The sequence below is a fragment of the Maniola hyperantus genome, chromosome 28 (genome assembly GCF_902806685.2).
Source record: "Maniola hyperantus chromosome 28, iAphHyp1.2, whole genome shotgun sequence".
In the NCBI taxonomy this organism is placed as follows: domain Eukaryota; kingdom Metazoa; phylum Arthropoda; class Insecta; order Lepidoptera; family Nymphalidae; genus Maniola; species Maniola hyperantus.
Window position 1 is genome coordinate 408,331 of NC_048563.1, and position 474,217 is coordinate 882,547.

General features: G+C 38.2%; 18 protein-coding genes across 32 annotated transcripts; 7 read left to right on the top strand and 11 right to left on the bottom strand.

Annotated features, from left to right (window-relative positions):
* Window positions 1–560: 560 nt before the first annotated feature.
* LOC117994879 (uncharacterized) lies at window positions 561–34,623 on the top strand. Its single transcript, XM_069508458.1, has 6 exons — window positions 561–708; window positions 22,304–22,321; window positions 25,697–25,796; window positions 26,562–26,660; window positions 28,292–29,872; window positions 30,059–34,623. Exons 1-6 carry the CDS (start codon window positions 706–708, stop codon window positions 31,519–31,521), a joined length of 3,264 nt encoding a protein of 1,087 aa, XP_069364559.1. The 5' UTR covers window positions 561–705; the 3' UTR covers window positions 31,522–34,623.
* Window positions 34,624–35,695: 1,072 nt separating this feature from the next.
* Window positions 35,696–48,257, bottom strand: LOC117995130 (uncharacterized). The gene is made up of 4 exons (XM_069508335.1): window positions 48,157–48,257; window positions 47,759–48,008; window positions 46,457–46,591; window positions 35,696–46,014 (listed from the first exon to the last, which is right to left on the bottom strand). Exons 3-4 carry the CDS (start codon window positions 46,575–46,577, stop codon window positions 38,786–38,788), a joined length of 7,350 nt encoding a protein of 2,449 aa, XP_069364436.1. The 5' UTR covers window positions 46,578–46,591; window positions 47,759–48,008; window positions 48,157–48,257; the 3' UTR covers window positions 35,696–38,785.
* Window positions 48,258–48,758: 501 nt separating this feature from the next.
* Window positions 48,759–82,248, bottom strand: LOC117995123 (GTP-binding protein 2-like). Its single transcript, XM_034983120.2, has 18 exons — window positions 81,808–82,248; window positions 76,742–76,866; window positions 75,920–76,069; window positions 74,212–74,641; window positions 73,059–73,191; window positions 71,723–71,935; window positions 70,980–71,073; window positions 70,087–70,202; window positions 63,923–64,087; window positions 62,938–63,102; window positions 62,690–62,796; window positions 60,990–61,116; window positions 58,746–58,860; window positions 57,736–57,968; window positions 56,212–56,664; window positions 54,424–54,519; window positions 52,854–52,981; window positions 48,759–51,911 (listed from the first exon to the last, which is right to left on the bottom strand). Exons 2-18 carry the CDS (start codon window positions 76,857–76,859, stop codon window positions 51,869–51,871), a joined length of 2,886 nt encoding a protein of 961 aa, XP_034839011.1. The 5' UTR covers window positions 76,860–76,866; window positions 81,808–82,248; the 3' UTR covers window positions 48,759–51,868.
* Window positions 82,249–82,501: 253 nt separating this feature from the next.
* LOC117995127 (ribonuclease H2 subunit C) lies at window positions 82,502–85,451 on the top strand. Its single transcript, XM_034983123.2, has 4 exons — window positions 82,502–82,742; window positions 83,394–83,521; window positions 83,850–83,954; window positions 85,261–85,451. The coding sequence occupies exons 1-4, from the start codon at window positions 82,589–82,591 to the stop codon at window positions 85,273–85,275; spliced, it is 402 nt and encodes a 133-aa protein (XP_034839014.1). The 5' UTR covers window positions 82,502–82,588; the 3' UTR covers window positions 85,276–85,451.
* A 2,850-nt stretch (window positions 85,452–88,301) lies between these two features.
* On the bottom strand, window positions 88,302–118,806 carry LOC117994881 (putative leucine-rich repeat-containing protein DDB_G0290503). Of its 4 annotated transcripts, XM_069508339.1 has the most exons (15): window positions 118,590–118,806; window positions 117,750–117,851; window positions 117,172–117,394; window positions 116,280–116,363; window positions 106,537–106,660; window positions 105,044–105,170; window positions 103,616–103,771; window positions 102,081–102,238; window positions 100,819–100,963; window positions 99,630–99,733; window positions 98,290–98,399; window positions 95,626–95,784; window positions 93,915–94,091; window positions 90,667–93,152; window positions 88,302–89,662 (listed from the first exon to the last, which is right to left on the bottom strand). In XM_069508339.1, the coding sequence occupies exons 2-15, from the start codon at window positions 117,801–117,803 to the stop codon at window positions 88,304–88,306; spliced, it is 5,466 nt and encodes a 1,821-aa protein (XP_069364440.1). In that variant the 5' UTR covers window positions 117,804–117,851; window positions 118,590–118,806; the 3' UTR covers window positions 88,302–88,303. The 4 variants fall into 4 exon arrangements, with proteins under 4 accessions (XP_069364440.1, XP_069364442.1, XP_069364441.1 ...); XM_069508341.1 differs by lacking the exons at window positions 103,616–103,771; window positions 105,044–105,170; window positions 106,537–106,660; ... (2 more) ...; window positions 117,750–117,851; window positions 118,590–118,806 and adding an exon at window positions 103,297–103,392; XM_069508340.1 differs by lacking the exons at window positions 103,616–103,771; window positions 105,044–105,170; window positions 106,537–106,660; ... (2 more) ...; window positions 117,750–117,851; window positions 118,590–118,806 and adding an exon at window positions 102,978–103,079.
* LOC138404457 (uncharacterized) lies at window positions 112,297–115,223 on the top strand. The gene is made up of 3 exons (XM_069508456.1): window positions 112,297–112,421; window positions 113,291–113,478; window positions 115,109–115,223. Exons 1-3 carry the CDS (start codon window positions 112,311–112,313, stop codon window positions 115,200–115,202), a joined length of 393 nt encoding a protein of 130 aa, XP_069364557.1. The 5' UTR covers window positions 112,297–112,310; the 3' UTR covers window positions 115,203–115,223.
* A 1,473-nt stretch (window positions 118,807–120,279) lies between the features above and the next one.
* Coq2 (ubiquinone biosynthesis protein COQ2, mitochondrial) lies at window positions 120,280–131,747 on the top strand. The gene is made up of 7 exons (XM_034983122.2): window positions 120,280–120,540; window positions 121,587–121,957; window positions 124,076–124,251; window positions 125,476–125,623; window positions 126,635–126,828; window positions 128,843–129,031; window positions 130,551–131,747. Exons 2-7 carry the CDS (start codon window positions 121,591–121,593, stop codon window positions 130,731–130,733), a joined length of 1,257 nt encoding a protein of 418 aa, XP_034839013.1. The 5' UTR covers window positions 120,280–120,540; window positions 121,587–121,590; the 3' UTR covers window positions 130,734–131,747.
* A 4,727-nt stretch (window positions 131,748–136,474) lies between these two features.
* On the top strand, window positions 136,475–141,165 carry LOC117994883 (uncharacterized). Of its 2 annotated transcripts, XR_011238381.1 has the most exons (4): window positions 136,475–136,847; window positions 137,754–137,956; window positions 138,676–140,284; window positions 140,424–141,165. XR_011238381.1 is itself a non-coding variant. In XM_034982858.2 (3 exons), the coding sequence occupies exons 1-3, from the start codon at window positions 136,638–136,640 to the stop codon at window positions 140,069–140,071; spliced, it is 1,809 nt and encodes a 602-aa protein (XP_034838749.1). In that variant the 5' UTR covers window positions 136,475–136,637; the 3' UTR covers window positions 140,072–141,165. The 2 variants fall into 2 exon arrangements, 1 of the variants encoding a protein (XP_034838749.1); XM_034982858.2 differs by having other exon boundaries at window positions 138,676–141,165.
* A 1,575-nt stretch (window positions 141,166–142,740) lies between these two features.
* On the bottom strand, window positions 142,741–145,524 carry LOC117994884 (axoneme-associated protein mst101(2)-like). Its single transcript, XM_034982859.2, has one exon. The coding sequence runs from the start codon at window positions 145,522–145,524 to the stop codon at window positions 142,741–142,743; it is 2,784 nt and encodes a 927-aa protein (XP_034838750.2).
* Window positions 145,525–145,551: 27 nt separating this feature from the next.
* On the bottom strand, window positions 145,552–146,121 carry LOC138404382 (probable inactive protein kinase DDB_G0270444). The gene is made up of 2 exons (XM_069508111.1): window positions 145,807–146,121; window positions 145,552–145,758 (listed from the first exon to the last, which is right to left on the bottom strand). The coding sequence occupies exons 1-2, from the start codon at window positions 146,119–146,121 to the stop codon at window positions 145,552–145,554; spliced, it is 522 nt and encodes a 173-aa protein (XP_069364212.1).
* Window positions 146,122–146,148: 27 nt separating this feature from the next.
* On the bottom strand, window positions 146,149–146,706 carry LOC117994886 (ring-infected erythrocyte surface antigen-like). The gene is made up of 2 exons (XM_069508112.1): window positions 146,404–146,706; window positions 146,149–146,367 (listed from the first exon to the last, which is right to left on the bottom strand). The coding sequence occupies exons 1-2, from the start codon at window positions 146,704–146,706 to the stop codon at window positions 146,149–146,151; spliced, it is 522 nt and encodes a 173-aa protein (XP_069364213.1).
* A 27-nt stretch (window positions 146,707–146,733) lies between these two features.
* Window positions 146,734–147,108, bottom strand: LOC138404383 (20-hydroxyecdysone protein-like). The gene has a single exon (XM_069508113.1). The coding sequence runs from the start codon at window positions 147,106–147,108 to the stop codon at window positions 146,734–146,736; it is 375 nt and encodes a 124-aa protein (XP_069364214.1).
* Window positions 147,109–164,770: 17,662 nt separating this feature from the next.
* Window positions 164,771–199,939, bottom strand: LOC117994887 (uncharacterized). Of its 2 annotated transcripts, XM_069508367.1 has the most exons (11): window positions 199,741–199,939; window positions 179,180–179,266; window positions 177,307–178,146; window positions 172,955–173,142; window positions 171,883–171,986; window positions 170,592–170,744; window positions 169,397–169,488; window positions 167,754–167,914; window positions 167,164–167,454; window positions 166,101–166,482; window positions 164,771–165,998 (listed from the first exon to the last, which is right to left on the bottom strand). In XM_069508367.1, the coding sequence occupies exons 2-11, from the start codon at window positions 179,247–179,249 to the stop codon at window positions 165,565–165,567; spliced, it is 2,715 nt and encodes a 904-aa protein (XP_069364468.1). In that variant the 5' UTR covers window positions 179,250–179,266; window positions 199,741–199,939; the 3' UTR covers window positions 164,771–165,564. The 2 variants fall into 2 exon arrangements, with proteins under 2 accessions (XP_069364468.1, XP_069364467.1); XM_069508366.1 differs by having other exon boundaries at window positions 164,771–166,482.
* A 5,356-nt stretch (window positions 199,940–205,295) lies between these two features.
* On the bottom strand, window positions 205,296–238,189 carry LOC117995086 (uncharacterized). 7 transcript variants are annotated; one of them, XM_069508379.1, is made up of 19 exons: window positions 237,707–238,187; window positions 236,754–236,893; window positions 235,654–235,758; window positions 233,191–233,310; window positions 232,603–232,713; window positions 232,209–232,256; window positions 229,625–230,011; window positions 224,902–224,990; window positions 224,217–224,298; window positions 223,089–223,166; window positions 221,775–221,866; window positions 220,683–220,800; window positions 218,205–218,294; window positions 216,920–217,055; window positions 216,317–216,520; window positions 215,091–215,219; window positions 214,362–214,477; window positions 213,671–213,870; window positions 205,296–213,171 (listed from the first exon to the last, which is right to left on the bottom strand). In XM_069508379.1, exons 2-19 carry the CDS (start codon window positions 236,863–236,865, stop codon window positions 213,094–213,096), a joined length of 2,295 nt encoding a protein of 764 aa, XP_069364480.1. In that variant the 5' UTR covers window positions 236,866–236,893; window positions 237,707–238,187; the 3' UTR covers window positions 205,296–213,093. The 7 variants fall into 7 exon arrangements, with proteins under 7 accessions (XP_069364480.1, XP_069364479.1, XP_069364481.1 ...); XM_069508378.1 differs by having other exon boundaries at window positions 232,209–232,259; XM_069508380.1 differs by having other exon boundaries at window positions 205,296–213,400; window positions 232,209–232,259; window positions 237,707–238,185.
* Window positions 238,190–242,390: 4,201 nt separating this feature from the next.
* On the top strand, window positions 242,391–247,737 carry LOC117995053 (ras-related protein Rab-24-like). 2 transcript variants are annotated; one of them, XM_034983042.2, is made up of 5 exons: window positions 242,391–242,667; window positions 243,021–243,109; window positions 243,962–244,088; window positions 246,296–246,443; window positions 247,171–247,737. In XM_034983042.2, exons 1-5 carry the CDS (start codon window positions 242,554–242,556, stop codon window positions 247,305–247,307), a joined length of 615 nt encoding a protein of 204 aa, XP_034838933.1. In that variant the 5' UTR covers window positions 242,391–242,553; the 3' UTR covers window positions 247,308–247,737. The 2 variants fall into 2 exon arrangements, with proteins under 2 accessions (XP_034838933.1, XP_069364549.1); XM_069508448.1 differs by lacking the exons at window positions 246,296–246,443; window positions 247,171–247,737 and adding an exon at window positions 244,289–245,169.
* Window positions 247,738–260,572: 12,835 nt separating this feature from the next.
* On the bottom strand, window positions 260,573–382,962 carry LOC117995052 (cytotoxic granule associated RNA binding protein TIA1). 3 transcript variants are annotated; one of them, XM_069508422.1, is made up of 11 exons: window positions 382,584–382,655; window positions 342,141–342,179; window positions 331,571–332,108; window positions 289,968–290,055; window positions 287,548–287,623; window positions 286,287–286,389; window positions 274,336–274,516; window positions 274,056–274,185; window positions 263,829–264,001; window positions 262,379–262,538; window positions 260,573–261,288 (listed from the first exon to the last, which is right to left on the bottom strand). In XM_069508422.1, exons 3-11 carry the CDS (start codon window positions 331,770–331,772, stop codon window positions 261,247–261,249), a joined length of 1,155 nt encoding a protein of 384 aa, XP_069364523.1. In that variant the 5' UTR covers window positions 331,773–332,108; window positions 342,141–342,179; window positions 382,584–382,655; the 3' UTR covers window positions 260,573–261,246. The 3 variants fall into 3 exon arrangements, with proteins under 3 accessions (XP_069364523.1, XP_034838931.1, XP_069364524.1); XM_034983040.2 differs by lacking the exons at window positions 342,141–342,179; window positions 382,584–382,655 and adding an exon at window positions 382,942–382,962; XM_069508423.1 differs by lacking the exons at window positions 342,141–342,179; window positions 382,584–382,655 and adding an exon at window positions 382,857–382,932.
* A 33,467-nt stretch (window positions 382,963–416,429) lies between these two features.
* Window positions 416,430–419,819, bottom strand: LOC117995079 (uncharacterized). The gene is made up of 2 exons (XM_034983075.2): window positions 419,576–419,819; window positions 416,430–419,358 (listed from the first exon to the last, which is right to left on the bottom strand). The coding sequence occupies exon 2, from the start codon at window positions 419,353–419,355 to the stop codon at window positions 417,091–417,093; it is 2,265 nt and encodes a 754-aa protein (XP_034838966.1). The 5' UTR covers window positions 419,356–419,358; window positions 419,576–419,819; the 3' UTR covers window positions 416,430–417,090.
* Window positions 419,820–421,104: 1,285 nt separating this feature from the next.
* Window positions 421,105–425,186, top strand: LOC117994888 (uncharacterized). Its single transcript, XM_069508095.1, has 5 exons — window positions 421,105–421,468; window positions 421,788–422,066; window positions 423,595–423,736; window positions 424,459–424,619; window positions 425,056–425,186. The coding sequence occupies exons 1-5, from the start codon at window positions 421,105–421,107 to the stop codon at window positions 425,184–425,186; spliced, it is 1,077 nt and encodes a 358-aa protein (XP_069364196.1).
* Window positions 425,187–474,217: the final 49,031 nt, after the last annotated feature.

The window sequence follows — 474,217 nt, forward strand, 5'->3', positions numbered from 1 at the left end:
ACAGACATACAGACAGGCAGCAAAGTCCAATATGGGTTCCGCTATTTTCCAATAATAGAGATAAGGATCCCTAAAAACACAAAATAAGAGAAAATTATCCTGTTCTTAACTCAGCCATATTTTATTATATGCTTTAAGTTTATATTTTTAAAGTTCATAGCTTTTCCATACATGGTTTTACAACAAATTATTAAGTTTCTCTTTATACTAAAACTCAACTCTATTTCTTACTTTCTAAAGTTGTATTTGCCTCGTATTATTAATAAAATCGTTAATACGTCGGACACAGGTTTAAAAAAAATAACTTCCGGTTATACAAATTTTAACTTTATTAATGAATGAACAAAGTCACATTCACCTTGTACTAAAAGTTAATACCATATGGGAATATTTTGCTATACAAAAATAGACTTTATAATGAAGGCAGTTAAGGTAGTGTTTGAGTTGTGTGGCGATGAGAGAATGGCCTACAATTTTGAAGCCATGGGAAGTTGCAACCCAGCTTTCTTCACAAGATCTTGTCAACTCAGTTAGGCTCTGCCTTTCGTGAGCTTTGCACTTAAAAAAAAAGATAAAAAAAAAGAAATAAAAAATCAGTGATAGTGTTTTGTCTGTGCCCAGTGACATATCGATATTGACAATTTTTTTTTGTGTGGTGACTTTTTTTTTTCGAAGTGGATTCTTGCTTTTTGGGGCGACTGAAAAATGGTGAGCTGCGCAATTTTTAATAAATTAAAAATATAAAAATATTTTATGAAATAAAAAAGAACTTTGTATGACAATTAATTATTTTAACCGATGAAGGAATTTTTTTCAACCCCATATTTAGGCGTACCTATTTAATTAGGGTAAGTTTCAACCACCTCCCTGACGCAGTGGCAAGCGCTGTGGTCTTATTAGTGGGAGGTCCCGGGTTTCGGAATTTTATAATTTCTATGTCTGGTTGGTCTGGTGGGAGGCTTCGGCCGTGGCTAGTTACCACCCTACCGGCAAAGCCTATATGATTTAGCGTTCCGGTACGATGCCGTGAAGAAACCAAAGGGTACCAAACATATGGGTTTAATAAAAACCCTTTCCAGGTTAGCCCGGTTGCATCTTAGATTGCATCATCACTAACCACTAGATGAGATTGCAGTCAAGGGCTAACTTGTATCTGAATAAAATAAAATAAAATAAATTGCATCCTACCTACCTATTGATCTATGATAAAATTATAATAACTATCATGCTAATGAATAACCAATATCAGTACCCTTATTACAAATGCGAAAGTGTGTTTATTTGTTGGTTTGTCCTTCAATCACGGTGCAACGGATCGATCTTATCCTGGAAAGGTGAAGGAGGCTTCACCTTTTTACTATCGTACCCCAAGGCATCGCCAAGCACGAACGCACGCACGCGCTGGGCGTAGCCGCAGATACGCACGAAGCGATTTGCCTCCTCATTTCTAATTCGAACCGCTAACATTTGGAACACCCTTCCAGCATCAGTTCTCCCCTCCAAGTATCCTTAATATGGGTACCTTCAAGTCGAGAGTGAATAGACATATTCTAGGCAAGCGCGCTCCATCTTAGTCTGCATCATTACTTAGCTTAGCGCTAGTCTATAATCTTAAATCACCCACTGCGCAAGTACAATGTCATTTGATGGTGTTCTTCTTTGTCGTATCACTCTTGGCAGAGCGGGCGTGGTCATCACGAAGCAACGTCTTTGAGGGCAGATGTTATATGCCTCTCGAGCATTCGCCATTTCTTCCTGCTGGTCGACAGCCTGGTACACTCGTGCAAAGGACCGCCCACAGCAGACTTAATTTGGTCGGTCCATGGCATGGGTGACCTTCCTCGTCCTCTGGTGCCCTCCACCTTGCCCTGCACGACAAGACGCTCGATGGAGTCACTCTCACGTCGGGAGACGTGTCCGACGAATTTTAATATGCGAGTCTGTACTATCGACGAAAGTCGTTTTTTAATGCCGAGTTATTGGAGTATAGAGATGTTGGTACGAAATTCGGTCCATTCGCCTCTAGCACCACATCTCCTGAGCATCAATCTTCTTCTTCTCGACCAGTCGCAAAGTCCACTTCTCCGCAGCGTATAAAAATATGGGGAAAACAAGTGTTTGAACGAGCCGGATCTTCGTAGCTTTTGTAATGTTCCTGTTCTTCCATATTTTCTTCAGCTTGTCCATCGCAGTTTTTTGATGGTGTACAGCTTGTGTATTCACACGGGTAAAGCTGAGGTCAAAGGCTAGTCAAATAGATAAGAGATTTAACTTAGTTCCCACCTAGGTAGTTACAAGTTACTAGTTCCCATCTAATTAAATAAACCGTGTAGAAACCAAAGGGGTATGGGTATAATAAAAACTGCCATACTCCTTCCAGGTTAGCCCGCTTCTGTAGCTGAAGGGTTGATGTAATGAAGAACCAGCTACATATAGTGATGTTTATTTTACACTTTACAATTGATATGTTATGTACAATACAGACGGGCTCGCGAGCTTTATATAATACAATGGTAGAAGATGTTGACGTGACGAGCGGATGATAGGGAATGTGGAATCTTGTAACGTGCGTGACCAGGAGGATTCCCCACTGCGTTCCAAATTTGAATATTGTTGTGGCAGCTGCGAAGTTTTCCTAATAGCTGCCAGCCAAGTAACGGTAGAGGTTGCACCTCTACACTTCCATCCGTAGATTACATTACCACTTACCACCAGGTGAGATTGCAGTCAAGCTTGTATTTGTATAAAAAAAAGAAGATAACTTAGGCTGAGATCTATAGAGCGCACTTTGACTTTGCTCAGACTTAAGATTGAGTTAAAACAAGACAGATTTACGTGAGAGATGTAGCTCTGTCCCGTTTTAACTCTAAATTAATTAAGTCTAAGCAAAGTCAGAGTGCGCTCTATAGATTGGCCTTAGTTCCCACTATTTCAAGTTTTAAATAGATAATTACCGACCACAAGTCATTATTGTTAACTAAAAGAACACGCAGTTTTACTTTCACATAGTTTTGGAATAAATTTACATAAAAATTACGACTATTGCCTTTAACTGACTAGTTTTGCCGCTTTCAACAAACACAAATGTGTGTTCGTCGCAGAATTGTAAATATGGTAACGTATAGAAATAGAAATCCAAGATATTTAAGCTTGAATGAAACCTCCAAATAAATAACGTACCTACCTGCTTCGTTTTGATTTGTGATCTTAGTTATTTCAAAAAAAACAGCCAAGTATGGTCAGGCTCGCGCAATGAGGGTTCCGTACTACAGTCGTATTATTTCGACATTTTGCACGATAATTCAAAAACTATGATACATAAAAATAAATAAAAATCTGTTTTAGAATGCACAGGTGAAGCCCTTTCATATGATACCCCATTTGATATAGTTATCTTACTTCAAAAATTGAAAACACTAATTATCATTCATGACCACAATTTAATATTTTTTGTGTGATGTACCTAACCACAAACTCACGATTTTCCGTTTTTTTTTCCCTAATGTCTGCTATAAAACCTACCTATCTGCCAAATTTCATGATTCAGGTCAACGGGAAGTACCCTGTAGGTTTCTTGACAGACAGACAGACAACAAAGTGATCCTATAAGGGTTCCGCTTTTCCTTTTGAGGTACGGAACCCTAAAAACAGCTAAAATATGTGTGTTCGTCGCAGAATTGTAAATATGGTGACGTATAGAAATATAAATCCAAGCGATTCAAGCAAAATTTGAATGAAACCTCGATATGAATAACGTAGTTTTGGTTTTTGGCACATGTGTTATAAACAAATTTGATTGTATTACACCTATGATGAAAGTTACGTCCCTAAGAACTTGAGAAAAATTCAAACCCCTAAGGTTTTAGACCAAACTTTAGATTTTTTTTCTATCGAGAAAAGTTTGTCCAATCATGTTTTCATCGGGTAAAGTAATAGAGAATATAATGAAAAATATCACATATTAATTTCACATTTTTAGGTCCACGCATTACGAACTTATTTTAATTTTAGTATCGACGAGAATGGAGACTGCCGCGTTAAGAGCTAGCGCGCACTACAGGAAATTTTCGTGCATTTTTTTCCCCGCAAAATCTGTGACCTATAGAAGCGCGTTGATATTTATACATATATCAACCCCATGTTTGATATACATATAAATAATGCGTCTATTATATTATGTATTGCGTCAACACATTTGATGTGATCGTGGGAGTATTGCAAAATAAGTAAAACTATTATTTCATTCAAGGCTTCAAAGTTCCCTAGATTGACGTTTTAATATTTTTTATTGTTCCGTACCTCAAAAGGAAAAACGGAACCCTTATAGGATCACTTTGTTGTTCGTCGGTCTGTCAAGAAACCTACAGGGTACTTCCCGTTGACCTAGAATCATGAAATTTGGCAGGTAGGTAGGTCTTATAGCTGACATTTGGGAAAAATCTGAAAAACGTGAATTTGTGGTTACATCACACAAAAAAAATTAAATTGTGGTTATGAATTAATAATTAGTATTTTCAATTATCAAAGTAAGATAACTATGTCAAGTGGGGTATCATAATATGAAAAGGCTTCACCTGTGGATTCTAAAACAGATTATTATTTGTTTTTTATGAATCATAGTTTTTGATTTATCGATCAAAATGTCGAAAAAATGCGACTTAACTACGGAACCCTTGGTGCGCGAGTCTGACTCGCACTTGGCTGGTTTTTTAGTTTGGACGTAGGCACCTACTTAGCTTTTGTACACATTATACCTAAATCCAAATAAGACTTGCTAATTGATGACATTGGTTTTGTAGATGAGGCGAGAAAGTGGAACAAACAAATAAATAAACATTCATTGTCCCTGCATTGATAAATAATTAATTGCCTTAAGTATCTAGGTACCTACCTACTTAATCTAGTTAAGTTAAATTTTCTTTTGCAGAAAACTTTTGTTTTATAGTCTGTAGTTCAAAGTGAGAACTCACGCGCCATTTTAACTCTATGTGCCAACTGTCATGTGAAAAGTACGGTTTAGTATATTAATTAAAACTAGCTGCACCGGTGAACTTCGTTCCGCCTAAGAGTCGATTCAAACTTTTTAATTTTTTCTCTCCGTAAGAACCATCCTCTCCTCGTACTTCAAGGAATATTATAAAAAAAGAATTAGCGAAATCGGTTCAGCTGTTCTCGATATTTGCGATGAGCGACACATTTAATGATTTATTTTTATATATAGAGATTTTATTCAGATACAAGTTAGCCCTTGACTGCAATCTCACCTGGTGGTAAGTGATGATGCAATATAAGATCGATGCGGGCTAACCTGGAAGGGGTATGGCAGTTTTTATTAAACCCATACCCAATTAGAGATGAGATAGAGATAGAGATAGAGATATAAAATTGTAATAAGCTACCCGTGCGAAGCCGGTTCGGGTCGCTACTACATTCATATAGAGAGAGCCTCAATAGCTCAACCGGTATAGGAGTGGACTGAAAACCGATAGGTCGACGGTTCAAACCCCGCCCGTTGCACTATTGTCGTACCTACTCCTAGCACAAGCCTGACGCTTAGTTGGAGAGGAAAGAGGAATATTAGGTATTAAAAAAAAAAAAAATTTGTCTGTCGAATGCGTAAGCCCACCCGTGCGAAGCCGGGGCGGGGCAACTATCAATAAATAATTAGGTAAATAATGTCCGGAGGTATCAAATATTTGGAAAGCTGTTTCCATCCTTGGACGTAAAAGTAAAGTAAAAGTTTAAAGTAGGATAACTAGCAATTAAGAAATATCTGCAGCTAAATTGAATAACTACATTCAATTAATTTTAGTTATTTTAAAAATGTTACATAAAATTTTTGTTAAATATTCATTTATTCACTTCAAATAAGTAGGTGTGTAATTGCATAACTAATTTTTTAAATTATATCATCACTATTATTACCAGGAACCTACTTACTTGATTATATAAAAACTGGTCAAGTGCGAGTCGAACTCCCACACGAAGGTTCCGTACCATCGTACAAGAAACTAACTTTTTTTCATTCAACCATTTTGAAATTTTTAATATTTGTTGTTATAGCGACAGTAGAAAATTGTAATACACATTCTGTGAAAATTTCAACACTATACCGATTACGGTTTAAGATGAAGTGGCAATGGGCAGGGCACATAGTTCGTACAACCGATAGACATTGGGGTCTCAAGGTGCTGGAATGGCGACCTCGCACCGAAGATGCAACGTTCGAAGACCAGAGAGTTCCCCATAATGTTCTCAAAGGTGTGTGAAGTCTGCCAATCCGCACTTGGCCTGCAGACCCGTACTTAGTAGTGAGCCGGCGATGGGTTGATCAATGAACATTTAGGGTAGAGAGCATCGATATAAATGACACGATATGCCCAAGCGAACAAAATATTTCACGGTTTTGGAACCAAATAAATCAGCGCTATCTTCTATACTAATGAACGACCCGTTTGAAATCCAGACGTCACTGAGGTTACATTGGTGCTAAATAAACATTTTAGGACCAATGAGTCGGTGCCAGTTTGCTTGTTCAATGGCCCTATCCTTACGAAGTAATATATAAGTCAATGGTAAGAGTTTATGTTACACGTGTTAGTTATCATTTGGAAATCGACTTTCGCCGAATCGCACCATCTTCGTAGTGAAATTAATTAACTTTGCGCAGTTAGAGATGTACGACTAATTTGTGTTAATAGCTCTCTAACTGATACCGTGAAACTAACTACAGTGCGACAAAACTATCTTGGCGCGTGGCGGAAATCGGAACTAACGTTGCCATCAAGTGTCCCCTTTGTTCTTGTTTGAATATTCTAAGCATTTGCTGAGCATTTGTTCTCCAACAGCGCCCCCCTGTCAATGTCATTCAAGTGCCAAGAGAGCCTTGTCGCACTGCAAAGTGTATTTTTCAATCCCGGAGACCAAAATGACAGTTCGTGTGTTGCCTGTTTTTTTCGGTTCTTCAATAGTGATCTGGTGCAATCGATACTTACCGATAATAGTAGATTGTATCATAAGGGAGCAAAATGATATTTTTACGGCGAGGGTGCTTTTTTGAGGGATTTTTTAGTACAATCCTGAACGTAGCGAGGGATTCAAAGTACGTCGCCCGAGCCAAAAATATATTGCGCCCGAGTGATACACTCTCCATTTCATCACCCTCTATGAGGAAATAAAAGGCGCCTCATATTTTATTCTAATATTATTATTAAATAAAACATAGACAACTAAATTAAAATTAATCTAGGCTCTCATATATTTCTCCCGGGATTTTGCAGGTAATAGATTATCCATTACATTTCTTGCGTCAGTTCTAACAGGAGTTAATTGTATACTTTCACTGTCACTTGAAGAACTCATTTTTCAAAACAAAACCATAGAATTTCTAACAATCGGTGAAAATTGACAAAAACGCGGGGTGTAGTTCGCGCGTTTTTTATTTTTATTTATTTGTTATTATTCAGCTGGCGGCGCGTCTATGGTCCGTCGTACCAGCCAGTCTTTATTCAAACAATTATTTGCGTTCGATTTCTTTGGCGCTGAACACTACGATGTTCCAAATTCAAAAAGGGCGCGGCAAAGATAATTTCGGCGCACTTATAAATAAATACGACGCAATTATCTTTTATTCGCACTTAATTATAAGTGCGCCGCAAACACCACCTTTGGGTGCACTTAAAGCCGAACCAAGTCGTCCTTTTCGAATAGATGGGATGAAAAATATTTATATAGGTTCTCTTGTGAGATGTGTAATGAGACAACAAAATGTGTTGAAAATAATTACAACTCAAATGAAATAAGTATCGGCTGATTCTCAATTTATGAGTTTTACATATTATAATATTGAAAAATTCCTTTTAGGGATTATTTATGTAATTTCCGTTACCAATTATTATTCTTCTTTTAAATACTATTAGTAGTTTCAGTACCTGAAAAGGAAAAACGAACCCTTATAGGATCACTTTGTTGTCTGTCTGTCTGTCTGACAACTGACCCGCACTTGGCCGGTTTTTTAATCAAACCTACACCCTTTGGTTTCCCACAGTATTGTACCGAAACGCTTAATCGCTTGGCGGCACGGCTTTGTACCTTACCTTATCTACCATAAAAGGGACCTACTTTTATGTGGATTACTAAAAATAACCAAAAATTCTATCAAATCTCAGTCATGGTCGCGTATAAATAATTGAAATCACTTTCATATTTTCCTAACGAAACTGGGTAATATATTTAAAAATCACTTTCGTTTGGATACCACTTTCTAGCATTCATCTGTGATTCTATGTCATTTCTCTTTGGCGAAATCTGACATTTAATTTTTCCGCCATCTTTGCAATTTGAGCTTCTTCACTTCATAGAGGCAATGAGGCTTTGTATTCCTACTAAAACTGTCAGAATTATTAATAACTAGCTGATGCCAGCGACTTCGTCCGCGTGGAATTAGGTTTTTTTAAAAATCCCGTGGGAACTCTTTGATTTTCCGGGATAAAAAGTAGCCTTTGTCACTCTCCAGGTCTTTATCTACACCCATGCGAAAAATCACGTTAATTCGTTGCACCGTTGCGACGTGATTGAAGGACAAACCAACAAACAAACACACTTTCGCATTTATAATAAGGGTACTGATAACCCATAATAATCATTATCATCATAGTTAACGCCATCGCCAGTTCATTACTGACCACGGGTCTCCTCTCAGAATGAGAATAGTTTAGGCCATAGTCTACCACGCTAGCCCAGTAATCCTAGCGTGGTAGACTATGGCTACGTGGTAGCTCTAAAAATAGGTAGATATATCACTAGAAATGAATATGTACAACTGTACAATAAACATACATCGACATATCGGAAAATTAAAATTCGCTCAAAAATATCGATATCGATCTCTTGAAAAGAGTAAATTAAACTAGTTGACGATTCAAAAGTACTTGTAAAAGTTTATTTGAATAAAAATCTATTCTATTCTATAATCGATATCGATTTTTTTCGACAAGTATTCTCAAAGGAGAGAGGAGGGAGGAGATTCTTTTCGAGAGGAGATCCGTGCTCAAGTAGTGAACCAGCGATCGATGGGTTGATGAGGTATTTACACAGACAATTTATTAGGCATAATCATCAGGATCGACTCATAACCGGCTCACTACAGTGCACGGGTCTCCTCTCAGAGCGAGAAGGATTTGGCCATAGTCTACCACGCTGGCCATGTGCGGATTGGTAGACTTCACACACCTATGAGAACATTATGGAGAACTCTCAGGCATGCAGGTTTCCTCACGATGTTTTCCTTCACCGTTAAAGCAAGTGATATTTAATTACCTAAAACGCACATAACTCCGAAAAGTTAGAGGTGCGCAGTGGCGCGCAGGTCATAGAGGCATAAAAGCACTGCTTACCTAGTTGAAATGGCTGTGCTCATTTTTTCATAATGACCTGTCATTAAATAGGTAGTTAGCTAACTAATGCTTACCCTAGGTTGAAACCCTGTCTACGCCACTGGGTGCGTGCCCGGGATCGAACCCCCGACCTCCAATTAGAAGGCGGACGTTTTAACCACTAGGCTATCACAGCTTTTTAGGCTTCATGGCCTGTGGGTATTTAAAAAGTCCCGTCTTACAAAACACTTATGTTGGCACTTGATGGCAATTGGCAGCGCCGGAAAACCGGATCGGTCACATCCGGTGGTTCCGGAACTAGGCACTTGCCTACCGAGCTCGGAGTTACCTACCAGCTAGCTAGTGCCGCACAGACAGACTTTCTAACTCGATGTGTGACTAGCAGGTGTCATAATGTTTTAATCTTAATTTTTTTTTTTTTTTTTTTTTTTTAGTCGGTAGGAGTCCGGCACTATGTCCATGAGGATTTTCCCCTCCTAAGCAAAAAAAAAAAAAAAGGTGTCATAATCAACTTCATGACCAACTGTGTCGCATACGTGTCCCTGAATCCAACAGTACCTAATCTTCGTCCACGAAAAAATAAACTTTTCGTGGTCCCACATCATCGCACTGTTGCTAGATCTATGTCACCTATACCCCGTTCATTAGCATCGTTCAACGCGCTTTTGGACAATAATGCTCAATGGGACCCATTTAATGATGGCTCTATAATACTGGTTCGGGAGTTACTGAAGTACGCTGAGAGCATTACATGAATATGTCATTCAATGTTCTCAGCGTACATATTCAAAATTATTTGATCTTTTATCGTTTTGTATTTTATGTCTTTTTTCTTGTACCTTTATTTGTATTTAAATTTATTATTAATCATCTAGTTAGTGTAAGTGGTGCTGCCGTTCTAATTAGATTTAAATAAATAAAATAAAAATTAAATAAATAAATAATCTATAAACATCAGTACCCTATCATTATTTTGACAACCTCCCTGGCGCAGTGGTAAGCGCTGTGGTCTTATTAGTCCCGGGTTCGATTCCTGGCAGGAATTTGGAATTTTATCATTTCTAAATTTTTGGTCTGGTCTGGTGGGAGGCTTCGGCCGTGGCTAGTTACCACCTCACCGGCAAAGCCGTGCCGCCAAACGATTTAGCGTTCCGGTATCGGTACGATGCCGTGTAAACCAAAGGGGCGTGGGTTTATTAAAAAAACTGCCATACCCCTTCCAGGTTAGCCCGCTTCCATCTTAGACTACATCGTCACTTACCACCAGGTGAGATTGCAGTCTCGGGCTAACTTGTATCTCAATTTAAAAAAAAAAACAATGGTACCCTTATTATAAATGTCCTTCAATCACGTCGCAACGGTGCAACGGATTGACGTGATTTTTTGCATGGGTATAGATAAAGACCTGCAGCGCGATTGCGGGAGAATGACAGCTACAATGTCACGATCGCAATCATCTCTGATTGGTTAACGCTCGCTCACCATTGACCTCAATGCATTGTTGCAACAAGAATCGCACAAATTCAGCCAATCAGAACAATTGAGATTGTAATAATGATTGATGCAGGTTTTAGACAATCGCCCTACTAGAGAGTGACATAGGCTACTTTTTATCCCGGAAAATCAAAGAATTCCCACGGGATTATTTAAAAACCTAATTCCAACCGGATTAATTCGCGGCGGACATCAGCTAGTCTTCAAGAAATTTAAAATTATTTGGAAAAGGACTTTTTTATCTGCCCTAGGCCTTGAAATAGAAGTAGATTTTGTAATAATTTGTAGCCAAAATGTGACAACAATCACATTCATGCTCCGTGGAGCAAGGTAATTGTCTCTATTCCGGTTGTTATAGTGACGAGTGACAATCGTTGCTTCACTCATAGCCGGCTCACTACAGAGCACAGGTCTCCTTTCACTAGGCAAGCACCTCATAGGCGCCCCTCTAGCAGCCATATTAAAAAAAACCGGCCAAATGCGAGTCAGACTCGCGCACGAGTTCCGTACTGCAGTCGTATTTTTTCGACATTTTGCAGGATAATTCCAAAACTATGATTCATAGAAATAAATAAAAATCTGTTTTAGGATGCACAGGTACACCCTTTCATATGATACCCCACTTGATATAGTTATCTTACTTTGATAATTGAAAATACTAATTATTAGTTCATGACCACAATTTAATTTTTTTTGTGTGATGTAACCACAAATTCACGGTTTTCAGATTTTTCCCCGAATGTCTGCATATAAGACCTATCTACCTGCCAAATTGCATGATTCTAGGTCAACGGAAAGTACCCTGTAGGTTTCTTGACAGACAGACAACAAAGTATCCTATAAGGGTTCCGTTTTTCCTTTTGAGGTACGGAACACTAAAAATTATACAAGAATTCTTTAAAGATTTTAGCAAAGTTAAGCAGCCACTTAGAGTGACATACGCAGTAATTATACAAATGTTTGTAGAAAAGAATTCCTAGTTGTAAATGTAGTTGTAACTTGTATGTATAGTTGTAAAGTCAACACGTCCGCTTTCTACGCTTGACGTGAAGAAAGGAAAACCTGAAATCGCAGAGGCCGGAAGTTGCAGATGTGTCGTTCTGTGTATAATACCTAGACACTACCAGTTTGAGTTTGTTGCACTGTTGACTGTTTTGCGATTTCATCATTATTATGCAGTTTAAATCTATATTTACAACAAAGTGATCCTATAAGGGTTCCGTTTTTCCTTTTGAGGTACGGGACCCTAAAAACCAGTGATAATAACTTCATTATTTACCTAATAATATTAGGTAAATAATAAAGTAAAACCCTTATAGCATCACTTTGTTGTCTGTCCGTCTGTCTGTCTGTCAAGAAACCTACAGGGTACTTCCCGTTGACCTAGAATCATGAAAATTGGCAGGTAGATAGGTCTTATAGCAGACATTAGGGGAAAAATCTGAAAACCGTGAATTTGTGGTTACAGCACACAAAAAAAAATTAAATTGTGATCATGAACTAATAATTAGTATTTTCAATTATCGAAGCAAGATAACTATCAAGTGGGGTATCTTTATATGAAAGGTCTTCACCTGTACATTCTAAAACAGATTTTTATTTATTTTTATGCATCATAGTTTTTGAATTATCGTGCAAAATGTCGAAAAAATACGACTGTAGTACGGAACCCTCGTTGCGCGAGCCTGACTTGCACTTGGCCCGTTTTTTTAGATTGAAGTCATTTCTTTACGCGTTGTAGGAATGTTTCTCGCACGAGTTTTGGGAGGGCAATCCAATTATTAGTGAAATATACATACTAACATTATAAATGTGTCTGTCTGTCTGTCTATCTGCTAGCTTTCTTTTCTTCTTACACATAATTCTCAGACATGGCAGTTTCCTCACGATGTTTTCCTTCACCGTTAAAGCAAATGATATTTAATTACTTAAAACGCACATAACTCCGAAAAGTTAGAGGTGCGTGCCCGGGATCGAATCCCCGACCCTGTTGAGTTAATACTAAATATATTTGAAGCCTGGGAGGAATCACGTGATGCGCTTGGCATTTTATGTGATTTATCCAAGGCTTTCGACTGCGTTGATCATGAAACATTGGTCGCGAAATTGCACCATTATGGAATTAGGGGTGCAGCATTGGAATTGATGAGTTCTTACCTAAATGATAGAATACAAAGGGTAGACGTGAATGGAAAGCGATCTCCCGGATCCGTTGTAAAAATGGGGGTGCCACAAGGTTCCATCTTAGGACCTTTTCTGTTCCTTATTTACATCAATGACCTTCCTTACCTCGCTAAGGACAATTACGGGATAGTCTTGTTTGCTGATGATACATCACTTTTATTTAAAATCAATCGATACTTAACAACTTTTGATGAAGTAAACAATTCTCTCACCAAGTTAGTACAGTGGTTCGAAGCTAATAACCTGCTTCTCAACGGGAAAAAGACAAAGTGTATTAAATTCACTTTACCAAATGTTAAGCAGGTGAAAACCACTGTGCAACTTAATAATGAGGAATTAGATTTAGTGGATACCGCTATTTTTCTTGGAATAACGTTAGATGCAAAACTTCAATGGGGCTCTCATATAAATAACTTATCGAACAGACTTAGTTCTGCCGCATATGCGGTAAAAAAGATTCGCCAGTTGACAGACATAGAAACTGCGAGACTAGTATATTTTAGTTACTTTCACAGCATTATGTCATATGGTATATTATTATGGGGTAATGCTGCTGATATTAATTCTATTTTTGTGCTGCAGAAAAGGGCTGTTCGAGCCATATACAGTATGAGGCCACGAGAGTCGCTGAGAACTAAATTTAGGGAAGTTAAAATTATGACAGTGCATAATCAATATATTTTTGAAAATTTACTGTACGTACATAAAAACATAAATAAATTTAAAAAAAAAAGTGACTGTCATAATATAAATACTAGAAATAAAAATAAACTTGTAATTCCCGCCTCTAGGCTCAGTAAAGTTAGCAATTCATTTGCTCGTAATTCCATACGTTTCTATAATAAGCTTCCAGAAGACATATTGGAGATGTCTCTCAACAAGTTCAAAGTTTTCATAAAACGTAAACTAATTGAAAAATCCTATTACAATGTAAAGGATTATTTAAATGATAAGCAAGCTTGGGAATGAGTTGCTTAACGACTTTGTGATAGTTCTAATAAGTTTCAATAATTTTGTAAAGTGGTGATAATAAAAAGAATACCCGGCTGAGTTTGTTGTGGGCTCTTCTCAGACCTGGGCGCGTTTGGAACCCTCGTAGCTTTAGTTTTAAGTTTGCGTTATAATTATCACCACTATATTATCTTACAAATCTAACACTATACCAGACAATCAATAAGAGTAATTTATTACCTATTTTGAATAAATCATTTGACTTTGACTTTGACTTTGACCTCCGATTAAAAGGCGGACAACCTAACCACACGGCTATCACAGCTTCACAGCACAGTTAATAACAATAAAGTGCATGAATGCCTAATGACGCATCGCGTGTCTAGTCTTCTCTACATCTCTACATAGGTATAAAATAAAGTCTCTTCCCGTGGATGTATGTATGTATGTATGAACGCGTAGATCTTTTAAACTACGCAACGGATTTTAATGCGGCTTTCACCAATAGATAGAGTGATTCAAGAGGAAGGTTTATAGGTATAGTTTAATTCTCAAAAAATTAGAGATCCCTAGGGAAATTGAAATTATGTGAATTAGGTCGGAAAAAATCATCTCATTTGAAAGTTTCCGAGGCGTGCGCTGCCTAAATGGTCAAAGTTACACGAAAACAATGTATGGTGAAATTATTTCTCTTAAAAAGTTCAACAAAAAAGTCCGCGATAGCATACATGTATCTTTAGAGGTTGGCTCACAATACTCGATTTTATGATTTTCAAATGTGATCTGAAACAAAGCCTTACTTTCGAAGGTGTTTTTACTGACATACTATTAATTCCTATCAAAATAAAATAGTTGATCATTTGTAATATTCAATTTAGACCAAAATTGCCCTTCACATCATTTAATTTAGAATAATATCTTACGCGATATCACAAAATTAAAATAACGCCTATAATCTCCTCACTGACACCACATTAGTAACTACATTGCACCCATGCGAAGCTGGGGCGGGTCGCTAGTATACTCTATGACAGGGTCTTGTGCAGAGTTCGTCAGAGTCACCTCAGAGGTCGCTGACCTCGCGCCGCATGACGCAGCTATTATGTAGATAGTAGAAAGTAATAGACGTTTAGCTTATATCATAATCAAGGTTACACGAGGACACAAGGTCTGAACCCGTCATCATCATCATCATCAACCGACAGACGTCCACTGCTGGACATAGGTGTCTTGTAGGGACTTCCATCCACCTAGTAGGGGGTCTTCCAACGCTGCACTTTCCGGTGCGAGGTCTCCATTCCATCACCTTGGGACCCCAGCATCATCCTCATCATGATCAACACATCACCAGGTCACTACGAAGCACGGGTCTCCTCTCAGAATGTGAGAGGTTAGGCCTTAGTCCGCCACGCTGGTCAAGTGTGATTGGCAGACTTCACACACCTTTTTTTTTTTTTTTTTAATAAGAATATTAGCCATATTAAATGACTAATTCCCCTTTCCTCTCCAATTAAGCGTCAGGCTTGTGCTAGGAGTAGGTACGACAATAGTGCAACGGGCGGGGTTTGAACCGTCGACTTTTCGGTTTTCAGTCCACTCCTATACCGGTTGAGCTATTGAGGCTCAACCTTTGAGAACATTATGAAGAACTCTCAGGCATGCAAGTTTCCTCACGATGTTTTCCTTCACCGTTAAAGCGAATGATGTTTAAATACCCAGCCTTAATTAGTCAGATCCCTGTGTAATCGACGTAATATGCACTTAGTTAATTAATGCACCTAATTAGTGTAATGTAAGGTAGGTAAGTAATGTTGTAAATGAACATAATAAAATTAACATGTCTGGAATTACTTACAAATTACAACGCTTCTGAGGGGAGCCTGATCCTGTCTATTTAGAGGAGTATATCGCACTTATAATAATTAATTATCTCTGACAGAAGTCACGTGATGTGTTGCATCACCATCTTGAATCGATTGGTATAAAAGCGAGTGTTTGATGATTCTTAAGGCAGTCTGTGTTCAACCACAGACTCATTCGACTATTAAATGCTTTTGTGTTTAGGTCGCATTTCTGATTGAGTGGTTTCAATAGCAATTGTTTTGACGACCTCCCTGTCGCAGTGGTGAGTGCTGTGGTCTTAATAGTGGGAGGTCCCGGGTTCGATTCCTGGCAGGGGTTTGGAATTTTATAATTTCTAAATTTCTGGTCTGTTCTGGTGGGAGGCTTCGGCCGTGGCTAGTTACCCTACCGACAAAGCCGTGCCGCCAAGCGATTTAGCGTTCCGGTACGATGCCGTGTAGAAACCAAAGGGGTATGGGTTTAATAAAATCTGCCATACCCCTTCCAGGTTAGCCCGCTATCATCTTGGACTGCATCATCACTTACCACCAGGTGAGATTGCAGTCAAGGGCTAACTTATATCTAAGTAAAAAAAATAAATTGTGCCCTAATCAAGTTAATATTGCAGTAAGGTTATTATGAAAGGCAAAACTCTCGATAAGCCGCTGTGTGTCGTGGTTAATATTTAACTTCACTTCTGGTATGTTTATAGGAGTCTACTTTGAGAAGATAAATAATAGGTAAAGTTCTTGTATTAGGTAGATAATTTAAAAACGATAAATTAAGTTTACTTTAGAGCTTGTGTACTCAACAAAATTAAACAGTTACTTATACAAGTAATTACTCAATCAAATCACTTAATCAAATTTCTATCAAATCAATCAAAAATTGCGTAACCGGCAGGATTTGAACCTGCGTCTTCTGGGTTCGCGCCCGACACCTTGACCGCTAGGCCACGGTTCGCTTACTGCCAGTATGTTCACTCAGTACTGAAGCGACTGTTAATGCCATCTAGTAGCCAGAGGCGTCTCTAGCCCTTGTGGCGCCCGTGTGCAACCAGTACCCTGGCGCCCTCTAGTCTAGTAGGAGCAGGGTCAAAATCGAATACTAACAGTTATATTTTCAAACGGAAATTCGGATGCAAATGGTGCAATTTTAAATGATGACGGCGTCGGCCATAACACGAGCGCAGGGTCTTTGAGAGCGCCGGCATCGACGCATGTTTGGAGGCGTCGCAAGAGGGCGTTCGGCGCCCCCTTAGACCCGGCGCCCGTGTGCGCCGCACACCCTGCACCATAGGTAAAGACGCCTCTGCTAGTAGCGGCACTTTGCAGTTATCGAAACTTGAATGTTGTAATGTATGTGGGAACATTTAGACTGACTGTCAATACCAAAGCAAAACGCAAGATCGCTTATAAAGAGCAAGCAAACATTTAGGGCATGTAAAAGTAACCTTGGTAGTGCTGCTCCTCTTAATAGAATTGTCATATCCTATAATAATGTGTTCAGAAAAGCTAACCTGGATATTTTTCAACACTCCGCTTCATTATTTAAAAGCAAAATTAAAAACCACCTAATGAATCTTTAAATATTCTATAGTAATCCTACTGTGGAATATTTAAAGATTCATTTTGAAATTGTAGGGTACTATTGTTAGTCTTAATTGTAGTTTTTATTGTTAGTTGTAAGAATTATTGTATGTTTAACTTATTGAGTAGGTAATTAGTTTAATTGTTATAGATTTTAGGTACCTACACAAAGAATGTCTTACTTTAAGCTATACTATTTAGTTCTAGTTAAGCATGTTGAGTTAGCCTGTAAGTGAGTATACATTGATAGTCCTAAGTTTATATAAGTCGTCATAATTGGTTTTCTTTGTATACCGTTGGCTTCCTATTAAATAAAAATAAAAATAAAAATAAAATTTACAGTGACACGGGCCAGCGCCTGCAGGAAGTGTACCTATCAGCTACAATATTCATATTATAAGATATCAAATATCAGCTATATGTCGATCTTTCACACCTGCTACTTTCACTCGTGGAATGTCGCGGGGCCTGCCCAGTGCCCAGTGCCCAGTGCCCAGTGCCCAAGTGCCCAAGTGCCCAGTTCAACAGGTTCCACTGAGTGTCATAGCTCAAATTACTACCTACATTGGAAATATAGTAATTTAATTAAATTTAAATATTTAAATTTAATCTATATATAAAAGGGAAAGGTGACTGACTGACTGACTGACTGACTGACTGACTGACTGACTGACTGACTGACTGACTGACTGATCTATCAACGCACAGCTCAAACTACTGGACGGATCGGGCTGAAATTTGGCATGCAGATAGCTATTATGACGTAGGCATCCGCTAAGAAATGATTTTTGAAAAATCAACTCCTAAGGGGGTGAAATAGGGTTTTGAAATTTTGTAGTCCACGCGGACGAAGTCGCGAGCATAAGCTAGTTTAAATATAATAGCACTTTTGTGAAAATTTATAATTTTGCTTTTTAAAATTTATAATTTTAAGTTGATAATTTTTGTAAGTATGTTTATGTTAGTTTGTACTCGTATTTTAATTAGTGTAATTGGCTTTATGGCCGTTCTAATTAAATAATAAATAAATAATAATAATAATAATAATAATTGGACTATTCATTTTATTTAACACTAGCAGTTCGTCCGCGTAAAATTTCTGGTTTCTCATGAGATCAGAAATTTTCCCGCTGCAAAAGGCCTCACTTACCTACTCACTCAGGCACGGAACCCAGAATACCTAAATGCCAATTTTCATATTTCTAACTTCAAAAACATAGGAGTTTCATATAACCTTCCCCCCCCCCCATTTCAACCCCTTAGGCGGGGATGTTTTTTGATAGCTGACACCTACTTTCTAGGAGGAACCTACCTTCCAAATTCCAAGTTTGTAGGCTTTATAGTTCTTGAGATTTCGTGATTAGCCAGTGAGTGAGTGGTATTTAGCTTGTTATATATAGACTAGCTGATGCCCGCTACTTTACCCGTGTGGATTTAGGTTTTAAAAATCCCCAAATATTCATTTCAACTTGATATTTTCATGCGTTTCTAGACAAAGGGTCTAGGCAGATAGACAGCCAACAAATAAGAGTTCCCTTTTTCCTTCTGAGGAACGGGACCTTAAAAAACCGGCCAAGTGCGAGTCAGGCTCGCGCGACGAGGGTTCCGTAATCCGTACTACAGTCAGTGGCGTGCACCTAATAGAGGCATAAACGCACTGCTTACCCTCGTTGTAATAAATCAATGCTTATTTTTCATTAAAACCTGCCGGAAAATAAGTTCATACCTAAATGCATACCCTGACTTGAAATCCTGTGCACGCCACTGACTACAGTCGTATTTTTTCGACATTTTGCACGATAAATCGTAAACTATTATGCATAAAAATAAATAAAAATCTGTTTTATGAATTTATTTACTATTTATATATATATTTTAGAAAGTTATATTTACTGAATGTACAGGTGAAGACCTTTCATATGATACCCCACTTGATATAGTTATCTTACTTCGAAAATTGAAAATACTAATTATTAGTTTATGACCACAATTTTTTTTGTGTGATGTAACCACAAATTCACCTGATATAAGACCTACCTACCTGCCAAATTTCATGATTATAGGTCAACGGGAAGTACCCTGTAGGTTTCTTGACAGACAAGACAGACAGACAACAAAGTGATCCTATAAGAGTTCCTATTTTCCTATTGAGGTAAGGGACCCTAAAAAACATCAATTAATTCTTGCAAAATATCCAGCTTCACCAAATAAGGGTATAACCAACAAAAAATAAAGTTAATTATGGACATGAAAAGTTAAAGTTTAATAGTTACGCAACTCAGTTATTATCAAGGCAATACCTACAATTTCAGGTTACATTTACTGCTTGACAGATGGTCTATAATGACACTTTACAAAAAGTTCAACCGCTTTCATTATTAAGTACGGAACCTGTTTAAAAAGTGGTTAAGTGCGAGTCAGACTCGCGCACCGAGCGTTCCGTATAACAGTCGAATTATTTTTTTGACATTTTGCATGATAAATCAAAAACTATTATGCATAAAAATAAATAAAAATCTGTTTTAGAATGTACAGGTGAAGCCCTTTCATATGATAGGTACCCCACTTAATATATTAATCTTACTTTGAAAATTAAAAATACTACCTAATTATTTGTTAAAGATCACTTTTTTTTATGATGCAACCACAAATTCACGGTTTTCGGATTTCTTCCCATATGTGTGCTATAAGACCTACCTACCTTCCAAATTTCATGATTCTAGGTCAACGGGAAGTACCCTGTAGGTTTCTTGACAGACCGACAGACAGAGAGACAACAAAGTGATCCTATAAGGATTCCATTTTTCCTTTTGAGGTACGAACCTCTAAAAATAAGTAAAATCATGATTTTTTTAAATTATTCTGTTTAATAATGAATTCTAGCCGAATAAACTACCGCTACACAAAAAATCACGTCATTTTATTACTAGGGTCCAAGACCCTATGGCGACCCCTGGGCTAAATATATGAAAAGCCGAGTAGTTTTTTTAAATTATTTTTTATTCAGATACAAGTTAGCCCTTGACTGCAATCTCACCTGATGGTAAGTGATGATGTAGTCCCTTGTGCCCTTGCGTCCTACTCATTTCGTCAAAAGTCAAAACGGACATAGCCTTCTTCTGAGTTAAAGAGTTACGTAGCTCAGGTAAGGTATATTACGGATAAACAGTCCTCGTCAAGAGGTCGGCAGTGAGTCAATAAACACAACCGGCTTAACTACTTTCCCACCGAAACGTCGGGTTTCACTTTTTAATACGTAAGATAGCTTTGAGATATTTTTGGTTTTGTAATGATGAAATACCTATCTATAGTCTATACGTCTTAAGTATAACTAGCTTATGCCCGCGACTTCGTCCGAATGGGCTACACAATTGTTTTTTAAAGAATAATAGCCAAGTTCAAAAAAGCTGTGATAGCCTAGTGGTTAGGACGTCCGCCTTCTAATCGGAGGTCGGGGGTTCGATCCTGGGTACGCACCTCTGACTTTTCGGAGTTTTGTGCGTTTTAAATAAATAAATATCACTTGCTTTAACGGTGAAGGAAAACATCGTGAGGAAATCTGTTTACCTGACAGCTCTCCATAATGTTCTCCAAGGTGTGTGAAGTCTGCCAATCAGCACTAGGCGAACCAGCATGATGGAACCCTTCTCATACTGAGAGAAGAACCGTGCTCTGTAGTGAGCCAGCGATGGGTTGACAATGATAATAATAGGTAAAATGAACAAATTCTAAATTTAACTTTTGATGAGCACTCCTGGAACCAAGCAACTTTACCGGTCAAGTACGGTGGCATCGGCGTGAGGAAAATTTCCAGTGTAGCTCTTCCGGCTTTTCTGTCCTCTGTGCATAGTATAAAAGTGCTTAGCTCTTAAATTCTCAAATCCAATTCATCATTGACCTATGCCACAGAGGCCCTAGAGAGTTGGAAGGTCAGATGTCCCAATGTCGACATCCCGAAGGAACGTACTACACAAAAACTTTGGGATTTGCCATTGGTTCAACTGACACATACGAATTTGGTTCAAAATCTTACAAGTGACAGAGATCGTGCCAGGCTTCTAGCATTATCCGAAAAGGAATCTGGGTATTGGCTGCATGCCTTGCCATCAAAAAATCTCGGCACACTTTTAGATAACGAAAGTTTTCGTGTGGCTCTAGGTCTCAGATTGGGAACACCACTGTGCCATCAGCACAGATGTCCGTGTGGAAAAGAGGTTGATAAATTTGGAATCCACGGACTCTCTTGCCAAAGGAGCTCCGGTAGGCTGTTTAGGCATGGCTCTCTTAACGATACAATTAAAAGAGCTCTTGCCACCATAAATATTCCTGCGCTCATTGAGCCGGCAGGGATTAGTCGGGATGATGGCAAGAGACCTGATGGATTGACGCTGGTTCCCTGGGAACGGGGACGGGCGCTAATGTGGGACGCAACTTGCGTTGACACATTGGCCCCGTGTCATATCAGGAAGACAGCATCAAGACCGGGAGCCGCAGCAGAAACAGCTGAAAACGGCAAGCGGCGCAAGTATGCCTCTCTTATAGAGAGTTACATTTTTGTGCCGTTTGCCGTGGAGACCCTGGGGCCATGGAGTCTTAGTGCTAAAAAATTTTTACGAGACATTTCACCGCGATTAATAGCCTCAACTGGTGACAGAAGGGCTGGCTCATTTTTTGCGCAGCGGATCAGCCTGGCTGTCCAGCGCGGAAATGCAGCCAGTATTCTTGGCACCATTCCACGCGGTCATGATTTATATAGTAATTAGATAAGGCTAGCTTTAAGTTTTATTGTATTAAAAAAATAAAAAAAAAATAGGTAAAATAACTAATTTTATTTTATTTTTGTTACAGATACCAAGATGGAGGCCGGTAAGAAAAGTTTAAATAAATACCTAGGTACTGTCAAAAGTCAAAACTATGTTCTTTTTATTTCATTATAAAAAACCGTCCAAGTGCGAGTCAGACTCGAGCACCAACGGTTCCGTACTCGGGTATTTTCTCGACATTTTGCACAATAAATCAAAAACTATTATGCATAAAAATAAATAAACATCTGTTTTAGAATGTGCTACCAGTCCTCTTACTTTGAAAATTTTAATTTTTTTTTCATACCTATTTATTTTATGAATTGATATTGTTTTGAGTATGATAAATTTATGAACAAAATGATGTAAAATAAATAAATTATTGTAATAGGAGATATTGATTGTATTTGAAATTAACGTATTAGATAATAAAAGCTTTTTTATTATATTTATTTTTCACAGTCCTTTTTTTGGGCAGTTGTAAAGTTGCAGGTACAAAGTTATTAAACGGACGCAGTCGCGAGCATTAATCTAGCCATCTCGTAAATGATGTGAAACCGATCATCTCCCGTTCATCTGCCGCCTCTCAAACCATGATTTATTATGTAAAGCGAAATGTTAATCGTGGCATATGAAAGTTAAAAGTAAAAGTGGTAATGTTTTGATTAGCTCAAAACGGACTGCATGTTATAATTTATTGTGTAGTAAATACCGTAGGATTTGCAATAGATATAATTATGTTACTAGCTTATGACTTCGTCCGCGTGGACTACACAAATTTCCAGACCATAGGGTAGACAATTGCTAATGCGCGTGGCCGCTATTTTAGTGACGTCAGCGTTAGACTGACGTTTCGAGCTGATGGTACCTATATTTTTATTTGGGCTGACGGCAAAATGACGTAATTCCGATCTTAATGAGACATGGTTACAGCGCAATAGCAATTTGCGGGTACTTATATTCAACTTTTTGCTGTAATTAAAATCTATGTAGACAACATTATAAACAATCTGCAGCTTCCGAGTCAGCAAAAACTGTGGGTGTGGGAGCCGCTCGTGATGAGCAACACAATGACTACACAATTACAGAATCTTATTATCTGGGATTCCGGAGCGAGGGGTGGGAATGTAATCTATCGATATCTCAATATATAAAAGGAAAAGGTGACTGACTGACTGACTGACTGATCTGTTAGTATCAGCACAGCTCAAACTACTGGACGGATCGGGCTGAAAGGGAAATGCGCCCATTCGTCAAGTATTAGAGGCGCCGGGATAACCTAACTAGGTCTAGGTCATATTTTTATGAGACTCCACAATGGCACCTCATTGGCACCGACCCCAAAAAATATTATTATGGAACTATATCAACTCTTGTATACATAATATATTCGGTAATAAATTAAATTATTTTTCAATTTTTAGTGTTTGTGTATCAAAGTCGGTTTTTATTTTTTTTGTAATTTTTTTTATTTCACAATTTTTAGTGGCCCCATGGTATTAAAATATGCTATGCCTGGTTAAAAATCTACTGTTTACTAAGCTATTATACTGATCGCGAGCAATTTACTCTTATCCGTTGAGGAGTTTTCATTATCTATCTTCGAAGATGTTCATCAGATCTTCACCAAATTTAAATGGGACCAACTTTGAAGTATACCCTTTCAAACAAAAAAAGAATTTTCAAAATCGGTCCAGGCGTCTTCGAGTAATCCGGTAACATACATAAAAATTAAAAAATGGAAAAAAGATTCCGACGAATTGAGAACCTCCTCCTTTTTTTGAAGTCGGTTATAAAAAGCTTGATTTTACATTAAAAAAAATTGTCGTACCTATTAATACTAAGACACAAAATTCTCAATAATGTAGGGTGTCCGGCCTTTCTACCCAAATGTCCGGCCAAACTGGCTGGTCTGTCCGGCTATTAGGTTTGGTGACCTGGCAACCCTAGCTAGAACCCTAGTCATACATAGATCGCTAAAATCATAACCATTCTTAAGCCTTGCCGTACTCGGTACGGACGGAACGACATTTCCTAAAGATTAGTTCCTCACATACCAAGCGAGGTATGTGAATAAAAACACGGGAAACACATGATAAAATTACCTCCACCATCCCATAGTATAGTAACTAGCGACCCGCCCCGGCTTCGCATGGGTGCAATGTAGATCGCCTCGGAAACTCTCAAATGAGAGGATTTTTTCCGACCTAATTCACATTATTCCAATTTCTCTAGGGATCTCTAATTTTTGAGAATAAAATATAGCTCATGGCTACTTGCTAATAATTTAGCTTTCTATAGGTGAAAGAATTTTTAAAATCAATTGAGTAGTTTTTGAGTTTATCCTACGTTTTTCTGATGATATTTGTTAATTTTGTGATGCAAGCTTGATTTATTCCGACATTTTGTTTCAAATATCGTCATATTTCAACAAATTAACACAAACCAATATAAAACTATAGCTATAAACCTTCCTCTTGAATCACTCTATCTATTGGTGAAAACCGCATTAATATCCGTTGCGTAGTTTAAAACATCTACTCGTTCATACATACAGACACCCAGCGGGAAGCGACTTTATTTTATACAGACTTATACTATGTAGAGATAGAACAGTTCACAGGTCATCCAAAAACACCATAGACAATGTAGTCAGTCCTCTCGCCGCTCGCACGGCCGACGCGGGGTGAACTAGTTCATAGAGCTGGGAACTGAGATGTCGATGCATTGCCTACTCGTATCGCTTGTTAGCACGAGCAAGGTGCAAGATAGAAAGTTTACAATAAAGTATTGGACTGTAGTAATAAAATGACGTGTTTTTTTAGGGTTCCGTACCTCAAAAGGATAAACGGAACCCTTTGATGTCTGTCTGTCTGTTTGTCCGTCTGTCCGTCGTGTCTGTGAAGAAAACCTATAGGGTACTTCCCGTCGACCTAGAATTATGAAATTCGGTATCACTACCCATATTATAAATGCGAAAGTGTGTTGGTTTGTCCCTCAATCACGTCGCAACGGAGCAACTGATCGACGTCATTTTTTGCATGGATATAGTTTAAGACCTGGAGAATGACATAGGCTACTTTTTATCCCGGAAAATCAAAGAGATCCCACAGGATTTTTAAAAACCTAAATCCAGAAGGAAGCCGTATAGGATATTTTACGGGTTCCTTTTTAACCGACTTCCATAAAGGAAGTGGTTCTCAATTCAGCCCGTTTCTTTTTATTTTATGTATGGTACTTACATCGATTTTTTCGAGGTTTCTGGACCGATTCGCAAATATATTTTTTTCCTTTTAAGGTACGTAACCCTAAAATGTTCAAATAGTAGGTATAGTATTATGGATTTTTTTAGTTTAAAGATTAAAATAAGGGGAATCCGACCGAATTCTATGATGAATAGTCATAAATATATTGTCTTCTTCTGTTCTTCTGTTTCCAGTGGGCAGTGGTGCTGCTCGCGCTGGTGCTGGTGGCGGCTGAGGAGGATCCTCAGGGCAAGGACGGAGACCAGGACCTGGTCGCGGAGGCCTCACAGAACGGTATACCCTTTCTATATTTTTCCTAATCATTTTCGTTTTCTTGACGACCTTACCTGGCGCAGTGGTAAGCGCTGTGGTCTTATCAGTGGGAAGTCCTGGGTTCAATTCCCGGCAGGAGAAATTTGGTCTGGTCTGGTCTGGTGGGAGGCTTCGACCGTTGCTAGCTACCACCCTACGTGGCAAAGCCGTGCCGCCAAGCAAATTGTAGCCTGTGGGCATAGCCACCATGAACCAAACTTCATAGTCGCTAATCGTTCCTCTCTGTGTTGGGGGACAATATGCAGAGAAACTTTAGGGTTTTTATAAAATAACGAGGGTCTGGCACGCGCTGGCTATTTTATTTATTTTAAAAAAGAATATTAGCCATGTTAAATGACTAATATTCCCCTTTCCTCTCCAATTAAGCGTCAGGCTTGTGCTAGGAGTAGGTACGACAATAGTGCAACAGGCGGGGTTTGAACCGTCGACCTTTCGGTTTTCAGTCCACTCCTATACCGGTTGAGTTATTGAGGCACTAATTGTTATTAAAAAAAGAATATTAGCCATGTTAAATGACTAATATTCCCCTTTCCTCTCCAACTAAGCGTCAAGCTTGTGCTAGGAGTAGGTACGACAAAAGTGCAACGTGCGGGGTTTGAACCGTCGACCTTTCGGACCTTCGACCTTCTCTCTAGAATCGGTACAATATTCTCCTGATCGATACAGTTTCGTTAATACATTTTTATCAAACAATTTTACTTCAAAACATCTTAACAAATGTTTCAGGAGCACAGACACAGAAGCGGGAGGCTGGGCTATCCAACTCTTACGGCGAACCCCTCCCGCCCGACGCGTACGGACCTCCCTTGAACATACCTAATATTGGTGAGTGACATACCTACATCCGAGACATGGTCGCTAACTATGGGCCTCATAAGAAAGCTCAGAGTCACTCAGCGGGCGATGGAGAGAGCTATGTGCGGAGTTTCTCTACGTCATCACATCAGACATGAGGAGATCCGTAGGAGAACTAGAGTAACCGACATAGCACAACGGGTTGCGAAGCTGAAGTGGCAATGGGCAGGGCACATAGTTCGTACAACCGATACACGTTGGGGTCCCAAGGTGCTGGAATGGCAACCTCGCACGGAGCCGCTGGATGGCGGCGACGCAAGACCGTGGCATGTGGAAGTCCCTACAAGAGACATACGTCTAGCAGTGAACGTCTATCGGTTGATGAAGATGATGATCGATCCATCAATTTATCCATTCATAATCTGGAACGAAGTTATGTCCCACATCAAATTTTCCCCCATCATCCCCATGTAGCTTTGGCTGAATTATTTATTTACAGAAGGCGGAGAATCGTGATGATCGCCTCTTATTAAATATCACTTGCTTTAACGGTGAAAGAAAACATCGCGAGGAAACCTGCATGCCTGAGAGTTCTCCATAATGTTCTCAAAGATGTGTGAAGTCTGCCAATCCGCATTTGGCCAGCGTGACGAGCTATGGCCTAAATCCTTCTCATTCTGAGAGGAGACCTGTGCTCAGTAGTGGGCTGGTGATGGGTTGATCATTTTTTTTTTTTTTTTTTATATCTAATTAGAACGGCAGTGCCACTTACACTAACTAGATGATTAATAATAAATTTAAATACAAATAAAGGTACAAGAAAAAAGACATAAAATACAAAACGATAAAAAATCAAAGGATTTTGAATATGTACGCTGAGAACATTGAATGACATATTCATGCAATGCTCTCAGCGTACTTCAGTAACTCCCGAACCAGTATTATAGACCCATCATTAAATGGGTCCCATTGAGCATTATTGTCCAAAAGCGCGTTGAATGATGCTAATGAACGGGGTATAGGTGACATAGATCTAGCAACAGTGCGATGATGTGGGACCACGAAAAGTTTATTTTTTCGTGGACGAAGATTAGGTACTGTTGGATTCAGGGACACGTATGCGACACAGTTGGTTATGAAGTTCTGGAGCATTAACATCTCCTCGCAAAATTTGACACATAATTTTGAGTTGGTCGCAAATGCGTCTGACCTCCAGGGAGTTGAAACCTAAGCAACCTAACAGAAATTTGGTTGGGTATAGGAATGATGATGATAAAGATCTATGTATCAATAGCGATTTAATTAAATCAATAAGTAATGTTTCAAATAAAAAGCAAATTATTGTTTACTAGCTTATGCTCGTGACTTCGTCCGCGTGGACTACACAAATTTCACCCCCTTAGGGGTTGAATTTTCAAAAATCCTTTCTTAGCGGATGCCCACGTCATAATAGCTACCTGCATGCCAAATTTCAGCCCGATCCATCCAGTAGTTTGAGGTGTGAGTTGATGGATCAGTCAGTCAGTCAGTCACCTTTTCCTTTTATATATTTAGATATCCAGAATATGTTAGGATAACCACGAAAGTAAAGAACTTACCCTCTCAAATTGGCAGCTCTACAACCTTATACAAATGCTTACACTTACTTTCTTTCTCTCCAGTTCAAGAGCTGCAGTTTCCAGCACCAGTATACGGAGTGCCAGAGGCAACAATCTTCTTAGAAACACCCCCTGGGGCGTACGGACCTCCACAACCAGTGGTCTTCCCCAACCAGAACTACGAAGGTCCCCCACCGCCCATCGGCAAGCCAAAACCTTCCTACGGGCCACCGAAGTTCCACCCTCCAAAGCACTCTTACGGCCCTCCAAAACCCATATACGGTCCACCAAAGAAGACCTATGGACCTCCAAAACCAAATTATGGTGCACCATTCAAACCCCCAAAATTCTCCTTCCCCAAACCCGTATATGGCGCACCCAAACCAATTTACGGACCTCCAAAACCTATTTATGGACCACCTAAAATAAGTTACGGACCACCGCAACTAAACCAAAATATACCATTAGATTTCCCACAAAACTTTGGAACGATTGGATCAAGTATTGGACACATTGGTCCAATCAGCAGTATTGGCACAAACTTCGGGAGCTTGGAAACCAGTGTTGGAACCAGCATTGGGACAAATTATGATTTAGGATTGAACTTACCAGCACCTATTTACGGAACACCCATAACTAGTCTACCAGCGAATTTAAAACCGAAATTCCCGATACCATCAGACACATATGGGCCACCAGGACATTCTTTAGGACCAATTGGTCCTAACGACCAAGTGGTAGTACAAGATTTTGAAAGTGTCGGACATTATGGACCTCCGCAGCCAGATCCTAACCCAAGGCCTCCTCATCCTGGTATTCCAGCGCCACCAACACCACCCCATGTGCTGTATGATGGATGGAAACCAATTCCAGGAGTCTCTCAAGCAGTGATTGAGACAGGACACATAGAAACCTTAGATCAGTATGGTCCACCACCTCCTCCTCCACCAAATGTCCAAGAGGTCACAATAAACCTTGATGGCCACTCCCTACCTAACCAAGACCACCATCAATTCAACTCAGAACGTCATCAATTCAACTCTGGAGCACAAATATCTGAAGGTTACTCAACAGTCCATCAAGATGCATTAGCTAATATTGACTTAAATGCTATTGTTGGTGGAGATTCCAACCACATCGATCAGTCTAAGACAGTATTCGAAGCTCATTTTACAGAAAACAATAATAATGGTCAAGATGATTTGGCGTTTTTACAAAATTCTATACCAGAAAAGGTACAATTTGATACATACGGAGCTCCGCCTATAGAATCTTTATCTAGCGGACCATACCCTCCATCCCATAGACAGCAAGGTGCTAAAGGTTTGATTCCACCATCTGGTATCTATGGGGTTCCACCAGGTAGCCAATACGGAGCTCCTCCAAAACCTTTACCAGCTAACTTACCAATTCCATACGGGACCTTTTCAGGAGGAGGTCATTCCATCCATACAGGAGGACACCATCCAAAACATCCAATAAAATTCAGGGATTCTGTCCCAGAAGGTTTGATTCAACATATCGGTCATATTTCTCATCACAAGGACACCCACGCTATAGATCATATAAAATCTGGTCCAATTTATCTACCCCCACCGATACGAGACGTGAAAGAGTTAAACCAACATGGACATCATGAGCATAACGAAATATCGCACCAACAACATCATGAGCATAATGGAATATCACACCAACATCATGAGCCTAATGGAATATCACACCAACATCATGAGCATAATGGAATATCACACCAACATCATGAGCATAATGGAATTTCAAACCAGCAATATCATGAACATGATGGAATATCTCAACAACAGAATCATGTTCATGGAATTTCATTATCCATAGAACCATCAAATTTGTACAGTCTACCTCATTCAGGACAATCAATAAACTTCCAGCAATTCCAGCAAACACAGCCTAGCAACTTATACGGTTCTCCTATAGACTCATACGCAGCACCGTTACTAACTGTAGGTGATCATACTGCATCTGGCTCAACTAGCAACGCTGTAGCAGCAACTATAGATGGCATGATATTAGCTAATCTATCGAATTTAGAAGCGGCTGCGATATTAAAACATTGTCCATATCATGAAGCTATTTTAAGAGCAGCTCGGAACGGTGAGAAAATTCCTGCAGATCTAGCATCTAAATATGCGGCAAGCTTAAGTACTTTAGGCTTGACTTTACATAAACAACAGAACTTCGATTCATCACGAAATAATTTGAATGCAGCATCAAACAGTGATTCAAGCAACTATAATTCTAATAGAGATTTAGCAACCGCATCTCATACTCGAGTCGAAACTGTATTAGCAAATTCAATTGAAAATGATAAAACTGTTAAAAATAGTATACAGAAAGGAAAATCTCTACAAGATCTAAAAGATAGATACAAACAAAACTCGATATCGGATCAAATATATCAAACTTCGGAGAAAATAAAGAATTTGAGTGAAGAAGCTAAGTTGTTACAACAAAAGATTGTATCGACAAGTCAGAATTTAAACAAGGTGAATGGACAAATACAGTTTGGTCAAAATGATAACAACGGACAGGCGACCTACTCAGTACAAATACAATCTTCTCAAGACAGTAAAGATGTCCCATCAATACCACATGAACAATTACTATCAGAAGGCTTATTACAAAGTATATTACAAGCTATCGAACAACCGCAAAATAACCAAGTTAAAAACACTATAGACCAAAATCAGAATACTTACTCGAAAGTACAACAAAATAATCAAAATCATTACTCGAATCAACAAAACACTCAATCTATCAACTACCAATCGAATGCTCAGCAGAGTAATCAGAATCAAATAAATTACTCAAATTCTCAATCAGATGGATTTAGCTATCAAACTTCTGGTTTTGAAAATTCACCGGATGGTTTAGTTTTGCCAGATGGCTACGAACCAGTAGACCGAACAAAGAAAAATAATCCGAAAGATCAAGAAGTACAAAGTTCCAATGAAGATGCTAGGACTAACGAGCAAAAAGAAGATTATTATCATAGAGGGGATATACCACATGACTGCGATCTGAGAGCTGATAACTCTGTAACTCATACCATCGTAGTCCCCCCTCCTAATGTCGAAAACGTCGAACGTGTCGAAGACGTACAAGACAACGACGTAGCGATATATTTCGGCGAGAATGAAAAAGAAAATTCGGAGAAACAGGAACAGGTCACGGAAATCTCAGTAGCGACATCTATTAGTGAAAGTGAGGAAGAATATGAAAAAACGCCAGAATTCGGTGATAAAATTAAGAAATCGTGAGTTTTAGGATTAATGTAGTTTCTAGTCTTATGCTGGGTCTCCACGTATATGATCGACGTTTTCAGGTGATCGCCACAGAATTTAGAATATTAGAAATGGTAGAGTTTGTTGCTGCGTAGGTGACTAGTGAAACATCAGTGTGCATGATTGTAAAAACAGGCGTATTTGCATCATAGATGTATTTGAATCCTAATAATATTATCAATATGTAAGCGTTTTTGTTTGTTGGTTTGTCCTTCAATCACGCCGCAAAGAAGCAATGGATCGACGTGATTTTTTGCATGTACGTAATTACAGGCCTAAAGAGTGATATAGGCTAGGTACTTATTATCCTGGGAGGACAAACGATTCCGACGATAAATAATTCGAAATCACATAAATATCACCATCATCTAAAGATGCATTGCTACCATTAAACTGCCAAGTTCAACAAATTCCTGAAAGGCCGGCAACGCATTGGTGGTTCCTCTGGTACTGCAAATGTTCATGGGCGGCGGTAATCACTTAACATCAGGTGACCCACCTGCTCGTTTGCTCGCCATTTTTATTAAAAAAGTTATGAAATTTACGTTTGGTTTACAATAACGTGCAATGATACTTCACAAGTCTTTTATTTAAGGTTACGATCATTTACCACTTCTATAATTATTTTAAACTATAGGTACCCTCGCTTGCATATACTATCAAGCATGCTCGTCGAGCATGTATTGGGTGGAGACGCAGCCTTATCGAAACATTTGCATTTTAGTGCATATTTATGCAGGTATGCAGTCATTTTTTTTCTTATAAATAAAATATTACTTTTTCGCATTAAAATAACTCTTGGACTTCAGCAGCATGATTAACCGGTCAAGCGCGAGTCGGACTTGCACACGAAGAGTTCCGTACCCTCGTACGAAATATAACGCAATGTTTTTTTAATTTCCTTTGCGGCCATTTTGAAATTTTTATTATTTGTTGTTATGGCGGTAATAGATTTTTTTTTAAAGAATATTAGCCTTGTTAATTATGACTAATATTCCCCTTTCCCCTCCAACTCAGCGTAAAGCTTGTGCTAGGAGTGGGTACGACAATAGTGCAACGGGAGGGGTCTGAACCGCCGACCTTCCGGAATTCAGTCGGCTCCGTTGAGCTATTGAGGCTCTAATAACACACTCTGTGAAAATTGTAACTCTCTAGTCTCTACCTATGACGATTCATGAGATATAGCCCCTTGACAGACAAACAGACAGTCGGACGGACAGCGGAGTCTTTAGGGTCCCTTTGGCACCCTTCGGGTACAGATCCCTAAAAAACTGAATCAAAATGATATTTTAGTCCAAGAGCCAGCGAGTGAAAATGTGAAAGCGTTATTATTTTATTTATGAGTTCATCTCAAAAGCTATCAAATATTCCTTGACTATAAAATGTCATTATATTTAACGTGTATGCCTCTGGGAGGTACAGCAACGCCATCTAAAATATATTGTTTAATTAGTACGAGAGCTATCCCTTATTACGAATCTATGATATGGTAAAATGACAGCTACAGTGTGACGACCGCAATCACTTCTGATTGGCCAATACTCTCTCGCTATTAGCTAAAATGCATTGCTGCAGCAGAAGTGCTATAAATTCTGTCAATCGCAGCAATTGAGATTGTAGCATTAATTGGCGCAGCTATACGCGAACGACGCGATTACTGTCAGTTGAAAACGGTTTGCAAGAAAAATACTTTGAATAACATACATTTGCAAAGTGTATAAGCACATAGTTTTTTCAGTAGGTACAGTTTTGTACACACAATATTGACGAAAGTTCTATTCTTGCATAGTTTCGTAATACGGGTGTAAAAACGATTTGTTTAAAGTGATTATTTTATTTATTAAATTTTTCGTGCGTCACACAAAAAAAGACTTGGACTGGGTGTTGACGAGTCAGTCAGTAAGTCAGGACTTTTCTTGTCATCCTACTTACTCATATTTAGAAGATTTATACGCAAGTACGAACGAAAAACATTGCAAATCGGTCCAGAAATCTCGAAAAAATCATTGTACTTGCATACAAAACAGGCCGAATTGAGAACCACCTCCTTTTTGGAAGTCGGTTAAAATTTAACTTGTTCTGTATAATAAAGCACTTTGAACAAATCGATAGCTCTTGGCGTATTAGAGGCTATTAGGGTCTATACAGACGGGCTACATTTTGACTGCAAGCCGACTGCAAAATTGTGGTTTAGATTGACTACTGCATAATAATCAGTCGACACACAACATGCAGAGGGGATCCACCGGCAAAGCTGATCTCAGAGGGTGCCACAAGAGGTCCGGCCAATGTCAAATTAAAATCAACTGTTTGTTTTGTTTGTTTGCTAGCTTTGCTAAGAATTGTTGATATAAAATACAATAACATACAATAATACTATTGTTCCGAGAATTATTTCAAGATGATGGAAAGCTGGACGCTCGTACAATTAAAATTATCGCGATTGACAGCTCGGTATAGCCGGTTCCAGATATGATATACTACCTCTATGGCCGGTTCACTCATGCGCCACCTGTTGGGATAAATTGGCAGTGTGGACCCCCGTTGGAACTGCAACGCAGTGTTGTGTATACTGCATGAGGACTAGAGTCGGTAGGCAATTACAGTACGTGGCCGAAAGTTATGTATATCGACCTTTAGAAGGAGATAGTAGATTTGTAGAGCGCTGTTCCTGTCGTTGAGACCGACAAAGCATCATATAGGTATGAGTGACAGAGACAACGCTCTACAAGCCAAAATGTCATTCTACCAATCACAACAATTTGAGATTCTAATGATTGATGCAGGTTTTAGGCAATCGCCCTACTGGCCACTTACTGTATGTTAATTGTCAATTGCAAAAAACCCGCACCCAAAATCCATTTCGGTAGTTGATTTATAGTACCAATGTAGCCCGTCTGGGTGACTCTCAACTTTTTAGAATAAGTTATATTAAATGGATAATAGCGCCATCTATTGTGTGAATTTAAAAAACGTCCGAATTTTGACTGATCTATGTAACTATAGATCTTTTAAGAAAATTGACGTTTTTTAAAATAATTTATTCTTATGTTAATTTATTTTAACTTAATTTATGTACCAGTAATCGTAGTTTTTAAGTACTTTTGGGTTGTAATTTTAATTATTTAAACATGATAGATATTATAAAAATAGTATTGTAGTTGTACTGCAAATTGACGAATTTAAACACTTCAGGTAGGTATTGATTTTTGTATCAAGTTTATAAAAATATTTTTGTACTTGAAAATTATCGTTTAGATACTCGTATTAAAAGCGAATAATAAAATCAAATTATACAAAAAAAGTAATGTTTTTTATTTAACTAGGTACTGGGGCAGATTCTCTTTTACACAATCTCTAAACAAAACTAAATTAACAGGTCTAAATCTAGTGTTATTCTTTTTCGCAAGCAACATTATGAAAGGGATAGCAAATAGCAATAGATTTAGACGTTCCATTTCAGTTTAGTTGAGATTTTGTGTCCAACGGAATTAGCCACAATATACTAATAAATAAAATTGAAGTGTCTGTATGTTTGAACGGGCTAATCCTCGGGACGGCTGAACCTATTTTGATAGGATTTTCACAAACAAGTAGAGAATCAACCAAGAAGTAACATAGGCTCCTTTTTAGGGTTCCGTACCTCAAAAGGGAAAACGGAACCCTTATAGGATCACTTTGTTTTCTGTCTGTCAAGAAAAGAAACCTACAGGGTAGGTACTTACTTCCCGTTCACTAGAATCATGAAATTTGGCAGGGGAAATATCTGAAAACCATGAATTTAGGGTTACATCACTCAAAAAAAAAATGTGGTCATGAACTAATAAGTATTTTCAATTTTCGAAGTAAGATAACTATATCAAGTGGGGTTTCGTATGAAAGGGCTTCACCTGTTGCATTCTAAAACAAATTTTTATGCATCATAGTTTTTGAGTTATCGTGCAAAATGTCGAAAAATTCGACTGTAGTACTGAACCCTGGGTGCGCGAGCCTGACTCGCACTTGGCCGGTTTTTTAACAGACTTTCAACAAAAGGAGCTGTATTTTTCAACCTATGAACACCGAATACTCCGAGCTTTCTGAACCGACTTGTGCGCATTTTCAAAAATTTGGATTTCAACAACTTCCAAAAGGTATGAAAATAAAACAATTATTAATATCAAAAAAATATTTATTGATGAAATACTTCCTTAAACTAATTTACTCACATTAAATTATAAATATTAAGTAATTGTATTGAAATGAAAAGTTCTTTAGGCGCGTTGGACGCTTTTGGGATGGGTACAGACTTCAAGGTTGCGTCACCGACATGGTAATGTTAATAGTGCTCGGAGTGCTGATAGATGTAAAAACTAAACTAATGGACTAAGAGCCAGCGTCTGCCCGACCTTCGTTATTTTATAAATGCTGAAAGTTTCTCCGCGTTATGTCCCCAACACGGAGGAACGATCCGCGACTATCAAGTTTGGATCATACTGGTTTTGGAAGATAACAGGTAATAAAGGTATAAAAAATGTTACGTCAAAATAATAATATATAGTATTATTCAGAATAGTATTGGAAATCACGTCATGCATTGCCACTTGCCAGACCCGAACAGCCGCACTCAGAGTCGCTAATCGTTACTTAAGATTGAGTAAAAGCGAGACAGATTTATGTGAGAGATATAGCCCTGTCTCGTTTTAACTAAACTTAAGTAACGATTAATCGACTCTCAGTGCGGCAGTTAGTGTCGTGGCAACCCCCATGACAGACCCCCTTGAACTTTAAGTTTAACTTCATATTCGCTGATCGTTTTTCCCTGAGTTGGGAACAATACGCAGAGAAACTTTTAGCTTTTATAAAATAACGAAGGTCTGGCACGCGCTGGCTCTCGTTGTATAATGTTAATGGTTTTAACTTACAAATTGTGAAATTTTTATTTTTGATACAACTAGTAGGATCAAAAATCAAAATTTAATTTGATAATCCAAAAAAACTATTGTTATTTCATAGTTTTAAGTTTTCACTTCTATCGGCAGTCCACACTGTCTGCCATTTTTAGGGTTCCGTAACCCGAGGTGCCAACGGGACCTTATTAGTAAGCCTCCGCCATCCGTCCGTCTGTCTGTCTGTCAGCAGGTAGTGTCGCTATTTCGTATCATCGCCTTTGAAATCACAACGGCACTAAAGATGTAATCACTTTAAAAAAAATGCACAAAAGAACAAGACGAAATTATACAAAAAAAAAAAAAATTAAAGAAAACTGGCACGAATTATACAAAAAAAAAACCAATGGTCGATACGAATCTTACTAAATAATACTTAATTCCTAGAAAAAACTAATCAACAATGTATGAAAATAAACACAAAACACATACAAAGCGTGTACGTAATTTTCTCAAAAAATCTATTTACAGTAAAGTACAGTAATAAAGACCGTTCACTATAACTTGAACCATGCCGTCATGTTGGCACCATTGCCTTGTATGCTTTATTCTTTAGACATTAGGGTTTATTATTGCGTGATTTGCAATAGTGCCAATATAACATCAGGGGTCAAGTTATTGTGAACGGTTAATAGTAGTTTTATAAGTCGCATCGGTAAAATGCGTTTGCGCAGAAAAGCGCAACCTAACGCCGACTAAACCCGAATGTACAACAATCAAATACAGACCTTATTGCTTGACGTTAAGGTGTTAAACACAAGAACAACAGAGACTCGTGCTATCTCGCTCATAACGCGAAACAAACATGGCGCGTAGGCAACAACCAATAGCGGTTGGAGGCGCGCTAAGATTGGTTGAGATATTTTCGCGCCATTGAAAAATAAGATTTTGGATTTTCTAGGTTGTAAGATAACTAAGTTTTGACTATTTATCTAATTAAGCTAGTACATAATATCTATCCCGGCTTTACTCACGTGTTTAATCGACGTTAGCCCGACTAGTTTCGAACCCAGGGCATCAGTCGTGGGACAGGACACCATTAGCTCCGCGTGTCTGGATTTCGGTGACGGTTCCAGCGATGAAGAACAGCAAGAACTGTCGGGAGACGATCGGCAGCTGTCTCCCCCCCCACCCCAGCCACCCTCACAACGGGCTCTACGGGCAGCGGCACGCGCGTCCCGCAGTCAAAACCGCGGCACGTGCGCGGACTCCCTTGAAAAAGGACCCCGTATGGGTTCGAAACTAGTCGGGCTAGCGTCGACTAAACACGTGAGTAAAGCCGGGACAGATATTATTTAGAATAAGCTAGTACAGCCGAAAGTAATGTACATCGACCTTCAGAACTAGATAGCAGTTTTGTAGAGCACTGTCTCTGTCGTTGAGACCAACAAAACGTCATATAGATACGAGTGACATAGACAACGCTCTAAAAAGCTGAAATGTCACTCTAAAGGCCGATGTACATTACTTTCGGCCGAGTACTCTAGTTTCTTGTACTTATATTATCATGGGATTACGCATGTGACGTCTGCTTCTATCCAAAAATCTCAGTAACAGAAGTCTAAGATAAAACAAAATGCAAGATATAGACAGCAACTTGCCGGCAATACGATTGCAATTAAAAATTGCCAAGAAACCATAGATAAAAATGCGAGATTGCGTGCTAAAGACGGCAATTTGCTGGCTATACAATTGCATGTTTAAACAGTTTTAGGGTGTATAAAAAAAAAAGATTCCGACGAATTGAGAACCTCCTCCTTTTTTTGAAGTCAGTTAAAAAGAAAAAAGCCCAAAATTCTGTTAAGTGGCATTAAATACTGTAAATGACATTTTTTTAGTTAGTTAGCCCTTGATTGCGATCTCAACTGCGATTCGCGTTCTCAGTGTCTAACACTGAATGAGCCACCGAGGTCATTTGACATTGCTTCGCTCTATATTGCTGCTTGACTTAGTGATATTAAAATATTTTTTCATAGAAGACCTTCAATGGAGTAACAGTAAATGTCAAAGGGGCTCGGTGGTTATCATTCAGTGTAAGACACTGAGTTAGCAAATCAATGCAATCTAACTTGGAAGGGATATGGCAGTATTTTTGTTAAACCACAGTAATTTAGTGACTATGAAATGGCATTTAGACCGAAATCTTAGGCTAAGATCTATAGAGCGCACTTTGACTTTTCTCAGACCTAAGATTGAGTTAAAACAAAGACAAATTTATGTGAGAGATATAACTCTGTCTCGTTTCAACTCTGTCTTAAGTCTAAGCTAAGTCAGAGTGCGCTTTATAGTTATCACCCTTAGTCCTTAAGAAGTCATGCTTCGCTACCCATATCCGCTTCAATACATGGCGTAGTCTCCGAAGCATCCTCAACAGATACAGAACTCTGAGAATCCACTAAATTTTCAGTAGTAGAATCTACGACTTCAGTATCATCAATGGTAGTAGATACTAATTTAGTTTTTAGCCTATCTACGAATAAATAAGTATCTATTTGGACTTCCCCATTACTATTAGGATGGTATTCCGCCACTATCAAATCTTCAGTAGAAAAAGTTTTTTCCCTATGATTTTTCATGTGTCTACCCAAAAATTCACAGCAGAATTGCAGTTCGCAAATTTTGCAAGCGATATATTCGAATGTGTCTAACTGTATGTGATTATTTGTATGTTCACTGCAATCTTCAGCTGTTAGGAAATATACATTACATATACTGCATTTGAATAGTTTGTTTTTATTAAGTACTTCAGTTCTTAGTGTATTATTTTCATTTATATTGTTAGGGTTGTTTTCGACATTTCTTGAAGGTCCAACTGTATTATTAATGCTATTTTCTTCAGTTGTACTTGGATTATTTATGTTTTCAGTTGTAGTTTCAATACTATTATTTGGATTAGATGCTTTACTATTATTTCCATTATTAATTGTTGTAATATTTTTAGTATTCGTAGTATTATCTTGAATTGAAGAGGTATTAGGTTGGTTAATAACAAACATTTTAGAAATGCTTTCAACTATACTATCGTCGGCATGAGTATAATGTGTTTTTCTAGAATGAGGAATTTTCTTTTTTTCATCGTTATTATGATGAATGTCCATATGTTTTTTAACGGATACAAACGAGAAAATTAAGCCACATTCTTGGCATTTGTGTCTCTCTTCGTCATGCTTGCCCGTTTTTCGGTGTCTTATTAAGCTATATGGATTTACAAAATTCATATCACAAACGTCGCAATTATATATTCCTGTCATATTTTGAGTAGTGCAACTAGATGCTGTATTTCTACTAGAGTTTACAACACCATTACGCGAATATTCACTAGTAGATCTATCATTATTATTTGAAATAAGTAAAGGATCAACACCGTCATTTTTGTCATCCATACTCGATTCGTCCATGTCTGTTTCGTCATCGTCGTGATCTATAGATGCATTATACTGGCTTTCATCGATGATACTAGAATTGCTTTTAACTACACTAGCATTTACACCATGGCTTGTTTTTATTTCATCCTTGTGATGAAGTGCCATATGTTTTGTTAGAGATCTTGAAGTAAAAATCAAATTGCATACACTGCAATTAACTCGTCCTTCTTTATGTGATCCCTTGTATTTGTGCCTCTCGAGACTTTGAGGATGTATGAAATTGAGTCCACAAACATCGCAAGGATATATACCTGAGAGCGTGTTTCTGTATCTTTTCCTTATCTTAGTAGTTCTAATGCCACTAGATTCTGTATTTCTACTAGAATTTACTACATCATTACGCAAATATTCATTAGTAGATCTATCATTATAATTTGAAATAAGTAAAAGATCAACACTGTCATTTTTGTCATCCATACTTGATTCGTCCATGTCTGTTTCGTCATCGTCGTGATCTATTGATGCATTAGACTGGCTTTCACCGATAATACTAGAATTGCTTTTAACTACACTAGCATTTACACCATCGCTTGTTTTTATTTGATCCTTGTGATGAAGTGCCATATGTTTTATTAGAGATCTTGAAGTAAAAATCAAATTGCATACACTGCAATTAACTCGTCCTTCTTTATGTGATCCCTTGTATTTATGCTTCTCGAGACTTTGAGGATGTATGAAATTAAGTCCACAAACATCGCAAGGATATATACCTGAGAGCGTGTTTCTGTCTCTTTTCCTTATCTTAGTAGTTCTAATGCCACTAGATTCTGTATTTCTACTAGAATTTACTACATCATTACGCGAATATTCACTAGTAGATCTAGCATTATAATTTGAAATAAGTAAAGGATCATCACCGTCATTTTTGTCACCCATACTTGATTCGTCCATGTCTGTTTCATCATCGTCATGATCTATCGATGCATTAGACTGGTTTCCATCGATCACTACACTAGCATTTACACCATCGCTTGTTTTTATTTGATCCTTGTGATGAAGTGCCATATGTTTTATTAGAGATCTTGAAGTAAAAATCAAATTGCATACACTGCAATTAACTCGTCCTTCTTTATGTGATCCCTTGTATTTATGCCACTCAAGACTTTGAGGATGTATGAAATTGAGTCCACAAACATCGCAAGGATATATACCTGAGAGCGTGTTTCTGTATCTTTTCCTTATCTTAGTAGTTCTAATGCCACTAGATTCTGTATTTCTACTAGAATTTACTACATCATTACGCGAATATTCACTAGTAGATCTATCATTATAATTTGAAATAAGTAAAGGATCATCACCGTCATTTTTGTCACCTTTACTTGATTCGTCCATGTCTGTTTCGTCATCATCGTGATCTATCGATGCATTAGACTGGTGTTCATCGATGACACTAGAATTGCTTGCAACTACTCTAGCATTTACACCATCGCTTGTTTTTATTTGATTCTTATGATGTAGTGCCAAATGTTTTGTTAGAGATCTTGAAGTAAAAATCAAGTTGCATACATTGCAATTAACACGTTCTTCTTTATGTGATCCCTTGTATTTGTGCCTCTGGAGACTTCGAGGATGTATGAAATTGAGTCCACAAACATCGCAAGGATATATACCTGAGAGCGTGTTTCTGTTTCTTTTCCTTATCTTTGGTTTTGGTTGATAATCAACATACACGACATGCTTCGGTGAATCCTTAAGAGCTTCAACCAAAGTGGTATCTTCGATAGATGCGATACTCAGCTCGGAAATATCAGTTTCATCCTCCCCATGATGTGCTTTCAAATGGCACATGTAACTAGTCGAAAAGAATTTAATATTGCATTTTGCACAAGTTTTAATCGTATATTTGGATTGATGATTGTTTTTCAAGTGATACTGGAAGCCATCTGTGGAAATATTATGTGTATTGCAGTTGAGACATTGAACAATCCAGTTATCTGCACTATAATGGTCTTTCCCGATTTGTTTTACTGTAAGAATATAAACTCTATTCTTGATATAATGCTTGCAATCTAGTAATCTCTTATGTTCGTGTATCATAGATGCGTGAAAAACTAAGTGACAATCCACGCATTTTACCGCATTTCTATCTGCATTACATGATTTTTCATGCTCCATCAATCCAGACAGAGTCACGAAAAGTAATTTGCAAGTTTTACACTTAAAATATCTATTAATAACGGTAACAAAGTCATTGATCGATTTAAGGTTATCGATTCTAGGTCTTTTAGCGACTGGTCCTTCGTAACTTGTCGTAAGTTTGGGTTTACTTGTTGAAACAAGTTTACGTTTTTCAACTTTAAATTCATCCGCTTCTTCATACCTCGTTGGGCGCTTACGTCTACGTGAAAAAGGCATTGTGTAATATTTCCCCGGGTTTTTATTAAATTTGATTATTTCAACATCAGCATTGTTGAAACTTATGTGCTTGTGAATTTTTTCATGCACTTTTCGTCTCGAATTAAGGAAAGCGAGTCCGCACAGTTCACAAGTGAACGTGTGAGATTTCAACGAGCAAACGTGTTTTGTTAAATTTCTTTTTTTCCAAATACACAAAGTGCATTGTGTACATTGATACAAAGTTACCGCTTTCTGATCGAGCTTCTTAGTTTCAAAGAGAGCTCTATTAATAGGCTTTTTATCTATAACTTCGCCATCGAAGTACATCACTCGCATGTTGCTTCTATTAAATTTGTTTTTTTCGTGCGATTTATAATGAGACGCTAAGTTCTGGCTTCTGAACATAAGAGAGCATTTAACACATTTCCTTTTACTACCACTATCGTCGCATATATGCGATTTAATACCCGATTTACCAACGCAAAGTTTACAATCTCTGCATACATAGAAATTGAGTATTTTGTTACTTGTACTTGTTTGTTTATTTTGTTGTGTATTTTCTTTAACCGATGTAACTTTATTTTTGTATATGTTATAGTATTCGTGGTATTGTATATGTCTCCCGTATTTATGTTTATTGATCAGTTTGCCACAGTGCTGGCATCTAATAAACTTCAGTCCTTCGGGATTTTTTTCCTTGCCATGCTTTACTACCTCATCGACCACATTTTTGAGCTCAGTAACGCTAAATTGTTTATCCGCATGAAACTGTATTATCCTAAAGGATTTAATATCGAGTTTTCGGATTTCGTGCAAGTTTTCATGGACGATTTTATGGGATTTATATGCGAATTTCAATGAACAAATCGAGCAACCATATTTTTGTCTAATAGTTTCACAACTGCCGTTAACGTTTTGCGAATGTTCCGTCACTCTATTGGGCGCCACTATGACTTTACATTTACCGCACTGATACAAAGTTAATTCCAACGATCCTTTCGAAACTACCTTCATTCTGACACATCTCGTAAACTTATACATACTCTTAGATAATATTAACTGTATTTGCTCCTTCGTTAGACTCTTGAACATATCCATCCAAGAGTCTGATAGCAAACTTTCGTATTTATACGCAAGTATAATGAAGGAATCCTTATCCATATCATCATTCAGATGTAGTTTTTGATGTCTCTTGAAACATGCATCTACGAAATTCAAATCGCAAATATTACAATGGCTTATAGTGACATTGTAACTTTGCATATTGCAGAAATGGTCTTGGCAGTGTTCCACGACTTTATCGTAAGAATCGATTACTATGTCGCAAGATTGACATAGATATAGTATATTCCAAACTTGTTTTAGAGATTTATACTTTTTGATTAATTCCGGTATATTTTCATTCATTTGAGACATATCATTATTTATACCTCGATCTTCATGTATGTTAACTGTTTCTGCGTATTGGTGATACGGTAGATGTAATTTGTACGCTAGATCGCTGAATTTTTCGTGGCAATACTTGCAAATTTTAGATTCTTCCGAATTGCATGCATGGTTATTCAAAGCACCAGCGCTGAAGAAGGTGACTTTACATTTTTTACACTTCTTGAAATCCGGAAAAGGTGGAGCGATTTTCTTACCATTTTGTATGTCAATGAATTTTAAATCTTTCAGTTTTAGTTTTGGAAACATTTTGTGTATATCCCTATGGGATAGGAAACCTTTTTTGGTAAATCTCAAGCCGCAAGATTTGCAAGTTAGGGTCTGACTGTCGTCGGTATTACATTGACCGATATAATGTTTTTGTTGCTGAATGTTCGCCCTCATACAACATTTACAAGTTCGACAGTAAAATACTGACTTTTTGTCACTTTTGATTGGGACTCTTATTTGTTTAATATTGACTATTTTTGTAGTTTTTCTTTTATGTTTTTCTATTAAATTAGTCTTTTCTTGTTCTTTAATAGCCATACTGACGTGAAGGTATTCAGTGAATATAAAATCTCTGAACGTAAGTCCACTAGCGTGTATTTTTTTATGCAGTGGCATTGCTTTAGCATGCATCCATACATTGCATTCTTTGCATTGTATGGAAGGAATATCTTTGTTGCATGAATCTGTATGGAACGTCATGAAATTTTTTTCGTCAAAGCAGATTTCGCATGTTCGGCATTTACATATGATTCTGTTTAGTATATTCCGAGATATTTCGATAACTTTGAATCTATCCGCACTACTGTGTTGGTAGTCGTGATAAAATTTATCTTGTATCTTGAAAGTTCGCCTACATTGGTAGCATCTGTAGTTGCCTTTTTTTGAAGTCGGAATACATGTCCTCGAATGTAACACGGCGCTAATGCACGAAACAAAATGTAAATAACACTTATTACATTTGAATAAAGTCGATTTTGGTAAAGGACGAGTTCTTGTTATGTGTTGGGTTTCCTTTTTTATTGATTTTGCGGGTAGTTTCGAAAGTGCTGTTTTTTTCGATTCTTTCGGAGTTTTACGGAAATTGGCCAGCTTCTTGGAATCTTCGACGCTACCTAAGTAGCCGTGTTTCGCTGCTAAATGTATCCTAACCGAATAGTCTGAGGAGAAGCATAAGCTGCATTGGGGGCACTGAAATTTAGAAATCATCTCGAAATCCGCGGAGTTTCCGTAATAGAGCTTAGAATGATGTTTCAGAATATGATGATTATACTGCCGATTATTAATCAATTTGGAACTGCAAAAATGACATTGAAAATCTGACCTAACATATTTGACATCACCTATCTCTTTCGTACGATGAAATGAAAACATATGCGTCCTCAATTTGGCCGGCCATCTGAAATGACAGCTGCAAATTTTACAAATAGCATACGTGCCTGCGGGACCTGACAAATTTGACTCATTGGTATGGTGTTTAGCCATATGCGCTTTGCACGCTGCGTTGTTTTCGAAAACTGAATCGCATTTATCGCATTCAAAGTTACCCGGTAGCAGTTCATATGTGTGTCTCAAAAGTGCGATAGTATTAGGGAACACTGTGTTACAATGATTGCACAACAAACTTTTACAGTCGCTGTCAATCTTTGCATGGCTTTTGCTAGTGCTTTTGACAGCTTTATTTTTATTGACGGCAACTAAAAATGAATGAGAAATCATTTTGTGGGCATCCAAATCGTTGCGAGTGGCGAAAAGAATTTTGCATTCTTTGCAAAAACAAGGATTATTATCTAGTAAGTCCTTACAGTCTTCTACTAACACGTAAACATCTGGAAGTTCAAATTCTTCGTCCCCTAAAGTACTTCCTTCTGAATTACTCGACGATTGGGTTTTGGTACCTAGTATTATTTTGTTTTGGAATTTTCTTTCTTGTAGTAGAAAATCTGTCTTTGAAATCACTGTTTCGTGCAAAACCGTGTCCTCACTAATCCCTGGTTCTTCAAAACTTGAATCTTGTAATTCCTGGACACCTGTACCTTGCAAGTCTGTTCCCTGAAAACTTCTCCCTTGCAATTCTGTTCCCTGAAAACTTGTCCCTTGCAATTCTGTTCCCTGAAAACTTGTCCCTTGCAATTCTGTTCCTTGCAAACTTGTACCTAGTAAATGTGCCCTCAGAAAACTCGTACCTTGGTAAACTGTCTCCTGGGTTTCTGATGTAGACTTTGGTGGTTTAGAGCCGATAATGATTTTGTTGTTGAAAGGTTTTACATTATTCTCCACTTTAATTACAATCGGAGCATGATGGTGGTAAGTATGGTAATCTTCTTCAATGTCAATTGATGTATCTGAAAAAAAAATTTACTTACAGTATGCGGCAGAAAATAATGTACATCGACCTTTAGAGGGATATAGTGGATTTGTAGAGCGCCGTCTCTGTTGTTGAGACCAACACAACGTCATATAGGTATGAGTGACAGAGACAACACTCTACTAAGCCGAAATATTCTAGAGGCTGATGTAAATTATTTTCTGCCGAGTACTGTAATAGTTATTTGTGTTACAAGGGTTTGTGTCAAAGTGATATTTTGTTCCTTGAGGGTGTTACTTTGAATTCAGAGTTTAGCGAGGAATTCTATATACGCCAGGGGCAATCTCAATAGATTGGCAAACGGTCAACGTGATACAGGGTCTGGAAAAGCTTTGCACAGCCGCCAATCAGCAAGAAGCAGAAGAACTGCTAGGCAATCATGACTCTAAAAGTGTAAAGTAGATAGACATAAAATATACCCATATTTTCTTCCTCATAGTCCTCAACCTCTGTCTTAATGGTAGTGATTTCAGAGAACATGTGCCTTATCCGAGGGTTGTCCAGCACATCGTGCTCCTCTATGTCTATGTCGGACGACATTGTCTATGGATTACCTGAAAACAATGTACAAAATTACTCAAAAAAACTCAAAGTAAAACAGGCTTCTACAACCCGTCGGAAATATCTGAGAAACTGGCTTAATGACTTTATGTAACGTGCTTGCATTAGCAATGGTACCAACACTGGTACTGGCAATGGTACTGGTAGAATATAGTGTTTATATACTGTTTGGGTACTGGATAGGCGAAAATAAGGAGATATTTCCGACAGGTTGTACGTTTTAAAATGAGTAGAGAAAAGGTTTTTATGATATCACTAGCTACAGTGCGACAAGGCTATCTTGGCGCGTGGCGAAAATCAGAACTAACGTTGCCGTCAAGTTTGAGCCGTTTGTTCTTGTTTGAATATTCTAAGCCTTTGTTCTCCAACAGTACCCCCCTGTCAATGCAGCTGTTCTATTTGGCAGCCTTTCAAAGAGTTAACTCTCAAGTGACATCAAAGGCAGTTTTACTTCAAAAACAAAGTTAACTAGCAAATTCAAATTCAAATTCAAATTACAAAACAAAAAGGTAGGCATCCAGAAAGTCAAATTTTTCATCCCCTGGTTACTTCAGAACTATTCCATAAGTATGTTTGTTACCCTACCTTATACTAGGCCCTAGTATAACCCATACTAATATTATTAATGCGAAAGTGTGTCTGTCCACTAGCTTCGCACAGCCCATCTGTTCAGCCGATTTTGACGAAATTTGTAACAGGGATAGCTTGCATCCCAGGACAGGACATAGGCTACATTTTATCACGAAAAATTAAAGAGTTCCCACGAGATTTTGAAAAAACTAAATCCACGCGTACGAAGTCGCGGGCATCCGCTAGTACACCTATTAAGTTCTAAATATTTATTTCAACACTACTTTTAGAGTACTCTTTACTCAGTCTAACATTTCAATTTTATCAGTAAAATTGAAATGTTAGACTGAGATTACTTATGAGACCCATTGTTAGCACTCATGTCTCAGGACCTGTACGTCATCACTGGCAACACACACCTATTCAAAGATTTTGGTCTTCAGGCATTGAAAATTGGCTGATTGAGCTGTACTAAAGCAAATAGGCCACATATCTCTACCAGGATGTAAGAAAAGGAAGTATTTAGCCGACCGACCGACGGGCTAACAGCGTTCGTAAGAAAAACAACATTTACTTGATAAAAGACTTACCGTTCACTCTCAAATGAAAAAACAGATTTTCATTATCTTCTATGAAGATATACACATCCCGCTTCTCGAACTGTCCACAAAGTATTATGGATTACATTTTAGGCTGTTAGCCTATTAGTAAAATCCAGTTTTTGGCTTGCATTCTTTACGTAGTTTTAGGTATTACGTATCAAAAAAATGTGATTACTGGGCTCTTAAATTACTTTTGTATTCTTACGTAACCTCAATAACACCGGGATGTGTGATTGAACTGTAAATAAATAACTAATATTATAAAAATAACACAAAATACAGAAGAAAGCTTGGCGTTGCTTCGACATAACGGTCATTTCAATTTCATCAATCCAAACAAATATGTAATTGTACAAGTTGAATTGTCGAATTAATTTGTAACCTACCAAAAATTCAAAATAGTTTCCAAGTTTCGAACAGTTACAAATGAAAAAATAACTCGAAAAATAAATAGGTATAACCACAAAATACAAAAAGACCATTGATGGCTGCCACAGATTAATAGAGGATCTGCTGAAGATAAACTTTTTTATAACCTCAATTTTATCACAACATGGATTCTAGGGTTTTGAGTTTGGGCTATTGACCATAGATATAGTCCGGTTCAGTTGTGAGTACACGTCCTTATTTTTACGCAGATGTTAAGAAAAAAGCTAGAAAGTAGAATTTCTCTCGTTACAGTACCTAGCAGAGTATGCTCAGAGAGAGTATGTATTCACTTACCTTGTATTGTGTTTCTTCTAGAATTTAATAAACGGGAATGAGAATAAGTATTGGTAGCGGATTTACAAAATAAACAATTATCTTTTAATTCTTTCAGAATAAATAATAACAAATCTTTGCTTATTCAGCGTACGATTGTACAATTACTCAACCGGTTCCAATATAGCTAGGAGATAGCTCGTAAATTGTATTCTAGGCGGAGCATACCTACTTTTATTTAAACAAATAATTCCTTTGGGTTTCTCCAAGAAAATGAAACAAAAAGTAAGATGTATTAATTTTTATGAAATTTATTTTATAAAATATGTGCTCATTTCACAGTTAGGTGAAGAGAAATTGTCTTTTCTTATAATTTTTTATTTTAATGCACAATATTTTGAATCAATTAGTTACAAAACACAAAAGAAAACAGACTTCATAATTACAGAAAAAGAAACGACTTTACAAAATAAAGTCGTTAAAATTTAGCTAATATAATTAGGTACTTAGTTAAAACATTTACCCGAATTATAATAAAGTCTACTGGATCTGTCTGCTTTTGAAGCAATATCTAATATGTCGATTTTACTCTAATAATAATAAAAAGTTCACTAATTAGTCTCTCTACATATTAATATACTTAAAGCTAAACGGAAGCCGGGATATGTAAGCTAATTCAATTATAATAAGGGTAATAAAAATTAAGTAACTATACATAATTATACTGTTTACTACTTTATGGCCCACTTGCACAAGTGCAGTTAAAATATTTTGATATAATATAACGATTTAGTTAAATTTTGTAATGCTGACTGCATTACAAGCTTTGTCTTTTTGTGATTTTTGTATGTCTGCAAAAATGTCAAATCTATTCGTCAGATAAAATTCTTTCGGCGTTTGAAAAATTAGTCTTAAACGAATTAATATTACTTGGAGGCGGCGTACAACACAACAAAAGGTCGTACGTTTATGTGCAGCTTTACTTACATAACTTTTTAGGATGATTTAAGTATACTTTTATTTGTACTTATAAATTATAAATACATAAAGTTCACCATTTTTTGAAGCACGCCCGTACGCCCATAGGTGTCAATAGGTGCGTAAACGCCGCGCCAATATAGTATGACGTAGTCAATGCCACTACGCGTGTGTGTTACTCACACAAGCGTACCAATTCATCTTAACATTTTAAAATACAATTGGGTATTTGAGTACATCAAAAATAAATTATTTCTGTGATCTATATATATAAAAGGAAAAGGTGACTGACTGACTGACTGACTGAATGAATGACTGACTGACTGATCTATCAACGCACAGCTCAAACTACTGGACGGATCGGGCTGAAATTTGGCATGCAGATAGCTATTATGACGTAGGCATCCGCTAAGAAAGGATTTTTGAAAATTCAACTCCTAAGGGGGTGAAATAGGGTTTTGAAATTTTGTAGTCCACGCGGACGAAGTCGCGAGCATAAGCTAGTTATTAAATAAAAAAGTAAAAAGTACGTCATTATGATGTGACGTCACATTCCAGTAATTCATAGAATATCGCACACTACCTACGTGCACGTTTTGAAGTTTGATAAAAAGTTATTGATTTGACTAGTTGTCAAATACCATATTTAAGCAAAAAATTGGCTAGAATCCAGATCCATAAGGGCAGTTAAAATTGTGTTCTTTATTATTTTAGAAAAGTTATTGTGTAAACATTTTTCTATCTAACTTTTTCTCTAGTCTAAGACAATAGTTAAGTTTTAGTAATAAGTTAATTTTAACTTAGTTTTACGTTACTTTTAAACAATCGCACATCACTTACCCTCAAGTGAGATCGTGGTCAAGCGTTTAGTATTATAGAAAAAAGTACTAAATATCGAATTAAACTAACTATATAACGCGTAAATTTGGAATTTATAGAGTAGCGCTTGGCTGCAATCACACCTGGTGGCAAGTGATGATGCAGCCTAAGGAGTGCGCTTGTCTAGGGAGTTCAGAGATTGTGTATAACAGATTACAATAGGGAATATTCATGTAATTTTTTTATAATTTTAATTAACTTTTTACGGAGGAAAAAAATCAAGTAAATTTAAACCACACACACATATTCCTTATTTAGGTTTGTATGAATGTTTGTGAGAGGTCGATGAACTTTGTCAGCCCTAGCACAGACTATGGGCTATTTGGGCTGCAAACAGACAACACCAGTCTCCGCTTTTTATCTAGTGTAAATTGTTCACTTTTTATTTTGTCAAAATAAAAATAATATAATATATCTAAATATATATAAGAAAAAGGTGACTGACTGACTGACTGACTGATCTATCAACGCACAGCTCAAACTACTGGACGGATCGGGCTGAAATTTTGCATGCAAATAGCTATTATGACGTAGGCATCCGCTAAGAAAGGATTTTTGAAAATTCAACCCCTAAGGGGGTGAAATAGGGGTTTGAAATTTGTGTAGTCCACGCGGACGAAGTCGCGAGCATAAGCTAGTATAATACAATATTATTATTCACAATATCAAACCACAAATTGTGAACTTATTTTTTTTTTAAAGTTAGTAATCTATCTATAATTAATAAAATAACATAAAAGTTAATAACTCTTAAATAACATAATTCTTTCACGTGATACTTATTTCCTTAAAACGCATACAAACGCGAAAAGTTGATGGACATTTGTGAACTTATTTTTCTAAAGTTTGTAATTAATAAAAAAAAAAAAAATATACAGTCGAATTGAGAACCTCCTCCTTTTTTTGAAGTCGGTTAAAAATATCATAAAAGTTATTTGATCATTGCACCAATGCCCAAAACGTAATGAGCTTTTTTTTAACAAATCAAACATATCGACTTAAAAAAATAATTATAACTTACAATACGCGGCAGAAAGTAATGTACATCGTTTAGAAGGAGATAGCAGATTTGTGGAGCGCTGTCTCTGTCGTTGACACCGACATAACGTCATATAGGTATGAGTGACAGAGACAACGCTCTACAAAGCCGAAATGTCATTCTAAAGGCCGATATATAGTACGCGGACGAAAGTAATGTACATCGGCCTTTAGAATGACATATCGGCTTTGTAGAGCGTTGTCTCTGTCACTCATACCTATATGACGTTCTGTCAGTGTCAACGACAGCGACAATGCTTTACAAATCTGCTATCTCCTTCTAAAGGTCGATGAACATTACTTTCTGCCGCGTACTGTGAGTTATTATTAAAACAAAAAAGTATAGAAAAGTACTAATTTTTTTTCTTTTTTAGGACAGTGATAGATTTACTATGTACAGATAAACTTTATACAGTTCAAAAGTGCTTGCAAGACTTTTTTTATATTTTGTGTGCTTTTTTAAGTTTTTTTTATTTTTCATAAATTGACGGTTCAGTATTTTCACGGAACATACGGGAAAGTCTGCGTCACTCGACCGATAGCTCTGAAACAGAATGAAAAAATAAATATAAGTCTATGGTTCTTAAAGAATGTGTCTATGGTTGCTATGTATAGCATTCAATATCGCGTAGTATTATTCTAATGAACATTTGAAAAGAGCAACCGCCGAGTTTCTTGCTGGTTCTTCTCGGCATTCCGAAGGCCGAACCAGTGGTAAATTATTCTGACGATTCAAAAGCACTTGTAAAAGTTTATTTGGTTAAAAATTTATTCTATTCTATTCATTTCTATCTATTTGTCTATTTGGTAAGAAAATCCTGTAATGAGAAACTTTCCAGCATAAGTTCCAAAAATTTTTCATAGATGTCACTGTTCACATATACAGGGTGTAACCAGAACGCTAGCAAAAACGAATACAGGTGATAGTATTGATGAGAACTAATATGATACCACAAAAAAGAACGCGAAATAAAATACTAAAAAATTCTATAATTTTGGAAAAGTTTACGATCTCTGTCATTTGTATGGGATGACGCATTACGCAAGTCAAATCAAATCAAATCAAATCATTTATTTGCACGATTGCAGGTACAATGATGGTGTTACAGTGGTTTATTTACAGCTACAATCCGCCATACAGTGGGCATACAGAATTTATTTTCTTATTATCTATTATTAATAAGCTATTTTATAACTTTTTTTTTAGAATTATAATGTTCAACAGTCACATATCACATAATATAATATCACATGTCACATAATAATTATCTACCTATAATATATTAACCAAGAAATAATTTAAAAAATAGTCAATATAATATAATCACATCAAGTCAACTCTTATTAAAATACCTTAAGATTACTATTATTATTACCTACTACATAATTATAAATTGAGAGAGAGAGAGAGAGATAGATAGAGAGAGAGAGAGAGAGAGAGAGAGAGAGAGAGAGTAAGAGAGAATAAAAACATGGTTTCTCTCACCTGGTCCCCAATCCAGCAGTGAACAGCAGTCGCCTGCCCTTCACCAAGTACTCCGGGCAGCGCGCGAAACGGAAGATCACCGGCGCTGCCTCGCCCGCTCGTAGTACGTTGTTTGGTGACATTATACCCTGGGAATCAAGCATCTTGTATAGAAGCAGGCGTTAATTTACACTTGGTTGTCTGTCCGTCAAGAAACCTAGAGGGTACTACTTCACGTTGACCTACAATCATGAAAGGAGATTGCCCATTTTCTTAGGAGCTTTGGCCCCCCCCCAATATAATTGATATGTCACCATGGTTTTAATTTTATTTTGTAGACAAATAATTAACTCTTTATATTCTGCAAACGATTTCTATTTATTCACCCTGGTCATAAAGAAATCTTATTTTTTATATTGCTGATATTGAGGTTATATTTAATTAATACTTCTTCAAAATAAATGCATGTCTACGATTCTAACTGTAATTGTGGATATTTTCAATAATAGAGTGAAAAAAAGTCGTAATAAAACATAATCGTAAAAAAATAACACATTTTTTAAAAATTTAATTTAAGTTTTGACACGATGCCACAAAAGAGGGCCCGTTCACGGGCGATCTCCTTTGGCAGGTAAGAAAAGGTTTGAAAACCGTGAATTTGTGGTTAACGAATCACGAAAAACCTTTACCTTTACATTCTAAAACAGATTTCTATTAATTTTAATACTAAACTAGTTGACCCGGCGAACTTCGTAGCGCCTAACAGTCGATTCTTTTTCAGGCAATTTTTTAATTTTTTCTCTCCGTAAGAACCATTCTCGTACTTCAAGGAGTATTATGAAAAACGAATTAGCGAAATTAGTTCAGCTGTTCTCGAGATTTGCGATCAGCAACACATTCAGCGATTCATTTTTATATACAGAGATAGTTTTTGATTTATCGTGCAACATGTCGAAAAAAATACCCGAGTACGGAACCCTCGGTGCGCGAGTCTGACTCGCACTTGGCCGGATTTTTTATTTGAAGATAGGGATCCCTAAAAACAAATGGTATCATAAAGCATTTACACGCACGAAACGTTTTGCGTCATCATTCCTCATACGCATGGCTAAGGTTTGGAATACTCTTCTGCGATATGTTCTTCCTACCAATTACAACCCGGGTATCTTTAAAACAAGAGTGAATAGGTATCTTCTAGGTAAACGCGTCCCATCTTAGGCCACATCATCACTTCCCATCAGGTGTGATTGTGGTCAAGCGTATACCTATAATGAATAATATAAAAAAAAGCAATAGTATTCACCTCAATGATGGCCGTCTGCCATGTCACTCTCCAGGTCTAAAACTATACCCATGCAAAAAATCACGTCAACCTGTTGCTCCGTTGCAACGTGATTGAAGGACAAACCAACAAACCAACAAACCAACAATCAAACACACTTTCGCATTTATAATAAGGGTACTGATAGTTTTTGATTTATCGTGCAAAAAAAAAAACCCGAGTATGGAACCCTCGGTGCGCGAGTCTGACTCGCACTTGGCCGGATTTTTTATTTGAAGATAGGGATCCCTAAAAACAAATGGTGTTCACCTCAATGATGGCCGTCTGGCGCACGTTGCCCACGTGCACGGAGCACTGAAAGCCGGGGTAGATGGCAGTCGAGTGCCGCAGCACGTGTACTGACGCCTGCAAACAATCATCTACCGTTCAACATACACCCTGTATAGCCTTAACAGCCTATAGTACGACTTTTAACATACACCCTGTATAGCCTAACAGCCTATAGTACGAATTTTAACTTTCATCAATAGAGATATGAATATACACACTTTTAGGGTTCCGTTCCTCAAAAGGAAAAACGGAACCCATATAGGATCACTTTGTTGTCTGTCTGTTAAGAAACCTACAGGGTACTTCCCGTTGACCTAGAATCATGAAATTTGGCAGGTAGGTAGATCTTATAGCTGAGATTTGGGGAAAAATCTGAAAACCGTGAATTGAGGGTTAGATCACACAAAAAAAATTTAATTGTGGTCATGAACTAATAATTAGTATTTTCAACTTTCGAAGTAATTAACTATATCAAGTGGGGTATTATATGAAAGGTCTTCACCTGTATATTTTAAAACAGATCTTTATTTATTTTTATACATCATAGTTTTGGAATTATCGTGCGAAATGTCAAAAAAATACGACTGTAGTACGGAACCCTCATTGCGCGAGCCTGACTCGCACTTGGCCGGTTTTTTAACATAAAAATAATTTATTCACTACTAGATGATGCCCGCGACTTCGTCCGCGTGAATTAAGGTTTTTTGAAATCCTGTGGGAACTCTTCAACTTTCCGGGATAAAAAGTAGCCTATGTCCTTCACCGGGATATAAGCTAACTCTGTACCGAATTTCATCAAAATCGGTTGAACGGTTGGGAACGTGGTCGGAACGTGAAAAGCTAGCAGACAGACAGACAGACACAGTTTCGCATTTATAATATTAGTATGGATTTAAAAGTAAAATAAGTAAGTCTTACAAATACTATAGTCTTACCTCTTAATAGAATTGTCATATCCTATAACAATGTGTTCAGAAAAGCTAACCTAGTTTTTTTTCAACACTCCGCTTCATTATTTAAAAGCAAAATTAAAAACCACCTAATGAATCTTTAAATATTCTATAGTAATCCTACTGTGGAATATTTAAAGATTCATTTTGAAATTGTAGGGTACTAGTGTTAGTCTTAATTGTAGTTTTTATTGTTAGTTGTAAGAATTATTGTATGTTTAACTTATTGAGTAGGTAATTAGTTAGAATAGAATAGAATAGAATGTTTTTTTATTCATGTAAACTTTTTAAAAGTGCTTATGAATAGTCAGGTTTAATTTACCACTGGTTCGGAATGCCGTTCCTACCAAGAAGAACCAGCAAGAAACTCGGCGGTTGCTCTTTTTAATTTTTCAATTTACAATGTTATTATACCGTACTATACAAGCCATTGCAGCCCCGTGCATTGCTGGAGCGAGTCAAATCCAAGCTTTTTTATCGTTTACATAGTCTGCGACTGTATAATATGCTTTTTTTAGGAGCATACTTTTAACACATTTTTTAAACTTGTGTAAAGGCAAGTCTAAAATTGCTTGTGGAATTTTATTAATAATTATATAGTTAAGGTATTAATAATTATATATATATATATAGTTTAATTGTTATAGATTTTAGGTACACAAAGAATGTATACTATTTAGTTCTAGTTAAGCATGTTGAGTTAGCCTGTAAGTGAGTATACATTGATAGTCCTAAGTTTATATAAGTCGTCATAATTAGTTTTCTTTGTATACCGTTGGCTTCCTATTAAATAAAATAAAAATAAAATACTACTTACTTGGAAATAAATGCATCCCCTCGGATCATTAGGGTCTTCTAATACCACTAAGTCATCACAAACGCACATGTCATCACAAACTATCACATCTGTCACATATTCGCTATCATCATCAGACGTATACATGTTGGGGTTTTTCTCTATGCTTTTTGTTAGTTTTTGTAAGTTGGTAGCATTTTTTTCTATTTTCTGAACATTGGTAGCTTCTTTATGTTTGTCAGTGATTCGTTTTTCAATGTTGGTGACTTCTCCATCCATGGAATTTGTTTTGTTCTGAACGTTAGTTAAATCCTTGTCTATGATTATTTTCTGTATGTTGGCAGCACCTTTGTCTATGGTTTTAGTTAAATTGTTCTGAACGTTGGCAATGTCTTGGAGGACATTTTTGTGCTGTCTCCGCGCGTTTTTGCGATTCTTTTCAATGCTCTGTGATGTTTGTACTATTTCGTTTATCTGTAACAATATTAATTGATTTTAAAATGGCGGACGCTTACCTGTAGAGTCCAATAAATACAAGAAAACGTATTTTTAGGGTTCCGTACGTCAAAAAAGGAAAAACGGAACCCGTATTTTATTTTTAGTTTTTTATTTTATTTAATTTTATTTAACAGGAAAACTTACTTATAGGATCACTTTGTTGTGTCTGTCTGTCGGTCTGTCAAGAAACCTACAGGGTACTTCCCGTTGACCTAGATTCATGAAATTTGGGGAAAAATCTGAAAACCTTGAATTTGTGGTTACGTCACACAAAAAAATTAAATTGTGGTCGTGAACTAAAAATTAGTGTTTTCAATTGTTGAAGTAAGATAACTATATCAAGTTGGGTATCATATGAAAGGTATTCACATGTGCATTCTAAAACAGATTTTTATTTATTTTTATGCGACATAGGTAGTTTTTGAATTATCTTGCAAAATGTCGAAAAAATACGACTGTAGTACGGAGTTTTTTTTAAGTTATTAACCACACTATTTACTCGGACCCTACGTTACAGGTCATCTCCTAGTGTAGGGTCTACAGGTAAAAGTTCATGTAATGTACAAGTAAGCAAGTATACAGAGTCACTTATCACCATGACCTGTAATTTGTAATTGAACTAAATACTTATATTATCTAAAAAGAACAAAAAATTGTTGCGTGCATTCGTTGCGTACATGCGAAAGAAGTGAAACTTCTTTGGTTTATATATATATGTATTCATAAAATACGGTCAGTTATTTATTACCCTTATCATAAATTCGAAGGTGTATTTATTTGTCTGTTTGTTGGTTTGTCCTTCGATCACGCCGCAGCGGATTGATTTGATTTTCTTACATTGATATAGCTGTAGACCTGGAGAGTGACATAGGCTACTTTTTATCCCGGAAATTCGAAGTTCCTATGGGATTTTTGAAAACCTAAATCCAAGCAGAGTATTGTAATAAAAAATATGAAAACAATAGTTTCTTGTATGTTGTGAGTTTATTTGTATGCATTAGTAACAGAAAATAATGAAACCGAGCGAAGCGAGCGTTAAAAAATTACCTGTCGTCCTTTGCACTTGCCGGGCGGGCACCCTCCAAAGGTGGGCTTGTCGCAGTCACCACACTTGTACTTTTCGGGCACGGCAAGCAACACCATGCCCTGCCGCAGGTTGGGTGGGTAGTGGCTTAGACCTAGCGAGGCGCTCTGGCCCGCCTTCACACTACCACAGGGCACGCGGTTTCTGTAGATAGTCTTCACCGATATCTCCACGAATTCACCTGTGTCTAGCGGCCCTGGTGAAAACAAATAATAGGTTACAATAATTTAGATGAACCTTATACATTTTACCAATTCTCAATAATACGTTGTATACATGCGAAAGAAGCGAAACTTATGTAATTTATATTTATAACACACTCCTAATGAATACAATATTCATATTTTGTGCTCTTTATGATAACCAAGAAACCCCCCCCCCCCCCAAATATCAATTATGAAAAATTTCGAAATGGCGTCCACTTTAAAAAAAATTAATAACAGTTTTTCGTATGTGCAAGTGTTTATTTGCCCAAAAAACATGATTATTATCGTGATCCTGGAACCCCAGAATACATATAACAGTTTTGAAAGAAATCGATCAAATAAGAAAAAAGAACAAAATGGCTAGCACTTTTTATAATTTTGACAACAGTTTCCTCTTGTGTGATCATAATAACAAAAAAATTAATTAACAAAAAAAATAGATTAACAAAAAAAAAAAATTTTTTGAACCCTAAATATAGATTTTGAAAGAAAATGGAAGACAAAAAAAATATGTTAAAACTAAATTTAAGGAGAAATGTCAAAGGCGATAGTGTGAGGCCATCACACTTGAGTTTGTTGTGGGCTCTTCTCAGACCTGGGCGCGTTTGGAACCCTCGTAGCTTTAGTTTTAAGTTCGCGTAAAAATTATCATCATCCTACAAATGCAAACCGACTATCAAAAAGCGTAATTTTTTTACCTACTTTGAATAAACGTTTTGACTTTGACTTTGACTTTGATCAATATGAGGCCCCCTGTATATACAGACCTATGATCAAGTTGTCCCCCTCGTGCAGCTGTCCCCTGGCCAGCAGGCCCCCCACCACGGGTCCCGTCGACTCCCCCACGTGGAAAATCTCGTCGATTTGAAATTCACACGTTTCCTGGAAACAGATTTTTCATTTATACTACCGGATACTCGGCGTGTGCTACTACGCTAAAAGAACCCTAAAACATCCTCTCATTATTACCTTTCTAATGAAACTGATTTGGGACACATCGGTTGGATAGTCTTTAATGAACACAAGTAGAATCATTTTTTGTGTTTTACATATAGAGAAGACGACTAGTGGTTAACAGAAGCGAGTGTTATGAGGCTCTGACAAACGGACGGACGGATAAATATTTGCAAATTCAACCAAATAGACCCGTGAGACCCCGCTTTACTCACTTACAACTATTTAAATAAATAAAACACCCTGTCATCATCATGATCAACCCATCGCCACAGAGCACGGGTCTCCTCTCAGAGTGAGAAGATGTTTTGGCCATAGTCTACCACGCCTGGCCAGGTGCGGATTGGCAGACTTCACACACCTTTGAGAACATTATGGAGAACTCTCAGGCATGCAGGTTTCCTCACGATGTTTTCCTTCACCGTTTAAGCAAGTGATATTTAATTACTTAAAACACACTTAACTCCCAAAAAGTTAGAGATGCGTGCCCGGGATCGAACCCCTGACCTCCGCTTAGGAGGCCGACGTCCTAACCACTAGACTATCACAGCTTACAAACACCCTGTACACATATTCAAAGAACGAAACAACAAAAATAACGGCTTTTTACTATACTTTGACGACCTCCCTGGCGCAGTGGTGAGCGCTGTGGTCTTAATAGTGGGAGGTCCCGGGTTCGATTCCTGGCAGGGGTTTGGAATTTTATAATTTCTAAATTTCTGGTCTGGTCTGGGAGGCTTCGGCCGTGGCTAGTTACCAACCTACCGGCAAAGCCGTGCCGCCAAGCGATTTAGCGTTCCGGTACGATGCCGTGTAGAAACCAAAGGGAGAAATAAAAACTGCCATACCCCTTCCAGGTTAGCCCGCTATCATCACTTACCACCAGGTGAGATTGCAGTCAAGGGCTAAGGCTAAAGCCCCATTAGTACGTTAATTGTGTTATTTAATTGTGTTATAATAGAAAAAAAATTGCATGCCAGAAATGGCCGATTACATTGATTCTTACTTACCTTAAAAACTAACTACCATTGTGACATGTATTGTAGCAAAATAAAGGATTTATGATTTATGATTTATGATTTATATTTTTTATAACATGCCCCACTAGACCGTTGCGTCGTCGCGCGCGATGTCTCAACGGATCGACAGACAAGAGACGAAGCGGGAGGGAGGGTGATGCGCTCCATTACCAGAGGAGGAACTTAGACGAGCGTAACGACATTTTTTACCATCATGAGTGAACAGGAGATTGATATTGATTTTCTCAATAAGTGGCGTAATAAAAGCAACAAAAGAACACGTTTGTATCTATCCATTGCGAAGGTTGAACTGAGACGCAGAGAGTGTTCATCATCATCATCATCACATCGTGCGTCGTCGCAACGCAGGTGTGGCATACAATGCGCTGTTTCGTTACGACTGTTCGGGACACTGTGTGTACCGAACACTAAACTGTGCGGCGTCAGCAGTTTACGCAATCCTCGAGCTGGCGCCTAGCAGTTCACAAAGACAGTGCACCACCGGCCGCGCCGCGAATCGCACTCATCAATATCATTATCAAATCAATTATCAATTAGTATCATTAAAGGAGCTATCAAAGGACATTATCCGTTATCATTTCTATCATTATCACCAACCACCACATTTTTTGGTCCATCGAGCCTACCGTTCTCGGGCGGGACCTCGTAATTTTCGAGGGTTGTAATCAGTGACTTTGGTGAAGTTGTATCATTGACATTTTCAAAAATATATCAGTATCAGTGTACGTAATATAGACATTTTTCAAATATATTTTTTTTTATTTTTTTTTTGGACATTTTATCAGTGTATCATAGACATTTTGGACATTTTTATCTGAGATTTTCATCATCAGTGACAACTGGAGCAGCCAGGAAGTTGGCCATTATCATCAATATCAGTAAGCGGATATAACAAGTAAGGTGTTTTTTTATTTTTGATCACATCACTGTTATTATCAGAAGTAAAGAAGATAGACGCGACGCAACGCACTAATGGGGCCTCACCCTTACTTGTATCTGAATAAAAAAAAAACTTACATCTTCTGGTTTGTGCTGCACGCTATCCCCTGGCGGCTGGAGGGCCAGCAAGTACGCGTGGAGAGAGTTCAGTCCCACACCGCGAACGCAACTCACTGGGAAAACTGGCACCACCTCCATTTCCAACCTGCAAATGAAATTCTATTTTGGGATACCAGAATAAATTGTGAAAGACCATGGTACAAATTACGTAAGCGGCAACCGGAAGGATTTTTGAAGGAAACGAAGATAGGCTTTTACTAAATTTATATTCTTAAATCTTTACATTTTAACTTAACCTAACGTCTGCACTCTGCACCGAGGTTAGATGCAGAGTTTTACATAGTGACGACCTAAATCTAATCTAATCTAACCTAGCTAAGAGACTGCGTCAAGGTGTGACGACAGACTGCCCCTCTTCACATCTCTCACTTAGTTTAAATACCTTAATGTTAAAATATAGCTAAATCCCAATTAGTTGCGGAGTCACGTATGACAATGAGGTAGTTTCTTGCTGACGGCGCGCTGGACTCATGACCTAGTGACTTAGCCTTCAAAGATGGTTTGCTGCGTAAGTGATTTGAACTAGGTTATCGTTAGGATATGTAACATACACAATAACAAACGTCAAATGAAAGAAAAAAGCCTTGTGGTTCTGCTGTAAACAAAATAAATTCGAAGAGACATTTTTCTCTCTCTTACAAAAGAGATTGCCCATTTTCTTAGGAGCTTTGGACCCCCCCTAATATAATTTTTTATGTCACCATGGTTCTAATTTTATTTTGTAGACAAATAATTAACTCTTTATATTCTGCAAACGATTTCTATTTATTCACCCTGGTTATAAGGATATCTTATTTTTTATATATTTTTTTTAATATTACAATAAAACTTAAAGCTAGCCTATCTAATTACTATATAAATCATGACCGCGTGGAACGGTGCCAAGAATATTGGCTGCATTTCCGCGCTGGACAGCCAGGCTGATCCGTTGCGCAAAAAATGAGCCAGCCCTTCTGTCACCAGATGAGGCTATTAATCGCGGTGAAATGTCTCGTAAAAAATTTTTAGCACTAAGACTCCATGGCCCCAGGGTCTCCACGGCAAACGGCACAAAAATATATTGCTGATATTGAGGTTATATTTAATTAATACTTCTTCAAAATAAATGCATGTTTACGATTCTAACTGTAATTGTGGATATTTTCAATAATAGAGTGAAAAAAAGTCGTTATAAAACATAATCGTAAAAAAAATAACACATTTAAAAAAAAATTTAATTTAAGTTTTGACACGATGCCACAAAAGAGGGCCCATTCACGGGCGGTCTCCTTTTTAATGTATTTTGTAACAAACGTAGCATACTTTATCTAAGAACAAGCTGATGCTATGTGTTTGAAAATCCCGTGGGAACTTTTTAATGTCACTCTCCAGATATTTGACTATACTCATGCCAAAAATCTCGCCGATCCGTTGCTCCGTGGCGACGTGATTGAAGGACAAACCAACAAACCAACAAACAAACACACTACCGCATTAATAATAGGCGTAGTGATTGTGCATCACTATCCCACATAACTTCTTGTGGTAATCCCAAAAAAATATCCTAAGACAAAGAATTTTTCATGGAAAAGTTGTAAAAAAAGGGTTGTTAAATAAATATTAAAATAAAACTTTGGTTATGTATAGAGAACATTTTAGAACGCAGAGGAATGACTTACTCGTCTTCTTTCACTGTGTCTGTGGTGCTGTCTATGGCATCCAGTATAGACTTCTGCGGCACTACGCAGTTACGTGCGAGGTTCTCATCCGTTATTAATAATGGTTTCTGCAACAAACCATAGACAAAAGTCAAGATTTATGAGTTGAAAGTTCAAAGGGGTCGGGGAGATTTTGAGGTGAGGGAGGTTGTGGGGGCGGGGAGATGTGGGGGGTTTAGGGGATGGAGTTTCTTGAGATATTTACTCACCCTATTCGCTGGTTCCAGTAGCTGCGCTAGTCGTTGCACTACAGAAGTGACAGCTACATTTGCTAGCTCACATTTGTTTATTACTGCAAAGAATGGCATATCCAGGGCTAACAGTAGACCGATGTGCTCTTCTGTTATACGAGTTATACCTGCAGTGGCTGAGATCTGAAAACAAATATACCCTTAAGAAAAAAAGACGTGAGTTGTCATTACATCCAACAGAAGAGAAACAATATGATTAAAATAAAATCGATTATTTTTGAAAAATAAGAGTATTTATCCGGTTCGAAGGACCAATTTTAGCTGACTCCGACGACTCTCTCTGCATGGATTTACGATATTAAAAATCCTGTGGGAACTCTTTGATTTTCCGAGATAATAAGATGTAGTCTGTATCTCCAGATCAACTGTATGAATGCAAAAAATTTGGTCAATCTGTTGCTCTATTGCGGTGTGATTGAAGGACAAACCAACAAACAAACACTTTCACATTTATAATAATATGGGTAAGTGATCTACCTATTAGCACAGAATAATGTGGGGTATATTCAGTCAGACCGGTAGTGTAACAATTTGGGAACAATCCGGTGCGAAGGACCATTTTTGTTTCACTTGAATAGGCGATATTTACTCACCACAAGCATAGCAGAAGGCGTGACAGAAGCAAAGCTTGATTCTGTCTTGCAAATATAATTAAAAAATCGATTCTTTTTTTATTGAAAAACTAGCTTATGCTCGTGATTATGTTCACCTGGACTACACAAATTTCAAACCCCTATTTCACCCCTTAGTGATTGCATTTTCAAATATCATTTCTTAGCGGATGCCTACGTCATAATAGCTATATGTCCACTAGTTTGAGCTGTGCGTTGATAGATCAGTCAGTCAGTCACCTTTTTCCTTTTATATATTTAGATAAGGTTTGATTGAGTATCCGGTTCGAAGGACCATATTTGTTTCACTTGAATAGGCGATATTTACTCACCACAAGCATGGCGTAGTGCGGGGAATACCCGGTCAGACCGTGTAGGGTGGTCCTTTGATATTTACTGTGGCCAGCCAGATCCAGGAATGAAACCAGCTTGGCACTTCTTTCACCAATCCTCTCTGCTGTCATGAGTTCTGAACAGCCATAGTTTACCACGTTACCCTGAAAATATGTTATTTCATGTAAAACTAGCTGCCCCGGCGAACTTCGTACCGCCTTACAGTCGTTTTTTTTTTTTTTTTTTAATATATACTACTTATTCTGCTATTCCGGACACCGAGTCAGCTAGTAGGTAAGATAAAAAAGAAAAAAGAAAGTTGATTAGTCAACAATTACATTATGTCAAAAAGAAAAATTATAAAACACGTAAAATTCTTTTAATAGGCTACTTGACTCATATCTAATTTCGTCCAATAAATGATTATTTATTATAGTATTTTGCGTAAGACAACGAAATATATCAATAACAATTATTAAAAACGCAGGATGGATATATAAATCCAATTTAAAAAAATACAGTTTTTATTTTTATTTGAAACGCAGAAAACGCTGTCAGCCATAATGTGACGTAATTAAATATGTAAACAAAGAAATGTCATCCCTATGTAAACTAGTATAGAAGTCATGTTTATTAAACTTTGGGAAGTTATGCTGTTGTTTACAAATGCATGACGTCAGAGCACAGATAATCTATCGGCCAAACATGGCCGACAGTGTTTTCACCTGTCTAAGAAAAATATATTTTTAAATTAAAGTTTTACGGTTTTTAGGGCCCAAAAAAATATAGTGTTAATTTTTTTGATCTAATAGGACAAATATCAACCATTTAAGACCTACTTAAAAAAAGTGTCAACTAGCCTATTCATATTTATACGATACTAGCGTATGCTCGCGACTTCGTCCGCGTGGACTTCACAAATTTCAAACCCCTATTTCACCCCCTCAGGGGTTGAATTTTCAAAAATCCTTTCTTAGCGGATGCCTACGTCATAACAGCTATATGCATGCCAAATTTCAGCCCGCTCCGTCCAGTAGTTTAAGCTGTGCGTTGATAGATCAGTCAGTCAGTCAGTCACCTTTTCCTTTTATATATTCAGACTAGCTTATGCTCGCGACTTCGTCCGCGTGGACTACACAAATTTCAAACCCCTATTTCACCCCCTTAGGGGTTGAATTTTCCAAAATCCTTTCTTAGCGGATGCCTACGTCATAATAGCTATCTGCATGCCAAATTTCAGCCCGATCCGTCCAGTAGTTTGAACTGTGCGTTGATAGACCACTCAGTCAGTCAGTCAGTCACCTTTTCCTTTTATATATTTAGATAAGGTATGACGCGTGTGAATAAAGAAACGAATTAAAAATGGTGACGTTAATCGATCCCTCTCACTCGCACACTATACTTGTGTATAAGTGTGAGTATAATGCAGTGTATTTAATATTGCGCAATAACAGTTGCGAAAAATAAATAAATAAAATTGAATTGAATTGAATTTTTCTGGTATAGTTCTTGCATTTCACGAGGACGAGTGGCTCATTAAAAAGAGCAACCGCCGAGTTTCTTGCTGGTTCTTCTCGGTAGGAACGGCATTCCGAACCAGTGGTAAATTAAAACTACCTGACTATTCATAAGCACTTTTAAAAAGTTTACACGAATAAAAAAACATTCTATTCTTCTATTCTATTCTATTCTATTCATGCCTGTGTTTAAGTCGTGTTGGTATAAGTAAGGTACAGTAAATGTGTGCGTTAGCGAGCGCTTGCTCGCGACTGATTGGTCCGAAATGCACGCACACTTACGCAATGTCCGTGTATACGACGTAACCACAAGTAGTGGTTTTTTTTTAAAGGAATATTAGTCATGTTTTTTTTTTTTTTTTTTTTTTTTTTTCACTCTTTCTCTTCTATCTGCGATCAGTCCCTGGACTATAAACAGATTGGAGGTTCGTAAATGTTCACAGTTTAGGCTTTGCACATCCAGCGATGTGACATCCCTTCTTCAATATGAATTATTATGCTATATTATGCTGGCCAAACTTGTCCTCTTAAGGCGGAACGTGCTGTTACTGGCATCCAGAAGTTGGACTGCCAGGCTGTTTTTATGACGCTCAAGTCTTTGTTTGTAGGCCTCAAGTGACCTGTCTATTTCCTCCTTTACCGTGGGGATTTCTGTGTATTCGTGCACTTCGGAGTTTTTTGTGAACCACGGTGCGTTGCATATGACCTTTAAAACATTGTTCTGGAAGCGCTGGAGTATCTCAATATTTGAGTGGCTAGCTGAACCCCAGAGCTGGATGCCGTACGTCCATACCGGTTTGATGATGCATTTATATATGAGGAGCTTATTTTCAAAGCTTAGTGAGGACTGTCGACCTATCAGCCAATATAGTTCTCGGAACTTCCAGTTGGCCTGATCACGTTTTGCCTTGATGTGATCTCTCCAGGTTAGCCTTCTATCCAAATGCATACCTAGGTACTTAATTGTTGTTTGCGTAGGTAGGATGGTCTGGTCTAGTTTGACAGGTGGGCAATCTCCTTTTTTCAAAGTGAATGTTATATGGTTTGACTTCGATGCACTAGCTCTTATTCTCCATTTTTTTAGCCAGGAACTTATTTTGCTGAGATGTTCTTGCAGTTTAAGCGAAGCAATGTTGGCGTCATTGCTGCAGGCAAGTAGAGCAGTGTCATCAGCATATGTCGCTGTGATCACATCCTTTGACACAGGTAAGTCGGCAGTGTAGATGGTATACAAGACAGGGCCCAGTACAGATCCCTGTGGTACTCCCGCTTCAATGGCATAGAAACTAGATAGACTGTCATCACACTTGACCTGGAATATCCGTTGTGACAAATAGGACTTCATAAGCATATATGCTGTGTTCGGTATACAGTGTTTCAATTTATAAAGTAGGCCTTTATGCCAGACACGGTCAAAGGCCTGTTGGATATCTAGGAATACAGCTGAACAATATTCTTTCCTTTCCAATGCTTGGCGGACTGTGTGTGCAACTCGATGGATTTGCTCAGTTGTTCCATGGTGGGCACGAAAACCAAATTGGTGAGCTGGTATTACATTTTGTTCTTCTAAGACTGGAAGAAGACGCTGTAGAATTACTTTCTCGAACAATTTTGATAGTAACGGAAGGAGGCTTATTGGCCTATATGATGAGACTTCCGTTGGGGGCTTTCCTGGCTTAGCTACCATATTTATAATAGAAACTTTCCAAACCAAAGGAAAGTACTGTAATCGTAGTATTGCATTGAAAATTATTGTGATCAGTACAATTCCTTTCCTTGGCAATTCTTTTAGAACCTCTGCTGTTATGAGGTCATATCCAGGCGCCTTTTTCAACTTTGAATTGTTGATGTGTTTACGAACTTCCCTTGGTGTTACTGGTCGCATTGGAAGCGACATTTGGTGATCACTTTCAAGAAATTCATGGATCTCGTCTTCAGGATGCGAGACATGTGGGTCGTTGGGTTTAAACACGCCTTGCAGGAATTGGGCAAATAGTTCCACTTTTTCTAATGGGTTTCTAGCCCAGTTACCATCAGACTTCTTTAGTGGAGGCACGTGTTCCTTCGATCTCTTAAGAGTCTTAGTAATTTTGAATAGAGAATAATCTTCTGCTTTGTAGGGGGATAGTGTTTTCAACCGATCTTGTAGTGTTACATTTTCATTTTCATCCAGCATCTTTTTTAATTCTTTTTGAGCTTTGTTGAGAAGTCGTTTATCGTATGCGTTCCTACTTGTGTGCCATTTTCTTCTAAGGCTTCTCTTTTCAGTTATCTTATTTCGAATTGCTATTGTGTAGTCCCGAATTTGTGGTATGGATTCATTGTGAGGAGTAGATAACCATGCAGCCTCTTGTATAAGGTTAGTTGTATACCAGACAGCATTTTCAACTTCTTCTTCTGTTTTGAGAGATATACACAGATTTGTTCTATCCTCTATGTAGTCTCGAAAGGCTTCCCAGTCTGTCTTCTTGTTGTATAGAGCGTCTCGTGGTTCCTTCAGGATAACCGTAGTGCTTAAGGTGCATATTACTGGTGTGTGGTCAGATGATCCATCTAGACTTGACTCTATTTTGGTGTACAACCCTGATAATCCTTTACTGATAAAGAAGTCTAGAAGGTCAGGGGTTTTGTTGCAGTCAGTTGGCCAATGACTCGGTTCTCCTGTAGACAAAACGCCAAGATAGTTTTCGTCAACAGCCTTTTTCAATTCTCTCCCTCTAGTGGTAGTCAATCTTGAGCCCCATGTAGTGTTTTTTGCGTTCCAGTCACCACCAGCAATGTATCTTGAGCCAAGTGTCTGAAAGAAGTCGCTAAACATGTTGTCAGTGATTCTATGTCGGGGAGGACAATATACTGCAGCAACATTTAATGTTCCTTGCCAGTCATCTATGGATACTATAGAGGCTTGTAGATATTCATGTCTAAAGTTAGGGAGTACATGTTGTTTGATATTTTCCTTTATAATTATGGCAGCTCCTGCATGTGATGTTCCATCAGGGTGATTAGTGAAATATACATTATATCCTTTAAATTTGACTATTCTTTGGTCCGTCATGTGAGTCTCTGTTAATAAAAGGATGTCTATTTTGTTGCAATTAATAAAGACTTCGACTTCATTCTTATTCGAAGATAAGCCATTTATATTCCATGTGGCAATTTTTACGGATTTCTCTGTTGACATTGGGCTATTAGAGTTGTCAGGAGTCCCATGAGGGTACCTAATTGTTGTATGAGAATGTCTATCTTTTTAGATTGTTTTAGTATAATTTGTTCTAACAAATTTGTTGGCTGAGCTTGAGTGCTCTGTGTTCTTTTTTCCCAACATCCAGTGTTTTTCACGTCAGGCATGTGGGGATATTGTCGTTCATTGTTTTCTTTAGTGTTTGTTGATTGCTGTCTTGCATATTTGGTTTTAGGCTTTAGTGGTGGAAAATCGTCAGGAAAGACAGGCGTGCGTGCACTTGCTTTCCTATTTTCCTTTAAATTCGCGTCTCTTTGTTTCATACCCATTTTTCTCGCTCGAATTTCTTTGTATACCTGACATCCCTTGTAATTGGCTGGATGACTACCAAGACAAAGGGTGCAAGTGGCCGGTGAGTTTCTGTCCTTTTTTGGACAATCTGTGGTTCGATGTCCTTGGGCGCATTTAACGCATCTGAAAGGGCGCATACAGTTGTTTTTTGTGTGACCATATTGTTGACATCTAGTACATTGTGGGATCTCATTCGTTTTTCTTGGATCTTCTATCTTAACCCTTGTGTTAAATATAAATTCGATGTCTTTCACTTTTGTGTTGTTCTCGCTGGGTTCGAGGTTTACAAAGAACATATTCAATGGCAATTTATTCTTCCTAGATTTGGCACAAATCACTTCACCCCTAACTTTGTTGCCTGATTTTTCAATTTCTTCTATGATAGCCTCTACTGGTGTAGTATGATGGAGGTTTTTAACCACTATTCTATAGCACCTGTTCTGTTTCTGAGTAAAAGTGTGGCCAATGAGACTATTTTTACGCATCAGTTCAATTACATTTCTGTATATGTCAGTAGACTGTGTGGTGATCCTAAGTTGGTTTCTATTAATTACTTTGTAGGTATAGCTATCATTAGGTATAGTACTGTTTAATAATTCTGTTAATTTAGATAGATCCTCTATTCCATAAAGAATAATAGGTGGCGGCTTAATTATTTTTTTGGGATACTCGTTCATTGATTCATCAGTCAGGTCTATAGGTAATCCACTGAAGCGGTTTGATTTAGTCATGTTAAATGACTAATCTATATATATAAAAGGGAAAGGTGACTGACTGACTGACTGACTGACTGATCTATCAACGCACAGCTCAAACTACTGGACGGATCGGGCTGAATCCGCTAAGAAAGGGTTTTTGAAAATTCAACTCCTAAGGGGGTGAAATAGGGTTTTGAAATTTTGTAGTCCACGCGAACGAAGTCGCGAGCATGAGCTAGTATTCCTTTAAAATGACTTGATGACTTTCCTCTCCAACTAAGCGTCAAGCTTGTGCTAGGAGTAGGTACGACAATAGTGCAACGGGCGGGGTTTGAACCATCAACCGTCCGTGGTTGAGGCTCTAAAGTTCACTCGCCTTCGTGAATTGCAAGAACTGTAACGCTTCAAGTACAAACCTGAGCATCGAACCCCAGTATCTCGTGGCTCAGGGAGGAGGTGCGCCCACTCTTCACCTCGTGCAAATGTCTGAACATGTTCAGACGGGCGCTCCCGCGACCATTATCGAGTTCACCTGAAAAATATTTGTAGTTTTTAAGGGTTCCGTAGCCGCTGTCCATCCGTCTGTCTGTCAGCGGGCTGTATCTCGTGAACCTGGGACAACCCTCCACCTCCCATGGCCCCATCAACCTCTCGGTTATATGGGCCGAATCACGGGAGGGCGCCCGTTCGTTCAGTCAGAAGGCACCCTACTAATTATTTTATGTCTCCTCCTACCTCGTGAACCCTAAAAGAGAGAGAGTTGAAATTTTCACAGAATGTGTATTTCTATTGACGCTATAACAACGAATGAAAAAAACCGGCCAAGTGCGAGTCAGGCTCGCGCAACGAGGGTTCCGTACTACAGTCGTATTTATTCGACATTTTGCACGATAATTCAAAAACTATGATGCATAAAAATAAATAAAAATCTGTTTTAGAATGCACAGGTGAAGACCTTTCATATTATGCCCCATTTGATATAGTTATCTTACTTCAAATATTGAAAATACTAATTATTAGTTCATGACCACAATTTAATTTTTTTTGTGTGATCTAACCCTAAATTCACAGTTTTCAGATTTTCCCCTAAAGCCAGCTATAAGACCTACCTACCTGCCAAATTTCATGATTCTAGGTCAACGGGAAGTACCCTGTAGGTTTCTTGACAGACAGAGAACAAAGTGATCCCATAAGGGCTCCGTTTTTCCTTTTGAGGTACGGAACCCTAAAAATTAAAAAAGAAAAAAAACTTCTGGTGGTTCTGGTTACACCCTGTATATCTGTCTATAAGTTCAATAGCAATACTAACCTTGAGTCAAAACACCTATAAGAGTAGATTTGCCAGCTTCGTTGGCTCCCATCACAGCCACCCTCAGCTCTACACTCTGCTGTGTGTCGGCCAACTGAAACCAAAAAATAACTCAAAGTTTTCAAAAACATACGCAAGTTTTCAAAATACTTTATAACTGCTAACTTTATAGTCTCACTGGTACTGATTCTGAGCACAACCTAATTTTAGAGTATTCGCATCCTCTTCTTACTAATGTAATATGAAAAGGACAGACGCAGTATGGCAGTTTTAAATTTAATTTTTAGATGGAAAAACCGGCCAAGTGCGAGTCAGGCTCGCGCACTGAGGGTTCCGTACTATAGTCGTATTTTTTCGACATTTTGCACGATAATTCTAAAACTATGATGCATAAAAATAAATAAAAATCTGTTTTAGAATCCACAGGTGAAGCCCTTTCATATGATACCCCACTTGATATAGTCATCTTACTTCGAAAATTGAAAATACTAATTATTAGTTTATGACCACAATTTAATTTTTTTTTTGTGATGTAGATTCGGTTTTCAGATTTTTCCCCAAATGTCAGCTATAAGATCTACCTACCTGTCAAATTTCATGCATCTAGGCCAACGGGAAGTACCCTGTAGGTTTCTTGACAGACAGACAGACAGACAGACAGAAAACAAAGTGATCCCTTATAGGGTTCCATTTTTCCTTTTGAGGTACGGAACCCTAAAAAGCGACACGTGGTAGTCTCTTACCTTTCTAATATAAACTTCAGCAACCGCCCTGTTAGGCGCGACGCGTCGCGTACGTGCGCTGGCAAGTACGGCCCCTATAGCATTAGCCATGCTCCGCAGAGCACGGAGCGAGGCACGGAGCGGACCGGCGCGTAAGCCCCGCAGTGCTCCGCAATCGCGGACCCCTACTACGTACACTGCGCTACCTCCACCGGAACGGAGACGCCACTTTAGCTGTGAGAAAGAATGTTTTGTTATAGCTCCGATAGATGGCGTTGTTATATTTTAGCACTCACTAGAATAAAAGTATATTTATATTAACAGCGAATTTAGAAAATTTTACATAGCACATTGTTTTAGTGCAACAAAAAACTCGTGCAGATACGCGCGAATTTTTCTTCTCGATAAAAATTAGCTGTCTGCTAGCCTTACACAGCCCATCCGTTCAACTGATTTTGACGAAATTTGATACAGATATAGCTTGCATCGCGGGGAAGGACATCAGCTACTGTTTATCCTAGGAAATCAAGGAGTTCCCATGGGATTTTGACGAAATTTGATACAGATATAGCTTGCATCGCGGGGAAGGACATCAGCTACTGTTTATCCCAGGAAATCAAGGAGTTCCCATGGGATTTTGACGAAATTTGATACAGATATAGCTTGCATCGCGGGGAAGGACATCAGCTACTGTTTATCCCAGGAAATCAAGGAGTTCCCATGGGATTTTTAAAAACCTAAATCCACGCGTACGAAGTCGCGGGTAAGTAAAGTAAAGTAAAATATGCTTTATTGTACACCAAAACAAAAACAATAGACATATAACAAATACAGCATGTACAATAGGCGGCCATATCGCTAAAATAGCGATCTCTTCCAGGCAACCTTAGGGTAGAGGATATAAAAATTAAAGAAAGCGGAAGGGGTGTACTAATTAAATACACATAATATACGTATGTATATATATATATATATATATATATATATATATATATAAATGAAAATACAACAGTAAATAAGAGAGGAATAGACGACAGATAAGTGGAATAAAAAGTAAAAATAAATAAACACATCAAATGGAGGATAAATAAAATAGCTTCAATTTTGTTTTAAAAATTGATAGTGATTGAGACTGTTTGATATCCAAGGGGAGAGAATTCCATAGCAATATAGCGGTAACAGTAAATGATTTAGCATAATAAGAAGAGGAATTTTCAGGCGTAGATTATTTTGAGAACGAAGAGAAAAAGAGTGTGTATCACATCGGTACTCAAAACGTTCTTTAAGATAAAGAGGAATGGAGGGATTGAGGGAGGTATCATGTCTTTAATAATTAAAATGCTTTGAAATGACTAACTTGTGTAACCAGATGCTGGAACCTCCTCTCGCAGGGTGACACCAGTTGCAACTTGTATTCTACATTGCCGAATCTCGGCTCAGGAGGTAGACTGCCGTAACATTCGTCGCCGGAATCCTCCGCATCTGATGTCCTGAGATATAACAAGATGGCGTTTAAACACCAGTCAAGTGCGAGTCGGACTGGCACACAAAGGGTGCCGTACCATCGTACAAAATGGACGTCGAAACGTCGTCGTGGAATACACAAATTTTGAACCCCTGTTTTACCCCTTTAGGGGTTGAATTTTCAAAAATCCTTTCTTAGCGGATGTCTACGTCATAATAGCTATTCAGCCCGATCCGTCCAGTAGTTTGAGCTGTGCGTTGATAGATCAGTCAGTCACCTTTTTGTTTTATATATTTAGATCTGACGGCGGCCATTTTGAAAATTTTAGTACCTTCATTTTAAAATTTTTAACTCTATTTATTATGGTTCATGAGATACACCACGTTGACAGACGAACGGACGAACAGACAGCGCAGACGTAGTAATAGGGTTCCGATGGTGCACTTTAGGCATGGACCCCTAATACTGTGGCGGTTTCCTGTTAGTGGCACTAGATGACGCTTCTCGCATAAATATGAAAGGATCAAACAGCTATCCCGCGTAGGGAATTCGTAACTAAGTACCTTATAACGAACAGACTAGAGGGCGCATTATGAAGTCTGAATCGCGCTAACAAAGTTTTAACCTCGGCAGATTATAAACTACAAGTTCCAAGGTATAACGCTAACCAGCTAAGTCATTTCAAGTTTTTTCATATATTTTTTTTACATTTTAATACTTTTTACACATTCCTTCTTAGACTGCCTTTTCTTTCTGTGTTACTTAGTTTATTATCCTTTATATTAATATATTCTTCTATTTTTCTTCTTGCGTCCCTTCTTTCTTTTTTTATTTCATCTTGCCTGCATGATTATATTGCCCCACATTTTTCTTTTGTAACTTCAGTAAAAAAAACTATGATATCAAATGTTGTATAGAAGCAGGCGTTACTTTGCGGAAGACCATGATATACAATGAACCAAAAGCTTAACTTGCAATCCGCTGAAACACAGTGGATTAAAGCAAAGCTTTTGGTTCATTGTATATGATATCAAAATCAACTTACGTATCATCACAAAAATCATCCATATCGTCAGAACTATAGAAAAAGTCACTCTCCAGATCCTCCGCATTGAAATCCCCGGCCAAATACATATCCTCCTTTATACCGACTTTCTCTAACGTATCTATCACGTTATACACGCGATCCGTGAAACCACCTTTTTTATCTTTATCTATATCTTTTCCTTTGTTATCTTTCCTTTTTGTTGCTTTATAATCTTCGTTCTTTAGGTCGTTGACGTTTTTGCCTATTTTCTCATCGCATATCTTGGGTATAGAAGATTGGTTGTTGAGGGTAGTTTCGGAAAAGTCCAAGGGGTCTTGCCACGCTGTGCTGGGTAGGATGTCCTTTGCTGGTGATATTTTCTTTTTCCGTCGGTTTTTCCGACCGGAATTCCGTCTGCGTGGTTTCTTTTCGCTGTCACCTTTTGTATCTGTGAAGTCAAACACAAGTTACTAGACATGTGTCCGCTATAGCTTAACTTAACTGAAAACCGCTGCCGTGCCTATAGCGTACCATAGCGTTATTGTCGTAGCTAGCAACGGTTTTCAGTTATCATCTATGACGAACCACCTGACAACGCAACACTGCCAACTGGCAACTGACAATGCATTGTTTGGTTTTTTGGTAACTAGAAACGCAATAATTATGCCTTCTCTTTCTTTCTTTCACTGAAAGCTGAGAAGGAGCGGTTATTGGCTACCGGCTTAGTAACTAAGAACTTGGTAAACCAAAGCCGACCTTATCTCTATTACGCTAAGGCTTAACTGTACAAGTACTTGTCCATTACACTTTGATCTATCATTCTAAATACAGTTAGCCTTAGAGTAATAGAGATAAGGTCCTCTTTGGTTTATCAATCTTCATGAAATGTTTTTGGTTAACTGTACTGTGGCAAACTATTCGTGCAGGCGTCCACTATAGTTTGACCTATGTCAATGATCAAATTAAACTTTACTGCTATGAACTTAAGGTTGTGATTACTTCACGATATTCATGAAAGTAAAATTGGTTTTATTTTAGTGAATATGCGCGCGCTAGCTATACAGACGGTATTGATACGGCAGCTAGCTTAGTTACTACTACGGAAACCGCTGCGCGTTGCACATATTAAATTAGTTGAAACACAACTCTGATACCGATATTCGGCAACGGTTAACAATATCGGTATTGAAACTAAGTAACTGTTGATTAACCGTTGCCGTAAATAGCCAATAACGCCCATCTTTACAAGTTATAGTATTCTAGATTATGCCCAAGACTTCGTCCGCGAGGACTGCACAAATTTCAAACCCCTATTTCACCCCCTTAGGGGTTGTATTTTCAAAAATCCTTTCTTAGCGGATGCCTCCGTCATAATAGCTATCTGCTTACAAAGTTTCAGCCCAATCCATCCAGTAGTTTGAGCTGTGCGTTGATAAATCAGCCAGTCTGTCACCTTTTCCTTTTATACATATACTAGCTTATGCCCGCGACTTCGTCCGCGTGGACTACACAAATTTCAAACCCCTATTTCACCCCCTTAAGGGTTGTATTTTCAACAATCCTTTCTTAGCGGATGCCTACGTCATAATAGCTATCTGCTTACAAAATTTCAGCTCGATCTGTCCAGTAGTTTGAGCTGTGCGTTGATAGATCAGTCAGTCAGTCAGTCACCTTTTCCTTTTATATATTTAGATTCATTAATTAATTTCATTGTTAAAGTCCTTACCATCATCAGGCCTGTTGACTTCTATGTAGTTTTCAATGTAACTGCAGTCCTTGACAAGTATCTCGCTGCTCAGATCTGGCTCGCACAGGAAGGACGACTCTTCGGGCAAGGTTTCATTCTTTCCATGCGATCTGCGCCCTCTACGACGACCTGCGAAAGAAACCCAGCCAAGTGCTAGTCAGACTCGCGCACCGAGGGTTCCGTAACTGGGTATTTTTTTTCGACATTTTGCATGATACATCAAAAACTGTTATACCCAAAAATAAATAAAAATCTGTTTTAAAATATACAGGTAAACCCCTTTCATATGATACCCCACTTGGTATAGTTATCTCACTTTGAAAATTGAAAATACTACTTATTTGTTCATATTTTTTTTGATGTAACCGCAAATTCACGTTTTTCGGATTCTTTCCCTTACGTGTGCTAGTTAACGGGAACTACCCTATTGGTTTCTTGACAGACCGACAAAGTGATCCTTTAAGGGTTCCGTTTTTCCTTTTGAAGTACAGAACCCTAAAACCAAGTAAAGTGCGAGTTAGCCTCGCCCATTGAGGGTTCCGTAGCTTCAAAAGAAACATTTCAATGAAAGAAAATCCAAACCACCATTTTGATTTTTAAGAATTTTAACGTGGTGACACTCGCACTATTAAGCCGAATCTAATGACGCATCATTTATCAAAATCGGTTGAGCCGGTTCAGTAGAAACAAGCTGACATACATACATACATACACACAGGTAAAACACGGTTATTTATTTATTATTTATTTATATCTCTCCTTTTGGGCTTCGCCTCGGTCAGGTAAAAGGAGATTTCTTACCTTTCGGAGCGTCTGGATTTTTCCTGACGTTCTCCTGGTCGTTTTTATGTCTACTCTTCTTGCTGGTCTTGTTCTGGTTGCCCTCGGAAGGGTCGAAGAGACTGAAGAACGAGTCCATATTGAATCTGAAATAACAATAAACTGCTGCTCGATTGCGGTAGAATGACAGCTACAATGTCACGATTGCAATCACCTCTGATTGGTTGACGCTCGCTCACTATTGGCTATAAGTCCCGCAAATTGACGTCAGCACTAGACTGAAATCTCGAGCTGATGGTATATTTTCACTTAAATATACGTCAAATGACGTCAAAATGACGTCATTTCGATGTTAATGAGACATGGTTCCAGCGCAATAGCAATTTGCGGGACTTATACAATGCATTGTTGCAACAAGAATCGCGCAAATTCGGCCAATCACAACAATTGAGATTGTAATAATGATTGATGCTGACTTTACGAAATCAAACTGCTGGTCAAGTGAGTGTCAGAACATGCATAAAGTAGGGTTCCGTATGTATGCTGATTGCTGAAAACTTTCAATTGCTCCAGCAATGCATTTTTATCCTCGATAAAAAATGCATTACTGTCAGTTAAAAGAGCGGACTGCAAACCGGAAGGTCACTGGTTCAAATCCCACCCATTGCACTATTGTCGTACCTACTCCTAGCACAAGCTTTACGCTTAGTTGGAGGGGAAAGGGGAATATTAGGCAGCAATTAACATGGCTAATCTAAATATATAAAAGGAAAAGGTGACAGACTGACTGACTGATCTATCAACGCACAGCTCAAACTACTGGACGGATCGGGCTGAAATTTAGCATGCAGATAGTCATTATGACGTAGGCATCCGCTAAGAAAGGGTTTTTGAAAATTCAACTCCTAAGGGTGAAATAGGAACTTGAAATTTGTGTAGTCCACGCGGACGAAGTCGCGACCATAAGCTAGTCTTAAATATATAAAAGGAAAAGGTGACTGACTGATTGATCTATCAACGCACAGCTCAAACTACTGGACGGATCGGACTGAAATTTGGCATGCAGATAGCTATTATGACGTAGGCGTCCGCTAAGAAAGGATTTTTGAAAATTTAACCCCTAAGGGGGTGAAATAGGAACTTGAAATTTGTGTAGTCCACGTGGACGAAGTCGCCAGCATAAGCTAGTAAATCAGTACCCTTATTATAAATGCGAAAGTGTGTTTGTTTTATTGGTTTGTCCTTCAATCACGTCGCAACGGTGCAACCGATTGAAGTGGTTTTTTGCTTGGGTATACATACAAAAAGACCTGGAGAGTGACATCTAGGCTACTTTTTTCCCGGAAAATCAAAGAGCTCTCGTGGGATTTTTAAGAAAACCTAATTACACGCGGACGAAGTCGCGAACATAAGCTAGTAAATATAATAATAGTGAGTAAAATCGAACCTGCGACCTCTCTCGTAAGCTAATTCGACGCCTATACAAGCTTTATTCACGTAAACAAACTAGTATAGAAGTCGTTCACCCGTGCGATAAAAATTGCTCACCGTAAGTAAATGAGCTATCGCGTGGGATCAGGTACCGACTATTTTTATTTTACTACGCTAAATAACATCATGTTATGAAATGGGTTCTATTCTCGACTGAACCACTATGGGAACTTTATTAGGGTTCCGTACCTCAAAAGGAAAAACGGAACCCTTATAGGATCACTTTGTTGTCTGTCTGTCTGTCAAGAAACCTACAGGGTACTTCCCGTTGACATCAATCAAATGAAATCATGAAATTTGGCAGGTAGGTGGGTCTTATAGTTAGCTTTAGGGGAAAAATCTGAAAACCGTGAATTTAGGGTTAGATCACACAAAAAAAAAATTTAATTGTGGTCATGAACTAATAATTAGTATTTTCAACTTTCGAAGTAATTAACTGTATCAAGTGGGGTATCATATGAAAGGGCTTTACTTGTGCATTCTAAAACAGATTTTTATTTATTTTTATGCATCATAGTTTTTGAATTATCGTGCAAAATGTCGAAAAAATACGACTGTAGTACGGAACCCTCAGTGTGCGAGCCTGACTCGCACTTGGCCGGTTTTTTTACTTGACTTAGTTTTGTTAATCAACATATTGAATTTGCTATGAATTATGATGTAATCAATGTGCGTTTTAAGCAATCAAATATCACTTGCTTTAGCAGTGAAGGAAAACATCGTGAGGAAACCGGCATGCTTGAAAGTTCTCCATAATGATTTTTTTTAATAGAGATCAAGGCGGGTCACGTGATGTTAAGTGATTACCGCCGCCCATGAACATTTGCAGCACCAGAGGAACCGCCGATGCGTTGCCGGCCTTTCAGGAATTTGTTGGTCCGCGTAATCAACAGCGTAAATACATAATTATTATTTAAATTTAAATCTAGGTATAACAGAAGGCCAAAAGAGATTACTTAAAATTATAATTAAACTATTTTAACAGAATAGAGTTAGAATAAATGTAGGTATATACAATAATAAAATAAAATTACAACAGTGTGTGTATGATTGTATGTGTGTGTGTATGCGTGTGTGAGTGTGTGCTTATGAGTATGTGTGAGCGTGTGTGCATGTGTGTGTGTGTGTAAATGGGAGTGTATGATTGCATGCATATTTAGATGTTAGCTACTTTTTTTTTTTGATTTACGATGATAGTTTCTTAATTCCTTTTTAAATTTATTGTTTGATAGGTAAAATAATGACGTCAAACTCAGCGAACTGATTGTTATAAGTACGTACCAAGCGTGGAATTATAGAATTTCGCGCATAATTTGAGTTAGATTTGGGAACATTTAGAAGGCGCGTGTGACGCGTTCTTAAAGGTTGAGCATTAAATGAAAAGGCTGAGAGTAAGCTAGGACAATCGATTGAGCCGGTTAAAATTGCTTGCAGTAACAACATATCACATTGTTCCCTTCTATGTTCCAGTGAGCCATTCCATGTTTTAATAACCCCATGTTGTAATCTAGTGGTAACACCACCGATGGGAGTTGATTCCATAGTGTGCATCTGTGTGGAAAGAAGGATCTGGCACAACGGGTGCTCGAAGTGCTCCAGAAACCCAGGTGGTGAGGGTGTTCTCAAAGTTGTATTGCCTGCCAATCCGTACTTGGCCAGTGTGGTGGTTCCACGCCAAGTGCAGCTTTTAGGTGGGAAGGACATTCCGAACCAGTGGTAGATGTATTTGACGATTCAAAAGCACTTGTAAAGTTTACGAATAAGAAAGCTTTCAATTTTTTCTATTTCACCCAATATTATAATTTGCCGCCAAGCGATTTAGCGTTCTGGTACGATGCCGTGTAGAAACCAAAGGGGTATGGGTTTAATACAAACTGCTATACCCCTTCCAGGTTAGCCCGCTTCCATCTTAGACTGCATCATCACTTACCACCAGGTAAGATTGCAGTCAAGGGCTAACTTGTATCTGAATAATAAAAATATAATATGAGTATTGATTAAAAAAAGGTATAATACTTAGTGCAAATGCCAAGTATTTTTAATTCACAATGTTGTGCCAAAGAATTTGCTTTTAAATTATGATGCAATATAGAAGAATTTATTAGTTACTGTATTTAGTCTGGTGAGATAAACAAGGTCACCAAAATGAATTCTGTTTGCAAAATATGAGGACTATACTTTGATTTCTGTTATCTGTATGTACTTAAGATCGCAAAGATGTTATGACCTCATCTCAAGGACAGAACTTGCATTTAGAGACTGAATTTTGGTGTCAGTCTCCAGGGTGCAAGCTACCTCTGTACCTTTTGTCAGAATCAGTTAAACAGCATTGCCATGCATGTGGAAGGAAAAAGGGGAGAGGACGACCAAAGAAAATTTGGATGGATTGCGTAAAAGAGGATATGCGTGAAAAAGCGGGTGGATAATATGTTGATGGATGACAGAAATGAGTGGAAGAAGAAGACATGTTGTGCCGACCCCACGTAGCATGGGATAAGGTGAGGAAGAAGAAGAAGCATTGTAAAGTAGTGACAGACAGACACACTTTCCCATCTATAATATTAATATAGATAACTAGATGATGCCCGCGATTTGTCTGCGTGGATATAGGTTTTTAAAAATCCCGTAGGAACCGGGATAAAAATAGCCTATGTCCTTTCCCGGGATGTAAGCTAACTCTGTACCAAATTTCATTAAAATCGGTTAAACTGCTGGGCCGTGAAAATAAAATTAAATAGAGAAAATAATATTAGTATGGATATTATGATTACCTTTATAATGGATAAAAACATGATATTTTCAAAGCCAAATAAAGATTATTTATCAGTCATCAGCAAACAACTACTGATAAAAATACAGTCATAATAATTGCCAGTGTTATCACTCTTTTGTTTGTTCACAAAAATGAAATGAGAAACTAACTGACTGACATTTCAACATACAGCTCAAACTATTGTCTATAGTCTGCAACAGGTTGAGATGACAATTGGGGTATGAGGCATACTATAAGGTTCTCTAATCAGGAAAGTGACAAATTTGGGGCACATGCTTAGGTCCTAGAGGTACAAACTCCTCATGATGGGAAAAGTTGCTGGAAGAAGAGGCGTCAGTCGCAGTAAAAAGTCTGGGCTGCATAACCAAATGATCGACCCATCGCTGAGTCACTACTGAGCACAGGTCTCCTCTCAGAATGAAAAGAGTTTGGCCATAATGCACCACACTGACCAAGTGCGGATTGCCTGACTTCACACTGACCAACAAATTCCTAAAAGGCCGGCAACACATTGGTGGGCCTCTGGTACTGCAAATGTTCATGGGCGGCGGTAATCACTTAACATCAGGTGACCCGCCTGCTAGTTTGCTCGCCATTTTTATTTAAAAAAAAAATACAGAGAATTTTTAGGTAGGTTTCTTCAAGATGTTTCTAGCACCATTAAAGTTAATGATATTTAATTGCTTAAATCGCACATAACTCCGAAACATTCGAGGAGCTCTGGATCGAATCCCCGACCTCTAGACTAGGAAGCCGACATCTTCATCACTAAGCTAACACCTCTCATGTATAGACTATTATTTATATACACAAATATACATACCAAAATCCAGAACAGAAATCCTCAACGAAAGTTGTACAAAACAGCTGTTTCACCTAGCAACTTGGTTCAAGGTCACAGACTCCTCGTGCCAACCGTTTTGGAACGAATGCACAAAACAAACAAGTCTTTTGACTCTGAGCCAGATTATTTGTGACGCAACACTAACAATAATATTATCAATTCAAGCTGAACAAACAAAATTGTACTACAATCACTCCGCCATATACGATCACGGTTCACTGTTTAGCGTACATGCAGATTGCACTAGTATTTAGTAACAGAAAGCATGAGTAATTCTGTTTTAATAAACAATAGGTTAACGAAACTGTTACGAATATTATGAAATATTTTCAAGTTTATTTTAGAAATCCCCACTTTGCATGATGAAATATTTTGACATTTCTTTCACCACAAAAAAACAAAATTTACAGTGTTTTCACTTTTCAACTTTGATTTTGTGGGTTCATGTTTTTTCTTGTGGCAATAATTATAGCTAAGCTATTGGAAATAAGATTTTAAAACCTTGTACCCAGAGCTGTCCAACGAGAGAAAAAAAAATCGAAATTACGTTCCGTTCTACGTATAGGTTTTAAAATAATTCCCCTTTTTGCTAAAGAGGGCTTATATTAAAATCATTAAAATCTATTTAATCGTAAATTGGACTGTAATTTTTCAAATTCGATTCGATGACATGTCACATGACAGAAAAATTGGCGGCAAATCTGACTCAAGCAAATTGTGCAGTGTAGGTATTTAAAGTTTTGTGTATAAATGCAGAATAATGTCGATTCAAGTTGAAAATAACCTAAAGGATAATGAAAGGAAGGTGTTATTCGAACAACGGGCGCACTACATGCCCTGCCAGATCGAAGCGGACGGCCCGGCGAATGTTAGTGAATATTTTGAACCTTATGTTGTTGATAGAGGCGATGGAGGTAAGAATCATGAGTCAAGACTATTGCATTTACTATTAATAGTTTACTGGTGGGAGGCTTCGGGCGTTATCATCCAACCAAAGACCTGCGACTAATGCCTTCTAGTAAATTGTGCCCAAATGGCAGAAAATATTGCACATCAAACTTCAGAAGGAGATAACGGTTTCGTCTAGCGTTGTCTCTGTTGTTGAGACCTACGAAACATCACATAGGTATGAGTGACAGAGACACTATGATTTCTCCTTCATTAATTCATTCTATTCATAGAGATTCCTGCTTCATAGAGACACTATGAAGCAGAAATCTTTTTCTAAAGTTTGGTGCAATATTTACTACCGGTACCTGTACAACTGTGAGACATCAAAACAAGAGACATTTCCTTATGTCACGCTCAAATGGTCAGATCAATGAAATGCACACTTTTCTGCGTCTAATTAACTTTCTTTGTCTTAATCTGACGCGCTCGAGTAAATCCCAATATCCCCTCTTGGGCTCCCCTACCACTAGTATTATCTAGATTCTATGCCATATTTTGTAGACTTGTGTTATTATTGTATTGTACTATGCTGATCTGACTTTCGTAAGCGCTTGTACAAGTCTAAATCGAAAAATAAATAAATACAAATACAAGATTTGAATCATAATTTGTAGAGCTATCGGCTACCTTCCGCGGTCACCCAATGGATGGAGTGAAAATGCCTCTGCCAGAGGGTTACAGTGCTGTAATAGTCTCAGAGGGCAAGAGACCCTTGGCTGAGGATGCGGAGAGGAAATTCCAAGTAAGAGGCTGTATGGTTTTTTAGCATTTTTTAACCCCAGATGGGTTCGAAACTAGTCGAGCTGCCGGCTGACGTCAAATAACGAGTGTGCTGCCGTGAGCAAAGCCGGATTCTTCTATATTTATAACTAGATGATGAGATTGACAATCCCGTGGGAACTCTTTAATTTTCCGGGATAAAAAGCAGCCTATGACACTCTCCAGGTCTTTGACTATACCCATGTAAAAAGATCACGTCCATCTGTTGTGACGTGATCAGAGGACAAACCAACAACCAAACACACTTTTGCATTTGTAATACGGGGTAGTGATTGGTTTTATCGTTTCAGGTAACTGGAGGGTTCAAGGAAATAATTTATTGGAATTGGGACAAAAAACCTTCCAAGAACGACAATTTAACTAAAGCTATGGTTTGGATGGATATCGCAGAAGCTGTAAGTCTTACTACGTGTATAATCTAAATATATAAAAGGAAAAGGTGACTGACTGACTGACTGATCTATCAACGCACAGCTCAAACTACTGGACGGATCAGACAGAAATTTGGCATGTAGATAGCTATTATGACATAGGCATCCGGCCGCTAAGAAAGGATTTTTGAAAATTCAACGCCTAAGGGGGTGAAAATTTGTGTAGTTCACGCAGACGAAGTCGCGAGCATAAGCTATATAGGTACTAGCTGATGCCCGTGACTTTGTCTGTGTGGAGGTTTTTAAAATCTTGTGGGAACTTTTTGATTTTCCGGTATAAAAAGTAGCCTATGCCACTCTCCAGGTCTTTAACTATAGCCATGCAAAAATTCACGCGGTTGCTCCGTGATTGAAGGACAAAAATGCCAGGGAGGTTTTCAAAAGGTAGTATGGTAGGTGTTTTCTTATCTTGTAATGCCCACCTCCAGGCTAAGTAAAGTTAGCAATTCATTTATTGGAAAATCTATAAGATTTTATAATAAGCTTCCAGAAGACATATTGGAGATGTCTCTCAACAAGTTCAAAGTTTTCATAAAACGTAAACTAATTGAAAAATCCTATTACAATGTAAAGGATTATTTAAATGATAAGCAAGCTTGGGAATGAGTTGCTTAACGACTTTGTGATAGTTCTAATAAGTTTCAATAATTTTGTAGTGGTGATAATAAAAAGAATACCTGGCCGAGTTTGTTGTGGGCTCTTCTCAGACCTGGGCGCGTTTGGAACCCTCGTAGCTTTAGTTTTAAGTTTGCGAAATAATTATCACCACTATATCTTAGAAATCCAACATCTGACTTTCAAAAAGAGTTATTAATTACCTATTTTGAATAAATCATTTGACTTTATCCTTATGCAATGGACTCGCAGATATTTTAGTCATCATCATGATCAACCCATCGCCGGCTCACTACAGAGCACGGGTCTCCTCTCAGAGTGACAAGGGCTTTGGCGATAGACTACCACGCTGGCCGTGTGTGGATTGGTAGACTTTGCACACCTTTGAGAACATTATGGAGAACTCTCAGGCATGCAGGTTTCCTCATGATGTTTTCCTTCACCGTTAAAGCAAGTGATATTTAATTATTTAAAACGCACATAACTCCGAAAAGTTATAGGTGTCACAAGTGTAAATCACAGCTTGTTATATGTTTCAGTAGAGACTTAAAACTATAAAATCATAACCCTTCCTTTTGGCTTTGTCGTAGTCGGGTAAAAAGAGTGACAAAATTAAAAAAAAAAGTTATTAACAGTTATTTCTCTTTATTTACAGATACATGGCGACTAAACTTATTTCTACATCTTAAATAAGAACTATTGTGATGTTAATTAGGTAACAAAATGTACTTAGGCTCAACACGCACCTACAGAGTAGATTGGAAGCAAGGCAGTCTTTTAAAAGACTTCCAAAAAAAGCGTGGTTCTCAATGAATGAATGAATGAATAATTTGCCAGTGGCACCGATTCCGTTATCTTTCTCTAAACTGAATTTAGAGTATCTGCATCCTTTTCTTTTTAACCATGCTAAAAAGGGACAGAACATGAACATTACAAGACTCTAAATTTTAGTGCACGCTACAAATTTAAACAGTAGGTTCATCATGGGTTTTACCATCTAAAAATTAAATTTAAAACTGTCAAACTGCGTCTGTCCTTTTCATATTACATTAGGAAGAAGAGGATGCGAATACTCTAAAATTAGGTTGCGCTCAGAATCAGTTCCGTTGTTCAGTTGCAATTTCTAATTACAAGTGTTTTTGCTATTTATATAAAATTTAAAAACAATAAATAGTTATTTTATTAAGAGTAAAAGCAAGGATTATTTCATACAGTAATAGTTAAATCTAATCTGATTTTAGTTGCAACTAAAGTTATGCAATTTCTAATTAGAAGTGTTTTTACTATATAATATATTATATACTATATATAAAATTTTAAAGCATAATAAACAGTTATTTTATTGATTAAAAGAAAGTTTTATTACATACAGTAATAGTTAAATCTAATCTGATTTTAGTTGCAACTACTATAGTTAGCTGTTTCTAACAGCCAGAATTAGTAATAGAGAGAGCCAGCGCGTGCCAGACCTTCGTTATTTTATAAAAGCTGAAAGCTTATCTGCGGTTGTCTCCAACACAGGGAGGAACGCCGACTGTGAAGTTTGGATTATGGCTATGGGAGTTAACAGGCATTGGCCCCGATTCTCTAGTCTCTCTAAACTAAATTTGGAGTGTCTGCATCCTTTTCTTTTTACTAATGCTAAAAAAGGAACGGAACATGACTTTCACATTTAAAGACTCTAAATTTTAGTGCACAATACAAATTTAAACAGTAGGTTCGCGAGTGCGTGCTAAAATCACGGGTTTTACCATTTAAAATATAAATTTAGAAATGTCAAACTGCTTCTGTCCTTTTTATATTACAATGGTGGGAAGGGGGTGCGAATACTCTAAAATTAGGTTGTGCTTAGAATCGGTGCCAATAAATGTGTAAAAATCTTAAGTCAAAGTCAATTTTTTTTATATTTTCTTAACACACGGAAAACACGTTATGCAATGCCAAACAGTGTCGTGGCAACCCTCTGCAAAACGCCCTTAAAGTTTAAACTTTAATGTATGACGTGATTACGAAGAAAATACAAAAAGTTAGACTACTCTGACGTAAGATTTTTTACACCTTTATATCCCAAAGTCATCATGATCTACACTTCATATTCGCTGATCGTTCCTCCCATTGTTGGGGATAATACGTAGATAAACTTTCAGCATTTATAAAATAACGTAGGTGTGGCACTCGTTGGCTCATGGTCCATAATATGAAACTATCTGTAATCTATCGTAAATTATGTACAGTCCATGCCAATAGAATTGAAAACTAACAATAACAAATATGGCAGTACTGATCACGTGACTTTATTTTGAAATGACGTCTAGTGATGCGCTATTGCTGAACTATGTCGGGAATGAACGATTGAACGAACTAACTCTGATGTAAAGAATTATTTGATTTTATGTACTTGCAAAACCTAAATAGTCCGAAATAAATGAAAACTTACACGCTGTTTTAGCTCTATCTCTCAATTATCATATCAAAACTACGATTAACCGTTATACAGTGTTTTGGCGCGTGGTGAAAATTGGAGCTAACGCCGCCATCTTGTCAAGTGTCACGCTGTCTCCTTATATATGGTGTTGCTAAGTAAAATGTCATTCATTTTACAAGAGCCAAAACAATATAGGAAGATAAAATCGTACTTTTGATATGACAGGACACAAATAGTTAAAATGGCGAGTGAGAACTTAAAATTTATGCATTAGACAACAGTCTTACATATACTCTATTCTTTAAAAATAACTTAGTGATCTTAAAAACTATAGCCTATGTCACTCAAGAATAATGTAGCTTTCTATTGGTGAAAGAATTTTCAAAATCGGTTCAGTAGTTCCAAAGATTACCCCCTACAAACAAACTTAACGACATTACCTCTTATAATATTATTAGTATAGAGTATAGATTTTGCTGTATAACTTTTATTTAAATAAAATATTATTACGTAAAAGCAATATGAAACAGCATTATATATCTATTAATGGGTTGGTATACAACGCTATATTAAAATAACTTGATTTAAATAACTCGATTAGTTATCGATGTGTACGGTCACTCACTTTCATTCATTTTTAGTCTGTGGTTGCAATGTCGTCCCTGCGCAGCTCTATAGAAATTACAGACCTTCTCCATAAACGTGACACTGGCGAAACACTCTGTGCCCAGCTGGCACACCTAAAAGCCAATAATTGGGAATTGAATTGAATTAGAAATTACAGAATGCAAACGTCAAAACTTGCAAAGTTATTTTTTCTGTGGTTGTGAATTCTTGTTTTCATTTAGTTTTTATTAAAATTTTTGCTTAAATCATGGATAAATTGAATGAACATTACGTGTATATTTTACTTAAGATGTTGTTCGTGGACCAGAAGGCGTTTGTGCGTGTTTTTAACTGTTTTATCATCGTGAAAAGTGTTAACGAAGTTACGTGTTAGCGCAAAGGTATGTTTGTTATTGTTATTTTTCAATTCGATTGGCCTAGACTGTATTGAGTATTGTGATAAAGTGCGACAAGGCTATCTTGGCCCGTGGCGGAACCAACGTTGCCGTCAAGTGTCCCCTTTGTTCTTGTTTGAATATTCTAAGCCTTTGTTCTCCAACAGCGCCCCCCTGTCAATGTCATTCAAGTGCCAAGAGAGCGTTGCCGCACTGTAGTTCTAATATGCCATAAAGATTAGATATTATTTATTTGTATGTATGTATTATTATTATATATTTGTATTGCATTTCCCAACGTTTTTCTTTCTAAGACTATCTTTCATTGCCTTCCTCCTCAAAAATTCTTTTCTACTTATGAATGTGGTTCTTTTGAATTTATTTTCTTTTCTAATTTTGCTAACTACCCCCATTTTATCAACCAAAGCTTTTGATTTACTTTTTTTAGTTTTCGTATTAGAGCTACCCGAATTTTTTGAATTTAAATCTTTACTGGTCGAACTAATTTCTTCATTCGGGGGATTTAACTTCGGATCGATAAAATGCATCCCAAATTCAGTGCGGTTTTCCAAATCGGAAAAGTCGTTGACGTTTTCACGAGACATTTTGTTGAAAATTTTCAAAAACTGCCAAAATTCTATGTCACCGCCTTTGATGTTTTTCTCGTAGAAATCTTTCAATTTCGGATCGCATTTATGTTTGTTCACTATCGGTTTTGGTTTTTCGTATCTATTTTTAGTGTTTTTAGTTATTTTTTTGCTTTTTTCTTTGTCTTCTTTCAGTTTCTTTAATTCCTCTTCACTTAATTTATATTTCCATACTTTCTTCTTAAAAGGTTTAGCATTGGGATCGTGTCTTCGTGAATGTAGCTTCAAAGCACTTAAAGTTTGACATATTTTTTCACATTGATTGCATGGGAAGAGCATTTTCTGACCATTTTTCTTGGCAATTCGATATAATCTTTGCAATTTAGCACAATAATCTTCATTTTTGGATTCCTTTCCATCATTCTTGCCGTCAATTTTATCTTTTCCCGGTTGTTTTCCACCGTTGTTTTCGACACTTTTATCATTTTCTGGATCTTTTTCATGATTATTTCCGGCATCATCATCACTTCCTGGTTCTTTTTCACTATCATTGTCTTCACTTTTATCATTTTCACCATTTTTGGATTCCTTTTCCTTATTCTTGAGTAACTCTTCGACTTTATCGGGTAAAACATAATTTTCTTTTTTCGTATTTATCAGCACTTTTTCGACAATCCATCCACCATCTTTTTTGACTAACTTAGCCTTTTTTACTTCTTTATCATTCTTTTCACGTCTTTTCCGATCTATTTTCAAATAGGCTTGTCTATTTAAATTAGGTATACTTGGAATAACTTCTATTTCATCAACTAGATTATTTTTAACGTTAAAATAAAATCTAGACTTGTTACAATTGTTGTTTTTCCTGTCTTTTAGGGTTCCGTAAAGATAGTTCAAGTTAACTTTGTGTATCAAACGTACATGTTTGACCAAGTCCAAATTAGTTACATATTCACAGAAAGGACATTTCTTGAGCATTTTCGGATTGCAAATATCAAAATGCTCTTTGCAGTGATCTATGAGTTTTTCTTTAGTTTCGTATAGCTGAAAAAAGAAAAGTTTTTTCTATACTCTGTATTATAAAGAGGAAAGATTTGTTTGGTTATAAGCGATAAACTCTGAAACTACTGAACCGATTTTAATAATTCTTACACCATTAGAAAGTTCCTTTACCTAGAAGTAAAACAATTATGAAACAGGGTGTAACCAGAAAGCTGGCAAAAACGAAGACAAGTGATAGTACTGATGATTACTGATACTATGATACCATAAAAAACCGCGAAAAAATAAAAAAATACTATTGTTTTGTAAAAGTTTACGATAATAATATAAAACATAAACAATTCGTAACATAAACAATGAAAATAAATTCAACAGAATATTAAAAAACTTTTTATTAGAAAAGGGCTACTATGCCGTAAATGATTTCCTAAACGACGAACAAAAAATAAATAATAATATCGGTCTCCCTAACTAAGGTCTAAGGACCAAATTGCGACACCCAAACTGGGTATCCATAATACTTTGTACATACTTAATATGATGTAGTTTATGGAAATGCAATAAATGAAAATTGAAATTGAAATTGAACATCTGACTGACGCCAGAGGTCACGACCGTAGCGTTAGTAGGTCACTCGGAGTCAATGCCGCGTCGTAGGCGGGGCATTGACCCGAGTTTTACACGCTATACATTGCAGGTTTGAAAAATACTAAATCACTAAAACTACAAAATAAGGCAAATGGTTATTGGTATTGGATTGTGTTTAGGTAGTCTAACAATAACGCTAAGTTTTTGCTAGCATTCTGGTTATACCCTGTATCTTCTTCGTCGTATTACTCTTGACAGAGTGGTCGTGGTCATCACGAAGCAACGTCTTTGAGGGCAGATGTTATATGCCTCACCCCATATAGGAAAATCAAATTTCAGATAAGACTTCACACACCGCTGAAAATATTCTGGAGCACTCTCAGGTATATAAGTTTCCTCACGACGTTCTCCTTCACAGTTAAAGCAAGTGATATTTAATTGACCCAGTAAAAACTTACCTTAAAGCAAACATAACATTGATGTGTATTGAGTTTGAATTTATCCGATTTATTTTTCGTTTCATCTCCCGATTCATCATCATCATCACCATCACCTTCGGGCACGAAATCTCGATCCCTGTCATCATCACTATCAAAATCATCATGACTAACGAAACTAGTATCTATTTTTTTATTTCGATTTCTAGTACTTCGTCTAGTCCAATATTTGTTAGTATCTCCCTCTTCCAAATGGTTTTCAATAGATATTTCTTGTAAATCTGATGGATTATTTTTTAAAGTTTCATCATCTTCGGTCGCTATATTTTCCACTTCAGTGGATATTTCATCATTGCTTTTCCCAAATTCATCGTTATTTTTAATTTTTTTTTCTTTAATTTTTGGCGTTTTATTAATTCCAGATTTTGTGTTAACTTTCTTTTTAATGTTTCGTTTACGTCGTTTCTTTCTAGGTTTTCTAATATTTTTAACTAATTTTAATTTTTCTGAATTATTTTCGATATGACTTTCACTTGAATTACATTGATCATCATTCAAAGTTTCAGGATTATCTATCAACGCTACCATATTATCTATTTCTTTGATGATACTATCTATTTCTTTAATGTTATTTATGTAAACGAACTTTTCGTTATCACTACCATCTATGTAACGAATACTTTTTACATTTTTTACACATTTCCTTTTTCTAAGTTTCACCAATTCGGCCAGACTGTTTTCATAAAGTATCCCATTTTCACTTGAATCTAACTGATTTACTTCTTCTATAATATTGTTTTCAATTTTTACTTGTTCTAAATCAACACTATCATTTGTAATGTCATTTTCAGTACACGCATCAAATTGACTATTTTCATCGCCCAATGATGCTTGACTATCATCTGTTTTTATCAATTCATCACTTTTCATATTTTCTAATATTTCACATTCAAACTTCTTACAATCATCACTATTTAGTATACTTTCATCACCTATTAAAACTTGATTAGCACCCGTTTCCATTACATAGCAGCTTCTACTTTCATCATTTTCTGATGATGGTATTTCTTCATCACCTATTGATGCTACCTCACTTTTCTCTATCACATAATTAAATATAGTATCATTTTCCGGTGATCTTGCTTTATCATTTAATTTATTATAACCATGACTGCACTTCATATTTTCATGACATATCAATGCTTGTTTATACAAATTCTCTTTTTTACTACGCTTTGTACAATCATCATTATTGAGTCTATTCTCATCATCAATGGATACTAATTCGTTACATTTCTCCATTTTAACACATACAACAATTTCATCATTTTCTAATTCCATTTCAGCAGTCAATTCCTTAAAATAATCACCCCCCGTCGTATGACCATTACCTGTTTGGGTCATATCACCACTTATACTTTCATCATTTACTGATGGAGGTATTTCATTATTGTATTCATTACGTATATTCTCATCACCATTCGATGTCAGATCAACACCTGCTTCGATCATATCACAGTTTTTATTTTCATCACATCCTGTTATTGCACATTCAATATTATGCTCATCGCTAATTGATGTTGGATCGATGTCACTTTTATCTATTATAGCACCATCCGTTTTTTCTTTATATTCACCATTTTTCCTATTCTCATGACTAATCGATGTATAATCATCATCACCTTTCTGCAGCATATCACTACTTCTATTTTCACTATTTTCTAATACTGCAATGTTACAGTTGTATGAATTATTTTGTCTATTCTCACCACCAATCGATGCTAAATAATCATCACCGTTCTCTATCACATCATCAGTTCTGTTTTTATAATTTCCTGACGATGTCACTTCAGCACTCAATTTCTTACAGTCATCATTTTTGATAACTCCAGTTTGATCACCACCTCTAGTCATATCACCATTTTTATTTATTTCATTTTCTAATGTCGTTTCTTCACAATTGTGTTCACTGTTTTGTCTATCCTCATCACCAATTGATGCTTGCTCATCATTTCTTTCTATAACATCAATATTAGATGATGTTACTTCATCATTGTACTCATAATTTTGTCTATGCTCATCACCAACCGATGTTAGACCAAAACCAGTTTCATGTATCACATCACTACTTGTTACATCAACATTTTCAGGTGATAATTTTGGTTCTTTCTTATGAATATCACTTACTTTTTTCACTAAATTATTATATTTAGCTAATGCTCTATTCAGTTTTTTTATTATCTGTTTTTTATGGTGAATACTATCCTTTTCTAAACTATTCTGGATTTGTTCACCAATTTTTGAGATTTTGTGATTAATATTTGAGATTTTTTCATCTTCACATACAATTTCATTGTTGAATTTTTCCAGTATCTCATTTATTTTGTCACAATAATTTATGAGGCGACTTTTCTTCGTATTTCTTCTATTTACTATTTTCTGAGACACTTCTTCACGAATTGGAACATTAGATTCGTTTTCACTAAATACTGTGATTTCAATTTTTTCTGTAAAAAACAAAGTCATTTATAGAATAGAATAGCTAATAGAAAAGAATTTATTTTACTGAAGTAGACTTATTACAAGTGCTTTTGCATCGTTAACTAGTTCAATTTACCACTAGTTCGGAATGCCGTTCCTACTGAGAAGAACCAGCAAGCAACTCGGCGGTTGCTCTTTTCAAGTCATCAATATTAATTGTTATTAATCTTCTATATATATAAAAGGAAAAGGTGACTGTCTGACTGACTGACTGAATGACTGACTGTCTGACTGACTGATCTATCAACACACAGCTCAAACTACTGGACGGATCGGGCTGAAATTTGGCATGCAGCTAGCTATCATGACGTAGGCATCCGCTAAGAAAGGATTTTTGAAAATTCAACCCCTAAGGGGGTGAAATAAGGGTTTGAAATTTGTGTAGTCCACGCGGACGAAGTCGCGAGCATAAGCTAGTATTAAATAAGTTCAGATTTTTTAAAAATCTCGATGAAAAGTATCTTATGTTCTAGTTATGTCTAGGATGCAAGTTATCAAAGGGGTGGGAATGAAAGGCCGTAGTGGGGGGGGGGTTTCGTAATTACATAGTAATCTTAATTTGAAACCATCCAACCAACCTGCCCTAAACCGGTTTCATTAGAAAGGCAATAATGCGAAGATGGTTTTTGCCCAAAAAAAAAAAACCATTTTTTAGCATAGTTGCACACACCGGGTATCCGCTTGTGTGAGATTAGTATGGAAGTATAATAAAAATATAGTTAACATACCATTTTTAACTGGATTCGACCGGTTTTTGACGGTTCCGCCATAATGTCTCTTCACTCGTATAAAAGGTCTCAAACCCACACTCGGTTTCCATCGTTCCAGCATTTCTGTTCTCACTCTCTCCGCCTCTTTCTGACACGCCTCGTCAATGTATATGTTTGTCTCTTTTTGCTGGGGTTCTGAAATTATATGTAACAATCAGAACCCTTATTATAAATGCGAAAGTGTGTTTGTTTGTTGGTTCGTCCTTCAATCACGTCGCAACGTTGCAACGGATTGACGTGATTTTTCGCATGGGTATAGATAAAGACCTGGAGAGTGACATAGGTAGACATACTTTTCATCCCGGAAAATCAAAGAGTTCCCAGGGGATTTTTAAAAAACCTAATTCCACACGAACGAAGTCCCGAGCATCAGCTAGTATATTCCTTAATAGCAAGAAGCACACAGCTTCTCTGAAGAAAGCCTGCGGGAAAGTAATAAAGTCTGGCGGTATCAGCGTGGTAGACTATGACCCAAAACCCTTCCCACTCTGAGAGGAGACCCGCGGGGTGATAGGCGTAAATCTCGCCATCATTGCTGTCACACGTAACAGCGGCAAGAGAGAGACAGCAATAGCCACAAAGCAAAAGAAATGTCTCATTGCTACTGCTGTCGCGTTGCTGTCGCTAACTTTTTACGTAATCACCCCGCCGTGCTCTGTAGTGAGCCGGCGATGGGTTGATCATGACGATGTTGGACTTACCTTCATCAGTGGGAGAGGTGGGCATGATAATATGTTAAATGAACAAATCCTTAAGGGGACTCAGTTCAGTGCTTTCTTCATACAAACGTAGGAGGGAAATTACAACAATATTCGATATTGTACGCACAAAACTAAGAATTATATCGATTTATCTTGTCATTATCTAGGTTTATTGATATATAAAACATTGAAAAAAATATTGATTTAAAAGTTACGAGGCTCAAAAGATTCCTATTTTAACACTAAATTAATGACAACTTTGGGTGTAAATAAATAAGATTAGGGATATGAAAATTTTAAAACAATTTATCATTAGACGTAGTTTATTTATTCATTAGTTGAAATAGCTTTACTTTGCAAACATAAATTCAGCAGTTTTTTCTCAAAAATACTTTTCCTAAACCCTTTTCGCGCGCTTGATTTCAGTGAAAATCATCGTGCCTCTCCACTTTCTCATACAATGTCAAGTGAAAAGTAAACATGTTACCCACGTGCGCTGCCAATTTTGGTCGAGCGTCCTGCGTCACCTTAAACGGCGTGTCTGGGGAGATGACATTGTATGATGCTGTCAGCTATAAGATCTACCTATCTGCCAAATTTCATGATTCTAGGTCAACGGGAAGTACCCTGTAGGTTTCTTGACAGACAGACAGACAACAAAGTGATCCTATAAGGGTTCCGTTTTTCCTTTTGAGATAGGGAACCCTAAAAATGGATTTACCTTCGTCATTAGGAGGGGAGGGCATGATAATATGTTCAATGAACAAATCCTTAAACGGCGTGTCTGGGCAGATGACATTGTATGATGCTGTCAGCTATAAGATCTACCTATCTGCCAAATTTCATGATTCTAGGTCAACGGGAAGTACCCTGTAGGTTTCTTGACAGACAGACAGACAGACAACAAAGTGATCCTATAAGGGTTCCGTTTTTCCTTTTGAGATAGGGAACCCTAAAAATGGATTTACCTTCGTCATTAGGAGGGGAGGGCATGATAATATGTTCAATGAACAAATCATTGAACGGTGTATCCGGTGAGATGACATTGTCGGATGCTGCTCGGTTCGAGTCTCCACTCAGAACTCTCCTCGAATACTGCGCCCCTTCATCTCTCACTTCTTCCGTATCTAAATACATAAAAGGAAAAGGTGACTGACTGATCTATGAAAAAAATCAGTGATCTCCATGATAGGCAAACTAGAAACAGAAATAAGCTAGCTACTCCTGCGCTCCGCCTCTGGAATGTGGGAAAGTCATTTGTGGGAATGAGTGTAATATTTTATAATAAAATGCCACAAGCAATTTTAGACTTGCCTTTACAGAAGTTTAAAAAATGTGTTAAAAGTATGCTCCTAAAAAAAGCATATTATACAGTCGCAGACTATGTAAACGATAAAAAAGCTTGGATTTGACTCGCTCCAGCAATGCACGGGGCTGCAATGGCTTGTATAGTACGGTATAATAACATTGTAAATTGAAAAATTAAAAAGAGCAACCGCCGAGTTTCTTGCTGGTTCTTCTCGGTAGGAACGGCATTCCGAACCAGAGGTAAATTAAAACTACCCGACTATTCATAAGCACTTTTAAAAAGTTTACATGAATAAAAAAACATTCTATTCTATCAACAAAAGGTAAAGATCCTAGTATCTAAATATATAAAGCGAAAAACCACTCACTCACTGACTGACTATAAAGGCTACAAACTTGAAATTTGAAAAATTCCCCCCTAAGGGTGGGGGGGGGGGGGGGGTCGAAGGTTGTATGAAAGTCCATCATCAAAATCGACATTTAGGTTATTAGCTTTAAATAATAAAAATCTGTATAAGTCAATTTGGGAAAAAAAAATTGGGGGAAAAGTTTTTATAGAAAAGTTTTAACTATTTTATTTTTACTTGACATTTGAAACGTACGTTCTTTCTAGGGGGTGTAGATATCAGATAAGAAAGGATCTAACTACATTCTCCCCCTAAAGGGGTGAAATGGGGGTTAAAAAAATATATGAAAATCCTATGTTTTTGAAGTTAGAGATATGAAAATTGGCATTCAGGTATTCTGGGTTCCGTGTCTTAAGGTGAGACTGAGTGAGTAGGTAAGTGAGGCCTTTTGCAGCGGGAAAATTTCAGATCTCATGAGAAACCAGAAATTTTACGCGGACGAAGTCGCGGGCAACTGCTAGTAATATTATAAATGTGAAAGTGTGGATGTTTTTTTTTTTTTTAAAAGAATATTAGCCATATTAAAATGACTAATATTCCCCTTTCCTCTCCAACTAAGCGTCAAGCTTGTGCTAGGAGTAGGTACGACAATAGTGCAACGGGCGGGGTTTGAACCGTCGACCTTTCGGTTTTCAGTCCACTCCTATACCGGTTGAGCTATTGAGGCTCAATGTTGGATGTTTGGATGTTTGTTACTCAATCACGCAAAAACTACTGGACGGATTTGGCTGAAATTTGAAATGGAGATACATAGCTCACTCAATAAGTAAAGAGACAAATTAAATAATTTTAAAACTATTCAATGACTGTGTACAACATTTTCAGGAGTGTTTTGTTGGCAACCTCGGGATATGCTCTGATCAGCTGTTTCATCATTTTATGTCAACACTAGCTTATGCTCGCGACTTCGTCCGCGTGGACTACACAAATTTCAAACCCCTTTTTCACCCCCTTAGGGGTTGAATTTTCAAAAATCCTTTCTTAGCGGATGCCTACGTCATAATAGCTATCTGCATGCCAAATTTCAGCCCGATCCATCCAGTGGTTTGAGCTGTGCGTTGATAGATCAGTCAGTCAGTCAGTCAGTCACCTTTTCCTTTTATATATTTAGATAACCTCAAAATTTTTAATTCTCCATGGCAAGTCCACTAGAAGATTGCACCTTAGAAGAGCAGCGCTCAGTCATTAGATTATACCCTGGCTAGATTACACATAGGCTTTTTATCCCGGAAAATCAAAGAGTTCCCACAGGATTTGCAAAAACCTAAATCCACGCGGACGGCGTCGCGCGCATTATCTAATCTAAATATATAAAAGGAAAAGGTGACTGACTGACTGACTGACTGATCTATCAACGCACAGCTCAAACTACTGGACGGATCGGGCTGAAATTTGGCATGCAGATAGCTATTATGACGTAGGCATCCGCTAAGAAAGGATTTTTGAAAATTCAACTCCTAAGGGGGTGAAATAGGGTTTTGAAAATTTGTAGTCCACGCGGACGAAGTCGCGAGCATAAGCTAGTCCATACTAATATTATAAATGCGAAAGTGTGTCTGTCTGTCTGTCTGCTAGCTTTTTACGGCTCAACCGTTCAACCGATTTTGACGAAATTTGGTACAGAGATAGTTTGTATCCCGGGGAAGGACATAGGCTACTTTTTATCCCGGAAAATCAAAGAGTTCCCGCGGGATTTTGAAAAATGTTAGTCCACGCGGACGGAGTTGCGGGCATTACCTATATGTTTTACTAATTATTTTGCATGCCTAATATGTAAGGTGAAACATTTCAGCTGGACAATATGTGAGAACATCTTATTGTAAAATGTTTCCGCTGCAGATAGAGAGAGAGAGAGAGAGGGAGAGAGAGAGAGAGAGAGATGGAGAGGGAGAGAGTTCTCCTTTCTTTCGTACTTACCACTCATTTGCTCAACTTTGATTACATGTTGTAATACTATTTCTTTCATACCCTGTTCTGAATCTTCGTCTATTATTATGTTATTCTTTTTCTTTTTGGGTTTCCTTAGCCTGTTGATAAAGAAAGTTAGGTTGTTCATATTGATGACATAATATTATGTATAATTATATAAAAAACCGGCCAAGTGCGAGTCAGGCTGGCGCAATGAGGGTTCCGTACTAGTCGTATTTTTTCGACATTTTTCACGATAATTCAAAAACTATGATGCATAAAAATAAATAAAAATCAGTTTTAGAATGTACAGGTGAAGACCTTTCATATGATACTTGATATAGTCACTCACTTGGAAAGTTGAAAATACTAATTATTAGTTCATGACCACAATTTAATTTTTTTGTGTGATCTAACCCTAAATTCACGGTTTTCAGATTTTTCCCCAAATGTCAGCTATAAGATCTACCTACCTGCCAAATTTCATGATTCTAGGTCAACGGGAAGTACCCTGTAGGTTTCTTGACAGACAGACGGACAGACAGACAACAAAGTGATCCTATAAGGGTTCCGTTTTTCCTTTTGAGGTACGGAACCCTAAAAATTAAAAAAAACCGGCCAAGTGCGGACTCGCGCACGAAGGGTTCCGTACCATCACAATCCCCTATTATGAATGCGAGTGTGTTTCTTTGTTGGTTTGTCCTTCAATCACGACGCAACGGAACGACGTGATTTTTTGCATAGGTATAGATAAAGGCCTGGAGAGTGACATAAGCTACTTTTTATCCCGGAAAACCATTTCCGCGGGATTGTTAACAACCTAAATCCACGCGGACGAAGTCGCGGGCGACTAGTATGGAAATAATTTTTTTTTGAGAAAAAATTCAATGGATTAAAAATAAATGTTCAATGGATTAAAAATAAATGTTCAATGGATTAAAAATAAATGTGTTCAATGGATTTTTAAAATAAATGTGTTCAAGGGATTAAAAATTAATGTTCAAAAGATTAAAAATAAATGTGTTCAAGGAATTAAAAATTAATGTTCAACAGATTAAAAATTAATGTTCAACAGATTAAAAATTAATGTTCAACAGATTAAAAATAAATGTGTTCAAGGGATTAAAAATTAATGTTCAACAGATTAAAAATTAATGTTCAACAGATTAAAAATAAATGTATTCAAGGGATTAAAAATTAATGTTCAACAGATTAAAAATTAATGTTCAACAGATTAAAAATTAATGTTCAACAGATTAAAAATTAATCGGTAATTAGCTCGGTGGCTATCATTCAGTGTTGAACACTAAGTTAGCGAATCACTCCGCTCGCTTGTATTAGTAACTTACTTGACTCTATTAAGTTTATATTTGATGCTGTGAGTATTCCAGTAATGCAGTTTCAAGTATATGTGTTTTTTGTATGTCTTCTTGCATATTTTACACTTCCTGTCCTGTAAATAAAATAAACAAGTCAAAAATGCGCATAATTCTTAATAAAAGCCGCCCATAATTTCTAAAACATACCATAATTACTAGACAAACTTGGCAACAACAAAAAAGTTATGATCTCTTAGTCAAAACTGTCATCTAATTTATTATGCTCAAACCTGTCAAAGTTCATAGTCAAATTTGCTTTTAAGTTTTACTCAAAACTGAGTCAAATCTGCTGATAATTCCAGTAAAAACTGTCCATAGTTTCTAATAAAAACTGTTCATTATTTCTAGTAAAAACTGTCCATAATTTCTAATAAAAACTGTTCATTATTTCTAGTAAAAACTGTCCATAATTTCTAATAAAAACTGTTCATTATTTCTAGTAAAAACTGTTCATTATTTCTAGTAAAAACTGTCCATAATTTCTAATAAAAACTGTTCATTATTTCTAGTAAAAACTGTCCATAGTTTCTTTAAAACTGTCAATAATCTAAATATATAAAAGCAAAAGGTAGCTCAAACTACTGAACGGATCGAGCTGAAATTTGGCATGTAGATAGCTATTATGACGTAGGCATCCGCTATAAAAGGATTTTTGAAAATTCAACCCCTAAGGGGGTGAAATAGGGGTTTGAAATTTGTGTAGTCCACGCGGACGAAGTCGCGAGCATTAGCTAGTTTCTAGTAAAAAGTTACCATAATTTCTAGTAAAAAGTATCCACAATTCTGAGTCAAACCTGCCTATAATTTATAGTCAAAAACTGCCCATAATTTCCTAAATATTATAAATGTCCTAGTTCACAGGGACTCAGTTTGCGCACGCGTCGCGGTTGAGACTACGCGCCGCGCGCCGCTGCCCGCACAGTCCATTGCCTCAGCCACCCTCACAATAATAGAATTCGCTAATAGAAATTATGGTCAATTTTTACTAGAAATTATGGACAGTTTTAGTGGGAATTATGGGCAGGTTTTACTGAGAATAATTATAGGCACCGGAGGAAAAGGACCCCGGATGGGTTCGGGACTAGTCGGGCTATCGTCTACTAAACATGTGAGTAAAGCCGGGTGTGAGATACATATTACTTTTCATAATAATTCGTACCATTTCTGAGACGTGTCCATATTTGATATGCATCACCAAGCTGGGCTTGTTGTATGTGCGGAAGTCACACAAGTCACATATGTAGTGTTGTGTGTACAGGTGTTTGTGTGTTATGTGCTTACGTATGTAGTTTTTGTTGTAGAACCTGAAACAATAACACACATTTGATATTTTTCTATATATATTAAAGGAAAAGGTGACTGACTGACTGATCCGTCAACGTACAGCTCAATCTACTGGACGAATCGGGCTGAAATCACTGCCATAAATTCTTGTCAGAAGTCAGAACGTCCAACATTTCCTAACGCAATACACCTAAATTTACTGACGAAACACACCCATAACTCTTGACGAATCATACCCATGGTTTCTGATGAAACACACTAGGACATTTATAATTATTAATGAAACACCCACATTACTTAACTTTAATTTAATTCCTGTCACAACATCCCCACACTTCCTAACAGAATACACCCACGTTCCTAACAAAACACACCCACACTAACGATAATTCCCAAAGGAACAACCATAATTCTCAACGAAACACCCGTAATTCTTAGCGAAATACACCTACAATTACTTACAGTTTATATTTCAAGCTATTTCTAAAACAACAGGGCCCATAGTTCGTACAACCGATAGACGTTGGGGTCCCAAGGTGCTGGAATGGCGACCTCGCACCGGAAGACGCAGCGTTGGAAAGCCCCCCACTAGGTGGACGGACGACATCAGACAAGTCGCAGGGAGCCGCTGGATTTAGGGTGCACAAGACCGTGTCGTGTGAAAGTCCCTACAAAAGACCTATGTCCAGCAGTGGACGTCTATCGGTTGATGATGATGACTCACCCTTTACCGCAGTAGTCACAGAAGACGCATTTCTTTTTGGCCCTATGTTGCTTCCTATGTGCGACCATGCGGTGCAGCCTAGAAAACTTCTTCTTGCAAATGCTGCATTCAAAATGTTTCCGTTATAATTATTAACGAAACACCCACATTTCTTAACGGAACACACCCACAATTCCTAACGAAACACACCCATACTAACAATATTTCCTAACGGAACACCCACAATTCCTAACGAAACACACCCATAATAACAACATTTCCTAACGGAACACCCACAATTCCTAATGAAACACCCATCATTCTAAACGAAACACGCACATTTCTTATCAGAACACACCCACAATTCCTAACAAAACACACCCATAATTACTTAAATAGTTTATATTTGAAGTTATTTCTAAAACAACACTCACCCTTTACCGCAGTAGTCACAGAAGACGCACTTTTTCTTAGCCCTATGTTGTTTCTTATGTGCGACCATGCGGTGCAGCCTAGAAAACTTCTTCTTGCAAATGCTGCATTCAAAATGTTTCTCAGGGTAGTGGATAATCTCGTGCTTTTTGAGAGCGCTCTGAAAACATACAAGTATATTTTTTTTAAATAATTTTTTAGTGTTTTACCTACACTTAAAGGAAATTACTAAATAATTTTAAATACATATCAAAAATTGCGTAACCGGCAGGAATCGAACCTGCATCTTCTGGGTTCGCGCCCGATGCCTTGACCACTCGGCCACGGTCTCGCTTACTGCAAGTGACGAAATTGGTGATATGTATGTTAACTCAGTACTGAAGCGACTGTTTAATGCCATCTAGTAGCGACACTTTGCAGTTATCGAAAGGCATCGGGCGCGAACCCAGAAGATGCAGGTTCGATTCCTGCCGGTTACGCAATTTTTGATATGTATTTAAAATTATATAGAACAAGTAATTTTAAAAAAGTATTCAAAAACTCCAACTGCGGTTTGCACTCCATCAACCCCCCGATTGTGTAAGAATAACCATTTCATGGCTATCGCAATCGTCAAGAATTCTGCTGTGAAATCTGTGATTGGCTGTGAAAAAATGTAAACAGCGAATCAACCAATCAAATGGCAGAATTTCTTGACGATTGCGATAGCCATGAAATGGTTATTCTTACACAATTGGGGGGCAGGTCTGTTGTCGTGTTAACTTTCTTAGTTATCGATAGATGGCTCTGACCTTTTCCACCTCACACTATTTTATTTTTGTACGTTTCATATAATGGAAAGATGGTGAATTTTCATTCAAAGAGTAAGGAACCTTTCAAGGCCGGGGTCATCAACTAACCTTGTCTTTAAATCGCTTGTCACAGCCCTCAAAGATGCATTTATAAGGTCGTTGGACGATATGGCTAGAGAGGTGCGATCTCATATTGTATTTATTCGATAATGTAACTTATATGAATTTAGTCTTATGACTAATTTTATTGATTATACAGTCGGAATGAGTGGTGTTGTAAGTTAACAAAAGACTATATTAGCATTTTTAATTTTCTTAGTTATCGATAGATGGCGCTGACCTTTTCCGCCTCACACTAGGAAAGATGGTAAATTTTGAGCGATGCTTTCAAAAGAGGAACCTTTCAAGGCCGGGGTCGTCAACTAACCTTGTCTTTAAACCGCTTGTCACAGCCCTCAAAAATGCATTTATAAGGTCGTTGGACGATATGGCTCGAGAGGTGCGATCTCATATTGTATTTATTCGATAACATAACTTATATTAATTTAGTCTTATGACTAATTTTATTGATTATACAGTTGGAATGAGTAGTGTTATAAGTTAACAAAACACTATATTAGCATTGTTAATTTTCTTAGTTATCGATAGATGGCGCTGACCTTTTCCGCCTCACACTAGGAAAGATGGTAAATTTTGAGCGATGCTTTCAAAAGAGGAACCTTTCAAGGCCGGGGTCGTCAACTAACCTTGTCTTTAAATCGCTTGTCACAGCCCTCAAAGATGCATGTATAAGGTCGTTGGACGATATGGCTCGAGAGGTGTGATCTCATATTGTATTTATTCGACAATGTGACGCCACAAATTTCACATTTGCACGCATATAACTTCAGGTGGGACAATCTCTGAAAACAAGGAAAATATATTATATACTAGAGGATGCCCGCGACTTCGTCCGCGTGGATTTAGTTTTTTTTTAAATGCCGTGGGAGCTCTTTGATTTTCCGGGATAAAAAGTAGCCTATGTCCTTCCCCGGGATGCAAGCTATCGCTGTACCAAGTGTCGTCAAAATTGGTTGAACGGATGGGCCGTGAAAGGCTAGCAGACAGACAGACAGGCACACTTTCGCATTTATAATATTAGTATGGATACAGGATGTTATTAGATCTATGGATTTATAATTTTTATAATAGTTTTTTTATTTTTCTAATTTCTAAAATATTTTTGAATACGTATCAAAAATTGCGGAATCGGTAGTTTCGATTACTGCAAAATGTCGCTACCAGATGGCATTAGCAGTTGCTTCAGTACTGAGTAAATATACATATTACCGGCACTGGCAGCAAACGAACCGTGGCCTAGCGGTCAGGGCGTCAGGCGCGATCCCAGGAGACGCAGGTTCGTATCCTACCGGTTCCGCGATTTTTGATAAATAATATTTTAGAACTACGGGTGTTTTAGCATTTAAACTATCGTGAGTGATTTCCATTGTACATACATCATATACCGGCTTTACTCACGTGTCTCGACGTTAGCCCGACTAGTTTCGAACCCATCCGGGGTCCTTCACAGGGACTCAGTTTGCACACGCGTCGCGGTTGAGACTGCGCGCGGCCCGCACAGCCCGCCGAAGAACTGTTGGGAGACAATGTTCAGCTGTCTTCCCCCTCCCCCTCCCCCACATCTCAGCCACCCTCACAGCTGGCTATGAGGGCAGCGGCGAAGGACCGAAACTAGTCGGGCTAACGTCGACGAAACAGTTATACACCATCATCGCCGACTCACAACAGAGCACGGGTCTCCTCCCAGGGTGAGAAGGGTTTTGGCCATAGTCTACCACGCTGGCCATGTGTTCCCACTGTATTCCCACCCTCTTCTTACTATTGTAATATGAAAAGGACAGAAGCAGTTTGACATTTCTAAATTTAATTTTTAGATGGTAAAACCCGTGATTTTAGCACGCACTCGCGAACCTACTGTTTAAATTTGTATTTGTGCACTAAAATTAAGAGTCTTTAAATGTGAAAGTCATGTTCCGTTCCTTTTTTAGCATTAGTAAAAAGAAAAGGATGCAGATACTCTAAATTTAGTTTTTTTTTTTTTTTTTTTTTATTCCCCTTTCCTCTCCAACTAAGTTTAGAGAGAGACTAGAGAATCGGGGCCAGTGTATACTTACGACATGGTTATTCAATGTCTTCAAGCACTTAAACAACTTCCCGCACTCGGAACACGGCACGGTCTTGATGTCGACTGCCATGTGGACTTGGGCGATGTGCAACTTTAGTGCACGCTTAGTTTTGTAACTGAAACGGAAACAATACGGTATTTCACACCAAGCGACGAAAAACTACAGAACGCGGCCGAAAGTGATGAACAACGACCTTTAGAATAGAATAGAATTTATTTTATTCAAGTAGACTTATTACAAGTGCTTTTGAATCGTTAACTAGTTTAATTTACCACTGATTCGGAATTCCGTTCCTATCGAGAAGAACGAGCAAGAAACTCAGTCTTAGAACTTAGAAAGAGACAGTCGGCCAATTTCGGCTCCTCCATCCCCATACCGATCCCAGACCAACCATTTAACTATTACAACCTTCCAATCAACATTCCTAACACCGCAAATGACAAAGACAAAAAACCTCAGTCAGCTATCAAAGTTTTACTGGTGGAGTCATCAGTACAACAATCTAGCCAGTAGCCATCAGTACAACTTTGGTAGTTTATATCTCGGAAACGTGACAATGGGAGATTTTGTGTCGTACGATACTTGTTTGTATTGATACCAGCTATTGATTAATGCAGGTTTCATGCGTGGCCGGTATTTTGAAAAAAAACCGGCCAAGTGCGAGTCAGGCTCGCGCAATGAGGGTTCCGTACTACAGTCGTATTTTTTGACATTTTGCACGATAATTCCAAAACTATGATGCATAAAAATAAATAAAAATCTGTTTTAGAATGTACAGGTGAAGACCTTTCATATGATAACCCACTTGATATAGTCACTCACTTCGAAAGTTGAAAATACTAATTATTAGTTCATGACCAAAATTTAATTTTTTTTTGTGTGATCTAACCCTCTTTTTTTGTGTGATTCACGGTTTTCAGATTTAAAAAATCATCAAAATCAAATGTCAGCTATAAGATCTACCTACCTGCCAAATTTCATGATTCTAGGTCAACGGTAAGTACACTGTAGGTTTCTTGACAGACAAACAGACAGACAACAAAGTGATCCTATAAGGGTTCCGTTTTTCTTTTTGAGGTACGGAACCCTAAAAATGGCAGACTGTTAGGCCAAAATCTTCAAACTCCATATACATGAAACCCAAGGGGTATGAGTTTAATAAAAAAAACTGCCATACCCCTTCCAGGTTAGCCCGCTATCATCTTAGACTGCATCATCACTTACCATCAGGTGAGATTGCAGTCAAGGGCTAACTTGTATATGAATAAAAAAAATAAAAAAAACATACCTTTACGCATTTTTTTTTTTAAGAATATTAGCCATATTAAATGACTAATATTCCCCTTTCCTCTCCAATTAAGCGTCAAGCTTGTGCTAGGAGTAGGTACGACAATAGTGCAACGGGCGGGGTTTGAATCGTCGACCTTTCGGTTTTCAGTCCACTCCTTTGCCGGTTGAGCTATTGAGGCTATTATACATACCCCTTATCGCAAGAGGTGCACTGGTAAAGTCTAGTGATGCCAGCATGCCTCTCCTTATGTTTGCGCAGAGTGGAGTTATCCCGACACGCGTAGTTACAGTAGTCGCATTTATATGGTTTTGCACCTGTAACAATAAATATAATCTAATTAATAATGTTGACTATAGTAGGGCCATTACTAACGTGCGAACTGGGCCACAAACCATTTATATGGTTTTGCGCCTGTAACAATAAATATAATCTAATTAATAATTAATTTACTTACACACACACACACACACACACACACACACCCATAGTTTTCCTCTGCAACAATCTAGGTTCATACGTTTATTTAAATGTAAAACGTTACAGACCAACAACTTTCTGCAATAATTGATTTGTGCTTGTGCACTAATGTATTTATTTACTTTTTAGATAACCGAGGGAGAGGGTTGGCTATCCTTAACACAGATCTAAAAATCTAGCTAGGATAGCCAGTTCTTGATCTTGTAACATTCTTAATATTGTATATGATTATTCCAACAAGCACGCAAATTGTCCAAGATCAAACCCATGTATGTGTGTAACTAGATGATTGAGAAATAAACGTTTTATTTATTTATTTAATAATATTGACTATAGTAGGGCCATTACTAACGTGCGAACTGGGCCACAAACCATTTTTATCGGGTTACTAGCGACTTCGTCCGTGTCGACTACACAAATTTCGAACCCATATTTCACCCCCTTAGGGGTTGAATTTTCAAAAATCCTTTCTTAGCGGATGCCTACGTCATAATAGCTATCTGCATGCCAAATTTCGGCCCGATCCGTCCAGTAGTTTGAGCTGTGCGTTGATAGATCAGTCCAGTCAGATATCTAAATATATAAAAGGAAAAGGTGACTGACTGACTGACTGACTGATCTATCAACGTACAGCTCAAACTAATGTATGGATCGGGCTGAAATTTGGCATGCAGATAGCTATTATGACGTAGGCATCCGCTAAGAAAGGATTTTTAAAAATTCAACTCCTAAGGGGGTGAAATAGGGGTTTGAAATTTGTGTAGTCCACGCGGACGAAGTCGCGGGCCTAAGCTAGTATCATATAATTTAATGTTATAATATTATGTTACGTATACATATGTTTTGAATTTTTTTTATTGATAATAAAGAATTCATTTTTTAAAAAAAGTTACCAATGTCGACGGAATTAAACTTTTAAACACTTTTCTACTTATTAGTCATTTTTAAACATACTTAATTAAAAAGTTACTACGGTAATTGAAAATTACATGTTTAGTTACAGATAATTAACTTTTATAGTTTGACTAGTTTATGCCCGCGACTTCGTCCGCGTGGACTACACAATTTTCAAACCCCTTTCTCACCCTATTAGGGGTTGAATTTTCAAAAATCCTTTCTTAGCGGATGCCTACGTCATAATAGCTATCTGCATGCCAAATTTCAGCCCGATCCGTCCAGTAGTTTAAGCTGTGCGTTGATAGATCAGTCAGTCAGTCAGTCACCTTTTCCTTTTATAGTTTGACTAGTTTTGTACTCGTACGATTCTTAGATTTGTTTTTATATATATCTCCTTAAAAAATTGTATGAATTTCAAAAATTATTTGCTGTGGAGACCTTTGGGCCATAGCATCTTAGTGCTAAATAACCGACCAAGTGCGAGTCATACTCGCGCACAGAGGGTTCCGTACTACATCAGTCGTATTTTTTCGAAATTTTGCACATAGGGCTTTATAATTTGTGTGGTCCAGGCGGACAAAGTCGCGGGCATAAGCTATATGTTTATACTAGCTCATGCTCGCGACTTCGTTCGCGTGGACTATACAAATTTCAAACCCCTATTTCACGGCCTTAGGGGTTGAATTTTCCAAAATCCTTTCTTAGCAGATACCTACGTCATAATAGCTATCTGCATGCCAAATTTCAGCCAGATCCATCCAGTAGTTTGAGCTGTGCGTTGACAGATCAGTCAGTCAGTCAGTTCCTTTTATATATTTAGATTTTACGAACAAACATACTTTTCGAATCAATTCATAGTGTGATTAGTATTTTACATTTCATTGATTAAACAGTTAAATATTACAGTTTTAATTTAAATCAAAATTTTTACTTAAAATAATGAAAAATCATTTTATATTATACGGGCAAATTATCTTTGTGTTTTATATAATAATTATCTATAATGGTGTCGTTATCGGTAAGATTATATTATAAAACTTAACACGTCATAATTTAAAAAGAAACGGTCAAGTGCAAGTGAGACTCGCGCACTCAGGGTTCCGTACTCGTGTATTTTTTCGACATTTTGCACGATAAATCAAAAACTATTATGCATAAAAAATAGATAAAAAATCTGTTTTAGAATGTACAAGTGAAGCCCTTTCATATGATACCCCACTTGATATAGTTATCTTACATTGAAAATTCAAAATAATAATTATTTGTTCATGAACACATCTTAATTTTTTTGGTGACGTAACCACAAATTTACGGTTTTCGGATTTTCCCTTTACGTATGCCTAAGACCTACCTACCAGCGAAATTTTATGATTCTAGGCCGACGGGCAGTACTCTATAGGTTGCTTGACAGACGGACAGACAAGGAAGTGATCCTATAAGGGCTCCTTTTTCCTTTTGAGCTACGGAACCTTAAAAACTGTTATAGTAGTATAGTATGGTATAATAACATTGGGGCTAATTCCTTTGTACACAATCTCTAAACTAAACTAAAATGGCACGTCTAAATCTATTGCTATCCCTTTCATAATGTTGCTTGCGGAAAAGGATAGCACTAGATTTAGACCTGTTAATTTAGTTTAGTTTAGAGATTGTGTACAAGAGAATCGGCCCCATTGTAAATTGAAAAATTAAAAAGAGCAACCGGCGAGTTTTTTGCTGGTTCTTCTCGGTAGAAACGGCATTCCGAACCAGTGGTAAACTAAACTACCTGACGATTCAAAAGCACTTGTAAAAGTTTACTTGAATAAAAATATATTCTATTCTGTTATTGCTTGTATGAAACGGATGGTACGGAACATTTCCTGCAGCTCGTTCCAGCAACGCACAAGACTGCAAATACTATTTTATACATGGAATAATCTTGTACCTATATCGAATATTTGAAAAGAGCAACCGCCGAGTTTCTTGCTGGTTCTTCTCGGCAGGAAAGGCATTCCGAACCAGTGGTAGATGCATCCGACTATTCGTAAGCACTTGTAAAAGTTTATACGAACTAGCTTAGGCTACACAAATTTCAAACCCCTATTTCACCCCCTTAGGAGTTGAATTTTTAAAAATCCTTTCTTAGCGGATGCCTACGTCATAATAGCTATCTGCATGCCAAATTTCAGCCCGATCCATACAGTAGTTTGAGCTGTACGTTGATAGATCAGTCAGTCAGTCAGTCAGTCACCTTTTCCTTTTATATATTTAGATAAAAAAGATTTTCATTTTCATTTTTCATTTTCATTTTCGTGTGCGAGTCTGACTCGCACTTGGCCGGCTTTTTGTTCCAGAAGCGCGAGTATTCTGCCAGGATTCGCACTCCAACCCCTGGGTACCACATGGCTACAGCTGCCCCGTTGTCTGCGCCAGCATCTTGGATGCCATACACAAGTATAAGTTCGCGACAGGTCGAATAGAATAGAATAGAATAGAATGTTTTTTTATTCATGTAAACTTTTTACGAGTGCTTATGAATAGTCAGGTAGTTTTAATTTACCACTGGTTCGGAATGCCGTTCCTACCGAGAAGAACCAGCAAGAAACTCGGCGGTTGCTCTTTTTAATTTTTCAATTTACAATGTTATTATACCGTACTATACAAGCCATTGCAGCCCCGTGCATTGCTGGAGCGAGTCAAATCCAAGAGATGGCAACCGGGGTATGAGGCGGGGGGACGCCCCGCACACCCGCACCGGGTTAGCGTTCCTCGATTGCTCTCTCTCCCACTGTTAAACATGCAGGAAAAGCAAGTAATACGTACCACCACCACCACACAAATCTTCCAGAACACACTTACCAGACACCTGGTTCTGTATGCAAGCACCCTTACCTTTGACTATACTCTATCCATAGAGAGAAGATAATATAGGGCTATCTCTGTTACGTAATCCCATACAAAATGACAAAGACAAAAAGTTAGTGGACACAAACCATTTTAAGTGACTAACCAATCACAAACGAACCATCAGTATCAAACACGAGCATATGCTCGCGACTTCGTCCGTGTGGACTACACAAATTTTAAACCCCTATTTCACCCCCTTAGAATTTTCAAAATTCCTTTCTTAGCGGATGTCTACGTCATAATAGCTATCTGCATGCCAAATTTCAGCCCGATCCGTCCAGTAGTGCGTTGATAGATCAGTCAGTCAGTAAGTCAAATTTCGTTTTATATATTTAGATTATTTCGAGGGTATACTGCAAAAACTCAATAAGCTCCTTCACCTTTCTACCATCGTACCGCAAGGCATCGCCAAGGTCTGCACCCGTACGTAGTCGAAACTCCACGGATACACGTACGAAGCGATTTGCCTCCTCATTTCTAATTCGAACCGCTAGGATATAGAACACCCTTCCAGCATCAGTTTTCCCCTCCAATTATAATATGGGTACCTTCAAGTCAAGAGTGAATAGGAATCTTCTAGGCAAGCGCGCTCCATCCTAGTCTGCATCATCACTTGCCACCAGGTCTGATTGCAACCAAGCGTTAGTTTATAAATCAAAGAAAGTATATTTTACAGGTTAATGATGCTGGACTACAAGAGATCGATTAGAGAACAACTCGGCGGCCGTCAAAAACTGAATAAAAGACTTATCAGCTATGACAATGATTATACTGATGATATCAAAGTGAATTATAATCAACATTCTAGAAAATCATCAGTAAGTGATAATAATGAAAAAATAATGACTAATTTTAATGATAATCCTGAAAAATCTTTTAAAGATATCTATAGAGTTGATAAGAATCCAAAAATGGATATTGATATTGAAAATAAAGGAAAATATAATAAATATAAAATAGAAGGATATGTTAATTTTGATGCGAATGCCAAAAAATCAAGAGATTTCACAGATAGAGATGAATATTATGATAATAAAGTACAAAATGGAAAATCTAACGAAAATATAGACAAAGGAAGTATAGCAAATTTCGATGCTGACACTAAAAAAATTGAAGAGAACACAGTTAAAACAAAATATAACGAAAAAAACAACGATGAAAATATGAAACTAAAAATCAATAGAGAAGATTTAAAAATTTTAGAAGAAATAAAAAACGTTAAAGGAATTTTACGTAGAAGTGATAGTTTCAATGAAATAGTAATCAACACAACTAAATATGATTTAAACAATGACATTGATGAAGAAAATGAAAAATGTTGGTTCCTAGAAAACTTCAAACCGAATTTACTAGTGGGTGAAGTTGTAAGGCGAAAATGTGGTAGACGGTCCAATTTTGATACTAAATTCGTTAGTGTCATGACAAATGTATTGAATAAGTATGTGGATACTTCGTATAGATTTACTGAAGAAATGACTGAGGTAAGTGCTTAAGGCCAAAGTCCACAGCATTTAAGGAACTTCTAACAAAACGTCGAGGCTTTGAGTCACTGACAGGCGTCAAATATTAGTACATTTGACACAGGTAGCCCTATTTTTCTTTGATTTTACGTCACCACCATAGCATAATATTTGACATATCGATTCAGGATCAAACCGAGAGTTCCCTTATTCTAATAGTGGGTAAAGTTGTAAGGCGAAAATGTGGCAGACCAATTTTGATACTAAATTCGTTAGTGTCATGAGTCATGACAAATGTGTTGAATATAAGTATGTGGATACTACGTATAGATTTACTGAAGAAATGACTGAGGTAAGTGCTTAAGGCCACAGTCCACGACAGTTAGGGAACTTCTAACAAAACGTCGAGGCTGTGAACTGTGACATGGTGTATATCAAAAAGCTTTGACTTTAAAGTTTTTAGGGTTCCGTACCACAAAAGGAAAAAAGGAACCCTTATAAGATCACTTCGTTGTCTGTCTGTCTGTCGTGTCTGTCTGCCTGTCTGTCGTGTCTGTCAAGAAAACCTATAGGGCACTTCCCGTTGACCTAGAACCATGAACTTTGGTAGTTAGGTAGGTTTATAGCACAAGTAAAGGGAAAAATCCGAAAACATCACAAAAAGAAATCAAAATGTGTTCATGAACAAATAATATTAGTATTTTCAATTTAATTTAATCATGCAGTGTCGAAAAAAAATACCCGAGTACGGAACCCTCGGTGCGGGAGTCCGACTTTTTTAGGGTTCCGTATCTCAAAAGGAAAAACGGAACCCTTATAGGATCACTTTGTTGTCTGTCTGTCTGTCTGTCTGTCAAGAAACCTACAGGGTACTTTGACCTAGAATCATGAAATTTGGCAGGTAGGTAGATCTTATAGCTGACATTTGGGGAAAAATCTGAAAACCGTGAATTTAGAGTTAGATCACACAAAAAAAAAATTAAATTGTTGTCATGAACTAATAATTAGTATTTTCAACTTTCGAAGTCAGTGACTATATCATATGAAAGGTCTTCGACTGTACATTCTAAAACAGATTTTTATTTATTTTTATGCATCATAGTTTTTGAATTATCGTGCAAAATGTCGAAAAAATACGACTGTAGTACGGAACCCTCATTGCGCGAGCCTGACTCGCACTTGGCCGGTTTTTTACATTTAATTTACGTATACTTATTTTAGATACTTCTTGAGAACATTTTCGGGAAGAACACAGATTTGAGGAACAATATTTTCGATGTGAACAAACTTTTGAACTTCCTGAGGAAATCTGTGGACCGACACAAAATACACTCACACAAGCAAGTGATCACTTTACGGTCTAGGCACTGTCTGACTGTCTCCATACCTGGATGCTTTTGTAAATCTGGGTAACTTACTAATTCTCTTTACATTATTATCTAAATATCAAAAAGGAAAAGGTGACTGACTGACTGGCTGAACTATCATCGCACAGCTTAAACTACTGGACGGATCAGGCTGAAATCTAAATATATAAAAGGAAAAGGTGACTGACTGACTGACTGACTGACTGACTGACTGATCTATCAACGCACAGCTCAAACTACTCGACGGATCGGGCTGAAATTTGGCATGCAGATAGCTATTATGACGTAGGCATCCGCTAAGAAAGGATTTTTGAAAATTCAACTCCTAAGGGGGTGAAATAGGGGTTTGAAATTTGTGTAGTCCACACGGACGAAGTCGCGAGCATAAGCTAGTCTAAATATATAAAAGGAAAAGGTGACTGACTGACTGACTGATCTATCAACGCACAGCTCAAACTACTCGACGGATCGGGCTGAAATTTGGCATGCAGATAGCTATTATGACGTAGGCATCCGCTAAGAAAGGATTTTTGAAAATTCAACCCTTAAGGGGGGGAAATAGGGGTTAGAAATTTGTGTAGTCCACGCGGACGAAGTCGCGAGCATAAGCTAGTTTGGCATCTTCTTCTTCTTTGTCGTATCACTCTTGGCAGAGCGGTCGTGGTCATCACGAAGCAACGTCTTTGAGGGCAGATGTTATATGCCTCACGAGCATTCGCCATTTCTCCCTGCTGGCTGACAGCCTGGTACACTCGTGCAAAGGACCGCCCACAGCAGACTTAGCAGAGTTTGGCATAAATTGGCAGAAATGTGGAGGCAAATCGCTTCGTACGTATCCGTGGAATTTTGACTACGCACGGGTGCAGGAAAGTGAAGGAGGAACCATTTTTATTTTATTTTATTCAGAAACAAGTTAGCCCTTGACTGCAATCTTAGATAACGGGTGCCACAAGTAATACGATGATTTTGAAATATGATTTATGATTTATTTATTCATTTGCTTTCATGGTTACATGAAGCCCCGTTAGGGCATTGCAAAGTTAGGTACATTAGCAATACATACATGCTAAATATATAATTATTATACAATTACATGCAAACTACGTGTTACATTATTTTATAATAGATTTTATCATGTAATTATATAGGGCATTCATTTTGAATCGAAATTATTTTTATTTATTGATCGCACTAATTAATTAAGTTTGTTATAATGTCAATTAGTTTCTTCTTTGTTAATAATTTAGTAATATTAAGTAGGTACAAGTATGTTAATATAAAATAGTTTCGATTATCAGTAAGAATGTCATATTAAACTTAAATTAACAGGTTATAGTAAGTACAACATAGTCTGAAGCATGGATTTAGAAGTAATAATTCTTATACTTACATAAGTATTAGTAGGTATTTAAAAATTCTTTGGTCTAAAGTCTAAACATACAAATAGGATATGCAAATATAGTGTCGGTCGTGCAATTGAGGTCATGTATTAAATAGGTAGGTATGGTTAGTTTTGCAGTAATTCGTCTATCTCATAGAAACTATTCTGTATGAGCCATTGTTTGAGTTTACGCTTAAAGGTCCTATCGTTATTTTCGTCTGTCGTCTGTTCGTTTATAACATTAAAAAAACTTAAATATCGATATTTAAGTTTTTTTAATGTTATTTACAGATTTGTGGAAAACTCAGGCCAATGTGTGAAGCCAGAAGATTGTGTCACGGATCAGAACTACTTGCAATTTTTATCTAGAATTGTTGTACTATGACTGTGTGACTTGAAATAAAAATACTAACTTAATTTTAATTTGTGTAATCACTAATCAGACCTGGTGGCAGTGGCGTGCAGGTCATAGAGGCATAAATGCACTGCTTACCCCAGTTGAATAGCTCAATGCACATTTTTCATAATGACCTGCCAGTAAACAGGCTTCTACTTAACTAGTGCCTACCCTGGCTTCAAACCCTGTGCACGCCACTACCTGGTGGCAAATGATGATGCAGCCTAGGATGGAGCGCGCTTGCCTAGAAGATGCCTATTCACTCTCGACTTGACCCATATTACAATGGAGGAAAAAACTGATGCCGGAATGGGTTCCATACCCTAGCAGTTCAAATTAGAAATGAGGAGGAAATCGACTACGTTCAGGTGCAGACCTTGGCGATGCCTTGCGGTACGATAGTAGAAAGGTGAAGAAGGAACCATTCTTATTTTATTCTGAAACTACAGGTGCAGACCTTGGCGATGCCTTGCGGTTCGATAGTAGAAAGGTGAAGAAGGAACCATTTTTATTTTATTCTGAAACTACAGGTGCAGACCTTGGCGATGCCTTGCGGTACGATAGTAGAAAGGTGAAGAAGGAACCATTCTTATTTTATTCTGAAACTACAGGTGCAGACCTTGGCGATGCCTTGCGGTACGATAGTAGAAAGGTGAAGAAGGAACCATTTTTATTTTATTCTGAAACAAGTTAACCCTTGACTGCAATCTCACTTGGTGGTAAGTGATGATGGCAGAAGTGGCAGTTTTTATTAAACCCATTTGGTTTGGTTTCTATAGTATGCGACAGGTCGAGATGGCAATCGGGGTATGAGGCTGGGGGATGTCCCGCACACCCGATCGTCACCCACGATCTCCCGCACCGGGTTAGCGCGGGGAGTGTGCGGAAGTGCGGGACGTCTCCACCCCAATTATCATCTTGAGCTGTCACCTACACACGGCATCGTACCGGAACGCAAAACCACCTGGCGGCACCTAGCGGCTTTGCCGGTAGGCTGGTAACTAGCCACGGCCGAAGCCTCTCACCAGACCAGAACCAGGTCAAATATGAACAGTGAGGACTTACCTGTATGGGTATGGCTATGAGATGACAAGGAGTATCTTGAATTGAATCCTCTATCGCACACTTCACATTTGTACGGCCTCACATCTGGGAAATTATGTGAAAATTAGTTTTTCAGTTGAGTTTCTATGAGCATGCCGGGTTGCTTCGGGGATATCTCCTTGGCTCCTGTCGTGACGATATAATTGTCGCACGTATAATAAGTACATAAATAATAATGTCACCTGTTAAAATATATGTGTATGTGCATGTGTGTATATCCATATATGTATGTATATACATATATGTGTATATATGTATATGTATTATATGTTCTTTGTTTTTAACATTAAGTTATTATATTATAATATAGTAATAGTATTATTTCTAATTTTGTTTTATGACTAAGTAGGCATGATGTAATGCGCAGACGTACGCATTGAGGGTCAAACCTCTGTGGTTTTTTTACAATGCGTACTACCTATTATATGTAAATTTTCTTGTGTGTTAATAATAAAAAAAAAAAAAAAAAAAAGAAAGTTATTTTCCCATGGAAAAATCGGGAAAATTAATCCTATTTTAGCGTTTAAACTATCGTCAGTGAAATCATATCAAGTAACGACTTTGATATCATACAAATATTATAAATTCCATTGTTTGTTAGTTTGTCCTTCAATTATGCCGCAACAGAGCAATTTAAAGACGTGATTTTTTACAAGGGTATAGTTAAATACCCTGGAGAGTGTCAAAGGTTACTTTTGTGAAAAATGATAACAGTTCCACAGTCCACATCCAGACTTGTTAGGTGGCATTAAAAAAATAAAAATCAAGAAAATATCACATCTATTATGCCAGTATTTATTTCTTGGGAAAATTTTGGGAAAAAGTTGTGAAAACTTGGGAAAAGCATACTAACCTGAATGTATGTACATATGTTTGACCAGCAGGCTCTTGAAGAAGAACTTCTTCCCACAAATCTCACATTCGTTGGATTTCTCATGTTTCACGTGTACTCGGTTTGCATGTCTGTGTAGATACTTCTTGGTCTTGCATGTGAACGAGCACTTACTGCATGAGAATGGTTTGTCTGATGTGTGGAGTTGGGCGTGATGGTTCAGCCCTGCTCTTTCTGAGAATACCTGCAAATTATTTATCTTTAGAGGAGCTGGCGAACAGAACCAGACTTTAGTTGAGCCGTTTGGAACACGCGAACTGAGTCATAAATCATTTTACGAGACCTCTCGCTCGCACTTACAGACCTTATGGAACTGAAACTTGATTAATTGTAATAATTTATGCATGTTTGTAATGGCTCAAGTATAGTACAAGGTACCTAGTAGTAATAAAACTTTATTGCAAAGAAAAAACTGGTCAAGTGCGAGTCAGACTCGTACACAGAGGGTTCTGTACCATCATATAAGAAATCTCAAACCGGTATAATAAATATTGTTTACGGGACAATAATGTCAGCACAAAATGTATAGTTATTCATACCTTGCTGCATATTTTACATTTAAATTCTCCAAAGGTCTGCTTTTTCTTAGCCATTGTCTTGCTTTTGGTGAAAAGATCTTAATAATTATTATGTATTCATGCCTGTAACATACAAAAAATTTGTAAGTTATTTTAATATATGTATATATTATAACATATAAAAAGTTGATTGAATTACCTACTTAGTTAAGCATATCGAATGAAATAGAATTAAGTATTAACTATGTTTAAGAAAAGTGTACTTAAGTGTTTTGTTAAATTTACTTATTGGGAAATAAAGGCTATTATTATTATTATATTATTATATTATTATTATATATTATAACATAGTATCTATTATGTTCCTTTCATGAATACTTTCTATCCTCTTTGTTTTACCTATTCTCCAGTAGTTTGAGCTGTGCAATGATAGATCAATCAGTCAGTCAGTCAGTCAGTCAACTTTTCCTTTTATATATTTAGATAAGGCCGGATATTCCGAAATTCCCACAGGATAGGAATTTAAGCGGAGTAATATTTTCACACTGGTCACTACTCACTATCACTAGGTAGTTAGAGATAAATTATAAACTCAAGCGACGCAAGACTGTGGTTTGAATCCAACAGGCTACAAGTCACCTCGCGATGGTCTATTCTATCGGCAGACAACTATTATTAGTATAGGAATAATTAATAGACGTCTATTTATTCCTATTGGATCAATATGTTGAGCAGGTAATCAATAGAGCATGAACTTTGAGTACCCTCAATCCACAGCTGCTGTAGTCATTGCCTCTATCTATAGTAAAATTATTTCTATCGAAGAATAGAAAAGGAAAACATTAAACAAATCCTACCTACCTTCGAAAAAATGTCGCCTGCTGCAGACCGACACAATCATTACAAATCGAGTTTGCTTTGAATAATGAAAAACTGTATTATCTGTGTGGTTTTATGAATTAGAATGTGGATGAAATTGCTATTTTAATCGAAATTATTTTTAATCGATTTAAATTGTTAATAAAAATAATACAATAATTAACTTCCACAGACTTTAAAATTTTGATTTGACCACAGATTTTGACTTTTCTTCTGACATTTTTAATGCATTTTTGTTTCAACTATATGCACATGTTATTCGTCTGTGGTTTCAACTGGCTTTACGGCTCTGGGTTCTAAGTTGGGAATTCATGTACCTATACAATCACTGATAGCCATAGCTTTTAAGTATTGAGCACAGACCGAAACACTATTATTAACTCATGGATATTGGAGTAATCACTAGAACTTAATAATTACTATACAGCTACTCTTTACCGATTAGGCTAGTTGACACTTTTTTTAAGTACGTCTTAAACGGTTAATATTTGTCCTATTAGATCAAAAAAATTAACACTATATTTTTTTGCGCCCTAAAAACCGTAAAACTTTAATTTAAAAATATATTTTTCTTAGACAGGTGAAAACACTGTCGGCCATGTTTGGCCGATAGATTATCTGTGCTCTGACGTCATGCATTTGTAAACAACAGCATAACCTCCCTAAGTTTAATAAACATGACTTCTATACTAGTTTACATGAAAAATATAGTATTTATCGTTATTGTATCATCCGAGAATGTAAAAACGCATCGATAAAGACCATAGGAAAGTTGTGGATTAGAGTGCCCAGTGAAATAAATATACGTAACACGCGAAGACTTGCTTAAAGGGATCCTATATGACTAACGACTGCAACCCAAATTTATTTTTGCAAAGATCACTTTGTTGTAAGTCTTACTTAATACCTAACTTATTCAATTTATAAAGAGAAAACGATAATTTTTTACGTTTACCATGAGTTTTTAGAAATATATAAAAACTAGCTTATGCTCGTGACTTCGCCCGCGTGGACTTCATACATTTCAAACCCCCATTTAACCCACTCAGGGGTGGAATTTCAAAAAATCCTTTCCTAGTGGATACCTTCTCTTTACCTACAAAGAACACACCCACCAAATTTCATGTAGGATCTAGGACCAGCTGTTTAGATGTTTAGGCTGTGCGTTGATATATAAGTTAGTCAGGACTTTAAATTTTATATTTAAGGATACTACGTTAGTCCACACGTGACATTCACATAGGGATGACATTTCTTTGTTTACATATTTAATGACGTCACATCATGGCTGACAGCGTTTTCTGCTTTTCAAATAAAAATAAAAACTGTATTTTTTTTAATTGGATTTATATATCCATCCTGCGTTTTAAATAATTGTTATTGATATATTTCGTTGTCTTAAGCAAAATACTATAATAAATAATCATTTATTGGACGAAATTAGATATAAGTCAAGTAGCCTAATAACTATACCTGGTACCTACAGAAAAATTCAAAAAAGCTAGAATCCAGAGGTGAAAATCCAATTGAAAAAAAAAACAAATAATGATTTTTGATTGCTTTGATTGACTGTTTGACATTGTTATTGGTCTGTGTTTGACATATTATGTCAAAACGCGGTTGATTCAATTTATCCTCAATTTATCGCTTTAAAAAATATTATTTATTTCTATTAAAATTGGCATGAAAATAGCGTCGAACGATTTATTTATAACTATTAACGTCTATTATTTAGCTATAGAGTTTTCATTGGTGTTTGAAGAGTTTGAATTTGAGTAAGTTTCATAATAAAAATGAAGATTAAATGACAATATGAGTGATAAAAAATAACCTTGCTGCAGCCTCGCTCTTTCTTCAGCTTTCAAGTGTTTTACAAGGAATTTTTATAAAACAAAGTGCTCCGGTACTTGTTTTTAAAGGCTAACGTTTGAAGGTCAGTGATATTATATAGTTTTATGTAATTAAGTACCTATAAAAAGACTTAATGAGTCTTGTAAGGTTATGTTCTATTATGTCATTACTCAGCAGGAAAATGAGCACTGGAAATTGGAATTTATATAAAAACAACTTAAGCTCGTGTGTTTATATAAAAAATATCTTACTCATTCAAACCTCACTATGAGTTAAGTACCTACTTAGCTATATAATATAATTCTTACAATAAATCATCTGGTGACAGAAGGGCTGGCTCATTTTGTGCGCAACGGATCACCCTGGCTGTCCAACGCGGAAATACAGCCAGTATTCTTGGCACCATTCCATGCGGGCATGATCTTTATAGTAATTTGATAAGGCTAGCTTTAAGTTTTATTGTAATAATATTTTCACATTAAAAAAGAAAAGTACACATAAATGATATATATTGTGTTTATATGTATTGTAAATACATACCTATACCCGACTGCTATCAAGGAAGTTAAGTAATTATTGTAAATCAGTTTATGAACTACTTAGATGATTCCCATAACATCTGCATAAGTTTGGGTTTTTGAAATCCCATTTTCCAGGACAGAAAGTAGCCTATATCCGTCTCCAGAAAAAGCTATCTGTGTACCAAATAGATGATGCCCACAATATCTTTGGTGTGGATTAAGGTTTTTTTTTAAAATCCTGTAGGAACTCTTTGATATACCAGGAAGAAAAGTTGCCAAAAAAATTTGTGGGATATTAAAAAACGAAATCCACGCAAACGAAGTCGCGGGCAACATCTAGTTTATCAGTACCCTTATTATAAATGCGAAAGTGTGTTTGTTTGTTGGTTTGTAGGTTTGTCCTTCAATCATGTGTCAACGGTGCAACGGATTAACATGATTTTTTGCACAAGTATAGGTAAAGACCTAGAGAGTGACATAGGCTACTTTTTATCCTGGAAAATCAAAGAGTTCCCACAGGATTTTTACAAAACCTAATTCCACGCGGATGAAGTCGCCGGCAACAGCTAGTTTAAGATATTAATAAGATACATTTTTTATTTTACAGAACAATGCTTAACACAATCATGAGAAGTTATAAAAGATTGGGCTTATATCACATACTAAAATATGCAAGAAAACAATATAATATAAGTAACACAATAAGGTGGAAGTCCTGTTCGTGTGGTAACATGTATTTTACAAACCAAAGATTATATGAAAATAGACTATTTATAAGGAACACAAGAATGCATTCAACGCAAAGCGAGCACCATAGACAAAAAGTTGTGATAGAGACTTCTACGCCCAAAATAGTGATAGACAAAATAAAGGTAGAGGAATCAACCAATGAGAATACCACAGAAACAAGTTTAGGATTGTTTTGGAGGGAAAAAATTGATCCGTATATAAAATTATCAAGATGGGACAAACCTACAGGTATCGTTATTAAATTATTAGCTGATGCCAGCGACTTCGTCCGCGTGGATTTAGGTTTTAAAATCCCGTGGGAACTCTTTGATTTTCCGAGTTAAAATGTAGCCTACGTCATTCTCCAGGTCTTTATCTATATCCACACAAAATAATCACGTTAATCCATTGCACTGTTGCGACGTGATTGAAGGACAAACCAACAAACAAACATACTTTCCCATTTATAATAAGGGTACTAAGGGGATTAGTTGATGCCTGCGACTATTCTAGCTGGATTTAGGATTTTAAAAATCCTGTGGGAACTCTTTGATTTGCTGGAGTAAAAAGTAGCCTATATTACTCTCCAGGTCTTTAACTATACCCACGCAAAAAATCACGTCAATCGGTTGCTCCATTATGACGTGATTGAAAGACAAACCAACAAACTAACAAACCAATAAATCAACAAACCAACGCACTTTCGAATTTATTATACGGGTAGTAGGTACTGATTAGCTGATACCCACAACTTCGTCCGTGTGGATTTAGGTTTTCAAAACCCTGTGGGAACTTTTATTTTCCAGGATAAAAAGTAGCCTATGTCCTTTCCGGGATTCAAGCTATCTCTGTACAGTACGTGGCCGAAAGCAAAGATAATATATTAAACAAGTACAGATCGCTAACTCTCTATTTAAAATTGTAACTAGTTCAAGACTATTACTAGATGGCGTCACTTGGTTCGTATGAAATATATTTTTTATGGATTTGACGAAATATCATATTTCACTTGTCTGGTTCATCAAATTTATTTATATTTAGTAACAACATACAAAATTTTCACAACATCACCATCGGAATAAGCTAATTCTTAATTTTAATTATTGACTCATTGAACTTTACGATATCCATAGCAAGTTCTATCTTTTGCTTTGGATAGCTGAAGTAGTATTACAAAATTCCAGTAGATGGCGTAACAAAATGACTTGTTACTTGAAAATAAAATTATTATTATAATTAAATATACTCACTGGTTGTTTTATTTATGCAATTTACCTATGTACGTGTACACGACAAAAAAGTGCAAAATACGGCTTTTCATCAACAAGATATTATTTTCCTTTGGTAGGGATATCTTGTAAGGTTACAGATAGGTCACAGATTAGAGATTCTCTAATCTGTGGGTGCCAGTATGATTCCATAAATAAATTTAGCATCCCTGATTTATTCGAAAATGATACCAGCATTGGCCTGATCTTGATACCAACAGATGTTGGTAGGTATCAAGATACGACAGGTCACTCCCAAAATCCAAGCCAAGACGTCATGTGCTTCATAAAAAAATTAAAATTTGAGTTGGCTCTAAATAAAATTGAGTTTCATCAGCTGTTCGATAGATGGCACTAAATAAATTCGATAACTCACATTTTAGCTTGCACAATAACACCATCACACTATAAGGAGTTGACCTACAAGGTACCGGCGACTTAAAGGAGTTTTACGCAAGCTTTAAATGAATGTATGACGTTAGCGATCTTACTTGTATATATTATCTTTGCCGAAAGTGATGAACAGCGGCCTTTAAAATAACATTTCATGTTTGTAGAGCGTTGTCTCTGTCATACCCATATGACGCCTTGTCAGTCTCAACGACCGAGACAGTGCTCTACAAATCTGCTGTCTCCTAAAGATCGATTTTCATCACTTTTGGCCGCGTACTGTACTAAACATTAAAACCGTTTGAACGGATGGGCCGTGAAAAGCTAGCAGACAGACACACTTTCGCATTTATTATATTAGTATGGATAATGCTGTGATAGCCTAGTGGTTAGGACGTCCGTCTTCTAATCGGAGGTCGGGGCCTTGATCCCGGGCATGCACCTCTAACTTTTCAGAGTTATATGTGCCTTTTTAAATAATTAAATATCACTTGCTTTAACAGTGAAGGAAAACATCGTGAGGAAACCTGCATGCCTGAGAGTTCTCCATAATGTTCTCAAAGTTGTGTGAAGTCTACCAATCTGCACATAGCCAGCGTTGTAGACTATGGCCAAAACCCTTCTCACTCTGAGAGGAGACCCGTGCTCTGTAGTGAGCTGGCGATGGGTTGATCATGATGATGATGATGGATTATGACTTGTTTTACAGGTGTCTACCTCCTATACTGGCCATGCTCATGGTCGATAGCCCTAGCCTCTCTGCCGGGCAATGTCCCCTTGAGCACAAGTGTTGAAACCGCAGCACTGTTCCTAGCCGGTGCGGGTTTGATGCGCGGCGCGGGGTGCACCATTAACGACCTTTGGGACAGGGATATAGATGCTAAGGTTTGGATATATTTTTATTCAAATACATAAATGTCACGAAAAAATTTATTTACTAAATCTAATTTTCTACATTGCCTAAGGATTTGGTTATGTCAAGTTCTGTTAACCAGTTCAAGAATACATTGGACAAACATTTGGAAGACTCGAAGCACTTCTGATATAGACGCATCAGCGAAAGCTGCTTAGTCTATCTCTATATATAAAAATGAATCGCTGAATGTGTTGCTGATTGCAAATCTCGAGAACAGCTGAACCGATTTCGCTAATTCTTTTTCCTAATATTTCTTGAAGTACGAGGAATGTTCTTACGGAGAGAAAAAATTCCTGAAAAAGAATCGACTGTTAGGCGGTACGAAGTTCGCCGGGGCAGCTAGTTAAAAATAACAATAATAATAAAAGAGTTAGGTAATCTTGTACAGTTCTTGCAATTCACGAAGGCGAGTGAACTTTACTTGTGGTTCCGTCGTATACACGGACATTGTGCAAGTGTGCGTGCATGTCGGACCAATCAGTCGCGAGCAAGCGCTCGCAAACGCACACATTTACTGTACCTTACTTATACCGATACAACTTAACGCAAGCATAAGCCACTCGCCCACGTGAAATGCAAGAACTATACGATTGTATGGAACCCTTCTTGCACTAGTCCGACTCGCACTTTTTTTTTTTTTTTTTTTTTTTTTAATTTAGATACAAGTTATGGACATATGGTTTGGAGTTGTGGGGCACAGCCAGCAACTCTAACATAGAAATACTACAGCGATATCAAAATTCAGTCTTTCGCACAATACTCAATGCCCCGTGGTTTACCAAAACAACAGAAATACACGAATATCTTGCAATGCCCACAATTAAAGAAGAAATAAATATTAATGCAAAGAAACACAAGGCCAGGCTTGAAGTCCATGCAAATAGTCTGGCAGTGTCACTTACCACATGCAGCAGAGTTAGTAGACTGAAAAGAGTCACAGTAGAAGAACTGTCAAGTACACATTAAAGCCAGCGAAAGCATTATGAGAAGAGTTTCTTGATGGAGTGACCTTCTCTCAACCTTGAATGCACTCATAAAAATCTGATAAAAGTCCATCCAATGACTGATTGCAGATAGCTTTGAAATATCAAAAAAAAAAAAAAAAAAAAAAAAAAAAAAAAAAAAAAAAAAAAAAAAAAAAAAAAAGATACAAGTTAGCCCTTATTTTTAGTTACCTATATTGCTTGTTGTAGGTGGAGAGAACTAAAGACCGCCCGCTAGTGTCGGGTGCTATCAGTGAGAAGCAAGCTATAGCGTTTCTAGCGGCCCAGCTAACTCTAGGTCTAGGAGTGTTGTTACAGTTAAACTGTTATAGTGTAGTGCTGGGAGCCAGCAGCATGAGTGAGTATATCATCATGATCAACCCATCACCGGCTCACTACAGAGCACGGGTCTCCTCTCAGAGTGAGAAGGGCTTTGGCCATAGTCTACCATGCTGGCCATGTGCGGATTGATAGACTTCACACACCTTTGAGAACATTATGGAGAACTCTCAGGCATGCAGGTTTCCTCACAATGTTTTCCTTCACCGTTAAAGCAAGTGATAGTGATAGTGAATAAAAACGCACATGACTCTGAAAAGTTAGAGGTGCGTGCCCAGGATCGAACCCCCGACCTCAGATTAGAAGGCAGATGTCCTAACCACAGGCTATCACAGCTTCTGTAAGTATATACGACGTTAGTTTTAGTCGCAAAAGTCGAAACACGTCGAATATTTTTACATTAAGAACAAAATTTCAAAAATATTTATTGAAAATATACGAAGTTATAAGCTTATTGTGTTGAGTCGTTGTCCTCGAAAAACATGGTCACCCCAAGCGAGCGGCTGTGAGCGAACGGGACGGCTGGCGTCGATCGTGCGCGCTCTCGCTCGCACGAGTCGAATCAGCTGGTGCATGCGGTCATTCAACTCGGTGTTCACACTTGCAGGATTTTAAAGTATTTTTTGGTCAAAATATATAAATTAGTGTAATTGGCTTTATGGCCGTTCTAATTAAATTATAAATAAATAAATAATAATAATAATAATAATAACCCCCTCGTAATAATGATTGCAACGATTCTTTACTGATTCTGAACATACTATTTTTGGTTTTGTGTATTCGTAGGTCGACTTCGGTTTTGGGACCTCAACGTCTGTCGGTTTTTCGAACTATGTGCCCATACCCATTGCCACTTCAGCTTCGCAACCCGTTGAGCTATGTCGGTTACTCTAGTTCTCCTACGGATCTCCTCATGTCTGATTAGATCACGTAGAGAAACTCCGCACATAACCGCGCAACACTCTCCATCTCAACTTAAAAATAATAAAAACAATAGGGCTCATACTAATTTCACCTTTTTTGTTTCCAGTTCTAGTCATAACCTACCCTCTAGCGAAGAGATTCACGAACTACCCTCAAATATTTCTGGGCGCGACCTTCAATTGGGGTGCATTACTGGGCTATTCGGCTATACAGGGCTATATCGAACCGGTTATATGTGTGCCCCTCTACCTCTCGGCTTTAGCTTGGACTGTGGTCTACGACACCATATACGCGCATCAGGTGAGCGGAGGGTCGTGTGGTCAAATGACCCCTTCACATGTTACAATACAATACAATACAATACAAACTTCTTTATTGCGAATATGGGTAAACAGTGAAGATGTTACAAAACAAAAAAGTACAGCCAATTTCTGCCTATCAGCATGCAATATGTTATGATATACCTAACAACGTGTACATAGTCTTGATAAAATTAGTCACATTATATATTTAGTCACAAAAATAATTAAATAATAGTATTGAGTTTTGTAGAAGAAAATTTTACAGTTTTTTTAAAATTTATCATCAAAGTACTCGTTTATGGAATAATAGCATTTTTTTACAAGTTATTATTATAATGGTAAGGGTATTATAAAGGTTATTGTTATAATGGTAAGGGGTCATATGACCCCTATTTTTACATTAGCGGGTATTCTACCCTTCTAACTACAGCGAATGGTCAAATAAAAATAAATAAAATTTAGAGCCTCAATAGCTCAACGGGTAAAGGAGTGGACTGAAAACCGAAGGGTCGACGGTTCAAACCCCGTCCGTTGCACTATTGTCGTACCTACTCCTAGCACAAGCTTGACGATTAATTGGAGAGGAAAGGGGAATATTAGTCATTTAATATGGCTAATATCTATATAAATATATAAAAGGAAAAGGTGACTGACTGACTGACTGAATGACTGACTGACTGATCTATCAACGCACAGCTCAAACCACTGGACGGATCGGGCTGAAATTTGGCGTGCAGATAGCTATTATGACGTAGGCATCTGCTAAGAAAGGATCTTTGAAAATTCAACCCCTAAGGGGGTGAAATAGGGCTTTGAATTTTGTGTAGTCTACGCGGACAAAGTCGCGAGCATAAGCTAGTATTCTTTATAAAAATAAAAATAACCCTTTCACATGATTAAATATTCAGCAAGGGGTCGAAAATGATCTGTAGTTTCAGTGAAAGGTCAAATAAACACTATTAGGTTAAATATTTCTATGTGTGGCATCCAACTGGAGGGCTCTGCTGTACAGGGCTACATCGAGTAGTCAGATAAACAGACCAGGGAATGGTCAAATCACCAGTGAGTGGTCAAATGACCCCTGTGCATAGTATATTTTGGTCTGGTGGGAGGCTTCGGCCGTGGCTAGTTACCACCCTACCGGCAAAGCCGTGCCGCCAAGCGATTTAGCGTTCCGGTACGATGCCGTGTAGAAACGAAAGGGGTACGGGTTTAATAAAAACTGCCATATCCCTTCCAGGTTAGCCCGCTATCATCTTAGACTGCATCATCACTTACCATCAGGTGAGATTGCAGTCAAAGGCTAACTTGTATCTGAATTTAAAAAAAAAAAAAAAAGTGAGTAAAGGGTCGTGTGGCCCTTATATTTCCATTAAGGGGTCAAGTTACCCATGATTTGTATTATATAGACAAGTTACCCATTCTTCTTCTTTCTGGGCTGAAGAATGGGTAACTTGTTTATGTAATACAAATTATGGGTAACTTGACCCCTTAATGGAAATATAAGGGCCACACGACCCTTTACTCATTATACCATGCACAGGGGTCATTTGACCACTCACTATAGAATAGAATAGAATGTTTTTTTATTCATGTAAACTTTTTAAAAGTGCTTATGAATAGTCAGGTTTAATTTACCACTGGTTCGGAATGCCGTTCCTACCGAGAAGAACCAGCAAGAAACTCGGCGGTTGCTCTTTTTAATTTTTCAATTTACAATGTTATTATACCGTACTATACAAGCCATTGCAGCCCCGTGCATTGCTGGAGCGAGTCAAATCCAAGCTTTTTTATCGTTTACATAGTCTGCGACTGTATAATATGCTTTTTTTAGGAGCATACTTTTAACACATTTTTTAAACTTGTGTAAAGGCAAGTCTAAAATTGCTTGTGGAATTTTATTATAAAACTGGTGATTTGACCTTTCCCTTCACGTGGTATGTTATTATTATAATTGTGTGTGCGTTGCGCGGTGTGCCTTATGATTTTTGAAGCCGCTAATCTTTTTTCAGGATAAGCGTGACGATGCTCGCCTGGGCATCAAATCCACGGCCCTCACGTTCGGTGCGCACACTAAACCGGCACTGTCGGGCGCTCTCGCTGTGAGCCTGTGCGGGATGACGCTGGCGGGCCACGCGGTCGGTCTCGCAGCGCCCTACTACGCGGCCCTGGCGGCCTATGCGGCGCATGCGGGCTTACAGGTGACTGTTTTACACTATTTTTAATAAATAAATAAATAAATAAATAAATAATAAATTTATTCATAAGAATGCAGGTGAAATAACATGGTTATAAAATTAGTTGGCGAGCCTTATGCATTCTACCTTAGAATATTGGTGTATGAATATTTAAGTATTACATTACAGTTAAATTTTTAAAAACATGTAAGTACATATAAATTACAAAATCTTTAAAATTATATAATATTCAGAAAGTAAATTAATTAAGTCATACAGAAACAAGAGAAAAAAAAATAGAAATAATAACAGTCATTTAAATTTTTACATGTCATACAGAGGGGATACCTAACTATTGCACTACAAAGACCATAATTTATTTCAGTCATCTAATCTAAGTCATCAGATTTACATTATTTAGATATTATTTTAGACAAATTATTTGAGCTCATCAATCAAAAATTCCGAGATGTTGTAATAACATTTATTTATAAATTTATTTATTAGGGCTCCATACCTCAAAAGGAAAAACTGAACCCTTATATGAAATGAAATGAAAATGAAAATGAAAATGAAAATGAAATGAAAATCTTTTTTTTTAATGAAAATGAAATGAAAATCTTTTTTTATTCGTATAAACTTTTACAAGTGCTTACGAATAGTCGGATGCATCTACCACTGGTTCGGAATGCCTTAGGATCACTATAGGATCACTTTGTTGTCTGTCTGTCTGCCGGTCTGTCAAGAAACCTACAGGGTACTTCCCGTTGACCTAGAATCATGAAATTTGGCAGGTAGGTACATCTTATAGCAGACATTCAGGGAAAAATCTGAAAACCGTGAATTTGTGGTTACATCACACAAAAAAAAATTGTGGTCTTAGCTAATAATTAGTATTTTCAATTTTCGAAGTAAGATAACTATATCAAGTGGGGATTCATATGAAAGGTCTTCACCTGTGCATTCTAAAACAGATTTTTATTTATTTTTATGCATCATAGTTTTTGAATTACCGTGCAAAATGTCGAAAAAATACGATTGACAACAGTAGTATTTAGTTAAGTCGTAACGGAACCCTCGTTGCGCGAGCCTGACTCGCACTTGGCCGGTTTTTGTAGTAAAGGTCATTTGAACACTTACTGAAACATCTGAGTATATGTAACCCCTCACTTAAACATAGGTGGTAATAATAATCTCATTAAAAATGACAATTTTCATGCCAAATTACCCCTTCAATAATCCATACTAATATTATAAATGCGAAAGTGTGTCTGTCCGTCTACTAGCTTTGCACGGCCCAACAGTTTAACCAATTTTGATGAAATTTGGTACAGAGTTGGCTTACATCCCGGGAAACGTAGGCTACTTTTTATTCCGGAAAATTAAAAAGTTCCCACAGGATTTTGTAAAAACCTAAATCTAGTAACCTAAAAAGCTAGTATTTTATAGTAAGTTAAGAAGAATAAATGGTCAACGGACACTTTTAAGGGGTTAAACGGACCCCTTCAACCCCTTATTTAAATATTAATATATATTTTTACAGATATACACATTGAAACCCGACAACCCGGACGACTGTGCGAAAAAATTCAAATCGAACTCTATGGTAGGTCTCATTATACTACTAGGTATACTGGGAGGAGGATACCAACAGTACATAGACAATAGACAGAAGCATAGAGGGAAAGAAGACTTGAGTGTTGCCAGGAGTTGCTTTTTTAGTTAATTAGAAAATACGGTAAAGAAATAATATGCGTACAGTTTACGATGCGACCTTTAGAAAGAGATAGCGGTTTCGTAGAGCGTTGTCTCTGTCGTTGAAAACGCACAGAACGTCTCATAGTTATGATGAGTGACAAAGACAAAGCTCTAAGGCGCATTTAGTCCGGCTCATTACCCGACAGACAAAATCTGCCCATCTGTTAGTACTATTTCAATTTAGTTTTGGGCTACTGGTAGCAAGGTGTTGCCATATTATTACTTACTAGTATTTATTAATGTTACCAGTAAAAAAAATCTGTGGAGTTCCTTTGTTTATTTTTCGTCCATTACTTGGATTTATAAGATTTCGCTAATTTATTATCGCAACAAACGGGGGATTTTTTTTCGAAAAATATGCAAAAAATACAATCATTATTATAAATTTACGTATAAACGTAATTTTATAGGCAAAGAAAATTAAAAAAAAACTTTTGGTAGCTCCACAGATATTTATTTGATAAGTAATTGCTCTTTGCTTTGCTCAAGGCTCTTTTGGCACTTGAATGACTTTGACAGGAGGGCGTAGTTGTAGAACAAGGGCTGCCAGCAAATAAAATCTCCTCAATTTTTATGGAATATATTGAAAATGTCAATGTCGAAAATCCCGTAAATTTTATCTAATTTTAACTGAATGAGAAATTGAGTAAGCCGTCCTTGTTTTCAAATCGAGAAAGAATAGTAAAAACTATTTATAGACCATGGACTTGCAACTTATCATGTTTACCTGCTTAAATACTATATTTACCTAGTGCTAAATAATAATGATATAGCTATAAGATGCACACACATTTATCTAAATATATAAAAGGAAAAGGTGACTGACTGACTCACTGATCTATCAACGCACAGCTCAAACTGCTGGACGGATTGGGTTAAAATTTGGCATGCATATTGCTACTATGACGTAGGCATCCGCTAAGAAAGGATTTTTGAAAATTCAACCGTCCACGCGGACGAAGTCGCGAGCATAAGCTAGTGCTGTATATATTGTCAGGATATATCGTGATGTTATGTATATGGAATGGCTCTAATATTTAACAATAACAGTGAATTTTAGATTTTTTACTTAGCAACACCGCATATAAGGGGACAGCGTGACACTTCACAAGATGGCGGCATTAGTTCCGATTATCGCCACGCGCCAAAAGAGCCTTGTCGCACTGTAGTTAAATAAATACAAGTTATTATTTTGTAGGCTGTGATTTGTAGTGACTTATGTTAAGAAGAAAACCAGGTTATCATTGCAACGGGTTTGTTTTTAATGTAAAATGTATATTACTATAGTATTACTATACAAAGTACAATGTAAATATAATGTATAAATCGAAATGACGTCATTTTGACGTCAGCCGTAATAAAAATATACCATCAGCTCGAAACTTCAGTCTAGTGCTGACGTCACTAAAATGGCGGCCACGCGAATTAGCAATTTGCGAGACTTTTTTAAATCTACCTATGCAAAGTAACAGAAATATTACTTTTAAAAAAAGTTACTTTTTGCCAAAAATTAGTTATATTTTAGTGTAGTATCTATTCGCATTTGGGCTTAAAATTGTATTAATTTCATTTAGCAAAAAATTGTAGGTATCAAATAAATGCAATTTTTTATTTTAGGTACTATTATTTAAGACAAGTAAAGGGTTTTATATTATAATGAGGTGTTTTATTATTTAGGTATTTTAAAATTTTTCCTTATTCAGGAGGCTTTTTAAAAAATCGATATAAAAATAAATATGCAATAACGTTTTTTTAAATATAAACTTATATTTATTTATTTTAATAGGAAGATACAAAAAACAAAAATACCAAACTTATTCTAGAACATAAAAATTACAAATCAAAAATATCATCTAAACCACCGCAACGAGGCAGGGTGCTGGGAACGCTGGCAGCGTTACCTCGTTGAATGGCCACACTAATATGCTGACCGAGGTAACTGCCAGCCCTCCGGTCCCCCGTGGGTTCCGCGAGACGGGATGAAAGGTCCTTAAAAAAGGATCTAGCATCCTCGCCCCACGAACCCATGGTCTCCACCCCAAAAGGCACAAATATGAAACTATTTTCTATATTCTCATATTTGCGCCTCTTGGCCCTTTCTGCCTTAGTAGCCGCCGCTCCGGCCGCCACGGAGGTCGCCTGTATATAAACTAAATTAACCGCACTAAAGACCTAATAATATACAACGTTTTAGCTGACGCAAAACCAAAACACGTGAAATATTTTTCCATAAAGAACACATGTACATACAAAATTTCAAAAATAATGAAAATTTTACCTATACGGACCTAGACGATAAACACGTTAGGGGTAGGCATGGATTAGGAAAAAGAAATGAGCGCGGTACACGTCTGATGCAATTTGCTTTTGGTCAAAATCTATGTATTTGTAACAGCTTATTTTACAAAAAACCACAACGTAGGTGGACTTGGTTGTCCTGTAACGGAAAGACGAAAAATGAAATTGACTACATTCTAACAACGAACAATAGATCCAATTCAGTAAAAAATATTGAAGTCATTAATCGCATTAAATTTAGTTCCGATCACCGACCTATAAGGGCAAGAGTTAATTTAAAAGTCGATAGAATCAAAAAAATTGGCAGCAGCATAAAACGCCTCGATAGGACCACTTTGGTAAATAACGAGGATGTCTTTAATTTAGAGCTCCATAACGTATTCAGCACACTTTATATTATAGATAATAGTGAAGAAGATTCCAAGACTGAAATTCAAAACCAATACAATATTATCAAGAAAGCTATCAAAATAGCAAGCAATAAAGTTAAACGTACAAATAAGAAATATAAGAAACTAACAGATTATACAATTAAGCAAATAGAAGAAAGAGAAAATGCTAAACTAAATATTCTAAATAATAATGAAGACTATAGAAGAAAAGACAAATTAGTAAAACGTAGTATACGAAAAGACATTAGAAGATTTGAATTAAACACAATAGAAACAGCTCTGCAACAAAATAAATCCCTTCGGACTGCTAGACATGGTATAAGTAGGGGCAAATCTTGGATCACACATATGAAGGATGAGAAAGGTGTAAAACAAGGCTCTCGTGATAAAATTTTAAATATATGCACACAATATTATAAATCCTTATATTCAGATAACAATAGATCCCAGTTTCAAAATAGTAAGTATAGCATTGAGGACAGTCCTTCCATTACTACCTCTGAAGTTAATATGGCATTAAATAAGATGAAATTTGGTAAAAGTCCGGGTGAAGATGGTATCACAACTGAAGCCCTCAAAGTTGGCAGACCAGAGTTAATTCCAAAAATCACAAAACTATTTAATTCTATCCTACGTACTGGTATATTTCCACCCCAATTTTGTCACTCTAATGTAATCCTACTTCACAAAAAAGGCGATAAATCTGACATAAATAATTATAGACCGATAAGTCTTGTCTCACACCTTTATAAAATTTTCATGAAGGTGATCGAGAATAGAATCGCAGGTGAGTTAGACAAACATCAACCACCAGAACAGGCAGGCTTTCGTCGAGGTCTCTCCACTACCGATCACCTACAAACCCTTAATCAGCTTATTGAAAAACATTCAGAATTTAATTTACCTCTCTATCTTGCATTCATAGATTATTCAAAAGCGTTTGACAGTCTAACACATGATTCAATTTTTGATTCCCTAAAAAAGCAGAACATAGATTTTATGTATGTGAACTTAATTAAAAATATTTATTATAATAGTACTGCAGCATTGAAAATAGAAAACCTCGGCCCATCATTCAATATTGAAAAGGGCATGAAACAGGGTGATCCTTTATCTCCAAAATTATTTACATGCGTACTAGAAGAAGTATTTAAGAAATTAGCTACAGGGTGGATGGAAAGGGGCGTTGAAATCGGTGGGCGTAGGCTAACAAACCTCCGTTTCGCTGATGACATTATCCTATTTTCATCATCGGCGGCGGAACTGGAACAGATGCTGAATGATCTAAACTCGGTAAGCCTTGAGGTTGGGCTGAATATGAACATGTCAAAAACCAAGCTTATGACAAATAGCACCAAGCGGAGGATAGAAGTGAGAGGGGACAGAATTGAATATGTCCAGGAATATATTTACCTTGGCCAAATAGTTTCTTTTCAGGCTCGCCAAGATAAAGAAATCACAAGGCGTATCGAAAATGCCTGGAGAAGCTTTTGGTCATTGAAAGAACTGTTTAAAGGCAACTTTCCATTACATCTTAAGCGAAAGCTCATGGACATGTGCATTCTGCCAACTCTCACGTATGGTGCTCAGACTTGGTCCTTGACAAACTCTCAAAAGTCCAGGCTCAAGGTTTGCCAAAGAGCCATGGAACGCAGCATATTAGGTATAAAACTAGCAGATCGCGTAAGGAATTCTGCTATACGTTCCAAAACGCGAGTAGCTGACGTTGGCCTTGCAGCCGCTTTACTCAAATGGGACTGGGCAGGTCATGTGTGCCGTATGCCAGATGAGTTATGGGCAAAATCTGCTTCTTTTTGGACGCCCCAGAATCATCAACGCCAGCGTGGTCGGCCGAGGCGACGTTGGCGTGATGAATTAGAAAAATTTACAGTTACGTGGCCTGAAGAGGCACGAAATAGAAAATTGTGGAAGGATCGGAGGGAGGCCTTTGCCCAGACGTGGGACAGCACAGGCTGATTTAGATTAGATTAGATTAGAATGAAAATTTACGAAGTTATAAGCTTGTTGTGTTGAGTCGTTGTCCTCGAAAAACATGGTCACCCCAAGCGAGCGGCTGTGAGCGAACGGGACGGCTGGCGTCGATCGTGCGCGCTCTCGCTCGCGCGGCTCGAAACAGCTTCAGTCACACAGTTCAGTCAAGTGCTGACGTCACTAAAATGGCGGTCACGCGCTTTAGCAATTTGCGTGACTTATATTTACCTAGATATTTAAAAAAAATCGACTACTGCATAGATTCAAGACTTGTAGTGCGCTTTTCTCGTGTATTATTTATTGTAGTTATGTAAATATAGTAGTTGTTAATAAAAAATAAATCTTTTTCTTGCCAATTTTTTTATTAAATTAAACATTTATAAAATAGTTACTTTTGTACAAATTTTCAAAGGTGTATGAAGTCTACCAATCCGCACATAGCCGGCGTGGTAGACTATGGCCAAAAACCCTTCTCACTCTGAGAGGAGACCCGTGCTCTGTATTGAGCCGGCCGGCGATGGGTTGATCATGATGATGATGAAATGCTTTTGAATCGTCAAATGCATCTACCACTGGTGCGGAATGCCGAGAAGAACCAGCAAAAAACTCGGCGGTTGCTCTTTTCGAAGTTTGATGATACAGTTTATGACATGTATAAAAAACCGGTCAAGTGCGAGTTAGACTCAAGACTCAAAATGTTCTCAAAGGTGTGTGAAGTCTGCCAAGAGACCGACAAAACGTCATATAGGTATGAGTGACAGAGACAACGCTCTACAAAGCTAAAACCTTTTTTTTTTTTAAAAAAAAAAGGTCTACTGTAAGGCGTACTGTAGGTACCTATTAGTAATTTGTATACTTCTTGGCTCATACCATAGATAATCTATGGCTCATACCAAGAAGTTTAATTAATATAATATAACCATAGATAATTCGATAGGGTTAGATCCCAGAGCAGTAATGCCAGTTAAAAAAAAACCAAGACGTTTAAAACAAAGATTGATATCATATTAATCTGTGATTGATATCACCTGTCATCCTGTCGATGTAAAATTTCATTGCAATACAACTTGTATTTTTTATCGATAAGATGGAATAGAAAGTAAAACTTGTGTTAAACAATTAACAATACACTCACTAGCGTCCAGTAATGTAACTAATGCTACATAAAAGTGGTTTATCAATCGTAAACAATGTTCCGTTCGCCACGAGATGTTGGGGTCTTCCCACCAGCCAAAGTTTATGACAAAACTTACGATAAAATTGAAGTTGAGCTGTACGGATGCGACCTCTGTGCTGATGGAGGCTGGACGAGTGAGACTGAGGTGGAAATACACAAAACTAAGGTTCATTACAAGCGGGCGTTTATGAACGAGCTGAAGAAAAGGGACGACTATTGCTATGTAAGTTTTTATTTAGGACTAGATGATGCCCGCAAATTCGTCCGCGTGTATTCAGATTGCTTTGAAATCCCGTGGGAACTCTTTGATTTTCCGGGATAAAAAGTAGCCTATGTAAATTTCCGAGACGCAAGCTATTTCTGTTCAAAATTTCATACAAATCACTTAGGTAAATGGATGGGGGCCTTTAAGAATATGTCCGTCTTCGGATGTAACTTAAAACTAAAGCTACGAGGGTTCCAAACGCACCCAAGTCTGAGAAGAGACCACTACATACTCAGTGAGGTATTCTTTTTATTATAACCACTTTACAAAATCACTTAAACTTATTAGAACTTTCACAAAGCTGTTGAGCAACTCATTCCCAAGCTTTCTTATCATTTAAATAATCCTTTCCATTGTAAGCTACAATATGTTGGTCACTCTGGTTCTCCTATAGATTAATCTAAATATATAAGAGGAAAAGGTGACTGACTGACTGACTGACTGATCTATCAATGTACAGCTCAAACTACTGGACGGATTAGGCTGAAATTTGGGATGCAGATAGCTATTATGATGTAGGCATCCGCTAAGAAAGGATTTTTGAAAATTCAACTCCTAATGGGGTGAAATAGGGGTTTGATATTTGTGTAGTCCACACGGACGAAGTCGTGAGCATAAGCTAGTTCATTATATTATGTAACTAGCTGATGCCTGCGACTTCGTATGCGTAAATTTAGGTTTTTTAACTATCCAGTCGGAACTCCTTGATTTCACAGGATAAAAAGTAGCCTATGTCACTCTCCAGGTCTTTGACTATACCCATGCAAAAAATCACGTCAATCCGTTGCTCTGTTGCGACGTGATTGAAGGACAAACCAACAAACAAACACACTTTCGCATTTATAATAAGGGTACTGATTTCAGATATGCATAAAACAGTGTGCGGACCACGAGTCAGTAGTGAAACACATAAAGTCGGAGCACCTGCTGAGCTCGGAGAGCTGTCTGCGCGTGGAGCGAGAGATCTTCATATGCAATGACTGCTCCGCCATATTCTTCAACAAGGACAACTTAATTATACATTTGCGCTACGCTCATTTAGACATGAGCAATATGGAACTTATAAAGTGAGTCTCTCCTTTATCTCTGTGTCTTCCTCTCTTTCTCTGTCTCCCTCTCTCTCCCTTTCAATCTGTTTCAGCTCCCTCCCCCCTTTACCTCTGTCTCTCTCCCTCTTTCTGTCTCTCTCCCCTCTTCCTCTCCCTTTCAATCTGTTTCTTTCAGTCTCCCTCTCCCATTTATCTCTGTCTCTCGCTATTTTATAAAAGCTGAAAGTTTCTCTGCATTGTTCCCAACACCGGGAGGAATGTCAGGGTTGAGACTGCTGCGAGACGCGGGCTCAAACTGAGTCCCTGTAAAAAAGGACTCCGGAAGGGTTCGATACTAGTTGGGCTAACGTCGACTAAACACGTGAGTAAAGCCAAGTTCGAGACATGTCATCATTATCACGATCAACCCATCGCCGGCTCACTACAGAGCACGGGTCTCCTTTCAGAACGAGAAGGGTTTTGGACATAGTTTACCACGCTCGTCATGTCCAGATTGGTAGACTTCACACACCTTTGAGAGCATTATGGAGAACTCTCATGCAGGTTTCCTCACGATGTTTTCCTTCATTGTTAAAGCAAGTGATATTTAATTACTCAAAATGCACATAACTCCGAAAAGTTAGAAGTGCGTGTCTGGGATCGAACCCCCGACCGCCGATTAGAAGGCGGACGTCCTAACCGCTAGGCTATCATAGCTTTTCGTATGTAAAATGATAATATTATGCTTGTTTTTCCAGATGTGTGATCTGCCTTAAAAACATCCAAGTACGAAACATGCCGGCTCACTTCTACTTACACAACATTCAGAGTGTCTCCACTTGTAGGATATGTTTATGTAAATGTCTCAACACCAAAGCCCTAAAACTACATTTGAGGCAGCACCCCTACTACCTAAAATGTGACATGTGTTATTATGACACTAGTCGAGTCGAATCATTCCAGAACCACATTCTATCGAGGCACAGGACCTCAGTAAAAGTTAAGGATGTAACGACAAAAAAGGAATTAACTGATAACACTACTGCCAAAAATTTAATGACAGTTGATAATCAGAATGGAGGCGACAAAAATTTTGTGACAGATGATGTAAAAAGTGAAAATTTAATGGAGAGTGACGATGATACATTGATTGAAGCTGATTTGTTGACGGTCATTGAAATAAGCGACATGGATACAGTTGCAGATAATATGACGACCATCAAGAATTTAATGTCTGATAAGGTTGTAATGTCGAAAAGCCGTGATAGAAGAGAAGAGGGGGAAGAAGAATTTTTGATGACAGGTGTGAGAAGAAAAAGAAGGAACTTGAAAGGCATTAAAAAGATGACTAGAAAGAAGAAGAATAAAATGACAACAGAAGTTGCAACAGCTTTGTCAAATGAAATGCAAAATTTTGTGTCTGACGCAAATTTAGCAAACGATACGCCAAGTGACGAGGATTTGTTAAAAGTGAATCCAGTTAATGAAGATTCAATGATACTCCCAGATTTAATGACAGATGACATCAAGGATCCGAATTTAACCGACGCTGTTGTGACAAATGAAAACAGTTTAATGTCATTATTCGAGATCAATGACAAAGAAATTTCTGTCACGAGTAAAAATTTTATGACAGGCGAGACCATCAAAGAAGAGTTGACAGATGAAGTAATGAGTGACAACAATTTAGTGACAGTGATCCAAATAAGTGATCAAGGTGTGTCAACAGCAAACATAGCTGTAGACCCTTTGAGAGATAATCTAGAATCTGAAAAGGATTTTATATCAAACGAAGTTTCTTTAACTAATGCTAGTAGAGTAGGTGACACAAGTTTGACAGTGAAAGTAGAAACTGTCAAGGATTTAAAGCCAAACGAAACTGATAAATTTAAAAGATATTTCATCCCAGAGACCCCATCCTATTTGAGACTCCAAAACATCGCGGGGGTGAGAGGTATAAGATTGTCCAACGACGTACGTATATGTATATTGTGTAGAGAAATCTGCGTTGGTTTGGAAGAAATGAGGTCGCATATAAACGAACACGCAGTTAAAAAGGAGAAAGTCAATAATTATGAATGTAGTTGCGGCGAAAAATTCACTAACAAGGTTCTGTTGAAGCATCATGCGTTTAAAAGCAAACATAACATATAACAGGCACTTATAGTCCATTCAAAATGAATTTTCACGCGCCATTTTAACTCTATGTGTCAATTGTCATGTCAAAAGTATGGTTTACCTTTAAAATAATGACTAAAATCGTACTTTTGACATGACATTTGGCACATAAAGTTGAAATGGCGCCTGAGAAGTGATTTTGTACGTATTATTCTTAATATTGATCTAGAATCACAAATGAAACTATGGGTGCGATCTATAGAGCGCACTCTGACTTTGCTTAGACTTAAGACAGAGTTAAAACGAGAGAGAGCCTATATCTCTGACATAAATCTGTCTCGTTTTAACTCAATCTTAAGTCTGAGCAAAGTAAAAGTGCGCTCTATAGATCATATAGAAATATATAGAAATCGAAAGTGCGATCGAATTTCGAATGTTTGAAATTTGAAAACGTGTTTGTGATTGGTTGGTGACACAAAACTGTCAAAATAGTTAGCGCCCACTAAGGTTTTTGTCTCCGTTATGTGTATGGGATTACGTAACAGAGAGAGGCGTAGGATAGCTCTCCTGTTTGTAGTTCGAATTACAAACAACAAACAGAAGGAGAGCTACGACGAAGCAACTTACAAACGAACAAACTAGATGGCGCTATGCGATTCTCATTTGCACTATAGTACTACCATTACAAGTCGCATCGGCAAAATTCGTTTGCGTAGATAAGTGCAACCTAACGCCGACTAAACATGTACACCAATGAAATCTGTTTCGCTCGCACTTACCTATGACCTGTAAGTGCGAGCGAAACCGACAGATAACTCGACGACTCCGTTAAAAATGCGTCGACTATAGTAAACTATATTTTGCAATCTACTATAATATATAGTATAAGTGATTTTTCTTATATCTGAATCTAATAATAATCTTTAATACTGAATTTTATTGAAATCTTTCTTTTTTTCTTTTAATGAAAATTTAAATGTAAGTAATTAATGTTCAATATTATAATTTTAGTTTTAGTAAGTAATTACATTAATTATTATAATTTTAGTTTCTAACTTTTACACTTGTTTTAACTTAGGTTACCGATAAGTTGAAGTAAAAATAAAAACATTTTCAAAATCATACAATTTATTTTATTTTACCTATACCTAAAATATTAGTTTTATAACCTATAAATAATGGATACAATTATTATAATGCAAGTTATAAAAGTTAAATAAGTACCTATGACATGAAAAAAGTCACAGAATTTTAAATAAGCTTTATAATTATACAGGGTAAAATTTTAGTGGTTTAAGAACCGTGACAAAGTACCAGATACTATCCATTTCGACCATTTATATTGACAATAGTCTTAAAGTTAAAAAAAAATTGAATCGTGAAATTATTGTTTGGAAAAATTCACGAACCGCTAGTAGTACCCCGCTGCGTCGCTCTGTCTCACTGTGCGGTTGTCACGTTGCTCGGGCACTAATCTCTAATCACCTCATTCGCTGGTATTAGTAACTTACGTGATTCTATTAAGTTTATATTTGATGCTATGAGTATTCCAGTATGCAGTTCAGTTTCATTTGTGATTTTAGTTCAATAATAAGAATAATACGTACAAAATTAGTCCTCACGCGCCAATTGCACTTTATGTGCCAAATGTCATGTCAAAAGTACGATTTTAAGTCCTTATTTTAAAGGTGAACCATACTTTTGACATGACAGTTGACACATAGAGTTAAAATGGCGCGTGAAAACTCATGTGGCACGTGACAAAAAAAGTGGCCACGGTGATAAGGACAAAACATAGTCATTTTGTCACGTTCTAATAAGAGCTTAAAAGCATTTAGCTATCTCGCTCTAACACTAAGTGTTACAATAGGGCTACTTCTAATAGTCCTTGTTCTGAGCACTATTGGCTAGAATACTTTGCTGCAACAAGAATACCATAAATTCAGCCAATCACAACAGTTGAGATTGTAATGGTTGATGCAGCTTTTACTTAATCGACCAGCAGATGTCTCTCTTTAACTAAATTTGAAATTAAATTTATTTATCAATCACTTAACTAATTACACGGAAATTTTGACAAAAACAATATTAACCAAATATCAGTGAAAATATGTGTAGACAAAAACAAAATAAGGTACGATAGAACTGCATTAGTGTAAACACTGCGTCACATCTCTAGAGCGCAGAAACTTTATACGTAGGTAGGTACTTAACTGATGATAAAATAAAAAAATATAAAAGAAATAAATACAATACCATGCCGTGGAGACCCTGGGGCCATAGAGTCTTTGTAATAAAAATTTTTTTACGAGACATTTCACCGCGATTAATAGCCTCAGACAGAAGGACTGGCTCATTTCTTGCGCAACCGATCAACCTGGCTGTCCAGCGCGGAAATGCAGCCAGTATTCTTGGCACCATACCTCGCAGGCATGATTCGTATATGGTAGTAATTAGATAAGGCTAGCTTTAAGTTTTATTGTAATATTTTCATAAAAATTAAATTTGTATATAACTATATTTCTTTTTGCTGTTCAAAACGGGATAGAAAATATATTAAAACTTAGTCCTACCCGACAAATTCATACAGCGTTCTTAATATGCATTGGCACATGAAGTGGCAAGGTTAGAAAGCAAATAGGTTTCTGTATCATTTTCTTATTAATTGGAAAGAAAAGGATGCAAATAATCAGTTGGCGACTGAATCAGCACCATTGCTTATGCGAGTAATAAATAATAACGACTATTAAATGGGGCATGACCGTAACGTTGTTTGGGGTCATTAACTCCTCCATAGCTGCCACCTCCGCCACCTCCTCCACCCCCGCCTCCGCCACTTCCTCCACCAGCTGCTGCGCTTCCTCCTGCGCCACCTCCGTAGCCACATCCTCTACCAGATCCTCCGCCTCCTCTTCCGCCCCCTCCTCCGCCCCCTCCTCCGCCACTTCCTCCGCCACTTCCTCCGCCAGCTCCTGCGCCACCTCCGTAGCCACCTCCGTAGCCACATCCTCCGCCCCCTCCTCCGCCTCCTCCTCCACCACTTCCTCCGCCAGCTGCTGTGCCTCCTCCTGTGCCACCTCCGTAGCCACCTCCGTAGCCACATCCTCCGCCAGCTCCTCCGCCCCCTCCTCCGCCTCCTCCTCCACCACCTCCTCCGCCAGCTGCTGTGCCTCCTCCTGTACCACCTCCGTAGCCACCTCCGTGGCCACATCCTCCGCCAGCTCCTCCGCCCCCTCCTCCGCCTCCTCCTCCACCACTTCCTCCGCCAGTTGCTGTGCCTCCTCCTGCGCCAGCGCCGTAGCCACCTCCTTCGCCTTCTCCTCCGCCACCTCCTCCACCACCTCCTCCGCCACCTCCTCCACTAGCTCCTTTGCCTCCTCCAGAGCCTCCTCCAGAGCCTCCTCCATAACCACCTCCGTGGCCACCTCCTTCGCCTTCTCCTCCGCCACCTCCTCCACCACCTCCTCCGCCACCTCCTCCACTAGCTCCTTTGCCTCCTCCAGAGCCTCCTCCATAACCACCTCCTTGGCCTCCTCCAATGCCTTCTCCTTTGCCTCCTCCTCCACCACCTCCGTGACCACCTCCTCCGCCACCTCCTCTGCCACCTCCGTGGCCTGCTCCTTTGCCTCCTCCTTTGCCTTCTCCTTTGTCTCCTCCTTCGCCACCTCCATGGCCACCTCCTCCGCCTCCTCCACAACCACCTCTGTGGCCACCTCCTTTGCCTCCTCCTTTGCCACCTCCTTTGCTTTCTCCTCCGCCACCTCCTCCACCACCTCCTCCGCCACCTCCTCCACTAGCTCCTTTGCCTCCTCCAGAGCCTCCTCCATAACCACCTTCGTGGCCACCTCCTTCGCCTTCTCCTCCGCCACCTCCTCCACCACCTCCTCCGCCACCTCCTCCACTAGCTCCTTTTCTTCCTCCAGAGCCTCCTCCATAACCACCTCCTTGGCCTCCTCCATTGCCTTCTCCTTTGCCTCCTCCTCCACCACCTCCGTGACCACCTCCTCCGCCACCTCCTCCACTAGCTCCTTTGCCTCCTCCAGAGCCTCCTCCATAACCACCTCCGTGGCCACCTCCTTCGCCTTCTCCACCGCCACCTCCTCCACCACCTCCTCCGCCACCTCCTCCACTAGCTCCTTTGCCTCCTCCAGAGCCTCCTCCATAACCACCTCCTTGGCCTCCTCCATTGCCTTCTCCTTTGCCTCCTCCTCCACCACCTCCGTGACCACCTCCTCCGCCACCTCCTCTGCCACCTCCTTCGCCACCTCCGTGGCCTGCTCCTTTGCCTCCTCCTTTGCCTTCTCCTTTGTCTCCTCCTTCGCCACCACCATGGCCACCTCCTCCGCCTCCTCCACAACCACCTCCGTGGCCACCTCCTTTGCCTCCTCCTTTGCCACCTCCTTTGCTTTCTCCTCCGCCACCTCCTCCACCACCTCCTCCACCACCTCCTCCACTAGCTCCTTTGCCTCCTCCAGAGCCTCCTCCATAACCACCTTCGTGGCCACCTCCTTCGCCTTCTCCTCCGCCACCTCCTCCACCACCTCCTCCGCCACCTCCTCCACTAGCTCCTTTTCTTCCTCCAGAGCCTCCTCCATAACCACCTCCTTGGCCTCCTCCATTGCCTTCTCCTTTGCCTCCTCCTCCACCACCTCCGTGACCACCTCCTCCGCCACCTCCTCTGCCACCTCCTTCGCCACCTCCGTGGCCTGCTCCTTTGCCTCCTCCTTTGCCTTCTCCTTTGCCTCCTCCTTTGCCACCTCCTCCGCCTCCTCCACAACCACCTCCGTGGCCACCTCCTTTGCCACCTCCTTTGCTTTCTCCTCCACCACCTCCTCCACCACCTCCTCCGCCACCTCCTCCACTAGCTCCTTTGCCTCCTCCAGAGCCTCCTCCATAACCACCTCCGTGGCCACCTCCTTCGCCTTCTCCTCCGCCACCTCCTCCACCACCTCCTCCGCCACCTCCTCCACTAGCTCCTTTGCCTCCTCCAGAGCCTCCTCCATAACCACCTCCTTGGCCTCCTCCATTGCCTTCTCCTTTGCCTCCTCCTCCACCACCTCCGTGACCACCTCCTCCGCCACCTCCTCTGCCACCTCCTTCGCCACCTCCGTGGCCTGCTCCTTTGCCTCCTCCTTTGCCTTCTCCTTTGCCTCCGTGGCTGCCTGCAGAGCCACCTCCAGAGCCACTTCCTCCACCACATCCTTTGCTTCCTCCTGAGCCACCTCCTCCGCCACCTCCTCCGCCTCCTCCTCCACCTCCGTGGCCACCTGAGGAGCCACCTCCTGAGCCACCTCCAGAGCCACTTCCTCCGCCACATCCTTTGCTTCCACCTGAGCCACCTCCTCCGCCACCTCCTCCGCCTCCTCCTCCACCTCCGTGGCCACCTGAAGAGCCACCTCCTGAGCCACCTCCAAAGCCACTTCCTCCGCCCCATCCTTTGCTTCCTCCTGAGCCACCTCCTCCGCCACCTCCTCCGCCTCCTCCTCCATCTCCGTGGCCACCTGAAGAGCTACATCCTAAGCCACCTCCAGAGCCACTTCCTGAGCCACTTCCTCCGCCACATCCTTTGCTTCCTCCTGAGCCACCTCCTCCACCTTCGTGGCCACCTGAAGAGCCACCTCCTGAGCCACCTCCAAAGCCACTTCCTGAGCCACTTCCTCCGTCACATCCTTTGCTTCCACCTGAGCCACCTCCTCCACCTCCTCCTCCACCTCCGTGGCCGCCTGAAGAGCCACATCCTAAGCCACCTCCAGAGCCACTTCCTGAGCCACTTCCTCCGCCACATCCTTTGCTTCCTCCTGAGTCACCTCCTCCGCCACCTCCTCCGCCTCCTCCTCCACCTCCGTGGCCACCTGAAGAGCCACCTCCTGAGCCACCTCCAAAGCCACTTCCTGAGCCACTTCCTCCGTCACATCCTTTGCTTCCTCCTGAGCCACCTCCTCCGCCACCTCCTCCGCCTCCTCCTCCACCTCCGTGGCCACCTGAAGAGCCACCTCCTGAGCCACCTCCAGAGCCACTTCCTCCGCCCCATCCTTTGCTTCCTCCTGAGCCACCTCCTCCGCCACCTCCTCCGCCTCCTCCTCCATCTCCGTGGCCACCTGAAGAGCCACATCCTAAGCCACCTCCAGAGCCACTTCCTGAGCCACTTCCTCCGCCACATCCTTTGCTTCCTCCTGAGCCACCTCCTCCGCCTCCTCCTCCACCTCCGTGGCCACCTGAAGAGCCACCTCCTGAGCCACCTCCAAAGCCACTTCCTGAGCCACTTCCTCCGTCACATCCTTTGCTTCCACCTGAGCCACCTCCTCCGCCTCCTCCTCCACCTCCGTGGCCGCCTGAAGAGCCACCTCCTAAGCCACTTCCTGAGCCACTTCCTCCGCCACATCCTTTGCTTCCTCCTGAGCCACCTCCTCCGCCACCTCCTCCGCCTCCTCCTCCACCTCCGTGGCCACCTGAAGAGCCACCTCCTGAGCCACCTCCAAAGCCACTTCCTGAGCCACTTCCTCCGTCACATCCTTTGCTTCCACCTGAGCCACCTCCTCCACCACCTCCTCCGCCTCCTCCTCCACCTCCGTGGCCACCTGAAGAGCCACCTCCAGAGCCACTTCCTCCGCCCCATCCTTTGCTTCCTCCTGAGCCACCTCCTCCACCACCTCCTCCGCCTCCTCCTCCATCTCCGTGGCCACCTGAAGAGCCACCTCCTAAGCCACCTCCAGAGCCACTTCCTGAGCCACTTCCTCCGCCACATCCTTTGCTTCCTCCTGAGCCACCTCCTCCGCCACCTCCTCCGCCTCCTCCTCCACCTCCGTGGCCACCTGAAGAGCCACCTCCTGAGCCACCTCCAAAGCCACTTCCTGAGCCACTTCCTCCGTCACATCCTTTGCTTCCACCTGAGCCACCTCCTCCGCCACCTCCTCCGCCTCCTCCTCCACCTCCGTGGCCACCTGAAGAGCCACCTCCTGAGCCACCTCCAGAGCCACTTCCTCCGCCCCATCCTTTGCTTCCTCCTGAGCCACCTCCTCCGCCATCTCCTCCGCCTCCTCCTCCGCCACCTCCAGCACCAACTGCAGAGCCATATCCGAAGCCCTTTCCTAAGCCATATCCTAAGCCTCCTCCTCCGCCACCTCCTCCGCCACCTCCTCCACCTCCTCCTCCGCCACCTCCAGCACCAACTGCAGAGCCGCTTCCTTGGCCACTTCCAGCCCCTCCTCCTGAGCCATATCCGAAGCCCTTTCCTAAGCCATATCCTAAGCCTCCTCCTCCGCCACCTCCTCCACCTCCTCCTCCGCTACATCTAGAGCCTCCTCCTGAGGTGCCGCTGCCTACTTCAGAGCTTGAGCATTTTTTATGTCCGTGGCCGCATCCTTGGCCAGTTTTCTGGTGTCCGTGGCCACATCCTTTCCCAATTTCATGGTGTCCGTGGCTAACTCCTTTCAGAGTTTCATGGTGTCCGTGGCCACATCCTTTCCCAGTGTCATGGTGTTCGCGGCCACATCCATTCCCAGTTTCATGGTGTCCGTGGCCAACTCCTTTCCCAGTTTCATGGTGTCCGTGGCCACATCCTTTCCCAGTATCATGGTGTCCGTGGCCACATCCTTTCCCAGTTTCATGATGACCGTGGCCACATCCTTGGTCGTGTTGTCCTGGTCCCGGATTATGGCCTCCATGCCCACACTGTCAACAATTAAATTAGTAAACTTGTTGAGAAATCATTACTTTCCTGGCCACGATTATAAAATGTAAGTTTTACTCACGTAAATAGTTTACGTCTTGGATGAATACTATCTCTATGGTTTACGTAGTTAATTGACAACAAATTGACAAATGTATTATCTGTATACATAAAAAAATTACAAAAATATAAAAACCGACTTCAATACCATGTCAATACCAAACCGTGTTTGTACACTAAAAATAAAAAATAAATTAATTTATTATCGAATATATCATGTATACAACAGTTAATATAATTCTAAGTATAATATTAATATTTTTGGGGCCGGTGCCAATTAGCTTATTAGCTGCGCGCATCGTCTATAAGTAGGTAGGTACTTACTTCCTTTTTTTTTGAGACTCCACAATGTGACCTGAAGAAGAAGAAGAAGACCCCAAAAAATATTATTATAGAACTATATTAACTCTCAATATGTATATGGCAATAGTGCCAGCTTAATGGGCACCTTTGGCCCAGGGGCAACCAGGGGCGGACTTTTTGACAACGTTTAATTTTAAGTTGTTTATTTAAGTTTGTATGTTTTATTTTAATATTTTTAAGTACTTTTAATTTAGATTTAAGTTTATTTAATAGAATTGTATGTAATCTCACCTATTGTTACTTAGTTCATTATTGATAAATTATAATTATTATAATGTATTAACTCAAGAGTTATACATAATATTATATTCGGTAATAAATTAAATATTTTTTAACTTTTAGTGTGCAAACACGGTTAGGTATTTTTTGTATTTTTTGACTTAATAGTTGGATCACAAAAAAAATGGGTTCATGATCAAATATTTAAAACTTTCAATGTAAGATTACTATACCAAGTGGGGTATCATAATATGAAAGGGCTTTACCTGTGCGTTTTAAAACAGAATTTTATTTATTTGTATGCATAATGGTTTTTGAGAAATAGTGAAAAAATATGTCAAAAAAATACGTCTCTAGTGCAGAACCTTCGGTGCGCGAGTTTGACTCGCACTTGGCCGGTTTTTCTTTCTTTCTTAAAATATATCCTGTAATAAAAAAAGGGTTAAGTTTGACTTACCCCTGTATTGTGGGGATGCTGCTTCTGCGGTTTCTTGGAGTTCAGAATGGTAGGTTTGCAGACTACCACGCCGACCTAGGATTTAAACAGAGATTAACAACTAATTAGAACAACTTTTAGGTAGGAAGTACTCAATACAACATATATTCTATCCCAGGGTTCCGTGCCCAAAGGGGTCCAACAGAACCCGAACAGAACCGAACCAGAATTGGTAATACCAAGCTTCCGACAGTATAGCCTTTAACAAAAGTCAAAAGTCAAATGGTTTATTCAAAATCCATACTTATCTAAATATATAAAATTCAAAGTCCTGACTGACTGACTGACATATATATCAACGCACAGCCTAAACCGCTGGTCTTAGAGACATGAAATTTGGAAGGTCTATTCTTTGTAAAGAGTAGGTATCCACTAAGAAATGATTTTTCGAAATTCCACCCCTAATTGGGTTAAATGGGGGATGGAAGTTTGTATGAAAGTCCGTCATTTTTGAAGTTACATCGATGAAAATTGATATTTCAGCTTTTGGTTAAAAATAAAAAAGTACGTATATCACGATTTTTTGAAATTCTACTACCAAGGGGGTTAAACAGGGGGTTAAAGTTTGTATGAAAGTCTGTCATTTTTCAAGTAATTTACATGAAAATTGGTATTTGGGTTTTCGGTAATAAATGAAGAAATATGTATTTCAGGATTTTTGGAAATTCAACCCCCACCTCGATTTTCAAAATTGCACCCGAGCGAAGCCGGGGCGGGTCAGCTAGTAATATTATAAATGCGAAAGTGTGTCTGTCTATTTGTCTGTCTGCTAGTTTTTCACGGCTCATCCGTTCAACCGATTTTGATGAAATTTCGTACAGAGATAGCTTGCATCCCGGGGAAGGACATAGGCTACTTTTTATCCCGAAAATCAAAGGGGTCTCACGGGATTTTTAAAAACCTAAATCCACGCGGACAAAGTCGCGGGCATCAGCTAGTGTGTCTGTCTGTCTGTCTGCTAGCTTTTCACGACCCAACCGTTCAACCGATTTAGATAAAATTTGGAATAGAGTTAGCTTATATCCCGGGGAAGGACATAGGCTACTTTTTATCCCGAAAATTGAAGAGTTCCCACGGGATTTTAAAAACCTAAATCCACGCGGACGAAGCCGCGGCATCATCTAGTAGGTAATAAATTACATTAATAATTATTTTTATGCATAAATGTTTCTGATTTATCGTGCAAAATGCCGAAAAAATACGACTGTAGTACGGAGCCTTCGGCGCGCGAGTCTGACTTTCACTTGTGGCGTTTGGAAATCCCTACACCCTACACGAGACCTATGTCCAGCAGTGGACGTCTATTGGTTGTTGATGATGATGGGTTCTTAACTGACTTCAAAAAATGGAGGAGGTTCTCTGTATCTTTTAATAATAATCTAAATATATATAAAAGGAAAAGTTGACTGACTGACTGATCTATCAACGCACAGCTCAAACAACTGGACGGATCTAGCTGAAATTAGGCATGCAGATAGCTATTATGACTTAGGCATCCGCTAAGAAAGGATTATTCAAAATTCAAACCCTAAGGGGGTGAAATAGGGGTTTAAAATTTGTGTAGTCCACGCGGACGAAGTCGCGAGCATAAGCTAGTCTAAATATATAAAAGGAAAAGTTGACTGACTGACTGATCTATCAACGCACAGCTCAAACTACTGGACGGATCGGGCTTAAAATTGACATGCAGATAGCTATTATGACTTAGGCATCCGCTAAGAAAGGATTTTTGAAAATTCAAACCCTAAGGGGGTGAAATAGGGGTTTAAAATTTGTGTAGTCCACGCGGACAAAGTCGAGAGAATAAGCTAGTAAATTAAATAGTTTTACTCACCAGACTGGCTAGGACCAGTATCTTGAGTGGTACCATCCTTCTACCATGTGGTGAAGATAGTTTGATATCCAACTATTGAAAAGTGCACTTTTTATACTGTGCAACTACAATGCATCGAACGAAATCAAAAGGTATTTAAACAAGTGTTCTTAAAACAATTAATTATATTATTGAATAATTAAATAAATAAATAAATAATAAATAAACGTTTATTCGCTGAAATGTGGGTACATAGCAGGTCTTACATCAGTTTAGTCACACCTTACACATTCAACCAAACTATTCTATTAATTATTATTATTATATTGCTTGAAAACAAATATTTCATTAACAATAATATTACATTAAACACACAATTCATGTCCATAGGTACCTACCAAGTAGAATAGAATAGAATAGAATTTATTTTATTCAAGTAGACTTTTTTTTTTTTTATTCAGATACAAGTTAGCCCTTGACTGCAATCTCACCTGGTGGTAAGTGATGATGCAGTCTAAGATGATAGCGGGCTAACCTGGAAGGGGTATGGCAGTTTTTATTAAACCCATACCCCTTTGGTTTCTACACGGCATCGTACCGGAACGCTAAATCGCTTGGCGGCACGGCTTTGCCGGTAGGGTGGTAACTAGCCACGGCCGAAGCCTCCCACCAGACCAGACCAGAAATTTAGAAATTATAAAATTCCAAACCCCTGCCAGGAATCGAACCCGGGACCTCCCACTATTAAGACCACAGTGCTCACCACTGCGCCAGGGAGGTCGTCAGAGTGTTACAAGTGCTTTTGAATCGTTAACTAGTTTAATTTACCACTGGTTCGGAATGCCGTTCCTACCGAGAAGAACCAGCAAGAAACTCGGCGGTTGCTCTTTATAGTAATATTATAAGGCGAAATTGTAGGCGTCTGTCTGTATGCTAGCTTTTCACTGCCCAACTATTTAACCGATTTTGATGAAACTTTGTACATACTTAGCCTACATCCCGGAGACGGACATAGGCTACTTTTAATCCCGGAAATTCAAAGAATTCCCATGGGATTTAAAAAAATCTAAATCCACGCAAACGAAGTCCCGGGCATCAGCTAGTCTTATATATATATATAAAAGGAAAAGGTGACTGACTGACTGACTGACTGATCTATCAACGCACAGCTCAAACTACTGGACGGATCGGGCTGAAATTTGGCATGCAGATAGCTATTATGACGTAGGCATCCGCTAAGAAAGGATTTTTGAAAATTCAACTCCTAAGGGGGCTAAATAGGGTTTTGAAATTTTGTAGTCCACGCGGACGAAGTCGCGAGCATAAGCTAGTTTTTCATAAAACTAATAGATAGATGAACACATCGCCGGTCAACTACTAAGTACGGGTCTCCTTTCAGAATGAGAAAGTTTAGGCCAGAGTCTGCCACACTGGCCCCGTGCGGATTGGCAGACTTCACACACCTTTGAGAACATTATGGAAAACTCTCAGGCTCAGGTTTCCTCACGATGTTTTCCTTCACCATTAAAGCATACTTAATTACTAACACACATAATTCTGAAAAGTTAGTGCGTGCCCGGAATCGAACTCCTGGCCCCCACTTAACCACTAAGCTATTACCGCTTTAGGTGCAGAATAATAATTACTAACTGATGCCTGCGACTTCGTCCGCGTGGATTTAGGTTTTTTAAAATCCCGTGGGAACTCTTTAATTAGCTTATTCCACGATATGCAAGCTGTCTCTGTACCAAAATTTTGTCAAAATCGGTTGAACAGATGGGCCGTGAAAGGCTAGCAGACAGACAGACACACTTTCGCATTTATAATATTAGTATGGATTGAAATAAATACCAATTTAAATGAAATCAATTGAAATAAAACAAAAGATTGGAGTTGAATATACTTAGAAAAGTTTCTTTATTTACACACATGGTTGACTTAACTCGAAGGTTAATTAGGTAAATGATTCGATACAATATAAAGGTAAAATAAAATAAAATAAAAATAAATAAAAATCTTTCTTTTTCGAATAAACTTTTACAAGCACTACCACTAGGTAAGGCTAGAATTTCGACCTCGCACAGAAACACGCAACGTTGGACGACCCTCCTCTAAGTATATTAAAAACCGGCCAAGTGCGTGGCGGGCCACGCGCAGTGTAGGGTTCCGTAATCACAATCCTCGAAAAACAGATATAATTCCTTAACCTGTGAACTTTACATAGCCCATAGTTTTCCTTTAAAATTGATTATATATACTACTGCTGTGAATTTTTTCACGTTCCTATATACTACCATTTGGCTGATAGAGGGGGGGACACTTGACTCTAATAAAAATTAGCACTTTAAAACATCATATTTTACAAACGAATCTAGAAATCGAAAAATGATGTTCCCACACCCACAGTATTTTTAAAAGACCTATTTAAGGATACCCCACACTATGGGATAGACGAGAAAAAAAAATTCATCCCCACTTTACATACGTGTAAAGCTACCCTAAAAAAAATATTTATCAAAATTTTATTTCACCACTTTGTCGGCGTGGTTAATGTTTATACCCATGCCAAATTACAGATTTCTAGCACTAATAGTCTCTGAGATTAACCGAGGACAGACGGACGGACAGACAGACAGACGGACGGACATGGCGAAACTATAAGGGTTCCTTGTTTACTACGGAACCCTAATAAAAGTAAGTATTACTAACTAGCAGATTCCCACGGGATCTCCCGCGTGGATTTAAGTTGTCTTGTGGTAACTTTTGATTTGCCAGGACAAAGGTAGCCTGTCCTATAGTAATAATCTCGAATAGATCAGTAGGTATAGAATAGAATAGAATAGAATAGAATGTTTTTTTATTCATGTAAACTTTTTAAAAGTGCTTATGAATAGTCAGGTAGTATACCTTGTTGTCCGTGACTTCACTTTTTAAGGGCTCCCGCTGAAAACCAGCGCTGCAGCCAGAGCCGGCTTAAGCATATTCGGCGCCGGGGTGCAAAAGTTAGCCTTTTACTCCACTGGCTGTGTTCACGGCTCCTCTCGCGTGGTTTCAGTGTAGTAGGTACCTATCGAAATTTATGGTGGTCGCCTTGCGCTCCCTGGGAGCTCTCTGGGCCCGGGTGCACCGCACCCCTTGAACGCCCGGGTAAAGACGGCCCTGGCTGCAGCTTGCTGTAGCATCTTTTATCGTTTTGTATTTTATGTCTTTTTTCTTGTACCTTTATTTGTATTTAAATTTATTATTAATCATCTAGTTAGTGTAAGTGGCACTGCCGTTCTAATTAGATATAAAATAAATAAATAAAAATAAAATAAAAATAAAAATGATGCTGAGTGGGAGACCTATATTTGGTCACACGTGACACTTTATTTAGTATATTTTTACCTATATGTAGATTGATTAAATTAGTTTTATGGTTCATTGTAATGTAGGTACCTCATCATCATCATCATCATCAACCAATAGACGTCCACTGCTGGACATAGGTCTCCTGTAGGGACTTCCACACGCCACGGTCTTGCGCCGCTTGGATCCAGCGGCTCCCTGCGACTCGTCTGATGTCGTCCGTCCACCTAGTGGGGGGTCTTCCAACGCTGCGTCTTCCGGTGCGAGGTCGCCATTCCAGCACCTTGGGACCCCAACGTGTATCGGTTGTACGAACTATGTGTCCTGCCCATTGCCACTTCAGCTTCGCAACCCGTTGAGCTATGTCGGTTACTCTAGTTAGTGTAGGTACCTACATAAAAAAAAAATTCTTTCTTTATTTTTTTATCCGTTATAGCCTGCGTGCCAGCGTGTGTCTATCTGTCTGCCTCTCTATCTGTCTGTCTACTAGCCTTTCACGGCCCATCCGTTCAACCGATTTTGACGAAATTTGGTACAGCGATAGCTTACATCCCGGGGAAGGACATGGGCTACTTTTTATCCCGAAAAATCAAAGAGTTCCCACGGGATTTGAAAAAACGTAAATCCACGCGGACGAATTCGCGGGCATCATCTAGTAAAAAAATAAATCCTGCCGACTTTATTCAAATCCCGATGTCCCCGTTAAACGGAAATGACAACGGGGACAACGGGATAAGTTTTTAATAATTTTATTCAAATCCCGATGTCCCCGTTGACGGGGATACGGCTAACGGGGACAACGGGACTACATGACTACTCTAAGTAAATTATATGGTATTATTGTAAGAACGTTCGTGTTCTTCTCCAGTACGTCCGATGTTCCTCAAGAGGTGGTGTTCGTGGTGTGTTGAATGGGACTCAGGTTCGGTGCTCGGTTGAGTGAACTGAAAATACAATAAAGGTACATTATATAAATTATTGAGTACCTACGGCTACTAAATATGTACCTATGTACTTTATTTATAGGGTTTCGTACCTGAAAAGGAAAAAAGAAACACTTATAGAAGCACTTTGTTGTCTGTTTGTCTGTCCGTCGTGTCTGTCAAGAAAACCTATAGGGTAACATTGACCTGGTTTTTTAGGGTTCCGTACCTCAAAAGGAAAAACGGAACCCTTATAGGATCACTTTATTGTCTGTCTGTCTGTCAAGAAACCTACAGGGTACTTCCCGTTTAATAGATATAGCGAGCAAGCGAGCAGACCCGTCCCGTTCTTGACAGACAGACGGACAGACAGACAGACAGACAGACAGACAGGCAGACAGACAACAAAGTGATCCTATAAGGGTTCCGTTTTTCCTTTTGAGGTACGGAACCCTAAAAAGATCTAAATGATAAAAGAGCGTGGATTTGACCTGCAGCTCGTTCCAGCAACGCACAAGACTGCAAATACTATTTTATACATGACATAATCTTGTACCTATATCAAATATTTGAAAAGAGCAACCGCCGAGTTTCTTGCTGGTTCTTCTCTGTAGGAAAGGCATTCCGAACCAGTGGTAGATGCATCCGACTATTCGTAAGCACTTGTAAAAGTTTATACGAATAAAAAAGTTTTTATTTTTTATCAGTGTGGTAGTCACCTCATGATTGTGGTGTGTGGTGGACTCCTGCCCGCCGCCGCTCGGCATACGCGTTGACACGGGCAGCGCGTCATCAGTCGACAAGTTTTCCAACATGGCATGAATGGCTAACCTGAAATTTGTCAAACGTGGTCTTATTAGTGGGAGGTCCCGGGTTCGATTCCTGGCAGGGGTTTAGAATTTTATAATTTCTAAATTTCTGGTCTGGTGGGAGGCTTCGGCCGTGGCTAGTTACCACCCTACCGGCAAGGCCGTGCCGCCAAGCGATTTAGCGTTCCGGTACGATGCCGTGTAGAAACCAAAGGGGTATGGGTTTAATAAAAAAAAACTGCCATACCCCTTCCAGGTTAGCACGCTATCATCTTAGACTGCATCATCACTTACCATCAGGTGAGATTGCAGTCTAGGGCTAACTTGTACCTGATTAAAAAAACCGGCCAAGTGCGAGTCAGGCTCGCGCAATGAGGGTTCCGTACTACAGTCGTATTTTTTCGACATTTTGCACGGTAATTCAAAAACTATGATGCATAAAAATAAATAAAAATCTGTTTTAGAATGCACAGGTAAAGCCCTTTCATATGATACCCCACTTGATATAGTTATCTTACTTCGAATATTGAAAATACTAATTATTAGTTCATGACCACAATTTAATTTTTTGTGTGTGATCTAACCCTAAATTCATGGTTTTCAGATTTTTCCCCAAATGTCAGCTATAAGATTTTCCTACCTTCCAATTTTCATGATTCTAGGTCAACGGGAAGTACCCTGTACTGTATAAGTACCAAACAGACAGACAGACAACAAAGTGATCCTATAAGGGTTCCGTTTTTCCTTTTGAGGTACGGAACCCTAAAAAAAAAAAAGTATGATAAGTCCAGGAGAACCAAGGTCACTTGACATAGTCCAAGCTATTAGCAAGCTGAAGTGGCCGTGGACAGGACATGCCTGTCGTAGAGGCGATGGCCGTTGGAGCCGGAAAATCCTTGAGTGGAGACCGTATGTGTGGGACGCCCTCCAGCACGATGGACCGACGATATAAAGAAGCTGGCGGGAAGTGGCTGGATGAGGAAGGCTGAGGACCGGGTGTGGTGGCGCTCTTTAGGGAAGGCCTATGTCCAACAGTGGACATCCACAGGCTGATGATGATGATGATTATAAGTTCCGCAAATTGCTATTGCGGTGGAACCATGTCTCATTAACATCGAAATGACATCATTGTGACGTCAACTGAAATACAAATATACCATCTCGAAACTTCAGTCTCGTGCTAACGTCACTAAAATGGTGGCCACGCGATTAGCAATTTGCAGGAATACAGTGCGACAAGGCTCTTTTGACGCGTGGCGAAAATCGGAACTCATATCATTTATGTATTTAACTAGCTTATGCTCGCGACTTCGTCCGCGTGGACTACAAAATTTCAAAACCCTATTTCACCCCCTTAGGAGTTGAATTTTCAAAAATCCTTTCTTAGCGGATGCCTACGTCATAATAGCTATCTGCATGCCAAATTTCGGCCCGATCCGTCCAGTAGCTTGAGCTGTGCGTTGATAGATCAGTCAGTCAGTCAGTCAGTCAGTCATCTTTCCCTTTTATATATTTAGATTAAATCATGCAAAACTCGGGTCAATGCCCCACCTACGACGCGGTACTGACTTCGAGTGGTCTACTTATGGAACGTTCGTTGACTCTAGCGTCAGTCAGATGTTTTGTTTGCAATAATATCGTAAACTTTTACAAAATTATAGGAATTTTTTAATATTTTTTTCGCGTTTTTTTTTTGGTATCATATCTTTACCTGTCTTCGTTTTTGCCAGCGTTAGAATAGAATAGAATAGAATAATTCTTTATTTGCATAATGTGGTACATAAGATGTTAAATCTAAGAAACAGTCCAGCATATTGGCCATGGCGGCGTACAAATATAGTTAACAGTTGAGATTATTGAGTGTGACTAGATATTTTTTTATAATACAGGCAAATCATAAAATTAAACTTAGTAAGTAAGAGTAATAAATGAAATGTCAAAACCAAGCGAATATAGGCACTGTAATAAGCTTTTTTTTTAAAATAATGTCCAACAATAGAATGTCAAAAACGCTTTTTATCATGTTGGAAAAATTCTTCTAAAGAGTAAAAATTTTTTCCTTGCAACCATTTTTTAAGGCTAAATGAAAAATGATTTTGTTCATGTACGTTCTGGTTACACTCTGTATAGAATATAGATGCAGGCGTTACTTTGCGGAAGTCCATGATATACAATGAACCAAAAGCTTAATTTGCTATAATTCGCTGAAACAGGTCGAATCTGTCTGTACCTGGACCAGAGAACTCATTACCGACTTGAAAAAATGGCACACGAGGAAGCATGGGGAAGTAGACCGCTGGCTGACATAAGCACTCAGCGGCCACGGGGTGTTCAACACCTACCTCTTCGCAATAGGGAAAGCGCCTACTGAAAATTGCTACGTTTGCGGAGAGGAAGACACCCCGAGACACGCGATTTTTGAGTGTCCCGCGTGCGCGGATCTTAGAGAAGCAGCACAGGGAGCAAGCGACAGTGTCAACGCCCAAAATCTGGTAGCCCGTATGGTGTCAAGCGAAAATGAGTGGCACAGATACGGTCAGATGCTGAGAGCCATAATGTTGAGAAGGGAGGATAGAGAAAAACAAGAAAAAAAGGAGAGAGAGCAATCAGAGGGTCAGCACGAAGTAATGTTACACGGTTCCGTGCTGATCTCGCAGAGGGGGAGGTCTTTTTAGTCACGGACGACTCGCACGGACCCTGTCACACCCTGTCGATAGACAGAAGTCCATTAGGGATTTTTCCTCCCCCTAGAGAAAAAAAAAAAAAGGGTCGGATCTGTATGATGCAACATGCAACATGCGAAATGCTGAGGATGCTCCGGTGTCGGGGCGAAACGTGCGTCGAGTGTGTTTGGGATTTGTGTGGTGCTGCGTGGCGGTGCGTATTGCTTGCCTGGTGGCTGCTTCTTCCTGCATATTTAGCAGTGGGAGGGCGGGCGGTGCATTTCGCATGCTGCATGTTGCACCATACAGATTCGACCTGTTTCAGCGGATTATAGCAAATTAAGCTTTTGGTTCATTGTACACTCGTGACTCGGTATATACCCAATATATTCGAAGCCTAGTTGCTTCATCCGGTTCTTCTCGGCCAGAGTGAGTGTATGTTTGAAGTGGCTGTAGCTATCCAGTATGTTGACGGCGGACTTGTTACGTCCCTGCCTGGGTACGCGGGGCCCTCGGAATGATGCTTTCCTGAAAAGTACAATAGGGTCTTGGTGACATGATGTGATCGCTATCCCACCGCTGCCACCATGAGATGAAACGAGGCTTGTTGGCCCACAACTAACTTTATTTTATGAATACTTTCATGTTATACTACAGTACCACTAGGTGGACGGACGACATCAGACGAGACGCAGGGAGCCGCTGGATGGCGGCGGCGCAAGACCGTGGCGTGTGGAAGTCCCTACAAGAGACCTATGTCCAGCAGTGGACGTCTATTGGTTGATGATGATGATGATGATACTACTGTTTTGTATAGAGGTAGTTTATGGGGCTAAAATTCATTATTAAAGAAAATAGTTTCAAAAGAAAGATTTTTCCATATTTTTAATGTAATTATTTATTAACGTCACGCTATACAGAAGGCGGTTAATGACGTCACAAGGCGACTTTGACACAATGGCTAGCCAATGAGATTTTTGTCTCTATCATTTGTAAGGGATTACGAAACAGAGAGAACGCTATATTAGCTTCTATCCGCGGATTGAGTATAGCCTTATGTCTTGTTAAATTCAGACATAGTTTTACCCCATTGTAGGAAAGAATTGAAAAAGTTACCCCATTGTAGGAAAGAATTGAAAACGTTACCCCATTGTAGGAAAGAATTGAAAAAGTTACCCCATTGTAGGAAAGAATTGAAAACGTTACCCCATTGTAGGAAAGAATTGAAAAAGTTACCCCATTGTAGGAAAGAATTGAAAACGTTACCCCATTGTAGGAAAGAATTGAAAACGTTACCCCATTGTAGGAAAGAATTGAAAACGTTACCCCATTGTAGGAAAGAATTGAAAAAAGTTACCTCATTATAGGAAAGAATTGAAAAGTTACCCCATTGTAGGAAATAATTGAAAAAGTTACCCCATTGTAGGAAATAATTGAAAAAGTTACCCCATTGTAGGAAAGAATTGAACATAGTTACCCCATTGTAGGAAATAATTGAAAAAGTTACCCCATTGTAGGAAAGAATTGAACATAGTTACCCCATTGTAGGAAATAATTGAAAAAGTTACCCCATTGTAGGAAAGAATTGAACATAGTTACCCCATTGTAGGAAATAATTGAAAAAGTTACCCCATTGTAGGAAAGAATTGAACATAGTTACCCCATTGTAGGAAATAATTGAAAAACTTACCCCATTCGGTAACATAGTAATTTTTGTGCAATTTTTAACTAGTATTATCTAGATTCTATGAACGGACGGACGGACGGTGAGCTCGTGCCGGTATCGTTCTACGCACTCGTATACTGTGTACGGAAGTGGCACTCACACTAATGCAGGTGACAAACTGACTTCAAGAACGGTTAACTTCAGGAACGGTTATTTAATTGGCGCGGACCATAGTCCGTTAGCGACTATAGTATCATTTTTTGAAAAAAGTTACCTACCCCATGGTAGATAAGAATCCTTTCATCCTGGACCTGGCTTGTGAGTGGTTGTTATGAGCGTCCATCTCGTGCAGCACTCGGTCGTACAGTTTGAGAGCGAACACGTATGAGATGCGATCTACAACCGCTTCTTGCTGCTTGTTCAGTTGTGTCATCTGAAACAGCAGATAGCGAAGGGCGATTCATTCGAATAACAATCGAATCATTCAATTCAATTCTTTTCACCAGACATGGAGATGTACTTGGAAAACGAACAAGACACAAAGACAGATTGATACTGCCTCACATAAAATTATGCTTATTTCAAAATAACTCATATTGCATGGCAATAACCATATATTTTAACCAGCTTCCTCCCCATGTTAAAGTAATGTCACTGCCTTCACTTAAATCATTCTTAAATAAATGGTTATTAGAGAAGTGCTACTATTCAATTAAGGAGTATCTAAAACCTTATAAGTGACTTTTTTAATTTTAAAGAGGCGGATAAAATGTTTATATTTAATAATTTATGATTGATATGACTGACTCATTGATATGGATATGACCTTAACTATTGTGGTGTTATTCTAAGATTGTTATTTCTATTTTTTTTAACTGAAGAACATGTATACTTCTTTTTTTTAAATAATTATTATTGACATTGACATGGGTTTTTTATATTTGAATAAAATCATATTGTTAACATTAGGTACTTTCTAGATAGATACATTTAAATATAAATAAGTTAAGTAGATTATTGATTGTTAATTTTCACACTTTATTATTCTATGATAATGTAGTTACTATAATAAGTTGCACACCAAATTATTGGTTGAATGTCAAGGGTTCAAAATAGATTTAAGACCAAATTGTACCACATTCTAACAAATAAAAAACTATTTCTATTTCTATTTCAATTCTAATTTTTTTTTTATTCATTATAGGTATACGCTTAACCACAATCACACCTGATGGGAAGTGATGATGTGGCCTAAGATGGGACGCGTTTACCTAGAAGATGCCTATTCACTCTTGTTTTAATACCCGGGTTGTAATTGGTAGGAAACACATATCGCGGAAGAGTATTCCAAACCATCCATCCATATGCATACTGATTCTGTAAATTCGTGTCCCTCTGCACTTAGAAACGGCTTTTTATCCCGGAATATTAAAGAGTTCCCACGTAATTTTTAAAAACTAAATTCATGTGGACGAAGTTGCAGGCATTATCCAGTGAGAAATAAAAGCGCGAGCGAAGCGAGCGCGAAATTTTGATATATTAACGAAAAAATTGGTAGGTATTAATACTATACAAATATTATAAACGTGAAAGTGTGTTTGTATATCTATCTATCTGTTATCTTTTCACGGCCTATCTTTTTACCTAGGTACTATTCAGGGAGAGCTTGCATCCCGGGAACAGACATAGGCTTTTATCCCGGAATATCAAAGAGTTCCCACGGGATTTTTAAAAATCTAAATCCACGCGGATGTAGTCAGGGCATCTCCTGTAGTAATATTATAAAGCCGAAAGTTTGTGTGTGTGTCTGTATGTTTGTTACTCGATAAGAATCGAATAACAATTTGAGGGGGTGAGCTCGCAGAGCGACAGCTATAGTTTACTCGAATACCTTTTTTTTTTGTTTTTTTTTCGAGGGGGAAATCTTCAGATGATACCCAATTGGGTTATGTGAGATTTCTACCCACTAAAACCCCCCCGGTGGCCCTCTTCAGCGCGTTATTGAGAGGCTCCGGGAACTCTAAAGAACGTACGCCGGTGCCTCTTTCGCGTGACGTCCGTTCGACACGGGGCCTGGAGAAAGTGCAGCCACTCGCGACCTCGAAGTCCTTGCGCCAGGGACTATTGATTAGACGGATCAGGACGTTGATCAGCGCCGCCCTGATATCTTCGCCTTCGAGCAGCCTCGAATACCTAATGTTCAAAAGTCTCTCCGACCATATTTCCTCTCAATTACAACATGGGTTTACTCAAGGGGCGGACTGAACAAATTCCTAAAAGGCCGGCAACGCATTGGCGGTTCGTCTGGTGCTGCAAATGTTCATGGGCGGCGGTAATCACTTAACATCAGGTGACCCGCCTGAATAATTAAATTATCTTACTATTATTTTGTTACCTCATTGTTCAATATATTCAAGTAGTCAGGCGTCCGTCGGAATCTGTCCACGACTGATTTCAGACTTTCTCCGTACAGGGTAAAAGATTCTTGTTGTATGTCGTATTTTCTGCATTGTGCTATTGATAGAGCTAAATAAAAGAAATATTTAAAGTAGATACAGTGTCAATCACTCATCCTATTCCTCATTACTGAAGGTCGTTACACTCCTTTCCATTAATTATAATAGAGCCTCAATAGCTCAACTGGTAAATAAGTGGACTGAAAACCGAAAGGTCGACGGTTCAAACCCCGCCCGTTGCACTATTGTCGTACCTACTCCTAGCACAAGCTTGACGCTTAGTTGGAGAGGAAAGGGGAATATTAGTCATTTAACATGGCTAATATTCTTAAAAAAAAAAACACAATGGAGGGGCTGTGATAGCCTAGTGGTTAGGACGTCCGCCTTCTAATCGGAGGTCGAGGGTTCGATCCCGGGTACGCACCTCTAACTTTTCAGGAGTTATGTGCGTTTTAAGAAATTAAATATCACTTGCTTTAACGGTGAAGGAAAACATCGTGAGGAAACCTGCATGCTTGAGAGTTCTCCATAATGTTCTCAAAGGTGTGTGAAGTCTATCAATCCTTCTCACTCTGAGAGGAGACCCGTGCTCTGCAGTGAGCCGGCGCGCGATGGGTTGATCATGATGATGAATCGTACTGAGTTCTCTTGGGATAATAATGCGTTGGGTTCCGGATCCTGCCGCATACAACTCGACTAGGAGAACGAGATATTCGACTGTAGGTTTTAATTTTTATAAAAAAAAAAAAATTATTATCAGCTATTTTAATAACCAGAACCGAGGCACGAAGGAAATGAAAAGGCCAAGTTTAGATTCCCAAAGTCGGTCACCCATCCAGTTACCGACTTGGCTCAATGTTACCAGTCTCTAAATTAGCTGGAGTACTCACCCAGTAAAATGTAAATATGACATAAGTTATATATATTTCTGAACATATTATTATACATAGTGAAAACAAAAGTATTAACTAACTATTATATGTTCTGTGATAAAAGTAAAAAAAAAATACGAAATTGACTTGTAAAATAGAGTCGTAAAGTTATAGCATAAAAATAAAATTTATGTTGTAAATTTTAAGAAAACCTTTGACGACCTCCCTGACGCAGTGGTAAGCGCTGTGGTCTTATTAGTGGGAGGTCCCGGGTTCGATTCCTGGCAGGCATTTGGAAATTTATAATTTCTAAATTTCTGGTCTGGTCTGGTGGGAGGCTTCGGCCGTGGCTAGTTACCACCCTACCGGAAAAACCGTGCCGCCAAGCGATTTAGCGTTCCGTGTAGAAACCAAAGGGGCATGGGCTTATTAAAAACTGCCGTACCCCTTCCAGGTACCCCTTCCGCCTCCATCTTAGACTGCATCGTCACTTACCACCAGGTGAGATTGCAGTCAAGGGCTAACTTGTATCTGAATAAATAAAAAAAACCTACTAGGTAGCTGTCGCGAGTGGCTGCACTTTCTCGAGGATGTGTCCAACAGGCGTCGCGCGAGAGAGGCACCGGCGCGGCGCGGCGTACGTTCTTTAGAGTTCCCGGAGCCTCTCAATAACGCGCTGAGGAGGGCCACAGAGGGGGTTTTAGTGGGTACAATCCCACATAACCCGATTGGGTATCTTAAGAAGATTTCTCCCTCGAAAAAAAAAAAAAGGTAGCTGACTCGATCCGGATTCGCACGGGTGGTCTTACCTATTTTATACAGGGTGTAACCAGAACGCTAGCAAAAACGAAGACAGGTCACTGTACTGATGGTTACTGATATGATACCACAAAAAAAAAAAACGCGAAAAATATAAAAAAATCCTATTACTTTCTAAAAGTTTACGATATATTGCAAATAAAACATTTGACTGACGCTAGAGGTCAACGAACGTTGCGTAAGTAGGCCACTTGGAGTCAATGCCGTATCGTAGGCGGGGCATTTTGTGCGCAATGCATTGCGGGTTTGAAAAATACTAAATCACTAACAGCCGTACTCAGAATCGCTTAATCGTTACTTAAGTTTAGTTAAAACGAGACAGAGCTATATCTCTCACATAAATCTGTCTCGTTTTAACTCAATCTTAAGTCGCAGCAAAGTCAAAGTGCGCTCTATAGATCTCAGCCAACATTTGACAGCGCTTGCTCGCGACTGATTGGTCCGACATGCACGCACACTTTACGCAATGTCCGTGTATACGTAACCACAAGTAAAGTTCACTCGCCTTCGTGAATTGCAAGAACTGTACCTACCAAGAAAAGTAAGAAATAAAACGAAATTAACAAAATACTTATTTAATGTAAGTTTATATCTTGAGCAATAATTATTTGTACTTACATATTAATTACTGATTAAAAACAATATTTACATGGAAATATCTACCTATTTTATTAAATAGGGCTTTTAAGTACAATCTTCGATCATTTAAAGTCAGTAAGTACTTACAAGAAATGCTATAGGTACCATTCAAAATCTTATTGTGAATTGAAGTAATTGTTAACAAGTCTAATTTTATAATACTTAGTTACAAAATTGGCACCGATTCTAAGCACAACCTAATTTTAGAGTATTCGCACCCTCTTCTTACTATTGTAATATGAAAAGGACAGAAGCAGTTTGACATTTCTAAATTTAATTTTTAGATGGTAAAACCCGTGATTTTAGCACGCACTCGCGAATTTATTTGTTTAAATTTGTATTGTGCACTATAATTTAGAGTCTTTAAATGTGAAAGTCATATTCCGTTCCTTTTTTAACATTAGTAAAAAGAAAAGGATGCAGATACTCTAAATTTAGTTTAGAGAGAGACTAGAGAATCGGAATTGACTGAATAAAAATTTGATTTGAAAAAAGTGGTCGCTTAACAACCAACCTCAACCAATAGCAGACGGAAACGAGCTATGATTGTGTGAGATATCTTCGCGCAGTTCAAAAATAAAATTTCTGCGCAGGTACATCGACGTAGCATACAAAAGCGCAGACATACGCCCTCCTCTGTCGTCCTGCTATTTTTTACCAGAAAACAATTATTATACACTACACATAGATACATGCAATTTTTTTTGATTATTTTCAAGTCCACCACACCCTACCATCATTTTGGTATCCCGACGGTACCACCGCATCATAATCTCCACTATAATAACCACCATTTTGATTATAAACAGGTTTTTCTGTAGTATAACCATTATTGTAACCACCTTGTTGATTATAAACTGGTTTTACTGTTGTATAACCAACATTGTAACCACCTTGTTGATTATAAACTGGTTTTTCTGTTGTGTAACCCACATTGTATCCACCTTGTTGATTATAAACAGGTTTTTCTGTTGTGTAACCAACATTATAACCACCTTGTTGATTATAGACCGGTTTTTCAACCGTATGGCCGTTATTGTAACCACCTTGTTGATTATAAACAGGTTTTTCTGTAGTGTAACCAGTATTGTAACCACTTTGTTGATTATAAACTGGTTTTTCTGTTGTGTAACCAACATTGTATCCACCTTGTTGATTATAAACTGGTTTTTCTGTTGTGTAACCAACATTATAACCACCTTGTTGATTATAGACCGGTTTTTCAACCGTATGGCCGTTATTGTAACCACCTTGTTGATTATAAACCGGTTTGTCTGTAGTATAACCATTATTGGACTGTCCTCTGTTATATTGACCATTATTTCTATTATTTTGATTATTCGATTGATAGACATTGCTGTTTCCATTTTGAACGTCATAATTGTTGTCCTGATCGTCTCTCTTTATGTTTTGATTATTTCTGTTGTTGTTGGTTCCCTGATTGGAATGCCATTGATTGTTATTCTGAGGTTGGTTGTTGTAATCTGGATTCCTGCTTGGTTCCCCTTGGTGACGATTCCAACTGTTACCTTGGTTGTTGTTCCAGTTTTGTTGATTGTTGGTTGGTTGCCGATTATTATTTGATTGTTGTTGGTTATTCCATTGGTTATTATTCCACGGCTGATTGTTATTCTGTAAGAAAGGAAACCAAAATCTGGTTTTTAAAACATCAAAATGAATTTTTACTTGAGGTCTTCTTTCGCATAGTGATTTTATGAGCGGGAAGGTCCGAATTCAATTCCCGGTAGGGGGTAATTTCAGAATATAAAATGTCTAAGTTGGTTCCCCCCACGTATTTTTAAGTTTCTTCCTTGTTAAGTATACCAATTCCCATTGTAGGTATGTTAAAGAACTTAAAGCTCGGTTTAAGTTGTTATTAAAAAGCTTCGACTCCACTTGATCCGTATGCATCGAACCAAACTCAGCTTATTGAATATCTCTCTGTTTATTTTGAATTGAATAAGCACCTAAGTAATTAAATTTATGGATGGAACGATGATAGTACGGCCCAGTGGTGAAGACTTCGGGTTCTTATTCAAGGGGTCCGTGGTTAGGTCCCGGGCTCGTACTTCTAACTTTCCGGATTTATGTGGACTTATGTGAACTTTCTTTGACGGTGAAGGAAAACATGATAAAATCTGCAATTCTGAAAGTTATCCATAAGATTTTCAAAAGCGTGTGAAGTCTGCTAATCTGCTAAATGGCCAGCTTGGTAGACTAAGGTCCTAAACCTTTTCATTCTGAGAGGAGACCGGTGCTCAGTAGTGGGCTGGTGATTGGTTAAGGGGTGATGATGTGGACTTATTTACTTACATTTTGCTGTCCATTATTCGATTGTTGTTGATTCGTATTCCACTGTGGGGTTTTGTTTCCATTGTTGTTGTTGGTCTGCTGATTGTTCCATTGTTGATTGTTGTTGTTGTTGGAGTTCTGATTGTTGTTGTCAGTTTGTCCGGCGAAGACAACAGAGGATATGAAGGCTCTGGGTACTTTAGCGTATAGCGCAGGAGTTTGGGCGGCGCCGCAGGATCTGCCCACAGATGTGACGGCGACCACTCGCCATGAGCAGCCTTCTTGGATTTGTGCTGGGCCTCCTGAATCACCCTGAAAACAAAAAAAAAGGAAATTATCCTCTCTGGCGCAGTGGTTGTGATCTTACCTGCGGGTGGTCCCGGGTTCGATTCTCGGCAGATTCGGAATTTGCAATTTCTAGAATTATGTCTGGTGGCGGAGGCTACTTACCAACCTAACGGTAGCGGTAAACGATTGAGCGTTCTGGTATGATTGTTGATTGTTGTTGTTCTGATTGTTGCTGTTAGATTGTTGATTGTTGTTGGAGATTTGATTGTTGTTGTCGGATTTAACCCTTCTCATTCTGATTAGGTATGGAAGTATGGATTTACCTGACAAGTGTCTTTGCCTCCCTTCTTCTCGCCCGCGCATATCTGGCTGTCGCTGGAGGGTCCTTCTGGCAACCTTCTAGAAGTTCCCAGAACGTTGTAGCATTCCGCCATGTCCCATACAGGCAGGGACACACTGCGTAGTTCTTGGGATTGGTCGCCACCTACAATTATTTGGAATAGCAAAAAAAGAGTGTATTTTTGTTACATTTTCAGATTTAAATCAAAATTATTTTCTATCTATTCCAGAGAAAGAATTTTCAGATCCCGAAATTATCACAAATGGCAAAGCAAGTTTATGTAAGACATGCATTTTGATTTTAATACTTTTTTAGGTCAGACGAGTCGCAGGGAGCCGCTTGATTCAGGCGGCGCAAGATCGTGGCGTGTGGAAGTTCCTACAAGAGACCTATGTCCAGCAGTGGGCGTCTATCAGTTGATGATGATGATGATGACGACTTTTTCAGGTATATGACCAGTACGTAAAATCTTATACTAAATAAGATTTTACGTCTCACCAACCTTGCCAGAATTCGACAGTCGAAACACAATAACGTCAAAGTAAAATGGACCTAAAGAGCCTTGAATTGAAGTCAAAAATTCAATGCCACTGATTTTAATTTCGCAACGTTTCCGCTTGGAGCGCTGGCTGTAGATGTGTAGACAAACTTGAGCTTTAAAACAAAGCTGTTAAGATCCAGTTTACTATAACGTGGAAGTGTTTCGACACTCGAATACTATTAACTACTATCTATATATATAAAATTCAAAGTCCTGACTGACTGACTGACATATATATCAACGCACAGCCTAAACCACTGGTCCTAGAGACATGAAATTTTGAGTGTGTGTTCTCTGTAAAGAGTAGGTATCCACTAAGAAAGGATTTTTCGAAATTCCATCCCTAAGTGGGTTAAATAGGGGATGAAAGTTTGTATGAAAGTCCGTCATTTTTCAAGTTATTTACATGAAAATTGGTATTTGGGTTTTCAGTCACAAATGAAGAAATACGTGTTCCAGGATTTTTGGAAATTCATCCCCCATCTCGATTTTCTAAATTCCACCCGAGCGAAGCCGGGACGGGTCAGCTAGTATACTATAAAATCTCGTAGTAAGCGCACAGGGATGGAAATTAATGGATTGCACACTTATCCCATCTTAGGCCACATTATCATCATAGCCTATTATGAACAAAAAAAACCGGCCAAATGCGAGTCAGGCTCGCGCAATGAGGGTTCCGTACTATAGTCGTATTTTTTCGACATTTTGCACGATAATTCAAAAACTATGATGCATAAAAATAAATAAAATCTGTTTTAGAATGTACAGGTGAAGACCTTTCATACGATACCCCACTTGATATAGTCACTCACTTCGAAAGTTGAAAATACTAATTATTAGTTCATTTTTTTTTTTTTTTTTGTGTGATCTAACCCTGAATTCACGGTTTTCAGATTTTTTCCCAAATGTCAGCTATAAGATCTACCTACCTGCCAAATTTCATGATTCTAGGTCAACGGGAAGTACCCTGTAGGTTTCTTGACAGACAGACGGACAGACAGACAGACAGACAGACAACAAAGTGATCCTATAAGGGTTCCGTTTTTCCTTTTGAGGTACGGAACCCTAAAAAAAGGAAAGCGTACCAAATTCAGTTCTTCCCCATCCGGTAGCAATGATAGGTTTGCCAGTTGGCGGCGGTATTCCTAGACAAGCAGGCTTTATGACGCTGGAAAACCTGCAAAACGTAACTAACTAAGTACATAGTAGTCTAGAATATAATAGAATAGATTTTTATTCAAAACAACTTTTAGAAGAGCTTTTGAATCGTCAACTAGTTTAATTTACCACTATATCAATATAACTTTAGATTAAGTCTGTACTTTAACATCATTGTTTTTTTTTTTTACGTTTTTAGCTTCTAAAAGACATATTGGAGATGTCTCTCAACAAGTTCAAAGTTTTCATAAAACGTAAACTTATTGAAAAATCCTATTACAATGTAAAGGATTATTTAAATGATAAGAAAGCTTGGGAATGAGTTGCTTGACGGCTTTGTGATAGATCAAAGTGGTGATAATAAAAAGAATACCCGGCTGAGTTTGTTGTAGGCTCTTCTCAGACCTGGGCGCGTTTGAAACCCCGTAGCTTTAGTTTTAAGTTCGCGTAAAAATTATCACCACTATATCAACTAACAAATCCAACAACCGACCATCAAAAAATGAAATTTATTACCTATTAGCTGATGCCCGCGACTTCGTCCGCGTGGAATTTGGTTTTTAAAAATCCCGTGGGAACTCTTTTATTTTCCGGGATAAAAAGTAGCCTATGTCACTGTGCAGGTCTTTATCTATACCCATGCAAAAAATCACGTCAATCGTTGCACCGTTGCGACGTGATTGAATGACAAACCAACAAACCAGCAAACCAATAAACCAATAAACCAACAAACAAACACACTTTCGCATTTATAATAAGGGTAGATACTGATTTTGAATAAAGTATTTGACTTTGACTTTGTTTATTGTTAAGTTTCCAAAATCAGCATTACACATTTATTATTCTTCAAATTTGCGGAAGAATATAGCAGCTCTCAGCCAAATAGGTATCCCAAGAAAACTCCAACCATTACGTGATTAATGTACAAATGGGTCACGAGCCTTCTTCCGAGGTTAACATTTCGTTACCGCGATTCAGGTTTCGTAGTGAGCGATTGAAGCTACCCGTGGCGCCATCCAGTCCGCTCATTGCAAGTTACTACATCTCTGGTAGGTTTAGTAGGTAGAGTCATCTAGTGTCAATACGTGGAGACCGTCTTACAGCTGCTGGGTATGTACTCACGTGACAGTATTGGCCATCTTGACAAGCGCAATGTCGTAGTAGGACTTGGGCAGCTTGTACTTCGGGTGTCGGATGACGGCCGCCACTCGGACCACCACGGCGCCAGGATCGTCCAGGTATGACGATCCCAGCTGGACCACTTGTGGGGGACCTCTGGAAACAAAGTAGTTTTTTTTAGTTTTATTTATCAGCGCGTGTCCGGGAGTAGTGTTCGATCATAGCAATAGGAAGATTTCCTGAGAAAGGGTGTCAGTAGCTGATCCGACCGTTGTATCTTGTAATAGGCTTCTGAGGTTAACACTTCGTTAGCGTGATTCAGGCTTTATAGTGAGTAATTAGTGGCGCCATCTAGTAAGATTGCTGTATCACATCCGACACGAAAGCTTTTATAAAGTAACGTCGTGTCCCAAAAGCTAATCCACGCGTCTGGTGAGCTGGTGCTTATTTCGCTCATAGCGCCAGTGTATTGGGCACGATGCCCATAAATGACCATTTGGACGGCGTATATTTTTGTAAATATAAAATTTTTAATGATAAGAGATTTTTTTTTCTATATATAGGTACGTAAATATATATAGTTACTTTTGTGACTCTTACTGTTAAAGCGAGATAGCTAAATGCATTTAAACTCTTAATAGAACGTGACAAAATGATTATTTTTTGTCCTTCTCACTGTGGGCACTTTGTTTTTGTTTGTCAAGATGTATTTGTTTGTGAGATCTTGACAAACAACTTGACATATGTATGGTTATGTTGACTCAAGTATTTTAAAGAAATAATTGAATTGTTTTGTTGTTTTTGTTTTCTAATTTATTGTGCAATGGCGGGTTGCAGTATACTAGGCTACAATAGATGAAGCGAACGTAAAACAGACGGAACAACATTTCACAAGTAAGTATATCTGTATATAAATAAACTTTTCGTGGTCCCACATCATCGCACTGTTGCTAGATCTATGTCACCTATACCCCGTTCATTAGCATCATTCAACGCGCTTTTGGACAATAATGCTCAATGGGACCCATTTAATGATGGCTCTATAATACTGGTTCGGGAGTTACTGAAGTACGCTGAGAGCATTGCATGAATATGTCATTCAATGTTCTCAGCGTACATATTCAAAATTCTTTGATCTTTTATCGTTTTGTATTTTATGTCTTTTTTCTTGTACCTTTATTTGTATTTAAATTTATTATTAATCATCTAGTTAGTGTAAGTGGCACTGCCGTTCTAATTAGATATAAAATAAATAAATAAATAAATCTGTGGATAGATGGATATGTGCACTCACATGATCACGCTGTTGTCTCTGTCCTGGTAGGCGCAGTGCGCCGCAGTCAGCACGAACTGGCTACTGATGAGAGAGCCTCCACATTTCCACGAGTAGCCGCCAGTCTGTGAACAGAAATATACTCGTCTGATGTCGTCCGTCCACCTAGATTATATATAGGTTTTTTTTTTTTAATACAATAAAACTTAAAGCTAGCCTTATCTAATTACTATATAAATCATGACCGCGTGGAATGGTGCCAAGAATACTGGCTGCATTTCCGCGCTGGACAGCCAGGCTGATCCGTTGCGCAAAAAATGAGCCAGCCCTTCTGTCACCAGTTGAGGCTATTAATCGCGGTGAAATGTCTCGTAAAAAATTTTTAGCACTATTTTTTTTATATAGGTTTGTGTGGGTTATAGTGGGTTTATCATGATGATTTACGTAACAGGTGAAGATGGCAATAGGGGTGAGAACACCCTGCACAGTGCACACCCGCACCACGCACGCATCACCACGCACCACGGTCTTGCGCCGCCGCCATCCAGCGGCTCCCTCCGACTCGTCTGATGTCGTCCGTCCACATAGTGGGGGGTCTTCCAACGCTGCGCCTTTCGGTACGCGGTTGCCATTCCAGCACCTTGGGACCCCAACGTCTATCGGTTGTACAAACTATGTGCCCTGCCCATTGCCACTTCAGCTTCGCAACCCGTTGAGCTATGTCGGTTACTCTAGTTCTCCTACGGATCTCCTCATGTCTGATATGATCACGTAGAGGAACTCCGCACATAGCTCTCTCCATCGCCCGCTGAGTGACTCTGAGCTTTCTTATGAGGCCCATAGTTAGCGACCATGTCTCGGGTCCATATGTCATCACTGGTAACACGCACTGTTCTAGGTCATTTCATCATCATCATCATGATCAACCCATCACCGGCTCACTACAGAGCACGGGTCTCCTCTCAGAGTAAGAAGGGGTTTGGCCATAGTCTACCACGCTGGTCATGTGCGGATTAGTATACTTCACACACCTTTGAGAACATTATGAAGAACTCTCAGGCATGCAGGTTTCCTCGGTTTCCAGGTCACTTACCTGTATTTTATTCCAGCCCAGTAGAGCCATGTGTCTGAACTCTTGTATGGAGGCGACGCGACCCCCTACCACCAAGGCGACCTCATGGGGGATGCAGGTCGATACGTTGACTCGGACGGGGTCGGGGGATGGCACTAGTGGTATGGCTTGAATTTGATGTATATCCAGGGCCTTGTACTTGTCGCACACTGAAAAAAAGAAATATACATTTTAAAATTGATAAGATCCATGAGGGATCGTATGGAAGCCGTCATCAGGGCAAGGGGGGGTAACACTAGATTTTAGATTATTTTTAAGATCATTTTTTGTATTCTTTTTTGTATAATTAATCTGTTTTAAATTAAGGCTTAATTAAGGATTTTTACTGTTTCATAAACTTCTTTTTTTGTGCTGTTCCAATAAAAGAAAAATAATTAATTGAATTGTTTTTGTGCTCTCCATTTCATCCCCTTTCAAATGATACCCAACATGACCCTCATTATTGATGTCAAATAAGGTTTAAAATTGTTTGAAGTAGATTTTTTGAAAGGTGCGATTTTTTTGACGCCGAGTGTAGTATACAACGTTAGTTTTAGTTAACACAAAAACCGAAAACCGTGACGAATATTTTTACATCCATACTAATATAAATCTATATATATATAAAAGGGAAAGGTGACTGACTGACTGACTGACTGACTGACTGACTGATCTATCAACGCACAGCTCAAACTACTGGACGGATCGGGCTGAAATTTGGCATGCAGATAGCTATTATGGCGTAGGCATCCGCTAAGAAAGGATTTTTGAAAATTCAACTCCTAAGGGGGTGAAATAGGGTTTTGAAATTTTGTAGTCCACGCGGACGAAGTCGCAAGCATAAGCTAGTATATTATAAATGCGAAAGTGTGTCTGTCTGTCTGTCTGCTAGCTTTTCACGGCTCAACCGTTCAACCGGTTTTGACGAAATTTGGTACATAGATAGCTTGCATCCCGGGGAAGGACATAAGCTACTTTTTATCCCGGAAAATTGAAGAGTTCCCACGGGATTTTTAAAAACCGAAATCCACGCGGACTAAGTCGCGGGCATCATCTAATAAAGAATATATATGCAAAATTACAAAAACATTTAATGAAATATACGAAGTTATAAGCTTGTTGTGCTGAGTCGTTGTCCCGCAAAACATGGTCACCCCAAGCGAGCGGCTGTGAGCGAACGGGACGGCTGGCGTCGATCGTGCGCGCTCTCGCTCGCGCCGCTTCATTCAACTAGGTGTCCAAACTTGCAGAACTTTAAAGTATTTTTTGGTGTCTCGTTGCCATACTAAATAGGTAACTACTTAGTTGCTAAAAATTTGGCGGTCATTATTTCTTAAGAAACTTTATTTTATTTTATTTTGTTTATTTGAAAGTAATCAACAGCGTAAATACATAATTATTATTTAAATTTAAATCTAGGTATGACAGAAGGCCAAAAGAGATTACTTAAAATTATAATTAAACTATTTTAACAGAATAGATTTAGAATAAATGTAGGTATATACAATAATAAAATAAAATTACAACAGTGTGTGTATGATTGTGTGTGTGTGTGTGTATGCGTGTGTGAGTGTGTGCTTATGTGTGTGCGTGTGTGTATGTGTGTGTGTGTGTAAGTGGGAGTGTGTGATTGCATGCATATTTAGATGTTAGCTACTTTTTTTTACGATGACAGTTTCTTAATTCCTTTTTAAATTTATTGTTTGATAGGTAAAATAAGTCAAACTCAGCGAACTGATTGTTATAAGTACTTACCAAGCGTGGAATTATAGAATTTCGCGCATAATTTGAGTTAGATTTGGGAACATTTAGAAGGCGCGTGTGACGCGTTCTTAAAGGTTGAGCATTAAATGAAAAGGCTGAGAGTAAGCTAGGACAATCGATTGAGCCGGTTAAAATTGCTTAACTTAATTAAATTATGATTTTAAGATATCAGCTAATTTAACAAATAACTCAAGACTCAAGAGGGTTACCTAAATAGGGGATGAAAGTATGATAGTCGGTTATTTTTCAAGTTATATCCTTGAAGATTGGTATTTCGGCTTTTGGTTAAAAATAAAGAGATAATAAAGAAACACGTGACACATATAACATTTTAAGTGTTTTGGAAATTGCACCGCCAAGGGGGATAAATACGGGGATGAAAGTTGAAAAAAAACCGGCCAAGTGCGAGTCAGGCTCGCGCAATGCGAGTTCCGTACTACAGTCGTATTTTTTCGACATTTTGCACGTTAATTCAAAAACTATGATGCATAAAAATAAATAAAAATCTGTTTTAGAATGTACAGGTGTAGACCTTTTATATGATACCCCACTTGATATAGTCACTCACTTCGAAAGTTGAAAATACTAATTATTAGTTCATGACCAAAATTTAATTTTTTTTGTGTGATCTAACCCTAAATTCACGGTTTTCAGATTTTTCCCCAAATGTCAGCTATAAGATCTACCTACCTACCAAATTTCATGATTGTAGGTCAACGAGAAGTACCCTGTAGGTTTCTTGACAGACAGACAGACAACAAAGTGATCCTATAAAGATTCCGTTTTTCCTTTTGAGGTACGGAATCAAGTTAAGTAAGTTAGCTTTAGTTAAAAATATTTGATGATTTTTGGAATTTTCACGCCAAGGGGGTTAATAGGCAATGAAATATTGTAATCAAAGTTCATTACTTTTCAAGTTAGGTAGGAAGGTATAAGATATAACCATTAAAATTGGTATTTCGGCTTGCGGTTAAAAATGGAGTAAGGGTCAAGTCCTATCAAGCTTTTTGGAAATTACACCCGAATGAAGTCAGCTAAAAATCTTTGAATATACATTGTATGGAGTCGAAGCCTGGACTTTAATGCAAGCGATGAGCAACAAGCTGGAGGCGTTCGAGATGTGGGTGTACAGGCGAATGTTGCGAATCTCATGGCGAGATCGTGTACGCAATACCACCGTGCTGCAAAGAATGGGGAAGTCCACTGAGTTACTTAAATGTGTGCAAAGGAGAAAGCTCGAATATCTGGGCCATGTTATGCGCAACCCAAAATACGATCTACTGCAGCTTATAATACAGGGCAAGATAAAAGGCAGACGTAGAGCTGGCCGTAGTCGAATATCCTGGCTCAAGAACCTTCGCCAGTGGTTTAACATGAGTACAAGATCACTGTTTAGGGCAGCAGTAAACAAGATCCAGTTAGTCTTAATGATTGCTAACCTTAGGTAGGAGATGGGCAGATGGCACTTGAAGAAGAAGAATACATAGGTATTGCAATATAAGTGATATTGACCCTCAGAAATGAGGTATACGACCCGTACGAAGCCAACATTACTAAGCAAAGGAATTTTTCCAATACAATGTATAAGTAGGTACCTAAAAAAAAACGAACAATTTATATCACTTCACAGTCAGATTCCGTATAAAGATTGAATTAAATCAAAGAAAGTAACTTTGAATCTTATCTGTTGAGAGATAAAGTTGATAATCGAACGGTAATCGCGTATAAAACTTAAGGTCCGAGTACAATTTATATGCTAATTTTGTTATGTATTAGAAAACAAGACGGGTTATTTATAGGTTTTATTTACAAGTATAATAAATACCTAAGCTTAATCATAATCGTAACAAAAGATTATTATAAAGATAATCATTATTATTGACAAACAAAAACTGTTTGATAATGGGATGAGGTCAAAAGTCAAATTATTGTTTTAAAAATAAACTAGGTATGTTAATAAACAAAAAACCGGCCAAGTACGTTTTGTTAGGCTCGCGCAACGAGGGTTCTGTACTACAGTCGTTTTTTATTCGACATTTTGCACGATAATTCAAAAACTATGATGCGTATAAATAAATAAAAATCTGTTTTGGAATGCACAGGTGAAGCCCTTTTATATGATACTTGATAAAATAACCTTACTTCAAAAATTAAAAAAATTAAAATTTTTAGGTTATGACCACAATTTAATTTTTTTTGTGTGATGTAACCACAAATTCACGGTTTTCAGATTTTTCCCCTAATGTCTGCTATAAGACCTACCTACCTGCCAAATTTCATGATTCTAGGTCAACGGGAAGTACCCTGTAGGTTTCTTGACAGACCGGCAGACAGACAGACAACAAAGGGTTCCGTTTTCCTTTTGAGGTACGGAACCCTAAAAACACAAAAAAATTGCCGTTACCAAAGTATTACGACGACCAAATTGCTTATAACACCCCAATTTGTGGGTCGGAGGTTAAAAATGCAATAACTTTTTTAACTATGTAAACAGTCATGTCAGACACTTATGCAGTTAATTTTTTTTGGAAAAAGTCCAAAAAAAACAACAATGATGAATGAATACTTACTTTTTTCAGCAATTTCTATGTATCTCTTCTTTTCAACAGTACTCATGTAGTCTTCATTTGGTCCAATAATTAGTTCTGGACTGACGTCATCACTTAAACCTTGTGGTCCAAAACTGGGTCTTTGTGTTGCGGGCCTATTAGTAATAGGGGGTCCATTAACTACCGCAGGTTTGACCCCTGGCCTTATCGTATACGGTCTTGAAGTCGATGTTTTCCTATTCGTTTCGTAAAGATTAGGATATTTTGTAGTGTGAATCGGTTTTGTAGTCTCGTAATTAATGACTGTGTTTCTTCTACCATCATCATCGAATATTAATCTATCATTATTATATTGACTACTTTGCTGTGCTTTTTGTATGCTATGTACATTGACATTTCTTGAATTATTAATAGTTTTGGATTTGTTATTTCTATTATTACTATTATTATTTGTTTCTTTGCTAACTATTTTGCTAATATTACTATCTATATTCACATTGTCTCTAGTATTCGGATCGTAGTGTCGTCTACTAGGGTTACTCTTTGTAGTTTTTCTTGTAGGCTTTGTTGTTGTACTAAAGAAGTCGTGTACGATTGGTGCATTTTTAGTCTTCTGCTTATCTCTTTCTAAATCATCTGTGTAGAAAGAGTAAGATGTGTTTCGTTTTGTAGTCGTCTCTGGTCTTTTTGTAGTTCTTCTATTAAACTCATCGGAATAGAACGAGAATGGAGTATTCCTTTTTGTAGTCGTTTCTAGTCTTCTAGTAGTTTTAGTGGTTCGTAGGCGTTTAGTGGTTATGTCTAGTTGAAATAGTGGACGTAAAGTCTGTTGGCCTATTGGTTGTAATGCCGAGAAGAAATCTGAAAAAAAGAACAAGGTGTATATTATATTATATGTAAAAGCTGTGATAGCAGTAGGACGTCCGCCTTCTGTTCGGAGGTCGGGGGTTCGATCCCGGGCACGCACCTCTAACTGTTCCGAGCTATGTGCGTTTTTAATAATTAAATATCACTTGCTTTAACGGTGAAGGAAAACATCTTGAGGAAACCTGCACGCCTGAGAGTTCTCCATAATGTTTTCAAAGGTGTGTGAAGTCTACCAATCCGCACATGGCCAGCGTGGTAGACTATGGCCACAACCCTTCTCACTCTGAGAGGAGACCCGTGCTCTGTAGTGAGCCGGTGATGGGTTGATCATGTATTATATGTATACAGGATGTAACCAAAACGCTAGCAAAAACGTATCGTTATTGTTATACTACCTAAACAAAATCCAATACCAATAACCATTTGCCTCATTTTGTAGTTTTAGTGATTTTTCGAACCCGCAATGTATAGCGTGCAAAACTCGGGTCAATGCCCCGCCTACGACGCGGCATTGACTACGAGTGACCTCATTTTGGAACGTTCGTTGACATCTAGCGTCGGTCAGATATTTTATTTGCATTCTCTGTAGGATATTTAAAATTCAAAGTCCTGAGTTACTGACTTATACCTACAGTATGTCCGTACATGAACTAGCTATATTTTTCAATATTTATATAACAACTATTTTTAAGTACAAATACACTCTAAATTTGGGACCAATCCACTTCCTACCTGTGTGGCAGCCATATTGATTTTTTTGTTGAAATATTCTCTATATGTGTACGAAAAAAATAATATCTCTCAAGGTTTTGGTCTTACTGAGATAAAAATGGGCTTATTCGAAGGGCAACAATACTGTCTTATCGTCTACATTACAAAACAAAGTGTTCATATTTCCATAACTTTTGAAAAAAATAAAAAACTCGAAAAAATAACCGTAAAATTATCGTTTGCATAATCGATGTTTTTAACCGACTTCCAAAAAGGAGGTGGTTCTCAATTCGGCTCATTTTTTTTTTGTCCTTACCAAAAAACTGCGTGTTCACGTGCGTGGTGACGCACAGTAGAAGTAACGTATGATACACGGCCCGAACCATCTTGACATTTTTTACACCTGGAACAATAAAACATCAGATCAAGTCACGCACCTAAAGGTTTTTTATTTATTTAGCGCTTTTTAGGGTTCCGTACCACAAAAGGAAAAACGGAACCCTTATAGGATCACTTTATTGTCTGTCTGTCTGTCAAGAAACCTACAGGGTACTTCCCGTTGACTTAGAATCATCAAATTTGGCAGGTAGGTAGATCTTATAGCTGACATTTGGGGAAAAAATTGAAAACCGTGAATTTAGCTGGGTTAGATCACACAAAAAAAATTAAATTGTGGTGATGAACTAATAATTAGTATTTTCAACTTTCGAAGTGAGTGACTATATCAAGTGGGGTATCATATGAAAGGGCTTCACCTGTGCATTCTAAAACAGATTGTTATTTATTTTTATGCATCATAGTTTTTGAATTATCGTGCAAAATGTCGAAAAAATACGACTGTAGTACGGAACCCTCATTGCGCGAGCCTGACTCGCACTTGGCCGGTTTTTTAGCGTTTATACTACCGTGAGTGATTTTCATTATAAATAACTAGCTTATGCTCGCGACTTCGTACGCGTGGGCTACACAAATTTCAAATCCCTATTTCACTCCCTTAGAGGTTGAATTTTCAAAAATCCTATCTTAGCGGATGCCTACGTCATAATAGCTATCTACGTGGCAAATTTCAGCCCGATCCGTCCAGTAGTCTGAGCTGTGCGTTGATAGATCAGTCAGTCAGTCAGTCACCTTTTCCTTTTATGTATTTAGATATCTGTCCAGTCAAAACCGCGGCGCGTGCGCTAACTGACTCCCTTGAAAAAGGACCCCGGATGGGTTCGAAACTAGTCGGGCTAACGTCGACTAAACACGTGAGTGCAGCCGGGACAGATATTATTTAGCGCTTGGCTGCAATCTCACCTGGTGGCAAGTAATGATGCAGACTAAGATGGAGCTTCACCTTTCTACTATCGTACCGCAAGGCATCGCCAAGGTCTGCACCGGTACTGTTACAACTAGTGATGTGCCGGATCATTAAAAATCGGCCAAGTGCGAGTTAGACTCGCACACTGAGGGTTCCGTACTACAATCGTATTTTATCAACATTTTGCACGATAAAACAAAAACTATTTTGCCTAAAAATAAATAAAAATCTGTTTTAGAATGTACAAAAAAAACTCTTTCATATGATACCCCACTTGGTATAGTAATCTTTCTTTAAAAGTTGAAAATACTAATTATTTGTTCAAAACACATTTTAATTTGTTTTGTGATGTAACCACAAACTCACGGTTTTTAGATTTTTCCCCTAATGTCTACTATAAGACCTACCTACCTGCCAAATTTCATTATTCTAGGTCAATGGGAAGTACGCCTCTGCCTATAGGCAGAGGCGTCTCTAGCCCTTGTGGCGCCCGTGTGCAACCAGTACCCTGGCGCCCTCTAGTCTAGAGTAGGAGCAGGGTCAAAATGGAATACTAACAGTTATATTTTCAAACGGAAATTCGGATGCAAATGGTGCAATTTTAAATGATGACGGCGTCGGCCATAACACGAGCGCAGGGTCTTTGAGAGCGCCGGCATTGACGCATCTTTGGAGGTGTCGCATTAGAGGGCGTTCGGCGCCCCCTTAGACCTGGCGCCCGTGTGCGCCGCACACCCTGCACCATAGGTAAAGACGCCTCTGTGTATAGGTGTAATAAAAATACAACTGTAGAACCCTCGGTGCGCGAATCTGACTTAGCACTTGGCCGGTTTTTTTATCACTGTCAGCTTTCACTGAGAATATAGTGCAGTGGTACAGAGATCATGATTAATCGTTGAAAATATATTGAGCTCACGAAACAATAAGTGTCTATTAATCTAAAAAGTTTTTACAGTTAGATATATAAGGTTACCTATTGTCTGAATTAGATAAACTTATCTAAGAGGTAAGTAGGGTAACTGTAAGTGCTAGGGTTGCCAACTATTAGGTAGCAAATCAGTAGTACCCTTATTACAAATGCGAAAGTGTGTTTGTTTGTGGGTTTGTTCGTTTGTCCTTCAATCACGTCGCAACGGAGCAACGGATCAACGTGATTTTTTGCATGGGTATAGTTTAAAACCTGGAGAGTGTCATAACTCATAGGCTACTTTTTATTCCGGAAAATCAAAAAGTTCCCACAGGATTTTCAAAACCTAAATCCACGCGTACAAAGTCGCGAGACTCAGCTAGTATAGTTTATAATTACTTACTAGCTTATTCCCGCGATTTCTTCCACATATGTAGATTACACAAATTTCAAACCTCCATTTTTTTTTTTTTTTTTTTTTTTTTTTTTTTTTTTTTTTTTTTTTTTTTTATTGGTTTGCCAACAGATAGTACACATATTATAAAATAACAATTACAATTCACAGAGAAAAAATTTAGAGTGTACACCCATTTTACCCCATTAGGGGCTGTATTTTCAAAAATACTTTAGCGGATATCTACGTCATAATAGCTATCTGCAATTTATCCGTCCAGTAGTTTTAGCTGTGTGTTGATAGATGAGTCAGTCAGTCAGTCACCTTTTCTTTTTATATACTTAGACTAGCTGATACCCGTAGCTTCAGGTTTCTGTGACTCCCGCGAGAACTCTTTGATTTTTTTTTTTTTTTTTTTTTTTTTTTTTTTTTTTTTTTTTTTTTTTTTTTTTTTTTTTTTTTTTTTTTTTAATAGATATAGCGAGCAAGCGAGCAGGCGGGTCACCTGATGCTAAGTGATTACCGCCGCCCATGAACATTTGCAGCACCAGAGGAGCCGCCGATGCGTTGCCGGCCTTTTAGGAATTTGTTGGTCCGCCCCTTGAATAACCCCATGACCCCATTTTAGGGATAAAAAGCCTACGTCACTCTCCACGTCTCTAACCCATGCAAAAAATCACGTCGATCCCTTGCTCCGTTGGGACGTGATTGAAGGACAAACCAACAAACCAACACACTTTCGCATTTATAATAAGAGTAGTGATTAGTACCTACGGGTGGCAACCCTAAACTGTGGTCAGATATACAGTTAAATCTTAAACCAGTCTACGAAGAAGTTCAACAAAAACAATGACAACGCATTAAAATATTATATTACTGACTGTAGATCAACGTACCTAATCTATTCTATCTACATATATATATATATATATATATATATATATATTTTTTAAAGAATATTAGCCATGTTAGATGACTAATATTCCTCTTTCCTCTCCAACTAAGCGTCAAGCTTGTGCTAGGAGTAGGTACGACAATAGTGCAACGGGCGGGGTTTGAACCGTCGACCTTTCGGTTTTCAGTCCACTCCTATACCGGTTGAGCTATTGAAGCTTAAATATATAAAACGATAAGCTGACTGACTGACTGACTGATCTATCAACGCACAGTTCAAACTAATCGACGGATCGGGCTGAAATTTTGCATGCAGATAGCTATTATGACGTAGGCATCCGCTAAGAAAGGATTTTTGAAAATTCATCCCTTAAAGGGGTAAAACAGGGGTTCTCGAAATTTGTGTAGTCCATGCGGACGAAGTCGCGGACATAAGCTAGTTATATGAGAACCAAAACTACAGTACGCGGCAGAAAATAATGTACATGGACCTTAAGAAGGAGATAAGTAGATTTATAAAGCATTGTCTCTATCGTTGTGACCGACAAAACGTCATTTAGGTATGAGTGATAGAGACAACGCTCTACAAAGCCAAAATGTCATTCTAAAGGCCGATGTACATTACTTTCTGCGGCGTACTGTACGTTTGTTTGGAACGCATCACGAATAAACACTTCTTAGTGATGATTTATACCAACACGTGCCACGTACGAGGCGCGGAAGAGGCACGGATTCAAAACATCACGAACATTTTATATGAAGCAGTTTATGCTTCAACGCGTGCCGTAATCCGTGCCTCGTCCATGCTCGCCTCGTGTTGGTATAAATCATCCCTTAATCCATACTATCCGTTTATACTATTTTATACATGGCATAATCTTGTACCTATATCAAATATTTGAAAAGAGCAACCGCCGAGTTTCTTGCTGATTCTTCTCGGCAGGAAAGGCATTCCGAACCAGTGGTAGATGCATCCGACTATTCGTAAGTACTTGTAAAAGTTTATACGAATAAAAAGATTTTTACTTTTATTTTTATTTTTATTTGAAAATGTCTGCCTGCTAGCTTTTCACGGCCCGTCTGTTTAACTAATTTGACGAAATTTACATGCTTGGAGTGGACGCTATTTTTTTGTACGGGAAAATTAAAGTTTTCCCACGAGTTAAAAAAACTTAATTTTTTAATGAGAATATAGAAAATAGTAGGCCATGGAGTCTTAGTGCTAAAAATTTTTTACGAGACATTTCACCGCGATTAATAGCCTCAACTGGTGACAGAAGGGCTGGCTCATTTTTTGCGCAGCGGATCAGCCTGGCTGTCCAGCGCGGAAATGCAGCCAGTATTCTTGGCACCATTCCACGCGGTCATGATTTATATAGTAATTAGATAAGGCTAGCTTTAAGTTTTATTGTAATAAAACTTTTAAAAAAAAAATAGTTTCATATTTGTGCCTTTTGGGGTGGAGACCATGGGTTCGTGGGGCGAGGATGCTAGATCCTCTTTTAAGGACCTTTCATCCCGTCTCGCGGAATCCACGGGGGACCGGAGGGCTGGCAGTTACCTCGGTCAGCATAATATTAGTGTGGCCATTCAACGAGGTAACGCTGCCAGCGTTCCCAGCACCCTGCCTCGTTGCGGTGGTTTAGATGATATTTTCGATCTGTAATTTTTATGTTCTAGAATAAGTTTGGTATTTTTGTTTTTTGTATTTTCATTTGAGTCACCTTTGTAATAAAAAGTTAAAAAATAGATTAAAATTGAAATAAAATACCGAAAATGATTTTTAATTGTTTCTGTATGTTTGTGTTATTTTATTTTTTTGTAGTATTTATGTTAGTAAGGTATGTTATTTTTATAAACATAATATATTGTTAAAAATGATATGCAAATAGATGAAATATCAACGTAAGTAATCCTACAGGATGTCGACTCGCCCACGTTACATTAATGCTGATAACATCACAGTTATTATTGATAGTTTTTACCATTAATTAATTAACAGCTTTTATTTTTATAACAGTTTTTTTACCTATATTTTATTAAATTTGTATAACGCGAACTCGCCATCCTCACATAAACTTTAACAGTTTCTAGAGGATGGCGAACTGTTTATTTTAAAATGTATTATTGAAATTTACGTGATCAATAAAAAAATAAAAAAATAAAACCAATAAAACAAGTACCTACTTAACATAAAATTTTTTAAATTCATATGCAAGTTAACCCTTGACTGCAATATCATACCATATATATTATAATATATGCTTTAACTTATTAAAATTTATTCTATCTATTTTTAAATTATATATCTAAACTCCGTCGTATGCATTAACACTGTTGCACCAAATATAATATAGTTTTAGTAATGTATGAATATATATAGTCTAGTATAAATATAATATAATATAATATAGTATGAATGAGGTCGATGAACTTTGTCAGCCCTAGCACAGACTACGGTCTATTTGGGCTGCAAACTGCCAACACCAGTCTCGGCTTTTTATCTAGTGCTTTGGTCTAAAAGTGTAGTGTAAATTGTTCACTTTTCGTTTTGTCTAAATAAAAATAAAATAAATAATCTACTACCACGTACCACGTGCGGATTGTTAGACTTCACACACCTTTGAGAACATTATGGAGAACTCTCAGGCATGCAGGTTTCCTCACGATGTTTTCCTTCACCGTTAAAGCAAGCGATATTTTAATTACTTAAAACACACATAACTCAGAAAAGTTAGAGGTGCGTGCCCGGGATCGAAACCCAGACCTCCGATTAGAAGGCGGACGTCTTTATCATTAAGCTATCACAGCTTCAGTGATCCTATAAAGGTTCCTTTTTCACAGCTCTGCCCTTGTTGCAGTAGGTAAACATTTCTGCTGCTTCTGTGGGTGAGGTATCCATTATGGTCCAAGGCCACAGGTCGAATTTAGCAGAGATATGTACTGGTCAATGTGTAACAGCCGATTGATAAGAAAATTCCGATACCATGCGCTTTTACAGGGGGCAATGTCGCGCAACTCGCTAAGCATCGAGAAACTGAAACGGTATTTTTTCTTGCTCCTTAAACTCTTGCTCCTCCACTTAAAACCAGGAAACCTCCTGAAATACGGGTTTAATTTTAATTAATTTGGTATTATAGCCTTTAAAATGGTACCACTTTTATTAATATTCATCAGTCATTTAGTTCTTAAGATCACTCGTAGCATTCACATGCAGGTAATTCCATACTTTTGCTCGCGAGTGTAGTTAAGTAATCATAATTTCATAATTTAGTATCGGAATTTGTATAATCGTGTTGTTATTGTACGCCACACGCGGCCTCGTCGCTGTAAGACGTAAGTGGATAATTGTTAAGTTATAATGCATCTTCTGAGAAAATACACTATTTTTCCCATTTAACAGGTACCTATTATCTAATCTAGCCTTGTGATTTGGACGTCCGCCTTCAAAACAGAGCAGTGGACGTCGATCGATTGATTTTTTATTTATTTATTCAGATGCAAGTTAGCCGTTGACTGCAATCTCACCTGATGGTAAGTGATGATGCAGTCTAAGATGATAGCGGGCTAACCTGGAAGGGGTATGGCAGTTTTTATTAAACCCATACCCCTTTGGTTTCTACATGGCATCGTATCGGAACGCTAAATCGCTTGGCGGCACGGCTTTGCCGGTAGGGTGGTAACTAGCCACGGCCGAAGCTTCCCACAAGACCAGACCAGAAATTTAGAAATTATAAAATTCCAAACCCCTGCCAGGAATCGAACCCGGGACCTCCCACTAATAAGACCACAGCGCTCACCACTGCGCCAGGGAGGTCGTCGTGATGATGGTTTTTTGTGGTTACATCACACAAATTGTGGTCATGAACTAATAATAATTAGTATTTTCAATTCTGGAAGATGATAGATCAAGTGGGGTATCATATGAAAGGTCTTCACGTATACATTCTAAAACGGATTTTTATTTATTTTTATGCATCATAGTTTTTGAATTATCGTGCAAAATGTCGAAAAAATACGACTCTAGTACGGAACCCTCGTTGCGCGAGCCTGACTCGCACTTGGCCGGTTTCTTTTTTAAGTAATTAAATATCACTTGCTTTAACGGTGAAGGAAAACATCATGAGGAAACCTGCATCTACCAATCCGCACATCAGTCAGTGTTCAATCTCTGTCAATAACAACCGCGTATTGTGCTAAAACGTAAAATCGCTGACTCGGCCCGCGTGCCGCGCCGGACGTACCGCGTGCGTCATAATGACCCAGTTACCGCGATTCGGACTGTGAAATACATATTATTTTAAATTAAAATATTGTATTGCAGCTATACTAGTTGTATACTGCAACAATGGGCGAGCATCAAAAAGTTAAATTAACTACGGATACTGAGCGATTCCTATATACGAAACTCACCCAAGTGTCAGAAGAGAACGTGAATATTTATAAAGCACTAAAGGAAAAAAAGCTGGAAAATGAAAACCTTCAGCTCAGTATAAAAACCATGAATGAGCAGATTTTAGAGCTGCAAAGGCAAATTGAAGCCCTGTCAGGATCGAAATCAACTAGATATTCCGAGCATATTGGCTCTACTCAAAAGAGCTCAACTGAACCGGTTGATTACTGTACTGATGAGGAAGAGCTCGCTAAAGAAACTGAATGGATTAGAGTAAAAGGCAGGAAAAAAAGGAAGTTGAACACGTCTCCCATTCAGACTCAGGAATCTGATACTGAAAATAAACATGAAGGAAGGAAACCTAAAAAAATGCCTCAGCCGCCCCCCATTATCGTATCGGCTGTGATAGACTATCAATCGTTTTACGATTTAATAACTGCAAGTCTGCCGAGTGACAACTCATCTGAGGACTCATTCACCGTGAAGATGATGGGCAAGGAGACAGTTAAAATTAATACAAAAAATGAAGACGCTTATAAAACTATTAGTAAGCTCTTAACCCAAAATAATTGTATTTGGCATTCCTACGAGAATAAGCAGGAAAGGCCAATAAGAGTTATGACAAAAAAATTGCATTATACATGCCAACCGAGTAGAATAATGGAAGACCTCACAAATAAAGGATTTAAAATAGAAGACGTGGCAAACAAATTAAGATGGCAGAGCAAGGAGCCACTCAATATGTTTATGCTTACGTTTAATCACAATGAGGATATCAACAAGATCCACAACATTAAGTCTATCCTAGGATGCAAGGTAGAAATACAACCCCTAAAAACATCGAAGTTAGTACCTCAATGTAAAAGGTGTCAATCTTATGGACACACACAAAAATACTGCTCTCGGGAACCACGGTGTGTAAAATGCACCGGAAAACACATCACTAAAGACTGCAAAAAACCAGCAGATGAGAAACCAAAGTGTGTGCATTGCGGTGGATCACACCCAGCAAATTATAGGGGGTGTATGATAGCCAAAGAAATGCAAAGCATAAGAAAAAATAATACTAAAAAGTCATCAGCACCGTATAGACAGCAACAAGAATCCGCAGCAAGTAGAGGAAAACTAGGAACTAATGATAATATTACCAAAAAACAAGAGATTCCAAAAAATACTACGTCAAATAAAATGACATATGCTCAAACTGTTGCAGCTAAATCTAACATACAGACAGATAACAATCTTGAAAGTAAACTAGATTCAATTTTAAAATACATGTCTTCCTTTGATGAGCGACTAAAAAAACTTGAAGATAGCACCAAAAAAGCTACAATTAAATCGAAATAATGAATAATAATATCCTCAAAATTATGGCTTGGAACTCTAACGGACTAATCCAACATAAGCACGAGCTAGAAGTAGTCCTGAATATGGAAAATATTGACGTGTGTCTGATATCCGAGACACACTTCACTAAAGAGTCATTCGTTAGATTTAAAGGATATAAAGTCTACCATGCGTTACATCCTAATAATACAGCTAGGGGTGGCAGTGCTGTAATTATCAAAGAAAATCTCTACCACTTCCAGGAAAGCAAATATGAAGAACAAGAAATTCAAGCTGTGGCCATACACGTACAAACAAAGCTGTATCCAATTATAGTAGTAGCTATATATTGTCCGCCAAGGCACTCAGTAAAAAAAAGATAAATATGTTAGTTTTCTAGAACAATATGGAAATAAGTTTATCGTAGGAGGTGACTTCAACGCTAAAAATACCTATTGGGGATCTAGATTAACTACGACTAAAGGAAAAGAACTACTAGAAGCAATTAAGCAACTGAAATGTAATGTAGCTAGCACTGGAAAACCAACATACTGGCCGACTGACCCTGGTAAAATTCCAGACCTAATAGACTTCTTTATCTACAAAAATATATCACCTAAATATCTTAGAATTGAAGAACGACATGACATGAGCTCTGATCATTCTCCAATATTACTTACACTAAGCGAAACAATCTTATTTAAAGAATCTACTCCGACCTTAGCAAGTAAAAAGACGGACTGGGAAGGCTTTAAACAAGAACTGAATTACAGCATTAATCTAAAAGTACCATTAAAATGTCCAGGACAACTAAATGAAGAGGTCAATCAATTTGTTGTAGACATACAACAGGCGGCCTGGAAAAATACTCCATCACAATATAAAAATATACCTAAAAGTACAGTGTATCCGAAACATATATTAAACCTAATAACTGAAAAGAGAAGGGCAAGAAATAGATGGCATCAGACTAGATCTCCATTAGATAAAAGAATATTGAATAAACTTACAAAAAAAATCAAGCGCGAAATCAAAAAGTATGAACAAATAACTATGGACAATTACCTTCAAAATTTAACAAATGACCGGAGCACCAATTATTCACTCTGGAAAGCGACAAAGAATATGGACAAGTCACTAATGCATATTCCTCCAATTAAAAAAGAAAACAATGAGTGGGCGATTAATAACGACCAAAAGGCTAAACGATTTGCAGACCACTTAGAGAATATATTTCAGCCATACGAAGGAGAAGAAATTGATAAAGACTCTACTAGGGAAATCAAAGAAGATGTAGACATCAAACTAGTGACACCCAAAGAAATATGTAGAGAAATAAAGCACAAATTGGGTCCCAAGAAAGCTCCTGGATATGATTTAATTACGAGAGAAATTTTATTAAACCTTCCAAGGAAAGCCATAGTTAAGCTCACCACAATAATAAACGCTGCATTTAGACTCAGGTACGTGCCTAATGTGTGGAAAGTGGCCGAGGTCATTATGATAGCTAAGCCAGGAAAACCACCTCATGAAGCAACATCATATAGGCCTATCTCTTTGTTGCCTATTATGTCAAAACTATTCGAAAAGCTCCTACTGAAGAGGATGAAACCAATATTAGAAAACAAAAACCTGATACCAGATCATCAGTTTGGATTCAGAGAGAAACATTCAACTATTGATCAAGTACATAGAATTGTTAACACCATAGAAAAAACAATTGAAGAAAAGAAAGTTTGTTCCACGGTATTTCTTGATATTGAAAAGGCTTTTGATAAAGTTTGGCATGAAGGTTTGATTCATAAAATTAGAAACAAGCTACCCAAATCATTCGCAGATATCCTGGAATCATACATAACAGATAGAGCATTTAGAGTAAAACAAGAAGATGCCTACTCTGAGCTTAAATGTATAAAAGCTGGAGTTCCGCAAGGGAGTGTTTTAGGGCCGGTCCTGTACCTATTATATACCTGCGATATTCCAGACCTGGAAAACAATACTATTGCCACTTTTGCTGATGATACTGCCATTATGGCCGTAGGAGGCACACATGAAGAGGCAGTGGGTAACCTACAAATAGCGCTAAATAAAGTCTATAAATGGACTAAAAAGTGGAGAATAAAGCTAAATGAATCAAAGTCAGTTCATATAGATTTCACAAATAAAACAAAAAAGTATCACGCTGTCTTCATAAACGACCAAAAAATCTCCTACGTGGATACAGCTAAATACCTTGGTATGACACTTGATGTGAAGTTGCGCTGGAAAGCTCATGTCAAGAAAAAAAGGAAAGAACTTGATATAAAGTATAAACAGATGTATTGGCTACTTGGTAGATATTCCTCGCTGTCAATACACAACAAGATTCTTTTGTACAGACAAGTCCTGATGCCCATTTGGACTTATGGCATACAGCTGTGGGGCTGTACCAAAAAAAGTAACATCCAAATCATCCAACGGTTCCAAAACAAAGTACTCAGGAATATTGTAAATGCACCCTGGTACATCAGAAATGATGATATTCATAGGGACCTTCAAATTGAATACGTCCATAAAGTTATCACCAAATCTGCCAAAGCCCACGACTATAGGCTTCACCACCACGTTAACGTTGAAGCAATCCAGCTGCTTGACGTAACGGAGACAGTGAGAAGACTAAAAAGGACCAAACCTTTTGAGTTAGTGTATAGTGATTAGTGATAGTGTACATAGTGTAAGTGCTGAAAGAACACGTGAACAAAGTGTCATATCTCAAATCAAGAAAGACTAAGATGCGTCAGTGGACAATTTCTTAGTATATAAAATAATTTATAAGTTTAGGTTAAAATAAAATTACTTATTAGTCATACATTAGGCTAGATCGTAATATAATTGAGTAGCTAATTGGCACTCAACAATAAGGAAAAAAAAAAAAAAAAAAAAACCAATCCGCACATGGCCAGCGTGGTAGGACTATAACCAAAACCCTTCTCACTCTGGGAAGAGACCCGTGCTTTGTAGTGAGCCAGCGATGGGTTGATCATGATGATGATACCTAACTATCCATCCATACTATAAATATACATAATAATATATAGAGCCTCGATAGCTCAACGGTTAGAGGAGCGGACTGAAAACCGAAAGGTCGTCGGTTCAAACCCCACCCGTTGCACTATTGTCGTACCTACTCCTAGCACAAGCTTTACGCTTAATAAGGAGGAAGGGGAATATTAGGCAGCATGATAAACATGGCTAATATTCTTTAAAATAAAAAACCGGCCAAGTGCGAGTCAGGCTCGCGCAATGAGGGTTCCGTACTACAGTCGTATTTTTTCGACATTTTGCACGATAATTTAAAAACTATGATACATAAAAATAAATAAAAATCTGTTTTAGAATGTACAGGTGAAGACCTTTCATATGATACCCCACTTGATATAGTCACTCACTTCGAAAGTTGAAAATACTAATTATTAGTTCATGACCACAATTTAATTTTTTTTTGTGTGATCTAACCCTAAATTCACGATTTTCAGATTTTTCCCTAAATGTCAGCTATAAGATGTACCTATCTGCCAAATTTCATGATTCTAGGTCAACGGGAAGTACCCTGTAGGTTTCTTGACAGACAGACAGACAGACAGACAGACAACAAAGTGATCCTATAAGGGTTCCGTTTTTCCTTTTGAGGTACGGAACCCTAAAAATAAAAATAAATAAAAAATATACTAATATTATAAAAGCGAAAGTGTGTCTGTCCGTCTGTCTGTCTGCTAGTTTTTCACAGTTCAACAGTGCAACCGATTTTGATGAAATTTTGTACAAAGTTAGCTTACATCCCGGGGAAGGACACAGGCAACTTTAGGCTACTTACTACCCGGAATTTCAAAGAGTCCCACGGGATTTTTAAAAACCTAATTCCACGAAAACTGAGTCGCGGGCATCAGCTAGTGATAATATAGAATAGAATAGAATAGAATAGAATAGAATGTTTTTTTATTCATGTAAACTTTTTAAAAGTGCTTATGAATAGTCAGGTAGTTTTAATTTACCACTGGTTCGGAATGCCGTTCCTACCGAGAAGAACCAGCAAGAAAAGAGAACATTTTAGCGTTTAAACTAATGTGACTGATTTCCATTCTAAATAATATCTGTTCCGGCTTTACTCACGTGTGTAGTCGACGTTTTTTTTTTTTTTTTTTTTTTAAATCATAGATTGCTCTGTTTAGCTCTGACGTGGTAATCAGAGTTTTTGGTATTAAGATTTAATCTTCTATATATATAAAAGGAAAAGGTGACTGACTGACTGACTGACTGATCTATCAACGCACAGCTCAAACTACTCGACGGATCGGGCTGAAATTTGGCATGCAGATAGCTATTATGACGTATGCATCCGCTAAGAAAGGATTTTTGAAAATTCAACTCCTAAGGGGGTGAAATAGGGTTTTGAAATTTTGTAGTCCACGCGGACGAAGTCGCGAGCATAAGCTAGTTATTATTAAATGAAATAAAATCCAAGATTTTATATATTTAATATTTAATATTTTATTTTTTTATATTTATTTTATATTTTATTTCTATAGTTGGTCTTTTTACTTCATGTTATTATAACATGGAGTAAAGAGCCTTTGCTTTGTAAAAAAGATGTTACATATATGTATAATTGTTATATATATTTGTTAAGGTACTGGCCACAATAACATTATTGTGGCTAATTTATAAGTATTTTTTCTAGGGAACGGACTCCCTTGAAAAAGAACCCCGTATGGGTTCGAAACTAGTCGGGCTAACGTCGACTAAACACGTGAGTAAAGCCGGGACAGATATTATTTAGAATTAATATATAGCATCAAGACCGGGAGCCGCAGCCGTGGCCGCAGCAGAAACAGCTGAAAACGTCAAGCGGCGCAAGTATGCCTCTCTTATAGAGAGTTACATTTTTGTGCCGTTTGCCGTGGAGACCCTGGGGCCATGGAGTCTTAGTGCTAAAAAATTTTTACGAGACATTTCACCGCGATTAATAGCCTCAACTGGTGACAGAAGGGCTGGCTCATTTTTTGCGCAGCGGATCAGCCTGGCTGTCCAGCGCGGAAATGCAGCCAGTATTCTTGGCACCATTCCACGCGGTCATGATTTATATAGTAATTAGATAAGGCTAGCTTTAAGTTTTATTGTATTAAAAAAAAAAAAAATTAATATAAGAACATAACAAACATTCAAATACTTAAACAGGAAAAGTATGTTCCACATTTAAGACGTATCATCATTAAACACCTGTCATTGATTTCATTAAAATATCTACCTACTTTATTTTGAACACATTAAATTTTGCTTAAACATATAAGAAGGTCAATAATATGATACTGGAAACCTGAATAACCAGACCAGACCTCTATCCGTTTATAAAAATACCTAATTTAAAATGTACATCAAAAATCTCAGAAAAAAGAAAATCATAAAATGTTCTCTGCTTCTTTTTTTCTTTTTAGGGTTCCATAGCTAAATGGCAAAAAACGGAACCCTTATAGATTCGTCATGTCTGTCTGTCTGTCTGTCTGTCTGTCTGGATGTATGTCACAGCCACTTTTTTCCGAAACTATAAGAGCTATACTGTTGAAACTTGGTAAGTAGATGTATTCTGTGAATGAACCGCATTAAGATTTTTACACAAAAATAGAAAAAAAAAACAATACATTTTGGGGTTCCCCATACTTAGAACTGAAACTCAAATTTTTTTTATCAAACCCATACGTGTGGGGGTATCTATGGATAGGTCTTCAAAAATGATATTGAGGTTTCTTGTATCATTTTTTTCTAAACTGAATAGTTTGAGCGAGAGACACTACCAAAGTGGTAAAATGTGTGTGTCCCATCCCCTCCCCCCTGTCCCCCTTAACTTCTAAAATAAGAGAATGATAAAACTAAAAAAAATATATGATGTACATTACTATGCAAACATCCACCGAAAATTGGTTTGAACGAGATCTAGTAAGTAGTTTTTGATTTATCGTGCAATAATATGTCGATAAAATACGATTGTACTACGGAACCCTCAGCGCGCGAGCCTGATTCGCACTTGGCTGGTTTTTTAAATTTATAAATTAGCGCAATTGCACGCTTTTTATAAATATTTTTATTTAAAATTCTATGTGCTCTGACCTCTGTTACCATAAAATAATAAGTAGGAACCGTAATCCCAGTAGATTAAACATTGAACGTACCTACACACGAAATTTTATTGAAAATGGTTTTATATAAATAAATAAATAAAAAATATATTTATTTAAGAAAAAATATTTACAGGTTACACAAATTCAGGTATAATCATAAACTCGAAGCTTGAGTTTTTCCGTATACCGAAGCCGTTAACATTAGGTATCTACACGTCACACATATCTTATTAAAAGCTAAAAAACAATACATATAAACTAACAACACTGAACCAAATGTACGATATTTTAAAACTTATATTTAGTATTAAAATTATAAATGAATGTAGGTAGGAAACTTTAACAGTTTCTAGAGGATGGCGAACTGTTTATTTTAAAATGTATTTTTGAAATTTACGTGATCAATAAAAAAAAAAAAAAAAAAAAAAGGTAGGCAAGTAAAAAGTTCGTTATCGCAAAGCCGTAAGTTCGTTATATCAATCGAATAAAACTGGTTTTTCTCTTAATGGTCGTGTAAAGAATGCGTATTTTGGGGAAACTTCGCAATTCTTGTGTATTGAGCCATTTTCACTAAAGAATATATTTAATTTTTAGAATACCTATTCATACTAATGCGAAAGTGTGTCTGTCTGTCCGTCTGTCTGTCTGTCTGCTAGCTTTTCACGGCTCAACCGTTCAACCGATTTTAACGAAATTTGGTACAGAGGTAGCTTGCAACCCGGGGAAGGACATGCGCTACTTTTTATCCCGGAAAATTTAAGAGTTCCCACAGGATTTCTTTGAACATCCGAAATGTGCCTCAACACAGCTTTTAGGACAACGAACAAAGTGATCTTATAAGGGTTCCTTTTTCCTTTTGAGGTACGGAACTCTAAAGGTTTAAGGTACAGACTTTAAAACTCAAAACCTTTCAGATACGAATAGAATTCATCAGTGTAAACGTGAGATAGTCTAGACAAAATATACGGAAGAAACCCCCCAAGGTTTCGATAACCGGAAGTTCAATAAGTCACTTGCTCGTATAACCTGTGGTTTTTGCTAAATGTCAACCACTTACTTGTACTTTTTTAGGGTTCCGTATCACTTTGTTGTCTGTCTGTCTGTCTGTCTGTCTGTCAAGAAACCTACAGGGTACTTCCCGTTGACCTAGAATCATGAAATTTGGCAGGTAGGTAGATCTTATAGCTGACATTTGGGGAAAAATCTGAAAACCGTGAATTTAGGGTTAGATCACACAAAAAAAATTAAATTGTTGTCATGAACTAATAATTAGTATTTTCAACTTTCGAAGTGAGTGACTATATCAAGTGGGGTATCATATGAAAGGTCTTCACCTGTACATTCTAAAACAGATTTTTATTTATTTTTATGGATCATAGTTTTTGAATTATCGTGCAAAATGTCGAAAAAATACGACTGTAGTACGGAACCCTCATTGCGCGAGCCTGACTCGCACTAGGCCGGTTTTTTTTAATGAAAATATTACTATAAAACTTAAAGCTAGCCCTTTCTAATTACTGTACAAATCATGCCCGCGTGGAATGGTGCCAAGAATACTGGCTGCATTTCCGCGCTGGACAGCCAGGCTGATCCGTTGCGTAAAAAATGAGCCAGCCCTTCTGTCACCAGATGAGGTTATTAATCGCAGTGAAATGTCTCGTAAAAATTTTTTAGCACTAAGACTCCATGGCCCCAGGGTCTCCACGGCAAACGGCACAAAAATGTAACTCTCTATAAGAGAGACATACTTGCGCCGCTTGACGTTTTCAGCTGCTTCTGATGCGGCTCCCGGTCTTGATGCTGTCTTCTGATACTCGTACTTACAAATCTTACAATATGTACCATCAAGTTTTATCAAATCAGACATGAGGAGATCCGTAGGAGAACTAGAGTAACCGACATAGCTCAACGGGTTGCGAAGCTGAGGTGGCAATTGGGCAGGGCACATGAATTAGCTGCTCACATTATGAGTAATGCGAATCACTTCGACAAATGCATTAAATGGTGAATATTTGTAAACTTTATTCTTAGAACTAGCTTATGCTCGCGACTTCGTCCGCGTGGACTACAACATTTCAAACCCCTATTTAACCCCCTTAGGAGTTGAATTTTCAAAAATCCTTTCTTAGCGGATGCCTACGTCATAATAGCTATCTGCATGCCAAATTTCAGCCCGATCCGTCCAGTAGTTTGAGCTGTGCGTTGATAGATCAGTCAGTCAGTCAGTCAGTCAGTCAGTCACCTTCTCCTTTTATATATATACTAGCTTGTGCTCGCGACTTCGTCCGCGTGGACTACACAAATTTCAAACCTGTGTTTCACCCCCTTAGGGGTTGAATTTTTAAAAATCCTTTCTTAGCGGATGCCTACGTCATAATAGCTATCTGCATGCAAAATTTCAGCCTGATCCGTCCAGTAGTTTGAGCTGTGCGTTGATAGATCAGTCAGTCAGTCAGTCAGTCAGTCAGTCACCTTTTCCTTTTATATATTTAGATAGATAGACGAAGACGACTTCGTCCGCGTGGACTACAAAATTTCAAACCCCTATTTAACCCCCTTAGGAGTTGAATTTTCAAAAATCCTTTTTTAGCGGATGCCTACGTCATAATAGCTATCTGCATGCCAAATTTCAGCCCGATCCGTCCAGTAGTTTCAACTGTGCGTTGATAGATCAGTCAGTCAGTCAGTCAGTCACCTTCTCCTTTTATATATATAGATTAAGTTCTCATGTAAGTGACTTTGTCTTTATGAAAATAAACGCCTTGAAACCTAAACCTAAATAGTTCGTACAACCGATATAGACGTTGGGGTCCCAAGGTGCTGGAATGGCGACCTCGCACCGGAAGACGCAGCGTTGGAAGACCCCCCACTAGGTGGACGGACGACATCAGACGAGTCGCAGGGAGCCTCTGGATTCAGGCGGCGCAAGACCGTGGCGTGTGGAAACCCCTACCTATGTCCAGAATTGGATGTCTATTGGTTGATGATGATGATGATGATACCATCAGCTCGAAACTTCAGTCTAATGCTAACGTCGCTAAAATGGCAACTTTTTTTTTTTGTAACTTTTTTTTTTTTGTAACTTTTTTTTTTTGTAACATTTTTTTTTTGTAAGCGAATATACCATTTAAGTATATTGCATTCAATTAATTCGTTTTGTGATATAAATGTAACTATCTATGATTAAACGTGTAAGATAATATTCCTTTATAAACTTTAAGAGGCGCGACTTAGCCTGTAAGTATTAATAATTTAAGTTTAACATTATAATTATAACGTTATATATGTTTTGTAAAATGTTTATTGATAATAAAGAATTTAAAAAAAAAAAAAAAAAAAAAAAAAAACTAAAATGGCAGCCACGCGCGTTAGCAATTTGCGGGACTTAAACGAAGTCGCGGGCATCAACTAGTGACAAGTAAATACAATTTTTATCATAATTATTCTTTAATTGGAAACCTGTTAATTGTTTACCTCTTCATTATATTGTTCTATGAAATCATGAATGCGATTTTAAACCGTATCATTAGACCAGTAGACTTTATATTGGCACTAAAATCTGATGAATACAGTTATTTAAAATGTGATGAAAAAAGTACTAAGTATTTTTAATTGTGGGAATAATAAATCTATTGTCTTTTTAATCTGTTTTATTAAGTGTGTGTATTAGTAACAATTGCAGAAATATTAACTAGGTAGGTACAGGACGCGGCAGAATATAATGTACATCGACCTTTAGAATGAGATTTCGGCTTTGTAGAGCGTTGTCTCTGTCACTCATACATATGTGACATTTGTCGGTCTCAACGACAGAGGCAAAGTGCATTGTGCTGACACGGCACTGAAAAAAGCCATATAATAAGAAAAGAAGAAGAAGACAAACGCTCTACAAAACCGCTATCTCTTTTTTCTTTCTTTCGAAGCCAGCGCATTTTTTTTTAAATATCGCTCCAGAGAGGTACATATACATATTTTGTGTCCTTTTCGGGATCCCCAAAATTAAATCTAGATACTCAGAAATTCAGAAGAGCGAAGCGAGCGTGAAGTTGTTTTTTTTACAATATTGCCTATGGGAGGGGAGGCACATCTTTTTTCTTTTTCGGCACCCCCCAAATCAAACCTAGGTATAGTCCGCGGCAGGTTGAGGTCGCAATCGGGCTATGGGGCGGGGATGGGGCACACACCGGCAGGTCACCCGCGCCCGCCCACACCGGGTTAGAAAACGAGATTTCGACTCTATATGTTTTTAAATGATAAAAAAGCTCGGGAATGAGTTGCTTAACACCCTTGTGATAGTTCTAATAAGTTAAAGTGATTTTGTAAAGTGGTGATAATAAAAAGAATACCCGGCTGAGTTTGTTGTGGGCTCTTCTCAGACCTGGGCGCGTTTGGAACCCTCGTAGCTTTAGTTTTAAGTACACGTATTAATTATCACCACTATATCATTTCATCTTACAAATAAAAATTTATGACAATCAGGAAGCGTAAAATTTTACCTATTCTGAATAAATAATTTGAGTTTGAGCAGTTCAATCATCAGCCAGTGATAATAAACGGGACCGACGCGACGCGACGCGACGGTGCGCTCTCAAAGGCACGGAACCCGGGAAAGGATAATAGACATACTTTTTATCCCGGAAAATCAAAGAGTTCCCGCGGGTTTTTTTAAAAACCTAAATTCTAAAACCGATGTCCGCTGGGGCAGACACGTTCTGGAGTGGAGACCGCGTATCGGCAAGCGCAGTGTGGGACGACCTCCAACCCGCTGGACTGACGACCTTAAGAAGGTAGCGGGAAGTGGGTGGAAGAAGAAGGCGGAGGATCGTGTGTGGTGGCGCGCTCTAGGAAAGGCCTATGTCCAGCAGTGGACGCAAACAGACTGATTGATTGATTGATTGAAATTCTAAATCCACGCAGACAAATGGGCAGGCAACATCTACCTGGGTCCTAGGACCTAGTCTATAAAAATCATCATCATCATCATCAACCAATAGACGTCCACAGCTGGACATAGGTCTCTTGTAGGGACTTCCACACGCCACGGTCTTGCGCCGCCGCCATCCAGCGGCTCCCGCAGACTCGTCTGATGTCGTCCGTCCACCTAGTGGGGGGTCTTCCAACACTGCGTCTTCCGGTGCGAGGTCGCCATTCTAGCACCTTGGGACCCCAACGTCTATCGGTTGTACGAACTATGTGCCCTGCCCATTGCCACTTCAGTTTCGCAACCCTTTGAGCTATGTCGGTTACTCTACTCTTGCTGGTTCTTCTCGGTAGGAAAGGCATTCTGAACCAGTGGTAGATGCATCCGACTATTCGAAAGTACTTGTAAAAGTTTATACGAATAAAAAAGATTTTTATTTTATTTATTTATTTATCTATCTAGTAATTCTCCTACAGATCTCCTCATTTCTGATTTCATCTCGTAAAAGTCTATAAAAATATAGATGCTGGCACTTAAATAGGTAGGTATAAGTAAACAACAATAACATATTAATATCACTTGCTTACCGGAAATCTGATAGTAAATCTCTGCACTACACTAAAACACGCCACTAAAGTACACTAAACTTCCAACACTATAACACTAAAAACACTAAACAGTATATAGGAAAGTTTTAGATAAAACGCGTGTATTTTTTCGCTTTTTTGTAATTATATTTTTATGTTATTTTATTGTTTCAAGTCAAGTCAGCGAGTAGTGCGATTGTGTTCTATAATGATACTAAATGCGAACTTGAAAGAGTAGTCGAGCAAGTAGGCAGGGCTGTCACTAATATAATAATAACTAGCTTATGCACGCGACTTCGTCCGCGTGGACGACGCAAATTTCAAACCACTATTTCACCCCCTTAGGGGTTGCATTTTCAAAAATCCTTTCTTAGTGGATGCCTACGTCAGCTATCTATGTGCATGCCAAATTTCGACCCGATCCGTCCAGTAGTTTGGCTAGTCCGCTACGCTGGCCTAGGTGCAGTTTGGCAGACTTCCCACACCTTTGAGAATTCTCAAGTGATATTTAATTGCTTAACACGCACATATCTAGAGGCTCCCTGCGACTCGTCTGATGTCGTCCTTCCACCTAGTGGAGGGTCTTCCAACACTGCGTCTTCCGGTGGGAGGTCGCCATTCCAACACCTTGGGACCCTAACGCCTATCGGTTGTACGAACTATGTGCCCTGCCCATTGCCACTTCAGTTTCGCAACCCGTTGAGCTATGTCGGTTACTCTAGTTCTCCTACGGATCTCCTCATGTCTGATTAGATCACGTAGAGAAACTCCGCACATAGCTCTCTCCATCGCCCGCTGAGTGACTCTGAGCTTTCTTATGAGGCCCATAGTTAGCGACCATGTCTCGGATCCATATGTCATCACTGGCGACACGCACTGCTCCAACACTTTGATCTTCAAACTTTTAGTAACTTGCCTTTATTTTTTTTCATTAGCAGTAGGTGGCAGCCCTAGGCATCAAACTGGCTGCCATTATAGAAGCGGTATGCGCAGGCGACGGTGGGAGTGCTGTGTTCCAAATCACAAGCGCCGAGCGGGCGATACAGCGATTACTTATAAGCGTTTTAACTGCCAACTCAACGCTAATATTAATTTACTAGTCTCGCATACTTCCCGGGGAAGGACATAGGCTACTTTTTATTCCGGATAATGATTTTAAAAACCTAAATCCACGCGAAGTCTCAGCCATCGTCATCATCATCATGAACAACACATCGCCGGCTCACTACAGAGCACGGGTCTCCTCTCAGACTGAGAAAGGTTTTGGCCATAGTTAGTCTACCACATTGGCCATGTGCGGATTGGTAGACTTCAAACACCTTTGGTTTTTTCTCAGGCATGCAGGTTTCCTCACGATGTTTTCCTTCACCGTTAAAGCAAGTGATATTTAATTACTTAAAACGCACAGAACTCCGAAAAGTTAGAGGTGCGTGCCTGGGACCGAGCCAACCTCCAATTAGAAGGTTGACGTCCTAATCTATCGGCTATCACAGCTTCGCAGGCATGACCTAGTAACAAAACAAAACCCGCTCAAAGCTTGCATTTTGTACCACACTCAATGAAAGCTGTATCATCATTCAACCAAAGGTTTTTCCCTTCAACTTACAAGGAACTTGAATGCTTTCAAATTAAATTTGTTTACTCATTTACCCTAATTAATGTAAAAATATCCCTAATTAGGGTTAAAAACCATAATAAGACCGCAGGGCAACGTACTGGGGCACTTAATTAGTGCCTACAGGCACTGCTTAGCCCAAGATTTAGGACTAGGAGACATAATCTTCTAAATGGTATTAGAAAAGGAAAAGGTGACTGACTAACTGATCTATCAACGCACAGCTCAAACTACTGGACGGATCGGGCTGGGCATGCAGCTTGATATTATGATGTCTATCCGCTAAGAAAGGATTTTAAAAATTCAATGCCTAAGGGGGTGAAATAGGGCTTTGGAATTTGTGTAGTCCACGCGAACGAAGTCACGAACATCAGCTAGTCCATAATAAGACCGCAGGGCAACGTACACGGGCACTTAATAAGTGCATATATAGGCACTGCTTAACCCAAGATTTAGGAGACATAATCAGTACCCTAATAATTATAAGGGGGGTAAGGGGGTGCACTAACATCTTAACACCCCAAATGTCAACCTCACCTGCACGTGGTGCCCCCTGCCGCCTGCGAATCAGCGGACGAGGATTTGACGGCCGAAGAATGGCGGGATAACCATTCCAAATGGCTTGGCTTTAAATAATACAGACCAGAGACGGGCAGCAGCGTCACTGGTGCGAAATGGCCTACAGCCCTGCGCTGACCACCCCGCCTGCCCAGCGTGGTCAGTATGGGCATTACTTCTAATGAGCAGCGCCAACAGACAAAGGCCCCCAGTTCCCGGCAGCCCTGCTATTCCCGATTACGGTAAGGTGGTGGGGAGCGGGTGGATGAGGAAGGCGGAGGACCGTGTTTGGTGGCGTGCTCTTGGAAAGGCCTATGTCCAGCAGTGGACGCAAACAGGCTGATGGTTTGGATTGGAATAATTATAAATGCGAAAGTGTGTTTGTTTGTTGGTTTGTCCTTATGTGCCATACCCAGTAGCGTGCACGTCATAGAGGCATAAATGCACTGCTTACCCCAGTTGTAATAGCTTAATGCATATTTTTCATTATGATCTGCCAGTAAACAGGTTCCAACCTAACTAATGCCTACCCTGGCTTCAAACACTGTGCACGCCACTGGCCATACCCCTTCCAGGTTAGCCCGCTATCATCTTAGACTGCATCATCACTTACCACCAGGTGAGATTGCAGTCAAGGGCTAACTTGTATCTGAATAAAAAAAAAATAAAAAAAAAACTGAATTCAATGACGTCGCAACGGTGCAACAGATTGACGTGATTTTTAATTTTTAAACACCTCATTCCACGCGGACGAAGTCGCGGGCATCAGCTAGTAAATTATAAGTGCGAATGTCTGTCTGTCTGCTACCTTTTAAAGGTCTATCCGAGTGACCAATACGGTCTTGGACTGTAGTAATAAAATGACGTGTTTTTTTTATAGCGGTAGTTTATGGGGCTGAGAATAATTTAAAAAAATATTTTTAATATTCTAGTCTATAATAAAACCGCAGGGCAATCACCTATTCGATGGCAAATTGATACTTCATAGATGCATAGAGGCACTGCTTACTCCAGCGAATTTTTAATATCATCGTCAACCCATTGCTAGCTCAGCACGGGTATTCTCTGAGAATGAGAAGGGTTTACCTATAGTCCACCACACTGGCCAAGCGTGATTTGGCAGACTTCACGCATGCATATATAAGCCTGCCAAATCACGCCGAAGCCTCAATAGCTCAACTGGTAAAGGAGTGGACTGAAAACCGAAAGGTCGACGGTTCAAACCCCGTCGTTGCACTATTGTCGTACCTACTCCTAGCACAAGACGCTTAGTTGGAGAGGAAAGGGGAATATTAGTCATTTAACATGGCTAATATTCTTTAAAAAAAATCCTCAAGATACTTTCCTTCACTGTTGTAGTGAAGCCTGCTTGGCCAGCGATTATGGCCTAAAGCATTCTCATTTTGAGAAAATAACCGTGCTCAGTAGTGACCCAGCGGTTGATTGATACCTAATGATAGCGCAATGAATAGGATTTAAACATACCTACGACTTTGCGGTTTTCAATCGGCCCCCTAAACCGTTGAGTTGAGACTTGACGTGGAGTCATTGACCGCAAATCAAAACTCGTATATGAATCAAATACCAAGTAATTATGGTTCAATTCCGTATAAGACAAGAGAAGCGCCGGTATGCGTTAGTCATATTATAATCATCAACAACCCATTGCCGGTTCATTACTGAGCACGGGTAAGGGGAAAATCTATGACAATTTAGTGACATACTAAAAATAAACAGTTGGTTAACCAGCCCCCCAATTGTGTAAGAATAACCATTTCATGGCTATCGCAATCGTCAAGAAATTCTGCCCTTTGATTGGTTGATTCACTGTTTACATTTTTTCACAGCCAATCAAAGGGCAGAATTCTTGACGATTACGATAGCCATGAAATGGTTATTCTTACACAATTGGGGGGCTGACTATTTTAATGTATCTATAATCTAAATATATAAAAGGAAAAGGTGACTGACTGACTGATCTATCAACGCACAGCTCAAACTACTGGACGGATCGGGCTGAAATTTGGCATGCAGATAGCTATTATAACGTAGGCATCCGCTAAGAAAGGATTTTTGAAAATTCAACCCCTAAGGGGGTGAAAAAGGGGTTTGATATTTGTGTAGTCCACGTGAACGAAGTCGCGGGCGTAAGCTAGTATTGTATAATTTGACTGCGTAATTTGAAATTATACTGTTTGACATTATATACGTGTATAATTAAGTGATTAAATTTTTCGATTTTGATTATAAAAATGTTAATATTAATTTCAACCTAAATATTTGCACACTGTCGGTGACAGTCGATTGTGTTATTGTAAACTTGTTATGCCCACAATTTTGCTAATAAAACATTTATTTATTTATATGAAAGTTAGATTAGTCATAATATTGGCGCCGATTCTGTTGTCTTTCTCTAAACTAAATTTTAGAGTATCTGCATCTTTTTCCTTTTAATATTGCTAAAAAAGGATGGAAAATAATTTTAAATAGCGCCACTCAACAAAACAATGGGTTCACGACTGGCACCAAAAGTCACGAGATTTGTTATGTCCCGCAAATTGCTAAAGCGTGTGGCCGCCAGTTTAGTGACGTCAGTACTAGACTGAAGTTTCGAGCTGATGATATCATCATCATCAACCAATAGACATCCACTGCTGGACATAGGTCTCTTGTTGTAGGGACTTCCACACGGTCATGCGCCGCCTCAATCCAGAGGCTCCCTGCGACTCGTCTGATGTCCGTCCACCTAGTGGGGGGTCTTCCAACACTGCGTCTTCCGGTGCGAGGTCGCCATTCCAGCACCTTGGGACCCCAACGTGTATCGGTTGTACGAACTATGTGCCCTGCCCATTGCCACTTCAGCTTCGCAACCCGTTGAGCTATGTCGGTTACTCTAGTTCTCCTACGGATCTCCTCATGTCTGATTTGATAAAACTTTATCGTACATTGTAAGATTTGTAAGTACGAGTATCAGGAAGACAGCATCAAGACCGGGAGCCGCAGCAGAAGCAGCTGAAAACGTCAAGCGGCGCAAGTATGTCTCTCTAATCGAGAGTTACATTTTTGTTCCGTTTGCGTGGAGACCCTGGGGCCATGGAGTCTTAGGGCTAAAAAAAAATTACGAGACATTTCACCGCGATTAATAGCCTCATCTGGTGACAGAAGGGCTGGCTCATTTTTTGCGCAACGGATCAGCCTGGCTGTCCAGCGCGGAAATGCAGCCAGCATTCTTGGCACCATTCCACGCGGGCATGATTTGTATAGTAATTACCTTTCCTTATAACATTGGTAAGAAAAGGATACGAATCCTACTCTAAAATTTAGTTGCCATCAGAATTAGTAGTATCAGTAGTATCATTGGGGGGAAAAATAAAACACAACATTTAAATAAAACTCTATATTAATATAATATAATATAATAATAATGTTGCATGTGTATGTCTGTGTCATAATTATAAGGTGTATATTCATTCTTGCACGCTCCCATATATCGCGCGGCTTTTTAGCCGCCGCGTTACAAACGCTTCCGAAACGTCCAGTTAAGGTGCCTTTACACGTCACGAAAAACGCCGCAAAATATCATAGTTACCGCCTCTTTACGATCTTGCTTCTTATTGATATTATCACCCTCCTAAATCAATCACTACCCGAAATAAATGCGAAAGTGTATTTGTTTGTCCTTCAATCACGCCGCAACGGAGCAACAAATCGACGTGATTTTTGTATGGATATAGTTAAAGACCTGGAGAATGATATAGGCTACTTTTTATCCCGAAAAATCAACGGGTTCCCACGGGATTTAAAATAACTAGATCCACGCGGACGAAGTCGTGGGCGTCAGCTAGTGGATATTATAAACCAGCTATTAAACGCGATTTCATCTAACCTCAATTTGATATAGGGATGAGAACTAGAGTGAGCTCTCGGGCTGAGATCTATAGAGCGCACTGTACAAATATCTTTATTACGAATATGGGTAAATAATGGAGATGTTACAAAAACAAAAAGGTACAGCCAAATTCTGTCTATTAGCATACAATATGTTGTGATATATCTAACGTGTATATAGTTTTGCTAAAATTAGTCACATTAAATACTTAATCACAAAAAAAATTGTATTACAAATGTCAAAAAATAAAATGATATTAAAACTTTATTTTAATTTTTGACATTTGTAATACTACTTTACTTTGCTTAAGTCTAAACAAAGTCAGAGTGCGCTCTATAGATCTCATCCTTAGCTTTATCCAGTGGCCCTACCGCGGTTGTTTGACAGCTACAATGTCACGATCGCAATCATCTCTGATTGGTTAATGCTCGCTCACTATTGGCCACAATGCATTGTTGCAACAAGAATCGCACAAATTCAGCCAATCAGTACAATTGAGATTGTAATAATGATTGATGCAGGTTTTAGACAATCGCTCTACTGAATCGAGATGTGTCAAATATCTTACCAAATTTTTATGTCATGTCATGAGTCATGACCGTTTTCCCAGCGTTCTACGTAAAGTGTAAAGACACCTTAAAACAAGCGTTTAATAAAACGCCAAATCCAAATCGCACTTAACATAATATTGTCTCGCGTCGAAAATAAGTATTAAGCTAACTAACGGTCGAATACCGAAGCGCCGCTTAATATTTGAGGACACCTTAAAAACTAAAAACTTGTGGCCAAAATTAATACGTCACTTATTTTCAAAATTAATAATCAATGAGGAGGTTTCCAGGCAACGTTCGAGAAAGTTTTCATAGATGGCGCTGAAAACTTCCACCAAAGATGAAAAATAATACCTATATCTATTATCATCTATGCATTAATTTTTTAAATTTAGATCGGATGCGTAATTAATTAATTACTTCTATAATAGTTCACAGATTTTGTGGGGAAGAAACGTAAGGAAAATTGCAGTGCACGCCAGCTGTTACTCTTCATTTATGTCATTGATTGACACGACCTAAACATTAAAGAATAGATCATATAGATATAAGTATTATTTTTCATCTTTAGTAGTTGTAAAATTCAGCGCCATCTATGTCAATGTTGCCTGGAAACTTCCCCATTTTGCTATAATCTGTCGATTTGTTACTTAAGGTGGCCCCTTCTACACACGTCTCTTTTGCCATAGGTGCCCAAAAGTATTAAGATGCGTGTTCGGTATTCGAGAGAATAATGATATTATAAAGAGACAATTATCTTAGCCGTCTTAAGTAAAACGTAGTAAGTGAACAAATGTATTAAAATGGGTGGTAATACGACTTTTTGGAATTCAGTCAGTCACTTCTTATACAGTAAACTGTAGGCATGCCGTTTAACTGAGACAGGCGCGAGAACATTAGAAACTAGATGATGCCAACGATTTCGTACGCGTGGACTTAAGTTCTCAAAAATCCCGTGGGAACTCTTTGATTATCCGGGATAAAAAGTAGCCTATGTCCTTCCCCGGGATGCAAGCTATCTCTGTACCAAATTTCGTTAAAATCGGTTGAACGGATGGGCCGTGAAAGGCTAGCAGACAGACAGACAGACACACTTTCGCATTTATGATATTAAGTATGGATAATACTAGCCAAGTCCATCATGATGACTATAATATTAGTTAGCCATTGACTGCAATCTCACCTGGTGGTAAGTGATGATGCAGTCTAAGATGGAAGCGGGATAACCTGGAAGGGGTATGACAGTTTTTCTTAAACCCACACTCCTTTGGTTTCTACACGGCATCGTACCGGAACGCTTAATCGCTTGGCGGCACGGCTATGCCGGTAGGGTGGTAACTAGCCACGGCCAAACGGAACGAAAACTTAGAAATTATAAAATTCTAAACCCCTGCCGGGAATCGAAGCCGGGACCTCGCACTAATAACACCACTGCGCCAGGGGTAGTCAAAACTTGGCTAATAAAAAAAAACACCCTCCCGTAACCAGTGGCGTGCAGGGCATAGAGGCATAAATGCACTGCTTACCCCAGTTGTAATGGCTCAATGCATATTCTTCATTATGACCTGCCAGTAAATAGGTTCCTACTTCCTACCTAACTAATGCTTACCCTGGCTTCAAACACTGTGCACGCCACTGCCCGTAACCCGCATCCTACCCTATGAGCCGCCTCAGTCAAGCGGTACGGTACACCTACAGGATTTTTTTACATTTTTTTTTTAATTTTAACAAAAATTGCGCTCTCTGTTACGTAATTCCATACAAATGATAGAGGCAAAAATCTAGTCGGCGTTAACCATTTTGATTCACCAACCAATCACAAACATGTTTTTCAAAAAAACATTCGAAAACAATTCGAAAATGTTTTCAAAAAACATTCGAAATTCATTTAGAAAACATAGGTTCGTTTACATACATAATATACAAATGAAAGAGGCAAAAATTTCAGTGGGCGCTAACCATTTTGAGACACCAACCAATCAGAAACATGTTTTCAAAAAACATTGGAAATTCAATTCGAAAATGTTTTCAAAATACATTCGAAATTCATTTAGAAAACATAGGTTCGTTTACATACATAATATACAAATGATAGAGACAAAAATCTCAGCGGGCGGTAACCTTTTTGAGGCACCAACCAATCTTCATATTTTCAAAAGACATTAGAAATTCAATTCGAAAATGTTTTCAAAAACATTCTAAATTCAATTAGAAAACAGTTTCGTTTGTGATTGGTTGGTGTCTCAAAATGGTTAACGACACTGAGATTTTTGTCTCTATCATTTGTATGGGATTACGTAACAGAGATAGCGCTATACTAAGTTCTTTCCGCGGATAGGGCATAAAATATTAAGTGCTTGTTTGACATAAACACATTTAATAGTAAGTCTTAACTTTTAAGATGTATCTCAGTATTCGGGGACTAAATAAACTAACGTTAGTTTAAGTTGAACTAAACTAACATTAGTATATTTTAGTTATTCTGAATTTATACAATTGCAATTCGTCTAATATTCTTTGATTTTCTTCAAGAAACAAAGATGTTTTAAAAAAAAAAACCAATCTAAGTGAGCTAATTTTCTTTAGTTTATAAAAAGTATATTATCAAAAGTGAAGTTTTTGGTCTGGTGGGAGGCTTCGGCCGTGGCTAGTTACCACCCTACCGGCAAAGCCGTGCCGCAAAGCGATTTAGCGTTCCGGTACGATGCCGTGTCGAACCAAAGGGGCATGGGTTTATTAAAAACTGCCATACCCCTTCCAGGTTAGCCCGCTATCATCTTAGACTGCATCGTCACTTACCACCAGGTGAGATTGCAGTCAAGGGCTAACTAATATCGGAAAAAAAAGTGACTTTGTTTATCTTTTAGATAAACTAAAGAAAAATACGAGCATAAACATAATTTTCTTAAGAGCTTCCTTAAACTTAAATAGTTTAGTTTTCTTTAAAAAAAATTTTTGTTTTTACAGTCCAGAAACAGCTTTTTACATAAAATCTTTGACTTAACTAAATCCGACAGATATCTTAGTGCTGTAAAATATAACGCATACATTTTGAGATCTCACTCGCCATTTTAGCTCTATGGCTGAAATCTATAGAGCGCACTTCGACTATGCTCAGACTTAAGTTTGAGTTAAAACGAGACAGAATTATGTGAGAGATATAGCTCTGTCTCGTTTTAACTCTTTCTTAAGTCTAAGCTAAGTCAGAGTGCGCTCTATAGATTTCACCCTAAGTGTCAACTGGCATGACAAAAGTACGAATTTAAAAGTGAACCGTACTTTTGACATGACAGTTGACACATAGAGTCAAAATGGCGAGTGAGATCTCAAAAGGTACGGACAGTGTGGCTAATTCCGTTGTACACAATCTTTAAACTAAACTAACATGGCTCGTTTAAATCTATTGCTATCCCTTTCATAGTGTTTCTTGCGGAAAAGGATAGCACTAGATTTAGACCTGTTAATTTAGTTTAGAGATTGCGTACAAGAGAATCGGCTTCAGTATGTATGTAACAGTTCAATTTCAGTTTTTACTCACAACAAAACTGGTGCAAGTAAATAATTATAAAAAATGAAAACATTTTCATTTCAATTTCTAAAATAAATTTTTTTTTTGATTCTCTTAATAATTAATGATTTTAGACTTATCCGTGGTTTAACGAGATAATATTGTATAAAATAACCGGTATAGTGCGTACATTTTGAGATCTCACTCGCCATTTTTGCTCCATGTGTCAACTGTCATGTCAAAATGAAGCCTCAATAGGGAGTGGACTGAAATCGGATAGGTCGCCGGTTCAAACCCCACCCGTTGCACTATTGTCGTACCTACTCCTAGCACAAGCTTGACGCTTAATTGGTGGGGATAGGGGAATATTAGTCATGATAAACATGGCTAATATTCTTTAAAATAAAAACCGGCCAAGTGCGAGTCGGGCTCGCGCAATGAGGGCGACTGTAGTAACAGTCGTATTTTTTCCTCATTTTGCATGATAATTCAAAAACTATGATACATAAAAATAGATAAAAATCAGTTTTAGAATGCACAGGTGAAGACCTTTCATATGATACACTTGATATAGTTATCTTACTTAGAAAACTGCAAATACTAATTATTAGTTCATGACCACAATTTAATTTTTTTTGTGAGATGTAAGCCTAAATTCACGGTTTTCAGATTTTTCCCCAAATGTCAGCTATAAGATCTACCTACCTGCCAAATTTCATGATTCTAGGTCAACGGGAAGTACCCTGTAGGTTTCTTGACAGACAGACAGACAGACAGACAACAAAGTGGGGTATAAGGGTTCCGTTTTTCCTTTTGAGGTACGGAACCCTAATAATAGTACGGTTCACCTTTAAATTAAGTACTAAAATCGTACTTTTGACATGACAGTTGACACATACAGCTAAAATGGCGAATTAGATCTTAAAATGTATGCACTATAAATAGGAGAACCTAAAACCTAGAGGTATTCTCTCCCAGTTAGCCTTTGGTATTGGGTACAGGGTGATACAAAAAAATTGGGTATATACCCGTTATTTTATACAATGTCACTTAATAATTAAAAAATACATAATATTACTATTTACGTGTTTATTTAAAATACTTAACAAATATAAAAACAACTATATATACTTATTTATTAATAGTTATATTATTATAATAATAAAGAGCCAAATACCCAATTTTGTATTCGAAAATGTCGATACTAGTGATGTGCCGAAATATATCGATAATTAAAAATAATATCGATGTTAGAAATAGGTTAGTTATATTTTATTGAGACAGATTTGAAAGTATGCAAAAATTATACCTATATTCAAACGCTAAAATATGCAAAAAATTGTATAGCAGTATACAATAAACTATAGTATATCGTATATATTCAATATATCGAAACATTTCGTATATTATGAAAAGATATTTAGATTTTACTTTTAGACAATTCTTAAAGAAATAATTGAAAAATCCATATTTATTCCCAATATCGATATTTTTTGGTACATCCATAGATCTACCCTTTTTAATTCCTACTAACTACCATCCATCATAAAATGTATCTAAGGCTGATTCTTTAAAAAAAATGTCCTTCCGGCGTCATTTTTTTTCGAAAACCTTTTTTACTCTAAAATACAATTAGCGAGCAAACGAGCAGGCGGGTCACCTGATGTTAAGTGATTATCGCCGCCCATGAACATTTGCAGCACCAGAGGAAATGCCGCATTGCCGGCCTTTCAGGAATTTGTTGATGGTGACATAATATTATTATTATAACTTTGTACATATGTAACAAAAAACTTCATTTATATGAACAGAGTTTTATGCGGAAGGATCTGGGAGCCCATCGCAATATTAAGCCTAAAAACCTCTACCATTATGTGAATAATAGACGGGCTCAGACTTTTAGCAATGAGTGAAATCACGCAGAATAAAAACTTCAAACCCCTTAAATTGGAAATTTCATTTAGTTAAAATACCTATATTTTTATAACAATATCGCAAAATACAAAAATATTAGATTGCCATTATACTAATATAATTTATAAAAATCATAATTTTTGAGTTACATCACTTTCATTCAGTAAGCTTACAATAATGAAATGACATAATACAGTACAGTCTTGCAGTGGGAGTAATTTTTCAGTGATATATAACCAAAAAGTTGTAAATAACTCCATATATTATTATCATAATTAAAATTATCAAACAGTAATCGTGTATAATAGTAAAGTCCATAGTTCCAAAATAAAAATAACTAAAAAGAATCTGCCCTAGCAGAAATAAACAACCGTTACAATTATTAATAATAAACCTTGATTCATCGTACGCAAAAATCGTAATTTTTGACTTAGGTCACACCTTAAAAGATGAAATAATAATTAAAGCATAATGATTTAAATAGCAACAAATAAATGAGCCAATATTACTTAAACAATACATTCATGTGAATAATCCATTATTTCAAATCCTCTCATTATATTTACAGAACTTAAATGAAAATTAAAATGTTGCCCAAAAATCACTATTTTTTAGTTAGAACACTTTATTCAATAAAAAAAAATTACCAAATTTTATTTTTTCTAAATAATCATAATTTCTGAGTTAGGTCACTTCAATGAGGCCGGAAGTGCATTTCTATCTTAAATCATAATATAGAGAAAAATACTTTCTAAGTAACGACCTAAAGGCTATTTATCACAGTATAGCAACCGTACAGTTCGGAAACTTTTGTTGGTTTTTGAACCACGCTTGATCCCATAAACTACAATGTCTTTTTCATACGCAATCCCTTGTGGCATATTTGACATAGTTAATATTATAGTTATTTACAACTGTAGATAATAATCGAATCAAGATTATAATCTCGCATTTAAATATCGATAAGCATTTCCACAATATTAATAAAACGATTATATTATTGATATTTCAAATATTTGTTAAAATATCTAATATCACCTTCTTATGATTTAAAAATATTAGGGAGATGACATGCGATGTTTTATGAAACATTCGATTATTGACTCGATGACTTAAATGATTAAAAGTCACTCATTAATAATTTTACTAATACATCCTTTGATACAGTCAAATGTGTCAAAAGGGACACATTTGATTGATAATAGTTGAATAGACAATATGTGTTTGTCAGTTTCCGAACTGTACGATAGCTAGTCTGCGCTGTATAGTATGTAGATTCTAGACTTTGGCGTTTGGAACGCGGCTTGTCGCTTACGCACTACTGCTTGAGGCGCTTATAATTCGCCAGGTGACTACTCAAATGCTGCGCCAATTGATCCGCCCGCGTGAACGACGCCTGAGAGAGAGACAGCACGATATAGCCTTATCATGTAAGAAAGGGACAAGTATAAAGAGCTGCTTTATTTCGAGGAGCGATATACCACAACAAGTTTTTTGTGATAATGGACCAACATTCGCAACACCCATAATATGGGTTTAGTAAGGTAATGGTGTTATAGGCGCTTGTAGGTAGCTAGGTGACTGTTCAAATGCTCCGCCAACTGATCCGCCCGTGTAAACGACGCCTGAGAGAGAGAAAAACAGCACAATATAGCCTTTCATGTTAGAAGCATTTCAATAACACGAGATACTTTATTTCGATGAGAAAATTATTCATTATTTGCGTATGGAAAAGGAAGTGTCAAAGCAACAAACAAAAATATTTGTATGCCCGAGCTCCATAGAGTGACCATCACTCCCTTCTTCCTTCCTCCCTTCCTACTTCCCCGAAGATAACATTTTTAATTTAGTGAAGCGATTGTATACAACTGAATCAGCGTTATAGTCACACTCACCTTACACACGACGCATCTGTAGAGTTGCTTCGCGTGGTTGTGTATATGCCGCGTGAGCGAGTGTGTGTGAGTGAACCGCTTGCCACACTGCGCGCATACGTGTGGCAAGCGCGACGGCACCGACGACGCGTGTGCGCTTGCCCTGTGCCGGCGCAGTTGCTCGTAGCGGCCGAAGGAACTGCCGCACTCCGAGCAGCGGCCTACCACAACACATTGTTAGTGACTAGGGACCACAGTTCGTGTCATGAGAATATAACAAGATAAAGCGCGACAAAATATGTCATTATCTAGATTCTAATTGCAGGCACAATTACATTATTAGTGATTCGCATCTCGAAAGTATAAAATTTAATTCTATCGCGAAAATCAACTCACTTGTCTTGGAAATCTCAAGAATCCATTGTGAGTTCATGCATATTATGTTAAGTGTGTTGTTGACGGATACTATGTCAGTAACCTTCACGCAAAAGTCAACAACAATTGTACAAGATCGCAAGTGAATCGGATGCATGAAATCACAGGTATCCGAACACACATTAATTTTCGTATGAATCAAGATGTGCTTATTTTATCTTATTAGTGGTAAATTAAAACTACCTGACTATTCATAAATACTTGTAAAAAGTTTACATGAATAAAAAAACATTCTATTATATTCTATTCTATCTTATGAATTTTTAGTTCGGCTTACCCGCTCTCTCATCGGCAGTGTGCGTGCGATCGTGCGCCGCTAATTCGGCGTCGTCTTCGAAGCACTTCCGGCAAACTTCGCACCGAACTGTCATGGCGCCGCGATGCGCTTCCGCTCTGAAAACAAATAACTTGACATGTATTTTTCCAGTTTACTGAAAAAAAAACCAAGGTCTCATAACAAAAGCAAGGTTTCTTTTGAAATATACTCATTAGTCATTACTTATTTATTCAAAACTGTGTGATGAATTAGAATTGTTTCATTTTTAAAAGGTCTCTGTGGTCTACTAGATTCTATTAACGGCCTACTATAGTCCATTGCGGTTTAACAATGGTCTATCTACCGCAATGCAATCAACGCCTGTCATTTCATAGCATTCTGACATTCGAGTTGGAATTGCTCCCGGCCTTGAAGGGTCTGTGGCGGTTTCCACAGTACTAGATGGCGCTGTTCAATCGATAACATTTCATGACGTAGTCCCGAACAAATGTACCGCCGACAGTATTCGCACTAACGGAGTTTTCTGCAATCTGGACTATATATAGAAGTTTCAAGATACAACCGTCGGCCCAGCTGGCGCTACCGAGCACAACCAACCGCTCGGCGGGAAATCTCCCTTTGGTACGGTCGAGCCCACAGACACTGCTCCCGTACAGGTCTACTCCTAATACTCATAGGTCTTTTGCGGTTTAGTTTATGGTATACTGCAATCTACTATGGTGTACTTACTTGTGCTCATACAGTTTCTCGCGGCGGCTGAATGTCTCGTTGCAACAATCACACTCGTAACGGTCAGACGAACGAGAGCGGGAATTAGAATTGCCGCCGCCTTTGTTTTGATGAGAACGTCTGTGAATTCTGTAAAAAATGTTTAAAAAACAACTTTAAAGTTAGAAAAGTACGACATCTGGTGACATTATGGCCCTTCGAGCCGGATATGTTTTGCTACAGGTAACTCCTAGATAGCTAAATATTATTAGGAAATCACGCAATCTGGTAACTATACAAAAATTATGGTCCTTCGAGCCGGATATATTTTTCTAGAGGAAACTCCTGGATAGTAATTCTGACAGTACTTCCATAATATTAACTCTATCCAGGATAGCCCATTTCCATGCCGCCGCCCTTACAAGGTTTAAAACTGCCAACTGCCATATCCCATCCAGGTTAGCTCGCTTCCATGTCAGTTCCATCAGCACTTTTTTTAACTCATTATAGGCGCACGCTTGACCACGATCACACCTGATGGGAAGTGATGATGTGGCTTAAGATGGGACGCCTAGAAGGTGCCTATTCACTCTTGTTTTAAAGATACCCGGATTATAATTGGCAGGGAACACTGATCTCTGAACAGTATCCCAGACCCTAGCCATGCGTATAACCACTTTCCATGCCCCCGCCCTTAAGGTGACGCAGGACGCTCGACCTAAGTTGGCAGCGCACGTGGGTAACATGTTTGCTTTTCACTTGACATAGTATGAGAAAGTTGAGAGGCACGATGATTTTCACCGAAATCAAGCGCACGAAAAGGGTTTAGGAAAAGTATTTTTGAGAAAAAACTGCTGAATTTATGTTTGCAAAATAAAGTTATTTCAACTAATGAATAAATAAACTACGTCTAATGATAAATTGTTTTAGAATTTTCATATCCCTAATCTTATTTATTTACGACCAAAGTTGTCATTAATTTAGTGTTAAAATAGGAATCTTTAGAGCCTCGTAACTTTTAAATCAATATTTTTTTTAATGTTTTATATATCAATAAACCTAGATAATGACAAGATAAATCGATATAATTCTTAGTTTTGTGCGTACAATATCGAATATTGTTGTAATTTCCCTCCTACGTTTGTATGAAGAAAGCAACGAACTGAGTCCCCTTAAATCATTATTACGAACCATGCCCCCTCCCTTAAAGGGTTGACTGACTACGTTCTAGTAAAAAAATCACGTACTTGAGAGTGACTCTCGTAGAATACCATTTTCTACAGACATGGCATTGGAAGCTCTTATCAGCTGACTCGTTCTCCGATTCGCTGATCTCGTCCTGCGCCGGCGCCGGTCCGATCGCGGCCGCGGTCCGTTCCGGATCCGAATCGGAATCTGATTCCGAATTTGTACCGGATGTTGGACCGTAGGACCATGCTCCGAATGAGGTACTGGAAAAAATTTGTTTTTGATTTTTTTTGAAGCATATTTTGAGTATCAAGTACTCAAAATGTGCGTCATATAAAGTTTTTAGTTTAAACTAGCTTATGCTTATTAACAAATAGGTTTAAGTTTCGTGTAATTACTAACGCTAATATGATCCTTGTTGGTCGAAATAAAAACATTTTATTTTTATTTATTTATTTTATGCTCGCAACTTCGTCCGCGTGGACTACACAAATTTCAAACCTCTATTTCACCCCTTAAGGGTTGAATTTTCAAAAATTCTTTCTTAGCGGATATAATAGCTATCTGCATGCCAAATTTCAGCCCGATCCGTCCAGTAGTTTGAGCTGTGCGTAGATAGATCAGTCAGTCAGACACCCTTTCCTCTTATATATTTAGATTACCTGTCTTCCTCGGGGTTGGTGACGGAAGGTGGGTCCTGATTCTTTTGTTTCCCTTCATCATCAGACTCGCTGTCAGAACTGTCTGAGGAGCTGGAGCTGTCTGATGACGAGGAAGAGGATGATGATGAGGAACTGCCTGTGGAAAAAAACACATAGGTAACTTCATGAAGGGGTATAGAAGGTTACTTCACGAAGGGGTATAACGTATTTATAGGGGTATAGGGGGTATAAGCAGACCAGAATCTCATGAAATGAAATTCCAAAGTTAGCAACACTGTACTCTGTGAATATCCTATGTATTAGTGATGTAACGAATGTCATATTTTGGACATTTGCGAATGCGAATGCGAATATCTGCTGCCAAAATTCGCGAATGCGAATATTCATTTTTTGTTTAAATATGGCGCCATTTGTCTATGGCTTGGTGACTTTGGCGGCAATCCTGTTAAAATAATTTAAAAAAAATATTCAATTAAACTTTTACAATCTTGAGCTGCATCTACCACTGGTTCGGAATGCCTTTCCTACCGAGAAGAACCAGCAAGAAACTCGGCGGTTGCTTAATACCAAATGATAAAGAGAAGACTGATAATGTGATTACGAGGTTAAGTTACTTTTTATTACATTAAAAAAGACTCCGACGAATTGAGAACCTCCTCCTTTTTTTGAAGTCGGTTAAAAAGACAAGAAATTAATGGATTTTGTTTTATTAACCAACTATTACACATCAATATTTTTTTATAATCGCAAAAAAATTGCAATAATTACGCGGAATGCGAATGCGAATATGCAAAAATATGCGAATATCCGCGAATGCCAATATGCGAATATCCGCAAATGCGAATATGCAAAAATATGCGAATACCCGCGAATGCGAATATGCAATAATATGCGAATATCCGCGAATGCGAATTTAAATATTTGTTACATCACTACTATGTATTTAGTACTCTGTGGTGAATATTAATAAATTAACCACGACAAAATCATTTCGCTTCGGGAAAACAGTCATTACAATACGGTATTAGACAACTAGTCAAATCAGTAACTTTTTATCAAACGTCAAAACGCGCGCTTAGTATGCGACATTCTATGAAATACCGGTGTGTGACGTCACAATCATTTGACGTGCTTTTTTTAGTTTAATCGATAATTTAAAATGGTTATTACACTTAAAACCAAACAAAGGACGTGGAATTTACGTATTCTGGAAGACCCTCTATTTAATAATCACTGAGAAATAATTTATTTTTGATGTAGTCAAAATGAAGTTCAAATATCTTACCCGATCCCGAGCTATTGCTGCCAGAGTCTGAGTTGGAACTATCTTCCAACTTCTCCACGGGAGCATCCAGCTCCTTCACTGACGCTCCTCCTGTCAAACATTATAAAACAATAAAGATGGGCGTTATTGGCTATTTACGGCAACGGTTAATCAACAGTTACTTAGTTTCAATACCGATATTGTTAACCGTTGCCGAATATCGGTATAAGAGTTGTGTTTCAACTAATTTAATATGCGCAACGCGCAGCGGTTTCTGTAGTAGTAACTAAGCTAGCTGCCGTATCAATACCGTCTGTATAGCTAGCGCGCGCATATTCACTAAAATAAAACCAATTTTACTTTCATGAATATCGTGAAGTAATCACAACCTTAAGTTCATAGCAGTAAAGTTTAATTTGATCATTGACATAGGTCAAACTATAGTGGACGCCTGCACGAATAGTTTGCCACAGTCCAGTTAACCAAAAACATTTCATGAAGATTGATAAACCAAAGAGGACCTTATCTCTATTACTCTAAGGCTAACTGTATTTAGAATGATAGATCAAAGTGTAATGGTAATCAAAGTGTAGTGTTTGTATAGTTAAGCCTTAGCGTAATAGAGATAAGGTCGGCTTTGGTTTACCAAGTTCTTAGTTACTAAGCCGGTAGCCAATAACCGCTCTTTCTCAGCTTTCAGTGAAAGAAAGAAAGAGAAGGCATAATTATTGCGTTTCTAGTTACCAAAAAACCAAACAATGCATTGTCAGTTGCCAGTTGGCAGCGTTGCGTTGTCAGGTGGTTCGTCATAACCACCGTTGCTAGCTACGACAATAACGCTACGGTACGCTATAGGCACGGCAGCGGTTTTCAGTTAAGTTAAGCTATAGCGGACACATGTCTATAAAACAACGTTTCGTAGACAGTGACTTATATATTACTTCGTATCAGTGTTTCCATATGTAAATCGAGAATTACCGTGTTCAAGGGTTAAAATTACGGTGTTTCTAGATTAAATTACGGTGGATTACCTAAAAGAATACCGTGTAAATTACCGTGTCATTTTTAAAAGAAAAAACGTCACGAATTTGCTTTTTAATCAACTATTGTGGCTAATTCCATTGTACACAATCTCTAAACTAAACTAAAATGTCACGCCTAAACCTATTGCTATCCCTTTCATAATGTTGCTTGCGGAAAAGGATGGCACTAGATTTAGACCTGTTAATTTAGTTTAGTTTAGAGATTGTGTACTAGAGAATCGGCCCCATTATTAATATTCTGAATCTGACTCTCCTAGCATAGCAATATCTTTTTCATTATACGGATTTATCGATATTAATATTTTGTTAAATCTCATTAGTTTTACATTTTACTCCTTCCTAATTGCTTGAATAAGGACGAAAATAGATTGCTGAGATTTGATGCTTAAACCGAGAGCAAGAGAAATGTTGCTATTACGAAATATGCTTAGGTGACTGAGATTCGTACTCGTATTACGCAGTATATTATGAATTTTTAACGTGATTTTGTATTACGGTGACACGGTCAAGGAAATGGCCATATTACCTTGACGGTAGATTAGGGCTGAATTACGGGGCATCTACGAAAATTACCGTGTACATGGAAACACTGCTTCGTATGGGCTGAGCTGCTTTTCACTGCTGAGCTGGGACCCTTTTTTCGGGTTGTGCCACACAATATAACAGTTTGTTCCGGCGCTTCTTTTGCTTGTTCTCAGGTGGAAGAAGCGCCGGAACAACCAGCTCTTAGCTTTAAGTTGTGATGTGTGGCATAATTTGTATTAATAAACGTCTTTTCTTTCTTTCTTTCTTTCTATGGACAGGGTTATTGACCAAACAATATGGCACCAACTCTTGCTTAGCATAAAAGTCTGCCCACGCCCATTCGGTACCCTCATTCCGCAGATTGTCTTGATCACGTGACTTTTGAGTCCACCAATCACAACAAAGCATTCTCCCCTGTCTCCCGCCGACATTTTACGATTTTGTTTTCATGCACAACCTTGTATATGCCTACTCTTGAGGTTGAATTCTCTGTGTTCCTAAGAAATAATGTATTTTTGACATAGCCCTCAGAATCAGAATCAGAATTCTTATCTACGAACATCGATATAAATGACAAGATATGGTGAAGCGAACAAAATTTTTCACGGTTTAGAAACCAAGTAAATTTTATTTATTTTTTTAAATTCATTATAGGTGTACGCTTGACCACAATCACACCTAATGGGAAGTGATGATGTGGCCTAAGATGGGACGCGTTTACCTAGAAGATGCCTATTCACTCTTGTTTTAAAGATACCCGGGTTGTAATTCGTCGCGCCACCTCTTATAGATACTAATGAACGACCCGTTTGAAATCCAGACGTCACTGAGGTTGCATTGGTGCATAAGCACCAATGAGTCGGTGCCACTATTTTTGTTCAATAACCCTGTCCATACGAAGTAATATTAAGTCAATGATTTTATCACTTACCCTCTGAGCTCCTAATGGATAAAACTTCGTCACTTTCGTCTTTGTTCAGTCTCTGCACTTGGTCCATCGGTGGTTTTTTGAATTGCGCCGCCAACAAATGAGCTCCATAGAGGTCATCCTACGAACAAAATGAAAGATTTTAACTCTAATAAACAAAACATTCGTCGGTTTTACGAATATTTGGCGTGTTATTTGAATCTTTCATCGGTGGTTTTTTGTAAATGAGCTCCATAGAGGTCATCCTACGAACAAAATGAAAGATTTTAACCCTAATAAACAAAACATTCGTCGTTTTTACGAATATTTGGCGTGTTATTTGAATTTTCCTCGGTGGTTTTTTGAATTGCGCCGCCAATAAATGGGCTCCATAGAGGTCATCCTACCAACAAAATGTAAGATTTAACCCTAATAAACAAAACATTCGTCATTTTCACGAATATTTGACGTATCATGGCTTGAAGGACGCCATCTTGTAAGTGTCGTAAGCAGTATCGAAAAACTTGAAATTACATTTTTATTTTAGCAATTTATTTATTATGACTTTCTGATTTATATTATTTTTAATGAACACTCTATATTTTTCACTTTTCACGGTATAGGGTACAAGAGTACACCCAAAGTGGACCGTCTCCTTTCATCAAAATCGTTTAACCTGTTGGACCGTGGAAATCTAGCAGACAGAGAGACAGACACAATTTCGCATAAATTCGCCTTTATAATGGGGAGTGCTCTGAAGAGCTTTTTGACCTCATTCCACCCTCTCTTTTCTACAACCGCACCGCGCGCCACCGTAAGGAATTTCTCCCTCACCACCTGGGTGTCCGTCCGATGTGCCAGATCCTTCTTTCCACGCACATGCTAACTGTGGAACCAACTCCCATCAGCGGTGTTCCCACTAGATTACAACATAGGGTTATTCAAGGGGCGGACCAACAAATTCCTAAAAGGCCGGCAACGCATCGGCGGTTCCTCTGGTGCTGCAAATGTTCATGGGCGGCGGTAATCACTTAACATCAGGTGACCCGCCTGCTCGTTTGCTCGCTATCTCTATTTAAAAAAATTATAATATGAGTAAGGATATAGATCACTAACCTTATCGATATTGGCGTATTTCTCATGTATATGTCTAAGGGCACGCAGGTTTTCGTCCAGACTGAGGGAGTCCGATGCTTGGCTCGGCGATCCTGCAAATAAGTTAAACATACATAATATCATCAGTTTTTAGGGTTCCGTACCTCAAAGGGAAAAACGGAACCCTTATTGGATCACTTTAGAAACCTACAGGGTACTTCCCGTTGACCTAGAATCATGAAATTTGGCAGGTAGGTAGATCTTATAGGTGGCATTAGGGGAAACATCTGAAAACCGTGAATTTAGAGTTAGATCACACAAAAAAAATTAAATTGTGGTCATGAACTAATAATTAGTATTTTCAACTTTCGAAGTGAGTGACTATATCAAGTGGGGTATCATATGAATGGTCTTCACCTGTACATTCTAAAACAGATTTTTATTTATTTTTATGCATCATAGTTTTTGAATTATCGTGCAAAATGTCGAAAAAATACGACTGTAGTACGGAACCCTCATTGCGCGAGCCCGACTCGCACTTGGCCGGTTTTTTTAAATGGAAGAGTTTATACATCGTATGGTAAGTACAGCTAATTTTCTAGTAGTTTACTAAATCACATGTAGATGGCGCTGTCCGTCATTAACTTGCACGTAAAAGTTTTGTATCTTGTACGATGCTGTGGAACTTTTCGCGTTCGTACGACTCGCACTTGACCGGTTTTATTAAACAACTTAAAAATTGTATTAAACTAATTGCTTTAACGGTGAAGGAAAACATCGTGAGGTAACCTGCATGCCTGAGAGTTCTCCATTATGTTCTCAATGGTGTGTAAAGTCTGCCAATCCGCATTGGGCCAGCGTGGCAGGCTATGACCTAAACCCCTCGTTCTAAGAGGAGACCCGTGCTCAACAGTGGGCCTCTTTCTTATGAGGCCCATAGTTAGCGACCATGTCTTGGATCCATATGTCAGAACCAGTGTTGGAAGACCCCCACTAGGTGGACGGACGACATCAGACGAGTCGCAGGGAGCCGCTGGATGGCGGCGGCGCAAGACTGTGGCGTGTGGAAGTCCGTACAAGGGACCTATGTCTAGCAGTGGACGTCTATCGGTTGATGATGATGATTCTACTTAGTTTTTTTTTTTTTTTTTTTAGAATATTAGCCATGTTAAATGACTAATATTCCCCTTTCCTCTCCAACTAAGCGTCAAGCTTGTGCTAGGAGTAGGTACGACAATAGTGCAATGGGCGGGGTTTGAACCGACGACCTTTCGGTTTTCAGTCCACTCCTTTACCGGTTGTGCTATTGAGGCTCAAGTTTGGTTGGAAACTCACCCAGATCGGGTTCGTCGTCACTGTCCACGGTGATGGGTTCCGCGTTGAGCGGCATCAGGTTGTTGCGCACGCGGATCTCTGAAACACACCCACTGATCACAACACAACGAGACGTGCCTTGTTTTAACGGTTCCGTACAAAGGCAGATTATACCTAAGGCAAACTAGGCACGTGGGCCCGAGGTTACGTAGTTAACTAAACTAAAACTACACTGAAGTTTCGATAGCTGCAAAATGTCGCTACTAGATGGCATTAACAGTCGCTTCAGTACTGAGTGAACATACATATCACAAACTTCTATCAGCTATCAGCTTGAAGTGTAGGTTTTTTTTTAAATATATTAGCCATGTTAAATGACTAATATTCCCTTTTCCTCTCCAACTAAGCGTCAAGCTTGTGCTAGGAGTAGGTACGACAATAGTGCAACGGGCGGGGTTTGAACCGTCGACCTTTCGGTTTTCAGTCCACTCCTTTACCCGTTGAGCTATTGAGGCTCTGAAGGATAAGGACTAATACATAGGATATTCACAGAGTACAGTAGCGCTAACTTTGGAATTTCATTTCATGAGATTCTGGTCTGCTTATACCCCCTATACCCCTATAAACACGTTATACCCCTTCGTGAAGTAACCCCCTATACCCTTATAAACACGTTATACCCCTTCGTGAAGTAACCCCCTATACCCTTATAAACACGTTATACCCCTTCGTGAAGTAACCCCCTATACCCCTATAAACACGTTATACCCCTTCGTGAAGTAACCCCCTATACCCCTTCATGAAGTTACTTATGTGTTTTTTTCCACAGGCAGTTCCTCATCATCATCCTCATCCTCGTCATCAGACAGCTCCAGCTCCAGGCTCTAAAAGCTGACTGCGGTTAAAAGTCATACACACACTGTTGTAATTTTATTTTATTATTGTATATACCTACATTTATTCTAACTCTATTCTGTTAAAATAGTTTAATTATAATTTTAAGTAATCTCTTTTGGCCTTCTGTTATACCTAGATTTAAATTTAAATAATAATTATGTATTTACGCTGTTGATTACTTTCAAATAAACAAAAATAAAAATAAAAAAATATAAAAAAAAAAAAAAAATTATAAAAATAAAATCTGCTTACTTCCTTGCGGCGGCTGTCGTTGGTCTGCTACAATCTTCCTCGGTCTTCCTCGTTTGCCCTTTACTCGCTCCGGATTGCCCGCCTATGGATTTACACAAGTTTTATTATTTTTGACACAGCATTTTTAACTTTTTTTTTTTTGTATTCGTTATTGTCAAGATAAAGTTTGTATGAAATTTTTTTGTAAAATCCACGCGAAAAGACAGTTCGCACGGGTGACGGACAAAGTCGCGGGCGACACCTAGTCTACATTAGTACCCTTATCATAAATACGAAAGTGTGTTTGTTTGTTGGTTTATTGGTTTGTCCTTCAATCACGTCGCAACGGTGCAACGGATTGACGTGATTTTTTCCATGGGTATAGATAAAACGACCTGGAAAGGGACATAGGCTACTTTTTATCCCGGAAAATCAAAGAGTTCCCACGGGATTATTAAAAACCTAATTCCACGCGGACAAAGTCGCGGACATCAGCTAGTAATTATATAAAAGGAAAAGGTGACTGACTGACTGACTGACCTAACCTAGAGGTGAAGTATGAGATAGAGCTCACCCACAGGTCGCAGTCGCGTTTCAGTGTTTCATTTCCTCGCAATCGAAGTGAAACAGCTAAAATCGGTGTCATGTCAAAAGGTCACCGACCTTGAACTTGCGCAGTGGGTGATACAAAGAACAAAGTACGTACGGCATCTTTCTTAGCACTCGGAGTCCTTTTGGTGTATTTGCGTTTGACGCGCGGCGTGGACTCGCCGGCCGACGACGATGCGGCCGAATCTATCGTAAAATATAACCAATGGTACTGATTCTGAGCACACCTAAATTTTAGAGTATTCGCATCCTCTTCTTACTAATTTAATATGAAAAGGACAGACAATGGTACTGATTTTGAGCACAACTAAATTTTAGAGTATTCGCATCCTCTTCTTACTAATGTAATATGAAAAGGACAGACAATGGTACTGATTTTGAGCACAACTAAATTTCAGAGTATTCGCATCCTCTTCTTACTAATGTTATATGAAAAGGACAGACAATGGTACTGATTTTGAGCACAACTAAATTTCAGAGTATTCGCATCCTCTTCTTACTAATGTAATATGAAAAGGACAGACAATGGTACTGATTTTGAGCACAACTAAATTTCAGAGTATTCGCATCCTCTTCTTACTAATGTAATATGAAAAGGGCAGACAATGGTACTGATTTTGAGCACAACTAAATTTCAGAGTATTCGCATCCTCTTCTTACTAATGTAATATGAAAAGGACAGACAATGGTACTGATTTTGAGCACAACTAAATTTCAGAGTATTCGCATCCTCTTCTTACTAATGTAATATGAAAAGGACAGACAATGGTACTGATTTTGAGCACAACTAAATTTCAGAGTATTCGCATCCTCTTCTTACTAATGTAATATGAAAAGGGCAGACAATGGTACTGATTTTGAGCACAACTAAATTTCAGAGTATTCGCATCCTCTTCTTACTAATGTAATATGAAAAGGACAGACAATGGTACTGATTTTGAGCACAACTAAATTTCAGAGTATTCGCATCCTCTTCTTACTAATGTAATATGAAAAGGACAGACAATGGTACTGATTTTGAGCACAACTAAATTTCAGAGTATTCGCATCCTCTTCTTACTAATGTAATATGAAAAGGACAGACAATGATACTGATTTTGAGCACAACTAAATTTTAGAGTATTCGCATCCTCTTCTTACTAATGTAATATGAAAAGGACAGACAATGGTACTGATTTTGAGCACAACTAAATTTTAGAGTATTCGCATCCTCTTCTTACTAATGTAATATGAAAAGGACAGACAATGGTACCGATTATCACAAGTAAATTTTAGAGTAAAGTAAAGTAAAGTAAAGTAAAATATGCTTTATTGTACACCAAAACCAAAACAATAGACATATAACAAAGATAGCATGTACAATAGGCGGCCTTATCGCTAAAATAGCGATCTCTTCCAGCCAACCTTAGGGTACAGGACATTATAAAAATGAAAGAAAGCGGAAGGGGTGTACTAATTAAATAAAGTAAATATACATAATATACGTATGTATATATATATATATATATATATAAATACAACAGTAAATAAGAGAGGAATAGACGACAGATAAGTGGAATAAAAAGTGAAAATAAATAAATAAACACATGGTGGATAAATAAAAGAGCTTCAATTTCGTTTTGAAAATATTATTTGAAATAGAGTATTCGCATCCTCTTCTTACTAATGTAACATGAAAAGGACAGACAAAGTTTGACAGTTTAAAATTTAATTTAGAGCTGTCAAACCTAGTTCGTGACTTTAGCAGCCAGTCGCGAGCCTATTGTTTAATTATTATTAATTTATTTATTGAGCCTCAATAGCTCAACCGGTATAAGAGTGGAGTGAAAACCGAAAGGTCGACGGTTCAAACCCCGCCCGTTGCACTATTGTCGTACCTACTCCTAGCACAAGCTTGACGCTTAGTTGGAGAGGAAAGGGGAATGTTAGTCATTTAACATGGCTAATATTCTTTAAAAAAAAAATTTAAATTAAATTTGTAGCGTGCACTAAAATTTAGAATCCTCAAATGTAAAATTCATGTTCTGTACCGTTTTAGCAATATTAAATGGAAAAAGATGCAGATACTCTAAAGGAGATCGCCCGTGAACGGGCCCTCTTTTGTGGCGTCGTGTCAAAACTTAAATTATTATTTTTTAAATGTGTTATTTTTTTACGATTATGTTTTATAACGACTTTTTTTCACTCTATTATTGAAAATATTCACAATTACAGTAAGAATCGTAAACATGCATTTATTTTGAATAAGTATTAATTAAATATAACCTCATTGGGGCCGATTCTCTTGTACACTATCTCTAAACTAAACTAAATTAACAGGTCTAAATCTAGTGCCATCCTGTTCCGCAAGCAACGTTATGAAAGGGATAACAATAGATTCAGACGTGCCATTTTAGTTTAGTTTAGAGATTGTGTACAACGGAATTAGCCACAATATCAGCAATATAAAAATTAAGATTTCTTTATAACCAGGGTGAATAAATAGAAATCGTTTGCAGAATATAAAGAGTTAATTATTTGTCTACAAAATAAAATTAAAACCATGGTGACATAACAATTATATTAGGGGGGGCCCAAAGCTCCTAAGAAAATGGGCAATCTCTTTTAGTTTAGAGAAAGATAACAGAATCGGCGCCAATCAGTACCCTTATTATAAATGCGAAAGTGTGCTTGTTTGTTAGTTTGTACTTCAATCACGTCGCAACGGTGCAACAGATTGACGTGATTTTTTGCATGGGTATAGATAAAGACCTGGAGAGTGACATAGACTGCTTTTTATCCCGGAAAATCGGCGAGTTTCCAAGGGATTTTTTAAAACCTAAATCGACGCAAACGAAGTCGCGGGCATTTCTTTTATTCTACTAATATTATAAATGCGGAAGTGTGTCTGCTGGTTTTTCAAAGGATGGGAATGGATGGATGGAGGATCCAAAACGGATGGGCCGTTCAATCGATTTTGATGAAATTGGGTACAATCACAGAGCAGAAACGAAGAGGAGTTGGCCTAAGCAACTGTGCACTGTGATTTTCAACTAGGTCCTGACGTCATCACTGTGGGCGGGGCCTTAGTTAGTATGCTGTCTGCGTTCGTCAGGTTCACATATATTGAGACTCGTATTATCGGTGTGTTTTCGCGTTTTTAAGAACAAAAGGATGAAGTGTTGTGTTTTATCGTGTCAAAGTTATTCAGACAGACGTTCTGATGCTATGAATGGTATCACATTTCATTTGTAAGTAATTTTATACGTAATTTCTACACTTATTGACATCTAGTGTGAGATAGCTGAACTATGTAGTGACATCAATATATCGATGTTAGGTCGCTAAGCGAGTAGTTTTGCTACTAACCCGCAGATGGAAAATTGAGAAGTGGGCGGCGTTCCACAACCCCTCACCCCGCAAAATGTCACTCGATATTTCAGTAAATCTGTCTACTAACAAATTGAGCCATAGATGCTTTTAATAAAAAGATTTTATTTATTTATTTATTTATTTTATTTCATAGGGAAATCTTAATACAACATCTCCTCTTTGTTTCTGCTCTATGGGTACAATGCAACTTGCATCCCGAGGATGGATATGGGGCATGGGCAATTTTTTTATCCTGGAGAATCAAAGAGTTCCCACAGGATTTTTCAAAAAACCTATACCTCAATGGGATGAATAGTTAGAGGCGTCTTACAGTACCTATTCTATAAAAAAAGAAAGTAAGTAAATTTTTTTTTTCTTCAACATGCGACACCCAAGCAAAGCGTCAATTCCTTATAATATCTAATTCTTTCACCAATAAAAGTACATAATACAATATAATCCGAAATTCTAACATAGAAAAAGGTTTTATTAAAAAAAAAAAAAACTATGCCCATGCACCACAGACTAAATTACAATTTTTACATCAACTTACAAACAAATAAATGCACAGTAAGATTTTCAAATTAATGTGTATTTTCTAAAATCCCAATATATTTACAATAATATAATTTTTGTACGACAAAACATTCACAGTTACAAAAAAATCAGTGATCTCCATGATAGGCAAACTAGAAACAAAAATAAGCTAGCTACTCCTGCGCTCCGCCTCTGGAAGGTGCGAAAGTCATTTGTGGGAATGAGTGTAATATTTTATAATAAAATGCCACAAGCAATTTTAGACTTGCCTTTACAGAAGTTTAAAAATGTGTTAAAAGTATGCTCCTAAAAAAAGCATATTATACAGTCGCAGACTATGTAAACGATAAAAAAGCTTGGATTTGACTCGCTCCAGCAATGCACGGGGCTGCAATGGCTTGTATAGTACGGTATAATAACATTGTAAATTGAAAAATTAAAAAGAGCAACCGCCGAGTTTTTTGCTGGTTCTTCTCGGTGGGAACGGCGTTCCGAACCAGTGGTAAATTAAAACTACCTGACTATTCATAAACACTTGTAAAAAGTTTACATGAATAAAAAAAACATTCTATTCTATTCTAAAATAAGTTATTTTCTAACATCCATGCATTATCTAATTTAGTGTACATACCTACTACGTTTTACTACACTTACCTCCATATTATTATATTACAGCATCGTTTTCGCATAGAAATATATTTTTTAATAAAATTATGTATTTTAAAATAAATTGCATAAAAATACTTGTACGATAATATTTTTTTGGAATAAAGACAATTTTTATAATCCATGCGCGCCATAAACTACATTTAATTTTCTCAACCTAAACAAAATGCACGTATCAACATATATATATGTATTTCTCAATTTAAAAAAAAAATTCGAAAAAAAGTTTTTTCTACATCCATGCGAGCTAACTACATTTTTTTTACCTTTACGTTTCAAAAATTTCGCGTTTCGTCGCATAACAATTTTTTTATCCCCCACTTTTCGTACCGTGCCAATCTTCTGGGGCGCTTTCTGGGCCACTTTTTGAGGAACTTTCTGGACCACTTTTTGGGGAACTTTCTGGACCGCTTTTTGGGTAACTTTTTGGGCCACTTTTTGAGGAATTTTCTGGACCACTTTTTGGGAAACTTTCTGAGCCACTTTTTGGGAAACTTTCTGAGCCACTTTTTGAGAAACTTTCTGGGCCACTTTTGGGGGGACTTTCTGGACCACTTTTCTCATAGTGACCATCTTATTCGACGGCATTTTTTTTACAACACGCGACGACGTCGAGTTCGAGGGTATCGCATTTGACGTTTTCACGATTTGCGCTATTCGGAAAACAATTCTTTTTAATCTATATTTTTAAAATAAATTTTGAAAAAAATGTATAAGTATTTATAAAATCTAAAAGTAATATTCATTTTTAAATTAATAATCATTGCTAATTAGTAATTATGCTTTAAAATCAACTCGTTCAGATTTTTTTCATAAAAAAATAATTCGCTTTTTTTTACAAAGAAAAAACCTAATTTTTTTTAATAAAGATTTTTCTTTTTTCCAAATGTAGATAACAAACTGTCTATATTTTTAGGCTAATGGATACAAAACCACGTACTCAAAACTTATATTTTCATCTTTTCTTTTAAAAAAATAAGTTTTTTTTACTTTACAAGCGTGATTATATACATAAGGTGAGCTCGACGTCTATAACCTTAGCATGAGATTTTACAGCTGATGTTGACAGAATTCGAGTATCGAAACAATTCAGCGTTAAAGTAAAATGGACTTTAACTGGCTTGTTTTAAAGCTTAATAATAAAATGATTTGGCTGAGTTTGTTGTGGGCTCTTCTCAGACTTGAGCGCGTTTGGAACCCTCGTAGATTTAGTTTTAAGTTTGCGAAATAATTATCACCACTATATCTTACAAATCCAACAACTGACAATCGAAAAGAGTAATTTATTACGTATTTTGAATCATTTGACTTTGACTTTGACTTTGCACAAGTTCGTCTAAACACGTAGCGCCAGTGTTCCAAGCGCAAACCTTGCGAAATTCTCCATACCACCTAAAATCGGTGGTACCGTTTTTAGGGTTCCGTATCTCAAAAGGAAAAAATGGAACCCTTATAGGATCACTTTGTTGTCGGTCTGTCAAGAAAGCAACAGGTTACTTGCCGTTGACCTAGAATAATGAAGTTTGGCTGGAATAAGGGTTCTGTTTTTCCTTTTGAGGTACGGAACCCTAAAAAAGGATGCTTAGGTCTATTTACTGTGAGTTTCGACGCTCTAATTCTATCAACGTTGGTGAAATGCAAAATCCCATACTAAGCACAATGAATAGTGAGTGAGTTAGTGTTAATGAAAGACCAATACATTGGTGTTAGCAAAATAAACAACTTATTATATAATTTCTTTAGTATTCATTAACATTGCCTGGCTTTATGACGTCACAAAACGGCGGAAAGTCATTCCCGTACGCTTAGGCTGAGATCTACCGAGCGCACTTTCGACTTTGCTCAGACTTATTGAGTTAAAACGGGACAGATTTATGTGAGAGATAGATAGATCTCACCCTTACAGCCGTACTCAGAGTCGGTTAATCGTTACTTAAGTTTAGTTAAAACGAGACAGAGCTATATCTTTCACATAAATCTGTCTCGTTTTAACTCAATCCTAAGCAACGATTAGTGACTCTGAGTACGGCGGTTAGTATAAGATTTTACGTCTCAATAACCTTGCCAGAATTCGAGAGTCGAAACACAATAAGGTCAAAGTAAAATGGACCTTAATAGCCTTGAATTGAAGTCAAAAATTCAATGCCACCGATTTTAATTTCGCAACGTTTCCGCTTGGAGCGCTGGCTGTAGATGTGTAGACAAACTTGAGCTTTGAAACAAGGCAGTTAAGTGCCAGTTTACTATAACGCGGAAGTGTTTCGACACTCGAACACTATCAACGTGGGTGAGACATAAAATCTCGTACTAAGCGTACTGTTCTTACTTTAATCGTAAAGCTGGACTTGCAACATTTTGGTGTAATGTGTCGAGTTTTTGTAATTGGGTATTTGACTCCAATTTTTTTATTACTTTATTATAAACTAGAATAAAAATAATGAAGTAAACTAAAAAACTAATTAAATCAAACAAATAACAAAAAAGTTATAAGCATTTAAATATTTCTGATTAGACAGAGATAGCGATACAGCAGTTTGACGTCACACCTACTAATGCCATAGTAGCGTAGCTTCGTGCGGTTTCATACAAATTTTCGTTTTGCGAGAAAGGGATAGAAGACCCTCCCACTCCAAAATTAAAATGCCTGTAACTTTGTAAATGTTTGTTGGATTTTAATATTTTTTTCAGTGTACGTCATTATTTTTATCCTAGTTTATAATAAAGTAATAATATTTATCAAATTCAAAAGTAGGCAAATACCCAATTATAAACAAACGGTACAAGTCAATATCCGGCTTTATATACATAGTTTTTGTGAATAACCCAAAGTAGATATAGCATACTACTTACCGCCTGTGGCGCGCCTTCTGTATTCCCTCTTGGCCTTCTTTTCCAGTGCTTCTGGGTATAAAATAAAACTCATTATTTTATGAATAGAATAGAAACTAAATAATAGAAAACGAAAAGTTGACTGACTGACTGATCTATCAACGCACAGCTCAAACTACTGGACGGATCGGGCTGAAATTTGGCATGCAGATAGCTATTATGACGTAGACATCCGCTAAGATAGGATTTTTGAAAATTCAACCCATAAGGGGGTGAAATAGGTGTTTGAAATTTGTGTAGGCAACGCGGACGAAGTCGCGAGCATAAGCTAGTCAGAATATAATTTTTTTTAAAGACAACATGCAATAGAGAACACCAGTTTTTGGGCCCTTTTTTGAATAAACGAAAAACTCACCCATTTCCCTAGCCCGTTTCCTAGCTAAGTATTCTGGGCTAGTCTTGTCCACGCGTGGACGTCCACGCTTGCGCTTTTCCCCTGTATCCGGTCGGTTATTCATAACTGCGGCTGGGAATTAAATATTAAAATTTTGTAACAGTTCTTGAATTTCGAAAACTGAGGCTATTATAAATACAAGGTGAAATTAAAAGGTGAAAAACGAAGACAGGTACCATGTCTCATTAACATCGAAATGACGTAATTTTGACGTCAGCCGAAATAAAATAAAAATATATACCATCAACTCGAAACTTCAGTCTAGTGCTGACGTCACTAAAATGGCGGCCACGCGCATTAGCAATTTGCGGGACTTTATTTTTTTACTCCAACCGGTAAAGGAGTGGACTGAAAACCGAAAGGTCGACGATTCAAACCCCGCCCGTTGCACTATTGTCGTACCTACTCCTAGCACAAGCTTGACGCTTAGTTGGAGAGGAAAGGGAATATTAGTCATTTAACATGGCTAATATTCTTTAAATAAAAATGAAAAATAGTATGGTATGTCATTAGATGCCGCATAAAAAGGCGAAATTCTGTCTTTCTTACCCATTTCTCTTGCCTGTTTCCTAGCCGCCAAGTTGGCCAAGTATTCTGGGCTTGTCTTGTCGATCCTTGGCCTCCCCCTCTTCCTTTTAACGGGAGGGGGGGTAACGTTCGACGCGGCCGCTGGAGGGGGGTAGAAATATGCGAAAATAAACATAATTGCATGCGGCTTTAACCAAAAATCTACTTGTATCTACTGGCATGAAGAAAGAAACATATAACATAGTTATTGTATGTGTATTGCATGTATACCTCATACGCAGTGGCGTGCACTCAATACTCATCCATCCTTGCCTTTACACAAGTTTAAAAAAATGTGTTAAAAGTATGCTCCTAAAAAAAGCATATTATACAATCGCAGACTATGTAAACGATAAAAAAGCTTGGATTTGACTCGCTCCAGCAATGCACGGGGCTGCAATGGCTTGTATAGTACGGTATAATAACATTGTAAATTGAAAAATTAAAAAGAGCAACCGCCGAGTTTCTTGCTGGTTCTTCTCGGTAGGAACGGCATTCCGAACCAGTGGTAAATTAAAACTACCTGACTATTCATAAGCACTTGTAAAAAGTTTACATGAATAAAAAACATATTCTATTCTATTCTATTCTACTACTACCATACCATACTAATATTATAAATGCGAAAGTGTCTGTCTGTCTGTCTGCTAGCCTTTGACGGCCCATCCATTCAACTGATTTTGACGAAATTTGGTACAGAGATAGCTTGCATCCCGGGAAAGGACATATGCTACTTTTTATCCCGAAAAATCAAAGAGTTCCCACGGGATTTTTAAAAATCTAAATCCACGCGGACGAGTTCGCGGGCATCATCTAGTAGAGGCGTAAATGCATTGCTTACCCCAGTTGTAATAGCTCAATGCAAATTTTCCAATATGACCTGCAAGTAAACAGGCACCTACTTAACTAATGCCTACCCTGGCTTCAAACCCTGTGCACGCCACTGCTCATACGGTATCGAAGAAATTGGGATATAAAAAAGAAAAATAATAATTGAGTATATTTTATAGAATTGAAAATACCATGGTAAAGTTATATTAACCAGTGAACGACAAAACATAGAAATATCCCAAACGCTCCATAATAGTGTACCTAAATCTCTATGGCGGGTGGTGCATGTTACATCTAATGGCTTAGTTCAGTTACACTAACTACCCAATAAAATTGTCAATTTTACAGGAGAGCTGTTTAAAGTTCAAATTATGACTAGCAGAGGAAAACGTGACTGACTGACTGATCTATCAACGCATAGCTCAAACTACTGGACGGATCAGGCTGAAATTTGGCACGCAGATAGCTAGTATGACGTAGGCGTCCGCTAAGAAAGGATTTTTGAAAATCCCCCTTTCTCTCCAACTAAGCGTCAAGCTTGTGCTAGGAGTAGAGAGGTACGACAATAGTGCAACGGGCAGGGTTTGAACCGTCGACTTTTTGGTTTTCAATCCAATTTCAATTTACCCGTTGAGCTATTGTGACTCAAATAAAAATATGAAATTTTAACTCCTTAACTGTCAATTTGACTGAGCCAATCACGGCAGCGGTTAGTGTCGTATAACACACAGTCCGAACCAATTATGAGCTTGCGATTTACGCTAATATAGTTGGTCGTGAGGTCGCAGCACATATATTTGAATGACAATAGTTAGAAACGCGGTTTCTATGCTCTGTCGTTCACTGATACATACCAATCAGTGAGTTTTATCCAAAAAAAAAAATCATGCACACAAACATACAGCATTACATGTACCTATATTAATTTGAAAAACTGAAAAATAATAGTTATGCTTATTTATTTATTTTTCAAAAAAATATCAGCGAAGTACTATAAAGAAGTAAAAATATATCTAAAATTTAAGATACTTAAGCAACGCAAATCTAACTACAAGTTTTTGCATAATAAGTGAAACGACTTAGGCACAACGCACACCAGTACAGCGGTGTGGAGATCTTTCTTGATATAACAACTCAAGTAAATTACAGTACGCAGCAGAAAATAATGTACATCGACCTTAAGAAGGAGATAGCGGATTTGTAGAGCATTGTCTCTGTCGTTGAGACCTATATCTTTCTAAAGGTCGATGTACAATATTTCATGCCTTTCCTGAGAACCCATGTTTTCCGTACTAGTCAATAGTTTTTTTAGTTCAAAAAACTTTCAAAACTTTCAAAAACAACAACAAAAAACATGTTTTTTGAACTTCAAAAAACATTCGAAATTCAATTCCAAACATAGTTACCCCTGTGAGGTTTGTGATTGGTTGGCCACTCAAAATGGTTAACGCATACTGACTTTTTTGTCTTTGTCATATCCGTGACAGATGTACATTACTTTCGGACGCGTACTGTAACTATGATGGGTCACTGCCCATCAACGCGGCGACTACCTCACGTTTCTTCGACACTTCTATATCTATAATGATTTCTATGGTCTATAATGTCACTTACCAACATTGATTTCTGGCTTGTGTCTATTGGCGTACAGTTCTACCGCGGGAGGCACGAAGTGAGATACGGGGGAGCGGTAGTCCACGTTCATTGGGAGGGGGGGTGCTGAGGAATAAATAAACTCATGTTAAAATGGACCTTAATCTCTTTGTGATAGAGCTCAAGTTCCTTCAATCTATAGAGCGTCAAAATAACAGAAAAGTCAAGTTAAAATGGACCTTAATCTCTTTGTAATAGAGCTCTTTATACAACTTCTATGATATATATTATAAAGCTTAGCCGAATGTATATTCTATGCTAAAATCTATAGAGCGTCAAAACCTAAGTATGTAGATAACAGTAAAGTTAAAATGGACTTTAAGACTTTTGTTTTAGAGCTCAAGTTTCTCTGTATATACAGGGTGTAACCAGAACGCTAGCAAAAACTTAGCGTTATTGTTGTACTATCTAAACACTATCCAATACCAATAACCATTTGCCTTATTTTGTAGTTTTAGTGATTTAGTATTTTTCAAACCCGCAGTGCAAAATTCGGGTCAATGCCCCACCTACAACGCGGCATTGACTCCGAGTGGCCTACTTACGCAACGTCCGTTGACCTCTTGCGTCCGTCAGATGTTTTATTTGCAATATATCGAAAAAATTACAGGGGTTTTTTTTCGCGTTTTTTTGTGGTATCATATCACTGATCATCAGTACTATCACCTGTCTTCGTTTTTGCCAGCGTTCTGGTTACACCCTGTATATTGCTTATTTTACCTCTATTATTCTCTTCTCCTTCTCCATTGATGTGCATAGAGGCATACAAGCATTGCTTACCCAAACTATGACACTCACCATTATTATCCCCAGAGACTCTCATCTTCTCAGTTGAAGTACATAGAGACATTCAAGCACTGCTTACCCCAGCTATGATACACACCATATACGTATGTCTCCATTAAGCTCCTTCTTCCGTTCCACTGCACATAGAGGCATACAAGCACTGCTTACCCAAGCTATTATACATGATGTGTCCATTAGGCTCCTTCTTCCTCTCCACTGATGCACATAGAGACGTGCATGCATTGCATACCCACGTTATGGTACATGATACCCACCATATATGTCTCCATTAGGCTCCCTCTTCTTCTCTGGTGAGGTCTGCTCATCAGCAGACTCTGCTCCGTTGATGTGCATAGCTGACTCCAGTTGGCTCTCGCACAGTGCCATGTCTTATATTATTGAGGTGATGCTTATACTGGAAGACAAGAAGTATAGAAGAATTTTACTTATATAATACTAACTTATGCTTGCAACTTCGTCCGTGTGGACTACACAAATTTCAAACCCCTATTTCACCCCCTTAGGAGTAGAATGTTCAAAAATCCTTTCTTAGCGGAAACCTACGTCATAATAGTTATCTGCATGCCAAATTTCAGCACAATCCATCCAGTAGTTTGAGCTGTGCGTTGATAGATCAGTCAGTCAGTCACGTTTTCCTTTTATATATTTAGACTAGCTTATGCTCGCGACTTCGTCCGCGTGGACTACACAAATTTCAAACCCCTATTTCACCCCCATAGGGGTTGAATTTTCAAAAATCCTTTCTTAGCGGATGCCTACGTCATAATAGCTATCTGCATGCCAAATTTCAGCCCGATCCGTCCAGTAGTTTGAGCTGTGCGTTTTCATATTAAACCTACTCTGTAGGTTTTCATATCCATAGCAGGTTAGTAGTCTGTCATACTTATCCCTATTTATCCAATATTATTATTGTGAAAAAGGTTTGTTATTTTTCACCATCAATTTTAAATACTAGAATTCCAACAAATATTTCTTATTTACTTAATTAAAAGACAGTTTTATACAGGTAAATAGTAGTTATAAACAACAAGTTTGAAGCTCTATACTAGTACTTTGCCATGGAGTTGTTTGTGTATTCTGTAAGTAGTTTACAATACTACATATTATAACATCAAGTCATAGTTCAATGCAAAGTTATTCAGCCTTATAACGGTATGTAATTACAATTCTTATCGAAATAGCAGTAAAAAGCATCAATAAAACTTACCTATTAGTTCAATGAAACCATTTTGTGCCAATGCAAAAAATATCCCTTTACACTGCTAAGTAATCTTAAATACTACTACGACAACAACTCAAACACACCAAAAAGTTACCAAAAGTTAAATATAACAAGGGAAAAGCGATTAAAAAACAATAAGGTTACGAAAATATTAGACTTGGGTAAAGTAATAATCAATTGTATAGACGGACTAAAACCATCCTAAGGGGATAATAAGACGAGTCGAAATCACGAAAAACCCAACGTTTCAACCGCTAAACTATGCACACACCACATTATTTTTGTTTGGGAAAGATTTTGAAAGTGGTCACAAAAGTTTACGAACGCGATTCACGGAAATATAAACAAATCTGCAAAACCTATGTACTGGCTGAACGTCCATTGCTTCACCAAGATGGGGTAGCTACTGCCTGCGAAAGGTGTGAGAAAGACAAAATTATTTATTTGCTGGCAACATTGTCTACAAGTCAACCATTTTGTGTCAAACCTTTGACGTTTTGTGCCTACTTAACAAAACAGCATAACTTCCAATAACTTCACAAACTAATCTGAACTCTATAGTATTACAATAAGGTGTATTTTTATTAAAAGAAAATTGTAACAACAACGATGACTCATTGACTGCTGTTACTCATTCCAGTACTCCTCAACTTATTCGTGCTACACACAAAACAACCAAATAACGTACGCAAAAAAATTAATCAATGCAATTAATTTTAAAATATAAACAAAAATTTATTGTAGCGATTGGATTGGTTTTAGTATTTTAAAAATTAACAGTAATATAGACTTTTTGTGTTTAACCTGCAACATTAGGATGGGTGTGGGACGAGTGCGCATTCGGAGGAAACAGTGTAGAAAAATTGTAGTTATAGGTAGGTCGGGCGCTGAGTTGGCACTTGGTTTGTATTATTACTTCAACAACTTGATAAGGCTGCGCGTGTTATCACTTCGTGCGAGGTTCTTTTATGTGGCTTCACCTTGGACGTTTATTCTTGTATATTACTTGTTTATTAAAATGTTTTATTATTTTAATTTGTGGATCAATATATATTTTATGATTTTTTATATGTATAATAAACTAAAATAATATTAAAATTAAGATCAAAATAGAATTTATGAGTTATTTTAATAATACTATGCAGATATTTCTAGCACATAATTAAGAAATGGCAATAAAAATAATATACACTCGCTGGTTTTAAAAAGTCTGTGTTTTAAGTGTTTTTGATAGAGAAACTTCAAACAAAGATAATGCTTTCATTGCAAATTCTTAATATAATATTTTAAAGTTAGTTTAATCTGAAAGTCTTAAGATTGTTAAAAATTAAAATTCTTTAATTGTATGGAATCTATTACGTGTTACTTTCACAGGCATTTTAGAGAACTGAGCTTATTGACTCACAAAAAACATTGAATTATTATGTACCTACTACTAACGTTATCTCTATGACAAAAAATGACTTTTTAGAATAAAAAAATCGATAAGTAGGTAGTTAGTTAGGTTTTAAAAATTTAAGGAAGAAGTTATTTTTTTTAATTGAAAAAGCAACTAGGTAAGTAAGGTAGAAACTTATGATAGGAGTTGAATGACTGAGGCCTTAGAAATTAAGTGCTTCCGTTTCCATACAAAACTTCAACTCGTGTACTTATTCAAAGGTTTTTTTCTAAAATAGCTCTCGTTATCGACCCTTTTATAACAATATCTATTGTTGTCACATACAAAAATCGATTGTAGTTTACATAACAAAACCGTTCCATTATAACCTCTATTAACATATTGATAAGATCTCGTTTTGAATACCGTCACAGGTATCTATTGTACCTCCCACAATCAATATTTTGTAAAAGAGTGGGGGAGGTCAATAAACACTAAGTGCTGCTATAGTCTGCTTATGTATAACAATTTAACAAGTGAAATAGGTAATTTATTTTATTCCACTGCTAGAGCCCTTGATTGTAATCTCACCTACTAGTATGTATGATGATTAAATCTAAGATAGAAACGGGCTATTCTAGAAGGGATTTGGTAGTTTTAGTAGATTAGATAGTCCCCTATTTGGTCTTTTTAATTTATTGAAAGTTAGCCCTTGGCTGCGATCTCGCTTGATGGTAAGTGATGATATTGTCACAAATGGGCTTATTTGATTTGGGTAGGTACAGTAATCCTTATCGGTTTCTACGCAGCATTGAAAATTGTACCGGAACGCTAAATTACCTAAGTAGGGTGGTAAATAGCCACGGCTAAAACCTCTCACCAGACCCCAGCCAATTTTTAATTTATGGACTCTCAAATTGCGAAACATAATTCGGACTCTGCCGCATTATTATACCAAAAAATTATTCAACACTAGCCTATGATCGCGATTTTCCCTATTTCACCCCTTTAAGAGTTGAATTTTCAAAAATACTTTCCTGCCAACGTCATACTGTATGCCAAATTTCAGCCCGATCCGCCCAGTAGTTTGGGCTGTGCGTTGATAGATCAGCCCTTTCCTTTTATACATACATTTAAACATACATTTGAAGACCTCCCTGGCGCAGTGGTAAGTGCTGTTGTCTTATTAGTCCCGGGTTCGATTCCTGGCAGGGGCTTAGAATTTTTTAAAGTCTGGTCTGGTCTGGTAGGAGGCTTCGGCCGTGGCTAGTTACCATCCTACCGGCAAAACTGTGCCGCCAAGCAATTTAGCGTTCCGGTACAATGCCATGTACCAAACAGTAAGTTTTATCAAAACTGCTATATCCCTTCCAAGTTAGCCCGCTTCCATCTAAGATGGCATCATCACTTACCAGTTACCACCAAGTGAGATTGCAGTCAAGGGCTAACTTGTATCTGAATACATGAATCCTGAATCTCACTCCTTTTTTAGACAATTGTGTAGTAGTGGAAAAGGTTACGACATCCAGAAATGAGGATTAGGTACAAGATAGAGCGAGGTTTTGAATAAATATACTTAGCTAAGTTTGGTATTTTTTACAAAAAGGTGTCGGTGCGGTGGTGGTGGCTGGTGACCTCATTTGCTCCATGGCGATGAAGAACTTACGGTAAAACGAGTGCTGCTCTACATAAATACAACGCAAGCACTTGTTAACTTGTCCTGGCTCAGTACAGTTGGTTTTTAAGTACAGGTAACTACTTAGATGATGCCCGCGACTTCATCCGCGTCGAATTAGGTTTTTTAAAAATCCCGTTGGAACTCTTTGATTTTCCGGGATATTAAGTAGCCTATTTCCTCCTTGGGATGTAAGCTAATTCTGTACCAAATTTCATAAAAATCGGTTAAACTGTTGGGCCGTGAAAAGCTTTTGCATTTATAATATTAGTATGGATAAAATGTGAGAGCTATTTCTCTGAACGTTAAGATCTGGAATGATAGACGGACAGAAGAAGCAGTGATAGAATAGTACTTTTGACGTTTACCTCCTATTTGGGGGTCTAAGGTTCATTCCGGTAGGTACGCATTTCTAACTGTCGAAGTTGTGTGCGGTTTTTAAAAAGGTGTAAATATAATAGTCTGCTAATTTACACTTCTCGTTCCAAGTGTGAATGAGGCCCGAGCTCAGTAATGAGTCAGAGGTGAATTGATGACTACAATGATGATGATGATGATGATGGTATTTTTTATCTACTTTATTAATAGGATGATGACGATTATTATTATGTAAATATATAAATCTTCTTTGAAAGTTTCGGTTAAAATAGGTTCAGCGCTTTTTGAGATTTAAAATAGACTTAATGCTATTAGAACAGCGGTTCTTTGTGTACCGTGATATGAAATGAAGAACATTATTCAAGTTCGATATTTGTCATAAAAAATATGATTTCTAAAAAACGAGCCATTTTTCAGATTTTGTCAGGTTATAAAAAAAAATCAACGATTGTAAATTGTAGCAGTCTTTCACAGATTTAAAGAATAGGTAGCTGTGAAAGTGTAGGTATAGGTAGCTGCTTGGAGTCTGTTCGGATAATACTTGCGCAAACAATTAACAAGTGGATTATGCAGAATTCCTATAACTCCTAAGGGAATTCCTTTAATATTTGATGTTCATCCTTTATAATAATTATTAATATCATATCTATTAAATCGGATTCTAAATCGAATCACAAAACGTACTTAGTGTAATGCTAGTGTTCATATTAAGTAGGTAGTTTATTTGAATAAATCATAATAAAAATACGGGAACTTTGAAAATTAACAAAACATTTTTGCTATCCCTATCTATTCCCAGAATTTGGTAAATGCAATGGCCGACGAATTTTGCAAAACTTTGGGAAATATAAAAAATATTAAATTAATATTCCTACTTTTGGTACTAATTATTTTATACTGGCAACACTGAACTGAAAGTGCGTTCCAACTCACGATTGTTAACTTGACCGCAAGGTTTTTCACATAAAAATATTAAAATTTACCTTATAGTGATTAAATTATTATTGGTAAACTGCAATATTTAATTAAATTATTACAATATGGTCTAATCCAGTTATAAACCAGATATCGCAAAAAGTGTAATAGCAATGCCTTTTTGAGACCAACGACCATAGATTATCTAGCCAACGACGTAGCGTTAATCATTAGTATATTATCTATGGCGTTAATCATCGCATTCATCGAATCAATCAAATGTCAAAACAATTTATTTGAATTTGACACTTGACAGCTGTATATAAGTAGGTACAAACTACAAAAACAAAAACATTTTTCGAAAAAGTTAAAGTGGTGTAAAATTACATTGTTATTGAAATAACAATTGTTATACGCGTTGTAGCTTATCTATAAGTGCATCTTATAAATTATAAGTATGGTAACAAAGTCTAAGTGTTAATAAATATGAGTAGATGCGATTTTAAAATAGTACTTTTAGGCAGCGAACATGTTGGTAAAACTAGCTTGGTCCTCCGATTTGTTAACTGCAGATTTAATTCTGGTACGCCGTATCAAAACGTGAGTAGAATATTAATTAATTATTGTATAGGTACATTGTATGCCCTTTAAATTGATATATTATGGTACCTATAGTACCAACACGAAAAAGTATTTTTATGCATGTTGTTTTTTATTTACGCGTATTAAATGATGTAATCCTTTGTGTTGGTAATTTGTAGAACTTTGTTTGATCTTGTATTATGTAGTTATATTATGCCGTAGTTCCTTTTCCAAACAATAATTCTTTGGTTAATAGGATAGAAATTTAAATATCCTTAAAAAATTTAGTTATAAAGTTGCATGGAATGGAAACAAGCCTATTTAAACGGGCGTTATCTATTTAAGCATTTAATTGCATTTTTGGTTTTCAGACAATTGGTGCAGCTTTCTGCGCTAAGCAGATGCACTCCAATGGCAAAGACTTCAATGTTGGGATTTGGGACACCGCTGGCAGTGAAAGGTTTGTATCATGATTCATGACCGACCCATCTTCTTCTTCTTACACTTTGGGGCTATGCAGGTTCTCGAATCGAATACCCTGTATCACTTCATCTATCTTCATCATGAGCTATCTGCATGCCAAATTTCAGCCCAATCCGTCCAGTAGTTTGAGCTGTGCGTTGATAGATCAGTCAGTCTGTCACCTTTTCCGTTCATATATTTAGATAGTGGCGCTGATTCTGTTGTTTTTCGCTAAACTAAATTTAGAGTATCTGCATCCTCTTCTTTTTAATATTGCTAAAACATGACGGAACCTGAATTTTACATTTAAAGACTAAATTTTAGTGCACGCTACAAATTTAAACGATACGCTCGCGACTTGCAGCTAAAGTGACAAGGTTTGACGGCTCTAAATTAAACTTAAAACTGTACTGCGTCTGTCTTTTTCATATTATATTAGTAAGTAGAGGATGCGAATGCTCTAAAGCTTTGTTGTGCTCAGAATCAGTACCAATATTGAACTACTAAAGCTAAAAAGTTGTGATAGCCTAGTGGTTAGGACGTCCGCCTTTTAATCGGAGGTCGGCGGTTCAATCCCGGGCACTCATCTCTAACTTTGCGGAGTTATGTGTGTTTTAATTAATTAAATATCACTTGCTTTAACGGTGAAGGAAAACATCGTGAGGAAACCTGCATGCCTGAGAGATCTCCATAATGTTCTCAAAGGTGTGTGAAGTCTACCAATCCGCACATGGCCAGCGTGGTAGACTATGGCCAAAACCCTTCTCACTCTGAGAGGAGATTCGTGCTCTGTAGTGAGCCGGCGATGGGTTGATCATGATGATGAAAGCTAAAAATGTTTGATCTTCAGGTATGCAGCAATGACCAGAATGTACTACCGTGGCGCGCATGCAGCTATAATATGCTATGAGCCGTCGTGTCAAGCCTCGTGGACTCGGCTAAGACATTGGCTGTTGGAACTGCGCACTGTTGAGGAGGTATGCCTTTATTCATCACCATTACGTACGGATTATACCATTTGTACGGAGTGTATCCGGGATACCCGTTGCTGTATCCCACTCTGTTTGTCATGGGCATGGTGGGATACAGTAGACTGGAATTAAGAAGAGAGGTATCCCTGGCTGCATACATATTTAAGGTGCTAAGAGGGAAGGTGCATAACCCTGCTGTTCTGCAGGAGTTACGCTTTTGTGTGCCGAACGACAGTGGGTCACGCAGACGCAGGCCTCCACTGCTGGCGCAACCGCGCGCTCGCACTTGCCTGCGGCAGCGGGCGCCGCTCACGCGCGCGACTTGCACGCTCAACTCGGTCGCTGAACACATCGACCTGTTCAGCTGCTCACTGGGCAAGTTCATAAGGGCCACAACATTTTTGTTAAGTTTTTAAATAAAGTAGCGTTATGTAAGTTTTAGTCAGTTAGTTGTAAATAGTAAAAAGTATGTAATAGGTAATAAGTAGATATAAATAATTTAAGTTTACTTAGCTATCGCATTAGGTTAGCCTGTAAGGATAGTTTTAAGTTGTGAAATAAATAAATAAATGAATAAATAAATAAATTATCATTAGTGATGTGCCGGATCATTAAAAATGTAGATCCGCGGATACGGATCCGGACACGGATCTTAACTTTCTTGACCTTGAAACAATAGTTGACGCCACTTGACGCTTTGCGTGACAAGAAACGTTTCGACTTGTATTGCGCGGGTCTTTCTTTTGTTTTGTTTATAGTATAGTGTGACACCTCAGAACAAGGACTGTTAGAAGTAGCCCTATTGTGACACCTACTGTTAGAGCGAGATAGCTAAATAAAGCTCTTGTTATAAAATAAAATAAATAATATATATTTTTTTTTAATTTATTATTAACATACAAGAGAAAATTACACATAATAGGTAGCACGCATTGTAAAAACCACAGAGGTTTGACCCTCAATGCGTACGTCTGCGCATTACATCATGCCTACTTATATCATTAAAAAAAAAGATTATAAATAAATCATATTACTATATTATAATATACTAACTAAATATTAAAAAAAAGAAAAACAAAGAACAGACAATACATATACATACACATATATGTATAAACACACATATATGCATACACACATGCACATACACACACACATATATATATATATATATATATATATATATATATATATATATATATATATATATATATATATATTTTTTTTTAGGTGACATTATTATTTATGTGTTGTGTTAAACGCGCGACAATTATATCGTCACGACAGGAGCCGAGGGGATATCCCCTAAAATAAAATAGCCTTTATTCACTGATACACTAGTTTTACATCTTATATTACTAACTAACCGTATTACTAATTTCTTATTTCCTATTATTTAATTATCCTATCCTACATAATTTATTCTAAAAAAATTAGTAACACCAGCAATTTACAGTTCAGGTTGTCCTCTTTGTACATAGGCCTCCTCTAGACTTCTCCATTTTTTCCTATCTAACGCTAGTCCGCGCCAACCCTTTGGCAGGTCATCCTCCCATCTCCTCTGTGGCCGTCCTCTCGCTCTCTTCCCATCTCTGGGGTACCAGTAAGTGACCTCTTTGGTCCATTTATCCTTTGAGGATCTGATCACATGGCCAGCCCAACGCCATTTAAGTTTCTTGATTCTTCTTGAGACGTCTGTCACACCTGTGATCTTTCTAATTTTGGTCAGTCTCCATTTGTCTTTCAGTTTGATATGCAGCATGCTTCTCTCTATCCCTTGTTGGCATACCTTTATTTTCTGATTGTGAGCTTTTGTCAGACCCCACGTTTGACAGCCGTAAGTAAGTATTGGTAGGATGCACATGTTAAATACTTTACGTTTAGTTGGCATTGGGACAAAGATATCCCAATGCCAACAAAAGCTCTTGTTAGAATGTGACAAAATGAAAATCTGCTTGAGCGAGAGGGACTGAGGTGACGGTTCCAGCGATGAACATCAGCAAGAACTGTCGGGAGACGATCGGCAGCTGTCAAACCCCCCCCCCCCCCCCCCCCCAGCCACCCTCACAACGGCAGCAGCGGCACGCGCGGCCCGCAGTCACACGTGCGCGAACTGACCCCGAATGGGTTCGAAACTAGTCGGGCTAACGTCGACTAAACACGTAAGTACAGCCGGGATAGATATTATTTATAAAGGTTCATATATTTTTCAGGACTGCAAAGTATACCTCTGTGGTACAAAAAAGGACCTCCTAGACAGTGGCGCCGTACAGAGAGAGGTGCCCGAAGATATAGTGGCGACATACTCACAAGGACTTAGAGGCCATTTCCTGACCTCCAGCAAAACTGGAGAGAATGTTGGTAAGCAACTTTAAACACATTATGTTCCCCATATCATCTTCATCATTAAAAAACCGCCCAAGTGCGAGTCAGGCTCGCGCAATGAGGGTTCCGTACTACAGTCGTATTTTTTCGACATTTTGCACGAGAATTAAAAAACTATGACGCGTAAAAATAAATAAAAATCAGTTTACAATGCACAGGTGAAGACTTTTCATATGATACCCCACTTGATATAGTTATCTCACTTTGAAAGTTGAGAATACTAATTATTAGTTCATGACTGCAATTTAATTTTTTTTGTGTGATCTAACCCTAAATTCACGGTTTTCAGATTTTTCCCCAAATGTCAGCTTTAAGATCTACCTACCTGCCAAATTTCATGATTCTAGGACAACGGGAAGTACCCTGTAGGTTTCTTGACTGACAGACAGACGACAGACAACAAAGTGATCCTTTAAGGGTTCCGTTTTTCCTTTTGAGGTACGGAACTCTAAAAAATATTCAATAAAAAAAATTTACAAGTACACACAAGAGGGTATGAGGAGGTCGCATAACACTGCAAGTTAATAACAGACAGCGCCATCTATGATGCGATTTAAGTAAACTATTTATTTGCTCATGAACACTTTTTGACGACGCGAGATCTACCGGATATCGTCCGCACCGTCGGAACCCTAAAAACTTCCAGTTAAGAAATAATGATAGTTATTGTCACCTATATGACTAGATTTTTAAATAATTTCAGATGAGCTTTTCCAAAAAATCGTTGACGACTGCGTGACGGATCTCAGGGTGATGAAGAACGTGGAAGAAGCGAGAGTGCAGCTGCAAAAAGAGGATGCTGTGTACAGAGCGAAGAATAAAGAATATTGCTTCTGTTGATATTATCATTGTGTTTTAGAATGGGTAAATAATGACGTACACTCTAGATATGAACCCCCCTTCCTACGAAAACCCCCCCATTCTTAACTCCTCAAATATACCCAGTTCTCCCACAAACCCCTTCACTTCTTCTAACCCCCTCCTTGTACTTCCCCTTCTACCCTTACTCCATCGCCTTTCTTGCCTTAGTCCCTCGTGTCCCATACCCTATTCCTGACTCCTTAAATATTCCCAATTCTCCCAAAAACCCCTTCACTTCTTCTAACCCCCTCCTTGCACTCCCCTCCTATCCTTACTCCATCGCCTTTCTTGCTTTACTCCTTCGCGTCCCTTACCCCATTCCTGACTCCTCAGATATACCCAGTTCTCCCAAAACCCTTCAGTTCTTCTAACACCCTCCTTGTAACCCCCCCCCCCCCCCTCCCACCATTTCTTGCTACTCCTCTTCGCTTCCCTTGCCCCATTCAAAAAACACAATATATCCACTATACAATTACCTCATACAAATATACACCCCCGAATCGCACCCTAGCCAATTCTGAAGGGTTTGGGAGTACACCGTATAAGTAAGATAAACCCTCCACCATCAATGAAAGGATCACGACCCTCAAATGCTCGCGACTTCGTCCGCGTGGACCACACAAATTTCAGACCCCTATTGCATCCCCTTAGGCGGTGAGTTTTCAAAAATCCTTTCTTAGCGGATGCCTACGTCATAATAGCTATCTGCAAACCAAATTTCAGCCTGATCCGTCCAGTAGTTTGATCTGTGCGTTGATAGATTAATCAGTCAGTCAGTCCTTTTATATATTTAAAAGATGAAGATATACGATAAAGTGTTTAAACAATGAATTGTTTGAATTGAAAAAAAAAATTCTTTATATATTTTTCTTTGGTAGCTTTTAATTTTTAATTACAAGATTCGTGTTTTTGAGCTTTAAATAGTTTATATTATTAAACAAACCATTTATGTTTATAAATTAATTATTTACTAGATGATGCCTGCGATTTTTGTTTATTATATTACTATATTATGGTATTAGGTTAAGCATTATAATGTATTACTTACGTAATAATGATTTCATTCCTGTTTCTTTCTTCCTACATATTTTTATTTCTTGCCTCATTCTTTCTAATGAATTTGTAGGTACCAATAACAGGTATTTAAATATATACTGATTTATTTAAGCTTAAAATTGTATTAAGTAAAAATGATTTAATTCCTGTTTCTTTCTTATTATATTATGTGTATTGTATATATTTTGTATTTCTTACCTCTCTCTACTTAAGGTATGAATTTATAATAAGATTGACCTTTGTGTAATTTTTTTGCATAAAATTGTATTATTTACAAAAAATGATTTGTTTCCTATTTCTTTCTTACTAAGTAATAATAAGGTATGAAATAATTACTTTGACTGTATTGTATAGCCAAAATTATATATTTAAAATGTAAGGCTTATATACATATTTAACACAATATAACATATTGTAAGAAAAATGCTTATTTATTTTTGCCAAATAAAGATTTTGTAAGTAAATAAATGTTTTACTTAGTCTCTAGGTTCTGAGGACCAGGATTCGATCCCGGGCACGCACCTCTAACTTTTCGGAGTTAGTCAAACCGATTCCGTTGTCTTTCTCTAAACTAAATTTAGAGTAGAGTAGAGTATCTGCATCCTTTTCTTTTTAACAATGCTAAAAAGGGACAGAACACAAATTTTACATTTAAAGACTCTAAATTTTAGTGCACGCTACAAAAAACAGTAGGCTAGCGACTGTGCGCTAAAATCACGGGTCTTACCATCTAAAAATAAAATTTAAAACTGTCAAACTGCGTCTGTCCTTTTCATATTACACTAGTAAGAAGAGGACGCGAATACTCTAAAATTAGGTTGTGCTCAGAATCAGTACCAATGTGCGTTTTCACCAATATCACTTGCTCAAACAGTGAAAGAAAACATCGCGAGGAAACCTATATGCCTGACTACCTCCCTGGCGCAGTGGTAATTGCGCTGTTGTCTTATTAGTGGGAGGTCCCGGGTTCGATTCCTGGCAGGGGTTTGGAATTTTATAATTTCTAAATTTCTGGTCTGGTGGGAGGCTTCAGCCGTGGCTAGTTACCACCCTACTGGTAAAGCCGTGCCGCCAAGCGATTTGGCGTTCCGGTACGATGCCGTTTGATAAAAACTGCCATACTCCTCTCAGGTTAGCCCACTTCCATCTTAGATTGCATCATCACTTACCACCAGGCGAGATTGCAGTCAAGGGCTAGCTTGTATCTGAATAAAAAAACCGGCCAAGTGCGAGTCAGGCTCGCGCAAGGATGGCTCCGTACTACAGTCGTATTTTTTCGACATTTTGCACGATAGTTCAAAAACTATGATGCATAAAAAGAAATAAAAATCTGTTTTAGAATGTACAGGTGAAGACCTTTCATATGATACCCCACTTGATATAGTAAACTTCCTTTGAAAGTTGAAAATAGCAATATTAGTTCATGACCACAATTTAATTTTTTTGTGTGATGGAACCACAAATTCACGGTTTTCAGATTTTTCCCCGAATGTCTACTATAAGACCTACCTACCTGCCAAATTTCATGATTCTAGGTCAACGGGAAGTACCCTGTAGGTTTCTTGACAGACAGACAGACAACAAAGTGAAAGTCCGTTTTTCCTTTTGAGGTACGGAACCCTAAAAAACCGGCCAAGTGCGAGTCAGGCTCGCACCGAAGGTTCCGTACTACAGTCATTGACATTTTGCACGATAAATACGAATTCCCTTTGCACCCACTGCGCACTGGTGGGACAAGCTGGTGGGTGCACGGTTCGTCCACAGCTCAGACTAAGAATAAGGAGACATGTCAAACGCGTATACCCGAAAGGGACAAAACAACAAAAGAAATAATACTTACGTATTCGCGTTCGCTACAACTTTTACACAGAATACACCATAAATGGCTTCTACACACCTTCAATACTAAATTTAAAACAGTAAACTGAATAAAAACTCGTAATATTCGCAATAAATTACTATCACAGAGGTTTGTTGGGCACAAACTACAACGTGCCCAACAAAAAAAGCTAAACTATGACAAAGACAAAAAACTGTGTTTACGTCTCTATCTCACTCTTCAGAACTTTTCTATACGCCTAGCTTGCTCTAACAAGGTATTATTATTTGAATGCCAAATCTACCTTGATTCTTAATCTGAGGTCCACAGTAGACGTGTATTCAGGGTTGAGGCGTAAAATGAAACACTGTATTTCTCGTTTATTTGAGTTTGTTATCGCATCTTATAATTCTTACACTATGTATATTATCACCTAATTTTAATCTATAGGTAGGTACGGAGTATCATATTGTTATGTACTAAGTATATTCTCGTTTCGATAACTTTTTAAATTAAGAACAGTCAAAATCAACAAATGGCGGCGGGCGGGAAAAATTGTTTTAATTTATTTTTTAATGTTTTTATTCCACTTTGGTAGGTACAGCAATAATCGAAGGCTTAATTCGCGATAGGTACAAAAAAATGTTGGTAGCAAATTAATTAAATATTGTTAAAATGGATTCTGAACAAACGTAATTATTTTGGTAAATTTAGATTTATTAATTATTATATAATAGGTACCTACCTAATTGTTTTACAAATGGCTAATGTATAATTTCTCATTCATTTAAATCATGAGTTCATTTGATTTTATGAACGTAGGTAAAACCTAGTTAGTTGATTATTGAAATAAATGTAATTCATTTTGTGTTTAAATGAATTCATATATTTTTTAATCAAGTAGGTGAATAATTTAAAGTTTTTATTTAAATCTTTTCAGATCGGAAATCTTTTTAAATGTTGTTTTTTGAAGTAAAACAAATATAAAACAATTTTTCCCGTACACCTAAATAACGGATCAACAGAATTGTTTTTACAAAACATAACTTAAAAAACAGTCAAATCAATCAACAAGCGAATACTTATAATTACATTTTTAACTCACTATTTCATTTAACTCACTATAAGTATTTCTAATTAACCACTTAAATTAAATTCAAGAACGTAAGGGGGACGAAACTTAAAACATTTTTTGAAAAATTTATCCTATAACCGGTACGTCACGAAAAATTCGTACTTTTTACCTCCCTTTTAAACTGAGAAAAACTCCATTCAAGTATGAACAAATGTAGTCTTCAAGATTTTTGTATCGCCATCAAATCAAATTCTACGCACAACAGACGGAAACGTTTAAGTGCGGAAACCAGCCCAGAGCGAAGAAGAAATCAAATTCTATCTGTTCAATGAAACCATCAGGATATTTTTAGAAAAAATTAACGAAAACGGTTTCCGCATTTCAGAAATATTAACCATAAGAAATGTCAATATTATATTATAGTTTAGGTTCAGCTAAATTAAAAAAAGGGTCTTTATAGGCTTAATAAAACATTCAGTTTCAGATTTTTTAATCCTAAAATAAAATAATATTTATGAAACTTATTACGAAATTATGTTTTTAATTTAGCTTTTATAAATAAATAAATTAGTCTAAATAACCTCTAGCTTGTTCTTGAAAGAGTACTGTCCATGGGCATACTCCTTTGGAATTTTCTAGAAAATATCTAGAAATTTTCCTGGGTTTTCTTTTATTTTAACCTAATTTAAAACGTACCTAGATTATCAGTTTCAAATTCAATTTTTTCTAACTAGGCATGCCGCGTGAAAAATTGATTTTCTAGTGGTGTAAATTGTCGATACAATATTGCTATTACAAGTATTGCTATTTGGTCGATATATAATAGTAATACTCAGCTGCTCGATAGCGGGAAATCTGCATCAATCATTATTACAATCGCAATCGTTGCGATTGGCTAAATTTATGATAATCTTGTTGCAACAATACCTTGTAGCCAATAGTGAGCTAGCATCAACCAATCAGAGGTGATTGCGATCGTGACATTGTAGCTGTCTCTAGCGCAATCGAGCAGCTGATCGGGCCCCGATATCCTTTAACTCAAGTGTAGGTGTAGGTAATAAGTAGTAGATTTTTCGTGACACTGCCCGGTCAAAACGTAGAAATTACCATCAAACACCTTAACATCACAATATTATGATATATCATATAAAGTCGCGTAAGGATAGATTTTTTTTTCACAATAATAAAAATACAAAAACGGGGAAAAATATATGTTCATGTAAAATCACTAACATCATACGTGGTCGTTTTTTTCTCAGTAAGTAAGTTCACAAGATCACATAGATTTTTTTTTCGAAAAAAAAAAGCTTGAGTGAACTACGGAAAATATCATATCAACGTGTGCGTTGTTAAGTTGATAAAGATAATAAAAGATAGAAAAGAAAATGAAAAATCTGAGCAAAATAAAGGTCAACACTAATCATCGCAAATCTGTTGGCGCACAGCACATACACTTACTATTCCAATGTGTGCTTAAGGTTTATTATACGAATTACGCTGAATTATTCTATTTTTTATTGATGTAGATCTAAAATTCAACCCGATATCGATAGGATAGGAACCCTCATAGATTTAGTTTTAAGTTCGCATAAAAATTATCATCACTATAAGTAATATCATCATACAAATCCTACAACCGACCATCAAAAAGTGTAATTTCTTACCTATTTTGAATAAATTATTTGACTTTGACGTAAAATTATATTTGTTTTAAAAGTTATGACCATTGCAATTTATTTGTGACTTTGTTCGTAAATAAACTGATATAGGAGATTACAACAAAACTACTTAGGTAATCACGTGGAGACATCATCGAGATCAACCCATCGCCAGCTCACTACTGAGTACGTGAGATATGTGCTCAGTAGTGAACTGACTTCTCAGAATGAAAAGGGTGAACCCAGAAGGAATACCTACTTAATGATAAATTCAACTTGAAAGTTCTTCAATGGACTGACTTGCATCAATCATTATTACAATCTCAATGGTTGTGATTGGCTCAATTTGTGCTATTCTTGTTGCAACAATGCATTATAGCCAATAGTGAGCGAGCCTCAACCAATCAGAGGTGATTGCGATCGTGACATTGTAGCTGTCATTCTACCGCAATCGCGCACTATGTTCAACTTCATGCAAAATACAGGATCGCGTCACGCTTTTAGTGATTACCTTGTCATTGAGAAATGAATCTACAGAATACAACTTAAAGCACACATTCGAATGACAATCTGTGAGCTGTGCGCCGTAGGCTGTGGTATCAGTGAGAGTCATTAGTCTATCTCTACTTGACAACATCGATGGACGGTAGAATAGAAAATAGGAGGGGAAAGGGCAAAATAACGTATAATATGTATAGGAAAATATGTGCGATAGTTACATATGGACACATTGCTCAAACAACCGATAGATGCTGGGGTCCCAAGGTGCTGGAAAAATTAACTCGCAGAGTTCGAAAATCACCCACTAGGTGAAAGATCTCAAGCAAATCACTGGGCGCCGCCGCGCTGGACAAGGAAATCCCTACAAGAAACATTGTCCAGCTGTGGACGTCTATCGGTTGAAAAAGACAACGTGCGATAGTTTACTATATAAATACATAGACTTAAACATCTGTTCAAATATAAATTTCTATTTTCAAATATAAAAATATGGCCATTCAAATAATTTGAGCGTTTTTCAATGAGTGTTACAGCTACTAGCTTCAAATAATAACTTACGACTACTGTGGTTTGTGTAAGCAATTTGTTTGCATAACTGGAAATTGCTATTTGAACAGATTCTCAATACATTTTTTTCCCGACAGTACACAAACAAAGAAAGAGATGAAAGACACTCTCTAAACATCAAACTAGCGGTACGAGAAATAAAAATCTCTACAACACCTATTGCATTATTATTGCTGTGATTTTCTTGATATTCAAAATAAATATTGACATCAAAATATATTGCTGTGTTTTAACTCATTTCTGAAAAAAGTGCCACTTGCCTGTTGTTCCAAATATCAAATCACTTGCAATCGGCATATTTTCTGTGATATTTAAATCGTAACATGCTCGTAGCGTCAATAATTTTATATGAAGAGACGTCAGGGCATAACCGTAACGTCAAACTAGAGAACTTTCATGTAAAGTGACGACAAAATTAATGTCACATAATGTATAAAACTTGTCGTGTTTTCAATGTCATAGTTAAATTAGAGGTCAGTACATTATTCAAATAATAAATGTAAAACATTTATTTAAATAAAATATACCTAGGTAAATACCTACCTACTTATGTAATTATAATTTGTGCATAAAAAATCATTTGTTAATTATTGCAAAATGAGTGTGAATAAGAAATATTTTAATATTTCAATATTTATTTTGAGTACCCGTACAGTATATCATTAAGATACCGTTTATCATTAAGGTACAACAAAGAACCCATGGCATAATATACAAAACCCACTTTTATATTTTAAATTAATTGAATTAATTAAAAACGATGCAATACCTGCTCATGCTGTGAGCTTTTCCGACTAGTCATACTGTAATTTTTTATTGTATTGAGCATTTAACTGCATTCATATTTTAAAATTATTATTTTGTGATTTTCTTGAATGCACATTATTGCCATTCGTATAATTATGTTTTCAGTTGTAAAATCACAAATATTCTCTTCTTAGGTATTGAAAAAGTAGGTCTATGATTTTAATAAAAATAGTCTTCAAATAATTTTCATGCCACACATACATATTACCTAACCTAACCCGTAGGTGTAACTGGTGATGTGTGGCACAGCTTTCAAAAATAAACGTTCGTCTTTCTTTCTTTTCTATATTCTTAAAAAGATTACTGTCGGATGTTTTTATTATTTTAACAATAATAATCTGTTTAAGGGCCAATTTTGCAATCACCAAATAAATCTTATGTTTCAACCACGTTTTCACAGCGTGCCTCAGGTTGAGCCAGCGTCTCTACTTGAGCTGCTTTGAAAAATCTTATATAAGAAATAACAATTTAGTTTGTATATTATGCCATTGCCAATCAACTTCGTTTCGAAGAGCCAACGCCTCAAAAACTCGTATCTACTACAATTGCCACAGAACCAAATAAAACATCACTACGTGACACCGAATGGATTTGGATCCATTATTACACATTTATCAAAAAATATTCATTTTTTGTGTTCCAAAACAAGGTTTCTTAAGCACGCGACCGTTTGGGTTTTATTTATTCCTCTATAACACATCAAAAGTCTAGCTTTTTCTAAAAACAAAAGGTAAAAACACTACTAGATTTTTTAAAGAAAAAAAAACATTGAGTAAACATTATTCACGAACACTAGTCTACTTTTTTTACAGCCTCGAATTCGTAAATTAATTATTCAAAACCAAAATGATTGCAATATTAAATTTAAATAATGTATTTACTATTTTAATGAATTTTATTTCTTAGCAACACAATTCTATACAAATCTGGCAAAACTGGTGTTTAAAACTGTAGTGATATTTAAAATAAACGAATTTACAAGTCGTTCATAGTTGAAAAAAGTTCAAGTAACTGTAAGAATGTTAAAAAATACAAATTTAAAAGGAATTATCTCCTAATTGACGTCACTAATACGTACATATATTCTGTGAATATACGAATGTCTTTCGAAATATAAATGGGTAATTCAAGGCTGCAAAAAGTCAATTTAGAATCGCTCTTAGAGGATTATTCTCTTAAGTCTGATCATTGGTGTTATCTTTATATCTCGGAAAGACGGTACACTATAGAAGAATAAAAGAAATATATTCATAACAAAATTGTTTGGCACTTTGCGTGCTTAAAATGGTATATTCAATTTACAGCAGTCTTTTACAATATTTATTTAAACCGATATAACTATTAAAATATCGTTATTGATTATATTTTTTTATATTCCTACAGAAATATGAATTTCAAACAGAATTATAGAAAGAATATTATGATTTAAATAATCTCGGATGTAAGTGACAGGTATGTGAGGTGAAAACTACTTATAACTTTTTTGAAGATACCATTTCAAACACAATGCTACAAGTACAAAAATAATAAAAAATAATGATAGAGAATTTTTTTACATAAGGCATTTTAAGATTTTCATTTAATATGAAAATGGTTTTATACCATTGCCAAATTCTACGTTTTAAATTTACGTCGAGGATTATAAAATATTTGGTGTTATTTTGGGACTTAAAATTATATATTATATCTTAACTTCAATGGAATGGACAAACACAAATCAAATCGGATGAAATCATAAGTCCAAAATGAAAAGTACGAAACACTTAAAATTTTCATAGCCTATCTAAACGATATATGTAATTACTTTGCACAATAATTTTGTATATATAATATCCTTCAATAAATCTTGCAATTTTACCTAGCTAACGTATTAATATTCCATCTTATAATGGAGTAGATTCTTTCATCGTTTTTTTTCTTTATATGTTTAAATACCTTAGCCATTAAACCTATCGGAAACGAAAAAGCCGTACCTATTATACTCTTAAATATAATGTAGCACATAACTATATTAGAAGGAAGTATATAGCAACAAGAAAAAGGCAACGACTCGTCGAAGTTGGATCCAAGGATGTAAACATCACCTCCAATAAAATGAGACAGTCGGCATGTCTTAAACTATGTCCCTATATTAGGCTTACAACTAACTGGATATATATGTATCGCTTCTATGTACTACTCAAGCGATTATAGGCGTAAATGAATCTGTCTTCGTGTAACCATAGAAACCTAGCATCATTATACGTTGACTACGGCTAAATTTGACTATCTAAACGCTTTGTCATACATTTTTTTTGTTTAATATAGTATATACTCGAAACTTCAAGAGGTCCCACCTCGTTTGACGATGTTTTAAATATTACAATAATAATTTTACACGAATTCATTCATTACAATCGTTGTTTTTCCAACACGATTTTTTTATTTAAACGTACTATAACTACAAATTTACATTTGTAATCAGAATTCTTAAGCTAAATGCGGTTCAGAATTCGATTAGACAGATGTCATTTTTAAATGAATTCGCAAATGAAATTCTGAAGTTAAATGTAATCCAAAATTCCTTCATAAGGCTGATTATAACATTTAAAACACGTCAAAAATCCTTCTCGATTGACTGGTTGAAAAAAATTGACACATCAATTCGTCCCTTAGCAGAAATAATATATAATTTTAAATATAAATATCTTATTATAGTTTTTTCTAGCGATATGTCTCACAAGTTTTTTGACTACATGCTCAAACAATAATGCTAAATAGAAAAGAAACTACCACAGATTAAACAATAACCGTTAATATAATATATAAAATACATCTTTTACAAAATATCATATTGATTCGGCGACGTCTTAAGATAGTACGCTCATTTTAAAAAGTTTCAAAAAAGACAAGTAGTGAATATGACTACTTCATTAATGTTGCCATTAAAAAACACTAGTACTCCTCTAACGAGGGACATTCACAAGAACGAAATCAGTAAAAAGAAATAACAGCAAAAGTTTTTTTTTCAAAATAAATTCAGACGCACACACTTTTGTCCCATACATTCTATTACGATCTAGCTACAGTAAATGATTAAATGCCTCTTAAACTCTAAGCAATAAATATTTTTTCTTTTCACTTATCTGATAAATAATTCTAATATTTTTCGTCTACGTTTCGGTATTTTTATTTTTATTTAATTATTTCCTCAAAGTTCTTTTTTTAATATTGATCTTCAAGTCCATGTTTATATTTAGACACAACCTTTTTTTATAACAGTAGTTATCATTATATGTCGTGGGTTTTAACTTACAGATCTGAATTTGGCATTGTCTGACGTCCAGTAAACTAAACAGGAAAAACGACTAGAAACTCTTTGTATAGCATTCGTATATACTTCTTTTTTAAATACTATTTGTCTTAAACACCCCTAGCATCCTCGGCTGATATAAAATTTTCTTAAAAAACGTCTCACTCGTGATCTGACCTTGCCTACATTTTCTAGGTTTCCTATTAAACATTTTTCCAAAAATCTACATTTTTTCCACTAATCTTAAACCTAGACTTGTGCTATCAAGGGACCTACCGTCAACTCTTATTGACATTCAATTTAACCTAATCGCCCACCTAGCACGAAAATTGTGATTTTCACTTTGCTATCATCGCATTAATAATGTTGTATCAATATTAATTGCGATAATTTCAATGTGAGTATCATAACTTTGTAAAAAAAACTCTTCCTTGGCGATAATCGGTCTATTTTTATGGAAGGTCATTATTTTTCAAGTCTTTATTAAAAGTCCATTAAAAGTTGACAGCTGGCCTACAGATGTTTTTGGTACCATTTCGTATCGTCTGCACCGATTTAAGGTAAAAAATAGACGGAGCATACGCAAACAAATATATCCATTCATTTATATGAAGCCAGCTGTATATATTCTGTAATATATTAAGCGTCACTGCCAAGCAATCGGCTTCTTTTACTATCGAAACTGTGTTCGTTGGACTGGCTTTATATTAGCAAAGCCCCGTTTGCCGTCTATCTTTTTGCTTTAATCTGAGATCGTCTGTTAACTCACAAAAAAAAAAATGCACACTAATTTCGCAACCGTAATTGGCCCGCGTGTGTCTGATATTTCCTTAATAGCTAAATACTTACGGTTACATTATAATATATTAAATAACTATTATAATATATATTTTCTAAAAATTACCTCATATAATATATAAATATACAGAATGATTCATTTGACTAGGACAACACAAATCATTTAAACAAGAATTAAAGATGACCAAAGACGGTTTTCTTGAAACTTTTTCCGTTTAAAAGATATATTGAACTAGATAAAAACAAAACATCCTGTATATATAATTATATGCATCTCCATGCATTCATAAGCAGCGGTAGAAATAAATATTTCAATAGAGTGACTCACATTTTTCGTCAAAATGCACTAAACTCCGTAATCTTACGGGACTTTAGGACATCATTTTTCTATCAATAGAGGCTTTGAGCCCTTATACGACCGCCCAAAACCCTCAAATGCCGCTGTTCCCCAATTTTAAAACAAAAATCTCAAAAACAAACAAAAAAACATGTATTCAATAAAATACTTATACCTACACGGAAATAGTAATTATTATAGGTATAGGTACAGCCTGTATAATCAATTGCGAAGCTTTAGAATTTTTCAAACATAACACAAAAACTTTTTCTAGAATTCTATAATCATAAATTATTATAGAAGATAGATTGCATTCTAATTGATTATACAACGCATTCATTTATTTTATATGAATTAATTTTGAATAATTCATACAAAATTACTAGAAAAACAAATTAAATGGCACAAATATTCATAGATACAATATTATGACCGTTAAATAAATGCTAGGTTTAATATGAAATAAACATATAGGCAGTGGCGTGCACAGGGTTTGAAGCCAGGGTAGGCATTAGTTAGGTATGAACCTGTTTAATGGCAGGTCATAATAAAAAATATGCATTGAGCTATTACAACTGGGGTAAGCAGTGCATTTGCATGACGATGACAGATACAATGGTCTACAAATCCGCTATCTAAAGCCTTAGAGCCTCAATAGCTCAACTGGTAAAGGAGTGGACTGAAACCGAAAGGTCGACGGTTCAAACCCCGCCCGTTGCACTATTGTCGTACCTACTCCTAGCACAAGCTTCACGCTTAGTTGGAGAGGAAAGGGGAATATTAGTCATTTAACGTGGCTAAAATTCTTTTAATAAAAAAAAATATGCCTCTATGACCTGCACGCCACTGCATGTAGGCAATGTAATAATTGTAGTACCTATATCAGTTAAGTCAAAATATTATTATAGATATTAATATAGTTGTTATAACTCATAATAATAATTATTATAGACGTTGCTTAACAACAACGCCTAAAATAACAAAATATCTAATTAGATTTTAAAATAAAACAACGAAAAATAAATTATCCAAAAACAACAAAAAGGATTACCCAAAGAAAATGTTTTATTCATAATAGGTAGCGTACCACACGGCTGACTCCATGACTTGAACATTTAAATTCAAATGCCCAAAAAATAAAAGTAACCAGAGCGGGGCGATTGTCAAACCTGCATCAATCAATATTACAATCTCAATTGTTCTGATTGGCTGAATATGTGCGATTCTTGTTGCAACAATGCATTGTGGCCAATAGTGAGCGAGCATTAACCAATCAGAGATGATTGCGATCGTGACATTGTAGCTGTCAAACAACCGCGGTAGGGCCACTGGTTACGTGGCAAACGTTGTTCTATATAATATATGATACAACCTAAAAATAGCTTCAATAGCTCTCATTAAATCGACAATAATTAACACCAAAACAACAAGAATATTAACTAAAATTAGACTCAGTAGGTAAGCCAAAATGTACTAAGCCACATTACATTGATTTTTCATGACAATTTCTCGCAATCAATAACAACGTGTTGAGTCAAGACTTGAAAGTCGTTTTCTCGAAATTTTAAAGTAAAGACTTTAAAAGTATTTTTTTAATCAATGCAATATAGCTTGGTACATTTTGGCATAACTGGGTTCAATTACAAGAATTCATTCCAAATTAACAAGAATGTTCGACAAAATCAACAAGAATGCTCACAAGAACGACAGGAATTTTCAGAAAATCAACAAAACAACAAGAATGTTTACAAAAACGACAAGAATGCTCACAAGAACGACAAGAATGTTCTGAAAATCAACAAGAATGTTTACAAAAACGACAAGAATGCTCACAAGAACGACAAGAATGTTCAGAAAATCAACAAGACTGTTCACCAAAACGACAAGAATGCTATTGGAAACGGCAAGAAGTGTGTTTTATCGAGGAGTTGGAGCAAAAGGGGGGTGTTCACATCCACTCCTTGTGCAGACAGCAGCAGGCGGGGTCTTGGGGCGCGGCGCGCTGGCCTCACACCAGCAAGCTGGGGGCCAGCCATTCGTCCTCACCGATCTGGAAGAACACGATACAAAGTTCAAAAACTAAAACCTGACTACTCTCTTCATCATAATCATCGTCATCAACCGATAGACGTCTATAAGTCCCGCAAATTGCTATTGCGCTCGAACCATGTCTCATTAACATCGAAATGACGTCATTTTGACGTCATTTGACGTATATTTGAAAAAATATACCTTCAGCTCGAAACTTCAGTCTAGTGTCTACTACTACTACTAGGTAGTCTAGTCGTCACGAAAATGGCGGCCACGCACATTAGCAATTTGCGGGACTTATACTGTTAGACAGTGGACATAGGAACACTTCTCGATAGTTAGAGAAATAAAAAACCCGGCCAAGTGCGAGTCAGGCTCGCGCAATGAGGGTTCCGTACTACAGTCGTATTTTTTCGAGATTTTGCACGATAATTCAAAAACTATGATCCTTTTGAGGTACGGAACCCTAAAAAATAAAAAAAACAAAACAAAACGTCAAGGCTTAGTTAGTACGTATTTTGTCGCTAGGGAGCCCTATTTTTCTTTGATTTTACGTCACCATACATGACACTAGCTGATGCCCGTGACTTCCACACGCCATGGCTTTGCGCCGCCGCCATCCAGCGGCTCCCGTTTGATGTCGTCTGTTCACCTAAATCTTCCAATGCTGCGCTTTCCGGTGCCAGATCGCCATTCTAGCACCTTGGAATGGAACCCCAACGTCTATCAGTTTTTCGAACCTGCGTTGACTCAACCAATCCGCACTTGGCAAGGTTTATAGCCTAGTTTAAATATATAAAAAGGAAGGTGACTGACTGACTGACTGATCTATCAACGCACAGCTCAAATTACTGGACGGATCGAGCTGAAACTTGGCATGCAGATAGCTACTATGACGTAGGCTTTCGCTAAGAAAGGATTTTTGAAAATTCGACCAGTGAAATACTGGTTTGAAATTTGTGTAGTCCAAGCGGACGAAGTCGCGAGAATAAGCTAGTTTAAAATAAAAAAGAAATAAATTCTTCTCATTGTGAGAGGAGACCCATTCTCAGTAGTGAACCGGCGATGGGTTGGGTGATGGTGAATTCAGGATATCAGTTGTCCCTCACCGGCTGAACTTGGAAGTGCTGCACGGGATAGTGCAGCACCTGCGGGGGCTGGGACATGGCCGCGACGCCACCCACGCCGCCCACGCCTCCCACGCCGCCCACGCCGCCCACACCACCCACGCCACCACCCAGCGCCCACGGGAGCTGCACGCCGCCCATGCTGTGGAGGAAGGAGATACAGGCTGTGCAAATTGCATTTGTGGCGTGCTGTGGCACGCTTTAGCGCCTGAATTTAGAAATCCTAATTGGGTATTTGACTCCAATTTTTTTATTACTTTATTATAAACTAGAATAAAAATAATGACGTTAACTGAAAAAACTAATTAAATCGATCAAATAACAAAAAGTTACATTTAAATGTTTCTGATTAGACAGAGATAGCGATACAGCAGTTTGACGTCACACCTACTAATGCCATAGTAGCGTAGCTTCGTGCGGTTTCATACAAATTTTCGTTTTGCGAGAAAGGGATAGAAGACCCTCCCACTCCAAAATTAAAATGCCTGTAACTTTGTAAATCTTTGTTGGATTTTAATATTTTTTTCAGCGCACGCCATTATTCTTATCCTAGCTTATAATAAAGTAACAATATTTATCAGATTCAAAAGTAGGCAAATACGCAATTAGGATTCACGAAAAGCATGCAAATTTACGTTTATGATCACACTTACTTAATTTAACTAACTTAACTATGACTTTCTAAAATTATCCATAACCATCTACTGTCACACAGTTAATTGCCTATTAAACCTTTCATTTTTTACAATAGTCAAACAATAGGATTTGAAAATGATTTGTCATTTTGGATGCTGATTTTGAAATTAGTCATTATCAAAATCAACATCCTGGAAACCCCTGAAAACGATACCCATGTCTGCTTTCTGTACTAAGTGAATGTCCGCCATCTTGGAATTGAAAATAAATGTCATTATCGAAATCAGCATCCTGGAAAACCCTGAAAACGACACACATGTCTATATTTTGTAAAAGGTGGATGTCCGCCATCTTGGATTTGAAAATAAATGTCATCATCAAATTCAGCATCCTGGAAAACAATGATAACGACACCGATGTCTATTTTGATATAGCCGGATAAATATCCATTGCACTGTTTTTTTTAATTTTAAATATTCATTATAGGTATACGCTTGACCACAATTACACCTGATGGGAAGTGATGATGTGGCCTAAGATGGGACGCGTTTACCTAGAAGATGCCTATTCACTCTTGTTTTAAAGATACCCGGGTTGTAATTGGTAGGAAACACATATCGCGGAAGAGTATTCCAAACCTTAGCCATACGTATGGGGAATGGTGACGCAAAACGTTTCGTGCGTGTAGATGGGATGTCGACGACATAAGGATTGAAACTCGCCCGACGTCTTGCGGTTCGGTGGTAAAATGGTGGCTGCGGGTTGGGGATACATTTCGTGCCAGTACGATGCTTACCCCATGTATTGCTGCTGGTAACCCGCGAACTGGCCCGCGTAGGAGTACCCCTGTACCCCTTGTACCCCTTGCAGGAAGCCGCCGAGTTGCTGGGGGTACGTGTTGTACCAGTACGACGCGGGTGGCACTCCGCCGGTGTACGCCCCAAACGGACTGTAGGCTGTGCCACCCAACTGAAAAAAAAACAAGCATAATATGGTAGGTACAGTGCGACAAGGCTATCTTGGCGCGTGGCGAAAATTGGAACTAACGTTGCCGTCAAGTGTCCCCTTTGTTCTTGTTTGAATATTCCAAGGCTTTGTTCTCCAACAGCGCCCCCCTGTCAATGTCATTCAAGTGCCAAGAGAGCCTTGTGACACTCAACTCAAGCCGAGTTTCTTGCTGGTTCTTCTCGGTAGGAAACGCATTCCGAACCAGTGGTAGATGCATTTGTAAAAGTACTTGTAAAAGTTTAATTGAATAAAAATCTTTGTATTTATTACACACTAGCTTATGCTCGCGACTTCGTCCGCGTGGACTTCACAAATTTCAAACCCCTATTTCACCCCCTTAGGGGTTGAATTTTCAAAAATCCTTTCTTAGCGGATTCCTACGTCATAATAGCTATCTGCATGCCAAATTTCAGCCCGATCCGTCCAGTAGTTTGAGCTGTGCGTTGATAGATCAATCAGTCAGTCAGTCAGTCAGTCAGTCAGTCACCCTTTCCTTTTATATATTTAGAAGATAGATACTAGCTGATGCTCGCGACTTCGTCCGCGTGGAATTAGGTTTTTAGAAATCCCGTGGGAACTCTATCGTTTTTCGGGATAAAAGTAGCCTATGTCACTCTCCAGGTATTTATCTATACCCATGCAAAAAATCACGTCAATCCGTTGCACCGTTGCGACGTGATTGAAGGACAAACCAACAAACCAACAAACCAGCAAACCAACAAACCAACAAACAACTAAAAGGCCGGCAACGCATCGGCGGTTCCTCTGGTGCTGCAAATGTTCATGGGCGGCGGTAATCACTTAACATCAGGTGACCCGCCTGCAAGTTTGCTCGCTATATCCATTAAAAAAAAATAAACACACTTTCGCATTTATAATAATAATAATAATGATTATAAGTAAGATTTTATGAATTTTCATATTGATGCGATAGTGTAAAAGCACGCTAACAGTTTATTATCTATGCAAGGCGCCCCCATCCATTAGACGATTTGCATCAAAAAGGGCTTAGTATAAGAGCGAGCTATGACATTAGCATCAAATATTAATGTCTTCATCCTTGGCCTGTTTACGCCGACATCTCTTTGTCTACGAGTTTGATGTTCAAATCTTATGAATGAATAATTTATAATCAAAGTAATGGTATGGTAATTTAATTAGACGAAATATTATATACAGTACCTACGCAGCAGAAAGTAATGTACATCGGCCATTAGAATGACCTTTCGGCTTTGTAGAGCGTTCTCTCTGTCACGTTTTGTCGGTCTCAACAACAGAGACAATGCTCTACAAATCTGCTCCTTCTAAAGGTCGTTGTACATTACTTTCTGTCGCGTGCGTTAGATACAATCCTCTTAATTAGAAAGGCAATAATGCGAAGATGGTTTTAGACCAATAAAACGATGTATTAGGCATAGGTGTTCATTTGTTTTGCGGCGTTAACGTTAGTAGTAAAAAGTACCCACTTAAATATCTGACGCGATTTATTCCGTTCTCTTACCGGCAACTAATACCACTGGTATTTGTTGCGGTAATAGCTTAGTAGTTAAGAATAGAATAGAATAGAATAGAATAGAATAGAATAGAATAGAATAGAATAGAATAGAATGTTTTTTTATTCATGTAAACTTTTTACAAGTATTTATGAATAGTCAGGTAGTTTTAATTTACCACTGGTTCGGAATGCCGACTGCCGGAAAGACTTTGGCATTCTATTCGGGAGGTCATGGGTCTTATCCATTAGACGATTTGCATCAAAAAGGGCTTAGTGTAAGAGCGAGCTATGAAATTAGCATCAAATATTAATGTCGCCATCCTTGGCCTGTTTACGCCGACATCTTTTTGTCTAAAAGTTTGATGTTCAAATCTTATGAATGAATAATTTATAATCAAAGTAATGGTATGGTAATTTAATTAGACGAAATAATATATTATGTAAATATAATCCTCTTCCATACTATATTACTATACTATCTAAATATATAAAAGGAAAAGGTGACTGACTGACTGACTGTCTGATCTATCAACGCACAGCTCTAACTACAAGACGGATCGGGCTGAAATTTGGCATGCAGATAGCTATTATGACGTAGACATCCGCTAAGAAAGGATTTTTGAAAATTCAACCCCTAAGGGGGTGAAATAGAGGTTTAAAATTTGTGTAGTCGCGAGCATAAGCTAGTATACTATAATATTATAAATGCGAAAGTTTGTCTGTCTGTCTGTCTGCTAGCCTTTCACGGCCCATCTGTTTTTCTAACAGACTTTATTTATTTCATGCTTTAACAGACTTAAACATTTATTAAAGCGCAAGCGCAAGAAATATTTAAGAAAGAAAAAATGCACTTATTTGTTGTTGGTGTCACAGATAAAAACAAAGTACAAATTTTCATCTGTGACATGACACTACCCCACATGGAAGATGCAGGATGCTGATTTTCAGCAAATTTCAGCTGTGACCCGGATTTCTTCAATCAAATTCCGGATTATTTCATTCAAACGCATTATTTAATCACATTGAATTTTTTAATGAAGCTTCGAAACTCCAGAACTCCGGAGCTGGAAAATAGTCCGATTTTCAAGCCCTAAGTACGCATTTGATGTTAAAATCTCATGAATGAATGAATAATTTATGCTTAATCAAAGTAATGGTACGGTAATTTAATTAGGTGAAATATTATGTAGATACAGTAGAGAATAAGGTCTCTGTAGTAATAAAATGATGTGATTTTTTGTATAGCGGTAGTTTATGGGGCCAGAATTCATTATTAAAGAGGATAATTATTAAAAAAAATCCTTATTTTGATTTATTTTTAACATGAACGTCATGCTGTACGGAAGGTAAATAATGAAGTCATAATCCGTAAACATTTTTTTAAATTAAATTATTTAAAAACTAACTGATGCCCGCGACTTCGTCCGCGTGGAATTAGGTTTTTAGAAATCCCACGGGAACTCTTACATTTTTCGGGATAAAAAGTAGCCTATGTCACTCTGCAGTTCTTTATCTATACCCATGCAAAAAATCACGTCAATCCGTTGCACCGTTGCGGCGTGATTGAAGGACAAACCAACAAACAAACACATTTTCGCATTTATAATAAGGGTACTGATGTTCGTTCAAAAACCACAAGCTTTAGAAATCAAACAGAAACATAAATAAAAAACCATTTTTCGTTCCCGAACGGAATTAGGTCATATTTAAGGAGATCAAACAATCCCCTTTGACTTTAAACCCCGCGTTGTAAAATGTTAAATATTGGTTAAATGCTAAGCGCGTTTTAACATGGGTCTCTGTCATAGATATCTAATTTTATCAGGTAGAAAGGATAAAGAGACAAAAGTAAAAATAAAAGAGGACGGTTGGCTACTATTTGAAGAGACGATTTCTTTGGGTGCGCTGGGCAATTTTCGGATGGGCAAAAACTTTAAGGTCACGTTACTGGCATGCTAATTTTATTAGCTTTTAAAATTTGTTCCTTAACGCAACCTATTAAAGTTAAACTGGATTAAGAAATAAAGAAAGAAAGAAAACTAGTTTATTCATCTTGTGCATAAAGTATAAACAAACTATTAAAATGAGTGGTTAGTAGTAGTTAGCAATAAAATACTTAATACTTAATTACTTAAAATGAGTTCTGCACCGACATGGCACAAGATGAAAAGGCCTCGGCTCAGCATTAATGCTGCAGGTTTAAAAAAATAAAACCTGAGCACTGCCGATTAAGATGGTGTACAACAGAATTACTGACACTACTGAGAAAATTAATAATAATCATGTAATAAAACGAGGCTGGTTGACCAACAACTGAATTTATTTTGAGAATACCCTCATGTTCTATAATATAATTACACTACATCTTTCTTTTTCTATACTGAAAAACAATTGATGTTTGTGACATGCATTACAATTCTAATACATTAAATTTCTATTCATCTCCTCATATTACAAAATCCATACCATATAACACATTCCATTAATAATCCGATATAAAATAACAATGCACAATACAAAATAACATTACTAGTAGTACCCACTTAAAATAATTATCATTGCTAAAATTCATCAATAGATAAAATAAAATAAAAATTATGTACAAGTTACACTACCAATCTACACAACAACAGTACTATTCTGAATTATTTTTATTGTTTAAACGGCAAGCCCTTCTCGTGCGACGAGGCAAGGCACAATCCTGCAGCAAAACAGCGTCTTTCGACGTCATTTTGGCTGGTCCCGTACCCATGAGATTAGTATCTGCAACCGTACCGGACTCACCTGTACTCGCACTAGTTTCAGTTGAACGTGTCTCGCAATCATTGTGCCTTCCCTCGGACGTCTGTTCGCCCTTTCTATTTACCAGATGTCGCCTATTGCGCCTATATATACGCCTGGTTTGGTCTTCTACAAAATAAGACCTAGGTTCCGCAGTCTGCTGAACCACTTTCGCAAGCTTGCGTTCCTTGCCGTCTACTATCACAACCTTATCATTCGTGTGAAGCGGTGGAAGGGGTTTCGCAGACCTATCATAATTTAGTTTTTGTTTTTGTTGATGCTTCAATATAGCACTATAATTTCTTTTACGATCGACTGTTTCATCCAAGAGTTTGTGATATGTAGGCAACCGCGTGTTTAGTCTCCTACCCATAAGAATTTGCGCGGGCGAATCGATATTTTCTCGTGGCGTAGTTCTCAAATTTAACAGCCCTATGTAATAATCTTCGCCCGAGTCGCAACATTTCTTTAGTAAGTTTTTAACAGTACGGACACTCCGTTCACTTTTACCATTACTCTGTGCATATAAGGGAGAAGATGTGACGTGTTTGATATCCCATGCACTAAGGAAGGCCCGAAATTCACTAGATACATACGCAGAAAAATTGTCAGTCACTAATTCGTTTGGTATTCCATGTCTTGCGAATTGTTCTTTCATAGCCTTTATTATAGACTTACTATTTATAAGATTTAATTCTGTAACTTCAACAAAGTTAGAGAAATAATCTACTAAAATGAGATAATACTTCTTCCTATACTCGAATATATCCGAGCCCACTTTGAGCCAGGGTACATCAGGAATAGAGTGCGGCAACATCGGCTCCCGGCCCGGCGCCGGCGCATACCGCTCGCACGTCGCGCACTCGCGCACCGCGCGCTCGATGTCGCGCGACATGCCTACCCAGAACATCACTTGTCGCGCGCGCCGCTTGCACCGGTCCATACCGAGATGCCCCTCGTGAATTCTCTGTAACATATCTCCTCGTAAGGCTCTTGGGATATACAACAAATAATCCTTTAATATTAAACCATCCACATATTGAAAACTTTCACGATAAGACCAAAAAACTCTAAGATTAACTTTTACGTCGTATTTATTTCTAGGCCATCCTTCTACTATATACTTCAGTATTTCTTGGCATTCTTCATCTTTTTCTATATGTTCTTTTATCAGCCTTAGCTTTTGATTGCTGAACTGTAAATTATTAATCATAAAACAAGTCTGAGCCTCCAAACTTTCATTAAATTTTTCATACATATAATCTGATAACGGCGCACGAGATAACGTGTCCGCTATATACATATACTTTCCCGGAGTATAAGTGACCTTAAAATCATATCTTTGAATCCTTAACAACATGCGCTGTAGCCTCGCGGGAACCGAGGAAAGCGATTTTGTAAAAATAGCTTCGAGCGGTTTATGATCACTCTGTACCGTGATGTCACATCTCCCAAATATATACTGGTGAAAACGTTCACACGCAAAGACGATGGCTAACATCTCTTTTTCTATTTGTGCGTACCGTCGCTGCGTGTCGGTGAGCGTGAGCGAGGCGAACTCGACCGGGCGGCCCCCCTGCAGCAGCACCGCGCCCAGCGCCTCCGAGCTCGCGTCCACCGACAGCACCACGGGCAGCTCGCTGGAATACAACGCTAGTACCGGAGCCGTTGCGATTTTATTTTTTAATAAATTCACTGCTTCCGAGTGCACCGAATCCCAGACCCATTCAGAATTTTTCTTTAATAGATACCTAAGGACTGCTACCGACTGTGAATAATTGGGAACAAACTTCGATAAGTAATTAATCATACCTAGAAACCGCTCCAACGATTTTCTATCCCTAGGCTCAGGCATTTCTAAGATAGCTTTCACTTTATTTACGTCCGGTCTCATACCGCGTTCATCGAAAATATGCCCCAAGTACGTTATTTCTTTAACTCCGAATTTACACTTATCCTTATTAAATCTCATGTCTATTTCCCGTGCCCTCTCTAGTAATCGTTTTAGACGTAAATCATGCTCTTCGCGAGTTCTACCCCAAACTACTATAATATCATCGATAAAGGAATCGACCCCTTCCAGGTCTTCCAGATGTTGTCGCACCCTCGAATGAAATAATTCTGGCGCACAGCTTATTCCATACGGTAACCGCAAGAACTGGTATCTGCCGAAAGGTGTGCTGAAGGTACACAGGTCGGCGCTGGCATCGTCCAGCTGCAGCATCCAAAACCCACAGCGAGCGTCGAGCACGCTAAAGAAACTCGCCCCGCGAAGTCGCGACGCGAGATCGGTCACCGTCGGCAGAGTGAAATGCGCACGCTTAATAGCGCGATTTAACGGTCGCGGGTCTAAGCACACACGTATATCTCCGTTCTTTTTCGCTGTTATCACAATAGCATTAACCCATTCAGTCGGACGGTGCACTTTACGAATCACGTCCAGTTCCTCCATACGCTGCAACTCACTATACAGTTTATCTTTAAGCCCTAGTGGAACCTTGCGAGCTGGACATATGCTCGGTTGCACCGTTTTATCTATGGTTAATCTGTGTACTCCCGGTAATTTTCCCAGGCCCTTAAATAGATCCCTATAATCATTATCAATATCCAATGCGTCTACCCGCTGTATCAAGCCTAACTTCACACAAGCACTCAGACCTAAAATATTTTGACATTTCATATTACACACTACAAATTTTAGGTTATATTCTACTTGTTTATACTTAAATAATACATAACACTGTCCTATTATCGGCACAATATTACCCGTGTAAGAATGCACACGGCCACGGTAGGGACTTAAATTTTTAAAATTAAGGCCTAATTCCTCATACTCGAATTTTGACAAAATATTTATCATCGATCCTGTATCTAATTTGAATTCTAATTGCTTACCACTAAAGTCCAAAAACGTAGTCCATTCCTTCGGCTTACCATCGCTAATCACATTCACATAAATTAACTCATCATTAGATCCGTCCGATTCACTACTCTCACTTATTTTGTGAACCCGCTTTCCCACTGATCTACACTTCCGGGAAAAATGCCCCCGGGATTTACACGTAAAACAAATAGCTTGAATAGCTGGGCACCGCAGCTCATCACAAAAATCACGGCCGCACCGATAGCAAGCGCGGCCCTCCCGGCGCGGGCGCACGCCCCGGCGCTCCTCGTCGCGCGCCCCACTGGCGGCGGCGGCGCCGCGCCAGGACCCGCGCGCGCTTCTCGACGCCGACCAGTCGCCTCGATCACTGCCTCGTCCAGCCTCGCGACCGCTCCGACCAGCCACTCCATCCACCCGTATGCTCGAACTTGCCTCCTGTATTTGACGACTTTCGTGCCTGGACGCCTCATCAGCCTCGCAAATTTGCACCGCCTTCGCCAGATTTAAATCGTCCGTTCTCAACAGTCGATCTCGCACGACATTGTTAGATATGCCACATACGATCCGATCTTTTATTAAATCATCCGTGAGATGCTCGAATTTGCAATCTTGGCTGAGTAATCTGAGCGCGGTTACATATTTACCTATAGTCTCACCGTCGCTTTGATTTCTTGTAAAAAACTTAAATCTTAACATCGTCACGTTAGCCTTCTTGGTTCCAAAAAAGTTATCAAATTTACTTTTTAAACATTTCAGGTCGTCTGCACTTTCACCTTTATTGTACGTGAATGTAGAATAAATTTCATAACCGTCTGGCCCGATGAGGTTTACCAGCAAGCTGGCCTGTACATCCTGAGTTTCTTTTATTATCCCGGATGCCTTGAGGAATATTTCGAATTGCTTCCACCATTTTGACCACGCCTCAGCCCGCACGGCTGGACTTCCTTCTATATTTAGCTCCGGTGGCGGTCGTGCGTGCTCCATTCTTACTTATTTTCAATAATCACTTTACTAATATCACTTTTATTGCTTATTATTTAATTATCACATTACTATTACTCTTTAATTTATCATTTTTCACTCTCGCCGCTGCCACCATGTAATAAAACGAGGCTGGTTGACCAACAACTGAATTTATTTTGAGAATACCCTCATGTTCTATAATATAATTACACTACAAATCACTACCCATATATTATTACAATTGCAAAAGTGTTTATTTGTTTTGTTGGTTTGTACTTCAATCACGTCGCAACGAAGCAACAGATTGACGTGATTTTGCACGATAGTTAAAGACGTAGAATCATATAGGCTTTATCCCGGAAAATCAAAGAATTCTCACAGGATTCTAAGCAACCTTAATCCATACGGATGAAGTTTTGGGTACCAGCTAGTCGAGTTTAAGGACTGCTTTACCTACTATGAAAATATTCCAAATATCCGCTCTACACTTTAGTTAAACCTCCTTGGTTCCGCCAACCGCCAAGGGATTAAACTGTCAATATGGCGGAACAAGGGAATTTCGTACTGAAATATTAGTTTGTTTTACAGTTTGAAATATTCATGAACAATATTTCTCCGAGCGCTTGTCTTGTCTGTACGTCAATATGTTATTGTGAGAAGGGAAAATTGTACAAGGGAGGATTATCGGAATGTGCAGTACCCAATCAGTTTGAGTTGTTTGAAGCTTTAATATTTAAAAGGATTCAAATTCGAAACTTATAGAATATCATGAAATAATTCTACGAACTATTCTATGAAACAACCATCATTCAAGAAATAATTGTTTTTTAGGGTTCCGTACCTCAAAAGGAAAAACGGAACCCTTATAGGACCACTTTGTTGTCTGTCTGTCTGTCTGTCTGTCCGTCTGTCTGTCAAGAAACCTACAGGGTACTTCCCGTTGACCTAGAATCATGAAATTTGGCAGGCAGGTAGATCTTATAGCTGACATTTGGGGAAAAATCTGAAAACCGTGAATTTAGGGTTAGATCACACTAAAAAAATTAAATTGTGGTCATGAACTAATAATTAGTATTTTCAATTTTCGAAGTAAGATAACTATATCAAGTGGGGTATCATATGAAAGTTCTTGACTTGTACATTCTAAAACAGATTTTTATTTATTTTTATGCATCATAGTTTTTGATATATCGTGCAAAATATCGAAAAAATACGACTGTTGTACGGAACCCTCGTTGTGCGAGCCTGACTCGCACTTGGCCGGTTTTTTTAGTTGTGCTGTAAGACATTGCTACCTGCAACATTTCATGATTCTAAGTCAACGGGAAGTACCCTGTAGGTTTTGATTCCCTTGACGGGTCTTGACAGGGAGACAGACAGACAATGAAGCAATCCTATAAGGGTTCCTTTTTTCTCTGGAGATACGGCACCCTAAAAATTGCAAACCACACAGCCGTACTCAGAGTCGCTTAATAGTTATTTATGTTTAGTTAAAACGAGACAGGGCTATATATCTCACATAAATCTGTCTTGTTTTAACTCAATCTTAAGTAACGTTTAGCGACTCTGAGTGCGGCTGTTAGTCAGATAAAAATGGTGTTTTATTATTATAAGCAACGAAATGATATCCGTGACTTTGTTAGATATTTAGTAAGAATTTTTTCCCACTAGTTTAACAAAATCACGAGTGGTTTTCGACATCTCTGAAAAGAAGTAGATACTAAGAAACATCTTTGAATGAAGCCTTTGAATGATGGCCTTAGCAATATGTTTATGGAGTACCTGATGAAATTATCATATTCCTTATCCTTATAGGCTCTTGTCCGCTGGATAGTGCTGAAGGGTTGGAAGACCTTGGAAGACTTATTAAGATGGCGAAGAAGGTAGCCTACCTGTCCCTGTGTCTGCGCGTTGTTGGGGTCTCCAGACTCCTTCCCCCAGGAGCACTTGACGGGCTGGCCGTTGACGTCCGTGTTGTGGACGGCCACGATCGCGTGGGTGGCGCTCTCTTTCGTTGAGAACCTGGAAATTAAGTGGATTTTGTGAAAAATCTTGAAGAATCTATACCTACTTATAATAAAACTAACCGGAGAGAAAGAGAAAGAGAGTAAAATTGGACAGGGAAGTACAGGGAAGGAATTTTATGGCTTAAGCAATATTTTTATGGAGTACCTGATGAAAGCATATCCCTTGTCCTTAAAGACCCGGATCTCCTGGATGGTGCCGAAGGGTTGGAAGGTCTTCTGCATCAGCTCCTCCGTGAGGCCGGTGGTGAGGCCCCCGCAGTAGACCGTGCAGTTGGTTGGTGAACTCTGGTTGTACACTTCGTCGAAGGTCAGGGGTTTTGAGTTTACTGGAAAGAAGAAAGAGCTTGGATATATATTCAGAGCCTCAATAGCTCAACCGGTAAAGGAGTGGACTGAAAACCGAAAGGTCGAAGGTTCAAACCCCGCCCGTTGCACTATTGTCGTACCTACTCCTAGCACAAGCTTGACGCTTAGTTGGAGAGGAAAGGGGAATATTTGTCATTTAACATGGCTTATATTCTTTATAAAAAAATAAAAACATAATACGTATTCTATATCGACCATCAAGGATCATAAGTAATACAAGTACCTAAGTAAAAGGAAAAGGTGACTGACTGACTGACTGATCTATCAACGCACAGCTCAAACTACTGGACGGATCGGGCTGAAATTTGGCATGCAGATAGCTATTTTTTTATTACTTTTATCAGTTTAATTATGTAGAGTGATTTAATTAGTTTTTAAGGTTTATTGTAGTGTAGTGATCAAATAAAGTTTTTTCTTCCTTTCTTCGATACTAACATGCCCAAAGTATGGTCACCCATCCATTACTGACTTGAGTCAACGTTGCTTAACCCACATAACGTTTAAACGGAAGTATAAATAGAGTGGTAATGGTAACAAAGCCCCACATCGATTATTGCCAGACCGGAAGTAACCGGCACCGCGGGAAGGCATTAGTCTAGGCCGGAAATTGCATGGAATTATATAGAGTTGTTGATACGCCCATATCAGATTATCTGTGATTATTAACCAAGTACTCATACTGTCGCACTCAGAGTCGCTTAATCGTTAGTCACATAGTCACTTAAGTTTAGTTAAAACGAGACAGCTACATCTCTCACATATATCTGTCTCATTTTAACTCAATCTTAAGTAACGATTAGCGACTCTGAGTGCGGCAGATAGAGAGAGAGCCAGCGCGTGCCATAACTTCGTTATTTTATAAAAGCTGAAAGTTTATCTGCGTATTGTCCCCAACACTGGGAGGAACGTTTGTTTGGATGTTTGTTTGGTTTATAGACGCTTTGGGAGATAACAGGTAATGAAGGTGTAAAAAATCTTACGTCACAGTATAAATTCTATTTTTTACGGACATAGGTCTCTTGTAAGGACTTCCACACGCCACGGTCTTGCGCCGCCGCCATCCAGCGGCTCCCTGCGACTCATCTGATGTCATCCGTCCACCTAGTGGGAGGTCTTCTAACACTACGTTTTCCGGTACGAAGTCGCCATTCCAGCACGTTTTACCCTGCCCATTGCCACTTCAGCTTCGCAACCCGTTGAGCTATGTCGGTTACTCTAGTTCTCCTACGGATCTCCTCATGTCTGATTTGATCACGTAGAGAAACTCCGCACATAGCTCTCTCCATCGCCCGCTGAGTGACTCTGAGCTTTCTTATGAGGCCCATAGTTAGCGACCATGTCTCGGATCCATATGTCATCACTAGCAACACGTACTGTTCGAAGACTTTGGTCTTCAAGCACTGAGGAGTTTTGACTAGAAGACATCTCGAAGTTTCCAGAACGCTGCCCAACCGAGTTGAATTCAGCGGCTGACCTCTTTCTCGAAATTGGATTTATTATAGAGAAACTAATTTAAATAATAAATTGAGAGCGTACTAGAGTCATCCCTCAGAAATTGTAGACTTTCTCAAATTACTACTAAATTACCCCCAATTAGAGTTTACAGTAAATATTAAAAATTTCTCGTCTAGAATTGAAAAATAAAAGATGGTTGGCCTGTTTCACGTAGTTCAAGTAGTGAAGAAGTAAAAGAGGGCTAGGAATTTATGTAATTAACCATTACAGCACTATTACGGAATACTTAAGTAGGTTCTTTTTGACGACCTCCCTGGCGCAGTGGTAAGCGCTGTTGTCTTATTAGTGGAAGGTCCCGGGTTCGATTCCTGGCAGGGATTTGGAATTTTATAATTTCTACTGGTCTGGTCTGGTGGGAGGCTTCGGCAGTGGCTAGTTACCGGGAAAGCCGTACCGCCAAGCGATTTAGCGTTCCGGTACGATGCCGTGTAGAAACCAATGGGACAAAAGGGTTTAATAAAATCTGCCCTTTCAGGTAAGCCCGCTTCCATCTTAGAGTGCATCGTCACTTACCATTAGGTGAGATTGCAGTCAAGGGCTAACTTGTATCTGAATTAAAAAAAAACTTTTCAGGTTTTGAAATGCTAACTTCGTTCGTTGTGATTTCAAATTTGATGAAAGTAATAAAAGCGGTCAAGTGGGAGTCGGATTAACTACACACGTTTTTAGGGTTCCGTACCTCAAAAGGAAAAAGGAACCCTTATAAGTAGGATCACTTCGTTCCTCTGTCTGTTCATCTTTTTGTCTGTCTCTCTGTCTGTCCGTCTGTCCATCGTGTCTATCAAAAAAACCTATAGGTAGGTCTTAAAGCACACGTAACGGGAAAACCCGAAAACCGTGAATTTGTGGATACATCACAAAAAAAATGTGTTCATGAACAAAATATAATTAGTATTTTCAACTTTCAAAGTAGGATATCTGTACATTCTAAAACAGATTTTTATTTATTTATAATATGCATCATATTTTTTGAATTATCGCGCAAAATGTCGAAAAAAATACGACTGTGGTACGGAACCCTCGGTGCGCGAGCGTGACTCGCACTTGGCCGGTTTTTAAATCAACACATTACATCAACGGATGAATTAAGCAGTAATTAGTCAGTGTCGCAGGCGCCATTGTATCGTGCGCCATTGATAGCGTCTGACAAAGTGAATCGGTGGCGATTAACAATTTCCAACGAATAATGTCGCTATAGTAACTAATATCTTCATTTTATTTAGTTGCTACCTAATGACATGAAACTCTATACTCAGATTTTTAATTCGGTGGAATTCTGACGTTGTCATTTTTATTATTATTATTATGGATATACATCTACTCTCACGCCCGCGTACAAAATAGATACATATAAAAGCCAAAAGAGTTATAATATACTTACATACATAAAAATAAATAAACCTACATAAACATTACATACATACATATTTGTACCGGGCGGAGGATTACACCCCGGCAGGGGAGACCAAACGGCCGGGGGTCAGGGCGACAGGTGAAGAAATCGGCGGACTATCCTAGCCGAGTCCAGCAAGACCGCTTTTTGCATCCTGGCTGCGAGCGAACTGCCACGGAAACCCAGTCGCCTCAGATGTTGAGCGAGGCTGACTGGGATCAACCCATTCGCAGATATGACGATTGGGATGATTTCAGTGGACTCCACATGCCACATGTCGGAAACCTCGTGAGCCAGATCGAGATACTTGCGCTTTTTCTCCGTCTCAGCTCTCACGAGGTTCTCGTCATACGGAATGGTGATGTCCACCAAAAACACCCTCGACTGTGCCCGGTCCACCACCACGATGTCAGGCTTATTCGCTAGAATAGTCCTGTCCGTGATAATGGACCGGTCCCAATAGAGCCGGACTCCGTCGCGCTCGAGTACCGGCACCGGTGTGTACTTGTAATACGGCAGCCTCTCATCCAGGAGACCGTACTTCAGAGCAAGCTCTTGGTGAAGGATTTTGGCTGCTTGGTTGTGTCTGTGCAGATACTCAGTGTTGGCAAGCGCTGAGCATCCCGAAAGCACATTATTATTATTATTATTATTTATTTTATTTCAGATGTTTCATCCATAATGTGTTAGTAACAGAAGACCTTATTAACTAAGTTAGTAACTAAATAAAATTACAATTATTATTATTAATTAATTCAAATTATAATTAATTCATATACCCCCTTGACCACTTGGTGTTCACGTGTATGTACACCCAGTGTTTCATAAAAGGGTTTTCCCACTTTGCAGCCAATGTTCTCAGAATACTGTTGGAGCTCCCACGCACCCTGCTCATCATAGATGCAGCTCTTTTTCTCACAATCGCGTAAAAATCATCTGTGTGAGCCTCCGCAAACATCTGTGACGCACTGCACCAGCGCGGTAACCCCATCAGTACTCTGAAACCATTATTATATTGCACTCGTAGGTCGTTGTAGGCCCTCTGCGTATACGTCACCCACAGGCTACACGTGTAAAATGTCTGACAATATGCTTTAAAAAGAGTGAGCTTTACGTCTCTATTACACCGTGCAAACCTGCGGGCTAGCATATTACATCGGACCGCCAACGCCCTACGCTCCCTCTCTATGTCTCTAACGTCAGACATATCGTCTGTCACAATGTGCCCCAGATATTTGAATTCAGTCACTCTCTTAAGTAAGACTCCGTTAAGGGTTACGGGCGGAATATCGTCCACAGTGACAGTCCAGAGTTTATACATCAGGGGAGTTATTTGTATGAAATACAGTGTGACCACCACCTGAAGTTCGATTTTACCCCAAATTACATTAAATCCCTATCAATATAAAAAGCCCTAAGACATAACTTCGCACTAAAATAGTGTGCAATCTTTAACAGTGGAAAGTGGAAACTGGCAGCAATGGGATCGGTTGATTTGAGGATGTAATCTTGACTTATATGTTGAACATTTCTAAGTTTATTTTTAGTTCCTTTTAATTTTAATCATCTTGATGTGTCTAAAAGTACACGCTTAGATTATGAATCAGGATTTTTAAAGAAATTCTTTCACAAAAACCTTGTTCTTTACGAAAACAACAAAAAATCGGCCAAATCGTTACAACATTTAAAGTTTTCTTCTTTGTGGGAATTGTTTTATCTCTGGTAACATTAAGAAACGTCAGAATTCTACGGAATTAAAAATCAGACTATAGTTGCCATATTTATGTAAATAAGAATCTACAGGGTGTAACCAGAACGCTAGCAAATTCACGGTTTTCAGATTTTTCCTCTTATGTTTGCTATAAGACCTACCTACCTGCCAAATTTCGTGATTCTAAGTCAACGGGAAGTACCCTGTAGGTTTCTTGACAGACAGACAGACAACAAAATGAGACTATAAGGGTTCCGTTTATCCTTTTGAGGTTACGGAACCCTAAAAACATAGGAGTTTTCTGGTATTTCTAAAAGTTTACTTAAGACCAAGAATTAATCATGTTATCATTATTTTTCAGCCAAAAAACTGTCTGATGGTAATTTTTCAATTATTATAACTTCTCTATAATATTTTAAGGCGCGCGAAATTACGAGAAGATGCTATTTTATGATGACAGTAAGCCTAAGAGGCGTTAACACCTCTTTGAACTTTAAGCAGCTCCAGCCTATTAAAATTATTGCTCAAAGGTTGGGTTAAGGTAATCGCATACAAATAAAGCGGCCCGCAAAAGTCGCAAAGGGCGTGCAAATTGCTATTGTCCATATTGAACCATGTCTCATTAACATCGAAATGACGTCATTTTGACGTCAGCCGATATAAAAATATACCATCAGCACAAAACTTATGTCTAGTTGACGTCTACTAAAGTGGCGGCCACGCGCATTAGCAATTAACGCATTTTCCAAAACTAGAGTCTGGCCAATGAATGATGAGACTGGAAAAGCACGGCAAATTTAAAAATATCAGCATGGCAGCTCTAAAATTAGTATGGTAGACATGGAATAACCAAATTTGATACTTCAGAGTTATTTATTTTTATTTCTGTTCTATCCACGTTCTATCAAATTAGGTTATTCCAGGTCTGTCTTACTAATTTCAGAGCTGCCATACTGATATTTTTTAAATTGTTTCAGTCTCATTTTTCAATCGGTTGCACCGTTGCGACCTGATTGAAGGACAAACCGACAAACAAACACACTTTCGCATTTATAATAGGTATATTAGTAGTGATAGTTTATAACTTAAACAGCCAACGTGAACACATTTCACGATACCGTTAATACTTTTTAAAGTCATAAAAATACAAACAGAGTGTACAAGTTTTAAAAGGAAAATGTAATTTTGCTTGTTTCTTTTGGGGCTGCTTTAAACATAACTTTGAATTAAAAATGAAAGCGGACACTTTTTCAATTAGATTTTGTATGACATTATATCTTGTACTTTATTGATTGAAGTTTATTGTTCAACCAATGCGGCTGAAGTCACTTGGATTTTCATTGCTGGAGACGTCAAGCAAAAATGTGAGAAGGATAAATTTATTTACTGTAGTGTATCAAGAAAGAGTAGGTAGCCATAATGCAATGTTGTCCACCACGAGATCAAAGCCTGATTAAGTATAGCGTTTTACGTAATTATGTTAAGTAACAAGAGCATTATTATTATATATCATTTTTATAAATTGTAACTATTTACAAAAAAAACCTTTCGAAATATAAATTACCGTTTGCGATTAAAACTATTTTTTTTTACTAAAGGTTTCTACAGGGCATCATACTGGAACGCTAAATCACTTAGCGGCACGGCTTTGCCGGCAGGGTAGTAACTAGCCACGAACGAAGCCTTCCACCAGACCAGACCAGAGACAATTTAGAAAATAAAAATTCTAGTTTGCCCCTCCCAAGAAAGTAACCCGGAACATCCAGCTTATAAGACCTCAGCGCTTACCGGAAATTGTCAAAAAAGCCGTGGAACATACTGTTTTTGCGGCTCTAACGGCTTTTGAGGCTGTGTATGCGATCGCCTTAAAATTACGCCTCAAAGGTTACATTTCTGATAAATTAACAAGTAATCGTTGTTTTAACAGAAAGGTTCATTTTGTATTCACAAAGAACGATGAAACGGGATCCTGGGAGAGGGGATGCGAAGTGGGGGGGGAGGGTGAGGGGGAGGGTGAGGGGGAGGGAAGTATTTTGGTTATTCGTGAATTGTCTTATATTATTATACCTTATCCCTAAGTACTAGATGATGAGTTTAGCTTTCTTAGTTACCTAATATAAATTACAGTAGTTTTTTAGGGTTCCGTGCCTCAAAAGGAAAACGGAACCATTATAGGATCACTTTGTTGTCTGTCTGTCTGTCTGGCGGTCTGTCAAGAAACCTACAGGGTACTTCCCGTTGACCTAGAATCATGAATTTTTGGCAGGTAGGTAGATCTTATAGCTGACATTCGGGGGAAAATATGAAAAATTCGCGGTTACATCACACTGAACGTGAACTAATAATTAGTAAGTATTTTCAATTTTCAAAGTAAGATAACTATATCAAGTGGGGTATCATATAAAAGGGGTTTACCTGTGCCTTCTAGAACAGATTTTTATTTATTTTTATGCATCATAGTTTTTGATTTATCGTGCAAAATGTCGAAAAAATACGAGTGTAGTAGGTACCGAACCCTCGGTACTCGGACTCGCACTTGGCCGGTTTTTTTTTGTAACTCACCAGTTTTCTAAAGATTTATTTATGTAAAACCGTGAAAGCCTAGTGGTTATCACATCCGCCTCCTGTTCGGGAGGTCGGGGGTTCGATCCCGGGCACGCTCCTCTAACTTTTTAGAGTTATGTGCGTTTTGAGAAATGAAGTATCACTTGCTTTAACGGTGAAGGAAACATCGTGAGGAAACCTGCATGTCTGAGAGTTCTCCATAATGCTTTTAAAGGTGTGTAGTCTGCCAATCCACACTTGGTCAGCGTGGTGGACTATGGCCAAACCCGTGCTCTGTAGTGAGCCGGTTATGGGTTGATCATGATGATTTATACAGCGCAGCGGGTGAACAGCCGCTTTCTTGCCGCAGTAGGTATAGGTTGGAGCTCACAGGTTCGAATCCCACCCGGGCAATTGGAGATGATATCAGTGGCCCTACCACGGTTGTTTGACAGCTACAATGTCACGATCGCAATCATCTCTGATTGGTTAATGCTCGCTCACTATTGGCTACAATGCATTGTTGCAACAAGAATGGCACAAATTCAGCCAATCAGAACAATTGAGATTGTAATAATGATTGATGTAGGTTTTAGACAATCGCCCTACAGGTTTTTAAAAGTCAAATGATTTATTCAAAAAATAAAAACCGACTTCGATACACAAACACTAAAAACTGAAAAATAATTTAATTTATTACCGAATATCTATATATATAAAAGGAAAAGGTGACTGACTGACTGACTGACTGACTGACTGACTGACTGACTGACTGACTGATCTATCAACGCACAGCTCAAACTACTGGACGGATCGGGCTGAAATTTGGCATGCAGATAGCTATTATGACGTAGGCATCCGCTAAGAAAGGATTTTTGAAAATTCAACCCCTAAAGGGGTGAAATAGGGGTTTGAAGTTTGTATGCAAGTCAGTTAGTTTTGAAGTAAGAATCAAGAAATTTTGTATTTATACAAATTGTTATAAACATAGAAAACGTGTATCATGGTTTTTGAAAAATTTTGCCCTTAAGTAGAAAATTAAGGGGTTAAAAATTTGTATGAAAGTCTGTCAGTTTTAAAATTTGAATCAAGATATCGAGTATATAAATGTAATCTATATATATAAAAGGAAAAGGTGACTGACTGACTGACTGACTGATCTATCAACGCACAGCTCAAACTACTGGACGGATCGGGCTGAAATTTGGCATGCAGATAGCTATTATGACGTAGACATCCGCTAAGAAAGTATTTTTGAAAATTCAACCCCTAAGGGGGTGAAAAAGGGGTTTGAAGTTTGTATGCAAGTCAGTTAGTTTTGAAGTAAGAATCGTGAAATTTTGTATTTACACAAATTGTTATAAACACAGAAAACGTGTATCATGGTTTTTGAAAAATTTAGCCCCTAAGTAGAAAATTAAGGGGTTTGAAATTTGTATGAAAGTCTGTCAGTTTTAAAATTTGAATCAAGATATCGAGTATATAAATGTAATCTATATATATAAAAGGAAAAGGTGACTGACTGACTAACTGACTGACTGATCTATCAACGCACAGCTCAAACTACTGGACGGATCGGGCTGAAATTTGGCATGCAGATAGCTATTATGACGTAGACATCCGCTAAGAAAGGATTTTTGAAAATTCAACTCCTAAAGGGGTGAAATAGGGGTTTGAAGTTTGTATGCAAGTCAGTTAGTTTTGAAGTAAGAATCGTGAAATTTTGTATTTACACAAATTGTTATAAACACAGAAAACGTGTATCATGGTTTTTGAAAAATTTAGCCCCTAAGTAGAAAATTAAGGGGTTTGAAATTTGTATGAAAGTCTGTCAGTTTTAAAATTTGAATCAAGATATCGAGTATATAAATGTAATCTATATATATAAAAGGAAAAGGTGACTGACTGACTAACTGACTGACTGATCTATCAACGCACAGCTCAAACTACTGGACGGATCGGGCTGAAATTTGGCATGCAGATAGCTATTTTGACGTAGACATCCGCTAAGAAAGGATTTTTAAAAATTCAACCCCTAAAGGGGTGAAATAGGGGTTTGAAGTTTGTATGCAAGTCAGTTAGTTTTGAAGTAAGAATCGTGAAATTTTGTATTTACACAAATTGTTATAAACATAGAAAACGTGTATCATGGTTTTTGTAAAATTAAGCCCCTAAGTAGAAAATTAAGGGGTTTGAAATTTGTATGAAAGTCTGTCAGTTTTAAAATTTGAATCAAGAGATCGAGTATATAAATCTATATATATAAAAGGAAAAGGTGACTGACTGACTGACTGACTGACTGACTGACTGACTGACTGATCTATCAACGCACAGCTCAAACTACTGGACGGATCGGGCTGAAATTTGGCATGCAGATAGCTATTATGACGTAGGCATCCGCTAAGAAAGGATTTTTGAAAATTCAACCCCTAAAGGGGTGAAATAGGGGTTTGAAGTTTGTATGCAAGTCTATGAAAGTCTGTCAGTTTTAAAATTTGAATCAAGATATCGAGTATATAAATGTAATCTATATACCTATATAAAAAGAAAAGGTGACTGACTGACTGACTGACTGACTGACTGACTGACTGACTGACTGACTGACTGATCTATCAACGCACAGCTCAAACTACTGGACGGATCGGGCTGAAATTTGGCATGCAGATAGCTATTATGACGTAGACATCCGCTAAGAAAGGATTTTTGAAAATTCAACTCCTAAAGGGGTGAAATAGGGGTTTGAAGTTTGTATGCAAGTCAGTTAGTTTTGAAGTAAGAATCGTGAAATTTTGTATTTACACAAATTGTTATAAACACAGAAAACGTGTATCATGGTTTTTGAAAAATTTAGCCCCTAAGTAGAAAATTAAGGGGTTTGAAATTTGTATGAAAGTTTGTCAGTTTTAAAATTTGAATCAAGATATCGAGTATATAAATGTAATCTATATATATAAAAGGAAAAGGTGACTGACTGACTAACTGACTGACTGATCTATCAACGCACAGCTCAAACTACTGGACGGATCGGGCTGAAATTTGGCATGCAGATAGCTATTTTGACGTAGACATCCGCTAAGAAAGGATTTTTAAAAATTCAACCCCTAAAGGGGTGAAATAGGGGTTTGAAGTTTGTATGCAAGTCAGTTAGTTTTGAAGTAAGAATCGTGAAATTTTGTATTTACACAAATTGTTATATAAATGTAAGTATATATTATAGAAAACAGATGACGTAGGCATCCGCTTACTTCAAAACTGACAGACTTTCATACAAACTTCAAATCCCTTTTTCACCCTTATAGGGGTTGCATTTTTAATGCCATATTTTATTAAGCTCATATCATGTTAAAATCTCATTGTTAAAGATCAACCCTAAGGGTGTAAAATAGGAGTTTAAATTTTGTTTACTCCACGCGGACGAAGTCGCGGGCATAAGCTAGTATTATGTATACAAGAGTTAATATAGTTCCATAATAATACTTTTTGGTGCCGGTGCCAATTAGCTTTAGCTGCGCGAATCGTCTAGACTTCATATTTTTATGAGACTCCACAATGGCACCTCATCCGACATGACGACATCCGACGAATTGAGAACCTCCTCCTTTTTTTGAAGTCGGTTAAAAATAGGTAATTAATAACGCTTTTTGATGGTCAGATGTTGGATTTCTAAGATATAGTGGTGATGATTACTACGCAAACTTAAAACTAAAGCTACGAGGGTTCCAAACGCGCCCAGGTCTGAGAAGAGCCCACAACAAACTCAGCCGGGTATTATTTTTATTAAACCTTTTGTTTTGATACCTAAATCTATATCGATACTTGAACCAATGTCATACCTACATCGTCCGGATAACAGTAAGTTATCTAAATATATAAAAGGAAAAGGTGACTGACTGACTGACTGACTGATCTATCAACGTACAGCTCAAACTACTGGACGGATCGGGCTGAAATTTGGCATACCGATAGCTATTATGACGTAGGCATCCGCTAAGAAAGGATTTTTGAAAATTCAATCCCTAAGGAGGTGAAATAGGGGTTCGAAATTTATGTAGTCCACGCGGACGAAGTCGCGTGCATAAGCTAGTTTATAATATAACAGGTCAAGATGGCAATAGGGTTGGGATCGCCCCGCATACCCGCAGCACGCACCACGGTCTTGCGCCGCCGCCATCCAGCGGCTCCCTTCGACTTGTTTAATGTCGTCTGTCCACCTAGTGGGGAGTCTTCCAATGCTTCGCTTTCCAGTCTAAGGTCGCCATTTCAGCACCTTGACCCCAACGTGTATCGGTTGTACGAACGATGTGCCCTGTCCATTGCCATTTCAGCTTCGCAACCCGTTGAGCTATGTCGGTTACTCTAGTTCTCCTACGGATCTCTTCATGTCTGATTTGATCACGTAGAGAAACTCCGCACATAGCTCTCTCCATCGCCCGCTGAGTGACTCTGAGCTTTCTTATGAGGCCCATAGTTAACGACTATATTATCTCGGATCCATATATCGTCGGAATATGTTACAAATTGCCTACGGAAGAAGGGATAAAGACCCTCAATATTGAGCTTAACTTACGTTCATTCTTCGGCGCGGGGGGTTTCCGTGTCGCCCAGTTGGTTCTGATCGACCTGGAGCCCAGCCACTGGCCGTTCATCGCCGTAATGGCTGACTCCGCTTCCTGAAAGGATATCTAAATATATAAAACGAAAAGGTGACTTCACATCTCTAGTCTTGTTTATTGTATCTTAAGTTACATTGACTCCAGGGGTCCAAATCCTTCCGAATCCAGAACAATCTGGAAGGATCTGCAGCCTTGAACGTATGGGAATTTTAAAAACCTAAATATATAAAAGGAAAAGGTGACTGACTGACTGACTGTCTGATCTATCAACGCACAGCTCAAACTACTGCTGAAATTGCCGAAATTTGGCATGCAACTATTATGACGTAGGCATCCGCTAAGAAAGGATTTTTGAAAATTCAACACCTAAGGGTGTGAAATGAGGGTATGCCGTGATGGCTGAGTCTGCTTCCTGAAAGGATAGATAAATAAGAATCTCTAGCTTAAAACACAGGCCAAGTGCGAGTCACCGACGGTTCCGTACTACAGTCGTATTTTGATTTTTTGATTTCCATTGTACATATCTCACTAGTTTCGACTAGTATAGAATAGAATAGAATAGAATAGAGTAGAGTGGAGTGGAGTGGAGTGGAGTGGAGTGGAGTGGAGTATAATATAATATAATATAATATAATATAATATAATATAATATAATATAATATAATATAATATAATATAATATAATATAATATAATATAATATAATATAATATAATATAATAGAATGGATACAAGCGCTTTCGAATCGTCGGGTAGTTTTAATTTAGTTTCGAATCCATCCGGGGTCCATTTTCAAAGGGAGTCGGTTCGCGCACGCGTCGCGTTTGAGACTGCGCGCTGCTACCCGCACAGCCCGTTGTGCAATGGCATCACTCGTGGGACAGGTTACTATTAGCTCCGCTTGCCTGGATTACGGTGACGGCTCCAGCGATGAAGATCAGCAGGAACTGCAGCTGTCTCCCCCACACCTCAGCCCGTTGTGAGGGTTCACAACGGGCCGTGCAGGCAGCGGCGCGCGCGGCGCGCAGTTTCAACCGCGACGCGTGCGCGAACTGACTCCCTTTGAAAATAGACCCCAGATGGGTCCGAAACTAGTCGGGCTAACATCGACTAAACACGTGAGAAAAGCCGGGTGTGAGATATGTGTAATGGTTAATTCTTTAACAAAAAATTTTTTTACGTAGGCACCTACAAGTTGTTTCATTCAAATACTCACCGATTTCTTTAAAAACGAGACAAATCCATATCCTTTAGATTTTAGAGTCTGTGGGTCCCGCACCACCCGGCAGTCGCTGGAACAATAGAGAATACGCTCATTAACAAATCAATCTTTCTGAAATCACATAAAAAATCGCGATTTTCTACGTACAAGCCTTATATTATAAGGGTATACCTACAGAACAAACTTAGGAAAAACAATTACTCCTCACTGACACCACATTAGTATCTACATTGCACCCATGCGAAGCCGGGGCGGGTCGCTAGTTTATAATATTATGGGAAGTGACGTAGCTTCTCGTATTTTCCATAATTAACTCCAAAATAATTGAAGCGCTTTCCAAACTTCTTATCAGCAAGCTATTATGGGACATCATAAAATTTAAGCGACTTCCTAAAGTACATTAGAAAGGAAGGGCCTATATTATCAGAGAGAGAAAGGGATTGGAAAAATGGTGAATGGAAAAATTTGACGACCTCCCTGGCGCAGTGGTGAGCGCTGTGGTCTTAATAGTGGGAGGTCCCGGGTTCGATTCCTGGCAGGGGTTTGGAATTTTATCATTTCTAAATTTCTGGTCTGGTCTGGTGGGAGGCTTCGGCCGTGGCTAGTTACCACCCTACCGGCAAAGCCGTGCCGCCAAGCGATTTAGCGTTCCGGTACGATGCCGTGTAGAAACCAAAGGGGTATGGGTTTAATAAAAACTGCCATACCCCTTCCAGGTTAGCCCGCTATCATCTCATCTGCATCATCACTTACCACCAGGTGAGATTTCAGTCAAGGGCTAACTTGTATCTGAATAAAATAAAAATAAAATGGTACAGAGATTTCGAGAAAATGGTTAAGAAATTTTTTTCAGGTTATATTTAAAATTTGTATGATAATATTACGGTACCTACTAGCTGATTTTTATTAATTAAGTTTTTTAGAAATCCCGTGGGAACTCTTTGATTTTCCGGGATAAAAAGTTTATGTCACTCTCGAGGTCTTTATCTATACCCATGCAAAAAATCACGTCAATCCGTTGCACCGTTGCGACGTCATTGAAGGACAAACCAACAAACAAACACACTTTCGCATTTATAATAAGGGTACTGATTAATGAAATAAATATGTCAAAGATTGTCCAAGAACAAAGTTAAAGTTTATCAACGTGAATTCAGGCTAACATCTCACTAAGGGAAGAAGTTTTTGGCTTCAAGACAACTTTTCTTGTTGGAGGTGTGGCCATACTTGTAGCGGGAAAAGGCTTCTTATGGCCAATGCATATGAAGCAGTGAAATTTACGTTACAAGATAGCCTTTTATTCGGGAGGTTGAGAGGCTCGATCTCGGGCATGCAGTTGTAACTTTTAGAAGCAATGTAACCAATGTTAGTAACCACACAAACACACACACATACACACACAAACACACGCATGCATGCACACCACTATCACTAGTAATAGACACCGGTATAACATGTCCGACCTTTAAGCGCACCAAATTGTAATAACATTTATTTAAGTTTTTAGGAATGGAGAAGGCAACCCACTGTAATACAGTATTCACTTATACAGGGGTTGTCACGCGGCCCATTCATATGTCCTTAGTAACTAATGACTACGTAACATTGTAAAGGGCATATTTTGTTAAAATTTAGAATTTTAAATAAATAAATTTTATTATTTATTAATGTGCGTTTTAAGCAACTAAATATGGCTTGCTGTAACGGTGAAGGAAAAATGATGTCTGCATGCCTGAGAGTTCTCCACAACGTTCCCAAAGGTGTGTGAAGTCTACCCTGTCTACCAATCCGCACTTGGCCAGCGTGCTGGATTGTTATCTACATTCTTATCATTCTGAGACCTGTGCACAGTAGTGGGCTGGCGATTTGTTGATCATGTTTTTTTTTTCACAGTGATTTTTCACGTCGCGGCTACAAGAATCGTGTTTGCTATGGCCTTAAGATGGCATAGAAAGGCGTTTTCATAAGCGGTCACAACTCGCTCCCACTGGCACCACACGTCATTGGCACGGTGCCAGACTTCACATCTCTAGTCTTGTTTATTGTATGGCAGTCGCCTCTGTGGTCTCATCTCAAGTTACATTGACTCCAGGGGTCCAAATCCTTCCGAATCCAGAACAATCTGGAAGGATCTGCAGCCTTGAATGTATGAGAATTTTAAAAACCTAAATATATATAAGGAAAAGGTGACTGACTGACTGACTGCCTGATCTATCAATGCACAGCTCAAACCACTGGACGGATCGGGGTGAAATTTGGCATGCAGATAGCTATTATGACGTAGGCATCCGCTAAGAAAGGATTTTTGAGAATTCAACCCCTAAGGTGGTAAATAGGGGTTTGAAATTTGTGTAGTCCACGCGAGCATAAGCTAGTAAAATAAGTATATAGTGGCTGTGTATGTTTGTACTTACGATATTTCTCCAAAAGGTGCGAACGCGTCTCGGAGGTTTTGCGTTTCGATTTCTGGACTCAGGTCGCCCACGAAGATGTGATAGTGTTCTGTAACAAACAGAAAAATATATTAACTAGAGCTTAATTTAAGGTAGTTATTTCGAAATTACAGACGGACACTTAAATTTTATTTATTAGTATAGAAGTATAGATATAGTATATACTAGCTGACCCTGCGAACTTCGTTCCGCCTAACAGTCGATTCAAATTTTTTAATTTTTTTTTAAATTTCCACGATTTAGGACTTCAGTACTTTGCAGCATCAGGATTGAGGAGTTAGGATCCGAAGTTCAATGATATAGCCCATGCTTGGTACCTAAAATAATTTTGCATCATCCGCAGTTCCTGAAACATTATAGTTTAGGAGTGCTGTACCCTACATCATCAGGGTTGAGGAGTTGAGACTTGAAGTCTGAGAATAAAGTCGTTGCTTTATCCCCTTTCTAACAAAAAAAGAATGAATGAAATCGGACTACGCGTTAATGAATTACAACTCAGTATACATTTTAACTTTCATCCCCTCTCCTACGGGAACCATGCTGAATTTCGGGATAAAAAGTATCCTATATTCTTCCTCCATAGTATGACCTCAAATCGTACCAAGTTTCATTGGAATCCATTCAGTAGTTTCAGCGTGATGCGCGGCCGTGATACAGACAGACAGACAGACAGACAGACAGATAGACAGACAGACAGACAAAAATGAAAAAAATTACAGTTTTGTGTTCAGTATCGATTATAGAGTGCCCTCGAAAAAAAAATTTCAAAATATCTTCAATGTACAGAATTTGACCTGTTACAGTTTTATTATAAGTATTGATGATATATATATATCCTTATTTGTTCCACATAGACACTCCCGCAGTTTTATATCCCCAAAAATCTTCCATATACCTTTCACTAGGAAATCAAGCCCCAATTATGCGTATATATATGTGCAAAATTTAACGAAATATCAAAAATGATACCTGGCATCGACATATTTCATGACTCAGCTACTGCATTCAAAAAAAAGCTCTTATCATTTTACGGTGGGTTCATCTCCTAAGTAACTTAGTTATTTGTTTAGTTAAGTACCTAGTTAGTTAAGTTCTTTTTATTTGTCTAGATATTTTGCAAATGCTGTGTACACATTTTATAGATACATTTATCAGCCTGTGTTTGTTTATAAGTGTCGTAGTTTGTGTTAAATTAATGTATTGTGTGTGTTCCTAATAAATAAATAAATGTATAAAATAAGATATAGTACGTCCTACATGGAATCATTTCATTTCATACAAAACGTATACCAGTTCCTAGCCTATACCTAATATGGGAACGGATGGGGTTGTATTATGAAATATGTGTAATAAAATGTGAACGCGAACCAAAATTGATTTGATTCATAACGATAAAGTGATTCTTAGAGTGGTTCGTATTTACAGACTATTTTCAGCAGAAATCTTTGGTTGAGATTACTTTTTAGAGTTCCACAAAACGAACGAAAGAGGTTATCCGCCCAATCCGTCCAACTCGGCTGGGCAGCGTTTGGGAAGCTTCGATATGTCTTCTTTACCCGTAGTACAAGATTTTACGTCTCACCAAACCAAACCAAATTCGAGAGTCGAAATACTTCCGCGTTACAGTAAACTGGATCTTAACCGCCTTGTTTTAAAGCTCAAGTTTGTCTACACTTCTATAGCCAGCGCTCCAAGCGGAAACATTGCGAAATTAAAATCAGTGGCATTGAATATTTGACTTCAATTCGAGGCTGTTTAGGTCCATTTTACTGTAACGCGGAAGTATTTCGACTCTCGAATTTGGTTTGGTTTGGTTGGTCCAAAATTCCTCAGCGCTGTGACCAAGATAGTGTGTGTTGCCAGTGATGACATATGGATCATGATGACATATGGATCATGATGACATATGGATCATGATGACATATGGATCATGAAAGCTCAGAGTCACTCAGTGTCGCCAAGCGATTTAGCGTTACAGTGCCGTGTAGAAACATAAGAGCATGTGTTTTTAGGGTTCCGTACCTCATAAGGAAAAACGGAACCCTTAAAGGATCACTTTGTTGTCTGTCTGTCTGTCAAGAAACTTACAGGGTACTTCCCGTTGACCTAGAATCATGAAATTTGGCAGGTAGGTATATCTTATAGCTGACATTTGGGGAAAAATCTGAAAACCGCGAATTTAGGGTTAGATCACACAAAAAATTTTTAATTCTGGTCATGAACTAATAATTAGTATTTTAAACTTTCGAAGTGAGTGACTATATCAAGTGGGGTATCATATGAAAGGTCTTCACCTGTACATTCTAAAACAGATTTTTATTTATTTTTATGCATCATAGTTTTTGAATTATCGTGTAAAATGTCGAAAAAATACGACTGTAGTACGGAACCCTCATGGCGCGAGCCTGACTCGCACTTGGCCGGTTTTTTAAAAACTGCCACACTCTTTCCAGGTTAGCCCACTTCTATCTTCGAATGCATCGTCACTTACCACCAGGTAAGATTGCAGTCAAGGGCTAACTTGTATCTGAATTAAAAAAAACTCCGAATAATTAACAGAGTGCGTGCCCGGGATCGAACCCTGGACCCTCCGGACGCAGAAGTCTTACTAGGATATCACAGCTTACACAAGTGTACAGTTACTGAAGTAACTGAAAATGGTTAAAAAACCTAAATAACCCCTTTTTTCTCGTCAATTAACCGTAAATTATAGTAAAGGAGCCAAAGCCCAATTAATCGCGTTCATTGCACGGCCGGGGAATCAAACCCATCTATTACTATGAACACGGTACATTATAGACCAAGAGATGGCGGCCAAACATGCCGAATCACAAAAAAGCGTTTTTTTTTTTAATTTATAGACTAGCGCTTGGCTGCAATCAGACCTGGTGGCAAGTGATGATGCAACCAAGATGGAGCGCGCTTGCCTAGAAGATGTCTATTCACTCTTGACTTGTAGGTACCCATATTATAATTGAATTTAAAAAGTTTTCAAAAACTCGACAGGTTTGAAAGAATAACGTTTATTTTTGAAGTAGTGCCTAACAACGATCACGCACTCATCCGATCCGAATCCGTGAAATTACGGATATAAAAAATATCTACGACATATGTCATAAGCTACGCTACAAAATAAGGGTTAGTTATCCCGGCGCTTTCACTAATAGCAACATGCCTCAAGCAAGACAGCAGCGCCGGAATAAACTGTGTCATGTGTGGCAAAATCCGGAACTAGGTTCCAGCTCAGCATAATGCCTTGTAGTATACAGTACGCTGCAGAAAGTATCGTACATCGGCCATTAGAATGACATTTCGGCTTTGTAGAGCGTCTCTCTCACTCATACCTATATGACGTTTTGTCGGTCTCAGCGACAGAGAAAATGCTCTACAAATCTGCTATCTCCTTCTAAAGGTCGATGTGCATGGATTTAGGTTTTTAAAAATCCCATGAGAAGTGGAAATTTTAATTTTCCGGGATAAACAGTAGCCTATGTCCTTTCCCAGGATCCAAGCTATCCTTGTACCTAATTTCGGCAAAATCAGTTGAACGGATGAGCCGTAAAAGACTAGCAGACAGACAGACACACTTTCGCATTTATAATATTATACTATGGATTAATTTCTCAGTCAATTTATTATAGGTTTCAAAAAATTTTTCACTGATTTATTACGATTTATAAGCGTTAAATTTTACCTATTCTGAACAAATAATTTGAGTTTGAGTTTGAGTTTGACAACATGCAACTTTTTCATTAAAATCGATGTATTCACGACCTAAATGTTTCAAGTGTCATCTCCTACACTACAACGCCTTTAAGCTTAGATTTATTTATGGAAAAACATTACCAGGGTCGAATCTACACGGCCCGTCGCACTAAGTACATATCTCTACACTGTGCAAACAATATTGACCTTTATTCCATTAAAGATAGAGTAGAAAACACCGTGTTTATTTTCTACTAGGAAAATATTTTGTTGGAATTTTCCTTGGATGGCTCGAAATATAGCCTTGAATCACTGAAATGGATATAACACAAGTACGCTAGAAGAGGTGCGTCATGCTTACAGTTATTTTTTGTGCCGATTCGAAGTGCCCCACCGAGCGTACCGGGAATTAAAATTTACACTTTGTGTCTTTTCTTCGTGTTGACACACACATTTGTGTTATCACTAAAATGACCCCGGGCTTAAAGAACGGAAAATGTGGTTTCAGTTAAATGTCCTAATATTTCGATATGTTATAGATTTTTAGTGCCCTGAGCAAAAGTCTCTATGGGCACTACCATTGCTGCCGAGTCCCTTTCAGAGTTTCGCATGTAAAAAAGTGTACAGTGTGTAGTGTGTAGTGTGCTGAGTTTGTTGTGGGCTCTTCTCAGACCTGGGCGCATTTGGAACCCTCGTAGCTTTAGTTTTAAGTTTGCGTTATAATTATCACCACTATATCTTACAAATCTTTTTATTAGTCCACAAAACTGACTACAATTATTGTATGATAACAAGTTAAAAGATATACAGAAATGTTAGTTGTTAATTGTGTCTACTAGATGTGGACGTGGCATGCGCGATTAGGTGGTACAATAACTACAGCGCAACAAACAAACTTATCAAAACAAACTAAACAAGAACAAAACTTGTACAAAATAGTTTCTAACAAACAAAAAGAAAAAAAAAGGTTAACTTACAACTAACAATGCACACATTTCCTAACTTACTAACTTATCAAGGTACTTAATTTATTTTTTATTGTGGGTATACTGTCACAGAAGATATCTATAACATCTCTATGACAATTTGCAAGGAATAGCATTCTATATAGCGGACTATGAAGTCCGAGATTGGTCTTGGCTTGAGGCAAACAGAAAGTCTTACGATTGTGTAAGCGGCTACAGTCACGAGGCACAACGAACTTTAAGCGTTCAAGTAATTCAGGTGCATCAATGAGACCCTTCATTAGCTTTGCCAGAAAAATAACATCCGCAATCTTTCTACGATCCTTTAGCGATTTCATTTTATAGTAAGAGAGACGAGAATCATACGAAAACAATTTGTTACATTTGAAGTCCTTGTAAGACAGATGGTATAGAAACCGTTTTTGAATTCGTTCTATTCTATCGGAATGAACTTGATACCCTGGACTCCATACTGTGCTGCAATATTCAAGGATGCTACGGACAATACTATTGAAGACGAGAATAGATAAACTGGGATCCTTGAATATTTTCATTTGTCTGAAGACTAGTCCAGATATCTTTGAAGCTTTCGATGTTATTTGCTCGATATGTGGACGAAAACTTAAAGCGGAGTCTACAATTACACCAAGGTCTCTCATACTGTAAACTTCCTTAAGAATAACCTCGTTTATTTTATAGACACAGTCTAGCGGATTTTTTCTTCTGGTGAATTTAATGTGGAAACACTTTTCAATATTTAAGGACATACCATTATTGGTGCACCAAGAGTGAACAGCATCAATATCATTTTGTAGTGTTATCACGTCAGCTTGGCTGTTAATAGTTTTGTAAATTTTCATATCGTCTGCAAACATTTTGAATTTAGAATTTAACTTGAGTGCCAAATCATTTATAAAAATTAGAAAAAACGTGGGACCTAGATGTGATCCTTGAGGTACACCCGATGTTATTTTTATCTCATAAGACTTAAAACCATTAACAGCAACAAGTTGCGACCGATTTCTTAAGTAAGATTCACACCAACGTAACAATGAGCCATGAATTCCCAAAAACTCAATTTTTAATAACAAGATGTTATGGTTCACCATGTCGAATGCTTTTCGAAAATCAGTGTAAATTGCATGTACCTCACCAGTAGCATCGACAATCTCAGCGATGTCTGAAATATAACTAACTAAGTTAGAGGTTGTAGATTTGTGAGGGCGAAACCCATGTGATTAGGATCAAGATAAGGAGCTATGTGAGAATAAATTTGTTTTTGAACTAAGCTTTCTAAGACTTTACCACAAACTGATAAAATAGATATAGGCCGGTAGTTTTTTATATCTTTTGAGTTGCCTGACTTATGGACTGGTGTGATATATGCAATTTTCCATTTGGTAGGAAATATACCCGTTTGCAAAGAATAATTATAGATGAGAGTTAGTGGCTTAACTAATTTGTGGGCGCATTTTTTAAGAAATAATGGGGAAAGAAGGTCTGGGCCGGGCCCTTTAAGTGAATCTAAGTGTAAGAGATGTTTTAAAACTTCTTTTTCAGTCAGTTGACAAGTACCGAATGAAGCAGTGGGAATGGTATTGTTTAGGATTGGTGAATTGCCTACTTGACAGTTACTGGTGTTTGTGTAGACCGATGAAAAATGTTTAGCAAAGGCGTCGCATACATTCTTTCCTCCTTTGGCTACAAAATTATCCAGAATCATTTCGTTCGGAATACAATTGGTACCATTTTTACGCTGTTGTTTAAAGAACTTCCAAAAGTAGGTAGGATCGTCACGAATACATTCAACAACGCGTTTTTTAAAATTATTATAACAATCTTTCACCATAATGGCGCAACGTTCTCGTAGTAATTTATATGAAAATTTATCCATTGAATTATTATATTTTTTGCTTTTATGGTGGACTTTTGCCTTTTCCTTTAATGCTCGTAATAGTGGACCTGAGAACCATATAGGATAGTGACTATCTCGCGATTTCCGCATAGGCGTATGTCTATGAATAATGGGCATTAGTGTCTGGTAAAATATGTCTAATTTAGCATCGACCGAGTGAACATTTTGAAAAAGAGACAACCAGTCTATTTGATCCAGTTCGTTACAGACATTATCATAGTCACATAAGAAGAAGTTAAGAAATGGTGTTCGAGAAGGTTTCATGTGGCGGTTACAATTTACTTTTAGAATAATTTGTAGAGGTGGATGATGGTTGTCAATTTTAACTAAAGCATTATCTTCTTTTTTTACTTGTATCCAATCAGAATTATTTGTAAGAACTAAGTCTAAATTACGGTCGTTTATATTTTGAATAGGATTACATTGTTTCAAGTTATTGAAAGCAATGTTTTCCAAAAAGACACTATCTATATTGTTACATAGTTGACCAGACACTAAACCACTACCATTTATATCAGTTACCCAAGAAATGTTAGATAAATTAAAATCGCCAACGATAAGAGTTAGTGAATCTTGACATATTTTGTTATTACAAATATCAGTCACACTTTTAAAAAAGCATTCCAAGTAATCTTCCTTAACTGGGGGAGGAACGTAAACACCACAAACATATATAAAGATGTTATGACTAACTTTAATCGCTATCCATAAATCTTCACATTCAGATTCCCATTCGTACTTCCTCACAGACTCAAATTTTTTACTAACGGCAATTGCTACCCCACCGCCTTCTTTTTTATGGCAAGATAGTGGACACGAAGAGCGATCTCGCCTGTGTAAAATATAACGACTATCTAGAATTTCATTATCAAAAACCGTGTTGTTCAGCCAAGTTTCAGTTAAGATTATTAAATCGTAGTCATGACATAAAGCCGATGTATAGATATCTTCCGTCTTGGTCCTTAGACCTCGTACATTTGATAAAAAATATTTAATGTGAATTTTATACAACAAAAAGTTAATGCATGCATACAGAAATTTATACTAATTTAAGCCGTTTAGGAGTTTCAGTATTTTTATCCACAGTGCTGCAGCTTCATTGTTTTTACGAACAAATATACGACCATTTCTTATCCACACCAATTCATATTTTTTCTCATTCGCATGCTAGTCTAGTGGCAGCATGTCACTTTTTTATCTTCGGGGACAATGTTCCATCATGTATATAGGTATGGGTTTGGACCAGCAAAACCCAAATGAGATGTATTCAGGCTTGTTCGTGGGATTTTTTTCCTTGTTAAAGTGTTTTACGGCCCAGGCAATGTCATCCACAGTCCTCTTGGGCTAGACAACTTCACTACAATGTTTCGCGGGACGTTGGGACGTGTATCCATCTTAGCAACTCTGTGGAAGTTCAATATGCTGCCATCTGTTAAGTCGCAAGCGACCACTGATGCCATCTGCTGGACAATGGTGAGAATATTCTCATTTTTTGTTTCCGGGATGCACTGAAGCTCTACGTTACAATCTCTAGCTTGCTGCTCAAAATGATCAATTTTGCTATTCAGTTCCGTCATTTGCGATCGCAAGTTTTGGTTTCATATTTAGATTTTCCAGGGACTTTTTGGATTCTGCATTTAACCCAATCTGGTCCATCATAAGCATTAGACAAGTATTGCACAGACTTTGTTTAGCTCGTCCCACTTCTTCCTTTAGCGTACAAAATTTACCTCCAAGGTCCCTAACTTCTTTTTGGACTTCAGTAAGCTTGCATCGAACTTATTTAGGCATACTTGTTGGTTTTCAAAGTGTTCCTTCATTTCACGACGCAAATTCCTAATCTCGTTTATAATGATCTCTTGATTTGGACCACTTGTCGTGCCCAATAGCGGCGGTAAGACGGTTTGCATTATCGGGCGATAGCTGCTTGCGGTTTTCTGCCCTGAATTGGTGTATTACTGTTATCTTTTTGGCTTGCTAGCCGTGCAAGAAGGACAGACCCATGTCGCTCGGTTGACTGGATTAGTGTCGTCATAGTTTACGCACTCGCTATGGTAACAGTAGACCGCAACTCCCGACAGAGCACTTCAATCTTTTTTGCGTGACTAAGACATTGCTATTACAAGCTGCACATAAGCCGAGCATTTTCGGTTAAAATATGTATAAAAGCCAAAAAGTTCAAAATACTTTTCTCATTTATTTATAATAAAATAAAAATAAATAAAAAAGATAAACAGACTATGTGATATGGTACGAGGTTTGAACCATGAATATACTTAAGCAATACAGATATTCAAGTCCACTATGCTGTACACTGCCCATTCGTAGTTACATGAGTCTCGGGCGAAAATAAGTTTCGAAATATTTTTGTTTACGTCAGAAAATATGCAAATCTACGAAGGGTACTTGAGTGATGACACTTCACTAAGATAATTCACTATGCACTGATTACAATTTGTTTCACTGTTTTTAGATTTTTACTGCATTCCATATCGCTTATAATGATTATTCAGTATGCTTTCGGTCCATAAAAGTAATGTAACACTAAATGGTAGCTGAATTGTGCTTAATTTATTTTAAAAAGTTAAATTTGCAACGGAGATGCTACACTGACGTTATGTACCCGCAGCGCGCGAGGGGGGGAAATAAAAAATATTTAATAATAATATAAATATGCTTTATTGTTTACATTATTGCTAGTAACTAGTATGTACAATGTTCTATCTAATATACTATCTAAACTAAAAACTAACAATAAACAAAAGGTCGCAAACTCAGCATAGCCGAGCACTGCTCACAATGCTCGGCGCTGGTTTTCAGTTTGCGCCATAAATTTATATTGATTAATAAAAAACGCACCGCGCCCGTTGCGTTATCTCTGCATTGATCAATAAAACTTTGTATAAATTAAACCAAAACAGTGACATAAAAAAAAAAAAACCGACTTCGTTACATAAACACTAAAAATTGAAAAATAATTAATTTATTACCGAATATATTATGTATACAAGAGTTATTATAGTTCCATAATAATACTTTTTGGTGCCCGGTGCCAATTAGCTTTAGCTGCGCGACTCGTCTAGACTGCATATTTTTATGGGACTCCACAATGGCACCTCATTGGCACCGACCCCAAAAAATATTATTATGGAACTATATTAACTCTTGTATACATAATATATTCGGTAATAAATTAAATTATTTTTCAATTTTTAGTGTTTGTGTAACGAAGTGGGTTTTTATTTTTTTGTAAAAAAAATTTATTTCACAATTTTTAGTGGCCCCATGGAATTATGCTATGACTGGTTAAAATCTACTGTTTACTAAGCTATTACACTGATCGCGAGCAATTTACCTCTTATCCGTTCAGGAGTTCCAGTATCTATCTTCGAAGATGTTCATCAGATCTTCACCAAATTGAAATGGGACCAACTTTGAGTATACCCTTTCAAACACAAAAAGAATTTTCACAAAATCGGTTCCAGGCGCTTCGAGTAATCGGGAACATACATAAAAAAAAAAAAAAAAAAAAAAAGATTCCGGCGAATTGAGAACCTCCTCCTTTTTTTGAAGTCGGTTAAAAAATCTAAAAAATAGCAGTAAAAAATAAATCTAAATATAAAATATAAAATATAGTATAAAATAATAAATATGTACCTTCCAGCTTAGCCTAAAAAATAAGCTCTTAATCATTTAATTTGATTTTGCATCGTAGCCAGGCTAGCATATAGTGTAGTAAGTCATAGCAGCTCGGTAATACAGTTATAGCACACGAGTAGATATATAGACCAGAGGGAAGCTTCATACTAGCGGCTGACTGTATGGTTCACTCACTCTAGCGCAGCTCACGCACACCACGACGTGTCACGGACGTCCGTTGCCGCCAAACTGGGGCGCACGGAAGCGTCCGTGGCACTCGTGCTGTGCGTGGCTAGTGTGAAGCTTCCCCTCTGGTCTATAATACTACTCGTGTCGTTATAGCTAGTATACTTTGAGCTAGTGGTAGCTAGGATAGCTTTGGAGTTTACCTAGTTTAGCTAGGGGCAGCTCGTTGGGCTCGCGGGTATGTAAATTCTTAATGCTTATGTATTCACGCGACTGGGCCTGACCTCAAAACGCAATATCACATGTCGCCCGGGAAGTGCCGTGTGCCTGTTGTGTATAATGTAGATTATTACAAAGCATGACTGAATAATTACACGAATTCCCCGAAAAAACCCAGCCAAAAGTGAAACCAAAGGTGTTTGGGCTTAATAAAAACTGCCATACCCCTTCCAGGTTAGACCGCTTCCATCTTAGACTGCATCATCACTTACCACCAGGTGAGATTGCAGTCAAGGGCTAACTTGTATCTGAATTTAAAAAAACCAAATCTGATACCTACCTAATTAGAAGTTATGGTGGAATAAAGAAACCAACATACATGATCCCTGAAAACATTAAGTACACTCCTTTTTAAGGTTCCGTACCTCAAAAGGAAATAAGGAACCCTTATAGGATCACTTCGTTGTCTGTCTCGTGAAATTTGGCAAATAGGTAGGTCTTATAGCACACGTAAGGGGGAAAATCCAAAACCCGTGAATTTGTGGTTACATCACGAATTTTTTTTTAAATGTGTTCATGAACAAATATTTAGTATTTTCAACGTTCATTGTAAGGTATACCATACCAAGCGGAGTATCAAGAGCTTGCTGTGAAGAAGCTGTGATATCCTAGTGGTTAGGACGTCCGCCTTCTAATCGGAGGTCGGGGGTTCGAACCCGGGCACGCACCTCTAACTTTTGGAGTTATGTGCGTTTTGATTGATTGAATATCACTTCTTTTAACGGTGAAGGAAAACATCGTGAGGAAACCTGCATGCCAGAGAGTTCTCCAAAATGTTCTCAAAAGTGTGTAGTCTACCAATCCGCACATGGCCAGCGTGGTAGACTATGGCCAAAACCCTTCTCAGTCTGAGAGGAGACCCGTGCTCTGTAGTGAGCCGGCGATGGGTTGATCATGATGATGATGATGAAAGAGCTTTACCTGTACATTCTAAAACAGATTTTTATTTATTTGAATGCATTATAGTTTTTGCTTTATCGTGGAAAATGTCGAAAAAATACGACTGCAGTACGGAACCCTCAGTGCGCAAGTCTGAATCGCACTTGGCCGGTTTTTCCGCCTGTAATTCAGATATTCTGCAAAATGTGTATACCTAAATCAATTTATTGCAAAATCAACTGTAGTCTTCTGACAATAAAGTTGTAATTGGAAAATCGAGGCCAATCCCCATAGCTCTGAATTCAGTCAAACAATTTACGTACGGAATTGACAATGGGATATTTCCCTAGGGGGGTAAAGTTTTTTTTTCATGTACTCGTAGCTTCATCATCATCATTATCAACCCATCACCGGCTCACTACAAAGCACGGGTCTCCTCTAATAGTGAGAAGGATTTTGGCCGTAGTATACCACGCTGGCCATGTGCGGATTGCTAGACTTCACACACCTTTGAGAACATTATGGAGAACTCTCAGGCATACAGGTTTCCTCACGATGTTTTCCTTCACCGTTAAAGCAAGTGATATTTAATTAATTAAAACTCACATAACTCCGAAAAGTTAGAGGTGCGTGCCAGGGATCGAACCCCCGACCTCCGATTAGAAGGCGGACGTCCTAACCACTAGGCTATAACAGCTTATCTTACTCGTAGTTTCGTGGTTAAGAAATATTTTTCCAGCAGAAATTACTCTATTTTATTTTAAAAAATTGAAAATCATTTTCCGTACACGCATTGTGACGTCATTATTCGCTTTCCGTGCAGCAGCGTGACGTTAAAATTAAGTAAAAATCGTGATTTTTAAAAAATTAGCTACCGCTATTCAAAAAATCACATCATTTTGTTACTATAGTCCAAGACCCCATTACGAGTATTTTGATTAAAAGTTTCTATTAACCATTAGGTGAGTATTTAACTATAATAGAGTCGCAGGGAGCCGCTGGATTCAGCCGGCGCAAGACCGTGGCATGTGTAAGTCCCTACAAGAGACCTATGTCCAGCAGTGGACGTCTATCAGTTGATGATGATGATGATTTAAGTATATTACAAAAGAATTAGAGATCCTTTAAAGCCCCTTTGTTTATAAAAGTTTCTATATAAGTGGTTCCTGTTTTTCATTCCAAGACATGAAAACTGAAAAGTATGGCAATACTTTTGATTAAAAATTCCCAATTAACAATAACAGAAGGTCCCTTTGTTTAGAAATGTCTTTATTACCGCCCTTTATATCCCGGATCGTATTAACTTTGGGGAAACCATGGACTTGGATGAGCTAGATATCGCAAGCTGTACTCTATCAACTAAAAGACAGAAAGAAAAGAAAGAAATCTTTTTTTAATCACTACACTACAATGACCTCTACCTTAAAACTAATTAAACTATACTGATAAGGTAAAAAAAAAACTAAATAAAGTGTCACGTGTGACCAAACACACTCGAGGTTTACTCCCGAGCGTAGCGGGGGATTTAAGTTCACCCAAGACTAAGACAGCTTTATCACCGAGGTAAATACTCTACTTTTCGTACCATTTGCGAAACAATTAACACAATAATAATATGATATAAGCATTTATTAAACGTATTTCTAGAACATTAACTTATTTATAAAAATAACCTTAACGTTTATGTATTGTATGTATAAACTTAACGTTTATGTATTTGAAGAAAACAAAAACGCGGCAAATTCCTAGACTAATATTTTTTTTGTCGGAAAAGCAAAGGCATCAAGCTCATACGGCCTCGTCGGTTTTCGTAATTTTATTTAATAATCATAACTGCATAACAAATGCGTATTCCTTTTTCAAAAAGATGTATAATGCTTTATATACAAACTCAATGGTGTAAACACAGATGTAGTCTGTCTGTCTGGTGGGAGGCCTCGGCCGTGGCTAGTTACCACCCTACCGGCAAAGCCGTGCTCCAAGCAATTTAGCGTTCCGGTATGATGCCGTGTAGAAACCAAAGATGTATGAATTTAATAAAAACTGCCATACTCCTTCCAGGTTAGCCCGCTCCCACCTTAGACTGCATCGTCACTTACCATTAGGTGAGATTGCAGTCAAGGGCTATCTTGTATCTGAATTTAAAAAAAAAGAAATAATAAGTTCGATATAAATTTCGGTACCTAAGTATTCCAAATTTAAATCACATTCTCTCCCTAGGGGAAGAATGAAATTCAGTATAACTTTCTTTCCCTGTTTTTAACAGATTAAAAATGACTATTGTTATGTACGCTTTTTGTGGCATTGAATGTCACTTTTTTGAGCAAGTGGTACGAAAAAATATAATAAGTGCAATAATATAATATGCCGCATAACGATAGGTGCTGATCCGAATAGTATAAAATGATATACATATATAAGATAGGGCTCTCTCTGTTACGTAATCCCATATAAATGATAGAGACAGAAATCTCAGTGGGTGTTAACCATTTTGAGTCGCGAACAAATCACAAAAGAAACCTTGTTTTCGAAATGAATTTCGAATGTTTTTGTAAACATGTTTGTGATTGGTTAGTGGCTCAAAATAAATAAGCTATGTTCTGGTGTATGTACCTTTTTCTTTCTTTCCTCTTTCTGTACCTATAAGTAATAAACATGCCGGATCTAGCTATTCCAAGTCCTTGCCCCAAGCCCTTTCTGTCGCGATCGTAAAAACTTTTGGGGAACAGCAACGGAAACATTTTATTGTTCGAAAAGTTAACATTTAATCCGAAAACCCCGACTTGTTGATATTTAAGTACACAACCTAAGATTGTTATTCACAAAAGTTAACTTTTTGAAAGTCGATTTTCTATTGTTATTTTGAAAATGTTAATTAAACAAAACACTCTTCTGTGTTTCTAGCAACAACAATTCGGGTATCTTTAAAACAAGATTATATAGGTATCGTCTAGGCCAGGTTATTATTAAAAGCTTAAGTCAGAAAAGCAGGTTAAATTTAACTAATTTTGTAAGTTAGAATAGAATAGAATGTTTTTTTATTCATGTAAACTTTTTACAAGTGCTTATGAATAGTCAGGTAGTTTTAATTTACCACTGGTTCGGAATGCCGTTCCTACCGAGAAGAACCAGCAAGAAACTCGGCGGTTGCTCTTTTTAATTTTTCAATTTACAATGTTATTATACCGTACTATACAAGCCATTGCAGCCCCGTGCATAGCTGGAGCGAGTCAAAACCAAGCTTTTTTATCGTTTACATAGTCTGCGACTGTATAATATGCTTTTTTTAGGAGCATACCTTTAACACAATTTTTAAACTTGTGTAAAGGCAAGTCTTAAATTGCTTGTGGAATTTTATTATAAAATATTACACTCATTCCCACAAATGACTTTCCCACCTTCCAGAGGAGGTTAATAAAATATCCCCTCATATAAAGCTTGCACGTGGATATAGATCACAACGCGTAGAGGCTTATTGAAAGATTCAATCTTTATAATAACCTAACTGCAATATTAACGTGATTAGGGCACAATTGTTATTGTAACCACTTAATCAAAATATCGACCTAAACACAAAAGTATTTAATAGTCGTTGAGTCTCGAGTCAGAACAAGACTGGAGTAAAAACAGTCAAACACTCGTATTTATACAAATCGAATCAAGATGGCTACCCCGCCACAGATCGCGTGACATCGGACGAGTCAAATATTGTCTACTTCATAAAACTAACTTCAATAAGCTAAAACAAGATTGTATAGGTATCGTCTAGGCCAGGTTATTATTAAAAGCTTAAGTCAGAAAAGCTGGTTAAATTTAACTAATTTTGTAAGTTAATAAAATGTTCCCTCATATAAAGCTTGCACGTTGATATAGATCACAACGCGTAGAGGCTTATTGAGAGATTCAATCTTTATAATAACCTAACTGCAATATTAACTTGATTAGGGCACAATTGCTATTGTAACCACTTAATCAAAATATCGAACTAAACACAAAAGTATTTAATAGTCGTTGAGTCTCGAGTCGGAACAAGACTGAAGTAATAACTGTCAAACACTCGTATTTATACAAATCGAATCAAGATGGCTACCCCACCACAGATTGCGTGACATCGGATGAGTCAAATATTGTCAATTCATAAAACTAACTTCAATAAGCTAACACTATTATGTTAATTGAAACTAAAAATTTGCCAACACCTGGCCCTTACATTTTTCAAAATCCCGCGGAAACTCTTTGATTTTCCGGGATAAAAAGTAGCCTATGTGTTAATCCAGGGTATAATCTATCTCCATTCCTAATTTCATCCAAATCCGTTCAGCCGTTTTTGCGTGATTGAGTAACAAACATTTAAACATCCAAACATCCACACTTTCACATTTATAATATTACTAGCAGATGCCCGCGACTGCGTCTGCGTACTGGTTTCTCATGAGATCTGAAATTTTCCTGCAGCAAAAGGCCTCAATTACCTACTCACTCAATCTCACCTTAAGACACGGAACCCAGAATACCTAAATGCCAATTTTCATATCTCTAACTTCAACAGCATAGGATTTTCATATAACCCTTCCACCCCCATTTTACTCTCTTAGGGGGGGGGAATTTAGTTAGATCCTTTCTTATCTGATACCTACCCCCTAGAAATAGCCTACATTTCAAATTTCAAGTAAAAATAACAATTGCTAAAACTTTTCTATAAAAACATTGCCCCCCTATTTTACCACCCTTAAGGGGGGAATTTCCCAAATTGAATTATACAGATTTTTATTATTTAATGCTAATAACATAAACGTCGATTTTCACGTCTCTAAATCCAAAAACATAGGACTTTCATACAACTTTCGACCCCCCCTTTAGCACCCTTAGGGGGGCAATTTTTCAAAACCGTTTCTTAGCTGACACCTACGTCCTAGAAAGAACCTACCTTCCAAATTTCAAGTTTGTAGTCTTCATAGTTTCTGAGATTTCGTGATTAGTCAGTCAGTCAGTGAGTGAGTGGTATTTCTCTTTTATATATTTAGATAGATATTAGGATTAGTATGAATTTCAGTAAGTATTAAATTAAATTAACATAATATTCATTCCTCTACAAAGACGGCAAACATTGAAATAAGGGACTGAAACATGTCTAATTAATAAATAAGGGCCTCAGGTCCTTTGATCGACAAACAAAACATTTCAACTTGGTCCTTCCCTTTGACCCTTCCTTGTCCTTCAATGTGACGGACACAACGTAAACATGCTTAGAAGTCTATATATATAAAAGGAAAAGGTGACTGACTGACTGACTGACTGATCTACCAACGCACAGCTGAAACTACTAAACGGATCGGGCTGAAATTTGGCATGCAGAATGCAGATAGCTATTATAACGTAGGCATCGCTAAGATAGGATTTTTAAAAATTCAACCCCTAAGGGGGTAAAATAGGGGTTTGAAATTTGTGTAGTCTACGCGGATGAAGTCGCGGGCACAAGCTATAGTTAATTATACGAATCGCTTCATTCGGCTATTAAAAAAAAAAAGATTCCGACGAATTGATAACCTCCTCCTTTTTTGAAGTCGGTTAATAAATTGGTTGATAATTGGAAGAGTGAAGCGACGAAATATAAATTACTAGCTTATGCTCGCGACTTCGTCCGCGTGATATAAACCCCTATTTCACCCCCTTAGGGGTTGAATTTTCAAAAATCCTTTCTTAGCGGATGCCTACGTCATAATAGCTATCTGCATGCCAAATTTCAGCCCGATCCATCTATTAGTTTGAGCTGTGCGTTGATAGATCAGTCAGTCAGTCAATCAGTTATCTTTTCCTTTTATATATTTAAGACTTGCTGACCCGTCGCGGCTTCGCTCGGGTGGAATTTAGAAAATCGAGGTGGGGGTTGAATTGCCATAAATCCTGGAATACGTATTTCTTCATTTTAGACCGACAACCCAAATATCAATTTTCATGCAAATAACTTGAAAAATGACGGACTTTCATACAATTTTTCATCCCCTTTTCAACCTACTTAGGGGTGGAATTTCGAAAAATACTTTCTTAGTGGATACCTACTCTTTACAAAGAGTTACTACTAGTTACCCGCCATACTAATATTATAAATGCGAAAGTGTGTCTGTCTGTCTGTCTGCTAGCTTTTCACGGCTCAACCGTTCAACCGATTTTGACGAAATTTGGTACAGGGATAGCTTGCATCCCGGGGAAGGACATAGGCTACTTTGTATCCCGGAAAATTGAAGATTTCCCACAGGATTTTTAAAAACCTATTTCCACGCGGACGAAGTCGCGGCCATCAGCTAGTTACCAAATATGGCGAGCTTACATAGGTTTCATGATAAATTCATTTGTCGTTTATTGTTTTAATTCGAAACCCAAATCAAATTTGTTTTGCGAGGACCGTTGGAAAAACAGAGAAAATAAGGAAACTGGCCTTCGGGGAGAGAAGATTTCGTCTGAGGGACATTAAAAATACAAATAGACGGCGTTACAATAACAAAGGCGAATCAGCGATGCGTACGGAGTTGGTTTTTGGTTCAAGGTTCAAGCTTTAGATGGTGGCTTTTTAGAGTTCCGTATAGTATACATATAATTGACCTCTATTATTATTGACATGATTTAGAATTGTAATAATTTGTTAATAATATTAATGTATTATTGTAATAAAATAACCCAAATAATTAATTTAAATAACAATAATCATTGTACCTGACTCGTAATTTGCGTAATTAACTAATATTAATTTATACTTTATGAGATTTAATGACAACTTTATAAAGGGAAAAAAGAATAATTTAACTATACTTAAAATATGAATGATGATTATTATTATTATTTGATTGCTAATTTGATTGCTAATGGAATAAGGGAAACGAAATGTAAGATTGTTTAATTTTTTTTTATTATTTGTAACGTATTAGAATAAAGGCTTTTTTATTTATTTATTTATTTATAGTAAACGAAGCTGTGATAGCCTAGTGCTTAGGACGTCCACCTTCTAATCGGAGGTCGGGGGTTCGATCCCGGGCACGCACTTCTAACTTTACGGAGTTATGTGCGTTTTTAAGTAATTAAAATATCACTTGCTTTAACGGTGAAGGAAAACATCGTGAGGAAACCTGCATGCCTGAGAGTTCTCCATAATGTTCTCAAAGGTGTGTGAAGTCTACCAATCCGCACTTGGCCCGCGTGGTAGACTATGGCCAAAACCCTTCTCACTCTGAGAGGACACCCGTGCTCTGTAGTGAGCCGGCGATGGGTTGATCATGATGATGATAATAGTAAACGAAGAACTCTTATAGTTTCGCCATGTCTATCTGTCCGCCCCTTAGCCCTTAGTGTAAAGCTGTAATCTGAAATATATATTTTTTTAAAAAAACAGGCCGAATTGAGAACCACCTCCTTTTTGGAAGTCGATTAAAAAGGAAAAAGTGACTGACTGACTGACTGATCTATCAACGCACAGCTCAAACTACTGGACAGTTCGGGCTGAGATTTGGCATGCAGATAGCTATTATGACGTCCGCTAAGAAAAGATTTTGGAAAATTCTACTTCTAAGGGGGTGAAATAGGGGTTTAAAATTTGTGTAGTCCACGCGGACGAAGTCGCGAGCATAAGCTACACAATATAAACCTATTGGAACGTGGATAGCGACTTTGTTTATATTATTACAGTGATATTTTTTTTTTTTTTTTTTTTTAATTTATTATTAACATACAAGAGAAAATTACACATCATAGGTAGCACGCATTGTAAAAACCACAGAGGTTTGACCCTCAATGCGAACGTCTGCGCATTACATCATGCCTACTTATATCATTAAAAAAAAGATTATAAATAAATAATATTACTATATTATAATATACTAACTAAATATTAAAAAAAAGAAAAACAAAGAACAGACAATACATATACATACACATATATGTATAAACACACATATATGCATACACATATATATATATATATTTTTTTTTTAAATGGCTTTTATAAAATAAGGAGGGTCTGACACGCACTGGCTCTCTCTCTATGACAGCGCCTGTGGAACTATAATAGCAATGTCATTCATTGTATAACTTATTGATGGATGGATGTATTATAAGCCTTAGGTACTAATTTATTAATGCGCCACTATTATATAAAACGGTGTTAGCTTCATCATCATCATCAACAAATAGACGTCCACTGCTGGACATAGGTCTCTTGTAGGGACTTCCACACGCAACGGTCTTGCGCCGCCGCCATCCAGCGGCTCCCTGCGACTCGTTTGATGTCGGCCACCTAGTGGGGGGTCTTCGAACGCTGTGTCTTCCGGTGCGAGGTCGCCATTCCAGCACCTTGGGACCCCAACGTCTATCGGTTGTACGAACTATGTGCCCTGCCCATTGCCACTTCAGCTTCGCAACCCGTTGAGCTATGTCGGTTACTCTAGTTCTCCTACGAATCTGCTCATTAGCTTAGTGGTAAATAAATCGGTTTGCTATTCGGGCGGTCCTGAGTTCGATTCCGGGACAGTGCCCTGAGCGAACTCCATAATTTTCTTAACTCAGAGTGCGAAGGGTTTAGGTCATAGTACATTTTGACGACCTCCCTGGCGCAGTGGGATGCACTGTGGTCTTATTAGTGGGAGGTCCCAGGGTCGATTCCTAAATTTCAAAATTTCTGGTCTGGTCTAGTTACCAGAAAAATTAGAAAACGTGAATCGTGACGTCACGTTCTGTTTCGGCCAATTGTGATGCGTTTCGCAAATGTAAATTTCGCTCGCTTATTTTGCACTTTTTAATTAATTATTTATGCAGTTTAAAATGATCTAAATAAAAAATAAATAGTTGCGATTTAATTTGAGGACAATAAAGATTCGGTTAGGAAAAAATCAAGTAAATTTAAACAACACGCATATTCCTTATTAAGAGCAGAGGCGGATTAAATGTAGCCCTAGGCAAGCACCTCATAGGCGCCCCTCTAGCGGCCATATTAAAAAATTTACAACTAATTTCAAAAGAACGAGGAATCGTCTCCTTGCATAGCTCGTAGTTGGTGATTATTTATTACTATTTATGTGAACGAGTGAAAAACATCGTGTACCCTCGTAACCTCGCGCCCCTAAGCACGTGCATTGTTTGCCTTAGAGAAAATCTGCCTCTAATTGGGAGAATCCCTTTTATTCATTAGATGTTTATGATGATGAGAGAGAAAACAAGTGATTACACAAATGAAATAAAAACACACGCACTCGACATTAAGCGTGTTTTAAAGCGGAAAAAAGCGAAAAAAAGCGAAGATAAAGTGTAGAACTGTAGTCGCTGCGATTTGCAAAGGAAATTCTCATTTGAGAATTTATAAAAAGGCTTTTTAAATCCCTTTGAATGCACTGGGTCGGTTCAGAACGCTTTCGTAGCGCGGGGTTATTTCAATTCTCAGTTTGCGACGACATGATGGGAGGTGCACTAAATTATACGAGTTATTAGGGCTTCTACGTTTTAAGACATTCGTTTTGTTCTATGCAATTAAAATATTATTTAACGATGAAGGAAAACATCGTGAGAAAACCCTAAGAGAGCCCCATAATGTTCTCAAAAGGTGTGTGAAATCTGCCAATCCGCACTTGGCGAACGTATAGTTTCCTTTCCGTTCTGACACGAGACCCGTGCTCAGTAGTGGGATGGCGATGACAATGAGGGATTAAGCAAGTGTGTAGGTATACAAATAAAATAATACGGTGAAGGAAAACATTTGTGGAAACCTGCATTCATGACAGTTCTCCGTAATGTTCTTAACTGTGAGAAGTCTGAAAAACTGCGTTTTGATTATGACCTAAACCCGCCTTATTCTAGAAGGAGACCTGATGATGAGAAAGAAGCATGTTGAGTTAGCCTGTAAGTGAGTATACATTGATAGTCCTAAGTTTATATAAGTCGTCATAATTTGTTTTCTTTGTATACCGTTGGCTTCCTATTAAATAAAATAAAATAAAATAAAGAAAACAAGTGAAAATTCAACTGAAATAATAAAAGTACACGCACTCGAGTTAAGCGTGTTTTAAAACGGAAAAAAGCGAAGATGAAGACTAGACTGTAGTAACTGCGATTTGCAAAGGAAATTCTCATTTGAGAATTTATAAAAAGGCTTTTTAAATCCCTTTGAATCCACTGGGTCGGTTCAGAACGCTTTCGTAGCGCGGGGTTATTTCAATTCTCAGTTTGCGACGACATAATGGGAGGTGCACTGAATTATATGAGTTACTAGCTGATGCCCGCGACTTCGAACGCGTCGATTTTAAAATCCCGTGGGAACTCCTTGATTTCCTGGGATAAAAGTAGGTACCCTATGCCACTCTCCAGGTTTTTTAAATATACTTACCCATGTAAAATCCACGTCGATCCGTTGCTCCGTTGCGACGTGATTGAAGGACAAACCAACAAACAAACACACTTTCACATTTATAATACGGGTACTGATTATAGGGCTTCTACGTTTTAAAACTTTCGTTTTGTTCTATGCAATTAAAATATTGTTTAACGATGAAGGAAAACATCGTGAGAAAACCCTGAGAGAGCCCCATAATAAATAAAAAATAAAATAAAATAAAAATCTTTTTTATTCAAATAAACTTTTACAAGTACTTTCGAATAGTCGGATGCATCTACCACTGGTTCGGAATGCCTTTCCTACCGAGAAGAACCAGCAAGAAACTCGGCTGTTGCTCTTTTCAAATATTTGATGTAGGTAGGTACAAGATTATGCCATGTATAAAATAGTATTTGCAGTCTTGTGTGTTCCTGTAATGTTATCAAAAGGTGTGTGAAGTCTGCCAATCCGCACTTGGCAAATAAATATATATATATTTTTTTATTCAAGTAAACTTTCACAAGTGCTTTGGAATCGCCGGATGCATCTACCCCCTAAGGCCTAATTTACTCCCTTAGGGGTTAAATTTTCAAAAATCCTTTCTTAGCGGATGCCTACGTCATACTATTATGACGTAGGCATCCGCCTATCTGCTATTTGCATGCCAAATTTCAGCCCGATCCGTCCAGTAGATTAAGCTACGCGTTGATAGATCAGTCAGTCAGTTACCTTTTCCTTTTATATATTTAGATTAGGATATCTTTAGCTGTATTTATAAGTCGTCATCTTAAAACTTGTAAGATAAAGTAATACAAGAATGTCGGGATTTCCAGTCTCGAAGGGCACGTCAATAATTGAAGCCCGCCTCACAGGGTCAAAGGGCAAAGCTTTCTGGATGACTGACCTCAAAATATTCCCAATAGGCTGAGGGATCTCTACCATTTATAGGGTTCCGTAGTATATGTAAATGATAAAACAGGTCAAGTGCCTCTATAATTTCAATCAAGCATATTATACAGTGGAAATATGTATTTTGACGACCTCCCTGGCGCAGTGGTAAGCGCTGTGGTCTTATTAGTGGGAGGTCCCGGGTTCGATTCCTGGAAGGAGTTTGGAATTTTATAATTTCTATATTTCTGGTCTGGTCTGGTGGGAGGCTTCGGCCGTGGCTAAGTTACCACCTTACTGGCAAAGCATATAATAACTTAGCACCTAAGTAGGATTTGAATAATGTATTTTTTTTGTAGGATTCTGTTGGTGGTTTAATAAAAATAAAATAAAAAGGTAACAGACAAACAGACAGACGATACAATGTAGGATTCATAAAATTAAATACTTATCTTTAGGTTATAGTTTTAGGAGGTAATAGTTTGTTTTTATTATAAACTAGCTGACCCCCGCGGCTTCGCCCGCCTGGATTTAGGTTTTTAAGGATCCCGTATAGCCTATGTCACTCAGGAATAATGTAGCTTTCTACTGGTGAAAGAATTTTTAAAATCGGTTCAGTAGTTCCAAAGATTACCCCCTACAAACAAACTTAACGACATTACCTCTTTATATAATAGTATAGAAGTATAGAAGTATAGATAATAGTATGGATTATATTATATATAGTAAATATAGTAATATAGTATATATGTATAGATAATATCTGTCCCGGCTGTGCTCACGTGTCTAGTCGACGTTAGCCCGACTAGTTTCGAACCCATCCGGGGTCCTTTTTCAAGGGAGTCAGTTCGCGCACGCGCCGCGGCTGTGACTCACCGGCCGTATGGGTTCGAAACTAGTCGGGCTAACGTCGACTAGACACGTGAGCACAGCCGGGACAGATATTACTTATTTTAATGGAAATCACTCACGGTAGTTTGTTTTTAGTTTATTTTTGGGAGAGGTTTCCAGATATATTCCTTTTGGATAAACAGGTAGAATTTCGGAATCATGTGGCGGAGTACTCCTTTTTGTAACAAGATTTAGGCTACATAATGGGTATACCGTATACATGTACATAGATGTGTCCAATTATATATATAAGTAAGTATAATATGTGTGAATTTGTATATATTATTAACATATAGAATAGATAAGTACAATTAGAATAATTCCGTGGCGCCACCCGAATCAGGGTTCCTACTGAAAACCAGCGCTGTATGTTTTGTACTTGTGCAAGACATATGACATTTATGCTGAGTAGGGACCTTTTTTTTTGGGTTGTGCCACACATGACATACTTTATTCCGGCGCTTCTTCTACTTGAGGTCTTTTGACTTTTCTACTCAAGTATTAGAGGCGCCGGGATAACCTAACCAGGTCTAGCTGGTAATGTGTGGTACAGCCTTAAAAAATAAACGTTTTTCTTTCTTTCTTTCTATATAACTCCCGCAAAATGCTATTGCGCTGGAACCATGTCTCATTAGTCATTAACATCGAAATGACGTCATTTTGACGTCAGCCGAAATAAAAATACACCATCAGCTTTTAGCTCAACCGGTATAGGAGTGGACTGAAAACCGAAAGGTCGACGGTTCAAACCCCGCCCGTTGCACTATTGTCGTACCTACTCCTAGCACAAGCTTGACGCTTAATTGAAGAGGAAAGGGGAATATTAGTCATTTAAAAAAAAAAATGGCTAATATTCTTTAAAAAAAAAAAAAAAAAAAACTTCAGTCTAGTGCTGACGTCACTAAACGCGCATTAGCAATTTGCGGGACTTATAGGATAAAATTGAGGAGATAGGGAAATAGTATCATTTAGTGTTATTGAACAGGCTTTGCCCGCTTTACGGGCCGGTAGGCCTGAATCAGATCGTTGGGTTTTATGTACTTCTAAATGACTTATAAACAGGAGCTTTTTAGGGTTCCGAAGTAAAATAGAGCCTTAGATTTGTCTGGTTGATGAATTTTGATTGATTGAACTAATATAGATAATATATGAAAACCTCGATGGGAGCTTCGTATTCGTGCCTTTTGGTGTGGAGACCTTGGGGCCGTGGGGCCCGGGGGCTCGAGCTCTTTTTGAAGAAATTGCGAAAAGAGTTATCGAGTCAACCGGGGACCCGAGAGCTGGCAGCTACCTTGGCCAAAGAATTAGTTTGGCCATCCAAAGGGATTTTTATTTATTTATTTATTTTAATAGTTTATTTGTTAACCATTGATAATAAAATAAAGAGAATTATTGATATATGGATAAAAATAAATAATAATTTCTTTTAGAATGCACAGGTAAAGAAAGCCCTTTCATATGATATCCCACTTGGTATAGTAACATTACAATGAACGTTGAAAATACTAATTATTTGTTCATGGACACATATTAGGTACACATATACATATCACATAGATTTTTCCCCTTACGTGTGCTATCATCATCATCATGATCAACCCATCACCGGCTCACTACAGAGCATGGGTCTCCTCTCAGAGTGAGAAGGAAGGTTTTGGCCATATTCTACCACGCTGGCCATGTGCGGATTAGTAGACCTTCACACACCTTTGAGAACATTTTGGAGAACTCTCAAACATGCAGGTTTCCTCTCGATGTTTTCCTTCACGTGTGCTAAAAAATAAAAAAACCGGCCAAGTGCGAGTCAGGCTCGCGCAATGAGGGTTCCGTACTACAGTCGTATTTTTTCGACATTTTGCACGATAATTCAAAAACTATGATGCATAAAAATAAATAAAAATCTGTTTTAGAATGTACAGGTGAAGACCTTTCATATGATACCTCACTTGATATAGTCACTCACTTTGAAAGTTGAAAATACTAATTATTAGTTCATGACCACAATTTAATTTTTTTTTGTGTGATCTAACCCTAAATTCACGGTTTTCAGATTTTTCCCCAAATGTCAGCTGTAACATCTACCTACCTGCCAAATTTCATGATTCTAGGTCAACGGGAAGTACCTTCTACGTTTCTTGACAGACAAAGACAGACAGACAGCAAAGTGATCCAATAAGGGTTCCGTTTTTCCTTTTGAGGTACGGAACCCTAAAACCGCCATACCCCTTCTAGGTTAGCCCGCTTCCATCTTAGACTGCATCGTCACTTACCACCAGGTAAGATTGCAGTCAAGGACTAACTTTAAATGAATAAAAAAAAATGTAGTTCACTCGATTCAGTTAACGAATTTCAACTCAGTGTGATCATCACCCCAGTTGCAATAAAACTTAATGCCTTCAATACGGTACTGAGGAAGCTATCTGAAAATTGCTCGCATTTGACGACCCTCTAACAAGGGGGCTCGAGTGGTTCTATAGGCTTTTGGTGTAATTCCAGATTGGGTATGACTACCTATATTATAAAAAAAAAAACCGACTTCGTTACACAAACACTAAAAATTGAAAAATAATTTAATTTATTACCGAATATATTATGTATACAAGAGTTAATATAGTTCCATAATAATACTTTTTGGTGCCGGTGCCAATTAGCTTTAGCTGCGCGAATCGTCTAGACTTCATATTTTTATGGGACTCCACAATGGCACCTCATTGGCACCGACCCCAAAAAATATTATTATGGAACTATATTAACTCTTGTATACATAATATATTCGGTAATAAATTAAATTATTTTTCAATTTTTAGTGTTTGTGTAACGAAGTCGGTTTTTTTTTTGTAAAAATTTTTTATTTCACAATTTTAGTGGCCCCATGGAGTTATGCTATGCCTGGTTAAAAGTCTACTGTTTACTAAGCTATTACACTGATCGCGAGCAATTTAATCTTATCCGTTGAGGAGTTCCAGTATCTATCTTCGAAGATGTTCATCAGATCTTCACCAAATTGAAATGGGACCAACTTTGAAGTATACCCTTTCAAACAAAAAAAGAATTTTCAAAATCGGTCTAGGCGTTTTCGAGTAATCGGGGAACATACATAAAAAAAAAAAAGATTCCGACGAATTGAGAACCTCCTCCTTTTTTTGAAGTCTGTTAAAAAGCGAAAGTGTGTTTGTTTGTTGGTTTATCCTTCAATCACGTTTTATCCCGGCAAATTAAAGAGTTCCCACAGGATTTTTATAAAACTAAATCCACGCATACGAAGTCGCGGGCATCAGCTAGTCTTAAATCTAAATCTAAATATACTATAAAAGGAAAAGGTGACTGACTGACTGACTGACTGATCTATCAACGCACAGCTCAAACTACTGCACGGATCGGGCTGAAATTTGGCATGTAGATAGCTATTATGACGTATAGGCATCCGCTAAGAAAGGATTTTTGAAAATTCAACCCCTAAGGGGGTGAAATAGGGGTTTTTGTGTAGTCCACGCGGACGAAGTCGCGAGCATAAGCTAGTTGATTATATTCGTTGTACTTAGCTCATGTCATCTCAGAGCTAGAGACCCGTTACACGCGGACAGACAGACAGAGAGCAGAGAGCAAAATGACATTAATAGGGCTCCGTTTTTATCCTTTGGATACGGAACCCTAAAAATCGGATACTTCAATCTCAAAGTAAAGTACACTTTGCACTATCCTTCCTTCAAAGTCGGTTAAGGTCATCGTCCTAACAAGATTTATCCGTATCGCATTTATCCGGGAATATACACCTAAAACGTAAACTTAACACAAAGAAAATCCTACCCTAAATCCCTCGGAATAAAGTTTAACTTTCAATACACTTATCTCCATCTAACTTTGCCAAAGAAAAATCGACTTTAAATATTCGTTTCAGAAAGCTTACATTCATTTGAGCTTAAACAGTAAATCGTTTCAAAGGAAATTGAGCCCTCAGAGGGAAGACTTAAAGTTGAATTTGGTATGTAATTATATTATTCGCACCCCAGCAATTTCGGCTAAGCCCGTATAGGGGATGATTTGAATTTTTTATTTTATTGTTCGACTTTTTTTTTGGATAACATTTACTTTGTAACTGTTTTTATAGGATGCTGTGTTTCGAAAACCGTATATTTGAGTAAGAAAGTCCAACATAACAGTTTGTAACTTTTTTTTTGGGTTCCGTACCCGTTCCAACGGGACCCCATTACAAAGCCTCCGTCGCGTTGTGTCTGTCAGCGGGCTATAATTCCTTGAACCATAATAGTTTGAGAGTTGAAATTGTGTTGAAATTAGAATGAGTGTAGATTTCTATTGCCGCTATAACAACAAATATTAAAAAAAAAACCAGCCAAGTGGGGTTTCTTTCCTCCCCCCACTTCAAGGTATTAGGTGAAATAATAAATTTGTAAATGATATTTTAACATTCAGCCCATTTGCAAAGTAAAATTTGTATATTTGCTAGCTTATTATACTACACAAACTTCAAACCCCTATTTCACCCCCTTAGGGGTTGAATTTTCAAAAATCCTTTCTTAGCGGATGCATACGTCATAATAGCTATCTGCATGCCAAATGTCAGCCCGATCCGTCTCGTAGTTTGCGATACCCGTACCCGTAAATCTACTACGGGTACGGCGTACCCGTAGTACAAGATTTTACGTCTCACCAAACCAAACCAAATTCGAAAGTCGAAATACTTCCGCGTTACAGTAAACTGGATCTTAAATGCCTTGTTTTAAAGCTCAAGTTTGTCTACACTTCTACAGCCAGCGCTCCAAGCGGAAACATTGCGAAATTAAAATCAGTGGCATTGAATATTTGACTTCAATTCAAGGCTGTTTAGGTCCATTTTACTGTAACGCGGAAATATTTCGACTCTCGAATTTGGTTTCGTTTGGTGAGACGTAAAATCTTGTACTACGGGTACAGTCAGTCAGTCACCTTTTCCTTTTTATATGTTTAAATTAATAGTAAATTTGTTAATAGAATACTTTTTTTTGTAAAATGATATGCTTACGGAATACAACGTTTGTGATTTGATTAGTTTTGGAAAAGTTTTTGGTGAAATGATCATTTGTTATACGTTTTTTGTCAATCGTTAGTGAACCAAGGTAAATATACCAAGGGGGGAAAGGGTAACCTGTACATTCTAAAACCGATTTTTATTTATTTTTATTCATAAAAGTTTTTGATTTACCGTGCGAAATATAGAAAAAAAACCCGAGTACGGAACCCTCGGTGCGCGAGTCTCACTCGCACTTGGCCGGTTTTTTCAACTTTCCTTCATTAGATTTTGTAATGAAGGCAAATATAATATGTATAGAGCACGCTATAATATTATGATCACTTGACACACAGCCACCCTTAGCCTCCCGGTTGTATGGCATTCATGTCATACAACCCTTACAAGTCCTTTTCATTAAGACTTCTCTTTCGGCAAAGTACCTACATTTTGTTTATTTTCACTTGAAAAAAAACACCGACCAAGTGCAAGTCAGCCTCGTGCAACGAGGGTTCTGTACTACAGTCCTATTTTTTCGATATTTTGCACGATAATTCAAAAACTATGATGCATAAAAATACATGAAAATCTGTTTTAGAATGCACAGGTGAAGACCTTTCATATGATACCCCACTTGATATCTAGTTATCTTACTTCGAAAATTGAAAATACCAATTATTAGTTCATGACCAAATTTTAATTTTTTTTGTGTGATGTAACCACAAATTCACGGTTTTCAGATTTTTTCCCCTAATGTTTGATATAAGACCTACCTACCTACCAAATTTCATGATTCTAGGTCAACGGGAAGTACCCTGTAGGTTTCTTGACAGACAGACAGACAACAAAGTGATCCTATAAGGGTTTCGTTTTCCTTTTGAGATACGGAACCCTAAAAATAGTAAAAATACACATAGTCTTCTATATTTTTACTATTTACCCAGAGGAATCTCGACTTTGTCGAGGCAAGAATGACAGAAATTTTTTCTTTCTTGCTTTTTATGTTGATTAAAATTTGCAAAACTAAATTATCATAGTACTAGTATACTAGCTGATGCCCGCGACTTCGTCCGCGTGAATATAGTTGTTTTTAAATCCCGCGGGAACTCTTTGATTTTCCGGGATAAAAAGTAGCCTATGTCACTCTCTAGGTATAATACAACTATATTGTTCATGTTGTACGGGAGCGGTGTGCAGGCTCGACCGTACCAAAGTTGTGCTCGGTAGCGCCAGCTGGGCCGACGGTTGTATCTTGAAACTTCTATATATAGTCCAGATTGCAGAAAGTTCTGTTAGTGCGAGTACTGTCGGCGGTACATTTGTTCGGGACTATGTCATCGATTGAACAGCGCCATCTAGTTTCTATTGTGGCAACCGCCACAATGTAAAAAATCAGGTCAATCCGTTGCTCCGTTACAGCGTGATTGAAGGACAAACTAACAAACCAATAAACCAACAAGGACAAGCCAACAAAATATTTATTGAGTTTTCAAAAATCCTTTCTTAGCGGAAGCTTACATCATAATAGCTATCTGCATGCCAAATTTCAGCCCGATCCGTCCAGTAGTTTGAGCTGTGCGTTGACAGTACCCGTAGTATAAGATTTTACGTCTCACCAAACGTTGCTAGAATTGGAGAATCGAAACACAATAACATCAAAGTAAAATGGACCTAAAGAGCCTTGAATTGAAGTCGAAAATTCAATGGTACTAATTTTAATTTCGCAAGGTTCCGCTTGGAGCGCTGGCTGTAGATGTGTAGACAAACTTGAGCTTTAAAACAAGGCTTTTAAGATCCAGTTTACTATAACGCAGAAGTATTTCGACTCTCGAATTCTAGCAACGTTTGGTGTGACGTAAAATCTTATACTACGGGTACAGATCAGTCAGTCAGTCACCTTTTCCATTAAAGTTTCAAAATGACGTCTATTCTATAACAATAATTTCCGCTATATCTAAGCGCACGTACCCACTAGGACACGATCGATAGTGGGACACTCTGTATATGCAAATTATTGTAGCATCGCGTCTCTCGGTTTGTTAGCCGATGCTTTTACGCTACTAACTCTGTGGGAGGAGCCATAAGCGGAAGCGATTCTCGTATTTTTAAACACTCGTATCCACTAGCACAAGGCATAAGCGGAAAAGTCTACAGCATACCAGCTGATACCATAGAATTCACTCATTCATCATAAACCTATCTGCGGCCTAATACTGAGAACGGCTCTCCTCTGAATATGACTTGTATAACAATAAATTCCGCTATATCTAAGCGCACGTACCCACTAGGACACGATCGATAGTGGGACACTCTGTATATGCAAATTATTGTAGCATCGCGTCTCTCGGTTCGTTAGCCGATGCTTTTACGCTACTCACTCTGGGGGACGAGCCATAAGCGGAAGCGATTCTCGTATTTTTAAACACTCGTATCCACTAGCACAAGGCATAAGCGGAAGCGATTCTACAGCATACCAGCTGATACCATAGAATTCACTCATTCATCATAAAACTATCTGCGGCCTAATACTGAGAACGGCTCTTCTCTGAATATGACTTGTATAACAATAAATTCCGCCATATTTAAGCGCACGTACCCACTAGGACACGATCGATAGTGGGACACTCTGTATATGCAAATTATTGTAGCATCGCGTCTCTCGGTTCGTTAGCCGATGCTTTTACGCTACTCACTCTGGGGGACGAGCCATAAGCGGAAGCGATTCTCGTATTTTTAAACACTCGTATCCACTAGCACAAGGCATAAGCGGAAGCGATTCTACAGCATACCAGCTGATACCATAGAATTCACTCATTCATCATCAAACTATCTGCGGCCTAATACTGAGAACGGCTCTTCTCTGAATATGACTTGTATAACAATAAATTCCGCCATATTTAAGCGCACGTACTCACTAGGACACGATCCATAGTGGGACACTCTGTTTATGCAAATTATTGTAGCATGGCGTCTCTCGGTTCGTTAGCCGATGCTTTTACGCTACTCACTCTGTGGGACGAGCCATAAGCGGAAGCGATTCTCGTATTTTTAAACACTCGTATCCACTAGCACAAGGTATAAGTGGAAGCGATTCTACAGCATACCAGCTGATACCATAGAATTCACTCATTCATCATAAAACTATCTGCGGCCTAATACTGAGAACGGCTCTTCTCTGAATATGACTTGTATAACAATAAATTCCGCCATATTTAAGCGCACGTACCCACTAGGACACGATCGATAGTGGGACACTCTGTATATGCAAATTATTGTAGCATCGCGTCTCTCGGTTCGTTAGCCGATGCTTTTACGCTACTCACTCTGGGGGACGAGGCATAAGCGGAAGCGATTATACAAACTGATGTTTAAATACTTTTAATGCTATTCACTTTGTGGAACGAGGCATAAGCGAAAGCGATTCTATAGCATACAGACTGAATATTAAAATATAATAAAATATGCTATGCCTCGTTAAAAATTTCACTGTTTATAAGCTATTACACTGATAACGAGCAATTTACTCGTATCCGTTGAGGAGTTCCATTATCTATCTTCGAAGATGTTCATCAGATCTTCACCAAATTTATATGAAACTACCTTGAAAGTATACCCTTTCAAACGTACAGCCCAAACTACTGTACCGATAGGGCTGAATTTGGCATGCAGATAGCTATTATGACGTAGACATCCGCTAAGGAAGGGTTTTTTGCAAATTCAACCCCTAAGGGGGTAAACTAGAGTTTTGAAATTTGTGTAGTCCACGCGCACGAAGTCGCGAGAGTACCTAAGCTAGTAAAAAAAAAAGATTTCGACTAATTGAGAACCTCCTCCTTCTTTGAAGTCGGTTAATGACCACGACCAGTCTGCCAAGACTATAGTTTTAAGAAGAAGATCTTGTATTACAAAATCTCAGTTCTTCATCAATAGATCTTGTATCATGACAAAATCGCGAACAGCGCCACTAAGAGTCCCCGCAGACCACAAACTTTTTATCGGCCGATAGTTTGGTCGGTTTCTTAATCAGCCCCCCCAATTGTGTAAGAATAACCATTTCATGGCTATCGCAATCGTCAAGAAATTCTGCCCTTTGATTGGTTGATTCGCTGTTTACATTTTTTCACAGCCAATCAAAGGGCAGAATTCTTGACGATTGCGATAGCCATGAAATGGTTATTCTTACACAATTGGGGGGCAGTACAAAGATGGAATCGTTATAATTTGCGCACTTACATACATCTTCATACTGATTAAGAAACCGACCAAATTATCGGCCGATCAAAAGTTTGTGGTCTGCGGGGACTCTAAAAGCTTATGCCTTGTACCATAAACCCACGGGTACACGAGCGGCTGTTTCTAACCAATAACATTTGCGCACCCTTGGCTTACAGTATAGACTAAGCTTTATATATACTGCTCTTATCACCATCAATGCTTTAGCAACTATCATGGCGAGGAAGTCTACCTTTTGAATAAGAATAGATTTACTATCATCATCATCATCATGATCAACAGTACAGTGTACAGTATGGTATAATAAAATTGTAAATTGATCTCTTGAAAAGAGCAACCGCCGAGTTTCTTGCCGGTTCTTCTTGGTGGGAACGGCATTTCAAACCAGTGGTAAATTAAACTAGTTCACGATTCTAAAGTACTTGTAAAAGTTTCATCATCATCATGATCAACCCATCGCCGGCATCGGCGGGTGACAGAGCACGGGTCTCCTCTCAGATTGAGAAGGGTTTTGGTAATAGTCTACCACGCTGGCCATGTGCGGAATGGTAGACTTCAAACACCTTTGAGAACATTATGGAGAACTCTCAGGCATGCAGGTTTCCTCACGATGGTAGAGGTGCATGCCCGGGATCAAACCCCCTACCTCCCGACTAATTACTAGACCATCATGGCTCACGGCTGATTTACTATACTGACATACATAATAATTATATCAGTAGTAAATCCATACTTTCCATACTAATATTATAAATGCGAAAGTGTGTCTGTCTGTCTGTCCGTCTGCTAGCCTTTCACGGCCCATCCGTTCAACCGATTTTGACGAAATTTGGTACAGCGATAGCTTGCATCCCGGGGAAGGACATACCTATTCAGTATTTTTCGCCCCTTTTTTAGGGTTTCGTACCTCAAAAGGAAAAACGGAACCCTTGTAGGATCACTTTGTTGTCTGTCTGTCTGTCTGTCCGTCAAGAAACCTACAGGGTACTTCCCGTTGACCTAGAATCATGAAATTTGGCAGGTAGGTACATCTTATAGCTGACATTTGGGGAAAATCTGAAAACCGTGAATTTAGGGTTAGATCACACAAAAAAAATTTAAATTGTGGTCATGAACTAATAATTAGTATTTTCAACTTTCGAAGTGAGTGACTATATCAAGTGGGGTATCATATGAAAGGTCTTCACCTGTACATTCTAAAACAGATTTTTATTTATTTTTACGCATCATAGTTTTTGAATTATCGTGCAAAATGTCAAAAAATACGACTGTAGTACGGAACCCTCATTGCGCGAGCCTGACTCGCACTTGGCCGGTTTTTTTTAATCAAGACTAGCTACATTACGTTTTATTGTTTAGGACTTGACCGAACCCCATTTGTTACTTTTGATTTCGAGCAGTTACCACTGAATTTTTAAAGGCCCAGTTTATTTAGATTTGCCATCCGATTTTGACGAAATTTGGTACACTTTTTATCCCGGGAAATCACGCAAAGGCACGGGCCTCATATAGTCTAAAATATGAAGTGACATAGATGGAGACTTAGCTTAATAATTAACCAGCCCAAAAAATACTTTATTTAGATTATAAACGATTAAAATCTCCACTTTACTAACAAACCATAAACAGGCAACAAAAAAGTAAAGTTGCCAACAGTCTTCATGTTGTGAGGCAAATGAGGTCATTATTAAGTTATGGTTATGAGTAAATACAACATTTATAGGGGGCAGGCACGGAGAGTGGGGTGACCACTGACCATGTCTATTCTAGGATATTCTAGGATCAGCATCATGATTTATCATCATCAGATTTTGTCTGGTGGGAGGCTTCGGCTGTGGCTAGTTACCACTACCGGTAAAGGGGCATGGGTTTAATAAAAACCGGCCAAGTGCGAGTCAGGCTCGCGCAATGAGGGTTCCGTACTACAGTCGTATTTTTTCAACATTTTGTACGATAATTCAAAAACTATGATGCATAAAAATAAATAAAAATCTGTTTTGGAATGTACAGGTGAAGACCTTTCATATGATACCCCACTTGATATAGTCACTCACTTCGAAAGTTGAAAATACTAATTATTAGTTCATGACCACAATTTAATTTTTTTTGTGTGATCTAACCCTAAATTCACGGTTTTCAGATTTTTCCCCAAATGTCAGCTATAAGATCTACCTACCTGCCAAATTTCATGATTCTAGATCAACGGGAAGTACCCTGTAGGTTTCTTGACAGACAGACAGACAACAAAGTGATCCTATAAGGGTTCCGTTTTTCCTTTTGAGGTACGGAACCCTAAAAACTGCGCTACCCCTTCCAGGTTAGCCCGCTTCCATCTTAGACTGCATCATCACTTACCACCAGATGAGATTGCAGTCAAGAATATAATATAATACTTATGTTTTTAGTTTTTACTCAAGTAAACTTTTACAAGTGTTTTTGAATCGTCAACTAGTTTAATTTACCACTGGTTCGGAATGATGTTCCTACCGAGAAGAACCAGCAAGAAACTCGGCGGTTGCTCTTTTCAAGTGATCAATTTACAAGATTATTAGATATTAGATATACCATACTGTACAAGCAATCAAAGCCCTGTGCATTGCTAGAGTGAGTCAAATCCAAGCTTTTAATATAGATAAATTATTTTACGAATAATTCCCAAATAATCCCAACATCCGGTCACCCTACTCAGCCGCGCCCGTCCGCCATTTTTAATTTCAACCACCTAGTTGGGCGAGTCTGAAATTAATTGCGTAATTTCATACATGGATAAATATAATAAAATTTGCGGCTTTCGCACATGGCCGCATCGCGCGATTTCACGCCCGAAAACAATTAGACATCGTGATTTGTTACCTTTCAAAACATATTTCTCGACCTAATTAAAATATTTTAGGCAATATTTTATTTTTAATTTTAGGCAATCCAGACTTATTACTTTTATGTACTAGCTATAATCGATTCAATTTTTTTAAATTTTGCCCTCCGCAAGAACCATCATCGTACTTCAAGGAATATTATAAAAAAAGAATTAGCGAAATCGGTTCAGCTGTTCTCGAGATTTGCGATCAGAAACACATTTAGCGATTCATTTTTATATATAGAAAAGATATACTTATACCTACTAGCTTATCCCCGCGAATTCGTCCGCGTGGACTACACAAATTTCAAACCCCTTTTTCACCCCCTTAGGGAGTGAATTTTCAAAAATCCTTTCTTAGCGGATGCCTACGTCATAATAGCTATCTGCATGCCAAACAGCCCGATCCGTCCTGTAGTTTGAGCTGTGCGTTAATAGATCAGTCAGTCAGTCATGCAAAAATCACGTCGATCCGTTGTTCTGTTGCGACGTGATTGAAGAACAAACCAACAAACTAATGAACCAACAAACAAACAAACACACTTTCGCATTTATAATATGGGTAGCGATTAGAGGATTAAATTAATTAAATAAGTCAATAAAAATTTGCGTGAAACGATGATTTGACATTTTAACAGCCATCTTGTTTACCAGATTATGCGTAAAAGTGTGTAAAAATTCCCGCTTCACGTCGTGTAAGTATTGATATTTTTTTTGTTTATTTGTGATAATCAATGAAATTATTAAAAGCAACAATGCATTAATGTGTCTGAGTAAATATAGATGAAAAACTACAAGTGTTATTTTCTGTAACTCTAAGAGGTTATGTTAATGTCGTACATAGACCTAAATGTTCTTTTCATTTTTGTTTAGGTTTAAGAAGTAGGTATATGTCCTCACAAAACTAAAAGATAAATAAAAAATTGATTTTAGTATGTTTTACTGTCTTTTTTCACCACATTCCATTACCATTACAATCCCGCGACTATCCCGGGATCCCGAGATTAACTGTAGATAATCCCGAAATCCCGGGATTAGAAAAATCGACCGGGATCGAATCCTCTAGTAGCGATACTCACTAAGGTAACTAGTTAAAAAAAACCATTATGTCCAATTTAAATAACCCATTAATCAAGTTAAATAAAGCATGGTAATCCATAATAAGTACAATTTTAATGCAACAATATTTCATTTTGGGGCAAATTGAGAAATTAACCCAAATAATGGACGTAAAATACCGTATTATCATATCATTTTAATTAACGATTACTAACAGCGGCGCCGTCCCAAATAATGTCCCTTAATGCTGGAATATGTGATATCAACGCGTAATAGTTATTTTTAATCTTTTAATTAATTATATTATGGCAGACGTATTGAGCAATAAGGCGAAGTTTGAAATTAGCGCCAGTGGTAGAAAAGATGAAGGATAATAGACTGGCATGGTATGGGCACATAATTCGGAGGGAAGAAAGCCATATTACTAGGAGAATGTTAAATATGCATGTGGAAGGAAAAAAGAGGACAGGACGATCAAAGAAAAGGTAAGAAAGAGGATCTGCCTGTAAAATGACGGATGACAGAAATGAGTGGAAGAAGAACACATGTTATGCCGACCCCACGTAGACGGGATAAGGTCAGGAAGAAGGACACGTATTGAATAACATCTGTCACACAAATCACATAGTAATCTAAATATATAAAAGGAAAAGGTGACTGACTGACTGACTGACTGACTGACTGACTGATCTATCAACGCACAGCTCAAACCACTGGACGGATCGGGCTGAAATTTGGCATGCAGATAGCTATTATGACGTAGGCATCCGCTAAGAAAGAATTTTTGAAAATTCAACCCTTAAGGAGGTGAAATAGGGGTTTGAAACTTTTGTAGTCCACGCGGACGAAGTCGCGAGCATACGCTAGTTGAGCAATAAGGGCAAGTTTGAAAGTAGCGCCAGTGGTAGAAAAGATGAAGGATATAGACTGGCATGGTATGGACACATAATGCGGAGGGAAGAAAGTCATATCTTATCATATCAAGAAAGGCATGGAAATTTGCTTTTTGTTCCGTTTGCCGTGGAGACCCTGGGGCCATGGAGTCTTAGTGCAAAATTTTTTTTACGAGACATTTCACCGCTCATCTGGTGACAGAAGGGCTGGCTCATTTTTTGCGCAACGGATCAGCCTGGCTGTCCAGCGCGGAAATGCAGCCAGTATTCTTGGCACCATTCCAAGCGGGCATGATTTGTATAGTAATTAGATAAGGCTAGCTTTAAGTTTTATTGTAATATTTTCTTTAAAAAAACCGGCCAAGTGCGAGTCAGGGTCGCGCAATGAGGGTTCCGAACTACAGTCGTATTTTGTCGACATTTTGCACGATAATTCAAAAACTATGATGCATAAAAATAAATAAAAATCTGTTTTAGAATGTACCTACAGGTGAAGATCTTTGAAAGTTGAAAATACTAATTATTAGTTCATGACCACAATTTAATTTTTTTTGGGTGATCTAACCCTAAATTCACGGTTTTCAAATTTTTCCCCAAATGTCCGGTATAAGATCTACCTAACTGCCGAATTTCATGATTCTAGGTCAACGGGACCTGTACCCTGTAGGTTTCTTGACAGACAAACAGACAGACAACAAAGTGATCCTATAAGGGTTTCGTTTTTCCTTTTGAGGTACGGAACCCTAAAAAGGCATGATGTGGTTATTATTATTGGTAGACTGAAACTAGTTGCTTGATACAATACTTATTAATATTTCAGTATTCCTCAAAACCAAACTTAAAAGCTAATATTCAACAAAAACCAAACTACTCGCTTGCAAAACCGCACCCTACAGCAAATTCTATCTCTATAAATTACAGTGAAGTAAAACTGAGCGAACGATACTACGATAGAAGTTATATTAGTGCAGTGAACATAATAGTTCACGCCCTAATTGTTTTATCGATACTATTTATAACATAGCACCCACCCAAAATGCACCTCTCATCTTCCCAATATGCAAGTATGCAGCGGAGACATGTAGGTCAATTATGAAACCTGCATCAATCATTATTACTATCGCAATAGTTGAGACCAACCAATCAGATGTGATTGCGATCGCGACATTGCGGTAGAATGACAGCTAATGTCACGATCGCAATCACCTCTGATTGGTTTACGCTCGCTGACTATTGGCTACAATGCATTGTTGCAACGAGAATCGCACAAATTCAGCCAATCACAACAATTGAGATTGTAATAATGATTGATGCAAGTTTTACGAATTCGACTTACTGGACAATAAAATCTGCCGACATCGCATTGACGCTTTCGGGTTGTGGTGCTGGAGGATGCTTCGAATTTTTCGGAACGCACACTGAACCAATGCATTGAATGTTTAAAAATTCAATAGAGGCACACGTTTGACCATGAACACACCATGACGTGTCCTAAGGTAGGACGCGCTTGCCTGAAAGGTGCCTAATCTTGTTTTAATGATACCTGGGTTATAATTTTGGTAGGAAACATGGATATCGATATTGAAACAGCTAAAAATAATAGAATAGAATAGAATAGAATAGAATGTTTTTTTTATTCATGTAAACTTTTTAAAAGTGCTTATGAATATAACGAAAAAATTATAACGAAAAAGTCATGAGACATCTGTCTTCAGAGAATCCTTGATTATTTCAGAAACCTTTCCAGAACAGGGAAACAATCTTAAAAAGATTGACGAAAAGAGATATGCACTTTTTAAAAGCGCGAACGCGGAGTTTCTTATGGTTATTCATGGTGGGGCGTTCCATAGAATATAGAATAGAATAGAACAGAACAGAATACAATAGAATTTAGTGAAATGGACTAGAATAGAATAGAAAATATTTTTATTCAAATAAACTTTTACAAGTGCTTTTGAATCGTTAAAGTTTAATTTACCACTGGTTCATACCAGTGGTAGATCCACTAATGATTCTGAAGCACTTTATAGAAGTGTATTCGAATGAATTCTATTCTATTCTATAACTGTACCGTGGAAGAAGAAAGCTCCGCGCACGTTTACAAGCTCTAATAATTTCATCGATACTATTTATAACGTTCCGCCCACCCCTTTTTCATTTGCCTGACTTGCAAGATGAAACTTTAGAAATATTATGGTTTTAAACTTGGACAAAGTAAGTATCTATTTTAATATGACCCGGGCGCGTTTAGAACCCTCGTAGCTTTAGTTTTAGGCACGTATTATTTATCACCACTATATCATCTTAGAAATTAACAATTTTGACAATCAGTAGGTAATCGTAACATTTTACCTATTCTGAATAAATAATTTTAGTTTGAATCTGCAAATTCTAAAACTTGTGAGTTTCTTACTCACAGACAATGCAAAATTTAAACTCTTGATAAAAATTACCTGAGTACCTAATATAGACTGGATTTTGTTATCACTCTTTTGTGTTGCACAGTCGGTGAAAAATCAACGACCTTTTAGAAAAAGTGTGATCCCATTTACCTGGATAAATACGCACGGCTATAAAAAGTACATACTCGTATATTAGTATTATTATGTTTTTATTTTATGTTCATGACACATCCCTTAATATGTTGTGTTGATTTAAGACCACAATATTGTAGGAATATAAGGGGAATATTACTTTCATCTCCCATTACGTACACCATCTAATCAGAGGTTGGGGGTTCGATCCACGCATCTCTAACTTTTAGGAGTTATGTACGTTTTAAGTAATTAAATATCATTTGCTTTAACGGGGAAGGAAAACATCGCGAGGAAACCTGAATGCCTGAGAGGTCTCCGCAATTTTCTCAAAGGTGAGTGAAATCCGCACTTGGCCTATGAATATGGCCAAAACCCTTCTCATTCTGAGATGAGACCCGTGTTCTGTAGTGAGCCGGCCATGGGTTGATCATGATAATGATCATGATAGAACCTCAATAGCTCAATCGGTAAAGGAGTGGACTGAAAACCGAAAGGTCGACGGTTCAAACCCCGCCCGTTGCACTATTGTCGTACCTACTCCTAGCACAAGCTTGACGCTTAGTTGGAGAGGAAAGGGGAATATTAGTCATGTACATGGCTAATATTCTTTAAAAAAAATGATGATAATTACTTTTGTCCCACTTGCTCGTTTTTTTAAACCGTAAATCGGTGCGCAACGAAACACCACAACGAAATAATACACCAGTAATGTGCAACACGACAATAATAGAAATTGCTGGACAGTTTCAAACTGCTAATGACGTTCTTCAAGTATATACTAACATAAATAAGGTTTTTTTAGGTACACGTGATATAAATTATTATGAAGACGGAATGCTTATTTCCTTTTAAAAGTTTTAAAACAGCACATCTCGTTCTATTTTTATAAACTTTTGAAAAGAAATGCGCATTTGAATTGGCGCGAATGAAAATTAGTGTGGACATTTTCATAAGTTTAACACAATTTTTAAGATATAAATATAGCTAGTACCAGCTAGGCAAATAAATGAATCTTCTAATTACTAATAGGTGCCCTTCTTTCTTAGATTGCAAATATTGTCATAAACTCTGATCATAATCATCAAATAATTGTAATAGTGTTAATAATAATAATAATAATCACACACAAATCACAATCAATCTTGTACACGGGCGTGAGAGTAGATATATGTACATATATATGAATAATAATCAAAATAAAACACACATAATACATCCTGTAAAAATACATCACCTAATAAAATTATACAAAAGTTTGGGGCAAAACGAGAAAATCACTTACCGAGTTTGTTGTTGTTCCCGTGCGGATGTTGATGATGGTGCTGTTGTGGCGGCTGTTGTTGTATTTGTGGCATCAACGCTGGATGGGGCAGTTGCAGTAATTTGGGCTCGAGCTTTGTTGCCGCGGCCACCGGTATTGGCCCCGCGTTCGTCATCGTTGTCATAGTCGCGGCAGGCATCATTAAAGTGGACATGGTTAACATTTTGAACGCTCCCAATCCTTACTTAACACTTATACCGTCGCCATTGTTTCACAGATTTGGGGACACTTGAGAATTTTTTGGGGACAATCCAGAAAACTCTTGGGGCAAATTCCGAGTCACTTATATTCTTGTTATTTTGGTGTAAATATTTTATCTAGTTTTGTTTAAAATCACATAATATTTTTTTTTGTTTTTCGTATTCACTAAATCACTGGTTTTGTTTTATTATTATTTAAGTATTATTTTATTTTATTTATTTAATAATATATTTAAAATATATTTGTTTTTATATTATTCTAAGTTTCTATTTCATTCAATCTAATCTATAAATGGCGTCTGTGGAAAACAAAAATTTTTTTTAGATTTTTGGATATTTCAATATTGTAAGGTTAGCTGTACACCAAATATGCGATGCGATTCTAAGATAGCTGAGTTATAGAGCATAGTAGAAGGCACGCAAAGACGGTGGTGATCAAAAATACACGAAACTGGAGAAACGATTTAATAATTCCAACCTTATTGGTTGGAATTATTGTAAGTATATAACTAAGAATACTATGTCCAGAAGTGAATGTCTGCTTTTCCGAGGGCTCATCACCACGTAAGTTCCTTTAAATAAACAAAATATACAGATGTGTAATTAATGCTATGTCTAGCATCGTATCACATCGCAACATCAATGTACAACAAGCCTTAACACATTTCATAATAGGAACGTTAGTGGAATATTATTTATTATTATTATTATTCATTTCAGTTCTGGATTGTGCTCTTTTCATATCTTCTTCGAGATTAAATGGAAAGATATAAATATTATAAGGAAGGTAAATAGCAGCTATTTTATCATCATCATCATCAGAATATTTGCGTCCACAGTTGGACATAGTTATTAATGTTATATATTATATATCATTGCATCGCATCGTATCGCATCGCAACATCAATGTACAACCAGCTTTAACACATTTCATATTAATAGGAACGCTAATGTAATTTTTTTTTTTTTACTTCTGTTCTGGATTGTGGTCTTTTCATATCTTTTTCGAGATCAAATGGAAAGATAAAAGGAATTAAAAAAAAGCACAAAAAACGAAATGTAAAGGTGAAATAACAGCCAATTTATTTTGGCCCGCAGCAAGCGATCTTTTAATTAGCAAAATAATTATTTTTTTCATCTTTTTTTGTAATATCGTTTCGTATGTAGCAATTTTTTTTCTTTACAAGCCGATGATGGTTTGTTATTTTTTAGGGTTTCGTACCTTTTTATTTATTTACTAGCTTATGCTCGCGACTTCGTCCGCGTGGACTACACAAATTTAAAACCCTTATTTCACCCCCTTAGGGGTTGAATTTTCAGAAATCCTTTCTTAGCGGATGCCTGCGTCATAATAGCTATCTGCATGCCAAATTTCAGCCCGATCCGTCTAGTAGTTTGAGCTGTGCGTTGATAGATCAGTCAGTCAGTCAGTCAGTCACCTTTTCATTTTATATATTAAGATTTATTTATTCAGATACAAGTTAGCCCTTGACTGCAATCTCATCTGGTGGTAAGTGATGATGCAGACCGTCTTAGTCTTAGTGTGGAACCCCAAAAAGTATAGGTTCTGTAGGTAGTTATACCTATTAGTCTAGTAAGTACCTAAGTCAGTAAATGCATTAGAGCTAGAACACGCGGCGCGACTCAGAACACCACTCTTGGTAATTTATAGCCCGCTGTTCTCACACTGGGCTGTGACATACAGATGCTATGTAGCTTTTCTTTTATATACAGGGTGTAACCAGAACGCTAGCAAAAACTTTGCGTTATTATTATCCATAATAATAATGCGAAAGTGTGTCTGTCTATCTGTGTGGTACAGACTTAGCTAACATCCCGGGGAAGGACATATGACTACTTTTTATCCCGGAAAATCAAAGAGTTCCCACGGGATTTTCAAAAACCTAATTCACGCGGACGGAGTCGCGGGCATCCTCTAGTACTACGTAAACCTAATCCAATACCTACCAATAATTTAGTATTTTTCAAACCCGCAATGTATAGCGTGCAAAACTCGGGTCAATGCCCCGCCTACACCCTTCTCTTGTCCCGATTTCGTTTTTAATTTTTTTAAGGCTTCCGTATTTCAAAAGGAAAAAGGAACCCTCATAGGACCAGTTCGTTAGATAGAGTAGGTACTTCCCGTTGACCTAGACTCATGAAATTTGGTAGATAGGTAGGGTCTTATAGCTTTAAAGGAATAAATCCGAAAACCGTATAGCGACAATAGAAATACATCTAAATATAAAAAAGGAAAAGGTGACTGACTGACTGACTGACTGATCTCTCAACGCACAGCTCAAACTACTGGACGGACCGGGCTGAAATTTGGCATGCAGATAGCTATTATGACGTAAGCATCCGCTAAGAAAGGATTTTTGAAAATTCAACTCCTAAGGGGGTGAAATAGGGTTTTATGTCTAGTCCACGCGGGGTATCATATGAAAGGTCTTCACATGTACATTCTAAAACAGATTTTTATTTATTTTTATGCATCGTAGTTTTTGAATTACCGTGCAAAATGCTTCCCAATATATATATACAATAATATAATTTTTGTACGACAAAACATTCACAGTTACAAAAAAATCAGTGATCTCCATGATAGGCAAACTAGAAACAAAAATAAGCTAGCTACTCCTGCGCTCCGCCTCTGGAAGGTGCGAAAGTCATTTGTGGGAATGAGTGTAATCTATATATATAAAAGGAAAAGGTGACTGACTGACTGACTGACTGACTGAATGACTGACTGACTGACTGACTGATCTATCAACGCACAGCTCAAACTACTGTACGGATCGGGCTGAAATTTGGCGTGCAGATAGCTATTATGACGTAGGCATCCGCTAAGAAAGGATTTTTGAAAATTCAACTTCTAAGGGGGTGAAATAGGGTTTTGAAATTTTGTAGTCCACGCGGACGAAGTCGCGAGCATAAGCTAGTATTTTATAATAAAATTCCACAAGCAATTTTAGACTTGCCTTTACACAAGTTTAAAAAATGTGTTAAAAGTATGCTCCTAAAAAAAGCATATTATACAGTCGCAGACTATGTAAACGATAAAAAAGCTTGGATTTGACTCGCTCCAGCAATGCACGGGGCTGCAATGGCTTGTATAGTACGGTATAATAACATTGTAAATTGAAAAATTAAAAAGAGCAACCGCCGAGTTTCTTGCTGGTTCTTCTCGGTAGGAACGGCATTCCGAACCAGTGGTAAATTAAACCTGACTATTCATAAGCACTTTTAAAAAGTTTACATGAATAAAAAAAACATTCTATTCTTTTCTATTCTATTCTAATGTCAAAAAATACGACTGTGGTACGGAACCCTCATTGCGCGAGCCTGACTTGCACTTGGCCGGTTTATATATTTAGATATTCCTTGAAGTACGAGGATGGTTCTTACGGAGAGAAACATTTAAAAAATTTGAATCGACTGTTAGGCGGAACGAATTTCGTTCGGCGGCAGCTATAGTTTACCATAATATTGTGTTAGGGCAAGTTTATATTGATCGAATTTCCACTTAACTGCAACCGCCCAGTGTGATTAGGGCCTAACCAAGATGGCGGCGGTATTCAGTAATTTAACTTAATGTTGGTACGAGTAACATATTAACGTTTTAATGTTGTATAGAATGCATTAAGTACCGACCGCAAAAAAATACTCATTTAGTAAATTTTAATCATAATTTATTCCTAGTATTTTTATAGTTTTTATAGTGTTTTACTTACACTTCGAGGAAATTTCTAAATAATCCATACTAATATTATAAATGCGAAAGTGTGTCTGTCTGTCTGTCTGCTAGCTTTTCACGACCCAACGGTTAAACCGATTCTGATGAAATTTGGTACAGATATAGCTTGCATCCCGGGGAAGGATATAGGCTACTTTTTATCCCGGAAAATCAAAGAGTTCCCACGGGATTTTTAAAAACCTAAATCCACGAGTTCGAAGTCAGACAGATAAACAGACACACTTTCGAGTTTATAATATTAGTGTGGATTTTGAATAAATTATTCGACTTTGACTATGAATAAAGAATTGTACTTGTATTGTTCTGCAATACAGGGTTTTCCTAGGGTAGGAAACTTGTTTCTTGTGTCTAAATTCTAAATTCTAAATTCAAAATAAATTATTCTTATTCTTATTCTTATTGTATTGCATAAAATGATGGTAAACACTTTTAGGGAATGTTTTTGCGGACGGTACTTGATGTCTTGTTGCGTAAAAAGGGTGAAATGTGTCCCATTTGCACATATTTGGCGAAATTCGGTCTCACACCAGCTTAGGGGGGACTACGGCGATATGCTTGTGTCAACGCTACTTACTTATAATAAAGTACTTTTAGAGTTCCGTATCAGTAGCTTTTCAGGAGGTCGAGGGTTCGATCCCGGGCACGCACTAACTTTTTGCAGTTTTATTGTGTTTTTAATCGACTTCCAAAAAGAGCCTCAATAGCTCAACGGTTAAAGGAGCGGACTGAAATCCGAAAATTCGCCGGTTCAAACCCCACCCGGTGCACTATATTGTCGTACCTACTCCTAGGACAAGCTTTACGCTTAGTTGGAGAGGGGAAAGGGGAATATTAATAATAAACTTATATTCTTATTAAAAAAAAGCCGGTCAAGTGCGAGTCAGCGAGAGGGTTCCGTACTACAGTCTTATTTTTTTGAAATTCTGCACGATAATTCAAAAAATATGATGCATAAAAATAAATAAAAATCTGTTTTAGAATGTACAGGTGAAGACCTTTCATATGATATCCCACTTGATATAGTTATCTTACTTCGAAAATTGCAAACACTAATTATTTGTTCATGACATGACCACCATTTAATTTTTTTGTGTGACCTAACCACAAATTGTCCTGTCTGTCCGTCCGTCTGTCTGTCTGTCTGTCTGTCTGTCTGTCTGTCTGTCTGTCTGTATGTCTGTCTGTCTGTCTGTCTGTCTGTCTGTCTGTCTGTCTGTCTGTCTGTCTGTCTGAAAAGAAACCTACAGGGTATTTCCCGTTGATCTAAAATCATGCAATTTGGCAGGTAGGTAGATCTTATAGCTGACATTTGGGGAAAAATCTGAAAACCGTGAATTTAGGGTTAGATCACACAAAAAAAATTAAATTGTGGTCATGACCTAATAATTAGTATTTTCAACTTTCGAAGTGAGTGACTATATCAATTAGTGGGGTATCATATGAAAGGTCTTCACCTGTATTCTAAAACAGATTTTCATTTATTTTTATGCATCATAGTTTTTGAATTATCGTGCAAAATGTCGAAAAAATACAGCAGTACGGAACCCTCATTGCGCGAGCCTGACTCGCACTTGGCCTGTTTTTATATCAAGCTCGTCCGACTTCAAACATACATACACGCGTAGAAACAAAAAATATTTTTTACTTTGTAGGTGGTTTTGGAAGTTTTTTTCAATATTTTTCTGTTGCGTGTTCTCAAAGGTGTATGAAGTCTGTCAGGCTTCATACACTGGGCTGTACGGGCAGCGACGCGCGCCGCACGCAGTCTCAACCGCGACGCGTGCGCGAACTGAGTCCCTGTGAAAAAGGATCCCGAATGGGTTCGAAACTAGTCGGGCTAGCGTCGACTAAACACGTGAGTGAAGCCTGGTGTGAGATACATATAATGGAAAGCACTCACGATAGTTAAAACGCTAAAATACACACTTTTTGTTTCATTGTATAACGATTCTGAGTTCCGTGGTACGGAACCTTTGTCAGGAAAAGCGTTATGCGTTAAATGGAGCGTAAGAAAGGACGGATCCTTTGACCTGGTTTATTTCTCGTCTATTTTTAATATCTTGGGTATAAATCGTTATTTTTGAAAATAATACAGGGTGTAACCAGAACGCTAGCAAAAACGAAAGACACGACGGACAGACGAACAGACAAACCGACAACAAAGTGATCCTATAAGGGTTCCGTTTTTCCTTTTGAGGTACGGAACCCTAACGACGGACTTTCATACAAATTTTCATCCCCATTTAGGATTTTTTGAAATTCCACTCTCAATGGATACCTACTCTTAACAAAGAACACATCCTCCAAATTTCATGTCTCTAGGATCAGCGGTTTAGGCTGTGCGTTGAAAAATAAGTCAGTCAGTCAGTACTTATAGCTGATGCCCGCGACTTCGTCCGCGTGGAAATAGGTTTCCCAAAATCCCGTGGGAACTCTTTGATTTTCCGGGATAAAAACCTATGTCACTATCCAGGTCTTTATCTATACCCATGCCAAAAATCACGTCAATCCGTTGCACCGTTGCGACGTGATTGAAGGACAAACCAATAAACTAACAAACCAACAAACCAATAAACCAACAAACAAACACACTTTCGCATTTATAATAAGGGTTTTTAAAAAAATAAGGGTTTTTAAAAAATACTAAGGGTTTAAAAAAAATTACTGACTAGCTTATACTCGTCCGCGTGGACTACATTTCACCCCCTTAGGGGATGAATTTTCAAAAATCCTTTCTTAACGGATGCCTACGTCATAATAGCTATCTGCATCCCAAATTTCGGCCCGATCAATCCAGTAGTTTGAGCTCTACGTTGATAGATCAGTTTGTCAGTCCGTCCTTTTCCTTTTAGTAATTTAAAACTTAATTGAAGGCGACACAACATCTAAACACTTTATTTTAAGTATATACCCCACTTGAAAAAGGTGTTAAATAATATCATATACAAACTAAATTATGTCGGTCCGTCCGTCGGTCCCCTAAAGTGTTTATATTGGAAAATTTCATTAGCGAACCCTGTCCGAATTACTAATTTAAGTTAGGCTAGGGGTGTGCTTGCTTTCATGTCGATAAATTGAATGTAAAATATATTTTTAACGATAGGACATTTTTTTTAAAATAAAAATAGCGAGATAAAGATCAGGCGGGTCACCTGATTGTAAGTGATTACCGCCGCCCATGCACATTTTCAGTACCAGAGGAACCATCAATGCGTTGCCGGCCTTTCAGGAATTTGTTGTTGCCCCTTGAATAAGCCCATGTTGTACAGTACGCGACAGAAAGTAATGTACATCGGCCTTTGGAATGAGATTTCGGCTTTGTAGAGCGTTGTCTCTGTCACTTATACCTATACTAGCGACCCGCCCCGGCTTCGCATGGGTGCAACGTAGATACTAATGTGGTGTCAATGAGGTGTCATTGCCTCGGAAACTCTCAAATGAGAGGATTTTTTTCCGACCTACTTCACATTATTTCAATTTCTCTAGGGATCTCTAATTTTTTGAGAATTAAACTATAGCTATAAACCTTCCTCTTGAATCACTCTATTGGTGAAAACCGCATTAAAATCCGTTACGTAGTTTAAAAGATCTACGCGTTCATACATACATACAGACGCGGGAAGCGACTTTATTTTATACTATGTAGAGATGACGTTTTGTCGGTCTCAACAACTGAGACAATGCTCTACAAATCTGCTATCTCCTTCTAAAGGTCGATGTACATTACTTGACACCTAACCTCACGAAAACCCCTACTTTCCAAATTTCAAAGTAATTAATATCAATAATTAAAACTGTCCCATACAAACTTCCATCCCCTATTTTACCACTCTTATGGACGAATTTTCCAAAAATCCTGAATCACGTATTTCTTAATTTTGTGAGCGAAAACCCAAATACCAATTTTCATACAAATAACTTGAAAAATGACGGACTTTCATACAAACTTCCATACACACTTAGGGGTGGAATTTCGAAAAATACTTTCTTAGTGGATACCTACTCTTTACATAGAATAGACTCTCCAAATTTCATGTCTGTAGGCCCAGCGGTTTAGGCTGTGCGTTGATATATAGTCAGTCAGTCAGTCAGGACTTTGAATTTTATATATACAGATAATAATATATGCTTAATGTTATAAATACGAAAGTGTCTTTATTTGTTGGTTTGTCCTTCAATCGCGCCGCAACGTGATTGAAGTGGGTAAAACAGGGGTTTGAAATTTGTGTGGTCCACGCGGACGAAGTCGCGGGAATAAACTAGTAGTATAATATAGATTAAGCTTTTAGTTCCTTGTGTAGACTTTTTATTTTCATCTTAAATCTCAAAGCAAACAGTTAAGCACAAAAGAACAAAAAGACTTTTGTGGTATAAAAGGTTTTATTTGTCTTACAGAGAGACAAACATTATACAAACATTATATTTTTTCTGGATCTTCTCCATTTCACGAGGTTTTATTTTATATAAAGTGGGTTATTTAAGTTTAAGTTAGTTAGTTGTACATACTAAAAAGTTTGAAATAATTAGTATAAATAATAATTTAAGTTAACTTAGCTATCGCAATAGGTTAGCTTGTAACGAAAGTTCTAAGTTGTCTAATAAAATAAATAAATAAATAAAAAAGTTTTTCTATAAAAAATACTGCTCAAATATTTTCGAAACGGTTCCCTGAATCGAAAAATGGTTTTCACGCGCCCGCAATGTTCGTGAAATACCTGTTCAATGATATCCTACACCACGAAGTAGACGAGAAAAAAATTCAAACATACTTTACGTATAGAGGAGGCACCTATCCTAAAAATGGGGTTTTTTCAAGAAGCGGACCAACAAATTCCGTAAAGGCCGGCAACGCATCGGCAGTTCCTCTGGTGCTCCAAATGTTCATGGGCGGCGGTAATCACTTAACATCAGGTGACCCGCCTGCTCATTGCTCGCTATCTCTATTAAAATCTCTGTGTATGTAGTCTAATTTATAATAATATAATATACCTAGAACCATTTTCGGCTGCCGCACCAACCCGTGCTTTCGTGATTCCTTTCGTCAAAGGTTGCCTGGAAGAGATCGCTTTAGCGATAAGGCCGCCTTTGCATGCTACAGCTATTAGATTAAGATCCTGTATTGTGTTTTTTCAATGTTTACTTTGTGTTGTGTGCAATAAAGTGTAAAATAAATTAATAAAATAAAAATAAATAAATAAAATAATATATTAATTACGCAGATAAAATACCACTTTCTCTGCGTAATTAATATATACATCCGTGCGAAATAACAGTTTTCTAGTATGTAGGTACCTACTAATAATTTCTGAGTTAAGCCACACACGGACCTGCAGACAGAAACTATAAGGGTTCCTTATTCATTACAGAACCCCAAAAATCTTAGATTAAAAAAAATACAATTAACTTAGACTTTATTTATCTCAAATCTCAAAGCAACAGTTAAGCACAAAAGAACAAATATCCTTTTGTGGTATAAAAGGTTTTATTTGTCTTACAGAGAGATTGTGCAAACATTATATTTTTTCTGAATCTTCTCCATTTCAGGAGGTTTCCTACAAAAATACTGCGCCATATATTTTTCCTAAAAAAATAGAGATATCTAAACATTTGAGTTTCGAGCGTGAAATGTACGTACATAATATTATAATAATTATTTTAAGTACATTATAATATAACTAGCTTATGCTCGCGACTTCGTCCGCGTGGGCTACACAAATTTCAAACCCCTATTTCACCCCCTTAAGGGTTGAATTTTCAAAAATCCTTTGTTAGCGGATGCCTACGTTATAATAGCTATCTGCATGCCAAATTTCAGCCCGATCCGTCCAGTAGTTTGAGCTGTGCGTTGATAGATCAGTCAGTCAGTCAGTCAGTCACCTTTTCCTTTAGATAAGAGCCGTGATAGCCTAGTGGTTAAGAGTCAAGATGTCCGCCTCTTACTCCGGAGATCGGGGGTACGACTCTGAGTACGCACCTCTAACTTTTCAGAGATATATTAATATTTTAAGAAATGTTCTTTGTAAAGAGTAAGTATCCACTAAAAAACGATATTATAGGGTTCCGTACCTCAAAAGGAAAAACGGAACCCTTATAAGATCACTTTGTTGTCTGTATGTCGGTCTGTTAAGAAACCTTACAGGGTACTTCCCGTTGACTTAGAACCATGAAATTTGGCAGGTAGGTAGATCTTATAGCAGACATAAGGGGGAAAATCTGAAAACCGTTAACTTAGGGTAACATCACACAAAAAAAATTAAATTGTGGTCATGAATTAATAATTAGTATTTTCAATTTACGAAGTAAGATAACTATATCAAGTGGGGTATCATATGAAAGGGCTACACCTGTACATTCTAAAACAGATTTTTATTTATTTTTATGCATCATAGTTTTTGAATTATCGTGCAAAATGTCGAAACATAGGACTGTAGTACGGAACCGTCGTTGCGCGAGCCGGACTCGCACTTGGCCGGTTTTTTAAGTATTTATGTCAATATCGTTTTGGTTTAAAAATGGTAAGAAATGCAGGCATAGTACCTACTTAAATGTTCATAATTACAATTATTTATCACACCTGATATATCCTTGTTCAGTTTCGCACTGATAGGGCCATCTGTAACAAAGAAATTGAATAATAATCATTGACTTATATAACTTCGTAAGGACAGGGCCATTGAACAAGCAAAATGGCACCGATTCATTAGTGCGAAAATGTTTATTTAGCACCAATGCAACCTCAGTGACGTCTGGATTTCAAACGGGTCGTTCATTAGTATCTAAGAGGTGGCGCTGATTTATTTGGTTCCAAAACCGTGAAAAATTTTGTTCGCTTGGGCATATCTTGTCATTTAATATCGATGATTATAATTAATAGTTAAAATTAATTTAAAACTAATATAAGCTTAGGTATACAGGTTAGCCGTCAGATTATACCCTTATTTAAATGCGAAAGTGTGTTTGTTTATTGGTTTGTTGGTTTGTCCTTCAATCACGTCGCAACGGTGCAACTGATTGACGTGATTTTATTTTGCATGGGTATAGATAAAGACCTGGAAAGTGACATAGGCTACTTTTTATCCCGGAAAATCAAAGAGTTCCCACGGGATTTTTAAAAATCTAATCCCACGCGGATGAAGTCGCGGGCATCACCTAGTTGTATTATAGTTTTAAGGCATCCAGATAGCTATTATGACGTAGGCATCCGCTAAGAAAAGAATTTTTGAAAATTCAACCCCTAAAAGTTACCCTCTTAGGTTGAAATTTGTGTGTCCACGCAGACTAAGTCGCGAGCATAAGATAGTTTTCGGATAAGACTATATTTTACGTAGGTGAAATCGGCCCTCAGTCGCGTATTGGTTCCATTGACATTTAACATTTCGTTACGGAACCCTAAAAAAGCCCACCTATACGAAGCCGGGCGATTCAACTAGTAGGTAAATTTTAATACAAGAACTGTAGTGCATGAATTGCTAGCGTAACTAACAAAGGAACATGCACCACGCATGCGCGGGTGAGAGAGGGACAGCCGACCGGTCGAAGCTCATTGACTGAAGCGTGCGAGAGAGAGACGGATATAGTCATAAATTTCAAAACATGTAGTAATTAGGAAAAGGAAATTTTCACTCGGTACTAGATTTTTTTAAGTGTGTTAAGTGATTATCTGTGCTTAAGCTGTGATAGCCTAGTGGTTAGGACGTCCGCCTCCTAATCGGAGGTCGGGAGTTCGATCCCGGGCACGCACCTCCAACTTTTCGGAGTTATGTGCGTTTTTTTAATAATTAAATATCACTTGCTTTAACGGTGAAGGAAAACATCGTGAGGTAACCTGCATGTCTGAGAGTTGTCCATAAAGTTCCCAAAGGTGTGTGAAGTCTACCAATCCGCACATGACCAGCGTGGTAGACTACGGCCAAACACCCTTATCTTAAATAAAAAACCGGCCAAGTGCGAGTCAGGCTCGCGCAATGAGGGTTCCGTACTACAGTCGTATTTTTTCGTCATTTTGCACGATAATTCAAAAACTATGATGCATAAAAATAAACAAAAATCTGTTTTAGAATGTACAGGTGAAGACCTTTCATATGATACCCCACTTGATATAGTCACTCACTTCGAAAGTTGAAAATACTAATTATTAGTTCATGACCGCAATTTAATTTTTTTTGTGTGATCTAACCCTAAATTCACGGTTTTCAGATTTTCCCCAAATGTCACCTATAAGGTCTACCTACCTGCCAAATTTCATGATTCTAGGTCAACGGGAAGTACCCTGTAGGTTCTTGACAGACAGACAGTCAACAAAGTGATCCTATAAGGGTTCCGTTTTTCCTTTTGAGTTACGGCACCCTAAAAATTGTGTGTTTCGGGTTTCTTTGAAAGTCCACCACCTTCAGCCAGTGTATTGTGTATCTAATTAGGATGAAGATTGTATATGTTGGCATATAATAGTGTCTCCGCGTATCTACTAAAGGTAAGCGGAACATTACCCGGACAAGCAATTACCCGCCCGGGTAACGTTAAGCCAACCAATCTTGGCCATTGGTGCAAACTGGCCAAGAGTACTCACAATGTTGGATCCAACATGGCTTATGAATCATGAATCGGTCGTATCTATATATATAAAATTCAAGACTGACAAAAAGTGACTGACTATAAAAGTCCTGACTGACTGACATATATATCAACGCACAGCCTAAACTACTGGTCCTAGAGACATGAAATTTTAAGGGTGTGTTCTTTGTAAAGGGTAGGTATCCACTAAGAAAGGATTTTTCGAAATTCCATCCCTAAGTGGGTTAAATAGGGGATGAAAGTTTGTATGAAAGTCCGTCGTTTTTCAAGTTATTTGCATGAAAATTGGTATTTGGGTATTCGGTCACTAATGAAGAAATACGAGTTCCAGGATTTTTGGAAATTCATCCCCCACCTCGATTTTCTAAATTCCACCCGAGCGAAGCCGGGGCGGGTCAGCTAGTACTATATAATGAGACAATAACATTACTTAGTATAATAAATAAATGATTATGATTATGATTATAATACTAGTTCACAGAATACATCTACTTACCAAGTTTCAACAGTATAGCTCTTATAGTTTCGGAAAAAAGTGGCTGTGACATACATACAGACAGACAGACAGACATAACGAATCTATAAGGGTTCCGTTTTTTGCCATTCGGCAACGGAACCCAAAAAATGAATCACTAAATGTGTTGCTGATCGCAAATCTCGAGAACAGCTGAACCGATTTCGCTAATTCTTTTTAGCTTGTAATATTTCTTGAAGTACGAGGATGGTTCTTACGGAGATAAATTTTTTTAACATTTGAATCGACTGTTAGGCGGAACGAAGTTCGCCAGGGCAGCTAGTCTAAAGATAGAAAAGGAAAAGGTGACTGACTAACTGACTGATCTATCAACGCACAGCTCAAACTATTGGACGGATCGGGCTGAAATTTGGCATGCAGATAGCTGTTATAACGAAGGCATCCGCTAAGAAAGGATTTTTTGAAAATTTTACCCTAAGGGGGTGAAATAGGGGTTCGAAATTTGTGTAGTCCACGCGGACGAAGTCGCGAGCATAAGCTAGTCTTTATTTTATTTTATTTTTATTTTTATTTTATTTGGGACAGTAAACAATTGCATATTAAAAGTTAAAACTAGGTACGACTTAAATCTAACAAAATTGATAAATATGTAATCCACTATACTATCCACAGCTTACTACAAACAACTAGGGCGACACAACATAAACAAACATATACAATACATACATATATATAATAATATAAAAATACAAACAAACGACTAGATAGTCCTTTATAAATCTTGTGTAAATACTCCCCTAATTAAATTATTACCAAATCCTATGGCTTAGCCAAACAAAGCTTACCCCATTTATCCAAAACCCCTAAATTAAACACCCCATATGTAATATTCATCATATCGCTACCTAACCCCATTAAAGATATTATTTAATTAGGTATTAATTAGTTATATTAGTTAGTCAAGTGTGAATAGGCATCTTCTAGGCAAGCGCGCTCCATCTTAGGCTGCACCATCACTTGCCATCAGATATGATTAGAGCCTCAATAGCTCAACCGGGAATGGAGTGGACTGAAAACCGAAAGGTCGACGGTTCAAACCCCGCCCGTTGCACTATTGTCGTACCTACTCCTAGCACAAGCTTGACGCTTAGTTAGAGAGGAAAGGGGAATATTAGTCATTTAACATGGCTAATATTCTTAAAAAAAAATGATTGCAGACAAGCGATCAATACCCATATTATAAATGCGAAAGTGTGTTTATTAGTTGGTTGGTTGGTTTGTCCTTGAATCACGTCACAACGGAGCAACGGATTAAAGTGATTTTTTGCATGGGTATATTAAGACCTGGAGCCTGGAGAGTGACATAGGCTATAGGCCGAATCAGGGAAAATCAAAAAGTTCCCAAGTGATTTTCAAAAACCTAAATCCACACGAACGAAGTCGCGGGTATCAGCTAGTAGTCTATAAATCGAAATCGAAAAATCACAAACAAACGTAACTTTAAAAAAAAATTAAAATGTGTTCATGTACAAAATAAATTAGTATTTTTAACTTTCAAAGTTAGATTAATATACCAAGTGGTGTATCATATGAAAGGGCTTCACCTGTACATTCTAAAACAGATTTTTATTTATTTTCAGGCATCATAGTTTTTGATTTACCATGCAAAATGTCGAAAAAATACGACTGTAATACGAAACCCTCGATGCGCGAGTCTAACTCGCACTTGGCCGGGTTTTTTTTGAACCTTTAGAATATGGAGAATGCTCAGGCATGCAGGTTTCCTCATAATGTTTTCCTCGTGTAAATACGTATTGTTACCAAATCTCATGGTTTAGCTAAACAAAGCGCACCCCTTATTGTCCGAGACCCCCTATATTAAACACCCCATATAATATTCATTATATCGCTACCTAACCCCATTAAAGATATTACGTTCTGAAACGCGCGCCAACAATTAAAAAAAATATTCGAAAAAAATAATTTCGTGACGGCATCGCGTGGTGGTTTCACGATTGTTTATGTATGTGTTACAGTGTTAGCTGTAAATAGCTTCACACTAGCTTTACTATAACTAGCTTTATAAAAGCTCTGTACAAGGTGAGCTTACGTAGGTAAAAGTGTCTGTGACGAGTTGTATTATTAATCTTTTAATAAAAACATTTTAAACACAACTGCCCTGCCAGAAAACGAACTAAAAAGCAGATTTTCACATTTAAAAATGGTGTGTGCCACCTTATTTTTTTTCAATAAACACACAGAAAGACAGACAAACAGACGACGAAGTGATCTTATAGGGGTTCCTTTTTAGGTACGCTACCCTAAAAAAAGTCTATGTCCGTCTCCAGGATTGCAACTCTCGCGCCTTCACTCCGTGTATTTAGTTTTTAAAAATCTCGTGGGAACTATGATTTTCCAAGATAAAAAGTCTCCTATGTCCTTCCTCGGGATGCAAGCTATCTCTGTACCGAATTTCGTTAAAATCGGTTAAACAGACGGGCCGTGACAAGCTGACAGATAGACAACCAGACAAACACACTTCCGCATTTATAATGTTAAGTGTGGAAGTTTGAATAAAGTAGTACTTACTTATATTTATATTTATATTTATATTTATATTTATATTTATATTTATATTTATATTTATATTTATATTTATATTTATATTTATATTTATATTTATAGTTATATTTATATTTATATTTATATTTATATTTATATTTATTTAGACAAAACGAAAAGTGAATAATTTACACCACACTTTTAGACCAAAGCACTAGATAAAAAGCCGAGACTGGTGTTGGCAGTTTGCAGCCCAAATAGACCGTAGTCTGTGCTAGGGCTGACAAAGTTCATCGACCTCATTCATACTAACTGATTGTACTTGGAATACCATGAAATGTTAAATTAGTTAAAGCGTAAGCATGTAAGTTAAGTATGTTTGAGTTGTTAGCTATTGTGCGAAACCAAGTTGCAATCATAGCAAGTAGTGGTAAACAAGGCCCGTATACGTATCGCGTGCTCTTATCAGTTAAAACAAACCCGTTGGGGAAATATGAAAATTAACGCCAGTTACTAGCGGATATGACTCTCTTATTGACCGACTTTGCAGACGACAGTTCTGCCTATAAAGCTATCAGAGAGCTATAGAGAGATATCATTATCCATACAACCACTACCCTTATTATAAATGAGAAAATGTGTTTGTTTGTTGGTTTGTCCTTCAATCACGTCGCAACGGACCAACGGATCGACGTAATTTTTGCATGGGTATAACTTAAGACCTGGAAAGGGACATAGGCTACTTTTTATCCCGGAAAATCAAAGAGTTCCCATGGGATTTTTAAAAATCTAAATCCATGCGTACGAAGTCACGGCTAGTATTATATAAAAGGTAAATGTGAATGACTGACTGACTGACTGACTAATCTATCAACGCACAGCTCAAACTACTGGACGGATCGGGCTGAAATTTGACATGCAAATATCTATTATGACGTAGGCATCCGTTAAGAAAGGATTTTTTTTAATTAAACCCCTAAGGGAGTGAAATAGGGGTTTGAAATTCGTGTAGTCCACGTGGACGAAGTCGCAAGCATAAGCTAGTATTATTATAAAAGCGAAAGTGGTGTTTGTTTGTTGGTTTGTCCTACAGTCACTTCGTAACAGAGCAAAGGATTGACGTGATTTTTGCATGGGTTTAGTTAAAGACCTAAGTAGAGACCTAAGACACATAGGCTACGTTTTATCCAGAAAAATCAAAGACTGCGTGCTAAATTTCAGCCTGATCCGAGGAGTAGCTGTGCGTTGATAGATCAGTCAGTCAGTCACCTTTTCCTTTTAATGTAGATACTGCGTAATAAGAGCTTTTTTTATGTAGACATGGATCTAAGGAAATTTGGGGAAAATCAGATGGCAACCCTGTTTTTCATACAAATAACCGAATACTGAAAAAAAAGCTGTGAGTTAGTGGTTAGGACTTTTAATCGGAGGTCGGGGGTTCGATTCCGGGCACACAACACACCTCTAAATTTTCGGAGTTATGTGCGTTTTAATTAATGAAATACCACTTGATATAACGGTGAAGATAAACATCGTGAGAAAAGCTGCATGCCTGAGAGTTCTCCATAATGTTCTCAAAGGTCTGTGAAGTCTACCAATCCGCACATGGCCAGCGTGGTAAACTATGGCCAAAACCCTTCTCACTCTGAGAGGAGACCCGTGCTCTGTAGTGAGCCGGTGATGGGTTGATCATGATGAACCGGAACCCTAAAAATAGTCCGACATCGTAAAATCAGCGGTCTTTTCAATTTGAATGGCAGAAATCCAAGCGGAATTTTTGGCAAGTTAAAAAGAGATAAAGTCTCCTCTTGACTCATACTTTATGATTTTAATTTAATCTTTTCAGTTTATATTCTGGTTAAAAGTTAATTTTTTAGCGAAGAGAAGAGCTAATTAGGTTATATCTAAAACTAGCTTATGCCTGCAACTTCGTCCGGGTGGACTACACAAAACCCCTATTTTAACCAAAGCGGTACGATTTAGCGTTCCGGTACGATGCCGTGTAGAAACCAAAGGGGTATGGGTTTAATAAAAACTGCCATACCCCTTCCAGATTAGCCCGCTTGCATCTTAGACTGCATCATCACTTACCACCAGGTGAGATTGCAGTCAAGGGCTAACTTGTATCTGAATATTAAGAAAACCGGCCAAGTGCGTGGCGGGCCACGCGCAGTGTAGGGTTCCGTAGTCACAATCATCGAAAAACAGCCACACATGCCAAATTACAGATTTCTAGCACTAATAGTCTCTAAGATTAACCGAGGACGGACGGACGGACGGACGGACATTGCGAAACTATAAGGGTTCCTTGTTTACTACGGAACCTTAAAAACCCCCCTTTTCAATTTTTTCGCCCCGCTGCGCTCTCCCGCACGTCCCCAGCGCTGTCCTGCACCGGGTCAGCGCGGGGGACTGCGCGGGTGTGTGGGGCGTTACCACCCCGATTGCCGATGATACACATTTTGATGTCTTCTAATGCTGGTAGAGAAGTTTCACTTCGAAAATGGATAAAAAATATCAAAGTGGTAACCCTAAAAATCCTGAAAAGCTTTCCTTGTAAAAGCGTGTCTAATGTAGTCTATATTTTATTTACTCGCCAGCGAATTACGAACGAGCCAGTGAAAAGAGCCAGTAGGTAATATTTTAGTATGAACCGAAAATTAAAATTTGTGAAAAATATGAAAAAATAAGCTTCTTAGCGTTTTTAATTTAACTTGTAAAGTAAAAATAAAGTACCTACGTGAGAGGTCAAGATGGTAATCGGGGTATGAGGCGCGGGTGTGCGGGGCGTCCCCACCCCGATTGCCATCTCGACTCGTCGCGTACTATTCACATTTTGATGTCTTCCAATGCTGGTAGAGAAGTTTCACTTCGGAAATGGATTGAAAACAAGTGGTAGTTAGTGGTAATGGTAAGTGATAACCCTATAAAAATCTAAAAAGCCTGCCTCGTAAAACCGTGTCTAATGTAGTCTATTTATTTACTCGCCAGCGAATTACGAACGAGCCAGTGAAAAGAGCCAGTAGGTAATATTTTAGTATGAAGAGAAAATTAAAATATGTGGAAAATATGAAAAAATAAACTCTCTCGGTGAAGCTTCATTTAACTTAGCGTTTAATTTTACGTGTAAACTCTAAATGAGGGCGAAATTATAGTTCGCGACAGGTCGAGATGGCAATCGGGGTATGAGGCGGGGGACCGCTCGTTGCTCGTACCGGCTCTCATGTCGTAGGAGGGTCGGGCGTAGGCGAGTCGCCCACGACCGCCGCCTACCCCCTTGAGAAGGACTTTTGGGCAATAGACACGGGGAGTCTATCGTCCGTAAAGAAACCAGTCCTCGAGTCGGAAGGCGCACCTTTGTGTTCCTGGTGCGCCTCAGACGGTGTGTAGGGACTTCATTGGTCCCCTGAGGTGGGTCCTCAGCAGGCGCCGCTGGCTGGGTTGCGCGAACGTGTTTGGCCCCGTAGCCCAGCCACCAGGCGATGCGTGGAACATCGTGGGGTTTTAGTCGGTAAAAGTCCGACATAACCTCCGTACCTTCCCGGGTGCGGTGGCATCCATGAGGATTTCCCCACGAAAAAATAAAAAAAATTTTTTTGACATGACCTAGTTTTTTTTGTGTGATGTAACCACAAATTCACGGTTTTCAGATTTTTCCCCTGATGTCTGCTATAAGACCTACCTATTTGCCGAATTTCATGATTCTAGGACAACGGGAAGTACCCTGTAGGTTTCTTGACAGACAGACAGACAGACAACAAAGTGATCCTATAAGAGTTCCGTACCTCAAAAGGAAAAACGGAACCCTAAAAACTATAGAAGTCATCATCCCTATTGACCTACAGTAGGTAGGTACCCAAGTGTCAAGTGTCTATGGGTCTATAACTGAAACAATGTAACAAAGCCGTACCCAGTATTTCGTTTGACCCGTGACTATGAGGGTAGTTTAAAATTTCAAAATGTACAAACTATACGCTTGTTACATCAAAGGGTGAAATACAAAGGGATTCGGGCTTGGTGCAAGTTAAAATATTATAGCGGGAAGCGCAGCGGTTAGCGGTTTTTTAGATTTTTTAGATTTAGTTTTTTAGCGGGTTCCGTACCCGAAAGGGTGCCAACGGGACCGTATCACTAATGCTGGAATCTACAGAGCGCACTTTGACTTTGCTCAGACTTAGGCAGTGGTCCGACCGCCGACGATGAACGAGAAACGAGTAGAACAAGAAACTTAAACGAGTTGCCGATCAGCGGGAAGCGAGTGTGTAGTTTCGATAGTTTTGTCGCCTGGCAATAAGCGAGTGTCAAGCGATTACTCGCGCTATTCGCCCGCGGTCACTCAGTCCTGTATAAACCTCATGTAATCAACCGAGCGAGCATCACTGAACGAATATCGCTGAGCGAGTTTATTTTTGAAAGCTCGTCGCTCAGCAACAAAACTAGTAAAGTGAGTCGTCGCCGGCAGTGTGAACAGTCAGAGAGCAACTTTTGTTATATGCATCTCTTTCGTTTACACGGAATGTACATTTATTGTGCGTTTCTTGAGAGAGAAAATCGCCGATAGTTAGTCGTTTTCTCGCCGGCGCGCGGCGGTCGGACCACTGCCTTAAGATTGAGTTAAAATGAGACAGATTTATGTTACATATATAGCTCTGTCTCGTTTTAACACTGTCTTAAGTCTAAGCAAAGTCAGAGTGCGCTCTATAGATCTCACCCTAAGACTCCACTGTCCGTCCGTCCATCCATCTGTCCATATGTCTGTCACCGGGCTGAATCTCGTGAGCCATAATAGTTGGAGACGTAAAATTTTCACAGAATGTGTATTTCAAATGCCGCTATGACAACAAATACTAAAAATTTCAAAATGGCGGCCATGAAAATTAAAAAAAAAATTAAAGTGTTATTTCTTGAACGATGGTACGGGACCCTTAGTGTGCGAGTTTGAATATCGTATCTGAGCTATCGTAGAAATCTTAAACCAGTATAGTAAGAATTTGCAAGTTAATGACGGACAGAGCCATCTTGATGTGATTTAGTAAACTAATTATTTTGGGAACACAAATCTTTAATTTTTTTGTACTGGAATCACAAATTCACGATTTTCGGATTTTCCCCCTTACTTGTGCTACAAGACCTACCTACCTGCCAAAAATCATGATTTTAGGACAACGGGAAGTACCCTATAGATTTTCTTGACAGACACGACAAACAGACAGACAACAAAGTGATCCTATAGAGGTTCTTTTTTTCTTTTTTAGTTACGGAACCCTAAAAAATATCATTCGGTTTCTTCTTTTGTAGGTATATAGATAAAGTTTCAAAAATGTACAAACTATTCGCTTGTTATATCAAAGGGTGATGATACAAAAGGATTCGGGTTTGGTTCAAGTTATAGCATTATAGAGGTATGCGTAGATTTTTATTTGACAAAAATTATCTGATGCCCGCGACTTCGTCATCGTAGATTTAGTTTTTCACAAATCCCGACAGTTCTCTTTAATTTTTCGGAACAAAAAGAAGCCTATGTCACCCTCCAGGTTTTCAGCTATATCCATGTAAAAAAACCAAGTCAATCTATTGCTCCGTTGCGGCGGGATTGAAGGTCAAACCAACAAACAGACACACGCTAAGAAATAATGGTTCAACCGATTTTGACGAAATTCGGTACAAAGATAGCTTGCATCCGAAACTCAAACTCAAATTATTTATTCAGAATATTTGGTAAAATTTTACGCTTCCTGATTGTCATAAATTTTTGTTTGTAAGATGATATGATATAGTGGTGATAATTAATACGTACTGAAAACTAAAGCTACGAGGGTTCCAAACGCGCCCAGGTCTGAGAAGAGCCCACAACAAACTCAATCGGGTATTCTTTTTATTATCAGCACTTTACAAAATCACTTAGAACGAACACAAAGCTGTATATAGAAGCTTTACTTTGCGGAAGTCCGTGATATACAATGAACCAAAAGCTTAATTTGCTATAATCCGCTGAAACATGTCGAATCATGGTGGTGCAACATGTAGCATGCGAAATTCACCGCCCGCCCTCCCACTGCTAAAACTTTAGCAGTGGAAGGGCGGGCGGTGCATTCCGCATGCCTGATTCAACCTGTTCCAGCGGATTATAGCAGAGTCAGCTTTTCGTTCATTGTATATCACAAAGCTGTTAAGCAACCCATTCCCAAGCTTTCTTATCATAGTCCCGGGAAGGACATAGGCTACTGTTTATCCCGGAAAATAAAAGAGTTCCCACAGGATTTTTAAAATTTTAAATGCACGCGCACGAAATCGTGGGCATCATCTAGTCCATACTTCCATATCCATCCATACTAATATTATAAACGTGAAAGTGTGTCTGTCTGTACTCGTAGTACAAGATTTTACGTCTCACCAAACCAAACCAAATTCGAGAGTCGAAATACTTCCGCGTTACAGTAAACTGGATCTTAAATGCATTGTTTTAAAGCTCAAGTTTGTCTACACTTCTACAGCCAGCGCTCCAAGCGGAAACGTTGCGAAATTAAAATCAGTGGCATTGAATATTTGACTTCAATTCAAGGCTGTTTAGGTCCATTTTACTGTAACGCGGAAGTATTTCGACTCTCGAATTTGGTTTGGTTTGGTGAGACGTAAAATCTTGTACTACCGGTACTGTCTGCTAGCTTTTCACGGCCAGACAGTTTAATCGAATTTGACGAAATTTAGTACAGAGTTAGCTTACATAGGCTACTTTTTATCCCGAAAAATCAATGAGTTCCCACGTAATTTTAAAAAACCTAAGTCTAGTACTTTATATACTACAAATGGGAATCGCTTCCGCTCCCGCTACCTACTATGCCTTGTACCCACACAATGACAGGGTATATTTTAACCAGGCGTATCATACGGCGTAGTTTCGCCCTTTGTATCAACATTACACTAATTACTTAACGTTTTAGGTTTATGGAAAAAACTTGAACGCTGTATTCGGAATTCAAATTTCCCAACTTGTTCCACGGACTCTTTTGTCAAAGGAGCTCTTGCCAAAAGGCTGTTTAGGCATGGCTCTCTTAACGATACGATTAAAAGAGCTCTTGCCACCATAAATATTCCTGCGCTCATTGAGCCGGCAGGGATTAGTCGGGATGATGGCAAGAGACCTGATGGATTGACGCTGGTTCCCTGGGAACGGGGACGGGCGCTAATGTGGGACGCAACTTGCGTTGACACATTGGCCCCGTGTCATATCAGGAAGACAGCATCAAGACCGGGAGCCGCAGCAGAAACAGCTGAAAACGGCAAGCGGCGCAAGTATGCCTCTCTTATAAAGAGTTACATTTTTGTGCCGTTTGCCGTGGAGACCCTGGGGCCATGGAGTCTTAGTGCTAAAAAAAATTTACGAGACATTTCACCGCGATTAATAGCCTCATCTGGTGACAGAAGGGCTGGCTCATTTTTTGCGCAACGGATCAGCCTGGCTGTCCAGCGCGGAAATGCAGCCAGTATTCTTGGCACCATCCCAAGCGGGCATGATTTATATAGTAATTAGATAAGGCTAGCTTTAAGTTTTATTGTAATATTTTCATTAAAAAAATGTCGATGTACATCTTTAGAAGGAGATGGCAAATCTGCACTGCCTCTGTCGTTGAGACCGACAAAACGTCATATGGGTATAAGTGACAGAGACAACGCCCTACAAAGCCAAAATGTCATTCTAAAGGCCGATGTACATTACTTTCGGCCGCGTACTGTACCTTTAGTCGCGACAGGTTGAGATGGCAATCCATAATGTTCTCAAAGGTGTGTGAAGTCTGTCAATCCGCACTTGGGCAGCTTGGTGAACTATGGCCAAAATACTTCTCACTCTGAGTGGAGACAGGTCCTCTGTAGTGAGCCGGTGATAAGTTAATCTTGAAATAAGTACTTATTTTTATCAAACAACTAGCTTATGCTCGCAACTTCGTCCGCGTGGACTACACAAATTTCAAAACTCTTATTTTTCAAGGTTGGATTTTCAAAAAACCCTTCCTAGCGGATGCCTACGTCAAAATAGCTATCTGCATGCCCAATTTCAGCACGATCCGTCCAGTAGTATGAGCTGTGCGTTGATAGATCAGTCAGTCAGTCAGTCGGAAAATTGTATTACACTGACACTCAATTATATTTCTTCATAGCCTTAGATCCGTGGCCCTTATCTTGGAAGCTAGTTAATATTCACAAGGGGAAATTTTAATCTTAACAGGGGACGGAATTAGGCCAAAAATATACTCCGAACAAACAGAATTAAACTAACTGTTATTATATGTCATCATCATCATCATCATCAACCGATACACGTCAACTGCTGGATACAGGTCTCTTGTAGGGACTTTCACACGCCACGGTCTTGCGCCGCCGCCATCCAGCGGCTCCCTGCAACTCGTCTGATGTCGTCCGTCCACCTAATGGAGGGTCTTCCAACGCTGCGTCTTCCGGTGCGAGGTCGCCATTCCAGCACCTTGAGACCCCAACGTCTATCGGTTGTACGAACTATGTGCCCTGCCCATTGCCACTTCAGCTTCGCAACCCGTTGAGCTATGTCGGTTACTCTAGTTCTCCTACGGATCTCCTCATGTTTGATCACGTAGAGAAACTCTGCACTTAGCTCTCTCCATCGCCAGCTGAGTGACCCTACAAGAGACCTATGTCCAGCAGTGGACGTCTATCGATTGATGATTATGATGATGATTCGAGTAAAGGCGTACATTTTATTATCATAGCAATTTACAAATACAAAAACGTTGAACGAATACGACTACGTGAAGTAGGTACGCTTATTATAAATGCGAAAGTGTGTTTGTTTATTGGTTTATTGGTTTGTCCTTCAATCACGTTGCAACGGAGCAACGGATCGACATGATTTTTTGCATGGACATAGTTTAAGACCTGAAGAGAGATATAGGCTACTTTTTAACCCGGAAAATCAAAGAGCTCCCACGGGGTTTTGAAACCTAAGTCCACGCGATTGAAAACGCGGGCATCAGCTAGTTTTATAATCTTATTTTACCTATCAAACAATAAATTTAAAAAGGAATTAAGAAACTATCATCGTAAAAAAAAAGTAGCTAACATCTAAATATGCATGCAATCACACACTCCCACTTACATACTCACACACATACACACACGCACACACACACACACAAGCACACGCATACATACACACACACACACACACACACACACAAGCATACACACACTGTTGTAATTTAATTATTGTATGTACCTACCAGTGGCGTGCACAGGGTTTGAAGCCAGGGTAGGCACTAGTTAAGTAGGAGCCTGTTTACTGGCAGGTCATTATGAAAAATATGCATTGAGCTATTCAACTGGGGTAAGCAGTGCATTTATGCCTCTATGACCTGCACGCCACTGGTACCTACCTACATTTATTCTAAATCTATTCTGTTAAAATAGTTTTAATTATAATTTTAAGTAATCTCTTTTGGCCTTCTGTTATACCTAGATTTAAATTTAAATAATAGTTATGTATTTACGCTGTTGATTACTTTCAAATAAACAAAAAAAAAAAAAAAAAAGCAATATTTTTACAAAATCGTAGTAAAGTGTAAACGCCGATGTGCTTCGGCGGGATCAGGGAACAAAGGCGGGCGGCGACTTCAAACGTGAACTGTACCCGTAGTACAAGATTTTACGTCTCACCAAACCAAACCAAATTCGAGAGTCGAAATATTTCCGCGTTACAGTAAATTGGATCTTAAACGCCTTGTTTTAAAGCTCAAGTTTGTCTACACTTCTACAGCCAGCGCTCCAAGCGGAAACATTGCGAAATTAAAATCAGTGGCATTGAATATTTGACTTCAATTCAAGGCTGTTTAGGTCCATTTTACTGTAACGCGGAAGTATTTCGACTCTCGAATTTGGTTTGGTTTGGTGAGACGTAAAATCTTGTACTACGGGTACTGATATTTATCCCCAGACCACTATTTGACCTCGCTTCTTCTCTTCTTACATTAGTATCTTAATTTATTTTATTTTAATACTAGCTGATGCCCGCGACAAGATATTTACGTCTCACCAAACCAAACCAAATTCGAAAGTCGAAATACTTCCGCGGTACAGTAAAATGGACCTAAACAGCCTAGAATTGAAGTCAAATACTCAATGCCACTGATTTTAATTTCGCAATGTTTCCGCTTGGAGCGCTGGCTGTAAAAGTGTAGACAAACTTGAGCTTTAAAACAAGGCATTTAAGATCCAGTTTACTGTAACGCGGAAGTATTTCGACTCTCGAATTTGGTTTGGTTTGGTGAGACGTAAAATCTTGTACTACGGGTACAGGTCTTTAACTAAACCCATGCAGAAAATACATGCGCAACGTGGACCTCCACAGAGACCTCCAACTCCCGACAATAGCTCATTACTTTAAACAGCTTTCCAAAAACTATTTTGAGAAAGCCATTAGACACCCCAACCCCCTAATAGTAGGCAGCGACATACACCCCTGACCGAAACGACCCCCCCCCCCCCCCGATAAAAGACGCCCTAAGCATGTCCTTAACGATCCCGACGATCAAATCTCAGACCTGGGCGCGTTTGGAACCCTCGTAGCTTTAGTTTGCGTAATAATTATCACCACTATATTATCTTAGAAATCCAACATCTGACCATCAAAAAGAGTTATTAATTACCTATTTTGATGAATAAATCATTTGACTTTGACTTTGACTTTGAATCATGACCGACAATGCTCCCTATCTCGTAGGGCTACACAATACAACCTCATCACAGCGCAACCTCTGGTGCTGCAAATGTTCATGGGCGGCGGTAATCACTTAACATCAGGTGACCCGCCTGCTCGTTTGCTCGCTATATCTATTAAAAAAAAAAAAAAAAAAAAAAACAGCGTCTTCGCCGGCGAAGACGAGGTCCCCGATTTTTAACGTCACCCGGACGTGGACTGACGCCACGGCCTCGGGGGCGTACGGACTAACCAGTAGTCAAACAACTCCACCCATCCCAACGTCATCCTAAGCCGTGGTCCGAGCCTCACAGGAGGCGCCCTTAGGAGGACGTTGCCCCCCGACCTCTCGAATTATTTCTTCGAGCCCTAGAGCTCACTCCCGGTGACGCTGTAGCGGCCAGTAGGGCCTACGCATAGTCAATCCGAAACAACACACAAAAATCACGTCGATCCTCGATAAAGACTTTTACTCTCTCTAACTACTTACGAATATTGTGTTTTAAGGGTTCTGTACCTCAAAAGGAAAAACGCAACCCTTATAATATAATGATGAACCTGTCCCAAATTGAAAGCTAAATATGAGCGCCATCTCTCGGCCTACACGTCATTGTCATGTTCAACAAAGGCGCGGAAGAACTGAGCGTGTGTTTGTTTGTCCCACATTGTGTGCACATTGTTTTTAGGAAACTTCCCCGTGTTCTTTCTAATTATTAATTTCTATAGTCTATGCTGCTGCTGTGATAGCCTAGAGGTTAGGACGTCCGCCTTCTAATCGGAGGTAGGGGGTTCGATCCCGGGCACGCACCTCTAACTTTTCGGAGTTATGTGCGTTTTAATTAATTAAATATCACTTGCTTCAACGGTGAAGGAAAACATCGTGAGGAAACCTGCATGCCCGAGAGTTCTCCATAATGTTCTCAAAGATGTGTGAAGTCTACCTATCCGCACAGGGCCTGCGTGGTGGACTATGGCCAAACCCTTCTCACTCTAAGAGGGGACCCGTGCTCTGTAGTGACCCAGCGATGGGTTGATCATAATGATGATAAATTTCTTAAAAATTTTTTAGAGTTCCGTAGTCGCTCTCTGCGGTCGTCTTCCTCATTTTTAGGAATCCGTAGGTACCTCAAAAGGAAAAAGCAACCAATACAGAACCATTTCATTGTCTGTCTGTTTGTCTATCTGACCGTCTGTCGTGTCTGTCAAGAAAACCTATAGGGTGCTACCCGTTGACCTAGATCATGAAATTTGGCAGGTAGGGGTCCTATAGCACAATGTGTGTGTGTGTGTGTGTGTGAATTTGCAATTATTCAAAACACGATACGCGTACTCTACCGACAGTTTTGTTAACGGTACCTATTGGTTACTCGACACTTCAGTCTAGTGCTGACGTCACTAAAATTTCGGCCACGCGCATTAGCAGTTTGCGGGACTTATAACAAAAGGTAATTCTAATTCTCAAAACCGGCCAAGTGCAAGCCAAGCTCGCGCATCGAGGGTTTCGTACTACAGTCGTATTTTTTCGACATTTTGCACGATAATTCAAAAACTATGATGCATAAAAATAAATAAAAATCTGTTTTAGAATGCACAGGTGAAGCCCTTTCATATGATACCCCACTTGATATAGTTATATCTTACTTCGAAAATTGAAAATACTAATTATTAGTTCATGACCACAATTTAATTTTGTTTTGTGTGATGTAACCACAAATTCACGGTTTTCAGATTTTTTTCCCCAAATGTCTGCTATATTTTGACGACCTCCCTGGCGCAGTCGTGAGCGCTGTGGTCTTATTAGTGGGAGGTCCCGGGTTCGATTTTTGGCAGAGGTTTGGAATTTTATAATTTCTAAATTTCTGGTCTGGTCTGGTGGGAGGCTTCGGCCGTGGCTAGTTACCACCCTACCGGCAAAGCCGTGCCGCCAAGCGATTTAGCGTTCCGGTACGATGCTGTGTAGAAACCAAAGGGGTACGGGTTTAATAAAAACTGCCATATCCCTTCCAAGTTAGCCCGCTATCATCTTAGACTGCATCATCACTTACCATCAGGTGAGATTGCAGTCAAGGGCTAACTTGTATCTGAATAAAAAAAAAAAAAAAAAAAAAAAATTAGACCTACCTACCTGCCAAATTTCACGATTCTAGGTCAACGGGAAGTACAAGTACCCTGTAGGTTTCTTGACAGACTGACAGACAGACATACAGACAGATAACAAAGTGATCCTATAAGGGTTCCGTTTTTCCTTTTGAGGTACGGAACCCTACAAAGCGCACACCATTTATAGTCATAGAGAGTGGAGACTCCATAACACTTACTCCAAATTCGTATGCCCAACTCATGAATACAAAAGACCCACCGGCTCTTTGACTACACTATATAGGACGTCTGGCTCTCTGCCAACGACAGGTGTGCTTAGATGATAATTTTGAATACACTTCCCGAATTCGTTCATACGAATTTCGACTTTATTTGCTTGGACATAGAGACGAGGGTAGTCTGCACATAATTGTATGAGCGGCTGAATATTAATTTAACTGTAAGTCGATTTTGGTCGTCTCTTATATTATAATACTAGCTAGTGCGCGCGACTTTGCCTTGTTTTTGCCAGTTATGTAGCTAGTTTCCTCTGAAATACTATTTTTGATTACTTTTAGGGTTCCGTACAGTTGCCGCTATAACAAAAAATACCAAAAAACATAATAAAATAAAGATTTAAGGGGGCTCCCATACAACAAACGTGAATTTTTTGCGGTTTTTATAGATAACTAGATAAAGCCCGCGACTTCATCCGCGTGGATTTAGGTTTTTAAAAATCCCGTGGGAAATCTTTAATTTTACGGGATAAAAGTAGTCTATGCCCTTCCCCAGGATGTAAGCCCACTCTGTACCAAATTTCATCAAAATCGGTTAAACTGTTGGGGAGTGACAAGCTAGCAGACAGACAGACTCACTTTCGCCATTTATAATATTACTATGAAAGTATGGATGGTACGGAACACTTCGTGCGCGAGTCCGACTTGCACTTGGCCGGTTTTTCCTACATTAGAATAGAATAGAATAGAATATAATTTATTGTATTCAAGTAGACTTATTACAAGTGCTTTTGCATCGTTAACTAGTTTAGTTAACCACTGGTTCGGAATGGAATTCCTACCGAGAAGAACCAGAAAGAAACTCGGCGGTTTCTCTTTTCAAGTCATCAATTTACAATCTCTACAATCTACATAGTATAAAATAAAGTCGCTTCCCGCTGTCTGTATGTATGAACGCGTAGATCTTTTAAACTACACAACGGATATTAATGCGGTTTTCACCAATAGATAGAGTGATTCAAGAGGAAGGTTTATAGCTATAGGTTAGTGCTCAAAAAGTTAGAGATCCCTAGAGAAATTGAAATAATGTGAATTGGGTCGGAAAAAATCCTCTCATTTGAGGGTTTCCGAGGCAAATTGAGCCTCAATAGCTCAACCGGTATAGGAGTGGACTGCAAACCGAAAGGTCGACGGTTCAAACCCCGCCCGTTGCACTATTGTCGTACCTACTCCTAGCACAAGCCAGTCGCTTAATTGGAGAGGAAAGGGGAATATTAGTCATTTAACATGGCTAATATTCTTTATAAAAAAAAAAAAAAAAAAAAAAAAAAAAAAAAAAAAAAAAAAAAAAAAAAAAAATACACCTCAATGACACCACATTAGTATCTACATTACACCCATGCGAAGCCGGGGCGGGTCGCTAGTATTATTATAAGAAATTCTTTCCATTAAGTAGTTCGTTAAGTAATTTGCAATATAAATATTAAAACAAAGAACAAAGACATCCCGAAGGGTTAAAGTCTACCCTTTCAACAAACTATGCCTTCAGAAACATTAAATATTAAAATACTTCGTTTATTGGGTTCTATCAAACTCTAACTTAAAATACACTTTACTTATACTAAGCATTATTTAAGCTTTATTTAAGTAATACAACTATGACTGGACGATTCAGGGTGTAACCAGAACGCTAGCAAAAATGAAGACGGGATAATACTAATGATAACTGTACCCGTAGTACAAGATTTTACGTCTCACCAAACGAAACCAAATTCGAGAGTCGAAATACTTCCGCGTTACAGTAAAATGGACCTAAACAGCCTTGAATTGAAGTCAAATATTCAATGCCACTGATTTTAATTTCGCAATGTTTCCGCTTGGAGCGCTGGCTGTAGAAGTGTAGAGAAACTTGAGCTTTAAAACAAGGCGTTTAAGAATAGAATAGAATAGAATGTTTTTTTATTCATGTAAACTTTTTAAAAGTGCTTATGAATAGTCAGGTAGTTTTAATTTACCACTGGTTCGGAAGATCCAGTTTACTGTAACGCGGAAGTATTTCGACTCTCGAATTTGGTTTGGTTTGGTGAGACGTAAAATCTTGTACTACGGGTACTGATATGATACCACAAAAAAAAAAACCGCGAAAAAGAAATTAAAAAATCTAAATATATGAAAGGAAAAGGTAACTGACAGACTGACTGACTGATCTATCAACGCACAGCTCAAACTACTGGACGGATCGGGCTGAAATTTGGCATGCAGATAGCTATTATGACGCCGGCATCCGCTTAGAAAGGATTTTTGAAAATTCAACCCCTAAGGGGGTGAAACAGGGGTTTGAAATTTGTGTAGTCCACGCAGATGAAGTCGCGAGCATAAGCTAGTTAATATATAAAAGGAAAAGGTGACTGACTGACTGACTGGCTGACTGATCTATCAAAGCACAGCTCAAACTACTGGACGGATCGGGCTGAAATTTGGCATGCAGATAGCTATTATGACGTAGGCATCCGCTATGAAAGGGTTTTTGAAAATTCAACCCCTGAGGGGGTGAAACAGGGGTTTGAAATTTGTGTAGTCCACGCGGACCAAGTCGCGAGCATAAGCTAGTTAAGTTAATAAAACTATTAATTTAATTATTATTATTTATTTATTTATTATTTAATTAGAACGGCCATAAAGCCAATTACACTAATTAAACTACGAGTACAAACTAACATAAACATACATACAAAAATTGTTAAAATTATAAATTTTAAAAAGCAAAATTATAAATTTTCACAAAAGTGCAATATCTGACCCATGAGGTCAGCCCATTTGTCAGCAAATATGTCACAGCGAGGGGACTCCTTCAGCAGCGCGTTGAGCGCAGCCAAAGTGCGCGGTATGGGTGACCACTGACCGGAGCGTGCTACCGTGCGACTAAACGGACTTACGAAAAATTATGACAGGATCAGTTCAGGATGTAACCAGTACGCTAGCAAAAACGAAGACAGGTGATACTCCTAGTACTGATGATTACTGATATGATATCACAAAAAAACGCGAAAAAGAAATAAAAAAATATACTATATTTAGTAAAAGTGCACAATATATTGCAAATGAAACATCTGACTGACGCTAGAGGACAACTAACGTTGCGTAAGTAGGCCATTCGGAGTCACTGCCACGTCGTGGGCAGGGCGTTGACCCGAGTTTTGCACGCTATGCATTGCGGGGTTGAAAATACTGAATCGCTAAAATTACAAAATGAGGCAAATGGTTATTGGTATTGGTTCGTATTTAGGTAGTATAACAATAACGCTAAGTTTTTGCTAGTGTTCTACAAATTTCAAACCCTTATTTTACCCCCCTAGGGGTTGGTGTTTCAAAAATCCTTTCTTAACTAATGTCTACGTCATCATAGCTATAGCCTAGCTATCTGCATGCCAAATTTACACCCGATCCGTCCAGTAGTTTGAGCTGTGCGTTGATAGATCAGTCAGTCAGTCAATCAGTCACTTTTTCGTTTTATATATTTAGATATAGATGTCTGCGACTTTTCTCGGGTGAATTCAGGTTTCTAAAAATTCCGTGGAAACTCTTAATTTTCCGGGATAAAAAAAAGCTTAACATCACCCTCCAGGTCTTTAAAATAATACTCATGCAAAAAATTACGTTGACCCGCTTTTGCCAATGCGACTTATAATCATAATCATAATCATAATCATATTTATTTTGCTCAGACAGATATAAAACTTGTGGTACCTACTCTATATATAGGTACCTACTCGAAGACTTCTAGGTCGGCCAAAAATAATTTTATAGATAAGTTATCAGAGAAATTCTCTCCCTAAGGTAAAAGTGTCAAAAGTATATTTATTATCCAATTCAATTGTAGCAGAAAGTATCAAATTCATGTAATATTTTCCGAGAGAAGGTAAAACTAAATTGATTTTATACAAATGGTGGAACTTTACCTCGCACGTTTGGGATATTTATTTTGATTAGTGGCAACCCTATTACGTAGCTTTTGATTGATTGGAATCGTCACTTGTGTAGTTCACTGGCTGAATTTATGGTTTGATAAGCTATGATAGCCATATTTTATTATGTATTATAAATTTAATTTTTTTTTTTTTATTTATTGACACTTTATTGCACACAACACAAAGTAAACATTGAAAAAACACAATACAGGATCTTATTCTAATAGATGTAGCATGCAAAGGCGGTTAGAACAACCATAAGCCATAGGGTAAACCATGTGGTTAGAACGTCTGCCTTCTAATGGGAGGTCGGGGGTTCGATCCCGGGCACGCACCTCTAACTTTTCGGAGTTATGTGCGTTTTAAGTAATTAAATATCACTTGCTTAAACGGTGAAGGAAAACATCGTGAGGAAACCTGCATGCCTGAGAGTTCCCATAATGTTCTCAAAGGTAAATAATAAATAAATAAATAAAAATCTTTTTTATTCGAATAAACTTTTACAAGTACTTTCGAATAGTCGGATGCATCTACCACTGGTTCGGAATGCCTTTCCTGCCAAGAAGAACCAGCAAGAAACTCGGCGGTTGCTCTTGTGGTTAAAACGTCTGCCTTCTAATAGGAGGTCGGGGGTTCGATCCCGGGCACGCACCTCTAACTTTTCGGAGTTATGTGCGTTTTAAGTAATTAAATATCACTTGCTTAAACGGTGAAGGAAAACATCGTGAGGAAACCTGCATGCCTGAGAGTTCCCATAATGTTCTCAAAGGTAAATAATAAATAAATAAATAAAAATCTTTTTTATTCGAATAAACTTTTACAAGTACTTTCGAATAGTCGGATGCATCTACCACTGGTTCGGAATGCCTTTCCTGCCGAGAAGAACCAGCAAGAAACTCGGCGGTTGCTCTTGTGGTTAAAACGTCTGCCTTCTAATAGGAGGTCGGGGGTTCGATCCCGGGCACGCACCTCTAACTTTTCGGAGTTATGTGCGTTTTAAGTAATTTAATATCACTTGCCTAAACGGTGAAGGAAAACATCGCGAGGAAACCTGCATGCCTGAGAGTTCCCATAATGTTCTCAAAGGTAAATAATAAATAAATAAATAAAAATCTTTTTTATTCGAATAAACTTTTACAAGTACTTTCGAATAGTCGGATGCATCTACCACTGGTTCGGAATGCCTTTCCTGCCGAGAAGAACCAGCAAGAAACTCAGCGGTTGCTCTTGTGGTTAAAACGTCTGCCTTCTAATAGGAGGTCGGGGGTTCGATCCCGGGCACGCACCTCTAACTTTTCGGAGTTATGTGCATTTTAAGTAATTAAATATCACTTGCTTAAACGGTGAAGGAAAACATCGTGAGGAAACCTGCATGCCTGAGAGTTCTCATAATGTTCTCAAAGGTAAATAATAAATAAATAAATAAAAATCTTTTTTATTCGAATAAACTTTTACAAGTACTTTCGAATAGTCGGATGCATCTACCACTGGTTCGGAATGTCTTTCCTACCGAGAAGAACCAGCAAGAAACTCGGCGGTTGCTCTTTTCAAATATTTGATATAGGTACAAGATTATGTATGTATGTGAAATAGTATTTGCAGTATTGTGCGTTGCGTCAAAGGTGTGTGAAGTCTATCAATCCGCACATGGCCAGCGTGGTAGACCATGGCCAAACACTTCTCACTCTGAGAGGAGACCCGTGCTCTGTAGTGGGCACGGTGTTAACGTAGGCATCCGCTAAGAAAGAGTTTTTGAAAATTCAATCCCTAAGAGGGTGAAATAGGGGTTTGAAATTTTTGTAGTCCACGCGGACGAAGTCGCGAGCATAAGCTTGTCCATTCTAAATCTGCGGCAGGTACACCAGTCGTCATTAGACGCGTCCTCGAAGAGAGCTGCAATCACAAGTTGTACTATTGTTGTAAACTGGAGCGAGGAGTGTAATTTGAAGTATCGGCACTACAATATAATACAATAGACTACAATAGACTACAATACTCGTGAACTATTGTATCTATCGACTACTGTGCTTTTTATTTCTTCCTGACTTTTTCCTTCTTTTCCGCAACTTTGAGGATCGTATCATTCTTTCGACATCACGCTTTTAATAGTGTTCTTCCCTTTTAGTTTAAACGTATAAGGTACTTCCCGTTGACCCAGAATCATGAAAGGCAGGTAGGTAGGTCGTATAGCACAAGTAAGAAAGCCATCTAAAAACCGTGAATTTTATAACATAAAAAAGGTAAAATTAGTTCGAAAAATAATTAGTTTACCAAATCACATATAGATTATATGACGCTGTCACGCTGTTCGTCATTAACTCGCAATGTACTACACAAAATTGTTAGGTATATCTTGTACGATGGTACGGAACATTTCGTGTGAAAGTCAGACTCGCACTTGACCGGTTTTTGTAGATTTACTAGCTTTAAATTATCACATGAAAAGAAAACAAAAAGGTACTCGTCTCTCTTATTGGTTGAATGTCAAGGGCTCAAAATAGATTTAAGACCAAATTGTACCACATTCTGGCAAATAAAAACTATTTCTATTTCTATTTCTATTTCTCTAGCTCAGTACGCTTAGTATAAGATTTTACGTCTCACCAACGTCGCGTACTACGGTACTAGTGTAGCACACTAAAACGTAGCCATGCTACGAAGGTCTACAAAAGCGTAGCACAGCTACGATATTGATTGGAATATGTACTAAAATCACAACCTATGTATTTCAATTTTCAGCGCATTGGTAAAAGGAAAAGAAAAAGATACAGTTTGACTCTCTCGACTCTCCCATTCTAGCAACGTTTGGTGAGACGTAAAATCTTATACTACGGTTACTGTAAGGAAATTGAAAAGAAATATTGACACATTGCCAGGCGCATGTACAGAGCTCGAGCGATTCCGAACGAAGACAAACAGCTTTAAGATAAGCGACAGAACTGTATCTTTTTCTTTTCCTTTTACCAATGCGCTGAAATAGATAGGTTGTGATTTTAGTAGATATTCCAATCAAGATCGTAGCTATGCTACGCTTTTGTAGACCTTCGTAGCGTGTCTACGTTTTTACGCGACAAGTCGAAGCGCAATCGGGGTGATCGGAGTGAGGACGCCTCGCACACCCGCACAACCCCCGCACAAACCCGGTGCGGGATAGTGCGGGTGACGTGCAGGTGTGCGGGGCGTCAGATTGCCATTTGGATAAAGCTAGTTCAGACATTTTTACTTGTGCTGTAAGACCTAGGTCAACAGGAAGTAGGTTTATTTTTTATTTGCGAGTGTCAAAATATTCGGCATTAAAGGTTATATTTTTTGGGTGCATTGACTTAGACGTTTTAAGGGTAAAAGTAGGAAATAAAAAAGGAACCCTTATACCCACTTTGTTATCTGCCTGTCTGTCCGTGGTGTCTGTCAAGAAAACATATAGGGTACTTCCGGTTGACCTCGAATCAGGCAGGTAGCTAGATCTGACAGCACAAGTAAAGGGCAAATCCGAAAACCGTGAATTTGTGGTTACATAACCAACAAAAATTAAAAAATAAAATAAATAAAATAAAATGTTTTTATTTCGACCAACAAGGATCATATTGGTGTTAGTAATTACACGAAACTTAAACCTAATTGTTAGTAATTATTAATATCAGTGTTAGTAATTACACGAAACTTAAACCTATTTGTTAGTAAAAAATCTATAACTATTTAAATTAGGACAGGATCGATTTGCCAGCACGTGTATCATACAACAGTGATTCAAGTACTGGCAGTCGATCCTGTCAGAAAATACCTTCAGGAGGTCGTTTCGTAAATGTGTTTACGAAAAAAAATATTATTAAATCACATACAGATGGCGCGCTCCGTCGTTAACTCGCAGTTTTTTCTACATAAAAGTGTTAGGTACATATTAATGGCACCGATTCCTTTGTCGTTCTCTAAACTAAATTTAGAGTATCTGCATCCTTTTCATTTTAACAATGCTAAAAAAGGAACGGAACATGACTTTCACATTTAAAGACTCTAAATTTTAGTGCAAAATACAATTTTAAACAGTAGGTTCGCGAGTGCGCGCTAAAATCAGTGGTTTTACCATCTAAAAATTAAATTTAGAACTGTCAAACTGTGTCTGTCCTTTTCATATTACATTAGCAAGAAGAGCATGCGAATACTCTAAAATTAGGTTGTGCTCAGAATCGTGCCATTGTACGATAGTACGGAACCCTAAGTGTGCGAGTCCGACTCGCAATTGGCCGGTTTATTTCCTTTTAAAGTACAATACTCTAAAAACAGTGTAGGTACTTGTTAGTGCTCTTTTAGAAATTGCTGAAGTGCATATATACGCCTGGCTATGAGTCAATATTTCTTTTCAATTTCAGTCTTATCTACTAGCCAGCGATAGCTGAAATATTGCCTAGTGGTATATGGAATAATAGATGATGCCCGCGACTTCGTCCGCGTGGATTTAGTTTTTTCAAAATCCCGTGGGAACTCCTTAATTTTTCGAGATCAAAAGTATGTCCTTCCCGAAAATACTAGCAGACAGACAGACAGACACAGATACACTTTCACATTTTATAATATTAGTAAATAGTATGGATTAAATTATCGTCAATCGCCATAACAAAGATAACATGAGCAATAAAAAAACAAAACAACAAGGTCCCATACTGAAACGTTTCCAAAAAACGTAGACTATATCGTATAGATGCAGACAATTTCACAGCCTGCCTGGCGCCGTTACAACGCGTTATTTCTTACACTGTACGATTACGACACGATCTGACTTAACGAAGTAAGTCGCCTCAAATAACTTCAAGGAATACCTACTTTTGCTTTATTATTAACGTAACACTGTACAAAAAGCGATTTATGACGTCACAACGTACAAACAACAAATAGGTACTTTTCAATTTTTTTACATAAAAATACTTTCCAACAGAAACTACTCTATTTTATGTTGAGAAATCTAAATATATAAAAGGAAAAGGTGACTGACTGACTGACTGACTGATCTATCAACGCACATCTTAAAGTACTGGACGGATCGGGCTGAAATTTGGCATGCAGATAGCTATTATGACGTAGGCATCCGCCAAGAAAGGATTATTGAAAATTCAATCCCTAAAAGGGTGAAGTGAAAGAGGTTTGAAATTTGTGTAGTACACGTGGACGAATTCGCGAGCATAAGCTAGTTGAAAAATATTTGTCGTGTACCCAATGTGACGTCAAAATGACGTCATTTCGATGTTAGTGAGACATGGTTCCAGTGCATAGCAATTTGCGGGACTTAAACTAAGCGTACAGTACCCGTAGTACAAGATTTTACGTCTCACCAAACCAAACCAAATTCGAGAGTCGAAATACTTCCGCGTTACAGTAAACTGGATCTTAAGTGCCTTGTTTTAAAGCTCAAGTTTGTCTACACTTCTACAGCCAGCGCTCCAAGCGGAAACATTGCGAAATTAAAATCAGTGGCATTGAATATTTGACTTCAATTCAAGGCTCTTTAGGTCCATTTTACTTTGATGTTATTGTGTTTCGACTCTCGAATTCTAGCAACGTTTGGTGAAACGTAAAACCTTGTATTACGGGTACTGTCGTTTAGAGTAAAAGACAGTCGGTAATGTCATCCATTCCTGTCACGTACGGACCAAAGATGGCGTCTATAGCCATTATTGTTTTTGTTCGCAAATCAATAGGTTGGCTCGTCTACAATAATTAATTGTTTCCTCGTTAATTACTAATTAGCGATACATTTTCCTCGTTATTTTTCTGTTTTTAGATTTCCGTGCCTCAAAACGAAAAACCCCGTCAAGTGCGAGCTGGACTCGCGCACGAAGAATTCCGTGCCATACAAAATACACCTTATACTATGTACTGAGTGTGGAAGCTATGGTAGCCTAGTAGGTTAGGACGTCCGCCTTCTAATCGGAGGTCGGGGGTTCGATCCCAGGCACGCACCTCTAACTATTCAGAGTTATGTGCGTTAAATATCACTTGCTTTAACGGTGAAGGAAAACATCGTGAGGTAACCTGCATGCCTGAGAGTTCTCCATAATTATCTCGAAGGTGTGAAGTCTACCAATCTACACATGGCCAGCGTGGTAGACTATGGCCAAACCCTTCTCACTCTGAGAGGAGACCCGTGCTCTGTAGTGAGCCGGTGATGGGTTGATCATGATGTACTAGTCAGCAGTGAGTACGAGCACAGTTCACGACGAAGGAATTTGTAACAAAACTTCTACCTTCCGCCCCTTGAATAACCCCATGTTATAATCTAGTGGGAACACCGCCGATGGGAGTTGGTTCCACAGTTTGCACGTGCGTGGAAAGAAGGATCTGGCGCAGCGGACGGTCGAAGTGCACCAGACACCCAGATGGTGAGGGTGAAATTCCTTACGGTGGCGCGCGGTGCGGTTGTAGAAAAAAGAGGGTGGAATAAGGTCAAAAAGCTCTTCAGAGCACTCCCCATTATACAGGCGATAGAGCACGCATAGAGAGCTAACATCTCTGCGGTGCTCCAGGCTTTCCAACGAGCCGGTTAGTTTGGGATCGTCCACAAGTCGAACAGCCCGCCTTTGGATCCGATCAAATGGAAGGAGTTGGTACTGGGGTGCTCCAGCCCAAAGGTGGTATTGCAGGTAGGGTAGCAACTGGCCACGGCGAAGTCTCCCATCAGACTAGACCAGAGACAATTTAGAAATCATAGATTCCCAAACTGCCCCTGCGCCGGGCAGGCATTGAGGCATTCCGAACCAGTGGTAAAAGTTTAATTGAATACATACTAATATTTAATATTATAAATGTGAAAGTGTGTCTGTCTGTCTAATAGCTTTTCACAGTTCAACAGTTTAACCGATTTTGATGGAATTTGGTACAGAGTTAGTTTACACCCCGGGAAAGGAAAAAATGCTACTTTTTATCCCCGAAAATCAAAGAGTTCCTAAAACCTAAATCCACGCGGATGAAGTCGCAGGCGTCATCTCAATATATAAAAGGAAAAGGTGACTGACTGACTGATCTACCAACGCACAGCTTAAACTACTGGACGGATCGGACTGAAATTTGGCATGCAGATAGCTATTATGACGTAGGCATCCGCTAACAAATGATTTTTGAAAATTCAACCCCTAAGGGCGTGAAATAGGGGTTTGAAATTTGTGTAGTCCACTTGGACGAAGTCGCGAGCATAAGCTAGTCTATTTTGATTTTGAACCCGAGATCCCACTTAGGAGATCACAGCGCTCAAAATTTCACAAAGGATGCGGTGAAAAATCTTCAGTAAGTTTGACTTTGCGGCTTAACTTCAAGAATTAGAGCGGCGTTCGTTCAGAAATCTCGGACAAACTTGGAAAATTTGTTCTACGTGACTTCACGTTTTTGTTAAAGCCACTGAAAATTTATATAGACGTTTGTTAAATTAAAATATAAGTTTCTTTAGTAAACATTTAACATTTATCTTTTATTTGTGAAACTTTCTCAGATAAGCTATAATACGAATAAATAAAATTAATAAAGATATAAATTATTACTATAATTAATAAAGATATAAATTTAGTAAAGCTTAGATGCCTTCAGTCCTAGGCTAGTTATTCCCCTTGGAGGTGCAATGTGTTTTTTTAATAAAGATAACGAGCAAACGAGCAGGCGGGTCACCAGTACGCTTACTTCAAGATTTTACTTCTCACCGACGCGACGTTGATAGTATTCGAGTCGAAACAAAATGACGTCAAAATAAAATGGAATTGATGTACGAACTTGAGCATTGAAACAAGGCACTTGAGGGCCATTTTACTTTAACGCTAAAGTGTATCGAGAAGTAAAATCTTATACTAAGCGTACTGATGTTAAGTGTTTTTGAAAAAAAAACCGGCCAAGTGCGAGTCAGGCTTGAACAATGAGGGTTCCGTACTACATTCAAAAACTATGATGCATAATAATAAATAAAAATCTGTTTTAGAATGTACAAATGAAGACCTTTCATATGATACCCCACTTGATATAGTCACTCACTTCGAAAGTTGAAAATACTAATAATACGTCAGGCGAAATCCTTAAACTTCTTCAAAAATCGTTTGAAGAACTATTATTTATCTATGTAAACAGAATTATGTAGTATATTATAGAGATATGTATATAGGTATATATATATATATATATATTTGTGTATTATTAGAATGTACTGTGTATGTAGTCTAATTTATAATAATTTAATATACCTAGAACCATTTTCGGCTGCCGCACCAACCCGTGCTTTCGTGATTCCTTTCGTCAAAGGTTGCCTGGAAGAGATCGCTTTAGCGATAAGGCCGCCTTTGCATGCTACAGCTATTAGATTAAGATCCTGTATTGTGTTTTTCAATGTTTACTTTGTGTTGTGTGCAATAAAGTGTAAAATAAATAAATAATAAATAAATAATACTAATTATTAGTTCATGACCACAATTTAATTTTTTTTGAGTGATCTAACCCTAAACTCGCGGTTTTCAGATTTTTCCCCAAATGTCGGCTATAAGATCTACCTACCTGCCAAATTTCATGATTCTAGGTCAACGGGAAGTACCCTGTAGGTTTCTTGACAGACAGACAGACAGACAACAAAGTGATCCTATAAGGGTTCCGTTTTTCCTTTTGAGGTACGGAACCCTAAAAATGAAAAAATATTTACTTACCATTTTACCTATATTACCATTTTAAAAAACCGTGACGTTCTTTAACTGAAAACCAGTGAGAAGTTCGGGAGTTATTATGAAAAAGACGAACACAAATGCAACAGCTGCAATCATTTCATAGTCAGTGAAAATTGAACGGCCCATCTTCGCAATTCTGTACCCGTAGTACAAGATTTTACGTCTCACCAAACGAAACCAAATTCGAGAGTCGAAATACTTCCGCGTTACAGTAAACTGGATCTTAAATGCCTTGTTTTAAAGCTCAAGTTTGTCTACACTTCTACAGCCAGCGCTCCAAGCGGAAACATTGCGAAATTAAAATCAGTGGCATTGAATATTTGACTTCAATTCAAGGCTGTTTAGGTCCATTTACTGTAACGCGGAAGTATTTCGACTCTCGAATTTGGTTTCGTTTGGTGACACGTAAAATCTTGTACTACGGGTACTGATTCAGTACGCTTAGTATGAGATTTTATGCCTCACCAACGTTGATAGTATTCGAGTGTCGAAACACTTCCGCGTTATAGTAAACTGGATCTTAATTGCCTTGTTTTAAAGCTCAAGTTTGTCTACACATCTACGGCCAGCGCTCCAAGCGGAAACGTTGCGAAATTAAAGTCAGTAGCATTGAATTTTTGACTTTAATTCAAGGTTCTTTAGGTCCATTTTACTTTGACGTTATTGTGTTTCGACTCTCGAATTCTAGCAACGTTCTTCTTCTTCTTCAAGTGCCATCTCCTACCGAAGGTTGGCAATCATTAAGGCTAACTGGATCTTGTTTACTGCTGCCCTAAACAGTGATCTTGTACTCATGTTAAACCACTGGCGAAGGTTCTTGAGCCAGGATATTCGTCTACGGCCAGGTCTACGTCTGCCTTTTATCTTGCCCTGTATTATAAGCTGCAGTAGATCGTATTTTGGGTTGCGCATAGCAACGTTGGTGAGACGTAAAATCTTATACTAAGCGTACTGATTCACAAATTATCCATTTTGCTAAATGTACGGCCTGAATACCGTAGGCTTGAAGTGGCTTTTACCTGGATTCTACCTTGCTTTACCTGACAAAGGGGTGCCATTGCGTTTATGTACGTTTATTTGTTCCTTCGTAACTTGTAAACTACTCATCATCTTCATCATCATCAACCGATAGACGTCCACAGCTGGACATATGTCTCTTGTAGGGACTTTCACACGCCACGGTCTTGCGCCGCCGCGCCAGCGGCTCCCTGTGACTCGTCTGATGTCGTCCGTCCATCTAGTGGGGGGTCTTTCAATGCTGCGTCTTCCGGTGCGAGGTCGCCATTCCAGCACCTTGGGATCCCAACGTCTATCGGTTTTACGAACTGTGCCCTGCCCATTGCCACTTCAGCTTCGCAACCCGTTGACTCTGCCAATCCGCACTTGGCAATGTTAATGGCCTAATGGAAAAGAAAGAAAGAAGGAAGGAAAAGTGAAAGTGGTAGGCTTTTGCCTAGCTCCTACCTTGCTATACCTACCTGATAAAGGGGTTCCATTATAGCAGCCTATATCTACGAGTGTGTTCGTTTGCTTGTTCCCTTGTAACTTGTAATCTACTCAATCTACTATTGCCTGACAAATGGGTACCATTGTAACACCTACATGACAAAGGTATTTTAGCATCTGTGTTTATATACGTTTACTAGCTGATCCCCGCGGCTTCGCCCGCGTAGATTTAGGTTTTTAAAGATCCCGTATAGCCTATGTCACTCAGGAATAATGTAGCTTTCTACTGGTGAAAGAATTTTTAAAATCGGTTCAGTAGTTCTAAAGATTACCCCCTACAAACAAACTTAACGACATTACCTCTTTATATAATACTAGCTGATCCCCGCGGCTTCGCCCGCGTAGATTTAGGTTTTTAAAGATCCCGTATAGCCTATGTCACTCAGGAATAATGTAGCTTTCTACTGGTGAAAGAATTTTTAAAATCGGTTCAGTAGTTCTAAAGATTACCCCCTACAAACAAACTTAACGACATTACCTCTTTATATAATACAAACAAACAAAGTTTTCCTCTTTATAATATTAGTGTAGACAACGGGCCGTGCAGCAGAAATCGTAATATTTTAATTTCGCCATAACTTCAAAACCAAACGTCCAATTTTAATCATACAAAGACCAAATATTATCTCCATAAACTGTTCTTAGTGATGAAATCATTTATTTTGATAAGGATTAATAGCATGAGTAAAATAAACGCGTTTAAATGTAGTCCAAAAAAAATTCAAGATTTTTAAATAAAAAAATGGTTGCTGTGCCTCACTCGACATAGATGGGTATAGTGTGTCGCGGACTTTTTTGTAGATATTTATAAGATCTACAATTAATTAGAACATTTTATGGTTCTATCTTTTATAGTTTAGGCAGCGTACGCAAAATAAGTAACTTTTCTGGTTGATTTTTTACACCTTGTGTCCGAAAAACCCAAATATCTTACGGAACCCTATTTTTTTCCAAAATAAAATATAGCCTATGTTACTCGTGGATAATGTAGCTTTCGAATGGTGAAAGAATTTTTAAAATCGGTCCAGTAGTTTTTGAGCCTATTCAGTACAAACAAACAAACAAACAAACAAACAAACAAACAAACAAAGTTTTCCTCTTTATAATATTATAGTGTAGATTTGTTCGCTCATCCATACTAATATTATAAATGCGAAAGTGTGTCTGTCTGTCTGCTAGCTTTTCACGGCTCAACTGTTCAACCGATATTGACGAAATTTGGTACAGAGATAGCTTGCATCCCGGGGAAGGACATAGGCTACTTTTTATCCCGGAAAATTAAAGAGTTCCCACGAGATTTTCAAAAACCTTAATCCATGCGAACGAAGTCGCGGGCATTATCTAGTTCAATATATGAATGAAATGAAATGAATGAATGAATGAATGAATGAAATGAAATATAAGAGAAGGGGGACCAATTATAATTTAAAACATGTCTTCTATGCTTCTAGCTAGTGAGATTGGAGGCTGCCCCACTTTTTTTAAATTTTTGATCTCAACCGCTTTGAACTAATAGAAATAAAAAAAGTGGCTCGAATCTATCAGAATTTGCAAGTGGAATTTGTTCCCGCCGCCGCCGCGCTCAACGGAGCCAACTTCCTGGAATTGAAATGGTTTGCTTTTTAAATTCCAATTCGGCGATTCCAAAATTTTCTTTGATAGTATCAAATACTAAGCTGTGATAGTCTAGTGGTTAGGACGTTCGCCTTCTAATCGGAGGTCGGGGGTTCGATCCCGGGAAAACCCAAAAACCAATTTTCATGCAAACAACTTGAAATATGACGGACTTTCATACAAACTTTCATCCCCTATTGAACCCCTTGGTAGTAGAATTTACAAAAATCGTGAAATAATTTATTTTTTATTTTTTAACGAAACCTTAAATACCAATTTTCATCGATGTAACTTCAAAAATGACTGACTTTAGACTAAAATTAGATAAAACTTACTCAATTTTCAATATTGACTTTTTCACTATATCTACACTTCTACACTAATATTATAAAGAGGAAAACTTTGTTTGTTTGTTTGTTTGTTTGTTTGTTTGTTTGTTTGTTTGTTTGTTTGTTTGTTTGTACTGAATAGGCTCAAAAACTACTGGACCGATTTTAAAAATTCTTTCACCATTCGAAAGCTACATTATCCACGAGTAACATAGGCTATATTTTATTTTGGAAAAAAATAGGGTTCCGTAAGATATTTGGGTTTTTCGGACACAAGGTGTAAAAAATCAACCAGAAAAGTTACTTATTTTGCGTACGCTGCCTAAACTATAAAAGATAGAACCATAAAATGTTCTAATTAATTGTAGATCTTATAAATATCTACAAAAAAGTCCGCGACACACTATACCCATCTATGTCGAGTGAGGCACAGCAACCATTTTTTTATTTAAAAATCTTGAATTTTTTTGGACTACATTTAAACGCGTTTATTTTACTCATGCTATTAATCCTTATCAAAATAAATGATTTCATCACTAAGAACAGTTTATGGAGATAATATTTGGTCTTTGAATGATTAAAATTGGACGTTTGGTTTTGAAGTTATGGCGAAATTAAAATATTACGATTTCTGCTGCACGGCCCGTTGTATTATATTATATAAAGAGGTAATGTCGTTAAGTTTGTTTGTAGGGGGTAATCTTTAGAACTACTGAACCGATTTTAAAAATTCTTTCACCAGTAGAAAGCTACATTATTCCTGAGTGACATAGGCTATACGGGATCTTTAAAAACCTAAATCTACGCGGGCGAAGCCGCGGGGATCAGCTAGTTCCCTATAATTGAGCAGATTTTATTTGTTGGTAGCCTTTGTACTACAACTCCCCCCCCCCCCCCCCGTTTTTCAAGTGCCAAAAGAGGCTTGTCCGTACTACAATAGGTACGATATACAGACAGACTTTTGCATTTATAAGTAACATTAGTATGAAGCATTGTTGACAGAGATTTCAAAATTTTTTTAAAATTCTAAATTATTTCTAAATTTCTGGTTCTGGTCTGGTGGGAGGCTTCGGCCGTGACTGGTTTACAAGCCAAGCGATTTAGTGTTCCGGTACGATGCCGTGTAGAAACCAAAGAGGTATGGGTTTAATAAAAACTGCCATACCCCTTCCAGGTTAGCCCGCTATTATCTTAGACTGCATCATCACTTACCACCAGGTGAGATTGCAGTCAAGGGCTAACTTGTATATGAATAAAAATAAAAAAAGAGATTAAGTATTCATTATTTCAGTCGAACAAGAGCGAATATATATGTATAAAGAAAACCAATTTTCTTATGATAACATAATTTGTATACCTCAAAAACAAACACAGCCTGCGGTGACTCAACGAAATTCCCTTTCTCTCGATTTTTATCACAAAATTGGAATTATGTTTATATTATATTTCTTAATCAAGTTGAGGAAATTGTTGTATATCAGTTGTTTGAGCTATACGTTGGATATTATGCCAGTCAGTCAGTTTATCTTTTTGTATCATCATGATCAACCCTTCGCCGGCTCACTGTAGAGCACGGGTCTCCTCTCAGAGAGAAAAGTGTTTGGCCATAGTCTACCACGCTAGCCAAATGCGGATTGGTAGACTTCACACACCTTTGAGAACATAGAGAACTCTCAGGCATGCAGGTTTCCTCACGATGTTTTCCTTCACCGTTAAAGCAAGTGATATTTAATTAATTTAAACGTACATAACTCCGAAAAGTTAGAGGTGCCCGGGATCGAACCCCCGACCTCTGATTAGAAGGCGGACGTCCTAACCACTAGGCTATCACAGCTGCCATATACGTTGATAATAATTATGTCAGCTAGTTTTCATCATCGTCAATCCATTGCAGGCCCACTACTGAGCACAGGTCTCATCTTAGAATGTTTGGCTATGGTCCACCACGCTGGCCTAGTGGGGATTGGCAGACTTCACACACCTTTGAGAACATTATTTGACAACTAGATTTAGGGGACATGATATGAAGCTACAATATCAATTGCCATCGTCAAATCCATTAAAACACTTTCTGACCAACAGAGTTATGATATTATTAGAATTATAATTTCAGTTATATTTTCCTTCGCCGTTAAAACAAGTGTTATTTTATAGCTCCGAAAAGAAGCGCTCGCGGGATCGAACCCCCGACCCCTTTGAAAAGGAGGCCAATGTTTAAAGCACTAGGACATCACTAGCATAAACGATCGGTACTACAGTACCCGTAGTACAAGATTTTACGTCTCACCAAACCAAACCAAATTCGAGAGTCGAAATACTTCCGCGTTACAGTAAAATGGACCTAAACAACCTTGAATTAAAGTCAAATATTCAATGCCACTGATTTTAATTTCGCAATGTTTCCGCTTGGAGCGCTGGCTGTAGAAGTGTAGACAAACTTGAGCTTTAAAACAAGGCATTTAAGATCCAGTTTACTGTAACGGGGAAGTATTTCGACTCTCGAATTTGGTTTGGTTTGGTGAGACGTAAAATCTTGTACTACGGGTACAGGCAGGAGAATGCATTGCTGAACGTAGCATTAACGTAGAACGATCGTAGCATTACTCTACGAAGCCTCTACGTATAATCCATATCCATACTTCCATACTAATATACATAATTAATATTATAAATGCGAAAGTGTGTCTGTCTGTCTATCTGCTAGCTTTAGCGGCCCAACAGTTTAACCGATTTTGAAGAAATTTGATACAGAGATAGCTTGCATACCGGAAAAGGACATGGCTACTTTTAATCCCGTAAAATTAAAAAGTTAACACGGGAATTTTAAAAACCTAACTCCACATGAACGAAGTTGCGGGCATCGTCCAGTATATTACCATCATCATCATCATCACCATCTTCATCAACCGATAGACGTCCACTGCTGGACATAGTTCTCTTGTACGGACATCCACATTCCACACGCCACGGTCTTGCACCGCCTGAATCCTGCGGCTCCCTGCGACTCGTCTGATGTCGTCCGTCCACCTTGTGGACCGTCTTCCAAACGCTTAGTATATTATAAGAGACGTAAAATAGTCCAGTAAATAGAGCATTTAACCTAGCACTAAATTTCCGATCCAATTTCTTTTTTTTAGGTTAAGGGTCACTTATACTGACCATTAAATGACAAAATTCTGACAGATATAGGAGGAGCTTCGATCGCAATCTTGAGGGAAAGTTTTTGGAGCAAACTTCACTTTAGGGCAAAAGTTATTCAGACTCTATTATTGTAGACAATAAAATATCGCATCTTTTGTTTCCTGTAAACTTTTTTGTAAAAATTATCGTTTACGATTTATGGCCGATTGAATGAATCGGTTTTTCTATAAATAACTTTTAAAATATTGGAAAAACTGGTTCATTAAATAGGCAATAAATCGTAAACGGTAAGTTTTAGAAAAAAGTTTACAGAAAACAAAAGATGCAAAATTTTATTTTCTACAATAATAGTTCGTATAATTTTTACCCTAAAGTGGATAGTTTTAGAGATATTGGCAGAAAAACTTTCCTTCAAGATTACGATCGAAGCTCCACCTGGATCTGTCAGCATTTTGTGATTTTGTGGTCAGCAAGTGACCCTTAATCTAAAAAAAAAAAAAAGAAATTGGATCGGAAATTTAGTGCGAGCTTGACCAAAAAAAACGGCTTTATTTACTGTACTAAAAGCTTCTTTTTAGACGCGATGGCAGCAAGAGAAGCTCAGACGACAATATCTATTGTCGCTAAGCTATAACGAATGGGATAATCAGTCTGAATCGTTCATTTAAAAATCGCTTGAAGGCCTACTTTTCACACAAAGGCATCGCTGGCTCATCAGAAATGATAGAGATTGATCATAAAGTACTAAAAACCGGTCTAGTGCGAGTCGGACTCGCACACGATGGTTCCGTAACATCGTACAATATTTTTTTAATTTTTTTTGTGATTTTTTTAAATGGCGAGCAAACGAGCAGGCGCGTCACCTGATGTTAAGTGATTACCGCTGCCCATGAACAGTTGCAGTACCAGAGGAACCACCAATGCGTTGCCGGCCTTACAGGGATTTGTTGGTCTGCCCCTTGAATAAGCCCATGTTGTAATCTTATGGGAGTATAATCACTTTACGGTTTTGCGGGTTTTTCCCTTTACTTGTGCTATTACCTGTCAAATTTCATGATTCTAGGTCAACGGAAAATACCCTATAAGTTTCTTGACAGACAGACAGACAACAAAGTGATCCTATAAGGGTTCCTTTTCCTATTGAGGTACGGAACCCTAGAAATGGAAGTGAGCTAACTTGAACATCATCTCAACCTCAACAATATCGCTGGCCTACTAATGAACATGGGTCTTCTCTCAGAATTAAAAATGCCATAGTCCACCATGCTGGGTAAGTATATCTGTACCACATGGATCTTCCAGATGTACGTTTCACTCTAACACGGGAGTATCTTCAGGAGATGCAGACTCCACAATCACAGGTGATTGTATTGGTGGTGACTGCGTATTGCTTGCTTTTCCTGCTTCCTTAGTAGTAGGAGGGCGGGTGGTGCATATTGCATACTGCACCTTGTACCATACAAATTAGTCTGTTTTGGTGGATTATAGCAAACTCTCGAGTAGCTTATTACAATTCTCGTAGGGATCTTTAATTTTTTCAAAATAAAAAACACACTAAGTAACTCAGGAATAATGTAGCTTGCTACTGATGGGTATTTTCAAAATTGGTTAAGTACCTAGTTCCAGAGATTACCCCCTACAAACAAACTTACAAACTTTACCTCTTTACAATATTAGTATAGATTCATCATTATCATCACGATCAACCCATCGCCGGTTCACTGCAGAGCACGGGTATCCCCTCTCAGAGTGAGAAGGTTTTGGCCATAGTCTACCACGCTGACCATGTGCGGATTGGTAGACTTCACACACATTTGAGAACATTATGGAGAACTCTCAGGCATGCAGGTTTCCTCACGATGTTTTCCTTCACCGTTAAAGCTTCTTCTTCTTCTTCAAGTGCCATCTCCTACCGAAGGTTGGCAATCATTAAGGCTAACTGGATCTTGTTTACTGCTGCCCTAAACAGTGATCTTGTACTCATGTTAAACCACTGGCGAAGGTTCTTGAGCCAGGATATTCGTCTACGGCCAGGTCTACGTCTGCCTTTTATCTTGCCCTGTATTATAAGCTGCAGTAGATCGTATTTTGGGTTGCGCATAACATGGCCCAGATATTCGAGCTTTCTCCTTTGCACACATTTAAGTAACTCAGTGGACTTCCCCATTATTTGCAGCACGGTGGTATTGCGTACACGATCTCTCCATGAGATTCGCAACATTCGCCTGTACACCCACATCTCGAACGCCTCCAGCTTGTTGCTCATCGCTTGCGTTTAAGTCCAGGCTTCGACTCCATACAATAAAACTAAGAAAACATAGCACCGTGCCAACCGCATCCGAAGCGGTATTTTTAAATTGCGGTCACAGAGAACTCTTTTTAGCTTTATAAAAGCGTTTCTTGCCTGTTCAATACGGCACCGTATTTCCAGACTGTGGTCGCCGGTTTCGTCAATCATGGTTCCCAAGTACCTATACCGTTGGACTCTTTCCAAATTTCCATGGTTGAGATACAAGGAGGTGTTCTGCACAGGTGATCGGCTGATTATCATATATTTACCGTTAAAGCAGTGCTATTTAATTACTTAAAACGCACATAATAACTCAGAAAAGTTTTTTTTTATTCAGATAGGTACAAGTTAGCCCTTGACTGCAATCTCACCTGATGGTAAGTGATGATGCAGTCTAAGATGATAGCAGGCTAACCTGGAAGGGGTATGGCAGTTTTTATTAAACCCATACCCTTTGGTTTCTACACGGCATCGTACCGGAACGCTAAATCGCTTGGCGGCACGGCTTTGCCGGTACCAAACCAGACCAGAAATTTAGAAATTATAAAATTCCTAACTCCTGCCAGAATCGAACCCGGGACCTCCCACTAATAAGACCACAGCGCTCACCACTGCACCAGGGAGGTCGTAAGAAGTTAGAGGTGCGTGCCCGGGATCGAATTTTAACTTGCAACTTATTACTAAATTTACTGTTTACTGCATTATGTCACTTAAGTTTTTTATATAAATTCCTCTGAAACAAAGCTAGTGTGAACCTGAAAATATCATACCGTAAACCTCGCGTAAACATTCACGTTAAAATGGCGTACGGCGCGCGTTTATACTGAAAATGGACTTACTACCTTTTGACATGGACGGCCCCTCCGATACAGTGCACCGAACAAAGGAAGTCGCTATATACGGACTTACGTCCTATCCCAGTCACAAGACCCCCCCAAAAACAACCAAAAAATCCTACAAACACATAAAAAACCACTATTCTTAACAATTTTTTAAACCACTAAACAAAAAAATACGTGATTTCGTGCAAAAACGCCACAGTATAAAAAGACCACAATCTTACTTTAAAATTCTTATTTTAAATCGATTCGTTATTTTTTTTTAAATTTAGATACAGGTGTTTTAGTGTTGGATTAGAAACTTGTTTTTTTAATTGCAGGGCTTTGTTTTTTTTTTAATAATTAATGGAGACATACGCACCGTCTCGTATGGACTGTCGCGATACACTGAAAGCCTCTGCAGGCAAAGGCTATATGCATTGATTAGGCGTAGCTCACACAATCGCTTCGTCTCTTTCCATCACGTGTATCTTCTATCCCTTTCGCTCGGCAGCCTATTCACTAGAGCAACGAATTTTGGCTTCGCGAAAGCTCAATGGTTCTCAAATATTTGTGAATTTTATTACTACTAGTATATTTTTGCGTTAAATCGATTTTTTAAGTGAATAAATTCGATTCCTACGATTGAGAGTCAATATTGGCGTTTTAAATTGGTTTTTGAACTAGGTTACTAGTTATATTTATACGATATCTAGTTCTAAATATACATAAGAGCTAATTTTTAAATTTAATTTAAGTAAGAATCTCTGTCTTATTTTATTTTTGTATTATGTCATAAAGTTAATATTAGAATGTTAACGTGCTGAATTTGTAATTTGTTAGCAAATTATTTATTAAGGACTAGCTTAAGCCCGCGACTTCGTCCGCGTGGACTACACAAATATTAAACCCCTATTTTACACCCTTAGGGTTGATCTTTAACTATGAGATTTTAACATAATATGAGCTTAATAAAAAATTTATTAAGCTCATATTATTATGTTAAAATCTTATACTGCTAATTGCAAAAATATTAACTACAAAAGTTCTTTATAGACACTTCAAAACTGACAGAGTTTCATACAAAGTTCAGACCCCTATTTTAGGGGTTGAATTTTGAAAAATCCTTTCTTAGCGGACGCCTACGTTATAATAGCTATCTGCATGCCGAATTTCAGCGTAATCCGTCCAGTAGTTTGAGCTGTGCGTTGATAGATCAGTCAGTCAGTCAGTCAGTCAGTCAGTCAGTCAGTCAGTCAGTCACCTTTTCCTTTTATATATTTATAGATAATGGCGAAAAAATACGACTGTATTGCGGAACGGTTTTTTTCATTTTATTTTAGCTAATACATTTATAACTTTGGAAACCGCCGCTCTACCCATTGATTACTGTATAACATATTTTAATGACCGTCTACAAATCAGTCAGAGCCTATATCCTACACTTCAGCTTCGCAACCCGTTGAGCTATGTCGGTTACTCTAGTTCTCCTACGGATCTCCTCATGTCTGATTTGATGACGTAGAGAAACTCCGCACATAGCTCTCTCCATCGCCCGCTGAGTGACTCTGAGCTTTCTTATGAGGCCCATAGTTAGCGACCATGTCTCGCATCCATATGTCATCACTGGCAACACGCACTGTTCGATAAATTGAAGTTAAACTTATAACCCCCTCTCTCGATTTGTATCGGGGGTTAGCATAACCCATGCGTAGCTAATTCGTAGCATAATGCTACGTACACCCTAAAGCTACGACTGTGCTACGCTAATGCTACGATTACAGTGGCAACCATGAAATTCACAGACCATTATTCTCTGTGATGAAATTATTATTAAATTAGCTGATGCCCGCCACTTCGTCCGCATGGTTTTGAAAGTCCCTTGGGAACTCTTTCATTTTCCGGGATAAAAAGTAGCCCTGGAGAGTGATCTCCATCCCTCTAATTCTTAGCGATACAAATTAGAAATGAGGAGGCAAATCGCTTCGCACATATCCGTTGAATTTCGACTACCGTTTTATAATATTAGTAAAGAAGTATATTGTCTTTAATAATTTGAATAGTAATATATATGATTTTTTTTTTCTTATTATTTTAATTGGACGAAAATTCGACACGACCGGAGAGAGATCAGACGCAGCACCGGCGACTTTACGTGCTCTCCGAGACACGGTGGCTAGCATACATATAAAATCTACATTTATAAAGTTTGCGGATTTTTCAAAGTGCCCCGCCATCCCAGTCTGCCCCAAAAGGCTGTAACCATTGACTTTTATATTACTTCGTAAGGATAGGGCCATTGAACAAGCAAAATGGCACCGATTCATTGGTCCTAAAAAATTTTTTTTTTTTAATTTAGATACAATTGTTAGCCCTTGACTGCAATCTTACCTGATGGTAAGTGACGATGCAGTCTAAGGTGGAAGCGGGCTAACCTGAAAGGAGTATGGCAGTTTTTATTAAACCCATACACTTTTGGTTTCTACACGGCATCGTACCGGAACGCTAAATTGCGTGGCGGCACGGCTTTGCCGGTAGGGTGGTGACTAGCCACGGCCGAGGCCTCCTACCAGAACAGACCAGAGGAATTATAAAATTCCAAATCCCTGCCAGGAATCGAACCCGGGACCTCCCACTAATAAGACCACAGCGCTTACCGATGCGCCAGGGAGGTCGTCAAAAACTTAAAATGCATTGGTGCTAAAATGTTTATTTAGCACCAATGCAACCTCAGTGACGTCTGGATTTCAAACGGGTCGTTCATTAGTAACTATCTAAGAGGTGGCGCTGATTTATTTGGTTCCAAAACCGTGAAAAATTTTGTTCGCTTGGGCATATCTTGTCATTTATATCAATGGCTGTAATAGCTAAACTTGTACAGTAATAGACTTGCCGAAGTTGCTCGAAAGTGTCGTTCTGGCTGGAAAGGGACAGCTGGCTTTCGGAGGAATTACGGAACAAGCATATGTACTTACAGCATATAACTCTCGATGGCTCTGTGGTTTACATAAAACTCATGTAACTTCGAAAAATTAAGGTACGCGTCCGGGATAGAAGTTAAAGAATATTAGCCATGTTAAATGACTAATATTCCCCTTTCCTCTCCAACTAAGCGTCAAGCTTGTGCTAGGAGTAGGTACGACAATAGTGCAACGGGCGGGGTTTGAACCATCGACCTTTCGGTTTTCAGCCCACTCCTATACCCGTTGAGCTATTGAGGCTTTTGACGATCGCTGATTTGACTAGTGTTCATTATCCCTACTAGCTTATGCTCGCGACTTCGTCTGCGTGGACTACACACATTTCAACCCCCTATTTCACCCCCTCAGAGGTTGAATTTTCAAAAATCCTTTATTAGCGGATGCTTACGTCATACTAGCTTATGCTCGCGACTGTCTTCGTGGACTACACAAATTTCAAACCCCTATTTCACCCCCTTAGGGGTTGAATTTTCAAAAATCCTTTTTTAGCGGATGCCTACGTTATAATAGCTGTCTGAATGCTAAATTTCAGCCCGATCCGTCCCGTAGTTTGAGCTGTGCGTTGATAGATCAGTCAGTCACCTTTTCCTTTTACATATTTAGATTTCTCATTCTGAGAGGAGACCTGTTCTCAGTAGTTGGCCGGCGATGAGTTGATCATGATGATGCTTTGCTGTAACTCGGCTGCAACGTTTACAAACTTTGTTTTCTTTTATCGGGTCACTATCAAGGGTCCTCTATGAAATATTTATACATACTTATCTATATATATAAAAGGAAAAGGTGACTGACTGACTGACTGACTGAATGACTGACTGACTGACTGACTGACTGATCTATCAGCGCACAGCTCAAACTACTGGACGGATCGGGCTGAAATTTGGCATGCAGATAGCTATTATGACGTAGGCATCCGCTAAGAAAGGATTTTTGAAAATTCAACTCCTAAGGGGGTTAAATAGGGGTTTGAAATTTTGTAGTCCACGCGGACGAAGTCGCGAGCATAAGCTAGTTATAATAATATCAGAGATTTTATTCGCGGGACGTGTCAAAGCAAAGTGCGCTTTCAAAATGGCCGCTTGAAGCAATTTACGATGTATATGTGTGTGCTGTGCACAAACAGATATAATAAATATCGTTCGCTTCTGGACTGCGCAATAAATTGCGATCTAGAGTGATGTGAATTTCAAATTTAAAAAAAAAAACAATTGTGCAGTTCACAAGCGTTTTAAGTCCCCCTTGTCTTGAGTATCACGACAGACAGACAGACAGACAAATAAACAGAAAGATAGACCGACAGATAACGAAGTATAAGGGTTCCTTTTTCCTTTTCGGGTGTGGAGCCCTAGCTAGATGCCGCATATTCATTAAAATATAAAAGGAAAAGCTGACTGTCTGAATGATCTATCAACGCACAGCTCAAACTACTGGACGGATCGGGCTGAAATTTGGCATGCAGATAGCTATTATGACGTAGGCATCCGCTAAGAAAGGATTTTTGAAAATTCAACTTCTAAGGGGGTGAAATAGGGTTTTGAAATTTTGTAGTCCACGCGGACGAAGTCGCGAGCATAAGCTAGTCGTTTAGTAAAATTTGTAAAAATGACAAAAATTTGGACCTATTCTGCATCACTGCTACACCACTATGAATCGGAAAGCTCTGGCCAATGAATTCTTTAACGCTCATACTTCAGTTAAATAAAATTCGTTGGCCAGATCTCGTTTTGATTACTTTTCCCTGAATTTTCTCTCCCCTAGTCGAGTTTTTTTTTCTTTTCTTATGTTTATTCTATCTGTGAAAACTTGTCATTAGCTTCAATCTTCTTCTGTTTTTACCTATTCATTTTTTCATATTAGCTATAAGTTTTCCTGTTAAATAAAATTAAAATAAATTAAAATAAAATTTATCTGAGAACTTTCTGTTCTTTTTAAGTCCGTTAATAAAACCCAAACAAAGCTATCGGGACACTGGTATAGCGCCCCGGAAATAATGAAAAGTAAATCCGGGTATATTACACATTGTGGCTGTTAAATAACAATGTTTCATTTTCAGCCCGGGTAATAGAATGGTGGAAAAGAAACCAAAATAACGTTTCAGGGTTCCGTACCCGAAGGGTGCCAACGGAACCCTATCCATATTAATATTATAAACTAGCTGATGCCCCAGGTCTTTATCTATACCCATGCAAAAAATCACGTCAATCCGTTGCACCGTTGCCACGTGATTGAAGGACAAACCAACAAACAAACACACTTTCGCATTTATAATAAGGGTACTGATACAAAAGTGTGTTTGTCTGTCAGTCTGCTAGCTTTTCACGGCCCAACAAGTAAACCGATATTGATGAAATTTGGTACAGAGATAGCTTGCATCCCGGGGATGGCCATTTGCTACTCTTTATCCCGGAAAATTAAAGAGTTCCCACGGAATTTTTAAAAACCGAATGCCACGCGGACGAAGTCAAGGGTATCAGCTAGTAAATAAATAAATAAAAATGGCTGTGACACACAGACAGATTAACAGACGGAATGCTATAAACTATAAAAGTACTTAGTTGTTATTTTGTTAAGAACCATAAAAACGCAAATGGTCCCACTTAGGCATCAAACCTGTGACCTCCAACGTTTAAGAACAGAGCTCACTGCGCCAGGGAGGTGCTTACAGAATCCCTTAACGCAACCACGTGTAAAAATCTCTATATAATTATTTTGTTAAGCTGTGGTTTCTTAGGACAGTCCTGCCGTCAAATAGCGGCCGGACAGTACCTGGCAGGAAATATTATAATATATCGACCTTTAGAAAGAGACTGCGGTTTTGTAGAGCGTTGTCTTTATCGTTGAGACCGACAAAACGTAACATAGGTATGAGTGACAGAGATAACGCTCTACTGTACTGTAGTCTCGAGTGATGTCTATGAAACGTTATCTTACATGTTATATAACAAGTCTTGGTATATGATTATTTTATTAAGCTGAGGCTTCCTAGATAGAATTGCCGTCATATAGCGGCCGTATAAATCATCATCATCATCATCCTCAACCGATAGACGTCCACTGCTGGACATAGGTCTCTTGTAGGGACTTCTACACGCCACGGACTTGCGCCGAATGAATCCAGCGGCTCTCTGCGACTCGTCTGATGTCGTCCGTCCACCTAGTAGGGGGTCTGCCAACACTGCGTCTTCCGGTGCGAGGTCACCATTCCAGCACCTTGGGACCCCAACGTCTATCGTTTTTACGAACTAATAAATAGCCGTATAAATACTACCACTTTTACAAGTCGCATCTGCAGAATTCGTTCGCGCACAAAAGCGCAATCTAACGCCAACTAAAACCTAATGTACACCAATTAAATAAAAGAATGACAAAGAAAAGTCAGATCCCGCGGGACGCGGACGAAGTCGCAGCCATCTTAAACGGGCTAGTCACTACCCCTATTATAAATGCGAAAGTGTGTTTGTTTGTTGGTTTATTGGTTTGTCCTTCAATTACATCGCAACGGAGCAACGGATTGACGTGATTTTTTTGCATGGGTATAGTTTAAGACGTCGAGAGTGACATAGGCTACTTTTTGTCCGGGATAATCAAAAAGTTCACACGGGGTTTTTAAAAACCTAAATCCACGCGTATGAAGTCGCGGGCATCACCTAGTAAGAAATAAAACAGTTAAGACGGCTGTGTTTGGCGTCCGTGTCGCCGTCATAATACGGCCGCTACATGGCGGCTCTACTCTCTCAGGAAACCGTACCTTAACTTCCAACATACAAAGGGCTCGTAGTATGCGCGTGTGTGCGTGTGTGTGTGTGTGTGTGTGTGTGTAAACACACCTTGATTTCCCAAATGAATTGCTCAGTGCTAAACTTTGGTATGCTAGGATGGTTTCATACCACATGGAAAATAATTAAAAACTAAAAAAAAAACTTTTAGAAGCTTTTTGATTTATCCATATCCATACTTAATATTATAAATGCGAAAGTGTGTCTGTCTGTCTGTCTGCTAGCTTTTCACGGCTCAACAGTTTAACCGATTTTGATGAAATTTGGTACAGAGTTAGCTTGCATCCTGGGGAAAGATATATGCTACTTTTTATCCCGGGAAATCGAAAAGTTCCTACGGGATTCTTAAAGGCCCATCCGTTTTAATAAGCCTCAATAGCCCAACGGGTGAAGGAGTGGACTCAAAACCGAAAGGTCGACGGTTCAAACCCCGCCCGTTGCACTATTGTCGTACCTACTCCTAGCACAAGCCTGACGCTTAGTTGGAGAGGAAAGGGGAATATTAGTCATTTAACATGGCTAATATTATTTTAAAAAAAAAAGTCCCGGAAAATCAAAGAATTCGAGAGGTTCAGAGTTCGATCCCGGGCATGCACCAGCTCTATCTTGAATTATTATATAAACTTAACACCTAGGATTTGAATAATGTAATTTTTTGTATGATTCTGTTGGTTGTACAATCATTAAAAAAAATCGGAGTTATGTGCGTTTTGAGCAATAAAATATCACTTGCTTTAACAGTGAAGGAAAACATTCTCCATTGTTTAAAGATGTGTGAAGCCTGCCAGTCCGCACTGGGCAGGAACCTAAATCCTTCTCATTCTGAGAGGAGCCCCGTGCCCAGTAGTGGGCCGACGATGATGAAGCCGGGGGGGCATCAGCTAGTTAAGTTTAAACTTTGTTTGCTCTTGAAATTAAATTTAAAATGAATTTGTACTACAATTATGACAGTCAAGATGGGAGTCTTATTAGAGGGTTTAATGCTTTGTGTAGATGTTTAGATTGTCAGTTAATAACTAGACTACTAGAAACTAAAATTCAACAGGTTTCATTTCTGTCAGCTAACAAACCATGAATTTTAGAACCTTGTACAAAGCTTCACAATTGTAGAATACTTACCTCAGTTTAACGAAATCTTAAGTAAAACGTTTTTCAGACATTTATCTAGAATTTCTAAATAATTTTTTGCTTATAATTTTATGTAGCTTAGTGGTTAGAGTGTCGGGCGCGATCCCAGGAGACGCGGGTTCGATTTCTGCCGGTTCGCAATTTTTGATGTGTATTTAAAATTATTTAGAAATTTCCTTCAAGTGTAGGTGAAACACTATAAAAATTATAAAATATTATCTAGAATTTTATCATCATCATGATCAACCCATTACCGGTGCACTACAGAGCACGGGTCTCCTCTCAGAGTGAGAAGGGTTTTGGCAATAGTCCACCAGGATTGTATGGCTTGTATAGTACGGTATAATAACATTGTAAATTGAAAAATTAAAAAGAGCAACCGCCGAGTTTCTTGCTGGTTCTTCTCGGTAGGAACGGCATTCCGAACCAGTGGTAAATTAAAACTACCTGACTATTCATAAGCACTTTTAAAAAGTTTACATGAATAAAAAAACATTCTATTCTATTCTATTCTATTCTATTGCCAAGTGCGAATTGGCAGACTTTACACACCTGTGAGAACATTATGTAGAAATCTCAGGCATGCAGGTTTCCCCACGATGTTTTCCTTTACCGTTGAAGCGAGTGATATTTATCTTCTAACACGCACATACTTAACTCTGAAAAGGTGCGTGCCCGGGATCGAACCCCTGACCTCCGGAATTGGAGGCGGATGTCGTAACAACTTGGCTGTCACATCTAGTTCACATGTCATCCAGTAAAACGGTCCTGACGTTTGGGATAGAGAAGGATTTTCAGAAAATACGCTCTGGCCAAGCTTTTTAGGGTTCCGTACCTCAAAAGGAAAAACGGAACCCTTACAGGATCACTTTGTTGTCTGTCTGTCCGTCTGTCTGTCAAGAAACCTACAGGGTACTTCCCGTTGACCTAGAATCATGAAATTTGGCAGGTAGGTGGGTCTTATAGCTGGCTTTAGGGGAAAAATCTGAAAACCGTGAATTTAGGGTTAGATCACACAAAAAAAATTAAATTGTGGTCATGAACTAATAATAAGGTTTTTAATATCCGAAGTAAGATAACTATATCAAGTGGGGTATCATATGAAAGGGCTTTACCTGTGCATTCTAAAACAGATTTTTATTTATTTTTATGCATCATAGTTTTTGAATTATCGTGCAAAATGTCGAAAAAATACGACTGTAGTACGGAACCCTCAGTGTGCGAGCCAGACTCGCACTTGGCCGGTTTTTTTTAATAGAAACAGCGAGCAGACGAGCAGGCTGGTCACTACCGGGTGATTACAGCTGTCTATGAACATTTGCAGCACCAGAGGAGCTGGGACAACCCTCCACCTCCCATGGCTTCACCAACCTCTCGGTTATATGGGCCGAATCGCGGGAGGGCGTCCGTTCGGTACTTGCTCTTGGCATTTTCCCGGGGCGCCTTCTTGACTCCCTACAAATTATTTTGTCTCTTCCTTGTCCCTTATGCTCACTCTCCCCCCTTGGGGGCTTGACGTCACTAGCACAGCTGAGATCTCCGCTGCTGCTCCTCCGTGGTGCCTGGCACCTGTACGCTCCGAGCTGCTTCGCCTCTTATGCCAATGGTGCGCGAATTCCCGTAGCCGGTTGTAGTTCCCTGCCGATGAGACGAGGTCCATGTAGAAGACCGGCCCCGCTTCCCCGCGTACGATCCCATCCAACATCGTCACCCGCAAGTCCTCATAAAGGGGACACTCCCACAGCACATGGTGCCTATCCTCGTCGCCAAAGCCGCACTCGCACGCCGGGCTCTCGCACAACGTCATCCTATGCAGGTGCGCCCGGGAACAGCACCAGAGGAGCTGCCGATGTGTTACCAGCCTTTCAGGAATTCGTTGGTCCGCCCTTTGAATAACCCCATGTTGGACTTTTAATCTAATAGGAACTGTAGCTGGTTCTTCATTACATCAACCCTTCAGCTACATAATTGGTGACCCCGACGTGATCTGAACACGCAACCTTCTGATCTGGTCGGGGTCACCAATTATGTAGCTGAAGGGTTGATGTGTTCTTGAGCTCGGGAGTCACCAATTATGTAGCTGAAGGGTTGATGTAATGAAGAACCAGCTACAGAACACCGCCGATGGAAATTGATTCATGTGGAAAAAAGAATCTGGCACAACAATAGAGGCGATGGAACACGCAAAGAGAGGTTGCTCCAAGCTTTCCAACGAGCTGGTTAGTTTGGGATCCATCCACAAGTCCAGTACCAACTCCTTCCATTTGATCGGATCCAAAGGCGGGCTGTTCGACTTGTGGACGATCCCAAACTAACCGGCTCGTTGGAAAGCCTGGAGCACCGCAGAGATGTTAGCTCTCTATGCGTGTTCTATCGCCTGTATAATGGGGAGTGCTCTGAAGAGCTTTTTGACCTCATTCCACCCTCTTTTTTCTACAACCGCACCGCGCGCCACCGTAAGGAATTTCACCCTCACCATCTGGGTGTCTGGTGCACTTCGACCGTCCGCTGCGCCAGATCCTTCTTTCCACGCACGTGCAAACTGTGGAACCAACTCCCATCGGCGGTGTTCCCACTAGATTATAACATGGGGTTATTCAAGGGGCGGACCAACTAATTCCCAAAAGGCCGGCAACGCATCGGCGGCTCCTCTGGTGCTGAAAATGTTCATGGGCGGCGGTAATCACTTAACATCAGGTGACCCGCCTGCTCGTTTGCTCCCTATATCTATTAAAAAAAAAAACTAGTACAAAAACAAGCACTTTATGCTTGCTGAAAGTTTTATGTATTGCTATTGCATAGCGCCGCCCCCGGCGTTGCGTGCGCCCACAAAGGCGTTACAATCGCAAAGTTACCGAATGCTGTGGAATTTAATGCGTTTATCGTCTTATTATGGTGCCTACTTACTATCATTGTTCCACAATCAGGTATGTAAATCTAAATATAAAAGGAAAAGCTAACTGACTGACTGATCTATAAACGCACAGCTCAAACTACTGGACGGATCGGACTGAAATTTGGTAGTTATGTAGTACGCTTAGTATGAGATTTTGTCTCACCTACGTTGATAGTATTCGAGTGTCGAAACACTTCCGCGTTATAGTAAACTGCATCTTAACGTGCTTGTTTTAAAGCTCAAGTTTGTCTACACATCTACAGGCAGCGCTCCAAGCGGAAATTTTGCGAAATTAAAATCAGTGGCATTGAGTTTGTGTTTTCAATTCAAGGCTCTTTAGGTCCATTTTAGGTCCAGGTAGGGCGTCCCCACCTCGATTGTCATCTCGACCTGTCGTGTACTTTAAGAGGTCGTCAAATATTGTCGTAAAAGACCAATATTTTCGCTTTTAATAATTTCCATAATAGTGTTTATACCTACACTTCAAAGAAATTTCTAAATAACTTTAATAAGAAGGTAAATATACAAAAATTATACAAAAATAATATGTAAAAACTAGCTTATGCTCGCGACTTCATCCGTGTCGACTACACAAATTTCAAATCAATATTTCTTAGGGGTTGAATTTTCAGAAATCCTTTTTTAGCGGATGCCTACGTCATAAAAGCTATCTGCATGCCAAATTTCAGCCCGATCTGTCCAGTAGTTTGAGCTGTGCGTTGATAGATCAGTCAGTCAGTCAGTCAGTCACCTTTTCCTTTTATATATTTAGATTGATGTGTTTTCGCTTAGCTTGCTGTGGAGTTGCGTCCTAATTATCGGCCGCGCTCCACAGAGCGGGGAGAGGTGGGTCAGAGAGCAAACAATGGCTACAATCCCCAAAATGCCCATAAATAAGGACCGTATTACCACCGCGGTTTGGCCGTAGCGTCCGCAAAAACATTCATTTGCCAAAAAAAAACTTCAGATACAAGTTAGCCAATGACTGCAATCTCACCAGGTGGTAAGTGACAATGCAGTCTAAGATGGAAGCAGGCTAACCTAGAAGGGATATTGCAGTTTTATTAAACCCACACCCCTTTGTAATTCAAATTGTAATCTAAATATATAAAAGGCTTGACTGAAAACTGACTGACTGATCTATCAACGCACAGCTTAAACTACTGCATGTATCGGGCTGAAATTTGGCATGCAATAAAAACATCCGCTAAGAAAAAAATTTTGAAAATTCAACTCCTAAGGGTGTGTGGGAATAGGGGCTTGAAATTTGTGTAGTCCACACGGACGAAGTCGCGGGAATAAGCTAGTCACTAAACGTATTGTCCTTGGAAGTAGAAAGACAGACAGACACACTTTAGCGTTTATAAAATCAGTCTGGGTTTGTTGACAAAGAACTTTTTATTCGGATTTTTTTTATATTTTTTATAATTTTTTAGTGTTTACCTACACTTCAAGGAAATTACTAAATAATTTTAAATACATATCAAAAATTGCGTGACCGGCAGGAATCGAACCTGCATCTTCTGGGTTCGCGCCCGATGCCTTGACCATTCGGCCACGGTCTCGCTTACTGCCAGTGACGAAATTGGTGATATGTATGTTAACTCAGTCTTGAAGCGGTTTTTTTTTGCCGACCGTACCCAGTAATAGTGACAATCTGTATGTCTAATATTAATACGGAACCATTCCACCCCTACTTGAAGAAAAACATATTCTATTCTATTCTATTCTATTCTATTCTATTCTATTCTATTCTATTCTATTCTATTCTATTCTATTCTATTCTATTCTATTCTATTCTATTCTATTCTATTCTATTCTATTCTATTCTATTCTATTCTATTCTATTCTTTTCTATTCTATTCTATTCTATTCTATTCTATTCTATTCTATTCTATTCTATTCTATTCTATTCTATTCTATTCTATTCTATTCTATTCTATTCTATTCTATTCTATTCTATTCTATTCTATTCTATTCTATTCTATTCTATTCTATTCTATTCTATTCTATTCTATTCTATTCTATTCTATTCTATTCTATTCTATTCTATTCTATTCTATTCTATTCTATTCTATTCTATTCTATTCTATTCTATTCTATTCTATTCTATTCTATTCTATTCTATTCTATTCTATTCTATTCTATTCTATTCTATTCTATTCTATTCTATTCTATTCTATTCTATTCTATTCTATTCTATTCTATTCTATTCTATTCTATTCTATTCTATTCTATTCTATTCTATTCTATTCTATTCTATTCTATTCTATTCTATTCTATTCTATTCTATTCTATTCTATTCTATTCTATTCTATTCTATTCTATTCTATTCTATTCTATTCTATTCTATTCTATTCTATTCTATTCTATTCTATTCTATTCTATTCTATTCTATTCTATTCTATTCTATTCTATTCTATTCTATTCTATTCTATTCTATTCTATTCTATTCTATTCTATTCTATTCTATTCTATTCTATTCTATTCTATTCTATTCTATTCTATTCTATTCTATTCTATTCTATTCTATTCTATTCTATTCTATTCTATTCTATTCTATTCTATTCTATTCTATTCTATTCTATTCTATTCTATTCTATTCTATTCTATTCTATTCTATTCTATTCTATTCTATATAAATAAGTGGTAAAATTACATATTAGATTTTAGCTGGTACAGTTCTTGCAGTTCACGAGGGCGAGTGGGTCATGCTTGTGTGCAAGTCGTATCGGTATAAGTAAGGTACACTATGTGTGCGTTTGCGAGCGCTTGCTCGCGACTGATTGGTCCGACATGCACGCACACTTACGCAATGTCCGTGTAAACGACGTAACCACAAGTAAAGTTCACTCGCCTTTGTGAACTGCAAGACCTGTATCAGAAAATTTAGGTTTCAATTAAAATAATTGAAAAATGTCTACAATATCTGAAATAGATTACTTTGAATAACAAAAATCGATCAACAAGTACCTACGAGTCAGACTACCACACAGAGGGTTCCGTACGGTCGTAGAAGAAACACTTTTCAAATATTTGTGACTAGCTTATGCTCGCGACTTCGTCCGCGTGGACTACACAAATTTTAAACCCCTTTTTTACCCCCTTCGGGTTTGAGTTTTCAAAAATCCTTTCCTAGCGGATGCCTACGTCATAATAGCTACCTGCATGCTAAATTTCAGCCTGATCCGTCCAGTAGATGGAGAGCTGTGCGTTGATAGATCAGTCAGTCAGTCAGTCAGTCTCCTTTTCCTTTTATGTATTTAGATGTAACCACAAATTCACGGTTTTCGGTTTTTTTTCTTTATTTGTGCTATACTACACATTTGCTACCTATAAGACATTGCTACCTGCCAAATTTTATGATTGAATTCAAAGTCCTGACTGACTGACTGACATATATGTCGGAGAACAGGAGGATGGCTGATAATTATTATTCATCTTTAGCCGACATCAGAAGGTAGTAATTAATAAGTAGGTACTTTAATCCATGTTCTTTACAAATAGTTCTCAGTAACGTATCGCACATGGAAACCATCAACGTAACACAACCAGATCACCCTAACCTAACCCTACCTATGGTCGCCTCCAACCACCCCTCACAGCGACCCCTCACCTCACTCTAAACTAGCTAACCTAAGCTAAACACTACATCGTGTGATTAGGGCGCAATTGCTATTGCAACCTCTCAATCAAGTCACGACCTACTCCGTTATCTAATCATCTCAAGGTAATCAATCACAACTTCATGAACGCTCTTAAAAGGATCATTGCATCGACTCTCTTACGATCTAAACCAGATATATAATTGACTTCTCATTACTAATTCAGAATATCGCAATAGCTCTACCTTCTCCACTCTGTGCACATCTGCATACAGAACACCATAGCATCGTGCGCCACACGCGCCACGACTACTATCCACCCAAATAAGCGATCACAACAGAAACCAGGTAGAATGTAAGCTATTCGATCTCATGGGCAACTCATTGTCTAATCCATTTCAACATTACAAGAGAGTCATCAATGATTCTTTACCAACCGGGTTATACGATTCTAAAGCGGGTACCTACTATCAAAGTTAACTTCAAGTTACTATCACACTAAACTATCACTTCAAACTAATCATTATCTCAACTGCCGGTATATCTCCAATTACACTAAATCACTAGCGTCTGCAGAAATAACCTTAACGGATGTCCTTATAATAATCTATCCACTGAGCCAAACGTTAACTCACGAATTACTCTAATATTCACCAATAATTAGTATTCCATATTCGTCAAACAACTACGCGAACATTATTAATAGTGCTTTGCAGACAAAGTCACCGGATGGCACTAGATGTTACGATTTAACACAATGTACATTAGCATCGAACAATTACTGTTCTAACTATATCACAATCACCGAATTAAATATCACGATTAAGAAACTACCTACCTATCTCAAAGAATAATAATTAGCTAAGCTATAATCTGATACTTAATTAATTTAACGCGAGAGAAAATTGTGAACGTCAACAAAATTCGTGCGTGTCAAAGTCCAACTCTGACAACTAAAATAAAGATGGCTACCTTCCGTAGAGTAAAGCTCATACGTTTCTTTTCACGGAGTGTACATACAGTAAGAACTCTTTCAATATCGACCCTCCAATACGGCCATTCTGACATGCGACCGTCCTCGGGCGCTAGTATGTATCAAGCACAAACATTTTATAAACGTCAGAACATCCGCTCGTTCATCCTGACAATCAGCACAAGCACACAAACCACATATTCTAAAGCATGCATATCACAACCATTACAAATAAAACAAGCATGACACAACTAAAGCATAGCCCAACTTTATCCATAGTAGCAACTTCTAAAACACACTGCACCATTTGCCATAATAGACTCACCGCTCATAATTATGTCTCATAAAACCCGAACTCCAGCAGTACCCCGCTACTGATCCTATCACCTGTTCCAAACACCCACCACACTATACACCAAGCTAACTCCCCTCAGCTGAAACGGCCACGCCGCCGTCCATCCATTATCGGAACAGCCACCTCGCCGTTTATCATCTAAATGGCCACCTCGCCTTTTAGACAACTCCCTTTTTTTCAAAACAGCCACCTCGCCGTTTATCATCTAAATGGCCACCTCGCCTTTTAGACAACCCCCTTTTTTTTCAAAACAGCCACCTCGCCGTTTATCATCTAAATGGCCACCTCGCCGTTTAGACAACCCATTTTTATAAATCAAATATTCTTTAACGTCGCAATAGCACTTTTCCAAAAGCAATTCACTAAGCTCTTCCTTATACACATCCAAACTCATCCTTTTGAGGTCAATCGGCAGCTTATTGTTCATTTTTTTTTTACAGCCATAGCGCAAACGCTTTTCATGCATGTACCACTGTGACATTCTGAAATGCATAGCTCGTGCGTGCATCCAACCGACCCACTCATCTTTACCTCATAATCTCGTTGGAAATATTTTTGACATCTCCTAATAAATACGCCCATATCCTCTATGCTCATACATCACAGTGGAAGGACCCCCCACGCATACACAAATTCGTCCAATTCAGCACACACACCTAATGTGCACCCTCAAATTAGAGTTCCTGTTGCAAATTATTCCCAAAAACTTTAACTCATCAACCCTCTCCATCGTCGCATGATCATGAACTGCATCATTTTAGTTTTATTTAAGCGCACTTCCAAGTCATTATTACTAATTCAATTAATTATCCTCCAAAGCGCCGTTCAATTCCCATTCCTACATTCCTTCAACATTATTCTATCATCTGCAAACAATACACAACGAACAATGGTCGCTATCGTAATGTCACCAATACAAGTTACAAAAAGAAAACAAATATTCCGGCGAATTTAAAAACCTCCTCCGTTTTTGAAGTCAGTTCAAACGGAAGGATTCTAATACACCACACATACCATACACTCTGAGGTACCCCCCGCTTATCACATTCCAGTGGAGATTCGTACACCCTTTGGTATTATTTTTCATTCTAGCAATCCCAGCGCACATTTTCAGTCCATTCAAATACGACTCTATCCATTCATAAGCTCTTCTTGCAACACCATATCCATCTAATTTATCCAATAATATTTTATGATTCACAAAGTCAAAAGCCTTAGTCACATCCAGAAAAATAATAGCAATAGGTACCCTGTCATTCAGGCTATCATTATCTATTCCACTTAAACAGAAACAATCCTCGACAGTGGAGCTGTCATTGCAAAAACCAAATCGTTCATCCACGAGCACACCATTGGCATCGAATTTTTTTTTTGAGACGTTTCACCATTACCTTTCCAATCATTCCCGCTAATATTGGCACCAATGTTATAGGACGGTGCCACATCAATCGCCTTTTTTTTGAACACGGGCTACAGGAATGGTAACTATAGAAATTTTTAAGTTGCTAGGAAAAACCCCTTATTCAAACGACTGATTCACTATGTCTGCAAATACACTGCATAGGCGAATAGCGCACTCCTCTACAGAGCCAGTCCTCATCTCATCTTAGCCCAGCTTCAGTGTCACTCGGTGACTCTATTATACCAAAAATCCCTTCAGTCAACCATACCGTTTTATTATTACAATTATCCACTTTCACCTTCTTAGAGTGTAAACACAGCACATAGAAAAGTTATACAACATCATGAAAGGAATCAAATGCCTCGCCGACGCTTTCCGAATATTCGAAAATGTAAGAGACAAGATAAATTTCATGAATAAAATTATTTCGTATTATCCCCGTTGTAGTCCCTCCCATATTAAGACCATGCAGACCTATATCGCACTTTTTTTTTCAACCCTTACTGCCAATGCCCAAGTAGCATCATGATCTGAGAGTGCTAGATAGTCAATCTCAGCAGCTGAAAACATCAGACCACTAGCTATTAAATTAGTTGACAACCGTGCTGGGACATCACACTCCCAATGCTATAACCATTTAGTAAGGAAACCAAGTAGTTTGGAACCCTCGTAGCCTTAGCTCCAAGCTTACGCAATTCACCATCACCACCATACCACATAACTCCAACAACTGACAGTCAAAATTGTAAATTAACTAAACTTAACTATTTTGAATAAATGATTCGAGTTTGAGTTTAACTCCATTAAATCACGGCCACTTTCACCACTCCTTAGCGCATCTCTACACAAAATAATCCTTCTTTCTTTCTCTTTTTATTCAAAACACACAAAAGTAAATCCAGCTTTTCAAGAAAGACCACGTGTGGGTATTAAAATTGAAAACATGTCTTGCACAAATAAATAAATATTAAAAAAAAAAAAAAAAAACTTGTAATTTTTTTTTTTTTTTTAAACAAAGCTAGTGTTGCAATGATTTTCAAAAATGTGGGCATAAATCGTGTATCCCACTTCTGATGTCGGAGAACAGGAGGATGGCTGATAATTATTATTCATCTTTAGCCGACATCAGAAGGTAGTAATTAATAAGTAGGTACTTTAATCCATGTTCTTTACAAATAGTTCTCAGTAACGTATCGCACATGGAAACCATCAACGTAACACAACCAGATCACCCTAACCTAACCCTACCTATGGTCGCCTCCAACCACCCCTCACAGCGACCCCTCACCTCACTCTAAACTAGCTAACCTAAGCTAAACACTACATCGTGTGATTAGGGCGCAATTGCTATTGCAACCTCTCAATCAAGTCACGACCTACTCCGTTATCTAATCATCTCAAGGTAATCAATCACAACTTCATGAACGCTCTTAAAAGGATCATTGCATCGACTCTCTTACGATCTAAACCAGATATATAATTGACTTCTCATTACTAATTCAGAATATCGCAATAGCTCTACCTTCTCCACTCTGTGCACATCTGCATACAGAACACCATAGCATCGTGCGCCACACGCGCCACGACTACTATCCACCCAAATAAGCGATCACAACAGAAACCAGGTAGAATGTAAGCTATTCGATCTCATGGGCAACTCATTGTCTAATCCATTTCAACATTACAAGAGAGTCATCAATGATTCTTTACCAACCGGGTTATACGATTCTAAAGCGGGTACCTACTATCAAAGTTAACTTCAAGTTACTATCACACTAAACTATCACTTCAAACTAATCATTATCTCAACTGCCGGTATATCTCCAATTACACTAAATCACTAGCGTCTGCAGAAATAACCTTAACGGATGTCCTTATAATAATCTATCCACTGAGCCAAACGTTAACTCACGAATTACTCTAATATTCACCAATAATTAGTATTCCATATTCGTCAAACAACTACGCGAACATTATTAATAGTGCTTTGCAGACAAAGTCACCGGATGGCACTAGATGTTACGATTTAACACAATGTACATTAGCATCGAACAATTACTGTTCTAACTATATCACAATCACCGAATTAAATATCACGATTAAGAAACTACCTACCTATCTCAAAGAATAATAATTAGCTAAGCTATAATCTGATACTTAATTAATTTAACGCGAGAGAAAATTGTGAACGTCAACAAAATTCGTGCGTGTCAAAGTCCAACTCTGACAACTAAAATAAAGATGGCTACCTTCCGTAGAGTAAAGCTCATACGTTTCTTTTCACGGAGTGTACATACAGTAAGAACTCTTTCAATATCGACCCTCCAATATATATATCAATTCACAGCCTAAACCGCTGTTCCTAGAGACATGAAATTTAGAGGGTGTGTTCTTTGTAAACAGTAGGTATCTACTAAGAAAGGATTTTTCGAAATTCTACTCCTAAGTGGGTTAGATAGGGGATGAAAGTTTGTTTGAAAGTCCGTCATTTTTCGAATTATTTGCATTAAAATTGGTATTTGGATTTTCGGTCACAAATGAAGAAATACGAGTTCCAGGATTTTTGGAAATTCAACCCCCACCTCTATTTTCTAAATTCTACCCGAGCGAAGCCGGGGCGGGTCAGCTAGAGCTGATGCCCGCGACTTCGTCCGCGTGGATTTACATTTATCAAAATCCCGCGGGAACTCTTTGATTTTCCGGGATAAAAAGTAGCCTATGTGTTAATCCAGGGTATAATCTATTTCCATTCCAAATTTCATCCAAATCCGTTCAGCCGTTTTTGCGTGACTGGGTAACAAACCTCCAAACATCCACACTTCCACATTTATAAACTTATTACTAGGACTAGGATATGTTTTGTTTACCCGAATTGACAGACAGACAACGATGTGGTCCTAGAAAGGGTCCTTTTTCGTTGTCTGGTGCGGAACCCTAAAAAACGTTTAATATTATATTGAAGCACAAAAAATGTCTGTTATAGATTCCTTTGTGTAAAAAAAGTCTTGAATATTAAAGCGCAAATTGTTAACAAAAAAATTATACTAACAGCATGGTTTCGGAGTTTCGGGAAAATATAATGAAAAGTAAATGTTTGTATGTAGGTACTTACTACAAAGCGGAGTCCAAAAAATATATAATTGCTTTAATTTTTAGGGTCCCGTACCTCAAAAGGAAAAACGGAACCCTTATATATATATTTTATTTTTATTTTGTTTATTTGAAAGTAATCAACAGCGTAAATACATAATTATTATTTAAATTTAAATCTAGGTATAACAGAAGGCCCAAAAGAGATATATAGGATCACTTTGTTGTCTGTCTGTCTGTCTGTCCGTCTGTCTGTCAAGAAACCTACAGGGTACTTCCCGTTGACCTAGAATCATGAAATTTGGCAGGTAGGTAGGTCTTATAGCAGACATTAGGGGAAAAATCTGAAAACCGTGAATTTGTGGTTACATCACACACAAAAAATTAATTGTGGTCATGAACTAAAATTAGTATTTTCAATATTTGAAGTAAGAATTCTTTTTGTATTGAAATAAATAGTCGACTTTGAAGTAAGATAACTATATCAAATGGGGTATCATATGAAAGGGCTTTATCTGTGCATTCTAAAACAGATTTTTATTAATTTTTAAGCATCATAGTTTTTGAATTATTCGTGCAAAATATCGAAAAAATAGGACTTTTGTACGGAACCCTCATTGCGCGAGCCTGACTCGTACTTGGCCGGTTTTCTTTACGGTATATCCCTACATACAGACTACATCTACGTACGTACTAATCGAAATTTTTTATGCTCGCGACTTCGTCCGCGTGGACTACACATGTTTCAAACCCCTATTTCACCTCCTCAGGGGTTGAATTTTCAAAATTACTTTCTTAGCGGATGCCTACGTCATAATAGCTATCTGCATGCTACGACCTCCCTGGCGCAGTGGTGAGCGCTGTGGTCTTATTAGTGGGAGGTCCCGGGTTCGATTCCTGGCAGGGGTTTGGAATTTTATAATTTCTAAATTTCTGGTCTGGTCTGGTGGGAGGCTGCGGCCGTGGCTAGTTACCACCCTACCGGCAAAGCCGTGCCGCCAAGCGATTTAGCGTTCCGGTACGATGCCGTGTAGAAACCAAAGGGGTATGGGTTTAATAAAAACTGCCATACCCCTTCCAGGTTAGCCCGCTATCATCTTAGACTGCATCATCACTTGCCACCAGGTGAGGTTGCAGTCAAGGGCTAACTTGTATCTGAATTTAAAAAAAAATGCCTCAGTCCGATCCGTCCAGTAGTTTGAGCTGATAGATCAGTCAGCTTTTCTCAGCAGTGAGTTTCTTGCTAGTTCTTCTCGGTAGGAAAGGCATTCCGAATCAGTGGTAGATGCATCTGACGATTATATATATAAGTCAAAGGAAAGGTGTCACAACCCTCAGTAATGAGGAACTAACACAGAGAGAGACGGGTACAGTAAAGCTAGACTGAATTTCGCAGGTAAGGCTAAAATTTCTATCTGAATTAATATAAATAAGATGCAGTGAGCCGGCGAGCTGCTGTTTGAGCTCCTTTAGTGATGTGCCGCTGAACTATCGATATTAATCAGTACCCTTATTATAAACCAGTAGGGTGCGTGGGTGAGCATGCAGCGTTGCTTTTTCAAAATGTGGACTTTATTCGCCATGCATTTCCTATGGAATAATAAATTCCGCCATCTTGAATTTTTTTCCTATTCATCGAGTAGACATTTAGATCCTGATCATCTTTTGCGAAGAAACTACTCTTCCATCTTTTATACTCTCCGAGATAGACACCGACGAAGTCTGTATGGCGGCCATCTTTTTTTCGCCATTTTGAATTTTTTTTCAGCTCATTGGCAATTGGATGACGTTTCGAATGACATTTGCTCGAGCACCTCCCACCTATCTTCAATACCTTAAGCGTGCTCTTCATCCGTCTCCGAAATCCTCAATCATCAGCTCTCTCCTTATTTTTGTTCTGAATGAATTTTTGTCTTCTATACGAATATATTAGTAAAAAAAAATTGTTTCATACAAAAATGTTCAGGAGAGGTGATCAATGAGTGAGTCAGTCAGTCAATCAGTGAATCAGCACAAGTAGCTATATATATTAATGCGAAAGTGTGTTTGTTTGTTGGTTAATTGGTTTGTTGGTTTGCCCTTCAATCACGTCGCAACGGTGCAACGGATTGACGTGATTTTTGCATGGGTATAGATAAAGACCTCTAGAGAGTGACATAAGCTACATTTTATCCCGGAAAACCAAAGAGTTCCTACGGGATTTTTAAAAACCTAATTCCATGCGGACGAAGTCGCGGTCTTCAGCTGGTCATATCGATAAGTCAATATCCCGGAAAACCAAAGAGTTCCTACGGGATTTTTAAAAACCTAATTCCATGCGGACGAAGTCGCGGGCTTCAGCTGGTCATATCGATAAGTCAACAAGTACATTTAAATCGTGTGGATGGCTTTAAACTAGCAAGTATATGGAATCCACTGAGATCAACCTCCCAATTGTGTAAGAATAACCATTTCATGGCTATCGCAATCGTCAAGAATTCTGCCCTTTGATTGGCTGTGAAAAAATGTAAACAGCGAATCAACCAATCAAATGGCAGAATTTCTTGACGATTGCGATATTCTTACACAATTGGGGGGCTGATCACCTAGCTGGTCTGATCTGCTGGAAGGCTGCGGCCGTGGCCAGTTAACACCATACCGGCAAACCCGTGCTGCTAAGCATTAGGAATTCCGGTACGATGCCGTGCACAGATCGATAACCGATAAATAGTTTTAATAATACAAATGGTACCGTTCGTTGTCTTTCTCTAAACAAAATTTAGAGTATCTGCATCCTTTTCTATTTAACAATGCTAAAAAGGGACAGAACATGAACTTTACATTTAAAGACTCTAAATTTTAGTGCACGCTACAAAGGAGATCGCCCGTGAACGGGCCCTCTTTTGTGGCGTCGTGTCAAAACTTAAATTCATTTTTTTTAAATGTGTCATTTATTTACGATTATGTTTTATAACGACTTTTTTTCACTCTATTATTGAAAATATCCACAATTACAGTTAGAATCGTAAACATGCATTTATTTTGAAGAAGTATTAATTAAATATAACCTCAATATCAGCAATATAAAAAATAAGATTTCTTTATAACCAGGGTGAATAAATAGAAATCGTTTGCAGAATATAAAAAGTTAATTATTTGTCTACAAAATAAAATTAAAACCATGGTGACATAACAATTATATTAGGGGGGGCCCAAAGCTCCTAAAAAAATGGGCAATCTCTTTTAAACAGTAGGCTCGCGACTGTGCGCTAAAATCACGGGTTTTACCATCTAAAAATTAAATATAAAAGTGTCAAACTGCGTCTGTCCTTTTCATATTACATTAGCAAGAAGAGGATGCGATTACTCTAAAATTAGGTTGTGCTCAGAATCAGTACCAACCCTTTCCAAGCTAGCCCGCTTCCATCTTGGATATCTTGATGGAATAAAAAAATATCGATAATTCAATAAGGTACCTACCTAAGTATAGTGTAAAATTGGTGATTTACATGTTAGGCAAACCAGGGCCAGTGGTAGACAAAGGTGTGTAAAGTCTGCCAATCCGCACTGAGCCAGCGTGGCAGACTTTGGCCTATACCCTTCTCATTCTGAGAGGAGACGCGTGCTAAGTAGTGAGTTGCTAATAAAAGCTGGTTGATGCTGAAGGTAACCATTCCGAATGTTCCATAGAAGTTTCGCTTCAATTAAACTATTTTTATCGATATCTATAAAAAATTCCTCACACCATCACTATCCCATTTGAACTTTGCGTTAACTATCTCTTTAGTACGTACATCACTTACCTCTGACACCGTTGTAAGCCTTTCGAACGATATTCACCTCTATTCCTTGAAGCATAGAGATCTAAATCGAATACAAAAAGTTGTATATCATGTGGTAATGAATTATATTCAAATATTTGGTTCACGCTATTTTCGCTCTTATATCAGTTGTTATTAGGGTGGTTATCCTGTGCACTATATACAGTAATGGGTTGTATTATAAAATATTACTATTCAACTAATCTTGATACAAAGTTTGTCTATTTATGTTTGACTATAGAGTAATCTTAGTTATTTTAACGACCTTAAAAATAAGAGGTCATCATCAGAGGTCGTCAGGCATCATCTAAATGATGATGATTGACTCATCTCAACCCATACTGAGAACGAGTCTCCTCTTGGAATGAGAAAGGTTTAGGCCATAGTCCAACACGCTGCGCTGGCCAAGTGCAGATTGGTAGACTTCACGCCTTTGGTAACCTTTGAAAACATTATGAAGAACTTTCAAGTATGCAAGGTTCTTCACGACACATAAAACGAAAACGTGACTGACTGACTGATCTATCAACGCACAGCTCAGACTACTGGATGGATCAGGCTGAAATTTGGCATCTAGATAGCTATTATGACGTAGACATCTGAAGAAGATAGTAGTAGTTTTTGGTAGAAGTTAAATTTCTACCAAAAATACTAAAAATAAATTCTAAAGTAAACAAATTGAAAGTCGTTAAAATTTTAAAAAGTAGAAAAAAAAAGTTTCGATGAAGTTGGGAAAACTTAGCATTGTGTATAAAGCCTTGGTGGGTGGATTTAAGGCGCATATACACATGCCAACTTTCCTGTCCAATTTAGGTCGACCATCATGATCATGATCAACCCACCGCCAGTTCACAGCAGAACACGGGTCTTCTCGCAGAGTGAGAAGGGTTTGGCCATAGTCTACCACGCTGGCCATGTGCGGATTGGTAGACTTTTAGGTCGACGGCCAACATTTTCTCATGTCTAATTTTACGGTGACCGAGCAATTCACAACAACTGTCGATGTTGAACATGAAGTTAGCAATCACATTCGCTTTTTTTTTATAAAGAATATTAGCCATGTTAAATGACTAATATTCCTCTTTCCTCTCCAACTAAGCGTCAAGCTTGTGCTAGGAGTAGGTACGACAATAGTGCAACGGGCGGGGCTTGAACCGTCGATCTTTTGGTTTTCAGTCCACTCCTTTACCGGTTGAGCTATTGAGGCTCTCTTAGAGAACTAAATTAGAAGATACGTTCGCGTTGGTGTGACAAGTCGGGACATCTACAGAGGCGTTATGTTCAGACTGAGGCTCTGTTTGTTAACAACTTGACCTGGTTCAGTTCTAGCGCATATTTTTGCTAACTTTCTAAAGAACTGACCACTCAGTCTTAGTCACAGAGCTACTACTATGGATATCATCATCATCATCATCATCATCATCGTGGAGACCGATAGACGTCCACGGCTGGACATACGTACCTTGCACGCACTGTGTGTGTCTGTCTGTCTGCTAGCTTTTCACGGCTCAACCGTTCAACCGATTTTATTGAAATTTGGTACAGAGATAGTTTGTATCCATAGGCTACTTTCATCCCGGAAAATTGAAGAGTTCCCACAGGATTTTCAAAAACTCCACGCGGGCGAAGTTGCGGGCATCAGCTAGTGGAAAATAATGATGTGGCTCTTAGGCCACGCGCGCCATGGGACGCGTTTACCTAGAAGATGCCTATTCACTCTTGTTTTAAAGATACCCGGGTTGTAATTGGTAGGAAACACATATCGTGGAAGAGTATTCCAAGCCTTACGTATTGAGAAATGATGACGCAAAACGTTTCGTGCGTGTAGATGGGATGTCGACGACATAAGGATTGAAACTCGCCCTGCGTCTAAACATATAAATATAGCTAGATAGACCTACCTTTCGGTGCTGTCATCGTAGCAGTGCCATTGCTGACTGATATTACGGGGGTGACCTGAAACAGACAGAAATACATAAATTTATTATACTAGAATACACTACTATGTACATAGTGATCTTGCTACGTACTACGAAAGTAACAACTAACGCTATCTATATTCTATATCTGAATATAAATGATAAAAGAGCGTGGATTTGACCTGCAGCTCGTTCCAGCAACGCACAAGACTGCAAATACTATTTTATACATGGCATAATCTTGTACCTATATCAAATATCTGAAAAGAGCAACCGCCGAGTTTCTTGCTGGTTCTTCTCGGTAGGAAAGGCATTCCGAACCAGTGGTAGATGCATCCGACTATTCGTAAGTACTTGTAAAAGTTTATACGAACAAAAAAGATTTTTATTTATTTATTTATCTATATAAAATACAATCTAAATATATAAAAGGAAAAGGTGACTGACTGACGACTGATCTATCAACGCACAGCTCAAACTACTGGACATGTCGGCCTGAAATTTTGCATGCAGATAGCTTTTAAGCGTTTGCAAATGCAACCCTAAAGGTGCTGATAGACTTGACCATTCACTTGTAACAGAACATCGAGCATTCGCCGTTTTTATTTTTGTCGAACTGAACAACGAGCCGAGCCGAGCATAGAGCCAAATATTGCTACGATCATCTTGAGCATTCTAGCGAATGCTCGTCTATTCTTCATGAAGATGTCAGACTTGACGGTCGCGTGTGCTCGCTAGAATGCTCGCCAGAACGCTCGATAGAATGCTCGCTAAAATGTTCTCGTATTTTTCTGTGATGTAACATTCACACGAATGCTCATTACAAGTGAATGCTCAAGTTTATCAGCACCTTTAAGCGAGTGAAGTAGGGGTTTGAAATATGTGTAGTAGGTAGATTATAAATTCAGTTCAAATAATAAGATATAGTCTGTCAGTTACCATTGATCTAGTTGAGAGGTATTACAGAGAGTATGCAAAGCTCTCGTGGGAAATTTTGAAAATATCGATTTTCTGTCACTCTCTATGCCTCTCTATTAAAATAGGTACTTAATAGAAATAGAACAGACAAACTGTTTAATAAAATAAACATTAATATTGAACCATTTTGCTTTTTAGAGAGATTTAAAATTTCTAAATTTTATATTTTTTATAGTGTACACCTAAATAACACTTCAAGAACATTTCTTAATAAAATCTGAATTAAAAAAACCGGCCAAGTGCGAGTCAGGCTCGCGCAATGAGGGTTCCGTACTACAGTCGTATTTTTTCGTCATTTTGCAAGATAATCCAAAAACTGTGATGCAAAAAAATAAATAAAAATCTGTTTTAGAATGTACAGGTGAAGACCTTTCATATGATACCCCACTTGATATAGTCACTCACTTCGAAAGTTGAAAATACTAATTATTAGTTCATGACCACAATTTAATTTTTTTGTGTGATCTATCCCTAAATTCACGGTTTTCAGGTTTTTCCCCAAATGTCAGCTATAAGATCTACCTACCTGCCAAATTTCATGATTCTAGGTCAACGGGAAGTACCCTGTAGGTTTCTTGACAGACAGACAGACAGACAACAAAGTGATCCTATAAGGGTTCCGTTTTTCCTTTTGAGGTACGGAACCCTAAAAAAGAGTAACCGATGAGTTTCTTGTCGCCTCTTCTCAGTACAAACTGCTTTCCTTTTGTACCAATTATGTACAGGGTGTAACCAGAACGTTAGCCAAATCGGAGACAGTTGATAGTACTGATGATTACTAATATGATACCACAAAAATACCCCGAAAAATAAAATTTAAAAATCCTATAATTTTGTAAAAGTTGCTGCGTCGTAGACGGGGCATTGACCCGAGTTGTACACGCTATACATTGCGGGTATGAAAAATACTAAATCACTAAAACTACAAAATAAGGCAAATGGTTATTGGTATTGGATTGTGTTTAGGTAGTATAACAATAACGCTAAGTTTTTGCTAGCGTTCTGGTTACACCCTGTATAGTATGCGACAGGTCGAGATGGCAATCGGGATGGGCAATTGGTGCGGGGGTGACGTGCGGGGGGTGGTACGTCCCCCCGCCTTATACCCACCTTCTAAGTATGACCTACCAAACAAAAAAGAATCATCAAATAATCGGTTTATAATTGACGGAGAAATCGCGTAACAAACATACAAAAAAAAAACTCAAAAGAAAACACGCAGTCGAATTGAAAACCTACTTTTTTGAAGTCGGTTAAAAACACGGGTTAGTTAAAGCACAGGTTTTGAAATTATGAAAGTCCTTTCTAGCTTGAAATAGGTCAGGTTACTGTGAACTAGGTCACAGCATTGCGTTTCATTGCCTAGGTAATGGGTATCGAAGTTAGTCCTCTTACCTTTCGTCGTTTCTAGGGTTCCGTAACAAAATGCTACAAGTATGCGGCAGAAAGTAATGTACATCGACCTTTTTTTCCTTTTTAAGGTTCCGTACCTCAAAAGGAAAAACGGAACCCTTATAGGATCACTTTGTTGTCTATCTGTCTGTCGGTTTGTCAAGGAACCTACAGGGTACTTCCCGTTGACCTAGAATCATGAAATTTGGCAGATAGGTAGATCTTATAGCTGACATTCGGGGAAAAATCTGAAAACCGTGAATTTGTGGTTACATCACACAAAAGAAATTAAATTGTGGTCATGAACTAATAATTAGTATTTTCAATTTTCGAAGTAAGATAACTATACCAAGTGGGGTATCATATGCAAGGTCTTCACCTGTACATTCTAGAACAGATTTTTATTTATTTTCATGCATCACAGTTTTTGAATTATCGTGCAAAATGTCGAAAAAATACGACTGTAGTACGGAACGCTCGTTGTGCGAGCCTGACTCGCACTTGGCCGGTTTTTTTTTTAAGAATATTAGCCAAGTTTATCATGCTGACTAATATTCCCCTTTCCCCTCCAATTAAGCGTAAAGCTTGTGCTAGGAGTAAGAACGACAATAGTACACCGGGTGGGGTTTGAACTGGTGACCTTACGGTTTTCAATCCGCTCCTTTTACCGTTGAGCGATCGAGGCTCTAAAATTAAGGCTTTAGAATGAGATAGCGGATTTGTAGAGCATTGTCTCTGTCGTTGAGACCGACAAAACGTCATATAGGTATGAGTGGCAGAGACAAAGCTCTACAAAGCCGAAATGTTATTCTAAAGGTCGATGTACATTATTTTCTGTGCTTTAAAGGTGAAAGAAAACATCGTAAGGAAACCTGCATGCCTGAAACTTCCCCAAAGGATGTGAAGTGTGGCAAGCCGCATTTGGCCAGTGTGGTAGACTATCATCATCATCATCAACCCATTGCCTGCTCACTGCTCACTACAGAGCACGGGTCTTCTCTCAGAATGAGAAAGGTTTTGGTCATAGTCTACCACGCTGGCCATGTGCGGATTAGTAGACTTCACACACCTTTGAGAACATTATGGAGAACTCTTAGGCATGCAGGTTTCTTCAAGATGATTTCCTTCACCGTTAAAGCAACTGATATTTAATTACTAAAGCACATAACTCCGACAAGTTACTAAAGAGACTTCGGCCGTGGCTAGTTACCAACCTACCGGCAAAGACGCGCCGCCAAGCTGCCCTTCCAGGTTAGCCCGCATCCATCTTAGATTGCATCCTCACTTACCACCAGGTGAGATTGCAGTCAAGGGCTAACTTGTATCTGAATAATAATAAAAAACTAAGCTATCACAACTTCGCTGGTAGACTATAGCCAAACCCTATTCTGAGAGGAGGCCCGTTCAGTAGTGGACCGGCGATGGGTTGATCACGATGTAGCAAGTAGCACAGAATATATAATATTACTAAAGTAGGAACTAGGTACCTTTTTTTTTTTTTTTTTTATTCAGACCTTATACTTATAGTACGCGACAGGTCGAGATGGCAATCGGGAAGAGAACCCCCCGCACACCCGCACAACCCCCACGCTTACCCAGCGCAGGATAGCGCGAGTGACGTGCGGATGTGTGGGGCGTCCCCCCGCCTCATACCCCGATTGCCATCTCGACCTGTCGCGCACTATACCTACCTACCAACACGTGTAGTAGGTAGGCACGGGGTAGTAACTTAATACCTTGTCTTGTGGTTGGAGCCCGCCCGGGGGGGTACAACCTGACTAATTACGCGCCTAGATACCGCGCCAGTCGCTGCGCTCGTGTCCCTTGTCGCACGACACGGGGAAATTGACGTACGACACTTTAGATCTGTAGGGCGATTGTCTAAAACCTGCATCAATCATTATTACAATCTCAATTGTTCTGATTGGCTGAATTTGTGCGATTCTTGTTGCTACAATGCATTGTAGCCAATAGTGAGCGAGCGTTAACCAATCAGAGATGATTGCGATCGTGACATTGTAGCTGTCATTCTCCCGCAATCGCGCTGTGGCCCTACCGCGGTTGTTTGACAGCTACAATGTCACGATCGCAAACATCTCTGATTGGTTAATGCTCGCTCACTATTGGCCACAATGCATTGTTTCAACAAGAATCGCACAAATTCAGCCAATCAGAATAATTGAGATTGTAATAATGATTGACGCAGGTTTTAGACAATCGCCCTGCAGCAGTGGCCCTACCGCGGTTGTTAGACAGCTACAATGTCACGATCGCAATCATCTCTGATTGGTTAATGCTCGCTCACTATTGGCTACAATGCATTGTTGCAACAAGAATCGCACAAATTCAGCCAATCAGAACAATTGAGATTGTAATAATGATTGATGCAGGTTTTAGACAATCGCCCTACAGGATAGTGCGAGAGACGTGCGGATGTGTGGGGCGTCCCCCCGCCTCATACCCCGATTGCCATCTCGACCTGTCGCGCACTATACCTACCTACCAACACGTGTAGTAGGTAGGCACGGGGTAGTAACTTAATACCTTGTCTTGTGGTTGGAGCCCGCCCGGGGGGGTACAACTGACTAATTACGCGCCTAGATACCGCGCCAGTCGCTGGGCTCGTGTCCCTTGTCGCACGACACGGGGAAATAGACGTACAACATTTTAGAGCGGAATTTATTCGTTAATCAGCCTTTTCTGCCCTTTCACCCACACCATAGAGCAGGAGTATTTGTTAAATATCCGATTGGCATTTCGCAAAATCCATCCATACTGATATTATAAATGCGAAATTGTGTCTGTCTGTCTACTAGCTTTTCACTGCCCAATGGTTTAACCGATTTTGATGAAATTTGGTACAGGGCTAGTTTACATCCCGGTGAAGGACTTAAGCTACTTTTTATCCCGGATTATTAAAGGGTTCCTACGGGCAGGTTCAAACAGAGCAACGGATCGCCGTGATTTTTTGTATGGGTATAGTTTAAGACCTGGAAAGTGATAGGCTACTTTTTACCCCGGAAAATCAAAAAGTTCCCAGGGGATTTTTGAAAAACCTAAATCCACTCGTATGAAATCGCGGGCATCAGCTAGTGACTAATATTCCCCTTTCCTCTCCAACTAAGCGTAAAGCTTGTGCTAGGAGTAGGTACGACAATAGTGCAACGGGCGGGGTTTGAACCGTCGACCTTTCGGTTTTCAGTCCACTCCTTTACCCGTTGAGCTATTGAGGCTCTAAAATCGTAAGCTACTTTAAAATGGTCCGTCACATATTTAAGTGTAATGGAAACGTGTACCCCTCGGGCGAACACGGCACCATAATAAGCATTGTTTAATTTTATAGAAGACCTCTAATATTACGGCTCGGTGTACGTCCGACTTACCAGAGTTAAGTACACGTACCGAGGTATCATCATCATCATCATCATCAACCGATAGGCGTCAACTGCTGGACGATCTCTTGTAGGAACTTCTACACGCCTCGGTCTTGCGCCGCCGCTATCCAGCGGCTCCCTGCGACTCGTCTGATGTCGTCCGTCCACCTAGTGGGGGGTCTTCCAACGCTGCGTCTTCCTGCTTCCGGTGCGAGGTCACCATTCCAGCACCTTGGACCCCAACGTGTCTCGGTTGTACGAACTATGTGCCCTGCCCATTGCCACTTCAGCTTCGCAAGCTATGTCGGTTCTTGTTGTATGTCCCTGAAAGATAATTTTCTGAATTTTCCCAAATTTGCACAAATATGAAGTAAATGAGTATTTTTGACTAAAGTTTTTGTGGAAAAACATGTAGATGCATAAAATGTTATGCCCGCAAAACTCATTAGGTACCAGCCTTCGATGTACGATTAGTCTACTATTTCCGAAAAACTAACTAAAATTTGAATTTTCGCGGCTGGGTCTATCAAATCATCTTAAAAAAGAATACTAGGTACCAGTGGCGAAGGGTGAAAATCTGAAAAAGGGAAGCCGAAAAATTATGTCATTATTATTTCGAAACATTTTTTGACCATAACCTTCGATAAAGAATAAATTCCATATCGATGGTGATAACTCAAGAAATATTTTTTGTTCTCAAAGGCTTTTTAGTTAAAGAACGACAGAATAGCAAACAAAACACCTCTAAAATAGCCCTGTCCTAAAAATAGCAAGCATCTCTTTGACGGAAGGTGCAGCTTGTTTGCCCTAGATGCATGGAGAAACAAAACCTTTGTCGCATACAAAAATAACTACCCTACTTAGGAGATATCATGGTTTCCTTGCCAAAGGTCACAGATTCAAATATTGGTACCTCTGGGCTTTGATTTTGAACAAAACTTAGTCAAACTCAAAGTAGATATTTAACTTTTATACTTCTTTTAAGACAAAAACCGTCGCCGTATTTTTTGATTGCGTAGACAGAGAAGCGCGATTATAGGTCCAACGGACAGTAGACCTAAATCATAATCATGATCAACCAATTGCCCACTAACCCTCTCAGAACGAGAAGGCTTATACCATAGTCTGCCATGCTGGCTTAGTGCGGATTGTCAGACTTGTATTTGATATTAATTTCCACTGGATACTTCCACGCGTTTCAGAGACGAAGAGTCTTCTTAAATAAACAGACAGACCAAAAGACAGACGGACACAAAGTGCGAATAAAATAAGCGCTCCTTTAGCCTTTTCAGGTATCTACGAAATCCTAAAAATAAATCTAACTTCAGGATAATTTTTTGAGGACAAGATAAATTTTACAGTAAATTTGAAAAAAACGAACTACCAGTTTAAACAATATTCAAATATTATATCTATCGAAACGAAAAAGTAACTAAGTAGGTCTAGGTACTATCAAACCTAATTTTATAATAAATAAACTATCTTTAGTGCGCAATTCCATCCGCCATACATAGGTAGATAGATAGATACATAATTTATATTTAATAGCACCCAGGGATAGCCGTAGCTATCTATCTTATTTTCAGAATCGGATTAATCACCTTTGACATCCTATTTACAAAATAAAATACCTCTTTATAATAATTTCACTTTTCAGGTAAATTCGATAAAAATGCGTAGAAAAGAGAAAAGTAAACCTATAGTTCTGCCATCTATTAGCAACGCGTGAAGTAAAAGTTTGCGCCCTCTAACGGAAAGGTGTGGAAATACGAAGAAAAGTCAGGAAAGAAAAACGAGACGTACATTCGACAAAAAATGCACATCGTAGTTCAGGAAAATTTCAAGAGATGGCGTTACTTTTATTCTTAAACAGGTTTAATTCAACTGTGGAACCCAAAGAATTTGTAATGTACTACTACGTAGGAACCAAACTTTTTTAGAGCCCCGAAGGCCCGAACTGTCATGATAGGTACCAAAATGATTTTCAAAATATAAATAGGTAGGTTCGACCGTAACGAGACCAAACCTATGAGGTAGGTACCTACGAGTATATTTACCAGAAATCCTTTATGTAGTATAGTATTAGGTACCTTTTAAAACATGATTGCGAAAGTTCTTAGATTTGCCATTGCTTAAAAAAGGTTTTTATTGCCAGGCATAACAACTCATATACTTATTTTCAATTTTCAAAATTAGATAATTATAGGGGGAGGGGGGGCACTTTGATACACAAAAATTAAATCTCTTTTCTGAGGACCATAAAGCATTATATTTAAATATTTGTTTTGATGTGTGCATTGGCTGATATGTCAGCTTACATTTTGGCTACGCAAAAACCGCAAAAATTGGCGACGTATAGAGATAATGTGATTTTAAGAAAATAAAATGTTTGTATCATTCTGCCCCACCAGTGGGGCACTTTGATACATGGGGTGGGGCAGTTTGATACGTATTTTAGATCCATATGAAATGCAAATTTAAACTGACTAAAAACCCAATATAAACTGTATTATTACTTAAAATTAAGAAATAAAACAATTTTATTGATTGAGATCGCAAAACACTTTTTATTAAGAGTGCACATTAGCCATAATCAGTCTCTTAAGTTACTTAAGAAATATAATCACAAAAAAAAAACAATATTGTCATCATAGAACAAGACTAATTCTCTGTTATTTTCTTAATTATATAATCAGTTATATACTTACTAAGTAATCAGACTTTAACATTGAATATTGTTAATGAAAATATAATATTAGAACCTCCTATCAAAATGAACAATAGTTTTCTTAAAAAATTAAACAAACATCAAAAATTTAACAAAAATAATCATAAAAACTCTCATATAAATTACAAAACAATCTACTGGATATTATATCGAGTTAAACCTACCGAAAATGAATAAAGCGACGATGTTCGAGATGTGCCTTTGGAGAAAGTTGGTTTTGGTAATTGCAAAACTACATCTCTAACATCCACACTTGCTTTGTCTTCCACAATTGGAAATATGAACTTATAAGACCCTGTTTTTTTTCTGAGATATGATACTTCATATTCTGTCACATTATACTTAAATACGACTTTGGCAACGTAGTGAATCACAGTTTTCTTCTTCTCAAACTTAATTAGTAGGAAATCTCCAATATTTATGTGTTCAGGATTAACTGGTTCTTCATTAATTACCTCTTCTTCTGATTCCGATGGCATTTCAATGTCTTCACTATCACTCGTCATCACGACTTCATCTAGACTAGAATCGGAATCTATTTCTGCAGGCAAAGAAGTTACTCTCTTTTTCTTTTTTGGCTCAGTTAACCCCAACAGATTTTTCGCTGTTTTCAATTCTTTTGCATGCTGTTTTGCTTTTTGTAATTCTCTTTTCCTGTCCTTTTCATTACGTAAGCTTTCTAATCTATTTTTTTCTGGTGTGTCAGTGTATATTCTTGATCGTCCCTTTTCTCTTCCTTTTCTTTTTAAGACACTGTCAGTAATCGCCTTTTTTGGATAAGGTCTAACTACGTCAGGAGTAAGCATAGCCTGTGATGAAGAAACATGTAGAGAATCGTCAGCATCAGACACTGAAATTGGGTCGGTATCCAAAGTAGGAGTTTTATTTTGTTCTCTATCAACAACTTCATTATTTTGAGTTGTTTCCGAGTCTACAAAATGTAAATCTTGTGTTTTGTGAGTGTTCTCATCTGTCAAATCGTGATAACCTGTGCTGAAAATGTCTATCGGTGCAAAGTCGTCGTCCCCAAATACCAGTTTATTAATTGGCCAAATTCCAGGTTTGGAAAAACCACCTATGATATTCTTTGGTGTAAATGATTCCAAATATGCTAATTTTGACAGTTCAGCAATGTTGTATATGGTCAAAGTCTTTCCAACATTTTGAATGTGCCAGTCGTTGAAAGCTATCTTCAATTTGCCTTTGAAGGGTCCGAACACACTGACATCAAGCGGTTGCAATTTGTGTGACGTGTGTGGGGGCAGACTCAAATAAACAATACCGTTGTCACGACAGTAGTTAACAGCTTCTATTGAAATGTGCGATTCGTGGTTGTCACAAATGATTAGAATTGGGTTATCTTTATTGCTCGAAGTAAGGCGTTGAATGTGTTTCAAAACTCTTATAAACAATTCTGATGTCATCCAGCCGCTTCTGTTTGCCAACCCTAGACTTCCATCAGGAGCTCCATTTAGGAAGTGATCTTTGTAGTGAACTCTTGGAAAGACATAAACTGGAGGAAGAGAAGAACCAGTAGCAGTAATAATACCACAGAAAGTAACTAACTCTCCGCGTTCTGCAGAAACTATTTGTCCCACCTGTCTTTGTTTTCTTCCAGCAATAACTTTAGGAGTAGAAAGAACTGTGCTTATGCCTGTTTCATCTAAGTTTATTATTCGATCGGGTGTAAAATTGTACTGTCTCATTATGCGTTCGTAATTATCATGAAATTGAGCTACAGCAGCTTTATTAAAAGCAAAGCTTCTTGCTGCGCTTGTGTTTTCTGGTTTTCGTAGACTCAATTCTGGGTTTCTCTTCCTGAAGCCAGCTGCCCAATCTTTTCCAGCGCATTTGTTTTTTTTCCAGGATTTTGGATAATTACACCCTGAGGATTCTGCGAACTCGTATGCCAAAGTCAAAAGCTGTCTCAATGTAAGGCCGTAGTGCATTTTACTACAATTCAATAAATATTGAGTCAATGCCTTTTCTTGTTCGATTGAAAAAACTTGTGCAACGGTATACTTGGAACCATAGATGTTTGATGAAGTAGCTGTAGCAGTGTGTGATGATAAAGCTGCAGTAGTAGTGTGTGCTGAAGATGACGCTATTTGTGCCATCTCCATAGATGGTGCTATTTGTGGTGAAGATGGACCTGCTTGTGATAAAGAAGATTCTGCTTGTAATGAAGAGGATGCTTCATTTGTAGATAATATTCTGGTAGCTTCAAATGATTTTCTGGCTTTTTCTATGCGATGTTGTAGGGTCGCAGTTTTGATGCTATATTTGTCGGCTGCTTTGCGTATAGATAAAGTCTTTGACAATACTTCACGTATTGCGTCTTCAATGTTTTCTTCATTGATATTTTTTCTATCAGTTTTGGGTTTGTACGTGCGCACCATTTTCTGAAAAAAAGAAAATAAACAATAAAATAAACTATTATTTTTGACGGGGCACTTTAATACACTAGAGGGGCAGATTGATACGTATCATTGTACCCCGCACATTACCGTATCAAAGTGCCCCAACGGACTTTTTCCACAAACAATTAATTTTATCTAATATATAATAATAATGCAATCAAAAACATTTTAAAATACAATAATAACTATATTTACTTACCTGTAGTAACAAATAATAACAAAAACAACTAAAAGAATCCTCCTGAGACACAATTACATTTCACGTTTTTTTTTTGTAGGCAGCGGCGCACGCCACTTTCAACACGTTAGTGACCGTTGAGGTCCAACGGCAAACTGGCGGCGAACGGTGTCACAACTGTCATTCTTGTGAATGCCCTTGAGCATTCTAGTGATGTGCCGGACTGTGTAGCGTTTATCGGTTTTGAGATATAGATACTGTACCAATGTGCCCCGTGAATCAATGTGCCCCCCCTCCCCCTACCAAGTCGGGTATCATATGAAAGGGCACACTTGTAGGTACATTCCAAAACAGATTTTTATTTATTTTTATGTAGGTATACTTAATACCTACTTAGTTTTTGATTTATCCCATTTGACCCATCGGTGCGCGAGTCTGACTCGCACTTGGCCGATTTTTTTTCCAACGTGCGTATTTGTTTGAGGTAAGTATTTGTTAGAGGTGCGTGTTCGGGATCGAACCCCAGACGCAGACCTCACAAATAGGAGGCGAACGTTTTAACCACTAGGCTATCACCGCTTCCTACTACCTATCTATATATATAAAATTCAAAGTCCTGACTGACTGACTGACTGACTGACTGACTGACATATATACCTATCAACGCACAGCCTAAACCGCTGGTCCTAAGGACATGAAATTTGGAGGGTCTATTCTTTGTAAAGAGTAGGGTATCCAATAAGAAAGGATTTTTCGAAATTCCACCCCTCAGTGGGTTAAATAGGGGATGGAAGTTTGTACGAAAGTCGGTCATTTTTCAAGTTATTTGCATGAAAATTGGTATTTGGGTTTTCGATCACAAATGAAGAAATACGTGTTTCAGGATTTTTGGAAAATGCGCCCATAAGGGTGGTAAAATAGGGGATAAAAGTTTGTATGGGAAAGTTTTAATTATTGATATTATAATTAACTTGAAATTTCGAAAGTAGGTTTTTTCTTGAGGTTAGGTGTCAGCTAAGAAACGACTATGGGAAAATCCCCCCCTAAAGGGGTGAAATGGGGGTTGGAAGGTTATATGTGTTATTCGGTGCAGTTCAGAGTGCGCGTCCTGATGTTATAATGTTTGTTTCTGAAAAAAAAAGTCATTTGTTTCTTGTAGGCCACGCGGGCGAAGCCGGGGCAGAAGCTAGTGTATGTATAATTCTATTGTACTGACCGTTACATAATTGCCATTGTTCAGCCATACAATAGGCAAACCATAGCTCTTATGTCTTAAGTTTTCACAAGAGTGTTGAAAATCGTGAAAAACCTACAAACAAAATTTAATTAATTAATTAATATTCATAAATTAATTTTAAAAAATATTTCATTTGGGATAAAATATTTTAATATTGTTACAGTTTAATATTGGGAGAAAATAAGTGAATAAAACAGTTTTTTAATTTAAAATTGAAAGAGTTTTTTAATTGTTTACTTATCAAATAGATACATTTAATTACCTATAAGTATTATATTTTTTAAATCATCTTAAAATACTGTGCTAGTTAATCATGAAATACTACTTCTATTTTATACTAGTAAAACACGTATTACTAATCAGATGTTCACATATCGATAAAAATAATACCGATATATTCATAACATACTCCGGTCACAGTGACTTAGAGAGACCGATACCAGAACCGGTATTACCGGTATCAGGAAAACCGATTACAGAAGAAAAGAAAGAATCGGTAAAAGAAATCACAGTTTATGAAGATACGACTGAAGGAGTAGTTTTCATACCAAATGATAAACCGGTATTTAGGAATGAAGATATTTTTCATAGTGATGGTGTTCATATAAGTGACGTTATGGATAGTAGAAGGGTAGGGAGTTCGGTGCGGGGTGGCGAAATTCGTATTACTGAAACTGGTAAGTAAAAATCGGTCAAGTGCGAATGAAGGGTTCCATACATTCGTACCAGATTATGTATGGACTTTTTAGGATTCCGTACCTGAAAGGAAAAACGGAACCCTTATAGGATCACTTTGTTATCTGTCTGTCCGTCGTGTCTGTCAAGAAAATCTATCGTTGACCTAGAATAATGAAAGCTAGGTAGGTCCTATAGCACAAGTAAAGGAATAAATCCGAAAACCGTGAATTTATGGTTACATCACATAGACACCAAAGTGATCCTATAAGTGTTCGTTTTTCCTTTTGAGGTACGGAACCTTACAAACTGTCATTACAGAAGCACCAAAAACAGATGTTCTATTCGTGTCCGGTAAAAACAAGGAAAACATCGAGAAACCCGCGCAATACGACAAGAAACAAGAAAGACAAGACTCGACAGTCATTAAGAAAACAAAAATAAACAAGAATAGATTAAACTGTACTAACATAAACTGCAATAACACAGTTAACTCAGTGTGCGGCGGAAAAGAAGAGAACAAGAAGATGAAATATCGATTATTTCTGAATGACTGTTTCTTCAGAAAAGTTAACTGCGGTTTTCAGAATGCTGTTAACCGTAAGTATTGTATCACTACATTATTGCTAGGTTAACTAGAAACAGAGACAAACTTGCAGCTCCTACCTTCCGCCTCAGGAAAGTCCAAAAGTCATTTGTGGGTATGGGTATTACCTTTTATAATAAAATCCCGAAAACTATTTTGGACTTACCTTTGCACAAGTTTAAAAAATCTATTAAAAATATGCTCCTGTAAAAAGCATATTACACAATTGAAGATTATCTAAATGATAAAAGAGCGTGGATTTGACCTGCAGCTCGTTCCAGCAACGCACAAGACTGCAAATACTATTTTATACATGGCATAATCTTGTACCTATATCAAATATTTGAAAAGAGCAACCGCCGAGTTTCTTGCTGGTTCTTCTCGGTAGGAAAGGCATTTCGAACCAGTGGTAGATGCATCCGACTATTCGTAAGTACTTGTAAAAGTTTATTCGAATAAAAAAAAATTATTTTATTTTATTGGTTCCTTACAACGAAGTTCTCTCTTCATCTTCTTCTCCCTCTCCCCCTCTTGTCCTCCCCCTCTCTCCCTCCTCCTGCCCTACATAAACTGCAATAACACATCAATGCTGTGTGTGGCGGTGAAGAAGAGAACAAAAAGATGAAATACCGATTATTTCTGAATGACTGTTTCTTCAGAAAAGTTAACTGCGATTTTCAGAATGATGTTAACCGTAAGTACTTACTAATTCATCATCATCATCATCATCAACCGATAGACGTCCACAGCTGGACATAAGTCTCTTGTAGGGACTTCCACACGCCACGGAACGTCACGCGTCGCCTGAATCCAGCGGCTCCCTGCGACTCGTCTGATGTCGTCCGTCGGGGGTCTTCAAACACTGCGTCTTCCGGTGCGAGGTCGCCATTCCAGCACCTTGAGACCCCAACGTCTTCGGTTGTGCCCTACCCATTGCCACTTCAGCTTCGCAACCCGTTGTGCTATGTCGGTTACTCTAGTTCTCCTACGGATCTCCTCATTAATTATTCTTGCTCGCAACTGATTGGTTCGACAGGCACGCACACACACACACAATGGGGCCGATTCTCTAGTACACAATCTCTAAACTAAACTAAATTAACAGATCTAAATCTAATGCTATCCTTTTCCTCAAGCAACATTATGAAAGGGATAGCAATAGATTTAGACGTGCCATTTTAGTTTAGTTTAGTTTAGAGATTGTGTACAATGGAATTAGCCACAATGTGCAAGTATGACGTAACCACAAGCGAAGTTCTAAGAATTGCAAGAACTATACCGACCTATTCGATACCGTGTGCTGTGATAGCCAAGTGGTTAGGACGTCCGCCTCCTAATAGTCCTAATCGGAGGTCGGGGGTTCGATCCCGGGCACGCACCTCTAACTTTTCGGAGTAACGTGCGTTTTAATTAATTAAATATCACTTGATTTAACGGTAACACTTAGCCTGCTATGACCAACTCTGAGAGTAGACCCGTGCTCTGTAGTGAGCCGGCAATGGGTTGATCATGATGATACCTACCTATTATTTACTATTTTAGGATACGAGATAGTACCAATAGAGAATTGCAAGGATATCGGGGCGCATTATTTGACAAGGCCGTATGTTTTCAAGCCTAAACCACTACCAGCACAGAAAGAAGTAGCTAATGTTGAAACTAGAAGAAGCTTCTCTTCTAGAAGGTATTTTATACTACTACACTTCTATATATTCAAATATTGTATTTAATATTCAAAATCTGAATATTCATAAATTGAATATATATTAGCTGATATATCAATGTACAGGAACGGCTGGGCTTAGAAACACAAGTTTAGTTTTATGTAGATTTTTGTATAACCAAGACAACCACTACCTAAGTAAGAGAGGATTTTTTAAATTCTTCCATAGAAAAGTCGGGTGGGTGCAAATATATATATATATATATTTGCAAGTCGGGTGGGTGCAAATATATATATATATATATATTTGCACGTCGCACTTAGTATCCGTAGCAAAGCTTTTATACCTTGGAAATTAGGAAACTAATCTCATGAGAAGCCAGAAATTTTACGCGGACGAAGTTGCGGGCAACTGATAGTCATTTATATGTTTTACACCATAACCAGCGCCCACACTGAGTAAGTATAGAACCATTCACATGGTTCAAACTACTATATGTACGTATTTTTGCAGTACAAATAACATTATTTTGTATTGTTCCATACTCAAAGTATGTGCCACTATATATGAATGAATTAGGTAAAATATAAATCCTGCAAAAAACGTTGATTCCGTGTGAATAGGGTCTTGGCATTTTATGTTTCTATTCTCTTGATTAATACGATGTATAAAAAAAGTTATATTCATTCAGTCATTCAATATTCAAAAGGTGAATATTCATAAATACCCATAATTTTTCCAGGTCATTAAACATGGGCGTGGACGGCAGTTTCTGTGGCCACGCGTGCCCAGCCTCCTGTACGGAAGACTACGACCCTCAGTGTGCGGTGTCCAGCAGTGGACAACGCAGGATGTTTCTGAACCACTGCAAACTGGACCACAACTCTTGCATGTATAAAGTTGGTAAGTGCGTATTTTCTGCATCTATTATGATGCTAGCAATGGTGCTACCAGGAAGATCATTCATCATCATCCTCGTTTCAGCTAATTAATGTCCACTGCTGGACATAAATCATCACTAGCGGACAATTAAAAAATATTCACGAGTAGCTTATGCTCGCGACTTGGACTGTCCGCGTCCGGTGGATGTCCGCGTGGACTACACATATTTCAAATCCCTTTTTCACCCCTTAGGGGTTGAATTTTCAAAAATCCTTTCTTAGCGGATGCCTACGTCATAATAGCTATCTGCATGCCAAATTTCAGCCCGATCCGTACCGGAGTTTGAGCTGTGCGTTGATAGTTCAGTCAGCCAGTCACCTTTTCCTATCATATATTTTTTAGATTATGGTATCCTTTACCTATTGGGGAAGATTTTTTGTATTACTTTTTTTTACAGTGTGGCACAGACGTCCGTTATCAGAATGCGTGGGCGGCAGAAAGGCGGATATGACACAAAATAGAGGATTTATCGGATGGATGCAGAGGGTGGGCATTGTGGACAGAAAGGGGAGATTAATGCTGTCATAGTGACAACAACTAAACTTTATTGTAACTTAATTCTATGTTAAATTGAAATTTATTTGTTGTTCTTCAAAAGAAACAATTTCAAATAAGTACTTATAAATCTATATATATAAAATTCAAAGTCCTGACTGACTGACTGACTGACATATATATCAACGCACAGCCTAAACCGCTGGTCCTAAAGACATGAAATTTGGAGGGTCTATTCTTTGTAAAGAGTAGGTATCCACTAAGAAAGAATTTTTCGAAATTCCACCCCAAAGTGGGTTATCTATATATATATAATTCAAAGTCCTGACTGACTGACTGACTGACTGACATATATATCAACGCACAGCCTAAACCGCTGGTCCTAAAGACATGAAATTTGGAGGGTATATTTTTGTAAAGAGTAGGTATCCACTAAGAAAGAATTTTTCGAAATTCCACCCCAAAGTGGGTTATCTATATATATATAATTCAAAGTCCTGACTGACTGACTGACTGACTGACATATATATCAACGCACAGCCTAAACCGCTGGTCCTAAAGACATGAAATTTGGAGGGTATATTTTTGTAAAGAGTAGGTATCCACTAAGAAAGAATTTTTCGAAATTCCACCCCTAAGTGGGTTAAATGGGGGATGGAAGTTTGTATGAAAGTCCGTCATTTTTCAAGTTATTTGCATGAAAATTTGTATTTGGGTTTTCGGACAAAAATAAGAACCTACGTGTTTCAGGATTTTTGGAAAATTCGCCCATAAGGGTGATAAAATAGGGGTTGAAAGTTTGCATGGGAAAATTTTAATTATTGATATTATTAACTTGAAATTTGGAAATTAGGTTTTTCTTTGAGGTTAGGTGTCAGCTAAAAAACTACTATGAGAAAATTTCCCCCCTAAAGGGATGACATGGGGGTTGGAAGGTTAAATGTGTTATTCGGTGCTGTTCAGCGTGCGCGTCCTGATGTTATGTTAGTTTCTGGAAAAAAAAATGCCTTTAGGCCACGCGGGCGAAGCTGCGGGCAGAAGCTAGTCTAAATATGTAAAAGGAAAAGGTGACTGACTGACTACTATCAACGCACAGATCAAACTACTTGACGGATCGGGCTGTTTGGCATGCAGATAGCTATTATGACGTAGACATCCGTAGACTTCGTCCGCGTGGACTACACAAATTTCAAATCCCTATTTTACCCACTTAGGGGATATTTCAAAAATCCTTTCTTAGCGGATGCCTACGTCGTAATAGTTATCTGCATGTCTAACCCACGCCGTCCGGTAGTTTGAGCTGTGCGTTGATAGATCAGTCGGTCAGTCAGTCAGCTTTTCCTTGAATACATTTAGATATATTTTGAAGTTTTAAAAAATAAAGGATTTTTTCAAAAATATTTTTCACGTTTTTTGTGGTATCATACCAATAATCATCAGTACTATCAACTGTCTTCGTTTATGCCAGCGTTCTGGTTACACCCTGTATAGTAGGTAGGTGTACCTGAGGGGCGCCAGCCAGGTAACCTCCCAGTGTGCCTGGGTGCTGCTGGTCCCTTTTGGATGCATCGGGCATCCGAGGGGCAGAGCAGTATTCGGGCCGGTGCACCCCGGTAACATGGCTAACAATCTCTCTTCGGGGATATTGTTGGCTATGGCTAATGACCTGGCAGGGAGGAGGTTTCTCCGCGTGTCCCTCTGACTAGCAGAGGGCACAGTGGACGAGGCGCAGGATGGGACGCGGGCGACGTGCGCGGAGTGTGCAGTTTTCGCTCGTTGGGTCCCCGGGTCGGGAGGCGCACGCACTTGGTCGGTGCGCCTCGGACGTGTGGTGTGGGGACCTTGTGAGTGGGTCCCCGGTGGAGGGTCCGTCTCGGCGGATGTCGCTGATTGGGTCGCGGTGGTTTGCTTCGGCGTTCCCGTGACCCAGTCACCAGGCGACGTGCAGGAATGCCGCTGGGTTTTTGTGGGTATTCCGAGTCCCACATACCTTCCCTCCAGCTGGTTGGCTGGCTGGTTAGCTGGCTGGCTTCCAGGAGGGGGGGATGCGTAAACGCATTTCCCAGCGTAAAAAAAAAGGTAGGTGTACCTGTGCCTATATTATATGTAAGTAGATTGAACTTAATTTTTTTAAAGAATATTAGCCATGTTAAATGACTAGTATTCCCCTTTCCTCTCCAACTAAGCGTCAGGCTTGTGCTAGGAGTAGGTACGACAATAGTGCAACGGGCGAGGGTTTGAACCGTCGACCTTTTGATTTTCAGGCCACTCCTTTACCGGTTGAGCTATTGAGGCTCTGAACATTTGACACTTAGGTCAACCGTACACTTAGGCAACCTCTAAAAGCTACCAAATTGATGTTCTATTACCTATAATAGACACTAAAAGCAGGCTTTTAGCCCGATATTCATTTAAGACTATGTTATGTCTAGACTCTAGACATCCTTGAAAGACTAGCCGCTACTAGATAGGCTAGGTGTGGTTCGCAACAGGTCGAGATGGCAATCGGGGTATGAGGCGGGGGATGCCCCGCACACCTGTACGTCACCCTTGCTCACCCACACCGGGAGCTGTGCGGGTGTTGTGATCATGAATACAATAGAATAGAATAGAATATAGTAGAATATAATAGAATAGAATGGAATGGAATGGAATGGAATGGAATGGAATGGAATGGAATGGAATGGAATGGAATGGAATGGAATGGAATGGAATGGAATGGAATGGAATGGAATGGAATGGAATGGAATGGAATGGAATGGAATGGAATGGAATGGAATGGAATGGAATGGAATGGAATGGAATGGAATGGAATGGAATGGAATGGAATGGAATGGAATGGAATGGAATGGAATGGAATGGAATGGAATGGAATGGAATGGAATGGAATGGAATGGAATGGAATGGAATGGAATGGAATGGAATGGAATGGAATGGAATGGAATGGAATGGAATGGAATGGAATGGAATGGAATGGAATGGAATGGAATGGAATGGAATGGAATGGAATGGAATCGAATCGAATCGAATCGAATAGAATAGAATAGAATAGAATAGAATAGAATAGAATAGAATAGAATAGAATAGAATAGAATAGAATAGAATAGAATAGAATAGAATAGAATAGAATAGAATAGAATAGAATAGAATAGAATAGAATAGAATAGAATAGAATAGAATAGAATAGAATAGAATAGAATAGAATAGAATAGAATAGAATAGAATAGAATAGAATAGAATAGAATAGAATAGAATAGAATAGAATAGAATAGAATAGAATAGAATAGAATAGAATAGAATAGAATAGAATAGAATAGAATAGAATAGAATAGAATAGAATAGAATAGAATAGAATAGAATAGAATAGAATAGAATAGAATAGAATAGAATAGAATAGAATAGAATAGAATAGAATAGAATAGAATAGAATAGAATAGAATAGAATAGAATAGAATAGAATAGAATAGAATAGAATAGAATAGAATAGAATAGAATAGAATAGAATAGAATAGAATAGAATAGAATAGAATAGAATAGAATAGAATAGAATAGAATAGAATAGAATAGAATAGAATAGAATAGAATAGAATAGAATAGAATAGAATAGAATAGAATAGAATAGAATAGAATAGAATAGAATAGAATAGAATAGAATAGAATAGAATAGAATAGAATAGAATAGAATAGAATAGAATAGAATAGAATAGAATAGAATAGAATAGAATAGAATAGAATAGAATAGAATAGAATAGAATAGAATAGAATAGAATAGAATAGAATAGAATAGAATAGAATAGAATAGAATAGAATAGAATAGAATAGAATAGAATAGAATAGAATAGAATAGAATAGAATAGAATAGAATAGAATAGAATAGAATAGAATAGAATAGAATAGAATAGAATAGAATAGAATAGAATAGAATAGAATAGAATAGAATAGAATAGAATAGAATAGAATAGAATAGAATAGAATAGAATAGAATAGAATAGAATAGAATAGAATAGAATAGAATAGAATAGAATAGAATAGAATAGAATAGAATAGAATAGAATAGAATAGAATAGAATAGAATAGAATAGAATAGAATAGAATAGAATAGAATAGAATAGAATAGAATAGAATAGAATAGAATAGAATAGAATAGAATAGAATAGAATAGAATAGAATAGAATAGAATAGAATAGAATAGAATAGAATAGAATAGAATAGAATAGAATAGAATAGAATAGAATAGAATATATTTATTCAAGTAGACTTATTACAAGTGCTTTTGAATCGTTAACTGTGTTTAATTTACCATTGGTTTGGAATAATGTTCCTACCGCGAAGAATCAGCAAGAAACTAGGCGGTTGCACTTTTCAAGTGATCAATAACTTACAATATTATTATACCATACTGTGCAAGCAATTGCAGCCCCGTGCATTGCATGAACTAATAATTAGTGTTTTCAATTTTCAGAGTAAGATAATTATATCAAGTGGGGTATCATGGGCTCCACTTGTGCATTCTAAAACGGATTTTTAGTTATTTTTATGCGAAATAGTTTTTGATTTATCGTGCAAAATGACGAAAAAATACGACTGTACCTAATACGGAACGTTTGGTGCGGGAGCCTGACTCGCACTTGGCCAGTTTTTAGCCATTTCAAAAGCAAAAAGATGCAGATATTTAATCTAAAATATATAGTTCACAGAAAAACATCAGAATTGACGCCATGGGCATCTCTTCAAAGTTTTTTTCTACCAATGTACATTAATAAGATAACAGACAGCGGTTTTTCACTAATGAATATTTAAAACGCCCATGAATATTCAATTTCGTTACGCTCCTTCGAAAAGTCGGAAAAAATGGAGGGGGGTGAAGGGGGGGAAGTAAAACAATGTACTTTTGTTTCGGACTTATGTTAGGAGTCAAGGATATTTTTTAGGATTCTGTACCTCAAAAGGAAAAACGGAACCCTTATAGGATCACTTTGTTGTCTATCTGTCTGTTTGTCTGTCTGTCTGTCTGTCCGTCTGTCTGTCAATAAACCTACAGGGTACTTCCCGTTGACCTAGAATCATGAAATTTAGCAGGTAGGTACATCTTATAGCTGACATTTGGGGAAAATCTGAAAACCGTGAATTTAGGGTTAGATCACACGAAAAAAATTAAATTGTGTCATAAACTAATAATTAGTATTTTCCATTTTCGAAGTAAGATAACTATATCAAGTGGGGTATCATATGAAAGGTCTTCACCTGTACATTCTAAAACAGATTTTTATTTATTTTTATGCATCATAGTTTTTGAATTATCGTGCAAAATGTTGAAAAAATACGACTGTATCACGGAACCCTCGTTGCGCGAGCCTGACTCGCACTTGGCCGGTTTTTATAATATTCCTTGTACTTACTACGAGGTTCTTACGGAGAGAAAAATTTAAAAAATTGCGAAGTTCCCACGGGATTTTTAAAAACCTAATTCCACGCAGCCGAAGTCGGGGGCCTCAGCTAGTAATCGAATAAAATAACTTGAGTACAAGGTACTTAGGTAGGTATAATTTCAAAAACAATACAAGTTAAGAGCCCTTACTTTCTTTAAATTATTTGTCTGTACGCCACCCTAGCGGCTTACATTCAAATGAGGTTATGCTTTAATCCCGTTTCTCCCTCCTATCTATACTACTTTGCTAATCTTTGCTATTGGATTAACATAATACGGTATTTTACACCAAGCGAGAAAAAATCTAAAAAACCGGCTATTATGCCTAAAAGTAAAGCCTCAGATATGATACCCCACTTGGTATAGTATTCTGACGTTAAAAGTCATTATGAACACATTTTCAGATTTTTCCCCTAATGTCTGCTATAAGAACTACTCGGACTTGGAGAGTCAGCTCTTCTTTTTATTTAAGTAGCTTAACTTTAAAACTTTTCTTTCTTTCACAAAGCCAACATATTATACCGTACCCTTTCAAGCATAAAACACCATACATATATAATTTAATTTTTGCGTTTGACATTAATGTACCCGTGGGGAATTTATGACCACTTGTGAGGGAGGGAGTTAATTTATATCGAAGAACACCCCCAGCCTAAACCAAAATGCTTTTAGCGAGCATGCTTACATTTTTATATCCGTATTTCTATTTCTATATTAAGTCTAACAAGTCTTCTAAATATATAAAAGGAAAAGGTGACTGACTGACTGACTGACTGACTGATCTATTGAGGGAGGAGTTAATCTATATCGAAGAACACCCCCAGCCTAAACCAAAATGCTTTTAGCGAGCATGCTTACATTTTTATATCCGTATTTCTATTTCTATACTAAGTCTAACAAGTCTTCTAAATATATAAAAGGAAAAGGTGACTGACTGACTGACTGACTGACTGACTGATCTATTGAGGGAGGAGTTAATCTATATCGAAGAACACCCCAACCAAAACCAAAATGCTTTTAGCAAGCATGCTTACATTTTTGTATCCGTATAATTCTATTTCATTTTCACCGCAAAGTAATTTTTGACTCAAAAGTCAAAGGTGCCAGTGATGACATATGGACCCGAGACATGGTCGCTAACTATGGGTCTCATAAGAAAGCTCAGAGTCACTCAGCGGGCGATGGAGAGAGCGATTGGATCAAATCAGACATGAGGAGATCCGTAGGAGAACTAGAGTAACCGACATAGCTCAACGGGTTGCGACGCTGAAGTGGCAATGGGCAGGGCACATAGTTCGTAAAACTGATAGACGTTGAGGTCCCAAGGTGCTGGAATGGCGACCTCGCACCAGAAGACGCAGCGTTGGAAGACCCCCACTAGGTGGACGGATGACATCAGGCGAGTCGCAGGACCAATGTTGATGGGGAGATGGAAAGATGATTTTCAACTCCTAACAGAGAAAATGAGTTAATTTCGTGTAAAATGTCCGCCATTATCAATGTTACATTCAACCCGCGAGCGTCTCAGGCCCTGCTCCAGCGAGCAATTTGACTCCAGATTTGTACAGCGCTCGAATAGAGTTGATACTTGGACCCATTTTATTACTAGTCACAGGTAAATTGAGGATTTAATTGCTCTGAAATGAGGCCATATTATTGTGAGATTTTCAATTCGAACTTAATAGAACTGTACCCGTAGTACAAGATTTTACGTCTCACCAAACGATACCAAATTCGAGAGTCGAAATATTTCCGCGTTACAGTAAAATGGACCTAAACAGCCTTGAATTGAAGTCAAATATTCAATGCCACTGATTTTAATTCCGCTTGGAGCGCTGGCTGTAGAAGTGTAGACAAACTTGAGCTTTAAAACAAGGCATTTTAAGATCCAGTTTACTGTAACGCGGAAGTATTTCGACTCTCGAATTTGGTTTGGTTTGGTGAGACGTAAAATCTTGTACTACGGGTACTGGTCTTAAGACCTGATTATCAACCGATAGACGTCCACTGCTGGACATAAGTCTCTTGTAAGGACTTCCACAAGCAACGGTCTCACGCCACCGCCATCCAGCGGCTCCTATAGACTTTTCTTCTTAGTACCATCCCCTAAAAAGCGATGTTGATGGGGAGGTGGGAAGAATATTTTCAACTGCTAACAAAGAAAATGAGTAAATTTCAATGTTACATTCAACCCGCGAGCGTCTCAGACTCTTGCTCCAGCGAGCAATTTGACTCCAGATTTGTACAGCGCTCGAATAGAGTTGATATTTGGACCCAATTAATAGTCACAAGTCAATAGAGAACTCAAATAGTCTGAAAGTCATAATAATTATAGTGAGAATATCTGACGCCCGCGACTTCGTTCGCGTGGATTAAGGTTTTTAAAAATCCCGTGGGAACTCCGAATTTTTTTTTAAATACATATCAAAAATTGCGGAACCGGCAGGACTCGAACCTGCGTCTTCTGGGTTCGCGCCCGACGCCTTGACCGCTAGGCCACGGTTTCGCTTTAGTTTAGGTATAGTTTAAGACCTGGAGAGGGACATAGGCTCCTTTTTATCCCGGAAAATCAAAGAGTTCCCACGGTATTTTTAAAAACCTAAATCCACGCGAAAATATCAAAATACTTAAAGTATCAAGATCGCAAGTAAGAAGAGTCGCAGTATTTCCGCGAGGGCGCGTCCTTATCGCGGCTTGTAGCATGAATTTTAATATTTAATTAAAAACTTAAGCTGCAGGGCTGTGTTCCTCCACGCTGGCGCTGATATCCGCCGAGATCATTGTGCAGAGGGAGATATCGTTATCGTATTACTTATAATGATTTATTGTTCTAAAATCTTATCTAAATCTAAATATATAAAAGGAAAAGGTGATTGACTGACTGACTGACTGATCTATCAACGCACAGCTAAAACTACTGGACGGATCGGGTTGAAGTTGCATGCAGATAGCTATTATGACATAGGCATCCGCTAAGAAAGGATTTTTAAAAATTCAACCCCCAGGGGGGTGTAATAGGGGTTTGAAATTTGTGTAGTCCACGCAGACGAAGTCGCGAGCATAAGTTAGTACATATTTAGTAGGAAAAGGTGTCTGACTGATTGACTGATTGACTGATCTATCAACGCTCAGCTCAAACTACTGGTCGGATCGTGCTGAAATTTGGCATGCAGATAGCTATTATGACGAAGGCATCCGCTAAGGAATTTTGAAAATTCAAACCCTAAGGGGGTGAAATAGGGGTTTGAAATTTGTGTAGTCCACGCAGACGAAGTCGCAAGCATAAGCTAGTACATATATAAAAGGAAAAGGTGACTGACTGATTGACTGACTGACTGATCTATCAACGCACAGCTCAAACTACTGGTCGGATCGGGCTGAAATTTGGCATGCTGATAGCTATTATGACGTAGGCATCCGCTAAGGAATTTTGAAAATTCAACCCCTAAGGGGGTGAAATAGGGGTTTGAAATTTGTGTAGTCCACGCAGACGAAGTCGCAAGCATAAGCTAGTACATATATAAAAGGAAAAGGTGACTGAGTGATTGACTGACTGACTGATCTATCAACGCACAGCTCAAACTACTGGTCGGATCGGGCTGAAATTTGGCATGCACATAGCTATTATGACGAAGGCATCCGCTAAGGAATTTTGAAAATTCAAACCCTAAGGGGGTGAAATAGGAGTTTGAAATTTGTGTAGTCCACGCAGACGAAGTCGGGAGCATAAGCTAGTTATTTGTAAAATGTGACTTTACTCAGTCTAATGACTAGTTCGGACTCGAGTGGAATGCCTAACAGTTGGGGGGTGGAATTGCTAAAAATCTGGAAACACGTAGGTTTTTTTTTTTTTTTTTTAATTTTTGGCCAAAAGCACAAATACCAATTTTTATAGATTAAACATGAAAAACGACGAAGTTTCATACAAATTTTCATCCCCTATTTAACTCCCTATAGGGGTTGAATTTTCAAAAACCCTTAGCGGATGCATGCCAAATTTCAGCCCGTAGTTTCAGCTGTGACATAACGATCAGTCAGTCAGTCAGTGAGGCTCCTTTTCCTTTTATAATAATATTTAGATTTACAATATAAAAAAAATAGAAATAGTTTTTAAGGAATGTTGGAACAGAACTCGCTCCCTATCTACTGAGAACGGATTTGGAGGATTTGGCCATAGTCCACCACACTGGCCAAGTGCGGATTGGCAGACCTCACACTCCATTGAGAATATCATGGAGGACTCTCAGGCATGCAGGTTTCCACATGATGTTTTCCTTTATCGTAAAAGCAAGTGATATATTTTATTTGCTCAGAAACGCACATAACCCCGAAAGTTAGAAGTGCGTGCCCGGGATCGAACCCCTGATTGCTCGAACAAGAGGCCGACGTCATAACCACGAAGCTATGAAGCTACATCTGTTATTATCTTAGAATCAAACAGAAACAAGATGGCGTCAGCCCTGCAATTAGAGATCTTAATTAAAAATAAGCTGGAATTTGTCGAGCGATTGAAACTCGGCCGAGCGTGAAATGAAGCATTTAGAATATTAGTTCTTATCCCCCTTCCCTTCCACTAGGGGATACTTTGTCTTATTTAGACTTTTTTTAATATAAAATCTAAATATATAAAAGGAAAAAAGGTGACTGACTGACTGACTGACTGATCTATCAACGCACAGCTCAAACTACTGGACGGATCGGGCTGAAATTTTGAAAGGATTTTTGAAAATTCAACCCCTAAGGGGGTGAAACAGGGGTTTGAAATTTGTGTAGTCCACGCGGACGAAGTCACGAGCGTAAGCTTAGTACCTATTACAATAAAACCTTAAGCTAGCCTTATCTGACTTATAACTATACAATTTATTTATTTATGATTTATTTATTCATTTGCTTTCATGGTTACATGAAGCCCCGTTAGGGCATTGCAAAGTTAGGTACATTAACAATACATACATGCTAAATATATAATTATTATACAATTACATGCAAACTACGTGTTACATTATTTTTTAATAGATTTTATCATGTAATTATATAGGGCATTCATTTTGAATCGAAATTATTTTTATTTATTGATCGCACTAATTAATTAAGTTTGTTATAATGTCAATTAGTTTCTTCTTTGTTAATAATTTAGTAATATTAAGTAGGTACAAGTATGTTAATATAAAATAGTTTCGATTATCAGTAAGAAATGTCATATTAAACTTAAATTAACAGGTTATGGTAAGTACAACAAATCTTGCCCGCGTGGAAAGGTGCCAAGAATACTGGCTGCATTTCCGCGCTGGACAGCCAGGATCCGCTGGCCATGTGCGGATTGGCAGACTTCACCCCATTGAGAATATCATGGAGAACTCTCAGGCATGCAAGTTTCCTCGCGATATTTTTCTTCACCGTTAAAGCAAGTGATATTTTATTAATTAAAACGCACATAACTCTGAAAAGTTAAAGGTGCGTGCCCGGGATCGAACCCCCGACCTCCGATTAGGAGGTGTCAAGCGGATGTCCTAACCACTAGGCTATCACAGATTAATCGTTACAGTATCTAAGTATAGATAAATGATTGAGTTTGAGAAGTCTATCATGACTCTATTTAAGTTTCCAAACTACCCCCAAAGATCTTTGATGTGTGGCTAACAGGTCGTGAATGGCAGATGAAAGCAGGTGCGACCCCCCAGGCTAACCCCCCACACCCCCAGCACCCGCCGCACAAAGGGAACACCGCGGGCTAAACCAACCCCTTTGTCGTCCGAATTAATATTTAAACAAGATATGAGAGGGGTTGTGATTAGAAGTTACTACTATCGATATATCGATTAACTTCCTGAATGATATTTTTATAATCTAAATATATAAAAGGAAAAGGTGACTGACTGACTGACTGACTGACTGATCTATCAACGCGCAGCTCAAACTACTGGACGGTTCGGGCTGAAATTTGGCATGCAGATAGCTATTATGACGTAGGCATCCGCTAAGAAAGGATTGCAAATTCAATCCCTAAAGGAGTAAAACAGGGGTTTGAAATTTGTGCAGTCTACGCGGACGAAGTCGCGTGCATAAGTTAGTTAAGGAATAGCCATAGTCTTTCATACTAATACATTAATTATAAATGCGAAAGTGTGTCTGTCTGGCTGTCCGTCTGTCTGTCTGTCTGCTAGCTTTTCACGGCCCAGCAGCTTAACCGATTTTGATGAAATTTGGTACAGAGTTAGCTTATATCCCGGGGAAGGACAAAGCCTAATTTTTATCCCGGAAAATCGAAGAGTTCCCACGGGATTCTTAAAGGCCCATCTGTTTAACCAGTGGCTCTACCGCGGTTGTTTGACAGCTACAATGTCACGATCGCAATCATCTCTGATTGGTTAATGCTCGCTCACTATTGGCCACAATGCATTGTTGCAACAAGAATCGCACAAATTCAGCCAATCAGAACAATTGAGATTGTAATAATAATTGATGCAGGTTTTAGACAATCGCCCTACGGATTGTCGGAAATTGACATAGGCAATTTTTTATCCCGGAAAATAAAAGAGTTCCCACACGATTTTTGAAAAACCTAAATCCACGCGGACGAAGTCGTGGGCACCATCTAATATTGAGTAAATAATAAAGCTACCAAATAAGAGTACCTTCTCTCTCTTTTTCCTCAAATTTCTCACGTTTTGAATCGCACGGTTTTTAATTACAAATTGCACTATTGGTACTATCGATATGCCGGAGCAAGCGGGAACCCATCCCTACCTCGCCTCAAGCGTCGACGCGTTCCAATTAGCCAACGCAAACACGCGGGATAATATTTTCACTGCGTCTCCCAACCGTTAGCGGTTACCTTAGGATTGGGATCCTACACATATAAGGATAAACTGACTGACATGATTGTAGCTAATTCTGTTGTACTACACTATAGTCCGTATAAAATAACTTCTAATGCGCCATTTTAACTCTATTGTTCTAAGTTCTAAGTGATTTTGTAAAGTGGTGATGGTCACCTACCGACAAACTGCACCAGCTGGCAGGAATAGCCCCCCCTGAGGTGCGTCGAGCGGTCTCTAGCTCGGTAGAAAGAACAAAGCAGACACAGGATAGACGTCACCCACTATTTAGTCATAAACCGGCCCGTCCTAGGTTGCGCTCAAGGAATAGCTTCTTACACTCAGTGCAGCCTCTCAAGCAGTCCGCTGAAACTACGCGTCTTGCTATGTGGAGGTCACGGCTAGGTACCCCGAACCCGAACACCAGCGTGAAGGATAGAAAGATAGATAGATAGAAATACTTTATTGCACACAAAAAAAAAAAATTACATAACTATTACAGAAACTTAAACTAACAAAATTATTGTATGCAAAGGCGGCCTTATTGCTCACAGCAATCTCTTCCAGGCAACCTTTGGTGAAAGGAGAAACTAGATGTGTTGGATAGTACTTACACGCAATACAGAAAAATGAAGTAGTATAATATTATATAATATAATTAACTATTTCAGTAATACATACATAACTATCATACATATACATAACTATTATAAATATTAATATATTCCTCAGAAGGAGAGACTAGCCGAAGGATACAATCTCAGCTGGCCTGTCTGGAGGTCGCTCAACCGCCTCAGAGCAGGGGTGGGGAGGTCTAGGATGGATTTGGCGAGGTGGGGCTTTATCTCTAGGCATGATACGCAGTGCATCTGCGGTCATCCGAGACAGACCATTGCGCACATGACTGGGTGCCCTGCGTGCCCGACAGCCTGCACGAACGAGGAGCTGCAAAACGCTACCGACCGAGCAATCGCGGTTGCAGCTTTTTGGGCTGCCCGTGTTTGAGGTGACCGTCGATTCGAAAAGAAGAAGAAGAAGATTGCTTAAAACGCACATGATTTAGTAAAGTTAAAGATGCCGAATGTTAACTATAACTTGCTTACTCATTAACTAAAATGGCTTACTTAGATTAAGTTCAGTTTGACTTTTGAGTAAAATACGCGGTATTTACTCAAAAGTCAAACTGAAGCTGTGATAGCCTAGTGGTTAGGACGTCCGCCTCATAATCGGAGGTCGGTGGTTCGATCTCGGGCATGATGGTCTAACTTTTTGGAGTTATGTGCGTTTTAAATAATTAAATATCACTTGCTTTAACGGTGAAGGAAAACATCGTGAGGAAACCTGCATGCCTGAGAGTTCTCCATAATGTTCTCACAGGTGTGTGAAACCTGCCAACTCGCATTCGGTCATGCAGTGTGATAGACTATCATCATCATCATCTTGATCTTTTGATTGAAAGAAAAACCGAATTTAATTTAGAGCTGTCAAAGCTCGTGACTTTAGCGTGACTAAAATTTAGAGCCTTTAGTGAAAAATTTATGTTCCGTCCCTCAAAAGGAACGGAACCCTTATAGGTTCACTTTGCTGTCTGTCTGTCCGTCTGATTTATCGTGCAAAATGTCGATACAATACGATTGTAGTACGGAATCCTCAGTGCGCGAGTCTAATTCGCACTTGGCCGGTTTTTTTGGCAATTAATAAAAAGAAAAAGGTGCAGATACTTTTTTTTTTTTTTTAATTTAGTTTTTTTTTTTAATACTCTAAATTTAGTTTAGAGAAAGACAACAGAATCGGCGCCACTGTCGCTTACAAAAATTACGTACGTCCAAAAACAGCAAGTTAGCAATAAATATAATAAAGATTGCAATCTGTCCGGGCGTTAATTGAAAGATCAGGGTAGGTGGGGGATAAAAAGCACATGAATCATTTGGTCAGCGGTTCCCGTGTCCATCCCACCCCGCCCCACCCTGCGATTTTTTTGTAAATCACCAATTTTATACGTACGGTTCAATGAGATTTTTATTTTTAGAACTAGCTTATGCTCGCGACTTCGTCCGCGTGGACTACACAAATTTCAAACCTCTATTTCACCTCCTTAGGGGTTGAATTTTCAAAAATCCTTTCTTAGCGGATGCCTACGTCATAATAGATATCTGCATGCCAAATTTCAGCCCGAACCGTCCAGTAGTTTGAGCTGTGCGTTGATAGATCAGTCAGTCAGTCAGTCAGTCAGTCAGTCAGTCAGTCAGTCAGTCAGTCAGTCAGTCAGTCAGTCAGTCAGTCAGTCAGTCAGTCAGTCAGTCACCTTTTCCTTTTATATATTTAAATTAGTAACAAAAAAATACAAAAAATAATTCACCTAAGGAATTTTTCAATAGTATGTAAAACTCATAAATTGAGAATAAGCCCATACTTATTTCATTTGAATTAGAATTATTTTCAACATACTAGGTAGTATGTCAGTCAGTCAGACAGTCACCTTTTCCTTTTATATAATATGTATTTAAATAAAATTCCAAACCTCTGCCAGGAATCGAACCCGGGACCTCCCACTTACCACTTGCCCCACAGCGCCTACCACTGCGCCAGGGAGGTCATCAAGAAACACTGGTCCTCCGCACTGGTATGGGAATATTCCGGGTTAACTAATCCAGGGGTGGAAAATTCTGGAATGTCAATTAACCCTTTGCCGGCTCGGGAACAATTTCACCAATTTCCCGCCCGAGGTGCAAATTTTTCTCACTCTAATTGCAGTGATGGGTTAATAAATGAAAATCTGATTTTGTACCTAACATCGGATTTTGTAAAGTGTAGCTGCAATAATCTATATATATCTATATATATAAAAGGAAAAGGTGACTGACTGACTGACTGATCTATCAACGCACAGCTCAAACTACTGGACGGATCGGTCTGAAATTTGGCATGCAGATAGCTATTATGACCTAGCCATCCGTTAAGAAAGGATTTTTGAAAATTCAACCCCTAAGGGGGTGAAATAGTGGTTTGAAATTTGTGTAGTCCACGCGGACGAAGTCGCGAGCATAAGCTAGTCTAAATATATAAAATGAAAAGGTGACTGACTGACTGACTGACTGACTGACTGATCTATCAACGTACAGCTGAAACTACTTGACGGATCGGGCTGAAATTTGGCATGCAGGTAGCTATTATGACGTAGGCATCCGCTAAGAAAGGATTTTTGAAAATTCAACCCCTAAGGGGGTGAAATAGCGGTTTGAAATTTGTGTAGTCCACGCGGACGAAGTCGCGAGCATAAGCTAGTCTAAATATATAAAATGAAAAGGTGACTGACTGACTGACTGACTGATCTATCAACACACAGCTCAAACTACTGGACGGATCGCTCTGAAATTTGGCATGCAGATAGCTATTACAACGTAGGCATCCGCTAAGAAAGGATTTTTGGAAATTCAACTCCTAAGGGGGTGAAATAGGGATTTGAAATTTTGCAGTCCACGCGGACGAAGTCGCGAGCATAAGCTAGTTTTAAATATAAATATCAAAAATTGCTAAGCAATTGTCAGCATAAAATTGTAAGCTGTGATAGCCTAGTGGTTAGGACGTCCGCCTTCTAATCGGAGGTCGGGGGTTCGATCCCGGGCACGCACCTTCAACTTTTCGGAGTTACGTGCGTTTATCACTTGCTTTAACAGTAAAGGAAAACATCGTGAGGAAACCTGCACGCCTGAGAGTTCCCCATAATGTTCTCAAAGGTGTGTGAAGTCTAACCAATCCGCACATGGCCATTGACCAAGGCCAAAACCCTTCTTACTTTGAGAGGAGACCCGTTCTCTGTAGTGAGCCGGCGATGGGTTGATCATGATGATAATGATGAATCACTAAAACAATTAATTAGTAAAATCAGTTGATCACCCTAGTGCTTCTGGTTAAGACTGAATAAACAAAATGGTAGAACATCATTATCCTTTTTTCGAAGTCCGTCAAAGTGGGCGACACGTTGCAGACATCACTAATTGACTGTTCGCAGACCCCCAGACCCCCCCACGTAATTTTTCTCTCGTTTTTGGTCCAGATGGCCTTTGCACTGGGGTGTGACATTGCTACATGTATATAAGACATAAGTAGACTAGCTTATGCCCGCAACTTCGTCCACGTGGATTACACAAGTTTCAAAACCCTATTTGATTCCCCTTAGAGTTTTCAAAAATACTTTCTTAGCGGATGCCTACGTCATAATAGCTATCTGCATGCAAAATTTCAGCCCGATCCGTCCAGTAGTTTGAGCTGTGCGTTGATAGATCAGTCAGTCAGTCAGTCAGTCAGTCACCTTTTCCTTTTATATATTTAGAGGATTTAGATTCAATTTTTTGTGACGTAACCACAAATTCAGGGTTTTATGATTTTTTCCTTTACTTGAGCTAAGACCTACCTACCTATAGGCCATTCATTTCATGATTCTAGATCGATGGGAAGTATCCTATAGTTTTTCTTGACAGACAGAAAGACAGACAACAAAGTGATCCTATAAGGGTTCAATTCAATTCAATTCAGTTCCTTCTTTCCTTTAAAAAAATAAAAAGGTTATACCCATACCCACAAATGACTTTTGGACTTTCCTGAGGTGGAAGGTAGGAGCTGCAAGCTTATTTCGATTTCTAGTTAGCCTATTAAATAAAATAAAATAAAAAATAAAAATCTTTTTTATTCGTATAAACTTTTACAAGTACTTACGAATAGTCGGATGCATCTACCACTGGTTCGGAATGCCTTTCATACCGAGAAGAACCAGCAAGAAACTCGGCGGTTGCTCTTTTCAAATATTTGATATAGGTACAAGATTATGCCATGTATAAAATAGAATTTGTAGTCTTGTGCGTTGCTGGAACGAGCTGCAGGTCAAATCCACGCTCTTTTATCATTTAGATAATCTTCAATTGTGTAATATGCTTTTTTCAGGAGCATATTTTTAATAGATTTTTTAAACTTGTGCAAAGGTAAGTATTGTGTAGATCACCGATTTTCTTGTAACTAAGACTATTTTATCTTACAAAAATTATCTTATTGTAAATATATTTTACAGAGCCTCAATAGCTCAACCGGTAAAGGAGTGGACTGAAAACCGAAAGGTCGACGGTTCAAACCCCGCCCGTTGCACTATTGTCGTACCTACTCCTAGCACAAGCTTGACGCTTAGTTGGAGAGGAAAGGGGAATATTAGTCATTTAACATGGCTAATATTCTTTAAAAAAAAAAAAAAATTGCGAGGCTACTGTAAGGATACTTATTTCCTTAAATGCCTCTCGAAGGGAATCGCGTAGTCTTAAGTTATAAATTGTAATTTTTGAGTTACGGAACTCTAAAAATTAGACAACGAGACAATCTAATTCTTTTAGAATGTGCTAGATTAGCCTCAGAAGTATAGAGACAATAGAGTCAGGAAATAACCTACTGAGAGCCTAAACCTTAGTTCGTTATCAATAAGCTAGGGCGTGGTTGTAGGTAGGAGACAAAATAAAAGATTGTATAAGGAAATAAACTGTTTTATTCAGGGAAAAACTCCCTCCAAATCAAAGTTTATCTTTACCATTACTTATTGCTTTATCATTAAATAATTTATTATTTCCTTTAAGAAAAATCTACCGCCAGTTCGAAAAAGCATATCTACCGAGAGAAAGAACTGGCAAGAAAAAACTCGGCGGTGTCTATCCACAATTATTGAAAAATAGATACAACTATGGTATTACCATAACATATCCAACCCACATCGGGTATAAGCATAAACTATTACAAAGGAATACCAGTTGAATAACAAATTACACATTAAACAACATACATAGTATAACAACAGAAATATAAAATCAACAATATTCGTACCTGTAGGTATGTCACAGCTTCTTATTAAAAATAGGAAAATTAATGATGTCTACCGTCAAAGCAGAGCCATTTATAGCCCTTTGGCTACCCTTTCCATAAGTATAATGATACCATATAAAACTCAAATTCAATAGAGTCGACATTAAACTTTAGTTTTAAATTTATACACTTCAAAATTCCACATTATACTCTATTTAAATCTACAATTACTTTACTTCTAAAATATAATAAACTCAATTTCACCATGTAAGACCTTTGGATTAGCTGCTATATATTATCTGTTACGTCTGTAGTATTTTGTCTATCATTATGACGTGCCTCTGTTTACAAATAAAATGTCAATGGTTTAGAATTAATTCTTAAGCAAAATCTAAAGAGTTTAGTAGCAATTTCAAGAAATAAATAGCAACTCTAACCATTTATCTTATACGGCCAAACTGACAATTGCTTCGTTCTCGAAGCAACAAAATAAAAACAAACAATTCGTAAAGTAAATTTTTAACAACATCAAAACATTTTTTTTTTTTTTTTTTTTTTTTTTCAAACAACATGTCTGTGGCTTCCAACAAAATTTAAAAAAACATTTTAAACATGTGTGTGACATACAAAATTACCACACAGTTTACTCTCAAAAATACAAGAAATATTTTTCTCGCCACAGCACATAAATGTTTCCAAACAAGATATCCTTTAACCCCATTGGTTTTAAACCAATATCAAAAAATATTTTTAACACCACTGGTATTAAAGCGATATTATAAAAATACTTTTCAACACCGTTGGTTCCAACGTTTTAAAGTATCATCTACAAAATATCCTTCAACACCATTGGTTTTAAGGCAACATCGTAAACCATCATAAAATTGTCCCTTAACACCATTGGTTTTGATCCATATATCACTATACAATTTTCCCATTGATCGAACATTTGATCAAAGTTTTAAATAAATTCCAATAAAATATAGAGATGAATATTAAACAAAGAAAAATTGCAACTGAACAAAATGTAAATTATCAGAATTTAAAATAATATTTGTTTCATAAAAAGAAACCATCAAAATGAAAAAGTTACAAAAATATTAATATTTCAACATAAGTTAAATTATAAGAACTTTTTTTTAAATTTCAAGTTAATAATTTTGCAAAAATAATAAAATTCCATCGACTTTTACTTCTAAAGTACCAAAGTCAAAAACAAAGGGTAATTATATAAAAAGTAATTATATGTAAGATATATCAAAACAAAACTAACTACTATGTTAGAAGAAGTAAAAATAATCAAAGAGTAAACTTATCTAATTATCGTTATTTACTTTCAAAAATATTTTCTATTCAATCTCTTTTTGTCTATCTGCAATCAGTCCTTGGACTATACAAAAACATTTGTTGCTTCCCACATCCAATGATGTGCCAAAACCTTCCTTTTTAAATAAATACCAAAACATTTTTCCACAATAAAATATAAAAATCCAAAAAGATCGTAAATAAAAACATAAAGGTAGGTATCAAAAACTAAAATGTCAAAAAATACCACAAAAATAATTTACATTAAAAAGATCGTCAAAGAAGTAATCAATATCAAAAATAGTTAAACACTTCAAACATCAAAAACGTCAAAAAATCAAAAGTATTATTCAAACAAAACAACAAAATACGGCATTAAAAAATATTAAACACAAGTGGGTAGTCAATAATCTCTAAATTCCAATATTCTAAATTTAAGTTTCAGGTTTAACCATAGTCCACCACGCTGGCCAAGTGTGGATTGGCAGCTCCATTACATCACATTACATAACGGTGGGTATATATAAAAAAACAATGACATCAAACAATCAGTAGCTACTAGACTTAGCGGCATAGCAACAGGATAAGACATCAGCAGCCTAACCTATCCTTATATAAAAACTACAAAAATAAACTCCAACAAAATTTCTTAATTATTGTAGGTAGGTATCACAAATCTTTCATCTCTACGTTTCGCGAGTGAGAACTCCGATGCAAAGTCAATAGCAAATTTACAAAAATGGCCACGCTAATCGCGTTTCTGATCAATGAATCATCAATATTTAACGAATGATGCAATATGTATTTCTGTATTGTTCTTAATTTGAAACAAAATTACAACAAAAAAAAATTATTTTTTCTTTTTTTTTTGGTTCTTTTTTTTCCTTCTTTTCTCTCTGTCATTATGTAACACATAAATAAATTATATACATCTATTCGGCCAACCTGAAAAGTACTTCGTTCTCGAAGTACTTACATAGGAAATGCCTCAAGAACATAACTAAAAAAAAAAGTAAGATGACTCATCACTCGTAAAACAATATTCAATGATTCAATGTCAACATCACTATCATATAAATTACGAATATACGGCTAGACGTCAGACGTAAATTAAAATAGAACACAAATTAACCATCAGTAAATATTTACTGACAAACTTGCTTTAGTTTTTCACCGCTCGGTCAGTCTGACATTTAACCACATTTTATAATTTTCAAACTACAAACCTAGGTGCGATTAGATAATGTTACTAATGAACCGTATACAAAAAAAAAGACATAACCTGTGTCAAGTCTAACCTATTGTAATCGTATGATCATTTACTTAATAAAAATTTCATACCAGCTAACTACCTGCAAATTTTCAACATTAATTTTCGTAATACCGATTTGTGTTATTAGCTGGGACATCATGCGATTAAACACCTTCAAACATTAATCTGAGTCATTGAAACAGAACATCTATACTGAATACAAAATTACCCACAATTTTTTTATTTATTTAGTACCCACATCTTTATTTCGATAATACAATTAGTTTTAACACAAATAAAATGACGGCAGGTACTATGAAACTGTGTTACTACATTACGCAGAGTATTAATAGGTCCATGATTACGCAATAAAACTTTTTAAGGCCTACCTGCCTGAAAAAAATAGTCTCGCAAAAACACTTTTTTTTTTCACTTTCACAACACTTTGAACAAAATAAGCTTCCATACCGATTTAGGGTATCCAGATTAAGGGTATCCAATGTCCATTGTGGTACCTCTCGTGGACGTCAGTCATCACAACGCCTGTTGTAACATCTTTGATGGTTTTTCACAAAGCCATCCGAAATGGCCGGTATTTCTGAAACTTGTACAAACTGCATTAGAAAAGGCACAATTCAGCCATATCGTATCCCACTTCTGATGCTAGATTAGCCTCAGAAGTATAGAGACAATAGAGTCAGGAAATAACCTACTGAGAGCCTAAACCTTAGTTCGTTATCAATAAGCTAGGGCAGGGGTTCCCAATTTTATTTGGCCATGGAACCCTAATTGATCATACTTTTTTGGCGGAACCCTAGCTGGCTATTTTGATAATGATAAATAATAATTATTATAAGTATTGCAAAACATTTATTGTGACGAAGAAATACTATGACGTTAATAATTGCCTGCGTGGCGCAGTGCGTGCACTGTTGTATTAAAAGTTGGAGGTCCCGGTTCGATTTGAGGCTTGGGTCGCGGCTAGTTACCACCCTACCGGACACCGGTAAAGACGTAACGCCAAGCGATTGAGCGTTCCCGGTAACATGCCGTGTATAAACCGATTAGGAGTATACCTACCGGGTATAGCTTCCATCTTAGACTGCCGTATAGGCGTGACGGTGCGGCGCGGTTATGAGTCATTTCCACAAACGTCTTATTTAGGTAACTCTCGGACAGACCGTGGAACCCCCTGTGACCCTTCCACGGAACCCCAGGGTTCCGCGGGCCACCAATTGGGAATCGCTGAGCTAGGGCGTGGTTGTAGGTAGGAGACAAAATAAAAGATTGTATAAGGAAATAAACTGTTTTATTCAGGGAAAAACTCCCTCCAAATCAAAGTTTATCTTTACCATTACTTATTGCTTTATCATTAAATAATTTATTATTTCCTTTAAGAAAAATCTACCGCCAGTTCGAAAAAGCATATCTACCGAGAGAAAGAACTGGCAAGAAAAAACTCGGCGGTGTCTATCCACAATTATTGAAAAATAGATACAACTATGGTATTACCATAACATATCCAACCCACATCGGGTATAAGCATAAACTATTACAAAGGAATACCAGTTGAATAACAAATTACACATTAAACAACATACATAGTATAACAACAGAAATATAAAATCAACAATATTCGTACCTGTAGGTATGTCACAGCTTCTTATTAAAAATAGGAAAATTAATGATGTCTACCGTCAAAGCAGAGCCATTTATAGCCCTTTGGCTACCCTTTCCATAAGTATAATGATACCATATAAAACTCAAATTCAATAGAGTCGACATTAAACTTTAGTTTTAAATTTATACACTTCAAAATTCCACATTATACTCTATTTAAATCTACAATTACTTTACTTCTAAAATATAATAAACTCAATTTCACCATGTAAGACCTTTGGATTAGCTGCTATATATTATCTGTTACGTCTGTAGTATTTTGTCTATCATTATGACGTGCCTCTGTTTACAAATAAAATGTCAATGGTTTAGAATTAATTCTTAAGCAAAATCTAAAGAGTTTAGTAGCAATTTCAAGAAATAAATAGCAACTCTAACCATTTATCTTATAAATGCAAGCAATGTAGCGTGGCAAGGAGACGGCAGTTTTCCGCCATTTTTCCCCGTTTTTCCTGAAACAATGTTTTATTTAAAATCCTAATTTGCATCGGAACGGGGGTCTCGCTTCGGTACAAGATTGGGGCATTTCTTTTCTTTCGATGATTATTTTGCGTTACATTTGTAATAGCAGAGATAAGACAGAGTAAGTAGCACTACTTATATTAACTAGCTTATGCTCGCGACCCCACGTAGACTACACGAATTTCAAACCCCTATTTCACCCCCTTAGGGGTTGAATTTTCAATAATCCTTTCTTAGCGGATGCCTACGTCATAATAGCTATCTGCATGCCAAATTTCAGCCCGATTCGTCCAGTAGTTTGAGCTGTGCATTGATAGATCAGTAAGTAAGTCAGTCTGTCAGTCCGTCACTCAGTCACCTTTTCCTTTTATATATTTAGACTATTTGATGCCCGCGACTTCGTCCGCGTGGATATACAGGGTGTAACCAGAACGCTAGCAAAAACTTAGCGTTATTGTTATACTACCTAAACACAATCCAATACCAATAACCATTTGCCTCATTTTGTAGTTTCAGTGATTTAGTATTTCAAACCCGCAATGTATAGCGTGCAAAACTCGGGTCAATGCCCCGCCTACGACGCGGTATTGACTCTGAGTGGCCTTTTTTGGAACGTTCGTTGACCTCTAGCGAATCTGAGATGTTTTATTTGCAATAATATACCCTAAATCCGCACTTGGCCAGCGTGGAGGACTGTGGCCAAGCCATTCTCGTTTTGAGAAGAGACCCATGCTCAGTAGTGTGCCAGCGATGGATTAATCGTGATGATGAAAGTTCAATAGCACAGCTTAAGGGAAGTCTCGAAATTCTTGTTCTTTTTCGAAAGGAAATCTGAAATCGAACCTAGATCCTTCCGCGTTACGTCTTATCCCCATTAAGACACCAGTCCACATCACTCGAACGTGAAATTGAATCCACTGATGCGTAAACGTCGCATGTTTATCCCCATTGAATCCCCATGAACGAATGAATAGGAATTAAATAATGGAATGAGGTATGAAAGACAAGAATATGAACTAAAACTTTAGGAGCCACTTGAGAGTAAATCAGATGTTTTTCGTAATTAAAATGACCGCCAAACAGAACAGCTATTTTGAGATCACCATCTTATATTATTATGTTATGTAGCATGTAGTAGGTATGAACTTCTTGTACACTTATGCTCGCGACATCATCTGATTACACAAATTTCAAACCCCCATTTAAACCACTTAGGGGTGCAATTTTCAAAAATCCTTTCTTTGCGGATGTCTAACGTCATAATAGCCATCTCCATGCCAAATTTTAGTCCGATCCGTCCAGTAGTTTGAGCGTTGATGGGTCAGTCATTAAATCAGTCAGATTGTCAGTCTGTTAGTCAGTCGTGATCCTATTCCATCGGTAGATGACGAAGTACCTATTCATACAAAAAGATGTCGCACCTCTCTGTTCTCAGTCGGTAATGCAATATCCGGCACCCCATACAATATATCAAATTTTGAATATTACATCTCAGAACACATGTGTCTGGACCTTTAATATCTTTTTTCCCTTTCCAATTGTAATGGCAATATATTCCTACTAGCTACTCTATCATTGTAGCCTGGCGGTGACTGCGGCTTCGTTTTTGGGGGTCTGGAGTTCGATCGAACCCTGAAAAACCGGCCAAGTGCGAGACAGACTCGCGCACTGAGGGTTCCGTACTACAATCGTATTTTATCGACATTTTGCACGATAAATTGTTTTTAGGGTTCCGTACCTCAAAAGGAAAAACGGAACCCTTATAGGATCACTTTGTTGTCTGTCTGTCTGTCTGTCTGTCCGTCTGTCTGTCAAGAAACCTACAGGGTACTTCTCGTTGACCTAGAATCATGAAATTTGGCAGGTAGGTAGATCTTATAGCTGACATTTGGGGTAAAATCTGAAAACCGTGAATTTAAGGTTAGATCACACAAAAAAAAGTAATTGTGGTCATGAAAATTAGTTGTGGTTAGTATTTTCAACTTTCGAAGTGAGTGACTATATCAAGTGGGGTATCATATGAAAGGTCTTTACCTGTGCATTCTAAAACAGATTTTTATTTATTTTTATGCATCATAGTTTTTGAATTATCGTGCAAAATGTCGAAAAAATACGACTGTAGTACGGAACCCTCATTGCGCGAGCCTGACTCGCACTTGGCCGGTTTTTTTAAAGAATATTACCCAAGTTAATTGCTGACTTATATCTAGGAGTAGGTACGACAATAATATAACGGGTCGGGTTTGAACCGGCGACCTTTCGGTTTTCATTCCGCTCCTTTAACCGTTGAGTTATCGAGGTTCTAAGGCTCTAAATCAAAAACTAGTATGCCTAAAAATAAATAAAAATCTGTTTTAGAATGTACAGGCAAAGCCCTTTCATATGATACCCCACTTGGTATAGTAATCTTACTTTGAAAGTTGAAAATAGCAATATTACATGAACACATTTTAATTTTTTCATTCAATTTCAAATTCATGGTTTTCAGATTTTTCCCCTCATGTCTGCTATAAGACCTACCTTCCTGGCAAATTTCATGATTCTAGGTCAATGGGAAGTACCCTGTAGGTTTTTTGACAGACAGACAACAAAGTGATCCTAATAAGGGTTCCGTTTTTCCTTTTGAGGTACGGAACACTCAGAAACATTCGAATAGAAAAGAATATTGTTTATTCGAGGTATCATATTATAGGTGGTGTAGTCAATATCGTCCTGTACAGCAGTGCAACACCTCGAACAGGTAGTCCACTCAGCTTGTGTGGAGACGTGGGAGTGACCCCTCAGACACAAACCTATCTCAGAGAGACGGACAGACGGACGGACAGCGGAGGCGGGTGTCGTTGGTAAGCTTCGGGTACGGAACCCTACAAAATATTTCTATAACAAAACTTTCACCCTGAAGCCATAACGGTTTCATTAAAAAGCCTTATAAATATCCAAGCTAAGACTGTAAAAGCTTTAAAAGCTGTAAAACACAAAAGTTCGTAATATAAAATTGCCCGAGTCATCCTCTTGCTATAAAAATCTTCCTAATAATTAGACTTGCTTCTAAAGTTTTTTCTTTTGATCCTTAGAATGTGGTAAAAGGCACAAGAGCAAACGATCTATAGAAATATTAATTAAACAAAGCATTGAGGCCAAGATTTTCATGTGGTTCAGTTGTTTCATTGTGAATGAATCAATGAACTAGTTCCACTGCTCTATTTTAGACTGAGCTCACACAATTTCAGTATTTAAATCTATAATAGGAAAAGGCGATTGGATTGTTGATTGATTGACTGACTGACTGATCTATGAACGCACAACTCAAACTACTGGACGAATAGAGCTAAAATTTGGCATGCAGATAGCTATTCAATTTAAAAACAAAGATTTAACAAGTTTTTTACAAATTTTATCAAAACTTAATGAGCCAACTTGTTTGTAACTGTAAGCTGTAAGCTAGGAGTTAATAAGTACAGAAAGTTTGCCAAGAATCAAGGGGTATGTTTTCTGCTTCTTTTTATTCCATGGTCCGTGTCATATAAAGGTAAGATTCTAATGAGTACATAGATGGAGATACTCACATGACTCCGCTGCAGCTTATGACTTACACCGCTATTGCTTATGTATTCCCGCTACCGCTTATGCCTCGGCCCATGCCTTAATAGGGCAAGTTTGTCAAATGTCCGGGGTTCTAATAAGCATACAGATGGGGGTGCTTACATTCTTCGCTAATCACTGTTTTCTTAAGCGTTAGAACGAGACGGGGATGGGTAGGGTGCCCAGCGATCAATAAGTTAAAGCGAGACAAAAATGGCATCATCATCATCATCATGATCAACCCCCCACCGGCCCACTACTGAGCACAGGTCTCTTCTCAGAATGAGGAGGCATTAGGCAAATGGTAGACTTCGTAAAAACTTCTCTTAACTCAAAATTTAACAGACAGACAGACACACTTTCGCATTTGTAATATTAGTATTAAGGCGTGTCTGGCAGGGGGTTGCCACGATACTAAGTGCCTGGCAATGTATGACGTGATTTCTAATACAAAGTATTCCGAAAAAAAATTTTTTTTATTCAATTAAACTTTTAAAAGTACTTTTGATTTGAATCGTCAAATGCATCTACCAGTGGTTTGTCTTTGTAGTACTTACAAAAAATATAGCTTATGCTCGCGACTTCGTCCGCGTGGACTACACAAATTTCAAACCCCTATTTCACTCCCTTAGGGGTTGAATTTTCAAAAATCCTTTCTTAGCGGATGCCTACGTCATAATAGCTATCTATCTGCATGCTAAATTTCAGCCCGATTCGTTCAGTAGTTTGAGCTGTGCGTTGACAGATCCGTCAGTCAGTTACCTTTTCGTAACGAAGGCCTGGCACTAGCTGGCTCTCTCTCTCTATATCTCTTGAAAAGAGCAACCGCCAAGTTTCTTGCTGGTTCTTTTCGGTAGGAACGGCATTCCGAACCTAAATAAATTAAACTAGTTGACGATTCAAAAGCACTTGTAAAAGTTTACTTGAATAAAAATATATTCTATTCTATTCTATGGATTATACATCGATGGGATTATGTAATAAAGGTGAAGAAATGATCCGTAGAGGGTAATATTAGTTTCGCACACTTTTCCACGGCACATGTGGAGATGCTCTGCGGTCAGTCCCTGACATAACACGGAGGAGATGGGGTACTGACGGGAGAAAAAATGGATTTATCAACTCAAACTCAAACTCAAATTATTTATTCAGAATTGGTAAAATTTTACGCTTCCTGATTGTCATAAATTGTTATTTGTAAGATGTTTTTTTTTTATTTTTATTCAGATACAAGTTAGCCCTTGACTGCAATCTCACCTGGTGGTAAGTGATGATGCAGTCTTAGATGATAGCGGGCTAACCTGGAAGGGGTATGGCAGTTTTTATTAAACCCATACCCCTTTGGTTTCTACACGGCATCGTATCGGAACGCTAAATTGCTTGGCGGCACGGCTTTGCCGGTAGGGTGGTAACTAGCCACGGCCGAAGCCTCCCACCAGACCAGACCAGAAATTTAGAAATGATAAAATTCCAAACCCCTGCCAGGAATCGAACCCGGGACCTCCCACTATTAAGACCACAGCGCTCACCACTGCGCCAGGGAGGTCGTCAAAATGATGAATGAAATATGATATAGTGGTGATAATTAATACGTACTTAAAACTAAAGCTACGAGGGTTCCAAACGCGCCCAGGTCTGAGAAGAGCCCACAACAATATATAAAGTAGTCTATGGCCGTATACGGGATGCAAGCTATCATTCGACCGAATTCCGATAAGATCGGCTAAACGGATGAGCCGTGAAAAGGAACAACGAATCAACGTTTTTTTTTAATAGTTAAAGACCTGGAGCTCTGATTGGCTGAATTTGTGCGATTCTTGTTGCAACAATGCATTGTGGCCAATAGTGAGCGAGCATTAACCAATCAGAGATGATTGTGATCGTGACATTGTAGCTGTCAAACAACCGCGGTAGGGCCATCGGAACGTGGCATATACTACTTTTTATTCTATTCTAGGTAAATTTAAATGATACCACGGAATTTCCAACATACACCTACAAGAAATCATCATGATTTTCTAGACGAAATCGCTGTCATCATTTAGTTTTATGATTAATTTTATTTCATCAACGCGTCATTGGCGAAGTAAATTGTGCTGTGTGGTACAACAACAACAATTTTATTTCATTTTTAGGGTTCCGTACCTCAAAAGGAAAAACGGAACCCTTATAGGATCACTTTGTTGTCTGTCTGTCTGTCCGTCTGTCTGTCAAGAAACCTACAGGGTACTTCCCGTTGACCTAGAATCATGAAATTTGGCAGGTAGGTAGATCTTATAGCTGACATTTGGGGAAAAATCTGAAAACCGTAAATTTAGGGTTAGATCACACAAAAAAAAATTAAATCGTGGTCATGAACTAATAATTAGTATTTTCAACTTTCGAAGTGAGATAACTATATATCAAGTGGGGTATCATATGAAAGGTCTTCACCTGTACATTCTAAAACAGATTTTTATTTATTTTTATGCATCATAGTTTTTGAATAAAAAATACGACTGTAGTACGGAACCCTCATTGCGCGAGCCTGACTCGCACTTGGCCGGTATACAAAAAAAAATATTTTACTAAGTGGATAACGCGAATCGTAAGTTTAGATTTTTTTAATCCTATGGAACCTCTGATTTTCCGGGATAAAATGTAGCCATATCCGTCTCCAAGGACAGCCAGGCTGATCCGTTGCGCAAAAAATGAGCCAGCATTGAGCATTGTTTATTTGAATTTGTGCAAACCTACATATTCACTTACAACTTACAATTACATGATTGATTTAAATAAAATGATTGATAGATGAAGCTGTGGTAGCCTAGTGGTTAGGACGTCCGCCTTCCAATCGGCGGTCGGGGGTTCGATCCCGGGCACGCACCTCTAACTTTTCGTAGTTATGTGTGTTTTTAAGTAATTAAAATATCACTGGCTTTAACGGTGAAGGAAAACATTGTAAGTAAACCTGCATGCCTGAGAGTTCTCCATAATGTTCTCAAAGGTGTGTGAAATCTGCCAATCCGCACTTGGCCAGCGTGGTAGACTATGGCCAAAACCCTTCTCACTCTGAGAGGAGACCCGTCCTCTGTAGTGAGCCGGCGATGGGTTGATCATGATGATTGATAGAGAGCCACTTTTGTCACCGACTGTACGCAGTGACCAGGGGTCTGTTATCAGAGGTCCGCAGCTAAGCTAAGACAATATTATTTCTACTGAGTGTCTTCACATCCCACCGTTACTCGATCACTTGACCGCCGGACATTTAGGGTTCCGTAAGAAATATTTCAGAAGCTGTGATAGTTTATTGGTTATGACGCGACGCCAAACTCCTATTTAGGAGGTCGGGGGGTCATAATGGAAAAAGGAACCCTTTTAGGATCACTTTTTTGTCTGTCTGTCTGTCCGTTGTGTCTGCAAGAAACCTATAGGCAGTGGCGTGCAACTCATAGAGGCATAAAAGCGCTGCTTACCCAAGAAATAGTTAACTCTGTTGAAATTGCTCAATGCTCATTATTCTTTGACTTGCTTACCTAGCTACTGCTTACCCTGGCTTTAAACCTTATGCACGCCACTGCCTACAGGGTACTTCCCGTAGACCTAGAATCATGAAATTTGGCAGGTAAAAAGTAGGTCTTATAGCAGACATTCGGGGAATAATCTGAAAACCGTGAATTTGTGGTTACATCACAGGAAAAAATTAAAATAAATGTTCATGAACAAATATTACCTAGTATTTTCAATTTTCAAAGTAAGATAACTATACCAAGTGGGGTGTCATATGAAATGGCTTTGCTTGTATATTCTGAAACATATTTTTATTTATTTTTATGCATAATAGTTTTTTATTTATCGTGCAAAATGTCGAAAAAATACGACTGTAGTACGGAACCCCTTGTGCGCGAGTCTGACTTGCACTTGGATTTGTTTTGTCTAATTTGACTGAGCTATATTGAATTGATCAAAAATGCACATAACTCCGAAAGTTAAAGCTGCGTGCCCGGGATCGAACCCCGGACCGCCAGAGTAGAAGGCCGTCTAGCGAAGTTCATCTAGATATATAAAAGGAAAAGGTGACTGCCTGACTGACTGACTGACTGATCTATCAACCCACAGCGTAAACTATTGGATCGATCGGGCTGAAATTTGGCATGCAGATAGCTATTATGACGTCGGCATCCGCTAAGAAAGGATTTTTGAAAGTTCAACCCCTAAGGGGGTGAAATTGGGGTTTGACATTTGTGTAGTCCACGCGGACAAGTTGTGAGCATAAGCTAGTAAATAAAAAAAAACCAGCCAAGTGTCAGGCTTTGAATGAGGGTTCCGTACTACAGTCGTATTTTTTCGACATTTTGCACGATAATTCAAAAACTATGATGCATAAAAATAAATAAAAATCTGTTTTAGAATGCACAGGTGAAGCCCTTTCATATGATACCCCACTTGATATAGTCACTCACTTCGAAAGTTGAAAATACTAATTATTAGTTCATGACCACAATTTAATTATTTTGTGTGATCTACCCCTAAATTCATGGTTTTCAGATTTTTCCCCAAATGTCAGCTATAATATCTACCTACCTGCCAAATTTCATGAGTCTAGGTCAGCGGGAAGTACCCTGTAGGTTTCTTGACAGACCGACAGACAGACAGACAACAAAGTGATCCTATAAGGGTTCCGTTTTCCTTTTGAGGTACGGAACCCTAATTACTCCGAAAGTTAGAGCTGCGTGCCCGGGATCGAACCCTATACCGCAAGAGTAAAAGGCCATCGTCTAACCACTACGCTATCATCGCACGGAACGCATTGTAATTGTAAAGTAACACGTGGCGAAGTTCATATTTCACTATAACACATTCATAGCACGAAATTCTACGCACAAAGGGTGAGACTTGCACCTTTATGTATAGGGTGCTCCGAAATGTACAGGGTGTAACCAGAACGCTAGCAAAAACCTCTAAACCAATACCAATAACCATTAAGATCTGTACGCACCTGAGCTGCGCTGCGCGTCGCTTCAGTCCGACTGCAGAAAGCGTCACTTCAATTTTATATAGAAATAATATTTTGTATGGCGCATATCGCACTAGAGCAGCGTTGCCGCGCGTCGCGGCTAGGAGAATATTGTGAAGCGCAGCGAAGCGACGCGCGGTGCAGCGACGCTAGTGCGACATACCCAGCGGCGCGTCGCGTCGCTTCAGAATGCGTACGGCGCTCGGATAAGATACACGCGCATCGAGTTAAGTATTTAATGTATAGGCGTGATAGACCTCAAAATAAATAACGTAGTTTTAATTTTTGGCACATGACGGGCTCTTAAAAGTATATCCTCAAAATTCCCAACCCCTAGGATGTCGGCTTCCATCCTTTCCCTCTTCAATGTCGTTCATCTTGCGACGTTTTTGTTCGTACGCGATCGGGCATAGAAGTGACGCGCAAGTGACGCGAGCTGCCGCGTGCTGCAGTTGTAGTGCGGTAGGTGCCGTGAGCGGCCTGAAGTGACGCGCCCTGCAGTCGGACTGCAGTGACGCGCAGCACAGCTCAGGTGCGTACAGATCTTAAGCCTCATTTTGTGGTTTTAGTTATTTAGTATTTATTAACCCCGCAATGTATAGCGTGCAAATCTGGGGTCAATGCCCCACCAAAGACGCGGCATAGACTCCGAGTGGCCTACTTACGCAACGTTCGTTGACCTCTAACGTTACAAAATACTTATAGGTTTTTTTTGAGCTTATGCATATGATAAAAAAGCGTGGATTTGGCCTGCAGCTTAAATTACTTCGATTACTTTTATACGACTTTTTGACGACCTCCCTGGCGCAGTGGTAAGCGCTGTGGTCTTATTAGTGGGAGGTCCCGGGTTCGATCCCTGGCAGGGATTTGGAATTTTATAATTTCTACATTTCTGGTCTGGTCTGGTGGGAGGCTTCGGCCGTGGCTAGTTACCACCCTACCGGCAAAGCCGTGCCGCCAAGCGATTTAGCGTTCCGGTACGATGCCGTGTAGAAACCAAAGGGGCGTGGGTTTATTAAAAACTGCCGTACCCCTTCCAGGTTAGCCCGCTTCCACCTTCGACTGCATCGTCACTTACCACCAGGTGAGATTGCAGTCAAGGGCTAACTTGTATCTGAATTTAAAAAAATATATACATATATATACACGGCATAATATTGTATATCATACCTTGGAAAAGAGCAACCGCCGAGTTTCTTGCTGGTTCTTCTCGGTAGGAAAGGTATTCCGAAACAGTGGTAGATGCATTTGATGGTTCAAAGGTAGGTACCTACTTGTGAAAGTTTGATTGAATCAGTACCCTTATTGTAAATGCGAAAGTGTGTTTGTTTGTTGGTGTGTTGGTTTGTCCTTCAATCACGTCGTAACGGTGCAACGGATTGACGTGATTTTTTGCATGGGTATAGATAAAGACCTGGAGAGTGACATAGAATACTTTTTATCCCGGAAAATCAAAGAGTTCCCACGGGATTTTAAGAAATCTAATTCCAAGCGCACGAAGTCGCGGGCATCAGCTATCTTTACATAGTATAAAATAAAGTCACTTCCCGAGTCTGTATGTATGAACGCGTAGATCTTTTAAACTACGCAAAGGATTTTAATGCGGTTTTCACCAATAGATAGAGTGATTCAAGAGGCAGGTTTCTAGCTATAGTTTAATTCTCTAAAAATTAGAGATCCCTAGAGAAATTGAAATAATGTGAATTAGGTCGGAAAAAATCCTCTCATTTGAGAGTTTCCGAGGCAATGACACCTCAACGACACCACATTAGTATCTACATTGCACCCATGCGAAGCCGGGGCGGGTCGCTAGTCAAATAATAAAAAGTACTTGTAAAAGTTTGATTGAACAAAAACCATTTTGTTTTTGATTTAGAAACAATTGAAACACCCCGTATATGAAAATTTCTCCGCTACCACGCTCATAATAAAGACTTTGACTTTGACTTTTATAGTCAGTACGTGAACATTGCGGGTGGTTTTATATATATCTTTATGAGATGACTAGCTGATGCCCGCGACTTCGTCCGCGTGGACTACACGAATTTCAAACCCCTATTTCACCCCCTTAGGGGTTGAATTGTCAAAAATCCTTTCTTAGCGGATGCCTACGTCATAATAGCTATCTGCATGCCAAATTTCAGCCCGATCCGTCCAGTAGTTTGAGCTGTGCGTTGATAGATCAGTCAGTCAGTCAGTCACCTTCTCATTTTATATATTTAGACTAGCTGATGCCCGCGACTTCGTCCGCGTGGATTTAGGTTTTTGAAAATCCCGTGGGAACTCTTTAGTTTTCCGGGATAAAAAGTAGCCTATGTCACTCTCCAGGTCTTTATCTATACCCATGCAAAAAATCACGTCAATCGTTGCTCCGTTGCGACGTGATTGAAGGACAAACCAACAAACCAACAAACAAACACACTTTAAAATATGTCATCATCATCATGATCAACCCACCATGGCTCACTACAGAGCACAGGTCTCCTCTCAGAGTGAGAAGGGTTTTGGCCATAGTCTACCACGCTGGCCAAGTGCGGATTGGCAGACTTCACACACCATTGAGAACATTATGGAGAACTCTCAGGCATGCAGGTTTCCTCACGATGTTTTCCTTCACCGTTAAAGCAAGTGATATTTTAATTACTTAAAAACGCACATAAAAAGTTAGAGGTGCGTGCCCGGGATCGAACCCCCGACCTCCGATTGGAAGGCGGACGTCCTAACCACTAGGATATCACAGCTTTATCTATACCCATGCAAAAAATCACGTCGATCCGTTTCTCTATTGCGACGTGATTGAAGGACAAACCATCAAACCAACAAACCAAAAAACAAACACACTTTAAAATAATTATGTATAGGGTTCGAAATATATTATGTACAGTCCACGCGGACAAAGTCTTCTAAATATATAAAAGGAAAAGGCGACTGACTGACTAACTGATCGATCTATCAACGCACAGTTCAAACTACTGGACGGATCGGGCTGAAATTTGGCATGCAGATACTATGACATAAGCATCCGCTAAGAAAGATTTTTTGAAAATTCAACCCCTAAGGGGGTAAATAGGGGTTTGAAACTTGTGTAGTCCACGCAGACGAAGTCGCGAGCATAAGCCGGTTATTAATATATCTACGCTGGTTATTCATATATATATGGTTATTAATATAATATAAACGCGACAGAAAGTAATGTACATCGGCCTTTAGAATGACATTTCGGCTTTGTAGAGCGCTGTCTCTGTCACTTATACCTATATGAAGTTTTGTCGGTATCAACGACAGAGACAACAATCTACAAATGTGCTATCTCCTTCTAAAGGTCGATGTACATTTCTTTCGGCCGCGTACTTTATAAATAATATTATTTGTTGCAACGTGATTGGAGGACAAACCAACAAACAAACTCACTTTCGCATTTATAATAAGGGTAAGTACTGATACCTTCTAAAAATTTATAAAGTAAAATTATTGAAATAGTTTTAATTATAATTTTAAGTAATATCTCGTGGCCTTCTGTTAAAACTAGATTTAGATTTAAATTATAGACCTAGCAAGTTGTTATTCTAAGACCTAGATACAATAACAGTTTTTCTCTGGTGATAGTAGCTTAAGACACACAGAGATGGCGTTGTTTTACATTATTTCGCGCAATAGTACAGTTGCTGAATAAAATATATTTACAAAGTCTTCACATAAGTAGAGTACATATGTATTATTGCAAAATTAATTTTTGGACGAGTACTTTATACCTATGGAGTACTCAAAAAAAAAAGTGTGTTTGTTTGTCCTTCAATCACGTCGCAACTCGCAACGGTACAACGGATTGAAGTGATTTTTTGTATATGTATAGATAAAGACTTGGAGAGTGACATAGGCTAGTTTTTGTCCCGGAAAATCAAAGAGTTCCCACGGGATTTTTAAAAAACCTAATTCCATGCGGACGAAGTAGCGGGCATCAGCTAGCCAGTAAGTGCCCTTATTATAAATGCAAAAGTGTGTTTTATTTTTTTAGTATCCCCGCCTCATGCCCCGATTGCCACCTCGACCTGTCGCGGACTGTAGGTATGTTTTCAGTGGCGTGCATAGGGTTCCAAGCTAGGGTAGGCATTAGTCAGTTAGGTTACCTATTTAGAGGCTGTCATGATGAAAAATGATCATTGAGCCATTTCAACTTGGGTAAGCAGTGCTTTTATGCCTCTATGACCTGCACGCCACTGTATGTTTTACAAGTTAGTTAACCCTTGACTGCAATCTCACCTGGTGGTAAGTGATGATGCAGTCTAAGATAGCGGGCTAACCTGGAAGGGGTATGGCAGTTTTTTTTAATTTTTTTATTAAACCCTTTGGTTTCTACACGGCATCGTACCGGAACGCTAAATCGCTTGGCGGCACGGCTTTGCCGGTAGGGTGGTAACTAGCCACGGCCGAAGCCTCCCACCAGACCAGACCAGAAATTTAGAAATTATAAAATTCCAAACCCCTGCCAGGATTCGAACCCGGGACCTCCCACTATTAAGACCACAGCGCTCACCACTGCGCCAGGGAGGTCGTCAATTTTTTCTTTTCTTTTTGGTTTCTTTTCTACGCGACATCTTGCCGGAACGCTAAATCGCTTGGCTTGTCGGTAGAGTGGTAACTAGCCACAGCCGAAGCCTCCCACCAGACCAGACCAGAGACAATTTCAAAATTACAAACCTCTGTACGAGTCAGACTCGCACTTTTTTGTTTTCAATGTGCGATATGTCTGTAGTACGCCACAGGTCGAGATGGCAATCGGGGTGGCAACGCTCTGCACACCCGCACAGCCCCCGCGCTCGCCCGCACCAGTATAGCGATCTCGACCTGTCCCGTACTATAGGAATAACCGCCGAGTTTCTTGCTGGTTCTTCTCGGTAGGAACGGCATTCCGAACCAGTGGTAAATTAAACTAGTTGACGATTCAAAAGAACTTGTAAAAGTTTACTTGAATAAAAATATTATATTCTATTCTATTCTAATAAAATGATCATTTAGCCTATAGATTAGCCTATTCAAGGGGCGGACCAACAAATTACTAAAAGGCCGGCAACGCATCGGCAATTCCTCTGGTGCTGCAAATGTTCATGGGCGGCGGTAATCACTTGACATCAGGTGAACTGCATGCTCGTTTGCTCGCTATCTATCTCTATGTAAAAAAACCGGCCAAGTCCGAATCAGACTCGCGCACTGAGGGTTCCGTATAGTACAATCGTATTATATCGACATTTTGCACGATAAATCAAAAAGTACTCTCTAGATCTCGTCCAAACCAATTTTCGATGGAAGTTTGCATGGTAATGTACATCATATATTTTTTTTAGTTTTATCATTCTCTTATTCTAGAAGTTACAGGGGGGGGGGGGGGGGGAGACACATTTTACCACTTTGGAAGTGTCTCTCGCGCAAACTATTCAGTTTAGAAAAAAATTATATTAGATACCTCAACATCATTTTTGAAGGACCTATCCATAGATACCCCACCCCACATATGGGTTTGATGAAAATAAAGTTTTTTTTTTCTATTTTTGTGTAAAAATCTTAATGCGGTTTACAGAATACATCTACTTACCAAGTTTCAACAGTATAGCTCTTATAGTTTTGGAAAAAAGTGGCTGTGACATACGGACGGACAGACAGACAATATGACGAATCTATAAGGGTTCTGTTTTTTGCCATTCGGCTACGGAATCCTAAAAATCCGAATCCGAGGCGAGACAGCTAGTTGCCAATAAATCCATCACTAGTAAAGGGGTTTACCGCTTCAAGCTTAAGGCAGTGTCCGAGCGCGCGCGTCTCTAGAATAGAATAGAATAGAATGTTTTTTTATTCATGTAAACTTTTTACTTAAGTGCTTATGAATAGTCAGGTAGTTTTAATTTACTCTCTCAAGAAACGCACAATAAATGTACATTCCGTGTAAACGAAAGACATGCATATATCAAAAGTTGCTCTCTGACTGTTCACACTGCCGGCGACGATTCGCTTTTCTAGTTTTGTCGCTGAGCGACGAGCTTTCGAAAATTTCGGTTCATGAAAAATATAATAAAATAAAATAAGATTTAACTCGAATTGGTCACTTGATCAAGTTGCCCCGCAGAATCCGCCTTTGCCATAAAATCCCCATCAACGATCTCCTCGCTTTACGCCTTGAGGCGTTGATTTCCCAGTATGTGTAGGTACGGAGCCTACGATTTCTATCCCCCTTTGGGCCGGATAGAACCACTTTCTGATAGCAATAAATCTGTCAAGCGTGAGAGCTTTTAGTTTTCTAACAATTTTATGGTTAGTACTAGATAATGCCCACGACTTCGTCCGCGTGGATTTAGGTTTATGAAAATCTTGTGGGAAGTCTTTGATTTTCCGGGATAAAAAGTAGCCTACGTCCTTCCCCGGGATGTAAGCTATCGCTGTACCAAATTTCGTCAAAATCGGTTGAACGGATGGGTCGTGAAAGGCTAGCAGACAGACAGACAGATACACTTTCGCATTTATAATATTAAGTATGGATTGTAACTAACGGCCGCTAACTGGCTGACTGACAGTCGCAACGATTACTGGATGTTACAATATTAGTCATCATAAATCATCATCATGATCAACCCATCGCCGGCTGCCTACAGGGGTCTCGAGTATGAAGGAAAACATCGTGAGGAAATCTGCATGCCTGAGATTTCATAATAGTTTCAAAGGTGTGTCAAGTTTGCTAATCCACACTTTGTGGTAGACTACTCGTCAGTACCTATACTTGTTCACGGAGGCCAGGACTGATGGCTTTCATGCCATCATCCGTAAAAAGATGGCCTCCCTCTTACATAGGGTTGCCAGATCTTAAAACCGAAAAGCCAAACAGACCAGCCAGTTTAGCCGGACATTTGGGTAAAAAGGCCGGACATTCTTAATTTTTCAGTCTTAGTATGACAAAAAAAACCGGCCAAGTGCGAGTCAGGCTCGCGCAATGAGGTTTCCGTACTACAGTCGTATTTCTTCGACATTTTGCACGATAATTCAAAAACTATGATGCATAAAAATAAATAAAAATCTGTTTTAGAATGTACAGGTAAAGACCTTTCATATGATACCCCACTTGATATAGTCACTCACTTCGAAAGTTGAAAATAATAAATTTAATTTTTTTGTGTGATTCAACCCTAAATTCACAGGTTTCAGATTTTTCCCCAAATGTCAGCTATAAGATCAACCTACCTGCCAAATTTCATGATTCTAGGTCAACGGGAAGTACCCTGTAGGTTTCTTGACAGACAGACAGACAGACAGACAACAAAGTGATCCTATAAGGGTTCCGTTTTTCCTTTTGAGGTACGGAACCCTAAAAAGACAAGGCTTTTATATTTTTTACCTTAAAATCTCCTCAATTTCTAATAAAAGAACAATAAAATAAATGAACCAATCGTTTTTTAATAATCACTTATTAATACTACTTATTTGAATTAAACAAAATTAAACAAACCTAATGAATGCAGTCCTATTTAAATAATCATCATTCTTCACACCTACTATTATTGCAAAACGTAAAAAATTGACAAATTTAAAAAGCCTAACAAAAGCCGGACGGGCCGGACACCGTCTAATTTGGCCGTACATGCAACCAAAAAGCCTGACAACGTCCGGCTTTATCCGGACGTCTGGTAACACTACTCCTAAGTCCTACAGCGTCTTCGTAGCAGTTCCAACAGCATTCTGGGTGCAGTTAAAGATAGGATAGGCTGCCCAATAACTGGGCATTGGGTGGCCGTGGCCACGGGGCCTAGAGCTGCCACGATAGGCCATTTTATTTAATCACTAAACACTATTATAAATACTATCTGTCCCGGCTTTACTCACGTGTGTAGTCGACGTTAGCCCGACTAGTTTCGAACCCATCCGGGGTCCTTTTTCAAGGGAGTCCGCTAAACACTAAGCACTAACATTACTAACATAACTATAAGGAAATATTGTTACTAACCGTAGATAGAGTAATAAAGGTAGATGCAGGAACGTTTGCTTTCTCATTCACACTAAAAAGAGAGCACAGATAAAGTTACTAATGTGATAAACAGAGACGCAGCTAACCTATTTTTTGTCCCTTATCGTGTAACTGGTTTTTTTTTCAAGAATACATACAACTGAAGTTGCAAAACAAACTTTGAGAATTCGTGGCGTAATTGTATTTCTCATGAGTTATTTACTTGTTTTCACATAAAAAACGTTTTATACAAATATTGTTGATCGGTTAATACAAATATTGACTACTAAACAATGGTAATAACAATCGTGTTATTCATCGTTACGTCGTGCTATCGCTATCATTGTCGTGTTATTCATCGTTACGTCGTGCTATCGCTATCTCATACGTGGTTACACAGTACTTACATCTACCTATTATTCTATCTACGCGTTACAAACACACTAACTCTAGTAAATATACCTATAGTTGTAATTTTAAATTTAAATATGGACTAAGAGTGGTCTGAAATAAAAGATTATTTATTTATTCATTTATAACTTATGGCAAAACTCTTCTCATATTTTGAAAGGACAGTGGAGACCCGTGCTCTGTAGTGAGCCGGTCATAAGTTATCCATGCAATGCCGGGGCAAGGGAGCTAGTATTGCTATAAGAGGTGGAAAAGTTTTCTATGAATAAAATTGTAGTTTGACTGTGAATTTATAGCGCGTAAAGAATTTATGTAGGGACTTATAGTTCCCGCAATTTACATTTTATTTCGAGGGACTGCAATGTATTGGATGATATGTTTTGTTTATTATCTAAATATATAAAAGGAAAAAGTGACTGACTGACTGACGGGTTGAATTTTCAAAACTCCTTTCTCAGCGGATGCCTACGTCATGCTATACATACTGCCGTCATAAAGCTAAAGTGTCGTTAACTACCACAACCAAGTTTCGAGATATGATCAAAAAAGCGCGAATTTATGAAGAAATGATGCCATTTGATAACTAATAACCGTATCCAAAACTTGAAACTATGAAAATGTAGTGCAAATAGACCACTTTTGAATAGCTGTATTTTTAAGTTTCTAGAATAAATAATAATTAAAGCAGGACAGTTTTGGCTTTTTAGTCTAGCATTTTTTCTAACAACGTCTTGTATTTACATAACTTAAATGTCGTTAGATTGTAACCTTTAAGACGTTTAAGGCTTGGATTGCATTTACATTTTTCATCGTTTTACGAAACTTAAAAAAATTGTATAATTACTAAAGTAAAATGACTCTAAAAGACTTTAACGACATTGTAGGTTAGGTTATGATCCTTAAAACTATCAATAACATAACACTTAAAATGCGGCTTTTGTAATTTAAACACATTTTAGTCTAGTAGAATAGAAATGGTTTGTATACAGTAGCGTTTTTTGGGGAGAATTGCTAAACTAAAATGTGGTTTATTGCAAATGATCGAACCGTAGCGACGTTTTAGGTTAGCATTGTTTATAAAAATTTGAGGTTTTCCAATGAAAGTAACGGTAACTACAACAATTGAAAGAGGAACAGTCCGAAAGTAGTCTCTTATTTTGTTAAAACTTATAGTATTAGTGCTAGAAATCTGTAATTTGGCATGGGTATAAATATTAATCACGCCGACAAAGTGGTGAAATAAAATTGTGATAAATATTATTTTTAGGGTGGCTCTCCTACATGTAAAGTGGGGGTGAAATTTTTTTTCTCGTCTACCCCATAGTGTGAGATATCGTTGAATAGGTCTTTTAAAAATACTGTGGGTGTGGGAACATCATTTTTCAATTTCTAGATCCGTTGTAAAATATGATGTTTTAATTAAAGTGCTAATTTTTATTAGAGTCAAGTGTCTACCCCCTTTATCAGTCATATGGTTGTATAAAGGAACGTAAAAAAATTCACAGCAGTAGTATATAATATAATCAATTTTAAAGGAAACTATCATGGCTAAGTAGGGTTCACAGGTTAAGGAGTTGTATCTGTTTTCCGAGGTTAATTATTGTACGTAGATATTACGAGTAGCATAATATTAATGTATATTATAGTTTCATTGTATCTATTGTATTTGTGATTGATCGTAATCCTAATAATATTTTTTCCAACTTCCCCTGTGAAGCTGGATTTTATGACTCTCTCTTCAGTTACCATCGTCCTTTGTGGGCCCGTTTGTGTGTGTGAACCGTGAAAAACCATGGATTTCAAAATATCCTCCGTATTCATAAATAAAATAAAAGCACTATCTTAGGTCAGCTGTAATAATTGTGACATTACAAAATCCATAAAATCATACAATTTTCCTTTTTTCTTCATATTAAGTCCTCTTAGTCCGTTATGTCCTCTTGTTTTCTTCCCACTACGCTATCATTCCAGAGTACAGTGAGAGGTTTGAACTCATTGGTTATTTTGCCTATTGGTGCAAACGTTTGATTGAATGCCACAAGGCGTTTACAGAAAGCTCTCGCAGGCGCACTAGTCAAAGTTAGAAGCTTTTGAAATGTGGGTATACAGAAGAATGTTGAGAATCTCTTGGGTACAGTGTATCAAAAATGCAACTGTACTACAGAGGCTAAGTGAAGATGTTGAAATCCTGAAGACCATAAAAGTGCGGAAGTTGGAGTATTTCAGCCACATTATGAGAAATAGCAAATACGACCGCCTTCAGCTCATTATTCAGGGGAAAACAGCCGGCAGTCTTACCACCAGGCCGTAGAAGAACATCGTGGCTAAAGAATTTACGCCAATGGTACGGGAAGAGTACCCGATCTCTTTTCCGAGCAGCAGTGTCCAAGGTGCAGATAGCTCTAATGATTGCCAACCTCCGATAGGAGACAGCATTGCAAGAAGAAGAAAGTCACAACCTCGCGAGATGCGGGAATAGTTAGAGACATTAAAGTTATGTATTGCGGGATAGAGTTATTTTAGGATAGGAAACAATATTTTTTTGCAAAATATCACTAAACTGTAACGCGTTTATGTGTCATTAAAGACATTTTAGTCTAGCATTTTCGTTAAAAGACATTTAAGTTATGGAATAGTGCACCATAATTTTGGAGAAAAACTTAATTTAAAAATAAGTATAGTGACTTTAAAGACATTTTAGTTAAGGAATTTAAGAAAAAAACCAGCTTTGAGACATTTTAGACTGGCAAATGTCAGTTAAATGCGTTTAAGTGTTGTTATCATATGAACAGGTAGTTATTTAACGACGTTCTTCATATTGCTATTTCAAAAACTACAGCAGCTAGGAAAATACCGGTTAGATTGGTCGATAGAAAAAAAAATTCTAAGTAAGATAGCGTTAAAAAGTCAAATTTGGCCAAATGTTGGTTAACGACGTTTTAGCTTGAGGACGGCAGCATAGCTATGTATACATAGCTATCTTCATGAATCATGCCAAATTTCAGCCCGATCCGTGCAGTAGTTTGAGCTGTGCGTTGATAGATCAGTCGGTCAGTTAGTCAGTCAGTCACCTTATCATTTTATTTACTATTATTTTGTTGTTATAGTGGCAATAAAAATACACATTATTGCGAAATTTTCTACTCTCTACCTATTACGGTTCACGAGATACAGCCCGGTAACAGACAGACAGACGGACAGCGGAGGCTTAGTAATAGTAGGATCCCGTTGGCATCCTTCGGGTACACAAGCCTGAAAATGAAAATCACCGGCCCACTACTAAGCACGTGTCTCCTCTGATGAGAAGGTTAATAGTCCATAGTCCATCACGCTGGCTAAGTGCGGATTACGGACTTTATACACCTTTGAGAAAATTATCTAGAACTCCCATTCAGGTACTTTTATAGGCAGTATCATAGCATACTAGGCACTGAAAACCAGCCACACGAGTTTCAGCAGCAGAAGTGACAGATTTTGACAGTGGTTTGGATTTTGACAGTGGTTTGGATTTTGACAGTCCGTATCACTGGTTTATATTGAATTATTTCTCATTTCACTACCAATTCAATAAAATATATCCACTTAATTAACAAACATCTATACTAAATAGGTATTTCGCAAAACTAGTCTATATCCTTCGATGAAAACTGAATGAAAATTCCTAGCCCTACAATAATTAAATGATTAATATAGATAGTAGATAGTAGATACATACCTTCTCGCTAACTTTGACAGGTGGTTTCATAATATACTGCATCCCAGGCATCGAAAACATGGACGGCATCATGGTTGGAGCGAAAATCACTTTGACGGGTTGGTTTTGACAGCCGCAAGATTTTGACACTTCACTCACACACTTCGCTTCACTCTTAACCCTGTCTTCAGCACACGAGTCTCTGCAGCAGCAGTGATGACAGATTTTGACAGGCGGATTTTGACAGTGATTTTGATTTTGACAGTCAGTATCACTGGTTTGTATTGAAGTGTTTCTCATTTCAGTGCCGATTGATTTTTCATTTGTTTTTGTGACTTTTTGGGTTTCTTCCGTATATAATTTTGGTTTTTTGTTGAAATCTTTTGGTATTTCCAAAAGAGGTGGTTTTCTTTTTAGTTCTGTTGGAGTTTCTAGAAGATATTTAGGTTTTTCGGTGTCTTTTTTGTGGTTTTTGTTTAGAAACGGGTGCACTAGTAACGTTTTTGTCCTTTTTTCGGCCCCTAAGGGCTGTGAGGTATTTAATGAATCCAATTTGATTTTTTATAAAAACTTTTTATTTCAAAATTTTGTTTTGCGGCAAAGGAACTACGTAGGTAAACCTAGTTAGGTACTTAATTAGTACTTTTGTTTTGTTAAAAAAATTATTCTCGCATAAAGTTCACGTCTAATTTCTGTCATTCCTTTTCAGTGTAGTTAATTATTTTTTTTTTTATTCAGCACTTTTTAAAATTTTAAACACAATTTTAAAATTGTAATTGTTTGTTTAGGAAAATATTTTTCATTAAATTACTAGGTAGGTAGGTACTTAGTACCTACACATAATAAATTAATAAAATTTTATTTATTAAGTAAATAAAATTAAGTCTATAGCACTGCTTACAGTCATTTACTTAATATTATTACCCACTTTAAATGTTCTATTTTAGTTTTTTTTTTAATTTATTATAGGCAAACGCTTGACCACAATCACACCTGATGGGAAGTGATGATGCGGTCTAAGACGGGCGCGTTCACCTAGAAGATGTCTATTCACTCTTGTTTTAAAGATACACGGGTTGTAATAATTAGTAGGAAACACACATAGGTCAGTACCATTTGTAAAGTCACTTTTTATCTTTTTAAATCACCAAATCATTGCAATCCATTCTATCCAGTCATTTTTAACATGGTTAAAATAATGAATACCACGAACTGTCAAAATAATATGGCAAAAACAACCGACGAGCAGTCAAAACAAATATGCCCTTGACCTCAGTTGACCTTCCTTATAATTTGTTTGTAAACAAAGTCAATATTTCCACAAACAAACGAAAAACAAGGAATTTTCACTGCAAATAATAAAACAACTCTTAAAAAGTTTAACCAACGTTAAAATTAATAGTTTTTATGTGACATTTAATGGAAATTAACAGTTTTTTTGCTGGATTTTTAGTCACGGAATAGGGAAAAACGTTTTCACGCGTTGGCGTCTCAGTGAAAACTAAAAGAAAAGTTGTATTAGGGAGGGACTGAGGGGCGTGTTTTAGGGAGGAACATTGCGTGGACACGCCTAGGCATTCGGCCTAAAGGTTAACAGCCTGCCGACCGAAATTCGGCCACGGTGGTCGATCTCCACAGAGATTAGCCATCGATGAGATTAGCCATCTGCTCGAGTGATAATAGGGATAAAGGAAACCATCGTGAGGAAACTTGCAGCATGCCTGAGAGTTCTCAATAATGTTCTGAAAGGTGTTTGAACTGTGAACTCTACCAGCTTACTGATTCGCTAACTCAGTGACACTGATAGATACTGCACTAAGCTCATATGACATTCATTTTTTAGCCATTGAAGGTCTTCTACAAAAAATATTTTAATATCACTCAGTGAAGCAGCAATGTACAATCAGCTGTACAATGTATGAGCTCAGTGGCTATATTTCAGTGTTAGACACTGAGTTAGCGAATCACGGTAGGTACAGTTCACGCTTGGCCAGCGTGGCAGAATATGACCGAAACCCTTCAGACTAGTAGCGGGGTGGCGAAGTTTTTGATTTCTACTAGGGTCTTGGACTGCAGTCATAAAATTATGTGATTTTTTGGATACCTACCTAGCGGTAGTTTATGGAGCTAGAATAAAGGATAATTTAAAAAAAACCGGCCAAGTGCGAGTCATGCTCGCGCAATGAGGGTTCCGTACTACAGTCGTATTTTTCGACATTTTGCACGATAATTCAAAAACTATGATGCATAAAAATAAATAAAAATCTGTTTTAGAATGTACGGGTGAGACCTTTCATATGATACCCCACTTGATATAGTCACTCACTTCGAAAGTTGAAAATACTAATTATTAGTTCATGACCATAATTTAATTTTTTTTGTATGATCTAACCCTAAATTCACGGTTTTCAGATTTTTCCCCAAATGTCGGGTATAACATCTACCTACCTGCCAAATTTCATGATTGTAGGTCAACGGGAAGTACCCTGTAGGTTTCTTGACAGACAGACAGACAGTGTCAATAAAGTGATCCTACAAGGGTTCCGTTTTTTCTTTTGAGGTACGGAACCCCAAAAATCATGATTTTTAGTTATTTTTAACATAATTAATTATTAACGTCACGATGCACGGAAAGCGAATATTGACGTTACAATGCGTAAACAACAATTAATAAAAATAGAGTACCTGTAAGTAGGTAATTTCTGCTGGAAAATATTTCTTACGTTAAAAATTGAAAAATATTTGTTGCCCATTCGGTACTTGCTCTTGGCATTTTCCCGGGGCGCCTTCTTGACTCCCTACAAATTATTTCGTCTCTTCCTTGTCCCTTATACTCACTCTCCCCCCTTGGGAGCTAGACGTCACTAGCACAGCTGAGATCTCCGCTGCTGCTGCTCCGTGGTGCCTGGCACCTGTACGCTCCGAGCTGCTTCGCCTCTTATGCCAATGGTGCGCGAAGTCCCGTAGCTGGTTGTAGTTCCCCGCCGATGAGACGAGGTCCGTGTAGAAGACCGGCCCCGCTTCCCCGCGTACGATCCCATCCAACATCGTCACCCGCAAGTCCTCATAAAGAGGTCACTCCCACAGCACATGGTGCCTATCCTCGTCGCCAAAGCCGCACTCGCACAACGTGCAGGCGCACCCGGAAACAGCCGTGTCCCATGAGGATCTGTGAGGTCTCATAATCCGGCGTGACCCAGGTGGCCCCGAGCCTGCCGGATACATCCGAGAAAAGCGTCGCAATTCGTCACCCCAAATCCCGAATCTTTAAATAAAATGACGTGACGTGCGCCAATGTGTCTTGAACACGATTTCGCTGGCCTAAACTCTAGTGTCTAGGCCACACCGCCCGCCACGCCCTCTCTGGCCAGGCTTTAAATTATTTTAATATCTATCTGTCTAGACCTGACAAGATGGCGGGCCTTCCAACCTCGTGACTGGCATGTGACGGATTTTTTCGAATTTATTTTGAACTAGCTTTGCTCGCGACTTCGTCTGCGTGGACTACACAACTTTCAAACCCCCTATTTCACCTCCTTAGGGATTGAATTTTCAAAAATCCTTTCTTAGCGGATGCCTGTCATAATAGCTATCTGCGTGCCTTTCAGCTCGATCCGTCCAGTAGTTTGAGCTGTGCATTGATAGATCAGGCAGTCGCCTTTTCCTTTTATATATTACTAGCTGATCCCCGCGGCTTCGCCCGCGTAGATTTAGGTTTTTAAAGATCCCGTAGATTAGATTTAGATAGCCTATGTCACTCAGGAATAATGTAGCTTTCTACTGGTGAAAGAATTTTTAAAATCGGTTCAGTAGTTCCAAAGATTACCCCCTACAAACAAACTTAACGACATTACCTCTTTATATAATAGTATAGACTAGTATAGAGTATAGATATAGATATGTAGACTTTTGTAGTATGTGACCTAACTATAGTCTGCAACAGGTTGAGATGGCAATCGGAGTATGAGGCAGAGGGACGCCCCGACAGCTGTGTGGCCATCTCGACCTGTCGATACTCTTGTAGTAAAGGTGTTCGATCTTGTGAGGTTCAAATTCGATGTGGAAGGGACGTATCTACCCTATAGGTTTTCTTGACAGACACGACGGACAGACGGACAGACAGACAAATAACAAAGTGATGCTGTAAGGGTTCCTTTTGAGAACCCTAAAAATGATATTTAAGTTATTTTCCGACCCCCAGAATAGAGAGCCAAGATCAGTACCCGTAGTACAAGATTTTACGTCTCACCAAACCAAACCAAATTCGAGAGTCGAAATACTTCCGCGTTACAGTAAAATGGACCTAAACAGCCTTGAATTGAAGTCAAATATTCAATGCTACTGATTTTAATTCCGCAATGTTTCCGCTTGGAGCGCTGGCTGTAGAAGTGTAGACAAACTTGAGCTTTAAAACAAGACACTTAAGATCCAGTTTACTGTAACGCGGAAGTATTTCGACTCTCGAATTTGGTTTGGTTTGGTGAGACGTAAAATCTTGTACTACGGGTACAGTCTATCCCCGCTTTTTTTAAGGAAAAAAGATATTTAAACCAATTTTCCGTAGTCATTATTATTCCCGGGACAACCTTTGTCCCGGAAAAATCAACAAGGCCCCTAACGAAGCTATTGTCTTACGATTTTTGAATCGCCTTTTTTTTATTCGAAAGGGAATGAGAAGATTTTAAAACACAAAAACAGCTGTGGTAGCCTAGTGGTTAGGACGTCCGTCTTCCAATCGGAGGTCAGGGGTTCGATCCCGGGCACGCACCTCTAACTTTACGGAGCTATGTGCGTTTGTTAAGTAATTAAAATATCACTTGCTTTAACGGTGAAGGAAAACATCGTGAGGAAACCTGCATGCCTGAGAGTTTTCCATAATGTTTTAAAAGGTGTGTGAAGTCTGCCAATCCGCACTTGGCCAGCGTGGTTGACTATGGCCAAAACCCATCTCACTCTGAGAGGAGACCCGTGCTCTGTAGTGAGCCGACGACGGTGATGATGATGATGATGATTATAGATATAGGTAATCTACGGTTATCTATGGTTATTAAAGTTAACTGTGTTCTGAATGTCGTGGATCCTGTCCTAACTTCAAATTACCTTCAAACCAAAACCGTTTGCCTTGATTAAGTTTAAACCTAATCTTAAATGCATTTACACTATACGATGTTATCATCGGGTGTCGTTCTTCAATTTAAAGTATAAATCGGTCAGTAAATGGGTATGTAAAAAGCCTCTCGATCTTGTGCTATTTTCTTCAATTAAACAAACATTTATTTATTATTTAAATTTATAGAATAGCGCTTGGCTGCAATCAGACCTGGTAAAACAGAATAATGCAGCCTAAAACGGAGCGCGCTTGCCTAGAAGATGCCTATCCACTCTCGACTTGAAGGTACCCATATTATAGTTTGTTGCACGCTTACTGTATGTCATGCCATTATTACCTTATTTTGAAGGAAAACATCGTGAGGAAAGTTCACAAAGGTGTATGAGGTCTGCCAATCTGCACTTGGCCAGCATATTATGACCAAACCCCTATTATTCTGAGAGAACTCATGCTCAGTAGAGGGTTCATAATGATGAAAAAATGATGATTGTTACCCCAAAATAT

Coding starts and splice junctions, on each gene's coding strand:
- LOC117994886 (XM_069508112.1), bottom strand. CDS start 146,706: ATGGAGGAGGAGGCGGAGGAGGTGGTGGAGGAGGTGGCTCAGGAGGAA. Junction 146,368..146,403: donor CAAAGGATGTGGCGGAGGAA/GTGGCTCAGGAA, acceptor GTGGCTCTTCAG/GCGGCCACGGAGGTGGAGGA.
- LOC117995086 (XM_069508378.1), bottom strand. CDS start 236,865: ATGGCACTGTGCGAGAGCCAACTGGAGTCAGCTATGCACATCAACGGA. Junction 232,260..232,602: donor GAAACGGGCTAGGGAAATGG/GTGAGTTTTTCG, acceptor TTTTATACCCAG/AAGCACTGGAAAAGAAGGCC. Junction 215,220..216,316: donor TCTACGAGAGTCACTCTCAA/GTACGTGATTTT, acceptor CATTTTTTACAG/AATTCACAGACGTTCTCATC.
- LOC138404457 (XM_069508456.1), top strand. CDS start 112,311: ATGTGGCAGACCAATTTTGATACTAAATTCGTTAGTGTCATGAGTCAT. Junction 112,422..113,290: donor TTACTGAAGAAATGACTGAG/GTAAGTGCTTAA, acceptor TACTTATTTTAG/ATACTTCTTGAGAACATTTT. Junction 113,479..115,108: donor GGATGCTTTTGTAAATCTGG/GTAACTTACTAA, acceptor TGTTATTTACAG/ATTTGTGGAAAACTCAGGCC.
- Coq2 (XM_034983122.2), top strand. CDS start 121,591: ATGCTTAACACAATCATGAGAAGTTATAAAAGATTGGGCTTATATCAC. Junction 121,958..124,075: donor AAGATGGGACAAACCTACAG/GTATCGTTATTA, acceptor CTTGTTTTACAG/GTGTCTACCTCCTATACTGG. Junction 125,624..126,634: donor GCTGGGAGCCAGCAGCATGA/GTGAGTATATCA, acceptor TTTTGTTTCCAG/TTCTAGTCATAACCTACCCT.
- LOC117994888 (XM_069508095.1), top strand. CDS start 421,105: ATGAAATACTACTTCTATTTTATACTAGTAAAACACGTATTACTAATC. Junction 422,067..423,594: donor TTTTCAGAATGCTGTTAACC/GTAAGTATTGTA, acceptor TTACTATTTTAG/GATACGAGATAGTACCAATA. Junction 424,620..425,055: donor CTCTTGCATGTATAAAGTTG/GTAAGTGCGTAT, acceptor TTTTTTTTACAG/TGTGGCACAGACGTCCGTTA.
- LOC117994884 (XM_034982859.2), bottom strand. CDS start 145,524: ATGGAGGAGGAGGCGGAGGAGGTGGCGGAGGAGGTGGCTCAGGAGGAA.
- LOC117994887 (XM_069508366.1), bottom strand. CDS start 179,249: ATGGTTCGGGCCGTGTATCATACGTTACTTCTACTGTGCGTCACCACG. Junction 178,147..179,179: donor CGTGAACACGCAGTTTTTTG/GTAAGGACAAAA, acceptor TCTTTTTTTCAG/ATTTCTTCTCGGCATTACAA. Junction 167,455..167,753: donor GAGGCAAAGACACTTGTCAG/GTAAATCCATAC, acceptor TTTTGTTTTCAG/GGTGATTCAGGAGGCCCAGC.
- LOC117994883 (XM_034982858.2), top strand. CDS start 136,638: ATGTTCCGTTCGCCACGAGATGTTGGGGTCTTCCCACCAGCCAAAGTT. Junction 136,848..137,753: donor AAAGGGACGACTATTGCTAT/GTAAGTTTTTAT, acceptor TACTGATTTCAG/ATATGCATAAAACAGTGTGC. Junction 137,957..138,675: donor AGCAATATGGAACTTATAAA/GTGAGTCTCTCC, acceptor TTGTTTTTCCAG/ATGTGTGATCTGCCTTAAAA.
- LOC117995127 (XM_034983123.2), top strand. CDS start 82,589: ATGTCGATTCAAGTTGAAAATAACCTAAAGGATAATGAAAGGAAGGTG. Junction 82,743..83,393: donor TGTTGATAGAGGCGATGGAG/GTAAGAATCATG, acceptor CATAATTTGTAG/AGCTATCGGCTACCTTCCGC. Junction 83,522..83,849: donor ATGCGGAGAGGAAATTCCAA/GTAAGAGGCTGT, acceptor TTATCGTTTCAG/GTAACTGGAGGGTTCAAGGA.
- LOC138404382 (XM_069508111.1), bottom strand. CDS start 146,121: ATGGAGGAGGAGGCGGAGGAGGTGGCGGAGGAGGTGGCTCAGGAGGAA. Junction 145,759..145,806: donor CAAAGGATGTGGCGGAGGAA/GTGGCTCAGGAA, acceptor GTGGCTCTTCAG/GCGGCCACGGAGGTGGAGGA.
- LOC117995123 (XM_034983120.2), bottom strand. CDS start 76,859: ATGGACTCGTTCTTCAGTCTCTTCGACCCTTCCGAGGGCAACCAGAAC. Junction 63,103..63,922: donor CGCACTACGCCATGCTTGTG/GTGAGTAAATAT, acceptor ATTTGTTTTCAG/ATCTCAGCCACTGCAGGTAT. Junction 52,982..54,423: donor GCCAGACGGCCATCATTGAG/GTGAACACCATT, acceptor CTTGATTCCCAG/GGTATAATGTCACCAAACAA.
- LOC138404383 (XM_069508113.1), bottom strand. CDS start 147,108: ATGGCTCTGCAGTTGGTGCTGGAGGTGGCGGAGGAGGAGGCGGAGGAG.
- LOC117995053 (XM_034983042.2), top strand. CDS start 242,554: ATGAGTAGATGCGATTTTAAAATAGTACTTTTAGGCAGCGAACATGTT. Junction 243,110..243,961: donor GACACCGCTGGCAGTGAAAG/GTTTGTATCATG, acceptor TTTGATCTTCAG/GTATGCAGCAATGACCAGAA. Junction 244,089..246,295: donor AACTGCGCACTGTTGAGGAG/GTATGCCTTTAT, acceptor TATATTTTTCAG/GACTGCAAAGTATACCTCTG.
- LOC117995079 (XM_034983075.2), bottom strand. CDS start 419,355: ATGGTGCGCACGTACAAACCCAAAACTGATAGAAAAAATATCAATGAA.
- LOC117995052 (XM_034983040.2), bottom strand. CDS start 331,772: ATGTTAACCATGTCCACTTTAATGATGCCTGCCGCGACTATGACAACG. Junction 287,624..289,967: donor GCACCTTTTGGAGAAATATC/GTAAGTACAAAC, acceptor CTATTGTTCCAG/CGACTGCCGGGTGGTGCGGG. Junction 274,186..274,335: donor AAGGGATATGCTTTCATCAG/GTACTCCATAAA, acceptor CTTAATTTCCAG/GTTCTCAACGAAAGAGAGCG.
- LOC117995130 (XM_069508335.1), bottom strand. CDS start 46,577: ATGTCGTCCGACATAGACATAGAGGAGCACGATGTGCTGGACAACCCT. Junction 46,015..46,456: donor CTATGAGGAAGAAAATATGG/GTATATTTTATG, acceptor TTTTTTTTTCAG/ATACATCAATTGACATTGAA.
- LOC117994879 (XM_069508458.1), top strand. Junction 25,797..26,561: donor CGCGGAGGCCTCACAGAACG/GTATACCCTTTC, acceptor CAAATGTTTCAG/GAGCACAGACACAGAAGCGG. Junction 26,661..28,291: donor CTTGAACATACCTAATATTG/GTGAGTGACATA, acceptor CTTTCTCTCCAG/TTCAAGAGCTGCAGTTTCCA.
- LOC117994881 (XM_069508339.1), bottom strand. CDS start 117,803: ATGGCTAAGAAAAAGCAGACCTTTGGAGAATTTAAATGTAAAATATGC. Junction 103,772..105,043: donor AGACATTGAATAACCATGTC/GTAAGTATACAC, acceptor CCTTGTTTTCAG/AGATTGTCCCACCTGAAGTT. Junction 98,400..99,629: donor TATAAACTTAATAGAGTCAA/GTAAGTTACTAA, acceptor CTTTATCAACAG/GCTAAGGAAACCCAAAAAGA.